The sequence below is a fragment of the Anser cygnoides genome, chromosome Z (assembly GCF_040182565.1).
Source record: "Anser cygnoides isolate HZ-2024a breed goose chromosome Z, Taihu_goose_T2T_genome, whole genome shotgun sequence".
Taxonomy (NCBI): Eukaryota; Metazoa; Chordata; class Aves; order Anseriformes; family Anatidae; genus Anser; species Anser cygnoides.
This window is the reverse complement of record NC_089912.1, coordinates 60,128,804-60,703,066: the sequence shown is the minus strand read 5'-3', so window position 1 is coordinate 60,703,066 and position 574,263 is coordinate 60,128,804. Positions and strand designations below refer to the sequence as shown.

The 574,263-nt window shown below is 45.3% G+C and overlaps 2 protein-coding genes and 4 long non-coding RNA genes across 30 annotated transcripts; 2 read left to right on the top strand and 4 right to left on the bottom strand.

Annotated features, from left to right (window-relative positions):
• The first annotated feature begins 36,898 nt into the window (after positions 1-36,898).
• On the top strand, positions 36,899-70,021 carry LOC106044902 (uncharacterized). Of its 5 annotated transcripts, XR_010827646.1 has the most exons (17): positions 36,899-37,186; positions 37,634-37,842; positions 39,635-39,869; positions 41,007-41,346; positions 43,535-43,691; positions 44,815-44,913; positions 45,063-45,304; positions 46,257-46,415; positions 46,915-47,107; positions 48,225-48,351; positions 50,382-50,644; positions 52,768-58,076; positions 58,263-60,673; positions 63,624-63,748; positions 64,670-64,789; positions 66,276-66,500; positions 67,601-70,021. It is a non-coding gene; the product is annotated as an uncharacterized lncRNA (long non-coding RNA). The 5 variants fall into 5 exon arrangements; XR_010827644.1 differs by lacking the exon at positions 66,276-66,500 and having other exon boundaries at positions 46,257-46,344; XR_010827642.1 differs by lacking the exon at positions 66,276-66,500.
• A 4,928-nt stretch (positions 70,022-74,949) lies between these two features.
• LOC136789099 (uncharacterized) lies at positions 74,950-78,980 on the top strand. Its single transcript, XR_010827897.1, has 2 exons — positions 74,950-75,084; positions 77,857-78,980. It is a non-coding gene; the product is annotated as an uncharacterized lncRNA (long non-coding RNA).
• A 17,176-nt stretch (positions 78,981-96,156) lies between these two features.
• On the bottom strand, positions 96,157-521,968 carry DCC (DCC netrin 1 receptor). 13 transcript variants are annotated; one of them, XM_066988966.1, is made up of 32 exons: positions 410,099-410,307; positions 409,288-409,497; positions 409,009-409,179; positions 408,201-408,895; positions 381,211-381,531; positions 342,885-343,169; positions 329,268-329,418; positions 328,757-328,893; positions 276,098-276,252; positions 274,149-274,269; positions 240,023-240,179; positions 234,727-234,881; positions 223,405-223,553; positions 222,788-222,926; positions 216,632-216,681; positions 182,174-182,315; positions 179,777-179,887; positions 174,687-174,881; positions 160,664-160,759; positions 156,649-156,887; positions 152,417-152,555; positions 150,056-150,163; positions 147,055-147,249; positions 142,659-142,691; positions 134,376-134,441; positions 132,143-132,305; positions 126,277-126,503; positions 123,419-123,535; positions 119,307-119,462; positions 113,280-113,492; positions 102,101-102,243; positions 96,157-101,089 (listed from the first exon to the last, which is right to left on the bottom strand). In XM_066988966.1, the coding sequence occupies exons 5-32, from the start codon at positions 381,467-381,469 to the stop codon at positions 101,000-101,002; spliced, it is 4,191 nt and encodes a 1,396-aa protein (XP_066845067.1). In that variant the 5' UTR covers positions 381,470-381,531; positions 408,201-408,895; positions 409,009-409,179; positions 409,288-409,497; positions 410,099-410,307; the 3' UTR covers positions 96,157-100,999. The 13 variants fall into 13 exon arrangements, with proteins under 13 accessions (XP_066845067.1, XP_066845065.1, XP_066845064.1 ...); XM_066988964.1 differs by lacking the exons at positions 409,288-409,497; positions 410,099-410,307 and adding an exon at positions 435,611-437,885 and having other exon boundaries at positions 408,201-408,898; XM_066988963.1 differs by lacking the exons at positions 409,288-409,497; positions 410,099-410,307 and adding an exon at positions 435,611-437,885.
• Positions 521,969-522,174: 206 nt separating this feature from the next.
• LOC136789139 (uncharacterized) lies at positions 522,175-528,940 on the bottom strand. Of its 3 annotated transcripts, none has more exons than XM_066988969.1 (7): positions 528,754-528,940; positions 528,362-528,443; positions 527,710-527,768; positions 526,126-526,229; positions 525,870-525,986; positions 522,931-523,092; positions 522,175-522,325 (listed from the first exon to the last, which is right to left on the bottom strand). In XM_066988969.1, the coding sequence occupies exons 1-7, from the start codon at positions 528,852-528,854 to the stop codon at positions 522,279-522,281; spliced, it is 672 nt and encodes a 223-aa protein (XP_066845070.1). In that variant the 5' UTR covers positions 528,855-528,940; the 3' UTR covers positions 522,175-522,278. The 3 variants fall into 3 exon arrangements, with proteins under 3 accessions (XP_066845070.1, XP_066845069.1, XP_066845071.1); XM_066988968.1 differs by having other exon boundaries at positions 528,727-528,939; XM_066988970.1 differs by lacking the exon at positions 522,931-523,092 and having other exon boundaries at positions 528,727-528,906.
• A 15,253-nt stretch (positions 528,941-544,193) lies between these two features.
• On the bottom strand, positions 544,194-546,295 carry LOC136789007 (uncharacterized). The gene is made up of 3 exons (XR_010827697.1): positions 545,964-546,295; positions 545,170-545,871; positions 544,194-544,853 (listed from the first exon to the last, which is right to left on the bottom strand). It is a non-coding gene; the product is annotated as an uncharacterized lncRNA (long non-coding RNA).
• Positions 546,296-547,834: 1,539 nt separating this feature from the next.
• On the bottom strand, positions 547,835-561,344 carry LOC106037357 (uncharacterized). 7 transcript variants are annotated; one of them, XR_001207971.3, is made up of 12 exons: positions 561,157-561,344; positions 559,960-561,008; positions 559,198-559,343; positions 558,603-558,788; positions 557,378-557,476; positions 556,019-556,514; positions 555,638-555,729; positions 553,257-553,370; positions 552,555-552,650; positions 551,170-551,301; positions 549,106-549,199; positions 547,835-547,957 (listed from the first exon to the last, which is right to left on the bottom strand). It is a non-coding gene; the product is annotated as an uncharacterized lncRNA (long non-coding RNA). The 7 variants fall into 7 exon arrangements; XR_010827691.1 differs by having other exon boundaries at positions 553,257-555,729; XR_010827693.1 differs by lacking the exon at positions 552,555-552,650.
• Between the last annotated feature and the right edge of the window lie 12,919 nt (positions 561,345-574,263).

Genomic DNA, 574,263 nt, shown 5'->3' with positions numbered 1-574,263 from the left:
AACAGAATAGAATAGAATAGTTGATTTGGAAGAGATCTTCAAAGATCTTCAAGGCCTGAACACTTCAGGGCCAGCCAACAGTGACAGCACTTTGATGAGGGCATCGTCCAAATGCCTCCTGAACACGACGGGTTTGGGGCATCCGGCACCTCTCCAGGAAGCCTGTGCCAGTGTCTGACCCCTCGCGGTGAGGAAATGTTTCTTCCTGCCCCATCTGAGCCCCCCCCCGGTGCAGTACTAGGACGTAGGCGTGGTAGACCGTCTGTCCCTTCGGCCCCGTCACTACGAGCACCACTTGCCCAACTCACCAAGCTCCTCACAGCCGGTACACAACCTCATCAGGACCGGAGCTGCTGCTCCTGAACAACCTAAAAGGCAGCTTACAAGGAAATGCCCTGCTAAAAAAATGATCGGGGGAGCTAATTAGTTATGCAGTGCCACGGTAACATGTCTACAGCGCTTCTTCTCGTGACTGACCTTGTGCCTACATCCACGTAAAGCTCTACTCTTAGCCACTTTAAAACAAAACAACAAAAAAGTATTTGCCACCTGAGGAAAAGGGCTAAAATAAGCTAAAACAGAAATGTTTTTCCCCTTCAGATTTGACTTGTGCGGTATTAATATGCTTTTATTCGTGCCCAAATACAAAGCAAAATTAAGCATAGTTTTAACCTTGCAGCTAGCACAATTCCTGGCTGAAGTACTCACACTATATCCGTTCTTTAAATCTAATGCAGACCACCTGAGTTTGCACAGATCCCAAGCAGTTTAAAATGGGGTTATAGGCTGTCATTACGGCTCCTGATTACAGCCTCTTCAGTCGCACAATGCAGCTGTGGCTCTGTTCCTTCGTTCTTACAGCACGGAAAGGTCTCGGTGAGTGAAATTGCAAATAAATGACTTTCATTAACAGCACTCTCTCATTGTAACCTGTTTAGAATAACCCTGACAGGGCATGTTTTTTGCAGAAAGCATAGCCCGGATCCCAAACCAGCTCTGGATGTGACACGGGCAGCCTCAGCCTCGCTGTTTGTTTAAACAAACTCTTTGTGCGACAGCCTCTTACAACTGACATTTCTGGTGCCTGTGCGCGCGCGGATGGCGAGGTGAGAGCTGTCAAAATGCATCAGTTGAAAGAGAAATCAAACTTTCCCTATTCGTGAAACTCTCGTTTTTCTTTCCTCTCTCCTCTTCTGACAAAAGCAGCCAATTTTATTCCCTGCTACTACCAAACAGGCTCATGATCTCTCCTTTCTATATCGGTGTAAGAATGCAGAGGGACAGGACACATCTTTTTGCTCTCTGGGTCCTGTTCTGACAGTCAATCTTCAAAGCCTTCCCTTTTGCTTCTGTATTTTACAGAGGAATCAGGCTGACCCTGTTTTATGGGAAGGAGATTGCATGATACACATCTGTTTTGAGAAGTTTACATTCAGACATAAAAATTCCAGGCAGGATTTTCTTTCCTATCTCTTTTTTATTAAATTTTATTAAACTGCCTCAATAGTTCCAATGCCAAGAGAAAAGAAACATAAGCAAAGACGTCACCAACTACGGGCTTTAAAAAAAAACAGTTGTGTATCAGGCACCGTAAAATTTTCAGGCACCATAAAATTTCCTGTAGATCACTGCTTATTATTGCTAGAAGCCTCTCTTCTTCCATTTAGTTGCAATGATCCTTGAGGGTCTCTTCCAACTTTGGATAGTCCATGATTCTATGATTCGATACTGAAATACTTTACACCCTTCACATAAGACACATATGAATATATCAGTAATTTTAAACCGTCCTTTAAGAATGGTTAGCAGATACCCTAGAGCACAAAGATGTAACCAAATAACTAGCTACGTTGCTGCTCTCACCCCAGTTAGACCGCAAAAACATGAATTTTTAGTGGAATTACAGCACGATCACATTGATACCAGTGTGATGGCACACGCAATCAAAATCATCATCTCGGCTGATGTCTATACTATGAATCCTTTTCTCTGGATCTAGATTCAAGACCTTAGCTTGCTTTAATCTGCATTACTGTTTTGGTGTATTGTTAATCCAGAAGGATTTGGCTTCACGAGCAGCCCACAGCACGCGATCGAATGGTACACCACTAGCCTCCCTTCCTCCTACAGAAAAACTTTCTGCACCACTCTCAGATTGTTTTCTCAGTCACGTGGATCTACACTTTGCTTCTCTCTTTCCAAGGGAAAACGTACCAGTTGGGCCTGGAGGTTCTGTGGTTTTGGGGTTCCCCAAAGACAGTAAAAGCCCCGGTATGCTTACACGGTTCCACATCTCGTGCTAATGAACAGAGCTTTCCTTTGTATAACCCACAGCAATGTGGGTTGCACCAAGAACAAAGCAATAGGCTCTGAGCAATCCTTCCATCAAAATCTCCAGGATCCACATATTTTAGGTCTTGCTTTTATCTTGACAGCCTTTTTTATTTTTTTTAAATCTCTTCAAAATCATGTAGTTTCCTCATATCGCAGAAGGCTGGTGGATCTACTTTCGATCTGTGGATGGTTATTTCTTGGGTACTGCTCCAGCCCCAATTACTCCAATTGCCTGCCTCAGCCATGAAGAATGTGGAGTTTTCTTCCTCCCTGCCTCGTCTTTGTTCAAAAATTCAACCCATCGACTCCCTTTGCATTTTGGCTTTGCTGTAATTTTGCTAGCACCAAAGTAACCCTATATATCGGGAAGCCTCTGGTATTCTCATTATCCCTTTCAACAATACTACATCACTCGCTCCTGCCCTAGGATAACAGAGGACACCTGTCCCCTGGTTTCCCTTGTCCGTGTAGTGAGTTGCTCAGAAGTCAGTTAAGTCTTGAAGCTTTACAAGCATTAATTCATGTCTGCCATCTTCATTTAAAAAAAAAAATGTAATTTTTAAAAAACTCCACATCTGGACATAAAGATGTGCTAATCGTAACTAAAAATGCCTTGACTGTCATAACTGAGACATTGATGACTGCTGTATAGTCTGTGCTTATTTCTGCACCTCTTACCTTGTTTCCTGAGGTTCAATGGGGCATGAATCTGAAAATAAAAGCCCTTTGAAGCACGCACCTTGCTATGTTTATATTGCATATCTGGCTGTTTCAGAAAAATCCAATTAATAATAATAGGCTATGTATGAGTTTACTAATAAACTGATGTGAAAAATGTGTGTAATGAGTCATTTAGGTCCATGGCACTTTCCTGGATTAATAATCCAAATGGCTGAATTAAGATTTATGTAATGAAACCTTAAGGGACCTCTTACTGTCATTTTTGTTAAATAATTTTCTTTAAAGCCGTACAAATAAACATGTTTTTTTTGCATACTAAAACCTAATAGGTCCTAAGAAACCATTACACTCATCTGTGAAATAATATGCATGTTTAAATGCATCTAAATACATTTTTAATGTATTCTTGCTATTCCAAGAGAGACCATTATGTCCCTTGTGCAGCAATAACGGTTTATTATGTCGATTTTCATACAAGCCTTTTTTTTTTTTTTTTTTACCTAGTACAAAAGCAATAAGAAATTAACCCATAAAATTTACACTCGAACAAAATTACAGATTTCACCTAATCCTACAAAATAGAGGAAATTAAGACTATAAAATTACTGGTTTTTATCCCCGGCTCAGCTCATTTTGGTTGTAATTAAAGTAAGCCTAGCTCCATGAGCTGGGATCACTCGCAGAGGTTACGGATTAGAAAACCCGTTATTAGCTCTGATGAGGACTATTAGGATCTAAGCCTCCACGTTGACACCAGTGCTAGGCCATGATGTTGTGGTACTACTGGGAGGTACCGGTCTCAGGCAGAGCCCAACGGAAGGTCCTGGTCTTCCTTCAGAAGGTTCTGGAGCTGGGCTGAGCCCACCAGAAGGATCTGATCTCCTTACAGGATGGAGACTAACCCACCACTCCTCAGAGGTCTGTCTTGTCACTGTGTGGGTGACTGAGAACTGGAACAGGTTGCCCGGAGAGGTTTGGGTTTCCCCTCCATGGATGATCTCCAAAAGTCACCTGGTCACGGTCCTGGGCAACCTGCTGTAGGTGGCCTTGCTTGAGGAGATGACCCAGATGACCTGCAGAAGTCCCTTCGAACCTCAACCATTCAGCGATTCTGCGATTTTCTGGGGTCAGCGGCAACGTTCAAGGCCAATGTTCAGTGTTCAATTTTACAATCTCCTGTCACTCATTACTTGCTAAGCGGTGTCTTAATTGCAAAACGGAAAAGGGGAGGCAACGAGACTTGATGGAGATTCCTCACTCTCCCAGCTCTTCCATCACCCCAGTAACTGTCTTCTGCTGGAGCTCCTGCCAGGCCCTGCCCTGACCAGGCCATGGGGTGGCCTCGGGCTCCGTGTGGCTCCTGGGGACCCCATAACTGGCCGGTCTCCGTGTGAGGCCTGGGGTCCCACACTTGACGGAACATGATTCTACGAATCCATGAAATAGCAATTCTTCTGGTCAACCACCCAACCACCTTCCCCAGATTTGCCACAGCTCTCCTGCCACGGTTGGGCATAACAACGTGAGAAAAGGCAACAGTACATTTATATTGCGCCCAACAGCGTGAGAAAAAGGCAATAGTACATTTATCCAGGGAAGTACCAAGGATTACAGGCGTTATGGTGGATGGCATGAAAGCTCTACAACGGGCCCCAGGCCACATGTCAGATGGCCGTGTAACACCAAATGGCATTACACTGCATGTGTGTGGCAAAGGAGGCGGCGGTGATTTCACGAACACCGGTGGTTGTTTTTATATAGACTGAGGGAAACGAGGCAAACGTAACGAAAACCCAAAGGACCCCTCGTGCTTTTTGTGAACTGGAAACACATTCAGCAGGCGGGGCGCGACCCAGCCAACACACCTACGGAGATCCACCGGCCGCAGGGCGGCTCTACGCGTGCACGCCTGTGAGCTGACACAGCCGGGGGGCGGCCCGGCCACATAGGCCGCGCGGCCACCCCCCCCCCCCCCCCCCCCCCCCCCCCCCCAGGGGGCGCCATTGCGGCGCGGGCGGCGGTCACGTCGCGCACATCGCCTGCCCCATAGCAACAGCGCGCGGTTGGCCGCTGGCGGAGGCGGGAAGCCCGAGCCCTCTGATTGGCTGCGGGTCGGCGCGAGACCGGCCGTACCCCGCCCCTCCCGCCCAGCAGCGCTTCAGTCGGCGCCGGACGGCGGCGCGGCCGGACGTGGTTTTCTGCGCTCCGTGTGACTGCGGGGCCCAGTCGCCGCGGGCCGCGCGCTGATCTGAAAATCTAAACTCCGAAAGGGAAAGGGAAAAACGTGTGCCTTTGCTGTTTAATGTGCCTGTGAGCAGCAATGAGAAGTCAGGAGAGGGAACAGGGAACAGGACAGGAAAGGCGTGCTAGAGAGGGAGAGGAGCAGCTACAGGCGGCAATAAGAGCTCTGAAACGCAGCTCAAAAACGAGGACAGTTCCTTAGCACAAGGACTGCTGCCCCACGTCTCAGATGCTGCCCGTATATGTGCAGAGATGCCATGCTGTGCTCTGCTCAGGCAGCCCCTGCTGAAGGAAGAAGGGCTGCTATGTGCAAATGGTCAGGAGAGCACAGGGTGGATCTGCAGCCTGCTGAGCCCTATCACAATGATAATTGAGATGATCTGGGAGAAGGGGATGATCTGGAGGTGGCTGCTGTCATCCTAATAATTGAGCAAACACCAGACGCTCCATCTGATGAGCTGGCTTTACCTCTTTGGCATTGACAGATTACTCCCTGTGACAGAAGAGAGCTGGGACATCCCAGCCTGAAGGCACAAGGGAGCCACATCAGTGGCCATAAATGCCTGTGGGGAGGACAGAGCCGGGCTCTTTTTGGTGCCCATGCAGGGCACAGAGGCAGGGTCCGTAGCACAGCCTTGGGGGCTCCTTGGGGAGTTCTCCAGTAGCCACATGGACGTGAAGCTGGGCACCCTGCTGGGGCAGGGCATGGACCCAGTGGACCCAGAGTTCCTCCCAGTGCCAAGCAGCCTGTGATTTTGTCACCTGCAAATGAAGTTTTTGGGTCGAGCCAGCAGAAGCAGAGCCTAAGAACGGATGGCTCAAATTCCCCATAAAGGGAAGAAGGGTCAAATCAAGTTACTCATCCCCAGGGATGAGGGTCAAGGTTAAGAATTAGGACTGAGGGCTCTCCTACAAGCCTTAGACCCCAGCCCGCAGATGGGCAGTAGGGTGATACCGGGCAGCTGCCCACCACCAGTGCTAGGAGTGGGTAAAGAAAATGGGGTGGGTAAAGACAATGGTGGTGGGAGAGCACCCAAGTGTTGCAAGCAGCTGTGCTAAAATCGCTGTCACACGCGTGTTGGAGAGAGCAAAGCCTGTGGGGCACGGAGGGCAGCCCCCAAGGATTAGCGCGTGGCAATCCGGTGCTGCTCAGCGGGGTTTGCCGTGTAGTTACAGGAACAATGGCAGCTCTAAAGCCGCTTCTTCCGCAGCGATGGGAATAAATGCTGGTGCAAACCCCGTTCTGCAGCAGTTGCTGCGGCCGTGTCCTTAGAGGCAGGCTCCAAGTCACTCGGGGTTTTGTAGGAGAGCGTCTGCTCGTGTTGCTCAAGGGCCTTTTCAGTGCCACAGGAACGGGGGGGAGGGATGGGAGCGCGGTCTGCCCAGTCCCAGTAACTTACTGGAGCATACAGGAACATTTATTGCTGCGGGGCTGTTGGAGGGACAGCTTCTGGGCTGGGACTGGGGCTCTGCTGCTGCTTGAGGGGTCTGGGCACGGGGTGGGAGGGCAGGGGGTCCGGGCTGCTGCTTGAGGGGTCCGTGGGGGGTACTGGGTGGGCAGAGGGTCCGTGCCACTGCCTGAGGGGTCTGGGGGGGGGAGAGAGCGTCTGTGCCCCTAATTAAGGGACCCCAGCAGGGGCACTAGGGGAAAAGAGGGGTCTGCAGCTAATGCAGGGATCCCAGCTGGGGTGCTGGGCGGAAAGAAGGCCTGAACCCTACTTGAGGGGTCGGGGCAGGGAGGTGGGAGGGCAGAGGGTCCGTGCTGTTACTGAAGGGGTCCCGGCGGGGTGGGCTCTGCCACTGCTTGGGTCTCAAAAACGACGTGGGTGGAGGTGGGTGGGCTCTGCTTGAGGGAGATTGGGAGGGGGTTTGGGGGGAAGGGAAGGGAAGGGAGAGGAAGAAAAAGCAAGGAAGGGAGGGAAGAGAAGGCAAGGTGAGGGAATGGAAGAAAGCTTCGAAAGCGTCCATAAATGAGGCTACCTCTACAAGGAACTCGCGACCAACCAAGCAGAAAGACGAGGTAAAATTGTTTACCCGTCACCAGCCCGCTTCTGCTTCCCTTCCAAGTCGAAGGCGATACCGAGTGGGGCTGGCCTCATCGATTAACAGCATGCCATCGAATTTCTCTTTGCCTTCCCTTTCTTTCTTTCTTTTACACGATAATGCCGTGCATGAATTCAAGGACGTGGAGAAACAAATCGATTTTTCAGCTCGGTAATTGCTGAAAGTATCAGTACAGTGATTATGGACAAGCTTCGGTGGGTGACATTGGTTTGTAGGGTGATGGTCGTCCCGGATATGAGACTATGAATCCATGAAATAGCAATTCTCGTGGTCAGCCACCCAACCACCTTCCCCAGATTCGCCACAGCTCTCCTGCCACGCTTGGGCATAACAACGTGAGAAAAGGCGGTGAGGAGGCGGCGGTGATTTCACGAACACCGGTGGTTGTTTCCATGTAGACTGAGGGAAACGAGGCAAACGTAACGAAAACCCAACGGACCCCTCGTGCTTTTTGTGAACTGGAAACACATTCAGCAGGCGGGGCGCGACCCAGCCAACACACCTACGGAGATCCACCGGCCGCAGGGCGGCTCTAGGCGTGCATGCCTGTGAGCTGACACAGCCGGGGGGCGGCCCGGCCACAAGGCCGCGCGGCCACCCCCTCCCCGGGGGCGCCATTGCGGCGCGGGCGGCGGTCACGTCGCGCACGTCGCCTGCCCCATAGCAACAGCGCGCGGTTGGCCGCTGGCGGAGGCGGGAAGCCCGAGCCCTCTGATTGGCTGCGGGTCGGCGCGAGACCGGCCGTACCCCGCCCCTCCCGCCCAGCAGCGCTTCAGTCGGCGCCGGACGGCGGCGCGGCCGGAGGTGGCTCTCTGCGCTCCGTGTGACTGCGGGGCCCAGTCGCCGCGGGCCGCGCGCTGATCTGAAAATCTAAATTCTGAAAGGGAAAGGGAAAACGTGGGCCTGTGGTGTTAAATGTGCCTGTGAGCAGCAATGAGAAGTCAGGAGAGGGAACAGGACAGGAAAGGCGTGCTAGAGAGGGAGAGGAGCAGCTACAGGCGGCAATAAGAGCTCTGAAACGCAGCTCCAAAACGAGAACAGTTCGTTAGCACAAGGACTGGTGCCCCACATCTGAGATGCTGCCCGTATATGCGCAGAGATGCCATGCTGTTCTCTGCTCAGGCAGCCCCTGCTGAAGGAAGAAGGGCTGCTATGTGCAAATGGTCAGGAGAGCACAGGGTGGATCTGCAGCCTGCTGAGCCCCGTCACGATGATAATTGAGATGATCTGGGAGAAGGGGATGATCTGGAAGTGGCTGCTTTCATCCTAATAATTGCGCAAACACCAGACGCTCCATCTGATGAGCTGGCTTTACCTCTTTGGCACTGACAGGTTACTCCCTGTGACAGAAGAGAGCTGGGACATCCCAGCCTGAAGGCACAAGGGAGCCACATCAGTGGCCATAAATGCCTGTGGGGAGGACAGAGCCGGGCTCTTGTTGGTGCCCATGCGGGGCACAGAGGCAGGGTCCGTAGCACAGCCCTGGGGGCTCCTTGGGGAGTTCTCCAGCAGCCACATGGACGTGAAGCTGGGCACCTTGCTGGGGCACGGCATGGACCCAGCGGACCCAGAGTTCCTCCCAGTGCCAAGCAGCCTGTGATTCTGTCACCTGCAAATGAAGTCTTTGGGTCGAGCCAGCAGAAACAGAGCCTAAGAACGGATGGCCCAAATTCCCCATAAAGGGAAGAAGGATCAAAGCAAGTTACTCATCCCCAGGGATGAGGGTCAAGGTTAAGAATTAGGACTGAGGGCTCTCCTACAAGCCTTAGACCCCAGCCCGCAGATGGGCAGTAGGGTGATAGCGGGCAGCTGCCCACCACCAGTGCTAGGGGTGGGTAAAGAAAATGGGGTGGGTAAAGACAATGGTGGTGGGAGAGCAGCCAAGAGTTGCAAGCAGCTGTGCTAAAATTGCTGTCACACGCGTGTTGGAGAGACCAAAGCCTGTGGGGCACAGAGGGCAGCCCCCAAGGATTAGCGCGTGGCAATCCGGTGCTGCTCAGCGGGGTTTGCCGTGTAGTTACAGGAACAACGGCAGCTCTAAAGCCGCTTCTTCCCCAGCGATGGGAATAAATGCTGGTGCAAACCGCGTTCTGCAGCAGTTGCTGCGTCCGTGTCCTTAGAGGCAGGCTCCAAGTCACTCGGGGTGTTGTAGGAGAGCGTCTGCTCCTGTTCTCAAGGGCCTTTTCAGTGCCACAGGAACGGGGGGGAGGAGGGATGGGAGCGCGGTCTGCCCAGTCCCAGTAACTTACTGGAGCATACAGGAACGCAGGAACATTTATTGCTGCGGGGCTGTTGGAGGGACAGCTGCTGGGCTGGGATTGGGGCTCTGCTGCTGCTTGAGGGGTCTGGGCACGGGGTGGGAGGGCAGGGGGTCCGGGCTGCTGCTTGAGGGGTCCGTGGGGGGTACTGGATGGGCAGAGGGTCCGTGCCGCTGCCTGAGGGGTCTGGGGGGGGTCCTGGGGGGGGGAGAGAGCGTCTGTGCCCCTAATTAAGGGACCTCAGCAGGGGCACTAGGGGAAAAGAGGGGTCTGCAGCTAATGAGGGGATCCCAGCTGGGGTGCTGGGCGGAAAGAAGGCCTGAACCCTACTTGAGGGGTCGGGGCAGGGAGGTGGGAGGGCAGAGGGTCCGTGCTGTTATTGAAGGGGTCCCGGCGGGGTGGGCTCTGCCACTGCTTGGGTCTCAAAAATGACGTGGGTGGAGGTGGGTGGGCTCTGCTGGAGGGACATTGGAAGGGGGTTGGGGGGGAAGGGAAGGGAATGGAGAGGAAGAAAAAGCAAGGAAGGGAGGGAAGGAAAGAGAAAAAAGAGCAGGAAGGAAAGAGAAAAAAGAGCAGGAAGGAAAGAGAAAAAAGAGCAGGAAAAGCAAGGGAGGGAAGGGAGGAGGAAAGGGAATGTAAAGGAGGGAGGGGAAGGGAAGGTGAGGGAAGGGAAGGAAGCTTTGAAAGCGTCCATAAATGAGGCTACCTCTACAAGGAGCTCGCGACCAACCAAGCAGAAAGACGAGGTAAAATTGTTTACCCGTCACCAGCCCGCTTCTGCTTCCCCTCGAAGTCGAAGGCGATACCGAGTGGGGCTGGCCTCATCGATTAACAGCGTGCCATCGAAACTCTTACCTAGGTTTCTCTTTGCCTTCCCTTTCTTTCTTTCTTTCTTTTACACGATAATGCCGTGCATGAATTCAAGGACGTGGAGAAACAAATCGATTTTTCAGCTCCGTAATTGCTGAAAGTATCAGTACAGTGATTATGGACAAGGTTCGGTGGGTGACATTGGTTGTAGGGTGATGGTCGTCCGGGATGGTCTTTAGGCCTTTTCGAACCCTAATGGGACTATGAATCCATGAAATAGCAATTCTTGTGGTCAGCCACCCAACCACCTTCCCCAGATTCGCCACAGCTCTCCTGCCACGCTTGGGCACAACAACGTGAGAAAAAGCGGTGAGGAGGCGGCGGTGATTTCACGAACACCGGTGGTTGTTTCCATGTAGACTGAGGGAAACGAGGCAAACGTAACGAAAACCCAAAGGACCCCTCGTGCTTTTTGTGAACTGGAAACACATTCAGCAGGCGGGGTGCGACCCAGCCAACACACCTACGGAGATCCACCGGCCGCAGGGCGGCTCTACGCGTGCACGCCTGTGAGCTGACACAGCCGGGGGGCGGCCCGGCCACAAGGCCGCGCGGCCACCCCCCCCCCCGGGGCGCCATTGCGGCGCGGGCGGCGGTCACGTCGCGCACGTCGCCTGCCCCATAGCAACAGCGCGCGGTTGGCCGCTGGCGGAGGCGGGAAGCCCGAGCCCTCTGATTGGCTGCGGGTCGGCGCGAGACCGGCCGTACCCCGCCCCTCCCGCCCAGCAGCGCTTCAGTCGGCGCCGGACGGCGGCGCGGCCGGAGGTGGCTCTCTGCGCTCCGTGTGACTGCGGGGCCCAGTCGCCGCGGGCCGCGCGCTGATCTGAAAATCTAAATTCTGAAAGGGAAAGGGAAAACGTGGGCCTGTGGTGTTAAATGTGCCTGTGAGGAGCAATGAGAAGTCAGGAGAGGGAACAGGACAGGAAAGGCGTGCTAGAGAGGGAGAGGAGCAGCTACAGGCGGCAATAAGAGCTCTGAAACGCAGCTCCAAAACGAGAACAGTTCGTTAGCACAAGGACTGGTGCCCCACGTCTGAGATGCTGCCCGTATATGCGCAGAGATGCCATGCTGTGCTCTGCTCAGGCAGCCCCTGCTGAAGGAAGAAGGGCTGCTATGTGTAAATGGTCAGGAGAGCACAGGTTGGATCTGCAGCCTGCTGAGCCCTGTTGTGATCATAACTGAGATGATCTGGGAGAAGGGGATGATCTGGAAGTGGCTGCTTTCATCCTAATAATTGAGCAAACACCAGATGCTCCATCTGATGAGCTGGCTTTACCTCTTTGGCACTGACAGGTTACTCCCTGTGACAGAAGAGAGCTGGGACATCCCAGCCTGAAGGCACAAGGGAGCCACATCAGTGGCCATAAATGCCTGTGGGGAGGACAGAGCCGGGCTCTTGTTGGTGCCCATGCGGGGCACAGAGGCAGGGTCCGTAGCACAGCCTTGGGGGCTCCTTGGGGAGTTCTCCAGCAGCTACATGGACGTGAAGCTGGGCACCCTGCTGGGGCAGGGCATGGACCCAGTGGACCCAGAGTTCCTCCCTGCGCCAAGCAGCCTGTGATTCTGTCACCTGCAAATGAAGTTTTTGGGTAGAGCCAGCAGAAACAGAGCCTAAGAACGGATGGCTCAAATTCCCCATAAAGGGAAGAAGGATCAAAGCAAGTTACTCATCCCCAGGGATGAGGGTCAAGGTTAAGAATTAGGACTGAGGGCTCTCCTACAAGCCTTAGACCCCAGCCCGCAGATGGGCAGTAGGGTGATAGCGGGCAGCTCCCCACCACCAGTGCTAGGGGTGGGTAAAGACAATGGTGGTGGGAGAGCAGCCAAGAGTTGCAAGCAGCTGTGCTAAAATTGCTGTCACACACGTGTTGGAGAGAGCAAAGCCTGTGGGGCACAGAGGGCAGCCCCCAAGGATTAGCGCGTGGCAATCCGGTGCTGCTCAGCGGGGTTTGCCGTGTAGTTACAGGAACAACGGCAGCTCTAAAACCGCTTCTTCCCCAGCGATGGGAATAAATGCTGGTGCAAACCCCGTTCTGCAGCAGTTGCTGCGGCCGTGTCCTTAGAGGCAGGCTCCAAGTCACTCGGGGTTTTGTAGGAGAGCGTCTGCTCGTGTTGCTCAAGGGCCTTTTCAGTGCCACAGGAACGGGGGGGAGGGATGGGAGCGCGGTCTGCCCAGTCCCAGTAACTTACTGGAGCATACAGGAACATTTATTGCTGCGGGGCTGTTGGAGGGACAGCTTCTGGGCTGGGACTGGGGCTCTGCTGCTGCTTGAGGGGTCTGGGCACGGGGTGGGAGGGCAGGGGGTCCGGGCTGCTGCTTGAGGGGTCCGTGGGGGGTACTGGGTGGGCAGAGGGTCTGTGCCGCTGCCTGAGGGGTCTGGGGGGGGGTCCTGGGGGGGGAGAGAGCGTCTGTGCCCCTAATTAAGGGACCCCAGCAGGGGCACTAGGGGAAAAGAGGGGACTGCAGCTAATGAGGGGATCCCAGCGGGGGTGCTGGGCGGAAAGAAGGCCTGAACCCTACTTGAGGGGTCGGGGCAGGGAGGTGGGAGGGCAGAGGGTCCGTGCTGGTAATTTAAGGGGTCCCGGCGGGGTGGGCTCTGCCACTGCTTGGGTCTCAAAAACGACGTGGGTGGAGGTGGGTGGGCTCTGCTTGAGGGAGATTGGGAGGGGGTTTGGGGGGAAGGGAAGGGAGAGGAAGAAAAAGCAAGGTAGGGAGGGAAGGAAAGAGAAAAAAGAGAAGGAAAGGCAAGGGAGGGAAGGGAAGAGGAAAGGGAATGTAAAGGAGGGAGGGGAGGGGAAGGGAAGAGAAGGGAAGGGAAGGAAACACGTGGGAGGGAGGGAGGGGAAAGGACAAAAGGGAAGGAAGGGAAGAGAGGGAACGGGAGGAAAAGGAGGGAAGGATACTCAGGATTTAGCCATAAACATTATGTTCTAATGCAAACGGAATTATTCAGGTTTGGTTTGCTTGTTTCCACAACTTGCTCAGAAGACACACGCTACATTTTGAGTTAAGCGTCAGCATTTATTTGCAAGGCTGTTGGGAGGATGCGATGCACGTAGGTGGCCCTGCTAGCTGTCCGTAACACATCCCCGCGGCCCAGAGCACGGAGCCCCGGTGTCAGTTTGGGATTCATCAGCTCCCAAAGGAAGCTGCCTGCCTGCTCGGCTTGAGCCTGGGTACAGAAATATTACGGCTCCTCATTAAAAAGTCATAAAGCTTTGAAAGCGTCCATAAATGAGGCTACCTCTGCAAGGAGCTCGCGACCGACCAAGCAGAAAGACGAGGTAAAATTGTTTACCCGTCACCAGCCCGCTTCTGCTTCCCCTCGAAGTCGAAGGCGATACCGAGTGGGGCTGGCCTCATCGATTAACAGCGTGCCATCGAAACTCTACCTAGGTTTCTCTTTGCCTTCCCTTTCTTTCTTTCTTTTACACGATAATGCCGTGCATGAATTCAAGGACGTGGAGAAACAAATCGATTTTTCAGCTCCGTAATTGCTGAAAGTATCAGTACAGTGATTATGGACAAGGTTCGGTGGGTGACATTGGTTGTAGGGTGGTGGTCGTCCGGGATGGTCTTTAGGCCTTTTCCAACCCTAATGAGACTATGAATCCATGAAACAGCAATTCTCGTGGTCAACCACCCAACCACCTTCCCCAGATTCGCCACAGCTCTCCTGCCACGCTTGGGCATAACAACGTGAGAAAAAGCGGTGAGGAGGCGGCGGTGATTTCACGAACACCGGTGGTTGTTTTTACGTAGACTGAGGGAAACGAGGCAAACGTAACGAAAACCCAGCGGACCCCTCGTGCTTTTTGTGAACTGGAAACACGTTCAGCAGGCGGGGCGCGACCCAGCCAACACACCTACGGAGATCCACCGGCCGCAGGGCGGCTCTAGGCGTGCACGCCTGTGAGCTGACACAGCCGGGGGGCGGCCCGGCCACAAGGCCGCGCGGCCACCCCCTCCCCGGGGGCGCCATTGCGGCGCGGGCGGCGGTCACGTCGCGCACGTCGCCTGCCCCATAGCAACAGCGCGCGGTTGGCCGCTGGCGGAGGCGGGAAGCCCGAGCCCTCTGATTGGCTGCGGGTCGGCGCGAGACCGGCCGTACCCCGCCCCTCCCGCCCAGCAGCGCTTCAGTCGGCGCCGGACGGCGGCGCGGCCGGACGTGGTTTTCTGCGCTCCGTGTGACTGCGGGGCCCAGTCGCCGTGGGCCGCGCGCTGATCTGAAAATCTGAACTCCGAAAGGGAAAGGGAAAAACGTGTGCCTTTGCTGTTTAATGTGCCTGTGAGCAGCAATGAGAAGTCAGGAGAGGGGACAGGAAAGGCGTGCTAGAGAGGGAGAGGAGCAGCTACAGGCGGCAATAGGAGCTCTGTAACGCAGCTCAAAAACGAGGACAGTTCCTTAGCACAGGGACTGCTGCCCCACGTCTCAGATGCTGCCCGTATATGCGCAGAGATGCCATGCTGTGCTCTGGTCAGGGAGCTCCTGCTGAAGGAAGAAGGGCTGCTATGTGTAAATGGTCAGGAGAGCACAGGGTGGATCTGCAGCCTGCTGAGCCCCGTCATGATGATAATTGAGATGATCTGGGAGAAGGGGATGATCTGGAAGTGGCTGTTTTCATCCTAATAATTGAGCAAACACCAGATGCTCCATCTGATGAGCTGGCTTTACCTCTTTGGCACTGACAGGTTACTCCCTGTGACAGAAGGGAGCTGGGACATCCCAGCCTGAAGGCACAAGGGAGCCACATCAGTGGCCATAAATGCCTGTGGGGAGGACAGAGCCGGGCTCTTGTTGGTGCCCATGCAGGGCACAGAGGCAGGGTCCGTAGCACAGCCCTGGGGGCTCCTTGGGGAGTTCTCCAGCAGCCACATGGACGTGAAGCTGGGCACCTTGCTGGGGCACGGCATGGACCCAGCGGACCCAGAGTTCCTCCCAGTGCCAAGCAGCCTGTGATTCTGTCACCTGCAAATGAAGTCTTTGGGTCGAGCCAGCAGAAACAGAGCCTAAGAACGGATGGCCCAAATTCCCCATAAAGGGAAGAAGGATCAAAGCAAGTTACTCATCCCCAGGGATGAGGGTCAAGGTTAAGAATTAGGACTGAGGGCTCTCCTACAAGCCTTAGACCCCAGCCCGCAGATGGGCAGTAGGGTGATAGCGGGCAGCTGCCCACCACCAGTGCTAGGGGTGGGTAAAGAAAATGGGGTGGGTAAAGACAATGGTGGTGGGAGAGCAGCCAAGAGTTGCAAGCAGCTGTGCTAAAATCGCTGTCACACGCGTGTTGGAGAGACCAAAGCCTGTGGGGCACAGAGGGCAGCCCCCAAGGATTAGCGCGTGGCAATCCGGTGCTGCTCAGCGGGGTTTGCCGTGTAGGTACAGGAACAACGGCAGCTCTAAAGCCGCTTCTTCCGCACCGATGGGAATAAATGCTGGTGCAAACCCTGTTCTGCAGCAGTTGCTGCGGCCGTGTCCTTAGAGGCAGGCTCCAAGTCGCTCGGGGTTTTGTAGGAGAGCGTCTGCTCCTGTTGCTCAAGGGCCTTTTCAGTGCCACAGGAACTGGGGGGGAGGGATGGGAGCGCGGTCTGCCCAGTCCCAGTAACTTACTGGAGCATACAGGAACGCAGGAACATTTATTGCTGCGGGGCTGTTGGAGGGACAGCTGCTGGGCTGGGACTGGGGCTCTGCTGCTGCGTGAGGGGTCTGGGCACGGGGTGGGAGGGCAGGGGGTCCGGGCTGCTGCTTGAGGGGTCCGTGGGGGGTACTGGGTGGGCAGAGGGTCTGTGCCGCTGCCTGAGGGGTCTGGGGGGGGGTCCTGGGGGGGGGAGAGAGCGTCTGTGCCCCTAATTAAGGGACCCCAGCAGGGGCACTAGGGGAAAAGAGGGGTCTGCAGCTAATGAAGGGATCCCAGCGGGGGTGCTGGGCGGAAAGAAGGCCTGAACCCTACTTGAGGGGTCGGGGCAGGGAGGTGGGAGGGCAGAGGGTCCGTGCTGTTACTGAAGGGGTCCCGGCGGGGTGGGCTCTGCCACTGCTTGGGTCTCAAAAACGACGTGGGTGGAGGTGGGTGGGCTCTGCTTGAGGGAGATTGGGAGGGGGTTGGGGGGGAAGGGAAGGGAGAGGAAGAAAAAGCAAGGAAGGGAGGGAAGGAAAGAAGGAAAGGCAAGGGAGGGAAGGGAAGAGGACAGGGAATGTGAGGGAGGGAGGGAGGGGAGGTGAAGGGAAGAGAAGGAAAGGTGAGGGAATGGAAGAAAGCTTTGAAAGCGTCCATAAATGAGGCTACCTCTACAAGGAGCTCGCGACCAACCAAGCAGAAAGACGAGGTAAAATTGTTTACCCGTCACCAGCCCGCTTCTGCTTCCCCTCAAAGTCGAAGGCGATACCGAGTGGGGCTGGCCTCATCGATTAACAGCGTGCCATCGAAACTTTACCTAGGTTTCTGTTTGCCTTCCCTTTCTTTCTTTCTTTTACACGATAATGCCGTGCATGAATTCAAGGACGTGGAGAAATAAATCGATTTTTCAGCTCCTTAATTGCTGAAAGTATCAGTACACCAGTTAGAAGAGCAGCCCGCTAGTAAGCCAAGTTCTCTGTATTTCTCCCTTTCGAAGTCCTTGCACAGCAAGTGTTCTCCATGGCCACATTGTAGACATTCAGTCATTTACTATAATTGCTGCTAATTAATTACTTAGCCACAGGTATTCGTGTGTGCGAAGTAGCTGTGAACACTTCGTATTTCCTCTTTTCTGGGATGCTCTGCGGGGCTGCGGAAGGACGTAACGATTATGCAGGCTAAACACTGAGCAGCGTATGCCATCTGCTAGTTTTTAGCTTCTGGAATAAATCTTAATTAGTTAAATATAACCAAACTAACTATTATTTTACTCCGAAATTGGCGGCAAATTGAATGTGACTGTTGGACGGTCCCACATGCTAACAAGAATAAAGAGCTCCTTAGCAAGACTGCGAGAGCAACACACTTGTAATTGCTTCTATTATTAGCAAGGCGCTTTAATCCGCTGATAATGAAGGTAATGATTTTCTTGGCCACGCCGTCGTTCTTCTCAGCATCTCTTCCCGTGTCTCGCAGCGGGGCATGGACTTGGAGGGAGTTCAGTGCCGTGGTTTCTGCAGAGAGAAATCCCGTCTGTCCTCCACGGGCAGAAGCAGGGGCTGCCGAGTCTCCGGCGTGGTTCGAGGGCTGCTTCCAGCTTCTCAGCATCCATCTGTTTCGGCCTACGTCTGGAGCTGTTCCCGTTATTCTGCAGAAACGATATTAATAACCCAAAAATCATCGACAATAAATACAGAAACACGGCTGGGAGAACAGTCATGGAAACAGTTGAAGGCTGCATCGCTGTAGGCAGCAACGTATTTAATAACTCCTCAATAAGCCGATCAAATGGCATTTTACAAGTAGCTGAGGTTTTCTGATCAGATTTGCTATGTTTTAATCCTGGTCAAAAATGGCTTACAGGAGCTAATAATTTGGGTAATAACAGCCATAACAGTTTTGATGACCTTCATGGCAAATATTCCTTGCTTGTTGGTATAAACACAGTTATGCCAGAATGGACTTGGATAACCCACTTGTTAAAACAAAAAAAATATTTAAATCTTATTTTTTCTGGTGAAAAAGATACCATTTTCAGTTTCAAAGTCAAACGCAATGAAAGGAAACGCTTCACTTCCAAAGAGGATGCAGCAGCCTAAGAATAATTTGCACCATGTGTTTTGTATTTGAGTTAGGAGTTTAACTTATTTACTTGTTTTTAATTCATTTACATATATTTAACACAGGTTTAGTCACCCATATATATATGTACATATATATGGGTATACAACCCATACACGTTGTATCCAGAACTGAGCCTGTTTCCAAAAACCCTAGCTTCTGCTAGCTCTTGACACATACCCTTGAAGCATCTGCTGTGTCAGAAAGTGCCGTGAAGATGAGAGAGGTAGGAAGAAAGGCTTTTATTGGAAGCAGTGCGGCTATTCATCTGTGAAAAGTCTCTAGCAACAAAACAATAAAATTCAAAGCCTGAATCTGAGGGAGGCAATGGCATGGAACCAAGGGTGTTTTTGCTAAAGCTTCCCAGTGTTTTCCTAGGTGACATGTCAGACTCATTATATTTGATTCATTGGTTTCAGCGGCTAGAGCTCAGCACCAGCGTTTGCAACCGATTGGAAAAGAAAAATAGACAGCGCAGGAGCTGGGCTAAGCTTTAGTGATGCTCGCTGTTTTGCATTCAGTCCTACGATGAGCCTTGTTACTGGAAATGTGCAGAACGCCTCCACACCTGAGGACACCTGTTAAGGATTTGGACTGCGTTAGGTGCACTTTTTAAGAGCACATGAGTTTGATCTCACGTGCCAGGCACAGGTCTGCTCTTACTTGGGATAAGGACTGGGCGTACCCAGCTGGATCCCCTACCCCTATGGGAAACCCATATGGCTCGTCATGTGTCTCTTCCCAAAAGGGGCAATGATGGTGCTGACTCCCCAGGGAGATAAGAAAATGGATTCTTCGTTGATCACCTGTGCTAAATATCGAGAAACTCCGGTGGTGGTCCTTGGGTCATTTGCTGTTACCTTGCACCTTCCTTCCCGTGCCACCAGTAGGGCCTACGCCTTGCTACTACTTCTGCTGGTGGTCGCAAATATTTGACTGATTCCCTTCCCTCAGAGACCTAAAACACGTATTTAAATGAAGAGGGGTGAACGTCCAATGTACTTTTCCATCGGGTTGCCAGCAATCAGGTACAAGCTGCTCACAAAAAGTAGTCCCCCTTCTGCAGGTTTTTGGCCAGCTTTTTTCAAAACCCCATTCCTTTTCGTATTTAAGCGAGGACCTGCTTCATTTGAGGAGAAGCCACAAGAGTTTGTCTCAGAATTAGATGTCAGGCTTGCTTTTCTTACTTCCCCTTCCTAACTGAGGTGTTTGGGGCCTGTTCGAAGCCAGGCAGGACTGCTCATGCCGTGGAGCTCTTCGATGAATTCTCTCAGGAAGGGAAGGCGCTGACGTCTGTGCTTTCTAGGAAGAACAAAGCATGATCAACGGAAGATTTCCTATAAAATAGGGAGTTTGAAAGGCTAGACTGTTGTGTACAAGCTTTTATGCTCCACTGTCTAGCAGCCATTTCAGAAGAGAGCTCTTTCTTACGCAATATAAATGATAAGTTCCTGAGCCCACCGCTCCCCTCGTCTTGGCAGCCATGCTCTGTTCCTACGGAAGAAATAAATCCAGAACATCTCATCTAAAGCATGTTTAGATACAGTTTTTTAAGATTACTCCGAGCCATTTTCTTTATCCTGAACTGGGGTTGGTCAAAATGCCGTTACTCCTGTCACACCCCTAACGAAGGCTTTTGTGTTGCGCTGACAACAATATTGCTCTGAGGTGGTTGCTTGTGATTTCTCGCTATTTAATCACCTGCGTCTGGTCAGACTGAAGATACAATTGAGTCTGTTTGGCGATGCTCGTGTGCATTTGGAAGAGTTCAGCAGTAAATAATTGTTCGGGATGTTGCTAAGCTGGCTGCTTGAGCACCTCAGAAAAACGGGCCTCAAGGCCCTGGGGTCGGTGTGACGGGCACCTCATGGGCACAGGTCCACGAGCCACCTTCCTAGGTGGCTTCTCAGTCACCCCAAATGCAGGTCTGCCAGTGTGTGAGACTTCAGAGGGGTTAATTAGTGCTCTAACGAAGCCGAGTTGGTCAGATTCGGCATCCCTTTTTACGGGACATTCTCCTTTCTGTGGGCAGGCCGACTAGGCCTCGGCACGACGTCGAGCGTTTTATTTCTACCTTACGTCAGTGAGTAATTTTGGATTTGGAATTTCGTTCTAAAAAAGAACTCAAGAGGCCATAATTAAATTATTAGGATTAATTTTTGAGTGCCCCGTGAATTCTCTTCTCCTGATTAAAACTGGAAAAAAAAAAAAACAAAACACCTAAAAACCCAAACCCTCATCTCCCCTCTCAGTCACACCGAAGCAAAAGGGCTGGAAGAGGTCGAAAGGAGAGATGGGCAGATGGTATATTCAGATGGAAGAAAGGAGATTTCTCATTCCAGACAGGTAGCGGGTTATTAATTCCCTCAAGTGGTTCTGCACATGTCATAAACCATGAGAGGAGCCGAGCTCAAGAGGTTCACAAATGTCAGCCGAACCCCGAGAATTACTGCTTTCCCTTGGTCTCCTGCATATTGGTTGTTAAATCTTGGGTATTATCCCTCCCCCGGAAGGAAAGTCAGCAATGCAATGCTAAAAATACGTGAATGCATTCTGCAACATTAAGCATAAAATATGTTGAGATATCTCTGAAACACGTACCATATATCTTCGTGTAGCAAACGCATAGATTTGCTCCTCAGGTCCTGCATACTTTTGTAATGGCAGGCAACACGCATGCTCTCGGTGGCCAGAAGTTTGGATTTTTATTAAATCGAGCTCAGAATTAGTAGATATTGTCTTTGCAGCACATGAAATCTTGGCAAAAATTAAATAAATTTGCAGAGGCTACTGATAAATTTTCAGTAAGTGCTACCGATTCACTTGTGTATATGGTAAAGAGTTCAAATTTGAGCCTTAAATTCCTTAAAACTAAAATATCCGATTACATTCATATTATTACTGTTTATGGCTAAACGGCATCTGATACTAAGACCACTGATACCAGCCCCATATTATTTTTCTTAGCATCTTGTGATTCGCTTTGCATTTCCCGAATTTTGTTTTCATGTGTCCTAGGGACTGGAGTTGGGGGATGATAAAGCTTCTCCTGATAAGATTTATGGGATTCCTGACTTCATTGCCTTCCTCGGTATACTCATGTCATTGCAATAAGATAATTTGCCCTTAATTTTGTCTATTATTAATCATTCAGCAGCTGAAAACTAGCAGAAGGCATTTAGCTGCCGCTCTGCAGGCTCCTGCAACAGGGACTGGAGTTATATGAGAAAAGGATTGTACTGTCATTAATTACAATTTGTAACGGCAAACCAAAGCAACACTCAGGAAATCACATACAGGGAAGAAAACTGAAGCAGAAAGACATTTGGGGGCGTTGGTACAGCAAAAATACCAAAGGAATGACCAAAGGAAAAGTACTACCCATGGCAGTGTAGGATAACGGGCGCACTTGGATCTTTTGGGCTGCACAAATTAAGGTCACGGTCGCACTTCATGGTGTGAAGTGCCGAATTTCTTCCATCTCGAGAGCCTTTGCCTGGAGTTTTTGCTAGCTGGCAGCATTCAGCTGACAAACATCGCTTTTTTCATTTCTTTTCTTCATTTTTTTTTTTCCTGTAGAAGGATATTCTCTTATTTTCACATGCCTCTAACAAGACTGCATGAAGTTTTCTGTGTAAGTGGTTTTGAGTGAAAAAAAAATGGGTTTCAGTAAAGGTACATCAGGGCCTTGCATTCTCATTGCTTAATATTTTAGTCCAGAAAAAAAATCCTCATTTTTTTTATGCCTCAGTGTTGTTTATTACATAATACTTAATGATTTAAATTTCCAGGTCTTTTTATCACTAGAAAATAAGTGCCATGCCTGGCAACTGAAATTTCTTTAAAAGGTACCAGCTTGAACTTCTGCTTGAGATCTAGAAAAGACTAATTTACCTTGCGGGAGTGTTCTTTGTAGGCAATACCTGTGCAGTCACAATGGTTTACTGCTGTCCTAGAAGTCTTAAAAAAAAAAAACAAACGCCTTAAAAAAAGCCTTTACTGATGGAAAAGGAGCACAGAATTTATTTATGATGTTAAATAATAATTAAACAGCGTGTGCGTGACTGTTGGGGCGTGGATTTTTTGGGCATCTTTTGCAGATTATTTAAAAATAAGACCGATTGGGTCCCTCTAGGGTGTTCAACCAGTTGCCTCGAGGCTCGTCTTCCATTTTCCATTCCTGAGTAAGAACAAGGTTTCTTTGTTTGGGTATGGATCTGTCCAGTGCTTGCTGTGGATGGAAGAGCCAAGAATTCACCAGACGCTGAATCTTCTCCTCCTTGGGGAGAGGTCTCGGTGCCTACCAAGCTTGCCCAAAGCCACCTTGGCTGTCACCGCTGGAGTGCCTCTCCCTGGACAGCAGGACTTCCTTCTGGCTTCCTACCCCGACCCTGCACATTAAGGTGCCTTCACTCAGGTTTTCACCTTTATAAGATAGGGTTAAAGGCAGCGTTCGACACTAAAATGCCATTATAATTCTTAACAAGCTCCCCTGGCTGCTGCATCCCAGTTGCCTGGACAAATCCTGCTCCTTCCGTGCTGTTCACGACCCCCCCTGAGATGCTGCAGGTGGATTTCGCAGCGGCGGAGCTGCAGCCCTTGGGCTCCTTGTCGGAGTCGTCCCGCTTCAGTTCCTGCCCGCGGACCTGCAGGTGTCCGCAGCGAGCTTTGTCCTCGCCGGGGATTCTGATTACAGTGCTGACAAAGGAAAAAAAAAAAAAAAAGCAAGCAAAATCTACCCCTGGGTGGAAAAATCTCTTGGTTTCCATTTTGTGGCAGTGACTGTGCATTCGTGAAGTGCTTCGCTATAGAGTACTTCCCTGCAGCACACTGAGAGCATTCTTTCCTTTTGGCTGCAAACGTACGCTCCTCTACAGAAATTCTTCTGTGCCAGTTATAATTCCACAGCTTCAGCCCGCTGTTATGTATTCTGCAGCAAGTAAACACGGCTATTTTGATAAAGAAAATAATGAGTTACCATTGCTAATTACGCTAATCCTCTTCTAGTGTTGTCACATTAAAATAAAAAAAAGGCTTTTGACAGTTTTGTACTTCACGTATGGTTTTGTGCAACGCCGTGATATTTCCCTTTCTTTTCGATTCTGAAGATAAGGTTCTTAAAAATATAAAAATATATTTAAAAAATTATTAAAAATATATTCTTAATTAGAGATAGATAATCGAGACCAATCTTCAGTGTGATGAAAACTTTGGGCTGGATGTGTTTCAGCCTGGGAACACAGGCGTGTAGGCACGAAGAGGTGTGTTGCCTATATGATGAGCGTCCTTTGGTTCATGTCAATGTTTGAATGGGAATTAGTGTTCACCGGGGAGCAATCCTTCAGCTGAGCCTAATGGCACTCGTTAGGTAAATAGCACTGGGGGGTGCAGGAACGCTGGTTTGTTATTCCCAAACCAGTGATGTTGATATGTCAGCGTATTTAAGTTAGAGGTCCCTCCAGGGAGCTCTGCTTGTACCACGACCTCAGTGCAGTGCTTCCAGCTCAGAGCTTTTCGTGTCAATTTGCCTCTTCTTTCTTCCACCTCTTCCTTGCCATGGTTGCCATTAGAAGTTCTTGCTGCAGTGCATGCACAGCAGCCAGGCACACATCTGAAATGCCAACATGTCAGTGGTTTCATTGAAATAACCCAGGGGGATAAAAAATACTCAAATGTGAGTTAGAACCAAATCAGCACCTCAGAGAATCCAAAACTCCAGGATGTCCTTTCCTCCTCTGTCCTGGCTCTGGAAGGAAGAATTGGTCTGGCACTCCTGAAACGGTGGAAGGACTAACTGGTACTACATCATCTCACACGACAGACCCAAAGGAGCATTTTCCAAAGGAATCTGCTGGTGACCAGTCAGGTAAATCAGAAAAGATTGCTGTTACTGATCTATGTGTAACGCAGCAAAATGTTGCCATGCTCTTCCTTGGTACTGGAGTTTCCTTAAAACAGCAGGTTCTCAAAGAGCATGAGCACGTAAAGGTGCTAGCTTAATGAGTTAAATGAAAGCAGAACCAACTGAATTTTGCAGGCTGCTTATGCTCCACAGCACAAAATGCTCCTGTTTTCCTCACTTACTTTGACACTAGAATTATTAGTATTGATCACGACTTTTATGTAGGTTTCAAGCAGCGAGGGCGTTTTTGTATTTGCTTGCCTTCTAACTGACCATACAGAGAGCCTTGCTCTTTGCCTCAGTTATTCTCAGATGAAAATCTATATTAGAGCTGGAGTTATTACCTGCATTGGCTTTTATAAGTGGGAAATGCAATCTGGGAAATGAGATGTGCGGTGTTCTAACGGATGCTTTGTTTTGGGGCAGATGGAAATGAACAGTAAAGCATCACGATCAATTATAGCCACAGAGCTGGAGAGTTTTTAGACATCTCTCCCTAATTTATAAGAGCAAGCTTGCTACTGAATTTTTCTCCTTATGTGGGTTGATTTGTGTAGGTAGACAGCTCCATTTGCTGGCATAATGGACATGGGCTCTGCTGGAGCTATAACGCAGGATTTGAGATTATATTTACATTTAGTTGAAGGTAATAAGCTTTAGCAGGTTTCCTCTAAGCATCCGTGAATGGGGCAATATTCATGCAGAGGAGACAGTCTGTTATTTGCTCATGCAAACTCTGCATTGAGTCTTTATTTATTTTTTTAATTTGCACATTACACTTGCCCTTTGGCATGTCTTGCTCCCACTGAGTCTTTGTGATGCACATGCGGGATATTCATGGCCCAAAGACTGTCACCATACAAAAATACCAGTCTTAAAAAGACAATCGTGGTTTATAGGGTGCTGGCAGTAACATCACCAAAGTATGAATATGTCCGATATATAATCATTTAGCTCTAGCGCTGTTCATCCATAGAGCTCGACGGACTTTCCAGCAGAGAGTAATTGGTTTTGGTCCTATTACACAGACAGGGAAAGCTCTGAAATAAGGCCTGGATGAAGAGGAAAAACACCGTGAGTGGAATGAAGTACTGTAGCACTGCTGCCAGCAACACTGCAGTCAAGCAGTAGAGTTGATGGGAGTAGGGTGCTGGGGGCTTTATTTTCAAGAGGTGAACTAAGATGACGTAAAACCGAGCTTTTGTTCTGGCCCCAAACACATCAGTCTCTCATCCTCGCAGAGCCACTATTGGGACTTCTCTGCTCGGCCTGACCTGCTACATCGGAGGTCTTTGCAGAACAAAACCTGCTGAATTTGAAAACAAACACTCATACACTGTCAGGAGTTTACTTTAAATCCCGGTCTCCTCACTGCTGGGAGAAAAGAAACAACTGGAAGGCCTTTCTGCAAATATCAGGCTCTTCCACATTTGTTTTGCAGACGTGTAATCCCTGCTAACTTTAGGGTTGGGTGGAACAAAGACATAAGGGTTTGATTATCTGGGAATAATAACAAGGGGAATTGCAAGACAGTAATTAACAGCATATCCAAAGTAACTAAGAATGACAAACACACTTGGTAAAACGTTTCCAGTTTATTTAATACAATCCACAGATGTAGAGGAGGTGCACTGAAACCTAATTGCTTAAGTCCAGACACAAATTTTGAGATTATTTAGATGTGGAAACAAAAGCTGCACAGTTTTCCATTTCTTAGAAGGGATAAAGTGCTTCTAGATAATTACTTAGTTCTACAATTTCTATTTTGCATCAGCTATTTAAAAGGCTGGTATTTTTTGAAGATACCTCGCCTGAGCTGATGCTCAAGTTACCCATCTCCCAGTTTAATCTTCTTTTAGGACCCAAACTGAATTTCAACCTTTGAAGAATATCAAAAAAAGAACCAGGATCCTTTCCTCTGACAGTGTCTCCCAACAGGGAGTATTTGGAAGAAGGCTTACGGATGGAAATCCATCTTTCCCCCTTGTTGATCTCTGTGCTAACCAGCTGTGGAAGCAGAACATGATTTATTGTGATCTGAATCCTACCTGGGTGCCAAGGAATGTTCCGAATTTTGTTCCAAGTCCCACGAGTACGTTAGCAGATCTGTGCTAACGTCATGCTTTATTTTCTGTTTTACTTACCTTTTGTGACAGGCAGAGGATGTAAAGAACAAATGTGTGTTATTTAAATGCTCTGATCCTTTGAATTATATTGTCTAAAGATGAGAGAGGAACATTATTCTGCCTCTCCTGATTGCATTTTGCTTTCTCAAATGTACTGCATAATCCCTAAGCAGTATTTATTATTTGGAAAGAATTCGATTTTGAGTGGTAATGATTCAGCTGCTTTCTTGCACTTCTAACGTTTTAACTAGATTGAGAGAGAGAAAGGAGGTGACCAAAATAAACATCAGATGACCAAGGCTGTGATCCAGCAGTTTGACTGACTTCAAAGCACAAGGCGACTCAGAATCTAAACTTAAAACCGGTGTAGACATACCCTAGATTAAAAGCCCAGATCAACAAACACATGAGCTGGTAAGTTCAAGCTTGAATCCCTCAGGCTATATCTACACTGTATAGAATCAAGACATGAGACAGCAGGGCATAAATCCTCTCTGAATGGAGGCCCTTCCATTAACATGCCTTCCTTTTTTACTTTGAGAGCTATTTGCTGATTAAACTTCTTTTTCGCCTTTGAAAAATAAACCAATTTCATACTTCAGGCATTTTTTGTATGGACAAATGCAATCAACCTCACATGGATGATTTCTCAAAATTTTCACAAATCCCTACTAAGGAGCGGTTTAGCTTTGACTACCTCCCTAAGTATGTTTGGCAGTTTCAGTTGAAGGTGGTTTCCTTTCCTGCCTCTTCCAAAATGTGAAATAGAATTTCTCTCTCCTGTTTGGGGGTTTCCACAGTAAACAAAGAAAAATAGAGGAGCTTCTTATTATGTGTCATTTTTGAAAATTTAGGTACTGACTTGTATTCGCATCAGCTTCTCTATCTGTAGTAGAGGAGTACAGTCAATAGCTTTTTCACCATGTTTTGAAAAGATAATTTCAAGTGATTTAAAGAGCCTTGAGGTTTTATCTGAGAATAAACGCAAATTTATTGTTGGAGATATTGAAGGGAATAAACTAAAACTGGAGATTTTAGGTATATCTTCTTACGAGGACAGAATGACAATACAAGTCCCAGTAGAGCATATTTGCAATCATAACTTTTTCAAAGTGTCTGTTCCAAAACATTACCCGTGTTATTTTCAGAGGGATTCCTCCTTCCCATTAGCTGAGGAACATTATCATTATAATCCAGATAGCCATTTCGTTCGAGGAACATAGTTTAAATTAATAACGCGTATTTGAGCTCACTTTTTGAAGAGAGGTCAAAGACTTGTAAAAGTTTTTGTGGAAAAATAGGCAAGGGGTTGTTCTAGGCAGGTAAATCATCAGTTAGCCTATGTGTTATGCTAGTGATGACTATACATTTGTGACATAATTATGAATTTCAGACCACATTGACTCTACTGACAGTCTCAGTACTTTTTTTATGCAGTCCTGAGTTAGATTTGGCTGTGTCCACTGTTTACTTAGTTTGCTGCTTCTCCAGGGGTCTACTTCCTTCCTTGCAGGCCAAGGAGATATTTATAGAATTATAGAATATCCCTGAGTTGGAAGGGATCCACAAGGATCATCGAATCCAGCTCCTGGCTCTACAGAGGATCACCCAAAAACCAAACCCTGTGTCTAAGAGCGGTGTCTAAATGCTCCTTGAGCTCCAGCAGGCTCCGGGCCGTGCCCATGTCCCTGGGGAGCCTGTCCCTGTGTCTGACCAACTCTGGGTGCAGAACCTTTTCCTCACACCCAGCCTGACCCTTCCCTGTCCCAGCTCCATGCCGTTCCCTCGGGTCCTGTGGCTGTCCCCAGAGAGCAGAGCTCAGCGCCTGCCCCTCTGTGAGGGAGCTGCAGGCCGCCATGAGGCCTCCCCTCATGAGGGAGCTGCAGGCCGCCATGAGGCCTCCCCTTGTGAGGGAGCTGCAGGCCGCCATGAGGCCTCCCCTCAGCCCGCTCTGCTCTGGGCTGAACAAACCAAGGGACTTCAGCCGCTCCTCATCCATCTCACCCTCTAGACCCTTTGCTATCTTTGCAGCACTCCTTCAGAGGCTCTCTAACATTTTCATGTCCTTACTGAATCGTGGCACCCCAAACTGCAGAGAGCGGTTGAGGTGAGGCCGCATCTAAATTGCCTCAGACAACTAAGAAAGCCTGGAGGAGTCCACATCTCGCCCCAATCTACAGAACTCAATTATAAAGCTAAATTGCCTGAATTCCCCATTACATATGCACCAGGAAGCTAAGAGTGCTTGAAAACACTCTGGTCTTTGGCAAGTGGTGTGGAACAGCGTACTTCTATGCTCTGAAACCTTGGCCTACAAAACAGGACGACTTCATGCAAGCTGGATGTTGGGAAGCGTCCTTGGCTGGTGCTAACTGCCTGACTCTGCCTGGAAATTTTGGGGGAAAAATGCTAGTCGGCTAGTTGGCAGAGCTGAGCCAGGGACCGTGCCAAGAGTTAACCATACGGGCAATTAAATCCCTGTGCCTGGAGACATTTAATTTCCTGGAATAGACACAGGCACAGTGAGTTCAGTAGTTCCAGATCCCAGTAACCCTCTGTCAGCATGCACTGCAGTAAAAAGGTCTGGGGAGTGTTGCTAATTATCCAGAAGTACAGCTGCTTGTTTACACATTTTGCAGAGACACTGCTGATAATAGAGATAAAATTTTATTTTCTGCTTTTATGGGTCAATGCTCCAAATACATATACGCTTATGTGTATGAAATTTATATAGTTATATAAAATATGTACAAATAAAGGCCTACTAAGAAAGATGAAATTAGTTGTGCTTAGAAGACACACATTTCCTTCTAAGAGAGAGAACTAAGTAGTTCTCTTTTCAGTACAATTCCAGTCTTTTCTTTTCCTTCCTGGACAGATTATGAGATGAGCTACACCTACGGTGTTTAAATCTAGCTAAAAGAGAAGCAAGCTGACCAAATCATTTGTAAAGGTGGTGGTGGTGGTGCAGCATGTCCATGATTTTTGTCTGCTGAAATGGAAGCAATGTTCTTTCTAGGGAAGGGTTGTATTTTATTATTTTTTATTTTTATTAACACCTGTAGTATTTAATCTTGCATCTTCGTACGGAAGGCTCAGACACAGCGTGAAAAGTTTGCTTGGGCAGCTACGTGAGGTAATAGATGTTTAGGCAAAAGTGTAGCAAGATTAGGATGGTTCTGGTTTTTCCTTTGACGGGAATTGAAAGGTATTTTAAAGCGGGGACTGTGTTCATTGCTTGTCACTGCTGAGTCTCCCACGGGGGAAGGAAGCAAAGAAAAATGTCTATGTGCAGATGGAAACTTAATAAAGCTACCGAATTTGGTATGTATCTACCTACCTTACGCAGGAAAATAATATCCTTATTGTAAGTAACCAGAAGGCACTACACTTTAGTTTTGTGCACATATTGCCTTGGACTAGACATAACTGTCTTTTGCAAGAGAATTGTATACATTTAGACATGGAGTGCTTGGAAAATATTGTTAAAACTTTTTTTTTTCAGCAGGAATTTATACATGGTAGTGAGCCTCTGTAATTGCTATGTCCATCTGCTGTTCTCTATACTGAATTGCAGGGGAATGCCCACAGAATTACAAGCAGCCCATGGCTCTCTTTATCTTCACTCTTTTTTTTTTTTTTACACCACATTGAGTCCCAGGTAACTGGGGGGAAGGTGTAAGCAGTGAAGGAATAGAGCTTTGGATTTATGATCCTGATTTACCAGTCCTAAGCTTTTTTTTTCTTGCTCTCTAGAATGTATTGCAAGCATAACCTACCAAAATGTACATTGCCTGCTATTAACAAGTCAGTTTTGCTGGAGAGACAGAACCAGAAATGGGCTTTTCTGTGCAGTCTCGGCACACTGGCTGTTAAGAAATTGTAGTATTGTCAAGTGGCAAGTGGCAAGAACAGCACTGTAAAAGCGAGAAAATCCTGTGTACTGCAGAAAAATGAAACAAAAAGCAAGAGACTCCTGTGAACTGCAAAATACTGAAGTATTTTGCTGGATAACAGGCTGGATAACTTTTTAAAATTTAAGATGGATCTCTTTTAATCTGACTTTGGGCATATTGGGTGTTTAAATTTTGTCTCATCACATTCATTGTTTTGCAGTCAGTCTGAAGAAACAGGCACATAAAGAGGATGAAGCAGCTAGAGATGTCCACTCGGTTTGCCCTCTGGCAGTACACATTTCTTTCCATTGATTTTAACATGAGCAGAACTCACACTTTATTCTGACTTTTAGCCTGATGTTCAATTACTCTTTCTCCAGAGACATAAGAACAATATTCAAATCTGTAAGGAGGAAGAAAAATATATTTTCAGCGTGAATTAAATATTTGCTTTTTGCTTTTATGCTTTCAATGAGTTTTCAAATTCCTTCTGGATTTTTAAGCTACTTTTCTATTAATGAATTGGACAGTGATTATTTAAATTCCTAAAGATGGCTCGACGATGTTGCCAGTACCTAAGAACTAATAGTTTATGGGTAGGGATATTTCCTGCCAGATGTAAATAAAAATCCAATGCTTCTTTAATACAATTGCAATTGGTCTGCAGAAAATTTGCATGCAATTTTCTTTGTAAATAATGGCAATCCACTCAAATTGCCTGCAAAGATGACTCATAGGTTCTTAGCTGAGACTAAACATGTTCTGAAGATTTCTCCTCAGGTACCAAGGAGGCATTTTCCTCCATCAGGTGGCAGCAGTCCAGGCTCTGCCCGTAACCCAGGATCTCAGGATCACATTCCCCAGCACAGGAGGCTTCTTTTTAGGATTTTCCTTTTCCTTCAGGGTTTTTCCTGCTGATTTTTTTTTTCAGCAGGATTTTTCTGTATCAGGATATTTCAGAATATCCCATAACGTGTTTTGTATGCCAGCATCACAGCGAGAACTCGTGTGCGCCTTACCTCCCTGCATCGTCACGCTAACGGGATTCCCTTCTCCTTTCCTCTGTGGCACCGCTGTCATGTTTGATATCCAGGACGGACAGATGTGTGGCTTTACAAGCGATAAATGAAGGCATAAATGAGGATTATTAGACTTGTCATCACACGGGAAGTCAGTCTTCAGCTTCTGCATTGGCACGAGACTGAGTGAAAATTGCTTACGGCAAGATGAGTCTGGGAAACAGGCATAAAGTAAATGGTCAAAATCCTAACATAAAGGATTAAAAAAATCCTAGGAAAGGTATAGAGGATGAAATATCAGCAACTCCTCCTCAAGAAAGTGATTTCATTTTAGGTGGGAGATTAGGCGACCTGGCATCCTTTTAAGATTTTACCTTCTCTGGTTGTGCGATTCCTCCTGCAGATGAAACCTCTATGGGTGAGAAGCACTCCCTGGGTACAAGCTGTGCTGAGCTATGAAAGTAAACATTTTCCTCACCCCACTGCTATTTTACAGTGACTCTTAGGGAATATCTGCCTTTGTTCTGGGATTTTGTTACTCGTAGAGCTTTAACGTCATGTTGCACTACAAACTTCTACCAACTCAATCTTATAATGAGAATTAAAAAGGAAAAGATTTCAGAAATGTTTGTAGTTCCACTTTTTTTTTACCAGGTTCCTGATTCTTGACATGGTACTGGGCTGCAATTTCAGATTAGATGAAAAAAAATAATAATAAATTAAAAAAAAAACAAAGCCAAACAAACCCAACAACAACAGTAAACCCTCATAGTGAAAAGCCCAGCTAGCATCTTCTTTATCAGCAGTGTTTTTTACTGAATTTCATCATATTTCCCATGCTGAATTTCTTTCAGTGATGCTTGGAACCTGGTTTCTTGCTCGTTGATTCTTAGAAACAGCACTGACAGTATGTTTCAGTATTTTTAAGGGAAAGCTGTGAATACTAGGGAAGCCTTCCTTTTGTGATGCCCAGGTTTAATGGGGGACTGGAAAATTTGTTTTCTGTAAAACCTGCTCCTGGATTTGCCCTCTGCAAAGCGTTTAAGAACAAACCATACCAATCTTCAGCTGCGTGTGTATGCCTTGCGGATCTACAAAAGCTCCATTTTCTGCCTGAGGTGGTTTGTAGATCCGTTCTTCGTTTCTGTTTTACGAGGCGTCGCCTTTCGCGTTATTTTATTTTTTCCTCCGCTCTGAACAAGGTAAACATTTTCAAACAAGAAGGTAGATGCTGAACGGTGATTGACGAATAATAACAAATTCTTTGAACGCCTCGGTTTGCATGGGAATTAGTGCTCCCGTGTTCCACTCAGCAGCAGCAGCCTCGAAGATCTGTGCAAAGTTTCATTAATATGCAGGCTCACAAAGGGCAAATGAACAAGCAGAGCAGCGTTTAAAAGAATAACCAAGAGAAATATGAACCGGTTGTCTGAATAACATGTTTACCGTGTCCATTTCAGTCGGCTCTAATGTTTAAGCATCTTAAAGACATGTCCACAGTTGTGCAAGAGCATCCTGCCTCCAAAACCTTTCGAGACCTGTAGCAGCATGGTTCCTGCTGCCTCTCGTAAGAAGCTCGGGAAATGCCAGAGGAAACATCAATTTCTTTCAGTGTCAGACAATGCCTTAACACACCCTCCTGCCTGGAGCTGCTAGAAAGAAGCCCTTGGCGGTACATGATAGCTCTATTGATCCAGTAAAATTCAGCAGCAGCGCCACGTGTATGTATTTACACCCTCCCCTCAACTGTTTGCATATAAATGGCAACCTTTCTGATTTATATACCATTCTTCTACCATTTTCGAAAGCCTACAACAGACCAAGTCAATGAGCAAGTTACGTAAGAAAGGAAAATGTACTTGTATGACTCAAGCCAGTAAGTCAGAAATGTTGTTCTTAGATTCATACGTCTTTAAAGTCGGAAATTTTGGAGTATTTACTTTGAAACAGAACTTGAATGGTTTGTTAATAGTAAAATACTTCACATTTAGATTTTTTAAAAGGAGTTTATTATGATATGCCTGAACACATTTAGTGGAAACAATTGAGAAAACGTAAATTTCCCATATAAGAAAAAATTTCCTGCACTTCTCTAAGATAATTTAAGGAACCACCAGTGTTGCTTATTATAAGTAAAGCTGCTTTACAAAAAGACCAAGCGGACTCTCACCAGGGGGGATCCCTCTTTTCTTGTAGCTTGCCCTGGCTGGCTTTTGGGTGAGCTCTAACTCTGGGCAGCTCCCCTGCTTGTTGCAAGTTAAAGAATGAAACCTTTTCCAGGTTCTGAAAGAGAAAATATTTCTTCCTAGATCCTCAGGAGTTCAAGAAGTAGCGGTGCTGATAGCCCACCGTGCAGCGCAGTGAAGATTCCTGTCCCCAGATAACTTACATTCTCGGTAGGCAAAACAGACAAAGCCCAGGAGAAGTGGGGAACTTCTGCCTCATTTCACAGGTTGGTCTGCCAAGGGTTTTGTGGGAACAAGCCACAACCCTGCCAAAAGGCTGAGTTGGGATTTTACCCTTGGTCTTACTGAGACTCAGCTGAAACACCAGCCGTGCAGAGTAGTGGCAGCATAACATCAACATCCGTAGGGGCTGGGAGCTGTGCCTTCGGAAGTTGCAGCAGACAAAATACTAAAAATGCTGGGGGCTTACCAAGAAGAAACAAATAATTAGCGTGGCTTGTGCGCCGATGTAAATTTACGTGAGGGAGACAGAGATAAGACTGCAAGCTACTCTGCCGTTGCTCAGAAGTAGCCCAACGCTGATATATTTTAAAAGGCTTGGCTGAATTCCTGCATCCTCGTGCCAGCGCAGCTTCTTCCAATAAAAACAGAAATCTAACATTTTTTGAAAAGGTCAGCGAGGCTTCCTAACGCCTTTCTCTCTCGTAGGCATGTCTAAGTCCATGTGGTGTTTCTAAATAACCTCTTATTTTTTTTTAATTACGATTTAGTTATGGTTTTCCTTGGCACAGACGAATGTGGAGCGCGTGTAAGGCACCGCGTTTGGCACGAAGTATCAGAGAAAAGAAACGCTCCAGCGATGTGCATTTCCAAGTACCATCACTCCGGCGACGTATTTCAGCGTGAGGGTGTAAGAATGTGGTTGGAAAATGGAGGGTATATATTATGTGAAGTGTCCTGACGAAATCCTAGGTGGAAGCAATAGTTACAACTCAGCATCTGTCACATCCACAGTAGGCATGCGACGCTCCGGGGGGATGCTCGTGCAGCCATTTTGGTACGTCAAGGAGCTGGCAAAGCACTTTGTTTTTAATGGGCGTGCTCATCTCTCAGTGTCACGAGGCCAGACATTTCCAGGTAATGCATTTCCAGATCATTTCCAGTTGTATTTTTGGTAACAGTCCTAGGTATAACCTGTAGAACACATCGATTGGCACTATGTCAAATGATAAGTCTGTATAACCATTAAATTATGTAAGCGTGCCACGCTAAATACTTACACTGAAAAGTGGCTTTCCAAAATCCTCTTGAAAATTGACATAAAACAATCTAATGAGTATTTCACAGGAGCACATGGAAGTTATCTGAGAGCATCAGATCGTCAGAAACAAGGCGTCTCTGTGAATCTGCTGTACTGAAGCTGGAAACCAAAGATGCACTGCAAACATCCCACATTTTTCACTTGTACCCGATATTATATATACACAAAAACTTTTGGGGAGTCTTTCTGAGGCCTTACCTGCCAGTATTTAAAAGCTAAAAGAGGCAAATCACAACAGGAGTGCATTGTGTAGGAAAACCAGCTAGATAATGAGAAGAGCTTAGAACTAATGACCTGACAGACAGAAAGAGGAGGGCTCCTCTTCCTTCAGCAATCTGATTTTGGAAAATTCCTGCAGTGAGTGATGCCTCCTACGTCCAAGCGAGGCTTCTCAGCCTGAGCCACCCCTGTCCTGCTCCACAGCAGAGCTGTAAGCCCTGAACCGCAGAGCCCAGCAGTTGGAAAGGACCTCAGGGGGTCTCCATCCAACCTCCTCCTCCAAGCAGGGCCAACGCTGGACTCAGCCCAGGATGCTCAGGGCTTTCTGACCCCAGCCGGGTCTTGTTTATGAACCGTTTCATACAGATAACACGCAGGGAGCTGCCTCGTGAGCTGGTAAAGGGATGGCAAATGGGATAAAAGCACGGGCTGGCAAATGGAGTAGTGCCTGTTTCAGGAGTGTACGTACCGATTCTCCTTCCCCCTATATCTCTTATAGGGTTTGGTGTTAGCCTCCCGCTGTTATTATTATTTAAATGCTTTCTGGAGGTGCGATAATAACTTTTCTTTTATGCATGCCTGAAGAATCCGAAGCGCCGAGGTAGTGATAGCCAGTATAACTTAATTTCAAAAGTAATTAACGAGGCTGCATTTTAATGAGCCTTTTTATACAGTGTTGTGAACTGGGCTGTTTCATGATGCCATTGTTCTCAGATTGCTGGAGGGGAAAAAAAAAAAAAAAAGGAAGCAGAATCTGGAAAAATTAATTTAAGGACAGCGGCAGCCCAAATAAGAACCAATCTGTACATCAGTTTGCATTTATTTTACCCTTGCAGGGATGTTGGAAGCAAAAAGGCCAATTCTTCCAAAGTTCTGGTACAGAGCGGATTCACGAGGTTGTAAATTCCTGCCGCAGTCTTATAACTCATCAGCCTCCTTTCTTTCTGGAGTGGTTTAGCATTCCGTTTCTCACTGTCCTTTCAGGAATGCAAAAGAGGGTCTAAGCAGAAAGAATGGTGTCTATAATAAGTAAGCAAGGCTTTATTTTTCTTTTTTTTTTGTGGCGTGATTTGGTTTCTACATCGAATCATTTCGGAATATTAACGGCCTGTTGTAACTCACAGATAACATCAGGACAGGGAAGAAGGTGTGGGCGAATAGGTTATGCATACTAAGGTGGAGATTTAATGAATACCATTAGGAGCTTCGTCTGTTTAACGACTTAGGTGTGAGCGGGAAAGCAACATAAATATACGTGCAATGTCCTCGTCATTGCAAACGTCCAGGTGTTTTATTCCTGGCAGGGATTGCTAGGGGTAAATACATGCTCCAGCTTTTGGAAGAAATCAGAACTCACAGCTTTGCTAGGTATGAACGTGTTCGATGAGTTTATGGGATGAACAGCGACACAGCAGTGCTATGGCACCTCCGAAAATACAGAGCCTGGAGAACCTCGCTGAGCTGTAGGGTCTGAGGAGCCACCCCACCAGCCTGGATCCCTGTTTGTTATCTGTTGGTCTAAACAGCGTCCAAACAGAATGGAAAAAGTAGCTTTGCAAGGGAGATATTTCGAGGGGACGCCATTGAAAGGCAGCTTTTTGCAGAACAACACGGAGAATTTGAACTCTTAAAGTAAAACTGGCGTGGGGTTCACTTGGTGGGTGAGTACGCTGTCATCTGCAGGATTTGGGCACACATCTCCCTCTAGGTGACAGAGGAGGGTGTCAGAAATTATTTGGTATCAATTGCTATCTGCTGAAAAGCTGGCACAGTCGAAGGAGTATATTCTAGCCCCGTAGCTCCCACATATCCATCTGGTATTTCTGAGAGCTGGATGCTTTTCCTTCCTGGAAAATCAGGCTGCATGCATGGTTAGGAACTTCTCCTCCTGACTGTATTTCTTCCAGCTCTCAGAGACTGCGGACAATTAACTCAAAAAGAGCCTTCAGACGAAATGATTTTTGAAGGAAAGTGCTCCACGCACCAGCCTCCAGCAGCCCGTGGAAAAGGAACAAACAACCACCAGCACAGCAAATTGTGTTGATTTAGCACCCGGCACAACAAAGCTATCCCTGGGCACTCGACAAAACTTTCTTGTTTATGGTAGAGGAAAGCCGAGGAATCTGAATATGAATTTATGTAAATCACCGTCTGCATTTCGAAACATCTGTTTGTAACAACTGTTCTGTTAAATTGGTCTCTCTTTTATTTATTTATTTTTTTTTTGGAGTTGAAAAGAGGAAGCAGATCAGAGTTTTCTTCACCAGATTTCCAGCGCGCTTGGAGCTCGGCGACATGAAGGGAATTCATTTGGAAGATCTAGCCTTGGGAAAGCGTAAGACAAGTTATTCTTCCTACCCTGCTTTTCGCTGTAATTTTCGAAAACACGAGCGTCGTCTTGCTCGCAGATTTGTCCATCTGTTGGAGCAGCCAGCCGAAAGCTGTCAGCACGGCGTTTGGAAACTCCCTGCGAAGCAACAGGGACGTTACAGTCGTGGAGTAAGGGGGAGAGTGTAATAAAACGTGTCCCATACGTGGCCCAGCCCTCGTTCAGTGTTTGAACTGAACGGATGGGCTGCAGGCAGTCAGGAACAAGCTCCTTCTGCTCGGAGGAACCGAACGGCCTCTGCTCCTCCTGTGCATGGAGGCTTCGGTTATACGATGAGCCCAGGCTGCCTGGGCTGCTGCTTCCACTCTGGGCCTCTCCCGCTCCTCCTCCAGCACATTTTCCTGCAGGAGGAGAGAGCCTCGCTGGTGCTAATTCATTTATTTATTTATTTAGGATCATTTTAGGAGACGTGGAAGCAGGAGACATCGAAGGATCCTCCCTTCGGACTGCGCGCCCATAGCCACGCTCTGCACAGGGCGTTCCTGCTCCACTTGGGGTCTGTCTCAGGCACACGAGGGAGGCAGATTTTACACCGACACGTTCTGAGACGTCTCCGGTCTCAGCACGCTGCATCCAACGCACCACGTAAAGGAAAGAATGGAGTAAGTGCCTTCTACGCTGGAAAAACAAGACCAAAAAAAATTAAAAATCGCGGGGTTAAAAACAATAACCAGAACGCAATTATTTCTTTCGTTCACATAAACGCCAGGGAACGCTGTTCTGCACACGGGGAACAAATTACGAGGTTACTGAATCAGTGAAGTCTAACATTATTTGTAAGCAGTGCCATTCTGAGCTTGGGAGGGTCACAGCGGTAATTTTGGGGGCAACATTTAGTGACTCGCAGAAGTATTTGGTCGTTAGCTCAGGCTACCGGGTAGGATAAATAAGGGAATAGCCTTTCTGCTAAATAGCAGGGATGTTGTGATGTTGTGTGCTCAGCACTGATTAGCTTCTAATATTAGCAGCAGTTAAAATACGGGTGAAATGCAAGTACAATGACATTTTTTTCTGTTTTGGAAAGACTTTAGGTTTGTGCTGTTACAGCAGATGGCTATTTTAATTCTCCAGCGATAGTTCAGCTCTGTTAAGTTTGTTTATGCTGCGATATTCTGTAACATACCCACAATTAACGTGGCAGCAGCATCTCAGAGCGTTGGTCGTGGATCAGGACCAAAAGGCCCAAGCCCTCTGAACACCCAAACAAATGTTTGCAGCCTAAATATAGGAGCCAGCAGATGGAGAGGTGCAGCCAGGAAATCACAAGGAAAGCACGAGACAACACAAACACTGCTGATCTCAACACACCAGTAGCCTAAGCAGCATTATTTTACTTTAGCGGTTTGAAAAAAAACCACACGTGCCACACGTTCTCTCTTTCTCTCACGTCTTCTCATGTCCTTGGGTGGGAATGGGAGACCCAGGAGACCTCTGCCTAAATAACTTCTCCCATTTCTAACTCATCTTACCTTCGGGTCCAATTCCTGGCTCCATGCAGGACCCGCCAAAAATCAAAGTCTATCTCCGAGAGCATTGTCCAAACGCCTCTTGAACTCCAAGCACCTCGATTTTGGGTTTATAACCTGAATGTAAGTGGCTACAAAGGGTTGTTTCATTCCTTTCATATCTAAATAAGTTGTTAGTATTTCCCTTGCTGTCTTGTTTTCCAGTATTAAGTGGATTTATATGTCCCCCTCTGACTTTCTGAGAAATCTGTGTATCACTGTATCTTCATGTTGGACATTAAATCCCATAAGTTTCCCATGGTGCCAAATGCCATAATTTACTTACCCAAACCACTGTCTCTAGTATTTTATGGTGCTGAACTCTCTCCACCTTCATCTCTCTCTCCTTATGCACAGAAATAAACACGAACCTCTTTTTGCAATAGTAGTTTGTGCTATACAACATTTTTTTTGGAAAAAAAGGAAAAAAAAAAACCAGGAAGAAATGAATAATGTTCACATTTTGTTTTCCTTTTGGAAAGGAAAAAAGTATATATATTTTTGTGCTATATAACATTTTTTGTGCTTTGTTCTTTCCCTTGTAGAAAGGACCTGGGTCAGAATGAAAAACGATCATTTTCACCCTCAAACTCATCCAAACATTTTCTGTAGGATTTCTGTGCCACCAAGTAGTGTAACACAAACTAAATCCCCTGCGGTGAGATTTTATAAGTCTGCTCAGCATAACGGGTCCTTAGCATGTTGGTTAAATGTGCTTAATGTTGGTTAAACATTACAGGCTGGATTCTTCATGGCCATACACTGAGGGAGTCACCCCGAAGTCGATGGAAATGATTTGGGACAGCAGGTGGGGATTTTCTTCTGTAGACCTGAAGGATTTACAAAGCATTCCGTCCTATTATCTCCTACTATTTTGTCTATTTTTCAGTTCTGAAAGATGTTTACGGCCCCAAATGGAAGCGTTTCACATTTTCTCTGCCCTAAAGCTTTTTCTGTAACTGCTGCCACGTAACGCCAAGGCAGAAGAAAGGCTGGAGCCCATGAGCTGCGGCTGAGGACTTCTCCAAAGAGATTGAACCCGACTTTCTGGCAAGCTGCCCTACCTTTTTGTATGAGAAGTAGAGTATTTCAGGGCACAAAAGGATATAGAGAGAGTGTTTGAGGTAAAAATCAAACCACCGGGCTAACACCACAATTTTCTGTTCTTTTAAGAAAAAGCCTAAAAAATATTGTGTTTCCTCTCACATTGTCTCCTTTTTAGACCTCTAGATTTAGCCATGTTTTGCTTTCAATTTCAATTTTATTTCATTTTTAAAAAGATTTGTGTACTCTTCATTGCGTCTTAGTTATTTTTCCCAGCTGATTCTTCCTTTCTTCCTCCCAGCTGACATTCAGACTCACACAGATTGTAATAACGCTTTGTTATCACTCGTTAATCAGTGGTTCAGAGTCAACAGCCTGTTTTTCTTGGGTTTAGTCCTCCTGTAAGCAGCAATAACAGGGATGCAGATCTTCAGTCACACTATTACCATAGGAATAAACAAGAATAAATACACGTGGGATGTCAGAGATGGTCTTTCGGTGTCTAAACTGGATGCATTTATTTAAATATCATGAATGATTTAGCTTTCTCTAAAGAAGAAATTAATTGAAAAGTCTATTTCTTATAACAGAAAATGACTACTTACTTTTTCCTCTCTTACTGTAACCTGTTATCATGCACATTGCCATCACTTTCTTGGTTCTTCTTTTGCTTTTATGGAACATTTCTTAAGGAATTTTGTTCCAACACAAAACCTTTTCACCTTTTTTTTTTTTAATTAAAAAAAAGATTATTTAAATGTGTCTTACAGTGAGCTGTTTGATGCAGAGATCAATGTAGTAGATGTTAAGAGCTGTCATGGAATTTTTATTCAATATACTACATCCATCATACACAAAGAATTGCCATGTAAGTGCAGCAGAATGGGATTAATCTGGTCAGATGTGTGTCGCAGGCTTTCAGACTTTGTTAAAGTCACTAGCCCTTGTTTTATATCCACAAAACTTGTCCTCGTTCAAAAATCTCTTGTAATTTAAACTCCCAGAGCTGTTCCCTCGACTTAATTCAGCAAAGTTCTACTGAAGGACCTTTTATTTATTTATTTATTTATTTATTTATGCATTTATTTATACATTTATTTATTTATTTATTTATTTTCCTTTTTCCCTAGCAAAGGAGCACAGTCTGTAAGTTTGTTTTTACATTTCTATGATATCTTTGGTGTACACAGGATCCTTAACAGGTTTCAAACTAACAGGTTTCAAACTAAGACCCTACGACCACAGCAGGAGATCACCAAGCCATCAGGGAATTTTCCTCATGGATTTCGTCGCGAGTTCAGGTACTAAACTGAGATCATAACACAAGGAGAACCAGGAGATACGAAAGGACTGTAAAAGCAGGAGGCAGCTCAAGGGATCCATCGAGATGAAATGGAAATGGGGCATGGAAGAACATTTTCCACCCACAGATGCACTTTTTGGGCTAGCAAAGGAGCTCTTTACAAAAGCGCCTGGTAATTCTGGGCTGCAATCTGGTTTCCTGAGCGTCTCTGAAAGTCAAGGGATTCCCTCCAGTCTCTGAAAAACAGGTCCCAGGTGAGCTATCTCAAGGTCACTAACCAAAATCACCGCTATCTCCTGGCTGATCCATGTTTCCTGCTTCGCTTTGCATTACCCTTCACCCTTTTCTCATCTGTTCTCTTTTTTTACTTTCTTTCTATTCATCATTTTCTACTCCAACATCTTTTACTCAGTCTTTAGCCTTTCCCTAGGACAGGAACCCAGCTGATTGTAGTGGGAAATCAGCTCTTCAAACTTCTTTGTGCTTGTCAGGATGTGAAATAACACTTTTTTTCCTACCCTTGCCCGCGTTATGTCACTGCTGGTAGATATTTGACGTTACCCTGGTGCACAGTATCACTATTAAAAACCCTTTACATGGGTGTCGAAACCATCTCGACACTTCTCTGATGAAGAGAAGGAAATAACTGCAGCATCTTGCATTCTTTGGTGGTGTAACTCGTGATGGATTTTGGTATTTAACAGCAGTCATCCCAATTCCAGAACAGAACAGAAATGGAAATGGCAAAGGGCCGTGGCTCCTGTTTAATGAGGTCGTGAATTTTCTTTCTCCAAAACATTTGCTTAGTAATTGCATTCAAGGAAAATAAAGGAACTTTTAGACTTTGACTAACATCTGGCGACGAGAGAGAGAAAAAAAAGTAGAATTCATTAGTGGCTAGCACTGATTAGTACTTATATATAATTTGTGCCTCCCCAAACAAATCCAGCGTTTCCTGCCTGAAGATCTTAGGCACTCGAAGACGGATTTAATTTACACGTTCATTTAAAGCTAGCCACAGTGAAGGAACCTGGTGACGAGATGCAGAAATAAGTTACGCAGCCTCACCTAGGTATTGCCACAGCCAATTTGTATACAATCTTTGGGCCCTAATATAAACAAACAAAACACTCCTTTAAAAAAATAAATAAAATCCATCTCACTTTAGTCAATTGAAGCTTTCTTTATTTTTTTCTTTAATTTTTAAGTTTTTTTTAGGAATCTGAAATAGGAAAGCTGTCATTTTTTTCCTTTTTTTTCTTTTTTTTTCCCTTTTTTGAACCTTAGAACCACTTAGATTTTACGTTTCTGTACCATAGACAGAAATAATGTCTATTATTTCTATTTCTCTACTATTTCTCTATTATTCCTCACTATTGCCCAGACAATCAGTCATCACGAGCTATTCTTTGTTTCGTTCAAAGGCTCCTATGAAATACCGCACCCTCTTGCAGCGAGCATTACATAAGTCCCCTTATTATTTGCCAAGAAATTGCAACAAGCAAGGTACTCAGCTAATTAGACGTTTCTCCCTTTTGCTTTTGACATTTCCATCAACTTGAAAATTTGCAGACTAGATTACTGAGAGAATTTTAAATGAATACTGGAGTGATTAAGCGGGGAAGATGAATGCTAATGCATCTCAAACTGGGTTAGCGCCGTAATGAATTTAACATATCTGGTTTTAAAGTGGACTAATTAACAATTAAGTCTCAAGCGAAACTTATTTATATCTGTGTTAAAAAAAAATAAATAATAAAAATACCCCAGCCCCCCACCTGCCTAGTTTGGGAGAGGGAAACTTCTCAGCCTGCTGCTTGGCAGGATGCAGCTGCCGCAGACTTTCACCTTCTCTACAGGCAGATATTTCTCCTCCCAGGGTATCCACAGGGACGTGCAAAGCCTTCCACAGCCCTTTTTCTCCCAAAATGTGTTTAGGAAAACAAGGGATAGTAAGAACATAATGACTTACAGCCTGTTACATGTGGCTTCTTTATTTTTGTTTCTTTTTTCTTCTTTTTATTTTTTTTTCATTTTTTCTTCCTTTTTTCCCCTTTTTTTTCCTTTTTCTTTTTTTTTTTTCATTCCTTTTTTCCTTTTTTATTTTCTTTCTTTTTCTTTCTTTCTTCTCCAGCTCAAGTAGAACAGAAAGGGATGGGACTGCTGCTCCCTTTGGGCTAAAACATCTCTGACAGGTGAAAATTGCGGCGTCCCGAAGGGGATTAGCGCAGCATTAACTTACTTGTCAAATACAAATGTCAGGTTAATTTTGTTCCTAGCTCGATATTCAAGAAATACACGCTTTTTTTCCGAGATCACTAGAAAGGTTCCTCTGTGCATATTTTAATTACAGTGGCAATGGATCTATCTGTATCCTGGAGTGCATGTGTGTCTATGAGATTCTCTTAAATAAATATCTTGTATTCAACACCTTATTTACAGAATTTAAGGCTTGCAAGAACCACGTCAGTTCCGAGACTACCTGTATAGAAAACGCAGGCCAGAAAACGTCACCGACGAATTTTTCTCTAAGTAGATCGAGTGCTGAAAACTTCGCAGCCACACTGCCGCTGCCTGGAAGCTAATGATAAGGGAAGAGGTAACCATATCTCCCTTGTCCAAGCCCAGGAAAACCCTGAAATCAGTATAAATGATGGGTTAGAAAGTAAACAGAGTAAATATGTTGTAAATTTTATTTTTTTTTTCAATGCTAAGATTGTGGTTTGGAGACAGGTAAAGAAATTTAGTTCAAATAAAGTGCGCCCAAGCCACCGCATTTGGAATTTTACTGGGATTTGTATATAGATATAGATATACTTGTATATAGATATATTCTTTTACAAATCACAGCTATTTTCATTATTTATCTGTGCATATAACCCCCTACAAATACTGTATCTGTGTAATACACATCATACGTACAATAACCTAAACATTAAGGGCGCTAGCCACATTTAATTTACTATCCGAGCAGGCGAATATTTGGGGAGTAAAAAGGAAGTTTTCAAAATGTCAGGAGAAAAGAAATTAAGGTAAAAGAGGAGAAAATGGGATCTTAGGCAAATGCTGGATATCTTCTCATGTTGCAAGTAAAGCAAAGGGCTTTGGAGCTACCTAGTCTTCAGCTGATCTGAAAGGTATTTCCTACCTTATAAATGGAGGTGTTCTGATTTGGGTCAGATTTATGTAATTTACCCTTTTCAGTCCTTCGTGGGACTGTTTTAATTATAAAAGCACGTGGTGCGCTTCTATAATAACCAGGCTTTCTTCCCTCAGCTAGCAATGTATTTCCTTTTTGTGTACGTTCAAGAGTTTTGTTGTTTCATTTTAAATTTCTTTTAATTAAACTAGCTCTATATGTCAGTTTGCATATGTTCTTATATCTAAGAACAGGAATTATATCAAGTTAGAAAGTAAATAAAGCAGAGAGTGCTTCCTCTGGCACTGTACACACCCCACATTACGTGTCAAAAATAAATATATCCAGGATATTCGAAATGGATTAATTGTGTCTTAGGAGGCTGCCATTTTATTTTTTCCCCTTACATGGGCTCACATCCTAATAAAAATCATTTGCCATCTTTAGTCATATATTATAAATCATTTAAAACCAACTGAAAACCGCTCGACTTGTCAGATACCTACAAATGAAGATAAATGATGCAGAGAAAAGCCCCACAAGTGCTCTATTATCTGAAACTTTATGGAAATATTATTTGCAGAATTAACTAATGAAGATATGACAACTGCTGAAACCATTCTGGGTTGTTCAACTGCTCCAAAATAAAAAGAAACCGCCTATTCGGAGCTTCAGCTGACCGGTATGCGCGTGCAAAGACAAAGGGGAAGGAAAGGTGATAAATAAAAGGCTAGAGAAGGTTGGAAGCATCCCAGCAAAGTGCCACCTGAATTAAATCCGAAAGCTGGGGCCATTACTATTCGCGTTATTAATACCATTATCCTTTCTCAGTCTTGTTTGCAGCCCAGCATTGCTCGTCAGGCCAGGAACCTGGCATCTTCTTTGTGACCTGCAGCTCCTCACATCCAGGACGTGTCCAGATCCTGCCAGTTATTTCTGCAGAACACCTCCCGGATCCTCGTTCGAGCCATCCTCATCCCATATCTCGATTACTGAAGCACCCTGCCTTTATTCGGGCCCCTTACGAAGACCATTTTTCCCTCTCCATCACCTGAACCGTCTCAAAGCTCTCGGTATTTTTCCTTCCTTGACCTGTGAAATGGGGGAAATGAGGAGGGAGGAGGAGGGAAGGGAGTTTTCCTGGGATGTAGTGGAGAGCAGCCATGCCCAGAGCCGGCAGGTAAGTCAGGATGCACCGCAGCTCCCCAGGGGTCAGCATCTCTGGTAGGACTGAGCTGATTTACCTCCTCGCTGCGGGTGCAACCAACTCCTTGGTCTGGGGGCAGGAAGGAGCAGTCTGGAAATCACAGCGCACGTTTTTCTGCCATCTGCTGGAGCACTGGACGTGGCCCATGCCCGAGACTCATTCTGAGTGTTTTATTTAATAATTTTCCTACTATGTGAGGATTTACCAATTATTTCCATTGTCCTTTCTTCCTTTATTCCTGTGGAAAGTTGCAACCATGTCTGGTTTTATAAATAAAAATTTATTTTCTTTCTTTTTTTTTTTTTTTTGTCCATCCTTGGACATGCTCAAAACAGTTTTCCCTAAGCAACTCCATTTAACTTTAAAGTTGCCCCTGCTTGGAGTGTGTGATCCGACACTAGGTGATCTCCAGACGTCCTTCCAACATAAAATATTATATAAAATATTATATATTATATATTATATATTATATATTATTATATATTATATATTATAATATTATATAATTTAACTTTAGATTCTCAACAAGAAGAAAAATTTTCATGAATAGCATATCAGGTTATACTATGCATCAAAGGGATGGGGTGCCATACTTCTGTTTGATAAAATATTTGGGCCTCAGATTTAAACCGTAATGCTCCAGGGCACGTTTTTGGAAAATTCTGATCAATTTTAGTTCTTAACTGATAATACTTGATAGGTCTTGACCAGGCACTGGAGCTTGCCCGTGGATTTCTACACAATGAGAAGTGGTGTATGTGCTCAAAGCCATATATATATGTATATATGTAATTATTATTAATTTTATTTTTTTGCAGGGGTGAAAGGGTGTTACTCAAATCCAGATTTTCCCCAAGGCTCCTGGATTCATTCCTTGGTTGCTATGACTGAAGTGTGGGAATTAAGGTACATCCTTATAGCCGAACAAGACTGACATCATTTAGGATTTCAGACTTTTCTGCTACTGGCAAAACACTGTACGTTTGATTTTAACTTCATTCCAGCTATAACATTTGTAGAGAAAGATTTTCAAAGAAACCTAAAAATTAGGCTCTGAAAATACGCAGAATTCCATCAGAATTTATATCTGGATTATTTTGAAAATCTCAACTTAAAACATTTTTTTTTTTAAACTGCCCTACACGCTTCCTTTAATAAATAATTAAAACGTAAAACTTCATTCTTTCAGAACCACGGTTTCAAATGTGGATTTATAAAAGGGAGAACTTGGTGAAATGGCTCGTTCAACTTTCTGGCTCTGATTGTCTTTAGCACATGTCATTTCTGGGAATATTGTGCTTCTTAATGACGCATGCTATCTGCTTTACCGTCCCAGACTTTAATTCTGGGGCAGCGCTCACATTTTCAACCGATTCAGCAGAAAAAGAATCTTCTTACTGTGGAATTTTCTCAGCCAAGTTGCCTGAAGGTCACCTTGGATATCAATTAAAGAGCTCTCTCCTCTTCCTGTCTTAGGTATTCACTGGAATAATCGTGGCCCCTTGAAAAAATAACCGTAAGGAAAGAAAAAATTGCTGTGAGCTTCTCCCCATCATTCCCGAAAGGCAGATACCAACAAGAACCTGGGATCTCTAGAGGGTGGCTCCAGAAGTTTTGGTGGAAAAAAATGACATTTCTCTGTTCCTTTGCTCGCCAAAGCTAGACATTGGTCCGTGTTTAGTGAGTGTGATGAATAAATACCTATTAAATTGGAAAGGTTTCCTCCAGCCAGCTTGGAAATCCTGAACTGTTCACTCACAGCTATTTATATGAAAATTATTTCCTTGCTGTCCACAGCCATAAATATGGGTAAGGTCAGCAATCCAAGGACATCGTAAATAATACTGAGATGTCTTATTGGTGACACCTGATTCTTGCTGATTCATTGATTTTTTTTTTTTGTGGTTCTTCGCTTCGGTTGTCCTATTTGTGCCAAATTAGAGAAGTTCGGGGGCACTTGAGGACACTAAGTGAAAATATGTTCTTGCAGGAGGTATGGATATCGTGTCCATGCCATTTTGTCACATGGCAGTCGAATACTAAATCCATCAATCCATTGATGGTTGCACTCGATGATCTTATGGGTCTTTTCCAACCTAAATGATTTTATGACCTCTGATCGTATGACACAGCAACACGGACCAGCCTCAAATATCAGTCTGTAAGGTGACAAACTCCTGTATGCAATGACGTTTTTTCTTAGCGTACATCAAGAACTGTATGGGAACGCTGCTGAAACATTTTCAACATCCTCATTTAGCAAATAGCTAGAGGCAGATGAACCAGCTATTATCTGCCACTGAATGAAGGCTGCAAGATGAAACAAAAATAGCCTGTCGGGGTTCCAGGCGTACATTTCCTATTGTGTTTGTGCTCAGCAACAGCAGAGAAAAAACCACGGATGGCACGCTAGCCTTTTGTAATCAGCTAATGGACATCAGTAATGTATAGCCATCAGAAACCTGTCTTGAATATGCCTGGGATATGCTTGGGGAGGCAGAGCATCTTGTGTCTCAGGTCAGCAAGCATTCCTAGCCAAATCACCATTTCTGGAAACCCTGTAGGGATGGAATTTTTTTGTGGATCTGAATTGCTTGATTTACGATTTATCTATCATTATTTATCAATCATTATTTTATCATTTACATTTTATCATTTTTTTTGCATCTTAGGAAAAAATAAAGGCACGTGTGGGTGCAAACCGAAAGGCAGGGATTTTGTTTAAATGAGAAGGCAGCTTCAAGCTCAACAGATTCTTTTTTCTTTTTTTTTTTTTTCATACACAGCTAATTGCACGTAAACCGTCGACATTTAAGAACTGCGTTTGCAGGGCTGCTGGACCACGGGAAGATTTTGCGCTATAAGCTGAAGCAAATCAGCTAAACTTGAGGAATCTCTGCACATAAATTGTGGGTATGTAGGAAAAGGGGATGCTTTTCATTAAACCAGCTAGTGTACTGTTCGAATACACACAAACCATACACACATATACACTGTGCTATACGATGTGATGTGTCTAAATATTACACGTGTTTAAGCCTCAGGCTTTATTGGCAAGTTCTGCCCTCAGGCCTCAGCTCCCTTAGGCAGGGAGAGTGTAGGAAAGGAGGGGAAGACAGAGTGAGGGGCCACTTAAATTGCATACACAGGAGTCCCTAGGTAGGTGGAAATTCACTGGAGGGTGGGCTCCAAGGGTGCTGAGCGCCGGCACAACGTTCAGCTGGGGGCTGGTTACTCGTTGTACCGCACAACCACAGAATATCCCGAGCTGGAAGGGATCCACAAGAATCCTCAAGCCCTACTCCACACAGGACCACCCAAAAACCTCTTCTTGGAGGCACACAGGGATAAAGTGACAGGGCCTGGACCACGTGTGAACAAGGGAAATGCTGACGGCGGTCTGAGCATGCTTTTTAGTCTAACAAATTACATTTAGGAGCCTATGCTTCTGAAAGATCAGATCCCATTAATTCTATGACATAATTTAAAGCAGGTTAAAGGAAAATTAAATTTCACTGAATAATGACGTTCGGTTCTTGCATAAAAGCATCTTCATTTATGGACGGTGGATTAACTGCATTAAGTAATCAATCCCTAGTTGATTTGCCTTAGCTTTACCTTGTGTCCCTGCGTACCTTCATTTATATTAGCAAATAGTAGCTGTCATCAGACCGGGCCAAGATGCAAATTCTGGGCGCTAAGAGGAAGCTTGGATTTTCAACTCAACCAAGCACAAACTCTTCTGCTTCTGTCTCAGCCCTGCTTTTGCATCAGCAGGTGAGCAGAGATCCATATTTCATTCTTACCTTGTCCAAGCCAATTCAGTGTCTCCGGACCTGACTGGCATGCCAAGCAACCTCTGCTTCCCATCCCCAATTGTGCCTGGTAAAAGAATTCCCCAATGCAAGGCTACGGCCGCTTTCTTGACCTAAATTCGTTCAATCCGCCCCAGAAGGTCACAGATTGTATTGGCAGAGGACGTATTGTATATATTCAATAGGAGGCTGGGATCACAGAAAAACACCGGAGATTACAGAGGTTTTTCTACGTCCTGAATAAAGATTAAGCAGCAGGTTGGTACCTTGGCGGTCGGGGACTGTAACGAAATGCAGAACAAGTTTTTTTTAAATATCACTACTGGAAGGGAACCAAATCAGACATCTGACTTTCAACGAGAAAAAAAAAACGGCCTTGTTTAAAGTCTTTTCAATATTTAATTTATCTTTTTTTTCCCCCCCTTTTCTTGTAACGGCTTCAGTTCTTCAGTTGGTATTAACGTGAAAATCCTTCATTCACTTCTATTTTCTTGTGAGTTTGTTTTCTTGTTTTTTTTTTTTTTTAAATTATTTATTTATTTTTATTTTTACCTGGGCCAGATTCTCCCTGTATTATGTCATTGTGATTTCAGAGTAATCAGGAGGACTCCTTCTAGATTTACACTAATTTAAATGTTATCCTAGGGAGATGCTTTTGGGTTTGCTCTCGTTTTTTTCGCCTGTAAAAGACCCTGTAAGTCTTCATGTTTTTTCTTTCATTTTGGTCTGCATCTTACTGGGCAGATCTTGAAATCCCTTTCTCCTGTGCCTAAGTGATATAATAAAAACTAATAAGCATCCACAAGGATATTTGAGGTTTTCCCTGGTGAGCCATGACAGAGAAGTTTTATTTAGAAGAGAAAGAAACTAACTAAAACAGGCTGCAGCTCTTTGAATACCTAGAATTAGTCACCTGTTTTGTTTTTTACCTGGGTAAATGACCTGATTTTCAGTCATTTGGTAGCACATAAAGCTGTCGGTACCTGAGTACATAAAGTACTAATTACCAATAATTGTATTTATAAGTACATAAAGCACCAGTTACCAATGGGCAGGTGTCTTTTTTACGTAGGCATTTGGAAATAAAAAATTAGGCTGAAATAATCCTCCTCATCATTTCATTTACAGGTGAACACCAAAAGCACCGGATGAAGGTGGTTATTTGAGCCAAAAGGGGTGATTCAGCTTGTTAACGGATTAATCCAGCTCCTTTTTAATTAGAAAGTCTTTCACCATTTCCCCCTCCGAAGCAGCTTTCCAACGGCAGGTTTATTGCCGGAGGAACCCGTCAGTGGCAGGAAGGAACTGACCATGGCACCGAACAGAATTTATCAGAGATTTCACGAGGAAAAAGTCCGCCCGTGAAATTTTAATGGGATGTACATGCAGCGGTGGGTGGACGTAAAAAATTTCGATTGATTTACATCAAATTGAATTTTGTACACACCCAGATCTAAACGCTTATCCGCTCTATCTTGGAATTTGGTACAAAAAAATGTCCTCTGAAAGTTGTGGTTCGTGAAGAGGTTCAGAGATGATTGACTTTTATGGGTATTGTTTTATCCTAACCAACCCTTCCGTCCCTAAATATTAATCTCAAACATTTTTGTGTGGTTGCTGCTCAAGCGAATATTTCATTTGAAAGTCCCTTTAGCAACACGGAGAGGAATTGAGAGCTGAGCTCCCTCTTTGTGCCTAACCAACTCCTTCTGCCACAGAATCTTATTAGCGAACCCCTCGAGGAGCAGCTCTCGTTTGTCTTGGGGAGAAAAACAAAGTTCTTGTACACTCAGCGATAATGGTTTAGTTACATGCCTCATTTTATGAAGGGCATTATCTCTAATACGTGTCATTTCAGGACGACTGGAATATTCATTTGTTTTGATGGTGATAAATGAGTTGTAGAAAGTGACAAAGGTTTGCGATCGCTTTGTTGATCTAGCCACGTTCCAAATCCGCTGAACTAAGAAAAAAAAAAATCCGTCCAGTTTGATGAGGAAATAAAAAGAGCATAACTTGATGAGTATCTAAATGAATTTACCGAACTAAACCAGCTCAAGTGTGCAGCTTAGACAGGAGGCCACGTAAAATGTGCGATGCTTTCATTTTGCTTTCTGCTCAAATATAAGATTTGGAAGCTAAATGGCACCAAAAAAAATAAATAAATGTCACAAATGCATGATGACCAGTGGAAAAGAGAGGGGCTTTCTGAGGGCAAACATGCCCGAACCCCTGGGGATGATTTGTTAGAAAGGTGCCACGGGAGGATAACTGTAGCAGATTTTGTTCTACCTAATATTTGGCGGTCCTTAATGTATGATGAGAAGGTGGGAGATGGCATCTGATATGGCCAGGCTTTTATTAGTCACTGCCTAGAACGTTTTCTTATTGTTCTTATGTTTTCTTATGTAACATTCTTATTTCTAAGAATTTTCTTATGATCAGCCTTGTCAAGTGGGGCCGGTGCCTCCATACTTGCATTTCTAAACGCCCATAGATGTGAGAAACAAGGGAAAACGGAGGCATTAACTCCAAGAACTTCTCCCTGGACATCGAGTGCAAAATTATAATTGGAAGAAGGAGAGAATTCCCCCTAGAAAGTGAAGTGAGAAGCTGGGGAGAAGGAATGCTGAATGTATTTAATCAAAGCAAGAGGAGGACTGTGTGAGCTAGGGGTATCAAACAGGATGTCTACATTGAGGAAAAGAACAAAAAAATGATGTGGTCCATTATTATGGGGACAGGTCCATTAAGCCTTAACAGTACGCGATGCTGCTGAGCAAATATTGGAGGAGAGAATAAATGAACATAGGAAGACAAATGGAAAAGAGGGCTTTGAAAAATGCAGTGTAGCTTTTCCGGGACAGAGAATCTGGAAAAGAAGCAGCAGATTTGCTGTCAGTAAAACCTGAGTTATTTTTTATTAATTTATTAATAATTTTTATTAATCTATTATTATTTTATATTTAATCTATTAAAGTGTTTGGCACAGTGCCACATAAAGACAGCTTTAGGAAAGCAGGAGAAGAGGGGAAGCAGAATAAGAAATTTTGTGCTTTTCTTTAAACAACAGCACTGAAATAGGAGGGAAACTTGGCAGAAACTTCAGTGATTCGTAATTTTTGGTTTCGGTGGGCGTCTGTGTTAAATTTAAATGTGAAGAACGAGGAAGAGTGGGAAAACCGGGCTGCTGGATCTGAATTCCCCGAGCAAGGGCAGGTCTCAGTGCCACGTGCGCACCGTAATGCTTCGTGACAGCAACAGAAATGACGGTCGAACGCTGATTTTTCCACATTCAGCCAGCGAACTGATCACATCACAGTTATTATAGCTAACGCGCGTTACTGTATTCTCCTCGTTTGTCACCGTCAGTTGTTGTCCCCCATCTAACACGCGGTGGTTTAGTTCTGTTCCTAACGCGTCTAACGCTGGATAATCTGCCATTTTCCTAAGCGATCTCTCGAAGTGCTTTACAGTTGCTCGCACATCATCTCACGCTCTATCTGTTTTGCAGACCTCTAAAAAATTTGGAGGAAAGGGAGCTCTCTCAACCATAAAGCAACCAGATCGCTTCCTCAGCAGCCCGGCACCCAGCCGGGACCGGCAGGACACAATCTGCTCACCCTGGGGGAAGAGGAAATCCACGGAATTTGTGTTTCACCTCCAAGTAAAGGGAAAAAATCTAACACACAAACTCCTCCATCCCAACCCCCGGAGAGCTATGAAGTGCCCATTCTGCTCTGGACTTTTTATTATGCAACGCAATTACTTTTGTCAGGAAATTTAGCACTTCACCCGATTCGAAGAAAAAATGGGTGAGTATTCTTAATAATTAAAAAAAATGACATCCCTTTAAAAAATGTCACCAACTTTATTACACTGAATTGGCATTCACAGTCAATTAGCTACCTACAGAAAGAAAATATCTTTAGCTTTAACTGGAATCTGCTTGCTTTGAGAAGGAGAGAGGCAGGACACGAGCTCGTTGAATAACTAATGCTGAAGGTTTGCCGAAAGGTCTTGTGGAAAGCTTTTATCCATCCGATTAGAGTCTAAGTCCACCCGATAAAAGCCACAGCTTCAGACTCTTCTGTATTTAGGAACTTGGCTGCTGGTGGCATGCTAAATTCAGGAGCCTAAGCCCCACTATGCTTCTGACCAGTGTGCATGGCTAGCCCAAGGTTTGTATTCCTTGCACACCCTTGGGTAAAATCCTGGTTGGTATTGACCAAGTTTTTGCAGATGAATTTAACGTTTGATGGGCATATAGCAGGTAAGCATTAGGTACAGGAGCTGCCACACCACATCATATTGCAGGGATGTTTTTTTTCCATCTGATCTCTTCAAGTGACCCATCCATGAACTGAGATTCAAGAGCTAAAAGAGGTGCTCAGCTGTCAGCTTTTAGCTTGGCTCCGTGCACATGTTGGTCCAACTCTCAATTATTCGCTAATCTAGAAGACCTATGAAGGAGGTGGATCTGACCTTTGAAAATAATCCTCTTAAAGAGGATTGTGAAGACGGAATATGAACCCGACTTCCTTGACCCGATTTCATCAGCAAACGCTGATTCATTGAAATTGAAACATTTTGCAGAAAATAGAGCAGTTTCGATGGAAATTTCCCTGATTCCCAGGCAGGAGCCTGGGGGAACTGGCTGCTTTTAGAGCAGCTCTGCTCTCCCTCACTCCAGGACATCCCCACCCACACCTTGCAGGTAGATCCTTCCTGATCAAACGAACTTCAGTGGGAACTGCCCCTTGAGATAACCCTTTAATTTTGCTAACAGCTTTCTCCGTATGGCTACTGCATGATTATTTTAACACTTTCTCTGTAGAGTCTCATCCCGAATTCCTGTAACAAACGACTTGTAACTCGTGTGACCTTTCATAGCAATATATCACCGGTGACTGTATTAATGATATTTTATAGGCAAGGAGAGATTTAGCGTATCAGGCTGTCTGCAGAATTTAGTGCAGAGTGCTTTCAGTCCAAGTAAATGGCAAGACTGGACCCAAATTATGCCCACGTACACATATAATATACGAGAAATCTTAAAGGCGTTTGGATACATTCAAGGAAGATGAACCCTGCACTGATTAAACTGCAATAAACCAGCAATTACTGGGCATGCCACTCCTTGGAGAGGGGAAAAAGTCTAAAAGTCTTGGCTGTAAGAGCGGGTTTAGAGCAAAATAGACCAGTTGTGAGTTAGTTGCCAAGAGCTGAGTCTGAAATCAACCCCGTTTAAATGATGACTGTGAGAATTTAAGCCTTATGGTTATTTGCACGACACTTCTTGTCTTGGGCTTGCTCCTGATGCTTTGCTACTGAAAACGGGGAGGAAATGATAGATCTGTGTCCGGCCTGGATGCAATCCTTGCAGAATGGACTAGGGACTGCTGCCACCACGTCCCCGCCAGCTGCACCGTGCTCTCGAGGGGGGGCACAGGGTGCACAGAGCCCGTCGTGCGTGTATCTCGCAGGCTGCCATCCCAAATCCGGGGAGGTGGCTTTTCCTGTGTGCGTTTAATGAGCTGCCGCTGATGCTGCGCCTTCCTGCCTCTCCCCTTTTCTCTCTCGAAGAGGCCATCAAGGCCGACGAAGAGCAGAACTTGACGAGTCACCTAATCAGAGCGCCGAAAAGGTCAGAGCCGTGGCGGGAGAGCGTTGGCTTTCACAGGCTGTCACCGAAGGAGCCGCGGCGTTGGAACGTTACGGAGGGAATTCAGCCCAAATCGGAAAGGGAAATCCGAATCGCCTCCTCACTCTAGGTGCTGGCAGGTGGTGTTTTGTCCTTCCTGACTGTGTTTCAGCTTTTCCAAAAACCTCTGTTGAAATAAACGCCCTCTGTTTTTTTTTTTCCACAAGCTGCTGGGATCACAGGCTCCCCCGTCTTCCACCTTCTTGGGGTGGAAGCTTTTATCAGACGGTGTGTGAGTAACATTGAGGGCTGGAGTGGCTCCTCGTAGCCTGTTAGCCCTCACTAACATTCTTCTCCATCAACAGCTTCTTGACGAGGCTGTGACTTGAATTTCAAAGAGCCCGGTGACTGTGCTGTTTGCTTTGCCGAGATGGTTTTATTAGCGCTGCAGGATGAGGGGTAGGATCTTCAGAGGATTTTTTTTTGCCATCCAGGCCGGATGAGTGGAGCGGATTGAGGAACGAGCACTTCTGGAGTCCTTCGTTTGCTGTTCGGAGTCCTGAGGTTCAGTACATCACTCACCAGGTTCGAATTACCGAAGATGTTGTCTCTGTCATTTAGAGAATTTAATGTCTATCAAGATGGACAGTGTTTCACTCTGGTGATGTATGCCAGCACCTCCGTTTTGCCATCACTTATTTAAGAACAAACAAAAACCCCAAACTAACAAACAAACAAACAAAAACCTGATATCCTTCTGACTCCAAAAAAAAAATAAAAAATAATAAAAAAAAATCCACTGCTATGGTTTTGAAATGGCATTTCTTAAAAATAAATAACCCTACTGGTTTGGCTGATTGGCAAAAATGTCTTGTCTACCCATTTTGCTATGCCAGGCAGCTCCATCTCTCCCTGCTTTTTCCTTTCGCCTGCAAATAGCCCCGGGAGGACAAGTGCCAGCCCCTTGCTTGGGTTTCTTCTGCAGGACCAAGAGATGAGATCCGTGGAGAAAGCTCGCCGTGTGTTATGGCATGGCTCTGGCGCACCACGTTTCGCTGAGCCTGGATCCATCCCTTCCTTTCTCAGCCAACGAGATTTTAAGTTCCTCATCCCCCAGTACCTCCTGCAGAGAACCCCAGTGGCAGTATTCCTTCAAATCCTTTTTTCGCGCAAAGATTTATTTCACAAGATTTATGAAAGGAAGAAAGGAATGAGATCCTTACTGCAGCCTGGGGCTGCTCCAGGCCACGGCAATGCAAGGACCAGCTGGGCTCTGCTTTGGGCAGGGTGTGCGCAGGCTCTCTGCATCGCCCCGAAGTCATCTCTCGAGGCTCAGCACCCCTGTGCAGCCCTGTCACAGCACCAGCGGGGGTGGGAATTGAGGGAGCTGTGGGATTTGGGAACTCTGATGCTGGGTGACCCTTCCTCTGGCATCCCCATCCCCATCCGGGGGATGAGTGGTGTCTTTGATCTGTTACGTCTGGGCAGGAGAAAGGGGGTGAAAAAGCAATTTGCTACACATGCCCAGGCTTTGAAAAAAAACAAACCAACAACATCGCATTTGGGATTTATTCAAATAAACCAAAACATCAGAAAGAAATGTAAGGCTCCAGAGTTCACTTTGCATGATTAATACTTCTGAATATTTGCGTTTAACTTCCCAAGAAATGAGAACCTTTAGTTTCCCGTTAGATAGCCGCTGCGCGATGAAAGATGCTGAAATTGGATGTTACAGGTCATGGAATTGTATTTATGTACCCATTTCATGCTTCAGAAAGCCGGCCGCTTAAAATGTAAGCCTTGATTACGGGAGAATGCTGCCTATCAAAATAAATAAATAAAGGGGCTGCTCTTCCTCTCCCTGGCAGGGGGAGGATGTGGACGTGGAGGCAAACGAGGAGAAGTAGCATCCAAATGTCAGCTGGGGTCTTTAGTTTGTTCCCATTGCCACTGCTGCTACAAATTTTGACAGAGACAAAGCCTTTTGGGATGGTGTTACGGCTCCGCGAGAGTGTGTGGTGCTCATGAAATGGGATGGAGACATACCTGACTTATTGTCGAACCTCTGTGAATTACTTCCTAGGGTCTGGGCTGGCAGTACTTCGCCGTAATATTGGCCACGTCTTCATTTGATCGCACTTGCTGTGCTTTCTTTCCCAATTTTGTGCGATTTCAGGTTCCTGAAAATTTCTTCGAAGCAAGGATATCAAACCAGGTGGTTATTTCGACATCAAAATGTATCAAGCAAAAGCACGCCACTTTTAAAGTAGGATAATCTTTAGCTTGAAAATTATTTTTGTCTTAGGAAAGGCATCTTTGGAAACGATCACATACAAAGGCCTTAAAGGGAGGTAAAAAAATGCTAAAGTACAAAATCAGCTGAAAACTTAACAGCTTGCTCGTCGGCATATGGATGAGGAGGAACAATGTGTGAAGAGCCTGGCTCATTCTTTTGAGAGGTTTACCCAGAGAGACCCGCCGGCACCGTCCGGAATCCCTAATGCAATCAGCATCCTCAGCCCTGCCTTTCAGCCTGCTTCTGGAAGTGGGATAAACTCAGAAAGCAAAATGTCTTTTATTTTCCCCTCTGACAGCAGTCCGAAACTCTCCTTCAGAAGGATCCCAGCTCCATTTAGCGACTGTGGATTGAGTTTTCCTGGCTGGTGTCCCCCGTGTCCTGTGATGCTCAAGGTCTTGCTTTGCTGGGAGGCGCTGGTGTCAGGTTTGCTTTTTGCCAAAGAACGTGCCTGGGGGTTGGATTTTAATGTGAGAGGTTTCTTTTAATGTTCCTTTCTCTTCTGAAAACGGTAAAGGCTCTGAAGAAAAACGATGCCACACAGTGTCGAAACGGGAAAAAAAATGACTTCTGTATCTACTTGGGTTATGCGTCTGATATTATTCACCACGTAGCTTCATCACCATCTCATCTTTCCCCCAAAAGTGATCTACCACTGCTGTGATTTATTTCTGAATCAAAAATCATTAAAAAAAAATAAAGGAAGGGATATAACAAGGACATTCAGAATACGAAACAAAGTGCTGCAATATCTGACGCCTACCAAGAACATCCCCTTGAAATTATGAGAATTCCTCTCCTTTTAGGTAACAGAAACGGTCCCATTGGTGTCCCAAGGCTGGAAACCTTGAGAAAATGACAAATCCCAAATCTCCAGGCAGGGGTGAGCAAGAAATTTTTTTTTTTTTTGCAATAATTTGGAGTTCTGTTTAATAAGCATCTTGCCAAAGACATATATTTGAGGGGTGATCATGCTGTGATGAAAAGGGGAAAAGTGATTTCTTGCTTCTTGTTGCTCTGGTCCTTTTGGCTCACTTTTGTCCTTGCTTTTTCCTTTGGCCTGCTCAAGTTGTGTTTCAGAAGTCCACGAGCATTTCCATCCCAAACTATTGGAAGAAGCTGATGCAGGAGATGGGGTTTCTTGTTATTTTTGAGACACGGATAGCAACCCTGAGGCTACTGCTGGGAATCGCTTGAATCGACGTTTTTTTGCTGACCAAGGTTTGCCTTGCTTTCTCTGAATTCCCCTCCAGGGCTGAAATAAACCAAAAGAAAACTGGTAAAAAGAAAATAAAGAATATGTGACGAGGAATTTTGGTGGGGGGGAGAAGAAAGGAGAAGGAAAGAATGAAAGGAACAAACCCCTCCAATCCCGAAGTCAAAAAGGTATTTATTTCCAAACTGAAAACATTTTTTGTTTATTTATTTATTTCTGAATAGGCTTCCTTTGGAGAATGACAACGGACAGCACGAGTGGCCAAAGGATGGATTCATTTCCGAGTTACTTCTCTGTGAGCAATTGAGAAAGCATGGACAGCACGGTACAGAAACAAAAATGTTTGATGTTGGAAGAAGCGCAAGAAGGTTACAAGAAAAAGGACGGCTTCTCCCGAGAGTAGGAAGCTGGTAGGATTTGGAAAGCACCAGAATAAACTACAATTTCTACCTGAGTTGAGCGACGACTGATTTGCTTGTTGTGCAGGAGTGCTTATCATCCAGAGGCAGAAGACGTGCATGATTTTCCTGCTTTATGTGTGCTGTGTGCACTACGGAAACACCATTATTTTTCAGAACCGGGGCGCTGCACAGGTGCTGATCCCGTTGATGAACCACAGAGCCCTAGGTGCCCACGTGTGGATTGTCGTGGTGATGGTTATTCGAAAAAGGTCTGACCTCCTGCATCACCAAAAATGCTTTGCCTTGCCCATGACCTTCACCTATTAATATTTCCAGTGCCTACCAAAAAGTTAGAGTAACTCTACCATCACTTAGGGAATTAATTAATTGCTTATTGTTATTAACAATTTATATGTTGGTAGAGTCTCCAAGCTTGCCTGAATCATGGATTAGTTCTCCATCATGTTGAGCACACGAGACAAAGATGGTGCTGTCACGAGGGATTTATAGTTTGGATAATCTAAGTATGCATTGTCCTACAAAGCAATTTTTCATTCGTGCCCTTCGTTACTGCTCAATAAGAGGCATTTAAGAGCAATAACACCCCGTCACCAGGAGCGAAGTTAATAGGGGCGATGAATGATCTTATGATCGCATCTTCTGACTTCTGAATTTATGATGTGGAAGAAATTCTTCACCGAAGCATGTCGATAGAGATGACATGTTTCCCTTCCAAATGCGACCCGCAGTAGCTCCTTACCTTCCAGAGCTGTGGACACCTAAAAATGCAGCGGGGCGCTTGACTGATGCGTGCAATTGTGAGGCTGCGCGTCTTGGGCAAATCCATTATAGCAAATCCATAGGACGGCAACAAAAATGATGAATGGATGAGATGGTTATTTATGAGCCAAGTGCACCAGAAGATAAATATCCGCGTGGTAGCTTGATTAAATGGTCTCTAAACAGTGTAAGTGGAGGATGATGTATTTCGGGAAGGAGGGGCTGCACGAAAATGAAGAGGTGATATTGTCTTCGGTGTAGCGTTTACGGGGACAATAAATGGATATGGTGCTGGGCTCTGTATGACGAGGAAGTGAAAATGAAGCAGTGTGGAGTGGTTGCTTTGCGAGTGGCACTACGGCCTTTATGACCCAGGAAGGGATGGACTAGCACGAAATGGTTATGTCCCCTTCCCTCCCCCATGGTAAATGGGAGATGTTTGGGGCTCTGTCACTTCACAGGGATTACGGCAGCTGATGTGAAGACAATTAATTTAAAAGGCTAAGTCATGGACAGTCAAGTCATGGATAACTTGTCTTTCAAAATACTGAAACACGGATTAACCAAAGAACTGTGGTTTGCACTACATAAAGTATATGCTTTGAATAATAAGTCAGGGTGTCATTTTCCTAGACTATAAAACCTCAAAATGTCAATACCTTATGACCTAGTAGAGTTAAAGAAGTTAAAATGTGATTGGTATGATGAAGAGGATGAAGGATGATCATTACAAGGAGGGGAGAAAAGAAAAAGGACGCAGTTCAGAGAGGAGTGACATTAATGTATGGGCAGATTAAAACAAAAATAAAAAGAAAAAAAAATCGCTGTACACAGTTAACTCCAGGAGGTCTCTGAAGGTCCCCAAATGTCTCTAAATGCCCTGTCTGCATGGGGTGACAAGACAATTCCTTCTGCTTTATATTTGTTGTCTGCCCTTGCCTCCTAACTAAATGTTTATTTTCTCCTTTCCCCCTTTCTAGTTCTCCTCTCTAGAAACTTCTCTTCCCAAGCAATGTCCGTGATGGTGATGGACCTGATCCTGCTAGAGGATATCTGGGTATATTAGAAGGCAATTAACAAACTGTGAGTAAGCAACAGCTCTAAATTTGCATCGAGCTATAAAATGTGTCCTTTTCATGTCTGTTTTATTTGCTGGACCATCTTTAGTTAAATGATTTAGGATCAGAGCTGAGTCTCTTAATTTTAGTCCAGCTTTTACAGGACATCAGCTTCTGCTACGACATACCTAAAAATGTTCTTTTTATTTATTCCTCATTCCTATCTGCTAAAACAAAAACAAAAACAAAAACAAAAAACAACTTGGAACAAAATGAGAGGAACTTGTTTATCGTCACGAGGAATCTAATTCAGCAGCGGCTTTGGAAGATGATGCTGGCGCAAACTTTGGCAGTGAGTAGGATGGTCTTGATCACGAGACTGCTGATGAAAAACCTGTGGCAGTTTGAAGGCATGAACAATGCACTCTTAGATGGCCCAGGAATTTAAAAGGAGAACAAAAGCTTGGAAAAAAAAAAATACTGAACTCTTTTGCCTTTGTGGCTTTGTTGGAGTTGGTACAGAATATGTCCTGCACGAGAGCCAAGTGGCCTGCTTACGCCATCCGACGAGGTGCTGGGAGGTGGAGCAGGAAACTGAGGCTTTGGTTTCCTTTCTGTCTTCCTAACCAAAATTTGGGATTGCTTCTCCTCTACCCTGCGTTACCCCCGAGGCGGCGGGGGACATGGCAGCCCTGTAAGGCTTCCCGTGTTTGGCAATGCAGTGAATTTCTGTAACTGCTGTCCCGCTCAAGTATTCTAAATTACTGCACGAATTTTGAGGAATTTTGGCCTAAAGGATGATTTTTGGAAAGTTACAACTGCCGAATGAGAGTGCTTAGAAGGGAATTGTCGCCTCGGTTTGTGCTTGGTGGCAACGACTTAGTTACCTGTGAGGTTCCTGCAAGGAACGGCACCTAATTTTTGCAGGAGAACAGCAGAATGTGTCCTTTTAAATCTCAGCTTGGTAGCACCGACCTCTTTTTAGGCTCAAATTAGAGACGATTTATCTGGGAAAAAGTTATTGCAAGAGGTGAACTGGGAAGGAAGTAATAAAAAATGGTGTGGTAAAAATCACATTTCTTACAACCGACACAAACTGAGCAAACAGACAGATTATTGACACAGTATGGAGGTTTAGTGATGGATTTTCTTTTTCCATCCCGGATGCATTTTCTGTTTAAAATTAAATTTCGATTTGCCTGCGATTGATTTGATTTGAAACCAGCTTCGGAAAAACGAACTTTGACTTTGTAAATAGAAATCCAGCCGGCTGAGGCTTACCTGCTGCTGCCTTAGTAGCAATATAACCAGCAAACACCAGCACAGTTTTAGGTACTCCTTAGTGTTTGTTCCTAAACTTTTATGATCAGCAGCAGTGGACGATCAGTTTGCCGACGGGTGATGGTGACATTCAGGTGCTAACCACAGCCGTGAATGGAAAGGGTCTTTTCTTTTGGAAATACCTTGGTTTTTTTACACTTCCTGACGCTTCCTACCTCTGCTAACTTCATTGGAGCTAAATATAAGAAGACAGACTGGCGTATAATTCATCACTGCCGTGCCCAGCCTGCACCTAAATTTGCTTCTTTGACTGATTTTCGGGCTTCCACCTGCGAGGAAGCCCCTAGCAGTACATCCTTCATTGCAGACAAGTCGCTGAGCGACCAAACCCGGCTTTAAATAACATCGTTATATTTAAAATCAGCGTCTGGAGTTCGGTGCAGAGCGAAACTTCCACGTTGTGGTGGGCTCCGGCAGCACCTCCGATGAAAGGATGGCCTAATGGTGAATCTCTCTGCGCAAAATGAAAAATGGGCTGAATGTGATGAACTGAAAACTAAATGGGCTTCATCCTGAGTGCCTGCAGAGGCCTGCAGCACGTTAGGCTCCTCGCAATAGGCACGGTCGTAACCCCCATGTAAAAGGACTTTATAGAGGCTTCGAAAACCATCACGGGAGATGGGGAAGAAAGACGTTCGGATCCCAATTCACCTTTTTGTTTTATAGATAGCTGCATAGATAGGAAGAATTCAGAGCATCAGGCTATAGGAACATACCCGTTCCTGAGGGGGTGGGAGTAGGCCCCGAGGCCCTGCTCCTGCGCTGCAGCGAGGCACCACAGAGCAGGAGCCCACTCCACCATGAGGTAACAAAGGGGTTATAACTCGTTGCCTCGTGGCTAAAACACCACAAAAGAGCATCCCTGGCTTCCGGCCTCTTCCTTCAGGCTCATGTTTGCTGGAGGGCAGTCCCTGGAGAACGTTGTGGACCCACCTCAACCAAATCGGGGCTGCAAACCAGGCGTATTTTACCTCGTGCTTTCTGGCAGGCTCAGGAGTTTAATTTTTTCCCCATCTAAGGGGCTGGCTTTAGAGATGAGATCCAGGGGATGCCCCTCCGGAGCAGGCTAGAGCTGCTTTACATCTGTGCTCGGGGGCTCCCAGCTTTCCCTGCACGTTGCGCGGGAGCTCGGCTGCCTGCCGCAGGATTTGGTTTCCACTCAGGGGGCCGAAGCCTTTCCAAGTTATTAAAAAGATTTTTGATCGTTCCTGGCCCTGACGGTTTTGCAGCTGAAAATCCGGGGAGATAATAGGTGAACAAACTGTTCTCTGCAGTAACACTCCTGCTTCCTCTCATGTCCCACTGCACACACGCACAGTAAACAACCAGGACAGCGAGGAGGGTTACCAGGGGATGCTGTTCTTGCAGGGCGTTTAATATTGTACGAAAACCCTCGGTTCTCCATCGTATTTTGCAGCAGAAGATATTAAGGACTTTTATCCATTCCCTTATATTCCTCCTATTATTATTCTTGACTGTTACGCCTAGTTTAAGTTCAAAAGATTTAGCAGAGAAGCTTTAATATTATTTAAACAGATTACTTGATTTTAATCTTAAAATAAATAACATTAAATTAAAAAATCAATGCAAGGGATAAATCCTAGAACTGAGACTAAATTCATACATAATTCCAGGTACTCCTGGGACGGCGGTAGAAGTAGGATCTGCCTTAACCCAGGAGGAAATGCAAGGATGCAAGGTCTTTACGGGAGCAATTTTGCATCAGAAACACTTGATCCAAAGCCAGATAAACGCGAAGGCAAGTCATTAAACTTTGAATTACAGCCCAGTGTATGCGGTTCTTATGCAGAGGTATCTTTTTCTACTAAAAATTTACTAATTTACTAAACTAACAAGGACTTATCCAGTATAATTACCAGATTATTGTTATAATTGTGTCAATAATTTAAGGCATTTACACTGAATTGCCAATTAATCAGGTAACCGCACTGCTAAAGACATGAAATGATGAGTTTAGCACACAAAATTCATGGTTAACTCCTGCAAACGCTGACTGGGAAAGTGCAGAAGAGATGACTTTTCCTTAGTGACCTTGTAATCGAAATATAGACTCTTCTGGGCTCCTGTACTAGTGGGTATGGGGTTGGCTCCCTTCCCAGATGAAGCACTGCTCTCGGGAGATCTGGGTTTGATTTCTGCTCCCATCCCAGGTTTGCCAAGTGCTATTGGCTAAGTAATTTCACCTCTCTGACCCTCGTTTTTTTTTTTTTCCTGTGAAAACTGGAGTAACAATAGTACCGATACTGATTGCTGTTATTAATCATCTAGGTTCTTGGGATGAAAAACATTGTAAGAAGGGGATCCAGTGAGATTTATGGTAAAATTCACTTAGAGCTTGAATTAGGAAATTATTAAGTGCGGCTTCAATGGAATGTTCTCATTCATTTGAACATAAAGCAATACCTGAATGTCATTTTTTTTCTCTTTAATAGAAAACCCACAAACAAAAGCGGAAGGAAGAAGTAGAGCCAGCTTGCTCCCAGCCAGCCTAGGGAACATGTTGTGAAAAAGTTGTGCCTGTTGGCACTCAAATGCAAGCAGGTTTTCTTGATAGCCAGCTGGCTTTGTTGGAACGGGTGTTATGGTTAAGGATCGTAGTCTCCTAAAGCCTTGAGAAGTGGAAAATTTAGCCTTTCTTCTCTATTTCTCTGTATTTCAGACTGCAGTATGGCTGGCATCACCTGTACCTGTACTAACACGTTTCACTGAAGGATGCTCCTTTTCAGCAGGCTGTGTGCTGGAAGTTCTGGGTTATGAGCTTCACGGATGAAATGAGCAGGTAAGAATGTAGCAAATGTCAAAAGGAAAGCCTCAAAAAATGCGTTTCGACACATACTGTGTGATTTTGAAGTAGTTATCGCTGTCTTACCATTATACTTGGTGTTCGGTCCTTGGCAAATTTTCCAGCACTTGCTGGAAGCTCAGTTTCTTTCGGAAACTTCTCTGGCTCCGTTTGATTTAAATAGAGCTGCACCTCATTGTTCATCACTGTTGCAAACTCACTTTTTAAAGTTCGCAAGAGAGCTGCCATTCGGCAGGAGCTCTGTTCTTCATCATGATCCCGAATGCGCCCATTAGGCTTAGGATAGGAAAAAAAAAAACCTTAAATGACCTAAATTTCAGGACCGAGAGCCAGTAAAAAATTATTAAACAAGCTGTTCTGTTGATTAATGGGAAAAAAAAAAAAAAAAAGAATACTTGTCACAATCAGGTAGGTCAGCTGATGGGCAGAAAAGTTATGGGGATGGCTTAGCAAGTTATTTCTCTCTCCAAAACTAATGTCAAACAATATGGCATTATTATATTCACCTTTCTAAAAGCTTCACGCATTTTACCAGCCATGCATATTTTCTTCTCCATTTAATGCACCATCTGGTTTTGAAAACATCATCAGTGTTTGTTGCAGAGAATTACGTTTATATTTTTCATCCTAAGTGTGGGTTTTCCACATCTGCAGAGAAGTAGTGGAAAAGAGGCGAAGGCAGGAGGAGAGAAGAAAAGTTAGCACTTCATCTTCCCTGACTGAGCTCCGGCTCTCCCACTTTCTATTTATTTTTCCCCCCAAGTGCACAAATTGGTGGGGGAATTTTCAACTGCGTTAGCGGGAGCGCTTCTTCCAGTGAAATGAAATACTTTCAGAGCAGGAAAACTGCAACTTCCAAACGTAGCCAGCTACAAGACGAATTAAATTGTTCATTAAGGCTTTAATCTGGGGTTTTTACAACGGCGTACAGTTTCAGTAGCACAACACGGGCTGCATCCGTGGTCGGAAGAAAAGCTGTCAGAGAATACTGCTGAGCAACGCACTCTCTGCATCGCCACCTCCCGAAGGAGAAGGAAATGAGAACCTTTGCAAATTTTGCCAAGCTGGTAGGGGAAAGTGATGCAAAAGTTCACGGTTTAGGCAGCAAAATCTAATTAGCTGCGAACCTCATCTCTCAAGCACTCAGGCAGCTTCGAGATGATTCAAGGGCACTACTGCTGCTGAGTGTCAGGAGGAGCACTTCTGGCTAAAAAAATAGCTCCGTGCCAAGTGTCTCTCCTCAGGAAGAGGACTTTGGCTGGTGTTTTGCTCAGGAAATGCATAGGGTTAAAAGGATGAGCTTGCAGAAATGCTCCGAAGAGGAAGTTTCCAATTCTGGAGAAGAGTGTGTAATTATCATGACTTTGATCGAAGCAATCAAGGCAGAGTTTTGCTTCCTGAATGCTCTTGAATGAAAAAGTTGGCTTGGCCCTTTATATTTTTTGATTTTTTATTTTTTTAGATTTTATTTTCAGTGGGAAACGATAAACATTCAGAGAGCGAACATCTCCTGGCAGTACCTGAGGTGGATATTCCAGCACTGCGTGGCCGTGGTGGGATTCATTAAGTACTTTCCTGTAAAACAACCTGCAAATCCTTTGAACCAAAGCTGCTACTGTGCATCAAAGCTGAGTTGTTAAGATATCTTCTGGAATGGGGATGGTTTGCCGCGACTGCCATCAGAAATGTGAGCAAATCTTCTGGGAGGCATTCTGAAATGGTCCATTTAATTCTCAAATATCCCGTACCATCTAGAGCAGTGCTTGAGAGTGTCTGGGGAATTGCTGGCTCCGCTTTTCAGAAACTAGGTCTGCTTGTGTGTTCAGCTCCTCAGAAACAAGCGACAGGCATCTTGTGGCGTTGGGGCTAAAGAGTAAATTTGTGCAGCAGCACAAAAGTTGTTAAACAGAGGGATTTCTTTAAAGGCTGTGGTGGTGGTACTCAGTATCCTGAACTACAGTAAAACTGTAGCCTGAAAATGTGACTTATTGCAGACGGCGTACCATGAGATAGCCTCAAAAAGAAAAAGAAGGAAAAGGAAAAGGAAAAGGAAAAGGAAAAGGAAAAGGGAAAGGGAAAGGGAAAGGGAAAGGGAAAGGGAAAGGGAAAGGGAAAGGGAAAGGGAAAGGGAAAGGGAAAGGAAAAGGAAAAGGAAAAGGAAAAGGAAAAGGAAAAGAAAAGAAAAAGAAAGAAAAAGAAAAAGAAAAAGAAAAAGAAAAAGAAAAAGAAAAAAAAGAAGAAAAAGAAAAAGAAAGAAAAAGAAAAAGAAAAAGAAAAAGAAAAAGAAAAAGAAAAAGAAAAAGAAAAAGAAAAAGAAAAAGAAAAAGAAAAAGAAAAAAAAAAGAAAAAGAAAAAGAAAAAGAAAAAGAAAAAGAAAAAGAAAAAGAAAAAGAAAAAGAAAAAGAAAAAGAAAAAGAAAAAGAAAAAAAAGAAAAAGAAAAAGGAAAAAAACCAGCAGACTTGGTCCTCTAAGTAAATCAAGTTCACTTCTGCAGTTACAAAAAGAGAAGAGTAGTCTAAGTGCATCAGTGAGAAATGCCCCCCAAAAATGTGTAAAAAGGTGATAAAAAGATCTGGATGGAATAAACAAGTAAGTGGCACCAGTAAGACATCTTAGCACCAGCTTTTCAGCCTTTCAGGTGTCACAAAGAGGTGTTTGAAGCATTACAATGCACTGAACTAAATTCTGGTCTTTGTTAGGAGGGTGGTCCAGCAGCAAAACAGCACAAATTTTTACATAAAATTAAAATTCAATGTCTTTACCTTTGTTTGTTTGTTTGTTTGAAGGGCTGCAACCATTACTGAACATGCTTCCTTATGGGGTGACATCAATTCCTTGCTGCTCTGGAGTTAAATAGGTGCCAGCTAATGAGTTATTGATCATTTGATTGAAAGTGAGGGGTTGAAGAGACCGACATCGCGGAAGGATAACCCTCTGCCTGCCGAATTCACGTAGCCATCACTCAGGGCTTATCAAAGTCAGATATCAAAAAAAAAAAACCCTTCCGAGGTCATCTAATCTGCCTGCCGATATCCCTTGTAAATATGGCTGGTCCAGAAAAAGGATAAAAAATGTTATTTGTAAAGTTGAAGCGTTCCATGTGAATACATATATTTGGAGAAAAAAAGTAAATAAATAGGCAAAACTGAAATGAAATGGTTATATTTGACTTTCTCATTCTGTTTTCCATTCTGACTTCTGTTTTGTTACTACGCTGACCTTGTAAAAACGAGTATGTTGATTTCACAGAAAAATCTAATTTTCATTCTGTCGTTGCAGTACTCTGAATTCGGCTGGTTTGCAGTTTGCATTATGACAATCTTATTTCACCTTTGGAAAAAAAAATAATAAAGTGTAGAAATACAGCACATTTCTGTGAAAACGAATTACTATTTTCTAGTCAGGTCCACTTAAAACCACTTCGTCTCATCTCTTTTCAAAGCCCTTTTCCAACGTGAAAGACTACGTTTTTAACCATAAGAACATTTTGAACAAGAAGCTCGTGTGTGTAAGAAGCTACAGACATTTCCTACTGAATAACTGATGTGATTTCCTAGTTGTTTTGCCGGTTAGTATGTAGCTCCTGTGCTGACATGTAATTCATAGAGTAAGCCTGGGTACCTTTTATTTCAAGAAAAACAGGCATTTCTAGCACAGGGTGTTTCGGGCCCTTGCAGAACACCCAGAACCAATGCAGATACAGACGCTGTAGCTGATAAAAAGTCAAGAGGGCTAAATATGAACAACAAAACTCATTAGGCCTCCTGCACTTCGGTTGGAAAGCACAGGGGAAAAAATGCACAAATATATCCTCAATATTGTATTAGCATTGGATAAATAGTAAATAGGGATAGTAAAGGAAGGCAAATAAATCCAAATAGTGTCAGCTTGCTGTAGGATATGTTGCGTTTCGCTCTGTGGAGTGAATGAAGAGCATGGTTAGGGCAGCAGCAGTGGGGGGATGCGCCTTGCAGGCTGGATTGCCTTGTCCAATTAGTCTCTTGTCCAAAACCGAGTGTTATCCCCCAACACGGTTCACGGTCCTTGTCCCAGCCCTGAGGGAACCCACGCTTCACTTGCTTTTCTTGTGCTTTCTTGTTTTCCCTGACAGGGAACAACCCGACTTCTGATTTACGGTGCTGCTCCAGAGGGATCTTTCTGCCCGCTCACCCTTTTAGACACGGCCCCTTCCGTCTGCTGCTTTTCTGACAGCAAGTCAGGCACCATCCCTTTTTAAAAAAATCCCCCAGGGGTTTCAACTAGCAGTTTTAAAAAAAAAAAGAGATCTTGAGGGAAAGGCCTTCTGCTCAATGCCTGGAGAAGCACATGAGTGCGGGGAGGCTGAAGAGAGGTTCGGGAGCAGCAGCAGACACCCCAACCCATCCCTCTCAGGAGAGGGACATCGATAAATTTATAAATTTAGGATGCTTTAGTTGTCTAGGACAACTGGATCTGTCCAAAATGGTTCAGAAAGTTGTCTTTTTTTAATATCACGGGGCTCCAACAACAGAAAAGGGACTGATATTTATTTATTTTTTTGTGTCGAGGTGTAGGGGAAGGTTCAAAAAAAGCTCTGAGGAAGAAGAAACCCAACGTGTTTGTCCAGCTCCTTGGAACAAAATATCAGCTGCTCCAGGCTGCTGAAAAACGTCGTTTTTCAGCTTTTTAAAAGGATTTATCTGCGATGTCCAATTAAAGTATACGGTCATAAAATGGCAGTTTGAGGGAGTTGATGCCTAATTCTCATGCACATTTAGTTTTCGTTTTGTCTGAACGGGTGACTGATAGAAAACAGTTCCATGAGCTTGTTTCTAACTCAGATCACCTCTAGGTATTTTTTTTTTTGATCAAGCATTGAAATATAAGCCCCTTGCATAATGCCGATGTGCCCAGGTTTTTAAGAGGAGTGGAGAGTTTGGGAAAGGAGGAGAATGGGCTCAAATTAGCCTACTGAATGATTAAATGGAAAAATAAATTAAAATTAAAAAAAAAAAAAAAAAAGTTAAAAATCAGGAGTTCATTTAAGCTTGCCTGCAGGCAGTTTTCTCTTGGGGGGTGTGTTATTCCGAAAGCCAATCTAGAAAGAAACACAAGCTGCTCTTGAACATCGTCTCTAGTGCGGGATGTGAGATAAACATGTGTTTGCCTGAGACTATCAGCTTGAATTTTCTCTTTTCTCTCTTAAAATGATCCTTTACTCTAGCAAGCCTACAAAAAATAAATAAAATAAATAAAATAAAATAAAATAAAATAAAATAAAATAAAATAAAATAAAATAATAAAATAAAATAAAATAAAATAAAATAAAATAAAATAAAATAAAATAAAATAAAATAAAATAAAATAAAATAAAATAAAATAAAATAAAATAAAATAAAATAAAATAAAAAATTGTTTTCAGTCACTGCTAGCTCTAACTCATGGCCAGGAAGAAAAATCTCTCTTTATCTCTTTTAACTAAACAGGTAATATGAAGCTAATAAGCTTCTAACTCCATTAAATGCCTATTTACCTACCTAGAGGAAATAAATTCAGATCTAGGGTCAACTGTGATAGGTAGTTGAAGAATTATTTTTGCTCACGCTTGGTTATCTCACCTATGGGTTTAGCATAAACCCGTATCTCTCCTTGTTATTCAGAATAAGATGATTTTGCCAGGGCCAAGAGCATAAATAAAACAATTTCTGTACTGCGCTTGGGATGTCCTGGTTAAACACAGGAAAGTGTATTTTTTTTTCTATTAAAATCACATTTGGTAACATCAAAAAGCTTTTTTCTAGCTTGTTTATTGAGCCAAGTGGGAAATAATCATCTCTGAGCACTCGTTTCTGAGTCAGAGTCCCTTGGAAGTGCACTCAGGGTTATTTGCATTGTTTTCATCAGGGTAACGATCTGATTGTGTTTGCCTAGCTGGAGCTTTGAACGTTATCAGTATTGAAACCTAGGAAGGCTCACTGTTCTAAGGGTGTGTGAGGATAGCTGACAACAGGTTCATCAGGAAACATCTCTGTATGCCGTATGCGCTTCATTTTCAAGCAGGGTAATTGTTTATGTCCATTAAAGATGCGTTAATTTGTGTGTCTGAGGAAAGGACACCTTGCTGAAGGCCTTGGGTTGGTTAGCAAGCATTTCTGTGAATTATTTGCAATTTTGGTAGCAAAAGTCGTCATTATACGGGAAGATCATCCTAAGGTGAATCTTTCCAAACTGTTAACTTTTCCTGTCCTTTTTCCCTAAAAGAGGGACAAAAAAAATGAACGTATTAGCTGGTTCAGAGCACAAAACTCTTTATAGAAGGATACATCAAACCCTATGAACTGTGCATGCCACTATCCCGAGAAATAAAACAGACTTTATAGCCCCAGAAAAAATAAGGTCATTTCCAGGCAGGTAAGGGGTATTTTACCGAAGCGTTAGCTACACAGGACTGAGGACAGGAGTGCTCTGCCCGCTATTACACTGCCTCAAGAGCACATTAGAAGAGGATGCAACTCTGCTCTCATGACATGGGAGAGCCTGCACCACTTCTGGAGCAGAGAAGCTGCAGAGCCCAGGCGAGGCTCTCCTGCTTTCTTTTTTCCTAAGAACAGCAGGTGAGACGGTGCTAAAAGCCTTTCTAAGTGCTTTTGTAGGCATCTTCTGCTTCTTCCTTACCTCCAGGGCCACGACCCTGTCAGGGAAGGAAATGAGATTTGTTTGACATGATTTGTTCCGAAGAAAAACACGATAGCTGTCTCCTTGTTTTAATCCTAAGTGTTTGGCAAAATGCTGTAACCCCGACCGTGCCCACAGCACCCTACGAAACAGCCGGGTTTTGAGGTCGGAAAGCATCAGAAAGCCCTGGCCGTCCCAGAGGATTCCTGACCCAACACATGTGATTAATACCCTCCTTTTCCCAGCCGATGCAGAGAGTCACGAGCAGCTGCTGTTGTTCTTGACCAAAGAAATGCAGTGGCTCATTTAGGAAAACAACCTTTTATTTCTCTTTCATTCAAACGGCTGCACGGCCACTGCTGAAGGAATTAACCTTGGTCCATCAGCTCTTTGCTAGGGTTTCTGCAGAGTCACACCTGCCATTTCTGTGCAAGGTCCATGCAGAATCTGTCCAAAGACTAAACACAAATTCATCTCCCCGAACCTAATATCCAGCACTTGGCACGCTCCGGGTTCCGGCTGGAATTAAGACTTGAACAGCTCTAGTGGCGATGATGGATGGTTTCCTCTTGTTAGTAAACATTTTCATTATTTTAGACCTCCCTGCAGCCCTTCACGTTGTCAGCCGTGAGATATTGCCTCCCACTTGAAAGAGTGCCAGTGAAGCTTTAGGAATAGCCGTTCTTCCTCCACGAGGGACACCCACAAAGGACAGGGCTAGAAAAATATATCTCCAGCGTTATGTCTCTCATCCCTGCAGCCCACGAAGGTCACTTTCTCCCCAGTCCTGTTCAACATCAGTCTGCAAAAATTGATCAGAAAGGCTGATTAAAAGTGAACCTCATTAAAGAAGCAAATACTCGGTAAATATGAGGCCATGACATTGCGTAGCTTGAGTGAGGGTACAAGCTGGCGCTTGGTCAGTTCGGTCCAAGAATCGTCCTTTGTTTTCTGTCTGATTACAAGGTGTCAGCTAAAAAATTTCCGTCCTCTCCACTTGCCAAGAAATGCCACCTCACCTTGTACATACCTCTCTCACCTCTTTTCTGAACTTCAGCCATGTATTATTCAGCTATCAGTCATTCACAAACTGATTAATAAGGGCGTGCTTCGATGCAAGACATCGATAAACAAAATACATCAGCCCGCCCTCCCCTGGGTACTTCAATACTTCTCTGAAGCAATAAATCAAGGGCAAAACCTCAGTCTTTCTCTTCAGCTTCCATAATGGTCTGGGTCCAAGATGCTGAACATCCCTGGGTGAGGACTGAGAATGATCAGCTAACTTCTCAGATCAGCATGACTTTCTTTTCAAGCATAAAGCCTACTCCTTTGACCTGCCTGCCATAATGCCAACACCAGACGGTGTCTGCAGTTCAAAACCAAGTCTCACCGACACTCCATGTTCCATTAAATAAAGTTTCTTACCCTTTATTCCCTCTTGAGGAGAAGGTGAGGGAGGCAATGACATAGGCAGTGTCATCAGCAGGACATACTCAGGTACTCCCGTGAGGAGGACGGTGTGTAATTACTACTACTTGAAAGAAAATTCATCTAAAATACATTAACATTTACCTCAGCTTTTGACTGCAAGAGGCTGCTACATCACTGCACGGCCTCTTTGTGAAACCACCAGCTCGTCTCCCAGAGGTCGGGCCCCGCAGCAGATGGTGAGACCTAACGTTAGGCCAAGGAATTGCTCGGGAAACTTTTTACTGCTTATTTCCACAAGCGGGCTTCGATGAAGCCCAGAGGAGACAAGGAGATTGCCGTGTCACTAGACTCTAAGGGCTTCTTACTCAACAACCCTCCCTTAAAAAGTGCACGTCAAGGGTGATCTACAAAGAAAGGGCGGTATGTTGTAAAACAGGCCTTCCACAACTTTGAAGAAAAATAAAATATTTGTCAATATAAAAAATTGCTGCAGTTTACTCACGATGATATACTGGATTTTTTTTAATTAAAAATAAAATGTTTTGCCTTATTAAAATCAGGCGCTCTGGCTGCTTCTGATATGGGATAAGAGCTCTGGCACGTTGATCAATCCATCAACATTTCCATCTTGCCAAAGGGATAAATATTTAAATCTGTCATATAGAAAACAACACAAAACACAGCATCTCAAAGGCTTAAGCCTTTATATAAATATACGTAAAAATATGATATATTTACTTCACAGGGGACATGGAGCGAGCAGTGTGAGGAAGGAGGAAACGGGGGATGGCTGTGGGTGGTAGATTCCTAGATGTAGGGGTCTCGGAGCCCTTTATGATCCATCTCGCAGCTTCCCTGCCAACTTTTTGTAAGTGCCATTGCCACCTTCCAGGTAGGTGAGACGAGGCCTAGACAGAGAGAGTCAGCACAAGCGGCTTGCCCAAGGTCACAGGCGGAGTGACTGACGGAGCTGAAAATAGGCCCCAGGAGCCCTAATTACCAGCTCTCCGTTCCAACCACTAAATAGCAATCAGGAATGATTATGCAGCAAAGGCTCCCGCGCAGGGGAGCTGTCTTACCACAGGGTTAATTCCGCCCGAGCACCTTGCTGTGAGCCGATGTGTGGTGGCGCAGGGAGAACATTAGCCTTTCACCCGTCGGGATGCTGTTCGGGGAGGCTCTGGCCCGACAAACCACAGCAAGGGGCAGAGGAGAAGGAGCCAGGGGCTCTCACTGGCACCTCGGGAGGAAGGAGGTTTAGGTGAGCACAGCAGCCTGGGAGGGCTGCGGGGACGGCCCTGCGCGGGGTCTTTCCTAGCTTCATCCTTCAGTACAGTCCTAGTTCTGGAAGCCCCTCGTTCGAGCACGTTTTTGGCAGAAGGCCTCAAGGGTTGGTCCTTCCATCTCAGTGAGACCCCCCTCTGAAATAAATCTCACCGTGAAGTTGCAGCATCACCTTCAGCTCTCCCCTGGTTCTGTACGACTGCTCCTTTCCTCTCATTTTCCTAAATACACTCGAGTGATTTCCTCTGCACACACTGCTCTGCATTTAAGCGTCAGGTCCGTGTGCTAGCCTGCCAGCACCGCCTCCCTTCCTTTGCACAGAAAGCTTGCAAAAACCACTATAAAAATTATATCAGCCGATTCCCACTTCTCATTTTTTGGACAGGATTTTCAGAGTCAGAAGCTGTTCCTTATGCCGTAATTCCAGCTCTCAATTTAACTGATAGTATTAGTGAATTTATGGCTTTGGAGCCGTCCGAGTAATACAATCAATACTCGTGAAGAAATGGGTTGGGTAACCATGCCAACACAACTTTCATGCAAGACTGGAGGGCAGGTTGGTTTTTAAAACATTGAAAGGGAAGGTAATTAAGGCTGATAGTGACAAGACATACCGACAAATGAGAAATCACCGCAAGTCATGTGGAAATCTTGTCGGTGAAGAAATAAGGCTAATGCTGCAAATAAAATTAATTCCGTGGATAACGCTGTGAAAAACGTCGCCTTTCTCAAGCGGCCGTCAGGAAAGTTTTCTTCCTCACTTGTGCGTATTTGGGTAAACAGTGATCTTCCTTTTGTTACGCAGACATCTGGATTTTCTAAGGGTTGTTCCCTACCCAACTGATCTTACGTGTGGATCAAAAGTACTCAGCGTACGAAACCTCCACTCAAAAACCAGGTGCGTCATGCTATAGTGTCATAAAGACGAAATTAATTCTGGGCTTAAGCAAAGTCGATGCAATTCCAGCCTTAAAAACTGTTCCTCTGCTGGACCAGGTTATTTCCTCATGTGGCACAAAATCTCTCCGTGCTGGTTTGAAAAGGTTTAGGGGTTGCATACGTGGCGGCAGCAATGCACTGAAACTTTTATTATGGTTATTTATATCCCATAGTTTAGACGGAGCCCATAGCACTTAACATACAGAGACCAAAGCCAACCTCAGTGAGTGACTCCGTGATCTTTTCTTAAATTCTGATTCACATTTAGGTAAACTTTCTGTCTGGTGTAACTTAGAAATGAACGTATATTAAGCATTTGAAATATCAAACGCTTCATTTTCTGTTACATTTATAAAAAAAGTTGTACAACACTTTTGGCTCCATATTCACACTACAAACACGACGACAACAGCTGACAAATGTGTTGTGCCTCTTTTCCAGATTGCAGCTGTTTGTTTTGTTTAAGAATAGCATCAGCTGGAAGCTGGCAGAGGGGAATCAGAGTTATCCCGCGATGTCTGGGAGGCCCGTAAAGTCGTAACCTGGATCTGATAGCTGGGAGCAGTGGCGAATGAACTCGTGTCCCTTACAGTGGCCATCTGGGGATAGTTAGAGAATGCAGTCCCGTGTTAGGGAGGCAGAGAAGTTAAATATTAATGCCTTGTATTTTTTCAGGCTTTAAATAGAGCACAGACCCAAGAAGGGGCTCTACTAGTAACAGCAATCAAATAAATTGCTATCAATATCCGTGATTTTTTTTTCCCCAAATAAAGACATCATAGTCAAGCCCAAGGATGTCAAACTTACGTCCAGCATCTTGCCTACGAAACCGGGTCAGTCATTGACCTGAGATGGACCCTGGGCCACTTGTGCCATGTTAGAGGAGGGCTTTCTGTGTAACAGCAGGGCCCTGATCCTGCCTTTTTTTATATTTTTTTTCCTTTATTGTAATCACCTTGAGGATCCCATGGGGCAGAACAATTCAGCTGCACGCACCAAACCCCAGGACTGGCAGCAGACACCCCTCTGTTCAATTTCTTTCTTGTGCCCTTCTCTGTGGCTTTCTTTGTCAATTATGATTAATTCGCTGAGCTCATTTTCCTGGGATTTATTTTCTTCCCTCTGGGTTTCGGGAGCCCGTTGTACTCTGAGCCCTTTGTTCTAGGCACCTCACATGTCTTTTTCTAATTTATATAATTTCTCATGCTCAGCGTTGTAATTGCCTGATCATGTACACTATCTTCCCCGAGCAAGCTCAGAGGAAAATTTAAATAGGTATTTTTTTAAATTTAAATTTAATGTATTAAACGAACACAGCTATAACGAATACCATTCTTCTAATTCTGAGTCGTTCCAAGCACAGTTTTGATTCTACCCTTCTAAACCCAGGTTGTGGATGGCAAAGGCGCATCCATCCCGCCTCTTATTCACTCTTATTGACTCAGATTAGGAGTCAGACAGCTTGGTCTTTGCTTTCCTCTGAGATCAATGCAAGAGGAACAAGTGGAAAGTGGGAGGCTGGAGGATAACCCACGCAACAGGGGTATCTGTCCTACCCAGAGGTTTGTCCTGAAACGGGAGTTCGCGTCCCCTCTAAAAAGCCAATTGGCCTTGAATGACTATAGGCTGAAATTAAACCTTTCTTTCTTTCTTTTTGCAAGCTATGAAAAAAAGCAAACAGCCTTCCCATAAAATTAATGGAAGGGAAAATGCTCAGCTACTTTTAAAACGAAGCTCGAATAACATGGCAGAGACAACCTTGTTCAGCTGCCTAAAATAGGAGGTAGCTGGGCGATGAGATTACTTTTATAATTTCATACTTCTCTGTTCTCAGCTAATTGCCTGACTTGATAGTTTAACAGTTTAGCTGGATTAGTGTATAAAGAGAGAGCGGATTTATTAATTTTCGTACAGCAGTTGCACTTGTTGTTTGCACTTGTTAAAAAAAGCACAGTAAAGACCTCGTTGTTAATAACGTGTGTTACTAATATCACCACTAAAACATCCGATACCGGGGTGGGAGTTACAAGGCAGTTTTTGCTACCTGTATGTATTTGTGTATTGATTTAAAAGGGAAGGCAAGAGCCCAGCAGAGCAAGCTGCTATGAATTTGGGTGCTTGAATTTCACCCCTGGCAGAGCTGAGCTCTTGGAGGGCGAGCAGAAGGGGCTGGAAGGTGCAGGACCGTGCTGGGGCCTCTCCCTTTTCTCCTAGTTCGGGTGACTCCTGGGCTGATGCTTTATCGTGCCCCTCGCTGACTTCCAAAGCTCTGCAGGATCCTGCTAGGATACTTCGGGGATGCTTTAAATGCCTCCCTGATGTGGGAACCTTTGCTTTCCGTCCCTTTGCCTCGCTCCCCAGGCCAAACGCTGCCCGCCAGACGTACAGCTATCAAAATGCAAAACGCACAAAGGACACCGAAGGATAAATCTCCAGCTAAATTTGGCAGGAGGCAGGCCAGCCTGTGCACTGGGGACTGCTGCTGTTCTGAGGCAGTGAAAGCTAATGGTTCTGGGCTGTTAATATTAATGGTTACGTCTTTATCTGCTTCCCCGATTGACTTTCCCTAGGTGTTTCAGCCCTGGAAATCGGGCTGTGTTAAAGTTACTTTCATGAGCGATGGAAAATGGAAGATGCTAAAAGAAATCATAGTTTCCATGGATTTTATCCTGTTTTATAGTCTCTTATTTATTACTCCCCATATATAACCAAAACCTCTATTTCTTCGCAGACCGGTTTGTATTAGCAACATTGGCTGCAGGCTGCCTTGGTTTCCTACGTCTGAATTGGATTTCAAGACGAAAGAAAGAGAGGAAAGAAAAAGGGGAAGAAGATGAAAAGAAGAAGATCTGCAGTAACAGAAAGAGTGTCTGGGAATGGGAAGGACTGGGATGGGGAGGAGAGGATTGACGTCTTCATTTGCTGCAGCCAGGGTTTCGGGAGGGGTTTGAGCCCTCCCAGCCCTCCAAAAAAGATCTCCAATAGATCAAAAAATAAAATAAATAAATAAATAAATAAATAAGTATTACTTGTCTTCCACATGTTTTGGTGACAAAATGAACTTAGCTTTTCAACACTGTATATAAATTCGGAGTAGGTGCAAAGGTACCAGCAGTGCTGCATTAACAGCATCTGGATTTGGTGTAACCAGCATTATTTGTATACTTTTGTATACAATTTCTTTTTTGGATTCATGATTTCACTATGAAAACATAAAGTTTGTTCAGAAAATGGGCATTATTGTAATAACAACCTTGATTAAATTCAAATAAAATTCATTCCTGGGTTGGGGAGGGTGGAAAAAATAACTTGCTTCACATTTTCTCTTTTGTTTTGTTTCGTTTTCCTGGACTTGTTTTATTTTCCTGGGCTTGTTTCTCGAAGAAGCAAGTTCCTATAACTGAAGGCAAAATGTTCTATCGCTTTCCACTGAGCCATTACCCGCTGCTTTCTCGCATCAAGATGTGGTCCTGTGGTTCTGCTCCTCCGGGCCCTGTTTCCCTCCCTTCCCACGGTCTCTCACTCGCTGCTCGCTCCCAGTTCGGTCCTTTATAAACCTGCCAGGCCGATTCCTCCGCACGGAGCTCGGTAGCTCAGCGGGAGTGAGAAAAGGCTGGGATTTGGCTTCCATCTGCTGTAATGCAGCCCTGCCTCCCTGCTGAAAGCGGGACCAGCAGTACCTTACAGTTTAAAAACTCCGCTTTCAAGTTGATCTTGCGGTGGAAGAAAAGCTTTATTTTTACAGCCGGGCACTGGTAAGGATGAGCACATCTGCTCTGGGCTTGTGTAGGGAAAGTCAGGATTGCCACGCAGGCATGCTCAGCTTCACGAGGCGCGTTCGGCTGTGCCTGGCTTATTAAACTCTTGGTCAAGACAGAGACCAAGTCCTAAAACTGTTGGCATGGCCCTAAGTCAGATGGAGCACCTCAAGGGCTCCTTGGGCTCCCTTAGGGCTGTTGATGAGGGGTTGTTCCCGGGCACTTGCTTTGTTTTACCCTCCTCGTTTGCGAGGTGAGAGCAGTCGGCGGTGCAGTTGCAGGAGGATTTGGCTGCCCGGGCCAGAGAACCGTCCATTCCCTGCCTGATTTCCTTCCATCTGCCCCAGGATTAGCACGATCTGCAGGCCAAACAGAGGCCTGACGTGACAACGGGCCGATGCTCGTGGAGCAATCTGCCGTGCCAAGGGTCTAAACCTATTTTCTGGGTTAACGTGGTCAGGTTGTGCGGCCGTGGTAAGAGTGTTGTACAGTGGGGGCCTGCCAGGACAGCTCTCTGCTGACTCAGGCGAATCTGCACGCGTTTGCAAGGTGTGTTTGGATACGGCAGAGGCAGAATACGGTCCTGCAGGGATGGTAGGTCCTCCTACCAGTTAATCGACTGACTCGTTTCTACAAAGCGACGACAAATAGCTACCTTCTTTTTCATGAAAACGAAATAACGAAGTACTAATGTCGTCGGAAATGAATATTGTAACTGGTAATGATCTCCTGCTGCAAGTGTCAAATCATTTCTGGAAAATAAACAGAGAAAAGAGGCAGGGAAACGGGTTGTTACACTTCATAAGTGACCTTCATCTGGTTCCAAACCCCAGCCCGGGAACATTGCTACCAATCCACCAATGAACGAATAAAGAGAATACAGAAAATCAAATGTAAATGGGAGAAAAAGAAAAATGAAGCAATTGCAGGCATGATGGTAGAGATTTGGCAACGTGGCCTGAAAGCTCTCAAGTCATTCAAGAGACATGGTGACTTCAGTGGCTGTGACATCAAGACTTGCAAGATAATTTTACTCCAATAGGCTTAGGAGAATGTACACTGGGACAAATATACAGTAATACCCGAGCTTATTTTTCTTTCAGGAAAACTAATGCACAGACCATGTCATCAGTATGCTAAAGGAACTTTTCCTCCGGTGTTTGATGAACAGGGCCAGGAACAAAATGTCTGATTTATTATTTTTTATTATTATTATTATTATTATTATTATTATTATTATTATTATTATTATTTTTCCCCTTCATTTCTTCCTTCTGCAACTTATGGTAACTTCAGGAAAGAAGGATGCAAAACTACTGTGAGTTACTGATTTAATTGATATTTTCAGTTTCAAGGTATTATCTCTTCCATGTTAATGTCTACTAAAGACCATGCCAGAGATTAATCATGATGGATGATTCTTGCAATGTTTTCAAAATCGGTTTATTTATGTTTATAAAATTGTCCAGAAGACTTGCCAACAACTTGTCTTAATCATTTATTTGGGCTTGAAGCGAATTTAAGTCTAAGTTCCTTCAGAGGCCTGCAGTCCCACCCTGTCTTCACATCCAAGCGAACAAGCAAAAAATATATTCCACAGGGAACAAATACACAATTAATTTATATAGCAAGAAGCATTTTGTATGAGTGGAAACACAACTCCTTTTTTTCCTGATGATTGTTTCTTTCTTTCTTTTCTTTTCCTGTTTTTTTTTTTTTTTTTTTTTTTTTTTTTTCCCCTTTTGCAACATCAACAAAAAAAGGCATGAAGATTACAAACTGCTCCACTGGCTTTCATGGTTCCTTAGACTAATTTTTATACATTACTGAAAAAACATTTGGTAGCAATGATTTTTGAATCCTTACCAACGGGAGTTACCTTGCCTGTGGTAGGAATAGCCAATTTTAGTGGCTGTTAGGCACCTACATATTTTGCCACGAGGTTTAAATCTTCGTGTTTTATCCCAAAACTCATGTGAGTTTAATTCACTTGAACTTCATACCTGTCAGAGTGCTGAATTCAGGTTAGGTGTGCGTGTACCCTGGCGACTGTTTGTTTCAAAAGTATAATTGCATTTTTGTCCTTGGTAAAACAGGCTTTGTGAAACTATTAATATTATTTATGAATAGTGCTATATATTAATATTAATTTGCAAAAAGCTTTGCAGTCTTCAGGAGCTGCCCTCAGCTTTGGAGTAAGCACAGCACAGCACTTATTTTCAAAAGACACCCCAAAAAAAACAGGGGATCCTGCCTCATGTCAGGATCTGAAGTTCTCTAGGAGCATTTAAGAGCTTTCAATAACTGACCCAAGAATCAGTTTCTACTCACTGATCAGTCTTGAGTTTAACTCTTGGAAGTGTTTTATGCAAATCTGGGTAAAGACAGAACGAAAGAAAAGCTTAAAAACTGTGTAACGTTAGCTGTAGTGTTATCACCCAATTTAGGTGCATTTGCATTTAGAGTAGAAGTACATTAATTTGCAAAATGCTCAAATACTAGTGACAAGTACCGTGCAGTTGCATAAATCGCATTATAAATGATAAATAATAATGTATACAATACAGATTACTATGGTAATACCGTGGTATCTAACAACTCTTGCTTTTCCTTCCCAAAGACTTGCTGAAAGTCACGTCTGCCTCTTGCCGTAGCCATTTTGTCACTCTGTAGAGTTTTGTGGTTTTCCTCTCTTCCTTCCTTCCGTCGATCCATCTTTCCTTCTTTCAGTATTAACTGGTAGGGAGTTAAGGTCCTCATTCATCACCACCAAATGGGAGATTTGATTGAGTTCCGGGGGCCCAGAGTTTCGTGCTGCTTTGTGTATTTCAGTGGAATAGATGCAAGACATTAACACAAATGTTTAAATAAATGCTGAACTGGGATAATACTCCACTCTACTTTTCTCTTCAATGCAAACATTAAATTAAATGAATCATCAAATATGGAGGTAGATCTGTTTCTCCTAAGCAGTCTCTGTAGGGAAACCACTTAAAGTCCTATCACGGTAAAAAATAAATGATAGTCTAAGTAAAACAAACAATCTCTTCTTAAGATGAGGTAAGGGGGAAAAAAAGCTTTAAATGAATAAAACGAGGGTTCTTAGATCACTTCAATTATCCAGTAAGAAATGTAGTGTCTTTGCAATATAATTTACTTCAACTTGAAATGCCCTTTACATTTCCAGGATGTGTGCAGCATCGCTCATAAGAGGAGGGAAGGTGAATCCCTGGCTGTTGTTTATCTGTCAGTAACGGGTGCTGACATTTACATCGATGGCAAAGGCCTGAAAGGTGAATCCTGGAAATGCACCCGAAGTATTTACTGAAGTGACTTACACCAAACTACCATTTACGTGCTTCCTGGAAATACAGATTAGCATATATTATCTTTACCTGGACGTCCTCTGTCACCTGAGCACCTCAAAGCTGAGCTCCAGTTCCAGGCACAGCGGGGCCTGCAGGGCCCCATGAAGCCGCCCAGCAGGCGTCAGGGGCACAGCAGAAGCAGGCAAGACTTCCTCTTTTCCTACAGCCATGACAAGGCTGTTTGTTTTTATACATTTCAGAGGGGTTATTTTTAACTGTTTGTGGTGACTTGTGAGAAACGGAGCACTGTGCCCCCAGTACTTTCTTTGTTAGTGTTAGCATAAGTCTACTTTTAAAAGGCCAAGGGAATCCTGGATGTCAGTTCTTCATCTGTCATACGAGCGGTGTTTCGTATGGAGCAGCCAAACGCACTTAAGTGAGGCAGGTCAGGGGTTTGGGGCTTGGGAAAGCTTTTTTGCAACTTATAGAGGCCCTTCTGGCCCTTCCCTTCTGTCAGGTGTTCATGTGGCTGGACCTTCGTTCCCACATCAAACTAGCTTCATCTTTCATCCTCATGATACTTTCGGGCTTTTTTTTCCCTCTCTAAATCAGAGCACGAGCAACTTGACCTTCAGAAAAGCTGAACTTTCTATGGACACTGTGTATCTTTGAGCTCAAACGGAGCCAAGGAAGCATTGACGATGTCGGTCACGCTCCTCCCCTGGCTGTCTCAGCCTCTTTCTCTTGGCTCATTTTAAAAATTCCTTTTCTGCTGCTTGAGGGCCGGGTTGTCTCTCACCTCAGCTTTCATCCTAGGATGTGACTTCTACATATATTTAATTTTGCATGCTGGAGAAACCCGTTCACTTCAAAGTTAAACACATCAACAGGCTGTTTGCTGGATCAAGGCCTACATTTACCTTGTCTTACCCTGTTTGTCCGTTTCCACAATTACTGCCGCGCCTCATTTACCTTTGGAAAGTATTCATAAAAGAACTTTGAACCACAGCCTTTCCTAATCAAAGTTAATGGGAAAGCCAACCCTAACGTCAGTAGAAGAAGGATCGAGACTTTTGGTCCAAGACTTGAAACAGGAATGTCTGGTTTTGATCCACTTGATTTCCTCCTTGAAGTGTGTACTTCAGCCATCAGCTGCCTGGAGTGGGAACTGAGCAGATTTCAGACTCGGGCAAGACGCTTAGCTCACGTAAAAGTTAAAAATTGCTGTCTGATTGTGGAGTTCTCACACGGCCCTTTTAGCCTGAAGTTTCTTCTTTCTTTGCTTCTACAAAACACCTGCACCCAGGTCATAATTTTTGGTGTGTCAGGCTATGAGTGTGGTTTTTTTTTTTTTTCACCATGCACTTTTCATCCGCAGTGCAATCAAGCACGCGGTTCCTCATTTTAAGGACCATTTCAAAGTGATAATTTGTTGTTAGGAGCACAGCACTGGTCATTAAAATTTAACGCACATTTATGAGAGTTATTTCAGTTGTGGACCTCGTGGAAGACCTTGGCAAGAAGCTGCAGCCGGCTCCTGCCCAGACCTCACTCAGCTTTCTGCCATGTTCAGCCCCTTCACTTCCAAAGAGCAATCAGGTGCCCAGGGGCAATTCCAAAGTCTTTCGCTGCCAGCAAACATATTTTGCTGCTTTTTCTATTGAAAGGGCTTCAGAAGCTGCAGTCAAATCACCTCTGTGCTGCATGCCCTTGGAGAAGACGGGCAATGTACAGGGAGGCTCTGCCGGAGCAGGGGTGTCCTTGTGGGATGTGGGATGTAAGTATGAGGGGGGAGACACCTCTCAGACGGACAAAAGAGCATGCAAACCTGCTTTTACACGGACCACAGGGAATAACTACAAGCTAGGCACCTCAAATCTGGAACATGTGCAATGAATGTAGCCTCAGATGTCAAGCTGCTCGGGAGGAAAAAAAAAAAAAAAATAAAGCACATCTGCTATTTCTCTATTTACATGCAGAAGAAGATCCTCCTCCAAACCCCTTTTCTTTTTTTTTTTTTTTTGACACTTCACTGCTCCAAAATGCAATACTTTCGCAAATTCCTTAGAGGTTTCGTCTGAAGGTACGTGTGCTCTCAGTGGAGGATCACAGACGGCTGCGGTGATGCTCCTCGTGCAGCGCCAGGCAGTTTGCTTCATTCTCATTCCTCAGCAAGCCTGCCTGCCTCGGCAGCTCTCGGCAGCACAAGGACACACCTGTGGCTGGGCACAGTGTGTTCGGCACACCAGCATCTCTGGGGAAAGCCCTGGCAAGGAAAGGGGTGGAAAAGTGGGTTGTTGTGCTCTCAGTAACCCGAACCACGTGCCTGCCCCGTGCCTGCGAATATACGAAGCCAGAAGAATGAATTATGTTTGAAAAAGTTGGTACAGGATAAGAGAGGCGATGGGAGCAACTGTAAGAGCTGCTGCCAGAGCCACAGATGAGAGAAGGGAGTCTGTCAGTGAAATAAAAGAAAGAAGACCACCAAGGACTCATTTATAGCTTTGCAGCTTGGGCTGAGAGACAACTCTACGATCCCCGAAGCAGAGCCGACAGCTGATCGCTGGGTTTGTTTCGTTTTGCTTTGTTTCTTTTGGTTTTCAGTTCAGGCACCGAATGTGTGGAAAAAATATTTTGGGTTTGGATCAAAATGAATACAGTTCTCACCAGGCTAATATTAAAAAAAAAAAAAAAAAAAAGAGGAAATAAATGCTTTCGTCTCAATAAAATGTTAATACGGTCTGGGAAGCCATCTGTTTCGTATCTGAGGCACTCCTGAAATACCTGAAAGAAATGAGGGACTCAATTCACACACCTGCAGGTTTTGGAGTCTTTGGAGTAACGTCAGTCTTTGTTTTCCTTCGCGTGGCAAAGCCAGGCTCAAAACTATTGCTGGGACCCTACAGCATCGGGCAGGGAGCATGGTTTGGGGCTGGAAGACAAGTTTAGGTCTGCCTTGGCCTCCGGCAAATAGTTGCTACTGTACATCTTTCAAGGCTGTTATGAAAGAGCCAGAAAAGGAAGAAAAACTGTTACAGCATTTGAAAACAAAGAGCGAACAAAGGGCATCCATATTAACAATATCCTTTATTATTTTTGGCTTTAAGCAGTTTTTTTACTAAGGAAAAAAAAATGAAAAAGATCTTGTTTGATAGTCTCTTTTGGATGGCACTACAGATGGGAAATAAAAAAGTTTCCTGAAAGAAGCTGGAGTGCTTGTTACGGTTCTTGCTGAAGTCCTGCGCTGCTTCCCTGCATACCAACCAAGGCTAATGAATGCATAAAAGGGGAAGAGAAATACCAGCAAAAATAGGAAACGTTTGTGTCTGTTTCTGGAGCGGATTCTTCTGGCACCCTCACCTCTGAACGGAGCCCATCGGCCACCCCAAGCGCTGCGAATTTGCAGCAGCTTTGGGGTCTCTTGTGCCTTGTTTAGTGGCCTTGGCTGGCCAGATCAAACTCTCATTGCACAGAAAGACAGAACAGAGAGGTGGTAAGCAAAGAAATGAATCCAGAAAGAAAAGCTTGAAGCAGCAATGACGTGTTTCGCATTACAGAGGGATTTAGGCAGAACCGGAGAATGAAGAGAGAGCGTGAGTTGTCCCCAGCCCCTGGTTTGGTGGCACCAATAAATAAATATATTAAATAGCCAAATGCAGGTGACAAAGGCCCGGTGAGGCTGCCATCTCAGGCTGTGCTTTGGTAGGTATGACTTTTTACTTGGACGTGCCATCATGCACAGCGGCGGGCTCATTCTGCATTTCAGTCATTATTTCTGTCGTGCCTGACCGCAGCTCTCCTGGTCAGGGAACAAACGCTCCGTGCTGTGCTGGGAGGCTGCTGGCGTTATCACCAAAACAGAGGCTTTTTATTAACAGGGAAGTTTCTGAGCGTACCTACGGCATTATTTTCCACTCAGCTTCTCAGAAAAGAATGAGTTTGCTCAAATCCTCTAAGATTTAGTTACTACACTCAGGTGCCTTTGCAAATCCCAGTTTTATTTAACAGTATTGTGAGTTTTCTAATTTTCTCGGCCTGCTCTGACTCATGCATTAGCACCCTGGCGCAGAGAGGGGCTGTCTGCTTGTTTAGCGGGGGAAACCGTCAGGTTTCGCCTGAAGACAAGGCATTGTTTCACAGGGCTTATGAAAGCGTTACACGTTTCGTCGCACCTGAGCCCTGCTGTGAGTTATGAAATGGAAACCCAAAAGACCATGAACAGCCTCATCCTACTCTTGTAACTAAAACCGAGTAGATTAGTCCAAAACACGTTCCTGGAAAATCTGGGCTGTCTGCGGATGCCTGCGTTTGATGCAAAGGCATAACCGTGCCTTCGATTTGCACCGAAGCGCTGAGGCTGTACCCGAACCAGCCCCTGGCCAAGGGCTGTGCTGAAATCCAGACCTGGCTGCTCTCCCAGAGGGAGGCAACAAGCACACATCCATCCCTTTGCAGGCGTTTAGTCTCGCTACTCCAAAACGCATCAGCAGCCCCATCCAGGTAATAAAAGTGATGCATGAACCACCGCGTAAGTCACTGATCAGTGCAATATAGAAAGTCAAAGTACATGTATAAAATAATCCCTTCAGCCCTCAAATCTGCGTCAAATCCCTCCTTGGCTGGAGAGCCCTTTCTAGAACTGTGAAAGATTTTCTGGCTACTTTACTTTAAATGAAGATGCCTTTGGAAAAGATTCCCTGAGGTTGGAGGAAAAATTAAAAAAAAAAAAGAAAAAAGAAAAAAAGTTAAAGACAGGGAGTCAAAGACCCAGCAAATAATACTGCAAAGACCTGTTATCCATATGGCTCTGAGTTGCAGTCAATTTTCTTCTTTAATAGGATTATTTCTTTGGCAGATATTTATATTCTTCAGCATGGAAAGTTTATAGAACACGCAGCATTGATATATTAGTGCCAAGCAGATTTATTCATTTAGCTGTTCAAATACTCATTGTAGCCCTGCTGGGAAGGGAAGGTTTTTCTCAACTTAATAGTCTTTTTCCTTATCAGATATTCATTTAAATGGTTTGCCTATAAATACAGGACATGTTGAGACATGCATGCTATAAATATTTTACAAGATTTATGCTTGCATTACGCATTCCTTTAGCTGGACATTAATGTACTGCAGCTACTACAGCCAATTTTGAACAGAAAACCAATAACTCTAGTTATTGATAATAAAAAGTTCACTGTGGTTTCAGAGAAGCCCCTCTCCCTCCCATGCACACATAGCCTCTGTGACCTATGAGGTGTGATAACTTGCACTCTCGGATACCGGAATTAATAAAAAATAAAAAAAATAAATGCAATAGGAGAGAAGAGAATAGCTAGAGCAAAGCCCCAAAACAATACGGTAGAACAAGATCCTAAAATATTCTTGTTCTCTACACAGTATTTAAGAGGTCTGGAATAAAAGCAGATGTTACTCAGCTCTTTCTTATCTCCTCGTTCTTTCAGATTGGCTGTGAAACGTACGGCTCCCTTCTAACCTTGCCGAAATTCAAGAGGTATAGCAGGAAGAAACACGAGGAAACACGAGGAAACAATTCCGAGAGGAGCCCAAGGTTAAATCTTTACTGGAGAAGGCTGACGGAGAGGAAACTGAAAATACCAGGTGACGAGTGGCGTGCTTTCATGTATATCAGACCTATTGCTAACTCATTAGTTTAATTTTAAAGCAGCGTCGTGTCTGATCTTTTGGGTGTCTGATCATTCCCAGCATGCGCTGCAAAGCAGTGTTTGACCCCACACTGTCAGACGAGGAGCACGAGGGCTGTTTGAGCGCAGTGGCACCCCCAACCTCCTCTCTTCTGGAGCCATTTAGTGCCCAGCAGACCCTGACCGGTCACTACTCACCCTCAGCACTGCCCCCGTGGCTGCAGGAGCGCACAAAGTTGGGCCCAGCGGTGCCCCAGTGCCCCTGACCGCACAACTCGGCGCCCGAGCAGGCCCCAGGCCGAGTTTCCAGCCCCACAGCTGGTCTCACTGGACTGAAAGCAGCCAGTCCGTCTTCAGGGAGTCATTCTGTTCCCTCTAACTAGGAAAACATTCATTTACCTCCCCTTAAGCTCTTCCCCATGACAACGGGCATAAGAGTTTAAAATCGAACCCAACTTCCACCTGGTCCCGGCCTACAGAAGGGGTTTAGTCAGGCAGCCTTAGCCTGGCTGTCCGGCATGGACGGACACAAACCCCACCACTCCGGGGCCTACAGCCAAGGCTGGGAGACGAAACGGGATCGTTTCCAGCCCCTGGTCACCGTTTTGGCTGGTGTTTTTCAGCCTCTTCCACCGTTATGTGGAAGAGAGAGCAGTTTTGGTGGCTGAGCTCCGGGCACCGAGCGCAGAGACAAGCACCACCACCTCCTCTTGGCGAGGGCTGCCCTGCCAAATCCACGTTCATACTATATTCATTAATACAAATATAATAGATATAAAAGATATCGCTGCCTTCTCAATCCTCAGTTTGCTAAAATTTCAAGGCTCTAGCCTCAAGCAAGGATCTAGTCACGCTTCTGCCGCCTCCCAGCATATCCTGGTTGTACACCTCCATTTGGGCAGCCTTTGTTGTGCTTATGCTGAATATTTTTTTTTTAAGGCTTTAAGAACTGTTTTTTTTTTCCCCCACTTTCAGAAAGTTTTCAATAGTTGCAATTAATTGAATTAAACTTTTAAAAGATTTTTTTTTTTAACTTTTAAATTTAATTAAATTGAATGAAACGTCTTAAATTGGAAGAAGGGAATTTAATCAAAACTATATTAATATTTGTCTGATTGAAAAACTGTTTAATATCTGAGGAAATGGGGACAGCTGACAGGAAAGGGGACAACGGCCCGAGGAGTAGTGTTTAAATCCTTTATTTTCTTGCACGTAAATTAAATAAATTAGGCCATCAACCTTTCGGTGGAATACACAGAAATACCTTTTTAATTAGTGTTTCTGGATCTGTAGCAGACTGTCGGCATTGCCAGGTGGCTGTTTTGGGCAGTCTCACATCACCGTGGGTTTCACTGGTGCTTTGGATGGTGAGAGATGAAACAGAGTTGTTTCCAGCCCCAGTAAATCCATTTTTCCAACTGTAGCTCAAGACTCCCAAGAACAAAGAAAAACAGTTCTTACAATGCAAAAATAACTCACTCCATGACAAGCTTTATCTTTTTTTTTTTTTTTTTCTCTTCAGTGCTAAGGTTTTGTCTCTTGCCCTCTTTTTTAATGAATACGACAAGTATGCAGAGTTTTGAATAATGAAATTGTGGGAAAACAAATTACAGAGGAGAAGTGTAATGATTCAGACAAGACCCTATTATCTTCATCCAATTTCATTAGTGGCTATAGAAAGCTGTTTCCACTTACTCAGGCTTTCTTTTTTAATGAAACTTGGTGAGCTGGAAAGTTAAATGCGTGTGTTTACAAACACTGATCAAAGGCACCTAATTTTGGAGATGGTCTCGTGCCCCGACCCTGCAAGCTGTTGGCTTCCTGGGCTCCAGCGCCTCGTGTGAGTGCCCTGGGTGCCCACTTCGGTCCCATCCCTTGCACCCTCTTCCCATCCCTGGCCCCATTTTTGTCCCTATGGGCCGGCCAAGCGGCACTGGGAGGCTCCAGCCTCTGGGAACAGACATGGTTAGGCTGTCCCCAAAAGAGCTCCCGGCCCTCCCTGCTCCTCCTCGCCTACCAGAATATTCACGCCTGGCACAGGGTGCGGGAAGGCTGGGCAGTGCTTTGTCATAACAATTCAGCGATACTGAATTTTACCTGCCTACCTCTTCTTTATTTTGATTTTTTTTTTTTTTCGCGATCCAAGCACTATAAATTAAATTTGGTAGTTCCCAGATACAGAACCAACACTTCCTTACGGGTTTGAGAGAGGGTGTAATTGTTCAACCCGATAAACCACCCCCTTTTTTTTCTAAATTATGCCCAGACACTTAAAATTAACATTACAAGTTAATCCACAGCCATTACATTGGCTTTTTCTTGTATTTTTTTTCACCATTTTATAGCCTTCCCCATTCCGCCTCAGAAGGTTTTCATGGAAAAGACGACGGTGGGCAGGGAAGGGCTCCCGTGGGATTTGGGGGAATGCGCAGAGGGGGCCCGTGGAGAGGCACAGAGCTGCTGACAGCCACGGCCCGAAACAGGGCACGGGGTCCAGCTCTGGCGGCAGCGGTAAGCACAGAGCTGTCGTCTTCCTCTTATTTCCCTGTCTCGTTTTGGTTGCGGAGCCCTGCAGAGCAGCCTGCTGTTCAGCCAGGACTTGCCCACGAGCCCGTATTTCTCAGCAAGAAGCGGTCCTGTCGCAAAGGTCTTCCTGGTCAAAAGCAGAGAGCGACACAAACCAAGTATTGAACACGATGCTGAGAACGGGGGCTTGCTTGGCTGAGCTGGTGTTTGGGGTAAGGGCAAAACGTAGCGGGATTCGCCACAGCAGCAGCCACAAAAATCACTCTGCAAAAAGAGGACGTGGTTAACGGGCATTGCCAAGGGTAGGGAAATTTTAATGCAGCTGGTTCGGGAGCTCAGACACGTTATTTGTTGAAGCTGGGAAACAATTCCAGCTCTTCCAAGCCCTTTCCTGAGGGCAGCCTTTCTCTGAAAAACAGAGCGGGGCTCGCTCTTTATTTTTCAGACGCCACAAACAAACTCGGGGGGTGAAATCACTCACTCAGGATGTCAAAGAGCAGGATTCAAAGCCGGCGGGCACAAAGTCTGCTTGCCAGTCTGAGAACCGTTTATGCATTTTGCATGAAACCCGGTGGATAAAACAAGTTTTTTTAACTGGAATCGCAGTCTGTGGGGCTCATTGCTCTTTGGGACGGGGGTTCGAGCCATCTCCACGCAAAAAGCTCCTCTGACAGTCAAAAAGGACAAAGCCTCTGCTGCTGCTCTGATTATTTTAATCCATTAAATTAGTCTTTTTGTCATGTTTTTCTCAGCTCTTCACATCCCTCCCTCATGAGGAGCCCCCTGCCAAGTCTGAGTGGTGCTGCTTGCAGTCGGAGTGTGGATGACACCTCTTTTAAGGCCATTTCGCAAATTACTTGATTTCAGCATTTGAATATTTATTTCCTGATTTTTCAAACATAAAAATGTCCTCTACTGCGGCATTAAGCTAAGTGCAATGACATTACCTGCCTTAACTCCGCAGGGGCGATAAATAACAGCCCGGCTCTTTCAAATTGCTTATTATTTTTCTTTAATTTCGACCTAATATCACTCTGAAGCAGTTCTGCAGCTAGTTTGCATTCCTTTTATTACCCCCTCACCTCCACAAATATATCTGCTAATAGGATTTCGGTCATTACCATAACACAAAGCCCTACTCGAGACCTTGCCTCTGCCGAGGGACGTCTGATGGGGCGAACCTCAGCCCCCTGTCCTTGACCAGCGATCACCCCCTGCACCATCTGTCTTACGAAGCAGCAATCCCTTTCGGCACCCCGGTGCCGCACAGATCAGCGGCAGGTTCATTCCCAGGCTCAGCAGCGAGGCTTCAAAAGGAGAGGGGGGGGGGAAAAAAAAAAAAGCCTCCCTCCAGCGCCCGTCAGGGGAAGGGCTCTCCATAAAGCCCGCGTCATCCCGGGGACGAAGATGGAGCACCTGGAGCATCCCTCGGTGGTGCTGCAGGGCACGAGGGTGATCGATCCCCGCTGCGCTGCTGCTTGCCGATGTGGCTGGCGTTGGAAAGTTTTAAACTATTCAGGAGCGGGGCACTGGGAGAAGCAGATGACGGCTTCACCGGTCCCTAGGCCTCTCGCTTGAAAAATGACCTGCAAGGGAAACAAATGAAGGTGTAGGGCCTCTTTTGTTTTGTTGTGCTGCACCAAGACTTGGTTTGAATTAAGGGGCATGGAAATGTAGTCCTTTCGGGTACGCTTTCCTCCCCCTAGACATCTTGTAAGACTAGCGAGTGCCTCTGTGAAGAAGAACACCTTGTGTTTTAGGGAGATAAAAGCCTCCTGCAGCTGCTCTGCGGATGCGTTGGGCCATCGCTTAGCCGGCATGAACAACACGGGGGCCGCAAGCGAGATTTGGTTTTTCACGGGGGGAAAATTCTCCACCGTGAGGGTGGTCGGTGGCTGGAAGGAGCTGGGGTGAGCTGCTCAGCCCCACCAGGTGAGGCCTGAGCCCTCCACGCTGCCTCTGAGCCGCTGTGTCGTGGGGGGGTTGGCCCGGGGGGGGGTCCCTCAGCTCCTCCCCATGGTGCCGCGATTTTTGAAGTCAGGCTGCGGTTTCTTCCTGCAGCGCTTAATGACGTCTCCGTTGCCTCGTTCCCAGGTTTTTCAGCGCTAACGAAGTCCTGTAAGGCGGGAAAGCAGTGGGGCAGCATCCTTCCGCACGCAGGCAAACGCACGGGGCCTGGCTTTGGCACACACGTCGAGGAGCCGGGGTTCGCTCGTGCGCTCCGCGTTTATAGAAAAGGGGGGAGAAAAAGAAAAATATAGAAAAAGAAATGGGAGACCTGAGAGAAAAAGCAAGGTAAAATCGTAATAAGACATTTTTTCACAGTAAAACCCAACAAAACGGGGGGGGGGGGGGGGGGGGGGTAACGCGACACACCAAGCAGGCTGTTTGTTTTTTTTTTTGTTCAGCTCGGTTGCTAAATAGGGAGCGTCTGCCTGGGGCAGCGGCGCGGGCAGGCGTAGCGGAGCGTATTGATTTAAGGCTGCTGGCAGGCTGCGTTGCAATTCCACAATGGAGCCAAAAAAACCCTGGTTGCTTCCCAAGCTGGGGTGAAAAATGCAAAATTCATAGCTTTCTCTAAAAGGAAATATCGCGAAGGTATTTGATTTACTCGCATTATGTTTCAGCAAAGTCAGAACATTTTCTTCTGAGTTTTATGCCTGGGCTTTTGCATTATAATATCAGCTGGAACATATGTAGCTTTAAAGCAGGATACACAAAAAAGAGTCAAAATATTTATAGCCCAGGCAAGTACTTCACCGCATTGAAGCAAGACTGAAATAAAACATTGTGATAATTTCCCGACCATATTCCATAAAATGCATTATGTTTCAGTGAAATACCGGGATGTCCTCAAATCAACAGTTTCTGGTGTTTGAAAGGAAAATAAAGGACTGCTTTTATGATGGGCTTTGTAAACGGAGCTGTGGCTCAGGGCTTCAGCAGAAAGGAGCCTGGCATGGCCAAGAGGCTCTGCCTGCCCCAGGTAAGACCACACGGCCCCGGAGCACACACCGCATGTGGCAATTACTCCTGATAACCGCTAAAGACAACGGTTTTCAGGCCAAAACCACCATTGATACGGCAGTCAGTTTGACTTAAAGTGAAACATTTAACAACACTTTCTTCTAAACCTGCCGCTGATTTATATTCCCCCTGCTAACATTATTTTCTTAAATGAAAAGCTCAAACAGATGTAATTTATTGGCCCCCAAGAGAGGTTGACATCTTTTTGTGCACGAAGCAAAATATTCCCACCTGACCAATAAAATACTGAACCATGATAAATTTATTAGAATGCCACCATTTTAAATTCAAACTTAAGCCTCAATGCACGCAATTCATCACGTGTTGGTTTACCCTACAGCCGTATTTCTCTGTGCTTAAACGTGGTATACTATAAAGGCCTCCCATTAATCCCCACTGACAACCCCAAATAGAGTTTTTCAAGGACTCCAGCACAAAAATAATCCCCCAGATTTTCCTCCTGGATCCTCACATGGGACAAGGACCCACCTTGCTCAAATCGGGGTGCAGCAAGCGGGAGCCCCAGGAGCCCGGCTCGTGCTCGCCTGGGAGGAGGAGGCAAGGCCCACTGAGGGGTCAACTTCGGCTCTTTAGTGAGGTGTTTGAGGGGCATTTTCCCTTCCTACAGAGCAGAACTGAACATTTAAGAAGTGCCTTAAGGAGAAAAGTCCCCAAAGTTTACATCTGGGGCCCTTCGACTGTTTTCTTAGCTTTCAATTTGGCTGACCAGCCTGGATCAGATCCCACCCGCCTCTGTCGCTCTCTCCTTTGCAGTCATACAAGACTGTCAGGTTTCGACCCGCTTCAAAAGCAGGAGTAATACTGCTGGCTAACTCCAGGGATAACTTCTTATTTCTCTTTTAGGCACAAAAATCTCTCCACTCATTGATGTGATGATTTGTTACCTGCCACTGCTTGTAGTTTAGGAAAAAAAAAAAAGTCATTTCATATTAAAAACGCTTGTGCCAAGAGCATAAAAAGGGCTTCAGTGTTCATAAAGTAGTATTAAATTTTAGAAATAAACATGAAATCTGTCCCCCCCATAAAACGTGCTCTTTTCTTTGGAAAAGCCCTTGAAACTGCAAACTGCAGTAGAAGAACAGAAATTTCTTTCCCAGAGTCACATTTAGTTATGCAGCCCTGAAGGTTGAGACTGATGACACTCACACACAAAACATCACTTTACCGTTAATTCTGCAAATTAGACGGGAAAGAGCAGCTTTGTGTGAAGGAAGAAATACGGGTGCGCCAGGGAGTCTGCCATGATACTGAACGCGAGCCCTGCTCCTGACACGTGTGGGGGCTGAAGCGAGTGGTGGACATCGGGTGCAGGGCAAAGCAAAAAGTTTCCTCAGAACGGGGACTTGTCCCTGCTTCCCCTGATCAAGGGAGAAGCCCCCTGTTAGTGCCCGGGTGAGGGCTGTTGGCACAAGGTACAGAAAAGTGTCCTTCCCAGCTAGGCCTCGGTGAGGCCTGCTCGCAGCGCGGCCTCAGGAAAGCGTTTTGGGTCAGCGCCTCTTCTGGCCGGGGCCGTTCCCATTTGCCTTGCAAAAGCCCGATTTCCCATTTCCAGTTTCCATTCGGTGGGATTTGTGGTGCTGGCAGCAGCAGGTGTAGCAGACCGACGCCCCTGCCACACAAAAGCCTGTTGACTGTGGTGGGTTTCCTCCTAGGCTTAACTTCTTACTCAGGAAGCGAATTAAATTGCAGCTGTAGGTTCCTTTTCTCTGACAGCAAACCTTACGTAATAAAACTCTAACTTGTCTGTAGGGACCCCTCTGATGACACTCTCATGTCATCATGAAGCTCTCCTGCCTCTTGCTGCCCAGGCTGGGAGGTTTCTAAATGCCATCGAACGACCAGATGCTGCCTGAAATCTTTTTCAGGCCCGAGAGGGATTTGAAGCAGAGCGGGGATAGCTGTGAAAATCCACTTGCTGAGCACTTAGGGCTCAGCACTGACGTGCTTTGAGGTTGTTCACGTCCCTTTTGGTGTCACCTCGCAGCATTTTGGGTAGCTTTAAAGGCTGGTTGTGGCCTGCAATTACTTTAATACTGAGCCGCGGTGCCTGTGAGGGGCAGGGCACGCAGGCTCAGCAATCGCTGGGCTCTGAGCTGGGGGAAAGCTGGTGCTGGCACTTCTGGTGTGGAGCAACCAGCTGAGAAACAGCAGCAGGAACCGGGGGCGATGGGAGGTGGGGCGGGGGTGCAGAAACAAATCCGAATCCCAGCTGCTCATTACGGATGGAAAATAGCTTGTGAAATGAAATAGCTGGAAGGGCGTCTTGGAAGCCCATCACAGGCAGCTCAGGGACACGGAAAAGCGCTGGGCAGCCCAGCCGGCCCTGGGGAGCAGCTGCTGCAGCTGCTTTAGCACTCTGCACGCTGGCGACAGTAAAAAGCCAAGGCCAGAAGGCTTTTTGTCTAGCCAGTATGGGGCCAGTTCCTAAGAGTTTGAAGGTACCTACCTGCACAACTGTTTGCATGGTGGCGCCGCGTCTTTCCATGCAAGAAGACTTCCTGTCTTGGTGGTGCCTCCCCCACACTGACACAACCCCTGCGGCATCCAGAATACCCAAATATTCACTTTAAATTGCCCCCAAGTTGCAAACTGCATTTGCACGTGGCTCGAGAGGGAGCAATGGCGGGGGGGGGGGATGGAGCCAGCAGAGGCAGGGGGCTGTGGCATTGCCCTGCGGTGTGGGCACCGATGCCCGGTGCTTGCTATGCAGTGTACCAGACCACGAGAGGGAAATTGTATCAAAACTTTATTTATTAAACAAAAAAATGCACCATTGGAATAACATTTCTATAAAAAATGAATTATGAGACTGTTCTACAGTGCATTACAAAACCCCCTTTTTCTTCATGTAGTAGTATACAAGATTGTGTGTAGAAACAGTCTTTTTTTTTTAAACTGTAAGCAAGTTCCCTTTCTCATAGAACAAGATTTACACTTAAATATTGCAGTCACTATTCTAATTTGGTTAACAATGCTAGAGTCTGACAATTTAAAGAAACTGTTTATAGGCTCAAAATGCCATCTTTAGGCCTTTTGTAACGACAAGTTTTTTTTTCTTTTTTTTTTTTTTTCTTTTTTAAACTAAGGCTAGTTAAAGCTGTAGTATTACCCATTTCTATCAGAGAAACAAATCACTAGTTTGCTAAGAGTTTTTGAATTACCTTGCGAAGCCCTTTAAACGGCGAGTCGGCACTGCTTTCACCAGTGTCAGAGCATTTCATTAGCAGGCTGGGGCCCGGTGCTTCCCAGCTAATTAACTTCGGAGTTCGCGTGTGCACGACAGCCACGGTCACGATGCCCGACCCTCCCGATGGCTCCCGCTCGGGGTGAGCGACGCGGTGCCAGAGCCCGGCGCGCGGGGCCGTGGGCACACTGCAGCTTTAACAGCCTGCTTTAGGTTTTCCAGCCAGGTATATCCCTCGTCCCATAAATTATCCCAAAGAAAACACTCGAAATAATAAATTAAATATTACTTATAAAAAGGTCCACCCTCCCCACCCCCCCACCCCCCCCCCAACCGCCCCGTCCCGAACGTGGTGGCAACTCGCAAATGTAGGAATTGCCAGGTCTATTTTACAATAATAAAAACAGCATTGTTCCTTCCACCGGCGTTGCTTCCTCGCACTTCCAACTACGTGCACAGCATACGGTGAAGCCCGCGGGCTTGTGCCACCTCGTGACGTGTGGGCCGCGTTGTGTTCTCCAGCCCACAAAGGTCAGGGTGCGGATGCGTTCGATGCTTTTTGCTGAGAAGTTGAAAAAAAGAAAAAGGTCGTGGAACCTCCAGGAATCCAGTTCGACACCAGGACACTCAGTAGCTAATGGGGAAACGAAGCTGACGGGAAAAGCGATGGCTGATCACCAATGAAGTGGCTTTAATTGATTTTAAAAAAAGAAAAAATAAATAAAAAAGCTCGGTTCCTCCAGTTTCCAAGGTACCCATTTCAGGAATGAGAGCGAGGGGTTGCAGCTCAGCCACCTTCTGCTTGCCATTCGCTTTGCTTGCACTTTTCCTTCCCTACACCTCTTTCTGGATTTAATGCACGACTGGGTGACGCTGCTGGCTTTCACCCTGCCAACATCTGCACTTCTTGTACCAAGGGCGCTGCTGCCTGCTCACGGCAGCTTTCACAAGCAGCCACACACGATCTGATGCGTCTGCAGGACTCCGAGTCGGGTGCAAGGACGGTGGTCCTGGGGACGGGTTCTTGGAGAGCGACAGCAGGAGTTAAACTTTCAGCTTTGGCTGCAGATTAAAATTCCCAACACTTCCCCTGGGCTGGAAGGATTCTGCGAGGGCACTACTGTACGCACACCCCCTTCCTTCCCCACGGGAACAAGTCCCTAACAACTCCAACATCACTGCCATCATTTTGCCCGGTGTTTCCTGGCTTGCGTCGTGTGTTTTGGCAGAAATTGTCAGAGCTTGTGAACGTGCACTGCAAACATGCCCGGCAGCTCCAGAGAAATGTTTTAAAGAATCGTTTAGTCCTTAAAAATGCTGAGGAGGGAATCGGGCCGGAGATGCAGCAGTCCTACCTAAGCCGTTTTTAAAAAGCTGGCTCTGGGAAGGGGTTAGTGAAAAGACGCTCCTGTGAAAATTGCAAGGATACGATGGTCCTCGTCAAAAATATTTGCCCAAATGCTCTTCTAAATGCCCCTGGGGTAAAGCCCAAGCCGTGTGCGTGGTCCCTGAGAAGGGACACCCGATGGCCAGCCCCAGATCGTGATGCAACCAAGGTGACGTGCAAGAACATCAGCCTTCCCCTTCCAAAAAATAAACAGCTTCACAAAGGGACTGGAACTTCTCAACCAGAAGTGAACATCGAAGCAGCTGGCAGACAAATACACTGAGCTGGGGAGCCCTGAGCCCTTTGAGCCGTTGATACGGCTCCAAGTTTTAGGTCTAGGAGGACAAAAAAACAGTATCTTTTTTGCCTGCTAACTCGTTTGTTTTTCACCTGTTCACGGCAGCCCCATCGCACTGCTTAGCTAATGATCTCCCCTGCTCCCGCTGAGCTTCACGAGCCTGCCCTGCCTTGCCAGGTTTCTCATTGCATTGCTCCGGGAGTGGCCACGGCTGAGGCAGTCACGGGCTGTAAGGATTCTGTCCGCTGAGGAACGTGTCGGAATCCAAAGCCGAGCTCACTGCAAATAAATAGAGCATCAGCAAAATATACTGTAAGAGTTTTGTGCTACAACACTCATCTGGGGCTTGCAAGTAACGCAGTTCGTGTATAGGATGAGCTGTTTGCTAATTAGCTTTCCAGCCCTTAGGAATCTTATTAAAACCATCCTAAAAATCATCTTCGAAAGACGGTTGGCACCATCTCCGAGGCGCCTTGGGATAACTACGCCCAACTTTAGGGTCACGTAGCTCAGGGGAGGTCAAGGGCTCCGCTACAACATGCAAAAAGGAACAGAAGGAAGGCAGCCAGCTGTGCCCAGCCTTCTGGGATCTGGGAAAAGGAAAACATACGATTTCAGAAAGTTGATGTTCTTATATGGGATAATTTAGTTTTACTGAGATATGCTCAACTTAAATTGAAATTTCTCGCTCATTTATTAAAAAAGGGGGGAGGGGAGTTGCTGGGCCTTGCTCGGGCTGAGCTGGTCGGGTTGTCCCTTCCCAGGGGCGGCGCACACGAAGACCCCTTTCGGCGCGGAGCTTATTGATTTAAACGGGCCAAGTCTGGAAACAGATATGCTTCGAACCGTCAGCAGTGCCAGATCAACCTGCAGGCTTTGAGGGGCTTTGGTGCTGATGCCTGAACTAAATGGGAAGGAAGATCAATACCAAAGCGTTCAGAGAAAGCGCCTGGACACCGCAACGGTTGTGTCCAAACCAAACCAAACCCGACGGTGGCTCACCAGGCAGTTTTGGATGGTTAGACACTTGCTTCTGGATTAACGTCCCGTGATTTAAGTCCTGGAGCAGTTTTCGTTCCCAGATAGCCCGCTGCAAACCCAGGGTGACAGGTATTTTCTAAAGGATCGGGGAGAGTCAGATCCGACCTTACGTTCCCACTCCAAACAACGTCACTCTCCGCAAATATCGAAGGGGAGCTACTCAAAAGCTGCATTAAGCCCTCTTTCTCTGAGTAAAAACGGAGGTAGTGATTTCATAGGCCCTCACAGCTGAGCGGGGTTTTCAGCACGGAAGGTTTGTGCAGTTTATTTTCACTAGAGTCTTTTGGCAACGAATCTCGGAGCTCGAAAGCTCAGCTGCCTGTACACACAGGATTTCCTTACTCTCCAGAAATATTTCATTAAAATCTTAGCAAATTGAATAACAAGGCATTTTTAAGGAGCGTTTTCACAAACACACTGGAGTTCCTAACGAAGCATTCGAATTCCTCCTTGACATCTGATTTTCCTTTACAGCACGGGGCCGTAGAAAATAATCTGAATTATTACTTCTGTTGCAGTGCCATTTTACTCAAAATATTTTATTCGGAGATTCACATTTAATTACCCACCTAATAAAAGGAGCTATTAGGTTGTAAAGATCCTATCCTTTCCATGCTCTTTTAAAATTATGACCCACTCAAGCTTGAAATCAAAGGCAGAGCTGAATGGAATAATTCATCTGAAACTCTCTTATTGGGTTTTGCAGCCTCCTAACTGATAAATATGCAAATCAGTTCCCTTTTGGTGATTCAGCTGCATAAACAGGGATTAGCTCTGAATGCAGCTGAAAATTTAGCAATAAAATGTGTGCACACAGAATTTACTCAATTCAGCCAGTTGTCAATAAACAGCCAAAGCACCGGGACCAGAGGGAGAGGGGATCACCGAAGACTTCCCCGTGTCCTGCTGCTCACCGCTCCTCGCTTGCTTTTCTCCCGGAGCCCATCTCAACCAGGAAAGGTGGTTTTGGAGAAACCTTCCTAATTCCTCGGTCAGTTTCCAAAGGCTTGCTAAAACTGGCTGCATTTTTACAGCAACTCGCTAATGCCCGGCACTCGTGCGAGACGAGGGGCCGCAGCGACAAAATAAGTGAGTATTTTGTCTTCTCGTTTGTGCTGTTGGGAAAAGCTCCAACGTTTTGGCGTGGTGGCGTGGTTATTTGCTACGGGTGTTTCTGTAGTCAGTAATTACGTAGAAAAACAAACGACTGACCTACAACGCTGTCCGCTTAACGGCACGGCCTATGCTTAAAACCAGACTTGCGTGAGGTAAGACTAGAGCTATACGAAAAGCTACAGACCTCTACGGAGTAAAACATGAGTTAGTCAGGACAACTTGAGCTCTACGAAGACTAGGAGATCAAAACGAGCGATCCAGCGGCATCAGCTGCGACTCTGCGGTGATGGCGTCGTTCGTCTTGCCACGCTTTCATCACTTCACGATGCCAGATCTACAGTTCCGTAACGTTTCCGTTACTATCCTTTTTTTTTTTTTTTTTCTTTTTCTTCTTATCTTTCCTCCAAGGACTTTGCAGGAACCTTCCTTGCGCTGAAGGAGTGGTACCGGGAACGAGACGACGTTATGGGGTCATGTAGGCGGGTGGTGTGCGTGAAATCCTGGTATGCTGCAGTGCTCCTGGATCGTTACCTATCCGTCACCAGCTCCTAGAAGGCTGAGCCTGTGATAGCGTTGAGCTGCTTCATTAGCCCCTCCAAACTGGCCATCTGTTCGCTCAGATCGTCCTGTTCATAAACCTGCAGGTGAACAAACACACGCAAATAAGCGGGAAGGGGCAGAAAACAAAGCGCCCCCACCCAAAGCCTGGGATGTGGCAGGGACAGGGATGTCCCCAGGGACCCGGAGTGGCCCAGGGCAGGCTGTAGCTTGCAGCAAAGCCTCGCTGGGGTTACGAGGTGAGCCTCTCACCAAGGAGGGCCCCGTCCTTCTCATTCCCCTCCAGCAGGAGACTGAGGTTATATTTTTATGTCGTTGATAACGACGAAAGGGAACCAAACGCCGGTGTCCCATATTCAGCAGGCCAAACCCCTCCACACGCCCGCCCGATGCAAATCCTGCCTCTTCCTTTAGCCAGGTTGAAAACGTAAAACCGAGACGTGGCACAGATCACTGCTGTAGTGCCCAGCAAGAAGTTCTCCGGCGTGAGTAGATGAAAAGAGGTGATATACAACGTGTATTTAGAATATTGCCTTTTTTTTTTTTTTCCCCTTATTCCTTTTCTTTTGCACTGTTTCGTCTCCTGGATCACGCGAGACCTTTCTCTCAGAGAGCCCTAATAGGAGTGAAAAGATTATTCTAATTTCCCCACCTTTTCAGTTTCACTTATCTGCTTCTTCGGGGTTATTTTTCCCACCATTATCGGGTATTACTATATACTCATTTTTCCTGCCAAAATTATTTCCTCCCCTTATCGCGGTTCTCACCCCCCTCCCTCTCCTCTCCCGCTATCTCCAGCAGCTCAGGAGAGGCCGTGTGAGTCGTCCCGTGGCTGCTATTAGCAGGGAATTTAAGCGCTCGCTTCTCCCCTTTATCACACGCTCCGAAGTCCATTAAAGTCCCCGGAAAAGTTTTACTGGCTTGCCAGAACTTTTTACGGCCTTCCTAATAGCTCTCAGCTGCAGCCTGCTGCCCGAGGTGAGGAGGCACAGGCCATTACCGAAAAATTAACGTGCGGGTAGGGGATTAGAGAATATGGCTTGACGACGATGAGCTTTGCGATGAGGCTGCCCGTTAAAGGCGGTTCTTACGTTAGAGGAGTCTTCCGTCTGCTTGTGGCCCTCCTCCGAGACCTCCGGGGCCGTGGGCACCGAGACGGGCAGCAGGGGTGACCTTGCTTTTCCTGCCAAGCCGAGGGATGCTGTTTTAACCTGAGCCTTGGGAAGGTTAGGTCCTGAAGAGAGAGAAAAAAAAAAAAGGCACGTTAAGAAGACATCGCTATGAAAAAGGGGACAATTTTCGCGTCGAACTCCCTCAGGGCAAGCGCCGGCCTCCAGGCGGGTCACGGAGCAAGCTTGAAAAAAAAAAAACGTAGTTCACCTCTCTCTGCAAAAAAAAGTTTTTTACTGACTTTTCATTCCAGCTCGGAAGGAGAAAAAGAAAAATCAAAAGAGATTTCTTTACTGACAGCAAGGGACTTCCCAAGTCACCTTGCAAAACCCAAGTGAGATGGTGTACTGAAACAACGCATCGTGGATTTGAGGCTGAATGTGGGGACGGCCATTTCAAGCGTGCCTGCTCCCCCTAAAGCTACGGCTTAAAAAAAGGAACAACAAAAAAATCATAAATAACAAACCCTAGCCCGATGGCTTTTTTTCTAAATATCTCCTCCGCTGTGACCTTCAGCCAGTTCCATGTCCTTTTTCTATTGTACCCTATTGTATTCTATTTGTTTGCCCTTTTTTTATTGTACTCTATTGTATTCTATTCATAATAGAATATTTTCTTATTTTATTTATTAAATATTGCCATTTTTCTCTTGCTGTTGCCAGTTCAGCCGTCTCTGGACGTACCCAGCTGCCATACAACACCAAACCACCTTCCCGTCGACCCTAAATTTAAACACCCATTTGTTTTCCCTTCCTCCTGCCTGACGGTCTCTGTTTTCTTATAGATCATTAACAGGTCATTAAAGCAAAGCTTCTGAGCCAGGACTGGAGCTACCTGGAGAATTTCCCCAGCAGGCAGCATCTGCAGATGGAGCAGCGCTGGGCTCCCCGAATCCCAACAAATCACCGCGGCCGTGACAGCCTTCTGCTCCTTCCAGCCCAAGCGAGTAGCCAGGAGACAGGAACTGCAGATTAATCTTCCTCTATTTCAAAGAACTGTGCTTTTTTTTTAATTAGTTTAGGGCAGGGAAAGCACCGTGGAGCAGAAGAGAGGACAAAATGCCTCCCTAAATCGAGTTGCCGGCAGCATGCTCGTGAAGAGAGAGCTCCAGCAAATACTGGCAAGACAAGGGCAGGAACACGGAGAGACTCACAAACAATTTCTTTGAGGCTGAGAATCTCAGATAATTTCATAGCCGGAGCTAGGAAAGTGTGAAAGCTTAATGTGAGCTAAAAGAGATCACCACCGAGATACACTCCCCCTTCCAGCTCCAGTTTAATCGCTAAAAAAAAAAAACACGTAATAACTGACCCTTCAAACTTCTCTGTATCTCAGAGTAAGCCGAGAAGAAGCAGCTATCCCCAGAGATTCAATCTCCTAAGTGATGCACATTCAAATCAGTTTTTTAAGACGGGAATGTTTCTCCCTTCCATTTCTTAATAAAAAGGCTTATTTCCAAAGAAGGGCACCCCTCTCCCTCCCTTTTTGTCCTCTTGATGCTCTGTTACCTCCAATATATATACCTTTATATATATTTGTATAAATATTAATATATAAATATATATATATAAATATATATATATATATAGGCTTTTCTGATGCTTCGCGTCGCAGCCTGCTTGGTTTTCATGGGCTCGTGGAGAAGGAAATATTTGTTGTGATGGCGAGGAGCTCAAGTGAAATGCAGACTACGTTTCGATTGTACTCCTGTAAATCCTGCGGTAAAAGCCATGTTTCTCATATGTGACTCATTATTTGTAGTAATTGGACTTAAAGACCCCCCTTTTCTGCGCAAAGACAGATGTTCCCTCCTGGATATTGCTAATGAGAAGCCGTAATAATGATTAATAAGTTCAGCCTGGGCGTTTTTTTTGCCCTTTAGCTCTCGAAAGCAACAGGTGAATTGTGATGTTTGTCACTAAAATGAAGCAGAGACCATTTGCCTTGTGCAGAGCCGCGTGTTTCAAGTTCTCCAGCAAATGTTTTACAGCAGTCTTCAAAAGCAATGCCTCTAATTCATAATTAGAAGAGTCAGCCCAAAAGAGGCAGTTTGCTAAACCTATTTATTTCTGCGTATCAGGCCAAGAGATACGACAATGGACGCGAAATAAACCCAAGACAGCGTCCATCCTCTTGATAGCAGTACCTTGGGAGAGCTACCTGGCATTCATTCAATGAGAGTTTACGAAAATGAAGACGAATGCAAAAATTGAAAGGAGCTACTTTAGGGAGAGGTGGCAAGAAATCGTGCTTAACGGAAAAGGATTGGAGTTAAAGACGACTACGGGTGGAGTTCCTCGAGATCTGGATTTAGGACCAAAACTTAACATGTACATGACCTTCCCCAGCAAGGGGATTGGGATGTGCACAGCAGCACTTCAAGCTGTTAAAAGTGAGGGATGAGTCCTCACCATCTCCCTTGACCATCTGTGGAAGGAAACACCTTCCAAAGTCCACGGAGAGGCCGGATGAGTTGTCTTTCAGAAGATCCTCTCGCCCTTTTTTTGGCTGCACAGTGAGCGTACAAGGCTGGCACGGAGCAGACACCCGCTCATTAGGAGTCTAAAATTATCTGAGAATGAGTCACCTCTCTGAAAGAGAAGAACTGGAGGTTTTGCTGCAAATTCTGCCGGCTCTGATAGCAGGAAATGAGGGAAGAGAAGAGCCTGCACACCTCTCAACACAAGCTTGCAAGTGGAGATGTGCCTCGGAGAAACCAACTACGACCTTCAGATGCATGAGGGAAGAAAATTTTGGCAGAAACAAGGTAAACAGCAATGCCATCCTACAAAGTCTTGTGAAGATCCTACCTGGGATGCTCTGTAGAAGCCCGAGGACACGAATGCAGGAAAAAATGAACCGGACAAAGTGTTGGGAGGGCTTTGCTAACTGCCAGTGACCAAGAGGAAGAGTCTGTGTGATCATCTACACAGGGAATACTTCTCTTTTCAGAGTCCAAATTTGGATCAAGCTCCCCATGCTGATGTGTTCATCACGGAGATCACTAACGGGCTTAGGAAGGACGTACCTACCATAAAACACCGCACAGTGACCGACCACGGTTATAGAAAGGACATTTGGCTATTTAATAATGTTTTTACCTTCCCGTCTAACATTCATCTCTTTGTAAATATCTACAGCCGTCATCGAACGCAATGTGACAGCAGACAGGACGCCGGAGGAGCTCCGAGAAGAGGACTTTGCAGTACGATGCAGTGCTGTGTATGCGCTACTGGTTCCAGCTTTTAACCTGAAGCCGTTTTAGTCCGTTGATTCCAGAGGGGAACAAAATGCTGCGTTCCATACTTAATTAATTTAAAGCCGATCGTTGTTTTTATTGCTTTAGGTTTTTCAGCAAAGCGAACAGTATTTTGGGTTAGGAAAGGTATTTGCAGGCAAGGCTCCTAAAATCGATTTGGGAACTGCAATAAAAGATATCCAAACGGGGGATGAAGCTTATATAATATAATATATATCATATTATGATATAATGCTTATATACAATAGCTCAACAGACAGGGCATATATCAAAGACGTGAAGGAGATCTGCAGCTGAAGATCACTTGGTCTGCAGAGGCAGCTGAGAATGGAGCGTAGCAGAGATTTCTTTGGTATCTCATGGCAATTATTCTCTGCGAACTGCCCCCTTTTGTGTGGCTCTGCACTCCTGTCAATCCTTAATGCCCTTTGTCCTCGTGTGTCTCCCATCCCAAATGCCAGAACTCTAATCTGCCACCAGCACAACAGGGATTTAATACCGGCCAAAAGGGAAGCAGAGACGAAAATCTCTTTTTCAGCTCTCGATCACAAAGAGCCTTTATTTCTCTCTTGGCCCACACAGCGATTTTACCATCTGACCGAACACCTGAACTTCATCTTCCAGAAGAGGAGCCCCACGAAGCTGAGCATCCTGGAGGCGTCCGAGGTTTCTGAGTCTTGCTGCAAATCCCCGTGTGTGGATTTTGCATGTGTGTGCGCAAAGTCATCTGACTCCTAAACGTAGCTACGAGCTCTTTGGGTTTTATTTCAGAGTGACAACCTTATACCCTAGGGGACTCACGGTTTGGGGAGCTCTTGCTAAAAGATATTACTATACAGAGTAATTTTAACTAGGTATAACTGATAAATAACACAGAGGCTGCCATGCTATACCCTCTCCAGAGAGGGTATATATATATATATCATATATATATATATGTGATATATTGCAGCTGATGCATCAAACATCCCCAGCCATCACCCGAAATGAATGCAGCCCTGTTGGGAAAGCAGGGTTTCGTCTGTCTTTTACGCCTGATTCCATCTGCCAAGCGCCCAAAGCCATTTTTTTTTTTTATCTCCCCCTGGAAAATCGCAGCTGGCAATCCTCCTGTCCTCACCGGAGCTCTTCCGTGGGTAGGTGGTTTCAAGCTGACCAAAATTTGTTCAGGCCTTCCTATTTCACGGAAAGCTCTCTGAGCTTTGTGAATGAGATTTGCAGTTTATCAGTTTGCCTCACCGGCCTCACCTGGATGTTTCGCCGGCGGTTTCTAGACTGCCTCAACACTCCGCTCCTGCTCATGTTTTTATTCATAAGGAGGAGCCACTTTTCAGGCATTTCTGGGGCTACCCAACAAACTGCTTAAATACCTTTTGCAAAGTCTCCAAATCCTGTTAAGGTCTTTTTTCTATCCTGCTGTTGGCCATCCTTGCTTCCTTGCGAGCTTTGCCTGCATTTGGGTAGTGTTAATTGAACAGAAATACTCGCTCTCCATCTCTCCATCTTTTGGCAGCCCGACGCAGCGTTACCCACATCATGTCCCGGTGATCCTACCTAAAGATTTAGCCAAAAGCTGCTGTGAGTTGATTCCGTAAGGAGCTATGAATCTTAGACTCAGGAATGTCTCTGGTGAAAGGGAACACAGCCAGTTTGGGCTATTATCTGCCCCAAAACCTTCTCTCGTGTTGCTTATCTTGCAGGCTGCACTTATTCATCCATCCCTTTTTGATTGCGGAGCGATGTATTGGGGTGCAGATACACTTTGCTGTCATAAGAACCGAGGATTTTTGGAGAATCAAAGTGCCAAGATGCGTCCTGTACAACGGGACCATAAAAGTCAAAATACGCTACAGAAATCAGAAGGTAAAGTCAGACACGTAATTAAATAAGGATAATCTTTTCTTGCTCCCACATCTCATACCTTTACCGCATTTTTTTCTAACCAGCACCTTTCCACCTATAAAATAGTGTCAGTTTGAATGACTTAGAAGTTGAAACGTAAAGATGAGACCAACGTGTATAAGGGAGCTTGCTTGTTTCTCCACGACAGAACGCTCCCATTTTAAGTAACACGGCACCTCTCAGGAGAGCAGAAGACGTAACCGTATGAAAAACATGAAGCCTTTGCTGTTTTACATTATAGCTGGGGAAAAAAAATATTTTTCGTCGTGAAATCGAGTTTCTGCAAATGACTTTTGAGGTGATAATCAATAGAGGCTTGGCTCATTCCGCAAGGGAAATTGTTCTAAAAAGAGACAAAGTTTAATTTAGGAATCTCTGAGAGGAGGAGAAATAAAGCGAAAGGAGAAATAAAACACAGAAAGGAGTCATTTAACCACCCGCAAGAATACAGTACCGAGCAAGTACTGGGACTGCCTACTGGGGAGGTTTTTGAAGTAGCACTGATGAATTTCACACCTTTCTACGTGCCATGGCTTCAAAACAGGTATATAAACAGTGATTGTGGAAAGGGCATTTCAAGACAAAACCAACACAGGCTGCTCGGATACGTGGAAACGTGGCAGAGATTTGATATAACGCTCCTCTGTCGTCTCAGCTGCTCTTCGTGGCTTTTAATCTATTTGCTAGAAATAATACATGGGATAAATAACTTATGGCAAAACGGACTCATTGGCTGGAAGAAGTTTTCTTTATGAATTTACATTATTTTTTTATTTTTTTTGTTTAATTTTTAATTTTTATTTTTATGCAATTCAGTGCTATGTTCTATTGAAATGGGTCATTTCTACCAAACGGGAATCAGTTCGCTTATCCAGACCAGCACCTCAATCCCGACTTCACTTTACACCTTCCAGTCGCCCTGTCAATTTTAATGAGACAACGCAGGTGTCTCAAGTTATCCGCGTGCTAATTAAACTTCACTGCACCAGGGCCAGGTTCCTCTAATAGACAGGACTGACCCTTTTGTGACACTTCTTTGTCAATATATCTCCCACTTGAACGGAGAAAGCTTGTTTTCATAGAAAGCAACGTGGAAGACAAAGCATTTGAGAACTGAAGGGGTGGTAGGTAAAGGCTGGAGGAATAAAAGAATAAGTTGCTTTTTAACCTGGAAGCTAACGGTACAAAAAAGCTCTAAGATTTCAGAATAAAATGTGCAAGAATTAATCATTCCCGTATTTTCCATGAATCTATAGACCGTGCTTACCGTACAGTATGATAGAGAGTGCATAATCTCACATATTTACACTCACCTTTAAAGTAAGAAAAAAAATCTCTAGACCAGAAGGATTTTCATACCCTACTAACAAAAGAGTTCAGATTTGCCTTTAAATGCAACCAAATTCAAATTAGAAGCAGTAGTTTTTAACTCGTGTTTTATATTGGCACTAGGGTTTTTTTTTATTTTGAATGGTAAATTAAAAAAAAAAAGACCCTGACTTTGGTTGTATAGCTAATTAGTTACAGCAAACTGATCGTTCAGAATAAGTTATACACGATAATGAAATACATCAATCTAGCACCAGACGGTTCTAAATTTATGCCCCCAAAATTTGACTAATTCACGCCAAAATTTTGCCTAATTTCCACTTTGCTTTTTATTGCAATTCTTAGAGGGTTTTCCATCCCATCCTAAGAAGAAGGGTCTGTTCATGCGAGAGCAAGCCCATGAAATGTAACAGCATTATTCCCATATTCACCTTTCTAAGGATAAGTGTAACTTCGGTATCTACCGAGGCCCCAAACGCTTGCTTTGTGAGATTATCACGGCCCAGGATTCACTGCTCGTATACCAATATATCCTTTTTTCCTCTTGATTTCACCCTTTATTTGATTGTTACCTAATATTATTAAAACTGGCTTTGCAAATCTTCAGTTTTATCTTGTTTGCTCACCTGCACGTGGAAAGGATTTGTAGGACCGTCCAGGCAATATTTAATTTCTGCTTTTTGTACAGGCATGTCTCCTGCCACGTCTTTCCCTCACTCTTCACTTTTACTCCCCAAACACCTGACATTGAGAACGCAGTATTTTTTTATTATTTATTTTTTTTTCCCAAAGAAGCGAAGAAATAGCAGTTTCCCTGCGGTGCAGACCTTCCCCTGAACCCCAGACTCCAGACTGTTTGGAGCATACCTTACAGCTTCGCAGGAGGAAATGAAATCAAGCTCAATTCTGCTGCACAACCAAGTGGTTTTTAGCTCTGGGGCATCCACTGACAGCGACTCCAGGAAGACTGATAAGATGAGAATTTGGATTTCCAGCTACATTTTTTTTGTGTGTGTGTGAAGTAGCAATAGAAAAAAAAGTGCAGCACTTATAGTCTCACAAAAGGCAAAGGAGCTTGAAAAGGTTGAAGTTACAGCATGATGACACAGTATCAAAACCACCACTTCAGAGGCAGCGTTTTCCATCCCTTGCTTCTGCAGAAGAAAAATGGCATCCTAATTCAGGCGCATTTAAAGTGCAGCTGATCATAAAGACCTAAAAGGAATTTTCATTTGTGAGTGGGGGGGGGGAAAAAAAATCTTTCCTGTCCATTTGTGGGATTTATGTCGTATCTATAATGCAATGAGCTCAACACTCCATCAAACATTTTCTATTTAACCTGAAAGGGGACCGAGTCAAATCACTTCTATGGCTGTGCACATGATTAGCAAAGAGGAGTGAGAGCAGCCTCAGTGGGGATTGGAAAGATCACGGACTTATTCTCACGCCTTCTGAATAAGTGTTAGGAACCTCAAGTGCCTGCTCACAAAGCCGTGACGAAAAGGTGAGATCTCCTATAAAATATCAATAGGAAGGGCTTAATGCAAAGAGTTCAGATTTATTGGGATCAAGTAAAAAATTAGGGGGAAAACAAGGAAGAAAAACGGCAAATTTTAGCTTCAGATTAGGCTGAAGCCATGACCCAACACCGGGAGCACAGCCTTTTTAATATTTATTCCTACCCTCATGGCCAAATCCCCCAGAACTGAATAATGATGCCTTTATGTCTTTTTTATGAACCATATGATATAGTTTAACAGCTAATTATAATGCCGCTACAGAGATATACTGAATAGATAAAATATTAGAGGCGATACCCCCTTTTAGCATCAGGTCAATCAAAGCCAAGAAGGAGCTCATCTATTCTCTGGGCAAGATCCAAAACCTAATTTCAACGCTAATATTGCCTGAGAACCGGGGTTAGACACCAGCTCTAGGGCTATCATCTGAATATTCCTCCCTCAACCTTGTCGGTCAACAACTGTCAAAAATTCATGCCTTATGCTTCCAAAATCCGAAAATGCAGCTGGGACTCCAGCAGGTGGATGGCTGATGGCGAAAGGTCCGCTTAACTTCAGGGTCCTGCTTTTTGAAGTCTTTGCTGGAAATCTCTGCATCACTCTCTTGCTTTTTCCCCTTCTGAATTCCGCAGGCTTGTTCCATTAGCTACGTATTGTCTGAAGGGCTACGGCACCTGACTGACATGCGTTTAAAAAATTCGGACAGCAAAGCAAAGAGTAGTTTAATAGATGTAAGTGATGATGAATCCATTCCTTATGGCCCTACTACTTCATTACGCAGGACGTGTAAAAAACGTCTCGAGTCGAAGAAAAAACGTAGTGAGAAAGTAATTAATTCTATCTATCAGATTGAGAAAGTAAGAGTTATTCCAACGTGGAAATTGCTAAGAACCTTTAACCACGAGCTTTGTAAAGTCACAAAACATCTTCAGAATTTCCCTTTCATGGTATCTATGGCCGAGCTATCAGGCTAATGGTGGTATCAAATACACAGAATGTGAAATGAAACGATGTTTTTTGACATCTCTTTTTTTAATGCTTTCTCTCTTCACTTCCTTTCAGCCGTCCAGCTGAATTAGAAGGGTGGCTGACCTCCCATTTTAAGTGAAAAGAAGCAAGAGTTTGAGAGCAGTGGGATTCAGGAGTGAGGGAGAAATCCAGTTGTGAGTGAGGACCAGAATCAGTTCTGCACACCCCACTGCCCAGGGGCACAAGTAGAAGTTAACATTCACCAAGCAAACTTTTCTAAAAAGAATTGGTAAAGGAGACAACATCAGTCTGGCTAACGATTATGAGGACAAGTACATTGGGAAAAACAAGAGAAGCCATACAGAGAGAAAAATACATAGCCCCCGACACCGCAAAATAGCCGGGGGGAGATCAGAAATGAAGTTATACACAAATCTAAATGCTAGAAATTGTGATTTTAATATAACAGTGAATACAGGAGTCTGAACGCCATATATAACCCAGCAACTTGTTTTCGTCTGCGTGACAGAGGCCAGCACCACAGAATATTTCACTGCTTTAGCATTTGCTCTATTTATTTTTCCTGGCTTTATGGCAAAGCATCGCCACGTTCAGTGCTTAATTTTGCCTAATAACAAAGTCCTGCGCATTGCTTATAGGAAACACTGCATCTGCTTACATGTGATTAGTGACCTAAACCAAGGCAATTTTCTTTTTCAGGACGACAGGGCTCTGTGAAAATTAGTAACAAGCCCCGTATTTGTCTTTTTTTTTTTTTTTACCTCCCCCATGATTCAAAGGTGAACTCCAATTGACTCCCAGTCCAAAACAGCCCTTTGGAGGTAACTACGCTTCCTCGCTGGGTAAGACAAGTAGTGAAATGCAGTGCTACATAAAGATGAATGGACTCTATTATATATAAAAAATAATTCAGCGGCACTATTTGGCAAAAGCAGTTCTCCAACACGTAAGGATTTATCTGCTTCTGCCTGCTGTCAGAAACTGGATTACTCGCTGACGGGTAGCAGGTGCTTCCAGTAAAAATGTAGGGAATTTGGGGGGTAACTTGCTTGTTGCAAACGCTGAACTGCCATATGCTGTGCGGCAAGAAAGCCACGCTCAGAAAGCACTATCAGAATGGAAAAAAGAAAAGCTGAAATCTCAAAGGTTGTCTGAGCCAAACTGGAGATCATCCAAGGTAAAGGAGTAGGGTAAACAGTTAAAATGAGATGCCAGTTTGCAAATCCTTTATTTTCTTTTTTTTTTTTCCTGGTAGCTGTAGCAGTTAGCGTGGCTAGCGCAAATTATGGCACTCGAACAGTCCCAGTTCACACAAAGAGCAAAATAAAGAGCACCTCTGGCTACATTATGAAGGAGGCAGATCCCACTCACACCATACAAGTGCTCTCGTTTGGTCCAATGGTGAAGTTTCAAGTCCAGCTCTCTGGAGCTGGAGCTGCTCGGGCACCCAGCGTGGCCCATTGCCCCCCTCTGCTGGAGCCCAGCGGCTCAGGGAGACAACGAATGAATGTTGCACTACGGCGCTATGCAACCACTTCATCTAACCCCAAAACTTCACTCAGAAGTGGCAATATTGTATAAGCTTTTTTTTTTTTTAATTATTATTTTTTAATTATGATTTCCTTTCTCTTCCTTCCACGCTTGTTTTTTTTTTTTTTTTTTTTTTTTTAATTTTTGAGTGGTTTGCACACTGGAGTGGATTGCAGTCAGTCCTCTCCCAGCATACATAAATAGTCCTTTCATTATCAAAAAGGCGAGCCTCGGAACGAGTCAAGCAGTTGGCACTGGTTCAAGTTACTGTAGCACAACAGGAGACTGGAAACAAGACCAAATGATTAATCTGGCATCTCATTTAATTCATTTTTATCACTGGCTTGTTAGCTCTGATTTTGAGCTATCGCCTCGTCCTGAATTTTTATTCCAGATCATCAGAATGAGTTATTGGATTATTATAATAAAAAACGTGTATATATTCACTTTCCATCCTGTAAGCACTTACGGATATTTCTTCAAGGTATGGGACGGCTTTGTGCTCCTTTTTTTTTATCTCCTGAATTGAAAGCAAGTGGTTCGGAGTGGTACCAGAGACCAGACTCTTACCTGTTTGAGACAGAAGTGGCGTGTAAGGGACTTTCGGTTCTATTGCACTCATGGGCGGAGGTAGCAAGGGGTTGGCGAAGCTGCGGAGCGGGTGCGTGGGGCGGACGCAGGCGGTGGGGATGGTCCTGCTCGGGGCGTCCTCGTTGCTGGAGTGCTCAGGCTGCGTCGGTGGTAGCAAGGAGGGTTGCTGCGGGGCTGGTCCTTCGTTTACAGCTGCATCAGTAAAAAAAAAAAAAAGCACATGGTAAAACAACTATTATTGAAGTATTTTTGATGGACCATTTCCTACTTTTACGGTCATTTTCAGCAGAAGGTACAGCATTACCCTCCAACAAGCTGCAAGAAACATGTAAACGTTTTCATCACAAGTTATTGGCAGCTGAATTAAAAAACCAGATGTTCCTCAGAGCAGCCAGGTGCCATTTAAAGCAAAATATATCTTCCTTTAAAGAAAAAAACAAAACCACAAGCGTGATATTTTCATCTCCTTCTCTCTTTCCTCTCTATGCGCTTTTAAATATTAAAAATCAATAAAAGCATAAATATATCATGTGGAGACTGAAACGAGCTACGACTGTGGAGACTCATTATGTTCAGCATGACAGTACAGCTCCAGTCATAGAGGAGAGAAGATAAGACTCAAAGAAAGGACTTAATTAATTTCCACATAACCAATCACCCAAGTTGTTTTTCCTTGAGACAGCTGTAACGTTTAGTGTGCCAAAGCCCTAGGTTGCTGTTTTATTAGCCTATATTCAAAATCAATTCTTCAGAGGTTTCCATGTGCCATGTCACCTCTCTAAAATAAAGCCCAGCTTCCTGATGTTCTGCGGAGTGTCTTAAAGGAAGCTTTCAGCCTCAACTTTTGTCATCAGCTTTCCATGCCAGAAGACAGAAGCAAACGTAGCTAAGATATAAAGGGTCAAACGGAAAAGTCCTTTGTTTCTACAGCCCTCTAGAAAGCAGTGTTGGCTTTGCTCTACTAATTGGCAATGTGATCATGACTGTAGGGAAGTTTTCAGGACTGGGATGGTCCCCAGTGCTAGCATCACCAGTAATGGTACTGTGAGTGAAGAGAAAGCTGATTTGGCAATCTGGAGTTGAAATGCAACCTATCAGAAGTAAAATCTTCCGATTCTTTCATCAAACGTTACAGCACGGAGCGTGTGAAGTGAAAGGGACGTTGCACAGGGCAGAAGAAGGCAGCGAGAGGCGGGACGCACGCTCACATGCCGAGCATGAGCTGCGATTTTACCTTCGCTGGAAACGATTTCCTTGACGAGATGTTCAGGAGCAGAAAGCTTTTTGTGTTACTAACTCCGTTACGGAGCTCCAGTGTTACCCACCCAGCTGACAGCACGGCAGGAGCACCAACAAAGACGCAGGAAGAGAAATCACGCCTGCTGTTTACGCCGGGAAACAACTCGGTGCCACAATGCTCACGTTTCAAGAAGTGCAAGAAAACAAAGGGAGAAAAATGAATTCCGAAGAAAACGGATTTTGCTCTTGTAATAAAACTGTAATTGGAATAAGCAGCAATCATTCAAGTTAATTTTTCTTCTGATCTTTACAATTTCTTGCTGCCCACCACATCAAACCTGACTAATTAAGAGTTAATTACAAGAGGACCGGTGAGTGGAATTCCTTGGTGGTGCTTGACGGATGGCAGCAAGTTCATTTTGCCATGACCCAAGAAAGACACTGCCATTTCTCCTTCTATCTTGCTTTTGCTGTCGGATGGGAATAAGAGGAATGGATGGAAACCACCATCTCATGCCTTCTCTTCCAAATCCCAAGGCTACAAGCTCGGGCTTGTAGCCTTCCTCGGCCCCTTCCCCAGCTCCTACCCCGCTCTCCTTCTCCTGCCCCATGGAGAAGCACTGAAAAAATGTTTCTTCTCGGCAAGAGCATCTGCAAGCCCTGACATTATTTACAAGCAGAACAGGAAGGAAGCAAAGTGGTTAGTGAAGAGCACGATCACAGCAGGAACGTGTTTAATTTGAACGCGTTGGCTTTGTCCAACGTCTCCACAGCACCTACGCCAGCCAGGATAGCTCACAGCACACCAGTTAATCATGCAGCTTGTGTCAGGAAACAGGAATCTAAGAAAAGCTCAACCTTTTCTCGAAGAAAACAACCTTCTTGACTCACTGATATCGGAATTAGTTATTATACTGGGACCCAAAATACTCCAGGGGATCTGGTTTCTTTCAGAGACTGCTGCAACAACCAGAACTCATTGTGTAAATAACATGCAATTACACAGCCAAGTCAAATCTCAAGGCATTTTATAATAATTAATGTCAAAGTATATAAGTAATTACTACCTACTAAGTGGCAAAACAGTTTTGAAAAATGAAAATGAGGATTTTTTCCTCTTTTCCACGGCCCTACTGCTTGTTCCTATGGCAATCGCGCAGACGGCCCCGGCAATATCGAACCCCACAGAAAGCAAACCAATTGCAGGATCAGACCAAGGTCAAAATCATCTACAGTTTGTGAAAGTTTGGTCGACAGCGGTTCATTTTCCTTGTTTCCACCTTCGAGGCTTTTTGCATAATGAAGCCATTACCTAGCTCTGCTTCTTTTGCCTTCCTTCCCCAGCAGACCTCCCTCTGTTTTCTTCTCTGAGGGCAAATATTCCGCATAAAGCAGCCAGAGATTTAAAGATAACTTGCAACAGGGTAGGGCAGGAATGTCGGTTTAACCCATTCTACCCTTGCTCACTGCCCACACATTCAAGAAGACGTCGCGACGTCTCGGTGCTGTAGGCTACCGTGGGCATTACGCCCTTCTCTCCCTCCTCCCAGTCAAGGAAGATGCAAAACAGCAAGTGAGACAGAGGTATCCATCTCGGCTCACAACACTTTCTGGAGCAAATCCTTTGCCTAAAGTGAAAACAAAGCCTTTTGTCATTGTTCGTAGCCTCAAAATGTCTTTCCAGATGTTTGTCAAAGTCTGAGCTACCCCGTGGAGCCCAGCACTTTTCACTGCATCCTTTAAGAACAGATCTTTTGGGAGGCTCTTGACCTGCTATAAGAGACGACGGAAAAATAGATGCTTACTGCTACTCACCACCAAATACCCTCCCTGGTGTTTGCTGCGGCGGTGCCCTCAGCTAACAAAGCCTTATCAGCTGGCATCAGCATAATGATCTCTGTATTACAAGACTTTATATTAAATTGCTGGCTCATTGTATGGGTATGTTTTATCTTACAGATTTAGCCGTAAAATCTGGAGACCTACATGACTTGCTACACAAAAGATTTCATGCTATTCTCTAGCTATTACTGAAGACAAAGGTGAGATGACTCCATTAAAATTAGAGGCTAGAGCTGTTTTTTTTTTTTTTTTTGAAGGTAAGTGGTCTAATGAAAGTGTTTCATGCTCGAGAAGACCTTTTTTTATTTATTTAAATTGCAAGCAGAGAATCCTGGAGGAGTCCAGAGGAGAAGGCAAGCCACGGGAAGGACTGCTGAACAGTCAACAGTCACTTTATTATGGCTCAGCCATTTTTTACGTCTGGTAACACTTACATTTAGCAATTGCATGTTATGGCTGGCAGTGTCATCAGCTGTCATCAAGCAGGCAAGCCAGCTATTACTCAAGGCTGGCTCTGGCTGGGGCCTGACTCTCCTTTTCATTTTATTTACTTTCCTCTTCAGCAGAAAATTTACCCTAAAGATAAGTTGCAGCACTTGGATCTTCAGGTCAGCAAGAAAAAGCCTTCGAAACCAGAAAAAGCCTTCCAAAAAGGGTGTTCAAGCATGGTCAGCACGGCAGGATGCAAAGCAACACCCTTGCTAATGGCCTTGCACATGATTTATTCAGAAAGTGCCACGTCTTGATCAATAGGGTGCTCAGCCATGGAGTACCACCTGTAGGGAATTATTGCAGAGGGTTTTGTGTTTTTTTTTTTTCTGACCCAGATGCAATTGGTCAACCATCAAGTGAGTCACTGGAAAACAAACATGATTTCCACGTACTCGTCTGTGCCTCTGCTTCATTGCTGTGCTGCTGTGTAAGGCATAGCGAGGGAAGAGAATATTTCATTTGGGGGCACTCACTGTGATCGGAGAGCTTTGGAAGTCAATAGCCTTTGCTAGCAGGGCGACCGCAAAAGCTATAACAGATTGTCATTTTACATTGTAATGGGCTTCGATAATGTTCAAAATACCATGCAGGCCTGATTACCCAGACCTCAATCACCTGAAACTAGCCATTATCCAAACAAGACGATGTGCGTCCCCCATTTTTGAATTATTTAATGGCGAATCGCCTGAACTTTTGTGCATTAGCAACCTTTTGTTCAACTCTCAGGCGTGCTGCACCTCAAAGACCTGGGCAAACCCATACCCGTCCACACAGAACAGCCAGGATTTCGGCCATTTCTGGTTTGAAAAATCCTCATTTACACGTGTGAATCTCCTGGCTGGTTCAGGCAGAAGCTGAATGCACCAGACACATGTGGCTTTGGGGCTGTGCAAAAATAATGGGTGCTCAACTGATTCCCAGGCAGCCACGTCCCAGGCAGCACTTTCTTACCCAGTGACATGTAAGATTTCCCTAGCTCTATTTCTGGCTGTGTATCACACTTCCAGTATTTCTCTCCAACGAATTTCAGAAACTGACCCAAAAAATCAGTCTTTTTCTTTGCTTCTTCTATCTCCATGATTAGGCAAGCAACACATAGCAAAATTTTTTTTTTTTTTCCCTGCATCTGATGTATATCATGCAAGAAGCAGAATCTGCTTTGCTTCTGTGCACTTCGTGTGTGGAGGATTTGGTACTGATTTAAGCAGCAAATCAAGACCTGATTATAGCAGTGAGGCCCTCCAGAGGAAATTGCCAACCGGCTTTGAAGGCACCTCAACAACCACATTGAAGAGAGGGGGAATGACGGTGGGGTGACGAGCAGGACACCTCAACCCACCTTTTACCTACAAGCCCGCCGCTGGATTTCAATCATCCGTCCCCGAGGACCTGTCTGCACTGACTGAAAGCAACAGGCAAATAGAAAGGAAAATCAGTCCTTCCAAAATTAATTCCCCGCGGACCGGCAGCGCAGACTCTCTGTGATGCGAAAGAAGACGCGTAACAGATTGACATTAATCTGTCAATAATTCAGGCTTGGTATGCAGTCGAGGTGAGGGAGAATTAGAAGGAAACAGGAGCCCTCCAGCTGTAATTAGTATGCCAGAGCACGCTCGCTAGGTTGGAACAAAGACCAGCTGGCTGCCGGTGCGGGAGAGGCTTGCGAGGAGCTCGTGGAGGTGAGGCTGGGTCCCGGCGGCGTGCGTGCACCTCCCCAGACCACGATAAGGTGATGTGGGAACACCCAACCCCCAAATCTATTACTGCACGGGGGCAGGATATGAATGAACGGGAGCAAATCTGAATACAGAGCTCTAGGGAAGAGGTGAGTGATGTCAGACTAGATAACGGCATTCAGATGCATAAAAGGTAGCTGAAAAAGGAGGAAAATAATTTTTTCCCTGTGCCAGCTATGATCCAAACAAGAACCAGTTGCCTTACATTTTAGGAAGTCAGATATTATGAAAACGTTTCCAGCAGTGAGGGCAGCTAAGCCTGGGAAGACACTGTGTGGAGAGGTCGTGTAAGTGCTGCTGTGGATGATTTTACTGCACGGTGATACTGGATGTGCCCTGGGATGGAGAAGAGCTCTTGAAGCCTCGGTTTGCCTGGGAATATCGTTATGAATAAAGCGAAGGCAATTAAAGTACAGTGAAACAGGCTTGCAGAGAGGACAGGGTCGGATCAGAGCTGCAATGACTTTTAATTTTAAGGCGAGCTGGTGTTCAGCACAGATTTTAAGTCATAACAGGAGCTGATGCTGGAGAAGAAGCAACACGCAGCCAGCTGCTGCCACCAGACCGGGCTTATCCCGGCTCCCACGATGAACCCAAAAAGTGAAGCAGTGGGATTTGCATTGGCTAGACCTTACCCATCCTACCCAGAGAGAAACCTGTGTCCGAGCACAGTAATAACAAAGCAAAATGAACTAACTTCTTCCTGCTCCAAAGGTCCTGTCCACAGCGAGGGTGGGGAACGGCACCGGCCGCAGGGTGAACTGGGGGTGCGGGTATCCGCAGGTGGGGGACGGCAGGATCCCGGGGTACTGGGCGCTTTCCAGGGTGGGCACCGGGATGGCACTGACCACAGCTGAAAGGAAAGAAGAGAAAGATTAAATGAGCACTTTCAGAAAAAGCAAAAACCTCTGGAGGGGGTCAGCGGGGAACTGGGAACAACCAGGTTTCCAAAGCCAAGTACCCACAGGCTCGGTGTAAAACTCTTCAGCAGCCACCTCTGTACAGAGAAATAAACCCCTGCTGTAAAATTAAAAAGCTTTTTGTCTTTGTTCCAATGAGGCAGACCGATTATGGGGGGCTCTTTATCTCCCTTGACGAATATGGGAGAAGGAATGGGTTAGGCAAGACCTTAAAGGCTTGATTTAGTTGTGTAAGCACGGGTTCCTTAAAACATTTTTCCAATGTTTTAAAGGACACCACTGTCCTCAGCCACTGCTCTGGAAGAGGATGGCTCATCCAGTGTCACTCAGTGACACACCTAATACCCTAAGGTGTCCCCAGACCCCAGGTTTATCCATCTAATGAGGCTGGCTTTCCGTCGTTCCTCGCTTGGGATGCACGTCCAGGCCTGCAAGGAACAGGGGAGAGAAGAGCCAACAAACCACGAGCTGAAAGCTTGCGGATGGAGCTGAGCTCTTCAATTTGTGCGAAACACTTCGATTCGAAAACTGGGGATCGCGGTGTGCTGAATCCAGCCTTTCGGGTGAGTTATTGCCTTTATTTTCAATAGTCAGGGCTTGAAGAACAAGGGATAATAATGCCACGCGAGTAATAAATTTCTTTGCAGCTTTTTAGAAAAATTTGGAAACTCTCATTAAAGTTTTGCCTAGCTAAACAATACGTAGAGGTTTTTGGCTCGCCGATGATGAGGTTTGGCTTACCTAGCACCTTTCACACATGAATTACAAACAACGCTGTAAACTTTAAGGCAGTCGTTCCAATTCCTTCTAGCTCTCACTCCATTCATTACACGGAGTGGCAAACCGGGCTGTCTGCCCAAGGTCACGCAAGAAGGGACGGTGGTGCCAAGGCTTTATGAGTTTTTTTTTTTTAAGAACACAGCTTTTGGCAAGACAACGCCGCACTTCCAGAGGTAACGGGCAAGCGGGGAGACGAAGAAAGCTCCTGAAGAAATGCTAAGCAGAGTGATCTTAACTTTAGAGCTGTCTGGCTGAATTCGCCCATCTTTAGAGGAGAACATCTACTATATAGACATTACATGTTGTCTGCATTAGACATTTTTATTTAAAGCATTGCTACTGCAGTGAAAAATATGACTTTATTGAATCCTATTAAAAGAACAACTTGTTTTTCAAAGTTCATTCTTTTAATTGGTTTTCGGTGTGTAGACACCCAGGACTTTCAGTTTTAAGACACCACAGGATTACTATTCAGTGCTGCACTCCATTGCAAAGAACCTGGGGAAAAGGTAACAGCAAATATTTTCAATAAATCTTTGCCATTTTGAGCTGATACGACAACAAATCTGTCCCGCCTGTCAGTAATTGAAGTTACACTTAATATTGATGTACTAAGGCACAGAAAACTGAATTTCCCTGACCAAATCAAGGAGCTCCCTCAACACCATTTACATTTACCATGTACTGTGTCATGTAAAGACACAGCACCCAAGAAGAGCTTGCAGAAATGACAAAGAAGGAAATTCTGAATTGTACTCAAGCTCTCCAGAAGCTGCCAAAGCAACAGAGTCGTCATTTTCATGTTTCCCTGGAAAAAAAAAGGAATTGCTGTGTTTTTTTTTCAGATTTAGGGAGGTAGGGAAACAGAATCCTCTCCCCAAAACACGGCAGAGCGATGCGGCGCTGGCCAGGGCTTAATTAAACATCAGGGGAGGGCAGGGCTGGTGGTGGGAAGCCTGGAGAGCTCCTCACCCCTGGTGTTCTTCCTCTCCACACGTCAGCCTTGGTGTTTGTGCGTGCATTTCAGCAGCTTTACAACCATCAAAGATATCACCAAAGCCTTATCAACTTTATCTGCTTTAGGCTCCTTCCACCTCGGTAAGCAAAGGCCCATTATGGAGGATATTTGTTTTCAAAGACTGTAAATAGCGATTATTAAGACGAGCGTGAATATCTTCAGATTTGGTATTTAACATCTTACAGGATCCATTTTTTTACTACAAAATTATACCGTTGCTTCCTCAATCTTTTTAATCGCTCGCTACTGACAATTTCTTTCAGTATCAGGCCAACGGAGAGAAATTAATTAAAGCATCTAATCTGACAAAGCCTCGGTTTCATTTTCTGGGGAAGGAGACACATTCAGCACAACTCAGCCTGCACAAATGCACAAATAAGGCTTTCATAAACCGGAGTTTAATTATTTGCAAACAATCATAATATTTTGTCGCTGCAGATTAGACTGACGTTGTTGAAACTATCAATAAATAGAAAAGGGGACATCGTTCCTCAGAACACATCATTTGAGTGAAAAAAAATAAGGAAATGTATTTCAGAGGACTTTCATCTGAATGCTGTAGAACGGTGTTGACCTGACTTTTGGTTAACTGTGACCCAATATAATTACAATTGATGTGGTTCTGATTTTGTTTGCACTGCTCTAAGTCTACCCATCTTCCTGGATTGCTGCCCTCCTTCACACCAGGCCAAGGTAGGAGGAATCCCACTGGAAAAAAAAAGGGCAAAGTGCCTGATTGTGGAATTAGTCTGGTTACAAGATGGGAACATTTCCCAGGGCATGCCAGGAGGGTCCGAGCTCTCTCCCCCAGCCCAGCGGTCCTTCTTCCAGCCCACAAAGAGGCTGCCATTTGGCAATACGTCATGTCCGAGGTGTGAAGAAGTGAATTCAACCTCCCCCAGACTCCTATGATTTATCCCTGAAAGGCTCAGGTTTAGCAGCATGACCCGAATCACACCCGTAAGGAACACAAATTAAAGGAACTGTTACCAGTTCCCCCTGAATAATTTACCGAGCAAAGCCATTGTAAGTTATTCCCTCTCCTCTCCTTCATTGTGTTCCTTTTTTTTTTTTTAAACATATAATTTGTGATGTGCTCTTCCTGAGCACCTGCAGCTAGGCATTTACATTTAACCATCAGAGCTAGAAAGAAATTTTGTGATTAAATGGATTTCTGGCAACGCGTGCTCGTTTTTCCCAGCTCGTTATTAACACAGATACGCCAATTTCCAGATATTTTTAATTAGATGTATTTTCTGAGGTCAAAGGTGGGACTTCTAGCTAAAACCTGGGAGATAACTCCCGGAGCTGCCAGGAGCTGGACCACAGGGCTGCTCAGAGGAAAGGTGGAGGCCAGAGGCTTGTCCTCTCTGGTGCCTGGGGGTCTCACTTACCCCTCTCCTTTGCTCACAAGTGAGGCAAGGTCACTTCGGAAATTTTAATAAGCTCTGCAGGACGGGACAAGCTTTCTAGTGCTCTCCAGACTTCCTGCCTTTCTCGTGTATTTTGCTGCTTTGAAAAAAAAATCATTTTATCTACGACGTTCGTTCAGTGATATACTGCGGTCACCAAAATGTAATGCCTGTTAAAAATTCTGCTTTTTAAGAGAGTCACTCCAAGCGAGAATAGCATATGGTGTTGTGGCCAGCTACTACAGACAAAAGGAATTATCAGAGCAACCGTGCTAATGTCCAGCTGCTTCTAAGTACGGATAATAATATCACACTTTGCATCAATGCATTGCAAAGCCTCCTGCTCTGCCAGCTTGAACTCTTGCTCCTATTTCTTTTCAAGGGAGACAGAGGGATTTATCCACCACTGGCCACCTGGTAAAAATAGAAACGAGGATTCTTCAGGCTTAGCCAGCGCCGAGGCGAGCAGATGCCCGATTTCTGAATTTCCTCCCGAGTTTTGCCACTGATGTATTGTGAAGCACTTGCAGGATTTTTATTTTCGCTGATGGAGAAAACGTGGCTATTTTACTTGTGAAGTGTAGCTAGATCATATTCAACGGCTCAGAGGAGATGTTCAGGTGGGTGAGCAGGGCCTGAGCACACACAAGGGGGGCCAGGGGAAGGCCCTGGTACTCACGAGGGTTGGTGGGTTGGGAATCCATCGGGATCATGAGCTTGGCACGGGTGGCTCTGCGGGCGGCGAGCGAGCGCTCTAAGGTGGACATGCTGCTGCCCACATCTTCTGTCTCAGCAGCTGGGAAAAAAAAAACACAAGAGCTTAGTTGAAAATCTGACAAACGAATGCCTTCACCTCGTTCCCAGCAGTGAGACCGCTGGATTTTTTTTTAGAATTCTGTTATTTCAGCCAACCGTTAAATATCACCACCTGCAAAGAGCCACGCGGACTATTTGGGCTGCCTTTTTTGAATAAAATTATTGTTTGCATTTTGCTGTCAAAGAATTAAGATACCATTTCTCCTTTTCCAGCCCCTCCATGATTTAATTTCCCTTCGTCTTGGAAATTAACCACATCCACTTCATAAAAAAAAAAAAAAAAAAACACAACATTTTTCTTGCGACTTCCCTGTTATAAACTTATCTTAAAATTCAAGTATCAAGATCTGAAATAGAGAAGTAGGATACAATAAATCAGGGATGTACAAATCCCGGCAGCCAAGAATTGGTCCTTGAAACACATCGAAAGGATGAAAACGACGTCTGCTGTGACATGCCACCAAGTCCCACGTCCTGACTGCCCGTACTCCAGACCCTGGGACGTGTGGCGGCTCTTCCAGCCTCTGCATCTCGATTTCTCCTATCACAGCAAGATCCAGGCAGAGCTTTTCCTTGCCACGCTTGCTGGAGTCCAGGCAATGATGACACGGAGCAGTGACAGTGCTGTCAGGGCAAATGAGGTGAATATTGTGTCCGTGATCCAGGAGCAGCTAGCACATCTATCTAGATCAGCGAGCTGAGACACGCTGCCTCGTGGGGCATCTCTGCCTACGTCTCATCTAATTCAAAAGCGGCTCAGCGTGCCCCTGTCATTTAGACACTCTGTTTACGTGTTGAAATATGGATGCTCTAATTTAGTCACATTAATACAGGCTACTCGAAGTGTCCACAGATGCTGGAGAATATACTTGTCAGGAAGAAAATGTGCCGGGAACTGGATGTTCAGAGGAGTAATTTGCGACAAAATAAAAGCTGTATTTCTCACTTCATACCTTGTCTCACATGAGCCTTATATTAATGTTACTTAATGTTCTGTGATTCTCTGATTCCACTTTTGCAATTTTAATAAACCATGGATGAAATCCATTTATTACTGTCATACTGGGAAGCTTAATACCCGCTCCAGCTACTCGTTGCTGATGTTCCCAAGTAAAAACATATTCCATCTAAAAAGAAACAAACACAACAGATCTGCACAAAAAGATTTTTTTTTTTTTTTCCCCCAAATGACTCTTCTCTAAATTTCAGGACTGAAACGCTGAGTCTGCACTCGATGGCCGTTTGGGGACCTAATTGCTAGTGAAAAGCCAGGGACTGCATCGCTGAGCTGTGCATTGCACTTTGGGAAGCGACATAAAAGCGTTTATTTACGGTCCAAAGGCGTTTACACGTAAAATATCTCGCCCGGCCTTTGTCATTAACGTGCTCGTACACTGTGATGACTTCCTAGCACGCACTCGATTTTAAGCCTATTGCGATCAATGGCGCTCTCAAATTGATCTTTCTGGGCCCTGGGTCAGGTCTTCTGATCAACAGCAGTGCCTGGCCAGGCAGAGAGAAACTTCTGGTTATGGTTTTCCAGCGTCTGACATAACAAGGCCCTTTACATTAAAAACAATACAAATCATCGTCACAATTATCTTGATAAACAGAAAGCTATCAGCCCCGAGCAGAATGTCAAAAAAAAAAGATAATTAGATCCATTAAGCAACCTGAAAACTCTTCTTTTTTTTTTTAAATTTTCCTTCCTTTCAAGAATGGGAGCTACAGAAAACAGAGAGAAACATCAGAAGCATCTGAAAAAGTCACCTTCGTTATTTACAGCCCCAACAGATATTGCGGAATTATTTCGCTCCGTCGCCCACAAGCGATGTGTTCACGAGGAACTCAAGAGAAATATGTTTATGTTTTCCAACTTACCGTGCTTTGCCCTCCACCCCTGCCCGTATGCACCACCCGCCTCTCCCAAGACTTCCTATTTATTACGGTGGAAAAAAATGTTATTAGCTGAAGTGAAATCTGTGATGCAGGGTGTGAGCTAAGGTTGAAAAACAGGAGGGGGAAACTTCACCGAAACCACTTATTTCTTAGAGAATGTCCTTCCTTGCATCTGGAAGCTTTCTCAGCCTTGCTGCCCCAAGCTCTCCTCCTGGGGATGTTGCTGACCTTCTTCGTGATCGTGTTCTCCCTCTGCTCCATTTTTCATTTCTTTTGCTCCCTCACTTTCTTCCCTTCTGTGTTTCCTAGAATGGTGCCAAAACTGAACTACAGTTGGCTTCCAGTTGAGTTTCAGGATTTAAAAAAAGAAAAAGTGTAGAAATATTAAAAAAAAAAAAAAGGTTTTCTGCAAATATCGTCTACGGTTAGAAAAATGAAAAGAATTTTTCACAGCCTCTATCAGGTTTCTCATTGTTTGACTTCTTACACAAGCATCCTCATCTACTAAAGCGATATCGACTATTTGACACTGGTGGGTTTAAAACCTCAGATACCATTTAAAATACGAGATTCTGGGGACGTTTTCCCACCTATCAATGGGTTTTAATGCTACGAAATGCTCTGCTTAAAGCAGAGCTGTCGGTCCTGGCAGTCTCCTGAATCTCGCCGAGTTTAGCCCTCTGCTAGAGGCTCCTCATGCAGCACCATAAAATGACTTATAGTGCCAGAAAGGGAGAAAAAAAATGGGAATACGTGGAATGTAAATGCCCCAAATCTAGAAAGCAAGCGAAAATCAATATATTCCTTGTGGGCGCTCCTCACCAGGCTGTGGGGTGCTCTTGCTGCCCAGCTGCGTTTCGGACTGGCTGTGGCTGACGGGGGTGATGTCCTGGCAGCTCTGCATGGGCGAGTCCCTGCCTGCGGGGTCGGAGCCCGTCGGCTTCTCCATGTTCTTCATTTCCATCTCCTCGTGGTGGATCCACAGATCCGGGGGCCTCAGGTCCTTCTGGCTGCCCTTCCTTTTGCTGGCGCTGTGGGTCGCACGTTTCCTGCAGCGAAGAAAAAAGAAAACAGGCACGTAAGAACATGCTTCCTCTTTGTAAGACCACAAGGATAGACACCGAGTGATCACTGCTCGTTGGCATCTCCTAGAGAAGCCCTCTAGATGTGTCCTTCAAAGGTGTAGGCGACGTCGAAGTCCCCACGTGGCCACTTGCCAAGTCCCGTGCACGAGGCACCAAGTGCTCACGGACAGCACGTGTTCAGCAGAGGGGTGAAAGAGGGTGAAAAAGAAGGAAAAGCTGGAATTTTCTCCATGGGAAGGGCCTGGGCCTCGGCAGCTAGGCTCCTCAAACATGGAGCACAACGTCTTCTTCACAGCTGTAGAGAAAACCTTATCGTGCTCAGATAACCGCTTCTCCGGCACCAAGCTCCAGGCACTACTGCGAAAGGTGGCGCGGAGGTTATCCCGCCGGAAAAAAAAGCTCGAGGAGCTTTTCGGCTTTATGAAGCTCCGGTTGTTTGAATCAATTTCTATTCTTTGCTCAATTGTCTCAGCCTGATCTGGAAAGCCAAAGGTAGGCGGAACAACTACCTGCATTAAAAAAAAAAAAAAAGGAAGGGTTTTGCCTTCAAGACGAGGGCTGAGCACGTCCTGCAATGTAAATGAGGCCAAGGACAGTCCTGCCCCATCACCAGGAGCCCCTGGCAATGATATTTTGGCTTCAGCAGGAATATCTCGGTCCTCAACAGCCACCCTGAGGAGCAGACCTTGCTCAGGTCCTTGGGAGCAAGGAGATTTTTGTTTACAGCCCTACGAAATCAGACTCTTGGTCTCTGGCCGTAATTACCTTTCGCGCTCAGCCTGTTATTTTCTAATTGCCAAAAGGTAATTATTTAAAATGACAGCGTTGGGCAGAACAAGGAGGGAACGTTGCACTTTGCCCCCACGGGGGAAGGACAGCTCGTTAATACCCGCTTGGACAGGTCCTAGTGGCATCCTGATTAACACCTGCAAGAATAATTACGAGCGCCTTTGTTCGAACCTTAATACACGTCCGTGCTTGAAATTAAAAAGTAAAGTTGTTCTTTCAATGTCACTCAAAAAAAAAAAAAAAAGCCCTTAATTTTGGTTCTATATAGAGAAATGCTTTCTTCACTTCAGGATACAGCCATTTCTTTGTCACTTTCAATTGAACATAATTCATTTCTCCAGGCTGGAGCTAGACAAGGGAAAATTCAGCCCCAAACTAATTTTGTGCACAACAGTAAATAGGGGGTTGTAATGAATGTGTCATTCCAACCATAACTACAAAACTGCTACGGCAATGATATCATTTAAAAATATATGCAATGATCTAGCTCGGCTTGCATTGGTTTTTTGTTTTTTTTTTTCCTCGCAAATTATTGATGCTCTGACAGCCCACGAGCAGCAAATTGAATCGGAGCCAGGAACGCAGACGAAAAGGTCATCAATAACAAATGAAAATTAATCATCCCCGGGAAGGTTTTGTTTGTGCAATGCAAAAGTTGAGGTTCATCTGAAAACGCATCTACCCCCCCATTCCAGGGGGAGGCAGAAACCTTGCAGTGATGGAAACACCCACATCGGATCCAAACCTCAGCTGCAAACCATCAGAAACCGATGCTTTGGAAGTTTAAGGTTTACAGTGGGATTCACGTTTAGTCCATTACCCATTTCCAAGGAGTCTGGAAGTGGAAACGTGATCTCAGGTGGCAGCGTTCCTGTTGCTGTTCAGTTATTTTACAGCGTGAAATGCGCCCAGCTCGCATAGCATAACGATACACGTTTCTTTCCTAAGGATAAATGTAAAAATAGAGATCGGTTCTGCCCTTAGAATATATACTGGGCTCATGCAATTTTGAATGACGGTAGCAGAACTTAAGCTCTGCTTTCAAAATAAATAAACTCGCTGCAGGGAAAACTCTTTCTAGTTGTCTGTTTCCATAGGCTCCAGCACAACAATGCCTGGGCAGGGGCTTCAGTCGCTGTACAGCTCGCTCACACAGCTAACAGTGAAAATATATACATTAAAAAGGACAATTTTTCCAATAATACAGTGAGATTGCTCTTCATTTTGTAATTAATGTCAGAGAAAAAAGTTAGGTTTATAACAACTCCGCCTAGCTTAATTTTTAACAGTTTAGGACCTTCCCTATCTGGATATCTCAGAAATAAACTGTTATTTAGAAATAAACTGAGAAATGGATTTAGAAATAAGCTGAAATGAACCGTTCTCGAATCAAAACCAACCTTAACTGTTCTGAACTGTTCCTAAAACAAGCAGCGGGCACGGACCAGCCCCGAGCAGCCCGAGCTGGCGGCTCGGCAGGGCTCAGGACCGCGCCGGGAGCGGTGCGGATGGGGCCAGCCATCAGCAGCAGCATGGCTGGTAACTCCTTAGCATCAGCCCTTTGGATGGGATGTTTGGACCCCTGCAGGCGAACAGCTTTTAGTGTCTGATTCGGGCCAATTACAGGACCGGGTGCTGGGTCGTGCGGTAGGCAGGGTTTCCATCCCCCCGCAGCTACAGACAAATGCATCCAAAGGAAGCCCAGCGAGGCCTTTTCCAATTCACCTCGTTTGCCCTGATATAGCGCTGTAACTGCTCTAAGTCGGCTGTCTTTTGCCTTTCGGGCTGTATTAAAGGGAAGTCAACTGGTGTAAAAATCCTATTAAAAAAAAAAAAGAAAAACAACGCATCAACAGATCGGGAGTACAAACCAGTTCTTTCTCCCCTAAATCTCTCCCACCGTTTTCAAGCGAAACATCATTTCGTTCTGGCCTCTTTATTTCCTGCCAGGCAGCCTGAAAACCTCAGACCGGTCCCTGTCTCTCCCATCACCTGGCTCCATCATCTGTCCCCATTAAGATCCCACCCCGTGCCACTGCTGCGAGCAGGACCCGCGTCCCAGGGGAACAAACCGAGGCTCTTCAGGGGCTGCCAGCTCAATCCCGTTTAACTTCAGGGTGATGACATTTTGTTTAATGTCTTCCCAAGCACGTACTGGCACTTCCACGTTGGTTCTATGGGATTCAAATCAGTCTTAGCTTATTTTTTGTCATCTCTTTTTAAGTTGATCCCTGCCCACTATACTAATTGGTTGGGCACTTGTTCAAGACCGCATTTCATGTTTAATTGTTTAAATATACGCTACCTACAGTCCAGGCTCAGACGAGACGTCCACCCTCATCTTTTCTCTTATGCCATAACCTAATGGTACCGGTCCGTAGGCTAATTGTTGTGACGTGTTAGACAAGTTTCCCATCTCAGAAAGCCTTAAAAAATTTCCTGGGAGAAGCAGGTACTGCGGTTTGAGAGCACGTTGCATAAGGCGATATCGTCCTTTAAGATTCAGCCAGGATTCATGAGCTACGACCTGCCCTGCCCAGACCAGGAGGGTATTTGGGGACAGGGTGATGGGCGGCCCCGTTGCCCACCCTCCAAAGAACCCCATCAGCAGACACACGAGCTGGTGAGGATGTAATTATGGTGAAGGGACGGATCTCAGTCCCTGCAGGAGCCCTTATGCACACCTAAATTATTGCACCTGGATCTTCACCCGGCTTTTCCTCCCCTGTTTTTTCCCCGTGTCAAACTGCCGCAGGGTTTCTTTATATTTCATTCTCCCCTTGGTGGCAGAGACAGAAAACACATCCTAAGCCACCTAGGGCAGTTAGCAAGTTGTTCTGTGTAATATGTTTCACTGTGCTTTGTTCAGCCAAGTTTTAATTAACTGCAGAAATACGACTTTCTTCCACCGAAGGCTTACGGGAGATTATTCCATCACCTGCAAGTTTCTGCTCTGGGGAAGCACTGCATTATCCAGCAGGACTTGGCCTTTCCCCTTACGGCAGTCCTTTTGTTCAGCAGCTCGCTGGTGATTTTATAATAAGAACCAGCTGCCAAAAAAAGCTGCTATCTAAACTCTGGGTGTCACAGGATGCAGCTCTCCAGGCAGGTCAGAAACAAATTCACACCAACAAAATCTGTTCTGAAGAAGCTCAGTTTTTTTTTTTTTTCCCTGCTGCTCGACATTTAAGATCCATCGTTTCACATTTATCGCGCTATTTTGTCCTCATTTTCCGTTCAGGAATGGCTGGCGTGGGGTCACTTGGGTCAGGCCCACCCGCCCGTTCACACCTGGAGATGCTCAGAAGTTACACAGCAAATAAAAATCTACCGGCTTCGTAGTTTTTTTTAATTAATGGAGAGGAATAAATGCCTTCAGATGGAAAGCCTTCCGATATCTTCGGATAAGATAAACACTTCTCTGAACACGCCCATTCCTCCCAGGGGGCTACAAAGGAGGTCGAGGCTGATTAATTCAGACCTGGGCATGTAAATTTTGACGCTGGACAGATGAACCTCTCTATTTGTTTGTCTCTCTTGCAATTCCCTTCTCCTTTCAAGAAACTCAGGAGAGCTTTAGCCTGGATTCAGCGAACACCACTCAACGGATGCATTTCCATTGCCTTCCAATGATGGCCTGATTTTCAGGTGTTAAAATTCACAACAGAAGCCAATTGTAAAATCAGCTCAGCATTCAGCTACCCGAGCCCTCCTAGAAGCAAGGGCCCTTATTTTTCTGCCTCGACGAGAGCTTTCTCAGTTAAAAAGTCGACGCTCAAGGATCCACCTTTACAGAAAGCGCTTCCCCTGGTGACTGTCAACCACCACCAGCTGCCGTCTGCCTGTGCTCAACCAGCTCGAGGCTCATTTTGGCAAATGTGGGAGCCCTCCTGTCCCCCCCCCTCTTCTCTCACAGTGTCACCCTTCTCTAAGCATCCACGCAAATCAAGGTAATAAATTCGGTCTTGCCCTTCACGCAAAAAAATATATCATTCTTGTGGCTGAACTATGCTTACACTTCACTTTCTCATGGCCAATATTTCACAAGAGTAGAATAACGAACCTTTCTGCTGAATATTTTTCAATAAATTCAATGTGTCAAACCCAGCTCTGTTTCAAATACACTTACTCCTCCTCCAAATTCTCATTAAAAAAAAAACAAAACAGCATTGTGCCCTACGCTGCTGCCCTTTTATAGCATTTTAGAAGAATCCTAGATTTTCCCCTTTAATCTTCTATGTTTTTTTTTTTATTATTTTTTTTCCCAAGTATTTAAGAATTATCTCGAGAAACAGTTGTTGTTGCCTTTTCCTGGAAGACTTCTGGCGACAGCCTGTCTGGGGAGGAGAGCATCCTCCCAAAGGTTACCGAGCGAGCAGGACTGTCTGTGGTCCTCAGCCGTGCAGGTGCAGAGCTGCGGAGCCAGAAAGTCTGATAGCATCACCAGGCACAGACACTTTTTTCTTTTTTTTTCCTTTAAATCAATGGGATTGATTCTTCCCTGCGTCTGAATTATACTTGGCAATGTAAACAACAGAGGGATGTGCCTGACAGGCTGATTTCTCCAGGCTCACCGCAGCGGGGGTGCTTATTCTTTTACCACGCAACCTGGGGGCAGGGAACGTTCTCCACTCGTGAGCGATCTCCAGCTTTCCCAAGCCCACACCTCCAAAAACTACAAAAGATCCATCCCAAAAATGCACTTTGATCCCCAGCTCCCTCCCTCCTCTGTACGAATGTCATCGCCTGCATCTACTTTGAAGCGTAATGGGCATCATCGCCCTCTCCTTCTGCCCTGAGATTTGCGAACGTACTTTCTCTGCTGTGCCGAGGAGCGCCTGGTGCAGATGACGGCCACCACCACCACCACCACCACGGTGATGACGCCGACAGTGACGACGATGATGACGAGGAGGTTGCTGTTCTTCTGGGGCGTGACGCTGCCGTGGGGAGGGTGCATCTGCCCGATGGGGGGCTCTGAAAGGACACGGACAACGACGGGCGGTTAGCGGTGGATTCATTCCTCTCCCTCTTTCGGAGTCCCCCGTAAAGCACAACAAGATGCAAAGCCTTTCGGGCGGCACCAATTCATCTCAAAAAGCAGACGGAGGGCGCACAAGGGTGCCACGAAGAGATGAGATTTACATCTCACTGCATTTCAGTGGTACAGCAAAAAGGAAAATATTTAAAGAGTAATGACTTTGCGCTTCCTGGGTATTAATAACGTGGTGTCGGGAGTCAATAACTTGCAGCTCTTTTTTGCTATTACCAGCTCGTTTTTGCTATTATCAGCTATTATTATTATTATATCTCCTTTGGTTTCAGTGCAGCTGCAAGACTGGGACTGAAGATGCCCCCATTTCTGGCATCGAGCCCCGGTCAAACTGACTTGAAGCACAGCTCCCTTGCTTCTGACAATTTTTCCCCGTTACGTAGGGAATAGGACATTTTATGCTTTTATAATAATTTCAGATTTTTGTGTCTCTACTGATAGGGTCATCTGTTACGGACACCCCCACAGAACAGTGAGGGATGCTTTTGCTCTGCCTGCTAAGGGGGTATTATAGGCACTCTGTAAGACTACAAACTCAGAAATCCCCCAAACCCTTTCCACTTAAGCTAAAAGAACCTAAATCTTGACCAGGATCGGTGCAACGGGATGCAAAGAGAAGAGCTGTGCCCCTGCACGTCAAGGATTTCACAAGAAAAGGAACTCGGGAGTTGTCTGATGGCGTCATCCCCACAGCCTCCCACGTACAAACTAAACAATGTGTGTGGGGGGGTTCATTTTGCCTTTAGTACAGCTGAATGAGACAGGCAAAAAAGGCAAATCTTTCCAAATAACAGCTTTAGATAGTGATAGATGTAATTTAATTGTAATATTCTGCCTTCGTTTTCTGCCCTAATGTCCTTTCTTTACTTAACTAATTAAGTTATTGAAATAATTTGCCTTTTCTCATGGCTTTTTTTCAGGCAATTGAATATGACAAGCAGCTGCAAGTGCCATCTTTTTGGCATTACAGTGGCCTAGTACAGAAATCCCAAAGATTTTGCTTTCTTTTTCATTTCCATGCTGAGTAAAAGGCACTGAAAGAATACATCACATAAAATAATACAGAGAATACCAAGAAAAACAACGTTTTCTTTCCCTACCCTTTACTGCAGGTCCTGAAAGTTCTCTTTACGCCTCTGAAGTCACTTTTCCTATAATCATGATGAAGTATTTTATATTTTATATATATTAGGGAGAGCAGGAGCTAAGCCCCAACACCTAACGGTGGTATACTGGCTGCAGCAAACTAGGACAGGAGAAGGTAAGGAAACTTAGCATTCCTTCCTTGTCTTGGCTGAGGAAAATAATCAGTCTGAGTTAATCAGCTATGTGCCTTGTAATTATTTCGTATCTGGAACCTCACTCGGTACCGCATTTCAGGGAATCGTGCCTGTTGTTTCATTCAATAACGGGAGGTGACAAGGCTTTGTTAGGTACTGCAGGTGGGCTCAGGAATATAGAGTCATTCATTTTGCATCTACACCCCAGCTGGCAATGATTAGGTCCAGTTAATTTGCGTTAATCTACAGGGTTGAGCCTTGTTTCTTCCTATTTTAGGGCAGAACTAATTAATAAAGAAATGCTATTTTCCAGAAAGACGAAATGGAAATGCAAGAAAATAAAATACACTTCACAATTTTTTTGGGAGCTGTTAAATTTTAGAGGCATGAATCTAAAACACCTCTTGTGACAGGACTGGGGTATCTGGGGACAGGCTTTGGGAACGCTGCTTCAGCCGGAAAACTGACAGGTAGTGTGGGGATCTATTTTAAGACAGCCAAGTAAGAGAATATATGGTGTCCCGACCTTATTTTTTGTTAACATTTCTGATTAAAACTACATCTGGGGTCCAGCCTGGCAGGTGGTGGGCGCACTGGGGAGCCTCCAAAGCAGGAGAGAGGGGAACAAGAGGGAAATAACAAAAAGAAAACCAGAAGGTTATCACCGAAACCCCACTTAATTGTGGGGTGTCATCGGAGGGAGCCTGCATTTACCGTTCAGGCTGCTTCTGTCAATCAGGTTGGTGTCCACCGACCAGTAGGAGCCATCGCCGTGACGACCTGTTGATGGAAAAAACGATGGAAATGTAACTCCACAACCGTTTCACTGTTTCTGTTTCTCAAAATTGCCTATTTTCTAACTCCTAAGAGTAAAAAAAAGAAAAAAAAAAAAGAAGGAATATGATTATTATTCTAAAAATGTTTTGGCTGCTGAGGGAATAGTTGCACTCCAAATTAATGCAGTAAAATTTGAGGTGTTTGTCTTTTCACCTGCTTAGTTTAGTCCCATTTATCAGCTTTGGGTGAAATAGCCACGATGGTTCTGCCAAGAGCAGCATCTCTGCTTCCTTGCATCTGAGAGAAGAATCGCAGAGGGTGGTAAAGTCCTACCAAGCTCCTCTTTGGCCCTACCAGTATGGGAGCGAGGAGACAAAGCCCATGGCAGAAGGTAAAGAGCTCTGCCTCAGGGTAAAAAATGCTCTTTTGGTGGAGACCAAGCTTATGATTATGCAACATGCTCTTGGGATGGGCAAGCTGCACTACAGCAAAGCACAAACGTGGCCATTTCATCTCCCCAAAGCTTTTTTGTTTGTTTGTTTCTTTTAAATTAAAATAGCCTGAGCACTCCCAGGTGGCGTGGTGTGATGCGAGCAACGCTCTGCTGGGCCAGTGGCTCAGGCAGAAGAGATCTTCTGGGATGGGCAGAGTCTGCTGGATCCGATGCCATAACACCCCTGGGCATTGCCATGCCCCAGGGCAGCCAAACAGCGCCTGCGGTGGGCTTTGGGTGGAGAAGGGACAACGGAAACATCTGGAAAACTGAATGCAGAGCAGGGGATTACTCCCGGTAACTTCTCCTTCCAACGACCACCGTCTCCATCCGATCCCTTGGCAGATTCGGCCAAAAAAAAACCCCCATTTTCTCCCTTTCCTGCAGTTGTTTGTTGCTGCTGCGCACCGTTAAACAACTGTCATATTCCTCTCCAGAGGTACTCGTGTTTCTGTGGGCTGTGAAGGAATTGATGTGCATAACTTTGTCTACCAATTTGGCAAGTATTTTGTGATGAATGGCCCTAAATAAATGTAAGATGATTATCATCAGAAGAGACTTCAGTGTAATCATCTTTTCAATCAGCGTAATTGCACAGCTACAACAACTTGATCCCGAGAAAACAAGGTTGCAAAATGTTTAGCTGTAAAAGCAGGCAAAATAGAGATAAATGTAAGATATATAGTAATTCTGTTTACCACAATGACACTCTACAGCAGTCATATTCACGGTACTACACTGCTACCGGTGAACACGTTGTGACACCGGGGTTATATTGTGCTTAGGAGCCTGGGTATCTCAATGGGAGACTGCTACACATTGCTATTTTTGATATTTAGCCCACACTGACAGATCTTAGAGGGAGCTTAACACATTCAAAAATTCAGTCTGGATATTGGGAACTTAAAAAAAACTAACCTGCATGCCTGACTCCAAGTTCAGTACTTTTTGAATTAGCAGAAGAGCACTTTTCAAGGCATTATACGTGACATTTTTATCGTATAAATATTTGCGTAAACAGCTGCCCATTTCAGTTTTCCTGGGTCTTCTGAAATTAAGGACCACGTTCCTGAGGAAAAGCAGCACTCGGTGTGATGGGTGTCCTGGGCAGCTCAGATGGATGCACCCTGGCCCGAAGACCCTGCCTTGGGAAGTGACCAGCAATGGAAATCCAACAACGTAGCAACTAGGCTACATTGAGCATATCCAGGGGGGGGTTTGGGGCTAGAAACGTTTCCAAAACTATTTAAAGATTGAATTTAGGTTCATTCAGCTTTGTTCTGCTATTAAGACATTATTTGGAATAACGTGCTTTGGAATAATGTGCCCTGTGCTTAGCGTTGCTGTCGCTCTCCACCTCCCTCCTATGGCACCAGTGGGCTTCCCATCTTATGGAAGACAATTACAAAACTCCCGGTCCACTGAATTCAGATGTAAACCCTCCATGCCAACCAGAAAGACACTTACAAGGTGGGCATAACTCAACAGGTATGTCTAGATCTCTTTTTTTTTTTCGGTCAGACCATGGACTACCTCTTTGACTTCCACCAGTTTCCAGCGGAGCTTTTTTCCTTCGTGTTATTCCAGCTTTTGGAACAAACCATTGTAACACCTTGACTAATGAGCTTCTTTTTCCAGAACTGCCTTTTTACTGGAGGTTAAACAATCTTCAAACTTGCTTTTCCTACTTTTTTAAAATGAGTTTTAGCATGCTTTCTGAGGCACCAAAACCTAAATCTGTACGATCCTACATATTCTTTCTCATCTCTCACTCCTCCATTTCACTTCTTTCACGTTTCAATGACTCGACGTTTTTTTTTTTTTTTTTTTTTCCTGAAAAAGCAAGCCCCTTTTCCATGACCATTATATTCAATAACCATTTCAACTTGATCTTGTCAAGGCAAAAAAAAAAAAAAAAATCAAGACGTCTGTGACCACAACAGATCTTCATCCTCTCAGGTCTCCAGCACCTGGAAATGGGCCAGAAATTCTGTTGGGATAATAGTGTAAATCTCTTGCCTTTTTTTTCATGCTTTACTTCAGCAACTTCTTTACTTGTTTATTTATATATTCAGGTACACCCAGGTAGCATAGACAGCTTGGTAGACATTGAGAGAATGGGGCAGTGCTGCTCTTTTCTCAAAAAATGCTTGCTGCAAGCCAACTACTTGGGCTGGAGAGCTGGATGGGGAACGATGCACTATCACTGCTCTTGCATTTTGCCTTAAACAGTCCAAAACTACTGAGAAAATAAGCTGAGCAATGTTCTCCTATGAGAAAGCAGAGACTAATTGAAGTTTCCTGCCTCCCCAGGTATCCCTCCCTTTTATCCTTGAAGAATTTATTCCTGAAGAGGGACATCAGGCTAGCCTGGGACGTGCAATGCTGCGTGGGCATTGGAAAAAACTGTTTTGAAGGCACCTGTCTCCCCCTGTTGACCACGCTATGTGGCAGACCTCGAGACATTCAGCTTTGACCACTGAAGTTCTGCATCCATCATCATTTAAACAAGTCAGAGCACGAGAATTTGTGTCTTCTTGTCTTCCCACCCACAGCCAGCACCAGGTAATGAAGGAGACAACACACTGTGCTAGCGAGAGCTGAAGAGCTCAGAGAAGGCAGAAATATTCTTAAGTTTGCTTTTCAGTATGTATGTGTAAGCTGGCAGACTTCTGGGAAGGACCCTGGGGTTTGGGCAGAAACGCACGATTAGATGAACAGATACCACATTTCCTCTTGACTTTCTAGTTCTGCTTTTTCAAGGTGCCTCCTGAGGTAGCTGTCTCAGCGACGTCTCAGCATAGCAGGAAACGCAACCATTATGCAGGAATAACCCTTCTTATAATTTCAAGCGTGTCTTCTGAGATCCCTCCTTGCAGATGCTTTCCATGTTTTTGACCTTAAGAAAGTTTTTGAGTTTTTTTTTTCTTTCCTCAGAAGAGGTTCTTCTGATAAATGGGATACTTTTTATTGCTTCTCCTACTAGCAAAGAGCATTACAGACTACTGCATTATTTGTTTAGGAAGCAGCTCTTTGAAAAAGATCTGAATAGCTCATCCTTTCACTGATGCTACTCCCAGAGTTTGCAAAATAGCTTCAGAACCGAAAGCCCGAGGCCGTCAAAGGAAATAAAGAGGCAAACCGAACACCTTCTGCTGTCACTGCATGAGACGACGCGGCTTTTTTGGGGCTGATAGCAGGCTATAGATGTACTGGCAGCTGTTTTCACACAGGAAGACACATGAAAAATGCACGTTACAGCTTCCAGCCCACCACCACAGAGCACAGGAAGGTTTTGAGCAGGTGAAGAGCAACACGCCTGCCCAAGTCCAGCACAGTGAAGACTGAACTGCAGACAGCCAAATTCCACGCTTGACTGGACTGCGCTTCAAACTGCCTTGCTCTGAGAGCTGAAACCATTAGTGTGCTGTTTATTCATGAGATGAAGAGCACCGAGGTGTAAAACTGCAGGTGTGCCACCACATAGATGGCCTTCGGTCCCTCTTCGGGAGAGGCAAAATCCCCTGAAGACCCAGCACCACCTGGGAACCCTGCAATGGGCCTCCAGGCCTGGTGCAGGACAATGCAGGCCACCATTTTCCTTGGGATTCGGAAGCACAGATGTAGGTTTGTAGATTTCCTTGGGATTTGGAAACACAACTGCCTTGCATGATCTTCTCCGTGGACTTTTTGTGGAGCCTGGTATGGCCACGGGCCCTGCTCCGGGCATGGGGAGCAGGAGACCTCCCGCAGGCCTCACCATGGCAGTAAATGCTGAAGTTCAATCTTAAATCTCCAGTTTATGGTCTACAAAGAGGAATGTCACATATAAAAAAACTTATTCTATACATACCTTCCATTCCATACACAATTTATCTGTATAGTTTATAATGGTCCATTTCACGGAAAATAGTTTTTTGGAAACCAATAGAACTATCAAAATGTACTGAAATTTCCTAAGATAATGAAAAATATTTGTTCAAAACAGGGTATGTTTCCTTTTATCAAAATTTCCAGGGGATGCTCTAAAATGGCTGTAATCCAAAGGCAGAGATCAGCTTTTTCTTCTTTCACAGATCTAATTCCGATGGCCACACATTACTGTTTACAAGTCCTATACTGACAAACTGTGGACTAAATTTAATATTGGTTTATCAAATGAAAACTGGGGCAAGATAAAACAGAGTGAATTAATCTCTTCTTCATCCAGTTTGCCTCTAAATTCCAGATCAAAATCATAAACAGAGTTTTTTAGACTTCAGGAAGCCTCAACAAGAGCTCCTAAGAAAGCAGCTGGCCTTCTCCTACATACATAAAATTTGTGACAAAAAAATCTCTCTTGAGCATCTGAAACTGTAATTTCATGCTTATTTTCATATTACGACTTCTGCTGCCTTTACGATGGCCAAAAACTGTTGAAGTTCTCCTCAGATTGTGCTCTCCGCCCCATCTCTTTTACCTCACGCAGGCCCCTCGAGGCTGCACTGCCTCGTGCCCCAAAACCCCGGGGTCTTTGCCCAAAGCTCCCTCACGTGCCCCACAGCCTCCAACTCTGCTTTGCTTTCTCAGAGGTGCCTTTTGCTTCCTGAACTTCACAGCCACGTGCCGGCGTCGGAGATGGATGACCTACCAGTGTTAATTCGTGTCACTCAATAAGAATTGCATTTGTGGCAGAGACAGCCCCCAAGGGCCTTGTCCAAAGCACGGAGCAATTTAAAAGGCTATCACTGACTTCAGTGAGCGTCGCTTCAGACCCTGGATGATTAAAGAATTAGCTTTGATTATTTCTGAGGCAAACGAGCTTTTAGGAAATTTGACTTTATCTCGCTGCTCGCAGTATGGTTACAGTGAGACCTGGCCCCGGTGACTTGTCTTTAATAGAGTTGCCTGCAGATCGAGTGAGGACCTCAGACTTTCCCTTATTAGAATTCACCACGGACGTCACGTAAAAGTGGAAACTGAATTTAGATATCAACGAGCCTAGGAAACAAACCACAAAAGGCTGAGAATTTCTTCTTATATACTACAGCCTTAAAGAACTAAAATGCGGTGTATTTCCCCTACCCAGACAAAAGGCAGTATTTATGTACAGGTAGTACCAAGAGGGACCGACCATGTTTACCTCACGTTGTGCATGCTTGCTGTCAGCTGAAGACCCAGCAAGAAGGTCTCATTTTGGTAACTTACGTGGCCAGGAGGCGGCTTTGCTGCAGGGAGAGGGCAGGGTGACGGGAGGTGGATGGGGTCGAGCACCCAGGGCGCAGTTTCTATCCTCTGAATTTCGCTCCCTGCTAATCCTACTGCTTTCCCAATTATTGAAAGCCATTGTAGCTTTCATACTTATAGGTATCTATATGAGCAACATCTATAAGCAGCACAATAACAGCTATTTTGCTATTGTAATCGACCACGAGCTATCCAGCATGCATTTAGTAACCACCCTACACGCTGAACGCTGTGTATCATTTTGTATCTCCAAATGATTTTTAAAAAATGCAGAAATAGGTCTTAACATTACTTCATCTAGCCACCGTGACACCATGTAATTTATTATTTTCAAGTGAATAACAAATCATAGTTATATTTTAAGCATGATACACGCTGAGACTGTGAGCAGCTGGCTGGGAGAGGAAGAGCTCCCCCCAAATGTTTAAAGCAATGAACTGGAGCTTCTGCAGGCTGCACCCTTCTGCAGGCTGTGAAACCCTCGCAAGGGTCACAGCTTCCCCAGAGGAGCAGGATGCACAAAAGGAAAATGGCCCAGAACTCTTTCTCTGCAGTCATTCAAAGGAATATGTGCTCACTTGCCATATGCAGAGTTAACCTGTCATGCTTATTCACTTCTCCCCATTAATTACACCACAGCACAAGAAGGGAGAGGCAGGTGTCTCTGCAGAGGATCTGATTTTGTTAATCCCCGTGGTGGAGGTAAGATCACACTCCTACGGAACAGAGAAATGCTTTGCCACATTTTCTGTATTTTTTCTACCCACAAGTAGAACACTGAGCATCCGAAAACCTCCGACTTCTCCGCAGCATTACAGGGAATGAAGCGAGCAGAAAGCCAGGAGCAAGGCACTGCTTTTCCTGACACCGGTTTCACGGGCACAAGATTTGGGGCAAGTTTAGAGAAATAATGGAAGATGTATATAAGAGTGGTTGTGCTACAATAGCTACAAAAAGCTACGGTGCTGTGACAGCGAGGGCAGAGCCAGGAGCTCAGAGGCTGCCTGCCAGAGGCTCTTTTTTGAGGCTTTGCCTCTCGAAATTGCAACCAGCTGCGATTGGAGATGCTCCATGTGTTGTGCCACAAGGTCATTAAATAGCACTCATGCAGCAGTACAGATATGATGAAAGAGGGAAGAACTAAAACAAACACAACAAACTCTATTTTCCACCTAGCCTTCCTTTTTTCCCCCATTTTTTTAAAAAAATGAACTTGACACTCTTTCAATCCTGCTTTACCAGGTGATACTTTGTGCTGAAGCCTCTCCTACATTTTCTGAACCTGCCTGAATACATTTTAAATGCAAATTCGAGAAAAATATATTGATAATTTACTTTCAGGCTTCTTTGCAACCTAACACATTTACCTTTTAAAAGCAGTTTTTATCTATTCAAACCTGACATTTTCAATTTGTGTGTGCTGTGGTGCAGTAAATCATACCGAGCAAAACCAGCTTTTAATTTTATAATTTAGATACTTCTTTCTGCCTTTATGGAGAAGATTATGTGCTGAAATTAGACATTGAATTTCCCAAACTGGCTGAGAGTGGGTCTCACCGACGGGGATGTGCTGCCTTGGTGTACTGCAGGTGGTACCTGGTACACGGTGAAACCCTCGTGAAGGAACAGGGTAACTCCCATGGGTGTTCCAGGTTGAAGCCCTAAATAATGCTCTCGTTTCCAGCAGGAATTTCCATGTTGCAAGTTAACTCAGTTCACTAAATCAGGGTATGATGGCAGCTGGTAAGTAAAGCCAGGGATTTGAGGCTGACCTCTCACTTTGACACGAGCGTGAAGTGAGAGTCCAAACCACACACACCTCCCAGCACCACCTCTGAGCTCTCCCAAAGTCTCCGTGACCGTTTCCTTGGGCAGATGTCACAGAAATGTATGATGTTCCGGGTATAATTGAAATAAATACTTGAGAATAAATAGGTCCAGAGTAAAAAAAAAAATGGAAAATATCCTAGCAACACACTTTCCAAGTACTGAAAAGGAGATAAGAGCAGAGGAGCTGTGACTAATCAGACATATTCATATTTGGAAAACATAATGATAATGCCTTGAAAAGTTGACTAAACTTTGCTATTATTAAACGAGAGCTGCTGTTTTGAGGGAAAAGATGATTTATGATTTCTCACCATGAGGCTTCTGAACTTTAATCTATAACCCACGAAAGGGTGCAAGAAGAGCCGGGGAATTACACTGAGCTTAATTATATTTAACGTGAATTATTCAGAAGTGCAGCAGAGAGACTAAAAATTTATTTTATACAAAGCAGCTTGACATTTTAATTGGTCCTTCAGAAAAGAGACAAAACAATTTCCTCTCCCGAAAATTTACATCTTCCCCATCAAAGCAGCAGCCTCAGCCGAGCAGAACTTCATTAACAAGATTAATTAGCGCGCCGGCGCCTGCCTCATCAGGTGTGCAGCCCAGGTGAAAGGCGGCGGCGCGGCGGGGATGCCGGGAATGAAGGCGACAGATTGAGGGCACCGTACCTTGGTCATTGGCCATTTTGTCGGGGTGCTCAACTGCAAGAAAGAGACAACGTCGTTAGAGCCGGGCCGCGGGCGAAGGGAAGCCCCAGAGCAAAGCATCCCCAGGCAGGCAGCGCAGGGGGGAAGGAGGTTTTTTAGCCTTCCCTTTTCTCAAAGAGCCCCTGAAGAACTAAAGAGGACAAACACAGGTCGCACCGTGCTTTCCGTCAAATATTTGCACAAAGTTTTTCCAAAGGTGAAAAGTTGCCCACGGTATTTTTTCGTTCTCTCGTTCTTTGGTATGCCACTATGATCTGGGAAGTTTAATTAAGCAAGAAGGGAAAGAGAGAGAGAGGCAGAGAAGAGAAACTCCGGTTCTTTGAATAATTACGGTCAAATCACCTGCAAGCTGAACGCTCAGCTTGACGCATATTATCATTGTTTCAGCTTTTTACAAAAGACTTTAGAAGTATTTACATGTTTTTGCATAATAACCATAAAAGATAGCGTGATCTGAAGTGTACTCGACAAGACTTCAAATTTCAATAGATACATTAAAAGCCTTCCTTTTTCAGCTTCTCTTGGATACATAAAGAGCCACCGTCATAGAGCATTAACCGGTCCTCTGCTTAATGAATATGCAAGAATATCAAATGCAGGAAATTGGGGGAAAAAATGTGATTTGCCGCATGAATCTGGAAGTTTGATCACGACCACCTGCAGGTGCAGGGCATGCTGAACCCCTCACTGCTAAAAGTCTCTACGAAACCTCTGCTAGATCGTGGCGTTGTGCTAGGGAACAGTGAGGGTGCTGAACTAGCAGCAGCTTACATCCAACCTGTCCTCCAGACGGCCACATCTATATTCTCCATGCCTGTGGAAGGGGGAAGAGCTCCTTCAATGACCCCCAAACCCGTTAGAGGGCACTGCAGGGCTGGGAATGCTGCCCCACAGGCCCACGGGCAGCCCCTGAGGTTCTGGGGCTCCGGCACAAATGGTACAGCGGCAGGGCTTAACCTGGTGCCTTGCAGAAGGCCCATGAATCAAATTTTCCTTCCTGATCATAGCACGAAGGGAACATTTGGGAGTGTGAAGCTCAGGCTGTGACCTCCTTCTCCCTCTCTCCCCCTTTCCATTTGTCCCTTTACATCCGACCGAGGTTTTTATTTAGCCTTGAAGCCACCGGTGCATTAACGGGCAACTTGGCCAGTGTACATGGACCGGAGGAACGCTGCGTGTGATTCCGATAAGCAGAATGCTGTTTCATTCTCTTTAATTAAAGGAGCTCAGCCTGTTTGTAAATGCTGGCCGAAATCCAGAAGAGGTGCAGCTCAGCAGAAGAAAGCACACGTACATTCAGCAAGTGCGGCTCTAAGATTTCCTGGTTTCTGCAACAGATGAGAACCATCACTGACAAATTATTTGAAAGACTAAAGAAATCCTCCCTCCGCTGCCTGTCACGGGTTCATTCATTCACCCTGCAGCTATCACATTTCATCGGGCAGTTGCAAAGAAATTTCGGGTTGTATTTACTTATTTCTACTTAGTGAATTTCTGAAAATGATTCATTTATACACCACCAAATAATGTAACATTGAGACAGTCTCTGTTCTCTGCCACAGACACATACATGTGTGTATGTGTGTATAATATTTAGTGAAATTATCCAGGTATTTTCTCGGTAAGGGGTAAGAAAAATCCTAGTAATGACTTCAAGTTTTGGGCCAAGTCATCTAGTGAGAAAGATGTGGGATGTTTAATCACATTTTATCCATCTTGCAGGCTCCTTATAATGTTTGCATCAGACTCTTCATGCATGCAGTGATAAATTCAGCCAGCCAGAGCATAAAAAAGCAGATCCTCGAGTGGTGTAAACTGTCACGGATTGATTGAAGCTCACGGTGTAACGGCAATTTACATAAGCTAAGGATTTGCCATTTGCCTGTATATTATCATCAGTGGAGCTGAGGTGGAAGAACATAAACTCACTGCTCCATGGGAGCGTTATTTACTACTAAACATACCTATTTCTCACAGACCACTACATTTTCATTAGTAAAGGAAAGTCACCACAAATACTTACATGGCAATTATAACACAAGTAATGGCTTGGTTCCCTTGGAGGAACTTTATGGGTTATAATATACGAAATCAGACAGTAGGTGACTTAGTGGATCTTTGATGCTTTTTTTCCTTCTTCATGGCTTGAAACTTTCCCTGATCAGGACATATATTTGTCATCAGAGCATACATTACCGTATGTTGCCTACATCTCTTCCGTTAATAATCATTAAGGGCAGGAAACCAACATTTTTGCATAATTCAGAACGCACTCAAGACTTCAGAAAGTCTTTTCACCTCAAGTGCAGAGATATATTTGTCAAAAAACCAGTTGAATATTATTGAACATGACATTTTTAGGGTGGTTACCATTAAATATACATGGCAGGGCATTAGACATAGTCCTTGTAGGCAATTACAAGATGTAACAAATGTATAAATTCATCTTTTTGGTATCTGTTGATGCTGTCTGATCCAGAATTCATTTCCCAAATGAGTTTTATGGTACTTTGTGTAAACATTACAAAGTAGGGGGTATCTAGTACATTAATCTTTCAGTTTACTTAGATATCCGAGTCTCTATATCTTTTGATATCTCATTAGTCTGTGGTTATTATATTTTGATGCCTCGACTCAGTCCAACAGCCTTCTGCTTGGCACAAACTGTGAGCATGAAATTAAGTTGGCACCATCCGCTTGATGGAGATGAAGCACCCACAAAGTGCTATCTCTTCCCATTTCATGGTAGTGGGGAATGAATAATCACGATCTTACCCGTAATTCATTCAAAAGGAAACACGACTTGGACAAGCAAGTCCTGCAAACCTGGGCTAGCTGCGATAAGCTCCGAACAAATTGGCACAATTTTTCTTTTTTTTTTTTCTGACTTGCGCTAATTCATGAAAACTGTTGTATGAGCCTTTTCACTCCCAGCCTGAATGGTCGGTAGCACGCTTCTTAGACACTGATAGCAGCAAAGCAGAAAGGGCAAGCTCTCTGCCAGGGCTGCCGAGGACACTGCCTCATTCATCGAAATCCCTCCTTAATGGGAAGTGCCAGGCACTCGCTGGACATGGAGGTTCCCCTCCTTCCGTCAGAGGCGGCAGGAAAAGGCACTTCGCTATTCACATAAAGGGTTTGCTGAAAGATGAACTCGAATATGAGCTCTTGCCCAACAAAAAAATAAAAATAAAAGGAGCGATGGAGGGATTGCACGTCACCCCTTTTGTTCGGTCATTTCACTTAGCTTTTATACAGCCCACGTTAAATTAAGTCAATTAAAACCGATTAAAAAGAGGCTTGAATGTGAATGCTAATTCCCAGGCTTTTGTACACAGCTTTCATTCCGAATTTCTCTCCGACCCTGACTTTGCAGGTCCAGCCTAAATCCACTTTCTATTCCTGTCTGCCAAGATGTCATTTTTATGTACAAACCCCTGGATTTCCTCCAGCAGATAGAGCACTGAAGTGCTCTCTCATATGCCACGCTGCTTTCCTGGAACAGGTTTGCTGTTTATGTCATCCGACTTTTTCATTAATTATACCTCTTTTCAGAAGTAATTTCATACCTTTGTGCAAATCAGTGAGTGACAGTTAAAATAGAAGGAGCAGAGCTGCTGCAAACATCCTGCTTCCCCCTCACAGCAATATTGCTTACACCTTCATATCGAGTCATTTCTGGGTAGATGATGTCAGGCCTTCACAGCTAGGCAGCAGGGAGGACAGAAGAGGAATATCTCACTGTGCTAATTGGAAGTTGAGCTGGGTACGAGTCCTTTGCTCTCATAAACCAGCGGCCTGGTTAAAACATGCACCAGCCAAAAAACAGGTGCCCCTGGTTTGCCTGCTTTACCTTGCCGGTCACTAACGGGGAGAGATCCGGCTGTAATTTGTCTGTCGTTAATAGCAGGTGCTGAAAAATATCTGGAACAATTTTCCCCACGCAAAGTCAGATTGCATCTCAGTTTGCCGAGATTTTTTAATTATAATTGTGTGTGCCTGCTCTGATGTTATGAGTGAGTCACTGCCAGCTCCTACAGTCACCTGAGGATCCCAAAAGAAAAGGTACGTCCCTGGAGAAATCCAGGCACATCCAATTAGCTTTACCATTGGTGGCAGGAAGTTTGGTGGTGTCAGAGTGCTCTCCCCAAGTTGATTGAATTTAAAACTACAGTTACTGACTCATTATGTGGTTTACTCTTGTCAACTACCATACGTAGCATTTTGCTTTCATCTCCCAATAACAGTTTCAAGGAGTAGGATTTCTTCTGGCTGCCATGGAACTAATTGCAAAGCTCCCACGGAGCCATAAGAAAACTGGAGCCATCATTAATATCAGGATGACATAGATCCAAACCTTTCAGCGTCCGGAAGAAAACAGGATCAGAGAGAGGCCCCACTCCCTTGGCGTTGCGGGCTTGGATTCGGAAGTAGTAGACGGTGTCCAGGCTGAGATCCATGATCTGGTGGGTGAGCCGGTCACCGCTGATGGACTCCATAACCCAGTCGTCAATGGGAGCGTTCTTGTCCAGAGTGTAGAAGAGGATGTACGCTGAAAAAACACGGTCTCGTGGTTAGTGCTTCAAGCAACGTGCTTCCTATGCAACATACGTATAAAATTTAGATTGATTAAAAACTATTATTTTCTTTTTAAAAGCAGCAACGGTAGGTGTCTGATCAAAATAGCTTCAAAGAAGGCTATGACAATTAATTCGTATTTGTCTATTTTTATGCCAAAACAACAATTACAATACTCGCTGCAAGAGATACAGGTTTAACAAATATAAAAGTAGGTAGCACACACTAAACGGTTCTGTTATGAGTACATTTCTCAAATTCAGGTGCACCATTCAGCCTGATAAATGCCATAAACCATACAATGTAAGTCTTCAGGGTTTCAGTGCTGAAATAAAATAAAATGGCTTTAATGATGCACATCAAACACTGGGTGCTCATGGGAAGCCATGTAATATTTCTTGGCAAATCTATGGGAAGTATTTTTGGGAAAAGAATGAAGAACTCAAACTCAGAATTCGGGTAACCGGGGCATTGCAATTACTACTTACAATTGAATAAAACTTAAAAGTTTTAGGATTTAGGGAGTAGAAACAGCAGTGTTAGGAAACAATGAAAGTTTGTAGGAAGAGCCTTCTTGGCAGATGAAATTCTGGAGAGAAAAAAGAGCCTGTAAATAAGGCTGAGAGGTAAAGCATGTCCTATGTGATAACCCAGCCTCAGCCGGGTGACCTGCAACACCAGGCTCTGCCTATCCTTGAAAATAGGCAGAAAATAGGCTTTGTTTTCTTTCTTTTTTCCTTTTTCCCCCCCTCCTTTGTCTGTGGCACTCTAGTAGCATGCAAAGAGGTACGATCTGAGTTTGGTCTTATGTGCCAGCACCACAGGAGCGAGCTTCTGGAGTGCAGAGAGCCCAGGTGAATCTTCTGGACTTCATTTTGGTGCTTGGATCCAAAGTTACTAAAAAATCGGTGTAAAGTTTATCATCACTATTCCTCTATTTTATTTATTTATTTTTTTTTCTGAAACAAAGATGCTTTTCAAAGCTCTCATTCCACAGGAATAGTTATGCTGGTCAGGGACAAATGGTACTAGGATGGAAATGATAATATTTTGTGTATTTATTTTTTTTTTTCTTTGCTTGCTTACATCATGGGATATTATTTACAGACTTGTAGTTTGTTACAAAGCAGCTTCACTGATCATGGCATTTGGTTTAATACATACCAAGACATAATAGCCAAGTTTCTCAAATTAACACAATAATACTGCTCAAACATTTCTAGGGATGAAGGTATGGTTGTTAGACATTTCTACTCTCTGCAAGGAGTTGTTTCCTCTGCTTGGCAGGTCTAAGAAACATTTGGCCACATATGCTGTAAAAAATCTTTATGAGAGTCGTTCTTCAACCAAACACTACAAGAAAGAAGCTTGTGCTTGGATGTCAAGGGACCCCATCTACTCTCAGGTTCGAATGCTGCTTTTGATGGAAAAACTCCATTGAAGTTGCTACCACCAAGTCATTTCACAATTTAAAAGTCAGGAAAGGTTTTTATTTATTTATTTATTTTGTCTTTTAGCCAGCGGGGATTCAGGACCGTTAGCACTCATTTTCGTTGTGTTGTCCAGCAGAACCATCAGTTGTTCTCTCTAAGGACTAAACTGGGTTAATGTAAACAGAGCCATTTCCTCAAAACATCCTCCTTTCAGACACGGTCACAGCCAATAAAGTTCTGATACTGGAGGCTGTGAAATTATAAGATCATAATAATATGGAGGCTGAAGTTATACACAGCTATGCAAGTCTAACCTGAGAATCCTTATTGCTTGGCAACGTCCAAAGAGAAATCTATCCTTATTTTATTGGTAATATAAATTGGGATACTTCCCTGGCGTGACTCACTCTCCTCTGATGCCAGGGAAGCCCTGCTGAGTTACAACTGTTGAAAATCTGACCCAGTGCTCCTCACATCTAATTGCTCACATAGGGCATCACGCTGAAGCCTTCTTGCTCTTACATTTATATTTCTCAATGCCTCAGTAGTGTGTAGCTGGGATCACTGGTAGTAACGCACACTTTCTTCCACGTGAAAATGCGTTCTAGAACCGGTCTAAGCCGATTGTTTGTGGTAATGAGACCATAATGTGCACATTTTTGTAGTTGAACAATATTTCTCCTAATAATTATATGCCTCTGAGATGTCTGTTAACAGCCTAAAGTGATCATTTAAATGCAAAATCTCAGATAGAACTCTACTGTATTTTTCACCCTAAATTAACGTTAAAGGCTCCTAATGGATGTCTTAATTAGGCACTAAGGTTATATGCAACATTTTGGAAAATAAAATCTGTCATTGTGAAGCATCCATTAAGTTCAGTTCTTGTCAGTCAATATTAAGTAATTTTTTTCCTGATCATCATTGCCTTAAATTGTTATTGTAAAGTTAAATAGCTACCAATAAATTCTCCCATTGTGTGCTGCAACAAGCAACCTATCATTAGGTATATTATGTATTGCATTATTGCCAAACAAAGTACTTATTATTAGTCATTTCTAATTATCATTGAGCAGCATGCACCACAAAACCTTTGCTGAGAGTGCTGCATTTTTAACTTAAATCACTGTTCTTAGCATTCAAATGAATATTTACGTCCTGCAAGTGATCTTGCAGTGTCTCTAACATTGCCTTGACTCCTAGACCAAGTTTGCTGATAAAAGTAAGAGAAAATAACATCAGATCGCATAGCGTTCTGGGAAAAAACACGTTTCCACTAAAAACAATTCTGTGATACAATCGGAACAGTAAAATAAAAAGGAGAGTAGAGAATAATGCAAATGTTACCGGTAATTTTCCCATTGGCTTCTAATGGTGGCTGCCAGCTGACAATGACGGCTCGGGGCTTCCCTTCCCGTGTAATGACTGTCAAGTCCTTGGGTGCAGAGGTTGGAGCTGAAAAGAATGAAAATAATTGAAATCAATGAAATGAAAACAATTGAAAACAATGAAATGAAAATAATTGAAAACTCTGTTCTCTTTACCTCTTTTTAGACTACGGAGGAGAAATGAAAAACAGACAATTATTGAAAAATAGTTGAGGGAGAGGAGCATCATGTTGGCATGGAGCTCGTTGTTCATTTACTTGGATTTGATGCAGGCTGCTGATGACTTTGGGTGTACAGATAAGGGAAGAGCATGGGGAGCACAGTGTGAGCATCACACTGCCTGTGTCCTAATCGTATGGCCACTTAGCAACTTTTTTGAATGAACACTGAGCGGATGGTCTCACAACATCTGCATCGGTTGAATTTTTCAAAAACGGGATCCAAAAGCAACCAAGAAATACATACATTGGAAAAAAGTTTTTGTTGTCATCGATAAATTATTAAGTAGGTGACCGATCACCTGTCGTTTGCTGGAAGAGTCTTTCTCACCCTGAAGTAGGCAAGCCACACATCTAGATCACAGATCTTAAAGAAGTCTCTTAAACTGATGCAATGCCCAGCACGATACAAGCTCCCTCATCACTAAAGAAGACTGCATTATTATTTTAACCATTATTATTATTACTAATATTATTTATTGTTAATATTACGAGTACTATTGTTAATACTATTATGTTCTAAGAGGGTTCAGTTGCATTTAAATGGTATTTGGCTCGCAGACAGGGACACAGGGTCTGCAATTTAAAAACAGTGGACTAGAAGAAACATCCTGGACCGCCTTACTATGCCAGGGTACTGCAAGAAACAACCTTTTCTGTAAACTTACTTGATTTTCAAAGTAAAATTTTCCTTCTCTTTACTTCTGCTATGTCTGTTCTGCAATATCCTCCAACTTCATATAAATGATTCTATTTCTCCCTAAATGCATCCATCACGTTGTGTGGAAACAACATATTTCTCTTAAATACTGTTTTCCTTTCTCTGATGTTAACCTCCTTGACACGTTTTCATAAACTAATTCTTTCCCTTTTTAGGCTTTTTGTCATTTAGGAGGTTAAACTAGTAAAGCTTGTTCTTAAAGCTTCTTCCTGTAACACAGGTTTTCCATTCTGGTTATCGCCACATGAGTCCCTTTGAGTGGCTGAAGCTGAGCTCTGCTTTCAGCAGATTGTGAACATAAGATATCATGAGAAAAATCAAAGCTTTAGATGTTTCCCTTAGCACTCATTAACACCCCTCGCATCAGCAAGACTTGTGTAGGCAGATCTGGGGATGGAACTTGGCTCTGAGAGTTGCTTTTGAATTATGGGCATAACAATTCTCTATAGCCTGTGGTAGTAATCTCTAGTGAATTCTGTATCGATGCTGATATGTACATTCTTTAATATCATTACGGGAAATTCAACATGCGGAATGGGTAAAAAATAGGCAATAAAGATCAGCAGTGCAGGATGCCCTTAATTAACAGAGCTGCTCCATCAAGCTCAGATAATTGCGTTGCAATCACATGGGAAAATCTAAGGACACACATATTCCCTCTTATTTTCCCTTTGTTAATTAACTGGCGTGTACTGTGGTTTTCATTAAAAAAAAAAAAAGAAAACACAAAAAAACAACAACAAAAACCAAAAACCAAAAGCCAGATCAATATTTACCAGCAGACTTCGTTTGGTGTCTGCCGGTAGAAGCTGATTTATATCGGTACCTAGAGTGTGTTCAAGACCACTACTCAACCTAAGGAAAAAATTGCATTCTGAACAGACCTGTGGCTGCTTAGTTATAACACAGCCATTTAGATCTTGAATCAAGAAGGTCCTGTGTTAGACAGAAGCAGTCTTTGAGCCCTTTTTACTAAAAGGACAAGGTGGGAACTCATAAGCTTGAGACAAAGACACAAAGAACTTCCTAAATTAAAATGTTAAAGTGGCAAAATTATTATCTAATAATAACAGAGTACTTAACTTGTTCTCACCTGATCTTAGGATTCTTTGAAAAGCGGAAACTATTTTATATCATAAAAGTCATAGATAATCATTATATTGTGGGGCAAAATATTGGACACACGTACTATCATCTGAACATCTTGCAATGACACCGAGTCACCCAGAGCTCAGTGGAACGACCGCTCTGCTTTGCTACCCAGGCAAAAAAGTGAACAAATGCAGTGAATTTTATTCATACGCTGAACCCGAACAGGGCTTTTGAGGGCATGTGAATGAAAGGAAAAAACTGAAACCCCTTTCAGCAGCTCCTGCCATACCTGCTTCATAGGTGGTGGCGTGGGCAGTCATGCTCCAGGTGCTGGACCGCCGCCCTTTGGTGACCATGACAGAGAACTCGTACATGGTGTTAGGCTTCAGGCCGATGACAGTGTGGCTCAGGGCTGTCGTATCTGCTGACTGCAAAGAGACGGAGCAAAGGACATCTTTTGCTTAGCTACCAGCAACGAGAGTTGCTTTAAAGACAATTACAATGGATTCTTTTCTCCAAGCAAGATAGCTCTGTTGCTACTTCATACCCTAATGGGAGTATTTTTAGGACCGTAAATATGATACTAAACTTTCTGCCTATAATTTAAGCAGTTAAATAAATTATTGTGATGCTTTCTCTTTTTCTTTTCCCAGACAAAGCAATTTGCAATGCATTTTTTTTTTTCAAATGCAAATTGAAAGCTAACACTGTGTCCTTCATCTATGCCCATATGAGGAAAAAAGAGGAACATTTCCACGACTTAAACATTCATTTCCAGCCTCTTTGATGTGTTCCTTCCAAAAAAAAGAAAGAAGAAAAAAAGTTTTTAATATCTACTGATTTGTAGTGGAGGCTCAGAAAGCATTTTTACCACTAGAATGGACCTGACTAAGCTTCCCGGGTACTGTGGGGAACACGTATTTATAATATCAAGAGGACCCTTGCATAAAGATTTATTTTTATATTCATAAAACACACTTTTGTTTGGTTAAATATAGTATTTTTATGCATTAGGTTACGTTTGAGAGACATTACTGATCTGCCTCACTGTGATATGTTCTGAACAACTCAACATTGATGTCGATGCGAATATTAAATTGTTCATTTATATTTAGCCGATTTAGCTTTTTCCCTCAGCATGTAGTAAGGACCAATTTGAGCCAAACCGCACTGGTATCAAAGGAGACAAGTGAGGAGAATATTACAGGACATACGGTGGCAACTGAAGAAAATCAATTCCCGCGTTTTTCAAGCTCCAGAGCCTGGTGTGCGGTCCTCGAGCGTCAACAATTTACAGTACAGCGAGTTACAGGTGCGTGCTTTTACATGTTTATACACCTATGGACCTCAAGTTTACTGATTAAGACAACCTAGGAACGCCTTTGCATCAGAAAACCACCTTGCTGTTCACATCTGAGCAGCAGGTGCCTTGCTGGCAGACATCAGCAATGGCATTCTGCTGCTAATCACCAAATCGGACGTTTCACAAAGAAATCGACCTTCACTAAAAATGGTACATCGAGTTTCCAGCACGCTGCAGAATAAAGCAGTAATATTTAAGGGGAAAGTGGGAAAAATGTACTTTGCGGAGACATTAAGGAACGCGCTATGTATGCCTGCATGGCACGCTGTTTTAGCACATGTGCTCTGACAGATGTTTTGCATGCTACTTAATAGGAAGACTAATTGCAATACCAGATTTTATCATCCTCATACTCAATTAAAATCCCCAGTCCTTGGAAATCAGCAGTTTTGCAACTTCTTCGTAGTAAGGACTTAATCCAGCAGAGAATCACCTTCTATAAGACCTGCTGAAGCGAAGACTGTACTAATAAAATCAAAAACTACTTAGTTATACTCAGCTACTTGTCAAAGATGGCAAAATCTAGCTGCTAGGGTTTACAAAAATTATCCCTCAACTAAAAGCTGGATTTCAATAAAGGGAAGAATAACTTCCTCCCCCAGAGAAGATTTTGGAAGAAACGATTTATGACATAAAATGCTGTTCAGCATCACTGAGGGTAACTAATTCTGATAACTATCACTATGGAAGGGCCCTGGCAGCAAACACGACCAGGAAAAAATCACACAGAAAAAAAACTGTAGGAGTTGAACCCATTGCTGGACAAAACAGTCTTTAGTGGAACACAGACATGTTGGGTTCTTTTTTTGGAAAAGGAAGTTATTTGTCTCCAGCTGAGTGTTTTTCTTTGAATGTTTCACTCAGTACTAACTATTAGCATTTTGGTACTCCTCTGAACTTAATATCATATTGAGATGAAGGCAGTATAACTGGAACAAGTACCTTAGTAATTCCATGCTATGCCTTTTTGGGATGGTTTGTACAAAGTAAAGCTGGCAGGGCAAAGTTCAATTTATAAGCCTCAATGGAAAAGGCTAAAACTTTCTTTACATTAGATTTGATATACAGTTTTGAAGCTATGGAAGTTTTTAATGGGCAAATTTGAAAAGAATTGCATATTCAATACCAACACATAGGCAAATGGGATCTTTTTGTGAGCCTGATCTAAAGCCCTTTGAAAAAAATGGAAGGTTTCCCCACTGTTTTCAAAGAAGAACATAATAAGCTTTATCTCGTTTCCTTGAAAAATGGGGCTATTTCAAGAAAGAAGACCTTCTGCAAGGTTTTTTTATTGTTTATGCTTGGGGGTGATTGAACTGGAATAAGGGAGTCAGCCTGGCCCTGAATGTGTCGTGTTCAGACTGGCCAAACGAGAGAGGAAGGCAGAAGAAGGGGACTTCGCTTTTGCTCCTCTCCTCTTCAGCCACCCCCGTGGTTTAGCAGAAGACTTGGACGACTCCGGGCCGGAGGTTTGTTTGGCACCCATCATTTCCCACAGCTGAGTACATGCGTTGTGAAACGAGAGAAATGTTATGAATGACTGTGAAGAGCAAAACATAATGCTGGTTTTTTGGGGGGGGAGCTTTGATTTCCCCCCAAGAGCTGGTTTCCCACTTGCTGTGCTTCCCCGTGCTCTATTCCTCACATTTCTGGGTACAGGAATCCGTCCTTAAACAGGAACCGGATCGAGGGATGGTGTTCAAATCACTACAATGCATCGTTTTGGCATCCTTAATTATAAAAGAGCTTGTTGCAACTGCAGGAGCATACAAAATGATGGTTATAAATGGGCCTCATCATTATGCCAGCATCTGGGGTTGTCAGAAGTATGGCAGTAGATGTAACACTACGGCATGAACAGATCCTTGCAAAGATGTGCAAAGCTTTACAAAGATTTGCCTTGCAAAGATTTAAAAGCCTTGCAAAGACTTAAAAGCTTTACGTTGGCCAGTACCTGCAGTAAAAAAACGGCTGCCCTGAGTTTTCCCTCAGCCAACAGGAGCGCAAATCGGGAGCAGCACAACTGAAATCAAGGGCTCACGGTGGCACGTGGACCCAGCTGATACCAACAAGCCAAATTCTTATGGGAGATGTGTAAGGGGGAATGTGAAAAGCCACGCTCAGAAAAGGGGTTGAAGGTAAGATCTTCTCCATCACCATTCCCATTTTTCCCAAAAATGATCTGAGAAAGATCTCAAGATTAGAGTCCGTAAGATGCGTAACATGAACCTGAAAGATGCAGAGAGCCATCCTTGGGATTTTGGAAAGGCCAGCCTGTATTTAGACAAATAATTCAGGCTCTAATCGGAGGAGCCTCAAAAATGTATAGAGTATCGCCTGTTCTAGAGTCCTAATAAAAACAACTGACGTGAGGTTGCTTTTGTTAGGACATGGAACTGTAAAAAATAGGGTATCCACTTGCAGTATAAAAATATATTCCTAGCAAACAACTTGCTATGGATCAATATGATCCTCTAGGCAGGAGAGGACAACCGTTATGGTAGGGCATGGGAGGAAGGACACACTTATTATGGGGAAGGTGGATGTTATACGAGGTGCAATACATAAGCTGACAATAGCGTGTGGAAAGGAAAACCAAGCAAACAGAACAACCTAAAGTCTGTGCTTATTGCTTTCCATTCCCTGTGTCTCCGTATCTCTTTGCTAAACTGCACCTGTTTTGGTAGTGTTTTCATTAGGACTGGAAAATAAATTCTCATACAGAAAGTAGCATACCTCTGCTGCTGCCGTATCCGTTCAAACTGAGAAGTTTTCCTGCAAAATAACCTCCAGTTTTGATGTTTGGGAATATGGGTGTATGGGTGGAACTGCCGTACAGGGTGGGAGGTATCGCAATTGGTATTTCTTCCCATTCCCACTACTGTATTGTGGTATCACACCTATGACTAATTTATACCTGGTTGGTAAAGATTAAAGATCATAACTTTCCTCAATTAGCATGTAGAATTAATATATGCTATTTTCATCCAACTAAATACGCAGGTTTTTAGCAAGCAGTAGTTACTCATGCAAATCTCCTTTTTATTGAAAGGGGAATCTTGGCTGAGGAAAGCTCATAAAAGCCAACTCAAAGTCTCTGCAAATAAACTACGAACGGATGAAACAGTTCGTAAATTCATAACGTGCTAAAACTTCACCTTGTATTTAGCATTTGTAGAATAGCTGGTTCTCCATCGGACCGTGTAGAAGCGAACCTCCGTCGTCTTTTGGTTCTTCGGGACAGAGTTGTCTGCCCAGATGACCCTCACGGCGTCATGGGTCAGTGCAACAGCCTGCACACCTACTGGTGGGAGCATGGGGGTGGAGATATCTGGGACTGACGTAGGGAAATCATCAAGCAAAGGATAAAAATCAACTTCTAATGGATCGATGGGGTCTGGGTCCATACATCACCAAATGAGCATTCCAAAATAAATGGATACGTAAGTTAAACGGAAAAAAAAAACGAAACGGAACGAAACACGAACAAGCCACCAAGGGGCACACAGCACAATGGGTTAAATGCATGGCATTAATGAGGAGGAGGAACATGAGAAGAACAGAAAGAGAAGCATTAAAGCAAAATGAAAACGCAGCAGCAACATTTCAGTTACATTACTATAACAAAACCAGCGGTAACAGCAATTTTTCACCATTTGTTTAAGTACTTCCACGCACGCTGTGCTTCCTTCACATGAGATTAAGACAATGAGCAGCCTCTTTTCCCAATGATTTACATCTTCTTAAAAAATTGAATCATGTATATGATGCATTATTGGAAACACCTCCGAAGTAGAGTGTCGTCTACAAACCTGATTTATAGACACGACTTAATCTCATGTGCGTAGGAGTTACCTACGCTTTTCTTTCTTGGCTGCCTCTTTCAGGCTCTTTTGTTGTGTTAGGCTCTTGAAGGGAACGTAGTCTACAATTGGTTCAACGTTTGTTAGGCAAAACGGAACATCATAATTTCACTGCTGAAGCGAAGATCTTGGAGTTGTTGGTTTAATACTGCCAGCATAAAAATGTGTGCTTCCAGGTACGGACATGTGGACTATCTTCAAGTAGACTTCTTCTTCCCTGTATCTGCAATTGGCTGGCCTTTGAGGAGCAAGACAGGGAGCATCCTGGGCATAACCTGACAGTAAGGTATGGAGTATCAGAGGCAAATTCTGGTTGACTAAATTATAGAGACTGTTGCACATTTCGTTTCATTTCCAAAAGTTCAGACCTCGGTTTGGCTCTGATGATGCTCCTGCTCTTGGCTTCACCTGGCTCTCTTTCAGGAGGAAGGAAGAATTCCCCGCTTGCCTTACCCCACGGACCGATGCGTAAGGCGTTCATCTCAGAAATGAGACATGTGAGTATGAGTCTTCTTCGAAAGAGGTGCGTTTATCCACCCCAGCTGCTGTGTGCCACTGAGGACAGGCAGCAGCAGCTCAGCACCCTCATTCCTTGCGCTTATGGCATCGCTCTTCGATGCAAACAATAGTCACCACTGCAAAAACGGCAACAGCCCTTCCTTTTGGGGCTCCCAGGGGAGCTACAGACCATTGCTCCTCAGCCTAGACACGTCCGTCCTTGTCCAAGTGCCAGGTTTAAGCACCTGTGGACAACTTCAGGTCTATCTTTTTCAACTGTATGATTCATTATTTAACAGCCGTGATTTTTCTAACTATCATTTCAAACTGCAGTGGGTAAAATACAGCACACAAAAAAAGGCTGTATTTTTTTTTTCCCCCTAAAATAATGTGCTAATTAATTAATCAAAGTATAAATGACTCTTAGTATTTCCTCCCTGACAATTGCTACAGTTTGTCTGCTCCGTGTGCATTTCCAGCTCCTGACACGCTTTGATCACTTGTGTTTTATGATTTTGTAATTTATTATTCACAACTTTGGGATGCCACAGCCTTTGGAAGGAAAAACAGAGGAGACAAGGATGTTTAAAATGTATGATAAGCCATTAGTTCAACCTGCTTCTTTTGTAGCTTCTTTCATCAAAAGCTTCTTCATAAGAAGCAGGCACTGAAGGAAATGAAACAATCTGGTGTTGTGTAGTGATCCAAACCCCAAGCCCACGTTCCACGAGGGCAGGAACGGGCAGCTGAACCTTTTTTTTAATTATTTTTTTGCCCAGTCTCAGTGAATTGAGCTTCTCTAAGGTTGAAAGCGAACAGTTTCTTTTTCTGAAATGAAGTTTTCCAAAGGAAGTGCCTGTAAACTTTGTAAGGTGAGCAGTTTTTGTTCCTGTGTTGTGTTTTTTTCATACTAATGATGGAAGTTAATGTAACTGGCACCAAGTTCCTATTTTAGCAAATACCGCACTTCCTTTCTCCACTTTTTCCAATACTGAAAACTTAACGGCTGTTGTAGAGGAGATTATGAAAAGAGGCTGCCTTTAGCAAAATAAATGCTCACTCACTCAATCAAAATAATTTGTTTTTTGAAACATGTCATCACTGACCTGAGGAGGAGGGAAATGTCTGTAATCCACGGGTGGCTGAAAATAGGTCCCTAAATACTTCCCCCGGTTTCCCCCGAAGTTTCATTCGCTAGTATTTACGCACGGACATCTGTCATTTGGAAATTGCAATCTCTTGACAGAAAATAGTTTCTCGCTCTCTTCGGAGATTTGATTTGTGAATATTACACGTTACGTAACTTGGGCAGACCCCGAGGTATGTGCACGCATGCTAAGTGGACACGCAAACGCACGGGTCTCGGTTCTTGCTTGCACCCAGCTCCCATGCTTTCCTGCTTTGCTGGAAGCGAAACTTTTTTGAGATGCTCTTCCACAAGTCGCCCAGGCTCCCAGGGGTTGTTATCTGCCCGGCAGGAGGCTCAGTGATGAGAGAAGCACCGAGGTGCTCAAAGCTGATCATCGCATCAGATAACCCAAGCCTGCATTACCTTTTTTTCACCTGGATACTGTTGAATTTACAAGAGGTTATACACACGCATGGAATCAAACCCCACAGGCCAGATGGGTCATTTGTAAATGGAGTCAGACAAGGAACAAGCAAACTTAAAGTCTCTGTGGACCCCGAGGCAAACTCACTGGAAAGAAGATTTTACAAGACACATGTTGTTGGCATGCTCAGCAAGAATGACCTCTGTAGATTCCAGACAAGAAGCGAAATTAATAATTTTGAACCAGAAGTTCCCTGACACTTATTACATCAAATATCATTTTTTACGGTTACCCTTGATTGTATAATGAATCTCTCTTTTTTTTTTCCTCCTGACTTTCCAAGATTTCTTATGGGAATACTTCACAAAACTGCATGCTGGAAGCCGTTTTTCCTTGCAGAGCCACCGAGCAGCCATTTGGTTTCTTTCTTCCTCGCGGCACACCCACGCCAGCGTCAGTGACCGGGTTGCTCTCAGTGACACAGCTCCCCTTCCAGGCAGCTCTGAACACCGTGGGTGGGCCACGAGAAAAAAAAGGTCACCAAATGACGGTGTCAATCCAGAGGAAAAACACGTATTTTTTTTTTCTCGCTTCTGTTCTTTTAACCCCCTTTTTTTTTTTTCCTGTGCATAAAACCGACGAGGCAGTCCAGAAGTTGTACAAAACAGTTGTGCTCCTGTAACTTCGCTGTTGTCCCGACATCATAATTGTGAAGAGAGCTGCCTAAAAGCACTCTGCTCAGCTACTGCTGGGAAATTCCTTCTGTGAGCCTTGTCCTGTCCTGTAAATCAGCATCTTCATCTTTTCTAACTCCTTTACCTGCTTCTGCAAATGTGCATGACACGAATGTGTTTTTTTTTTGTTTTTTAACTAATTCATTTTCACTTAAACTACTTTAGGAAGGAAGGAAACGAAAATAATTCCTTCTGGGCTTAACTCAGCACAGCAACGCCTATCTCTACATTTCCAAAAGCTTTGGGAGTCATGCTTCTCCCAAGCCAAACCGTACCAAAGAGCAAGCACTTGTGAGCATCCCATTAAATATATAGGGCCAATTTCTGGGAAGGGTAAATAATTCATTCTGTCCGTGTCATTACAATAAAGAAGAAAACGAAGCTGATTTATTCTAGCAGGGACTTGGAGGTCACAGAGCTCTTTTTCCATTGCCTTGCCCCAAATCGTTTTGCCTATTGCGCCCGTTTGTGAGGCTGCTGTTTGGTGCTGCGGAGCAGATCGAGAGCCAGCGTTTCCCGACTCACCTGTCATCGACCTGGTGGTGGCACTTTCGTACAGAGGCACTCCTTCGCCGGCGTTGTTAAAGGCCTTCAAGGAAATCACGTAGTGGGAGCTCGGCTCTGCAGGAGAAAACAGATAAGGCAAAAGAAAATACACGCTGTTAAAGGCAGGGCTGGCAGGAAGAACGGACGAGCGCTTTCCTGAAAAAGAAGAAAAAAGACAACAAAGTTAAGCCAACATCTGTGCAAGAGAAAGACGGGACCCGCAGTGAGCATGACGGTCAGAAACAGCTCAGAAATTGCCATTTTACCACTTCTTATCTTACCGGGAACCCCCCACGCTATGCTGTGGACGGGAGGGATTTAACGCACGGATCAACTTTGGGGCGCGCTGTGAAATGAGCAGGTCAGGTCCACGTTGCTTCTTGCTACGATTTCCTAAGGAAAACAAGGCTATCCATTTTCCTGACTTTTTCCATGCAAATTGCTTCATCCCTCTTTTTATTTTTTTTTTTCCTAGAGAAATTAAATCTAGCTGTGCAAAAGACAATTACGGAAGATAGCGGCCTGAATATATCGGGCTTTCCAACACCTGTCAAACACGGCACCTGCCTTCACGAAGTCCTTTGCTGGAAAATAAGAAATGTTTGTTATGTGAGGAGGCATTTATTAATGTGACACTGCAAAAGCCCTGCTGCAGAATTACATATTTCATCTGCATTAACACCAAATGAGCTCAGCGTGATTAATATTATTACAGCGCACCTGAAATGAGTAAATAATCTTTAAGTGCTTATTGCATATTGTTACTAATGTCTTTCCCACCCACGTATTTTGTACTTAATTTAATGGCCAGCAGAAACAGTGACATACTTACTTAATATTCAGACGGCTTCTTTGCTTCTATCGCAAAAGAACTAAACTTTAAAAATTGCCAAACAAATGACGGGTGCATTAATAAATCCTTGCGCTAAGTATTGTATGGTTATTAATTCAGTTCGTATTCCCTGCAATGTCATTAGTCACGAGGAAATTATGTTGCATTCACGGAGATGGAGTATATATTTTCATGCGATTTCCACTACATATTAGCATACAACTTTTAATTTCTAAATTAAGTGGTGCAACTCTCTAGGTTCCACACGAAGATTTATTTATTGAGACATGCAGGGATTATTCAGCTGAGCGTTTAATAACGTCACATTCGGTTGTTTCTGCGTAAGAAAAAGCATTTCATATGCTCAGTCTAGACAGATACGGTCACTACCAGTCTTCCTTCTGTCCCTGACCCAACTGCTGTGCCTATGCAGGAGTTTTGAAAGCCGTCGGGCAGAGTTACGCAAGTGGTTAGTACGGACCATTCCCTGTTGTGTACTTTGGTAAATGTAGGGATGGATGCCAAAAGATGAAGCTTCAGGACTTGGAGATGTACCAAGTATTTGCTGACGGTTACTATAGCAAGACAAATTTTGCACCATAGTTTTTTTTTCTAACTACTTGGTTACCTTTGAAAATAAACGTGCCTCACCACGGTCCTATCCATTTTCTATTTTCATACCAATGGAAGGAAGCTATGAGCTCTCTGAACGTATAGAAGAGCACATATGACAACAGACAATGGAATTAATCTAATTTTTTTGCAGCTTTCTCCAAGTTAGGCACGTTAGGGCTGTCCCTATAGGGATGGAAGAGGCAGGCACCTCTGAAGGGCACCGCTAAGACAGGAATTTAAGTAAGATCAGATGAATCAGCCTCTACGGGTTGGTATACATCTCCACTGATTATGCTGAGAGCACAGACATCTGGACTTCATTTGGCTTAAATTTTAAATAATGAGACATTAGTCAGAAAAGCGTGTCACCTTGAACATCGATAGCTTAAATGTGAAAAATTACTCGTGAAACCTGATTCTAGAAATTACTGTCAAAACCCCCAAAACATGTAACTGTCACATTTAATCAAAATACGTTGTGAATTCCCGATAATGAAGAAGCAAAAGGAGTGACTAATAGCTAATTTGATGATGAAAAATGTACTCACGCAAATTGACAAACTGGGTGGAAAAATGTGATAAATTCGTGGAAAATTTTAAAACAAAGACCATATAGCACATCCTTCATTACAATTGCCTATACAGCACAATATATAGTCCATCAAATGTTATCAGCTGAACAGACTGACATTTGATATATGTTTATAACTAGGTTGGCTAAGGTTACATCTGCAAAAACGAGCTCAGATTGGGATGAGGATGCAATCTGCAGCTTTCTGTTAAAAACATGAAAAATTCAGGTGGCTAATTTGAGCTGCTGCTAACTGGAGCAATAAATAATTGCATGAGTCTCTTCTTAGATAAGAGGAAAAAAAGGCAATTTGCTGTGGCACAGGGTTTGAACACAGTATCAGAGTTTGTTGTTTAATCCGATACAACAAAAAAAAAGTGAAAAAGCATTAGTATTATCACACAGAAAGTTGCTTTTTGAACGGCATTATATATTTGTAATACTTAAGGGGTCATTCTGATGCTCTCCGGAAAAGTGCCCCCGACTGGAATGGGAGTTCAAACGAGGAAAGGTTTTTAGTATAAACCTACTAATAAGAGCAGCAGCTAATGGAACAGAAAGGCTGCTGGCACTCCTGGCAGCTACAGCGCTGAAGAAACGATGACAGAGAAGGGCTCTAGAGATGATAATTGCAAGAATCCCAGAGTAAATTCTGATTTTTTTTTTTTTCCAACTGATTCCTATTCATTGCAGTGAGGAATGCAACCAAGTAACAATGCTGCTACCATTTGTATTAGCTATTCTGGAGCAGGAGAAGGAGAGAATTATATGCTTTTTTTTTTTTCTAGCACATGAAATCTCTTCTTGCCTTTGAAGGAACAGAGCGAAGAATTCAGCTTTAATCAGAGCACCAGGAAAGAATCCATCATGTCAATGTTGGTGCGGAACATGCTCTGGAAATAAAGCTGTGTTGTGCAGTTCAACTTTAAAAAAAAGGTAAAAGAAGTCCAAACTAAGCATGAACAAAATCAATTTCTCCTGACGGATGCTGCTACTGAAAAGAAAATAATCAACGAATAGCAACTTGCTGAAGATACCACAGTTATTTTTTTCTTAAAGAACAGAAAATTGCGACATCTCTACATCCATTACACGGGGTCTTTTGACAAATGTTTTCACGTGGAATTTAATTTTCTCTTTAAACTATAAATATAAAGTAAACGTTTGATAACCAGACGTGAACTCTTCGCCAAGAAAACCCCTAGCCTTGAACTACGGTGTTGCGAAGAGGGCAGTGCGCTTGGCTGCTTTTCCAGATCGGCTCCTTTATCTCTCAAATAGAAATTCATTCTCGGTTCTGCTCTTTCCCCATTATAACAATTACCTGACACAAGGGACCGGCAGAGTGCTCTGCAGATTAGTACCCTGGGAGAGCTGAAGCTCAGGCAGAGTCTCCTGATCGTTGTGGAAACGTTGCTCATCCCATCACACCACCTAGAACTGCTGTCTTGCGCTTAACAACAGCTGAAGTTCTTCTAATTTAATGGAGCCAATAAAAGAACAATAAAGGTTAGTTAGATGCTCAATAATCTTCTCCCAACACCTTTGTCAGCGCCTTTCCTGATCCTTACAGAAAGGGAGGCACAAAGGGAAGTAGCAGTTCATTTAGATCTGGTCCCTTTTACTCCACTTGAGCATCAGGATGAGCTCATGAATACAGTGGAATAACATGCTTATGGTGCCAGAGCTTGCTTAGGAAGAAAACTGCCACCTTCTGCTTTTTAATTTTATTTTTTCATTTCCATTACTAAGCTGGTTTTAACTGTAGGCTACAGGAAGCTACCCTTGGGATGGCTGAGACAGTAGGAAGGGATCCATCACGAGAAACAGCTGTAGTCTCCCCATAGACAAAGTGGAAACAAAGATATCTTGTCAAAACAGATGGGGTCTGACAACACCCTGCAGTAAAGGGACAAGGCGGGAGTTGTACCAAGAGGAATTCCTGTAAGTTATTGGGAAAAAAAAATATATATATATATAAGGGTTGTCGAAAAGTGAGGCAGCGGTCCAAAGAGGTGGTCTAGACGAGGTTGAAAGCAGAGTAACTCCTGCAGGAATTGCTCTTCTGAAAGAGAAAAGGTCTTCGAGAGAATTATGCCTATGCCCTGCATGTCATGTCATTGCCACCCGCGCTGAGCAACCCTCTAAGGGGCAGTCATTCGAAATTATCTCAAGAAGCAACCGAAGATCAGCCTCATTTACTCCTGTCTGGGTTTGCAAAAACATTGCACTTGGTAATCAATAGTACCAGCATCAGTTCCAAGACCTGGTAACACTAGCTTATTGCCAGGAAAAGGTAATCTGTCGATAGGACAAATGTCAAATTGAAGTATAAACTCTGCACACCGGGGCTATTGGATTCCAAGAAACCAAGAGGGAAAAGTGCTGCCAACATCACCATCAAAGATAATGCTGTTTTTCTCTAACCTCAACCCAAAGGATATTTGGCCTCCTCTGTGCAGAAATTACCCTCAAGCAATGCACTGTACACCATCTCCCAAAAAAAGAGAGGTGCCTTGACTCTCATTTTACAAATATCCATGGGTTTCTAACATTAGATTAAATCCCATTAAAAGAAACAGTCAGGAAGATGTATTCCACTTCTTGGACAACATACAATTCCCCTTGAGAGCAACGCTTGGAAGCAGATTTTAGCACAAGCTAGGGAAATTACGTCCATCTTTTAAAAAAATAAATCTTTAAATCATATTAGCAGTCTTTAATGGTATTAGTAAATTTAAATATTCCGCTAGAATAGACTCTCATGGTGACTTTCTCCAAATGACTTTCTTCTATGTTGTCATCTAGAGCAAAACGCTTTTGTTTTATTCCTTCTAGGCACTCTGTACGACATCAACAGCCACACTTCAGTGGTGGATGAGGAGACACCTCTCCGATAGTACTTCGTGGACTGTGTCAGGTCATTTGGAAAGGAGTTACTATCAGAAAGGCTAAAACGGATAATAAAGAGCTCGTGTAACGCTTCTGATAAAACAAGAGCCCTACCAGTGAATTATCCCTTTTACAGCACAGCAGAATTGGCCTGGATTTTTGTCTTCTGGTAAACTGAGCAATCCACAAAAAATAGCGAAGAACTTTGTTCATTTAAGGCAAACTTACCAAATTCACTGTTAAATTCAAGTATGCATTTTCCATGGTGATACAGAATGGGCCTTATAACTTCTTTGTGAACAGAAAGCACGAACTATAAGTTTTTTAATTTGGCACTTTTTTTTTTTTTTTTCCATGCAGAAAGGTTTCATCCAATGCTAAAATAATGTCAGCTAAATAACATGGGTTTTAAGCATCAGGAGTGCTGATGTCTCCTGAAAATCAATCGCTTCTGTTTAGGATCTGAGTAGCAACACAGACTGCTGGTTGAGGCATCAAAATTGGAAACATCTGCACTAGCAAAATAACTGCCTGAGAGTTAAAGGCCTCCTTAGGAAATAAAAAAATAATGTCAAAACCAAAACAAAAGACCCATTTGTTCTGAAAGTGAATATAGAGTATATAATATAGAATAATATATATATAGTATATAATATAGACTATGGAGAACAGTGGAAACTTGGATTTGTACTTGCAGTATGTGACCAACTTCTTGGGAGAACTATGGACCACTCACCATTTTTTGTACCTTCAGTCCCCACGGTATTAACTTTTATTTTCCATTTCCTTTAGTCTTTTGCCTATGAGCTATATGAAGCAGAGGCTCGCAATATGTTTCTACATTAACTAGACAATTAAACCCTGATCTCATCTTTGAACTTGTGGGCACTTCAGTAGCACAAATAATAAAGACCTGTTCATACTGAGACGTGGTTAAATTATGAATTCAAGTCAAGCTGGAATTGTCCCCGAAGAGCACAGCTCTGCCCATCTGCTTCACAGAGATGAGGGACGAGGGACAGAGGGGGTCCTACACATCTCCATTTCAAACAATTCTCAGCAAATCAGTCCTCACAGCCAACATACACCTACCCCCAAGGCCAGGTACGGCTGTGGGAGCTCACCACACCACCGTGCCACGAGGACCTGGGGAGCACCGACCTCCAGAGCATCACACCAGGCTGCTGCAGCGCAGGGCGCCCCGCTATTTTGGGGGAGCCTGGGCATTTACAGATGCTCGGGCTCATTCGGGAAACATTTAACTTTGAAAACACTAGGGACGGTGTTTAACGGAGCAAGGAGAATTTATAATGAGAATCTGTGAAGTGCTTTTATTTGAATGCAGTTCAGGAGACGCGCCACAAATCCATATTTACAGTTGTTTTTAAGAAGTCACCTAGTCATACATTATGCCCGCTTCCTGATTTCGCTTGCGAGCTCTGTCCTGCGTGCATTACAACGAAGTGCGCAGGGCTTTTTCAAAGCAAAGGCTGTAATTTGAGCATGCTTAGAAATAGGTCTTGTCTCCTGTGGAGATGTGAACCTTTACAACCCCCACGGTGCGTTGCAAGCTCAGTGCATTCAGTGTCGGTGCTGATGCTAAACAACAAAAAAATCCCTATGCGTATCCCAGACATTTGTTATTGACGTTACAAATGCAGTCAAACTCGGGGAAAGTGAAGTAGTGTAGCAGAAAATGAAGTGTAAGACATATGGAGAAATGAATAAAAAATGAACGGCCGTGACTCCAGATGCCTTCTGACACCAGAGGAAATGCCACTAATGCACCAGTCGGGTTAACCAGAGGGTGGGCAAGATTTCTTCAGGCACCCATACACAAAAAAATAACAATGAAAGTTGCACTGGGAGGAGAGGTTTGCTTCCCTTGCAAAAATAAGTCTTTAGTCCAAGCAAATGTGGATCTACGAATCTGGGTCACTTGGCAGTTTTCTTCTCCTTGGCATCCCCTGATGATACCAGTAACGCTCGAGAAGACGAGGTGCAGTGTCGTAGCTGTCCTTGTGCATGAAAACTGAGATTGTAATGAAGATTTTGGTTTTTTATTTTCTTTTCTATTGATAAATGAATATAAACAAGAAATATTCTTGGCTATTTGTATCATTTCTATCCCAATTTGTTGGGATGAGTTGTTCTTAGGCGTTGCGTTCTTTACCAACCATAAGTAGAAATATACAGCTTACACCAGCATTATTATATATAGTATATTCCGTTCCATCTACTGTTAATGGATCCTAAACATTTTGTGAGGAAAGCCAGTTTAGCTATTTATTACAACTGGAGAATGATGGCATAAATAAACCAAAATACCTTGAGGAAAGTCACCAAGAGCGAAACAGAAGAGCGGATTCCTACACGGAGTTATATGGCTGCAATCCACTTGCGCCCAGAGGATTAACTTGAGGATGCTCTTAAAATCTATACAATTTCTGATTTGGGGGAGTTATGCCAGATCTGCGTGTAATGTAAATAGAGCACGGATCTCAAAGCGACCCTTTTGCTTGCCAGTAATTTCTCCGTACTCCGCAAGCAAAACAAAGTCAGGGAGGAACGAGAGAAAATTGATGCATGAAGTATTTGGGTAGATGGCAGGATTCCTTAAACGACAGTCAGTTTTGAAAGGCAAGAAAGAAAATGAACAGTCCCCGGAGTCTCAAAGTGCCTTTCCTTGTTAGCGTTGTGTTTTAATGCGGGCTATGAGAGAAACAGTGAGATGCACAAAATTTAACAGATTTTTGTTTGATTTTCGCCACTCCATTTTGTATTAAAAAATGCGAAGGGAAGAAAACAACCACAAAGTACATTAAAAAGCTTTTTTGTTCCCTTTCATGTCTTTGTTACAATCCGCAACTGTCATCTGCAAAGATTAAAGAAAATGAAGAACCTTCTTTCGTTCCCTTTCCAATAAACCCAAATGCTTTTTTGTTGTCTTGTCTATGCATGAGGGTCAAATTTAATCTGATCTGCGCTTAAAATGAAGGTGGATTTGATGGAATCCTCAGTATCCCTACCGATACGTTTGTTAAAATAGAAATTTAGATCTAAGAGCTTTATTTTCATTTCTTGTAATTTGTAATTGTTGGGTTGCGGGGTTTGTTTTTTTGTAGTTTAGATGAATGTGGCAGACCGAAGGGATTGTGACAGTTTTACTCTCGGCACCCGATGTGACCTAGGCAGGGGCAGCTTGGAGGACAGGGGCACATCAGCGTGTCCCACCCTTGTCCATTCGTGCTGCCACCATCACGGGACGTGGGGTGACGGGGACATCCCATCATCGTGGAGCTGCTGAGAGCCAGTGTGCCGGCACAGGCTGGGAAACGACGCCTATGAGAGATAGGAAAGCGCACTATAAAACGACTTCTCTGCGTGAGTTTTTAATAAGTTCGTATTATTTATACCGTAGCTCCAATTCTCCAAACTACTAATTAAGCAGAAATTGCTCCCATCCATTAAATTTGCTCTTCGGAGCTTAAAAATTTCAGATGTGCGTAGCTCCGGGCTTTATGGGAGGAGAGGGAGGAACTTTTAAAAGTCTTTGCTAGACGTGCTGTACATTCTGCACTTTGCTTTCATTGCTGGGCCGGGAGGATCAAAGGTTCAAGTTAAAAAGAGCCCTGAAAATAATACTTCAAGACGTGCGCGCTCCAGCTTCCCAATCAAACTCTTTCAAGAGGGTGCATATGAATTCCTGCATGCTCGGGGAGATCAATGGAGCTTTTTCATAGGTCACAGAAAGGCAGCTGTGCTTAAAAACTCTTTATAAAATGATTCTCACGTACAGAAAGGGGGAGGACGGGATGTGCTCTAAGGTAGAAAGTCCACGTTTCTGGAAAACTTGTGAATTTGGTACTCCTTTCTCGTCATATTTAAAGTTATTGGAATAGCTGTAAAACAGTCATTTTATACACTTGTTCTTGGAAAGGCTTAGGGCATTTTACAGATGGACTAATGTTATGGATGCCATATGGATACCCTACTGTTAGTAGTAGGATGCTACTACCTAGAGGATAACTCTACTGTTTCCATCCAAAGGTTTTTCAAAGCATTTTTGCTCTTGGGACATCACGACAATGGCAGCACCAGTGCAAGGATGCCAAGGAGAGCCTACTTGTATTCATTATCGCAGTCATTTATTAAAATATTCCACAGTGAGTTATCAAAATATCCTAGGATGATATAATAATGTTGTTAGCCTGTTGCAATACGCCATTCTAAAGTTACTGTGCTTTATTTTTTCAATATATTAATTAAAAACACAGCTTTACGACCTACTAAAAGGTTTATGTAAATTATTACAGCTGGTGTTTTGTTTCAGATACTCTGGGTTTTATGTTTGCAGCATCGGTAAATGGAAATCTCCTTGGCATGCTTCTTCCCTTTTCATTTAAGCATTTATTTCATGAGCAAGCTTTAATACAAAGCTCCATGGAGATGAGCCCTGCCAGTTCATTGCTACGTGTACCGTCTTCTGAGTTGGATCAGCACAGAAATCGTTACTTCTTACGTGTCAAAGATCAGAATTGGCACCCGTGAATTCTCCAATATTGTTAAAGCAACCATTAATCAGCCTTTCCATTTATAATCACAAGCAACAAATAATAAGAAAAAGCAATAAATAAATGAATGAAGTGGTTCTCTAGAAATGCATCTCCTCGTTAGAATTATTCATTTGAAAGTCAGTCGGGCACTGTTTTTTCTGTCGCAGAAAAGGTTGAACGAGAGCAGGGGACGCTTGCTCCTGAAATTTATGAGACCGACATCAAGTTATCTTTCATATGCTGCAGAAAGAAAACACAACAGATCCTTCACCGACAAAGCTGAAGTCTCTGTATATTCTTGGATTCTTCTGTGCCCGCAGCGAGTGTGTCTCCCAGGCAATATGACCACTCAGTCATGAGAAAATCACCCTATTTAATTCATTCCAGAGAGAAAGTGTAACCTCTATATACTTGTATTCAAGATGATCATCAGACAGAATAAAGTTCTCAATCACTATTATGAAAGGCTGAGTACTTTTCTTCATGTTTTTCAAGTGATTTATTCAGCAGCTCGAGTGCGCTACTCAGACAACTGCTCTAACAGCCCGGGTACAGGCTGAGCCGGTTCTTAGAAAAGTTTTGCCTGGTGGAAGTAATCAATTAAGTACCCCAAATACGATGCAAAGCAGCCACATGAAGTGTGCCTATCAGTATGATTATCAAGAGGGAAGGTATTAAGAAGCAGGCCACTCCGTAAGCGAGTAGGTCTCCACCCTTCCCTAACGAGGGATCTACTTAAGAAGGTCTCCCGTTGCATCCAAGCCCTGTGCTTTCAAGCAGAGTTTTCAAATTAATATTAAAATTTAGGATTACGGAGGTGCAGTGAAGTATCTAATAGGATTTCTAAAGAAACTGCTATCTGTCTTCCATCCAAAAGCTGTAAGTACTAGGTGCAACTAGTACGAGGCGTTCCTAGTCAATCATTAGCAGCAGATTGAAGGTGCAAATATATTCGGCATTTCCTAATTAGCTCTAGGATGACGTATTCTGACGCATAACCACGCACACCATGGCCAAGTTACGGGCGTCTGCAGCTGTCAACAGGGAGAAGAAAGAATGAGAAGATGGAGCTCTTGGATGGACTGAACTATCCCTGGTGTCGTCTTTTCGTGCTTGATGGACTAGAGAAGCAATGTGGGCTGATGTAGCTCACCTGAAGCGGAATAAAATAAATACTCAGCTTGGAGTGCAGGCCAGAGAGTTTGCCATTAGTCCTCTTTGATCACAAAGGTTTCAGGAGTGAACGTGGACATCCCGTGGCCACAAGGAAAGCTACCAGCCGACCGCAGAGAAGATGATCGGTCCTTGGCTTAAAGCACGGGCTACGTTTTGTTTCTGATTCTGCCCCAACCTCGCTGTATCATACTAGGAAGTAATTTTGGATTGGAACTAACCATAGAATTTAGCATAACAATACAAACTATAACAGATTACTGTATTTCCAGAACTTTCTAACAATTGTACTAATAAAAGCAGGTGGCCAACAATGGCCCACGGCTGCACAAACAAGTTAGGGAAGGGGGAACAAAACCCGTACAAATATCAGCATTATATATTGAACACGCAGGGATTGCTACAGCAACCGTATCGCAAATCTAGGGCAGGAAGAGCCAGACAAAGAGGGATCACTAAGGCAGGAATTTCCAGGGCAACCACACTGCAAATGCTGGAAGGGGAATAGGGCCAGCGAGCCAGTGCCACGGGGGCTGTCAACTTCAGCTTTCAACACCCGTGTACATCCCACTTGTCTATCTCTCAACTGTAAGATCTTTGGGAAGATACCCAGGTGGTGCTTTTGTGCAGTGCTGAACACTGAGAAAACCAAACAAAACCACACACAAAGACTGTTGCCAGGAAAAAGAGCGGGGATACATGTACGAGCCCATATCATGGCGCGAGGTATTTTGCATCCCTGTTCAAGACAGCACTGAACGAGTTTTAACCAGGGAGTTCTTCAGCATCATTTCTCTCAGGTCTACGGGAGAAGCTTGTGGAAGAAAATTAATGCCTGACACAGACCTGGAGAATTTGGTTTATGCATGGGTGTGTGAAAACGGTGACTGCAAATGAGAGTCGGCCAGGCTTTCTGAAAGGGAGCTGATGGCAGACAAATCTGATTGCTCCTTAATGCGAGTACCTGCCAGTCTAACATATGAATGATACATAGGTCTGCAGAGTGTTTCAAAACTGCATACAGAAGAAAAATAAAAAGCACCGCAGTGAACTTTGGGAAGATGAAAAACCCCAAATTTTCATCTATGTACATCATTTGGCTGAAGTGGAGCATCGTCTCCCCCATCTCTGTCTAACAAGACCAAGGAGAGCCAAGAGGAAGCAAACACTAAAAGCCACGAGGATCAAAAGGGACAAAGTCTTCAGCGGGGAGAGAAAAACACAATGAAGTTCATCATTTATTTAGGTATCTAACTTTGTTGTTGCTTTTGCATATCACTTTTAAGATAATGCCTACCTCTCCTGCATAGGTGTCACAGTCGTAACTGGTGAGAGGAGCCAACAAAACCTCTAGGGAGTATTTTTCCTCCCCACCTGCCAGCAGAACATCTTAATTCATAACCTTATTGAAAACAGTGTTTTTATTAGGAAAATAATTCCGTCTCATCATTTCATGTAATTTTTTTGTAATGGTTTCTAATAAAGCCGGTGAATAATGCAGGAAGTGTTGGCAACTGTTCTGATTTTTTAAAAGCTTTCTCTGGGCCCTTGGTCACATCCCTCTGGGGTTCATTTTCTGTGGATATTTAAATGATGGAATTTAATTACTGCCATTATTCATGGAAATTGATTTTCAAAGTTGTACATATGAATGCTCAGAGAAGTTGAATTTAAAATTTGCACGTCGGGATTTGTGACCAAAGTGCTCGCGTCTGTAGCCAGTTAGGGACCAGATGCCTGTGACTTGTCTGGACAATGGCAATCAAGTTCCGCTGCTCACATGCTGAGTATTTAAATCAAACCAAAAAAATGTACAGTGAAAAGATACTTGCCACTTGAAAAACTTTTGTAAAACTTCAGACTGCTGAAGGATTTTTGGCAAAAATGAAACAAAAAAAAGCAAAACCAACAGCAACAAAAAAAAACCCACCTTGATTTCAGTAACCAGATTATTTATAACTAAATGTTTGTTACACTCAACACAGCTCCTTGACACTTGCTAGATCTTTGAGGGCTACTTCTCTAAGTGTATTACTGAGATATCCTCCTTGATATGCTGGGCTTTCTATGTACTTCTGCCTGCCAGAACAGCCAAGAATATTGGAAAACTTTTAATCCACAGAAACAGTTCTAATAGGTGAAATATACCACCAGCTTTCCACAACGCCAAGTATTGTTAGCCTAGTAGAAGGCTTTTGCATCTGCAAGTGCTTCTTAGCATACCTTCCACTTGATGGCAGCGGCTATCAGAGGTCTAAGAAGCAAACAAATGCACAAATATATTTATATAAAGACCACCAAACACCGAAGCTTCATAAAACCCACGGCATTTCTCCAGCTGTTAATCAAGATACTTTCAGGGAGAGCTGACCGTCAGGAGCTCCAGACTGTAGGCATCTCCTCAGCCTTTGCCAAAGCACGTTGGTCTGGGTAGTTCTCTCCATATCATTTTCTTTTCTGTAGATGAGTATTTGGGACAGTTTATGGCTCTTTGCAAATACGTTAACCATAAAACACACCACTGAACATAGAGGACGTGTTTGATGGGGTAACAATTAAACGTTTTATTCCAGTGTATTTCCCAAGTTTCCCCAAGGAAACAGCAAAAGCATTGGATGATGCAGCTTCATGATGCTATAAAGTACAAATAGCAAAGAGAAGTGACCCCAGGTATCAAAGAGTTTTGTCCTTATAGAATTAAGATAAAAAGTATAGCTGTGCCCCCCTAATTCACCGAGTTAATTAATCTTCCAGTAATACCTGATCATCCCCAGATTACGGAGCAGAAAACTTACACCACTTCTACCTGAAATAAAAATGCTGAAGAAGTAATGACAAGAGAACGATTAAACTTTCAGCCTTCCTTTAAACTTCGAACTGTTTTCCCAGCGCTAGGAGAATGGTCCAACACCACTGGAAGGATCCAGGTCCCTGTGCATCACGCTCAGAGTTCAGATGAACTGTCACAGAGGCTGTGCCATGAATAATGAACAAGCATCTCTCCTGACACCGTTTTGACAGACACAAAATCGGAGTTTTCTGATTGCCATTCAATTCAAACACGGGGGACCAGCCTGGGGAAAACCATCTTTAGATCCAGCTCTCTGCACGAGTGGGAGTCAGTATTAGGAGCACAAGACACGACCTACTGAATAAAGTCAGCATTTGATCAAAGAAATTTGGTATGTTTGAGAGTGTCCAGCGTTTTAAAGGTGAAACCAATTCTGAACTGCAAAGCATGAGCAGCCTAAGAAAACAACATACGGAGGAAGCGCCAGTGGCAGCCTGAAAATAAACTTACCAACTAGCATAATCTCAGAGGGAGCTCTTTTTCTGCTACTACGAACGAAAACGACTACTTACCCAAATTTTCAATGGAATAGTAACGCTGTTTATTGTCCACCCGCACGGTCTCCGCGTATGGGCTGCCCACGCCGTAGCCGATGATGTACCCGCGGACGACAATGTTCGGGTTGAGCGGCGGAGTCCAGCTCATGACGATGCTCGTGGTCAAGGGTCGGACATGGAGAGAGCTTGGCTGGTCAGGAACCTGAGATTCTGGGATTCAAACAAAAAGAAACAAATTAATATTCTAATTAGATTTTACTATTCACGAGGTTTGAGTTTAAAATGTTAAAATATTAATTAAAATTTTTAATTTAAATTAAAATAACACACACACACACAAAACGACCAGATGCCCCGGTTACATGCAGAGCTTACATGCAATTTCATTTCTGAGCTACATCCCTCCCTTCCAAGAGCCCATTTTTAAGAGCATCTCCTAACGCTTTCCACCTTTAGTATAAATGTACAAGAGAGATTTGAAACTACGCAGGATAACGAAAGATGACCTGCACAAGAATTTCCTATAGGATAACTTTTATCTTCCCTGGTCTATTTGCAGGAGCCTGACAGCTCATTGCACGAGTTCTCCTGCGCTCACTCGTCAGCTATAATATTTAACAAAAAGGTTGACTTTGTTAGGGACGTGCTAGTACATTCTGGCAATAATCTGTCTCTGCCACGAAAACAAGCAGTGAATTTGAACTCTTGGACATGCCTCTCTTACTTTGAAGCCGCTTTAAACAACACATCGACATTTCCGACATGAAGTAATAGACTGAGATGTTTTATTTGCAGGTATTCTCGGGTAAAATTCATTACTTTAAGCAGCAATTAATCACTTGGAGCCTATTTGGCAGCCTTTGCCTTCTCTGAGCCCAACTTTACTTTAAAGGTTAGGTAAATGCCTTTTGTTTGAGTTTACTCACAGCTACCACATCACAAGTCTCCTCAGAGGAGCTGCACAGTAGCTTGTCTTTTTGAGAGCAGAAAGAGACAAGTTACTATTTTTTCCCCAATAAAAAGGCTTGCAATATAATAGCTAAAAGCTCGTAGGCAACAAGGCCGGGGTGAGGCAACAGCAGTAAGGCGAAACGATGTAAACTCCAACAAAAGACACTCCCCGGTTGTGAAGCATTCCCACTGTAAACCTTGGAAAAGGCAATAAAAAGGAAGAATTAACACTTTTCAATAACCAGCGCCATATACGCGTCCTTGGTGCTTTATGTGCCTTCAGATGAATGCTGATGAAGGCATTAGAGGAGTCTGAAAACCTGTTGCACCCTCAGGAAGTCTGCTTAGTACGTTACCGGTCTGAAACACCCAGCCACTTTAGAAGGCCTTTGCATTCAACTTCATAAAATTGCAAGCATGGATCTCGGTTAAACGTTGACGAGAGGGTCACTGCAACGTAGCTACTCACAAGAAGAAGAAACAGACTGTGCCCAGAGTGTCACTGTGAGTCGGGTAGAGATGCCATTTACCCCCCAATCCGTCCTCAAACTTTGTTTCAGTGCAGAACCAAAAGTTACTGAACAGAGCAGGTTGCAAAGCAAGCGACGGAAGCGAGCCCCGAGGATAAAAATAATAATTTAAGGCCTTGAAACGGAAAGTTAAGATAAAGTAGCAATACTGCAATTCCTTGAGCATCCTAAAAGCGGCAATTCCCAGGCAACAAAGGACATCAAATTATTCAAAGGACCTGCAAATGATATTTTTTGCATCTGACACATTGCAGAGATTTTAACCCCGGTACAGACACCACCACCTAACCATTGGGTTAAAACTACATCGTTCATACATTCCATGTCATTTGTTTCAAGCAATTCAAATGCGCGATTCGTGCATTTCAGAGCAAAATCACGACTTCTGGTTTCAAAGAGCAAAAGACAACGTAACTTCTCATACCCTTCTTGGGAAGTAAGCCTCTGAAATGAAGCTGGAGTGAACATTTTGGAACTATTTTTCAAATACTAAAGCGTCATAAACACAGAGCTACTTTTGGAAAATGCATTCTTTTGCTTAATTTCTCTGCATAAATCAGTTTTAATTACACCCTAATTAAATTTATTTTAAACTTTTTCTGGAAAAGAGGCTTTTTTCTTATTCTGAACCAGTTCCAAATTTTAGAACATCCCCGAGTTGATTCAGAATTAACTTTTTTTCCCCCTCAAACTATATATTTTTTGCTTCTCTTTACAGAGAAACGTATTTGCCACAGTCAGGCTTCAGGCTGGACATGACATGCAGGAAGCATCTTAATCCATCAATCTGTCAGGAACTGGACCACCCAGCCTTTGCTGATTCAGTGTACCAGCACTCGGATACCCAGGACTAAAGCTCCTGGAGAAACACACATTTCATATTCCTGCTTTCTTTTTCAGGACATTTCCTTGCGGTTCTAGGTCAACACATTTCCTTCTGGTTCTTCTGGGCTTCGAGAAATACTTCTGAGAAGTGTCCTTGTCGTCCCGTTCTCCTCCTTGAAGTGCCGAATCAGCTCTTCACCCTAAATCCCAAATGAGCTAAATTTCCCAAAAGAAATTTATCGACGGCACCAGGAATTTATCATCTCTCACGTGAGGAAACCTCTGGGCTCGTGGAAGCAAGCGCTGCGCTCAGACGTCAGCCAGCCCACAACCCAGCATCCGACGGGAGGATTCCTCGTCAGCTCTGCCTACGAAATCAGATTTTCTTTTTTTTTTTTTTCCCTTCAGTCTCTTCCCTTACACGCAGTTAGGTTCTCGGGAAACGGGAGCCGAAGTGCCGTGTCGCTGCCTGATGTGACATCTCCTCCTGGGACGCCGCGTCTTCTCACGCGTGCCTCCGAATCCTTCGCTGCGTTTCTACGCGATGGCTCGAGCACCCACGCCTGGCATCCAGGGAATTCTTAATGTACTTAAAGGTCCCTAATTTCGCTGTCAAGTTTGAAAAATGCTTTACTTCTGGGTCACTTTAGCAATTTTCTCAGACTTTCATGGATGTATATTTTACCAAGTCAGGGTAGTTTTCACTCGTCCCATTTCGTTCGGATATTTCCCCAATCGCTTTTCAGTATGAATTGCAGCGTGATAGCAGTCTGGCTTGTCATGCTCTTAAAGCACTAATTTAGAGCTGAAGCTAAACTATATCGCTATCTAATATGTGTAACAGCTTCCATCTGTTCGGTGCAGTAATCAGAAACCAAGCATCATAAACCCATTTTCCTGGAGGATACCTTCACAAAGTTGATCAGAGATTCTCTTGCATCCTTGCTCCAGCTATTTAAACCAGACCCTTTGGGGAAAGCATTGCTTTCAGTTTCTATTTTTTTTTCCTTTTCTGTTTAAAGCACGAAATGTGAGGCTGAAAATAAATATTTAAGACCTTCCCAGCTGTCAGTAAAGGCACGCGAGCTTTCTAGGGAACCTTGAAGAAGCAGCTATGTTTGGATTTCTAATCACTTGAACAAAACACACTAATTAAAACGAATATCCATCGGGAGCTGGCGCCGTTCTCTGGGATACTGCTCGTCTTCGTGCTGCTGACGCCAAGCAGGCTTCCAGTGAAAGCAGGAGAAGCTGCAGGAGCCATAGCAGCTGGGAGGGACTTGCAGATAGCAAGCTGGGCTCCAGCACTCCCCCTCTTAGCTGCCACTTGCAGGACTCCGCGTAACTACTGCAAAAAGCAGGTTTATCCCCAGGGTTTAGCAGGCTGCATTCCCAGCATCAGGCTGCTGCAGCTTCCCGATGGTAATTCATTGCTGCTGCGAATGCAAATGCATGTAAATACAACAAACAGAATGGCTCTGCTTTAATTTATTCACGTGTGCCTGCATGCTTCCGCATATTTGGGCACAAAACCATCACAGGAACGTGATCTATACAAAACCCAAATTGAAAGGAACGCGCTCAAACGTGTTACTTCCTTTTTTTGCATCCTGCGGTGTGCTCAGAATTTATCTGTCGCTCGGTCCAGCGCCGAGTCAGCTGTTTGCACTTTAACAACATCATTTCTCCAGCCGAATCATGGTTAGAAAGATATCATCACGCACCACGGCAGGTTGCGATCCGCTGGCACAGTTACAACCCGCCTAGAGGTATCCTTCAAAACGCTGACGAGAAACCACCTGTACGGGCACTCCTGTTTTGCGCTGCAGCCGCTCCTGGTCTGCTGTCAAGTTGCATTTGGACACGGGGAAAGGCCACGAAGCAGAAATCCTGCAAGTTGGTTGGTTTTGAGATCATAAGGAAATCCATCCAGTCAAAAGAAAGCCAATATCAAGCGCAACGGTGCATTTAAACTAATTATTTATTTATTCTTTCATCCTGTTTGCCTTTGATCCTTTTTAGGCGATTCATTTTGTTTTAAAAATCATAGCAATTTTCACCAGTTTCATTTTCTATTCATCTCCGCTCTGCTGCATCTCTGCTTCTTATGGATTGTAGTTTTGCCATGATTTCCATCTGTCAGCTTCTTTGTTCCATTTTATTTTGCACTTTGCTTGATTTTTCAGGTAAGACTTTTTCATTACTCTCCTTTTATTCCTCCACTTCTTCAAATATCCCAGCCATTTTTATCTACCCCTTTCATTTCTGTGTTTTCCTTCCCTTTTGTGTCAGCATCTGCGCTGATTTACAAAGCCTGGGGTTTTCAGGTATCTGCATCTCATCATCTTTCACTAATTATTCAGCTTCACTGCCAACCTGCGTTTCTAAAATCTGCAGATAAAGGCTAAGAAAGAGTATTTGACATATCTCAATATTTGCTTGGAGAATTATTAGGATTGCTGGCATCATTTTCGTTGTTCCTTTGGTTGATTACATTTATCGTTTATGAAGTTCCAGATCCATTTCACAGCGTTACTGCAAACGGCCACGGTGCTCGGGAGCTACATTCTGGCACAGAATCACGATCCCGAAGGCTGCTGACTCCTTGGTCGTGGCGGTAACAGGGAAACACAGCACAAGACATGAGCGATCCAAGAGCAGAAGAAAACATTTATCTGTGGATGTTTCCAGGTGAGACCCTGGAATGTCACCCCAACCTTGTGCTAGAAGACGAGGACAGTGAAAGCCCTCAGCTGGAAAGCTTTTGGAGACAACAGCTTTTAAGAGAGATGCATTTACCATCAAGATCATTCTCTGGCGTTTCTGCCGTGTACCAGTCCGAGGGCGGCCCGGTCCCGTTCACTGTCATGGCAGCCACCTGGAAACTGTACTGGCTTCCTTTCTCCAGTCCTGGCAAACAAACAAACAAAACAAGTGAAATCGTACAGAAAGAAGAGGAAAACCAAACAATTTGCGACTTTACCCAACGCAGCCCCCGGCGACCGCCCTTGTGTCTCCCAGCCCGGTTGGGGATGGTGCTGCAAGGCACTGGGGGGGAACAAGGGATTTTGACCAAAAGGAGAGGTTTCAGAAAATGAATGAGAGCCGCACTGGCCCGTGACTAGGCTGGGCTCTAATTCCCATCCATTGAGCTCATGGATATAAAATGAACGAAGTCCAACTAGTGGGAAACTGAAGAATTGTTTCACATAGCTTAGCCACTAATTGCACATTGCACAAAAACAGCTCTCCCTGCTTTTCAAATGCAGGAAGCTCCAGGTAACTCTCTCCTTACGCATAAAATATGCAGGCTAGGAACTAGGTTAGCAACTGAACAGCGTTTTGCTTGCCGGTGCTCCCGATTAACTTCAGAGCATGCAGTCCGGGAAAAAAACACATGAAATCTTTCCAATATTATGAAATAAGCAGGAATTCCCAAACAGATGTTTTCCTTTGTGGCTAAAGCCATCAGAAGACAATCACTGCAGCACGGCTCGATGTGCCACAGGACCTCCAAGGCCCTACGGCGGGGATATACGTTTACCTTTTTGCCTCGCCTATACTGACCACAAAAAAGCACAGGAAAAAAAACCACGTTCCATTTAATTGCGGACGTTCTCCAGAGAAGAACGCTCGTGATTAAAAAGAGCGGTTTAACGTTCAGCTGACGTGACTCTCAAATTGCTAGCAGCTATTCGAGAGCCTGCATTGTGACTCTACACTCCTGTGCTACTGCAGGTGTTCTTATTATCCCGCAAAGCACCTGCCTACCAAGCAGGATGGCAGCGAAGATCTAAAGCGTCGCCGTGTTAATATTTAAAAGGTCCATTTAGAAGAGGCACGCAGCTCTAGCAATCGCAATATACGCATGCAGAAGGTAATAATGAGGCTGGGATGTATTTCTAACTGCCTTCCCAAGCCCGAATTGCCAAGTTTTGGGAAACAAAGCACTTTGCTTTCCACTGCATAGGGGTGAGCGGTGGACGGGGTCGGTGGGAGGGTTGAGGGCTGCGGTCCCACTGGGACTCTGCTGCTCTCCAGACCCAAAATAATTCATGTGAAAGAGCTCGAGGCGTGGGGATCTACCACAACGGAGATTAATCTGCTGTGCTCCCAGCCCAGCAGACGACGGCCGTAACCTCCCGCTGCCTTTCCACCTTGCCAGCCCTGGGGATGGGGAACGTCAGAGGTCTGTGCCTTTGCTCTGGGACTTGGACTTTATTTCTACTTTATTAGCCAGGAAACAGATCCTTTCCAGCTTGGCTAAAGGCCTCGGTATACAATCTCTCCCCAGAAACTACGAGTTTCTCGTTCAGCTGTTAGACACCATCCTCCACAAATCACCCCACAGGAACCGGGGCCAGCAGCCGAGGTAAGACAACCAAGTTGAGGGTTCGATATTTAATGCCTTCCTCGTTGAAAATAAATAAATAAATAAGAAGTTCTACTCGTGCTTTTATTTAATTTTGAAACGAAATCCTGCTTTTCCTTTCCAAACTGGTAAATGAACATTTTTATTCTTAAGTATGCAATTCAGAAATAATTCTGATTCTCACCGATTGCACTTTATATGGGAAAGCAAACATAAAGCAGGCCATCTGAGGTGAAGGCGCGGTCATAAAGATGCCATGGACTTTGACAAAGTTTAATTTTCTCCCTTGCTGCTTTGCTGCTTTCTCAGTTACGGCTGGGCATAATGCAAGAATACGAGCAAAATTCATTTTCAGCTCCTAGAATTCACTGTTACCCCTACAATACTCACCTGGCTACTTTCATTCATTGCAATTACAGTTTTGTTATGATCCACTGTTGCCCTTTTTATTCTGTGAGGAGGTATTTGCCATCTAAAGTCTTCAAATAGAAACCGAGGAAATCGATATTTTTGCACCCGTACAAAAATAGATGTTTACTGAGTGGTCTAAAAAGCTATCTGAGGCTGAAGCTATCGGACACGAGGAATTTGGCCTCAAATTCACTAATGATAATGAAAAAATCCAGGAGACAAATATATGAAAAAAAAAACAATAAAGAAAAAATTGGGTAAAAAAAAATAATACAAAGACTGTCTTTGTACAACACAATAAATGCTACCTGCCAGCAAAGAAATCAATGTTCCCTTGAAGTGAAAGTATATTTTATTCCCAAAGCATTTAATTCATCAAAAACCTTGCAAGGTTGTACCATGTGAACACTGACCTGTGAACAAGTACCAGAGGTTGTTTGGCTCCAGCGTTTCAATCTCACCCCTGCGGGTAGTCTTTCTGTGTCGGATTTTATAGCCCGTAATAAATCCATTTTGAGTGCCTGGTGGTGGAGGCAACCAGCTAACTTTGATACTCTGTAAAAGAAGAGATATTACTGCTGATTTTATTATTATTTTTTTTGAGGAAATGACAAAAGTAAAGCGGATAAAATGAATGAAGTAAGGAAAAAGAAAATGGCTATTTTTTTTTAAACCAACTTTCATTCAACTTTTTATATCGAGAAGACAAAAATCTGAGAAGATTCAAGTGATGGCATGAAGAAAACTACGCACTCGCTGGCAGTGGATGGCTATACAGACAATGGATTTATATGCTAAATTTTCTCCTTTTTCGGGAATTTTTCATTTCAACAGGCCACTAGAATACCCGTGGTACTATAAAGGTTGAGCAGACACTGTGACTCGTTTCACTTTCCAGCCCAAAGTGCCCAAGTCTCACCTTTTTGCCCATTGCACACATCTATCACCCTGAGCATTTCTAAGAGTTTTGTGCCATTTCAGTTCCACCGACGGTCACAGAGATGTCACCGCCCCCTCGTCACATCCGTGTAAAGCCAGTCAAACCTCCTGGGCAGAAACTTATCGCCGATCCCAACTTGTAAGAGAATTTTAGCCGGACCAGAGCTTGCAGCAAGGCAATTAATCACTAATTTTGTTCTAACTTTGCTTGTCTAGATTGTATGGGGCTCATTCCTCACCACGCTGTGCACCAGACCCTGGCATGCATCACTCCCCAGCTCAGGAATGTCAACGTCTCTCTTTCCTTCGCCCTCTACCACATCAGTTGCTTATCGCAAAGGGATCTTTCTCCTTCTACTGTAACGACTTCATTTCTTCAGGAACCTTTTCTGAGGGACCTTATCGAAAGCCTTTCGGAAATCCGAGAGAATGGTATCAACCGGATCTCCCTGCCCATGCGCTCCGTGATTCCTTCAAGGACTTTAATAGGGAAGCGAAGCAGGACTTCCCTCGACAAAAGCCGTATTGATTCCCCTCCGTCATATCACGTCCATCCGTGTGTCTATTCATTCTCTTCTTTATTAGCGCTTCTATCAGTTTGCCCAGGAAAAGCACTCGATTCACTGGGCTGGACTGATCAGAGAGCTGATACTGTACATCAACCTTTTTTCTCCTAAAACAATCCGGGCACCAGCAGTTCCTTGCAAGTCTCCGGTCCTTTGAAGGTTTTACCCACCAGGATATAAGGTCTTCACGGTGTGAAGGGTTTCTCATGGAGCAAGGCCACAGAATTATCTCTGCACTGGCTCTTACAGCACTGCACTACGGGTTTTTAGACAAAAAGAAAAGCTGACCACATCACAGTGGATAGTTTTTGACCAAATACAATTTATTACCATTATTGAGTTGCTTAGGCCCTGCATAAATATGTTATAGCGCATATCAAATTAATTATTGCAATAGAGAAAAATCAATGTTGCACATATATTGCCCCGTGATTTATGGTTACAATCAATTATACATTTCAAAATCAATACCTTGGGTTTTCAGCGCGGAGTGAATTAATGCTGGGGTTCTTACATTAGGGCAGAACAAACGCCATTTTTCAATTGTGAGAGTGATTGTTTTAAAAACAGATTTGGTCGCTTTGCATATTGAAATTGCCCACATATAACACATTTATGGGGGAACGCAAACACCCCAAGAGCGTCTTTAAAACATTTCTGCTGACAGCTCCGAGGACGTCTTTGGGTAACTCGTTGTGTGCTACCGGCGCGCTCCCAGGTCTTCCCGTTTCTGCGCGACACTGAGCCACCTTCTCATCGTGCCCATCGGGACCTCAGCATCTGTGTACAGCCCCAAGGAGAAGACATTTTGCCCCGTTTCCCAGCAAGCAGAGCACCTGGGTATTTTCTCAGGGGAGGAGGAGAAATTCCATACTGCTGACCCTTCTAAGAGCAACACGAAAAGCTCTTCTCGGTCCCCATCCTACGGCAACAACCTAAAACCAGGATGAACAATCAGAAAGGAGGGCAACGCACCGCCTCACGGAAGAGTGAAAGCAGAACCCCCGTAGAGTTATTTACCCTCGGACCTGGAGTATCCTGAAAAGTTGGAGATGATAAAAAGTATACGTGGAGAAGAATCAAGAAGTGGAGGGGCAGAAATGCCTTCAGGGACCTTCTGCACAGCTCGTGCAGGTTGCAGGAATGATTTGTAGATTGAAAAATCCTACTAGAAGGGACGAATCACATTGGTCTCAGCTTGGAAAATGCAGCAACATCAACTTTTACCCAAGTGTACCGCTTATAAAAAATTTAGAACTGACTCATGTGATAAAGAACAGGTGAGTTTGAACGAAATCCTATAGTTTGGGCGACCTCCCGATGAGCTGGAATTTTGGGTGAGGATTTCTGGATCTTTGCTGTGTCAAACCACAGCCTCCGTGTTGTCAATTTATTTCAAATACTGCTAATTTCTGAACTGCATGTGAGCTAGGACAGCTAGGAGGCCCCAAGGCGATTTGTTCTCCTCCAGGAGCAATACTGTTGGCTACGCTCGTTCAGAGGAAGGGCTCTTTTGGAAATAGAGTTACTTGCAAATGTAACAACACTTGAGCACTGAATCTAAAGCCCCAGAAGAATGAACCAAGAGGAGAAGGGAGGTTTAAGCAAGCGGTGTGTCCTGGGAAGGGCCAGACCTGGTGGGACACCGGGCTCTGGATGCTGAGACGTCATTTTCCAGAAGGGGAGCAGAGCAAGAAGCGTGCACAAAGCTGGGTAGCTTTCAAAAACGCCCCCTGCTTTGATTTTCAAGCTGCAGTGACAGATAACTCGGAGCAATTTTTTGTCAGGTTGCCTCCACAAATAATTAATTTCATTATTTAAATATTGAGTCTTAGTGCTAGCCTGAACTTGGCACCGCAATTTGGTTAAAAATGGGAAAAACAAGAGTTTCGGCCCAAGCATGCAAGCACTTGGAGCCACAATACCTGCGAGTGCTGAGCAGTTTTTTGAGCCCCCAAATATCCTTCTTTCTGCCCCAAAGTCAGCAGCGATTGCCTCCTCTCCCTCCATGGCAGCCCTCGCAGAAGCAATGGGTTTGACCGTGCGCCCAAGGCAGAATAAATAAGATCTTCCTTCTGATCAGAGGAAAAAAGCGAGTTCTTTACGGATTCACCCAAAGCTGTCACTGCAACGGCAACCGTTCACTTCACCTCAACCTGGTCTCCATGGACACGACGGCGATGGTTTTTATCAATAGTGCTTAACATGTGCCCCTTTGATCCGGGGAAATCGATGACTAACATGCTGCCGGGCTCCTTGTTCTTTCTCCTGCTTAGGAAAGAGCGGGAATGGCTAGTGCTCTAATCCTTCCCGCTTTAGCCAAGAGGCGACTCGCAGAAAGGAAATATTTCCTTCCTATTCCATCGGGATCCCTTTGCAGATGGTCCTTTGGAGGCTGCAGACCACACAGCTTTCAGTTGAGCCCTCCCCGATCAACTGTACCTGATAAACCTTTTCAGAGCGAATAGATAGCGGCGCAACGGATCTAGCCAAACCCGAGCTGAACCTTTAAAATCTTTCCTGCAGTTCCCGAAAACCCAGGGTATTTTCATTTCCACGTTTTCATGATTATCTACTTAGACACCAAGCCAGAATAAGAAAAAGCTGAAGTATTATCTCTACGTTGCTCAGAAATGCGGAGCATCAGGAATCCCATTAATCTTACCAAATCAACGTTTCTGGACGTGCAAAGGCCATTTGTCTATTTTAGTCAATGAACCTCTGGACGTAAATGCTCGTTTAGAGTAAGAGGGACTGTTGCGAATGTACGCAGATTAAGCATCCAGAACACACCTCGTCGTAAAAAGCTGGAAAAAAATCGAAAAGGAATAACTCGATGATTTCATGCAACAACAGAATGGGTTATTAGTCTCCACGTACGGCCAGCAGCAACAAATAGCCCATTTTTCAGTCTAACTATGACCCGTGCACGAGCTGGGATTTGAAATGAATTTCCTGAGCAAGGCGGCAGAGTTGGGAGCCAGTTGTGTCCTCTTCTTGGAGAACTGCCTTCGCGTTGCTTCTACATGGAAACTAGGAATTACCTCCGGTTACCTCCGTAACGTGTCCGGAGATTTTGCAGAGCTCTCTGGAATCAAAACTAACCTGAACAACTCAGGGAAACCAAGTATTATCTCCCAAATCGGGTATGTCTTGAAAGACAGACAGGACTCACGAAGGGACTTAAAGAAGACCGGATTTAAAAAAAAAAACACATCAAATCCTCAGGTGCGCTTTAGAGCAAGGCTAGCGCTTCGGGCTTTGCGCAAACATGGAAATCGATGTCTCATTTGTGCAATAAGACGGGCTAAGCCTGGCATAACTGCAAAATAACAGATTTCAGCAAGAAATGAAGCATCCTGAGGTGAAGTAAAGGGTGCTTAACGTACCGCCACTTTGCTAGGCGCGAGCTCTCTCTTGAAAGAGAAGACAAATTCCCGGGAAACATTTATCATATACCATGCACGTGGCACGGGAGCTGATTATCTTTATCTGGACTGTCAAAACCATTTACAAGTCAGACCTATGGAGCCTACGGAGATCCCGTATGATGACTTTAATGAAATGAGGGTATCTTAATTTGAAAGGCATTATTGTTATTGCTACAGGAGAACAAACTAAGATCTGTTTTTTTGCTGCCGGCGTTTTGATCCTCGTCATTTAACGCAATGAAATGTGTGCATACAGTGAGATTCAGGCACAGAGCATCGAGTTTGCTCCCAGCTGGGGAGACGTTAGCTTAGACCTGTGTGGGACCCAGAAGTGCTGTCCAAAAACCACGGGAGGCTGCGGGCAAGGAAAGAAGATGGAGAGCCCTTCACAGCGTGCACCGTGAACTCCCAAAGTCCTGCTAGAAACATCTGAAGGCACCGGTGGGCAAAGACAACGGGGTTTTTCACGTGATGGTTTGCAAGCTGAGGAGCAGAAAGGATGAGTTTGGATACTTTTTTTTTTTTTTTTTTTTCCAACCAGTTCAGCTCTTTTAAGTCTTTTGCTCCACCACTTCCCAGCAGCGTGAATCCTCGCCTTTGATCCCACACCTTCGGGAGCAGCCCTGGACTTGGCCAGGCTCAGAAACAGCTGCTGGGAGTAGGTAGGAGATTGGAAATGACCCCCTCTTCGGCACATCCCCTTCCCCTGCCACATGCACGAGGAAGAGGAGAAGGGGCTGAAGGTGGGAGCTGTGTTTCTCCCACCCCACCGCATCCATCCCGGCGCCCCGGGCATCCTCGCTCCTCCACCTCTCACAGGTGAGGGCTCTCACCTTTCAACCAAGCCAGGAGCTGCAAATTAATTTACAAATACACATTGAAGCTGTTGGTGGTTGCCTTGGCTACGAGCAGTTGTAAAGTTCCCAACCATGGTGTTTCATAAAACCACTCTCGCTCCCAAGAGAAGATAATGAGAAAAAAAGCTGGGAGGACTGCTAAGGTATGAAGACCTTTCCAGCCAGTATCGTCTTCTCCGGGTATTTCTCTTCTGAGCTACGTCTCCAAAGAGGTATTTTATTAAAACGGCATGATCAAATACTTAAAACCACTTGATTGCCACAGTCTTTAAAAAAAGATAAAAATTAAAAAAAAAAAAAAAGGAAAGAAAAAAGGTGATAGCAAAGAAGATATACTGGTGAAAGAAAATTAAGGATAAAAAATGCCTCTGGGTGTCTTTGCTAACTTGAAAAGAAAGAGAGGATGAAACATAACCAAATACAATGCTTAGAAAAATCAGACACCTTGGGCAGAGGCTTATGATGGCAAAGGAACAAAACAAACAGAAAATGGTGAGCTTTGACAACAAATAATGAAAAAAAAAAAAGAATTTTCTCTCTCTCTTCAAGTGTAGAAACTTCTAAGGCAAAACAGCTTCCAAGATTTTGTTCTAGATATTTAAAAATAATCATGTACAGTGCAACCGTGCACTTTTTATGCGAGTGACATGTGGAATGCCAAATTGGGTTTGGGTTCCAAATGGGGTGTTCAGCCTGGAGAAGAGAAGGCTCCGGGGAGACCCTACAGCAGCCTGCCAGTACCTAAAGGGGGCTGCAGGAAAGCTGGGAGGGACTTTTTGTTAGGGGATGCAGTGATAAGGCAAGGGGGAACGGGTTTAAACTAAAAGAGGGGAGGTTTAGATTAGATATAAGGAAGAAATTCTTTCCTCAGAGGGTGGTGAGGCACTGGAGCTGACTGCCCAGAGAAGTTGTGGGTGCCCCATCCCTGGAGGTGTTCAAGGCCAGGCTGGATGGGGCTTTGAGCAACCTGATTTAGTGGGAGGTGTCCCTGCCCATGGCAGGGGCTGGAATTAGATGATCTTGAAGGTCCCTTCCAACCCAACCCATTCCATGACTCTAACCACTAAACAGGGCAGCATTTTTCTTTTCATTAACAGGGATTGCTCAGACCAATAATTTTCCCATTTAAAATAATTTCAGTATTTAAAAATTGGTGAGATTCCTCCCAGGTAGCGAAATTATTTGACTTAACCCACCGGCTGATGGTGAGAAAAAGGAACACCCAAAGCAGACAACCCCGGTGCCCGGCCAGGGGATTGCTCGTTTTCTCCCCATGGCACAGGAGAGCTGGCCTAACCATGGGCATCTCACTTCTAGAAGCCAAAATTAGGACAGGGGAATCTGGCTTTCAGTTTCTCCTTGTATTAACTAAGCAGAAAAGGGCGATAACTTTTTCTATTTAAGGCATTGTAGGCCCGTTTTGACATTTCATTTGAGAATTCAAACCAGCTCGTAAGAACTTTGTACGTATGTTTGAAAACAAAACCCTCTGAAGAAACTAAGAGATGCCGCTTACTTGAAATGCTCTTTATTTGTAAAGAACATTACACTCGTGAAGATTTTCAAAGCTTTGGCTTCTCATTCAGAGTCAGACTACTAGGCTTTCATTAAGGCAGAAAAAAAAAAAAAAAGAAAAACCTGCAATAGGAAAATCCATCTAGTATGTTTTCAGAGCTGTAGCAATACATTTCTTTCAACTCATTCTTGTGCCGATGACACGGTTATTTACAAGAACCTGTCATACATTTGCTCAGCTGATAAAACCACTTCGGAGCTGTTGCACTGTTTGCAGCTAGGCACGGGGAATGTTGAGTATCGCAGTAAAATTCATCTTCCTCCTTCCCAACACCTGCTAAACACTGGAAACTTGCAAAGGGTTGCAGTCGGCTGCAAGAAGACCAACTGGAACTTTACAGGTCCAGGGATCAAAGCAACTATCAATACTTCAATCAGGTTTTCAATTACAAATGCATTTAATTGATTAGCACTTAGCAGCACCTGTAGTTGGCTATCACTTTAATTACTGATTATACTGATGCTGATTACTTAGACGATATCTGCCTGAGAGCCTCATGATTAAGAGTTTATAAAGCAAAGGGCACAATAATTTCAAATTAATTAGGCTATTAAGATTCAGATTAAAATCAAAATCTCCAGAATATTTTAAAAAATTCCATTTTAAATAATGTTAATGCAAGCTCCCTTACCGCCTTGTGCTGATAGATCGGTGCCTGCAAATCACTCAAATGCAGCCAGCTCCCTCTTATTCCGGGGGAATACCTTCCTGGAGGTGATCTCAGGGCTGAAAAGGCACCAAAAGCGCAGCTGGCTTCAGGCGTGCACAACTGGGAGTTAAAATGCCCAGCAGAGGTCCTGTGCCCACGACTGGAGCACCGGATTCTCTCTAAGCTGTAACTCTGATCTTCTGTAGTTTTTTTTTATCAAGCCTCTTATAATCACCTTTTTGCAGTTCCAACATTTTCGTAATAATAATACCAAAATTGTAACTGCAGTAGAGGTGCACGAGTCTTAATGTATATGCAGGTTACTGCAGTAAGGCGGCATGGGAGTGCACGCTATACCTGCTCCTCGTGATGTACTATTAACCTGGAGGGTGTCTCCTGGGCCCCTTACGTAAAAACCATACAGGTAATTCCCCAGCAGAAATGCTCAGATTTAAAGGGCTAAGTGGGTCAGATAAAATACACTCTTTTGGGTATATAGCAGAGGTGAGCTTCTAAAAAGACCCACCTGGTGCTACTCAGCGTGCCTGGTGCACTGGAACAGCTCCCCAGGCCCAAGTAAGAGCACCGAGAGAGGGCTGGAAAGGGATTTGGACAGCACTGTGAGCAAACAGCTACAAAGAGGTAAACGCTACAAATGGGCACAAAGCTCCCGTTGAACTGCTCGAAGACGGAAGATGATGACAAATAATCCCATTTAAAAGGCCGGGGAAACTATAAGATATGGAAATACCCGCAAAAGGAAAGAAGAAATGCCAAATATTTCTGGGGTTGGCAGTTGTTGTGTCTGAAGAGTAATAGTGTGGATTGCATATTTCATAACCGGTGCTCAAACGGATCGATTCCTAACTAAAGTTACAGTGAGACGTCCCAAGAGGCCTGACCACGGCGTGCACACAGACATTTGGTGCTAACGTCCCTGCAGACACCTGTCCACCACCACTGCCAGGACCACAACTCCCTTCCCCAGGACCACGTAGCTTTTTGGATGCTACATCTGCACACCAGCACTCTCCTTGAAGAACACTGCTACTTCCAGTTGGTTTTCATGGGAATTATAGATGTACTAAAGGGTGACAGAGGTCAGAGAAAGCAGGACTTGAGTAATGGGCTATAACAAAACCTCGTCTTCGCTTCTGCATTATTTCCTCTCTCTCACGTGTGACTTGGACAGAGGATGGTGGGGAAGATCCTCACTGCTTTGCAAGAAGTTATTTTTCTTCATGTTGGTTCTGACGGACCGTTTTTTCCTTAAATTTATAAACAGCTGAATTTCAGAGCTTAGTAATAGTTATCTACAAACGTGACTTAATAGACGAGATGTTCCACCTCCTTACGTTTGTGAGCAGTAGCGTTCTTATCTTAGAGGTAGAAACTAAAGCAAGGATGTGAGGTAACCTCAGAAATAGTGCAAGATACCACAGGAGGTATCAAAGATACCTCTGGAGGGATGGCTTTGTGATACAAATATTCCTCGTCCCTACTCCTCACCTCTAGGAAGCCGGCTGTTTCAGCCGCCCCTATCACCTCCCCGGCTGCGGCCTGCTCCGCACGGGAGCACCTTAAACACCAGCAACGCCCTCCAGGATCCAGAGCACGCCTCACTCACTCATTTAAGAACAGGCTACAGATAAGCTGTGGCATAAACAGGAGCTCCAGGGAAAGAAGTTCAGCTTCATCCCCTCAACACACGGTGCTGTTCTGCTCCCCCTGCCCGCCAGGCCGCACTCCTGTGTGGGGTTGGCCCAGGCTGCCCAGAGAGGGGCTGGGGGCTCCTTGGGGACATCTCCAGCCTGGGCCTGGGGCTGAGCACCCTGCTTGGGGGGGTCCTGATGGGGCCAGGGGGGGACCAGGGGCACCCCGAGTGGTCTATGAGTCTGTATCCAGCAGAAGCGAAGCCCCTTCCGAAGAGGTGCAGAAAACCAGTACAGGAACGGACATTGCTACCTGTCCGTGTGGCGCTTAGTTGCTTTCTTTTCTTTTAAGCGACAAAAAGCACACCTCGAGAATCTCCTTCTTAAGTTTTGCTGACAAAACTCTCTTTCTTAAATTTCTTTGACAACATCCCCGAGCTGCGTGCATTTTTTTGTGCGCGCTCTATTGAAAAATGGCGCTTTGAAGTATCTCAAAGCTTTGTTACATCCACTTATTCACAGAGAAGTGTTACTTTTCCTTTTGATTATACAAACATATCTCCTGTCACTAAGGTTTGGCCCTGAATGCTAATCAAATGGGTTTTCGTGAAACCAAATGGGTTTTCATGAAACCGTGTTTTAATGATCACGCAGCCGTGAATTTTACCACTGCCTTTTCATCAGAAGACCCGAAATACGAATATGTTCTGACCTTGGATCCGATTAAGTCACTGGAAGAAGTTCAAATGTAATGGTAAGGGACGGTTCTGTCCCTATTCGCAAGTTAGTTATCAAAGAACTGGCCGAGGAGTGCTGGTGATAGCAAGACGTAATCGAAAACCAAAATGGAGTGCCACGACCCTCAGGTACGCTTTCAAATTCCATCAAATACTTGTCAAAACAAATCGTCAGCTCACAAGTCTCTACTCTCACCTCCCGCGTGCCGCTCTTACGTGCTGCGACATCTGCAAGAGAATATTCTTTATTCAGTATCTTGAGGCCAGGAGGCGTCCCACGGGACTCAATCCCATGTCCCGGGTAGGGTGGCGGCGAGGCCCCTCGCGCTGCGGTCCCGTACCGAGCGCGGCCCAGGAGCTGGGGGCTTCTCCCATGTACAGCAAAGTTATCTGAACAGAGGGGCAATTCTCACGGTTCACGTCTCCGGCAGCTTCAAAACGAGAACGTAAAATCTGGCATTTCACGAGAAACGAAGGCGCTCTGACATTTTCCCTCGGGTAAATCAGAACCCTTCATCTGTCCCCGCCGCCCAGGGCGATCCCGCTCCAGGGTCCCATTCCTCAGCCTACGTTTATTATCTTAGCATTTTTAAGCCTGCCCACTGCTTAATTCCTCCACGTTTCATAGCCCAGGGCTTCTCATATTCATGGACTCTGATTGTGCTCTCGGCTTTCCAATTCTCTAAAACGCTGGCTGAAATACAAAGGTTGTCCAGGTAGCACATCTTGCCTTAAACACCTCCACCTCCAGCCAGCTGTGAAAATACATAATCTCCAGTAATTATTTCTGTTTTCGCTTCTACATTTTTAGCTTAATTATGTTTTCTTTTAGAATCTGAAGCACTGGAGGTCCCCGTAATTATCACGGGACACAGACACACCAAATTTATCTGGGAAAGGTAAACGACTAGAAGTCACTAGACAACCTAACACACTACATTGATTTTTAGGATTAATAGGAGCATAAGCCTTTAAATTTTGCACCCATTGGCATCTGTTTAATTAAAGACTCTGCTTTCCCTGTGGACATTCAATAACGCTGAGATGGGCTCCAGAAAACATTGACTCAGATGTAAAAACGTGTTTTCTATTTTCTAGCTCTAGAAAAGGAGTTAACATCTCTCTTCCTCAATGTGGGGTATTTTTTTGAACTTAGGAGAAACAACCCCTAAAATAAAGCAATTATAGCTATAGGTACATATATTTATATGTATGGAATCCATGCTGTGATGCTTGAAAGTACAATATGTCAATGGCAAAAAGCCATACACGCCACCGGAGAGCAACGTTTCAATAAACCGGACCAGAATTTGCACAGAATCATGCCAGTGACCAGCTGGGTTTCCCCGGGGTCGCTGCAGGCACTCTGAACTTTCTGGTGCGTACACGTCACGCTCCTTCAGCTGGTTTCTGTCTGCACTGTGCAAGCCCAGCCTCTTCTGCTGATACAAGCACAGACTGGCACGTCACCGTCCACCGAACACACAACTCTTCATGTCACGCTTTCCCTGCAAAGACGTAGGTCTTGTAACGAGCACTTGGCTTAAGTGACCTGCCACGGGCCATTTTCAACCACCATCACAGCTGCTGGTGGGTTACTTCTAGCACAATTTTTCTCCCTCCAAAAATCAGACCGAATCTGCAGAATTCAGTGAGATTTGCCGAGCTCTCTGCACACCCAGAAAAGATACGGGGCAGTTACGAGCTCAAGGCAAATCTGTTCGGCTTGAAGAGCTTGTTTGGAAGACCTCCTGTTCGATGATATAAAGGACCGCAGAAGGATATTCCTCTACAGTGAAGGACACTGGATCGAGTCCAGCCCCAACTGTTGTTTACTACTAGAGCAAAGAAGTTTAACTTTGCTATAAATCTGCTGCTGGACGCTCAGAGCTGGGTTCATCCCGGTTAATGTATGTATAAAACTGAAGCATCCCAGTACGTGGTCAGAGAAGGACATCTCATCTCTCTGAAGCACCCTTCAGGAGGTGCCTGCCCCTCGTCGCTAGCACAAGCAGGGCGATACATTTCCATGAGCAAATCAAGTGCCTAAATTAAGGCGGTACGGATCCGGATCAGCGCCAGGCGCTCCATTAATCTGGATTGAATCCGAGCCATGTTGGAAGAGACGTAAATATACCAAAATACTTTCCAATAGAGTGGAAAGCAACCGAAATGTCGATGAATCGTAGAACGGTTTTGGTTGGAAGGGACCTCTGGAGGTCAGCCGGTCCCACCCCCATGCAGTTATTTAACATTTATTCAGCTTATATATATATATACATATACATTATATATACATATAAGCATATATATATATATGCTTATATGCCCTCTGGCCGCTTTTCTTATTATCTCCCTGCAGACCACAGCAGGCAGCCCCTCTGCCCCCACCCTGCATATTATGGGCTGTACGACCCCTCAAAGTTAATTCGTGTCTGAATGGGATACAGGGGAAATCTGGTTCTGCCTGACCTTGAGAGATGGGACGGTTCTGTTCAGTTTAACACACAAAAAATGGTTTATTGAGGCACATTTTGGAGGCTTTATCGGATTTCCAAGGAAGAGGGAGACGTGCACAACACAGCCAGAATGAGCAAGCAGCCGAACTTCGATTACAGCCCTGCCACCCAGTGCCACTACATTAAAAAAGTTATTTTGCTTTCAGGAGATTTAATATCATAGCGTTACCAATAAAGGAAGGTACAATAGAGTTGTCGAGAAAAATGAGAAATAATCCCAGCTACGGGCCTGGCCAGAGCCAGGTCAGGCTGTGCTGAAGCACAGCAAAGAGACGCATCCAATGACCCAGCAGCCTTGCACCCCATCGCTACTCTGTGAATAGCTAATAAATACAGCACGTTGTAAACAGAAATTTCAGAAAATAACCTGTCCCACTAACAATGGGGTGGATTCCCACCTGACGATCAAAATTAGCTATCCCAGCTGGGCAGATTGCTAAAGAAATAGCTCAGAATAGCAGAGGTAGCACTTCTGGCAGTTTGGACCCTTACGGGCATGTACTTTCAAAGAAAAAGCTGCAGTGTAAGAATTATGCAGACAGTGACGTATTTGAGTCCTGTCTGCTCTCATTATCACGGGCACACTATTTATGCCCTGGAGGGAGAACAAAATGGAACAAAAATTCAAAGTTTCCAAAATTTCCCAAGTAACGTTATGGTGCCGTGCACAACGCGCTTGCTCCCTAAGTAAATTAAGCGACTGGTTTCAAAGCCAGTGCGTTTTATTACAGCAGACTGCCGTAACATTCGCCCTTCAGGGAGGAAATCCTGCAGGATGCCTCCCCATACCTTTACGGATGCCATTTAGGATCTGGAAGGTGGAAAACCCTGGCAGCAGCCCTGTAAACATTACCACCACATCTCATCCTACACGGTTTTCCTCAGCGCTTGCTAAGATGGAGGACCAGCGTGTGTATATTTTGACCTCTAGTAGTTTTACTAAAAGACGGAGCAAAGCAGCAGGTATTACAGTCACGATTAATAAAGATCACATTTGATGCTAGCGTGCTCTGGTGAGCAAATATGATGGTTTCTTTTTTTTTTTTCTTTTCTTTACCGTATCATTTTATTTGCAAGTGGTACATGACTGCTTGGGTACCATCCAGTAGATAAGAGGAAAATTTCGCTTCATAATATCACATTACATCGCTCATTTGCTTCAATTTTCTTTGTCACAAGCTTATAGGATGACGAAAGCAACCATTAAAAAAATTAGAAACCTTTACTCATGGAAAAACAGGCTCGGAGGTTTTCCAGCCTGAGTAAATTACACCAGATGTCAACTCTTAGAAATTCCAGGCTGTCATTATTATGACATAAATAAGTATTTCGGTCAGCTGTTTTTATCAGCTGGGAAAACACGCTACAAAGCAAGATAAACAGCCAACATAAAATGTTGTCCAAAAATCCTGCCAACATCACCGAATCGCATAGCTCAGTCTTGCCATGCAGGTGAAGTCATTCGTACCCCCCAGATGAACCCACAGAGACACAACGAGAGCAGTTGGGGCTTAATAGAGGACTTTACAAGCACGGATTTCAACAGATTTAACGGCCTCATCAACTGGCAAACCCGTCTCAAGTGCAGAGATGTCCAAATGGCAGAACCTGGAGCTGTATTTCACCTCCTCGTTGTTCCTCACCTGCGTGAGGAAGGCGCAGTGGCGTGCAAAGTATGTACCAGAAGGGTTGAACCCTCTCATGTGCAGTATATGCCCCATGCCAAAAAATGCTTCTTCTCCTGGTGAATGCTCTGTGAACTCTATTTCAACACCTTATTTGGATGAAAGAAGCAAATTCTGGGTATTGCTACATGTAAATGAAGTATTACCGAGGGATGCAATGAAGAAGGAACGTGGGCGACTAAACATTCACAGCAAAGATCAGAAGTAAGTATATTAGAGTGTACACAAAAATATAGGAAAGAGTTTAATCAATCAATACAAAGCATGCGAACTGATTTGGAGATATTTAGTTGCCCAAACAGCGTTTACTACGCAGTTCAGATTTAGTGAATCCAAGCGCTTCAGCTGTTGCTGCAGATGATGACAGAGCCTCCTCTTCCTCCAGCTGATGTGGGAGATACCCAGCATCATTTGGATTCAATATTCGAATGATAACACACTAAATAAATACTGAGCTGTGTATTTTTCCATTTTAGGATTTCTGCAGACTACTGCTGCTTCGAAAAAGTGGTTTTATATAGGTATCAAATTTTACATACCGCATTTTTCTTCAGCATCTGAAGAAATACCACGGTTAGTAAACACTAGACAGCATTCTGCTCTGCATCTCCTGATCCAAAGCTCCCTAAAGTCAAGAAGATATTTTCTCTTTTGGTTTCAGCGGATGCTGGATTAGGCCCATAAATTGTATAAGTAGTCCTAAAACCACCCGCATTTACTCTTCCATGCTGAACTCTTCAACGCTAAACTTGTATATTGATGCAGTGGTGTACATCAACATCTCAAAAGATTACTCAGAGGGCAGGGGACAAATCAATTCCTGACAAGCCTCAGATAATGTCACGACAACCTCAGTGAATGGAAAAAAAAATATATATATATAAATTAATTCTCTCCCAGTGCCACCTAGTTTAAAAAAAAAAAAAAAGAGATCCACCAAAATAATCTGAAGAATATCATTTGAAGAATATTACTTGAGCATAAATACAGATTTTCGTCAGACTCTTTCTGAATTCGCTGTGAAAGATAACATTAAGCTTGTGAAGAGAGTTAATTATGCATTAAAAGGGCACGCCGGGAGTTAAGGCTACCTTCAAAACTCTGAAGCAAAGCTAATTCTGGCATGAATGATTCCATAAATATCACGCAGTTTAAGCCCAGAAATAGGCTGTTTTATAATTGGTTTATTCTCTAGAGACTGTCCTGGGGATTTTTAAGATGGAAGCACATATTCTTTTGGCTTCGGGAGAGCTATGGGATCCAAATGTGGCGTTTAGGGAGCCAATTTTGGTTTTACGTTTTTGTTTCCTAACACCACCCCCTTAGACACCAATCCCATTAGGCAAGGCTATGTTTATAACATTTTATAAAAAACCTTTTATGGCTTCCCGTTGTGTTGATTCTGTAACACAAATTAGCAAGAAACATTGTTCTCACTGCTTTATACGTGTTTTCAACAAGGAATAAGGAAAAAAAAAAGCACACAGAAAAGCAAGGAAACCCTTAGGTTGTATATAATTAAGACAAAAAGTCATAAAAAATGGTTAAATGAAAAAAGAAATAAACCTCAGGTCCTGATTCTCATTTAGACTGAGAAATCTTCCAACCGTTCTGGCTGCGCAGAAAGACCTCGAGGAAGGAAGAGCAAATTTACGGCTGTCTTCAGGTACCTTCGTGCTGCCAGCACGCCAAAAGCAGCTGCTGCAGGAGCAGGAACCTGATAAGAAAACTCCTGGAAACGGCTGTGTTTTATTTTCCAATTCTTTAGCGGTTGTACAGGGCCCCGCGGCACGTCAGGCTGCCACGGGAGGGCTCCGTGACGGAGAAGGGGCTGGGAGGGTGCCAGGGGCAGGACCCCCACCACGGGCACCCAAAACGCGGCACCACCAGCAAGGGGCTTCCAGCTCAGCACCTTTATTAGCACTTTAGAAATGTTTAAACCTTCATGAGACACCCACGGTGGCTTTGGGGGATGCAAGAAGTCTGCGCCCTGGCTGCCTTCAACACCCAGGCCAAATTTTCTAGGCCTTCAGGCCTGACTCTTCACGGCCCTCCACAGTTTTCAAAGTGCCTCTCCTAACAGATTTTGTGGAACCACAGCATCATTCAGGTTGTAAAGACCTCTACGATCATCTAACCTTGTCCCTTTCGTCCCTTTGCATCCCATTTTCCTCTCTATTTTGCTCCTTTTAATGAAGGGCCACGGTTCTGCTCTGCCGACTGTTTTCGTCCCGCCTGGGGCTAGCTCTGCAGTCAAACCAAAGTCACTGCCTCTGACTGGATCTGGCCCCAAAGCATCAATAAGAGAAGCAGTAATATCTTTTCCTTCCAACTTCCCATCCCAGCTGAAGCCTGTCCTGAGAATGACATTTCTGCTGAGACCGACTGTTCGCTAATGGACTCTATCCTTTTATATTTTGTCTCCAAAAAAAAACGCATTTCTAGTGGAAATTACTCGAAGAACAGTCCATAAAGGGTAATTGCCTTTTTTTTTTTTCCAAAGGTGATCCACACAGCCTGCCCATTCATCGTCGTTTCACAGGGATCCTAAGACCAGAGAAATGTTCGCCTCTATTTTTGAAGGAAAGTGAAAAACAACAAACAGCTGATCCTTATAACTAGGGTCATACAGGGTCTTATTCCACTAACAATTACATTTCTTTCTATTTATGGACAAAAGATGTAAGCAGATTTTATTTAATTTAAAAAAAATCAAATGAATGCTGCTACTGAACCATTCTTTCTGCACAGATCCCGTGATGGGGAGGAAGGAAAGACTTCAGCATTTACAACTCCAGAGCGACCACAGCCATATATGCCGTATTCCTGAATACGGCTCATTCTCACTTAAAATCACCCCTGAACGGAAGGATGAAACTAAAGGAAATCCCCATCCACCCCGTGGAGCACAGGGACTTGATAAAAACACCCAGACATCCAAATTGCTTCGGTTTTGCTCTAATGAACTCTAACCGCAGGCTGTGATGAAGACGTACGATCGCTTGGGCTGCATGCAAGCATAAACTACTCCGGGTTCCAAATCCTTCCTCCTGCTGCTCTTTCTCAGCTACCGATACAACATTCAAAGCAATACGGTGCTCAAAATACTTGAAATCTTTTACAGGACAGTGAAAATGCAGTCACTAACTTCACGGGATAACTGTTTTTTTTTTCCCTATCTGCAAATTCCCTCCCATTCCTGACACTCTGGGACTTATTCAGAAGACACTGGGGCCACTTGAATTGACCCATAAAAAAATGTTTCCACTAGTTAATTCTTTCAATAAATGCCATTAGTTATGCCACCTTTTGACAGACGAACTGTCTCCATCCCTTAGGAGCTTTCCTACCCAGCACTTAGCCTCTTAAATAGTAGGCCGAACGAAAAGCTCGATGGCTTCAGAAAGTTCACTCCGTGCAGAAAATGTGAATCCCAGTTTGACACCACACCACAAGGTATTCCCTTAGAATAAAAGGATAAATTCAGATGTCAATAAGTTCATAAAATCTAGATGGTGGTGTTGTGACTGGTCTTTGTACTCTCTCACATCGTCTCTCAGGGAAATTAAGGCCTGACAGCTTGGGTTGCAGACACCTATCCACCCATCCATTCACCCACCAAACTCTCGTTTTTAGCAGAAAGCTGATTTTCCTCTTCAAAATGAACGCCGTAAATCCTGCCTATATGTCTAGAACTTCAAGAGTAGGAAATAAAGCTTCATTTCTCACTTTCCCCCTATAATCTTCTGGAAGAAAGCTGCAGGAAGTTCTTAATATGAACCTTGTTTCTGGATAAATTTACCCGAGAGGCCTTTCAGGTCTTTATTCTAGTGGCATTCAAGCAGAAATCAGCTTTTACAGAGGCAGTGGAAGCTCTCAGCCAGGCCAAAATGTGTCTGGAGGAGCAGGCCTCATGGAGACCCAAGCACGAAGTGCTGGCTTTTCCTGACTTCAGAACAATTATTTCGGTGACTGGAACACAAAGGAGCCTTCTCCAGAGAAACAGACCCCCTCGAGGTTCAAGCACCTGTAATTAAGGTGCATCCTCTCTTGCAACACTGCCAAGGAAGAATGGAAATGCCTTCATTTTAATGGCACTGGATCTGCCAGGCCAATACAGATGTGACAACGCTGCTTTCATAGCCTGCGTGCAGGATGGTTTCGGTAAGAAATAGGTGTTTTCAGGGATTCTCTGGCATCGAAGCAGCCATTTCTTTTACCAGGATGTCGGACGTGCCCCGTCACGTTTCCTTCTCCCTGCTCACATCCGCCACAGGCCCCGAGCCGTGCGGTGCTGACCGTGCAGCAGCGGCAGGCGACGTGCTGTGCAAGACAATCAGCAAAACCACCGCCGTGACCAACCTGCTCGCTCACCGGAGACACTAAGTAAAGTTCAAGCACTGGCAACACTATTTACTGAGCTGCAGAGCAGAAGACAGTGTATAATATTGTCTATTATTCAAGATAAGGAAAGGATGAGGAGTACTAAATCAGGCGGGATACAGGGAACAGCTACTGCAGTAATTATCAGTGAGGTAAAATATGTTTGTTTGTAAATATCTTAACACAAAATCACACAGAAAGGTAGTAAGAAGTGCCAGAAATCCTTGTGATCGCTGTTATATTGGCGTTTTGTCGCGGTGTGTAGCACGGTAAGGTCTTGGGCCTGTGTTTGTACACGTCTGGAGTTCACATTAATGCAGGTAATAACAACAGCAGGTGCAGCGACGTAACTTTTATTTTGCACGCCCAGTCTAACGAAAATCTGTCCCTCAGGGAGCTCAGCACACGAGTACTGGGAGGAAGAGAAGAGCATAAAGTGTACACAACTGTAAATGTCAACGGCAAGGCAGCGCTCGCGATGGCACCCAGGGGCATAACGAGAAGCAGCGGAATAACATTAAGAAAGGGAAAATTTAGGGTGTTTCGGGAAAGACGGATAGCGATACCAGTGAGTTGTGTGGCAGGGACACTCGAGCAATCCCCCGGCTGATGCGGTGGGAAAACACCACCACTTAAACACTTTACAAGTACCTGGGGGCAGGGGGGGAGCGTTAGGGGAGAAGCAAAAACCAACCCAAGCCCATAAAACTGGCTGCTGGGAACAGCGGTACATTAGCCGAGTGGCACCAGAGGACACAAAAACTCCTTCCAGCTCTAATTTCAGTCATCTCGTAGGGCAAACCTTGACCAAGAAATTATTTGCTGATTCACCATGACCGCCGAAACAACCCTCTTACGTTCAAGCAGTTAACCTCAGCTACAAGTCCCTCGTACTCTGGCACAGCTGAGTGTGTAACTTCATCACCGAAAGAACAAATAAAGATCCCCCTTCCACGTTTATTCCTGTTTTTTTTTTGATGATTTTCTTCTTCAAAAGGTCAATATGAAAAAAAAAATATCTTGAATTCTACCAATTAAAATGCTACAGTGAAAACACCTAAGGACAATAAACCGACAGGGTACTATTTTTATTGATGCTACCTAATTCTTTGCAATTATTTGAGTACGAGAAACGTTATTTCATTAACTGTCCTGAGTAGGTGTTCTGCAAGACGCTGCTGTTTTGTTTCTGGCCTTCTGGTCTATGCTGAAAAATCAACAGAATTATTGAGCTTATGGGGAGAGAGACATTATTTTAAGGGATGGAGGGGCAACGTGCCTCCTTCACCCTGGTCCAAGGCAGTGGCTATCATCATCGCTCTTAAATTAATCGCAGCAGCTGAGCCAGGTCAGCACTGACCCCAGCTAGGAGCCCGGGAACGCACACCATTCATTACAGACACGCTTGCAACCAAGGGTGAATAAGGGAATATTTTCTCCCGGTGTTTTCTCCTGTACCAGCAGAACGAAGCCGTAACTTGTAATCACGGGAGCAGAATCTGGGAGAGTAAATGGGCTGGAATAGAGACATAAACCATGCGGAATGTGCGGGGACAGAGGACCTGCACCTCTGCATCGAAAATCGCCGTAATTACAGCTCTCCTGCTCCTGGAAGGCAAAATCAATACAGAGTTAATGGGGCTGCGATCCTGCCCGTGCAGCAGAAGGGGAGCAGAGCCATGGCCGTGCCGATACGCACCCTACAGCCCAGCAGAGAGATGCTGGGGTGACTTCCCCAGGCCACAAGAGTCCCAAGGAATGGGAAATCCTAGGGAAAACCATGGGAGGTGTGACACAAAGCCGGCTGCCGCATGCTGTCCCTGCTTTGGAACAGCTTTTTTCCAGATACGAGGGCTGCCCTGCATCAATCTCCAATCTTTCCATTTTTGCACCAGCTTTTGACTCGCTTCTTGTGTTTGTTTCCGACTGCCTTTTTGCTTTTCTACTCTAAATTGTTACAGAACAGGACACGTTTGTGTATTTCTTTTACGCAACGCACTCAGATGTTGCTGAATATCAAACACTCCTTAACTTGCTTGGCTCATAAACGAAAAATCAAGGTATAAAGCAGAGAGGGACAACTCTCTGTGAAGGCAGAAGACCCGTTTTTCACAACCTGCCCACTGCTGGCGGACGCAGCCACCAGCCAGAGGGCTGTGCAACCCCGTGCAGTGAAACTACAGTTTTCACACCGATGAAAACGTACCTTTTTGTACCTTCTGTGACCCCGAGCACTGAGAAATGGAAACCCCGATCCATGGATATGTGTCCATCCCTGGAGGAACACTCCTGATTTTTTTCTTTTTTTTTTTTTTTTCATTTGCATGCATTCTTCTTAACAGCGACAAAAAAAAAAATCAAAAAAAAAAAATCACGGAAAATGTCAAAAATCGCGTAAATCTGTACACCCCACTGCCAAGCTGCAGAAGGGAAATTTTCGTTCACAAATGGCACCGGGCCAGTATAGCTGCAGATGGTAAAAGAACATATTGCCAACGTATCCCTCTGCATAAAAAGCAATTAAAATATGATGGTAAGAAATGCTAAAGAAAATGAGGGAAGCACAAGCATTTGCCGTCTTATTCTTTTGTATACTAAATAATGCAATAAAAATAAAACCCAATTAAAAAAACTCTGCCGATGCTGCAAAAATCTCGTGGCTCGTTACAAGCCGTCGGAAATCAAAGGCAGACAGACACCCAAATTATCTCCCGTCTTGAACCAAGTGTGTCCCGGAATGAATGACTTCTGGGTTTATGGCAGGCTACAGCTGGATCCCGACTCGGTAAACTTTTACAAGCCCTTCCAAAATTTCTCGTGGCTCATTTTGTCGTGTATCGGCGGAGGAAAAGATCCTTGCCCTAATGAAATAGGTGTTTGCAACAAATGCTCGGCAGCTGGTTATGCGACTGGACACATCGCCTAGGCTGAACTCCTTCCATATGCTCTTATTTCCCTATGTGAGTGGCTAAAAGACCTTCAGAGGTCTGGGGAGCAGGGGAATGTGCAAAATAATATTTGGCACGGAACCTCCCTAAAATTAAATACGATTTTCCGCCTCTATTTCCGTACCAGTTTTTTCTTATCTCAAGCATTTTTGAACTGCCAGTCACTCAAACCATCCCGACTTCCAGAGTTTAGATGCGAAACCACAAAATATCGAGCTCAGGCAAAAGAAATTAATGAGTGTTTTCTTTTTCAAGGGTATTCTCTAGCGAATAATACCAGCTAACCGACTGCGCGCCGGGCAAATTGCTGGCTGGGGTGATTAAATCAGGGCTTCTCAGAAGCAACATGCCTGTCAGACTTCATCGAATTTGGTTACGTTAACACAGTTTTACTTTCTCAAAATGTAATTAGCAATAAATTCAATGAGAGCCTTAGATAACATCTTTCAAAATAAATAGGAAATGAGAAAACGCCGGGAGGGACAAGAAGGTGCTGTGGGAAAAGGGCACCAGGGGGAGGAAAGCACACCAACCCAGCAGGTTTTTGGTGTTTTTTAAACAATTTATAATTAAATAGATATATATAAATCATGTATAAATAGGTATATATATATATAAATATGTCTCTGTAATTCTGAGGAAGAGCCACGTAAGGTTTTTTCCAAAAAGACCCTGTGAAATGCTGCAAAGAGCACCAGCGGTTGCATTGCTCCGCGGGGGCTAGCGGTGCTCGGTGCAGCCAAAGAAAGTGTGCCCTAGACCTGAAGGACTTCCAGGACTTTAGGAACACGACTTATTCATAAGCTTCTAACTGGTCTTAGGATTAGAGGCCCCTGCATTTGACCGAGCCAACTTAATTCTCTTCTGTCTGTAAGCAAATGCTCTCGGGGTGTCCACGGGATCGGCTTCCCGCAATTAATCCCGATTCGCAGCTAATTCTAAAATCTTATTAAGCTCAGAAGAGGGCTGGCGGGACAGCCGCCTGGCAGCATCCGTCACAGCAAGGGTCTGAGGGATATCCCCAGCCCGGGCTGCAACCCACAGCTTCCCTCCGCTGCCTCCAGCCTGCCTTCACTGCAGCAAACCCACCCTTAAAAATAAATAGGAACAGAAGACGTGAAAACCACCCCAAAAATAAACAGGAACAGAAGGCGTGGCATGCCTATCCATTTTCAGGCAGCGTTAATCTCTACCTGGCACGTCCAGAGAGATAGCCCAGGCCAATAACGTAGAAAATAACATTTTTCTGCATAGAGCACAGCAGCTGCTCTGGCAAGCTCCCTTTTTCGCTATGCTTTCCCTCTGGTTTCGTTTCCATTCCTTTTTATGGCAAATAACAAACGGGAAATGGGATGTTGGTGCTCCAGCACAATGATGTTTGGGCTCTTTATTTTTTTTTACAAGCATATTTAGGCTCTGCACTCGACTGTGGCACGCAGCAGCTCCGACGAGGTTTTTAAACAGCTGGAAACTTCTGAAAACCTCAATAGGGATGCTGGATATAATGAACACTTAAGCGGAGCTGCAGAACATCCGTGCTGCAAATAAACTTATGAATATGCAGGAGATGGTGTGAAGTTTGTTGCGGGATATTGGGGGGAGCAGTTACGTTTAAATAGCAGGTAACGAAAGAGAGAGCAAGCAAAACGCGCGAGGTTTTCGGTTAAAAGAAACCTGTTTGATGCTGGAGTCATTGGAGGAGCAACAGAGGATGCTGAAGCAGTGAAACTTGGGGGACTGAATTCCCGGTGGGACTGGGGAAGACGACCGCCTCGGGCTAAAAGGCTCCAAAAACGTCAGTGAGAAACTTCGACCGCTTCTTTTCGGCCCCGATCAGGAGACAGAGCTCCCTGAGCTTTCCTCCTGGGCTTTCCATAGCATAAGCAACTTGCAAACGCTGATGAAATGAATTCATACGTTCATTTACCGGTTTATTTTCACAGCGCTCCCGTGGAAGGGATGACGTTATCCCCTTCTTCCACTCGAGTGGGGAAGATTAAGCTCCGCTGCTTTGGGGTGCCACCTTCCAGAGGGGAAACCTGGCCTTTTTATGGGAGTTCATCAAAGGTCGGCTGCTAGATGGCATGATCAAACTGAAATAACTCACGAGTCCATAGATGCGTCCTGTGAATAATGATTTAAAAGATTATAGTTATTTCTCGCACACACCTGCCTCGCTACGTTTATTTGCTCCCAAAACCTGATTGTTGAAGAGGCGTGTGGCTGAGCAGGGAATAACGTCGGTGCCGTGGGACGGGACCAGGCTGTGCTAAAGAGCTGCGCGGCTCCTGGCAGCTGGGAGGGGGCTGGTGGCTGCAGGATGAGATGCTGAGGACAGGCAGCAGCGCTCGGGGACCGTCCGACATGCAAATAATACTAAAACACCAGCGTACTGACATCGCTACGGACTGTTATGGCCTGGCAGCTGGTAGGGGATGAGAGGAGGCACGGAGCTGAGGAGCGAGCTTGGTCCTCCTTCGTGGTCTGAACAGCGTCATAAAAAATGTCATTCCCCCATTCCAGCTCCTCGAGGATGAAGATTTATGAAAAGGGAGACCACTTCAGCAACCCCAGGCTGCTTATCGATGGGTTGAGGACAGAGGAAAGTAAAAGGAATTATTTCAAAAGTGGGAAGTTACCATCCGGAAATGAAGGACCGCTGAGCTCTCGCGTGGATGCCCTCCTTCAGCGATGAACTGGCCCTCAGTTGCTGGAGTTTCAAGGAGGCTCGCGCTTCACCGAAACCACAGCTTTACATCTGAGGGCATCTGCATGGAGGTTGAATGCCCTTTCATTTATGTACATTAACCTTACAGCTTTCCTTAACCTGTCTTTGCTCTCAAAACAGGTCACAGCCCCGCTCCCGATGCTGCTCCTTGTCCTGCTCCCCCAGGATCTGGGATGCTCTGGGATCACGCTGACCATCTCCCGACGCTGTAGCACAAATCCTGCAGCACAGACCTTCACACCCCATACCCAAGGCATCCTTACTTTGCTGTCAGCGAGTTCGCAGAGCACTGGATGCTGCTCCTCACCTGCTCCGGTGTGTTTCTCCCACTTGGACTTGCCCGTGTTCGTCTTCTCAGCATTATTTGTGTCTTCAGCAGTGCTACTCCCTTTTACAACCCTGCTGTTCTTTTTTTTTTGTCCTTTTTTTTTTCTGATTGCAAGATGTTCCCCAGTCACAACAGTTCCAGAAGAGGCATTAGAGCGCAGAGGACTAAATAACAAAGAAAACCACGGAAAGCCATGTGCAATGAAATCTGGCAGCACTGCAAAATTAAAACAGAGCGAGGCAGAATTGGAGATGAGTGAATTATTTACAGGGAGTAATTTGTCTTCCTGTCTGCTTGCAGACAAGGAACTTGGTTGTTTCCTCCGGCTCATTCAAGAAATGTGAACAAAACGTTACTCCGGGATTCCCTGATACACGCTAAAAAGGTTGATAGAAATTCAACCTACAGGTCACCTAGGATTACGTCTGCTTCTTACCGAACAAGAGTGGAAGCTTTTGGACGGTGACAATTTGGATAATCTGGTTTCTGCCCAGCAATGCCCGTGGTCTGGGGCTTTGGCACCGCATACCCTGTGCAGTTGGCTCCCATCAGGGCACAGTAAATAATATAAATAACATAAACAACATAAATATCATTGTGCTCCTGGACAGAACGAGCACTTCAAACCATCTCATTCTCCGTGAACAGGAGGAATGTAGAAGAAACTTGGAAATAATTGCACTTGCTGGCTCCAACGTGCAATTCTGGAAGGCACTTAAATCCCGAATTCGAGGCCGAATCGTAACGGCGATCAGAAAAGTGACAAACACCTTTTGAAGACGCTTATGTAACTTCGAAATGAAACAGGACTTCAGCAAGCTACGAATTTTGGGAACAGAAAGTAGGGCACTGCCACAGACAGCTGGAGCAAACCCACAGAATTAAAACCTTCGCTCCTAAACCGGCGGGGATTAAAACGCAGACCTGCCAGTTCTCAACCCAAAGCATCCCCTCTTTCTGTTAGTTTTCAATTTTTTGCTGGGCAGGCAAGGAGCTCTGCCACGTTGAAATGTCTCCTCTGAAATTAAAAAACAATGCTGTGCTTATCAGGACTAACGCGACGCCAGCAATTTTCAAGGAACGTGTTTACAAATGAATCAACTGTTTACCCCAACACATCAAATTAAGGGGAAATATATTTAGGAACAGATTTGTGCTGCTTTGGTTGGTATGATTATAAATTATTTTGTCAGCCTCGCTGCCTAATTGCTAAAGGATAAGGATCTCTTAAGGGAAAAAGCAAATATTAGAACAAGCGAAGAGCAGGCTTTTTTTTTTAGTGCCTGGGAAAGCACGTGAGTGTGAACCAGCCCCTCGATCTCTGGCTCACCCTCGTCATCATCACAGTGTTTTTTGGAGCAACCTTCTTTTTCTGTTTCTTCTTTCCAGCCCAATGAGTCAACGTGGGGCTTTGCACGAAGAGAAATGGGAGGGATTTGGAAGAAAACCACCGTTCATTCACTCACCCAAAGGAAGGCTCATAATCAAAAAATACTGCTGTATACATCTCAAGAAAAAAAAAATCTACTTTGACTGAATCCATCGCTCTGTGCACGTCATATGCCAAGGACAGATTTTTCAACCTGCATTAACATTAGGCACAACTGCATGGAGCACTGAGAGTCCTTTACCTCTCCAGTCCTTTACCAGACTGTGCAAAAGTTAAAAAAAAAAAAAAAAAAAATCAAATGAAACGTTCATGATTCAGCAAAATCACTGAATTTTGTTTTTTTAATATCCTGCAACTTATTTTTTGCTCATAGTTTAGAAGTGAAGACTGTTCTTTTCTTTTTTTTTTTAATATTTAGTGGCTTCTTCATGCCATGATTCTTAAGTACATCTAACCCATAGATGGATCCATATTAGTAAACATAAAAAGATAAAATGCGGTATCAAGTTATCATGCACTTTAGGTGGACTGTACGAAACCAACCTCATCCTGGAGCAGAGCTAAAAGGTTCAAAAGTTGCACGTGCAGAAGTGCAAAGCATTGCCACGATAATGGTGCAAATGTTGCTCACATTAGAAAGGAGATTGGTACTTTAACCTGGGATCTTTCTTTCCAAAGCCAGGCAGAGTTGATGTTCTCTTGCACGGGGACAGGAGCTTACAAAGATTTCGGCTCCTTCCCCTTAGGTCCCATCGCACCGGGGCACGGCAGCAGCTGGTATCGGCTCCCTGCGGCCGCCCGCAACCTTGCCTTTCTCCTTCCCCGGCTCTTTATGGCTTCTCTCCGAGATAACCGGGAACATAGAGCTCTACTAATCAGTGTCATAGCTCGTTAATTTGGTTTATTGGTCTCTGGGTAAGCCTCGCATGCTGCACCGTTCGGCAGGCGCCGAGTCTTTATCATTAAGAGAGAACTGCCCAGAGCTCCCGCTCGGCGTGTCGCCTGCTGCATTAAGTGGCTTAATAGTATCGCTAAATTTATCCTAAATGAAAAGGTGGCCGGAACATTCATCACCTCGAACAAGGTTTAATCAAATCCCATAACATAATGAACCTGCCCAGGTTTGCCACCGTAACCTTTGAGGGTTTCTATGCGCTCAGCAGCGAGGGATCGGACGCGGACGATGCTCTCAAGTTCTCACGGTACTCAAGATAAATAGCTGGAAAAAGCTCTTGGAACTTGTGCCACGCAAGTATCTTGACATGCACAATTACAGTGTTTCCCTGATAATGACACGTCTTCCAGCTTCATTAGTTCAACGGATATTTACAGAGAGAATGACCCACAAACAGTTTTGGTCTCAGAAATGCGGATAATTAATGTTGAGAAAGAGAAGGTATCGATCCACGAGCCATCAGAAACTTTTCTCCTCTTAAAGGTTAAGCTCAGTGCTTGTTTCTATCCTTCCCTAATAAGTAATACATTTAAAGGTTAAAGATCTCTTTCTCTGTGGTCTTCTCCTTAAGTAATATCTTTAAAGGTTACTAGCATTGTTTCTAGAGGACACTTCACTAAACAGTGGCGACAGTCATTTTGATTTTACCTTTGGTTCTTTTAAACCACTCAATATCGATTCCGACATGAGATGCTCCTAGACGTCGTTCATATTTACCTTCTCAACTTGGATAAATACTCTGAACGTTCATCGTATTTTCAAAAACAATGCTACTTCACCCTGCGTTGCTTCATCTTGCAAGAAAAAACAATTTTATCTTGCCTCCAATCTCACTTTCCAGTATACGCAGCTCATCTTTCCCTCCTGCCATAACATTTACATATATCTGAAGAGTTTCAGCCTCCACGGTGCTTTATAAACATTAGCTAATTACATAAATTACCACGTTTTTCACACTTGGCAAATATCGTGTTAAAACCCAGCTTAACCACCCTGCTAGTTCTTCATCCTTGCCGTACAGAAACGTCACCAGGCAGCGCGCTGGAGTAGCAGAGGAAAGCTTCTCCTGATTTTTTTTATGCTCATCGATTCAGCCATCATCCCTGCTGCTGGAAGGAGAGGTTTGGTGGATGGCAACGAAGATGTAGTTTGTTTGACGGTCTATCTTAGCTCTATCACCTTGATTTTCCCCCAAAACCACCACCAGAAGGACAGTTTCGGCACACAGAAGTGCCTCAATTAGCGATTTTGTTCGTATTTTGGTAGCAGTGCTCTCAGCGAGTCGATACCCGGGAAGGATGCTCAGCATCGCAGGGGGATGGCAGACAGCAACATCCCCTTGCCAGCACCCCGCACACCCTGCTGCTTTCTTAGGTAGATTTAAGCTTCGTTGGCGAGAAAATGGATAATTATACACAATGCTCATTTGGGAGAAAAACGCCTCCCGTGCCAGCTAAATGTCTGACATATGATGATGAAAGGCTCTAACCAGGATATATGGCACCTACTTGAAACAGTCTGTCCAGCCTTAAAAGAAACATCCTTTCCTGATATTGCTTCGTCATAAAGGGCCCAATCCATCCTCATCCTTCAGGGAGCCCGCGGCGCTGCACCGGGATGATGTACAGCTCAGCAACAATTCCTGCGAAGCTTTGGATGCATTTATAGCACATTTTAATGTACGTTTGGCAGCAGAGCAATTTTAAGCAGCTGAGCTAAATGCAGCCTGACAGAATGCTTGATCTCCGTGGCTGTGCGCCGCTTGTCTGCAGCGCAAAGCAGCCTTCAGACCCAGATGCTAAGGAATGAAAAAAAATATATATATATTTTTCCAGTGGCAGCATCTGGCTCCGGCGTGTCACGGAGCATCCCAAGGCAAGTGTCTTCCAGTCTGCATCCTCCGCAGCAGCAGCAGAAAGCAATTTGGGGATCAAAATTGGAGCGAGGAGGAGAGGAACTTGTAACATCCTACCGTAAAAATGATGAAAGCGTTTCACAGATTGCTAAAGAGCTGACAGTTTGGTGATGACGTTAATTTGGAGACCCTTAAACATCATTTAAGATTCCAGCTGAGCGGCAGACCTCTGTGTAGGCGATGGAAAACTTCCGATGTGAGTTTTTTTTTCCTTAGGTCCCAGGTTAACGTAAAGCATCCCATACGCGAGCACCTATAGAGCAGGCAGATGCCCAACTTCAATTGCTTAAGTCCTTTGCATAAAATAACTTAGAAAAAGGATGGAAAAACAGCATAAAAAAAATCAACGTGATAGAAAAAGTACAGCTAGCTCAGAAGGACCCATCTATTAGGACATTTAGTGGCACTCAGCACCTTAGGCGCTGTTCTCCATTGCAAAACGTTAACGTGTTTGAACACAATTAAAAATGGGGCTAGCTGATGGGATGCTGACCGCATCGTGCCCTTGTCTGGGCTCATTACAACATCAGGCTCAGCCACGAAGCTAGCCCAGCCATCGGGCTCAAGCGCCACAGCCCCTGGAGCAGCCCTCCACAAACCCAAAGCTAACCTTACTCTAAAATCAGGCAACGTTCCCCATTTTTGTCCAACTTCGATAACACCCCGAAGCCCTGAGCGGGTCCAAGTTGCCATGAATATGCAGCACCTCCGGAAGCCACAGTTGCGCGGTGCTTAGGCAGGGTGAAATTAAATGATTTGTTCGGGGTAGAGGTCCTGCTACCCGCCAGCCTACCCCTTTTGACAGCAAGATATGCTTGGCATAGCTGCAGAGAGTTCAAGATGTTGCGTATTACAAAGATTTTGCTAGGAATAATTGACCACATGAGGCAAAAAGAAAGGAAGAGTTTTGCTCGGTGAATGTTAAACAATACAATTATTCACTGTAACGAGCTAAGGATAATAGGAAAGAGCTGCAAATGTGGTATTCAAGGGTACAACCCATGGCTATCACTCACTTAAGCCAAGTTCTCCTTTGTTAAATTTGAAACAAAAGCCTCTATTTTCCTACCGTGAGCCGGTGATGAAGACAATGAAGAATCTTCTTCCCGCAGTTTATTTACAGCACTTCCAAAAATCTCATAAATGCTATAGATGGTGGTTAGCAAACATTACAGGGCATAATGACAATGAACTTTTTATTTATAGAGACAAAGACGCACAGCCATGAAATGATAGAAAAAAGAGATTTGTTAGCGTCCTCCTAATCTTCAGTCCGGATTTCCATACAGAGCCTCTTCTACGGGATAACTGACAGAAGTTTTATATAAAATAGTGTTTTAAAGGTGACTTTCTGGGCACCTTTTGTGTGCGTAAGCAGGTGATGTCCTCACCTGCACTCCTCCTCCACCAGTGCTCCACGGGTCCGCTTTGTCAACGAAATGAAACACGGCGCAAAATATCGACTTCAAGCAGTGCTTTGGGATCACACTTGTTCTCTTTTAACAAGTTTTTTTACAGAAAGGTTTTCTGTTAGAAGACAGAAAGTTTGGCAATTAGCTTAGCTTGGAACTGCAAGTCTTGTACTTTTTTGTTTTCCAGACGCCTGCTGTGAAAACGGTCCCCTTTCTGACCTCTGCTGACGAAGGTTTGGTAATTGTCCCATTGTTTTTGAACAATGTGCTCAACGTTTCTTCTAGAAGGAGAAGCTGTAGGTGCAGGTATTTCTTTGACAAAACTCTAGTAAGCATTGGACGCATCCTTTTCCTTAGCAAAGAAGGCTGTTCTCAAATGAAATAAACTAGAAATGAGTCTCTTGTTAGAAACAAGACACATGTTAGTAAAAAGAGAGGGCAAAAAAGGGCATTTTCAGCTTTCATGTTGAATTAGGTTCACGCACAGAATTTAATGGCAACAGACGTATATGCACACCTATGTGCATATCCCTCCCATCGCTGCTCTCTCTTTTGCTAAACTGGACACTGCACATAATTAATTCATAGGAAAAGAAAATCCAGAATTATGTAGAAAGCTTTGAAAGACAAATTCTTCCTGAAATAACCCTTGGTCGCTTACTACCAAGAGGCCGGCAGTGGTTATTTCTAATAACCAGCCAGCGGGGATTATGAGCCCCCATGCCTTTTGCCAGTTTCTCAGATCAAACTGTCCTCTTAATTGTCTCAGCCACGTCTGCGTTGCGATTTACAGTGAAATCTCTTTTAGGCAGAGAACTGTATTTCTGTCCCGGTCCTCACCGTTATCAATTCTGATCTGACTGAGGTCTCCAGTCCCAGGGCACCATCAATATTAAGCAATAATCACGATACTAGTAATTCACATCAAGCATCTTCCATTTGCCTGGCCGTCTCCGTTACGTTATTAAATTAATAGATCTGCCAGCACCAAAGAAAAATAGCAGCAAGACAGAAATCTTATTAAACCGGAGATAAAAATTTAAACAATTCTGCAAACTGCCAAAGCAAGTCTTGGGTCTCTTCAGTGCGCGGCTCAAACCCAGTTAGCAAACCATGACGGCTGGTTATTTGTTTTGATTCCATCAGCCCGTGCTTTTTAAGCGTTTAATTGAATTAATTCTCAGCAAGTGCTGCCAAGAGAAGAAAAACAAGAACACGGGCAAGACAAAGACTGCAGAAGTGCAATAGTCTGGGTTACTACAACCTTTTACAAAGGTGAGAAACTGCGTACAGTTCTTTGCCTCGTTAGGAGTCACATCAAAAAAAAAAAAACACAAAGGGCAATAGCATTTCGGGGCACGGTCTTTGAAGATGGTTCTGCTTGAAAAAAACCTTCTTATTCCTTGAGATTTAGTGAGTTTAGCTCATTTCTGCTATGTTTGCTGTTCCTAGTTGCCTAAATGTTGATATTTAAACTCTAGTCCCATCTTACCGAGATCTGCTGCGGTACGTGGGTGTTGGCACTTCCCTACATCTTCACTACCTGCAGGACGCGGTCTGGGAGAGCGCAGAACAATTCCACATCGCTTTTTCTTTCCAGTAAAGATCCACGATACACCCCTAAAACACCTTTTTACGCAGGTGCCAGCCTGCGAGCTTTTGAAAATGATACTCTCCATTAATAAGGGGTGCTTTGGAAAGCCACAGATGTCCTCCTGGGCAGAGGACGAATTTTGGAGCAGAGGCTCACGGCAGACTCTTTTACCCCACCTGTACAAAATAACGCAACTTATAAATGCAAATAACCCATTAATACATCCTAGGGTAGGAGCATCCATGCCCCATCCCATGCAGCGTCGTAACGCGTGCCTTATTTTCTATTTTTGTTCTAAGTGCTTTAAATGGAAGCGATCATCCCAAAAGGTCACTAACCAGGACCAACTGCTCGGTGACATTTTAACTTGAGAGAAAGGAAGGAAAAAGTAAACACAAAGGTTTGGAACAAGATGCGCCAAGACGACAACGCCCTTTGGGCACTGCATGTAAGACGAATTTAAAAGTAACCGCAGCAGAGGGAACTTTAAAATAAATAAATAAAGATCCAGAATATAGGTTTGATGTTATGAAAACAAGCAGGGAAGAGAAAGATCAGCCTGACAGGTACTCAGTAGTCCCGACAGATCGGAGATCCTATAAATGTTCCTTAAATTGCAGTTTATCCTATTTAGTGAGCTTTGGGCTCCTGCTTCTGGGCAGCTGTGCAAATGGAAGTGGTGAGGATCACGTCCGAGGGGACATCCTGATAAGACACGACGGGTGGGAATTTGCACTTTTCTTTCACGTTCTGATGTTTGAGCTTTCCAACGTCCTAATGAGCCAGCGAAAACCACTGAGATGAGCTCCGAAACAAGAGCTTATGCAGTGCCGGTAAATGTGAGGAGTAAATAAAAAGGAGCAATCTCACCCATCTCTCCGAACGCATTCAGAAGTAGCACTCATCAAGCACGAAGCGCAATTAACACCTATTATGTACAATATTATATTACGAAAGAATATTAGCCCACTCCATCAGCGACATGGAAACGGTACGGATTTTTCTACGAAGGGAATTACGGCGTTGAAATGAAACAAATGAACGCTTCAGAAGAAAATTGAGATGTGCTCGTTGGAATAAGCAAGACGACAACAGACCCACCTGCACGTGGTACGTATAACCCTATCAGTAAGATATTTCTTCCCTATCAGTAAGATATCCCTCCTTTCCCTCAGGACCAGCTCCGCTTCTCGTTATTCCCAGAGATTTTTCTATTTAATCATGCCACTGTTATGTTTATTACAGACGTTAATCTGCAATCAGGGAACAGCTTCTGCTGTTCTCACCTAAGTTTAAGTGGCACTCCTGTTGCTGAAGCCTCTCTGAAAAATCACTGCTTCTCTTTAAAACATTTTTGGGGTGCTTCAGGGCTTATTTTAATGAGAACTTGAAAGGAAATGAGGCTTTCCATTTCCCTATGTGCATGGGAATATGTGGTCTGTCCACCTGAGTAGTCCATAAATACATTTCTGATGCTTCTCCCCACTTCCCTTAAATGCCATAAAGTCTCACAGGGTTGAATTCGGACGTGGAGAAGGAAGGAGCTGGGCTGAGAATGAGCCCATTGGTGTCCCCAAATAGGGGAAACCTACAGCATTGGTAAACTTGTTACAGGACAGGAGAATTCGTGTTGGACCTGCACGGCAGGGATGCTCAGAGGTGTCGTGGCTTTGCAGCAGGGTCAAAATTCACTTTTTGAATTCTATTTATACGTCAGACAAAACTCTTTTTATAAAATTATTCACATTATTATTCACACACAGTTCCATTTTGCATAGGAAAATACCACAGCACCTCATTGCCTTTTATCTTTTTCTCATATGAACCTCCAAGAAATCAGAATACATGTTTTTTTTCACAGTTTTGCTACGATTCACTGATTTTCAGTTAGTAATATACAAGTTTTTTCTTGCCTTTGTTTCTGTCTCCCCATGCCAATGCTGAAATATGGTACAGAAATGTCTTTTAAAAAAAAAAAGCACTGAGTTTTTCTTCTAATGAGATTTCACCCGAGACACTTTTGTGTGAGTCAATGCAAACGGGTAAGCATGCAAGAAAACAAAAACAAATCCTCGCAGAACTCCTTAAGATCTCAAAAACATTATTTTGATCCTTTCAGGTATGGCCACCATCACTTTTTTGCATTTTACAGTGACACAGGAAAAGTTGCAACGGCAATCCCAAGGAGGGATTCCCCAAGGGGAACAGAAAACCTTTCGGTAGACACACTTACACCCGGAGAACCACATTCTGTAATGGCACTCGGTAACATAGCCGCAATAGAGACGCACCAGAATAAGACCCGAAAAGCCACGGAGGAGTAAATCCCTCCTTGATTCTTGGCATCAACAGCACACCAGGCTAATCTCATTCATCAATTCCCACCCACCTCTGCTGGACTGATGCTGTCGGAGGGATTTTTTTCCTAATTAAGACGTTTTTGGGTATTTGGGCCTGTGGAAAGGAAAAGTGTAACGCCTCCCAAAATCAAATTCAGCTGCAGAGGAGGGATGAGGTGCAGATGGTGGAGATGCAGAGGCTACCGAAGGCAGGGATACCTGCACACAGGATCCCCGGCCACGAGATGCTGAGCACGGGCAGACTTACCCTGGAGTTGACCACTTCCAAGGAGACGTTCTGGGGCATCGCGCTGGGCACTGCAAGGGAAGAGAAACAGAGAGAAGTGGGACACGGTGCCATTAAGGTCCGAGTCCCAACAAGCTACACCCAATATTTCTCCCGTCGGGCAGGAAGGAGTGAGGTTTTTACATGTGGTTTATAATCTGCTCACAAGCGTGCAGACAATCCAGGTGGCACTTCAGAGGTCCCCTAGGGAGAGAAAAAACCAACTGCATCTGCTCATTCCTTCTCGTTCGTGATAGACCTATTAGCAAACCCTTTAAACAGCCAGTCAGCGGGTTCCCTGCAGTGACACCGACCACTTGAATTCATTTCTTTGTTACCATCTCGGTCCAAAATGGATAGGGACAGGGCACAATTTCTTCTGGTATTTATCCATCAAGGTAAGTGCGTTTTGAGGACGCATCACACGCAGGCAGACCGGGCGCTCCTCTCACCGCTACCTTGCTTTTACAAGGATGCTAGGAGGGGAAAAAGGGCATTTTGCCTCCAGATATTACTTAAAAAGCAGTGTTTTACATTAAGGCTCAAATGTGACAAAACAGCCATTCGGGTCACCCGCAACCAAGTATTTCCTGACGAATTTCTTCCTGTTTTCCACTCTGTATATATCTCCTTCCAATCCGCTTGTACAAAACCGGTTCAAACGTATATTCGTTCCTCCAGCAGATGGCCAATATTAATTCAACTGCTGAGGAGCCAACAGCTTTACAAATATGTTCTTAGTTGTGATGCATCAGCTCCCTGACACGCACCTAAAGCTTTATTTTCCTTCTAGAGAAATAATGCCTGCCTAAGTTGGCCCTGAATTTGGAAAAAGGAACTGAAAGAGGATCATGGTAAATACCCAATTTAAGAAGAGCTGGCAGCCTGATGCATTAGGGGAAATGAGAGAAAATGATTTTTCAGTGTACAGTTATGAATACATCACGCCAAAGCTGTGCTGTAAGCTGTGCTGTTTAAACCATTTTTATGTGACGTTAACAAGAGCACTCGGGCAAAATTATTGTTTCAGCTGCCCACGTTTAAATTGGTTCAGCAAAGATCTACACCAATGATGTCGGACCTGAAGCATCTTCGAGATCGAGCGAATTAATTTTGTTTATTTAAACGGAGTTAAGAAGTGTTTGGTTTATTGTCTATAGCTACCTGAATGGGCGAAAGACTTCTGGTTGTAGGGAATAATTAAATAAAGACCCGTGAGCTGGAATCCACGTAGAAATGGGACATACATTTCACCTTCTTCAGAGTTGAGTGAAAAAAGGAGGAGAGTGGCACCTTTATCACCAAGCAAAATGTAGACGTGACTTTTTGTAACGCGCTCTGGCCAAAACGTATGGGACTGAGGAGAGAATGAATGGGTGAAAGCCAACGTATTATACAGAGGAGGACACAACAGGGACCATCGTCTACAGTTTCTCTGTGCACCTATAAGGACCAGCTCCAGCCCAGCCCTTTACACCCATGGTGTAAAATCCCCTCTGACCTTGCCAGCTATGATCCTCTAGGTAACGTAACAGGCGCTAGAATAAGAACCACCCCCTGTACAGGGAGGATGGCAGCCGGCCCTATAAAAGATCCTTTCCCGGATGGTTCAAACCAGCGCCGGCAGCCAGCCCTGGTGCTGTTTCTGTCTGGTCACGGCTACTTTCGATAACCAAATCCCCAAAGCGCAGCACCTCAAAGCATCCTCAGTGCACGGGATTAATCCTGCAGCAAGGATTTCAGACAGCCAGTGCTAAGTCATTTGCCGAGGCTAATAAAATAATATCTTCAATACAGAAGAGGAGAAGCAACAACAGCTAACCAGGAAGGTCCTGCTGCCAACAAAGTCCCACTCCGGTACCATTGTATTTATGAAGGCTCCGTGGAGCATAAAAAATACAAAAAATGATGCGTTTGAATTACAATAGCCTGAAAACTCATTGTCTGGGGGCAATGGTACAGCAAAGTGAGCAGCTGCGATGGCAGCAGCAAAGGGCGTCCGAGCCGCCTTTCCTCTTCGTTACTGACTTTTGTGTTTTATCGCTGCTACGCGTTATTCTCCTACCAGACAAACTTATCTTCATTTTTCCTTTCTTGTTATTTGTTTGTCTTCATTTTTCTGATTATTTCTCTTTGGCAAACACTTGTCATATTTCCCAATTCTGTTGCACGCGTAGATAATTGACGCGCGCTTTATCTTTCCTGCCAGATCTTCGATCAATAAGAGAAATAAATCCAGACCTGACCCAGAATCGAACTCAAGCCCTTCCACGGCAATGCTGGGCGTCTTCATTCCTTGTTCTCCGCTCAGTCGAGGAGTTTTCTGCATTACCAAATCGGAGACCCCGATTTAATGTCTGGGCTTGCACAACAATCAGCCAATTCCCCTGGCAAACCACGCGCCTGAGAGATTACAATTATTTCCTCCGCTTTCCCATCTTGATCAAATAAAGCAATCGGATGCACCTGGTAAAAGTTTTGTTTATTATTCCCAGCTTGATGATGCCGTTAGAAATTAGAGCAGAACTCATTTCATCTCGTGTTCGCTGTGCGATACGCGACGTGCAGAGACGGAGGCATCCGGGGATAAATTCAGCCCCTTCGCCTTGGCACGGGGCGACTCGGGGGTGGAGGGAGCCTCAAATACACCGACGGAGCCTTGCTGCTTGCTTGGTGTCTAAAGCTGGGTGAGACGAGCCTCACTGCTGATGACTTACAGATGGGACGGATGTTCATACGGCAAGGCAATGAGTTTTGGTACTTCTAACTGGTGAAATAATAATAATAATAAAAATGGCTCAGTTGGAAGAGACCTTCAAAGATCATCGAGTCCCTGGGCTGACCACTTTAGGGCCAGCCAAAAGCATTGAGGAAGGCATTGTCCAAAAGCCTCCTGAACACGATGGGCTTGGGGCATCCATCCAGAACCTCTCCAGGAAGCCTGGGCTATAAATTATGTTTAAACCAAGTAGTCGGGAAGCATGAAATAAGACCGGCTGCCAATTGCCGGGATTAAATGCGTTTTGATAAATTCACGAGCACGATAGCTCAGAGCGTTTCTGAGATGGCACGCGGCTCGGCCAAACATTATCGGAGCCCTATTTTAAACAGAAAACTCAGCACTGAAGATCCAGTCTGCTCCTTGATCTGGCAAATCCTGTCCGGGGTCCGTAGCTCTTGCAGCGGGGTTGCCACGCTCAGTTCCTTTGATCGGGGTTTTTTTCTCAGATTATAGATTACATCCCAGAGCTTCAGAGTAAATGTCTGCGTACAGACCTGCAGGATCTAACAGTACAGCCTTCTTTTTTTTTTTTTTTGGGGTGAAGCTACAGACCGTATCATACACTGTACAGCAAAGGACTGGGATCGAAAAAATAACCTGTGCAAGCACACTCGCATTCCCAAGAGGAAGGCAGGCTTAAAAACGATTCTGTTCCTTTTACAAGATGAAAGGAAGCAGACCAATCCCAAAGACTTCTCTACCAGGGACTGGGGAGCAGAACCAAATCCTGTCCAAGAAACTGATGTGGATAGGGGGAACTGCAGGCTTTCTCCTCTCTTTATCGCTCACCAATAAACCACGATGGATTAATGGCTTTGCCTCTCCTCTCTGTAGGTTGATAGCTGTGCACGACTTTTTTCTTGCTGTTTTATTGGTCTTCCTCTGGCAGAAGGGGCCTTAACCCTGGGAAAGGTCTTTTTTTTTTTTTTGAACCATAAAAGAAGGGATTGCAGGAAGGTTTGGACTTGTGCTCTCCACTCCCTCCTCTCCTTCCGTACAATGAGATGCTGAGACTGCCACAACAAGAAGGATGAAAAGAAATCCTGGAGGCATTTTCTCTTCTTTTATACCTGCTCCAAACACTTCATTTCCCCGTTCTGCAGATTTACTCCTTGGAGGGGGGTTTGGTTTGTGGGAAAGGCTTTAAAACAAAACTAGAATTAACAGATTCTTGCTTAATTGCAATTACCCTGGGATACTCCAGCTTTCAAATGTCATCTAGATATCGAGGATGAGTTATTGGTAGAGAAAGAGCCCAGGAAGAGCCTCCTCTTTAGCAGTGATTTTTGTTCGCAGACAGGTGAAGCGTTTGAAACACTTGCGGAGGATAATTTCCAGACTCATGAATAACAATCTTTTCCCTTTCTCACTTATGATGACATTTAAAACCAAAGTGGAGTACAGGGCCGCACTTCTACACTTCACGGCGTGAATTAAATCTGCATACATTATGCAAAATATTCATTTTTCACTTGTTTTCCTTTTGTTTTTATAATTATAAGTGTGAAGTAATTTATTCTGCCAAGATCCAGCCCGTATTAGCAGGGGAAACTGAATTAACCGGGTAGACAGAAGCAGCACTTGAAAAAAATAGTGCAGAGGTGTCAAATATAAAATAACGGGGCCAAACGAGCTGGGGGCTCGTGGATGGATCCCTCTGAAGACAGAGCCTGGAGTGAGGCAGGTTAAAATAGCACCTGCTCGGGGTTTCCCCTACACCTTGTCCCCTCCACACTGGTCCTCGAGGGGGGCTCCCAGGGGATGTCACCAACCCACACATGACCTGGGGACTGTGTTGCAGCCACGTCAAACAGATGCAAGATGCAGATGCTTCTCCAGAGCACGATATCCCCCTCATCTGCTGTTTTTCTCCAGGGTTTATACAGCTTCTGCTCCTGCTGCCCAGAAACTCGCATCGATTTTTTCAGCTGCTCAGCTGCAGAGAAGCGTTCAGAAGCAACCGAGTTCACCAGACAGACAGAAAACCGCCATTCCTAACCTCAGACAAAATTTTTCAGCTGGTTTGGGTAGGATAACCAGGGAGAGATACCGCATTCGTAATAAAATTAGATAAAAAGTGGTGGATATAAAGGGACAAAACTCAGACACTCTCTTTTCTTCATTCATTTTTTTTTTATCCTAGCATCAATCTCCAGTGCAGAAAGGAACCGCAGTGAATGTGTGGTGGGACTGACGGGCCTCTGCCTGGGGCACCCCAGCAACCTACTCTTCACCTCCTACCGGATTTTAAAAATCACGCTGAAAACTAACCATTTTTCCATAAAGATGACCTTGAGTTAGTGATCCAACCCTAGGACAAGCCAACCGGAACTCCCCTACCTTCCTTTAGCAGCACGGGTGAAAAATAAGTTGTCAGAATTGTTATCGGAACAAAAACAGTTTATAAATTTCACTACAAAAGCTCAGTTGACACCTCTTGGATCATCTTTAAATGAAATGTTGGCATGGAGAAAAATCCCTCCGGCTGTGGGGCTCAGTCGGGAACTGTTCCTGCAGCACTGGCACCCTCCCGCCTCTGCTCTCCCTTCTGCTTTACTGGCTCTCTTCTCCCCTTCATTTAATCCTCCTTCCCCAAGCAAGTATCAGCTATTCTCTTTTAACCGTAAGGGCTGTGTTTCCTCCTAAAACCAGTGAGAACTGCCTGGCACCAAAAAATCTATTTGGAAAAGTCAGCCTGATGGAGATCCTGCCTGGGCTTTGCACGCACCCACCCCACTGAAAATTTTTTTTTGGTCCTTTTTAGGTTTTTACACCTTCGTGGCCGAAGTAACTCCGATATATTAATTCCTGCTCTGGCCAGGTAGAGGAATCAGACTCAGTGTCTTCAACAGGAGTCAGGCAGGTGTAAATTCTGTGTTGGCCAACACAACTAAGTGCTTCCAAAAAAACCCAACTCGGTGTACGTCCCCAAGTCTGTGTGTCCCAGGAGCCTGGGGAGGATGATGGGGCAGTCGCTGTGACCGAGCAGAGAGTGAAACACGGCCACATCTGCTGCCCCACCAGATAACGTGCAAGGAAAAGGCAGGCAGTTGTGTCCTCCAATGCCATTGTAATGAAATAGCTACAGGGTATCCACACCCGTGCTCGAGTTAGAGAGAAAATAGAGCTGTGCAGCATCCTCATTATTAGATATAGGTATAATGAAGTGAACCAATTATCCCTGGAGATGAGCATTAGCTCTGAGCACTGCAGGCGGGTTATGAATCTCTGGTTTCTGTCCTGCACGCTGAATAACCAAATCGCTTCTTTACCGTTTCTTCCGCAATGTGGTGGGTAGAGAAAAAGCATCACGACCCCAACCCAGCCACCCTTTGGGTCTTTCCGTCTCCACTTACCATCCGAAAGCGTGGTGACGGTGACGTCTTCGGTGGAGACGCCGGGGCCGTAGCGGTTGTAGGCCAGGAAGCGCAGGGTGTACTCGGTGAACTTCTTCAGCCCCTCGAGCCGGTAGGAGAGCCCCTCCACCTCCACGTTCTGAGCACACACAGACAGCAAGCGGTCACCAGGAGTAACGCGAACAGGGGCGAGCAGTTTGGGGACCAATATGCTGCTCTTTGAGCAGCTAAATCCTTATTTAAGATGGAATAAAGGGCAAATTCTAGCAGAATAGGTTGTTACAGACATGCATCCGCAACAGGAACATTTACTACGAGCAGCTGTCAGTCTGGTGAGAGGATGTGCCATTTCTAGTCTGGATTTGCATTATTTTACCCTCCTACAATAAACCTGGAAGAAGTTACAAGAAGCAACTAAACCCATGTATCCTACAACGATCACACGTGCAACCTGCTACCAACATCTTGATGGCTTAGCACAATGTGAAGGGGGAATTCTAACGGGTCTTTAAACGGCATTTGGCATTATGCTGAAATTTCAGAGTAAATAGAAGAGGGCTTTCACCAGCACGAAACAGCTTCTGCAGCCCAGGCTGGATTCCCCCTTTCCCACTCACCTGCTCCCTTCCCGTCGCCGTCTCCGTACAGAAGAGCCTGTAGCCTTGCACGGGACCGTTGGCATAGGCAGGGGGGTCCCATGACACGAGGATGGAGGTAGGTGAAGTGGACACAGCCCGCAGGTTTTCCACCGGCCCTGGCACTTGCACTGCACGGGAAGGAAAGGACCGAGTGAGATCTCCGCTCCCGTGCAGCTCTCAGCCCCCACACACGACATGACCCTCAAAACTTACACAGTAAGAGATGAAAAGGAGGCTAAACCCACAAAAAGTAACACCAGAACAAGGTGACAATGTTCACGCAGGTGAGGGAAGACACCCAGAGCAGCCCCATGGACAGGAGCCCACGGGTCTGGCCTGGCTGGACACAAACACAGCGGTACCCCTTGATCAGCAGTGGCATGAGGTTAATCCTGCCGAGTCGCAAAAACCTGAAAGCACGGAGTGACGTGATGGATTTGAGCAGAAGAAACCATATAGCTTGTCCTATATAACCCCAGAAAACTGCTTGGAGCAGGGCCCGGACCAGAGACCTCCCCCAGCCAGCATTACTCCATCATCTGCAAACCCTAATTAGCCCAACAGAAGCATAACCTCCAGTATTAATGTGTAGTCCCAGCTCTGCCCTTAAATAATATCCATGTTTGCACAGTGCCCGACGCTTACAGAAATTATGGGACCGTAACGAACTCAACTTATAAACCAAATAACGACAATAAAAGAACTAAAATACCTGGTCCTTGAAACTGTTATTTAATTTATTTAATCCGGTTTGATTAGTTCTGAAACTATAGAAGTTTGCAATAGTTTTAGCTCTAAATAGAGATCACTTGAAATGCAAAACGGAGGTTGCTTTAAAACCAGATTCTGGTGGGTGAACAAACGCAGAAGTCCTCAAACGCCAACCCCAAACAATCCCTTGCCATTGTTAAAGGAACAATAGCAGGTCACCTTTTGTTATGCAGACTGTCTCTTAAAGTGCTCCAATTTCACTCTGCATGCAAATTATCGCACATTAACTACATCACACTCAGCTTGAATTAGTTCTTAAAACAAAAGAGCTGAAAATCTTAATAAACTCCTACAAGCACCGGCAGTCGTCCTCCTGAACATCAGTCACGGCGTGTCTCCGTTGGACCAAATCCCAGCGGCGAGCGACGTTTTGAGGAGAGAATACCTCGAGTTTATCCGTGCCTTCATCTTGAACTCCAGCAAAATTGCAAGAAAAACGAGCGATAATCGCGGCCAAAATGCAAAGGTCGAGCAGGAGGTTACTGCTGAAAACCTTCAGCACCAAATAGCATCTTTTTACTTTCAACAGAGCGCGTGCCGCAGCGCAAAACAAACTCACCGGCTATTGTGTGCCTGGCACGGCACCTGCACGCCTTCGATCACACGCAATTTCAGCTTTAAATGTTTACATTTGAAGTATTTTTTATTGTCTTCCCCCGGCTTTCCCTTTTCATTCTATCTCACGTTTCCGACAGGCGTTGTAACGTGCTTACGGTCTCGATATTTGCAGCGCACGCAAAGCGTTTTGTAATCTTTCCTGATCCCTTCTGACAAATAGTAATCTGGAGAAAATTGGCATTAGGTTTTCAATCTTTTCCTAAATTCTGATTTTTCTAAGTAGCAGAGAGGCTCTAGAACTGCTTTACTTTCCATTAAAATGAGACATTAAATCATATTTCTTCTGAAGTTGGTCTTTTACAACTAACAGCGTCCTTTCTCTGAGAAAAAAAGAAGAAAGCAAGCAGGACTGGCAGAAGAACAGCACATTTTCTGTTACCATGAGCTCCACGTAACACTCCAATATATTCCAAAACCCACTGTTTCTCTGAGAATGCCCTCCTGCTCCCACAAAAGATGAGTTCAGTAGCTCGGACTTTTTCATAAACACAAGCTACAACAACTGCTTGCAAAGATTTTGCTGCTGCTCTCCCGACAGTCAATTTTGGGGTTATTTGGGGGAATTTCTCCTATTCAGGAGTCTGTATAAAAGCAAAGAGTTCACGTGCACTTGGCGATACCTCGAGTGCCTCCAGAGAAGGTCCATAACTCCGTCCCTCCTCCCATCCTACAGAGCACAAGTGCTGCACATCCGCGTCCCATCCCGGCTGCTGAAACCCCACTCATGTGGGGCGAGCTGGAATCCTCTGGCAGAAGAAATGAGACTCAGAGGCGTACCTACAACGGCAAAGCTCAGTCAACGTGGCTCACTTTTGGGGTCAGCAGAGCTGGGGGAGCTGAGCAGGCTCAGCTACGTTGGAGGCTACTTGTAGGCTTTAAGACTAACCCCGCAAGCTTGATTTGTTGTAGGATCAGAAGGAGCTGGTATCCCTTTTACAGTCAACTGCTCCTTGAAACAAATTTCTGCTCTCATGAGCCTTCGCTTCTCTTGCACAGTTTTTCTCTTTGCTGTCGTTCACTTAAAATTTTGATGATAATAGTTATTAAGAACCAAGAAAGATACCAGTGCCTAAAATAGGAATGTGGGCAGCTACGTCAAAAATTGCTTGGCAACTGCCTAAAGATGCTTAATATCCCTCTTAGACCTGAATTTTTGGGTGCATACCCAAGCCCCACTGGAGACCAGGGAGAAGAGCAGCTGAACTGCTGCGAGGAGCCCTCTGGCAGGTACAGGATCAAGTGGTAACCCCCAAGACCATTGGCTTCAAGTCTAGAAGACGACGTTGAACTTCTTTCGGAGTTACTGGAGGGCTCCAGCCTTGAGCTCTAAGAATTGCTGCAGAGTTAGGCATGGCAGCCTTGGGATGAGAAAGCAGAGCCCTAAACACCGCCTTCAAGTTGAATGCCCAAATACGAGCTGAAGGGATCACAGTCCTACTTGTTTTATTTATTTATTTTTCTCTCTCTGGTCCCGGAGATCTTGACCTTTTCTGCCATAGCCCGAACCAACCTTTATTCTCTTCATTGGGATTTCACAAGTATCATTCCTTACCGGAGTAAAACTCACGTTGCAACGAAGGATCCTTCTGTAAAAATGTGTTGGCTTGCTTTCCCTTACTGCAGTTCAGCAATTTGCTTTTTATTTTTACGGCTCACACAGTAGCTTTGTTGGATTCTCGCAGATGACAACATGTTAGAGGAAAAGCAGGACGACATTCACAGCATATTTGCTCTTTAGGACACGTTCAGTGAGAAGGGCTAGGTGACAGACCTAGGAACTCATCATTATTGCCACTCTTCCCCATATAACCTCTCAGATTTCAGTGCTTCATGACCATTACAATCACCCTCAGATCAGTTGTAAGGGAGGAATCACCAATGTTTTCTTTCTAAACAATGTGCACGGGATGTCCGAGTGCCACTGGATGCTCTGTCATTCATTAAAACTGTGAGAGAAGAGAGAATTAAACCAGAGGGAAGCTAAAAGATGTTTTTCCTTACTTAGTCCCATGGAAATAAATAAGAGAAGACCTTGTTTTAAGAGGCTGGATGCTTCTGCAGGAAAGCCACGAGCCCGTGTACAGAGGAAGAAGCTGGTCTACTGCCACAGCTTCTACTGGGGAGAAAATCTCTCCGTGAGTTAAAACTTATCAAGAGATCACTACTGGAAATAAGAAACCCAAAAGCAAATACGGGATGCAAACACACAGGCTAAAATAACGCCATCAACCAAGTAACAGCCTGCAGTCAGCGAGATAAATTCGTTTAGAAAACAAGCTTTTCTTACAAAATCCATGTGTTTCTGGGTGTCCAAACATGCCTCGCGTTTGGTTTGAGGTCTGAAAACTGGAAGGAAAACCCTTCTGAACGGAGGAGCATTCAGCTGGAGGCCCTGCTATGCACTTACGGGAAATGACAGCATCGGCAGGAATAAAAAGCAACTCCTAGTGACTTCAACAGGGCCCGAAATTCAACCTTTTATTTTGAGAAACTGCCCAGAAAGACAGGTTACGGCAATCCTGGCTCTGGCTCAGGCTTCCAGAGGGAGCTTGGATAAATAATTTAATGCTTTTATGCTTCATTTTCCTGCCCATAAAGTGGCATAATAATATATCTCCTACCCATTCTTTATCTTACCTATTTAGACTGCAAGATTTCTGAGGCAGGAAGAAAAGTCCGGATGAAATAAAGATAAAAACTTTCTGCTGCTTCTCCGCAAGTCAGTCAAAGAGAAGTACGTCACTTGGCATAGCCGTGCCTTCGTGTCTCAGCAGATCTGGAGCAGAATTACGACACTCTTCTAGGCAGCGAAGCTTCTTACATATAAAAAGAAATGATTAGATGACAACTGGTGGGTTCTTCATACCACCAACTTCCACGAACCACAAAAGGCAGGGAGCGTGCCAGGTAGAGAGACCTCGGCCATGGAGAATCCTTCTTCTCGTTTAGAGCCTTTGGAGTATTTTCACTGAGACGGATTATTTTTGGTAAACACGGTTTTCAGAGAAATCAAAACATGGGGAAAAGGCGGCGACAGTTTTCGCTTCGCAAGAAAAACGAAACAAAATATTTCCATGGTGCTGAAACACCCAGTAATATTTCCAAAACAGAAAAATGTCTTTCCGAAATATTTCTCAACGGCTTTCACATGACTTTAGTGTAAGCTTTTCATGAGTTTTACATACTGGATGACAGAATGAAATATATCGTTTCATTAGGGCAATGAAAAAGGAAAGCAATCAAAAAAATACTTCAAAATGCAGCAAGTATTTTGTTGGCTATTTCTATGAAGATGACAGCTTCATGATTTCCTGTGAACCATGAACCTCCAGTCTTTTTCCTACTCTTCCTCTACTCAACCTACATTTAAATTGACATTTTAATCCCATTTTTAAACCTCCTCCCAAGAGGAGCACCTGAAGCTTTGGGTTTCACCCAACAGAGACCCGTTATTGCCTCTGCCTTAAAACTTCTTCACTCCTACAGTTTTAGAGCAACCGGGAGACTGGGAGAAAAGGCAAAACCGCTGCAGCTTCCTTTGGGAAACAAATTTCAACTTGTGGATTTGGTCGGATGGGAGGAGACGGGCAGGAGGAGAGCACAGGCGGCACGGCATACGCTTCTCCATGAGGACATAAGCGCAGAGAAAGAGAAAAGGTTTAACAGTAGATACTACCTGCCACTGTTCTTTCACAAGTAATTTCTAAGTAGACACCAAGACTTAAAGAAAAGTCTCAGAAAGAGGATGCAATGCCATTTAAATTTGGTTTTAATTACGATACTTCATATAGCAATACAACTTTCTAATGAGACCGACGCTTTTCAAAGGAGGCAGCAGAGGTGGTCAGAAAAAAAGCAACCAAAACCCACCCCCCAAAAGAAAAACAAATTTGACTGCATTATTTCAGGGAGGTGAGAATCAATCTGAGCTTCACGAAAGAAACGGTCAGAATATTTCTTTGATGTTTTTTCCCAAAGTCTTTAGGATGCAGTACAATCCCAATTTTCACTTTTCTCTCATTTCATCCCTCCTTATATCCCCCTCTTGTTAAAAAACCACTCTTAATCAGCCTCCCCATGACGCACAGGACCCACATGCTCAGCAGGTAGGTGCGGACGGAGTCACAGAGTCTGCCTTAAGGTACCGCATTTTGTTCCCCAAGGGAAATGAGAAATTCAAGGGAAAACAGAAAAGATACAAAACAAAAGTCATGACGTTAAAGCTAAGCAGATTCTGAAGAATAAAATACCGTGAGATGGTCTTCAATCTCAATTATCAGGGCTAAGAGCCCCTAATAAGCAGCCCTGCTTCAAGTTTATGCATACCCCGAGAGCCAAACCTATCCCCGAAGCACAGACACAGCCCCGAAGGGGGCAGGGGACGGAAAAGGAGTACAAGAGCTGTGGCAGGAGCGATGCTTGCTGTGGGAGAAGGCTTCAGCTTTCCCGCGAAATAAATATTTATAATTTCCATCTTAGTTGAAATGATAGCCGGGTTGAAACAAACAAAAACAAGGCAGGGAGCAGAGGACAAAATTCATCCCGCAGCCGCGTCCGTGGGATTCGAGCGCGTATTTTCAGGAAGAAATGAGGCCAGCAGGAGGGTCAGAGGCGTTACCTGGACCAGCGCTGGGGACAAGCCAAGTGTCCTAAGGGCCAGGCTAGAGTGAGACCAGAGCTGCTCCTGCTGCAAAGCAAAGCACGTACCTAGAGCAAAGACCTGGAGCTGTCTGACCCCCTGCGAGTAAAAAGAAACCTATTTCAGACACACGCCCCGTCTCTGATGCTTACTAGGGGGAAAAACGAGCACCAAATAAAAACAACAACAAAAATGAGCTCTAATTGCAAAGCGGTTTCAAATTCAGCAGTTGCAGCCAGAAGCCAGGCTTCACTCCCAGGGAAAAAAAAAAAAAAACCAAAGATTTAAAAGTCTTGGGAGAACAAAGTGGATGGGAAGCTAGACACATGAGTCAAAGAGACAGAAAAACAGACACCACCATCTTTCCCTTCATGCCTGCCCAACATTCAGCAAGGGAGACACGTTCCATTAAAATTTCAAGCAATCGAAAACCTCTCCCCCCCTCCCCAACCCTCCCCGTAAATTACTCATAAAATTAAAGAACCATGTAAGAGCGGCGTAAAGTTACCCCAGGGTGCATTTTACGGAGCCATTACGGAAGGATACACACAAATGAGGGGGATATTAATGACTCCGCACAACACATTTTTCAGCGCTGCTTCCCCCTTTCATCCAACGACGAGAAAAATTCCCTGCCGAAGCAATCCACCGGAGGTGCTCCCTATTTTTTTTTTTATTTTTTTTTTTTGCCTGCCCTGACCCTTTCACATGCTAATAAACATCTCCCGCGTCTCGCGGCGGTGATGCTGTCCAAAACTCAAGCGGCCATTCGTTACCGGCCATTCGTTATTCGGGGCTCTGTTGTGTACACACGAAATTTGGCAGGGTGAGGACGCCGCCTCGGACAGAGACGAGTTTTTCCTTTACGATAACAAATGTAGTGTCGTTGGGAGCTGATGGATGGGGAGCAGCAGCCTCTTGTCCTCCGTTCATCACCGTGACAGCCAGCGTGGGCTGGAGCAGAGGAGGCTCCCAATGGAGCCCAAGGGCTCCCTCATTAAATGGGACTAGCTGCAGGTCTTACAAAAATTATTCATTTTTAGTGCGTCAGCACACAAAGGTCTGAACAAACCAACTGCTCTTGACTACCACAAAACGACTGAGCGTCATTTACAGCGACAATATTATCAGCACCGTGACAAATCGATACCCAAAACCAGCTGACACGGCACTAGCACCCTCTGAAACACTCAGCACCCGACAGCAGCAGGGTCCGGCCCTATCTGGGGACCCCGAGAGGTGACAACGTGTCACCACCTCTGCATCGGTGTCGAAAACGGATGGGTCTGATGCAAGACTTCAGAAAATTCAATTACTCCAGCACATGCAAACTTAATTTGTGCAGGTCAACATATATGGAACCGATTATTGCCTGATCAAATTGTCATCTGCGTGCACTTTAAAGACAACGCTGCCTTCCCTCGCTTTTCACGTCAAATTTCATTGCATTCATGTTAATGATCTTTTAATTTGCTATGCAGTTTTGACATTTCGATGACAAACGTACGCTACAAGAGACTGCAATTGGAATTTTGTTCATGTCCTTTCAACGTCTCCTGTGCAACTAATACCTTCAAGGGATATTGTCTCCGCTGCAAAACTTGGAAGGAGAAGAAGAAAAACAACTTGAGTAGCTTCTGGTGCAATTGCTTTAATGCAGTATCGATGGCAGGTCTTGCTGCTATTTGTCTTCGCGACAAAAAACTTAGGTGCAGCCAGTCAGGGATAAAAAAAAATCATCTTCCCCACCATAATCACAAAAAAAAATGACAATCTCTCCTGACAAAGGGACTGATTTCTGAGGTTGGATGCACCAGCCTCCGATGGGAATTAAAAGTAATTAGTGTCAGCTTCTCTGGAAATCTGGATGCTGAGTGAAATAACTAGGAAAGACATTTATGAACTCTAAGAGCTTACGAACTCTAACCTAAGTGTTCGTCTCCCCTTAGTAATATTCATGTGTGCTGTATAATAACCTTACGCTGATCAGGTCGGCTCTGTAGCTACTCAAGCCTGTCCACGCATCTGTCTGAGCCCAACACGTGGATGTCCACCTGCTCTAAGTCAGCTACGAGTTTAAATATCAGTTTAAACAAAGTACTGGTTGTCCATGTAAAAACAGGGCTATCCAGTCTAAACGCTGATTTGGGTACCGATGGTCTCTCAGTGATGAAAACGCCCCGAAATGCCCCGCCTTTCTGCTGCTCCTTCTCTTGGACCACACAGAAAACGATGAAGTCCCTGAAACTTGCCCTAGCCCATGTTGAGAGACACCCGAGCACCCTGAGGATTTCATGCGCTCACATCCACCTTCCCCTCATTTATCATCACTGAAATACTGGTTTCCAACCCAGCTGCCAGGCAATTTCTTTCCTGTAACTGTGCTTACCTCTTTCTAATGAAAACAGGAACCTGCTGAGATACCATCTCCCATTGTGAACCTAAAACCTAGCATTCCCCAGAGCCTGCACTTATCACTCCCAAATAACCCTAGGACAACTGATGATTTTAGTCCCTCTTACCTTTGGCTTCAAGATGGGCGGGAGGATCTCAAGAGAAGGACTACAAATGCATCGAGCCCAGGTTCTGGCCACAAAACCAGGCTGGTTTGGGACCAGACACCTTCCCCCAGATGGAGGGGGAGAGACGAGGAGCACTCAATGCTGCTCCACTCAGATAAATGGCCTCCTGACTGAGGGTTTCCGTGAAAGAAGAAGGGGAGGAAAAGGTTGAATCTTTGGCCAAGCGGCCGCTCTATGCAGAGGACAGGGAGCTGGGGGCTCACCTCCAAAGGCAACCATGGGGGTCGGAGATCTGCTCCCACAGGAGGTTGCGGACACACAGGTGGGCTTCTGCAAGTAGGTGTAAGAAAACCTCCCCACCTCACGAAGATGCAGTATAAGAAAACCTCCCTACCTCGGAAAGATGCAGTTATTAATTGCCCTTCATAAAGCTGCCTGGGTAGAAGTTGAGATGTCAGCGCACGCTAAATTGATTTCCCTGGAACCGAGATGATAAGGCTGCAGCGATGCCTCCGCGTTTCTTTGGGGCACTCCAACATGCCTCCCTATTCATCTTCTCTTCCAGCAGCTAACACACACATCACGGAGACGCAGATTTATTAGGAAGCGGGTTTTAATTCCTAAGGGATGTGAAAAGCCGTGAGCTGGTCCCGCAGCGGGGAACCCCTTTCAAACCTCCAATGGACAATTTCAATCCCCCGTGCAAGAATAGATGCCTTTCTTTATTCTCTACTTCCAAGCTGCTTTAACAGCATCTTGAGGAGGCAAAATAATAACTCACAAAGTCTCCACATGTGGTAAGAAAAGATTAGACATGGCTTAAGCAGGCAGGGATTTAAATCCGGACTGATAATACTGTAGTGAAATTATATACCATAAAGGCAAGGAAAAAGGGGTTGCAGTTTACAACAAAAAAAAAAAAAAGGAAAAAGGAAAAAAAAAGGTTTAATCTGGGGACAAAAACCTTCATATAAATCCAGCACATATATTGTGGATGATTATTTCAAAAAGCTGGGACTTGTTCTGTTGATCTTTTAAACTGATTACCGAGCAAATGTATGCACTTTTAGAAACAGGCACTGACAGACATGAATTTCAGATGTCCTTTTTCATCAGCTTTTTTCTTCTTTAACAATGCCAGATTGCATAATACTTCGGATATTTTCAAATAATGTGGAAATTCAATTTCGGGGCAGCCATGTAATTTATTGTACAATAGTTACAGCGTGTTCTAAAAGACAGCCACACCGAGGCTGACTGCCTCCCAGGACCAGAGAGAGTTGTTTCAAAAATGATAAGATAATTTGGTCACCGGTAAAAAGCGAACAGAAAAATGGAAAGCAATATTTCCTCCACGCTCTAACTTGACACTTTAGAGGAATCTTGAAGTTATTAAATAGGAAGGATATTCCAAACGTCTATGCTCGGCATTAAACGGAGCGGGTAACTCCAGGCTGTGGCAGCATCAGTCAGTAACAGCAGGGGGAAGCGGTGCCTGCTTTTCACCTGGGCTTTGCAAAGAGCAAGTTTTCCCCACTGAAATCTTATTTTCCTTCTGTAAATATACGTATGCGTAACACAAACATTTACAGGAACGTGGGTACGTGCATTTGTACGTGTTTTAACGGAGACAAATTGCTAATAGCTAAATGATACCGACGGTTAGTTGCTTAAAATTTGCTTATTACTTTCTAAAGACTCAGGTTCCTAAGCTGACTTTCAAGCATTATTGACCCAAAAAGGGCTGAAATACAACTCTGGTTATGTTTGCACACAGCAACTGCATAATTGGAAAGAAATGCAAGAAACAGCAGAGCAATCTCAGAGCAGGAATTGAAGCGGTATCAAAAACGCAAGGGAATTGAGAAAAAAACAAGTCCAAGAATCTCAGGTGGTATTTCACCACCATCACTAGTCTTGGGGTTTGGGGAAATGATGCCAGGGAGCACTTGGCTAGAACTTCCGTCTCGTGATAAACAAACCTGTAGACACAAAGCCACCGAACAACACAAGCTGAAAGTTCCCTCTGCCAGCCTGTTCGCGGCTGTTTTTCAAACAAACATTGCCTTTCAGTTAAATTTTGGTACACGGCAATACGTGATGATACAAAAGAGTTTCCAGGCTTCTGCCAAGCGCTGGCTTTTCCACCACGTCTCAGAAGGAGAAGGTGTTGTGGCAGGGGCTGAGCCTCCCACCTTCGCCCCTTTGGTTCACCAAAGCAGACCGGTGCCTGCCCTTAGGAGTCCAGCACCCGCCTCTGTTGGAATGGGAGCTGCTCTGGTCCCCAGATGCTAAGAACTGGCTACCAACGCCACTTTTAGGAACAACTCCTCTGATCAATGAATTTTGCTGTGGGAGGGTTAAAGTCATGTTGTTTTCTCTGCAGTAGCCCTTCTTGGACCTTCCAGGAGGGAAAAACTATAGTAGGATAAACTGAACAAATTCATCTTCTTTCTGGAGACCAGAGTCCAGGAAATATTTACAGATGAGACATACAGAAAGAGAATGTGAAAAGGCTGTACTGAAAGCTTCCAAGTACTCCAAAAATTAATAAAACATACTTACAGGCGAACGTTAACTAATGGAAAATATTTGGTTTTAAATTCAAAGCCTACATTTCAGCATCATTTACGCTGTGACACGACAGAAGATGGGACGTGTGAGCATCAGAGCTGTGACTCAGAAGTGTGACAGAAGATGGGACGTGTGACATCGAGGCAGAATTGTGGCCCCGACCCCGACCCAACTCACACTCGGGCTGCGTGGCCACCTTGACGGGCTGCGAGCTCTCGCCGGGTCCCCACTCGTTGAAGGCCACCACGCGGAAGGTGTAGGTCTCCTCCGGTCGCAGGTTGCCCACGGTGAGCTGGAGAGTCCCGGACTGCGACGTGTTGACTGCCCGTTCCCTGCAACGACAACAAAAACAACTTTAAAATGCATTTTGGATACTTTTTTCTGCAGCCGGTAGCGTGCAAGGTGTGATTACTTATCAAATTTCGGTTCAGAGCTTGTTTGTCTGTAAGGTTTCTTTTGATTTCTGCTTTCAAAAACCTAATTCAAGTAATGGTGCCTACTGGGAATGTGGCAAGCGCTACAAAAGACTTGTATTTTAGCACTTCAGAAGTAATATAACGCTGGTTCTTTGCCTTTTTTAATAAAACATAAAAATAATATTGATGGAAAAACAATCTGCAAAGAGAAGCGGGTAAAAATGCTTCTGTGGCTCATTTCCTACGGACGCTGTGCCTCGCTCTTCTCCTTTACCAGAAGCCCTGTGAAAAGCTAACAACAAAATTTGGAGCTTTCATGCTACAAAAAAAAATTATTTAAGAGTGAATCAACTAATTGTCCAACTTTTTGTAGCACTGCCGGGGCTCTGTGTGCTCTGGTAGGGATGGCGAGCTCTTTATTCTTTGGCGAACATCTCCTAAACCGAAATCTCTCACCCAAGCAAAGCTCGTCAAATTGCATTCCCTTGCCTCTCCTCTCCCATTTCTGTTTTCAAGCTGTAGAAGTAGGAAGCCAGTTGCACGGAAAATGCCTCCAACGGATTCAAGACGAAGAGACCAACTCTGAAAGCAGGGGTGCTGTGTTGGGGTCGGACACCTGGTACAAAATCCTCCTAAATCCCCTGAGATGCATGAAGCCACGGCACTAAGAGAGAAACCAAGATATGCAGTGACTTCCCACCTGCACGGTGATGGGGCTGTCATCAGATGTATCTCACCGTACACATCTTTTCTTTGTTAACAGCAAAAAAAGCAACAAGACCGGAGTAGAGTAGCGAGAGAAGGAAAAGGAGATGAAATGATAAATAAACCTGCAGTCGGGTGGCTGTTTGAATACTCCTCTGTGACTGTGGCACCCGTGGTGATACGTATATGAAATTCTGGAGAAGTGTATGGTTTGTAGCATTGTTTTGGTAAGTCTTTTGCATTACCTTAGTAAGAAACTAAAAATAGGGGCACCTATAATCAAGCAAACACCCCAGGGCTGAGACCAAGATGTTAGGGCAGTGCAGGAATTCCCTAAAAAGCACCAAACATCCTCGAGCCAGGCACCTTGACACTTGGGGTTCTCTTTTTCAAGCCCGTCTCAGCCATAAATTACGGGCTAAAAATAAAAGCCCTTGACTAAAGTCATTCGCTTACTTGTAAAACGGAGGCTTCGACACGTAATTTCCAGTGACTGAGGATCATGTTACATTACAGTATCAGCATGTAAAAAAAGATAATTACAGTCCCCATATATCTCCTAGGTGTGTAACAAATGCTTTTATAATGTTTCAAACACCTAATTAGTTACTCCGAGTAAGACAAGTCATGTTAATGCTCCTTGCTGTGAAATGAATACTATTAATTTTAAAACGGGTGGACTTCCACTACCTTGAGCTCTTTTTTCAACCCCTACTATCGTTTTCCCATGAAATAACACAAAAGTCCTTGATTACAACAAGCAAACCTCCAAACTAATGTAAACAGTTCATCTGGGAATGATATTTTAGAACTTAAGCTGAATTCTAAAGATAGGCTCTAATCAAATAGAAGTTTTTGCATTCAATTAAGTGGTCCCTCGACTCATTTCTTCGCTCTGCGCCGTGCAGGCAGCTAGTTGGGGAGCTCTGTTGGCTGCTCGTGACCATCCGTGCATTCATTAATGTGGTGTTGAAAACAAATTGTAGTGAACGTTCAACTGAAAACAAAGCAGCTCCCAATCTTGCAAGAGCCCTTCATCGAAGGAGTTTGTGTTAGGGTGGAATACCGCTGATTTCCAGGAGCATTCTCCTCCTTCTTTTCTTTTAAGACCAGGGCATCCCGTTTCATTTATTTTATTTATTCACTGATGTTTGCAAACATTCAGTTAAAGAAGGATGGCTACAAATCAGGGCCCATTATTTAAACCAATTCGCCATTTCCAAGGTTGCAAGAAAAAACCAAACACTATTTTGGGGCTTTGTGTCTCCTCTAAAATGTCAAACAGGAATATATTATTGGAAAAGTATTTCTCATTGCTTATAAATAAATTTTTAATTTAAAACTTTAATTTTTAATTTTAAATATAGCACGTAAATTCTCACTGAGGAGGCAGAATTCATTCAATACTCCGGACAGGTAATTAAATATGGCTTGAGATTACACGTAAGGGGTTATTTTATGTTCAATAGCTACAAGATCAAAAATAAACAATGCCTCTTTCTTCATGATGACTAACACACACAAATATCAAATGCCCGTGTGAATCAATGCTCACTTGGTACAGAAGCAAAGCAACAAAGACGGATGAGAAGAGCAAACAAACAACCAACCAGGCTGAGAGTGAATCCGAACAACAAAAAGAGACCAAAATTCAAAATGAAATATTGGATCTGGCCCATTTTGCAAATGTTCTCAACAAAAAAGTTGCAACTCCAAATTCGTCTGCAATTAACCGGCGGCCACATCCAGATGCAAACGCTGTTGGTTTTGAGGAAGTTATAGATGAATATATTTAATATATAATTATATATATAAATCCAGTGCTTCCCACCTGAAGACCACCTCTAGCAACAAAAAAGTAATTTAAAGTTCAGTGTGGATGGACGAGATGCCGGCAATGTGGGCACCACCACTCCCAAGAGCTCACCATCTGGGCAGCGAAATGGGAAACACGGCAAGAAGGCAAAGATTTACCTCTTCCATTGCAGAACTTGACAAGCATTTTTAATCTTTCAAGTGACCTTGTTACTTGGGTATGAAAGAGTTTGTTTTCGGGGAGCTTATAATGTCAAGGGAAAGGTAAAAGAGCTCTTTTCTCTCCTGAAACTGCTCTCCATCAAGGCAGGATGGATTTTTATATTACATCTATGTGTGTACCCTGCAGAGCGGTATCCATTGAAATTCATGCATTATATTCTAATGCCATATTTAAACAGAAAAGACGAACAATAAAATGTGTGCTTCGGTTATGTATCTGCTAACAGATCCTATACATGGCAAAACTATTTGTTCATTTTTTGTCAGTAGCCTGCTATTATCAGCAAGCGGTACGGAGTATATCACTTTTTAATCTGAACTTTTTCTCAACCCAGCAACTTTCCTGAGTGCAGAGGTATTGGGTGGCTGTTTATTTCCTAATAGATTTCAGGTTTGTTTTATCCTTTCCTGAGAACCCTGCCTTTTACCTTTAAGTGCTCTTTCCAGTCATCCTTATCTGCAAGAAAAAACATTTGATCCCCCGCCGGATGCCTAGCAGAGCACGAAGATTAAAGAGCATCCCGTCAGAAGGACCCTGGTGATTACAGCACGGCAATAAGCACAATCGCTTCCAAAAGTGGCTTCTTTCAAAGGGCTGAGCCAAAGAGCCCTTACGGTGGAGTTCAAAACACGGGGGACAACTTCTCTGGATTGTCCCCAAAGCCGCCGTGTGTGCTGGTGCTGCCTCCTGCCACGCAAATCGTCCCCCTCTCGAGCACGGGGTGAGCTCCTTACTCCAGACTTACAGTAATTTCTCTGACAATTCCTCTGCATCCCTGAGGTTAATGTCAAATCCATTTTTATTTGATCTTTTTTTAAAAAAAAGAATAATAGCTCTTTTGTAAAAATAACATGTAAACAATGAAGCCAAACAGCTCAAAAATTCCATGGAAGCTTTCAAAGAAAAATGACATTAATTTCATCCTGCTATTAGCCTAAAAATTTGCAAGAACACACGTGCTGCTCGCTACATGGAACTGGAGATGTGCACTCGAGCTGCAGGTGCCATTTTAAGTCCCTTGCTAGGGGAGCATAAGGGAATTTTATTTTCCCCTCGTTTGCTTCTTTATTTTAACACAGGGCCTGCAGTCTTCTGCAGGAGACTCTTTAACAAGGTGTGTATCTTGTTGGGAATGGGCCTAACGCCTCTCGCTGGTATTCAGTGCTTCGAGCAGCACCACAAATTCTGGAAGAAAATTACTTTTAATGCAAGGGAAACCAGGGGTGAGCTCCTTTTACATCTTTGGGAATTCCAAACACACCAACAAATCCCAAAAGGTTTTTAAAAAAGTAAAGAAATGGGAATCCCCTTGTACAGCACACGTCCTATCCCACTGCGACCAGCGCTGATGGGTACAGACAAATATTAGGACCCAATTGTACAAAATATTTGATTCTGCCACGTGAATCCTTGTTTGGTACCCAAACTGGGAGGGACACGGGAGCAGCTGAGCATCCTCAGCTTTACACACACAAGCACCACTTGCCAGCCAGCAGTGAAATAAAGGACGGGATACTTGAAGCGAGTTCTTCGTAACGATTGCACGGGAAGGGAAAAGCACGAGGTTCTTCCCAGGCATCAAATAATTTTTGTATGGAAAATAAAACCAAGGTAACTACACAGTACCTGTTCGAGTGTGAAATGAGCATAAATCGTGAGGAATCAGGAAAAGACCAAATAACCTACAGTGCTGTTATAACAAAATAATCTACAGTGCCGTTATAGCAAAATAACCTAGTGCTGTTATAACAAAGGAGCTATCTGCTGGGCAGCAATCAGCCGTGTGGCCGGAACAGCCCAGGCTGGCCCGCTGCATTCGCAATCACGTTAAAATCTTCTTCGCCCTCTCCCCGACTGTTTTCAAGACCTCGCACCGCTTGCAGCGCTCTAAAAGCATCCTCCTCTCGAGTTGATTAGGGCTCAACAAATTCGCCTAAGCTGGGGATGCAAACAACACTTGAGCCCGTGGCTTCGGGGGAAGATGAAAGGTAAAACATGGAGCTAACAATACTTTACGTTAGACGGCCGAGTAATAGCTGGAGGGGTAGGATCCATGGACATCACTGTCATCCAAAAACAGCCCCCCGTACCAAGACGACAAGTCTTGTTATATAAACGTTGATGTGTTGTCTACAAAAATAGACCGCAACAAAAGGCATTGCTGGCCTCAAAACATCGGGTTCCTTTTGTTTTGTTTCCACACACAGACAGAGGGAAGAACACAAGGTTAAGAATCTTTTGCAAGAGGATGGTGAAGAGCTCAGGGGCTGTCCCCAACGAGGGGCAGTTCCCTGGGATGCAAGAGGACACCTACCTGTTGATGCCTTCCCTGGAGAAGAAGACCGTGTACGCCTGGATGCTGCCTCGGGCTTCTGCGGGCGGGCGCCAGCTGAGACGGACAAATCGGCTGGAGACCAAGACAGGGACCACATCTCGGGGGGCAGAGGGGAGGACACTGGAGCTTGGGACAGCTGGAGGGGAAGGAGAGGACACAGTCAGAGAGGCCAGTGGCACAGAGGTGGCGGGGCCGGCGGGAGGTGCCGTGCTGGGCACGGCTGAGGTGTCACGAAACAAAGGGCCAAGGTGGCACGGAATAAGAGTGAATAAATGAGAGGGGATGAAAGAAAGAGAAAAAAAAAGAAACTAACAGTAAAATCACGCCTTAACACACCATCCTCAACCAAACAGCAACATGGAAAACTCAAGCAAGCTACTCCCTCGGGATACTTGAAAATTATTTCTTGTACGTGTGATCACAGAGTCTGATATATTCATTGGTTCGCTCCTATTTCGGTGCTCTTGTCTTGTACGCCCCAAGCAGCATAAGTATTTAACCTCATAAACAAGCAATAACTGACCACTCAAAGCCTCAAGCCTACAAACCTTTGGTCTGGGAAAAGCAGAAACTAAAGTAGGGTGTTTTAGCACAGCATTTGTTAGATAATCGCATCAAAGTGGGATAAAACAAGAAAGAAAGGGACAGTGAAACTTACTAATAACACCATTTTACATAGAAAAGTGTTCTGTCTATAAGCAAAATCCAGAAATGAATAAACTGCAGGTTCAAGCAGGAGAATTCATTTTAGCAAAATACCTCTTAATAGTATTTAAGGGTTTGGTTGTTGCCCACCAACCAAACTCATACGAAAGCCGGCCAGCCAAGTTTTCATCATCGGTATCAAACCAAAAGCATTTTTTTTCCATTATTACAAGCCTATTTTGGACCAACACCCATGCACATACTGTAAACTGTATTAGTAGCATTAATCTACTGTGAGATCATTAACGGTGGTTTATTACCTAAACAGCTTATGAAGAATAGCTTCCTGTGAAAAGCACGGTGCTCACTAAATACTGGCACTGCGTTTCCTTATATTGTCCCTAAATTGTTTTTTTTAAAGCAATTAATACCGTTATTATTAATAACAAATATTATTACCCCTTACTTATTGAGATCAATCCAAAACTGGAGGGAATTAAGAAATTTCCCAGTGGCATTTCCAGAGTAATGATGTGTTGAAAGAAAGTATTAAGCCCTAGCCTCAGCTCTTTTGGCTGCGAAGTTGCGATCCATTATTTGCACTGAGATTGTGTTTAGTTGTCCTTAGTCATGGGCCACTGCTCTAAATAATGTGCAAACACAGGACTAAAGTATAATCTGTGTACATTTATAGGAGAAAGACACAACTACTTCGCTGCACGGTCAGAGCGAGGAGATTTGGGCTTCTGGTCTGTTCTGTATGTTGACTCGTGTATTGTAAGCGCATTGTCTTCTAATGAGCTGTGTTGGGTAAACATCTCTAGAGAAGTATCAAGGGCAAGATCTGGGGAAAAAAAGGACACAGAGAAACCTGCAAGGCTTTTTCAGTGGAGTTCTTGTACTTAAATTCAGAAAACTGCCCTGTTGTTAACAATGTTGGCATCTGAGAACCTGTAGAAACCCTCAAGTTCCCCGACAAAACACCCCAGTATGCAACTCCTCCATCGAGGAACCATCCTCTTGGCAAAGCACAGCGGTCTTTCATCAAAGTCTCTTCCATCAAAGGTGGTTTAGCGTTCAGAAACTTGAGCTACAATCGGCCCCAAGTCTCGACGTTTAGGTGACTCTACGCATGATGGGTGTCTAGGTTCCCCCAAAGAAAATGGGGAGAGCTAACGGAGACGATGGAGCCTAAAAAGCTACTAAAACCATGAAAAGACATCTACCTTTAAGCCTGCTGAATAAATATCTTAAATCTGGAGGTGAATCCATACCCACCACGACCTCATGCGCACGGATGCTGTGGTGGCTGACCTGCTAGGTGCCCGTTTGTTTAAATAATGGGAAGAAATGAAGGGAAAAGCAGCAAGATTGGGACTGTAGTTCTAGCCCACCAAGTACTTATTTTACTTTGGCTTTCAGTAAACTCTGTAGAGCTATCACTGACAAAAGCAATTTCCCTTTTATCGTTGCTAGCAGTGAATAGTAAACATATATTGTACAATATAGAAAGACATATAACCTGAAATTATCTCAGCAAGTAATATCTGAAGTCCTTCACTCTTTCATGTGACTACAGAAGATCAATCCACCACTGCCTAAACCATCTACATCTGAGTTTGACAGGGGCTGATTTTAGCCCGATGTGGTTTGAATTAACTCCTTACGAGGTACATCTCTCCCTGCTCTCATGGCGGTGTGAATAATCACCTACCTCTGTACAAAGCAGGCATAAAATCACACTGCTCCCATTCATTTTCCACAGGTGCAAATGACTAAAGAACCTACAGAGAAGGCCTGAATGTATCCCAACAGGGTCCGATTTCCGTGTTTCCTTCAGGAAGCCACATGAAACGTCTCAAATTATGAGCCAAATCTCCCACTATTTTTAATCCAGAATCAGCTGAGAGTTCTGTGACCTTATTACTTTGCCAGTAGGACGCACGCTTGCACTGGGTCCTACTGGTAGCATTTTGAAAAAGCAAACATTTTTAGAGAACGTAGAAATATGCCTGATGGAGGCTCTTGCTTACAGCCTTTAGTGTTGGAATACAGATCAGTTATAAAACACGTTTTCACAGTTGCTGGTTTTAAATAGACACGGGCACGCCTGCATACAGGTAGGGAGAAGTCCTGGCAGCAGCATCTTTCTCCCCTTAAAACTGAGTCTTTAGAGACCAGCAAAAGCTTTTGGGGGATACACAAAAAGAGATGATGAACAAATGACAAAAAGCTTTGAAATTATATCCCACAATGGATTTGGAATCAAAAAAAAATACAATATCATTATTGCTAAGCAAAGGTGGGAATAGGTGATATGAGTTTATTCACGGGCTTCTCCTGGTAAGAGACATAGGTGCAAATCCTCTAAATCCAAGGAAAAAAAAAAAGTAATTAATGATTTCACTGAAGTGCTCCTGGGACCTTTATATAGTGCTACATCCCAGACCTCAACCCAGGTTTTATACCTCTGTACCAAAAAGACTTGTTTGCTTCTCCTTCACAAAACTACCAAATTGACAGAAAAAGAGAAAAAAATTGTACGTTTAAGAAGAAAAATAAGTTGAAAAGTGGCTGTGCGTTCAGAAACTGTTGCTCTTGTTTTTCGATTAGCGATTTTAACTTTGATCTAAAAGTTATCCTGGTAATCTGCACCGAGGACCAAGTCCTGAACCAATTCAGATGAGTTTGACTTTTCTGCTCTTAAAGCAATTAAAATTTGCGTGTTTTTAATTACTCATGTCGAATTCACATACAAAACTGGAGCCTGTTATACATATACCATAATGCCACACCCTTGCATTAACAAATACAATCATTTTTCAGGTCATAAATTAATACAGAGAGAGATTAGTAACCTGAGCTATATATAGGATCTGCCTATACCTCACAGCAAGTGGTTAATTTTCATGACGTTATCCATTTAGCAATTTTTTTTTAATTGCAATCTTAGCTAAGCCAAGACTATTCAAGCAGTCATTTGCCACTGTTTCAACGCTTGCGGTATGCTAAAATAAGACCGCGTACTATAGGCTATCTATACTTTCAAAATGCTGTCAATTAGAGCTTGTTGGTAAGATTTGAAACTCGGTATTTTTCGGGAAAAGTGAGAAACCTACCGCACTTATAACCTTCAACTTCCTGCTGCAAAGCACACTTTCCTTAAATAGGCCACATACCCTGGTGCCAAAATATGACATTTCAAGACATCAAATGTAAGTTTTCAGCCAAAGACACTACATCAAAGTATCTGTCATGCTTTCTAGCAGCTATTTCGATTCATTGATTTGGTGTTTTCAATACAGATATGAAGGGTTTACATATATATATATTTCCTTTTAAAAGACAACATTTTGCTGAATGTATTTAAGCGTAGACAGAACATTCAGGTTTTACATTAAGCACTCCATTTCAAGACAACAAGATGTTTTATTCATGCGAAAATATAAACTTCTGGACTATTTCAAGTCTCCTCCCCACATCCCCAGTAACTTCCTTGCGTTTAGCACTTTAAATCGGTTATTCACACAGCATGAATTGCAAGTGTAAGATCAGAAAACTCTTCTCATCCTCAGCATTAAACGGAAAAGTTATTTACGGGGAATTTTAATGCCACAAATAACACCAAACCTGTCCTTATGGTCTGGTGTTGCTCAGTACAGCCTGGTCAATCTAATCTTTTGTGACATTCCTGCATTGAGGGAATTCACTTTTTTTTTTTATTTTATTTTTTCAGAACCTCTCTGACCCATCTTTCACGGTTTGCTCTACGGAAGGTGTAAGATATAACTGAGAAAAACCTCCCTGCAGGAATATCTGTAACCAGAGAGATGCTGCGGATGTAACAGCTAGGAACTGAAAAAGTGAGGCGTTCTTCCACCGAAATTGGCTTACATAAGAAGATCTGTAATAGATATCAATTTGGGGAGATTCATCATTTTTTAGAACACAGACACTTTGGAAAGAATTGTTCCCATTTCGTTTTACAGAATATGCCCCTTTATTTTAATGGGGCCGTGCCATTGTATCGCGTCACTGCGGGCAGCTGGGGAAGTTTAGGGGCTGACAACAATTTCTGGACCAAGCCTCTGAGGCGGCTCCTGACCCACGGCTGGGATTAAAACCCATTCTTAATTTCTCTTCTTCTTCTTCAAGAAAATCAATATTCATTTACACCAAGGAAAAATAGAACAACTCCAAACAAAATCAGCAATCGCGGCTGCAGAGCAAGAGTTGCCTAATTTTTCTTTGCACCAGCTATCAGACAAATAAGGATTTGTATTAAATTGGTAACACATCACTAATTGTTTCTAATTAAACAGGCTACACCAAGATCTGAAGATGAGAGGAGATGGAGTTTTGCACAGCGCCATTTTATCCCAGGAAGATTTATCTGGATGAACTCAACGTCAACGCAACCTACGGTGGGTTAGGACAGCAACCAGGATCTGAGAGGGGAAGGCAAGGAAAAATTCCGCATTTCACGTGGACGGTGCTCTCATCTTCCACGTCACATCTAAAACCCAGTGCTAACCTGCATCGGGCAGATGTTCCCTGGGATCCAGGAGCTCTCATCGCCCCAGATTAAGCAACTAAATCACGGACCGGCGAAGCAGAGAAACATGAACTGCGATGAGTCCCCGTGTTTTGGTCTGACCATCAAGTAATTAAATTTTGATCTTGCTTCTAACAGCCGCGAGAAAAGCAGGCGTTGAATCAGATGACCTTTAGGGAGATATGGAATAGGTATAATTTGCTGTCTCAAATATCTATCATATCGGACAAGTTACTGGTAGCTCATTACTTACGGCCAAACAAAATGCTCTTTTCCGCACAAGCAACTCCTATTACCTTTCTTGGGGATCATTTACAAAATTTGGCCTTTCCAGTTTTCATTCAGCCGATTAACCATGCAAACACGGTTTCAAAGCATCGCATTCAGAAGCATTTCTTCAGGCTCCGTGTATAAATCTATCCTCCAAACGCAGGCAGAGCTCGCATTTGCCCAGCTCGTATGTGACCGCGCGCATCTCCGATGGATTTGTTCACACGCTTTGGGTTTCACCCATGACACCGAGCACATGCCGGAGCGTCAGGGTACATCAGCATATGCTTAAAAATTTTCAGCCCATCTGCAGTGATACTAATTTCCCAACTAAAAGATCTGTCCTCGCTGCCATACGTACTTCCTCCCTTCTGGCTTCTCGCGCAGCTATTCATTATCGCTCGGTGCCATAACGATGTTCTTCGAAACGAGTCATGCGGTGCTAATTTTTATTATGCCTCTTTTATGACATTACGAACCTCGCTATAAATCACCGAGGTTCATGTGTGTCAACAGTGCCGGGTGTTGCTGTAAGGGGAGCTCTCTCCTGACTCAGCACCTCCCGGGATCAGCCCAACGGCGCTTTCAGAGCAGCGTGTTGAAAATGGGAAATAGGCTTGGGAGATGTCAAGAGTTGCACCCTATGCGATAATAATCGTGTTGGAAGCCTCTCTGTGCCCCTGACACTCCGTGAGGGCAAGGGGATGGCTGGGGACGTTAGAGGTGGATGCGACCAACTCCTCTTTGACATACAACCCCTATCATTTAACTGCTCTTTACAAAAGCTTTGGGGTAAATTCAGCCAACAACAGCACACAGTGCAAGACCGTTGCTCATACATCCTAGACCTACCGTAATTTCATTCACATCAGGTTTGTCAATGCTACAGAAAGGAGCTTTTAACAAGACGGGACTGAGTAGGAATGTGCTGAAGATCCTCAGGAGATGGGCACTGCCAGTCCCAAAGCGAGCAGCTCTGAGCAGGAGGCCCGCCACAAGGAAATGGACCCCCACTGCGATTCTGTTACCGCAGTGCCTGACCACCCTTCGGTAGCACATGCACACCCAGGAGGCACATCCATCAAATATTTACTCCTTCAATTCCGCATTAACGAGCACTAGGGGAAGGTGGGAGGACAGGAAGGCAGCGTTGCCCTTTCACTTCTCCCAGGTAAGAGTCGGCAGACTTCAACTTTTCCTCTTCTTCCCTGGGAGAGAGACCCCTTTCCTCTTACAGCCTATAAAATTGCTGTTCACGTGCACAAGAAAAAAAAAAAATCAATGGCAAACACGGTCTTAATGGCTGCTTACGTAGTCAACAGATCTTATTAACTAACTGACACTGAGCACGAATATAATAAATATTTTAAAAATCCAGGGGCGGGATCAGCTCTCCCGTTCTATTGCTCTCCCCCTCGGTGCCGCGAGGGCATCGCGGAGCGGGTGACATCTGTCATCACCAATTAGTCACTGGGAAAAACGGGGGGGGGGGAGCTGTTGATTGCAAGCAATTCAATCACCCGCGAACGCTCCCCCAGGAGCCGCTGGTCAGTTCATCTAGGAACGATAGCTGCGGCCCACAGAAAAAGCAGAAATAAAGCAAAGGGTTTTAAGGCAGCCGAGGGACTCGGAAGGCATTTCGTGGTCAAATACCAACAGTGCTAAATGGCAAACATAAACGGAGCCATCATCTACGGTACTCAAAATGCAGCAAGGGACCGGGAGCGTGTTCATTATTTTTGCAAGTGAACTCAGCGCTGCAATAGCTATTTCTAGTAAGGACTGGCCCAGCAGCTCGAAGGTCGGCTATTTTATTTATTTGGGCAAAAGTTTAACTGCCTTTAAAACCGAGCGCTGAAGGGTTTCGAACGATTCACGAATTTAACAGAAAGTTGAATAATTTTTCGCTGAAGACAAAAAAAATGATAAGGGGAAAACTTGAGAACATTTCAGTCATTTTGAGAAAGAAGCATTTCTTTTAGGAAATGTTCTGGTACAGCTTATTGATCTTTAATTTTGAAATACCTTACCATTTTCAAAGGAAGACGGCGTAACTTTAATTATAGTTGAGCCAAAATTGCACCCCCTGGTCTTTGTTCCTTAGCGTACCCCAAAACTGTGCGAGCATGGAGCACCTCCTGCTGGACCGTGATGTGCCGCTACATTTGAGGTTCGTGTACTCTGATTTTGGAGACTTTCTAGGGAGGCAGACTATGTACTCACACTTTGAGCTGTCGATCTTCAAGCCCCATCTCTAAATCCCTCCTTTAGCTCAAGTTTCATTCACAGAGACACGTGGCCATCCGAGTCCAACATTATGACCAACGAGACCTTCAAGGTCTTCAGTCAAATTCCATCTAAGTGTGTAAGAAAGAAAAATCTCTGAATTATACTGACCTACCCCACTCAATAAAGCTCTGCTGATGGATGGGCACAAGCCTCCAAGTTTTGATGTCAAATTGCTTGAAGCTTCAGCACACGCCTGGCTGCTCTTCCAGGGATGGAGACTCCTCCCCAAACCTGGCCCAAGCTGACGGCAGGATTTAAACATCTGTTGATGCCTTCAGTATTTGGGCCAAACCCTTTGTTTTCAGAGAAAATGGGACCAAACAGGTCCCTCTTCCCGTGGCAAGGAGGTATTTAATAACTGATTTAATAATAATAATTACGAGGAAAGACGAATCCAACATTAGCTAAGAATCCAACATAAAGTAAAGCAACAAACTGCTTCGGCATCGCTTTTTCTCTGTAGCATTTCCCTTAATTTGGCTAAACGAGGTACTTGCTCTGTATTTTAGTTCTTATGTTTTGGATTCCTAGGAACCTAATTTTTCTCAAATACTATGCAATAAATTAGTCATTTTCTGTAGCTAGGCTTCCACCAGGCACATTAGCCTTTTATAATTTCTAATTTTTATTATCGTTATTCAGCTCTCAGTGTTACTCAAAGGTTTAGCAGAAGGCGGCATATGTTTCCTTATTTGCTCGGTGGATTAATTTAACAAAACTAATGACACTAGCATGAATTTGGGGGGCAGCCATGCATAGCTAATGGGGATGCTTTTGAGGCGAGACTTTCTGCACCTTTCCTCCTCGTCTGAGAAGCGAAGAATTATAAGCTAAGTGCATACACGGTCGTGCAGCCGTTCGTATTTTCTGGTAATGAGCACAGGAGGAAAGAGCTTCTTCTCTAAAGGACTTCTCTAAAATTCCTGCAGGTAGTCTGTCCAACTGACCCACCTCCACCAGCAGCAAAACCATGCCATCACGTGGTGGTTGCTGGCAGCTCACAAGCTCCAAAAAATCCAAGTGAGCATCCTGGCTGGTATATGGTGGGAATAGTTTCAAGGCAACAAGCCCATTCCCAGAGCAATTAGCAAACCTGAGGTCATCGGGACCAGCCTGGGATTCCGTGAGCTGCAAAAATTGGCCAACGGTTCTTGCTTTACTGAGCCTCTGCCACCTCTTGGCTAGGCGAAAACTAAGATAACTCACTCATCAGTTCATCTTTGGTCTTCACTGAGACAATATTTGTCTGAAAGGGAGCCAGCTTTGACCTGCACCAAAACCATTTGAATTTCAATCAGATAGCCCGAGGCAGAGATGGAAAAAGATGGAAAAAGAGGAAAAACGGCTGTGTAACAAACCCTTTTTGCCTGGTTTATAGGTATTTCCGTTGCTATCTCTGCAAGATTTTCAGCATAACATGGGGCATCTCTCGTGCACTGCTCTTGCCTTTTCCCATCTGCACGACGAAATAATAATGCCTATTTTTGATTGCTTTTTTATGATGCGGATTATAATGCAGGCAATAAAAAAAACGAAGCTCCCAAATCACTTAGCTCGGGACAGGAGGCGACGAGTAAGTAAATTTGATAATGTGAAAAGCTCAGATCTTACAGAGATAAAAGTATCAAAAGAGACTGAAGAGGATCTAAGAGATCTTTTTCCATCTGCAATTGCCCGGGTGCCATGGCTACTTTGCTCTTAGTGCTACCTTTTTCCTGACACAGGAATTACATCAACCGGTCGCTTTGAATTTCTGATTCGCCCCATCATTTTATCGCACAGTCTGCGTAAAAGGGGATGAAATAAACCCTACCATCCAGCTCGAAAATAAAGACGAGAGAAATGTCTGGGTCCACGTTTCCTGGAAAGTGGAGAGGGAGATTTTAAATAATCTGGATCAGCCCACACCAGGTCAAAAGAGCTAACGGTGTGCCTCACAACCCCAAAGGTTTGGGGCCACAAAGCATCACCTGCTCTTTCTCCTCGTACAGAAATTTCCTACGGTTTCCAGAGCTATGAGCAGGGCTGGGGGGAGATGGGAAGGATGAGGTCTGTTGTGCTGGGGGGGAAGAGGAAGACAGAAAATAATTCGATTTCCATCAGAAATAATTCATAGAAAAATAGCTTTACTATAAATGTGAAAAAAATGAAAGAAAAAAAAAAAGTCCTGCTCCTGCCTTACACTTACCCAAAGCATCCCCTCTGTTAAAGGCATGTCTACGGCACCAGATCCAGCATTTCCTTCCCCAAAAGCCCACGCTGTGCAAAGCACAGAGGGAGGGGACAGAAGGACAGCCCCGCAGAGGTGCCAGCACTGCTGTGATACAGCACGTAACAGCCACCGAAGCAGTTGGCGTCCCAGCGAGGTGACCCGTCCAGGACTCAAAGGACAGACGGATACCAGGAAGGCAAAACACCAAAGGGCTTCTTGTCATCTGCCTTCTGTGGTCCATCGGCCTTGAGAAGTGAAATTGCAGCGGCTGCTACACTGCAGAGATGAACGCTGACCCTAACTGGTCCTAAGTACGGACTGAACTCAATTTATCTATCGATTTATTGCTTTAGGAGCAATTTCCGTACTCCCGAAACCAAGATTTTCAGCCCGAGATCAAAGCCTGTGCGAGACCATCTTCCACAGCGGTTTTTACCATTTTATATTTTTAAGGAAAGAAAACAACGACCATGCTAGCTGCCCGTCCTTTAAAGCCACTATGGCATCTGTTATCTTTTGGCCAATTCTAAGCGAAATGCACATGAGGTTATGGATCTGAAAATAAGGAACTATCAAGGATTTAATGAAAGTCAATGCCTGGATGTGGTGTCCCAGGCTTCAAAGGGAATTCAACGACTCTTCTGCCTTATGTATGGATTTGGCCAACATCAACCTTGCATCAGTACCCAAAATGTGAGAATTGATGGCCATTACTGCATTTCTTCATGGTGGGGCATGAAATTTAGGGGATGAGGGGTCAGGAAAGGACCCCAGTGGGCATTACTGCAGGTCCGAGGCACGAACCTGCAGGATGCAAGTCTGTAGGAAAGCAGGCTTCATCTGCTACGTCGTCCCCAGAGCAATCGCTCCAAAGAAATTAGTAATTAAGAGGACTCCCAACCAGAGAATTAGTATGTACAAACTCTAATAAACCTATTAGAAAGCTCAATGGCAGATCACAGGAATCAAAGTCGGAGATGGCAGGGTTGTGTCCTTCCTAAAAACCATCTCCCCACCTAAACCAGCTGGAAAACCAGCGATCAGATGGGTTGAATACTAATTCTGCGACCATTATCACGGTAGAAAGCACTGAAAAAAACCCCCACACATATTTCTTAAGATACGTTTTCTCTATAATATTGAATTTACAGATAAAAGCAAGCAAGCAGCAGAACTAATCTGTACATTAATGAAACTCACCGTGCCCTGCTAGAAAAGCGGTTAGTCTGAGACAACAGGATATTTATAGCAGTGTGCAGTGATACTAATAGTTTTGTTAACATTATCTACTTTGCCATAGACTTAAAAAGAATTAGACATAATGGTGGTAGTTACAGTAGCATCTTAAAAATTGCTGGCTTTCTACCATTCTAATTCTCTCTTCAATCACCTGTAATTTCCAACCTTCTCCTCACCTATTAGGTCGCAATTTTTCAGCTGAGAACCACCCACTAGTATTTTGTGAGGGGAAGGATATGGGGGATCAAACGGGAGAAATATTTTACTCGGTACAGTGAAAAAAATTATTTTGAAGCTATTTGCTTTATTTACATAAGAGCTAAAATTTGATCTGGAAATAATTCTACTGAACATCCACGTGGGGCATGCAGAGGAAATTCCTTTGGTTAGAGTTACAAATTCTTGCAGAAAAATTTCTGCAAGAAATTTGTTCCTGCTGCACCTCTGGTTCTAAAAAAATAAAAAAAAAAATAAAAATCGGGGAAATTGGAGAAAATTGGAGAAAACCCTGCCTCTGAGATAGCTGCAATGCCCGGACAGGGCTGACAAGTGCTGGGAAGCTGAGCAGCTCTGCCATGGCTGAGTTAGAGGAGTTTGCTGCTTGGTGCTCTAAGCTGAATCAACAGAATTCTTATCAAATTGACAAATATTAATATATAATTCAGTTTTCTAGTACAGTTAATTTTTTTTTAAGAAGTCGACACGATCCTCTTCCCCCAGCTCTGTTCCTGGGAGAACACAATCACAGCACTTTGGTTTGAAATGTTGCTTGCTTTTTCTCCTTGATAACGCTTGAAAAAAAAAAAAAAAACCAACAGTGTTTCTAAGGAAAAAAAAAACCTGGAGGAATAAAGAAAAAATCTTTTTGAAATATTAAATGCAATTTTATTTTGAACTGAAATGATAAAAAAGCTGCTGTGGCTGGGGTTACAGCTCCTCATCATATAAGGAGACAGACTTAAAGGGAGTTTATAATTGTCAGGGAGCTTTAAATAATTGAACAGAAAGACACAGCATGGGAGGGCGTGTTTTTATTGTGTAATAATCTCAGGATTCATTATTCATAATAATTATGATTATTAGTCTTGCAAGTTTTCTACTGTGTCCTTTGAAAATTACAAGACTGATTGTACGAGCTCGGAGAATTTGGAATAACACAGTTAATTTGCTTTTAGTTTATTACATTCCCCTGCATTAAGTTTGTTACCAGAGGGAATAGCCCTCTAACACACAAAAGCAGCGAAAAGAAACTATTTTTAAAAAATTAAAAAAATTAAGACCTCTAGAGCTGAGTTTAAAACAGCCTGTGTAGGAATGCCTGGGCACCTCCTCGTCCTGAAGCCAAGGGCAAGCTCCTCATTGCTTTCCAAGGTATATAAAGAACACAAAGAATTAAAAATGACAGTAAAGCATCTGATGTCAGAGGGATGACTTATGATATCCTTATTCACACTGAGCTGTGCTTACACCACGAACGCTTTGATATCGCCGAGGCTCTCCGTGCTCTCCGTTATTATTCAGAGCCAGACAGAAGTGGTTTTCCTGTCTTGAGAAGAAATTTGAGATAAAAGAGCGAGAGGGACGTTTCCGCATTCGGATGAGCCCGAGACCTTTAGTCGTTTTTCAAGGAAAAAAGGGAGAAGGAGCTGCAGCCCAGAGCTGGGGGAGGATGCTTCGTTGGACCCCCCCCCAAAGCCTACCCTTCGTGGCACGCAACCGGTCTTGGATGCAACGATAACAGGAGACACCAGTGTAGAAGGAAACCTGCTAAATACAGCATGAGAATGGGAGAAGTTGAACCAAGGCAACAGAACAGAACATGATGAAGTCGGTTCTAGCGCAAGGAAGTTTTTTTTCAGTTGAGGTATTTCCAGCTGCAGTTCAGATGACAGAAAAAATAAATAATTTTTCCCCACAGTACTTATGAAAGATGATTCACCAAAGACTGCAGTCAGATGTAAACAATCACCAGCCCCCGTCAGCGGAGTTATTTTCCAGCTACTCACTGATGGGAAAATGGAGCTAAATATTTCACCGCCAGCGTTCTTCCAGCACAGGCTGCAAGGAGCCCAAAGCAGCATGGTTTGCGCCACCAAAATCTCCGACCTCTCCACGTAACTCGCTTCCACGGCGCAAGCTGGTGCATTGGAGAAGCCGTCTGAGCTGCCCAGCTATTCATGGACATTTATTTTTAGGCAGGGCTTGAAATTTTAAAGGCTGAAACTTCGTTCTGCATTGGGAAAAAGGGCCCAGCACCATGCAGAGGAAACTTGTCCATTTTTCTTCTCCCTGTCTTTCCACAAGCTTCATGGAAATCCTCCGCTTGTATAACTAGGGGAATAATGGACTCCTCTTTACATAAAGATTTCATACTTATAAGAAGAGATTTTTTTGCTTCTCAAATGATACGAAGGTTTTCATGTTTTATTTACACCGAGAAGCAAATTACTCTGAGACTCTAAAGTGGGATGAGTTTTTGGGTTTGTTTTGTTTTTTGAAGGAGAAAGCAACAACAGAAAACTTCAGAATATATATATATATATATATATACTTACACATCTTGCTGAACATACTGAATTCTATGACTCCCTGCAATAAAGGGGCTATAATATAAATAAGGAATTTATATTTTATAAAAATGTGATCGATAGAGAACTCTGGAAGTGCTAATAGCGTAGAAAGCTATGCTAATGAAAATACAAGACAGCAAGAAAAGAAGTGGAAACAAGCTGGTTTTTACACACAAAAGAAATAGAAAGAAACACATTTAATGCAGAGAAAGGAAGAAACATTAAAAAGAAAAAAAAAAAGCACAGCCAACTTCCTAAAAACTCATGAGTCCTTGACATTGTGGTGACAAAGATCTTTACAGTATTGGTGATAGGGGTGATATTGTCCACAAAGAGTATGGCCATGTAAGTACGAAAATAAAAAAGCCTTTGAAAACTGTCTGTACAAAGACTGGAGGTGAAGGCATAGACGAGGAAAAAAATGAAAAGATCATTCTTCTTGGACCTTTGTACAAAGAGCCCGATAACTGATTGCTATGCCAAGACCTGAGGAGCTGAAGAACCACAAGATATATCTTTAGGGTATTCACGACCCATACATAAGCTTTTATCGTGTGTTATAACAAAAAAATATACCATGTCATGTGCTCAGAAACGTCAGGTGAGCAGCTAGTAACCTTCAGGAGCAGACAAGTTGTCTCGTTGAGCTGGGAGCCTGCGAGAATAAAGGCAAGGAGCACGCACCGGCGATTAGCTGCTCCGCTGGAAGTCATCTCCTGGAAAGGAGCCGCGTCTGTCGGCTTCAGGCAGTAAGTAGCCTTAGGAAATTGGAATTGGGTTCTCTGAAAATAGCACTGCTTGAAAGAGAGGAATAGATCTGATCTCGGATGGTGAGGAAGACGCTAGCCCTGAAGCTTCCATAAGACAGGGAAGGTTGGGAGGAAAAATGTCAAATAATGAGAGCAAATAGCATCTTGGTGCTATTACAAGCATGGAAGATCACCCCCCGGAGCATGAGGAAGCTGCTAAGGATTGAGAAATCTTCCTAAAAACAAAGTTTCCCATCAGAAAAGAAATTTTACAAAACCGAAAACCTAAGCACAGAAACCGTTTCATGTGTTTGTCCTTCAAGGCCTGCCAAGGTACTCCCCAACACAAGGCCTTGCGAAGACCCGTAACTTAGACAGGAGCTGGCTCGCTGGGGAACACACGATGTTCCTGGCAAACATTTGCTCTTCTCTCGCGTGCTAACCACCTTCTACAGAGCAGAAGGCAGCCAGTTAACTCTCACCCCGTTTCTGTTGGCATCGCTCAATGCAAGAGGAAGGTAAGGGGGCAGTTCTCATTAGAAGCGGTAGCGTTTTCCAACAGGGCATTGCCAAGGTTTGAAACGCGTCCTACCAAGTGGTGCCGTTAACGCATACTTGGCTGAAAGTCATCAAATCCACATCAAAATTATTATGTTTTGTAACTATTACAAAGTACATAGGACAACACAAACTCTATACTTATATATATATATTTTTTTTTTTTTTATTGCAGTTCTGAAACAGCCTGGTTCACAGAAAGCCTAACGCCACGTTGCAAAGGTCCTAATCCCACAAAAACCTCAACCTACTCAAAGCACCATATAGCTGCATTACCATCATGTCCCCATCTGCAGAAACCAGCACAGGTAAAGGGAGCTCTAGCTTTTTGTTTTTGCCAGTTCTGGCAAATGATCGGACACAAACCGGGGAGGTGAAGGGCCAGCGAGCTGAGGAATAGCGAGCGATCCGCGTACAGGGTAAAAAACCTGGAACCATCATACTGGTCACAGGCAGACCAAGGACTAGATAGAAGAGAGAGAGGGATAAAAACTAAGTGTCAAATTCTCCAATGGCACAAAAAGAAAGGTATAAAGCATGGTTTTGCGTTTCCCTTGTCAGCACGGACACCTCCTGAGAGCTGAATAGGGTCTGGACTTACCGGCGGTCCCACCAAGCCCAGCCCAAATTTGCTTTGGATACCATGTGTTACCCTCAGGTAAGTCATAGTGACCTGCATTCAGTTCTCTTAAGGATAAGAACGGAAAATATTTGCTCCTTTTTCCTTAGGAAATACTATAGCAGGAGAAAATAACACCCGCATCCACAGAGCTGCAACTGCCTGTGTTTCTGTGATGGTCCCTAAATGAAAAGTGAGCGGTTTAAATACATATATTCAAATAAATTTAAAGGAAAAAAAAAAAAAAGAAGTCTGGCTAAATGCAAAACACTCCTTTAAACAGCATACCGTTTTCTGCTTTACAGATTGTGCTTTCTTTCTCAGGTCATCGGGGTAATGTAAGAAATGGCAGGCAGACAAACTGCCTCCGGCACAACTCAGGAGTACACCAAAGAGTACATTCAAACAGTGGTCACACTAGAATAATTCTCCCAAGGCTGGCAGAATGGTAAAAAACCAAAGCCTTAGAACAGAAATTGGCAGAAACTGATAAGAAAATAATCTACCTACAGCAGAAAAGCCATTCTGTTTTCCAAGCCCAAGAAATTCATGCAAGACTGGAAAGACAAAGCAAAAACCCACCGCCCGCCACCACCCCAGGGCTGGGAATGACTCACTGGAAGTGGAAGACAACACTTTTGATACTCAAATGTAGATGGGATTAAGAGGAGTCGTGGCGGGTGGGTGTGCAGAGGGGTTATGGACAGCTTTTTAAGGGTCTGCTTGCAATCCGTTTCATACCGAATGTTAAAAAAAAAAAAATGAAATAAAGATAATTTATAAGGTTATCAGAAAAAAAGCCAAAACACTGCTTTTTTACACTTTCCTAACTCCACGCTTTGTGTGACAAAGCCAATAAATCACGGGCAAAAACACATGTTTGGTTTTGGGTACTTTTACGCAGGAATCTCGACACGGAACGGGATTTTCATGAGTTGGGAAGGAGCAGCTGAGTGCCGGCCGTCCACAACAAAACATTCAAAACCTACCTTTTCTGTGCCCAGCAGAGGTTAGAAACTGGGCAGTATCAAGGGAGAACCGCCTCAGCCTAGCGCTTGCTGATGTCCTAGAGCTGCCACATCTGATGCTTTAAAAGCTGTTTCCTTCACAACCTCCACTCTTAGGATAATTGCGTACGCTCAAGCGGTAGGTCAGGGGGGACGCTGTCGTCCCATACGTGCCAAGCTGAAGAAAATTAATTTCATTCCCAAAAGAAAGGAAGCACTGGCAAGACTGACGTTAAACATTATTGATTCTGTGGCACCGGGGTCCTGGAAGCAGAGCCAAAACAAACAAGCCTACTTTGGGATCCAGCATCCATAATGTATCACCAGCCCAGACGGATCCGAAACGGCTCAGCAGAGGACACAGCTCTTTTCCCTTTTTTTGCTACAGAAAAAAAAAAAAAAAAAAAAGCACAAAGCTCCCAGTAAAAAATCAAAATAAGTCATGTGGAGAGCAGAATACAGCCCAACAGTTTTAACAAAAAAAGGAAATGCTAGGAAAATACTCATGCATATCTGATGCTGAGTGAAAGCCAGGGTGTGACTAACATATTGGAAAAATTATTAAAGAGTGTTTTCCTCTTCGTACAGAGACTGCCCCCAGCAAATTCCGCCAAGGTCGCCGAGACCTTGCATTATAGCTTCTGTAGAGGAGCATCTGTCTGCAAACAGACTTGCAAATGTACCTGTGCATCTCCCTGCGTTTTGTTTTTTTCAATTTAAACATTTAGTAGGATTTATTTGTTTCAACAGTTTCCTTCTGCTAGCATCAGCTCTATCTTCTTCCCCTCTATCACTCGGTAGATTTCCATACTAGAAGAGTTTTCTATAACGGCATCTTCAGTGCCGCGTTTAAAAAAATAATAATCATATAGATGAGAGTACCCTACACTTCATTAAACGTGACAATCACATCCCTTCCCACCGCTGGTCTCACTGAAGGCATCCTGTATAATCCAGCTACCTACACTCTCTTTAATCTATCAGCACAAACGACAAATTTTGTTGTATTGCAGGAAGAGCAAAACGTGCCTTCTTGCCTCCCCACCGAGGCTGCTGGAAAGAGAAAACAAACTTCCCCCCACCCGTACCACCCTGCCTCTCTCAACCCCCGAACTACCTGAACCAGTTTTAATTTTACTTCCAATGAAAACAGAAATTTCTACAAATTCAGAATTTCCTTCATTCTTTTGCTGAACGTCTGCGTTTCGCTTTAGAAATAGTAGCGTGAAGTACTCCTGTGGGTTCATTTCATTTGAACGCAATTTCATTTTTTCCAATTAGATGAAAATTAAAATTGAATCAACTGAGTAAAACGTTTTGTGATACTCTCTCACCAGCCATCTATCCTCTTTTCGGGGCCAGCCTCACCAAACTCCCCTAGATTTCAGCATCGCACCCCTGCAGTAACGTAACACCGGATTCACCGCGGATTCATTAAGTACAAGGCTCTTTAGCTTGGCATCCCATACAGGAATCATAAAATATATTCATTTAATTCCTATAGTATATGCAGCACTGTGTTTAAATGATTTGGGTCTAGCTGAAAGGTATCTCGGAGAAAGCCAACAAAAGTTGGAGAAAGACACCCAGCGCTGATGGCAGAGGTAGCCTTGGTGGTGCAATGGGGAGACATCACAGCTCCCTCTCTGCTCATCGATGTACCAAAATTAATTCATTAACCCTCTTCATAGCACTCACAAGGGTTTGTTTGAACGCGTTGTTTCTCCTCTGTCCTTTCTTTCTGCTTTCACGAGATGTTGCCGACTTCCTTAGTCCTTTCTTAATCCTTATTCCTTTATTCCTATGTATATTATTTCATAATTGCCTACAGTTAAAACATACTGTTGGAAGAGGCTTAGCTTGCTCCAATGGCCAAATCATGCTGTGTATCCATCTCAAACCCATTTAACTCCAATGATAAGCAGCTCATATTTATTTTCAGGTAATCGGCCTTAGGCATTGAACAGCACCCGTCCCAGTGACGATCTCCACCCAACGCCACCCACAAGACACCCAGCCCAGTGACTGCTCCCCAGTCATTAAAGCATCAAGAGTTTGTCAATTTTAATCCATTAAACATGTGCTGTATTGACAGTGAATGGTGTTTATGTTTTTAACGAGAGCGCCGGGCAGCTTTTTTCTTTTCCTTCCTAGCACATCCTCCTTCCCTTCTGAAGCTGATTGTGTCCACGTTAGCAGAAGAACCTTGCTTCTTAAAAATAATTTTTCACGTCTTGCTTTAAATGATTCGTCTTCGCTTCTTTCTTAATTCTGTCAAGCCAGCTAGTCAACCCGAGTATTTCCTATCTGATTAATTACACGGTATCTATTTAATCACGAACTTCATCTTGCAGCAAGACCACAATCATGCTTTCACCCTTTCTTTCACAGACTCAGAGACCTGTCAGGGTGGCCAGGGAGCCCTGGGTGCCCCCGGTCCCCCCCTGTCCCAGCAGGGTCCCCCCTTGAGCAGGGTGCCCAGCCGCACTGCTGGAAACATCCCCGAGGAGCCCCCCCAGCCTGGGCCAGCGGTCTGTCTTGCCTTTACAACCATCCAGGTTTTAATCAATTTTGCTACTTTGCAATATTTTTTAAATAAAATCTTCATGAAAAGAAACCCCAGGAAATCATACACCGCATGCTTAAGTGACTACGATGTTTTTTTCTTCCTTATTTTAGTACTAGAAACATAGGAAAACACTATATATATATATATAAAATATATTTTTAACATTACAAAAAGTAGTAGAACAGTTTTCCCCGCTATCAAAACTGTCACTAAAAGACTTGGACACCCTTTGTTATTTACCACCCTGTCGTTCTGTCCTCTCCAGCTCAGCACGTGCTACGCGTTGAATTCCCAGACCTCACAACAACAAACACGGCAGCAGCCCCTGTGCAGTGCCGAGTTCGAAATCCTTTCCAAGGGCCATCGTGAAGAGCTTCAACCCTCAAGTCTATCTGCCAGGAAAGTTATTTGCTCTGCAAGCAACTGCTGTAGGCTGCCAGGGAGATACTCAGGGCCCTGCCAACCCTTACTGTCCCCAGAAAAACTCAAATGGCCCAGAGAAACCAAGGGTACTCATTTATGGAGCATGAACAGTTCGCCTGAGCGTGCAACGGGAATCACTTATGAGAACTAAATGACTAATTCTTAGACCTTAGTCAAGATAAAATTCGTACAATGGAGTGAACTACTCAATCTGTGAAGAAATTATGGGGTTTTGTATAACTATATGTTTGTATGTTACACGTACATTATCCAGACTGAAACAGAAGCAACTGGCGGAGATTCCTTTTCTCAGTCCAGTGCACAAACACATTCAGCAAATCCTACTGCAATAAATGCAAGGTAACATACAATAAGGTAAGCCCGATGGAAAAAAACAAACCCACCCAAACCCACCTCCTATTTATGGTATTCTTCAGAAAATCAGTGCAAGAGAAGCTGAAAATGGTGGGCTCAACACTGGAGAGCCAGCACAACACATTAGTGAGTTCACGCTGACTTTTGTAGACACGGGTATAATCACGGACCAGTCCACATTGGAATTGACATCAAAACCTCATCGAGTCCAACCTTTCACGCAAAAAGGGGGCCTATGGTTAAGGTATACGGATACAGACTGCATGCATACGTTAACGGCTGCACACCCAGCTGGCCGTACAGCAGAGGAGGAAAAATGCAAGCTGAGATGTTCCCCTGCTGACTCTTCCCATTGCGACAACTCATCCAAACGTTGCTTTTCCAGGAGCCAGGATATCCAAAGACGTTTCTGGCTCAGTGCGAAGCCTAAACTTTTCCTGCAATGGGAAACCATCGAAAAACAGTCCTGGTGAGGGTTAAGGAGGCACGTTGGCCAAGATGGTGCAAGGGGAGGAAGGGGTGAGAGGAAGAGGATGGGAGGTGGTGGTGGGTGACGGGCACAGCCTGCCCACTTGGTGCCCAGGTCCAAAAGACAAGTTTCGTTGCTCAAGAGCTCAATCCCTGCTATGTACCCATGTGAAACTAAAGGCTGAAACGCATTGCTGTCCAGCAGGAGGGCGTACTGTAGCTCATTTCTTAGCCTGTTTAACTGCAGGGTAACGTGAATACGCTCCCCGTATCGCATTGCCTTTAAAATCCATCTCGTGAAAGCCTCTTGCACGTCCGTACGCAGCGAGCACGGCTCCTCGCGATGCATTTTTATCCTTACACCCGACATCTTTTCTTATGAGCCATTCTCCCGGGCTGAATTCGCCCCGTTTCCAAGGCGACCGGCAGGAAGCAAAAATCTTTCATCTGGGAGGGGACGATGGCGATGGATGAGGGAGTTTGAGCAAGGTCAGGCGTTTACCGCTGAATACAAATCTGTCACGCCTAATAGATGAAGCTCTTTAGTTTCCGAGCTACTCAGGCTGCTCCTAGCATCCAAGGAGAAAATAAAAAGACACTCAAGCATGAATGCCAATCAGCTCGTGCTGGCAACAATGATGTATATACATGTGCCACAGCAGCTGTACCAGGCTTGGCCACGGATGAAAGGAGAAATTAAATAGGTGTCAATAATTATAGAAGGTCAGGATCTAAATCCCTGAATACTAAATATATTTTAATAACGTTGGCTGGGGAAGCAGAGAAGTTATTAAGCCAGGAGGCTCAAGAGGTCCCGACCCGGAGCACAATGGGTTGCGGCGGCGGAAAAGGCGTCACGGGGGAGCGCAGCAGGGCACGGAGAGACCCCAAAACCAACAGGGCTCTAAGCACGTTATTTAGCAAATGCACCTCTTGTGCCTGGGCTGGCCAAGCTGCAAACAAGGGGAACAAAGTGAGGGCTGTAGCCGGAGGATTTGCAGAAGCCAGGGAGGGCTTTGCTGAAAGAGGAGGAGAAAAAACCATCACAGGGCATTGGCGGCTGGTTTGCTGTTTGACACAGTCCCTTGGGACCTGACAGATGCTGCCCCGAGGCATTTTCTCCTGTACCTTCTCATAGCAGAGGTTGCTGCCGTCCCAGAAGACCTGCAAGACCTGTAAAGGAAGCCAGGAAGGGAATATTGCATGCACAGCACCCTGCAGCTTGCTATCCCCTCCCTGTGGCCACAGTGGCAGAGATGAGTATGGACTAGATCTGGCATAATTTACAGAGAAAAAAACGTTGGTTTCCATAACAAATGTTTTAAGGGGCTCAGTATCCCACCTGGCACCACCCAGAAACTTGCAAGTGCTCCTGAGAGCTAGAAGATTGGTTTAGAGCAGGCACAAAATAAAACATCAGAAACGTTTTGGTGGAAAACAGGCAGCAGGCAGGCATCACCGCATTGAACCTTTGCTACGAGGACAGCCTTCGACCTAAAGCTTCATGTCGAAGGCAGTGAAAAGCTCACTCAAGTGGCCATGTGTTGCTCCAGAGACGGAATAAACTGCAGCTGCTCCACCCCTGTCCATAGCCACATCCAAAGTCCACAGCATCGACTGCTCCTGCCCAAACCATTTCCTCTAAAAGGACATGCTAGAGTAAGGGTTGCACAGCTTAGCGCCCAAACCGATTCGTTTTCCTCCGTCCCACGCTGAGTATGAACAAAACCAGACAAAATGACTAAGTCCGTGGCTAAACTGAACCCATTTTGGAAGATAAAGCCATATTTTTCTTGCTTATCTACAGATTTCTACATAAAGCTCCTCCTTGCGTGCTGAAGGTGAGGCTTAATGGGATTTCAATATTGAAAGCCACAGAGCAACCACAGCAGTGCAGACACACAGATTACATATGCAACATTAATTTTTAAAATGGCTTTATATTACTCCAAAAAAGCTTGATTTCAAGCTGGCATTGTAAAGAACGCCTTCAACATGCTGGAAAAATCTCTTAATTTGGGGGTATCAGAAGGTTGGGTTTGTTTTTTGTTTTACTACAGTAAGGCAATTAAGTGGGAAGATAGATGTCACCAAGCCAGCTCAGCAACAAAACCTTGCAAAAACACAAAGAGCAGTAAAACATAATAAGCCGGATTCTCATCTCACACATCACAGTTTAATTCCAAAAGAGTTGTGCTGATTTTGAGCAGCTTCACATCCGAATAAGTCAAGCCAGAAATGAGATGAATTCTTCCTGGTAGACTGGGTTACAAGTGTGTCTTCCGTTCCTCTACCTAAATTAAAGCCTTCCGGTTCCTTCAGCCCTTCTTCTCTTGATGAAGCTCTGATCATTTCCATGACTTTCCGATCCGGTGTCTCTCTGGTCCCTTCTATGAAGGGCTCAAAACTGGAGACCAGATTTCATCCCAAGGCCTGGCCGATGCCAACTAAATCATTTCACTCACCCTGTGAATCTCGGCGCTTTCCCCGCTGTGATCTGGCTTTTTCAGCCAAAGCTGTTTTAAGGAAGATTCGTTTTAATTTATCATTTTTAGCTATGTACTTTTATCTGGTCATGGGTAATAGAAACTGTCTTTGCTTTTATTATTTCATCATCTGGCTTGAAAAATGATAATATTTAACAGCTATAACGCAGGCAAAGACTTTCCTTCATGCCATGCATCTGGGCTCCAGGTCTTTGTGGGAAGTAAAGGGCGTTCCCTCCAGCCCTGCTGTCCGGGGCCATATCCCAAATATTGCACTGCCCGGAGCAAAGTACCACCACTGGAGGGGATCTATCGACATCACCCTAATTAAGTCATTAAATTCGGCAGGTTTTATCTGCCTTCCCCTCGGTACGGCAGATTACGTTTTGGCCCTCAGCAATTATTTCGCATACAGAAAAAATGGACTTGTATCTCCATCGTAGGCGACGTAGGGTCAGGCTCTCTGCACCAGTCCGTGCAAATCAGCGTGCCACATCCCTAAATGCCTTATTTCTTGTAACGACTGCAAAAGGCACACATCCTCACCTGATTCCTGGGCTCTTTACCTAATTCCTGTTTTTTTTTTTGCAGCTGCGACAGATGCTTCCAAACTCCCGTCCTTTCTGCCACGCCACGAGATCAGCAAAATGTTGCTTTATTCAGCTGAAACTGTTGGTGGAGATGTTTTAAATGACAACAACTGGGAACAGCTGCTGTTACCTGAAGGAAAGGATCCTGAGGTTTTGGCAGGGAAAATCCTGCCAACTGTTTCTGGAATGAAACTGTTAATACCTTCGAACAGCTCAGAAATCCCCCGTAATACACTAAATTACAAACAACAGGGGGGAAAAAAACAAGAACCCGAAAGCGAAAACAAACAAGAAGGTAAACAAAGACTATCTAAGCTTTCTTTAATCCCGGTTTAAAGAAGAATCAGTTATCATGAGCTGCGAAGAAAAGTCTTCATAATCCTTGTTAGACTCTTCTTCTACAGGGAGCTAGCCGACCAAAAGGGTTTTCCAAAACTTTGAGAAATACCAATACTGACCCAGCTGCCTGCCCTTAATTTCAACCGAGTAACTCTTCCTTTTGACCGAGATAAATGCAAGCGCATTGAAAAGCTGATTTCCTTAAAATCGGACCAAGGCAGAGCTCTTAACCATGGCTCTTACATCCCGCGAGATGGATTCATTCCCAGGCAGCCGCCGTAAATCAGGAACACGGCCACCTAAGGTCAATGTGGGTAAGCCAAAATCTATATATGCAGGACATAATTTAGAGAATAGCTGACAGTACGACAGTTTGTTCAGCACTCCTCAGGCACGGGATGCTCAGGTCTGGCTGGGAACAAGGGTCCTGCTTTGCTCCGGCAGACACAACGGGGGCTCCCGGTGCATGCTAGGTTTTTTGGGGTGGCCAACAGAGAGGGAAGTAACTGTCTTCCTAAAAATAATCTTTGTCTTTTCCATGTTCAAACTTCTTTTTTTTTTTTTTTTTTTTGCGTGCTGTGAATGCTTTTAGAGGCATCCCTCCCCCCTTTGGCAGGGCTTTAGGAAACCGAATGGAGAAATGTGTGAATTTCTTCAACCTAATCTTTGCTCTAACTGATGTTTCTTTCTGCAGATAGGAGCCCCGTGAATAGGAAATGAAACGGAGTGGGAACACCTTTCACCCCCAAATCCATGAGGGATTTGGCCACTCCCGTGGGATTATTGGTCCAAATCCCATTAGGCAGCAATGCCGTGCGCTGGCTGCAGCTGCGATTCGGAGGCGAAGATGGTAATTCCATTACAGAATCTGCAGAAGGTAGACCCACGACAAAGAAACAGAAATCCTTCCGAGTGAATAAAGATAATGCCATGAAGCTAAAAGAAAAATATTAAACGGGCTGAAGGGGATAATGTCCTGAACGTGAAAATGAAGTGCTCGCTTGCAACGGATGGTCCTGGCCAGAGCCAGGCTGCCAGCTCCGCGCTGCCGTGCACGCAGCCAGCAGGGCTCACTCCACCCCATCGTTTCCTCGGACCTCTTCAAAATTAACTTCTGCCCTGTCGAGGAAAGTGACAGAGGATGCGGAAATCAATTCTCATCTCCACTCCGCTGGTAGGAGGTCGCTGACTTGTGCAGATCTGTCACTGCGCTGATGCAACCGCAGCTGAGAGGAGGTGCGTTCGAGGCAAACAGGACCTTTAAATAACCGTGGTTAAGAGGCCCTTGTTTCAGAAACCCTCCGTGCAGCAGCCTGAGCAGGGCAGAGCAATCTTGCAGCACTGATAGCCCCGTTTGAGCCATTCACACGAGGAAAATTCTGCTTTTTCCTACGGGAGGGGCCGGCGCGTTTAAATTTTGACAGCACCGATTTCGGCCCCCGTGCTCCAGGACAGGTACCTTTTGATGGCTGCTCACCTTGGCCCTCTATTCCTCCGAGAACCGGGGTGTTTTCTGAACAAATAACGCCTCCCTGCTTTCAAGTCACCCCTCCCCGGCTCAATCTTCCCCTTCCAGGGAAAGCAACAGCAAGGCGAGAACGCTGCTGAATATAAATAGGAGCAAAGCACATTATAATTACAAATCTGGCTATCCAATGCACAGCTCTAAACCCTGAAATGATAGGCTGACACTGTCATCCCAGCCCAGACACCAATTACAATTACATCTAACCGAGGCCGCTGAGCCAGACAGGGGAAGGGGCAGATGAAAGATGCACCTTCGCGGGGATTCGGCTCCTCGACTCCCGAGGAATTTCGTTCTGCAGATTATTAGCGAATCGCTCGAGCTAAATAATTAACGTTTAAGCAAGGTGCATGGGAGTATTCCCGAACAGCGGTGGAGAGGGTGGGGGAGAAAGAAGGGAGAGAGTGGAGAAAGGGAGGGATATGAGAAGCAGAAGGCTTTGATTTATTTATTTTTCCTTATTACTCTCTGATCTGCCAGGTGTAAATAACCATACAAAGTCCTGATAGGTCTGAATCAGCATCAGAACCAAAAGAGAAAAAGCATCCTCCCCTCGCCCCCGTGCTGGCGCTGGACACTGTTTTGATCTTAACAGACTCTCCGCTCCTAAACTCAGACCCAAAATCGATTTGTGAGCTCATTACATAAATCCATATTCAACTATTTAGTCTATATTTAACACTACAACAAGGATAGGCAGGGTGAATTAAACGGATTTCCTCCCAGGTGGCAAAGAGCCCGAGTTTCTCCTTCCTCTTCTAATTCTCTCCCACCCAGCTTTCGCAATGCTGAAAAAAATATCACTTTTTGCACACATATAAGGGATGACAAATAAGGGATGACAACGCTATGATTGGAGGTGTAGGTGCTAAAGGGATCAATACATCCGTCTCCGGAGCGATACTGGCAGCACGTTTTGGTGTCTCATGCACGTGCTCTGCACTCTTTTTACAAGTACATCTTCAGCAGATACAGGTGACGCGCGGTATAGGAAAGGCATCAGTCAACACGAGCAAAGGACGTGCTCGTCTGGCTGCTCATTTTCTCCTAAATACAGCCGCCAGCTTCACCGACTGTATCAGAAACCAGCTTCCAGGAATTTCCAGAATACACCCCCTAACTTCTCAAATTAAAGGGATACAAAGGACATTTGAGGTTAATCCTGGACCCCGCCGTGTCCACTGCAACGGCGAGGACACCGTGGCACTGCACAGCCTGTCCGACCCTCAGTACTAATTCTGAGGCTGAACAGGTCCAAAGAAACTCTACCCTAAATGCGTACTTTGTAAAAGTCAGGTGCCATTGGTCCTGAGTATGAATAAAAGCAAAAACTCATATAATATCTTGCAGTTCCTAAATAGGGCCACATGTAAGACTGCACATTTGGGGGTTGTTTTCCCTAAATCTTTCCATCGGGAAAGAAAGATCTGAAGTTAATATCGCTGACAAATATGCCCGGAGATTAATTTGATGTTTCCCCCATAAAGCAAACACGTCCACCTATTTCTTACCCTTTCTTATCGTCGATCAAACGGCAGCTCAGCAAATAGGTTTCTGCCGCGAAGGTGACAAGGTAGCGCACTACATATAAAAACTCATCAGCACTCAGGACTGCAGACAATGCATCTCCTGACCTTATTACTGGCAAGCTCTGCAGTCTAACTTCATCTGCGCTACTAAAGGAAGATGTTATGTTTAGGGAACAATCAGCACCTGGAAAAGGGGGGAAAGAGTTGACGGAGCGAGGAGTTACGTTAAAAATGAAGCTTGGGAAATGGCCTGAAGGTCTGAAGTTGGTCACCCAACTATACGCGGTCGAATGAACAAGCCTACAAGGACATGAGCCATACAAAGGTGACCAGCCCATAAATATCTTAAATTCCTACCCAGTATCCAGCTACAAAATACAAAAACACCACGCTTTCAAATGTAGGTATCTTTAGGACAGCTTAGATAACCAGGAAAATTGAACTCATTTGAGCGGAAGGCACCCAAGTGAATTACTGGGAGGTTTGCAGTCAAACCTGGGCACACCAGGGTCAGACTAACAGTTTCAGCACTCCTTTGTCTTTCCTCCAATAATTTCCCAATTCCTCCTTTAGAGGCAGTTTAAGAGGAAGAAAGTCTTTGCCTACATAACTTACAAAATCCAATCGAGCCCCATGGCAAATAACCCTCCGAACATGCACAGGGCCACGGACCTCCACGAACGGCCGTGACTTCCGACACCAGCGCTGCCACCTCTACTTACAGTAAAACCGTAATCACAGAATATACACACGAATAGGTTCCTACAAGCTGTAAGGAGCCTGAAAGTTCATAAACGAGGACACGCAGCCACCCCAACAGCCTTGGGAAGCCCCAGCCGGAGGCACAAAGAGATGCACTGATGCCAGACCCAGGCGGCAGCACGCTCCCGCAGCTGGCTCTTTGCAACTTCGCTGACCTCACCTCAACCAGGAGCTTCTCCAGAATTTGACTCGGAGCCTTTTATGGATTTTTTTTTTCCAGCAGCTTTATCTGAATGTGTAATAGGTTGTGTTGCTCTCGGTGAAAACAAAAAGTGCTGAGGTTATGCAAACCCGAAGGAGCGGCTCTTGAACGAGCTCTTCACAAAAACCTGTTTTCTCTGCTCTCAAATTGCTATTAAAAAAAAAAATGAAGATTTTGGGTATGTAAGCCAAGTCATTCATACGACACTTGTGAAAACCAAAAGGTTTCCTTTTACAGGTTAAAATAATAAAAAAAAAAAATTAAAAAGAACACTTATAGTAAGAGTTCCGATACGGAGCTATCATACTAATTACATTCAATTGTCTGGAAACTCATATAAGACTAGAAATTACATCGCTTCCACATTTAAAACATAGCACTTCAGTTCTGCTACCCTGCCAAATTAAATTCTGACACATCTCGAAGTTTGGGAACTAATTGTGCAGTTATTTATTCTATCTCGTGATTCTTCTGACATTACCACGTAAAGTTAATATACGGTAAGTGATATTTTCATTAACACCACTTAAATGTTAATTGCCTTCCAGTTTCCCGGGACTATTATTTATCAACATATATCCTGTTCTAGAAACACAAAATCATGGGAAGGCTGGGTTGGAAATTGTAAACAGCTCTATAGGAAATTATTACTCCCCTGTCTTTTATTCAGATTACCCTAAATCAATTTTAATACACAGCTGTGTTTGTGACAGTAGGTCTTCCTCTCTTATATGCAAGAAATTTCGCAGTGTTTTCTGAAAAAATCTGCCATGTCTTTACAGAATCTTTGTGCTTGGATCACTCTTTTGTTCTATGCTCTTTTGAATTTTTAAAGAAAACACGAAGACGTTTGTAAATGATTCAGGAAACACAAATGTTTGTGTGTATCTAACCGCCACCTTAGAACTAAGATGTATTTTTGGTAGTTTTAGGACAAGATCAAGCATCCCCTACCTACATTTGCTGTGTCCGAAGCTTGCCGTTAAGAACAGACCTCTGGGAACGGGCGGTGCTCACACCTGAACATTTCTCACAACACCGGTCCCTACATCCAGAACCCTTCTGGTCCAAACCAGAGGCGTCAGATCCCCGAATCTGATCGCAAGTGACCCGAACGGTTCCCTTAGACTTACACTTTTACATTCTAAAATAATTCCAGATATTAAAAACTAAACCAACAAAAAAACACTCTGGATATAATGCTCCCTGCCTGATTTCCACTGTGCAATTCTTGAACCTGTTACAGTTGAAAGTTTCCAAAAAAGTTCAATTAAATCCAAAGAAAACAGAACCAGAAATGAACTCAGGAACCTTTCCAACATCCCGTGGCAGGGTTAATAATACGCCTATTATTCCTGGAAAACGTCTGCCTACCTTGTTCATGAAGACCTGCAGAAGAAGAAATTCTAAACGTCTTCCAAGACAGTCCCTTGCAGAGCTTTGGTCAGTCTTCGGGGCACCTCTACTGTTTCTAGGATGACCTTTATATACCTTTTTTTTCTTTTTTTAAACCAGAAACACATTCTGCTGATTTCGTATTTTTGCATATGTCTGTAATAAATCCCCAGTAAGGTGTCATAATGTTATGGCAAAGACCACCATAAACGCATATAAACCGAATTTATTCTTACCATTATCGTGATTATTACTGCTTACGCAGTGCAATAAATGCGAGCAGCTTACCAGTTGTGCATACTAAAACGAGGAAGTTAAAGCTCTTGTTTCAGCACGAAAACACACAATGTTGGTTCAGGAGGTCATTCTCCTCCCCAACCCCGAGCCTTGTGCAGGTCCTTAGGTGCTTTTGCTGCTGTTTTGCTGCCAGAGGTTTCCCCTGTAGCATCTCTTTGGCCATCCCTGGCAGCCTAATAAATAAGCCTTCAGAAAATAAATTTCGCATGCCGGCAGAGTTGCCGTTGTCTGGGTTAGGAAAAAAAAAATTATATTTCTATGTACATACACGCATTCAACTTCAAAATTTGCAAGTGGAGTCTTGAAATAGCCCCTCGCTTCTTCCTTCTGCTCCGCAGCTGCCTCCACGGCACGAAGGAGCTCTGGGAAATTTGCTATTTCTAATTCAGGGCGTTGAGAGCAGACTGGAAAGGCAGCACGTACCAGCTTCCCATGCTAAGGCAGGACCAGGATTATTAGCACGAAGATACACCTGCCTAACCTCTTCCAAAAACTTCCAATTCCTTACTTTTTTCACTCATTTTTCCCGATATTCAAAAACCATGCTTTTCTATTTCAGGTTAGTTTTAAGACTAACCAGAAGCAAGACTAATGTATGTTGTTTGGCTCTTCCAACAAACCTGCAAAAACTAAAAATCTGAATTTTAATGAGAAAATTAGCTCCGTTTCTTAGCACGGAGATAGATTTTGATTTCTTAAGGAGGAAGTAAGACTCATAATAAAGGGAGATGATGCCTCTCAGAATGGTTTTCTAATAGGAATTCAGGGAAAATGATTTTTGGAAATTGATTCAACCCCTGTTTCTTTGTCAAGGAAAAGTAATTTACAAATTTCCCACTCTAAGTCTTATACAAAAATGCAAAGTCCTCGCAAAGACCTTGCACGCGCAAAAGCGTTACATCTGCAAGCTGCTAAGCTGAAAACGTGCGACGAGAAGCAGCCGCACAACTCGTAAGTAGAGGAATTAAAAAGAAAAAGGATGTGACGGAAATGAGAAACTGAACCACGCACAGCTGAGCACAAGCAGTGGTGTTTGGAGCTCGATGGGGCTCACCCGTCGAGGATCTTCCCAAGAGCTTCAGCTCTCTGTACCCTCCCCATCTCCCTACAACGTCCAGCTTTGGACTTCCTCAAGCATTACAATGCCAAGAGCGAAGGCTGATTTACAGCGCTTTTACCAGTCTCCGAGCGAGCCTATCTTCCTAAGCTGCGGATTTGTCTAGCGAGGAACTTATTGCAGAAACGTAGCTAATAATTATCCCGCTGTATGCACACGTTGATGATTTCAGGGCTGTCTTTATCTGATCTTTCACCTGCTAGAATAAAAAAATCCCTCCATACATCCTCTGAATATCTGAAGGAGGGATCAGTGAGGAGCTGCTGGCGTAAAGCAAATAACTGCCTGGAAGTTCTTTATGGGAAGATTTTCCTCGGGGATCTTCTCTTCAGCTAAAGTTATGCGTGTCCATCATTCACCACCACGCTGTTCTCTGCTCATTTTCTAGGTGTGCAAATAACAGGTTTTATACAGTTATAAAAATAAGGCAGCCAACGGAGATCTCTTTCAGCTGCTTTTTCTTGCTGAGAATTGGCTTTCAGTACCTGTATTAGGAGTACGTATTGTAGGGTTTGTTCCTGTACCTTCTTAATAGGATCACGCATGCCTGTAGGTTCAGAGGAGTAATTGTTCTTTGGTAGAGTCACGAGGCAGAAGTAGAGGCCGGCAAGCAGCCAAGTGGCCTGAGAAACCCAGGACACGTTGGTTGAAGATTACGACAGAAGAGAAATCCTTCAAACTCTCTTATTTATTGCTTTGACTTTTAAAGAAATAAGTATTTAAAGCTGCAGTTCATAAATTTATTATAAACTGGTGAGCAGTCTCTCGCTTCGGGTCTAGCATTAAGGTCGTTAATGGGAAAGAAAGGGAACGGGAGAAGAAATAATCCCGGGTGCCTTTTCCCCAAGGGTGCTGGGATCGACAAATGCACTTTGATTTGCTGTCTGATGTGTGTATCGCAAGCCATCCACCATCACTTCTTTCACCCTAGTTCGTAACGATCTGTTAAGTACAGCGCCTCTCCAGCCGCGAGCTCAGCTAAGGACAGAGATGTTATATTTCTCAGGGAGCTCGCGGGCTTTTTGTAGTCTAAGCACAACGCCTACTGAAATAGTTTGGAGCCTCCTACAGCCACATCTGGAAGAGTGAAAGCGGAGGCTATTATCCGCGGGAGCTCGCAGCCCATTTGGCTTTCACTTCTCATTTCAGTGTTGGCTAATTCCAATTCAGCAGCGCAGCATTTACAAGGGACGCGCTCGGTCTCAATGGGAGCTCGTTTATTCTTGCTTTAGGGCCAACTCACGTGCTGCTCCTTCAGGTCCTACAGTTAATGGTGGTCACAACGGTGGATGTCAACCTACACATCTGCATAATAACGACGGTATGAGCTGATTATATCCTTTCACCTGCATTAAACTTCCAATATCCTCCAACATAACATATGTAATACGTCTAGCTCTCAGCATGGTCCCAAATTATTTGCAATTAATAAAAGCAATAACTATCTGTAATTTTATGAATCATCAAAAAACAGCAACTATTTTACCCTGATGTAAATTTGGGGCATAAATCACTGTTAGGCTTTACTTGACCCTGGCTTTCAGAAAACGCAAACTCTGATAACTCTACGCCTTCATTTATGCCCTTTCCACGGAAATGGCTCCCCAAAGGGATGCTAGTTATTAATGATCACAGTGAAACTTCTCCAGCTTCCCAAAAAAACCCACAGCACCAAGACTAGGTGCTGCCGGGTCATCGCCAGCCCCCTCCGGAGCCCCCGCTGAGCACCCACCTGAGCAAAGCAGAAATATTCCCCCCAGCCCCACCACTTCATCTGCATTTGTAGCTGGCTCCTGCACCAGCTGTGCTTGCCGGCCCCCCCCCCGCCCTTCATCTCCGAGGAATTGGAGTGGCATTGTTTGAAGATCTGATTAAACGGCCAGGAAAAAGTAATCCATCACTTAAAAAGGGAAACGGAGACAGTTTGCAATGGCGTCCTGGAGCTCTTTAGGATTTGCTCTTCGTTTTCTTCTATTTTAATCCAATGCCCAATGTAATAAACACAAACACAGCGTATAAAATTTCCTGACAGCACTTCACTTGCGATGACAAGGTGGGAGCAGCGCTGAGTTACCCAGTTTTGCTTTGGTTGATCCTAAGGCCAGATTAAACCTCCCTACGGTAGCAGATAGCCCGTTTCCTTCAAATGTTCGTGCATGCAAATGTAATTCAAGTGCATGAGCTGAATGCCAGATTCAGCTTGAAAGAAACCAAAGAAAATGAAAAGCAAAGGCAAAACAACCCTGCATCTCCCCACGGCGAGATCTGAAGGGGAACAGGTTGGTTTTGAACAGGATGATGCCTCGCTGATCCCCGCTGTCCTTCCTCAATATCACACAAGCATTTTTTCCGCCCGTGAAATCTAGTTTCTAAGTGCTTTCTCATTTTCACCTTTGTCCCTAAGGAAAGATAACCTCATCAGCACCTCTGGTGACTGCACAGAGACAAGGGAAACACTCATCTGGCAGGATCCCACAAGGGCAGGGCTCTCCCACCAAGCTACATCACTCCATGACTGCAAAGATTCTGCTCTTCCCAGTCCAAATCAGGGAACGAACGATGCTTCTGCGCGTTCCCTTGCCCTCAGCTTCCTGGCATCGTCTATGAGAAGCAGCAAGTGCATCCTGCAGCCCGGCGCAGGTCGTTAATCATTTACAACCCAGAAACTTTGAAAGGCTTTTAGCCACGTTTTACATGGCATCTGGTTTAAGATGAAGACATCTTTCTGTTGGCTTAAAAAAACCTAAAGCAGTAAACCCAAACACCTATGCTCCTGTATAATGCAGTCCCTACAACCAAAGTACTGTTAATTCCAGAGCAACAGAGCAATATTTGTCCTTCTAGCATACAGACACAAACCTTACCAAACCTCTCAGTGGTTGGCTGCTCTTGGTATCCCACTGCCAAAATGTTTTTTCTTCCTTTCCTCAAGACAAAACGTTCTACAGAAGCTTAACACAACTAGATATATAATCCCTTAATGCTTATGGACTGTTTTATTCCACCACCTCACCCATTTATGACCATCTTCTCCTATTTCAGGAGGACAAAGCTCCCCTACAGACTGTGAGGCATCGCCGCTGGCTCTTTGTGCAGGTTTAGTTGGCCTCCAGAGTCAGTTCTAGGACAAGGCCAGAATCTGTAATTGCCTCAGTGAACAAAATGTCTCAAAGTATCTGAGAGCTTGGACACACTTTTAACTACAGCCAGCCAGCTGGATAAGTAAGAGGGAATAAAGAATAGTAGCTGCTCGCTTGGGATTTTTATGTTAATAGCATTAATTACATCTGCAATTTTGTGTCCTTTGCATCTTACCAGGCTCTGGGATGATTAGCTGTGCACTGGCCTGTGCGTTTCCAGCTTCATTTTCAGCTACACACTGATAAAATCCTTCATCTGACTTTACCAAGCCCAGAATCCGCAAGTTGCTGCCACCCTAGAGAAATATGGAAAATGGAAAAAAAAAAAAGGAAGAGAATTAATTAGAAAAACACCATCCAACGTGAACGAGGATTACAAAACCTTTACAGAACAGCTATTTTGTGAAACAAAGGCACTGTGTATGCAATCTCAGCCCCAGCTCGCGTAGTCATCTAAGGACAAGGTCTGTAACAACGAGCATCTTCATCAGAAATCTCTCGACACTTGATATCTTTGCATTTTGTTTGAGGGAAGGTTCCTACGGCCCTGAGGTTGAATTCGCTTTGTTGCAATGTCCATCCAACACCTTTCTCAAGACTTATGCTCCAAATTACAGCCAACCACTTGGTTAGTGCTCTGAATTTTCTCTTGGCCCTTAGCTGCAGGGAAGATTTAGAAGAACTTTCAACTTCTGTGTCTTTGAACAAATGCTGTTCTGAAGGTCGAACCCTCCTCCTGATGGCTTGAGGCCTGGAGATCCTCAAGAAAAGGTCACTATGCGCTTACTCCACTTGAGAGAGATTTAGCTTTTAACTTCTGTTAGCACAAGCAGAAACCAATTATGTTGGGTTAAAAAAAAAAAAGTGAGGGGTGTGCTCTGGCTGAAATGTGCCTTCTATTAACAACAATTTAAAAGTGAGACAGTTTTCATCCACCACATAACCATGACAGCAATAGAGCTTTCCTTTCCTTGGAAGCTTAATGCTTCTGGCTGCTTTCTAATGAGCAATGATGTATAATTAAAAAAAAAAAAAGTTGAACTTACTGCTGTGTATGGCAGAATATATCTATCCTGTATGAAAACCACATTGAAACCTTTTTTGATTGGTAATTAAAAGATGTTATTTGTTACAAGGTGAAAAATTAGCACTCAACCAAGCCCTGAACAGGTCACATCTCACGGCCTGTGGACATCTTCACAGTCATTGAGATTTTTTTGGGCTCTTTTCCCAATGTCTCAGCTCACTTACAAGTGGCAGTGCTTTGAGGAGATCAATGCTTTTGGAAAAACTCAGCATAAACTAAGCTTATGTAACAGTTGTATTTAACCTAAAAGGGGCTGGAGTTCTGCATGGGGATGTTACTTTGGGTAGAATGTGCAGCAATTCTCTTTTAAAAATCATAATTATATCAAACAACCTTTCTCATTATTAACCCCCTTTGATTTATATAAAATCAACGTAAGAAATAATTCCTCTCATCCCCCAAACCGTCAGTTAGACAAAACATTTCCTGAAACAGATCTGAAACTATTGCAGGGAGACTCATCAGGTGAAAATTACCATGAAAAGCATCTTTTGCTCACGTAGCTCTATGGAGCACCAGCAACATGTTCTCTAATCCTCGTTCCAGCACCTTGAAATTTTAAAGATCTTTACTTTAAGGGAGAAACTAAGATTTGTCTTTATCAATGAACCTTTGCTCTTGACCATAGCCCTCGTTGGTCATTCCTAACCATCCTGTGAGTCTGACTTCCTTGGAGAAGAGATCTGGTATTTCTATTCCAAGGCCAATAGTTAGTAAGTGAAGTCATTTAGCACGTGGCAACCAACGTTATTAACAATAATTTAGACTGGGATCAGAAACTGTTACATCTCTGCCAAAAGAAGCGTATAAATCTCCTTAAATCTGGGAGACGACATCAATGAACTTGCTATAACACATCTCACTGCAATGTTCCTTATTCGCACTAGGAGGCACAAGAAATGTTGTTTTCTTCGGGAAAGCTTCCAAGTTTGTGAAGGCAATGATCGGGTCAGGTATCAGAACACATTTCACAACTTAATAAAAAATATCAACCATTCATATAGTGATTAAAAAAAAAAAAACAAACAGATAATTACCACTATCTGAAAATAGTCGCTAGGAATGACCACTTCTCCATTCTTGATCCACTCCACCGTAGGGACGGGCTTGCCAGACACGGCGCATTCAAACTCGATGTCCATGCTCTCGTAGGCGTAAAGATTCGCAGGGCGAACTAAAAACCATGGTGGAACTACAAAAAGAGGGGGGAAAAAAATGAAAGCGGCAATGAGTAAATATAGGTAAAGGTTTAGCAAGTAAATAACTTCAATAAGCCTGAAAAATATCAGAAGTAGGTAGAAACACATCTGTAATTCAAATTATTCTCTTCAGCCTTTAACAAGCAAATACTAGGGAAAACGTTTCTTCCAGAGAGAGCACTTAATAGTTGCTTTTAATATTCATTTCTAGGTTTTTGTTTGCTTTTTGGCCGAAAGAAAAAAATTTGAACTTCACTTCAGGAGACACGCAAGTCGTTTTCCAATACGTACAACACAAAGTAAAATTTTATACAAGTAACTTGATAGCAATAAACTAAATAAATAAAAATAATATACAAAATTCTATAAAAAGTGAGAAGGAGGGTAACAAAATCCCATTCATTTCAAAGGATTGGATGCCAACTGCAAACTTAGCCAGGACCTGTAAGTCAACATACGGCAAGGTACATACAGATATAAGACGAGTCCATTGACAAGTGACACAGAATTAGAAGCATTTAGAGACATTTTCATCTAAACCAGGACTTCTGACCGAGTTTATAGAAGATGAAGAGATAATCAATAACTAGGAAATCCGTCCCCAGTGATGGAAGAAGAAAAAAAGAGTTATCTTTGCTGAGAAGAAATACTTATTAAGCTAGCAATTATCTGTTGCCTTGCATTACTATAATGTATTCACAGCTTTTCAGTATGCTATATGATACGCTAATTTCATTTCATCATTATTGTAGTATTAGCATGATAGAAATTAGCAATTGGAGGAAAACCACTAATAACGTCACATTCCTGGTGAGCCCACTCCCCTCGCATCCAACGGAAAAGCACCCACCAAAAGCCAGCAGCCCATGGGCATTCCCACCAGCTTTCCCAGGGGGACGACGGTCTCTGTTTTGAATATCCACAGTCCCCAGGAAGCCGGAAAGGATTAATTTCCAAGTACCATCCACGACTTATCATTTCAGACAGAAAATCCAATTGTATTTTCTTGAGCCATCACTCCTGCTGTCTGATTATAATATTTATAAAGCCGTAATATTAAAACCCCCCTCTAAATTAAAAGGAGGTGAAGATTATAAAATCAATTGCTCAGAAGCTAAGAAATGTTACAGGCGAGTCTGCCCTTGCATCCCTAATTCGGACGCCAGGTTTGCAAGGATTTCAGCACACTCCTCAATTAAACCATCAAATTCTGCAGCTTCCCTGGGCGCTAAAGGAGGAGCATGTTCACTGAAAGAGCATTTTAGGATCTGATTTCCAGCTTCCTATTTACTACGAGGATTCGTGCTTTCTAGTCTTCGAACTCTTCTGTGCCAACAAAACGATGAGTTTCCAGTAGGGTTTCCTTTGGTTCCTTATTTCTGCACGATCCACGTGCTTCCTTGATCTCGTAGGGCTCCGCCAGCCTCACAAACTGGGAGAAGAAATCCAAGGTACAGGTTAAAGGACACAAGTACTCCCCCCAGTTTTTCTGGACCAGTTAGGTATGGCTTAGAGCAGTCTCCATTGAGACTAACGTCTTCCAGTTGTCCACCAGACCTTAAAGTCTCATGGGGCAAGAAGAGCATGAGTCAAGCCAACCACCTGCAACAGGAAAAGCATCGTGCAAGTGACCAAAGCGTTATCTTGTAGGAATACTACGCAGATGTGCTCTTCACAGCTGCATTTAACAACCTTAGCCACAAAACTCTGCCTGCAATCACTTATTTGCCCTTATTGGCATTACAGTTTCCAGCTTGGGTAATAAATGAAAGCAGAGTCCTTGAGGTGCCATCTCTTTAATCTTACGCTCCTGACGAACCCTTGGAGGGCTCGCCAAACTTGCGTGCACAATGAGGTAGGAGTATTTTGGAGAAAATTTGATTATTTTATTTAAAAACTGTATATAATGCATAAAAACTAGATCAAAATAAGACTGCAAGACTACTATGTCAGCTATTTCTTAATTTTTAGCAATTGCTTCTGCTTTAGAGCTAAGTTACCTACACAAATAAGCATGAGCCTTGGGCCCCTCAGCATCACTCCCCTGCCAAATCTTCCCTGGTCCCCTTTCAGATCAGCCTTATTTTCCATGCACGTAACGCTTTTGGATACCCAGAAGCTCCCAATCCGGTTCGGATCAACTCCAGTGTGCACAAATTAAATCTGATGAGCTGTCCTGATTAACTTAGCTGCCTAATTTCCTACTGAAGAGGCTCCCACAGAGGCGTGTTCAGATCAGGAAGGCTTTGCCTGCTTTTGGGGGGGGCACGACAGGTTCCAGACCACACAGCTACAGGAGGATGCAGGAAATTCTGCGGGTTTTTCAAAAAAAAAAAAAAAAAAGCATCACTGATAGGGAAACACCAGTAATGAGGATGACGATTGAGGTTTTTTTTTAAATAACATCAGATACACTAGAGACATACAAAAAGACACAGTGGCAGAGTTGAGAATAATCAGCACTGAATAGCATGGTTCAAGGAAAAGCAAACAAGCTGTTTGTGTAACAAAGAGTTGAATTAAAAATTAAGCAGCAATCAAATTCACATGTTCATTTTTAGCTTCTTTACACCAGTATATTTTATTCAATAAGCTCACACCAAACCCCCCGCTATCTACGCAGTTTATAAACCCCGCAATTTTTCAGAGCTCTGACAAAACCATAAACTACTCAATCTTCATTAGAATGGTTTATTGCCATGTCACCAGAAGCCTGTAATTAATTTAGAGGCTTGTAATTCACAGATTCCTGCCAGTTATTCTTTCTGACGCACACGTTCACGGACCCTGACCCGAAGGCTTTCCCTCCCTCCACCAGCACGGGGTCACTGCTGCTCCCCTCCCCATTTCCCTCTATTTTTTAAAAAAATTGCTGGCATTTTTCTAGACTGCTGGAATCACACACGCTTGCCTTCAAGGCGATGGATTTCCTGCAGGACTCAGGCTGGCAAGGAAGGTGTCCAGACACCCGGGTTATCCCTCTGACAGCCACATCACTTAAAGCAAGGAGAGGAGAGCAGCTTTCCGGGCAGTAAATACATTCCCTGAGACAGATTTGGCAACCAGGGCATGCGAGCAAAGGAGTTAAGAGTGTATACGTAGAAGGGATTGTCACCCCCTGCGAGGAGAGGATGCCAGGAGTGTCTTGGGCGGTTAAGAGGATCAGCATGGTTCACATCTGCATCCGTGTGCACCCCACAAGCTGTGCACCCGCTCACCTTGCCCATCTCTGGCTTGCTACTGGCTTCCTTGAGGGTTTATGTTCAGTATATGCATCTGTGCGCCGAGTTCCACGCAGAACAAACGTATTTAACGATTACTGTGTGTTCACAAACCTTTTACGCAGCGGGGTAGATGTATTATTTTCAAAGGACACCATCACGGTTTGCAGGTAGACGCCACACATAAGGACACCATAACACGCCAAAGCAGACAGATGTAACACATTCAGGCTCCTGGTATATATACGTATGCATACATATAAAATGCCAAGCACTATAAATACACATTCTATAAATATTTTATAGATCAATAAACGTCAAGCGCTGCCGTATTTGCTCTGTTCTTTTTCTCCGTGCTGAATATTTCAAAGGCACAGCATACGAGAAGGAGGTTGGCGAGCTGGGCTGTAAAGGAAATGAAAATACTTGCTTGTTTCTCATGTTCCTTCTAATTATATTATGGCAATATAAAAGCAACTTGAAGAAACCGCAGGCATTTTTTCCCACCAGAAATCTTACAAGGTTTCACCGAAGTTATATATATTTTTTAGAAGGTTTCTCTGAATTGGTGGAAAGCGCGAGTTCAGCGAGATTTCAACAGCCTTGCGCTACGGTATCCTTATATCGTCCTTTGCCCCGTTGTGAGTGAAAGCCTTAAAACCTATCCTCAGACAAAAATAATTTAAAAATGAAAACTCAGAAGGCTCCGTTTTTATACCTTATCAGAATGAAAACGCTTCTCTAAGCGCTCATTTTCATTATTTCATGTCAACCCAGCCATATAAAAATGCCCCGGTCTCAGACTGAGGATATTTTATGCTATGTGCTGTACCAAAAAAGGGAAGTAAAAACAACCCAAAAGGTTAACACAGACATATATACAAGATGTCCACGAGATTTGGGGTTTTAATAGAATACCAGGGGACCCCGACAGCTCCGGGGGGGCTCCGAGGGAATCCTGCGATGCTGCAGAAAGCTGTTGTGGGTTCTGGGGTCTCGAGCCTTGCTTCAAACAAATGGGATTTCCCCTCCCAGGAGCACAACAGGCTGCATTTATTACCAAGAATGTCAAAGACTGGTCGTAATGAGCCTGTAGCAGAGACGTGGGGACTAATCGAGCCCTTGCCAGCAGAAACAGCTAGCGTGGAGTGTTGGGTGTTGGGATGACCTCCCCATTTCTAGAAATACCTTTTGCGAGATGACAGCTGATCTTGCGACAAGAGGAAGCAATTTTAACTCAGAAATGTCAGCATTTTCTAATGCGAAGTGTCTTCCCTTTGCATGTTTGAATAAGGAATGTGTTCCTGCTGACCCAAGAAAGATAACTGCTGTCAGCAAGTGCCCAACCCTGTCAGCAGGCAGAACGGGAAGACTTTCAACTGCGTGTACTTAAAGGGTGCCTTTGTCATCTCCTATATCCCAATCCTTTGAAAAGGGCCCTCGTATTTTTCACTGCTAGCTTGCACAAGCCATGGGTTTAAAATAAAGTCACGTTAAGTGAACAATTAAGTGAACAGGCCAGGTTGTGCCTGTCCTAAGATCCAACTCCAAGCCAACGCAGTTCCTCCAGCTCTACAAACTTCAGGAGAATCTGGTTTTTGGATAAATTCGTACACAGACCTACCTGTGTCTTCACTGCTCTACTATTTGTGGTAATTCAGGGAGCTGTATCATTTCAACAGGTTACGAAAAAGGTCCTGTGAACGCTGTTACAATATACAAGAGCTCTTTGGAAAGAGTATGAGGCAATAAATAAATACCCAATAATGTGTCTTCAAAAACTAGATTAAAATTCCCATCTTCTTATTTCTCGCCACAGCTCGGTACCCTTGTCTGACTCTATACTCTACACCTGACGTTCAGGAAGGCAATATGATATCAATACATCTCCCCTCAGACCAGCCTTGAAGAAATAAAAGAAAAATGACGCTGTTATTCCATGTAAAACTTCATTCTTCACCTAAATAAAGGTATTGCTTGTCTTCTTTAATGATTTAGATTGTCTTCATGCTTCTTTAGCTCTCCACGTGAAGGTCAGCTTCTATCGTTACTACAAAAAAAAGAATCACAACAGCGGCAGTTCGTGGTTCCCGAGAGAAAAAGAATTGAGCCACCAAAAATTCAAGCGATACATCACCGTGGTCACGGGTGCATGAAAGAGGTGGAGAAGGTGTGCAGACAACTCGTGCAGCTCCATCAGGGCTTTGTAGCCAAACCGCTCTCTCCTCTGCCTTCTATTACACGATGACGTGCATCTCCCTCGGTACTGAGTCTGCTAGATACTAGAGGGCAGAAAACAGCTGCAATTTTTCTTTCTGAGCAGAGAACCATCAGTTTTAGCCAAGTAAAAAGCTGCTAATCTGCTGTACTCTATGAAAAATAATAATTTAATGACGAGATTTTGATTTTTATTGCCTACCTTACTGAATGCTCTTCTATTAATGAGCACACTGATGAGACACTTAGAGAAAAACACCGTTTCAGTTTTATAAATACTTAATATATATAAATACACCAGAAACCACACTTACTGTATTATAAATACACCAGAAAACACAGTGAAAAGCAAAGCTTAGCATTGCTCCCAAAGGCAGAAATCCTCCTGTAACGCTAAAATGACCTGCGCTACACTTGAAGGTAAAATTCTCGATCTTATCTAAATAAACACAGTGACTCCCTCATCGATTTGTAGGAGCCGGCCCCTCACCCCAGCACAGGGGAAAAGGCGACACTGCATATATGAGGAAAATACGGTGTTGTCTCCACGTCGGTTCAAATTTTGTTTTGTTGCCCAAACTTCTCCCCGCTTGTAAAGAAGTTAGATGTGGAGAGAGGATTTTTCCCCCGTAAAACATCGTTTTGTATATGACCACCGAATGAAAAACCACAAAAACGAACCAAAGCATCCTTGTCCCTTGTGATAGGTACAAATGTTGACCCAGTTCCCCAACGGGCACGCCCAGCTGGAGGCCACAGAAGCAGGATGCGAATAAACGTGGCTTTTACGTGACGTGCCGATAACGCACAGCCCGCGATGAGAAAACTAAGGTCACAGATACCTGTCACTTCCTAAATACCTAAAGATTTTATTTTATTGCTGCCTTTATGACTTACGGTGCAGGCAACAGCTATTGACCACGTACCATCTGCCCCGGGAACAAACGAGCATTTCATAATTGTGTATTGGGTCAAACTTTATCTTCGGATGCATTAACGTTATTTCTGTCAACTCCTGTAAAACAGGAGCACATGCAGCACAGAGGAGGCTAAGGGCTAACACAACACTGACAATTAGCTAGATTTTTGGGAAACAACATGAAAAAATCTGAAAAAATACAGGAATAGCTGAATTATCTCCACAATTTATTTATTTCTAGGTATTTTGTCTGTTTGCCTAAGGGTAGCCCAAATGGGCGTTAGATTAATGGGAAAACAAAACTCTGAAAAATGTTTTTTTTTTTTTCTTTCCCTTTATAGAAAGGGAAGGATACAATGGCCCTGAATTAATTCAAGATAACTACTTAAACTATTAATTCTAGGTAACTGAACACCAACCTGTCTCATCATTAAAAAAACCAAACATCTCAAGACCTCACCACCAACTTTCCTCTTCTTTACCTGTACGAGAGGCAAAATTTCAACTCGTATAACCCGGTTATAAGACGTGCTTGTGGTTAGACAGGAAGATAAGTGCTGGCCTTGGCTGCAGGACTGTGGCTCTCCAGTTCCCTGTGGTGTGTTGAGGACCAGCGAACGCTCCTTTCCGGAGCTCTTTGCTGAGATTCGGCCTGACACCAGCACGCACCACGCTTCCAGGCTCGGTAATTGCAACGATAATGCATTTCATTTTGGGATCTCAAAGCAATTTGTAGGCATTAAATAATTCACAAGCATTTTACAGATAGATACACACACACACGGAGTAAATGACTCGCTCAAGGTCATGTAAAGTATCAGTGACAGATAATTAAAAGCCAGCGTAATTAATAGATGTCCCTGGGAGATTTGTGCATATCTAAGACTCCCTCCCCTCCGTAGGCGGCACCGACAGCCACCTCTCTGCATACGGATTTCCCAGGTTCACTTTGGGACTTTCTGTGCCCCAAAGTACAAGAGAGACCTGGACTTACTGGAAGGAGCCCAGCAAAGGGCCACGAAAACAGCGAGCGTGAGAAGAAGAAATAAAACTACAACACCCTGGGAGATGCTGTCTCACCTTTAGGTGCTCACAGGAGGTGCCTTCAAAACTTCTGGCTGACGCAGTGTTTCAATTCATCAGCACGTTTTCCCAATAAAACCCGCAAGAATTGAAGTTATACAATAAGTAGAGGTCACTGGATTCACTAAGCAACTCAGTCAAGTCCACACACGGACAGAACACAGACCTGTGCCTGTCCAGCCTCATTGTCACATCCCAAAACCATGCGAAAAAAAAACACTCTCAACATTGAGCACCTCTTCCACACTTGGAAGTGTTAAAAAAAAAATCAAAGAAATAAAAAGAAAGAAGTCTGGCAGCCCCTCTTTGTTTTCCTCTCTTCTTGGTCTGCTAACCACTTTCTCTTATAAAGAAATAACCTCAACTGATCACGCATCGATACCCTTTACCCAAGCAAGTTTAAGGAACATTTACGGGACAACCCCAAGTGTACATAAAGCTGCTTACCCACTCCAATCCCACACTGCCTTGTTTGCCCAACAGCCTCTGAAATTTCTGGGGGGCAGCTGTTTGGCTGGAAAAAGTCCAGTATTAAAGAACGGCAACCCTTCGTCACGCTACAAGAAGAGCGTATTAAGAAAGCGCGCTGAAAAGGCAGTTATTTTTGAGATCTTTATCTGTATGGCCTCGATCACCTTCTTATCACGTTGTCTTATGGGAGAAGAAAATGAGAAACCGAGGAGGAAATAAATAAAACAGAATATGTATTATAGCAATACACAGCATTGGACACATTACTGCAGCCTGTTACGACGCTTACTATACTTTCACGTACCCAACAAGTTAATTGGAGGACTCTTATTTCATTTACTCCTACTAAACATCAACTTTCAAGCCGTCTCATTCAACCAACCATTAACACGGACTGAGGTCAAAAGCTCAAAATATGCACCATGGAAAATAAAGATTGGGGCCACGGTTGGAAGACTAAGCTACACAGGACACGGAACATAGACGTCATTGCTAAGAAGTAATTACAAGTCCCCGCTTCCATCAAAAAATGGAAAGATGGATGAGGAACTGCTGGCTTCAGAGCCCCCAGGTAAAGCACAGGATAGCAGCAGCCTGCAGGGTTTGATGCCAGAGCTCTAATTTACACGTTTCAGTGCTCGTCTCCCTTGACGGACGCTTTTGGTTCAAAAGCCCAAGGATGCTTTTGGTTCAAACCTCCCTCTCCAGGCACTGCCCTGGCACAGGACGACCTCTGCTCTCAGCACCAGAAGTTGAGCGCACACGAAAGGACGCGAAGCAGCTACAGGCGCTCCAGCACACTCACGCTCTGGCGGAGGGGGGTTGAATTAGATCAAACAGAAAAGAACCAGCGCGCTCTAATTCGATTAACGCGCAAAAGCGGCAAATGATTTTTAGGTAATCCAAGGTCACCGAGGATAAAAGGCACGGAGGTGTCCACGCAGCGCTCACCCGAACAGAAATCGAGGAGCTGTTGTCTCGGCAGCAGCCACGTCACCTGCTCCAGGACCCATGAGCACAGCTTTTTGTTTGCCAGACGCCTCCACAAGGGCAGCGCTAAAGCAGCTGGCAGCTGATCTAGCCTGACCTTGCATGTAAATCAGAGTAAAACTTCTGTAAATTAATTGACTTTTGAATTACTGCGTATATTTTAGGAATCTCATTCAGTTTTTCCTAGAGATACAAACCACACCACGGACTTCAGCACCTTGTTCTATTACTCACTCTTGCTTTCTTAAACGTTATCTTGCTTCTAGTCTAAACTTGTCCTTTTTCAACGCTGGATGTTCTTCATTTTGTTGTCAGGTAGACTGTAAGGCTCTTTATTATTGTATTTCTGCTCTTGGCACAGACACCTACAGACCACGATCAAAGAAATAAAAGGGGCTCTTTCATCTTCAGCATCTTTTCCTATCCTTTAACCAATGTCACGGTTCACCTTGGATGCCTGTATCACTTAAATCTCCTTCGTGAACTGTGGATGCAGTTCTTCAGCGGTGTTTTCCCCGGCACCAGGTACGGACGTGCTAGGTTTATTCAAGGGTCTTGTTTTTACAAAATCCAAAAATCACACAACCATTTCTGCTGCTTGACGTGCTGGGTGCGATGCTCGGCTGGTCAGCCTCGACTCTCAACACTTCCCCAGTCTGTATTTTCCAGCGAAGCCTCCGGTGTGTCCAGGGTACACGTCCACGTGGCCAGCTCAAGCTCCCCTGATTGGGGATCAATCCTGCTCTCGCAAAGCAACGTGTTTGTGTGAGCTGTGAATTCGGTCTGTGCTTTCATTTTTTTTTCCAGGTCATGGGTCAAAATATTAGAAAACCACGTTAAAGGATTAGAAAACCATGTTAAAATATCAGAAAACCATGTTATCTGATGTGGCTGCCAGGGCGACCGTCCCCAACCCAGCCCCATTGCCCTTCCCAAACCTCGCGCACCAGCAGCTCGCCTCCAGCCTTCCACGACTTTCAACTATTTCAACATTTACTAAGAAAGTAACGTTGTTAATTCAGACATTTCAAACAGTTCTTTCGAAGTTCTTGAATTCACTACATTTAGACAGGCTGATTTGAAATGAGACGTTCGAAAACGTCTATTTTAGGTACTCGGAGAAGTTCCTGATGTGCTGTTTAACTCTTGCTGAAGCTCCTTTGATGCCCCGCTGTGCTCTGAATGCATCATCCAGCCTCTCCCCCTGGTCCCAGGGAATATCTGCATATCCACAGGCTTACTGAAAATCCCCCCTCCTGTAAACGTGCAGCTCAGCAAAACGCAGTTGTGCACCAAATACCGAAGGTGCTGGGCCATAACCCAGCTCCTGAACTGGGGCACGGCTGCAGGCTAACGAGGGCTGACAAGTCCAGCTTGGGAAGGGGCCTTATTGTCCTATGGTCTGTGTATATGGACCTTATTGTCCTATAGTCTGTGTATATGGACCTTATTGTCCTATAGTCTGTGTATATGGACCTTATTGTCCTATAGTCTGTATACATGGACCTTATTGTCCTATAGTCTGTATACATGGACCTTATTGTCCTATAGTCTGTATACATGGACCTTATTGTCCACGCAGAGCTTTCAGAGCCAACATGCTCTGAAAGTTAAGTTAAGGAAGGGGCTGACTTTTCACCTTGGATTGCTGCAGGATCAGGAACTTCACTCCAAGCTCCTCTAAGCGCTTCTAGTCCGCCTTGTATGAACGACCAACACCTTGGTGCACGGCCAGAGGGCCTCCTGCAGCCTGCTCCGTCGCCTCTGCAGGGAGGGTTGATGCCAGGAGCCCTACGGGTGAACATCTCCCTTACCCTGCTGCCATATCTCAGCAGGTTCAGCCCCCTGGAAAGGTTGGGCATGGCCCAGGAGGCCGGGAAGGCAGCACCATGTCCACCCTGCCCACCTTTTGGTGGGCTTTGTAGAGTTGCAGCCCGTGCTGGGATAGCGAGTTCATGATCAGCACTTGGGGTGAAGCACCCAGGTACCGACACGGTTTCCAAACACTTTCCCCAAATGAGCTGGTGTCAAGTGCACGGGTGCGTGTGATGGTTTAAAAAGGTGGAAAAAAGCTCAGGTGAATAAAAACCTATTACACAAGCAAAGCATTAACACAAGGATAAAATTTGGTTTTACTGCGACGTCAATAGGTTGCTCGCCAAATTCAATTCGGGTATGTACACAGGAACGTAAAGTCATATGGATTTTGACATAAGAAACCACTCTTTTCAAATGCATCTCATATACACAGAGACACAAGCACGTACCCATCTCCCCTGGCAGTCTTATTCACATCCCAGATTCGATGTGAAACCCAAAGTCACTCCTCCAAAATACGGCCGCTCGTTTCGCTATCGCCACTTCCCAACACGGTCCTGGCAGCTGCCTGAGTTATCGGGGTTTTCCTGCGTGACCTACCTCCAGACGCTCTAGGACAGAGATGTCAATACACGTGATAACGCCTCGTATCGAAGTTTTCGTGTCTTTGTACAACTAGCACCTCTAAAATGTTGGTACTTTTTACTGTTTTGACCCTTCACCGTCTCTTAGCACAAACTCTGCAAATCTCAGCATATGATTGCATCAGGAAATAATAATAATTACAGCTCATCTTATTTGCAACCTGGCCTTTTAGCACGACTCTAAAAGCTGTCTGTGCACCAAGGAGCTACGTGAAGTCCTTGCATTTGCCAGGTAAGCTGAGCTTTGAGTCCACGTGTGAAACCAGCCTGCAGCTGCACCTATTTCTGCGGATGAGCGAGGTTACAGGAGGGGTTTTCATGTTAACTCGAGCCAAAAAGGACATCCTACAGCCAGAGTTATCCTGAGCACGAACAGGATGAAAGCACCCGCAACACCTTTTTCACAAGGAGGGCGTTAATAACCTGAAGATCCTGAACGAACGTCAACACGAGGAATGAAACTCGCCCATGTAGTTATCTCCTACCTCCAGATACAATATTTACAAGCAGTGCAATATCATTTTTGCAGCTCTCGTGTTCTCAGCAGTTTACAGAAGAAATAAAAGCTGTCATCTATAACCCTAAGGTCCTACCGGCATGATCCCAAACCTTCAGGCTCCGACTGTATTACCGGGATTAGTCTTTGCTCCTTTAAGTAATGCTCTTGACCCCTCTTTAATAATATATATATTTCATTTTCTCTGCTCAAACAGAGCAAGAATTCACGGGCTGTGGGTCAAAATCACCTTCACACACAAAGCATGGCTCCTTCCTTGAGGGTTTGCACAGGATCTAACAGACTGAAAAACAGGCTCTGTGCTGAGCAAGGAATCGAGCATCCTTTTGCAGAAACTTTGTTATTTTCAAAAGCGAAAAACACCTTTAAGGCAGGACAACAAGGAGGCACTGGGCTGCTTCTTTCATCCTGCAGGCAACTGCTCAAACCTTAATTTATGCACAGGACTAAATTCTCATCTTCTTTAGTACTCGGCTGCTGAGATACGATACCGATCGCTCTGACAGCTGTCACTCCTCCCATCAGCACTTCACATATTCAGCTGTTACAGGGAAAAATTGGCTCGCACGCAAATAAAAGGGTTTATCCTGCAACAAAGAGGTTAAAGCTTTGCCCCTGGAAGGTCCCGGTAATTTTAAAAATGTACAGGAGAGAAAAAGGAAAGCCGAAAAAGCTAATGGAAATATTAGGAAAAACGGTTTGGGTTTTAGGTGTATCAATCAAAATCCCTTGTGCTTTGGGGGATGTAAGGAACACAATTTATCAACGTGGTGCGTGTTGAGAACACAAAACCGTTGCCCCTGCCGGGTAGGAGCAAAGCTGTAAGAAACCTCAACGGCAACCAATTTTTCAACTAAAACTCACAGAATTATGCACAGAAACTGCACGATTCAGGCTCTGCATGCCTCTCCCAAGGGCAAACCCACTAAGTAGCAGTGGTGGGTTTGCCTTTCTCCTTTTATATTCCAATTTTTCCCCCCCTCTCTTAATGACTTGCATCAGAATTTGTATTATCAGGAGGCACTGCATGCACGCTTGGCAGCAACCCACAGCTTCGCTCTTGTGCCTAAGAAAACGAACGTCTACTAAAAAGTCATCCTTAGCGTCACTTCTCTTGTACGGATAATGAAACTGAAGTAAAAGCTTTGGAATCAAGATACACTCGTTTTAACACTGCTCCTGAAAGCATGACTCAGCTTTTACTGTTTTAACACCAGCATTTGGTAGCAAATGTCTTTTGGGTTCTTAACTGAAAATCAGATTTGAAAGAATCCTGTATAATCAGCGTAGCATCCTTTGGCTACTTTACTAAACCCACTTTTCATAGAATCATAGAATATCACGAGTTGGAAGGGACCCATAAGGATCAAGTCCAACTCCTGGCAAGAGGACTTACCTTGCTTTTTAGCTTGCTTTTCGTCTTTATTCTCTTTAAAGTTTAATTTTCTTCCTTTTTTCTTTTTTAAAGAAACTAAAACCTTTAAAAAAAAAAGTATGGATGAACAGAAAGTATGTTGAAGGCCAAAAACCTTTGAGAAAAAAATGTTGAGGAGCTTTTGCACTGAAATTTAAAAGCTGAGATGAAGGAGAAAAAAGCACCCGATGCTCGTGACCATATGAAGCTTTACAACTCTCAGAGGGAATTTGCTATTTTCGCTGGAAAACTCTGATGGCCAACTTCCAGTAGGGGGAAAAAGGACAGGTTGGGTTAAAAAACGAGCAGATATGAACTTACAGAAATTGCAGGTTGGACTTCTATCAAGTTTTAAGTTAATAAAGCCTGGGAAATATTTCACTGTTGATCGGCAGCCATGAAGATCCGCGATACGATGGCAGCCATCTCATCAGTTCTCCACCTGAAGTATTTTTGTTTTAACACGTTATTATTATTTTTAAAGATTTTCCGGATGAGTTACAGTATCAGAATTAGGGACCAAACTAACTCCACTACTCCTCCCCAAACAGAGCATCTCCTCCTCTGCTGCTGCCAGCCCCGGGCAGCACGGAGCTCGTACGAACATCAGCTCCGCTCTCCCGTGACCTTAATGATTGATATTCCTTTCTGCTGATGGATCTCAATAACATCTTTGCCGTTTGACTCTATCAGAAAGCTAAAATGATGGCCTCAAGGATTTTCCTATTATAGTCGCATGTAGGCTGTAGCTTGGTTCATTGCCTCCAGCCTTAGTTCGCATTTGTCTATATTAGCCTGTATGTTTTCATGTAATTTTCCCAATAACCACGAAACCTAAAAACCTCCCGAATGCGGTCGCATTATTTCTCATTACACACAAAATTGAAATTGATGACAAAGCAGGTTCCAAACCGGAGTGGAGAACATAATAAGCCACAAAAATCTTCTGTAAGGCCCTAATTTTGTCTCATTACTCAAGCTGTGATATAATCGGATGTTTAATTACTTCTCTTTCCATCCATTTTATTGAGTATATAGAAGTATCTTATATTTTATATATAAAATGTATAGGTCATTTACTTGGGAATCTCTATTTTCATGATTTTCTCATGCAGATTTGCCCACCCCAAACAGGAATCATGAGCTGGTGGGTAAGATAGCCCCGTCCTAATGGGATTACTTTCCAGTCCAATGGGAAAAGTCCTGGGAATATTTCACTCTTTTTATCCCTTCAAGCAAATGAGGAAAAAAACACGGGGCAAAGCTCGTCTTCTACTTTCTTTTTACCCAGGGAATGTAAAAATACTATATATATTTGATTTTAATTGCATTTTCACAGATTTAGGAAGTAAGGTAGAGAAAAAAACCACCAGGCTCATCAAACATTTGTCCAGAAAAATGTGTTTTCGGCAAACATCAAGAGACATCTACCATCTGATCCTCATCCCCAGAACACTGAATATCCTGCAGTTGTGCTGCTTACAGCAAATTTCAACAATGATGGACTGAAACGACCACAAGTGAATGCAATTCCTCCTCTTGGGGTGTGCAGAACGACTGCCGGGCACGCAGCCTGGGGCATGTTGGACTGCGAGCAGGTTGGCAGCCCTCGAGTCGGAGAAAATACGCGACCTTTAATGCGTAATTTGTCTTTGACAATCTCATCCAAGAAGCGCACACGTTTTGACTGTGCAAACCTTCAAATGTGTGTGTTTTTCAGCAGAAATGGTCAGTCTGTATTATCAATATAGGATGCTAAGGAGCTTAAATACCCCATAGCCAACATTGAGGCAATGCCTTGCCTCTTCCAGCTCTCCGCTTAACAAATTCACCGATGGTTGCTCTCATCTGGTGTATCCTTAAGCAGATGGCTCCGCTCCACCCTACCCACTCTGAAAGATTTGCTTTCATGAAACAATCTCACAAAATGATTTCATTTGCATGCATCATGCCAACTTCTCAAACACCATAAACACGAAGGCCAAAAAGTAAATCTCCACCTTCAGTTTCAAACTCTTAAGGGACAGACGATAAAGACCACTCCACAGGGATGGTCCTACAAGCACAGGAAATCAGTGTAGAAAAATGGAAGTGCATGAGCTGCAAATACGAAAATAGGAGCAAAGATCCCTACATTTTTAACCCTCATGGGAAATAGTCTGATATTGAAGTATCTTTCATCCCGTTTAATAAGTAAAATTCATTATAGCAAAACTGGGAAGTCTAAAACAACTTCAGCTGGATAGAGAAGCATCTGAAGAGTTAATACTGAAAATATTTTCAGCCATTGTCAAAACTGCAAAATACAATGGCAGCCAGGAATTTGTGGGTGATTTTTCTCCTGGCTGACATCCGCTGGCAAGCACGCTTGCCCCTAGGATGCAAAATGTTCAAATTAAATTAAAGAACCCACCTTTTACATGCGTATTTTTACATATTTCATTATATTTAGCAACCCTTAATTCTTGAGGACCTTCTATAACCACAATGATGCTTTTTAGATGGTGCCTAGCTGAATATTTCTTTGCTCCCCCAAATCAATATTATTCACTACCTCCACTGACACACAGTAAAAGCAGCATCAGGGAACCCTGTGAATCCCACAGATCAGTTCTCTTCGGGATTTTCAAGACAGAACAGGGGAAACCATCTTTCCCTTTACCTACGCAAAAGGTTAGGCTTTGATATTAAATGACCTTTTGGCAGTCATTGTCTTCGTCAAACAGAAACAGTATTTACCGTGGCTGGGAGACTGCCGAGAACCTGCCCTGCTTCGCTAGCGGGCTGTAAGCTGCAAGGAGAGGAAACCCGCAGCCTGCTGGATTGAAAAACCCCACCGTGACATTTAACTACCGAACAGCTGGGATTTGTGGGCATCTCCTCTCGGCAGCTACGATCCTGCTCGTGGAAATCCCACATTTATTTGGACGTGTGAACGAAAGGAGGCTGCACGGCTGCAGGTTAATTTACCCCTCCACATTTCCCCTACCTGCTTTCAGGACGTTCTTCCAGTTTGCTCTCATTAACAGATTCGTAGCCCTGACGTTAAAACTGGAGGCCTGAACTTCAGCTGGCTGCTCTCGGATGTCCAGGTGTGCCGTAGCTACCGCTCAGCCCCGGATCCTCCATCCATCAGCCGGGATGCCGCGCTGTTTGTCGGCGCTGCTGTGCCCTCAGGGTTTCTGAGCTCCCAGCCACATCGCTCCTGCTGCAGGACGAATCGAGCCAGGGCTTCAGAATCCAAATTAGTTTAATTCTTACCCATCTGGGTGCGTGTTTCAGCATGCTCTCTGCAATTACCGGGGAATCCATAGCTTAGCTCTATTAAACTCCATTTTATTGGGCATTTGTTGCTTCAGTTTGTATATATTGATTTTTTTTTTTTTTTTGAATAAAGTGATTTCAAAATACGTGTCATGAAAGTGCTGTAAAATCAGAGCATGGTATTATTCTTGTTAACGCCTGCAGTCCAAGAAGGCAGGCAGGACCCTAATATTTTCTATTTCAATACCCTGACAGTCTTAAATACAGTATAGATCAAACCTCTATGAGTACGGGAGAATTAACTCTCTCCAGCCCCAACCTGACAGAGTACATGATCACGAATAAATCTAGCAGGTTTATCCTAGTTATAGAACTGAAAAACTGTACCCAGAAAACTGAAGCTCTCAGTTAGGATGCTACTGTATAGGAAAGGAATTCCAGATGCCCGAACGAAGCAAGACTATTACTAAAAAAATTTAAATGCTCTGTTTTTAAAGTCTTCGCACTCCTAGGCCCAGTTCAGCAATATAATTCCTGTAAAATACTTTTAAGTTTTGCTTGTGTACCCTGCCATCACAGCTCGTCTCATTCAGTGGAGCTGCTCACACAGCATTAGGACACTTTCCACTGTGAGTAAATGGCTCACAATCTGGCTATTAATTTGAAAGGAGCGCGCACATTAATTTATTATAATAATACTTTGCACTTTTATGGCATTTTTCCATTTAAGAGTCACAAAGCACTTTGGAAAAAACTAATAAATTAAAATCTCACTATGCTCCTCTGAGATAGCTATTATTAACCACATTACACACAGGGGAGAAAGAATCACAGAAATGCTAAATGAATTATCCAGGGTTGGATAAGACGACGGTAACGGAGCTCAAAGGAAAAAGTAAATTTCCCAAATGTTCAGCTCATGCCGAACAACGCCTCCTCTCAGGAGTTGTGGGCAAATCCCAGAGAAACCAAAACACATGCAACTCCTGCAACTCTTAGAGAACCAGCTGGGATTTTGCCTTCTTATTATTGAACCTACAAGATCAGCTAAAGCTTTGCTAAGGTCAGGACTGGGACTTCCTCAAGGATGTTGGGAGCCCAGGAAAGAAACGCTTAGAGTACCAAACAAGTGATTTTTGAGTCATAGCCACAAGAAGGGCTCCGTGTTAATGGGAGCTGCATTGCACAGCTAAAATTAATGGTTCTGGAGTAAAAACCCAATAGCAGCAATACTGGTCCAAATGCTACTGTCATCTATGAGTCAAAAACCTATTCTAAGGGGAAGTTTTTCTTAATTAAATGCATTGGCACGCATCCCACAGACACGTAACGAGGATGTGAAAACCCACCAAACCCTTGCGGTAAGTTTCAGATCTTGACAGACAGTAACTTCAAGATCATCTGAATACTGTACGTGCATACACACCCACACCTCCAAAATAACCTAGAGAACAATGATTAAGTTCCTAAATGACCTAGAGAACAATGACCTTAGTAATTCTGGCACATTAACTTACATTTAAGTGTTGTTAAAGGATGGGGACCACTGATAAAGTTGGCAAGTAAAATCCAAGACAGTTCACCTCTGATTTAAGTGCCAAAAAAAATCAACTAGAACAGTAAGGATATAATTTGGTCTACCACACTTAGAGCGTAACTGAGAAAAATAAAATTCCATAATCCAAATATTTTGATAGCCAGCCATACTTCGAAGGAAGAAAACACATTATGCAAATAACACCTCTAACAGTAAGATGAAGCCTGCAATTTGGGACGCGACAGAAGAAACTTCGGAGTTGGTTACCTGAAGTTTGTTATCTTTAGACAGATTCACCTCTATTCACCTCGCGGTTGAGCGCAAGTATTGTGAAAATCCTCCAGCCCTAGCACCCTCTACAACTTACAACAGAGCATGAAAGGGTGCAGAAGTAGCAGTGGGGCCACCACATCTGCAGGCTGGCCAGGCAGAGATCCGGAGGAGAAGCAGCCAGGAACGCAGAGCTGGAGGTGCAGAGGACAGAGGAAATGGTTTGTTCTTAAGATTTACCCCAGGGGCAACGGCACAGAAGAACGGGCATGGAGCAGCCCATCCCACAGACGTGTTTATTACTTATTTCTCAGTTTCATCAGCCCCAGGACACACCTGATCAACAAGAACCTGCACCCCAATTATCATTAAATTGTGGCGAACGGTAGAAAACATCACCCCCTCCCTAAATTAAAGCAGACAAACCTTTCCGAAAAGATGTGGCTGTTCGCCCTGGAGGAGCACGAGCCTACTCACTACTCGGGCTGGCGCTGAGCTCTCAGAGGAGTGCTGTGACCCCAGGACTTCACCACCCCAGCACCACCTCGTGCAGCGCTGCAGCGCAAAGGGCTGGCAGCCCGAGCCCGGGTGACCCCTGCCTGCCTTTCATCCTCCCAGTGACTCCTGCCTGAAAATCATTCGTTGTTTCTAAAAGGTATTTCCTACCTGTGGCAGTTTATTCGACCGTAAGAAGAAATCATTAAGCTATCAGAAGCCACTGCTTTTAAAGCAATCAAATTTTCACGAACCAAGAATTACGACTTCAGGTGCTGGATAAGCTGCATGGGCAAATAAATGTGGAAAGCATCAAGTTTCATCCAGAACTGTTAAGTATAAAAACAAGAAAATGTAGAACATAAAATGAGAATTGTTTCTAAATAGAATGCTTATTGAAGATTTTTCAGAGGAATGAGTAGCTCTTTAAGTGGCAAGTTATTGGTTTCCTGCAGATTAGATGTTATACAATCAAATTGAATTATTGAAATGCCTTCCATCTATCCACCAATCTATTTACATCAAATATACCATGTTATTTTTCATACTGTGATCCCAGCCTTCACAGGAATTCTTTCGAAAATGGTTTTAGCACATTTTCTTCATAAGGGTGACATTTTTACAGGCATTTAATATATGGGATCCAGCCTATTAATGTATTTATCCTGTTTCGCCACGGCTATTACATCTTTAAAGCCACAGTTTTTCGTTGTTATGACAGCGAAATAAAAGCACAACACAAGAAAAAAAATAATAGATGAGCTGCTGGCATGCTCTTAAGGGCATTCTGAAAGACAGCGGGGTGGTCTGATGGGCTCGCCAAAGGCTCGCCGAAAGCCTTGATATCCCATGCAGCTACAAGAGCTTGCTCGCTCCGCGACCTCAGGCAACACGCTTAACATCCAGAGGTCTCAAACAGACTCAACGTGAGCTCTTAGTACACCACGGTGGCTAAAACAGCTCGTGTAAGCCTTAGATGTTTAAAAAGAAGGACATCAAGGAGATGGAAGGGACTGATCTTGCCTGACTACACAGCCTAAGGCTGCTACCACAGCACCATGCCTAGTGCCTGTTCTGAGGTAGACACGGAGATACCCGACCACAGGAGTACAAAGAAAGGACATAAAACTGACCCAGGAGCCACGCACTGTGAGATTCAACACGTTCAATGTCTTCAGTTGACTGAAACCGCTGAGAGGTGGCTGCATCGCTGTGAGGAGACTGAATTTAAAAGCCCGTTTCAGGGCCTCTCGCCCCGCCGGGCCCAGCTTACTGCTGCACAACATGGCCGATCTCCTCAGGAGTCGCGGGGGCAGGAAGGCTCGCACCTGGTTTCATCCCCCATGCCGAGCACCACACAGGTCCAGGCTTCCCTGTCATGTAGGCAAGGCCTAGGCTGAGCCTTTTTGCTTTCTGTTAAAGCAAGCTCAAGCCCGAAGCGAGTACGTTAAACACCAAGCTTTAAACACTAAGCTGTTCCACGGCCATAAGGAGGAGGAAGGAGCTCGGTGCCAGCAGGCCGGGAGGGCTGAAATAATGTTTAGGGTTCAACTTCATGACTGATCAGTAACACATCCGTGCCCAACCAGTGCTCGATGAGGACAAATCTAATCCCACAGCTGCTAGTTACCCACTTGGGGTCATTTTCAATTCCTTTTTCTGCTGCTAGGGGAGTGCTAAATAGACTTATTTCACCTGAAACGAAGCAAGCGTACGATGTTATTCACGCAGCAGCAATAATTAGATGCCAAAGCGGCATTTATTCCACTAGTTCACGCAAAAGAGACATTCACTTATTTTGTCAGAGTTGAGGATATTGTTCATTAATGCCCACATTCATTTAAACGCTTACACAGATCAATGACAAGTGCTGTGAAGTGCACCCTATTCCATATCCCCCCAAATACTTGAAGACAAAAAAAGAAGTAACAAAGCTATAACCGCCTTATTAGACATCTCTTTGTAACAATAATTAAATACACCAAACTCATGACGAAAATTTTATTACTCTCTAACAAAACCCCATAAACCTGCTGTTACTGTAAATCAAGATAACTTATCTGATTAGACAGGAGGGTTGCTGCATTCGATTTAGACAAACCAATCGTAGCACAAAAGCAGCCCAGGGATGAATTAGATTTTTACTAAAGATTAATTGCAACATTAACAAAAGAAAACCAAACCAGTATGAGGCAATATCCCATAATTGGGCCTAATCACTTTCTAAGCAAATTTTAAATGGTAATACTTGATATATTTGATTAAGAAAACATCTGTCACATTCTTTAAAGAGATGTTCCTCTGGCCTCATTGCATCTTCCCACCAGAGACATCACCACCACAGGGAAGCTCAAACAATCCCAAGAACACTAACATCTTAAAATCTTCATCTGTTAACGGTAATATAAGGACAAACGCTGCTCCCCGCCAGTATTTTTGAAGGATTGCACGTATCTTCCTTTCCTCATTAAAACAAGCCCAATACAAAACAACATAACTTCTCTTGCCCTTAGAGTCCGTGTGTAAATCATATTGGTTTAAGACCAGATTGCTGTCAAATTGCGATAGTAATGTCACTGTAAAGGTGTACCTTGATGATGACTTTGGTTTTCTTTTACTTTAATATCTCCTTGTAGCTCTAGAGCCCGTGGTATCAAAAGGTGATAAACGAACAAATGAAACTGTTAGAGCAGTGTCTGTAACTGTCTCTTGCCATCCATACAGGAGAGAAATGCGTTATCATGACAATCCCATCTCTGTTTTTATTGTACTCTGGGTAATTTGGGGAATTTCATGCATAAGGTGAAAGAAATCATTTTCCCACATTAATGCACAGTTCCAAGATATTTTACTAACAGCAAACGAAGAGCAGAAAATTTACGATTACTCTGTACCTCCATTACTCTTTACCATAGCCTTTAAATCAAAGCTTTGCTGTCATGCACTGAGGGGGAGTGGCAGGAAGACCAAAGCAGGGACAATCTCGGGGACACATTTCCTCTCTGGACCATTCCGTGCCAAGGACCAGCGCATTTTTAACCCCGGGGGAATAACCGAAGCTTCCACAAAAGCTGCATATTAATTCCCAAATCGAATCGTTGGGGATGATGGATGAGTGAAGATAGAAACAAAACAAAAACAAATGGCAGCTTGCCAGCACTGACAAAAAGGGAGTTTCCTCCCAGCCTAGCATCTGGCTTTGAAGATCAGACACACCAGTAACAGCAACAATACTCAGGCCGGAACTGGAAAGCCAGTTGCACTAAGATTGCTTTAGAGTTTGGGGTTTCTGGGAAAAATCAGCCAGAAAGTAAATATCGGCCTCATCGCCGCCTTTCCTACACACGGGATCTAACTTCTTGTGCATCTGAAGAGCAAGAGCAGTGATGACAGGCGACACGCTGCCCTTCTCCGCTCTTGTCCTGTACCCAGTGGTGCCTTCACCCAGGGAAAGGCATGAAATCCTGATCCTCCTCCTCCTCCACCGCTCGAAGATCCCTGCTGCTCCCTGTCCTGGCAAAGAACGATGTCGGCTCCTGCCAGGAGCATTTTCCGGATGCAAAATTCCCATTTGGCAGCGCTGCGTGTTATAAACCTAATTTAAATTTCTTGCAAATCTAATCTCTTCCATCTCGTACATCAGCCCAGAGACAGTTTTACAGCAGCGGGTTTGTTGTCGTTGTTCCCAAACTGCACTGTTCCGCTCTCCTTTAAAAAATATACGGAAAAATTCACAAGCGGTGTCAACTTGGGGGCCTGCCTCTCTTTCAGGAGCTTCCACTCTGAAGACTATCAGCTAGAGCAGACTCCCAAATTCGTTTTCCCCTTTGGAATCATATTTCACAAATTCCATCCGTGAGTCTTGTTTGAACCAACTCCTCGGTGTCTTGATGGATTCTTTCGTTACGTTTCCGGCCCTTACCAAGCGATGGAACAGGCTCTTGATCCAACTGACAGCTCGCAGCAAACGAATTGATGGCCTCCGGTGGGAAGGCCATGCCTGCCTTCTGCATATTCAGCCGACGACATCCGCGTTTGACCTTAGTGAAGATTTGCTCTCATATTTTTCAGTGTCATTTTTTCCTATTACCCCGGCAAACCTTCCAGCTTTCAATTATTGCATCCGTGCCTCTGGTACCCAAAGATTAACGCGCAGCCTCATCTCGCTGCCTCTTCGTGAGCGGGCAGCCAAGGTACAACATGCTCTTTTCACAAATACCTTGGGTTTTTTTGGACATGCGCATGTTAAGAGGGTAAAACAAACCTCACCTCTACCCATGCTCACTTCTGTAGCCTTGTAACAATCCTACATTTCCCTAGAAGCCCATCCTAGCAATTAGGATGGCGGTGATGTATACATCCAGCCTGATGGTATGGCGATCTGAAAGTAGCTAAATAATTCCTCCAGCTCTCCGGGGTCATCATCATTTGTTAGGGCACAGCACAAACCCGCAGAGACCTCGCCCTGCCCTGCCTGAACCAAACCAGCTGCCAGACATTTCTTGACGGGGCCCACGACTTCAGCACTTCTTCAGCAGAGCTGACGAGGTTGGAGCAGCTCGCTGGTGTAACCCAGCTGCTACAGGACAGCCTTGCCACAGGTCCTCTAATATCATTTCTCTGAGGCAGAAAACATCTTTTACGCATGAACTGCTCTACTTTTTTTTACTCTGGATGTCAAACTCATTAGAGGAGTCTGACAGCCACTAAAGGGAACTGCACGTAGCGCAAAGATTTGTTTCTTTATTTCACATCTTCCTGGTATAAGTCCTCTGCGCGCTGCTCTTTCCCTGAGGCTCAAATATTTTTTATTTCAATAGGAAAAACAACTCCCTTAACCTTGCTCGGGCCTTTCCTCCTTTAACTCAGCCCTCAAAAAGCGTTAGAAGAGATTAATGTCATCCTCTCAGGCTAAGCGATCCCAGGATGTAAGTGATACGAAGGAAACTTTCAAGCCGCCTCCACTTGGTTCTGATTTGGGAAATTACAGGGGCCGGAGCACGCTCTGGGATAACTCCAGTCTACAGTTACCAGCAGAACCCGATTTGTAAACTTTAATCAAAGCCCCCAGATGTTTCCTTCGGATCTTAATTTGAAGGACCTCGGAGGCTGACGGATATCCCACGCACTGTTTGTGTCCTGAAAAGGTCTCGGGCGCTCAAATAACGGCTAGGAGATAATAGGGCATAGGAAGGCAGACTCGTTCTTCTCCTTAGCAGAAGGAAAATACAAACAGGACGTGCAAAAGCCTTAGAAGGAGGCACAGAGATTAAGCTCAGCACACTGCCATCGACTTTGCCACCGTCTGCCCCAGCAGAGCTGGGCTCTCCCGTGCTGAACAGGAATCCCACTGATTTCTGCTCCTCCCCGCTGACGTTTAAGGGACGCTGAGCTTCGTTAGCGGGGCGCAGCACAGCAGTAACCCCTACGAGCCACACACCGCTGTGACCTCAAGGAAAAAAAGTATGAAAAACTACATTTCAGCAAGAGACAGACTTGAAATAACTCAAACCCAAACTATTTTCACACGGGATTTTTTTTCCCCCTTTCCCAGGGCATTTTACTTCATGTGAAATGGTGAAGATTGTGAGAGTCTGGAATTCAGAAGCAGAGCCAGAGAGGAGCGGTGCTGCAACAGCGATGTGGGAGTTGCAGGCGCCTGACACCAAGCCCTAGGTTGGAGCTAACACCTACTGAAACGCAGGAAGATAGAAATGAGGATTTCAGCGTGAAGCCTTAAACACATTAAAATAATATCTAAGCAGCAGTTATTTCAAACTGTGCTTCTCTTTCAAACAGGCACACATCCGCCTCTCTAAAATCGTGCGTTGGGTAATAAAACGGAGTTAGATTCACCAGCAGGGAACGTTTGGCTTCGTTACTGGAGAAATGCCACGCAAAGGAAGGAGAGGGCTCGGCTCCAGCACCCCTGAGATCCCAAGAGGCAGTAACGGGGAGGTGCAGCCCCTCGCTGCCCGCCCCAGGACCTTGGCACCAGCTCACGCCACCTCGTAGCAGAGGCAATCAGAGCCTATTCTCCACGAAGCACTCGAAGAGGCACTTCTTAGAAGAAGATGGAAAAAAAAATGAGCACGCTGCTTCACCGAGGAGCACGCAGCCCTCCGGAGAAATAAGGAAAGCAGCGCGAACGCCGGCAGCTCCGCTGTGCCGAGGGATGTCCCTGCAGTCGCTCCTCGGAGGGGCTCAGCAGAGTGCTGAGAGCTAACCCAGCGGCGTTTACCGTAATAATCCTCCGAAAAACAACAGAAAAACAACAACAACAGATGAAAGAACAAATCCAAGCACCTCCTTCACCCTCCGGGAAGCACAGAAGCAAGCTGTCGCTGAAGGCAGTCGCGCTGATCAAGGGGTGGCATTTGTCCTCTTGCTGGGCCACCAGCCACAACCGGCAATATTTTTTAGAGACAGAGGGAACCGATCACAGGAGCAGGAGGAGAAACAGAGGGAAGCGCCCACCTCGCCCTATCCATCCTCTGTCCTGGCCCGCTGGGTCCAGCCACGCACCCACGGAGCGGGACGGCCCCCGTTGAGCTTGACCTTCCCTTGGTTGCCACGAGGAAGGACCAGCAGCCAACTGCAGCCACATCACGAGAGCAACGATCGTCTTCTGCGTCACCAAACCTACTTTGCGGAGGAACAGCAGCCAGCCAGAGTGCTTTTCAGCAGGGTTTGAGATGTGCTTTAAGTGCCGGGACAAAAAGCTTTCATTACTCTGTTGCTAGCTCCTTTCTGGCCTCTTCCATCCCAACGTATTACCTTTCTAAATAACAGCTGCAAACAGAAATAGGCATAAAAAAAAAAAAGGCATAAAAGCCATTTTCTTCTCACTTCTGGATATTTACCGCATCCTTACAGAGATGAGATGATTCTGTCAGATGCTCCGCTCTTTTATCTTCGTTTCAGGTGCTAAAACCTTAACCAGACGCAAAACCTTCCCCGATCTCCCTCCGCCAGACTGACGTTCATTTGTGATTTGGCCATTGCTCATGGGAAAAGACATCACTCTACAGGTGAATTTGCCTTTCTAAGGGCAAGCTGAGAGATTCCTCCTTTGTATTTTGTCCTCTAGACACTGAGATTCGGCATTTCCTACAAACAACACCATTTACGAGCGCCATTTCTTTCCCCCAGGTCTATGGAAAGGTTAATTAACCCTAACCAAAAAAAAAAAAAACCAGTGCCAAGTTTGTTAGCATGGTCATGATGACCGTAATTATAATTTGAGTGTTTGAGCTTTCCATGAAATTCGGTTCCATGTGTTCAGCCTGTACGCCTGAGATATGCTCAGGGGGTGGGAAGAGGAATTAGATTTAGACCCTTTCAGAAGCAAACCCCAAAAGCAATGAAAAGGAAGGAATCACGCCTCTTCCCAGACAAAAGCCTTTCCTCTCAGCTCCTTCTCTGCTGCCCCAGGCCATCCTCCTCCAGCAGTGATATCTCCTGATTATCCCTCGTGGCAGCAGGGACGTCTTGAAAACCCTCCTTTTAAAGAATCCCAGGTATTTTTTTAATTAGTTTTTAAACAAAACCCACGTGAACCAACTAACACAACAAACCAGACGGCCACCAGAAAGATGAGCCGAAATACATCCGGCATTTCTTTCACAACTTTTATCTTCCCATGAAGACTGCAAGGGATCGTGAAGCTGTTCATCAGATATTTCTAAAAGGCACTTCAAGGTTGAAGCAGGTATTCTTTGTTAAATTTAAAGAAAAAAATCAATAAATTAACAGAGAGGGAAAACAGTTGGACTAGAATGGAAATCAATGTAATGGGGTTCTGTGTTTAGGTAACTCCAGAGCTACCCTGTTCTTTAAAACCTTTTTCAGTCATCTCCCTCTTAAGAAAAAGTCATGAAACTAGGTGTTTTTTTCTTGTTTTTGTTTTTCGTAGAGCAGGATCTGATCATCGTTGACGAATAAATATTGAAGTGCTGCCAGCTGACGGAGACCACAAAGCGGAGGTCTTATTTTTAAGCGTGGGTTATCGACTTTCACTGCAGCTTCCATATGCAGGGGATGGGATTCTTCGTTTCTGACCTTAAATTTCCATGTGTTTATGAGACATCCTTGATAAAGACACGCAGTCTGCCACTGAGAATCCATCTGCAAGCATTCCCAGCACTCATGGAAAGACAAAGGCATTCGTTTACAAGCAAATAATGCAGAAGTTGTCTTAATATTGAACATCTTCCTTTATCTTAGCCACCTACTAGTGTTACAGCATGGTGAAATGGCCAAGACAGCCGCCGTTACTCTGCTCACAATTAGTGCTGTGTAAAAGCAAGCCGGGGTTTCGGTGGTTTCACTTCCCACATCACAAAAGCAGGAGACCCAGAGCTGTGCCCTGCTGAATGTGCAGGATGGATCCTTCTCCTTGGCCCCCTCTGTTTAACAGCCCATTCAACCACGTATCGATGATTTTCTTCCGATAACCCTTTCCAAATATAAAACTGAAGATTAACTTGCATCATTTCTAGTAAAAACATTTTTAAATGACTGGCTAGGGGTTCTCATAATGCCAAGGAAATCCTTGGAAATCCCGTAGGAAATCATCCTAGGGAATGCCAACTCACTACAGCACAGGTTCGGACTGGAGTTGCTAAGAACATCTGAAAATATCTATTTAATGTTGGTTTAGCATTTCGTTTTGTATTTTTTTCGAATGCAGACTCCAAAGGCTGAGCTCTTGACTTCTCAGCAGCTCCAGGTCTGCAGCTGCCTTAGATGAACCCTGGATTACACGGTAGTTTCAGAGCCACTCTCTCCCTCCCTCCCACCCCACCTGCTATCCAAATCGTGAGCCACCCATGGCACCACAATTATTTCTTCCACCAATAAAGGTCTCCTTTTCCTTCGCTCAGCCTGGGGAGTCTTTTCTCGGGCTCTCAGCTGGAATGAATAGATAATAGCAGCTCTGACACATTAAAACGTTCGCCTCGCGCGAGACGGAACGATGCCTAGGTGCGCCGCCACTACGGACTCGAGTTTCATTTCTCCACTCGATTTCCTCGCGGCAATGAGCTCGAGTCCCCCTGTTATTATGCGGCGCAGCAGATTACAGCTGGGCTGGCACCATCGCCATCAGAACAAACCGCCCGGGCAGCGCGTACGCTGCCTGTCTCCTTCCATCAGCGGGGCTGTAGGGATCTGTACGACACCGTTCGGTTCCCTCCCGAAAGGAGCCATATGCCTGTCTTTCAAACCAGCGGTAAAATGTCATGAAAAACCAAAAAAAACCTGCACTGTTCGCGTGCAGGGTGAACATACGCCTTCCCATACACGAGTATTTTAGGAATTAAATCCATCAGCGATGGACGTAAGTAAAAAGGAAGCTCTCGGAGAGGAATAAATATGAGGGGAAATGGAGATAAACACATAATAGCAGCCTTAGACTTACGGCTTGTCATTAAGGCAAGGCACTCTGCAAATTAGTCATTTGCCCCCTCCCTCCCTCCAGAGGGATTTCATTAATAAGAGCAATAATATGAATAGTAAAAATAAAACAAAATGGGAATTATAAATGGCAACAGCGCTATAGTTATTACAGCTACAGCTATCGCTATAAAAACTGCCTTTATTTATGCATACAACATGGTTAGCATTATAGGATCTTTAAAAGACACCAATTAAAGATATTTAATATAGAGAGAGATAAAATTAAATCATCCTCCTCCTACTCCACAGCATCCTGCTTTATTTTTCTGGGACAAAAATTTCCTTCTCGACATTAAGAGCTGGAGGTCACTCTGGGGAAAAAAGCCTGTGTGTTCCAAAATTAAATACACCGAGAAGGAAAAGCACTGCCTACGTGAAAGTTACGGAGACTTTTCTCTTTTTCCTAGGGGAATCAGACACAAGGAGAAAGCTTTTTTCAAAAGGGAATCCTTACCCTCTCTGGGATGAGCCTGAACTTGTGGTGGCAAGCCTTCGGCTGCACACTCTACTGGCATTGTATTACAAAACTACGTCCTTCATCAAACCCACCAAAATGAAAACGTAATGGCTTGCTCCTCCTTACCGCTGGAAAGCTTTAATTAAAGCTTTAAAAATTAAAACAAAAACATTTTGCGCTTTTTAATCAATTTCCCCCTCCCTTTGAGTTGTACCCTGGATATCACTGGTAAAAAAAAAAAGAAATGAATGTAATTAAAGCCTTCATTCAATTCCATACCCTGTATCTGTGTTGTTTTTTTTTTCTTGCTTCCGCGTCAGATCTAAAAGACTGAGGTGTGACGAGACAGAAAACCAGAGCTCACACTTTTGTTTAGCCTTAAAACATGCTTCTCCATCATCTTTATGTTCTACGAATGCTCCGATAAAAATGTGTGAAAGCAAAATATAGCAACAGTTTAGACTTCTATGTATTTTTTGTTGTTTTATGGACACAAAAGGATATTCAATGAGTGATGCACAAGAAAACAAGGCATGGGCTTAGCTTGGCTGGCGTTTTTGGGGGGTATAGGGTTGACGGTTTTGGGGTGGAGATGCACCTTTTGTCACCTTACCCTTATTAGAACAAGAGGACAACAGCTGATGGGAAAGGGCTTCTGGAAACCTGAACAGACTGCCTGCAGCCTTCAGGGAGTCAAGAACAAAGATCACCCCTTCCAGACACACGCAACAACAGCGTTTTACAACAGGGCTGCTTCCCCTTCCCGTGACTGCACGAACTGCTGCACTGCTGCTCTCTTTTTTTTTTTCCCCCCCCTGGGCTCCAGGTGGCTGAAACCTGCCAGCAAACGGGGGCTCCCCACAAGTCATCCGCGAGATCAAACCCGAGCAGAGCAGAAGCCATCGAGTCCCCCCAGAGCATCCAGGGCCCGAGCTGTCACTCAGCTTCTGCTTCGAAGGGAAATAAGCTTTTCCCTTGGCACGACTAAAGGCTCCGTCGGCGGAGCAGAGTAGCTGGTGCTTGCTGTCATTTAACGCACGGCAGCGCTCCAAAAACATAAAAGTTACTACACGGAGGAATTCCCCGAAATCATTTAGGTCCTTGCTTCCTGAGAGGACGTCTGCAGCTTCAGCTAGAAAATGGCACACGACAAATTCTGATGCAGAGGAAGTGAAGGATGCGAAGCCCGTGAGCTGTAGGGTACCTCGTGGTATCCCGATGGAATTGTCCTGTGAAAAAGGAATAGCAAAATACGACGCTAGAGAAAGCTGAAGGTGAAGGACGTGGTACAGACCAGATGTTTGCAGTCTTCAGTAATTTTAGCAAGCTTGTGCTTGCAGAAAAAGATACACCGATGGGAAAAATACATCTATATTATCTTTTTCCTCCAGCGGTGTACTACAGCTATTCCCTAAAACGAAAACAAAACAAAACAAAAATTCAACAACATCTCCTCAAATTCAAGAGGCTGCTAAAAGCTCAGATCCACCACCCAGGCTGAGCTTTTAAAACAAAACGCCTGCCCTTATTTTTAGCTTTCTCTACAATTTCAGCATGTTTGCAGAGAGCATTAGTCTTCTCGGAAGCGGGGGATAAAAAGCAAACAGAACACCAGGAGTACTGGAGAAAATGCTGCTCTGAACGTTAAGGAACAGTCAATCTCGAGTCCAGCACACGCAAGTCAGACCCAAATCTTCACTTTCCGATATCAAACAGCTTACGAAGACTAATAAGCTTCTTGGAAGTTATCAAACTCTGTTCATGACAACCCAAAGTAACACAGAAGCCACGAGAATCCCTTTCTTGGTATTAGGTCTAAACCCGAAGGGACGCAATACGCCCGCGGCTGGAAGGAGCTGTACATAAATTCATGCAGCACACCAGTCTTTTCCAAAGGAGTAGATTTTATGTGAGTCTTAAATTCAGGCTTAGACAATGAAAAAATTGCTGCTTGATAGTTTGCTCCTTGCTGGTGTTTGCGAGAAGCTGGGCGCATGTTCAGAAAACGAACAGGTAGCAAAAAAAAAAAGTCCCATTGATTTTCCTGTGAATTCCCCGAATGAAGCAGGAACCGATTTTTGTCTCATACATTAAAATCTAGCTAAGCCCTGACAACACATCATAGACAGAATTTCAATCTGAAGCCTTGTCACACATAAGCAATACGTTGATTGCTCTAAGCAGCAGTTCCTGTGCCATCATCGATCAAGATGCTAGATGATAACGCGTCTTCCCATGCTATGCAAACACTAATTTTATTTGCTGTCCCACTACAGAGGTCAGGCACAACTCCAGCGTCTGCCTACATGAGCACAAGGCTTGCTACCTTTCCAATAATGAGCTCAAAGGTCTGTTTCACTTTGCACCCATCAGCAGAAGTTGCTTGATCAAGGACTTGTCGTTTTTTAGACCCAACAGGCAACCCCTCAAAGGAAGAGAGACGATTACTCAAAGGAGAACAATAAAAACGGGCTACAGCCACAATATTTTTACCTGGTCCATCCAGTCTCATGGTATTCCTTTTGTGTTGACTTCTTTGTTCCCTATTACGTATCACAAAACAATTACGTTTGGCTCTGGCAACGTTTATTTTTAATCATCCCTTATCAAGCCAGATGAGAAAAGACACCTATCCTTGGGGACATAAAAGTAATTTAATTCAATGTATTAGCAAATCTTTCCCTTATTCCGTGATCTCAGGATCAATCTGTCAGAGGAAAGAAAAATAACAAATAAAGGATTTAAAGCAACTAAGAGCTGCTTTCTTTTAAAGGCTCAGAGAAGATTCTGCTATTACCCCCAGCAGGGTCTACATCATACAGTAGATTATTTGGCCACTTTAGGGCTTGAGTTTTTTGCCAAAACCAACAGTAATGGATCTCTTGAAAGGAAGGCGAGACTAAACGGAACCACTAGATCACTTAAATTTAAAAAACAAACACAAAGACTGAAAATCTGTTTTGAAACGTATGCAACAAGTCAGAAAGAGAAGAATTACAAAATTAACTGAACGTCCTGGCACCTTTGTCGCAACCAAGGGACTACGTAGGAAGTATTTTGGGGAAAGAAAAACGCGGATTGAGACACCGTTGTGCAGAAGGCTGGAAATAAATAATAATAATCCTGCATTTAATTTTAAAAGATGGAGACAATCCATCGTAATTAAACAAAGATGAAAATAACGCAGCCCAAGCAATGACCCACATAGGTGGTTTGGACAATCGCCTTCGGATTTGGCTTCTGCCTTTGGGCTTCGCTTGGGAGAAACGCACGATGATGTTAATTAGCACCACGCTGCTGGTGAGTTGGTCATGTTTCACGCTAACGACTTCAAAAATCAGCAGGAAGCCAAATTTTGAAACCACAACAAAATTAAGTTCCTACCGGATTAGCTGTTCAAGACCAAAGACGAGGAAGGTCAGAACTCGGGAGTTTAGAAGTAGGAAAACTTCTTTGGTTAATTGCAAAGAAATAATCCTTTAAAGACAAATATGTGCAACGTGACCCCCCACTCTCCAGCCTCTTTTATTTATTTATTTATTTGAGAAGGGAATAATCTACACGTGGATTACAAAGATCTCTGGCATTGCCAATGCCTTCTTTTTCCCCTTAACACAGCACTCCACCGATCCAAACGAATAAGATCTAGGCATTTCTAGGGCAGCCATAAGGAACGAACACATGGCGGAAGCTTTTTGCCAGCTTCTCAAGCCTTCATCTGTTCCTTTTCAAGAGCAGCCCACAAAATGCACATGCTCTGCGATGTATATGTGTGGCAGGGGAGCCTCATTTAACACGCTCACAGTTTGATCCACAGTGACAACAGAGTCCTGTTTGCACGATTCCCTCCTCCTCTGGAGGAAGACGAGTTGATCCGTGCCATACATTGCTTACGCTCGTGTCAGTTTCTCCAGGGCAACCAAAAAATTCACTGGTTTTGCCTCCTAAAGTTTATTAACTTAGGCCACGGATCACGTACCAGACCTGGAAAGCTCTGCAGCCTCCCAAATTTGTCTTTATTCCCAGCTGGGTGGAGAAGAGAGGTCCTCCACCGTTGACCAAATGCAACAGGAGTCGCAGAGACCAAGGCCACGAAGTTTAGAGTTTGCATTTTCTCAAAATAAAAAAAATAAAAATAATGCTCCTACGAGCATCAGAGCAGCTCTTGGTAGGATGAGGATTTCACAGACCTCAAAAATTTCAGCCGTCTGCCCAAACTTTACAATTTACTGTCGGATTTTCAAATCAACGAGGGGACAGAGCACATATGCGTGCCTTACCTTTTGCTGGATCCTTGGTATCGTTTTTCTAAAGAATATTTGTAGCCTTACAACACGTTTTAAATAAGCAGCCTGCTCAATGGGGGTAGCTTCAGTTGCTGCGATTTGATACGGAGAAAACAAAACGAGCCTGGTTCTGCTCATCGGACTGTTCGAAAATATAGCACAGGAGGCAGTGAAAAAAGACCAGTCATTTCTTTTCTCCCGACTGATACAGATCTTATTTATTCTCCCTTGTAATGCGTGAATGCTGCGCCGTGCCCTATTTTGTCTTCTGCCTCAATTAAAATGTAAATTTCTGCAGCCCGTCTCTGTAATTCCAAACTGCTCCAGGCAGGGGAATTTAAACAGCTTTTAATAAAACCAACTACAGATGCTGCAATAAGACTCCTTTCAGACATTTGAAATCTGTATTTTTAATAGTATTCTGTGTATTGTGCAATTATGGCATTGCTCTGGACTTTCCCATTGAAAGCACGATGTGGAAAGACCACGCATGACCCAATAAATAACGGGCAAAATCCCAGCTAGAAACACGCATACACACCCAAATACACATATCCATCTCCCAACCTCAAGAATTATGTATATTAATTGATGCTTCTTTCACTTTCAGAAGATGCAATACCCTTTGGCTTTAGTTTCGGTACTAGAGCTTGCAATCTGTACGCTCTCAAAGCCTTTTTACCAGCCAGGATCTACCACAGATCTCTGACAAATTAAGAATCCACTAACCTGCAGTCATGAGAAGTTGCCCTGGATATTCCTCATTTGTTTCTTTCTACCTCTCGTATAAATTCTGTAATGCTGTGAGGTTCAAATGCATCCTGTTGAGTTAATGTATTTAAAAGTTAAGAGTTGCACTCGATTTTACAATATGGGAAGCACTCTTGAAGGGCTTATTTCCAACACCGTTAGAGATAGGTGGGTAGTTAAGACTGCAAACTCAATCATAACTCAGAATAAACCCCCACCCCATCACGCATCCAGGATAAAATCCTTACACCAACAAATCCTGGACATCTCCTTCCATGATGCACGCGATACATTGTGTGTATAGAAGTGGTCACGAAGAAATACAGGAGCTACAAAAAGTCCCATTCACGAAAAAAAAAAACCTAAGATTTAACACCAGACAGAAATAGAAGTCAAGACACCCATACGGATTGATTAGATTTGTCCCAGACAAAATCCTACAAAGGATGCCCCAAAATATTTAAGTTAACCAGCACTGAGACCTACAGCTTATAAGTTTTATGCAAATTGTCCGCATTACTCTTTAAAGCACAGGAAAGTATATGGAAATAAAAAAGTTTTTTTTTGTTTGTTCTACTTTGCTCGAATAACTGGAAAACAAATGTTTCATTCAGACCCTACCAGACTTGCATGGAGACAAAGACAGTTCCGTGACAGATAGTGGTATGTGGTGTTTGTTTGCTACCTAAATTAGTACTCCCAGATCTCATTCTAAATTGTGTCACCTCCACGCCTTGCACTGACAGTTTGTTGTTCACCTGATTTTCCCCCAGCAAATATCAAAAAAGGTAAAAAAAAAAAAAAAAAAAAAGAATAAATAAAAAAAAATCCCGAAGAGCTATCAGCAACCCTGTCACGCCGAGCAGCTAACAAGACATGAAAATTTGGAAACCTGATTTCTAGCTGGGATGCTCTGAAATGACAAACTGGAAAAAAGAGAGCTTGTAAGCAAGGTGCTGCTTTCAGCCCCCACCTGCACCTGCAGGGCACCCGGGGCTCCCCCGGCATCTCCCCCCATCCGGGCTGGAAAGCACTTTTAGTTGCAAACTGAGAAGTGAAGCCCGTCTGTTTTCGTAGTCAAAGAAACGACAAAGCAGTAACTGCCAGTATTGAAATTTTAAAAATTAAGGAGAAAAAGAATTCAACCAAGCGACATTCGAGGGTCTGAAATCTCTCCTTTATCAATCTCAGATTCAAATGAGCTGACGAGGATGAATTCGCATCATATTGGTATTTGTAGTTCCAAAGCAAGGGGGAAAAAGCTGAGAATGTAAATCTAGGCATAGCAGACATTTGTCCACTTCCCCTGAAGATATCCTTGATTTGCACTCACCCCGGTCGAAGTGCAGTGCTCAAACTGCAAGCCCGGGCAGGGGGCTGGATTTGTGCCCGTGTCAGCAGCTGAACGAGGGTCAATGAGCATCATTTTGGGGAAACGATGATGAAGAATGAGGACAGGAATCATGTATCTAAACAGAGTCATCAAGCATCATCTGAAATATCCAGAAATATTTCAGAAGTAGGCAGATACCACGTGGGAGCTGTAGGATACCTGGTACTGACCTGGAGTAAAAGCTGGCGGCCAGAAACACGAAGCAAGGAAGTCCCTGCTTGCCCTTAGCACAGTGTCCTGCTGATTTGAATCCAGATTATCATCCTGTTAATAAACTACAAGGATTGAGACTTCCATGCATTCATTTCAACAGCACCCCACGCTGCAGAGCTCCAGTACACTATTGCAAAAGGTTACCCGGTATGTAAGATTTACGGAGGAAATCAGTGATGAATTTTCCAGCACAAATACTAAGGACCTTTATCCAAGGTGCAAAACACACGGGAGAAAAAAACACACACAAAGCACTCGTCTCTGAGAGGCTCAGCTTAAAAAGTGAAAAAGCTCTTATGTAAAGAAAATATTTTTTCTGTATCTTTGTTATTACAGAAGTATTTTTTTTCCAAGTCTAATAAATATCAAAAAAATATGACCTTCTAATTATTATATTAGAAGAAAAACGTAATCATCTTCTTTGAAAAGGTCAAGGACTTGCTAATTAGCTTTAATTCTGTTAGAACAGGCTGAGGTTCTTGAACCAAAAATAGAGCATTAAAAAAAATAATAAAGGGTTTCTTTGTGAAGTTTGCAGGTATTATATTTGAAACCTAGGTAGCATACCACTGTGCTGGTGGTTTGGTGTTGTTTTTTTTTTTGTTACAGTTGTTTTGGTTTGTGTGTGTTTTTTTTTTTTATACCCAGATACCTTGGCAATCAATTCCCTTGGTGTCGAGACAGAAAGGATGAAATGCTGTTCTATAAGAGAAAAGCTGTAGTACTCCTCCCAAGTTTTCTTCTACCTATTGATTCAGAATTAAACCCAAAATTGATTCACAAAATTCATTTTTGCTCAATGAACTTATGCTTTGATATACTGAAGGCTTTACGTGCCGTGCTTGCGGTGCTCAGGAGAGCACAGAACCCCTCAGAAGCTGGCTCAAGGAAGATGCAGGCATCCCTTTCCATGTTTCTAATAAACTACAAAATTGCTCCTTTGAATTATTGCCTTTTGTAGGGCATTATTTCATTATAAGTAAAGCTTCAGATGAGGTGAAGCAAGCACGCCAGGCTGGGGCTCAGACATTGCTGCTGCCCTGTACAGGAGCACCCTTGATGCCCTCATCACAGGGGGTGTGACAATAATATTGCCTCAAATAAAAGTGCCTGAAACAGTAAATCAAAACTTTGAAGTTTCACCACCAGTGAAAAAAATACATGAAAAATAAAAATTAAAAAAAAAAACAAACTTTGCATCAAATGTGCAAGTATCCGTTGGTCCAGAAAGGGAGAATAACTGCAGCCTGGCAGCTGAGGCTCCAAGATCCAGGTTCCACACCAGTTAAGAAATAACTTTACATAGAGAATAGAAAATATTCTGCAGAAAGTAGAGAAGCCTGCATGCTAGCCTATGAGGTCAGGTTTTCTTGTTCTTATTTTCTGGCCCCAGGATCCTGTTTACCACTGCCCAGCAGCCTGGTTTCCGGAAGATGGAGAACACCCAACGTTCTCATAGCAAATAAGTTTTAAGCATATGGGACCACATATTCAAACTCCCAAGCAGGATCTCTTAAAGGAAGGCATACCACAAGGAAGAAATACCTCACGTTTAAAAAAAGAAAAAAAAAAGCTATCCTAGCACCAAATAAGGAGGCAATACAGTAAAGATCAGATTAAAGCTAAATCAGGAGGCCAGAAGACCCTTTCATGTAGACAACTGATACAGCTATCTTTATTCTTGCTTCTCCAGAAAGGAAGAGTTATTTAATTTATTAATAAATAATCTCCAATAAATAATAAATAAATAAATAAATAATCTCCGAAGAGGAGATTCGTATACAGGGCATAATTCCTCTTTTCTCTCCCTGAGGTGAAAGAAGGCAAGTAAAACATCCTCCCTTTCCCCATCAGCGCACTGAAGACAAGGACGAGGCTTCATTGTCACTAAACCCTTGGGGAACAAGGTGGTGATGTCTCTTCTTCGACTAACCAGCCCATTTAGGACCCGTTCTGATTTACTGATTTACCTGACACCATGGAGTAGAGAGAAGCAGCCCCGTGAATTATTATTTGAGCTGCAGGACTGATGGGCAGGAGAGAGCAATGGATAAGCCTCAGCGTTTAGCACAGCCCTGCTTGCAAATCCTTTCTGTCCCTGGCTGAACTGTTCCTTCTTCCTCCTGGTTTTGTTTTGAATGCAGAAGAAGCAAAGTTAACAGTCTGCTGCCCCACATAGACAAGATATACGGCCAAAGAGACGTTCAGCACTGCACTCAATGATGCATTTGAAGATAATGGGGCACAACAAAGACACAGAGCAGACTTAAATACAGACGCTGAATAAATATCGTTTCTGCTTCTCAGAAGAACTTAGCAGGGCCAAAAGCAAACACAAAGGATGCTGCGTGAAGGGGAACAGGAAAACAGAAAAGAAGGGGAAGGAATAGAGGCTAAGCTAGGTTGTGGTTTCCTCTGAGCTTTTTTTTTTTTTTTCTTTAAGTCAGAGAGACCCTCACAAAGACACATTTATAAGCTGCTCAGAATTGTTATCCTTCTCTTCTGAAGATAAGGACTTAAACCTTGCAGGTCTGATAGAAACCAGACTCCTGCTGGCTGCAGGGGAGATTTTTGGTAGCGTAAAACTGTAGGGATGTGCGCGATCTCTCAGATGACTTCCCTCAAATATTTTCTTGTCTTCAGGAGTCAGCCAAACCATGCCTCTTCTACGGCTGGGAAGTCACTAGGAAATGGAGGAATTTGGAAATCCCTTGCATTAAGCTGACTATACGTCCAATGACACCGAGCTCACTGGGTTTCTGGGCAGGCAGCGGGGGAGCAAAGTGTTAAATCAACCTCATAAAGCAACTAATCAATCGGGATGGGAAAACTCTTCAAGGGAAAACTGCGAGGACGTGTAACAATAGCTGCGAAAAATAAAAAGGTCTGAAACAGCCCTGCTAAAAATTGAGTGTAATACAGAAAATTGTTTTTCTGAGTAGAAGCTGAAAGAGCACACTGAAGAAATGTCTCCGGGAACAAAAATACCAAATAACATCTTCCCCCCTTCCAAATGTGAGGAGAACAGAAAGAGTGGGGCCTACCCTGTCTATATTTAGCAGTAATAACAGTATTAGTATGCCAGTCCTAGATGGCCGGCATACATATGCTCACAGAATGACTTTGTTTTACAAGTATGCCTTGTATGCAGTGCTTAATAAGGCCTTTTAGGCCTAATAAGGCCTTTTGTGGACATGAAGCCTTCCCAGGCTTCCCGATGGCTTCCCAGGGTTGGGAAACAACCCACACCCAAATCCAGGACGAGATTCAAGTCCTTTGGCAACCCGCTGACCCCACACAAGGGAAGGCCGCGGAGGCCGGAGGCGGCCGGGCCTAGTGCCCACGACCAGGTCACCCAGTGGTGGGACCGCAAGGCCCAATCCGCCATCACCAGCACCCAAATTTAACCACCAGGGCTGAGGGGAAGAGCCATCACTAACCTTACTTCCCTTGTTCTCCACACCAGTACCGTCAAAACCAATCCATTTTTGCTTTAGAAGCTGGTTCCTGTGATTTCAGTTTAAGTAATAAAAGAAAATCCAAAGCCTCGCTGGGAAACTGCTAAATCTCCTCATACTTGTCAGTTGAGCTCTTCCATCGCAAACACCAGAGCAAGGTGCAGGCAAATGAATTTATAAGTCTAGAAAATTATTGCCTGCATTCCCAAAGTTATACAGGCCAATATGAAACATGCTCAGTCTCCTAAATCACTTGATATATTAATTTCATTTTCAAAAGTCCTGGCTTAAAAAAATATGTATTTGATCAACCATTTGATTTTATTTTGCCTTTTTAAAGGAAAAATAATTTTATCTAAATCATTGTTTTTGTGAAAGCAACTATTTAAACTATTAGATCTTTCATTTAATAAATGCAATTATGTCTGTGACAACATTGTATGAAAACATACCGTGGGCAAGGCTGTCTCTCTGTGCCAGCTCTACCTGCCAAATCCATTTATAAATGTGGATTACAATATGAAACCAAATTGTATCATTAACTCAGGAGGTCACGGACGTTTTATATAATCTTACAAACCGAGGCCCTAAATGGAACAAATCTATTTGCCTTCAAATATGAAGTCTGCTATACCCGACAGCGTGCTTAGCTAGCTGTGCTCTCTGAGATGATGTAAAGACCCTCCATCCTCAATGCACAGGCACTCATTTTATCACTGTCCTAGACAGCCACAGAGAAATATTTGTCTTTTTTATGTGCACCTACAGAACCAAAGAGAAACTCCCAGCTTGTTTGGCAACCAGAACTCAACAGGCAATTCACCTGATGCTCACAGTAAAAAAAAAAAGAAACGTTCGACTAGGACATCAGCACAGGCAAGCTGTCCCCATTAAACACTGATAGCCTTCAGGACAGGAACTGCTTAAAGCTGGGAATTATCGCAGTGTGTTGTATTTTTATTTTTTAGAAGGTTTTTTTTTTTTTTTTTTAGGAGAATGCACCCATAAACAATCCTACGACAGACCGCAGGCACTGTGGCACAGCATCTGCAGAAGGAACCGCAGCCTGTCCTTTGGAGACAGACCTGCGTGCAGCAGTTTGGTGTAACCCTTTATCCAGCTGGGTCATTCTTTTCACTCCTTTCCTACTGACATCATTTAAAAAAAATCTGTGATAAACAAGCTACTTGTACAGCAGAGGAGGAGAGAGTGGGGAAATAATTAAAATCATCAGTGCTTACTAGAAAAAAAAATCAAGTGTGGAAGCTATTTCTAGCCCACAGATCATCAGTGACTTCCAGCCACACTCTTCCCTTTGAAATTTTATTTGTCTCTAGCTTCTATGACTCTCTTCTCGCCCAGGTCCCACTGTTTTTATAATTATTTCCGAAACGCATCTTCCCTTTGCTCCTAGCCTCCCTGCAACACGCGAGCTTGCCCTCGACACGGCTCTGGCTGCATTTGCATAATGCTTCACACCGGGGCAGCGATGCAGCCTCCAGCCCCAGACCTGGGCTCAAAGATCACCTCTTGTTCCACCCCAGACATCTGTCTGCAAAAGCAAATAACGTTGCCCGTGGAGAACAGCTATTACAGCATCCCCACTCACAAAATAAGTGGCATCTTAGACTTCTCAAAGGCTTTTACCTGGGGAAAGCAGCACGGAGCAGTGTCTCGCCCGAGGTCTCAGCAGTCACTCTGTGTAGGTGGGCACTGAAGACAGACTTGGAGCTGAAGCTTCCCGAGAGCTATGAGGCACAGGAACAGTCTGGACAGAGCTGCAATCCTATGCGTTTACGTGCAATAAAAACCAAGCTTTCTTCTGAAACAGCTTTGTCTCTCCTGCTAGCCTCATGGTTCAGAAAGCGCTCTCAGACCAAAAGTCATGAGATGCCTAGCGGGGGCCAGCTTCATCTGACAGCTACCTCCATAGCCTCTACTAGAAAAATATTCAAAGCACTATTTCTAAAAGATACACTCATCAAGAGCATTTCATATAACTGAGTTTAAAAGTTCATTTGCTTTAAGTATCAAAAGCATCCGCACCATGAACGAATACATTTTTCCATTATTTAAAGATTGTGGGGGAGAAAATATATACAGCCACCGGTTAGTCCCTAGTGCTAAGCTAATTGAGTTGCAGCCTCTAGGATTTCTACATTTGGAATAAAAATATTAACTAAAATTAATACTTTTTTTTTTAATGAAGCTATTAATAAATGATTCAGACTTCAAACGGATCCTGTTTTGTGAAGACCTACATTTTAAGCTGCTGAGCACAGAAGTCCAGCTCATTTTTTGAACAATAAGCAATTTACAAAAGGAACAATCAAAAGTTAAGCACAAAGAAATTAAAATTAGCCTAACAAAAGAGAGCCCTGCTCGCAGCACCGTAAGACTGTGCTAATGGCACTCGGGTAAACAGGACCGCTTACATAAAACTTAAGTCAAATTTGGTGGAAGAAATAATGAAAATGGAGATTATTGGACGGATCTATTTTGAGAACATTATTCTGGAAGGAAGATTAACTCATTTTACCCCTTATTCCAACCAACACCAGCGTGTTTGCCTTCTCTCCAGCTCCAAAACGATGCTACAACAAGCTGGGAGCCTGAAAACGACCCCAAACACTTGGGGACACAGCTCATCCCCAAACAGCACCCAAAATCCATGTCTTCTGTGCCCAAAAGTGCTGTTCCTGTCTTTCCTCACCTTGGTGGCATTTCTCTTTCATCCTTAAACCTTCACCCTCGTGCTATCCTGTCTTCAGAGATCTGACTTTGCCAAACAGTCGATCTTTTCTAAGGCTGCTTTGAAAAATGCTGCTAAAATAAACGCTTTAAAAATAGCTTGACACTTGGACGAGGGTCTCCAAATGATGGATAGAGCAATACAGCCCTACCCAGAGAGGGTATGAGTACAGGTCAGAACCACAAAGCAAAGACACACTTTCTATTTTTGCTGTGCTTTTCCTTTCTGTGCGTGGCTTTCTATCAGGATTAGTGGAGAAGAGCTGAAAACTGCTATGAGAGCTCCTCCCCATCTCAATTTTCTCTTTTTTTTTTTTTTTCCCAAAACTGCATGCAAATAAGGACAATGGTTTGAATATTTCAACTATTTTCCCTCTTCTCTTGTTCTGGGTAGTTACAAAAGGACCTCAAAAATTACATAGATAGCCTATCATTACAGCAATAAGGGCCAAGACCTTGTATCCCAAAGGTCGTTTGCGTTATTTTACTCTATTTCCAATGACACGGAAAAGACTTTTGACAAATCTGACTAATGTTCTTCATGGGCTCTAGCATTTCACACTAAACCCGGTGAACTTCAAGAGCTCAATACCAACTTCTCCACCCTTGTTTCTCCTCTGGCCAAGTCCATTTACCCCGCTTCATGCTATCACAACATTTACTGGCCACATTTAAGAGCCAACTGCATACCGAGGGAAATTTGGAGCAGGAGAGCAAAACAAATAAGAACTCTATAATGCTTCTAATGACAGTTAATGTGAAAGCGAAGATCTTTAATGTGAAAGCGAAGATCTCGAAGATCAGCTTTGCAATCTGGAATTGTGAAATTCCACCATTTCACACAGATTTGCTGTCTGCTAGAATCACTACAAGAGCCAGAAATTCACCCGTAGAAAAGTGCAGGTGGGATTTGGCAAATGGACAGAAGGAAGTTTCAGACCCTGAACCGGGGCTGGCTCTCAGCTGGTGGGACAGAAGGGTCTTCGAGGTTCTTTGCTAAATAGGGTTCATTCACATCCTTTCCTTGTAACAAGCTGAAGCCAAAATAGGCACTAAATGGATGGTGAAGGTTTTAGTTAATTTTACTTACACAGAACTGATGCCTTCCAACCATTTTTCCACTGGAGTAACTCATGCACAAGCAGAAATTCTGTTCTCCATATGAAAAAAAAACATTCAAGTTCATAATTTCTTATTTATAAGAAGGTGGTTTTAAAACACTCATCGTTATCTCCAGTTGGCCTGCAGCTATGCTTTAATTAGGTAAATTGTAATAGAGTTGCTCGCTAACCCCATACTGTGCATATCTAATACACCTACAAGGCTTAAAAGGGAATAGAAAAAAACAGATGCTGGCCATACACAAGTCCTTCAAAACTAACTACAAAGTTATTTAAAGCACGTTAGCTGTAATACCCCATGGTATGCAGTCCTCAACGCCACTCTGCTGCTGCGGTAATAGTCAGCGAAGCTGGTTTTTCATAGAAGTTTTAAGTTGGTGTATATCTGCAAATAAAATACGATCACCATGCAAGTGTCTGTCCATAGACGTTCTCCACCAGACAGCTTCACGCCTTCCGCAGCCTCTCAGCAGTACGGGACCATGTTATACTAAGGCTCTGCAATAAGATCCAAAATTGCAGGAGGAACAGAAATAATCCTCCGTTAACCATGTAACTATACATCTAAATATACTTATGATAAAGAACTTGCTCTCTTATTGAACGTCTCCCTCGGGCAGTGCAGGAAGAAGCGATCGTGTTATTTCAAAAGCTGCAATTATTTAGCAGTCATCCCAAATTCGGTGCCAGCTTGTTTATGCAGCTCCTATGAACGATGATGCAGCCGGTGCCTAAACTGAGTTCGCCGTTTCCTTTCCCCCGGCATAGCAAACTGTTTGTCTAAGCTAATAAATGTGCGTATTAACCCAGGCACCTCGCAGGAAGTCTGCTGCGTGCCCCGCTCAATACGCTCTAGTTAAACTAATCGGAACCATTTGCTCTTTTAAGACTTTCAAGAGCCTCTCCCTTTCAACTGGGATATCACACAAAGCATCTTTAGGAATCGTGAAGAAGTGCAAAAGCTGGGAAAAGCCACGGCAATAGCACTTGGTACATTTATTACGAGCAACGGGCATTTTTCAGTCTTGGACACTGTCCTCCTTTTTTAATAACTGAATTTTGGCAGGTGCATTAATTTGTGTTAACTACGTAGTTTAATGGGAACCACTCCATAACTAAGCGGAGTTCACCACTCATTTCATTTAGGACCTTGTACAACGATTAATCAAACTGATGGCCAATCGCTCTTGTCACACCGAATCCAAGCAGAGCCAGAAGGCAAAGAGAACAAAAAAAGGTCTAACGAACGCCGCTATTTATCTCACGTTATAAATGGAGAACGTGGGGAAGCACAACAGCATGTAAGCAGAGTGATTTCTCGGTACCTTTCAGTCTGATTTCCATCATCTGGTATCATTAACAGAATAGTTTTGTTGGTGGAGGGGAAAAATGACTTTGTGAAATGTTGCAGCTTTAAGGTCAGAGTCCAGGGGGAAGTTTTGCAGGTATCAGAAATGTTGAAATCAGGAAGTGCTTTCATTTAAGTACGCCTGCTAACTGCCTGGGCAACCTGTTCTTAAAAGCTACAAGTTGAAGCATAAGTTAAAAGAAGTTTTAATACAGACATCTTTTTTTTTTGTTACTGAGTAATGGCATTAATATGTTTTGCAAAGAGATCTGCAGGTTTGGGCTGGCGTGTAGGAAGTACCAGGATGACTTACGCTCAAGCACTTTGCTGCACAAAGTCTTCTGGAGAGCTCTGCAATAGAGCAAATCACTCCAAGGGCAAAGAGAAACCACTTCTTTTGTCACAATTATATTCATGCAGTTCTTCATTTATAGTACGAGAGAGAAAAGGCTGTTCTCAGAAGTAACCCAGCTATGAGCTCTTCTCTCCCACTGAATCACAGAAACAAACTAGAAAGAGCTGAACACCCGATGGTCAGGTGAAGCACTGAGCACCGCTCCTCTCACAGGAACCTTTCTGCTTAAAACAGTTAAAGAGAAAAAAAAAATTAAAAGCCTTTTTTTTAAAAAAAAAAAAAGCAAGCTGTTTAAAATGTTTGTAGACATCTGTTGTTTTTATTTCTCAAATTCTGCCAGCAATATGGAGAAACTCATTTCATTTTGTGCCTTCCCTGCTGGTCCTTTTCCATTTTGGGGGAAGCGTATAATATGCTCTCCTTCTTGGAAAGAGCACGGTGCTAAACAGTGCTAATATATTTATTGTACTACAGCATTATGAAAGATTTCTAGCATTACTACTAGCTGAGGAGGTGCACAGTGAGAGAACGTGTACCTCTTTCCTGGGTTGTGCTCTTGTTTTTTCCTGCTGGATGCTCATAAAAAAAGTTAATCAATATTTAAATGTAAATACATTTCAAGTTACGCAACAATCGGTTATAAAATAATGCTAGTGCCTTTGAAAAATCAGGAATTCATAAATTAAAGGAATTTGTGGAGGCTTGTTTGCTTTGGTTTTATTCCCCCCACCCAAAAAAAAGGACAAAATGAGTACTTCAGTGCCCAGACCTCACTGATGGTCAAACTGACCCACAACAGCTAAACCTTTTTTTCTAAAAACCACCATGAGGACTTTACAGCAAGTCCACATCAACAGCAGCTCTTGCACACACAACTCATGGTTGTACTTGAAAACAAACTCAAGGTCCTACTTAAAAACAAACCAAGAAGCAAGCAAGCAAACAAAGAAGAAGATGATGACTTGAGTCTCTACAAGGCAAGTAGTTTCTCAGTGTTGCTCCTGGTCAGAATTAGCTCCCAGAATTTAGGCGCCTCTATAAACCCCATTTAACACCGATGCCCGTGAGCAAATAGCAATATTCATGAGTGTATACGAAGCTATAGAGTGAAACAAGAAAAATACTTTAGAGATGTTTGAAGTAGGCATCTGGGACACCAAACCATGCCATCACCTGTTGGCCTGGGGAGCAATTGGTTGACCTGTTGGCCTGGGGAGTGTTGGTGCAATGCTGTTTTGAAGCCTTACACCGGTAGGACTGTGCTCAGCACAGCTCTTGGTGGCTCTAGGAGAAATCAGAACATGGCCACTGCAATGGCTCTGCACATACGTACCAACACATTAAATGTTTCAAGCAGCAGAAAAGCTCTCATGTCACAAAGCAAACAGTTTCTTTAACAAGCTATACGACAGAATTTCTCTGCAGCCATTGCAGGCTGATCCACAAAATGAATACTTTAAAAATCAGGCTCTGCACAGACCCAGTGCAGTTAACTTTCTATCATTCATCCTCTTTCGAATTCAAAGGGATTTGTGTACGAATATTTTCCCCTTAACCAAACCTGTAGATTATGCCATGATAGAGCAATTTTCCTGTGATCAGCCAAGGGTATCACAGAGCTTGTTAGGCATATTTATTTTTAATAGAATTGAATTTAAACACCATTATCAGAAACTGGAAAAGGTTAAGTTTCACTCAAGTGCTTTTTACGAGTGTCACGTGCTGAATAAGTATTTGATACTCATGATGTATGGACAAGAATTACATTTTCAGAAGGGTCTGAGTTAGACACTCAACTCCCATTCCATCTGTGGCCATACCATTACCAGGATGGGCTTCCCTTTACCTGCAAGTTGGCATCCGCCTTATTATTCACAGATTTCATTAAAAAGAAAAGCCACTCGAAAACTTCCAACTGATCAAGAAGCAAAGTAAGATTTCTAACAGGCGTGGGGGAAAAAACACTACATGGGAATTCTCAAAGATCAGGCTGCTGCTCCCTTCAGTCCATCACCACTACCAGTACCAACCAGCAACCACAGCATCAGCTGGGAAAGGTTTTTGGTAGATACATGTATTATAATACGTGCAAAGTGGATGCTTCTTCCCAACAGAAAAATTAATTCAATGGTGACTTGAATGTTCCCAACCTTAATTCAGTGTTGACTTACTCCGTAAATGATTTAATCCATCCTGAACTTCTCACCCACACGTGTATATATAGATATCTAGGTATACAAATACACACACAAATAGAAGAGAGACCATTGAAACCCTCTTTTCTACGTCGTTCAACATTCTCGTTATCCAATAAAACAACGCCAAGTCTTGATTCAACCTACAAACCTGTAAATCCTGAAGTTATACTCCAATAGGAAGCTCCACAGATTAATATAATCTTTCCAAGTGGAAAAAAAAAAAATCATTTCATCAGCTTTATATCTGCGTCAGAGATGTTAGCGCTCGCACCTGCCCAAAATATTCTGTCTGTCTCGACGGCACTCAGTCATGCCATGAGTTTTTTGATTCATTGAGGGTGCTGGATAAGCCAGTCGTGCTGCTCAGACTGCTTGGCTGCCTGGTTTTATGTAGTTTAAGGTTAAAATCATCCATCAGAGTGTCAGGCATGCTCATACGTAACAGGAAAACTGCAAATATTTCTTTGCAAAACACTGCTGATTCCAATACTTGCACTGACTCAGCACTGCTCCAGGGAGGCCAGGAATTTAGTTATGCATATGCTATCTTGTAGCCCTTCTTCAAGTGTCCTATTAATAAAATACTCTTCACACATCAGTCTCAGCAAGGACAGCTCCTCTCCCCTTCCATCCCTTGAATCTGTTGCCACGCTTATGTTTTTCCTCTCTTCATTTGCACCCCTCCAGAAGGCAGAACAAATCTGAGATCAAGAGCAACGGGAATTTACAGTAAAAAAAACCTGTCAGAGCTCAGACAGCTTTACCAGGGGGAAACCTGGGGTATTCTGTGGTGTTTTGCAGTTTACTGTTTGTGCCAGCACAGACCCCCGGTAGTGCCAAGAATTCATCATTTCTGTCAGAGGGTTACGCAGCTCTGCTGGTACTGTGATATTTCATTTCCTAAATACACAAAACCTTCAAATGAAGCAGCTAATAGCCTGTATCCAGTCTCAGAACATCTCCATAACGTTATTTTACTGGTTACGGGGTCTCTAGTTGCATTCATATTGGTACTGGGCGACCATACCATTCACCCCAGTAGCACAACCCAACAGTAGGTAAATGATTTCCAATAGAAACGTTTTAGCCCCAGTTCCGTAAAATTCGTTTTATACACTGTCCAAATGCATTTTTTTTTTCCTGGATGGAAAACCTTACTGCCTCCGTGAAACCCGTGAATGCCATTGATTATATAATGCATTTGAAAAACCCTCTAAATAAAGTGGGAGTGACCACAGAAAGAGGTTATTGATCCATCTCCTCCAACACCTTCACCTTAGAAAGACTGGATACATTTCCACAGGTAAATCCCTTATTTCCAGAGTTTGGACTGCCTATCTCACAGCAACACACTGAAAACAAGTCCCTTAGCATGGCCAAATTTCACCATTTGACTCTGATATTCTCAGGTCACGCCACCCCTGATTTTCTCTTATCACACGAGAAAAAGATGTGTTTCATCAGCCTTCCGGAAAAGGGTGCCAGGACAACACCTTGGACTTTTAGGGTTGACTTGGCTCGACAGAGGAGCTGTAGGGACAGATAACCTCTGTTGCCATGCCACAGACTCAAAATCAGACCTGCGAGAAATATAAAGGATAGTGTCAGTGTTTTAATTTACACGTTTTTTTTTTTGGTATTAAAATTTATAATAAAAATGAATGGGAGAGATTGGGTTTTACGTTCATATGTCTCATTTTTGCCTGCCAAAAGCCATCATGGGGCTATCACAGATTACTGCACCAGCTCAGATGTACATACGTCCTGTTCCAGAAATAACTATGAACTCAGAGCAGGGAATAATAGTTTATTATTGTGTTTAATTTCTCCAACCAGATAGCAAGACTCGAGCAAGTTTAACCCATTCCACAGTGCAGGGTCACAAAGGAACAGATCCCCAAAAATCAGTTTTCTAGGGTTCACCAGCTTGGGTAGAGCTGCTGCAACACCTAACCCCGTGAAGATCCATCCGCTTCTCTGCAGTTTATAATAGTGGATCGTCTGCTATAGTTCAGAAATTATTTTACGATGGGTACAAGGCTGGGTTTGACTGAATATTAGCAGTAGTCTCTAACTGGTTTTGCAGATCTTTCAGTACTCGTGCGTTTGTGCAACGTTAGCTTAAGCAGCACTCAAAGGAAGTGTGAGGAGGTTACTCATTTTTCAGGCTTTCACTGCTCTGTCAAACCACATTACGGTGATGCAGGCTTCCTTCTCAATGCTGCTCTCTACCTAAGTGATTCACACACAAGAACGTGATCCATGCCCGCTTTATTCAGTACTTCCCACGACCTTGATCTCCCGATATCCATTTTGCTGGTGGAATTTATGCAGCGGAGCTCGAAGTAAAACAAGAAAAAAAACGGATTTGACTGAGATGCAGAGTGCTTACAATCGTTCATTCTTGTCAAAAAGACCTAGGTGATTTCATAAGCCACTTCTCACACGGCAGCAAACCTTACTTTTGGTGTAGCTTTTCTTCCGCGGTGGCAAAACGAAACCAGTGCTAAAAACACTCCATACTAAAAACTCCCTCGTGAAAGGCATTTGTATAGATGACTGCAGTGTGGAAGTATTTTTTAAGTTGCTTATACCTTATACATATGGATGCATAGTAAAATTTAGCAATAGTTTTTCCTCCAAACACCATGTCAGATCCGTTTTTTTTTTCTTCAGAAGACGCTGCGCTCTTCCCCTACCGTATTGGCACAGCTATAACAGCAGCTTGCTCTTTGATGCAATCAAAGGACAATCCAAAAAGTAAGCAGGGAGAAAAAGTTCACAGACGTTCAGATCTCATCATACAAATTTACGACCATCTACAAAAATTTTACAGAATTCCATTCTGAAACTCCACCAGGACCTGAAATCCCAGAAATAAGTCCCACCACCAAAATGGGCTGAGTATGTCGAAATAGGATATAGAAAAGTTTTTCCTACATTTATGTCACTTTGAGAACATTTAGGCCACTGAGGTAGGGTGTTTTCTTTGCCAAAAACAGCAGACTTGCTGAATAAAACATGGAAAAAAACATCAAAAACCCTTCTGAGGACATAAAGGGTGTAAAAATAAAAAAAGAGGCACTTCTCGAAGTTAGAAAATACGCAGAAAGGAATTGTAGTTGAGTCTCGTTCACACATCTAATCTTCAAACATTTGTTTAAACTCTAAGTTCCCTAAAGCTACTGAGCACGCAGATGATTTATATATTAAAAAGATAATCTGCACCAGACCTTTTAATATTCATTACGCAGGGAGACGTGGCTAAAATATTGCCAAAAGGCCACGCTACAAAATCACGATTTAGCAAAATTTATCAGCTCTCCTTGCAAATTCATTCACACCTTGCAATTTTAAGCTTATGTCCAATAAAGAAGTTATTTTTAGCTTTTGAAAGGAACTAAGGAATTCCATTGCGCGGTACACTCCGTTTCTTGCAAACAGCCTCATTACTTTAAAGATCAAAAGCATCTTGCCACCATGTGATGTAACTAACTTTGATCTGACGTCTACCCAGATAGACTTCAGAAGAGATAATTATTGGAGTTGATTTTTTTTTTTCCACGTCTCGTTTATCCCTCTTCGCACTACAAATGCTTCAATAATTAAAGGATTACATCAATATTAAAAAATGCAAGTTTGGCAACAAAACGCAGATCAGCGATTTACAGTTTGTTAACTAAACGAGCGTATTAACTCTAAGGAAACATATCTCCATTTGCATCTAGCACAACGAAAATAAAATTATCAATTTGTTGTTCTGTTTACGAGCTACAACAATTACATGAGAAACTTGGTACGTTTGAGAGTTTCCTACTGGTAAGGATGGATTCAACAAATAAACAGATTTGTAGCCCTGCTATATTGCTCCAAAAAGACAGATATCAGGGGATTGTCATCATCAACTGCTGAGTTTTAGCCACTTAATAACATTTGAATCCTTTGAACAGTTGCTTATTAATGCAAACATACATGAACACGACGCTTCGCTTTCAGTTGCCTGTCACAAAGGAATGATTTACTCATGAAAACAAGAAACGCACATAAATATTGTGCCCTTTTTATCTGCTCCGAATTTGTAAATTCCTCGCTAACATATGTGAAAAGGAACTTAAAGAAAAAAATCAACACAGCTCATAGCAACTGCTTCTTTTATATAATACAAACACGGAGTACAATTGAATTGTGCCGTGGCAACGCAGTTTTGGCTTCCTCTTGAGATTGCAAAGAGTCAGCAGTTGTGGCATCTTTCATCCTCGTGCAGTTCTAGGTTCATTCTTAGTACTATCTTGGCATTACGTTTCCTCCTTTTAAAGTTTTCCATTTCTGTATTCGATCTTCCAGTCGTGTCATATTGCCACCACATACCTCTCAGAACGCTCAAGAAAATGTATGCGCCTTTAATTTCTACATGACACTTACAGAAAAAGGCATAATGTAGCTATGGCTAGATGCATTATACACCAAATGCAGGCAGGAATAAATTTTCCAACAGGTATACAAAGGACCTAGGTGCAAAATTCCGATTAATTTTTACGTGAATCACATGGCCAGAAACAATCTATGCAAGAATCAACACAACGATCGTCCAGCCACAGTTGCTCTTACCAAGAGATACTGCTATTGATACTGATACTCTATTGCTGGGGAGAAATATTAATCTAACTTCTACTTCCCAATCAACTCAGTCACCCACTGCACTCTGGATTTGAACTCAACATCTTTCAGTACGACAAGTACATTGCCCAAGAAGTCACCTGCCTTTTTTGTATAATTCCTTATAATGAAAACAATTTCCCAAGTTGAACTTCTGCAATAATAAATCCACGTTTTTATTTTTACCCAGTAAAACAATATATTCTGCTAACGTACCCAAAGAAACAGAACTGAACCCTCTATCATCAGCAATTATTATATTTTATTACAGCTAGATAAAAGGATATTGTTGTACAAGCACTGAATATCCTATAATCCAAATTAAGGCAGTATTCACTAATGAAAGTATTTTTATGCATAAGCTTTAAAGTCAGAATGTAAAATGAAGAGCACATTGAAATACATTATTGTTTGACTAAGAATTAACTACGTAATATTTTAGATCTGACTGAACAACACTGAGATACTCTGCTACTGCTCAAGGGTTTAAATGAAGAAAATAGAAAAAAGGCAGCTCTCAGATTTATATATTTCCTATTTCATTAATAATTGCCACGAAGAAGGGATGTGTGACTTGAGATCTGAGAAAGCAGGTTCAGACAGGAGGGTGCTTCCGTAACATTTAACAACAGGAACCCTCAGACCATCACTGCTGAGCGAGTACTTCCACAAGTTTACTTGAACTTTCGGTATTTTGGTGGAAATACTCTAACGTACACTGACTTTTCTTACCTTAATATATTGACAGTCACACACGCACCCTGAAGGACCAGCCCTGTTTCTGATCCTAATAATATTGCAGACCCAACCAGGAAAACAGGGCGCACTTGTCGAGCAGCTACAGACCTGATTTTCACCCGTTGTACTTCTCACTGCGCACAGCAGTGACATGCATTTTAATAGCAGAAATAAGGCTTCAGGAAGCAGAAACAGAGGGAAGGACCATTTACAGAACACTACAGCACTTAGCATCCAATACCATAAGATACTCAGCAACAGCAAGGCTATAGGACACAGAGGATGTATCCAAAGATTTACAGGATTTGGTTTCCATGGGTGTAAATACCTGATCGTTGCGAAGGAATTATACAGTTTACAATTACTTGAAGTTATGGAAATAAAGTCATTGTGAAAAAGGCAATGATTGGAAACATTCCTGGAGAAGCAAAGCAGGAGTAGTTCACGTACTCACCCATCACTGACAGTTCTGCCGAGCCGCTGCTGTTCTCGTTTTTGTAGGTGACGACGCACGTGTATGTCCCTGAATCATCATCGGTCACATTTGATATGAGTAAGTTACTGCCAGCCAGTAATGAATACTTTTTGGACCTGAAACATGGATATTGTATGTTTGCAGTGCGTTAAGATGGTATCTCTATCCAGCAAAACACATGTCGTAAATTATTCCACAAGTAACTCCCAGCTGCGATTTTTGCTGTTAATAACTTTACACTTCCATTCTAAATACCAGCCTAATAATCCGTTGTAGCAGGTGACATTTATGATCGAATTCCACACTCAGATTTGGTGTAGAGATTAATTACATTGGCAGGTAAAAAACTGGGCCAGTGTCATTAATATTTAGGAGAAAATTTCACGGCCTCCAAGTCTACCCCACTGAACTTCAAGCATTACTCAGTGGTTTGCCTTTAATTTGCTCAAGGTAAATGTTATGATATGAAAGGCACGAAGGGGTGAGCTACCTGACAGGGAGCACCTCCTCTCCTCGCAGCCACGTGAAGGTGGGAGGGGGGTACCCAGAGACGCAGCACTCCAAAACAGCATCCTTCCCTTCCATGGCCACCACGTTGGACGGGCGCTGCAGGAAAAATTGTTGCCTGTGCAGATCCGGATCTACAAGAGCAAAAGAGGTAGTTAAGTTTAAAAAAAAAAAAAAAAAAGACATTCTTTTTGTTGGGGAATGGGGCATATATAAAACAGCTGATCAATAACGGCCCCAAGAGACCACACTTTTCACAGATTCTTACTGATGGAAAAAAATAGAAAATCATAGTACAGACATAAAAAGCGTATCAAATCACAATCCTAGAGCCACTTACGCGTTGAACCAAGGGAGCAATTTGCAGGCGGAACAATACCAGCTTTCAGCAAGGTGAGAATGGACTGTTTATAGCCTGGTATTAAAGCCAGGGCTCGGAAAGCCACAGGAAGAGGCACAGCCGCGGTAGGAAAAGAGAGATGTATGTGAGGTTGTAAGTGGTACTGGATTAATGACGCTGTTTTGGAGTTGGAAGAGGGAAGTTCATAAATATGGGGAGGAGAGAGGAGGAAAGCTTCAAGCGAAGGAAAACAGCACATAAAGAAATAACTTGAAAAGCCTGAACAGAAAAGGAATTAGGAGAAAGATCAGTGCCCCAAGTTACCCTTTCCCTTACAGAAGGTGTCCACGTGGACATGCCACGTGTCTGAGGCCGTCTCAGATGGCCCTGAACACTTACATGTATAAAACCAAGCCAAGTTCAGGGTGCACGTCTTAGGGTGAGCCAAATCTCTCCGTCAGCACCAACCGGACAGTTTTTAAGACACCCACACTCAGGTAACGAGCTGGCCCCAAATGCCACCCGTGGCGTCTGAAATACCAGCAAGCAGAGCCATACGCCAAGGAGATCTGCTGGGTTTGTTTGCTTTTACATGAGTCTGTTCCTCCTCTAAAAAACGCTTTCATTTTCTTATCGCAGATGTTGAAGCAAATGTGCTGGACCACAGCCATCAAACATTACTCCTTGTTTCTGACACAAACATAAAAATTACACAATATAAATGAATATTCCTACCAAAATTAACAGCTACCAGATCTTCCAAAATCATCTCCAAGTAATTAACTGGTTCTCCCGTAGAAGTAGAAAGAAACAGTAAGTAACCGCGTGCATTTCTGACGGATTTACTACGGCGTACTTCAACTTCGTACTGGAACCAGATGGACAAGCAGTTTCCAGCCATCAGAAGTACACCTGGCGCAGAAGTTAGCGCGCACAATTCAATAGCTTCAATCTGTGAAGACATCCTACCTGATGTCCTGGTTTTGACTAGGAGAGAGTTGATTTTCCTCCTAGTAGCTGGTATGGTGCCGTGTTTTGGTTTTAGGAGGAGAATTATGCTGATAACACACCGATGGAGGTGTGGGGGGATGGAAGCAAATGTCTGCCTAGTGCTTTGTCAAACCACAGCAGCTGGTCACTGCGATGCCTTTGGTCTATGAATTGCCCAGTACCTCTTGCAATACACACAAATCTTCTCATCCCTTCTTTGTCCAACTTATTCTCATTTAGGACAGCTCCTTTTGCCTCTCGCAGCCACCTGTGCCGCAGAAGTGCCTCGCCAGCTGCTTCTCTGCTCTACAAACACCCCAATGCCCGGAGGAGGGAGGGTGCCACGCTCTGCAGTCGTACGGCGTCATCGCTTCTTGCTCCCTTCAGGATTCACAAACGCCTTGGGTTGCACGTGAACTTCTCTGACCTCTCTAATGATACAGCTGCTAGCTGAAAAGCCACACGGATACTTGGGAAGAGTATCCAAGGACGTCCTTGTAGATGCAGACATCCGCAATTTCTTCTCAAAGAACCAAAATCTTGAACAACAGGACGGTGTTAATGCTTAAAAAAAAAAGTCATCGGCCAAAAGGTCTGCAGACCATGGGCTGCGAGCTTCGGCACGAGGGAGATCATACAAATGATGCTGTACATCCATTTACACTTGGAAATGGGGTTAAAAATATCACTAAACATGTACTGGGTAAACCCTGTGAAAATACGGATTAATGGCACGACACAGCTACTTCAGGATCGGGTTGAGTTGTCTGATAAAAGTGCTGAATGTTCCACCAGTACAACCAGTTGTTCCCAGCTCATTACGAAGAGTCTATCAAATGATATTTTTACATCAGAAAGAAAGGAAAAATGAGTGAGATTTTAAGATTAAATGGTCATTAAATCTTTTCTCTCCTACAGCACAGGCCGTGGATTTACATCCAGCCTGAGCTCAAAAATATGTTCGAATAAAGTGCATTCTTCGAGAGGGCATCCAGTCTTGATTATCAAGATATCAAAGTTCTCGTTATGCCCTTCTCCAGCTGATTAAAGAGCACTTAGTATATTCACCCTGACAAGGTACTCATAGCCCATAATCAAGCCCACACAATCAACCAGCTACGGGCCAGCTTCGGCGAAGGACAAAGTGCTGTGCTGAAGCCCTGGCTCCGCCGGAGTCATTGACTTCATTCCAGCCACGATTTCATCTCTTATGCACGAGCGTGTCGTTTGTGGCCTGAACCCAACGCCGCGATGCCCCCATCAACGGGGACGTGCCAGGACACCTCTTGCTCTTTTTCTCACAAAGCTGCTCTCTCTACGCTCCCGAAACCGTTAGCGAAGCACTTGATTCATTTCTCCCACCCCAATCTGCAAAAGTGCTTCGCCGTATGGTTTTGTTTTTTTCGTTGTTGCTGCTGTTTTTAAACCCAGAGGCTCTCTCCTGGCCTGATCCTGCTCCCCAGAACCCAATTTCCAGACTGGGACAATGCAGTGAGCTGCCCCCACTGCCGGGCCATACAGCCCCATCGCTGCCAGACCCACACCTACGCCAGCAGCAAATGCTACATCAACCTCCCAGCCTGCAGTCAGCCCATCACGTTGCCGGCATTTAATACTGTTGATTTTAGCATATTTCTACACGTTAGCGTTTAAGAACAAACAGATCTACCTAAAACTAATTATGAAGCAGTGAGCTGTAAGAACTTATTTCCCCCAAAACCAAGCAAAACCTCTCGTTTCCTATATAACATTTTTCTTGAGCACACAATGCGGAGTAACGAGGTGCCACCATATATACACTTTTTCCATGCTCGTTAAATCGATGACATAGTTGAAATTTCAATCTACAATAGGATTTGCAAATGTGTGTATGATTTTGATTATCCCCATTACCCTGATAGCTGAGTCTAACACACTATTTGCAAAGAAGGAAATGCCTTCATCAAGCCTTGTTAGGATAAGTCATTTTATCTCGTTTTTATAGATGGTTAATGAAGTAATTGAGATGTTTTGTGAATCAACTACAGACCTATGCACGTTCAGCAACATGGAAAGGTCCTGAATTAATTTTTTCTTCTTTGTGTCAAAGGCATAGCTGCTGTTACACTATCAGCATTATTCCTTCACTGATCGCTCCCAACAAAACCTCAGATTTACACAGATTCACAGATTCACAGATTTCTCTAGGTTGGAAGAGACCTCAAGATCATCGAGTCCAACCTCCGACCTAACACTAAGTACTCCACTAAACCATATCCCTAAGCTCTACATCTAAACGTCTTTTAAAGACCTCCAGGGATGGTGACTCCACCACCTCCCTGGGCAGCCCGTTCCAATGCTTAATAACCCTTTCGGTAAAGAAGTACTTCCTAACATCCAACCTAAAACTCCCCTGTCGCAACTTTAGCCCATTCCCCCTCGTCCTGTCACTAGGCACGTGGGAGAATAGACCAACCCCCACCTCTCTACAGCCTCCTTTCAGGTAACTGTAGAGAGCGATGAGGTCGCCCCTGAGCCTCCTCTTCTCCAGGCTGAACAAGCCCAGCTCCCTCAGCCGCTCCTCGTAAGACTTGTTCTCCAGACCCCTCACCAGCTTGGTCGCCCTTCTCTGGACTCGCTCGAGCACGTCCATGTCCTTCCTGTAGCGAGGGGCCCAAAACTGAACACAGTACTCGAGGTGCGGCCTCACCAGAGCCGAGTACAGGGGCACAATCACTTCCCTCGACCTGCTGGCCACACTGCTTCTTATACAGGCCAGGATGCCGTTGGCCTTCTTGGCCACCTGAGCACACTGCTGGCTCATATTCAGCCGACTATCCACCAATACTCCCAGGTCCTTCTCGGCCAGGCAGCTTTCCAGCCACTCATCTCCCAGCCTGTAGCTCTGCTTGGGGTTGTTGCAGCCCAGGTGCAGGACCCGGCACTTGGCCTTGTTGAACTTCATGCAGTTGACCTCAGCCCATCGCTCCAGCCTATCCAGATCCTCCTGCAGAGCCTTCCTGCCCTCGAGCAGATCGACACACGCACTTAGCTTGGTGTCATCTGCAAACTTACTGAGGGTGCACTGGACGCCCTCATCCAGATCATCGATAAAGATATTAAAGAGGACCGGCCCCAGTACCGAGCCCTGGGGGACTCCACTAGTGACCGGCCTCCAACCAGATTTGACTCCATTCACCACAACTCTCTGGGCCCGGCCATCCAGCCAGTTTCTAACCCAGCGAAGCGTACGCCAGTCCAAGCCACGAGCAGCCAGTTTCTTGAGGAGAATGTTGTGGGGAACGGTGTCAAAAGCCTTACTGAGGTCAAGGTAGACCACGTCCACAGCCTTTCCCTCATCCACCAAGCGCGTCACTTGGTCATAGAAGGAGATCAGGTTCGTCAAGCAGGACCTGCCTTTCATAAACCCATGCTGACTGGGCCTGATCGCCTGCTTGCCCTGCAAGTGCCGCGTGATGACCCTCAAATTTTTGCGCCAAAAGATTTGCGCCAATACGCAGCGATAAGGGTTGAGGATGTATTTATGCTCATACCAAACTGGTCTAAAGCAAATGGATCTCCAGATGCAACCTATTCCCATCTTAGAAGAAAAATGAAATTGCAAGGAATTCACTCGGATTCAGCTCTGCAGATACAGCTCTCCGGCACACAAGGAGAAAAACCCATTATATTGCAGTATTTTAGCTATGCAGCGTATTAAAACAAATAAATACTTCCATAAAAATGCTGCGTGCTGTTGTACAGCATCTGACTATACGAAGCTATTTGGTGCTACAACGTGCATTTGTAAACATTCCGTTGACAAAAGTCTCCCATCGTATCATACCCACGAAATTTTTCTGAGCGTATTTGGATAATATTGGACTCGGCCAGTACGATTTTATGTTTATTGCAGCAGTTTTTATATTGCAAATGGCAGAAGTGAGATGCCTTTAATGTGACACTGATGTGACGGAATACCTCTAAGTGTTCATAGTCCCATTTCTAAATTCGATTAAACGAGATAAAGATTTAGACCAACTAAAACCCAATTTTGCTCTCTGCTGTCGGCGAAGAAAGGCCGGCAAAATTCCCCGACCCGATCTCCCCATCACGCCTAGAGGCTGAACACTTAATCCCAACGAGAAAGCAAGGGTTATGGGCGAACAGTGTTAGAGAAATCTGTCATTAAAGTGATACCGATCTCTCAATATACAGAATGCATTAAAATGTATAACCAGAATGCAGCCGCTACTTGGAGATTTTGCTTTTTTTGCCTCCGTCTCCCAACCCCCTCTAGCATTTCCCTGCTCCATCCTTTCTGCCCTCCCCAAGCAACGCAAACCCGGCTCAGCAGGGCTGTAGGATGTGACGCGACCAAGAAAACAAAAGAATTACGGACGCAAAGATTGTAACATTAGCACTGACACGCATCAGGGTGTGAAGACATTCTTCTTCCTGAAGGAACTTCAAAATACATTAACTAAAGCGCGAGGAGAAATGTGCCAAGTCACTGCTGGAACATAGGACCGTACATCAGGGGTCCTGTTTGCAGCTTTAACGATGACTTCTTGCGCGACGCTCACTTTGCTCAACCATAATGAAGACAAAAATATTTACACTCCTTTACTTGTTCCTAGGTGAAAGAATAATGTAAGATTTATTACTCTAGGAGTAGATAGGGGACTCGGGTGTTTTGTATTTACAAGACAAAAGCAGGAAGCTTTCTCTCTATCCATTAAAGTTTTAGAGAAGCAGAATGAAGAACTACTCCACAACTGCATGAGCAGAGCTGAGGCAAAAAAAAAAAGAAAGGACACATTTATACTCTTACTTTCAGCTGAGCAGCAGAGCCTTGGCAGACATAGTTTTAGACCTCCATCGTCCTTGAGAAGCAAAGACACGAGCAATTAAAAAGCAGTGGTTTGATCCACGTAGTAACCGAATTCAGAGAAGAACCTAATAAGATTTTAGAAGCAGCCCTATGAATATTAGGAATATAACTCAAGAGGAGAGCCAGCCTCTCCCCCAGCAGCGTTTCACCCTTGTTCTGCTGAATACCCAAGATCAACCTCCAAGACGTTTGCCATAGGACTGCTTGCTCCAGCCCCTAGTCTCCTATGATGTGGACCCCAGGACTAGTCGCAGTGAAATATTCTTTCCTAAATTCTTCCCCATTTATAACCTCTGCATAGTGACCCACTTTCTTTACAACTCCTCACCTGATACGTGAATATGTCTTCGGTAGGAGATTTCCTTTCTCTCCACTCTTGAACAGAATTGTTATATGGTATATTAGAGAATAAACGATAAAGAATATATCCCTGGCTCTTAGTGAAGACTCCCACTAAAAAAATCTGCTCAGTAATCATTTATATTTTAAACGTAATGACTACAAATCCCATTTATCGTATAGATACCACACTGACATTTGACTTCCTAGAGAAAAGGCATAGCAGAAATCCCCCCAGAAATCTACTATAGCAATGAAAATCAACAAAAAATGTTTTTCATTGGTTTTCATACACTGATATAGACTAACTTTAATTGCATTGACCATTATTTTGTCTCTCAAAGATGACAGGCTGATGGTCCATCATCAACTCAATGATCTATTTGTTTTTAGTATCGCTAGCTCCCTTAGTTTTCTCCTAGACCTCGGCAAACTTCGGTATTCAAAATTTATGGTCAACAATTAATGGTCCAGAGAATCTCTCTGCTCCCCTGGGAGCTACTTTTTACCTGGATACAATGACCTGAAGATGTCTGAGGCACAAGCTTTATAAAACCCCCAAGACAGTCCTGGAATAAAACAACTTTTTGCATTTTTAAATATAAGGAATATTTTTGAATAACCAATGCCATAAGTACAAACATTTTTCCAATACTGGTTTAGAAAAAAAAAAATTGAGTTTTCCTGCCTTGCAGGTAGAAGTATTGAAGCAAGTTCCAACTCTTCCACCCATTTATAATAAATTCATATATGTTTGAAAAACGTTTGTACCCTGAACATTACTAATTCAACACCTTTGGTTCCTTCAGCTCTCCAAAAATCCTGCTTTTCAACTCACAGTTACTATTACCAGATTATTTGCTCCGATGTTCAGATGTTTCAAACTTTTTTTTTGTAACCACACTGTTGGGGGGCGGGAATAGGGTTTTAATCAAGACTGCCTTTTCTCTCTGTGTGTTTATTCAGTATTTTATTTGCTGAATAAACACTAAATATACCCACAATAACCATACAAATTATTCCACTCGAATTCTCTCAGGCTGCTAATTTAACTCCTGCACGGGGGAAGCTCTTTTGGTTTAAGAGAGAGCTTTACAAAAGGCAGTGGCTATTAAAGAATTGTCTACGTTTCACTGGCAAATTAGGCTAATGGCCAGACAAGAAAGCAAAGTGTTCCATGCAATTAAATACAACAAGCTAGAAGTTCATAAAATGGCAGAACCCTTAAATCGCCTTCAACGGTATGAATCCCTACCTCTGATGATCAAGGTGTATAATAGTTATAGTCACTAATGGTTTATTAGCGTTAATCAATTTTCTGTATCAAAAAAATCTAAAGCCACTACCTAGTATAAAATAAATCTCAGCAAAGGCTGTTCCCGCACTAAAAGGGGAATTCTGTGTTTGGGATCCATCGTGGACCGCATTTTTAGAGCCAAGTTTTTGGTAAATTTACAGTGAACTACCTTTGTCTGTACACCAAGCTTGCAAGCCAGCCTGTGGCCCACTAGTCGACAGCATCGGCACCCTGAATTTAGTTTAATATCATTAATTGTGTACCAAAAATCTTCCAGTAACAGCTTATTCTTTCAAATGCATATTACAAAATATTCTTCAGACCCTTGTCCAAACCTAAACTTATGCTTCAAGCATCGTAATCAAGCGCTAAAACCAATCCCACTTAGAACAATCACTGAAATCTGCGTGTTTTTAATAAATAAAACCACTATTCTGGCAGCTAGCCTGGGAGTGCTGAGCAGACCACACTTCTTGAGTAGATATTATTGTTCTTGTGACTGCACTGATCTGGAGATCGGCTTCTAAGAGGGTACACTGACTGTAAATGCCTCCATCTGCTTGCTCTTTTTTTCTTCCAACTCGGCAAGTTGTTATACGTGGGAAATTTGGTATTTGGATGCTTGGATGCTTTTGTTAATAAAAATAAGCAGAGTAATTGCAACAGTGCTAAGCGAGGCGGCATGGTCTGGTGCAGGTGTGATACGGATGTTCTCAGCATCCAAAGGGCTCTCTCCTAATAACAGGGAAATGAAACCTTCATCAGCCACGATACCAATCGAGCAGCGCAAGCGATGCCCACGCCTGGTCCACAGCTCAGGACGAGGCATCTGATCCATTTGTTGCTTGGTTTGAAAGCAGGAGGAGAAGCAGCTATCAGCATCCAGCCTGACCGGGTGCTGAGCGCACACCAAGTTTTACCATCAATTCCTGCTTTGAACCCTTATCGCAAGCTCTCTTGAAGCAAATCCAACCCTGATTTAAATGCAGCTGATGGAAAATGTATCACATGCTTAAGCAAAACCAGTAACAGCCGTTGGAATTAAGTGTTTGACTTCTTGATGCTTGCAAGAATATAGTTGCAGGTTTCCAGTCATTACTTCTTTATATGGCTTATAAAAAATTGCAGGTTAAAGAGCCCTTTTCCCCCAAAATACGTACTTACAGACTGCAATAACAGCAATTCTATAAAGATGTCCTGAACAAAGTACAAATTTCCCATGTGTTTACCAAAAGGCAGGCTATGGAAAATAAATACCATAATTCTTTGCTGAACTATTATTAATCAACACTCACTCCCTCAGCTGCTACCTTGAGCGGGAAGCTCTTATTTAGGCGGTATTCGCACGGCAGAAATCCTCCCCAGAGCAGCCTGGGCTCTAACAGAGGCTTTGCACACTTGCGTGCCCGTAAACGAGCGTGCAAATACACGTGGTGGGAGTTCAGCTTATACCACGATCCTGACCTTTCTGGGGAGGGGACCCATCTCTGGTACGATGCAGCACTCCCACAGATCGCGCATCTACAAATATCTTGGGTTTGAGAGTAGATTTTTTGTTGGGTAGGGTTCCTGCTGTCATTTTTGTGTATATACAACATAATTGTACATATCTAATATTTATATAAAATATAGATACTATATACACACTAAACAGAATTAGGGTAAGGCATCCCCGCAGGAAATGGGCACCGGAGAACATAAGGATGAAGATGGTTAGATTAAAAAATAAAATCCATAAATTGAGTGTTTGGCCACATCTCCTGGAAATCTGTTTTCATCGAAAGAATAAACAGTGTTAAGCGCTAGCTGCTGAGGTTATGTGTAAATAAGGGAAAGGATTGACTTAGGCAATTATTGGCAGTTAGAGAACGTACAGTCAAACGGCCTGGGTACGAATGAGAAAAATCTTGATTTTTGCACAGCCTCACAGTATTGTAGAAGAAACTGAGGCTTCAACAGGATTGTGTGCTCGGGTTTAAGCAGACCTTCCTCAAAATTAAGCTAAAAACTATCAACGAATGGAATTTAGCACATCCCACTCCTCTCCTTTCCCATATGGACATTTACTAAATAGGATGTCCCCAGCTACGATGCCTCCTGTACGTATGTGACCATCCAAATTTAAGCTAAGATAGTGTTACTTACACAAGACCAACTTCTCCTTCCTAATTCTGTCTCAAGACCTTGAGGGATCCGTTTCAACCCGTCCTCGTCACTGCTCTACCCTTCTCTCCTCGGAAGCACAACGGTGAGGAAGGAGCTACAGCAACCCAACTCGATTTGCGTTAAAAACGAAGGAATTACACGATGTTGTTATTGTTATCTTGCACTGCAGCTCAGCAGACGAGCTCAGAGAGAGAGAAGGAACGTCCACGGCAGACAATAGTACGGTGGCAGATTGCTTTGATGGCTCCTGATAAGCGCAGGATTATTATTTATAAATAGAGAATGAATGGCTTTGAGGCACCAAACTGCTCAACTTTCCCTTTTCGAACGTCGTTTGTATTTCTGAAGCGTACAGACCTCCCAAAGAAACTTGCTAACTAATTCACAGAAGCAACAAATTTGGCTATAAATTAATTCCTTAGCACTGCTTTGTATGAGATCTTTTGCTTTTTTTTTTTTGGTACAGTAGTATTGTTCCCTCTAAATTAATTAGGTAAGTGCGTGCAGTTATTTGAATGCGTGCTTCCTCGTTTTTTTCCAGTACTTGCTGAAAGTTTTCACTTGGGACTAAGTTTTCGGAACCCAGAGGAAAAGAAAGCTTCTATAAAAAAGGTGAAAACGTGCGTTTTGAAATGAATGCCATTCTCCAAACGGCATTACCTTGTGCCAGGATCCCCGTGGGACCAATCCTATCTGCGGGCATCCTTTCTTCTTGTTTTCTGTCCCCATCCTGTTGAGGAGCAGCTGGGTGGGATGACAGCAGCCAGCCAAGGCCAACCACCACAAGCACGCAGGAAGCATCACAAAATATCACCCTCTATTACCCTCAGGGCTTAAGAGAGACATCCGATCAGATGAAGGCAGAGCTAGACCCACGTGTCTAGGAAATACAGAAAGCTTTAAAAGGCATTGTAATTTTGGTAGCCTTATACAGAATGAGCTAAGTATTTTATGAGCCAGTCCCTGAATGCTGAAACTGATTAAAAAAAAAAAACAGCTGAAGTGCCTTTTTCAAGGTAAAAAAAACTTCCTGCCAAGTGCCTTGCCCTACCTGCTAGACACTTCGATGCACCTCCAAGCTACTTCTCTTTGGTAACAGAGGTTGAAGGCTTATCACTCTTCAGTTTACAAGGGCAGAGAAACAACAGGCTTGAGTCAGGTAAGGTGAATTTTAATCCTCCCCTTGCCCCCCAGGAGATCAGTAATCCCTTCATCCGAACATTTTGTTTTGCTAACCTCTATCACATCGGATGACAAACGTTTCTACCAAGAGGAGGTGCGGATATTTCCAGACCCACCACAACGTCAAATCAAATCCTTAAGCCACAGGCACTCCGACTGAAATAAAAAAAAAAAAAAAAGAAAGAAATACTGCTTTCATGTTTATCCCTCGTTTTCTCTTACATTTCGTTTGGAACACGGAAAGAAGATCATAAATTATTTGCCAGGATCGCAGCCAGTTTTGCCACACGTCCTTGCAGAGGTGCCGTGTTTTCACAGCATCTCTCGTCTCTGATCTTGCGATCGCAGATCATAACCGCTAGCTGCGGAGAAGGCACATTTTAAAAATACCGGGATGGGATGTGCTACCTAAGCCTTTTGAAAAAAAGTTTTTGTTGTTGTTGTTTTTGCACTAAGCAGGGGAAAAAAACACCGCCTTCGCTAATTACAGAAGAGGAAAGCTGCAGCTGAAGATAGATTTCTGCCAGCGAGTGAAAACAGGAGAGGCTGAATTAGCAGCAAAGTATCAGAGAGCTCTGAACCATCAAAGCGTGCACACGAGAACCAAATTCCCAAGAGGCTCAATAAGATCTGAATTTTTTTTTTTCAGGAACACCACTCATTTCGTATAAGAGCTGCTGTCTGTTCGCATTATCCTGAAATGAGGCCTTGTGCTGCTTGCCCTAAGCCAAAGTCTGACGGACTCCGCTGGCTCCCTGTTATATATTTTCCTCATTATTTGCTCCAGTGTTTTTCTGGTATAAAATTCGAACGTGCTGGGAAGAGACAAACGGATGTGAATTCCCCCTCTCCCCCCCCAGGCAGCGTGAGAGGCCGTTTAGCCTCTCAGAAAGTTAACAGCCAGAGCTGTGAAAAGGAAGAAGCACCAACCCAGCCACAAATGATCAGAAATACAGACGGATGGCAAAATAACACTCTGAGACGGCTGAGAGAACTCTTCCAGGTCTGCGTGGCACACAAAGCTCTGTGGCAGTCTTAACTTCAGCCAAGAAAGCTGGAGAAATAAGGTTCACGGGCAGGAAATTTAATTACCATTAATGACCGCAGAGGTAGTGATGCCTCGGTGCCGCCCCATACGTAGGGAACAGCACATGGCTCTAAGTTTCACGGTGATCCCAGAAGACCCCAGAAAAGCTGCCTTGGTACAGCCCTTTAGACAAATCTACGGGTCCATGATAGAGGTCAGGCTCAAACTCGGGTCCCCAAAAAGACATGGAAAAAAAACCTGCAGGGAACTCTAAATAAAGCGGTCTTCCTCTGTTGCCAGTTAGTTTGCCTTACAGCTCCAAAAAGGATCAATACCTACCACCATAGCAGAAAGTGAAGATGTGGGCTTGGCCTTTTGATCCTAGGTTTACAGATTATTTTTTTTTTTTTGTCATATACCAAACAGAAGGAACTTTAACCTCCCAAATCCTATTGCAAAAATCACAAAACACTTCCAGAATGGAGAATTAACTCATCAAACATTGCAGTCCTTCCACAGGACTGATCCTTGCCCTCCTGATTTTTACAGCATTTTGACTTCAGTTCAGAACTCTGAGAACCCTCTTCTGCTGCCTCTCACTTAGTGAGAAATTATGCACACCAGCAACGTTTGCTCAGCAAAAGCATCTTAAAGAATTTCTAAAAATGCATTTTCCCTGCCCCATTTCATTAGTGGTTACACATTAGCAGGTAGATCTAGAAGGGAAGGGGATTTTGAAGGAATGCCTTTCTTCAAACCACCCTTTTGATGTCCAGCTCCTGATGAAATACTGCAGTGGTAACCATCTCATTTAACTGATGAATTCATTAGATGGAACAGCAAGGTGCTCACTTGGCTGAGTTTATAACACTGGCTGTCACAGTTAAACTGTGTCAGCTCCAAAACTGCAGTCTGTGAAGCTTGGCAGACCTTATCAGGGCTGAAGTATCCAAGTAACCTGACTTTGAGTAGGTAAATTTGGCAGCTAGTCCCAACAGATTGCTTTTCTAGTCACTGGAGAAAGAGGAGCTCTTTCAGTGAGTATTTTCGGACAATAATTTGGGTACTCTGCCCACTGTGAGATAGGAATTACTTGTCTCTCCCCATCAACCGTATAAAGAGACCAGCTTCATACAAATCTAAATGGGGTACCTGAAGTTAGGCAACGTGAATACTTCCCTACAGTGTCAACTCCTCGCCTTTGCATCCAGCTGCTTCTAAAGGTCTCCAAACTCTTCCATGTGAAGAAGAACATGAAAGCTTGTAGAAGGAACTAGAAATTGGGATAAATCAAAAAGCTGCCCCAGGAGGAGCGACTGCAGTTTGAGAACCGAAGGACGTGATCAGACAAATGAAAAAAGCGATGTGAAAGCGTGCAGCTCTTACCTGACAACACTCTGACTTCTGCGTCATTCCCGGTCCTTGAACTGGCTGGGTTTTTCGCCAGGCACCTGTAGATCCCGCTGTCCCCAGGCTGAATCCTGCTGATCTGTAAAGCTCCAGAGGGCAAGACAGCCACCCGTCCGTCGGCTGGGCTCAGGAATAAATCCTCCTGGTTTCGCTGCCAGTGCACCACGGGCATGGGCTCCCCGACGACTTCGCACTTGAGCAGGATCGTGTCTCCTGCAAAAGCCGTGACGGATTCTGTCTGGGAAAGAAACCTCAGCGGTCCTGCAAACACAAGTAAAAGAAGCAGTTAGACAGCTGCTGAAAATAGAAGTCGTTTGCTGTTTCCATGCCGATTTGGATTCCGTTAACATTCCAGACTTGAAAATAAAGAAATAAAAGAATTGTGATGTTCTGCAAACTACTTGGAGATTGCTGTAATGGCTGGGTGACTAACACCTTCCTTTGTAAATTATACTCATTAGCAGCAAAGAAAAGATGTGTTAGAGAGCAACAAATTGCATCTGTTACTAACAAACCCACTCAGGAACAACCTGAACGAAGTACAGACACTATCGTGCGACACAAACCGCTCAGAACGGCATTCAAAGGAGAGCACAGCTGAACCTAGGTGAGGTTAGAAAAATGTTGCAGTCTCATCTTTCTGTATTTCTCCTTCTCCATGCCCTTCCCTCCAAAGAAGAGGGGAAAAAGATCTGAAAGCCTCTCGTGAAGAAATCATTTAGGTCACAGTCAAATACTTCAAAAAGGGAAGGGCCTGTGTCTGCTTTCCTAAGAAATGTTTTTGTCTTACAAGGGGAAGAGAGCAGAGCTAGGAGCTTTAATTGCCTAACTCCCAAACACCGCGGCCTTAATCCTGCAAAAACACGATGGCCATGTCCTTCACATACTACAAAAGAAAAAAAAAACAACAACAGGACACAGACTGGAAGATACAAAGTGCCAGTGAGAGGCAACCTCAGGGCCGGCCCAGTGCGAGGCCTGAAGTGCAGGCGTTGCTATGGGAAGTCGGCCTACTAAATGCAGGCCCTTGGAGAAGTATGCACAAATGTACATTCAAACGTACATTTGGAAGAGTGGAGAACTTAAAACAAGACACTAAAAGCAACTGAAAAGTATACAGGAAACAAGCATCTTTCAGATTACATCAGCGAAGGCTTTCACGAGGCATTTATCTGAAGGCGCTGTTAAACTAAGGAAGCAAGGAAGGAAGGCCCTGAGTTTCCAGACACTAACTTGGCACTCAGGCATTCAGCAAAGGCATTATCTGAGGGAATAAAAGTGCAAGAAAAGAGCAGGAGCCTCATTTCGTGGTTCAAACACCTGTCTTGGGGTCCCCCACCTGGTCTCAGCGCTCCCACCCCACAGAGCGCCCACAAGGCTGCCACATCTCACCATGGGTGCAGCGCTCCCAAGAGCTGAGGCAGGGGAATTCCCCAGGAAGACAAACTGGCTCAGGAAAGGCTTCCTGAGGTATTCCTACACATAACCAGGGGCATATATGACATTTTTGCTGCGTGGGTGGCGGTGCTCCCAAACTGCCGTGGGTGTTCAGGGATAACTGTGGTGAGTTCTGGGCCCTGAGCGAAGGAAGGAGCTGGAGCTGCTCTTGGTAGTCCCACTGCTCACAGCCCCGTCCATGCAAGCTCTGCCACCCTCGTGCACGTCCCCGTGCCGGCAAAGATGCTGCTTCCCACCTGGCCACAGGCACCGATACCCACGTAACAGCCTTACACCCCCAGCAGGGCTGGTGCAAGCTAGAAAAATGCGAACGTTCAACACTTTCAGCTTTTTACCTGAAAAAGTTTGAAGATACGGTGTGAAGAGCGAGGGAAAACTGTTGAAAACTACAGATTTTCCAGCAGGAAAGACAGCCAAATTTAACAGTGTGCTGTAAAAACTATGACTAAAACAATTGCCATAGTAGAGGAACCCCCCACGCACACCCCACCCCAGAAATCCATGCCAGAATCCCAACAGCTTTGTTTTTAGGCAAGGAAAACAACAGCATTACTTCTAGCACAGACAGACCGACTCCTCACATGGATTCACGGAGTAACTTTTTATTTCTCTCTGTTTTTATTTCTCCCTAGCACTGTTCCCAGCAGCCCCGAACCTGCCGTGCCCCTGCACACAGCCCTGTCGCTGCACCATCTCCCGTTCTGCGGTGTCACGACGTCAAGTTTTAAAAATTCATAACATCTGTGCTTAACAAATCAGGATATCACCAAAACCTTCCTGCTGTGTCTCAAAGAAAAGCACCAGCCACCTTTTTCCCGTGGTTACGTTCAGGACTCATTCATCTCTTTGCAGGACCACGACACCCAAGACCTTAAAACCATCACCGGGTCTTCGCAGGTCTCCTGGCTTATGTTGATTCATTCTCAAGACAGTTTTTGAAGCTGCACAGATGTTTGGGTTGTTGGGAGCTGGCTCGGGGGAACAGACCAGCAAATCCCTTCTGAGAAAGTCACTTTCCGAGACAGGCTCCGGAATTAAACATTGCAGATTCACGGGGATGCTTCGCTCTTGTAGCCAAAGGGTCGCAGATGCACCTCGCTGCATTACACCCAAACCTACTTAAGAAACCTAATTGAAAGCAGCACCCAGCTCTGATTTACCATGCAATCTGGCTGGCAGCTTATCAGGATCCCCATCTTTCCTTACAGAAGACCCAATTATTAAGCAATTAAAGTTCATTTAATAAAAAGGCTTATCATTTGGGGGACAGACCTCAGGCTCTGGTGCATGTTTAGCTATTAAATATTCAGCAATTTAATAGCACTCAGCACAATCCCCCAGAGAAGAACTGCTTTAAATGCTTTGTTTGTTTCAAATTAAAGTCTGCAAGGTTACTTAACATCAAGACAAGACCTTTTTTCACTTTCAATTCGCACAATAGCTGAAGGGCAGGAAACCAAGGTAATGAAAAAGAGCGATTTCCTTCTGCTTGCTTCAGAAAACGGGAGAGAGAAAGCATGGGTGAGCGAATCTAGAAATGTAAATATTTTAGAAACTGCTAATTCGTTCTTCCACAGGCTGATTTAAAAAAAAAAATGGTGCTACGCTTTTGTTACTCAATGTCCTCTTGTATTTGCTAGCTCCAATTTACAGTTCTAAAAAGTTTTGCAGGGTGATGTTCAGCAGAAGAAATAAAACAGGGCGTAGACGCTTCACTAAAAAACCTAAGTATAATTGTGGTCTGGTTTGTTTGCAGAAGCATAAGCTAAATAAATGGCTCCCCTTTGTATAGAAGCAGTAGAACCCAAACTGATGAAGAGCCGGGCGCTCAGATTCCCAGTTTGGAAGATGCGATTTGGAAGAATCCCCCTTGCATTAATCTGCTTGGAAAACCCAGGGGAATTACCTAACCCAGGTGACTGGGTTAGTTGTATGTATGAATACCTAGATGGGGTTAATTAAGAGCTCACGGCCACTGCAAACAAGGCAGGAGAATTATTAATATTTTTAAATACAAGCCACAGTCAGCATGCTGACTATGCAGAGCATATTTAGAAACTGTCAAACTCGGCCCTTGAACACAAAAAACTGCAGATCAGACTGCAACACATACTCAGGTAGGTCACACCTCACCCAGACATGCCATGCAATGGGCAACATGCAGCTCTACAGCATTAGGCAAAGCTGGATAAACCCAGGATATACAGCTGAGCTCAAGCTTGGACCTAAAACATACCTCTGTAGAAGCAATATGGAGACAGAGATTTATTTTAAACACAATCAGCCTCATGTTTTTCCCGAGGCACGCTATAAAGGTGCAGAGCAGTTATAATTTGTCTGTTTGTGCATGCCCACACCTCCTCCATCCTACTCGAGCTGCAGACTGATGCTGCAGCAGCCCCTTCCTTCCCTGTTTGGTTGCCCAGTATCGATCACTGCTAAGCTTTTAGTCCTCAGATACTTACGTATGCATAATTCCCAGCGCACTGTCAAATTTCGTGTATACCACAAAACAACTTCAGCTAATTTTAAGGTAACTAGCGCAATTACTTTACCCGGTAATGTTATTTGAAAGCTCGACATATCTCAGCTATTTGGAGTGCAACAGGATTGTTAAATCAAAGCGAGTATGCCTCGGTGAATATAACGTCAATGTCTGCAAAATGAGTTTTGATTGTGATTTATGACATGCGTGTAGGATCGCCTTGATTTCTTACGACCGTGGAGACTCACATAAGCAAAGCTAACTAGAAGTTAACGTGGCTGTTGGAAAGTAAATGAATTATCGGTAATGACAGTATAGACAGAAGGGTCAGCACCGCGCATCAACCGATAAAACTGTTCCATCAAGAAATATTTAAAGGGCGTACCCACTGAAGTGATTATAAGTAGCTAAGAAGGATCAGAGAAGCAGAACGCCGCAGCATCCTTAGAAACAAACTTATACCGCTCTAATTTGCTCCCCGACCCCGTGTCAGCTGTTACTCCTGCAGCAAGCCAGCAGAAACCCACACACGAGGGCTGTCACAGCCCGTGGAGACGCCCTGACACAGACAAGGAGCTGACTCTTAGATGCACGTTAAAATACTGCGAGGCAGCAGAGCCACAGAAACTGGGAACCCGCTTATAAAAGGGGGCAGCTTCCAACTGAAAAAAGAAAAAAAAAAAACAATAAACCTTAGGCTTTTTAGCCTCTTCTGAAAATGCAGCAGCCACTGACTTGTATTTAGCATTCAATTATCGTACCAGAAGATGCATCTTGATATTCTTGCTGTAAAATTCCTCTGCTCTTAGAGACAGCCCTCAGAAAATGACTGAGGAGACTGAACTGGGCAGACCCTGTGCTTCTCTCTGCAGTCCTCGTGGGAGCAGGATAATTTAGTTGATCTCGGATAGCAGCATAGCTCTGCAGAGAAACTCTGTACTGGGTCAACTTATAAAAAAAAGAGTCAAAGAAACAAGGCAGAGGTTTTAGAATTGACTTTAAGAGTAATAGTGATATGTACGTAAACATCATAAACTATAGTTACCTAAAAACGTAGTAATTTGGTAATATTCTATGTAAATAACCATATAATGCACAGATATACGAGAATTTAGGGGAAAGCTTGAACTCAAAGACTTAAACCGTGTTGCAACCCTGATGCTATTTAGCCATGGGTCCCCTAGCACCCTCCCTTTCTGAGGAGCTTTTAATCCTGGTGGTTTCGTGTTATATCACACCCCCATTAGAGCCAGCAGAGCCTCCGTGTCTCCTCTTAAGCCACACGGACAGAAAGGTCAGAAGCCACCTCTTCCTCCGTGTCAGCCCTACCCTCACATGGATACGTTCATACACGTGCTGAGGAACTCCGAGCAACGAGAGGAACCACAAATCTTATGTTCTGAACGTCCCAGGAGCAAAGGAAGAAAATTTCACCTTTCCCAGCATGGAGGCGCATCAGAGGTCTCCTCCAGCACAGCAATTTTCTCCTAGAGTACAGCCCATTACGAATATTACAGCGCCGATTCTTGGCGGCAGCCTAAATCCGCCAAGAAAAACCAGCTGGAGGGAGATGGAGCCAGAAGCTGCCCTTTGATGCCTCTTCCCCATCACAGAAAATAAATGAACTTATTATTCTGAAAAAGACTTCTCCCTAAGCCGTGTTACCGATGTCAGATCGGATTATCAAACCCGCAAGAATTTTAAAATCTAATTTACTTGTCACCTTTTATGCCGGATTGCTTGCTGGCTTCGCTCGGCATAACGCATGGAAACAATCTATTTTTTCCGTCCACGTATTTATGCTGTAGGGGGTTTTCATCAAGGATTCAATGCCTTTATGGTCGGTTCTACTTCGTCTTTTTGCAGGTCTGTCTTTCGACTCAAAGTGCCAGAACAAATCTGTTGCGTCTGCATGCCCCACGCGTGCAGGGTATATTCGCAACAACCAACATTTCAATTTTAACCGAATCGTTAAAGTGCAACCCTCAGGATTGCTTTTCTCTTCGTGCCACAGATTTGTCAGCATTTTCGGAGCTCTTGAGAGCAAAACTTGGCATTCCTCAAGATCACTGCTCAAAACGATGACCTTCGTATAGCCAAAGGCAAAACGCGGACCTGCACACCTCCAGCTCCTTCAGGCAGTTCACCACTCGTTGAGTTGGATCCGATTCATCTCAAGAATTCCTATAAAACACAGCCACAGCTTTCGGCCTCAGACTATTTGCTGATTTCTCCAAGAGCCGGGGGGAAGCCACAGTAGCTATTCGAAGCTGCTCATATTTATTAACAAGTTGCCATGATAGAAAATCTCTGGGAGTCTAACTCCCGGTCGTTCCCAGCAGTAAAATACACCTTTGTGGGCAAAAGATACACCACCCTGAATTTGTATATCCTCCCCCGACAAGCCCACGTACTGCTCTGCCCTGCTAATACCGAAATCAGAGGGTGTAAATCTCCTCGTCTTCCTGCCAGCGCTCATGGCGTGCAGCCAGCCGAGCAGGCTTCCAGCCAACCGCCTAGGAAAATCATCAAATTTGCTCCTCAAACAGGAAATAAGCAGGAAGAAAATAGGTCTTTTTATTGCTGAAGGATCTAAAAAAGGGGCCGTATTTCCAAATTGCTAATTAAAACGATAAAAAAGGAGGCTCTCGTTTGCGTGCCGCGCACGGGGAGTTTGCTGGTGTTGGCATCACCCAGGCCGTTATATTTAAGAGCAGGGGCTTGGCTTCCAGAAACCACTGCAAAGCAGTACGAGGAAGCCCTGGCTGGACCAGCAATCCCTTGGTGTAACAGTCTATAAACGTAGCATGAAAATTTTTGTGAGATGCCTCTTTAAAGTACTTCGTTTCAGAATCCCCTTGAAAAGACCTTGAGGCCCTCTCCCAAAGCCCTTGAGGCCCTCTCCCGCCTTGTTTCCCAGACCTCCACCACCCCACACTCAGAGGTGTGTAAGCCCTCCGGTTGCACCTTCCCCTAAGTGAAAAGAGGTTTCGGTGGGCCAGAGCCAGCACAGCTCTGGGAGAACCCAAGAGCGAGGGCTACCCTTGCCTCTGGGGAATAGGGTTGGCTCCTGAGCTGCTACCTACAGCATCGAGATCTGCCGTGCCATGGGAAAACAGAGCCAGATCAGTGCCAAATACCCACGCAAACCCCAAACCCGGGCACAACGCGCATGGCAGGAGAGCCCTAGCGACCCCAGCAGATGCAGCACAGCTTTGCACGGTCAGTAAGACCACCACGAACATCCCTACCATACAAACCCTACCCACCGCAGCTTCTGAACCCAGCCGTCGGCTCTGAGCTGCATCTCTAGGAAATCTCCAAAGCCTGATGTAACAAGAGCTGTGGTTTAGTCTTCGATGATAGCCGCAGATGTTTCTGACGTGACAGACGAGGTCTGACATATCAAAGGTCAAGCCGCTCGGAGAGCAGGGAGAGGACTGCTACCATGAACAACAGATTCTGGCTAGACAGCAGAGAAAATGTTGATATATGTTCCCTTCTCTCCCTTAATTCAGCTCAGGGACGGACTTATCCCTGTGTTTGGAAAAAACAGAACATATATGAACTACTACTAATGCAATTCACAGCAAAAAGCTTTTTCTGTTCCCCCCTCCGCTGACTGTCCATGGAAAATCACATCAATTTCAACGCCTCAGCCCTTCAGTTCAACGGCACGGGCTCCTACTATCTGCTTAAAGATCAATTAAAACTCCCAATTGTCAGGTAAAACTCATCCTCACCAGCCATTCATCCCATTTGTGCTGAAGACCAAACTTTCTCAAGGACCGGGCCAGACCACGGCGCAAACTCTTGCCAAGACTATTCCGAGATTTAGACCCTAAGCACAACGGGAAATTCATTTTTCTCTCTACCAGTACAAGAGCAGGGCATCTTGCACATGCATGGTGCAACGTGCAAGGTACACACGGCTCTTCCATAAATACCTGAGTGCAGAGCAGGAGCAATTTTGTTTGGACAGACTTCCAGGAGTCTGAATAGAGAGCCTTTGACTCTTCAAGCGTGGGCTGGGAGCCTCCTACATCATTAACGAAGGTGAGACCAACAGGACGTTTGAACGTGAAACTCAAAGCCACAGGACGTGAAGCTGCTCAACCCTTAACAGGTTTAACTTTTATAGTAGGTTTAGCTTTTTTTTTTATTGCCCTTTTTTTTAATTTGTCCTTTAAGACAAATTGCAACAGCACACAATCCGCATTCGGAAAGCACCACACATTACAGAGCTGAGCACTTCAGAAGCAGATTGTTATTCTACCATTAGAGGAAGCGATATTTCTGCAAAATAATCAATTCCTCATATGCCCGTAGCATTTATTTATGGGACATCTATTTAAATGTACTTCTACATGTTAGGACTCAGCCTACACCCTCTTTCCTAAGTCATTAACTAGCAAAATTATTAACACCCCTACCCCCAAGAAATCGGTGGCTTCTTTGGGAAAGAAACTAAAACCAGCTGGTAATTTGGGTCTGACAGATTTCCTAATTTATCTCTAGGCCAGTGAGGCATTTGAATCACGTGGCACCTTTTTATGAGACAAATTTGGTAAAAGCATGTCCAAGGCCAGCCCTGAAATACTGCGCAATAAATGAATTAACTGAGCACGGCGCGCTCGGCGGCCGTTAAACCGCATTTCTATGCGGGCAGCCACAAACACCAACTTGAGAAATGCAGACCCAATTGACATTTTATTGAACATTAGCAGGCAACCCTAAATCACCAGCCGTAGTAGTGCAGAAGTAACCATTTAGCAGCAGTGGTGTTTGTGTTCGAGCAATTCCCGGGGGCCTGGTGGTTGTTACAGCTCGGTAGTTCCCGTTATTACGCACAAACACATGCACGATTATTACAATGCACATTATTTGCCTGAATTTCCCCCTTATTTCATTCTACAACATGAAGAATTGGCCACGCTACCGGCTCAGGCCCTATCTGAGCCCAGCTCCACATCCTAATTCATTGGCCTTCGGTCACTAGGTCTGGGTAACGTCACCTTGTGCATTGACCTGACCCCAACAGCAAAGCAAGAGCCTCCTCTACCTCCTCCTGTCCTGCCCGGGCACCAGGAGCTCTCCTCATCCTCATCCATGCAATGAAAATCCTCTGCTCGAAGCCAAGTAAATCAGCTTGTTCGATCCTGCGTTGGAAGGAAGGCAGGTAGCTCACACAACCAGGTACAGCTGCAACACGGCATAGAAATTGGTCCTTAAATGTTTTCCAGCTCAGATCCTTGCCAAAGCAGGTCTCTTTGGTGCGGGCAAAACACAAGCAGCAAGTCGGAGCTCTGCAGATTCGCTTGCCTTGAGAACAAGCAACAGACGTTTTAGCCATATACTAGAAAAAATTTGGAAACTCTACGAGGAAAGTAGCATTAAAATTATACCCGAAGAAACCGTCTAGGGCTATGGCAGACCGCAGCGTAATCCAGTCCCTGGTGCCTTCCCCCGCTTTCATGCGAGCTTTATCTTCCACTGGCACGTGTCCTCGAGCACAGCATCCTCTCCCTTCCCCTTCCGTGGGGACCGTGTAAGGACTAGCAAGGTGACACTGGAATTGACTGTGCACGCCATTTATTTCAGCTCCCAAAGCCACGCGGCAAACAGAAGCGAGCACCGCCTGCTTCCCGCTGCGATGCTCCCAGATAGCAGGGAGGGGATTTTGCCAGAGGACGGATCTAGGCCACCGCATGCTTGGTTTAGGAACCTGCCTCCTGGAGATCTGTCCTGGCACCAGGAGAAGCCACTAGCTACTCTTAACTCTTGCACTCAAGGAATCAAACCCAACTTTAAGTACAAATTCTCAATAACTTGAGTGCTGCCGACTTTAACAGGACATCCCCGTCCATCGTGGGCCATTCTCTTCCCACCGTGCCAACAAACCTCTGCTGATCAGACGGTGCGTGCTGACGTGCCTCACCTCTCCTCCGAAAGAAAGAAAATCACGATAACAGCAAAAACATCCCTGGCAAGCCTAGTCCATTAAAATGCGGCAATCCTCTGGCGTTGTTCTAGTTGAGTACTACAGCGTTGTCACACCTCACCACAAATCCAAGAGAAATCAGCAGTAGCCTTCAGCACCAATAAGGAACTTAAATATTTTATCACGGAGCATCTCTGAGTTTGCTTTTTTTTTTTATCAGCAGTGCGGGATAGTTACGTAAAATCGAGCCAGCCTGGTGAATTTCTGGTGTTTTCTGCAGCTATCCTCATCTCCCCTCCCTCTTTACGCCCCCGCAGCAAACACTGGATGTGCCCCGTTTGCATTTCTGGGCTCCGTGTCCGAGCTAGACGAGGATATATCGCGGTGGTACCCGAGGTACTTAGTGCACAATAAAGGAAGGTGCCCTCGAGCGCAGCTCGGATGGCCTCGTCAGCTCAGAGGAGGGAACGATCCGAGATGCGGCAAGCAGCCTCGCCTTTCTTCCCGAAGTGGGAACGTCAGCGTTTTGGAAGGAGCTGTTCAAAAACCGACCTTCGAACATCAAAAAGGATGTTAAGTGCAAATAAATCAGGGAGAAAAGAGGCCGAGAGCGGTTAAAAGGCATGGCGGCGTCTTTTTAGCTTCTGCAGGTAACGCCGGGTGCGTTTACACAGGGCTTTTTATCCACTGATCTCAAAATAATTTAGAAAGTGTTAATTGACTCGCGAAGCTTTGCAAGTTTCCCCCCGCGAGGAAAAAGCAGAACCAGCATTTATATTACGTGAGAGGTGCTGGGGAATGTTTCTTTCCGCGTGATGGCTTCACCACCGATTCTTCTCCTGATCAGTACCTGAAATACGGAAACAGGGAGACCCCTGATGGGGGCTCTCGGGTCGGGGTGCTGATGCCACCTGAGGCCGGCCACACGTTTTATCTCAAGGCAGAGACCCACGGATCCCTACCTGCTGGGTAACCCCAGGATTCCCATCACAGGGCCCCAAATTTAGAAGGACCAGCTCCAGCAACCTCTTTACGCACACGAGCGAGAGGGAGGTGGGCTCCCAGAGGAACCCCTCCAGCACACGCCTTACGGGCAGGAAAGGCACCCTGCCTGCTGGGTTTTGCAGCCCCACAACATTTTAGCTTCTCTTTTCGCCTTAGGGGGGTGACTTTAAGAAAGTCGCTTCTCTGTATTTCACCTCCTCCTCCCGCACAGCTGGTAGCAAGGACAGGAACCTCACTGATAACACCCCGTGCCATCTCCCGAGCAAGGGCACTGCCTAATACTGAGGGCGTCTTATCTCCATCCTGAAACCAAAGGAAGAAGGAAAAAAGAAAAAAAAAGATTAGATTTTCTGGGCAAGCTGCTTAGCTCCCTGGGTAGCTCCCTATTCCATCACTGCTGAACAACCATGCCTACTGTGCAACAATTTACCCGCAATTAGGAGCCAGAAACAAGCTGATACGGTCCTGCTGTTTGCCGGCATCTGCAAGCGCGCGGGCAGCCACGTTCCAGAAAGGCAGAGGGAAGAGGGAAGCGTGCCTCCAGCTTGCTCTCGCCAGCCTGCCTGGCAGTGCTCAAGCCGAGGGCGGTTAAAGGTCTGCGTAACTCCAGAATTAAAAAAAAAAAAAAAATCCCATTTGAAGCGACTATGGCTTCTTTTTCATCTGACACTTTAAAAAAGTTATTTCCAAATTCACCCAGAATTGTTACAAACCTGCAGCTCATGGAACTTGAAGAACTGCTGCCTTACTTTTAGGGCGTGACTTTCACCCTCCATCGCAGTTTACCTTTATCGCCTGCAGGAACCTGATCTTGCTCAACACCTTCAATCGCGTTTTGCAGTAGACGGCCTCGATCATCCTAAAATCCCAGGACGGATATGCAAAAGCAGCACCGCGTGGCTCTGGGCCACAGGATGGATAAACCTCATCGCATAACTCAACTTCCAGGCCTTAATCCACACCTCCAGCTATCCACAACCTAGGTCAGGGACATCTTGCCTAGCAGCTTTCTCCCCTTCCCATCACTACCCCAGCATCACACGCACACAGGATATTCACAGAGGACGAATCTCTGCTTTCCATCACTATTTAACGTTTATAAAAAGCCATAGGAATTTAACAATCTTTGCAATCCCTTCCCTTCTGTCAAATTAGGTTTAAGTCAACCAGAAAGCTCCGAAGTCATCGGGAAAAAAGAAAAAGCACACATTTGGAGTGTCCTTTCCTGCAGAAAAGGGAAAAACAAGTGCCTATTATGCAGAATGTACCAAGACAATGCATCTTCAGCTCGGAAATCACTTCCCAATGTCCTTCTGTATTTCACTGGACTCTAACAATTTACATCACGACGTTTTGCAACTGAATCAAACTCGAGAATCCGAACAGATTCTTCCCCAAAAGAAAAAAAAAAAAGCAGCTAATATTATATTTCCTTCCAAAGGCATCTCATTATACGAAATTATGTATTATTTTAAGCAAGGATTTAGCTATTTGTAGTCCATGTTTAGTTCCCTAAATAAAAGATCATTTTCTTATCGGTCCTGATTTGGCTCATTAGACCTCTAATCACCTTCCTTTATCTCTAAGACATCTGGCAACCTTTCTGACAACTTTACTAGTTATATTTTCTACCCTGCTCCTAAGAGGAGACCTGTGGAGCCCTGGGAGCTGTACGCGCAGCACCCTCGAACGGTCCAAAGCGCTCAGCATCCCCTACAGGCAGCGTTTCCGTAGGGAACCGGGCATCACCAGGTAGGGACCTCTGAACTACCAAACCCAACGGGAGCTCGAAAACAAATGGCATCTCATTACGTCCATGCTAATGCCTCTGATTGCTCAGGACATCAGCCATACTTCATATTTGTGGCTCCTTAAGACTCCGGCGTTCGATTTAATTACACACTATATCACGGAAGTGTCTAGCAAGAACACTGCCTCCATCCAGCTTATATCTTCTTAATGCCTCCGAGCACATCAGCGCCAGGACATTCGGAGCTCTGCCTTACAGGTTTAAAGGCTTTAAGAGGCAGCAAATCACGCGCTGAAGTCTTGGCAGGGGCGTCCGTTAAGCTTATGATATCTATTATTTCGAAAAACAAATACAGAACACTGCAGGGTAATTTTGTTAGCGTAGTCATCATTGCAGAATTTTGTGAGGAGTCACTAAAACCAGCTTTACAACTCCATCTGTATCAATAAACACATCTGTACATCATACTGCTTCAGATTATCACCAGAACTTCGCAGCGAAGGTTTATTTGTTTTGCCCACAGACTGTTTATGTCCCTATAGCTATTTACAGCAGAACATTGTTCCCCACACCCTGCTTCCTCAAACGGCTTTATATTGAAATGAGCATTCCTTGGGAAGAAAACGGAATATATTATTCAAATTCTGCAGGGGGTCGGATCCTGAGCTTTTAATAGGAGAGCCACGCTGCAGAAATCAGTGCAGCCACTCTCAGGAGCGGAGTTTCCAACATCCTTATACAAACTGAACATACCTTCATCCCTTCAGTCTCACCGAAGTCACCGCAGCGAGGATTAATACTTTCTAGAAACAAAGCAGCAAAATATCTGGAGAATCGCTGTAAACGCTAGCTTTCCGTTTCTGGAGGCGATTGATTCGTTTTCTGTAAGCCCATAAAAATTGCCCTTGGTAGTGGAAGGTGTTAGAATAGAGAACAATGTTTTTGGGATTAAGTTGTACAAGTTATCTTACTCTTCGCTGACTACTTGTTGAATGAGGACGTCTTTACCTTGTGCCCCACGGGGATTTTTAGCAACTGCTGGCCAAGTGTTAGGGACCAACCGTCAAGAGCTGGGTTTCCTCCACCAGTGATGTTCCCCGAAAGCCTGGGAGACATCACAGGGCTCCGGGAGAGGTTGTTCTCTGCTCGGGTATGATCCAGCAGATCACCTTGGAGAAGGCACACAGCTGCTGACTGCACTACTACAAGACGTGGATCCACAGCTCGGTACGTTTCACGCAACCAGAAGCAACGCACACTTGCTTTAAACACAAAGCCAAACAGCTCATTCATTAACTTTAATGAATATTCCAAGCCAATTAAGATTAAACTCCCCCTCGCCGTTCCCCAGTAGATCAAACTGTCAGTTTCTTTTCAAACAAACCCGCACTGAAGGCAAAAACAAAAGCCAACTCGAGTTAAATAAAAAAAAGGAGGGGTCGAGGTAGCAATTTAAAGCACCTGAAATGGCTCCAGTATTTAACGTGGGTAAGTATCAACAGATAATCCAGGCAGGGGCTGAAAAACCAGGAAAAGAGGCAAATAAAAAAAAAAGTTTGGATCAAAATACTTGTAAGTGTAGAAAAACTTGAAATTTTAGTAAGTTATGATAACAATTGTCCGTGCATCCCAGTACTGGGGCCACCCAACATCTGTGGCTCGATTCTCAGCCACAAACCAGCCAAAGACGCTGTCTGACCCATAATCAGCAGAAATTATTAGTAAATAAAACACCCCACGGGTTTTGTTTCGCGCAGTCCCCTCCCGTTCACAGGCACGCTCCTTTCAAGATTATTATTTAGTGTTTCTGTCTCGTTTCCTCTGACAATGCCAACAAAGTGTATTTACTTCCCAAATCAAACACAGATGTCACGCTACAAAGGCATTTGGTGAGCAAAATGACTGTGCAAACAGATGTTTATTTTTCAGCTACTTGTGCTGATTAATAAATTGTCCAGAATCCCTCTTTTTTTTAAAAAAAACAGAACTACCATACAACCAACGGTCATGTTTTCTATCAATTTTAAAGGCTTTTTTCTTTTAAAAAATAGGAAAAGCCAATTTTAGACTAATTTACTGTCTTAACAAATCTGTCCAAAGTACCAAATAGTTTTATGGAACATCCAAAGAGTGCCAATGCTTTCTGTAAACAGTATCTTACATTTATTAAATGGCTATTTTCAGACCTAAAGAGCTGTTAAAGAAAACGTTAAAACTTTGGATGCTGAAAGAACCAAACTCGTCTCCGTTACAAGACGGTTTTGGAGCTCCCGGATACTGCATAGACAAGAGAATGATTTGTTAGCGGCCGCTTCACAAGCCAATAGATTGGAGAAATAGGAAGAATTTAATTTAGAAAGATACGGGTATGAACTAGAAGCTAAATTGGATCTTCTAAGGAACGACATTCAATAGCAAGGAGCCCGACGTCGAATACGGATCTGGCTAGGGGCCCACGGCTTACTCTGCCTCGTCATTTTAATGTGATGGATCAAGTCCTGATTTGATGAAGACGTGAACTTGTGCTGAACTTCAGTTATCAAATCGCGCAAGTTTACTGTACTCAAGGGATAAGAGCTGTTTCAACGCAAGGCTCCTTTTTTTTTCCCCCCGGCATACAGTAACGCACATACATAGCTATGCCCTTCCTGCTCAGCACGAAAATCATCTGCTTGCTCCCAGTAATTGACTATTTATTGCCCCACACGTTAGGCAAAATAAAATAGTAAATTTCTGAAGTCATCCTAATGAAACGACTCCTCTTTAAAGGCCTTTGCTAAAAAAAAGACTTCTGAAAGACTACTGATGCAGTCTTAAAGCCATCATTCGGCCGCGAATAACCGGTTAAAATATTATTAGAAACATAATTTCCAGACAGATTTTGAAATTAAACGTAAAGACGACTTATATTTAGGAATTACATAAATAGCGAGCACCTCGATTCATTCTCCTTCCTCCCCAAGAACTGGGAGTGCTGCCAGATTTGGAAGAAACGCGGCTGCGCTTGGGCACAAAACGCAACCTAAAACCCTTCCTCGGTGACTGATCCCAAAGACGCCTTCTTGTAACGCCCGTTTAAACACAAAACTAAATCCCAGCTGCCTCACAGCCCTGTTCAGACCTTTAGGAAAGGAGCAAACTGGGATGGCAAATTGAAAGGGCTTCCCCGTGCCTCATCAAGGTATAAGAGCAGCATTTACGAGCTAACGCGCTAAAAGCAATATAGTATATTGCCTGTAATGCTTCTGGTGATTTAAACGTCAGTCACAGCATTCAACTCATTTACATTTAAGTGTATTATTTTGTTCAGTCATTAGGAAAACGTTTGCACGAGCTGCTTTATGCTTGTGGTTACCTGATTTAATAACTACCGCGGACAGCATCACTCAATAGCTGCACCATTTCTCTCCGGGGTAAAAAGGCACCATCAGACTACTTGGTAAAACACACGTAAGGAACGAGACAGACCAAATCTATAATCGTATTTTTAAGCTTAAACAGGAGGTGCACATATATATTTAGCCCCAGGTGCGGGTACGGAAGACTTGTGCATGGCAAGGTTGCACGCTGAAGGACATAAAATACTGTGGATAGGGTGCTACACAGCAGGACAGCCCAAAATGGGGCTTTTCCTTGAGTATTGAGCTCCAGAGAACAAAATATAACGGGAAACTAGATGAAATAATACCTCATCTTGGCTTGGAAAGTAAGGTAAGACAGCCTTACCTCTCAAGACTCCAGTTTTCTCTTGCACTAAGATTTGGAAAAGCAGCTAACAATGCCAACGCCCATTGATTATTTAGGATTAGTTAGGCTGGAACCAGCAGATGAATAAACTCCAATCTGATTAAGGTTTTTCCCAGATTTTTATTTCATAATTCAGATAAACTAGTGAACAAGCCATGTTTTCCTTACCCTCTTCGTATGTACTTTTTTGATACCATTTTAATCATTCCTTACCATCCTATGGCTCTTCATAGTTTTTGCCTCAGTAAATGAGTCACCAATAGCATTAACAAGAGGAAAACTTATCTAATGATGTTTTTAATTTTCCCTTCCAAGATTAAGATATACTTAAAGGTATTACAATATATTTGCGTTATTTGAATGAGAAGGAACTATGTGCACATACGTACACAAAAATACACAACCAGTCTCCAATTGCTTGGAGAACAACACAACTACCTGAGACATACATCCAGCATTTCTGGGGGCATGAATGCTGTCATCTTGCAAAAGAATTCCCTCTACACGTCTAAAAGTGATTTTTTGGAGGAGGTCAGCAACACTTGACGCGAGTCACAGTCGTTTTGGTTGTACTCATACTGCTGTCGACATGCCCCCTGCCTTAAGAAAGCCATGGGATAGACGCAAGCATGAAAGCCCCAGACGTTTTTATGGGAACGCTCACTTTCCTGCACCTTCAGAATGAAGAGTTCATTAGAAAGCAAGTCCGGGTGCTCCAACCACCAAAGACAAAATTTGCTCTCTTCAAGGGACCTGCAGCCAGGGCAGCGCCGTCGTACTTCCCACCCTCTGCTCAACTTGCATGGAGCTACCAAATAAATTAAATACCAAATAAATGAAAAGGCAAATCTAAGTCTCAGATTAAAAATTCTAATATTTACATTAATTCAAATGCCTTCGCTGGGGATAATGCTGGAAAGCAGGCAGGCAGAAAGGAAGAGCCAGATGCACCCAGCACAGCACCTGAGACCCACGCTAGCAGAATAAAAAAATGAAAAGCCTGCTTAGAAATTAATGCAGAATCAAGCCTCAAAGTAACAAGTAGCATCCAAAAGCGACTGGGTATAAAAAGCACTTGTAAGCCCCTATACGTTTCCTTCACTTTAATGAGTAGGATATAATATATATGGCAGCTATTTAGGGCTGCTCCCCATCTTGGCTTCATAAATTGATTTCTTACAGCTTCAATGAATCACAAAGAAGAAGTCTGAAGGATGAGAGAGCGGGGCTTCATAAAACTATTCCTTTAATAAAGTGTTGTGTAAAAATATAGGAGGGATATTAAAAGTATCAGAGCCGGGAATTACACGAGCTAGCGAAAGCAGGGGGGAATCCGAGAAGACAGATGAGATTCTTTCTGCTCTGCCCTCTGCAGAGGGTGCTGCACCTGGGGGACCAGAGCAAAGGGGGGCACAGGGAGAAGGGTAGGAGGTGAGAGGATGGAGCCAGCCCTTCTGCGGGGTAATGGCTGTATGAAATTGGGAAAAGTTTGGAGGAAAAGATCTGCATACAGAGAGCAGAGACTGGGTCAAAGATGATGCTTTGGTGCCGTTGGCCGAGGAGCGTAGCTGGTAGGGCAGGCAGCAGGCCGATATGTTCAGTAACATCAAGGCTCTGCTCTTTTCAGGATAATTCAACCAAATACGAAGCTATTTGTTAATATTTAAGCACTTAGCACTATGATTCATATCCGATTCCTCAGGTATCGCCAGCACGTGCAGCAAAAGCAGGGAGGAGCAGGAGGCAGCACCCCAAACCAGGGTACACACACCAAGTGCTTCTGTTTTTACAGCTCCACTTTATGAATGAGTTTCAAATTAAAAGCAACCCGTGCTAGAAAGGCTTCCCTCCTACACAGTAGGAGAAAACCTCCGAGTTTAATAAGCTGTATTTTGAAAGTTTTAATTGAACAACCGTGTTTTTTTTTTTTTTTCCGCCAGATGGTATGTATCCAACACTTCGGGCTATTTTGGAGTTTACATTGGTGTGGCAGCACGATTTATTATTCATTTGCAACACAGAAGCACGCTTCCCCTGCGGGACGCTAAGCACTCTGGTCAAGCTTTCCTTGAAGTGATACTTGCAGTGGCATTATAAAGCACCGAGCGTTGGTAGCATCCTCCAGTCACTACCGAAACACGAAGAACGTGGAGCAGATGACTGTGAAATTCAGGGAGAGGTACTGCAGATGGTTACGAGCAGCTGGTTCAACCGCAAGACTTCAGTAGTCAAAGAGCTGATTAACTATTCATTAAAGAGTCGTTAACCATTCATTAACCCTTTGCCAAGTATTCATGCACGGGAACTTCGTATTACGCATCGCTAGCGTCTCCCTTTGCAGTAAGTTTATAGCCCTGAACTGTGCTCTTGGTGGTTTTTTGCTTTTCTTTGCTGGCTTTCTGCCTTTTTTTCGCTGGTTTTCAGCCACGCTGTGAGCAACCAAACCAGGCTTCGGTGCCCAAGGCCTCCACCAAAGTGCCTGCATCTTACCTGACATCGCGTGCGCGGATGAGGACAGACATCCAGCGCACCCTTACTGCCAGCTGACAACATTTTGGATTTTGGGGGGAAGTTTTTCAGCTCTCAAACACGACTCGTGGCAACACAGAGCTAGCTCACAACACCTTCTGTCCCTGTAGGCATCCTGGGAGCCAAGTCAGGAGGAGATGCACAAAGTCAAAAAAAATACAAAGATTAAAACATCTCAGCCTATTCCCATTTCCTGGAGGTGATCGGGAGGATCTCCCAGCAGCACACCGCTAATTTCTTTCGCATCTTCCACTAAACGTTACCAGAAAAGTCCCGCTCTCTGGCTCCACGTATTTGCCCCTAGGAGCATAAAAGCCGGTCTCGCCAGCACTCCCACCGGGTTACAACTCGTCTCTCTGACCCTGGCAGCATCACAAAGGTTATCTGGATGAACGGTTCCTTCCAATGGATTAAACGCCAAAAATATAAGGCTTCTTTTCCAGCATCCCCCACCTGCTTGCCTTTGCATCAAAGCCTTCCTTCAAAAACACGTTTGCTGCCAGCAACGCCAGACAAAATGAGAATTAGTGCTCAAAACTCCGTCGTCCACCTCTTCCATTGCGTGGTACGTGACCAAGCGAGTTCACGTGTAAACTCCAGGGTTTTCAGCAAATATCTGCCTGGTTAGGATGAAAGGAGGACGAAAGAGGGCGGGGGATTCACCTTACTCCAGACAAAAACTAAAATGTAGGTCTCAGCAAGACCTCTGGTAACCCCCAGGTTTTGGGGGCTGCCCCAGGTGCAGGCAATCCTAAAGTTTCTTGCATTATATTACCACAACTCTTCCAGCAAACTGCCCTATTAAAAAAAATCTGTGCTTCATAGTGATATTTAAACCCCAGTTATAACAAAAAGAGGAACAGGACCAAAGATGCCTGTTGTCACAAAGACATTTAATACATTCTGGTTGGCCTCGAATAAAAAAGGGATTCTAAAACATCCAGAAGAGCAATGTCTTACCAGTGTTTGGGAGCCTGGAGTGGGGAAACGGGGAAAATATCCTGGGTGGCATCCCTTTCTGCAACATCACACAATCAGAAAGTGTTTTGGGTTGGAAAGGACCTAAAAGCTCACCTAATTCCACCCCCTGCCATGGGTAGAGACGCGTCCCACCAGCCCAGGCTGCTCAAAACCCCATCCAGCCTGGCCTTGGGCATCCTAGGGACGTGAAAAAGGAGATGTGAGCTACCTACACGAAGGCAGAGAAAAAAAAATGGTCTGTCCCATTACCAAGGACTGGCACACGATAAACAGAGAAACGCTTTGGGGAAACGGGGACTGCTGGCTGATAAACAATATCATCTTTAGGGAAGCGGAGGTGTCACCGATTTTCCCTAAATAAATTATTCAGCGGGCTTCTGACAGCAAAGAGACACTTGTGCTCTTACAAATAGGTTTTAAATTCCCTGCTGAGCTCCCCCGCAGGTGAGCGGAGGGGCTGTTGTCATACAGGGCTAATATCCCACTCGCAGAAATCATATAAAGCCTCGTAAAATCTCCTCCTGGGGAACTGAGGAGTTGCAAGCCAGGAAGAGCCAGAAAGGCAGCGCTTTGTTTCCCTTGTATGTTCCCAAATAAATTTCCCTGTCTGTAACTCAAAGAAGCTTTGAGAAAGGGGGGTTGCAGGAGTTGTTTTCAAATAAATAAATAGGAACTGAAAAAAAGAGAAAGCAAAGAAAAAGAGACAGCTCTAAAAGGCTGATACTAGTTAATATGATTATTTTATCAGCCCTGCTGGTTAGGGCTGGAGAGGAGAGGCTCCATAACCCCAAGCTGCCCCGTTATTGGGAAAAGTCCCAGCCTTTTTGCATGTTTTAGCCGACTCGAGGCGCTTCCATTCGTTATTTATTGCCTGTAGAGCTGAGCACACACGCCCCACGCCACCCGTAATTAATGGATTGCTTCTGCCTCACTGAAGTGTCTCGCTGGTCCAAAATCTGCTGCATCCTCCCAAACAGCCAGAGACAGCATATGTGTTTTCGCAAGCTGAGCGCTGCACTTGATAATACACTCCAAAAAGATCTCTCTCTCTCTCTGGTTTGTGTTATTTTAACCTGAAAAACTTCAAAACGAGACAAGAAAAAAAAAGTCAAACTGCTTTCTCACCGGAAGAAAATCTGGCTAGGAATCACAAAGTCCTCGTAATTAAACCGGTCGGCCCTCTGTTCCGACACACCTGGTAGGAAGATACCAGATGTCTGCAGGTAAACACCAAGCGGGTCTTCATCTTTTCGCCTTTAAATCAACGTAACTGCTTTCAATAAAAGTCACCCCTTAGCAAACCTCAGCTAGAAACGTCTCCTAGCACATTTAATCCAGGCGCAAATCCCATTTTTAACCCACAGCCGATTAATTCTTCTCCTCCCCTCCCCAAAAGCTTTCGAACCTGTTGTCCCCATTCAACAAATCTCAGCTGCAGAAGGAAAACCCTGGAAATTTCAAGGAGAACGAGAGCTTCCAAGACCACAACGAGTGCCAGATCAGCTGGAAATGCTGCAGGTCGAGCTAGTGAACCCAAGCCCAGGTGCCACGGTGGGGAGGGAAGCAGACGTGCTCGGAAAGTAGACTTTCTTTCTCCTCCTCCCACTGAATCCCAAGGACATGGCAAGCTACAAAGTCAGAAAAATCAGGAAAAGAAGCGATAAATACTACAAAGGAGTAGGAAAACGGGGGGCTGGATGTGGCCAAGCAAGCAGATCCAACGTGGTGGATGACTGATCTGGAGTCGGTTCATGGTCATGTCCCAAATCTGGCACAAGGTGTCCAGTATCATCACCACCTACACCAGATGATGGTGTTAAACAAGAGGCAACAGGCAGGTGAAGTAAGGGACCAGGGACCTCTACGCACAAGAGGCAGGAGAATATAAATTCCCAGAGAAGGTAGCGATGGTCAGGGTTTGGATGATGCTGCTGGAAAGAAGTTTAAATAAGAGCAGTGAAAAAAGAAAGGGTTTGGACCTTCAATGCTCAAGGTAAAGGGATATGGTCATTTTGGGGAGGCAATGACTACATTAATATGGAAAAATAACTTCACAGAAGTTAACAGTTGTGAATTACGAAAGAAAAGACACAGGGAACGTGGACGGTGAGATCAGCCACAGCGTTTGGGTGACGAGTACAGGGCAAAGGACCAGAGAGATGACAAATCACACCAACGAGGGCACGATGGCAAAGGACAGAGGAAGAGCGAAGAGGTGAGTTGGCAGCTTCCCCCGTATGAATATATGAATAATCCCAACGATACCATTTACACAAATGTACTTTTTTTGGGGCTTTTCATGTAATAGGATTCAAGTCTTAAAGCAGGAGTTATCACTTCGCCTGCAGCAAACCCTTCCAAAGTAGATGCAGGAACATCTGCCAAGCCGTGCTGCGATGAGTTTGCATTTTGCTATTTCACGTGCCGCGGGACACCCACAGCAGTGCTGGAACAGCATCCTCATCGTTAAACGATATCAAAACAGGGCTTGGACGGAGCAAAAGGGCCCTACAACCTTTGAAATAATCACAGCACCTTCGCAACGTTTCCTGATTTGTAGAATAGAAACGGGAAGCGGATTTTGTGCCTGTTGGTAAACGCTTGTGACTATTTCGCGGTGATGTTTCGTCCAGATTTCATCCCGCTACCAATTTTCCCCGATACTAGCATCAAACCGCAGGTGATGACAACGCGTCAAGCAACGTTCCTATCAATATCCCTTTTTGCAGTGCAATTCCCAGGGCCTCCGGGCTGTGACATTAACGCGAGGGAACGGAAAGTCACCGGAATAATTCACCGCCGCCTTCTTGGATTTGTATATCAAAGGCACCGAGGCTTACTCCAGCCTGTTCTCACTAACGAGCACAGAAACAGGCAGCATTCCCTCTACACGTCAGACGGAAATCAGGTAGTTTTGGGCAGCTGGAGCACAGGGACTTCATTCTCTAGGTATTTTTTTTAATATATATTTTTACCCAAACTGCCACTGCTTTCACACAGCGTATATTAGCCGCAATCCCACTGTCAAACATGATCCTTTAAGCTGTCCAGCACCAGTCGTTGTGGATTTTAGCTAGCACACACACCATAACTGACACGGCAGCGATGGTGATTGACCGAGGGATGAATTATGATTAAGGAAGGCAAGCCGATTTTGATGTTAACCTAAGAAATGAATGAAACCCAAAGCCCACTGAAAAATGAAGCAGGCAATAATGGAAATACACTGCCAGTAACTCTGATAAAACAGACCGTATTTCCCCACGCTGTTACTTGTTGAAAGCATTCAAAAATTTATTTAGTTGGACTTCAGCTTTCAGAATTTCCCCCTCCTTACAAAGGCACAAAGCCTGCTACTTAATTCCTCTAGAATTAGGTCTTCCCATCTACTACAGCCCAGCTCAATCTTCAGCTATGTTTGGTACTTATAAACTAACAATATTATAGGGGAAAAAACCACATGTGGCTACTGTACATTTATTTTTTTAAACTAGCATTTACATGCCACCCTTATTCCAATTTACACCATCAAAAAACTACAGCCTCGATGTTTGCTTAAATATTTTTCTTTTACGTAACCACGAGCGTTGTCCAAGCTTGATGTTTCTCCAGAGCTGTCTGGAACAACGCAAATAACCTGGGCTGGACAATATCTTGCCATCAAAAAATGCTCTTAGACAACTAGAGCTTTGACTCAATATATAGTCCTTCTGTGAACAGGTACCATTTTTCTAGAAGAGATACTAAAACGTTTCACAACTTTCGTAAGAAACTAGATGCCTGTGAAGCAAAACGCTTCATTGAACATTCAGTTGATAGTAAAAAAAAATAATAATAAAATTATCTCAATGTTGTCCTACACTGCTTTGCAGAGCCATGTTGGGGTTCCCCCTGCACAAAAGCTCCTCTAGGGTGTAAGCTGCAGTCCCCATGACAAAATCTAACGAAACGTCTTGAATTTCATTATGAGGATGCTGCCCCTCGAAGTCCAGCTTGTAGACCAGCAGCATGAATCACGTAGACTAGAAACGTAAAGGAATTCAAGCAATCTAGCCCAATTAAAGCATTTCGGTTCACATTTCAAGATGAGGTTTTATTCCATCCAACGAATAGAGCTACCTAACGGTGTGGGGAAAACCACAAAGCCAAGGTTGTGCTCGGGGTCCCGACCCAGCAGGCGGGAGATGGGAACAAGCCAAGGCACCGCACAGCTCCTCCCCGGCGCAGCTGATGCGTCCGGCCTGCCGCTGCTTTGTAATTTACACTTGGATTTTATTACTTCACTCCGAGAAATACTTGATGAAACACCTTGGCTCCAAGACAGATTCTCTCTGCTGCTCCTGAAAAGGGTTGTTTGGGAAGCTGGGGGATGGGAACTCCCCATAAATAAAATAAAAAATAATAAATAAAAGGAATAAAATAAGGGGAATAAATAAAGGGAATAAAAACTAAGAACAAAAGATTAATAAAGCTCTTGAATAAGACTTTCATCCTGAAATGTAAACCATCGAGCGACCCTACCAAAGACCTTGAACCACACTAAAGTGACCGCAAATCATTTGTGTTTGCTCAACCTCATTAACGAATGACATTAATAAATTAAAATTCGTGACGACTACGTGGAGACAATATTGAGCACGTGAATAGCGATGTCAGGAGCTTGATTATACTGATCATTCTGCCCTGTACATAAAGAATTATATTAATACTGTCAGGTTAAGGCACTCATGGCTATTTTCTTTCTATTGCAAGAAGCATCACTTTTCAACCAGAACACTAGAGTGCCCTCCATCCTTCTTTATATAGAGGGAATATTTAAGTATATTTTTAATTCTCTGCTCAAAGAGTTGACTAAAAGATTCAGAAGCTGTATTCTGTATCTCGTATTTGTTCCTGGAAGACATGTTCAAGACCTGAGAACATCAATTTCTCCAAACCCCCTTTATCCAAGGGGGATGAAATGACACCGATGCTTCGTGAACACCTCTTGGCTTGGTGGCACGTGGCCGATGCCCAGCAGTGAGAGATGCCTGAAATAGAGATCCAAAATTTGGGAAACCAGAAGATAAGCTTCTAACTCAGCCACTCCTTATGGGCTCACATGGGCTCCAGAGCCAAGACTGATGTGTCTTCATCCCTTCTCCTCTTCCTCGTTGTTATATAATGGGATGAGCTTTTAGCCACAAATGGGAAAATGAAATAAAATATCACTCTTCAACTCGCACCTAGGTGAAAACCCAGCAGAGTCTGCCAAAGGTTGGGAAAAGCACTTGTTTGTGAAATGACACAGTGCTCCGGGATTATTACGGGTCTTGTCAAACCTCCTCCAGAGGCAGAGGGGGGGATTACGGCGGGGAATTGACTCGCTCGGACTGATTTTAATGAAAAGCCAGATTTCAAAGACGACGTTCTAATAATGCTTCCGCTTCTCCCCGCAGCCCCAAGCGTCCTTCTCCGCCTCACTTGCCTGCTCCTGAGCTGCTATCAGCACTTCGATGTTCCTCCTGCTCGTCCTCTCCTTCCCCAGCCCCTGCTGCGATACCCACGGCCGCCAGCCCATAAATACGACTGCGCCGATCAAAGCGTCAGGCTGTCACGTCCGCCTGCAAAAAGCAGCCGTTTGCATTCGATGCACAACACGTGTCGGACACGGCAACGCTTCGCTATAAAATTACTCATCTGAAGGGCTGCACTAATCAGCCTGCTATTATCCGTGCTGTTAGGATGCTTATAAGCGATGCCTTCGTACCTCCACAAACCCTAACAGCACTACGCTTCCCCTAAGCAACGTTGACCAACCTAGTGCTGAAACTTCACCGTGTTCCCATAAAAAGGTAGTTAGCCTGGGGTTAATTACACTGGGGTTAATGTCCTTTAACCCAGGAGACAAGCACCTCAATGGGAACAAGTGAGACTTATTCCCCACCCCATTTTTAACTACCACTTTCTCCCATCCTGTTTATGTTTACATACAGATTTGCACCTCTCATTGCAGTTTTATGAGATTATTTTCTATCCTGACTTTTTCTTTCCCTAAAAGTACGCATTGCCAGACTGCTCCGCAAGCTCTGCCCCAAGCAGGGCCCTCAGCGTCCACGTCGAGTGTGTTGGGAGATGGAGAAGCACTTCGCCTTCGTCTTATCCAGCTGCGTAAGGATTTGCTTCCTCCAGTTTGTCCTCGTCGTGGTCAGAAGGGAAGCGGGAACTGGGAGATGCTCTGCCCACGGACACACGTACTGAAGGACAGCACACCACGCACCCCAGGGCTACAAAACCAGAGGGATGTCATTTCTAAGCCATTAACTGTAGAAACGAGTATCCCAAACCAGACAAAACAGGGTGGCCAGATGTCACCATTCACCTCAGCTTCTTGAGTTAAGAAATGAGCGAGCAAGCAAGAACTTAAAGAAAAAAAACAGCAGCTCCATAACTTCATCCCCGTTCAGCTGGAGTTTACACAGAAGCAGCTGCCTCCCTGCGTGGCTCTCCGCCTGCTTGGGTATCAGCTGTGAGCTCAAGATGCTGCCAGGATTTTTATGACGTACCACGCTCAGGACCGCTGCTTTGCTCACGCAGCACTCCAGAAGCGCTCGCCTCACTGCCTGAGCCATAAGACAAGTTTAAAAAGCTCTCACCCTCCGACAAACAGAGCTGGTGAAAGGAGTTTGAGAGACCTGCCCATCTCTGCCTACATCACTACACTTTGGATTCGTTTATCTTACTAGCAACAAGTTACTCAGCACTTCGCTTGAGCTGCTTTTTAAGGAACGCAAGACACATCGAGTAGCTTTGCATGCACAAAGCTGTCACTGAAGTAGGTCATATCTCAATTTGTCAAGGTGTGCACTGGATTTCCCACTCAAATATTCCCCTTTGCAAACATTTCTCCTTTGAAAACATCCTGTTACTTGTCCTGCAGCAGTGGTTTGGAGCTTCACGGACACGTGAATCAAGCATCAGTGCTACCTGCTGCACACAGAACAAAATATGCTCCAAGAGGACAGCGAGGACGAGGACAGCTCCACTCCAGCAGGAATGTTTGGAAGAGCCCACGGCTGCGAGCCACAGAAACAGCTTTAACTGGGTCCTCCTAGAAAGGAATTGGTCCTCACCGTGAGCCCTTCCGGGCCTCTTGTCGTCCTCCTGATATTCGTGGTTTACTGGCTGGTTTTAATCGTCGTAAAATGAAGCTGCTGAAAGAATACCTGCAAACACGGGACTGCTGGGCTATGAAGTGCTCGGTCCTGCTTGATGTAGCTCCTCTTTGCCGAGAAGTTGCTGGACTGTCTCCCTCCGTAAACAGAAGCCATCCAGCGGAGCAAATGGGAAACTCGGTGTTTGAAGAGGGCTGAGAAAGCTCTCGGCCTGAACGTCATTTATAGATGCAGCTGATGGAATCAGAAAGGACGAAGACACACAAAAGTGTTAAAGCTCGGGGTACAAATACAGAGGATTAGAGGAAACCGAAGAGATGGAGAGAGGATGCAAATGCTTAAACTCTTTTCCTTAAGACAATTTGACCGGATCGCTGCTTACTGCAAACAGCATAGAAACGTTTTCTTCTGAATCTCAGGAACTCTCAGCAGAAAAGACCAATCGCAATGGAAATAAATTCATTTCCATCAGCGGTGGAGGCTGCCGCTGCCATGTTTCATAAACCACAAACTTAATGTTTGATTACAGTCTAACACACCAGTGAAACAAGTCTGCCTTCACCAAGCAAAACAGCTGCTCAGCAGTTCCAACCCCCCCCCTTTTTTAAAGCAGCAGCTTCTGGAAACGAAGCTCTTCGAGTTCTTGTTTTCTCTTTTGCTTTCTTAAAATCAGTTGTGTCTGCTCTTACCAGCTGTGGAAAAGGCCGGAACAATTGCGTCTCCGATTCCAAAGCCAGACGACACACAAAAGGCATTCAACCAGATTTCATCCTTAAAAGGCAATTTCATCGCTTTTTGCTCTCCAGCTAAAAATTGCTTAATGTCTCGGGAGAGCAATGCAGAAAAAGGTACGTGCCACTCGCAGCCAGGTAAACAGACGCTTGAAGGGTCCAGAGAGCTGCAAGGTTTCTTGTGGGACTGGGTGTTCCTGGAAACATCTTATTTATTTTAAACATTTTGTGTGTTTATCATTAAATATCTAATCATGTGATATGGCACACCAACCATTTAAGGACCCCGTCCGCATACAATCTGGATAAAGCTGGACAAAAGGAAGAGCTGAAGGAGGCTATGTCCCTAATCCACCCCACAAAAATAACCAAAATAGGATTTCCACGTCTTCCACAATTCAATTCACAAATTCAGATAAATCTGACTTTTTTATTTATATAGAGCAGTCGAAATCGTGATTATTCTTTACTCAATAACTCCATGTCCTCAGTACCTTTGGGTATGGGAGAGGTCTTCCGCTCCTTACCCCCCTGGGACCTGATTTCTCCTGGCCAAGGCACTGTTCCCACCCCAAGCTGCTCAGCATTTTGGGGCAGGACTCTCAATCTTTGCTGTTTATGCAGTTTTTTCTCTGCTCGAGCACAGCATCTGAGTCACTGAGTTTTTGAGTTTTAGACTCCGCTCTTCGTCCATCCCCAGAGCTTCACATTGAGGGATACGGAGGGAATGGAAACACGTTACAGAGCACTATAAAGGTGTCTAAGTCAGCTCTAAATGGGCTAAGGAGGGAAATAAAATGAGAAAAAACAAGCCAGCCTGGAAACTGAGAGACCCCTGCTGAACTTTTGATTTTCTTACTTGCTCTACGACCTGCAGCATGGCTCTCCCTTGATTTTCCCCCTGTAAGACCTAACCACAGCCACTAACAATGAGAAAAAAGTGACTCAAACGACGTGTTAAAAGTTTTATGCAAGATGGCAAGAACAGCACTGAGGTAGAGAGGCAACGTCCCTAGTCAAAACCCTTAGTTAGACCTAGCCAGAGACGTTATTTTCCAAGCCTCTGAAATATTCATTTCCGACTTCAGATCTCGGACGCCAGACACCGGCCCAGGTGAGCTTTTAGAGCTGAATCATAAAGCCATGAAAACAGAGCTTCTAATGGAAATGCTGACAGACTCTCAGCTCCAGCTACACTGGTGGGAATCGCTCTAATAAAATGACTGCCATCACTCACCTCCTTTTACCAGATTTTATTGCTGTAGAGAAGATTAAGCAACTTAACATCTTGCTCTCCGCTAAATTGCCTTCCCCCCCCCCCCCCCCCAAGACTTTTTTGCTGTGCCCTTTGTGATAGCACTTCCTTGTAAACATCCTCATTTTTGTCTACATATTAACACACACACACATTGAGTGGCTTACATTAGGAAATTTTTTTTTGTCTCTGTAGTGTTTAACTTCCTATCAGGCCACTTTATTCTGAATCTTATTCAAATTAAAGCAGGGCTATTATGCAAGGCACAAAAGTTCAATTTGAGTAAAATCTGGGCAGGATTTTCTTTTTTGCATGAAAACAACAGCATAATAAATGCTAATCATTATAATCTTTTCAACATGAAAGCCTTTCAAGAGTAGTTTTGCATTTACGAATATAAAACACGCTTCCAATTTACATTCTAAAGGTTTGCATAGAATCGGAGATTCGAGGTGGAAGAGACCTGCGTGTCATCCATTCAATCCCCCTGTCAGCGCTGGATTGTATCATCTGCTGGTAAATACGGAATAAGGAGGTTTAAGAATTAGACGTTTGAGCTTGTAAACCCATAATCATCCAGCAATCACAGCGTGCAGAGAAATTTGGAGCGCGGCATTTCCGCGCCGCCATACGTCAATCAAACCCCAAACCAGCGGGCACATCGCCTACCTCTCGGTCAGATACGGGCACCAACTAGGGTGGAGAGAGAGCTGACCCCTTTTAATTAAGTCGCTCGGATGATGTGTTTTATGAGACTTGAGGATTGACTGGGCTAATTTCCATCTCTCCCCCTGCGGTGACACGGCGGCATCGCGACTGACCTATTTCTCATTTGCCCAACAGAGGTCACCGAGGACAAATGAGAGGGTTGTAAACAGCTCCTCTCATCTTATTAAACATCGCTTCGGAAACATGGACGGATTTTGAGTACGCAAGGTCAAGAAACCATTAGAAAGGTTAAACTGGAAACAAGAGAGCACGCAAGGTGGTCACAAGGTTGTTTCAAGTCAGAAAATTAAATTAACCTGAGGAAATCCCCGAAGGTGCCTACTACATCTTTGTTGCTTTTCTTGATTTGCTTTTTTCCCTAATAAACGGGGGGAGTCCTACTGAAAAAATGTACCAGGTACTTGGAAAGCCTTACAACTTTTAACGCTCCCAATTCTGAACATATTTGTTCAATATTTTGCACTCCCGTGCCAAAAACTGCGGGACCCGCTCAAGCAAAAGAAGCAGTATAGATGACTAAGCTGTCATCAGAAAATGTGCTCCAGTCCCACAGCTGAGTACATCCCAAAGCTGTTTTGAGTATATCCCAAAGCTTTTCTTCCCTGGCTCACCCGGCTCCGAACACCGAGTGGATGCTCCTCAAGATAACCTCAGCTCCGGAGCCCAGATGAGGAAGGAGATGAGATTTCAGACACACTCCTCCTTAGCAGACACAGATATTCGGCATGCCAGCTCCTACTTATCTCCCTCTTTGGCATTTAATTCTCCCCATTCACTGCAAATGACACTTAAGATCCAATTCATCACTATAAATGCTCTTCCCAGAGCCAGGTCTCTAATATTCAGGATATGCAGGGTGAGCAATTTGAGGCTGGGTTCGCCACGACCTCATTACATCCAACTACCCCAAACTACATGACATCAGGCTCGAAATATAAGCAGCAAATTATACTGAACTGCTCGTGGTTAAGAAAATAACACGCTTCAAGTGTAGTCAAAGTATTTCCAAAGAAATTGCTTTGTTCTTCTATCATCTTAGAAGATAAATACAGCTACAAAATTCTTTGTGGCTTTTCTCAGGAAAATGTCCTGATTACTTATTCCCTAGTAGAAATGAATGCAAGAGGTCTACTTTTGAACCCTTTTGGGGTTATTATTGCATTTTGGGGTTATTATTATTGCATTTTTGGGTTGTTATTACTGCATTACACATTACCTGGAAGAACATTGCCAAGAACCTCCCCAGAACATATATATTGCTCAAGTTGTGCAAATATCCTTCTTTTTTCCTGATACCTTGTGCCATAAGACACTGAACACTGCTGTTGGAAGAACGTGTATGATCTGGACATCCCACTAAGGAGGAAGAACAGCAAGAAGTTTGGTAAGCAACGTAGTCAATTTAAACAAAATTTATGTTTTTTAGCCCAGAAAAAGGAAGAGGATGAGGGATCTGAGCAAGATAGTCAACACGTTTTTGAAACACGAATTGAAACACAAGCACTGCTTCTTACAGGGAAGGATAAAGATGTCGAGGAGAAGACATTCAAGACTGTAATTTTAATGAAAAATAGGTGCAGAGCACTTGAAAAAGAGAGGATTTAACGGGTGGCAATGAGGGCCAGAGGCACTCAGTGCAATAAAGTGATCCCCACTGCCCAGAGTAGGGCACAGCCTGCTGGCCTCAGGCAGGGTTTTGGTTCACAACAGCCAAGAAAAGGGAAAGGGATGCTCCTAAAGGAAGGGTACACCTCCAGCAGGCCAAGCAGGAAGCCGACAGTGCCAGGAGATAAACGCAGGTGGGGGTAAACGCAGGTAGGTCCTTCCTTGTTCAACCCATTGCAACCAGAGGGAGGGGGAGAACCGGCACGAAAAAAGCAAGAAATGCTTTCACAGCCAGCCTCAGACACACACCAGGGGTTGGAAAAGTGAGAAGTAAAGGCTGGTTCTCACTAAAATTGCTGCATCAGTTCTCACCTGTTCTGTCACAGCAGACTCAAATGCCAGCAGCTTGAAAGGTGCTTTTATATCAGAGAAAAAAAACAGAATGTTAATTTATCTCCCCAAAGAAGTTAGAAGCTGAGCATTGGTTTTCAGATTTAGGACATTACGCCCCACAGCACCTTCGTCCACTGCAATAAAGGACAAAGCCATGATATTCCTTAAGCTGGGGCTTAATTTCCCCAAAATCACCCTGACAGATCCATTAGACCGTAGGACACGGTCCTAAGGGAGGCTGTGGGGCTCTCATCACTTCGGGCTTGCAAAACCAGACCAGACAGATGATCGGCAGACACTGAGCGGGAAGAAACCTTTCCTGGAAGGTAAACTGGCCAGATGATGTACAGGCTGATATCCATCCCCAGCGCCGATGATCTATTACAGCCCATTATTTTAATTCACTCCATCCTCGTGCCCTCACTAACCAAGGCTGCTCCTTCCTCAATCCAATCTCCTCGAGCGCAATCTAAGTAAATCTCTGCCAGGCGCTGAAGACAAAAGCAAAAGCTTTTTCCTAAATGAAATTTACTAATTAAAACCGTATTTCTATTAGCAGCACAAGGGTAGGAAGAGCAGGAATTGCTACGGCATGCAATTCTGCCAAGCATTTCTCAACAGACTTGGGCTCTCCCGGTACTGGGAGGGAGCACGGTCCTGGGGAAGCTGCTGCTCCCGAGTCACCCCCTAAAGTAATTTCCAAGTCAACAACCAAGCTAAATTTTCTAAGTTGGAAGTGTTTCTGCTCATTATTGTGCTGGCATTCAGGCACTGAGACATAAGATAGAGTACTAGCAAAGACATAGCCTACTTCTCCAGTGCTTTAACCCCAGTGAAGCTAATGGACTTCAGTAGAGCCATTCCCACCGCACGTGGAGGGAGCAGGGAGTCAAGTCTGTTTAATGAAAAGGTGTAGCACCAGAAAGGTTATTTTCTTCGCGGGGAGAAAAATACACAGAGTTGGACTAAGAAAAGCTAGCAAAAACCAAAGCTGTGCATTAACCAAACATCGCAGGGGCTGTCGGATGTGGTTCTCTGCCCTCGTCTCCAAGTGGCACCTAAAGCCACTGGATTCGCAGTAAACCAGGAGCAATAACGCCTCTCCAAATAATTTATAGCAAAATAAAACGCTTTCAAGTGTTCGGAATATCTTGATCTTTGAATATTTAAGCAGCACTTTTGTTTAAAGTGAAGGCTGAGCAAAATAACTGATTGCACCATGCCTAGACGATACTGCATTTAAATCATAACACAATGTTGGTTTCTCCATTTCTAGCCATTTAAGCCCACCTTCTATCTTATTCTTCACCCAAGAGGCTTGGATTACTGAGCCTCTAGATATGCTGTCCATCATTTTGATTTGTGTTGGTTATCTCCCTGCTCCCGCTTTTAAAAGCAGGTGCATCTTTTGCAGGAAAAAAAAATCAGGACTTAAAACAGAGCAGCGTGTGAAGAGTCAAATATTTACCTGATCCCTGCTATTTCCTCTCAGGCTTCAGACCTGTTCCTAGCTTTATTAAGAAAGCACTAATGAACTTTAACGTAATGACAGAGCATATATTTGTACGCAAGTGGTGGATGTAGATTTTGCAAATACACCAACGGAACATTAAACAGGGATAGCAGGGAGCAAGCACTCAAATCGTCCACTCTATTAGGCAAAAAAACCACACCACCATTAAGCAAACGTACAAAGCAGTCCCAAAGGCGTTTGTTGTTCTGCCATGTGGCACGGATAGATATCAAAATCAGGTAGTGTTAAAAACCAAACATCAATTTCAATAGAGTTCCTATACTGTATGCACTATTACACATTGTATATGCTAAGTATGCATTTAAATAAAGTATAAAAGACATAAAATCCTGTTGACCACAAGTTCAGAAATGTCCATTTTGGCAATTACATCGTCAAGAGGTTATACTTTTAATTCGAGTTTTCTAACTGTATTGTCTGACTTGTCTTTTTTTTTTCAACTTAAATTAAGTTTTTGGAGCTCTAAAATTGGTTTTCAAGGGAAACCGTTTTAGTTTTGTTCACTGCTTATTACGGTTGATGAATTCATATAAAATAGCCCAAAATCTCCTGTGATTGTGGTAGGAATAAACTGATTAAGTCAGTATTGGCTGATTTCAGTTTATAAATCAAGTTATACCTCCCCAACTGGGGATTTCTGAAACTCATTTTCCTCTGTTATAAAAAAAAAGTGACTCTCAGTTTCAGGGAATGACAAGTATGCAACACATAAGACATTTTATTTACTCTGTACAATGAAGAGTTTCCTAAATTTCAGCATTAACGGGTTTCATGTGTTTATCCCATACTTGAAGTGATACCTCTCATGCCAATAAATGATTTTCATCCTCAGTTTATTAAATTCCCAAAACACGGGTAGGCAATAGTACCTAATATTATATTTCATGTTTACTCCACTTAGATTCAAGTGAGATTAAGAACTTCTCCATATGCGCCTCCAGGGAGGCTCCACATTTGCCACTTATCATCTTTAAATAGCAGACGAGCCTTTGTTATATTATTAAATGAACTATAACTAGGTGGGTTTTGTTCCTCCCCCAGGTAAACCTCTTGATTTCTGCCAGGACCCGATCAATGGCAACACACCCACTGAAGGAATACAACGCTGAAAGTCTGTATGGGTTAAGAAGAACAAGTCAACTGAAGAATAAACTCATTAAATGGCATTTAAATGTAAAAATGCTACTCTTGTGACTCAAGAATTTACTGACACGCAGACCACACGGGCAACTGGTAGAGCATGGACGTGAATTACTTCTATACAGAGCTCCTACACTGCCTGAACGTCAGCTGTTGCCGAAACCAAGGCATGGGTCTAAATGGATCTCTTGGTGTGATGTAGCTTATCCATTGCTTGCATTTTTTGGTTTTCTTTTTATGGTTTTACAAGGAAAGTGATAAATCATTTTCAGTAATTTTCTCTAGCTCTAAGTCACTATGACCACACCAAAAATTCCCATCTCATAGAGCCAGTCGTCACCAAGGGGCAGGACGCCAGCAGGAATTACCATATAAAAGTAAGCTCGGGTTTGTCATTTACTTTACCTCTGGTCTTTTAGAAGATGATGAAAGCCAGAACCTTTGAGAGCCTCATCCCGCAACTGTCTATAAATAGAGGTATAACACGTGGGCAGTGTTGTTTCTATCTGAAATCCTACCAATTACAGTAAATACCAATGATCAGTAGTCTGTTAAATTGGGACTTTTAATAAGATGCTGAGTAGGAAGCAGCTCTTAGTTTCTCTCCATTGCTCTCATCTCCGTTTCAGCTAGGAGCTCTTGCACAGCTGGAGCATGCTGAGGCCATAAAGACCCTCGAGAAGTTCTTTGAAACGGTGCATTTTCCCCCAGACATGGCGAGCTTCATGCATAAAATCCTTGTCTTATTAAAAACAGCTTGCATTTGCTACGTTTTCTTTATTGAAAGCACTTTAAGCCACGAAAGTACAAGGGGGAAGGTTTCTAAAAGGACAATATACTTTCAGTACCCTCGAGTCTGTTCCAGGTGAAGTTGACTGTCACCTCTTCGCAGTGACTGCTTTATTGACTGGTAATGCTTTAAAAGCATGCTGAAATCACACTGTCTTTATCGTGCAGAAGATATATGCCCCTTATGCATACCAACGGTTTGGGGATTTTAACCTCAGAAGACAAATGCTGATGCGTTCTGTTGGCAAACAGCGCGCCAAGCGCTTAAAATGCTGTGGACAGACCCGTGGTTTAAAAGTGACACCAGGATTAGACTGTAATTCAATGAGTGAATCGCTTCCTAAAGCCTACCTGAAATATTAAAGCTCGTGATCTCTCCTTGGAAGCCTTGCGAGAATGAAATGTTGCATAGACAAAGGAGACAGCGAAATGACGACGTGCCCCGTTGCCACGAACACAACCTTCCATTCATCAAGACAGCGCAACCAAACGCATCGTGGCTTTTGGATGAGACCACCAAGCTGTCCAGAAAGCCTGTTTAGCAGCAACACATCATCATACGATTCAGTTTACAAGTGTTTTAACACTCAAAGTTTGACCTAGTCCCAACCCTCTCTGTAAAAGCAGCCTTTTCTGAAAATACGAAGCTTATTTACTGTGCCAAGCAATGATTAACACAGCCTACTGTAGTGCGAGACCTTCGCTCGTCCTCTCGCCCTCGTTCCCTTCCTGTCATGTTTCCATCTGCCAGTGCCTTAAGTCAACGATGCTCTGCCAGCACTGCACGTTGACTCCCTCAAAAAAAAAAAAGCAAAAAAAAGCCACATTCTGCTCACTCGGGAATGCATGCCCTTCGGAGAGCAAAATACCTCTTCATTTCTGCTTGAAGAACTTGCCGTCAATTTTAAATGCCATGCCTTATTCCACCTTATGATTTTATTCATTTATTTATTTATTTTTAACAAAATCAGAATCAGGGAGGTTGGAAGGTGACGAGCTTGCCTAGTCCAACCCACTGAAGAAATCAGGGACAGCTACCAGCAGGCTCTTGCTGGGCTGTGTCCAACTGGGTCTTGAACATCTCCCCAGATGGAGACTCTACAGCCTGCCCAGGCAACCCATTCCACTGCTTAATTACCCCTAGAGGGGAAAAAAGAGTACATGCTTAAGGAATTTTCCCATGTTTCGGTTTGTGCAGTCTCTTCACAGCCTTTCCAATTGGAAGCTCTCCCAGTCTGAGCCTAACTGGTCCTGAGCAGAGTAAGCCCACCTGTCCCTTCTTCCTCCAAACTACTGATCACCACAGGAATATCAGATCAGGATTAGATCAGGATCTGCCAGACAAAGCGTAACTCTTCCTGTGAAGAGCTCCAAATTAGCGAGCTGGGCACAGCACCACAGGGAACAGTCCCATATGCGCTTTCACTTCGAAAGAGTAATTAGAGGGATTCCGACAGTGGTCGCCAACAGCCAGATCAAGGCCAGACAACATCCTGAATTGGCAAGGAGAGCCCTACTTCTCAAAGCCCAGCTCTGCAGGCTCCCTCCAAGGAGAGCCAGGTAGTGGAATAACCCATTTCTTCTCTCCAGCTCTTCGGAGAAGAATCACTCCAGCACAGGGGTACATACGCTGCTATAGGATGGCAAGTTCAGAGCACACTTCTGGACTGTCGTGGAAGACTAGTAAAACTGGTGGGAAAGGAGGTAGAAGAGAGTTAAGACTCTTATTGCCCATTTTAACCATTTATCATGAGAAAACATGTCTTTTCTAGATGGGGGGAGAGACTTAGGAGGAAGGAAAAGCACTCTTCAGGTTAAGAGACCTCGAGGCTGGAACAGACACCAAATTATGAGGGACACACTGGAGAGACCAGCCAGGAGGAGAGCTGTCTGGACTCCCTCCCCAGCATAAATGTTTAGGAAACTACCGGATAGCAAAGTTTCGCAGAGCTCCTGGACCGAACCGGATTAAACTTCAGCTTTGCTTTCTATCCCCAAGATGTGCCAGAACAGAAAAACTAGATGCATACAGACAGGACACACAGAACCACAGAAATGCACACTTCTCCCTGACACGTTGTCTTTTCTTTAGTGTAAGCACAAGCATCTCCTCCGAACAACGTGCTTGAACAAGCTCATAGCTCACCTGCACATCACATGCCACAAATATATCAATCCCTTCTCAGCAGGAAGTAATTTACATCCTTTCTTCCAGGGTTGCTAATTGTCACCTGTACACGGCTGCTCAGCTATCAGGGCATCCTTTAACAGGTTCAAGTCAAAAGCAATCAATATTCAGCACAGAAAAACGCACGGAGAAAGCAGAAACAGAAAGCATCCCCTTAGAACTGACAAAACTCTGAAATAAAAACTCTCTGAACTCTATCACGTTCTCGTTGGCATTAGTAACTAAAGGGATTTTGCATTTCTCTGTACCTTTTATTCTAAGGACTTCCAAACTTCTTTTTCCTCCAATGATCAGATGATTAAGGACTCACCGCATCCTTCTACAGACTGCTGAAGAGGCAAAGACCCCCTTTTAAAGCTTCAGGCAGACGCCTTTCACAACGGCGTTTGTTCAATGAGAAGCTGGAAGCATCCTCAGACACCTGGTAACGTGAACTCGTGTTCCCTCTGCCATATACCTGCTCGACTGCTTTAACGGGAACGCAAAGAGGCTGCCAGTTCCAGGGAGCTGCATAGTGAGCTCCTGTCTACGACCAAGTTCCTGAACCATAAAAATCCACGACATTCAACACCCTACAGGAACTCAGCGTTTTTTGTGACCCTCAATTCATCGGAAAAATTCCCAACTGCAGAGGACTCCTCCGTTTTGAAGACAAATACACAGCAAATAACTCGCAGCAATAAAGAAATATTAGAAATATTTAAACAAGAATAACACCTTGTCAGAAATAAATTCCTGTTGCAGGAGCGTCATATCTACCTTTACTTCTTTTGATGAGGGGGGAAACCCACTTCAATTGCTTTTCTCTACATTTTTCACTCTTTAAATAGCAAATCCTCAGCGTTTCCTGCAATCCAGAACGTAGCAAATAGGAAGTTTCCTCCTTACCTGCTACCATGACCTTCGCTGTCCGACTGATGATAGCTCCAACGCCTTCTAGAGATGCTTCGCACTGATAGAGCCCTTCGTCCGGCTTGTGGTGCCTGGAGTGGACTATGTTTTGTATCAAGAGCGATCCGTTGGCCAGCTGCTGCCTCCTTTCGTCTACCACCAGGTTCAAGAAGACCGCGTCTTTCTTCCACTTGATCACCGGAGCTCCTCGGTCAGATTCTGCCCTGCAGTTCAACAGCACGTTGCTTCCGCGCATGGTGACAGCATCAGAAGGCTCAGTTACGAACCTCAACGATGTAAAAGTCTTAATCTGGGAACCTAGAAGAGCAAAAACAGAGAAGACCAGGAGTAAATATGGGTTACTCACTTGCACGTAGTGAACGTAAGACAGTTTCTTCGCAAACCTGCTTTGGGACAAAAATGCCTTTATCACTACAAACACAGTATGTGTAGATAAATAGATCTTGTATATAAAAAATATTTGTATGTAAACATGAAGACAAAAGGGGAAAAACTGTACAAGTGCCTATACAGCCGAGGTGAAGATAAATCCACCACGCCTGTTGAATTTTATTTGGAGAATTTAATTGCCTACACAACTTGCTCTGGCCACAGGTACCAAGATGCACTTCAGTACGACAAGTACTAAAGTTGTGGTAGCCCTTTTAGTTGAAGACCTTTTTCTTGAAGAATTGAGAGGAGAGCATGCCCAGGTACAACCTGACCATCCATCAGAAACAGCGCCAAAGCCTTAAACCTGGTGGATCTCCTCCCACCTTGCTAGAGCAGCGCTCTCCTCCCTACCCAGTAGCCCAACCATTGCTTTCTGGTAGACCCAAGAAAAACAATGAGGTTATTCCTTTCTGCTGATGAGTAGAAATTCATTAACAAGCTGAAGAACACATGGATGCAGTTGCATCAAAGGGCACGGTGCAGAACAGAAGGCAGCCCTTTTTCAAACTTAGCAGATAAAAGATTCAAAAAACTAGTTGCAACAAGAAGATGGTTTTATAGATTCTTAGGAAGCTTTTGTTCAAGTTATAACAACGCATAAACTACTGCCTGACATTGTTATAGAAATTAATATTGTCACTGTATCTATAATTATTCAAGTAGACAGGTATCAGAGTTTCCTTTGAGGTACATAAATAAGATAGCCTTCAAAACTTAATAAAATATAGCAAAAAAGCAAGAGCTGCTCTCAGCTTGTAGAGCATTTCAGACACAATATCAATAGCACCATATGACCTAAACTTAGAACAACTTGTCTAATAACAGCAAGATGACAAATCAGAATATGATTTGTCTGTCATCCATCTTCATGCTCTGATCCCAATTTCTGGAGGAAGCACAGAGTTAGACCCAAAAATTGCACACTAGCACAGGGCATTTTTGCCGTTAAAAACCTGTATATAGATATATCTGCAATGCACAGAAGTGTAGTTTAAGAACACGTTCCTGCCCGTTCTCCCAAAGACAACCAAGTCCCGTTTGTAAATCACGGCTCCTCGTTGGGCATTTATGTCACCAACACATAATACAGTTTAACACAGCTGTTTATGACAGCATGTTAATGATGTTATGTAGCTATTATCACAAGTAAATAATCCACTTCTGCGGAAGAAATGGGGTTACGACAGCTTCCAGTGCAGCAAATACTGAAGTTAAACAAAGATTAACTTTCTTTTCATACAATTACCCTTGCAGTTCAGTTGCAATTTCAGCTATTCACATCCTTTGCAAAAGGCATATTTAGCCCAAATTGCTTTACTACAAGGGAAGTAACAGCCTGAATGACCTGGAAAGCTTTCTGAGCGCCAGGAAAATTCAAATATTCTTGGAAATATTATTCCTAGAGAGAGAAGCAACTGTGACATCTTAAAAAATGGGAGAAAATGACCGTATATTTTCAGAACCAATTACTTGGAAATCTAGGCAGGATGAGAACATAATGGCCACGTTTTTGCAGTCTTGAGGTGCTGAAACAGAAAGGTGGAATAGCAGTCGAAGACTCCCTTACTACCTATTTGCGTATTTCAAGTATTTTTGAAGTATTAGCCCAGAGAAAGCCCAGGTGCAGTGGACCCCGGGTCCCTTTTCTCCTGTGTAAGGCTTGCCTGCCCCAGCAGCTCCAGGGTTTCAGTTCATGCTGAAAGAGCGGCTGCTATAAGCTACTAACCTCTTTCCTAAGCAGGGCAGGGGACTCGTTTTCAAACAGAGATGCTAAACCTACAATTTAATCCTTATCGCAATAGCTCAGCTGAAACAGAAGGCAAGGAGGGAAGAAGAAAGCAAGCAGCCAGGCAGGAGAAATAGGAGATGAAGAGCTGCCACAAAACTTGCTGCGACACATTCTCATTTTCCCCGTTTCCAAGTTTTGGTCTCCGTGGGAGCGAGTCTCTGCCTCTACCTGCAGCCTGCCCTGGGACACCTCACCATCCCTGGGACTTGCTGCCAAGCTCTTTGTCTCCGAAAGACTTCAAAAAGTCAGAACAACGGAGGGCAGTGCTCTTATAACTGTTTTATCTGGTGTTGTAGATGCATTCGCCTTTTACATGCATGCTCACAGCTGTTGTTTGAGCTCCAGCACTCACATATTTGAAGAAAACACATTTGTAGGAAATTTAAGAGCACCGCAAGCCTGAGACTGATGAAACCAACGGGCCCAGGGCACATCAGTGCTTCCTTCTTCCTCCACGTTCACAGAACGATGAATACAGATTTATGACATCGACGGCTTAACTACAGACTTCAGTGGAAGCCCTGAAAAGATGAAACAACGTCCTGCACAAAGCGGCTGTGTCGGCTGCTCCAGGCACATCCACGTCAAACCGGCCTGCAGCATTGCTTGGAGATCCGAAGCTCCGAGGGTCAAGGAGAGAGCCCTTGGCAATAGCCCGCGTGTCCCTGAGCCCAAAAAAAAGGAGAAAACTTGAAGATAACGCCCCCATCCTCAGCCCCTTGCCGCTTCAGCTATCAAGATATTACCCAATGCGATGACCTGCTTTGTGATACGGGAACGAAACTAATGGGCTTCTCACCCTGACAGGTAACATCACAGCGACGGCGAGGTTATCCTTCTCCAGGCCACGGATGAAATTAACATTTAAAAGATGGGGTTTGATGCGCTTCTTAATCACTCCCTGCCTTTGAATCCTCCGCTTTGCCGTTCCGCCTCTGTGAAATGTAATCTTCCAGGGTGGGTTTTTCCCCCCCCCTTCATGTTCTGCATCGCTTGCTTCCATTACGGAGAGGGAAGAGATGTCGCAGCTGCGAAAGCATTTGACCAGGCCACCCCGGAGCTTTCGTCTTTTTTTTTTTTCCAAATAAACATTAAGAAGTAAGACTTTGGAGCACGGACCATTTGAGATGGGTGAACGCAGCCATACCCCCCAGCCCAACACAGAGTCAGCAGCTGAAATAAGTCCATTACACTGAAGTGTATTTATGTACACCCAGTATACATTTATACAATATACATTATATGTACACCCAGTATACATTTTCTCAGAGTATTTTTTAAATCTGCATGAAATTGGCGGCTAGCCAATGTGACGCCCATCTATAAGAAGGGCCGGAGGGCAGACCCGGGGAACTATAGGCCTGTCAGTTTGACCTCAGTGCCAGGGAAGCTCATGGAGCAGATTATCTTGAGGGTCATCACGCGGCACTTGCAGGGCAACCAGGCGATCAGGCCCAGTCAGCATGGGCTTATGAAAGGCAGGTCCTGCTTGACGAACCTGATCTCCTTCTATGACCAAGTGACGCGCTTGGTGGATGAGGGAAAGGCTGTGGATGTGGTCTACCTTGACCTCAGTAAGGCTTTTGACACCGTTCCCCACAACATTCTCCTCAAGAAACTGGCTGCTCGGGGCTTGGACTGGCGTACGCTTCGCTGGGTTAGAAACTGGCTGGATGGCCGGGCCCAGAGAGTTGTGGTGAATGGAGTCAAATCTGGTTGGAGGCCGGTCACTAGTGGAGTCCCCCAGGGCTCGGTACTGGGGCCGGTCCTCTTTAATATCTTTATTGATGATCTGGATGAGGGCGTCCAGTGCACCCTCAGTAAGTTTGCAAATGACACCAAGCTAAGTACGTGTGTCGATCTGCTCGAGGGCAGGAAGGCTCTGCAGGAGGATCTGGATAGGCTGGAGCGATGGGCTGAGGCCAACTGCATGAAGTTCAACAAGGCCAAGTGCCGGGTCCTGCACCTGGGCTGCAACAACCCCAAGCAGAGCTACAGGCTGGGAGATGAGTGGCTGGAAAGCTGCCTGGCCGAGAGGGACCTGGGAGTATTGGTGGATAGTCGGCTGAATATGAGCCAGCAGTGTGCTCAGGTGGCCAAGAAGGCCAACAGCATCCTGGCCTGTATAAGAAGCAGTGTGGCCAGCAGGTCGAGGGAAGTGATTGTCCCCCTGTACTCGGCTCTGGTGAGGCCGCACCTCGAGTACTGTGTTCAGTTTTGGGCCCCTCGCTACAGGAAGGACATGGACGTGCTCGAGCGAGTCCAGAGAAGGGCGACCAAGCTTGTGAGGGGTCTGGAGAACAAGTCTTACGAGGAGCGGCTGAGGGAGCTGGGCTTGTTCAGCCTGGAGAACCTGGAGAAGAGGAGGCTCAGGGGCGCCCTCATCGCTCTCTACAGTTACCTGAAAGGAGGCTGTAGAGAGGTGGGGGTTGGTCTATTCTCCCACGTGCCTGGTGACAGGACGAGGGGGAATGGGCGAAAGTTGCGACAGGGGAGTTTTAGGTTGGATGTTAGGAAGAACTTCTTTACCGAAAGGGTTATTAAGCATTGGAACGGGCTGCCCAGGGAGGTGGTGGAGTCACCATCCCTGGAGGTCTTTAAAAGACGTTTAGATGTAGAGCTTAGGGATATGGTTTAGTGGAGTACTTAGTGTTAGGTCGGAGGTTGGACTCGATGATCTTGAGGTCTCTTCCAACCTAGAGAAATCTGTGAATCTGTGAATCTGTGAAATTAGCTTAATGGTCAGGCTAATAAGCGTGTATTTACATGCTTAGGTAACACAATACAACATAAAACTGTCCATTCTGTTTGCGCTAAATACACTAATATGATGCTTAATATATATATTTAAAGAACTCCTGTTTTAATGCTTTTATTATGACTTAGGATGTGCCTACCGTGGTGCTGAATAGTTCATCTCAGCTCCGAGAAGTTTTGGAAACCGAGCCTCGTGCCTGCATTTGGCGTTCGGACGGGGAAATGAAACATCGCCGCAAGGAATTTACAGTGCAAGAGTGTGTAGTACATGGAAGCACGGTTCAATTTTCATACAAACATCCAGTTCTCTATAGAAGTGCATGTACGCATGACTGCCAACGTCCCACATCATTCGATTTTTAAATGGTGCCATCGCAGGTCTTGGGGCTGCACCAAATAAAAGCGCTTATAACCACAACTCTAACTCCTCCAGATGTGTTGAATCATTAGGGATACTTACCTGGCTGTTCCATTTTCACTCAAAAGCTTTAGTTGGATTAAAAATACAGATTTAAGCGAGCTATCACTACGGGTAACACCTCTACACCACCTTACCCCACTAGTTGGGGGTCAGGCTCCTCACAGCCATAAAAGACAAGAGTGCAACTACTTGGAAGATGGGATGAAGAAGAAGAGATCAAGTCTTCTGGCAGCTGCCTGACCTTATAGACTAGTTTTGGCAGAAGAAACGTTATCTAGGCTATCTGAAGCTGAGTAGGTGCTGTTGCACACCCACAGTTGGCTCAATTGGCTCATGCATGCGGTGAGACTCCCTCCGGGGCAGCCTGGGGACGAGGCAGAGCTGGGTCCCCGGCGCTGGGTGAAGGGGATGAAGGCAAGCTGTTCCCCTCCAGCCTGCCTCAGAACAGCGCAAGCAACTCCTGGCTGATGAGCTTCTCTCTTGAGATGCCATTTCTTCAAGCAGAAGTTGTTTACAGGCTTCCTCCCCATGCACGTACTGTCCAGCCTTAATTTACCTGCCCCCTAGAAAGGCACTCACCCCACCAGAAGAGTGGCCAACGCGAGGTTTCCCTTCTCCAAACCCAGCATCACTCACACAGAGTAGCTATCAAGTCTTTTTTTTCACCTGAAGATAAAAGATAAAATGCCAAAACCCTCCTGATCTGACCGACTCTAGAGCTGAGTACGATAACCCACAGGAAAGGAAGTTATCTTTTTGGAGAGGCTTCGTAATGAAGAGATTCATTCTACAATAATCTGACAGCTTTTTTTTTTTTCCTTCCTTGCAAAAAATCAGACAAGCCAGCCAACTGTGCAAACTCCTACTCAGCGCAGAACTTGCAGCCACCTACTTTGCTGAAGTGACTGAAAACCAGATCTCAAAAATAATAAATCGCGTTACTCTAACTGTAAGAGACAATACGATCTCAGTTGCCTTCAGTATTCTTCCGCAGCAGGATAAAAAAAGAATCTGCCTTAAAGAAAGATGTTGGCATCAACCACTTATTTCTGTATTCTGGCTGAAAATGAGGCTTCACCTGCAGGAGCAGGGCTCATTTCGAGCCACGAGGCACGCAGATGCACGTGGAGGAGCTCTTACCTGAACCCTACGGCCTCCCCATAAAAAGATCTCACTGCCTGTAGGAAACCTGAGCAGAGCCCTGCGTTTTCTTCCAGCACGGGGGGGGGGTGGATTGGATTTTTATTTTGAGCATCCGGAGAAGACCGACGAACGGTTAATTGCACTGTCTGACTTGCCAGGGCAATTTTTTCCTCCATGGTTTTGTTTCAAATGCTTTAATTACGCGATCAGACAATCGTGTTATTTGCCGGTTTTTCTTCCTTCTCCCCAAAATAAATGCTACCTACACACGCCAATTTGCACAGAAGAGCTCCAGAGAGGAAAGAGAAGGAGCTGGAGAAGATGTGGCACTACACCTGCAGACAGCTGGATGGGTGCACAGCACTGCTTTCCATTTCAATGATCCTACATTTAATAAACTTTAAGACTAAGGAAGCAGACAACACAAAGTCCGGGAGAAGAGCAGCATTTTAGGGTGCCGAAAAGCATCATTACCAACTCGGAAGCTAATTTGAACAATCCCATTTAATTATGGGATTCCAGTGGAGGACTCCAGCGGAGACAGGTCTACAGTAGGTTCGTTTCCCCAGTGTGCCGGAGCACCAGTGCCTAGCTGGTTTCCACTAAAATGAAACAAAACCGGATTAAATCACCTAATTAAAGAATACAGAGGGGATTAAAACGCGGAAAGGATTAAAGGATACAGGGGGGATGATGGGATGGGGCAGAGCAGCGAGGAACCTGAGCATCAGCGAGAGCTGGCATAGGAAACTCCCCAGGCAGCGGCGGAGGAAGAGTCAAGACGCAGGGCAGAAAAAAAAGAGGGGAAAAATAAAATCAATCCAGTACTGAATCCAAGCCAGGCAGAAAGGGGCTAAAAGGGGAGAGTTGAGCGGAATACAAACAAGGAAAGGCCCACAGCTCTGGCCAGATGCAGGCTTTTACCAGCCTTTGTGGAAAGAGTCAGACTGCCAAAGGGACACGAGCCAGCAGAAGAGATGCTCGTGCTCAGATGAAAGGGCAGGGCAATAGCTGGAGAGAGCAAGGACAAAAAATGCACATTAAGGGGAAAAAGAAATCAGGTGAGGAGGAATAAAGGAGGGTGAAAAGAACAACCAGATACCGAGCTAAAACGTCAAGAGCGCAAATCAGCTGCTGGAGAAGGAAATCCCTTGGAAGAACTCTGAGCTAGAGACAGAAGGAGCAAAAACAAAGCCAGTCTTTCTATAGCTTGATTATTTTTTTTTTTTTTGAGATGTATTTAGAGAGAAAAAGGACCGAGCAACAGGGAGAAAAACATGGAAACAGAATCCACGAATGGGAACGGTGCTAAATTTAAAACCATCTCAGAGCAGCCTCCAGCACAAACCCCGGTGCTCCAGCACACGTGGCAGCGCTCGGGGAAAAAAAGCCACTTCTTGGGAAGACAAAACATTTAGACAGGGGGCTTTTTGTTTTCGTATTTGTTCGTTTCTTAAACGCATCCCTCCTTCCTCGGAGGCCATTTAGTAATGCAATAAATTAATTTGTACTTTAGAGTGAACTCTCTAATCCTTTTTTGTTCTCTCCCCTCCCCATCAAACGCACATGCTACCGAATTTGCATGTATTAGCATAATGAAACATTAATTACACAGTATTTTGGATGGGACGAGCGCAGAGCTTCAATCAATCTCGGTAACGTGCATCGGGAAGGTGAAAAGCGGCCGCCAGACTTATCAGGACAGCAGAATAGACACAAACACATCAACAGTGCCTGTTAAGGGGGTGATTTAAACGCAGCATCCGAACCCAAAAAACCTTCAGAAAATCACAAGGAAAGCAATCAATTACGTTAATGAACGCAGACAAATTGTACTCCCTGTTTTTGTGCGAAACCAGGGCCATGTTTGCGCCGGGGGATGAGCGGGACTGATCTGGCACATCCAACGCGGGGGGCAGGTTATCTCCTGCGGCGCGTTACGTGCTGTAGCTGCCAAGAATAACGCACGTGCACCCTCCCGCAACCTCCTGTGACTTCATGAGGCTGCTTCTGGTCTTCTCTCATCATCTGCAGCCTCTTGGAGCGCCGTCAGCACACCAGGCGCTACCGCTGCGTCCCGGGGCACACCTTTGGGGCCAGTCCCCAGGTTTGGAGAGCATGGGTGCACCTTACACCCTGCACCTTATATCCAGGGCTGCCTAGACATAAAACAAGCCAGCACCCAGAAAAACAAGCCAGCACCCAGGAGAGGTGACGGGGGGCCAGTCGTGCCCTCCTCCCATTGCCGCGCATACAATATCTTCGTTATACCACTGTCCCTGCTCCCATTTACAAAACAGACAGCTCCTCGTGCAACCCTTGAAATTAAACCCCCCCACACTTTGACTTGGTAAAAGGCTTCCAGGAAAACCAGAACGGTGCTCATTAAGGAAACAAACTGCGGTGCTACAATAATGGATGGGAGCGTTAAAGAAACAAATGGTGACTTCGCCCGCAGATCCAGAGCCCTTCCCTCCCCGCACAATGAAAACGCTCCGCGCCGGCCGACTGTGTGGCCTGAATGCATCATTTCAGCTGCTGGAAAACCCAAAAGAATTAAGATAAAAAAGCCTAATCTGAGCATAATCTGAGTCATAAAACATCCTCCAGCAATCGAGGCCGCTGTAGTGAGGGATTGCCAATGAATAACAAACCGCTCCCATCGCGCTCCCTTAATGCATCAGCCTTTCCAGCAGAAACAAACACTCCATTTTGTTTCATAATAAATCACGGCTTCCTCGTTGTACTTGCTTTTAACTCCGTATCTCTCAACCACAGTAAGAGAAGAATGGAGGGGGCTGGACTAGACCACCTCTTAAGGTCCCTTCCAACCTCAACTACTCTTGTGATTCTGCCCAAAGACAGAAAAGCCAACACTGCCAAACCCTAGGAACTACGTAAACCTGAACGAAATTATTTTTAAAAGTCATAAGGTACAAAATAAACCCCACCTCTGGGATTTTGTCACATACCACCAGCCCAAGACATTGGATTTTCCACCAACTGAGCACAATTTAAACATATCCCTATGACCCTTACTTGTGTCTTGTTGTCTTGCGGCAATACAGGAAGACCAATTTTTGTTTTATGAGCATCGTAACTGAAGTTTGAGTTATCACAGAATCATCTGGGTTGGAAGAGACCTCCAAGATCACCCAGTCCAACCTCTGACCTAACACTAACAAGTCCTCCACTAAACCATCTCACTAAGCTCTACATCTAAACGTCTCTTAAAGACCTCCAGGGATGGTGACTCAACCACTTCCCTGGGCAGCCCGTTCCAATGCCTCACAACCCTTTCCGTAAAGAAGTTCTTCCTAATATCCAACCTAAACCTCCCCTGGCGCAACTTTAGCCCATTCCCCCTCGTCCTGTCACCAGGCACGTGGGAGAATAGACCAACCCCCACCTCGCTACAGCCTCCTTTAAGGTACCTTTGGAGAAGATAAAGCCTAATATACAGGAGGACAGATTTTCAGATTTTGGCTCTGACAGTAACATTACGTCGATTTCCATCCACTAAGTATTTGGACCTAGACTTTCAAGCCTACCTCACGACACGATGGAAATCTTCGCTCAAGTACCGCAACACAAGAGGACCAGCTCTTGTGGAAGATCAATATTCAGAAGGCATTCAGAAAGAGCCAGTGAAAAAAATGTTAGTTTTCAATGGTATTTCAAAGATATCATAGAGGCGTGTCCAAATAATATCCAAAGCTGTCAATACGAATTTTCTTGAAAGATGGATAGCTTTTATGGGGAAAATGGCTTTCTGCAACCCACGCGCAGGTGTGATTTCTCATCACACCTGTCCTTCAAGCAGAGGTGTCAACAAAAAATGTTTCTATCTTCAAAGCCCAAGCCTCATTCTCTACCTGCCACCAAATACCAATTAAATGAGAATTTCCTAACGAGGAGGAAAAAAGGAATTAGCTCAGCAATTTCTGTTTGCTGAACACGACACAGCAGAACTCATCTGCGCAATGCAGTCTGCCAGAGAAGACCAAGAAATTGCTTCTCACGTGAGACTGGGAAGGGGATAAGGAATATATCGATAGCAGAACTGCTGTATGAGAAGCTCAAATGCTAAATAGTCTTGACACTAAAAAGGCTTAAAAGTCAGAGCACAAAATTTAACCACCTGTAACTAAAACGCCGCACAATACCAGCAACTCCTGGTCAACTTTTTTTGGATTTACTTGCTCCACATAAAGCACACACCCTCATGTCCTCCTCCAAACCCTCCAAGTTCTCATAATAAAGCTGTTTGAAGTTTGCCAGTTCCGAGGGAAAACAGAAGGTGCAGTCCAACACGATATTACTCACTTGAACGAGTTTCCAAATTGCAATGACTAAGATCGCAAACGCGGAGTTGTAACTACACGGGAACCCATCGGAAACAATTTCGGCTCTGAATATTGCCATACGGTTCCGCTGATTTCGACGAAGAAAACCTACTCATGTGGATAATGCCATGCAGATGGGGCAGTGGCTTTGGGGACTTCTGCCAAGGCCGTGCCTGCTCTTAGCCACCCCTGCAGCTAAATGCCTTCTGATTGCAAGCGCTTCAAAATAAGTCACCTACCAAAAACATTTGCATCCCTTAGATACGGGCTCAGATTTATGCTGTAGCCACATCTGTGTCCCGTTTCTGTTTGAGGTTCTACGGAAAGAAAACTGCTAGGAAACTTGAAAAAAAATCAAGCCAAAGGTTCAATTCACAAAATTTCAGGAAAAAAAAGCTCTTTAGGGTACACCTCAGTCTGTAAACCACACGTTGAACAAAAAGGCAGCTTCTGGAAATAGTAGCAATGCAAAATATAAAGAAATATTTGTTAAAGATGAGGATTTTAAGTGTTGTGATTGTTTTCCCTTGTTCTGTAAATTCTGCAACAGCTTTCTCAAAGGCCAACTGGCACAGCCTTTGGAGACTCAGCTCCCCATATTCCTCAGCTGCTATACATAAATAAAAGCACGCAGTACCGAAGGTCCTTTGCTTCCTGTAAAATGGAAATTGAGAGACAAAATACACAAACTTGGAGTACTATAATAGGAGCATGTGAATGAAGTCACTTGCTGTAAGAAAAGCAAAGGTTCGGAGCAAGCATTTTAATTCAAATTGCTGACACTCACATAGATAAACAGCATTTGATAATTCAGCGAGGTGCTAAAGGGGTTTTCGCTCCCAAATGGCCCATTTCAACCAATTATGCCAATTAATTAGAAAAAAAGGATGGAATAGAGGTGCTTTGGTTTCTCTGTGAACAAGGATCAGAAGAAAGGGAAGCCACTTACATTAACAAGCATCCCTCAAATCTCCCCGGCTGCCAGTCCGTGTAACGTTCATCCCCTACAAATCCCCTACAACGTGAAGTTATCTCGCCCCTTCGGGTTAAATATGGACGCAGCCACGTTAGAAAGAGTATGATGAAGTTTTTCCCCCTCTTCAGCTTGACCACCTGTAACGATTTCCAATTACTGTTCTGCCCTTACTGTCAGAAGGGTACTCACTTCAAAAGCCAGCAGATATCATGCCTCATTTTTAATTTAATGATCGGATCAGAAAAAAAAAGCATCTATTAAGAACAGATCTTCCAACACTATTAAGCTGAAGTATCCCTAAATTAAGCAGAAGTATCCCTAAAAATCCTAGCTCTGTACACAAATTTCAGGTTAAGCTTCCTTAGAAACACAAACGTTACCACCGTAATAATAAAGCCTTCCACTTATACTGTATTTTCCCCAAAATACTATCTTTTAAGTTATACACAAGCATTATTGAAGTGCCACGGGGCACTTTTGGGTCTCTTGGCCACATTTTCAAGCCGCGCTGCGGCACAACCTGGTGCCAGACACCCAGCCAGCACAACCCCTTCTCAGTGCATTTGTACTCCAACTGGACTACATTTTATTTAACTACCAGACACCACAGCTCCCTGAGCCCAAGAGCTCCCACTCCGACACAGAGCAGACCTTTTCCCCTCCTGGTCTCTCATTGCCACCCGTGTTGAGCTCGGGGCACGAGCCATCCCCTTCCTGCCCCAAAAGCAGAGCTCAGCCATCGCTTGCCGATGCAATAACTCCAACAAAACATTTAGACACCGCTTGGTGAGCCTGAGCAAGGAGCCAGGGATCACGTCCATCACCTCCCTCCCTGGGAGAGCTGCCCGTGTCCCCCCCCAGAAAAAAATGTAAATTGTAGATAATGTTATTTTTAAAAAGAATCAAGCTTATGCGGTTATACAGCACTGCAGAAATCCCTATGCAAAAAAATCCAGCGTGCAGTAAAGCAAGTATCTACGTTCCCCAGTTTACTTGCATTCCTTTTAAAGAAAGCAGATCCCAGTCTTCACGAGAATATTGTTTCTCAGGTTCCTTTTTGAACACCTAAACCAAACACCATCCCCCTACTCACAGAGAAAAAAGAGGGCCCGTAGCTTGTTAGGAGTTCAGGTCCAACGCTGTAGTAACTAAGGGCATCTCATTAAAACAAGTATTTTTTCAGAATATTGTATGGCAGAGTTTCCATCAGCTGCGAAGATTTTGGCAACAGTCGTCATATAGTATTGATTTTTGGCCAAGCCTCAACTTTTTATAACCGGATCTAGGGTGGAGACCCAAGCACGCATCCCCCTGAAAGAGACGGGAATTTAATCCAGGCAGCCTTTGTGTTCCTTCCTCCAAACTACAGGTTTTAGGCCTTCTCTTTATTCTAACCATGGTTTTCAGGCAAAAAAAAAAAAAAAAGAACTTGATTGGGGCCAAAAATCAATTCACTACTTTCTCTTTTGTGAAGTCAGACGTTAAAAAAGCTAAGCGTACATTCAATTTGGATGCGTCTCCTGCTTTTCTCATCACTCTGGTCTTTTCTGTATTGCACCGTACTGACGATTTCAGCTCTCATGCAAGATATAAAAACACACTAGTTACTAAAATACTTTCAGTATTGATTTATCTTGCTGGATTTTTTTCCTCCAGAGTTTCAAGTCAAACAAAAGCAGCCAGCAGAAGCAGGATAAGCAACTAGAAATAAGATGGCAAACTAGAACAAAGCTTATTTTGACACATCCTCTTGCGTAGCGATGCTCCGTCTGTACCCAGCAGGCTCAACGTGGACCAAGCACAACATGGCCTGGGGACACAGAGGGGACAAAATTCAGAAGTGTTTACAGCTATTTAGCCCCAAAACAGCAAAAATTCAAGGAAGAGAACCCAAAAAAGCAGCTGTTGGTCACAACCTGCAACACGTACACCACCAAAATGTTTGTTTGTATGACTAAGGTTTTATCAGATGTAAATATGCAAATGCATCTGTTCAGCACAGTTGAGGCTGAAGCATTTTCACCCCTCCAACAGCTGCACGTTTAAGCCCTCCCCAGCACCACCATCGTAATTAACGTGCGCATCCCCAGGACATTTCTTTCCTCAACTTCTGATATGTTTGTTTTTATTTTATTTTCCGCAGCACTGTTGATTTCCCCCCAAGAAAACAGCATTTAAGCTACCTTAGAGCCACCGGTATCATTCATTCACAGCCCTGCCAGAGCCTCTCTAGTAAATATTTCAGCAGACAAACATTGAGGAAAGATGTACAGTAACATAGTGCTCGTGTCATTGCCAGGAACTGTTATGAGTCAGTGCTTATAGGCTTTATTTTTATATTTTTTTTTTGAAAGACATGATATAGATCAGGAGGAATGGCCGGAGCTGGATTAGATATTTCACTGCCGCGTCCTTTGAATAGGCAGACACTGAATTGAAAGCAAGAGCAGGACAGTTAGGAGATGCTAACCCAAACCACTATCTGCCCCGGTACTAAATCCCGTTTTGAAATTACCATCGGTCTTTACACTAAATCCCACTTTAAGAGCATTTGGAGCTGAAAACTTAAAATATATCGCGGTTATATAGCAGCTATTAGTAATGCGTGTTACACAGCTTTATGAAGTGTTAATAAACTCAATAATAAAAATATATTAATATACAGCGAATTTTTAATTATGAAATGCAATTAGGGGTCATTTGTTTGCTTTTAATCACGCTGAGTAATTGGCTGCCTTGCTTCCCACTGGTGCATTTATCATTCTTTAGGGAAGCGGCTTCAGCATATGCGGCCAGTAATGTTTCATACCTGCTTCACACCTACGTGGACAACCCCAAGAGATACAGGAGTGATTTGGGCTCCCCGGGAATGAAACACCACCGCCTGGAAGCGTTTGGCACCCACTTTTACCCAGGTAGGATTGACTACAGGGCCACGGCCGGAGAAGGCAGCTCCCACCATCTGGGCTCATTCAGCGAGGCGACCCGCAGGACAACACAACGGGAGGATTTACGGCAGGATTTGAAAGCCACCCGGCCAAACTGAGATACCGATGGTCCACAGCTCCCTGAAAAGACAGCCTACGATTTACAGTGGTTAAGAGCAGTCGGATATTATTCACTGTAATACACTCCAGCGTTGTACAGAAACCCTGCGCTCAAATACAGAGATTGAGTTTCACCACTCACTACAGAAACAAGCACAGTTTCTGCAGCAAGTCGAGCAGCAAAACCTTTTCGGTGGCTAAACCCACGTGGCACGTAGATAACGCTGCCTACAAGCTCGCTTCTGAGACACATCCGGGAGCCCACAGATAACCGAGCATCCTGCCAAACGTGCCGACCGCTGAACCTCCGGATCTCTATCACGCCGCTGAAAGAAGAGAGACGTGAGAAAGCTGAACCCGCGAGCCCTAGGTCAGGCAGAAAATGACAGATGAGAGAAATCTCCAGGGCGGGAGGAGAAAATGAAGTGCCAGAAGTGGTCACTTAACAAATGAGAAGTTGTCAAGCGAAACAACTCTACGGATCTTTTAAGCAAAATGTTTTCAAATTACAGCTTGCGCGTCATCGGCTCGGCAGGTGGACTCAGAGTAAGCTGTGCCCTGCTACACCAAGAGGTTTTAGGACAAATTAAGAGGTCCAACTTAAGTAGATAAGCAGATAAATGAAGAAGCATTATCAGTCCTTACTCTGGGCTTCTGTGAAAGCCACCCCGATACAGGAGGAGGCAGCAGCAGTCCCCGAAGTGGAACTCCTCCTGGGTACTCCTGGGGATAAACCAGGCCTGGAGCTCAGGGACGTCATGACCGACTGCTTGAAAGGTGACAGCGCTTTATTGGCAACTGGAAGGACACCGGCTCTTGCTAAATTGCAGGCTTTCTTCTAAATAATTAACACCGAGTGAAGTGAGGAGCTGAGCATCACCAGGACAGCCTGAAGAAGAGGGCTTGCTGATTGACTGAGAGGGGAAAGACATCTGGAAGTGTGCTTACAGCTCAGATGCTTTTATTGACTAAATAACTGCTACTTTTCAGCTTCAGAAGTCTGAAACACTCAATATTTTTTCTGAAGAGTCACATGAATATTTGATAAGGCTTGAATTAAAACTGGAGGCCGGACCCTGATGATTTTCTGGCCCACCCACACAACACTGCAAACGTTCAACCAGAAGCATCACTCCAAAGCTCCTATTTTCTTGGGAAATATAGCAGTAAATGGTCACCGTGCTCAGTATTTCTGAGAAATGCAGCTTTAGTACCTCTGTAAGCTAACAAAAAGCAGGGTAGTTTTCAAAAGATGCAATCTCAAAGTATCTTAAGTCTGGAAGAAGGAAGAGCTGCCTATTCTAGGCCTACAGCCCTACCATTAATCCTCTATTAGGGTCTGAGGATTACTTTTGCTTTATTACTTCAGAAGTAGATATTTACCCAGTCTTAAGCAGCCATTAGCCCTCTTAATTAAGTACAATGAGGACACATGAACTGCTAAGGCAACAAGTGTCCAAATAAGTCCAGAGCACGCTGCTTTAAGGATATGTAGGACACGCTAAACGTGGCACATCTGAGGACAGGCATTACAGAAACCTGATTTCTCCGGGAGGAAATTCTCTTTGTAATTAACGACGCTGAAAACTGCTGCAGCCTACTGAGCGACGAGCCCATTTCATGCTAGCCAGGCTGTTAGTCAACAGTCACAGCCAGCGGTGAGATGGCATTCAGCAACAGTCAGCTGTCCTCAGACGAGTTTGGGTACCGCAGCTTCTCCCTGGAACATCAAACTTTACGCACGCATCAAAGCACATCTGGAAAGGCAAGTGGCAGATGCCAGGCTTCAGCAGCAAAAATAGCAACAGAGAAAAACGACAACACAGGGGCTAAGTCCTTACCAGCTGGCTCTTGATGCTGAAAACCTCCCCCCAGAGGAGCAGGGCCTAGACCAGCTCCACCTGCAGGCATCAGCTCCTCAACACCCCAAAAACCAAGCTCAGCTGCTCCCACCTCCCTCAGCAGCATCCCTCACAGGGAATAGGAGAACACATGGAAAACCTCAGATACACACATCATGTTAATGCATTCAGAGCTACGAAAATCCAGTGTCTGAAGACCTCTCGGTTTTGTTTTTGCCAACAAACAGGTGTCAGAGGCATCTAACCATGAAGATATATGGATATAATACGGTCATTCCAAAAAAAGAAAGAAGCCATCTTAAAACAAGCCCTACAGAGATGAATATTTTCTGTTCGCTGCTTAAAAGAAAAGATTAGATTCCATTTAAGATAGTATAAAACTTGCAGCTTCTTAAAACAAATCCTTATCAACTAGCAGATAATAAATGCTTCCAGAGCTATCGCATCTGAGATACCACAAAACACAGCGCAAAGCAAAGCCCTTCTTTTCATGAGCTGGTCAGGGAGTCAGCTTTATGTTGTTTGGGGACCAGTTTCAAGGAGAGGAAGCTATTGTGTCCTCTGACTTGAGTTTTAGACTGCAGCATTTCAGAGAAGCAACAGGAGGCGTCCCAGCTCCAGGCCAGGGGGGCAGGTGCAGCCCCATAGCTAGCAGAGTTCCCCCAAAGGGGGCTGTTTCCTGATTCTTTTTTTTTTTTAAAGGAAACTTACCCTATCCCCCCAGACCTGCTCATGAGATGCAGCTGGTCAAGCAGAGGCAAGAGTGAAAGGGCCAAAAGAAAATGCTTCAGGTTCGTCTTGGACTGTGAGTTCACGGCAGGACGAAGCAACATTGCTCACCTAGCTACGGGAAAGGGGAAAAAGCAAAATATTTCCAAACATCTGCAAACTGTTCTCTATAAAATAGAGGTCTAACCACCTCTGGAGAGGTCGAAGCCAGAGCTATCCAGCAGCAAATAGGCTGAGGCAGATGGCAGATAACTCGGCTCCTGCACATCTGCAGCGTACAAGCGGCTTCACTGAAGGATGTAACAGCCTTGTATCAAACGCAGCTTTTAAGTGGCAAACCTTATAGAGGAATACACTGAAACTCGCTGATCAAAGAGCATACAAAGAGAAAAGGAGACTGATTTTGTGCTTTCCTGCGTTCCCGTAGCGCAAGGAATCATTATCGCCTCGTCTGCCAGCCAGCGCCCGCACGCTGCTTCAGGCTCCTTCAAAAGCCAGGAGATTCCCCACTCGCACCCCGTAAGGAGCTCCAGAGAACTGTGCGTGCAGTGATTCCCATTTAGCAGCACCTTGATCTCGCTGCCGGCTCCCCAGCGACATCCACGCACCGCTGGAAGCTGCAGGACCAAGTTCTTCCTCTCCCAGGGCTGGATTTTCATCCCGCTTACACCCGCAGATCCGCGACGAGTTCAGGAAGGGGTTGAAGCTCTGGGACTAAACAGCATGCCTTCTGACTAAAAAGATTAGTAAAAATCTGCAAATACAACTGATGTATTCATTTTCAATAACTGAGGGGAGATTTGACTCCAAACAAGCAGTCTGTCTTCATCCGTGCAGTACGGCCAGCAGACACGGACTGCATTTGGGAAATACAGGAGTGATTTATCTGATCAATATTCACTTTATCTTCAAAATCATAGCTCAAGGGAATGAATGGGAAACTGTCATCAGCACCTGAAATAAGATATACTGCCTGCATCTCTAGGCAGTACAGACTTCTTTCTAAACGAACTCTTATTTATCACAGATGAACGCCTGAGCCATTAAATGGGAAATACCATCTCCTACCTGGCTCACCCACTTCTCCCGAGCTTCAAATCAACAAAACGGGCAAGTTTGCAGAAGGGCTGCCAAGGAACCTTGCTTTACCAGTCTTGACTAATGTCAAACAAAATGTCAGAGACTCCAGAACCGCTCTTGGCAACGCGCAAGATGGAAGCCGTCCAAATTCAAGCAGCTGAAAACGCGGCACAATGGGACTGATGCATTGCATATCGAGTCGTGTCAATGATTACATGTAATTGTGTCATTACCTAGAGTGAAATTAATGGAAGTTACTATTCAGGGGAAAAAAAAAGAAATTAGCTTTTGAAGTAGCATAATGAAAGATTTAAGTTAAGGAAGAAAATCAGCCACATTTTTTAAATTACTATTTATAGTGCCATCAAACACACCACCCAAACCCTGTTTGTCACTTGGGCATGAAGACTTGTAGCCTCCTTCAAACCAGCCTTACTCCAAAGACCAGCATGAATAGCCAACGTTCACCCTGAGATCCAAAAATACAGGAAAACAGTTGTATGTGAATGAAAAGCTTTGCGGGATCCACGAGAAAAGACAGCACTTAGAGGATCTTTTACAAGTTCCATTCAAACATTAGTCAAGCATCACGCAAAGGGAATTTCATCACCAAGAATACAACTGCACACGGTTTCACAGATCAAAGCTATTCGGTAATTGGTCAACAGTAGCTCAAAATGAATATTAAAAGGAAAAAACTCTGCTACTGCTGAGAAAAAAGATGAACTTCACATCACTATCATAAAATAGGTCTTAAGCATTCCTATATGAATGGTGCAACTTATTTATGGCTCTGAAATAAGTTTGAGCAAGTCCAAGCATAGAATTTTAGCTTAACTAAGTTTAAATTATTGCACTATTTCTTATCTCTAAGTTCAGATTCAAGACATTCAAGAACCTGCAAAAACACAGCTCTGCTTCTTACACATTCACTCGTTGCCCATGAGCAGCATTCAGATAGAAGCGCTCAGCTTTGTACGAGTCACTTACAACTTTCAAAGTCCTCCCAAAATGAGTTGCAAGCACACCTCGTGTGGCTTTTAAATGTAATGAGGCAACGGGAACTCGTCTGAAGGCCTTCCAAGGCACACCGAGCCAGCTGGAGTCTTCCCGAAGAGCTGTGCACAGACTTCTTGATGTGCCCAATCATTTCTAGAAATAACTTAAGACACACTGCCACTTTTTCCCCCCTCAAGGGCAACCTCTTGGATGAACAGAAAAGTTTAAGGATCCTGTATACCGCCAACAGCGTTGTTCAACAGTTTCATAGCCTGTTGCTGTGAATAGCCAGAAAATTGTACCCAATTTTGATAGAAAATTTATAAAATGCTTTCTGACACGAATTTTGTCCAAATTGCCATACCCTGCGGGTTTAGGTTGCAGTAAAATGAGCTTTCACCTGATTTTGATATGAAGCCATGAGTCAACTCATGTTTGAGGCTTTTATTAAGCCTCAAAGAGAACCAGATTTTATAGAACCAGATTTTATAACTTCAGTTTACAGCATTGAGTTTGTAAAGTGCTTGGTCACTGCTTGCTAAACTAGGCAGATTCTTGTACTCGCACATTTACATTAATATCAAACCACGGTCTTCTAAACCACTACAGTAAAAAAATATCACCCAACAGCTTACTGTAGATAGAGCTTCTAAAAAGCACAGATGACCCAGTGGTTCATGGAATCATAGAATCATTTAGGCTGGAAAAGACCATCAAGATCATCAAGTCCAACCACCAACCTGACCTACCGCATCCCATCGTTACACCATGTCCCACACTGAAGATGTACCCAGGTTGAAAGCATGGTTTTTCTTGGCTTCGTTACCACTTGAAAAAGCAACGTTAATAACCAAAACCCTCGCATACGTGAAAAACACTGTTCATTTGCTGCAGAAACTCCTAGATACTGAAGTCAAGCTACAGAAGTCAACCTGGCAATGAAACCTGAACAATAACAACAGCTCATCGAGCAGTCGAACAGGCACTGACGAAGTCACCCAAGCAGACTCCATGCCATAAGCTACTTGCTCTAACCTAAAACATTTCTTTTAAAACAAGGGGAGGGGTTCAAAACACTCTAGAAACTGATTATCACTTTAAAGCAGGGCTCCAATGGCTAGAACATGCTCCTCTCTTCCCTCGCTCCCATAAATAATTTTAAGGGAAACCGTGAAGCCCCGAGGTAAAACTAATATGTTAAAAGTTTTATCCCCCGCTAAGTTCCCAAACTTCTCTGCTGACCCCGTTTTTCTTGGGTCTGTATTGACTTTTCAATTAAAAATTTATCAGGACTCGAGGAAGTAATAAAGCAGCCGGAGTCACCGTGGGAGACCCAGAGATGAAAAAAATAACATCGGTTTCGGAGCCGGCGATGGGTTAGAGCTAGCGAGAGCAGGCGATGCACGCAGTGTCTAAAAGGAGGCAGCAAAATTGGTCCATCACAAAAAGAACGAGAAAGGAGAGGGAGGAGGAAGCAGAAGACAATCAATGGAGTTGGATTTCTAGTGAAAAGGTTAATGAAATCTTTTGCTGACTTTTACTTTGGAAGTCACTTCTCCTGATGTAAATATATAAAGTGCCCTTTTCGGAGGCTCGAGCCACGCAAATACCCGGTGCATACAAAAACACCCCACAATAAATCATCGCTTCACTTTCTGAAAGGCAAAGTGGTACAACTGCATAGCAGTTGACCCGCAAATAAATCTTAGCGGCCAGATATGTCCATTTCTTCCTGGCACCGTAACTACCTGGATGCATTTTTCTTTCCCCTTTAAGAAAAAAAGGGGTCTTATAACAGAATTATGGCTATCAAAAAGGATCTGCACACGCAAAGCTGTTAGGAGAGCAGCCGAGTTACTTCCCCAAAAGCTTAGAGAACACAATTTTATAAATGAGAGGAAGTAATGAACTTGCACAGTATCATCTCAAAGGTCAAGAGCAACATCACAAGAGCAGTGCTGTCTCCAGCCACCCTTTCAGGCGAGCCTCAGCCTTCGCATGCTTATGAAAGATGAGGAAAAAAGATTTAAGTTACCCCACGCTGATCTTGAACAGACACTGGGGTACAGAACATGAGGGGTGGAAATCCACAGACGTAATACCAGCACCTACGGAACTGATTCTGACTATTTGAGAACAAGATAACCCCAAACCCAGCCTCCAATTTGTTTTGGCTACCTTCAGTAACAGACCCGTTCTCATTGCTCATCTTGATCTGTGTGTTTTTGAAAATTACAGAGTCCTTCTGCTACTAAAATAATCGCACGCGGAGCTGGAAGAGGTGCGGGGCAGGAGGTGGGAAAGAAAAGGGGAAATTACTGCACTTTTTTAAGCAACGTGCCAACATTCACAGATTTTCACATGCTTGAATAGGAACCTCTCACGCGGAAAATCAAAACTGAGGGAAGCGGTTTCTTCACAGAGCTGATCTTTCCTTCTCCTCTTGCCAGACGCATACAAACACATAAGGCTATCCAAACAGCATTACAAGGTACTTTGTTCAGCCTCAAAATGGATCATAACGTCTTCATCTTCCAAAGAGGCAGCAACAATGCCCTACCAGCCACAAGGAAGGTATTTAGGGTTTTTCAGTGATGATTTAAGTCAACAGCGAAGAAAGCAGGGGAGCTGGCCTCCCAGCCCCTGTGCTGGTGTTTCTGTGGGAGAGATGGAGAGGAGACAGGCGAAGCAAGAGCCACAATTATAACATGTTGATAGACTATATTCCTCCAAAGTCAAGCAGGCTCAAGCACCCCATACATCTCCCACCAACTAGAGCTTGCTCAAATCCATTTGTGTAGGAAAACATTGTAGACCCAGTACAGGACAGCTCAGTCTTCAAGATGATCTGTTCTCATGCTTCTTTGGACATGCCCATACCATGGAGGAGTAAAAGCACAGGAGATTTTCCAATAACTTTCCAAGTAAAACACTTATTATATAGAGCAATTATTATTCTGCTGGACTTATACAATAAAAAATACACTCGGTGTTTCCACTTCATTTCTTTCTTTCCAGTAAGAGGTATTTTTTTCCTTTCCTCTTTGATGACCCTGCTTAACAGAGCTAAATGCTGGCCCTGGAACAACAAATAGCATTCAGAAGTGGATGCTGTAGAGTTTCAAAAGACAGAAAAGATCGGAAATCATACTTGCATATCCCATAGAACAAAGACAAGCAATTCATCAGAAGGAATCAAGAAGGATCACTCACATCTTGTTCTTAAAACTGGTCACAGCCACTGGGTTCATTATTAGGGGCAAGACTTGTTCCCTCCAAAATTAGTGTTCAATGACCTAAGATCAGAAAGATGCCGTGAAAGGGCTCACGGTTTTCCCATCTTGTTCACCTTGTTTTACAGAAATGCATCAAACAGCCCCAAATACACGGTTTTTCCTAACCAGACAGCAGTTACCTGACCCTGGTTATCTAAATCCTCCCCAGCAGGGGTCACTGATTAACAAATATGAAATAAAACAAAGACACGGACAGTTAAGCCTTCCCATATGTCCTTGCTGCCTCTTAATCTGATGCTTGCGTAGTTTCCCCTCAAAATCTAGAATTCCTCATGCAACAGCCATTAGGGAAATTAGGAGTCAAACCTGACACATCCAGCTCCATAACACATGCATCATTAACACAACTTATACAAATTCCAAATCAGCAGGTGTCCATCACACACCACATAATAAACCCAATTTAACCTTCAGAACAAGAAATGACACGAAGAGACATTATCTAGTTTTGTTTTTTTTTTTTCCTTCGGAGGATCACAAAAAGCAGAGTCTCAGCTGGTGTAAATTAGCATAGCTGTACACTTTGGCCTAAGACTTCAGAATTATGCAAATATTTACCATCTGGGGATCTGACCCAATCTCTCAAAAATAAAGGCAAAATTGACTCATGGTGTACGCTACCTAAATATAAAGCTCAACGTTCCCAAAGATCAGAGGAACATTTGCAGAAAACCAGGGTGTTTTTAAGAGATGCTTTAACTTTTATATCTGCTCTTAGCAAATGAGCATCATCAGCTTCGCTACCTCCCATCTGCACAGCGTGCCCCTCGCTCCACGAGCCTCGCTTTCTCAGCCACAATTTGAACATTTGCTTGATCTTCCCAAAACGAGCCCCCCCCCAAAAAAAAAAATCAAGTGGGAAACTTTCTGCTGGCTAAATTTCATTCGAGCTTTACATTAAAGAGGAAAAACGAGGTGTTTCTCCGTGAGAGTGCTCGAGAGGCAACGTTTCTATTCGCTTTCCTAATAAAAACGCACTTCTGAGTCGCATTGTTGGAGCTGAAGTGGTGCCCATTGTTTCCTCACTAGCTCTATCAAGGGCTCCTGACAGATGACCCATGCAGGGCTCGCTCCTTTGTCTTCCAACCTCTTATCACCCTTAATTTTTTTCCACTGAAAAGGGGCAATCTGCTTGGCCTACAGCCTCCTCCTCCTCCTCTCGGGGTAGCAGTTGGTAAGCCAGGGGTCTCCTCCTACCCCTTGGCTTTTTATGCAGAGCGTGTCTGCCTCCCAATTATCCCAGGAGAACTCGTGCATAAATTAGTTGATATTGTTACCGAAGCTGTCAGGCATAAATTGTTCTGATTTGCCACAACTGTCAAGCCGAGGGAGGGGGGCTCCGCGGTAAGCTTTGACACGCCGCCGCCGCCGCTCAAAGGAAGGATGGATGCAAATGCTGCCTCCTGCCAGGGGGTTGTCCTGACGACTCCTGGCCATGCCTGCGAGATAATAACCCACGCACATACCCGCCGCTGCCTTAGAGACCGCCGCCAGCTAGCAGGACCGTCTTCTGGAATCGGAATTGTCTTCTGGAATAGGAATTAAATCATAACAAACCGGCGTCTGGACAAAGATCCGAAAAAGCCGAACCTGTTCTCAAGACTTGCAGATCTAAGATCTAGCCAGATCTAGCTTGGAGCAACTGCACCCGGACCATATCCCCGTGCTGTTTAATACAAGTTTGGCATTTCCCAAGACAGTGAAGTTCAGTCTCGACACTGATTTACAAGCTTAAAGAAACAAAACCCAATATTGCTCGAAGCTGACTTGAATTAATACGTCTACTTTACAAGCTACAAAATCTGTAAGACGCTGCATCTGCAAAACAAACCCTAGTAAAGCTAGGTGTAAAGTATGTGTAAAATGGTAGCCAAAACACAGCCTACAGTTCTGTGGGAGATGGTTTTCAGAAGAATAGGAAAGATTTCACTGTCACCTGGTGAGACTCAGCACAGACAGGCATCCCTCAACTTATTTAACCCACCTCAACTCGCGTGAGCTGCAATAAATTCTGCTTAACCGAAAATATTAAACGTAAGAATGCTCTAAGAAAAATCTGCTTTAACCTATGAACTAAAGAAAGCTTTCAGAAGACAAATGTTGCACTCCTAGTTAGCAAATGGTGTTGAATACAGTCATTTCCCATTTGTGCACGTATATATACAGTCAGACCCAGGTGTTGCATCCTGCTACCACTTAAGCTAGCTAGCCTGCCTGAAAAGAGCTGCACCAGCACTGCAAGTTACCAGCAATCCACAGCCAGACATCAGCATGCTGAGGGAACAGAAGCAAAAAGGTTAAGAGCAATTTGGGGCCAAGGAGAGAACAAAGTGGCCTTGAAATGCTTTTCTAATTGAAAGAGCCAGAAAACATCTCCCATCTGCCAGAAATAACCCCCAACACAAGAAATTGTTACATTTTCTTTCCTCTTAAAACACGAAGTTTCAGAAGACAAATCGAGAAGCGTTTCCTAAAATGAAATTACAAACAACTCACAAAAATGAGAATATCAAGCATGATTAACAAAATATCCCAACTGTTTGACATCGTACACCCTATAGATTTCCCAAACACTGTAGTTACTTTGCATAGGAGGGAAAAAACACACAGTTGGCTTACTTATACCCATCCAGAAGGGAGAAGTCCCCTCCTCACCCTGCCCAGCACCCCAGCTCTACGCCCCAGATTCTGGGACTTAAAAACATGATGCAGAGTCTTGAGCAGTTTGTGTCTGCTAATTCCTACACAGTTTGATTAGGATGGATCATACCTTAATCTTCGTGATCAGCTATTACACTAATAAATATTGTTTTATTAAGAACCAACAAAGGACCAACTCCAAAAAATGGCATTAGTCTAACCCGTTCCTCGCCCTTTATCCACTGAACACTGGACAGATATCCAGCATCTTGAAGACTTGACGTAATTTCAGAAGGAAAACACACAGAAAAAGATCACCGGTACCAAAAGATGCCCTGACATTATGGAACGAAACCTTTTCATTTTCTTTTTTTTTTTTGCCTCCCATAGAGTTACGCCGCACATGATCACAACCCGAACATATTGCTTTGCACCTAGCAGAACTGCAGAAACTTCATTTCCTGATAAATGGCTTCCCATTTTCTTATCCTGCCACCTCATTAATTCCTTTTCTCCCCGTTGAGTCACTTCCTCAAGCATCCCAGCCTGTACCGTATCAGCTGCCAACCAAAGCCTCAACACGTTTTGCTCGGGAGCGATCAGTCCCCAAAGCCACACTACGAAGAGGACACTCCGCTGCTGTCCCCAACACGTCTAAAATGTGCACATACAGCTCATACAGTTATTTTTATTAATTCTGTAGAAACTTAACATTTCTTACACACCCATACCTTTGTCAAGTGGGGCTGCAGTTGGAAGACAAGGAAAAATTATTGGCAGGGAAAAGGACTTGCAGACATACAGAATAAAAAAATAGTTTTGCACTGTAGGAAGACTGAAAAAAAATTAAGAAAGCACCTTTACAGAGGATGCTTAATGATTTCAGAAAATCCTGAAGGTTATCAAAATTCCTCAAAGTAAGGTGTTACACTAGCTTCAATATTTTAACATCTTGAAACCGAGACCTTCGTGAAATAAAAACTCCACGTGCTGCACAGCTTTGTCCCGCAGCCTGGCCACTTCCCAAACTACATCAATGAAAATATCAGCATTTCCATTTATTGATTCTTAATACGATGAAGCTATACCAAATTTTCTTAATTTAACTAACAAGGAACTCAAAACTAACACTAGCTGGCTTAGATCTTCTCTTTCTGAGGAGTACGCTTCATTCATATCAGCAGGGTAAGTGCTCAAAATGATTCTGACTCCTTTTCTTGTACTGTTCCCCCAATCCCCTTCCAAAAACCAGGATTAGTCGCTGATTTTCTCACTCCTTGTGATCACAATGAACGATTCTAGACTGGAAGACTGAAGTCCAGAGCCTCCACTTACAGACATTAGGAAATAACGTCACCGAAAGTCTATTTTCTTTGCAGAAATAATACATTGCCCTAGTGATATAGCATCGTTAGCTTATTATTTAGTATTGCTGTGAGGCATACAAACCTAAATGCTATCAAGGTGTTTGACACTGGACTTCTTCATGAAATTTGTCCTGTTCAATGGAAGCCAATTTCACCAAGATCAAAGCTCACGATGTGCCATGAGGATTCTGCTGTCCCATCCTTAAGCTTCGTAAAAACATTAATTAGGATTTGCACTGTCAAATGTCAGGAAAAAGAGACTAATTAAGCACTTGAACCCACCCCCTCCAAAGGAGGTTTTATGAAGACATGCTTTTGATTATGAACTAGTTTTATTTTTCCACTAATTAAAGTTTCTTATGAGTTTTGTTGGGTTAAGGAGTTACTTGTGCGTATCCCTACGTTGTTATCAATATACTCCATTTTCCAGAACGGCTTTGACAGTGGCAAGCCTTCGCCAGTCCCCTCTCCAAAGGGGCTAAACCCACAAGTTGTCTGCCTGTCCCGCTTACTCAAAGCTACCCCAGAGAGCTGCTTAAATCCCATTTCTGTGTTCACACACTGGTTCCGAAATAGCCCCAGACCCTTAAACAAATGCAACAGGTATTCTTGGCTCAACCGCAGGCTCTGAAGTGTAACGCGTGCTGTGGGGACAGGGCTGCCATCAGGGGACCAACCAAAGGCATCTCTGCTCAGAGCAGGTCCAACCCCACATCCCAGCTCTGATTCAGTTTTCAGGGCTAAGAGCTGCCGAGGTAATTTGCACTCCGAGACACCCTGCTGAGAAAAGATGATTTAATGGAAGAGCTCGCCCCGAGTGACGTCTCGCTGGGGTAAGGCGAAGGCTAACGATAAGGCTGTCCGAAGGATCAAATCTCAGCCTTACAGACCTGCTCAAAGCTTGCAGGGAGCCATCTCGACTGGAGAGCCTGCTATCGGCAGGAAACATGCAAATCACCTCGATGCCAGGGCCAGGCAAGATACAGTTGTAAGGGATATTCCAGCTTCATTTCTCCGTAGCCACCTTCAAACCCATTCCCTGACTCCCTCAGCTCTGCAGCCTGATGGAATAAATGAAGAAGGAATTAAGAGCCTGAACTCGGGAAACACTGAAAGCGCTGCCCGAGAGGCTGGCCAACGTCGAGAGCTGCCACCCAGTGGCATCCCACCGTGACAAAGGACAAGGCTCCAAGGGGACACGGTCACAAATCCACACTGCTGGAGGAAGCTTTTAAACAGGATTGCATCTCGCTGCCTGCCTCGGGGAGCCAGCTGCCTTCCCAGGCACGTAGTCGCTGCCCTTCCCAGTAGCTGCTTGCCCGTCCATCCCAAGGATCGATGCTGGATTTATGAAGCCAACAAGAAAGCAGGGCTTTCTTCTGCTCAAAAGAAAGAACAAAGCCGTTTTTTTTCAGGCTCCTCTCAGCAACCTGGAAGCTTAGGGGGGGAAAAAAAGAGAAGCAGGATGACAGCAAGAGTACATTAAATACTAAAGAGAAGAGAGGGCAATGAATTTTGTGGCCAAGCATGGCTGCCTTCCAGTGCAGCGCGGGGATTTTCAGCAGCCAGCTGTAAGGGAATTAGTAAAAGAGCAGAAGCAGCAGAAGGAAGAGCTGCTGCTGCTTCTCAGGCTGCATGTGGAGAAGGTAAAACTCTCAGCTGACCCCCATTCCTTTCTCAGGTGGGAGAGTTTCCAAGATTAACAACCCCACTGTATGAGAAATTGAATGATACAGCTCTAAATTCAGCCAAACCCCCTTCCTTCGTTACACAGCCAGGGCTAATTGAGAGGCCATCTTCCACTACGCAGGCCAACCTTGTAACAACACAGGGTGGAAAAAGGGAGAAGGACTTGTCTCTCTTCCCTTCCCAGAGGACCTGTGGTGGTCACAAGTTAGGTATTTTGCTGTTTGGCTGCATCTGACGAGCCAAACGCTCCAGGTATTTCAGGGATGGCAGATGTGATTCAGGCAGACCTACAGTTCACAGATCAGGTTCAGCTCCTCTTGACGCGATGCCAACGCTCGATTGAATAACAGAAGCCACCTAAGTTCTCTGTACCTTTGGACCAGGGTTAATTTTACCGTCGCTGGGCATTATCTTGCAGACAGTCAATAACCCTGCGATATGAAATAGCTCGTTAGACAGGGAGCCAAAACCAACACAACGCCACGCGCTGGCAGACGGAAGAGGGGAGACCTGCTCTTGGCAGCATCACTTGCATGGGTTCCAGTTACAACCTAACAAAGATCGCCGCGTGAATCGCGCAGAGTCTCTATCTACCAGCTCTCCACACGCAGATATTACGCGGGTATGTTAGCCAGCGTTAGAAAAATATCAGATTATCCAAATAATAACAGCCAGCCCCTGGACGCCTTCCAGACCTCCACGCGCATCTGCTCCACCCATTAAACCAAGTGCGCAGCAACCAGGGCTGCGCAGTGCAGCACAGCTTAAATATTTGGTAGAATTAATTACATGTAATTAAACTTCATATCATCGTTACAGTTGTGCTCTCAGAGGCGAGTATTTTCTAATTGCTGTAACATCAACAAATCCCCTTTTTCCCCCAGAACGTAGCTTAGCGAACGGTATCACCACGCATACCTCTGCTTGTTACACTACAAACTACTGTAAAAACAGCTAAAAAAACGCCTGATAGATCCATTTCTCTCTCCACACACTCTCCCTGGCCAGTAAGCACACTCCTACAAGTACTAGGGATTTTCACACAGGCTGCTCGGCCCTCGCACACGAGAGCATCGCCTCCTCCCCGCGTGCCGGGGGGTGGGCAGAGCTCTCAGGGAGTCTGCCAGGGATTTAATCAGGATGCAGCGCAGACAGAGCAGCCCCTCGGCGGCTCTCCCCTTGTTTATTTAGGGCCGCAACTTCGCATCCTCTGGGTTGCTTTGTTAGTTAGGTTTTTCTAACACCCAAAAAAAAATCTCCCATTTGCATGATGATGTGCGCAGCGCAACTCCACCAGCACCACCTCCGAAGGCTTTCCGCACTTAAACTAATGGCCCATGTCATACATCAACGCGAACAGCAATGAAGAGGTGTCAGGAAGATCTCGGTTTTTGAGGCCTTTTGTTCTATCGGACTGATTTATGAGGCAGTTATCTAATAAAAAGCTCTTACCAGCTTTCATACGACCGCCGAAGTGTTGCCTGTTACGACCCGACCCCCTTTCTTTAATGGATAACTTGGATTCAGCACTCACCAGTTCCTTCCCATGACTGATTCCCCGGCCATTCTGCACTGCTAAGTACTTCTGCACTTCCTGGGCTGCAGAGCTACATAAGACTACACATTTTGCAGAAATTCCCAGTATTTCTGGACTGAATTTTTTTCCGGTAATCATATCTCGATCAAGGGTCGAATACATGAAATATAAGACTCCATGTCTGCAGATAGAGGGCATACAGCCTGGGGATGCTCTGTAGTTTACAGAAAATACAAGGTCACATAAACAGTCCTAATTCCCTTTCAGTTCAGGGTCAGCTACGTGGTTCCTCCTTGCATTTACCAGGGGTTAACGTTACGAGTCTCTGCTAACAAACTACAGAACAAAAGATCAAAAGTTTTCCCAAGCAAAAGAAAAAATTAACTTCCTCATTTAAGGAGTTACAGCTAATCTAGTATAACACCCATGGCAAAACAGAGGCATTAAAAACTCAGCTCTTTCAGGATTGTGACTGTAATCGAATTGTACTGGTAACGTCCCAGGCTTTTATTTCAGAATTGCTGCTCTCGGTTTAACACCGCTTTAAATCTCACCAGAATCAGGACTCTCAATGGCTTCCCAGACATGTTTATTGCAGGGATGGTGTCAAAAGCTTCAATACGCCGAAGTTTAAAGACACAGAAAACAGCAGCATGGATCCCAAGCCACAGAGTTTAACAGGCCGCAGCACAAGAAGCCATACCCTGTTAGGGAAAGCTTTGAATAACCTTTATAACAGGCAGCACACCTACACCTGGAACATGCTGGACCACGTCTCCAAGCAGGATTTGTTTCTGTAATCAACAGAAAACGAGCTCGAGTTAGTAAGGATTTCTGCCTCCAAATTCCCCAAACATTTATAAAGCCAGCAGCTTTCTCCGGAAGCTGTCTTAAATGGAAATAATGGCTTAATATTAATAACACTGGTTTATCCCGACAAGAGGCTGAGCAAATAACCCGGGCCTTTCCTGGGAAATCAAATGTAAATCAAACCTGCTTCTGTACCAGTTTTTGGAAGCCCCGGGAAGAATTAAGGTTATTTAAAGCATCTCGGATAGAAACCTTCCAAAATGGCAAGGGTCACTTCAGAGGAAGCCCTGTTGCTAGGAGACCCTGATGAAAATAAAAACAGCCTTTATGTTCGTTGTTTAGAAAAAAAAACAAGAAGTGTCCAACAAGGAACGCACTCAGCTAACAAGGACTGACGTTATTAGCATCCCATTAGGCTTCGATGCTTAGCAGAGGTAAAAAAAATTCAGAGCTGGAATAATCAGGAGCTAGATATTCCTGAATTAAATGCCTCGTCCTACGGCCATTCAGCAGGACCTGGGTGAAAAAAACAACATCCAAACGAGGGGTTGAGGCTTGGAGCTCAATCAGCTGACGCCCAGATTTTCGGTCCCAGGGGTCCGACCTTCACCCAGCATCGGCACCCACTCCAGCAGCTCCTTCAGCTCCAGCGACGGCTCTCCAGATGATGATACTTGCACTTCAGATGTATTTCTTCGATAACTACGTGGCACTTCATCACTGAATACTCACATAAGCTATTTAAATGAGAGACAGGCTGGGGAGCAGAGAAGAGCTCCTGTTTTCCTGCTGTGTACCTTAATTCCGAGCAAGTTCTCCCTGGTTTTGCACTCCAGATGATCCAAGCCTTCTTGTTTTCCCCAAGAAAAATAAGAGGTCTCGCTGTTTCATCACCTAACAGCACTGCCGAATGAGCTTTAATTTATAGCTGTGAGCACAGCCTTAAAAAAAAACTCTAGGTAGTTGTTTGAGAGGCAAAAGGAGGGACGTGGGTTAATGGAAAAAGGCAAGGGTTCAACTGCTCAGCGTGGCGCGCTCACCCTTTCTGAGTGCTTCAATTCCACTACACAGCCTGGGAAATTTATTCCTGCAGTCATGCATGGAGGATTTAAGGCTGGCAGGTTTGTATTTATGGCGTGTTGCAAAAAATAAACATCAGTAGTTTTGCTGCAGAGAGGGTAAAAGGTGTTTTTGCTAGAGAAAATACCAAGAGACAATCCTCTTTTTTTAATTGGAACAAAAGTAAAATTGGAAACCTACGAAGAGGCATCTGAAAGTTTTAAGTATGGTTACTGAAGTGCTTCAAGGTCGTATCTGTTGTATAAATAAGTTCAAGTTTGTTACATTATACTGTGAGAGTAACGAGTTATTTCAGTTAGTGTGATTTCTGCACGTGCATTGTATTAAATCCACGCAACCAAGAAATAAACGTAGTGTGCTAGTTTTAAAGAGCAGCCACATCGCCTGGGCTGGTTTTGAAATGCTACTGGATTTCAACGTCCTCTTCGGCACTAAGAATTCAGCATTTATGAACTCGCTAGGTGCTGGTACTTTCCCCGCCCTCTTTTTCCCCTAAATCACCTTGCCCTCGAGTCACTGAGAGCTGGAAGAAGCCCACTGCGGACACCTCGTTGCCAACCCACAGATCGATGCAGCGGCCGTGCTCGCCGTTTTTAAAGCGAGCAATAACAGCCCGCTAGTAAGCAAACAACGGTGGCAAAGACAAATTGCAATAACAATATTGGATGGGACTTTAAAAAAAAAGATGCAAGAACTGAATATGCCTGAGCTAAGCAATTCAGAAAGGCTTCCTACATCGGCATACCAAGCGGACACCAGAAGCAGCACACAGGCAGGTTTGGCCCCAGATTCTTGCATCTCATGAAGCATTTCTGAACATTTCTGCCACGCAATCCCTCTGCAACACCAGCAGCCACCTCGCTTTGCCTGCGGCTTGGAAGCAGGGTGAGTGCTGGGATGCTGAACAGGGGGGATCTCAAGAGACCCCAAACCACATCACCTGCAGCATCAAGCCGGCGCCTGTTCTCAGACAGCTGCCTGGAGGTTCCTGCTCTCTGAAACGATACCTTTTTCCGCCCAGAGGCGCTGACACCTTCCCCTCCTTCCCTCGGAGCTGCCAGAGGGAAAAGGGACAGTTTTAATCAGAACCTGGACAATGAAGTAAAACCGTAACACCCCGTGTAAAAACCCGTAGGTCCCTTTTCCCAACCCATTTTCAGAACAATTGTTTTACCCATACGGGGAGCTGGTGATCAGGTTTTATTTTTCACCTGCCTCATTTCGGAGGCAGCTGAGGATATCCTACCCTCCTGGGTTCCTCATTTCTATAAGCCCAGGGTCAGCAGCGATGAGACAGTGTCAGAGCCATCTCAGCTCCTGGGTCTCGCTTTCATCCTGTGGAAATTAACTGCCATTCCCTCGAGATGCACCCAAATCAGTGCTTTGAAGGTACAAAGTGCCATACGTCACCGTATGATGTGTTTTACTCTCCTTGCTTTCATCGCACGATGGAGAAAAACATCCATCTGGATATAAGGGGACATCCCGAGTAACCTGATCCAGTGCTTCAGCGTCCTCGTGGTGGTTTTTTTTTAATCCGGTTAGCTAGGAGAATTGTGGTTTGATCTCAGAGCTGAGAGGAGAGACTGAATCATTCTGGTTCTGTATAAATAGCAACATTCTGAGAAGAGAAGAGCGAGATTAATGCCATCCAAAATACCCCCGGAGCTGGTTTTATGGCAACCTTCCCACCCCAGCACGGGGATGGGAAGCAACGAGCAACACACACAGAGCAAACCACGCTCCGACAAGCGGGTCCCAAAGGCAGTCATCAGCTGGTCCCAGGCTCAGGGGTGCAAACCAGGAGCTGGAGACAGATCCCAGCAAAGCTTCCCACCGTCTTCCATCAGGAGATGGATCTTCCAAGCCCAACAGAGCTCACCGATCGTAATTCCAGATGCCGACCACAATGTATTACAAGAAAAAAACCCTGAAAAACAGTGCAGCTTCCCAGGTTCGGGGGATATTTATGCAGTTGGATGGTTTGCTTTGCAGAGGAAAAGGGTGCTTGGTTGGGAGAGGGCTGGACGCTGCTTTTCAAGGCTTCAGCTAGGTTTTTACACCCTTGAGAAGTCACCGGGGCACAGAGCTTGTTCAGTAACCTCCTGCTGCCGCGCCAAAACATCAGCGCCCACTAACACAAGAGATGCTAATTCATTCCCCTTGGCTGGCCGTGCTGGGCAGTGCAACGCTCTTTTAAAACCTGCGGTGACAGCAAGGAAGTCACATCCTCATAACCCAGCAGAGAAGGGATTTGTAAGGGGAATTGTTTTTGGTTTTAAGCCCTGACTCCTCATATCAGGTACATACTTCTCCTTGTAAACGCATTAGGGCACGCACCGGGAGCCAAGAAGTTAGGTATTTTCTTACCACAAGGGAAAGTAAGGAGATTTAAAAATGCAATTTTATTACCTTTCTTCAGGATTTCTGTCTATGCACGCTGGGCACGGATTGAAATCTCCTGGCAAAGCATGAGCCACGCTGCCAGCACATGTATTGAGCATCCTCACCTCTTAGCATGAGAGTCTCGTTTGTTGGCATCGTGATGCAGTGAACCATGCTGCTGTCTCAGGCTTCCAGCCCGATTTTGTCACCCCAGCACCTTCCCATTTATAGCCAGGATGCTCTGATGGAGTTTCCCACGTTCCAGTTCGTGCCCGTTTCCTTTTGTCCTGTCCCTGCTGAGAAGGGCTCCAGCTCTGGCTTCAACTCCCCCATCCTATTTCGCACCAAGCCAGAGGACAGGCACTCCAAATTACTTTCTACAGGTTGTCCGTAGACAAATCCAGCAGCTCTTGGAGCTTCTGTTACAAACCTTGCCTCGCCATCAAGATTTAACAGCCAGATCAGCTGCAGGAGGACTGAAACCCCTCGGTTTGCCCCAATACCTCTGCCGGGGGTAGGGTGGAGGAGAACTGGCTGCCAGGGGATTTGTCTTTTGTGCAACACCAACTCCAAGCGCCTCTGCGGAGGTGAAACGGTTCAGCTATTACCTTTCGGAAAAAAACCCCAGAGTAATTTTTCTGTCAATTACTGCAGGGCTGATTGAATTTAAGAGGCAAAGCCGGTAATGGGCAGCTGGTTTAAGGAGCGGCAAGTGCTTAACATATCCACGGGCAGACGTCCATCATCTTAGCGCAGCTACAGAGAAGCAAATCGTGCAGGAACGCACCTCCCATGAAAGCTAGATTATTTTTTTTTTTCCCAGTGAGAGCTTTGTCAGCTGCAAATACGAGATGAAATACCTGGAATTGCATATGCATTACCGTACTTTGCAGCCTGCCCGCGTCACATGGGAATTGCCTGACAGACTGAAGAGTGAACTAATGGGAAGAAAACCCCCTGCACAGCTCAAGACCCCCATTTCCTTGTCAATTCCTCCCTGTTCCTGCCCTTATCCTACCGCATCCTCCTTCGTTTTCTTTCATTCTGCAGCAACTGCCCCGAAATGCAGCAAGGACACGAGGCGGTGCCAGCTCTAAAATAGAAAAAACCCTCCCTGGGACGGAGCTGCATACATAATTTATGCTGCGTGCTGTTCCAGAAGGCCTCGTGCGCAGCCCTGCATTTTGATATTAAATGGACCTGATTAGTTCGGTACTTTATCAAGCCCCAGTCAGCAATAATCAGCTAATAAAAGTTTAATGGCGTATGGCCCCAAAGTCGCACCAACGTGATTTTACTCGGTTACATCAATAAAGACAACACATAAGGGATTCTCTCCAGCGTAGCCTCAGGAAGTTATTAACTACCACGTGTGGCGCACACATTTCTACAAGTTAAGAGCAGCTTAAAAGAGAAAAGTACTAAATTTAAGCTTACAGTTTTCACATTAAGCTAATTTCAACAAAAATTAAAGAGTTCAAACCTAATTAACTCTGGAAAATTCCTGCTTTTAAAGCATCACTGAGTTCTTGGGTTCTTATATTTTTGTTTTTAAGTGGGGTATGTTTCACGCTTCCCCCAATCCCCAAAGATGTTCACAGGTAACACGAAAAAGCTCACGTAAAATCTCTAAAGAGAGCACCTTTAAATTATTTAAGTTCAAATATAAATGTTGTTAAGTTCTCTGCCCCAGAGGAGGTTTTGAAATCGCTCCCCTGACTGATATTAAAATCGCAGGCTTATCAATGGACGTAGCCATTCAACCACTCGAGTGCCTTCGGATGTCGAACAGAAACCCTGGGAATTGACATTTATTCACCCCAAGAACACATAATTTGGACTTTTTTCCCCGCTTTTACCGCTTCGGAGGTCACGGCGGGGATTCCTCGAAAACGGGTCGCTGCTGGCATTTGCCAAACCGCACTCAGCAAAGGATTTGGCATTTCGAGCGACAATTTAGCTGCCGGGCAATTTGCATCATGCCACACGCGTCCCGGGATTCGTGTCAAAGCACAAACCGGCTCGCTAACCCTTCCGGAGTGTCAGGAAGCACCGCGAGACCTGAATAAAGGGCGGCAGCCAGGCTGAAGTGGAGTCACCTCCATAAAAGCAGAGCTTTCTATAAATATTACACATAATAATAATACATAAATGTCATATATAACAAATATTGTATATATAAGTATTGCATATAAAATGTATTATATATATTGCATATATTATATATTACACATCATATATGTTATATATTATATATAATTATACACTATATATAATTATATATAGCAATATATATATAAATTCATATAAATTCTAACAGTCCCATATTGCTCAGACTGACCGATTCCTTCCGGGTGTTTCCCAGCTAGCAGAAAACCCTGATTTAAGAGATTTGTAGGGATCTATCGTCTATTGCCCTTACCTATCGAAGCTATCGAAGGCGCTCTTTGAAGAGCTCCAGCCAAACCTACGGGCACAGACGGCGACTCAAGTAGCGTAGGACTGGTTTGTAATCCTTCCAGCTTCAAAGGAGCAGAATTACTAGATCAAAACGCTTCGTAAAAGGAATAAAGAAAAATATCCATATGCACACTATATAATTATAGGTGCGTGATTAGTGTAAAAAAAAGTCCGTTCAGCATTTTTGCAACACATCTCCTGGCAGTTGCTATATAAAGAGGGCTAAGTATTTATTTTGCTGTAAGTTTTAACCTACAGCAAGGCTTGAAAATCAGCTTTAAAATATGCATTTCTCTGAAGTCTAATCCACCCAAGCGGGAAAACCCACACGCTGTGCGAGCCTTGAGATCAGAGGGCTGGGGCGCCTCTCCTCCTAAGAGGGGCTGAGGGTGCTCAGCCTGGAGAAGAGAATTCAGGGGTACCAGGGAGGGTGGAAGAAACCGAAACAAGCAGAAGACGTCCCTCAAGTCCCTTGGAAGTAAGGGATTGATCAGTGGGCTGTAATAACCTTGCACCTTTGCCATTGACCTTCATTTCCATCACGTATATTCCAATTTCCCAACACTCACTTGCAACACCTCTATGAAGCGGGTAAATATTATTCTCCTGGGGCCGATAACGGGGAAATTGAGGCTCAGTGAGATGTCTTTCCTGAAAAAAGACACACCAATACTGGAACAAGGCCTTGTTGGCTCCAATCACCGTCCTCAGCAGCACCTTGTGCATCTCACTCACTGCCCTGGGTCATTTAACCTCGGTGCCCCATATGCTCCTGTTTAGGAGCAGTGCATCCTACAACAAATATTCCTCCTTCAGTCCTCCCAGACAACATTAAACAACACTGAATAACGGGTTCACAAAGCATTTTCATCCAAAGCAGGTGGAAGTGACCATGTTTGGGGCCAGACAGGACTTCAGAGCACACAGCTTACACCCTCCACTAAGGGCAGCCAGCAGCACGCACCAGCACAAGGCCGGGAAGTGCTTTCAAAGCAGCCCTTCAAGCAATAAACACGCTCAAATACTCCGGCCTCCCACATAATATCAAGTCACCCGCTCTTTTCCATGTAAATTACAGGTTAGGACCACTCTGACTCCGCATTAGGCAACGCACAAATACCCTTTTAAAGCGGGGGGAGGAGATTCCCATCCCTGGTTCTCAAGTACGAGGCGATGTTGTAAATAAAGGAGTTAAAATAAAGGAGCTCCGCTAAATTACAGTGGTGTAACTGGAGGAAAATGGGAGCACCTATTGTTATATTAAATGTGAAGGAAGCATACTCACAAGCATTTGGAGATCAGGGACAAAAAACAGGCCATTATAGGTTTAACAACAATTACCTGTCCTCAGGTTCTCAGCTCCTTGAGCCACATTCCTGCCACCTGGTCACAAATCTTTGAGATTTTAATTATGAAAAACCTGTATGAACCACACTTAAGACTCATGTTTCTCCCCCCCATACGTACTCTGATAGTTTTATCGCTAAATTATTTAATACAACATATTTGGAAACACGCACAGGATTCCATGCAGGTATTTCCTGGGCCAATACCACAAAGCACTGCAGAAGCTATACACGTGATTCAGGAGCCTTGTGACAAATCCTGCCAAAAGGAGCAGCTGAAGAAGTACTGAATTTGAAGAGCAGCCATCAAATTACATCTACTTCCAGCAACAGTCCTTGCTGTGAACACTGCACAGTCTGGGCTACCCAGGCCCCAGTATTCACACCAGTTACTGGATCATTCGGAAGAGTACGGGGGGGAAAAACCTTGATTAATGACGATATTCAGAAGTTACTCACCCTTCACAAGTTTTTATGGGAAAAGTTGGTCATCTAGGAAGAACAGAAGGGTTTTTTTTTTTTTTTTACCTAGCAGAAGTGTCAGCCAACAATAGGAATTTGAATAGGGAAAGCAAACCACAGGTGAACTGGAGAAGTACAGCATCTGAAGGAACAGACCCACGTGGCAGTACCTCCCACACAATACTTGAAAACTGCTGGTTTGGTCAGCCTGTTCTGGTTGCGTCACCTACAGAAACCTTAGCACACGATGGAGTGAGCCCTGGTCAAGGCAGGAAAGCACCGCACCAGGTATCAGGTGTGTCTGTAATCAAAAAACCAAACCCCTACCTGCCTTGCACAGCTTTCAGGCTGAACAGAAATAAAGCGCAGACGCACAACGCCATCCTCATTTTGAAGGCGGTTTGCTAAAACAATCCGTCACAAGCTCGAATAGACCGAATTCACCATTTAATTCCTTATTCATTCTAAGAACCCTTCCTTCCTAATCAGAGGCAATGAAAAGATGAACAGAAAGCTAAGCGCTGCGATAAAGCGGTCTCAAAACTACAAAACCGCAGAATCAGCATTTCGTTCGAGACATTAATTGTAACAGAAAGAAAGCCAGGGTAGGGATGGGGGGGAAGGAGCATTACTGGCACACCAGAGCTACATTCCTTTACATATATCCTCTAAAATATATCCCCTAAAAAAGAAAAAAGCTGTCTTCCAGCTTTTGATCTAGGCCGCCATACAGATGGCACAGCCAGCCCCGTTTTCCAGCATCTAGGCCTGCTGCAAACGCAAACTCCCCTCCCAAACACAACTGTGGCAGCCCAGAGCCACGCCAAGGATTCAGGCCAGGTAAGGTTTCAGCGAGGATCTGTTTTCTAAGACTGAGCTCAGGCTCCAAAACCACTGAGCGTTACATGGGTGAAAGACGACGGGTGGAAAATTCTGCCTTTCAGGTGACATTTTGCAGGAGTTCAACTGAAATCCGTTGTTGTTGTGCTTCGGAAACGAAAAGGGCAACGAAGAGCGGCGTGGTTAAGAAGGGATCTAGAGATTAGCATAATCAATCATGAAGCTTTACTGGAAACACGAACAACTCCTCAAAGGGTACTGAGGATCTTCGGAATGGGAGGCGCAGCGCTGCGAGCATCCTCAGCAGGACGAGGAAACGCAGGGTCCCTGCTCCAGGGGAGAAGGGCTTCCAGATTTTCCTGAAAATGAGGGATGCTGAAGGGCAGGAGCACCCAGTCAGGCTCACTCAGGGGATGTTCACAGGTTACTGCTTCGTTCAGAGCCCTTTGACTTCAAGAGCTTCAAAGCTGCCTGCAGAAAACAGCCCTCGCTCACTACGATGCCTGCCAATGGCTCCACAAGCTGTAATGGAGAAGCCCAATGAACCAAATGGAAAGACGACCTCGTCATGGGAACACTCACATTTTATTTTATCAACTTATTTGCCTTGATCGCTTTGGTTTTTGATTCAAGTGCTCTCACTTCCCAGGCGTTTCTGCGCAGTCCCTCCTGCAACACAACCGAGGTCGCAGATGGAGCCTCCCAGACACCAGATACAAATGAGATAAAGGGAAAAAAAAGGATAGAATTAACATTCAATAGATTAACCACTGTGCCCAGTGCCCTGAAAAAAAAGCTGTTTAAGCTTGGAACTTAGCAGATGTGTTTCTGACTTATATTTGTGTTTCCAGAGATTCAGTAGAACAAGCAAAAAAATGAAATTAAATTAAGAATTTCCGTACTTCTCAGTTTTGGGAACCCTGGTCCTTCAGCACAAAGGCATCCAAGTTGATAAAACGGAAACTATTGGAGTTTATTTTACAATGTTGAAAGATATCCAATGACACTGGAGATCACACCGCAAAGAGGAGGTATTTTAAACATCTTTGCTACTTTGAGATTTTATCCAAAGCATGTAAAATGCTGTGGTTTCAACGGGTATTTTCTGATCTAATTAGATTTCTTCAGACTTAAAGGTTTTACCTCCTAGCTCTCCCCAAATAAACTTTAGGAGCTCCGTGACTGTAAGAAAATTGCTATTAAAAACCTGACACCTCCTTTGGCTGAAGGTGCATCAGCTCTGGAAAAAACAAAGACATGAAGGACTTATCTAGTGTGTGTTGCATTTCTCCATCCAGCCACATGTTTACAGAGATCAAACCTGCAGATAGAAATAATATAATGCAGTTTACAACTATTTTCTTCTTAATTCAGGACACGCGTTCATTAATTTATGTATTTCATCAGGAAATACCTGGGGGGAAAAAAAGGTATTTTAAATACGAAAAACCAAGCTCAATTCGTTTCCAGATTGTCAGTAAAAGTGCTTAATGTCACCTATCGTGGCAGATGGATCGCGGCCAAGTAAGAGGCAGACGGTGTGACAACTACTGTCAGCCGATGCGCTTTCTGTAAAGTAACCTCCAGAACAACGCGGGCATTTTTAACTCTCGAGGACTTTGTGGCTTCGAGAAAGGTGTAATGGAGAAAAGCTCCGAAGACGGTTGTAGGGGTGGTGCCGCCTTCTGCTGTCACGCGTGGAAAAGCGGTTAGGGATGTTCATCCCGAGGCAGCGAACCTATTTTAGGAGGAGTTCAAAAGAACGAAGTCAAGGCACTGAAAAAGCAAGATGGTTTTAAGGAGGAAAGGTGGCTTAGGAAGCCGGCGATGCATCCTCCTGATTTAGGAGTCACCTGGCAGCGTTAACACCCTCCAGCAGAAGCCAGCTCCCTCGCAGGCAGCCTTGGGAGAGGAGTGAAGGACGAGCCTAAGCAAATGGAGATATCCTCCGCCCTCGCGTGGCATCTGGGGCAGGAACGAAACCCATCATTAGCCCGGCAGCGTGCGAGCGGCCGATGAGAAGGGAGATTATTGCAGATCTCCATGGTTATTAATCCCATCACAAAAGCAAAGGGGTCAAGCTCGCTGCACGCCGGCAGCGTTTCTGGAGCTCCGGAACAAAGATGCTGAGCAAAAAGCAGTCCTGCCCTCCGAGCCCCAGTCCTTTAAGATCCCGGGGTAAAGACCACTGGCATCTCCGGGCTTTCCAACAGTGCCATACTAATATTTCTTATTTCTTTTCAAGACCTGAGGCTTCACTACCCTTCGAGATTTCCACTTTCACACTGTCTTTGTTACAAAAATATTTTTGATCTGAAGCCATCGCACTGAAGACCTTCAGCCTCCCTTTTAAGAGAGGCTCAGGAGCGAAGGGAGCTGTTTCCTACCACCCCATCCGCGAGCATTTTTCATCTGGGAAAACACATTAAAAAAGGGAAATAGAAGTGTCAAATGATATTTAGGTCGAGAGGAACCTTCCCAGTTTTAATTACAGGCTGCCAGCCTCCACCGAGTCACTTAGCTCTCGCTGGGATTTAGGAGGACGCGCTCATTGAGCAGAGTTTGCACCACTTAAAAATGCTTCAGTGGGAGTTGAATATTCGTGATTTACTACGTGGATTTTGGCTTCGGGACATCCCCTCTCCCAAACTATTTGGGGACTGGAGGAGGATGCAACACATTTGCCGCCAGTCCGAGCAAAAGCAGCAAAGTCAAGCACAGAGGTCGGTGTTACCGGTTCGGTGGTTACTGCAGGAGGAAGGGACGTACGGCCCTAACGCACCTGGTGTTTGCTTCCACGTGCCTGGTTAGTTCGTGTCCTCCCTGACTTCATATTCCCACTGTAAGACTTTTTTTTTTAACGTTTATGATTATTGAACTGCTGAACTTGAGAACGCGATTTTTTTTTAGACGAGAAAAAGGTGAAGGAAAGAAAGGTTGCCTAAAAGGAAAAGGAGAAAGCATCGCCAGGCAAAAAGAAAACTGTAAATACAGTATCCTTGAATAACCTTGTTAGAAAATTGCATAAAATAAGCCCATGTATGTAATCCTGTTACAACCCGTTTGCTTACAGGCTTTATGCACAGAGGAACTGTGTAATGAGATTAAAGCACAAACACGCCTGGCTGCGGCTCGCCGAATGGGATGGTCTTATAAAAAAGCTAAAACAAAAGGCCTAAAATGGACAGATAGCGCGTTCGCGTTATCTACTTTTAAAGTCGAGAGCAATTAAGCAGGAACACTGTGTGGTAACACTAATGCAGCCCCACTTCCCTGCTTTCTGGCTCAGCTCCCCTAGCTTCGCTTCTTAACGTGATTGCGTGTGTTATTTAGGTCTCCGAGAGGTACGCGAAGCAGCTAATTGCTCTTAAATATTTCCTCTGCCCTCGAGGAGCGGGTCTCCGGAAAACGTGGTTTGTCCCTTTTTGGCCTTGAAAAAGCACCACACTATCAACTCATCTCCAAGGAGGATTTTCTGGGGTCTCGAAAACAACGCCGCAAGCATCAGTCCTCTCCTTCCTTACTTTCAATCGACTTTCCACACATTGTTCCGTGACAATTACGTGTCCGTCTAACACCTACCTCACAAGCTGTACAGCACAGGAACAGAGCAGAGCTGAGACTGCCAGCCTGCTCTGACCATCTCCTTCGGGATCCCCATCCCACAAGGTTCTCCACGTTCTTTATTTAGGATGCTGACCACCCTAAGGTCACGAGCTGCGTTGTTTCCTGCACTCGAATAGCCAGCAGCTATCACACCAGCTTCAAACCTGCGGGTTTTACAGTTATTCTTCAATCCTATCACCTTGGGATGTCACATATTGCTCCTCAAACATCCTCCCTGCTCAGGGAAACTCAGTATCCTGCCAAAACAAATGGGTATTCCTAATCCCATGCTAAATTGCTGGCTCCTGCAAAGCAGCACGTCCCATCCCTCCCACCCAGCTCTTGTTTTCCCCGACACCTGCAGGCATCGCAGTGGTTCTGCCGTCTCTATTTCCCTTTTACACCTACCACGCTGGGATAACAACCCGAGCAGACGTGGGATTGCCGAGGTCTCAACAGCCAGGCACCTACCCACGAGCATCACTCCCTCCCGCGAACTTCGACCCTTTCCCATTAGGGTCTGGAAGGGATCGGAGGGAAAAATCTGGAGTTACAAACCCAGCTCTCATTTAGCAGCACTGAAGAGCAGTCGGTTTTCAAGCTCTTCTTCCCCCTGCTACCCGTTTTACCTGACATCCAGCTCGAGTTCCATCAATATATTTATTTGTACAGTAAATACTCCCCGCAGCCCGGTGGAAATAGAGTCTCGCAGATCATCGCAGAGCTGCTCCGATCTAATTTTTTATTTTGGTCTGAAGTACTCGGAAAGAATGTAAAAGCAATTAACTAGCAGGAGCCAGAGCCTCTCATCAACTTAAATTCACCCTGGGCAGGGCCATCCGAGATCTCTCAGCAGTTGCCTCTCTCCCATTTATCACAATCGGCCTGCTCTGCTGCCGAACATTTCTGAGGGCAGAATTTATTCCCTGCATAAACTGAGGGAATGCCCTCAATATTGCTTGGTAACAGTACCATAAAGCATGCTCGAGGTTCTGTAAAACAGCTCTGGGGCGTTGTTACACCGAACCCAGCTATATTACGCTAAGTTTAGCCACCTTTCGGTGACTTGAAGTTATAAAGAGATGTAAAGGAGCAAGACGAGAGTAAATAATCTGGGTTTTATCTTTTTAAGTCAGCCTGACTTGCATCAGATTTTGCTGTTTGCTGGGTAACTTCAGCTTTGTCCTTCAGCCTCTAGTCCTGAGCTGAAAGTAAGCAAGTGATATGCGCCGGAGAACACATTAAATAGCATTTACAGATAAAAAAAGCACTCCTACCACCTCCTCAGTGGGCTGCAGAAAGCCTGCTGCACTCAAAATCCATTTGCAAGGGGAAAAGAGTTCAAAAGCCATGCTACGAGCATCACTGTGGATGCGGAGCTCTGGCTGGAGATACACAGTTGCTGATAGCAAAACTTCTCTAAATGAAAACCAAGGCAGCAGAAATAGACGTGACAGTAGGGTTTAGTTCTGACCTCCACCTCGGGTCAGCGTTTGAGAGTCACTCCAGATCAGCTACATGTTAGAGAAGCTCTAGGGCTGCGAAGTCAACGGCATTAGACCTGCTACGATCTCCCACACAGATCAGGGCTACGTGAAACCCTACCGAATGAGTCCAGCTTCTCTGATCTGAGTTTGGCCCACGAATGCAACAGGTGAAAATCCTCAGCGAGGCCACGACGCTGCACAGGCGGCTTTAATCCTCATTGGAAGCACAGAGGCATCCCGCAGATCAACCCGCCTGCGCCGCGGCCAAGATAATCCTTCATTTGAGCTGCTTATCGGAGATCCACCCCGCTGTTTGGATAGGAGGATTTAGCTCTTCAGGGACTGTTCTTCGAGATACCGAGCTGCTCCCGACGGACACTCAGCCTCCTCGGCTCTTAACGAAGCCAGCAGCGGAGGAGCTGCTCAGAGCCTGGCACGAGCACGGCAGGACCACGCAGGATGAGGAGCCCCAGGAGCCTGGCACTGAGGGCAGCCTAAAAGCGAGCCACTTCACCAACCCACAGCTCTGCCAAAGGAGACACTTCAGCATAAAAGGCAGAATTTTAAGAAAATGAATACAGGCAAGAGTGTTTTCACATCGTAATATAAAACATTCCTAATATACACGGGGAAAAACAAGGTTGCTAAAAGGGTATGAAGTCCGAATCCATCTCTTCCCCATAAAACGAGCTTTAAACTCAGCCCTACCCATCCACGTTTCCCTGTGAGGTCTTCTGCCACATTCCGATCTTCTTTTTCAAATATTTCATTTGAGGAACTTCCTGCAATGTAGTTGCCACGCAGCTTCTGCATTCTGAAACTTTACTAGCTCCTAGGGGAGTTCAGCAACCCATTCGGTTGTCTTCCTTATGCCCACCGATATTTAAGAAGCGACAGTGCCGCTTTTAAATGCTGAGTGGTGTCATTTAGATGTCTTATGCATTTGCCTAGAACAGCAAAATATTAAGCACCGCACAGCCACGGATTTCAGAGAAATTCGTATGCTGTTACTAAACGTTGAGTTCTGTGCAAGTTACTACTTGGTGCCAAGCAGTAAGCAAACACATCAAAGAAGATCATTTAGAAAATCAGCTCCGAAGATGAAAATGCCCTGGAAGAGCAGTTTTTAGGACTGGGCACTGAAGTTACCGGTCTCAACAAACAGCCTTGATTTATCCTCTGCACTGCATTGCCAGGCAATTCGCTCCAAACCTCCGCAGGAGCCTGCTTTGTCACCTCTAAAATACAAGTGACAATGGAAATCTAGGCAAAGTAATTAAAGTTCTACATGAAGATTAATAATGAAGATACCTGCTCATTACTAACACCTCGTTGGCACTTACTGAGCTGTCACTAGCCCTGGTAACCAGGCTGTAGGGACACATTTGAGGAGCATTTTCCCCAAACTGACCCAACTTTTCAAGTGCAGCGCAGTTACAAGGAGACAATTTTCAAGTGCGTTCGGTATTTCAGCGTGACATTAAAAACAAAATTCGGATGACCTTCTCCGGACACGCTGCCTTAGTTAAATGCTTCCAGAATAGGTGACAGGTGCTTGTGATCCAGGCTGCTGAGAAGCAAGCTGATGACAACGACCTGAGCATAGGCAAAATTACAAATAAACAAGACGATGAATTCCCTGGGAAAGAAAACAAGTGAAGAGACACGGCAGTAGTTGAATTAGGATCCTGTCAAGGGACTGTCATGTATTCTGTACTCTTTTGGCAAGGAGTGAGGGAAGCGAGGTTGACACGACAGCAGGAAAACGCGTTCGGATTTTAAGAGACAAACTGTTGACACCCGCCCTCCGCTGTCAGACACGGCACGGTGCTGGACTTCTGATCTTCGGGCACCTATGCAGATACGTTCAGCAGATTTAAGTCCCTTGGGGCTTTAAGCACCCCCCGAGCACCACATGATGCTGATCAACTTGCATGGAGCCCCCTCCTAATCAATAGGAAAACGCAGTTCGGGGGGTAATTAGTATACCTGAAGCATGATTACAACTCTATATCCCGTATAAGGCACATTTCCACATACACTTTGGGGTGTTTTGAATAAAAGTCATCACAATTACTGCGACAAACTGCTACAAGGCTCCCAGGCAGCCTTCCTGCAACTGCTGGATCCATCATCCCGCAGAGGAGACCTAGGCAACAGCATCGATCCCGTTTCTGAAGGGTACCGCAGCAGGCTGGATTAAAATTTAACTACTCCCATTATCCCTAATCAATTAGGTCTTTAATCACGTTACGCCCGCCGTATGACATCCCAAATCAAGTCAAGGGAAGATTTGGAGGCAGGGAGCAAACGAGATTCCGACAAAGCATGGCCAGGCAGCAGTCAGCTAAAAATACATATATATATCCCTTCGGGCCGGTGGCTCCGCAGTTTTGAACCTGCTGTATGGCATTTCATCCATTTTCCATCGAGTTGGGCTCACAATTCCTCTCATCCTACATTTACGATGTCCTTTCATTGTCTTCCCTGCCCACCAGCACAGCGACGCGTGAGCAAGTAGAGAGCTGAGCCAGTAGAAAGCAGGAAAAAAGTTGGACGGACCACAACTTACAGTTACAATCTCCTCCTGGGTGAAAAACACCTCCTCACACCCTAAGTTATTAGAAGAAACTTGTCATTAGCTTGTACAACATTAGTTATTTTAAGGCAGCCCGCGCCAATGACAATTTGAGCTATCGCGCTACAAAGCTTACACGGCGAGCAGCACGTTTTTACTAAACAAACTCATTATTTTGAGTGGCACCGTGCTTCCCTTCGCCTAACAGGCTACATTTGATCACGCAAACAGAAACCCAAACAGCGCTATCCGCCTCGTCAACGCTGACAGCTTAAGCTTCGGTTCAGCTTCGCTGCAAACAGGGACCAAATTAAAAATTCAGCTGAAAACAAGCTTCTCCTTCCCCTAAGATGCTCATAAACTGATGGGTAAGCAAAGAACGAGGCAACCAGGTTGGTAAACTCGGAGGGAATAAATAAGAGGGAAGCGTTACTGTTCTGCATGGGGTGTATTCTGCCACTTCGGGGACAGCGTTTCCTCGCCCCTGCCTCTCACCTGGAAGAGAGATTCCTTCCTCTTGAAACGGAAAAGGAAATCTCTCATTTGTTTCCGAGTTCTGCTCTCCTGGGTTTAAGTTGTTTTCTTTTTGGAACAGGAAATCAAGTGCAGGCTACGTCGCTCGCGGAGCCAGCCAGCTTCCTTGTCCCCAGGACCTAAACGTACCTTTAACCCAAACAATCCCATTTTCACACTTTGGGGGGAACGGAACAGCTGCCAGTCTGCAAATCCCTCGTCCTAGCAGTTAGGCATCACCAGCTGCAGCGCAGCACCAGCACAAGCTGTCCTAAGAGAAGTGGCCAAAAAAGTCACCTAGTCTCTTCCTGGGAAGTCTTTTATTCCAAGTCAGGGAAGCTCAGGGATTCCACCCTACAACCATTACTGGGAAAACGAGGGAAAAGAAGAGAAGATTAGAGGAAATAGCAACAAACTATGGCTTACCGGGAATTCCCTGCACCCCTGCCTCTTACACACATCCTTTGACAAGGAAAAGGTGCGTTTTCCCCGGGTACATTTGTTTTATTGTGATCTAACCCGAGCTCTGGGTCAAATTCACTACAACCACAAACAAACAAACCCCGTGCTTCTGGGGATGCAAGCTCAAGAAACTCAGTACCCTTCCCAGGAAGGGATTTTAGCTCCACCTAAATCACCCCGCGCTGTGCCACAAGGACACGCTGCCTGCGTTGCCTCCGTGCTGATATAAATCTTTGTGTTTAATTGAATAAGGTATGAGATATTTTAGCCGGGAGAGGGAACAGGATCCTTGCTTGTTATGGTCACCAAATTAAATTCTATTCCCAGTCACGCCATCGCAATTGGTTTTCATTTCAAGTCAATGAGGCAACTATCTACCCTTACCCCATGAAAGGGGATAAAGTTTAGCATAAGTGAGTGCAGAACGTAACCCAGAGGATTTACCACCGATCTACAAAGCCACGAGAGCAGAATTTGATCTTGATTCTCACCCCACAGAGGCTGGAAACGCCGCAGCCATGCCAGTTATTTCAGGCACTCCAGCCAGAAGGGTTGTTTTTTAAAAAAACACGCTTCTCCCCGTTTTAAAACCCCGAGCCGCGTTTGCCAGCAAGGAGGAGCGCGGGGAAAAGATCGAGTAAACACCCTAATTGGTGCGATCGCATATTTTCCGCATTGTGAGAAGTGACAGCGGTAACGCTGACCGATCGCTGCCAGCGAAGTGTCAAGGCAGCCTCGGAACAATGTATTTCATAATGAACCAACTCTGAATACAAAGCCGAGCAGGGAAAAGCAGAAATCAAGTGCGAATGAGGAAGTATAAACACTTCTGATTAAGGGCCAATAGCACCAGCTGGAGCAGGCAGCCTAGCAGGACTGCTGGAGCAGAGGGGTCAGCTCCACCGGTGACAGGCTTGGCAGCACAGCCTCGTTAGCGGCGAGACAAAACCTCATTTGCTCACAAATTTCAGAGGATGTTTCGCAGGCATCCACGGCAAATTGGTGCTAGCGTTATGAAATGGCGTTTAGCCCCGACTTCCTGGCACCCGGCCCCAAAACAAGCCCTGACCGCGCCGATCGGGATCGCGGCGGGCCAGCAAAGCGCACGGGAGAGGCGGGTGCTCCGAGGCACTCGCGGCAAAACCGAGGCAAGCAACACGGAGAGGAATGTGTGACAGCTTCCCAAAAAAGCCCTCCTGCAGGGGCTCTCCCCACCATGTGCCACCCACCTCAAGAACTGGTCTTCAGCAAGGAGGGAGCAGCTCAATGCTGAACTTTCCAGCTCCACTCAAAAGCAGGATTGTCAGTAATGCCATTTCTAGAAAGTCTTCCTTAAGCAGGTCTTAATTAGACAGGTAAAAAGTTAAACACATAAATATTTTGTATTATTTTTATATCATTAACTTCATAAATACGTCCGAATGACATCCTCCTACAGAAGGTGCTTTACCAAAAATCTCATTTTTAACATCAAATGCTTGATTTCTGGTCTCCAAAGGTCGACACCCAAGCTCCGCAACTCTGCTTTGCGGTTATACTTCAGAGCTTCCAAATTCACGCAGGACTTCAACGAGTAAGTATATGGGAATTAAAGGACTGTTTGCCAGCGAAGTGATCGTGAACTACCAGCCAACCATCTCTCCTTCTTCCTACTGCAACGCCAAATGAGGTAAAATTGGACTCTGCAGTCTCTGTGGAGATTTTCATCAACCTTAATTTAGCACCTGAACCGCAGTCAATGGGCAGATCCTCGGCTGGTACCAACAGGGATAGCTCTGCTGCATAGCAATTATTGAGGCAGCGGAGGTCTACAAATAAAAACAGATCGGGCTGCCATTACCTGAAGCACACCGACAATAAAACCCTTCGTGGTGCTTTGCCTTTTCTCCTTCGTGCTTCCCCCTGGCTCACCCGCAAAGTTTTAAGTTTATTAATTTACCTGAAGGGTCCTGAAAACAGCGTGAAATTTTCCAAGACACTCAGATATCCATTTTCCAGAACCCGGTATTTCACATAACCACTTGCTTCCCAAAGCTTTTTGAAGTAAACATCTGCAAAAGCTGTAAGAAAAATTGCTCTCCCTATTTATAGGAGACCCGATTTGAGGAAAAAAACAAGTTCTGCCAGCATATAAAGCTGGTTTCCTTTTAAGTGCATTTCTTTCTATTAAAAGAATGAGTAAATAATCGGTGAACCAAGTCTGGGAATGACTGAGTACTGATTATAAAGGGTAATTTATAGCTCTTAGCACTTTTGTTTCATTTACTCAAAAGTCTATTAATGACTGCAATCAGCTGTGCATTATATTAAGAAAACAACTAAGCAGCACCAACAACATTAAATATATTTTTATACATGTTGGTTCCGTGTTTTCCTTATTGGTACAAGTTTTCTTGCAGCCTCCTGAGGGAGGTTTATTCCAGTGATTATTTGAATTTATCTAGAATCCTGGAAAAAACAAGCAAGCCATGCAGCTGCACACAGACCCTTTCATAATAAGGCCTGTAGCTCTGTAAAGACATTTCTCTTGGGGACAAAACCTTAGATTTCTAAGCTAGTATTTGCATCCTCTTACCAAAAAGACTCGAACTGGAGGCTTGTTTGCTCTTACGAGCCTGGCAGAGCATCTGAGAAACGCAGCAACTTATTCATCTTCTCCTAACAGCGGTAAGAAAGTTAGATCAGAAGCCTTCACTGCGAGCATTTTTAATATAAAAATACTTCTGGATGAACGTTTGCAACTGGAAAGAACTTTGTTGTGTGAAGTCTGGATTAAAACAGAGCTGGGGAAGCGAGGAAAATTGTATTAAGGTAAAGACAGAAGCCGCCAGCGCTCTCCAAATCACACCGTGCACATTTGTAACCACCAAGCTGGTAGGGGGAAAACAGGGGCAGAGAAACTTCACACTGCTCACAGCAAAGCAAGGATGCACCTTGCAACCTTGCAACCAAAGCAGGTTGCACCTGCCCAGAGGCAGACGCAAGGGACAGAGAAGACTGGGATAAGTGAACTGAGCTGTTTTAATCAGGGCACTGGGATCAATTAATTGGAGCAAGGATTAAGAAAAAACATGAATGGGTAATTTATTAGAGAGACAGTCTCAGTGGCTCAGTCTCCAGACAGGGAATTGAGCGTCTTTCCACGTACTCCAGTGAGAGTCTTAAGTAACTCGGAATTGGTCAATAAATACCCATTTAAAAAAATAATAAATGGTGTTGCACAAGGAAGCCGTGCCCCCTGGCTACAGGGCTGCAAGTTCAAATACGAGCTTTTCCACAGTGACACCGAACAACCCACTTGTCTCTCGTTCCCCACCCCACCATAATTAAAACAGGGGAAAATCACTTACTCATCCTGTCCTCTTCTCCAACATACATTTAGACAGCAAACTCTTCTAGGTAGGGAAACCCTCACGTGTAGTACACTAAGAATTACATGCTTTGTAGGACCACAGATAACTTATTTCAGTTTGGGATCTGGATGCACAAGGAGCGGCCTGAGCTGTGCTAGGGCAATGCACAGCCCTGCAGAAGGGACCTGTTCTGTTGTTTCTTTACTTCAGCTTCCCCAACTCCATAATCTCCGAAGAAACCCACTGGATCTGCTATTACGCTCTGAAACACAACAGAGTTTGTATGGTTTTGAAGAAGAGACGATAAATCCGCTCCTGCAGCTCAACGTACCTTTGCCTGAAAGGTCAGGGAGATTTAGAGACTCTTGATTTTGGTCTTTGCTAAATTACAGAAAAAAACAGAGCTTAAGCACAAACCAAGAGATTATTAGAAAAGGTATAAAAAAATCAAACCTCTGAACTTCTGTTTGATATTTGTGTCCACACTCAAGCCACACAACAGGATCAGGTCATTTTTCTCGCTCTTTTTTCCCCAATCTTTCTAAGGGTATCATACTGCATGCCCTGAATCTGAATAGCCCTCTACCACAGGAGGACTGAAGTCCAGGCCTGAGCTTTGATTCCATCTGTAAATTAAACTAGCAGGTAACAAAATACATTACAGGTAGCAAAATGCATGATCAGGTGGTGCATGTCCTTGCACAGCTCCACAGGCAAGCCTCGACACCGACAGCTAATTTGTATACAGCATTTAAAAGGATTAAGCAGCACGAAGGGATCCCACTTCGGTAACAGATTTGTTCTGTCTGGTCACCGGCACTCCAATTTCCTCCTTAAAAGGTTCAGCAAATTTCTATTTGCTCCTCCGTTTCTGGCACCACGCAAATATTATGAAATGGTTTAATGCCACATGCGAGCTCCTAACGCTTTTTCTGCCTTCGCCGAGATAGTCTTTAATTAGTCAATAATTGCTTGAAGGCGCCAATTGATTGGCATTATAAACAGAGGAAAATGAAAATGGCCCTTTTATTTCGGAGCTGTATTTAAGGTTTAGGGGGATGTTAGCAGCATATTATTAAGGAGAACAGAGCAAAGTAGTCTACAAAGCCCATTTAAGAAGCATGACTAACCAGCACAGCCACCCCGCTTTACTTTTCAGATTAGGAGAGTGACAAGCAGCAAATGAGGATTACGCACGTGCAGCTCCAAGGAGCATCAAAATGCCGCAGCCCTCCTCGTCTCACCCCATTCAGCACACCCCGACAGGCAGCTGCAAATGCTCAGCAGGTTTCTGGTGTCACTTCTGGAGAGATTTATGTTCTCCCCAGCTCCAGAATGCTATACGTTCATTTTATGAGAGCAGGAATACTTTCCACCTGCAGCTCTGTTGCTGTGAACGCATCTATCTCTCGTCAGAGCCTAACGAAAAACATTTTAAGCCGGTATTTCTGGAAGTGTCAGGCTACATTCATTTTTCCAAATTCCCCTTTTCTTTTTTTTTTTTTTTTTTTTTGCCTCCTGAGGAAAGCACAGCAGCTGAACAGCTCTGCCACTCATCACTGGTAAGAGACACCCCCTGACACATTTAAACACCAAGATCTTGCTGCTCAGTAGCATACATTATTACTTCCAGGAGGCGGGTGACCAACTCTTAAAAGAGAAAAAAGAGGATTTACACAGTTATTCTTCACACCTGTGGATGAAATATTTTGTACCCTGCTCAGGTTTAGACGCATACCTGTGAAGACCGAAATATCTTTATCTAGGAAAACCTTTGTATGAAGTCAACTGCAATCTGTCCAGGCAGGCAATATCTGCCCAAAGCCTCCGCACAATGCCTGAGAGGCTCCCACACCTGTAAACCTGGAGCAGAAGGCTTGCAGAAGGAGGAGTAATGTTGATTTTTATCCTCTGCCCTAGTCTAGATTAAATCACGAGCTGGAAACTGTTGCTCAGCGGTAGTTTAAGGAAGACAAAACAGCGAATGAATGCTGCACAGCACTGGTGACAGAAACATTTTTAAACCGCGTTTACCTGTAAACAATTCAGCTCTAAAGCAAGTCAACGCCACTAAGAGGATATTGTTTAAAATCACAGAGGCTCAGAGGCCAACATGAAACCCGTCAGCACGCAGCTGGTATCACATAGCCCAGCACCACCTCCGAGCAGGGTCCTGAGGCACAGGCGAGCACCCAGCCAGCCTCCCCCAGGGCACTGACCTGCCACTGCCTATACCCTTTATCTCCTTTTTCATTTTTAAAGGAAAAAGCATCGCATGTTAGACTGTAATATCATTCATTGAAACCCTTTGGAATAGCTTAATGTACCCTCCATAACGAGGGCCGTGAGCAATCCTACTGACAGCACAGGGCATCCCTTTACAAGACAATGCTTGCACACCCCGTGCAGGTATCAGATCCGCAGCTGACTTGGGCTTGTTACCCCCTACAGATCTTTTCCTACAAGCTGACCAAGTAGGAAGCTTCCCAGTAAGGAATACCCAGCATATTTTCCCTCAATTTTTACCAGAGGAGGCTTCCCCCCCCCCCCCCCCAAGCTCTACCTCCCACATAGGTGCTCTTCCATAGCTGTAACCTGAATATTTAACTCTCCACTACTACATCACCACAACAGGCACAAGGGGATGAATTTAAAGACATTAGACCCCTTTCTGCTCTCAACATTGTCCTTCCCTACAACATCCATGCACGTTTACCTTGTTCAAACACCAACTTGTCAGCAAGTTGGCTCACAAGCCCACCTCTAACTCATCTACTTTTACCTACCAATAAATAAAGCTACCTCAGTCATATCCCATTTCCTCACAGCTAAGAGGATAAGTTATAGCAAAAAGATACACGGAATAAAAGCAGTTTCACATTACCTTGTGCCTTTACAAGCAGCACCAGGGCCCAGCCAACATCCTCTCCCCCTGCATGCCCCATGGAGCAGTAAGAAGGCAGCCAACCCTTCAATCCTTTCCCTAGGCTGCTGGAGGCTCATAAATGAGCTCTGGTTGTCAATTGCTCACAGGTGAGAGATTGGAGGGTCTTTGAAAGGCAGCAGGTGAGGGTCCTCCCAGCGCTACCAGCATTAATTATCCTAAGGGGTCACGCCTGGATCCCCCTCCCCACAGCCCTGTTTCAGCTGGGGCTGGCTATGGGCTGCAGGTGCCTGCTTCAGGACCATGGCGGTCGTGTCGCCTCCAGCTGCTCCTGGGGCGAGAAAATGGCTCCCTCACCATGCCTGAGGTGGCTGCTGCTGGCTGTCACCACGCTGCCATGACAGGGCCTTGCTGTGCTGTGAGGCTCCTGGGGCTCCCTCAGATCTGAGGTGGGCGCCATGGGCCTAGGCCTTGGCATCAGGCAGGAGGTGCAGGATCTGGCCCCAGAGCCCCCCATAACCCCGTGGCACAGGCACCTTTCTGAAATGTCCGCCTCCCCGGAGATGTTTTGGGTGCCTTGTATCAAATATGGCATTAAATGTTTAAGCTGAAGCACATCAATGGCTTTCAGATACCTCATTCTGAAGAGAACAGGTATACTGGAGGTGATGTATCTATAGATCCTCTACCAGAAACAGGTCCTGGACCACAAGAGATGCACGTTAATTTTGTCAGAAGAAAGCCCATCTTTCCTATTTATCCACCGATTAAATTTTTAAATACATACTCTAGCTATCTACAGAAAAATTACTGCTGCAAAGAGCTCATGTGTTAGCATGTGCTGTTTGATATGTGGACACTACTAAAAGTAACAGCCAGCTTTCGGTCATCATCTCTCGGGCTAAAAGCAAACCTGATGTGAAATATGTGCACATGTTTCCATTTATATGAGCCGAGAAGCAATGCAAAGGAGACCATATAAAAGGACACAGCAGGCTTGTGCAGGCTGGCTACCACGAGCCACACGGGTGACATGCTCATAACAAACACAGCCACATTAATTCATCGGTGGCTTTTATTTTCCTAAAGAGATGAATCCGGAGGCTGTAAGATTCAGACGGACACCTGACAGCATCCTGGCTCATGACATGGCACGAGTCGCCGTGTCCAGAGATTAAACGAGGAACGATGCTGAACACAGCGAGCTGCCAGTCACCACGGCTTCCCCCCAGCACCAGTCGGCCTCCCACCAAAAGCCAAGTCCGTATTACAAGCAAGCTCTGGAGAGCCATTTTCCAGGATATCTCTCCTAATTAGAAGCCTTTTTTTTTTTTTTTTATCATATGAAAACACAAACAGTATTAGTCAGATAGCATTAAAAAACATTATTCATTAGCCATCCATCTTCGGAGGCTTTCCTTCATCAGGCTACAGTAAGGCATTAGGGAAATCAGAGAGCAGCATTTCAATAAAATTAGAAATGTTTCAGATTTGGCGAAGAAGCAGTGGTTTGTTTTGTGATAAATCAATAAAACCAGCTAATGTTTTAAAATGGCTATCCTGCTCTTGGTCAGATTATTTCTAATGGAGTTTCTGTGATATGGCTGCGATGGGGTTATGTTGTTCTAACCCTTAAAGGTAACTTAGATGTCCTAAACACATTTTCTTAATTTCTTTCCCCTGCTATCTCCCAGTTTTACTATTTGGTAGGCACCATACAATAAAGGCTTAGAGTCGGTACTCTCTGTAATGAAGCCATCTCCTAGGTGGCTGTAACAAAAAATCAGAGCGAGAAAAATGTAACGACAATCTAACAAACAGAAAAGGATGAAAGTGTTTTGCTTTCATCCCTAGCCAAAAACATTTCTCACTTTCCCATACCAGCACATTTCATAATGAAATATCCCTCGTGGTTACGGTACCAAGTTTTGGCCTTGGAAGTCCACGTTCTCCTTCGAGATCTTCGCCGTGACGCCGTGCCAACCTCAGCGACCTTCGCGTGCTCCGGTTTCTCTCACCTCTCACACGACAATAATTCTCGCTATTCATCTTGCAGCAGGATTCTGCTGTTTAATCAGAGCCGCCGCGCAGAATTTTAATACGAGTCTGAATTCCCCAGCGGTTTGTCGCTCGGTAGGATTGCTAGGCTGCATTTGTAGCGGGTACCACCGACTGTATACATTTTTTAATTGAAAATCATTGTTACTGTTCTGCCTCCGTCCTCCTGTTTTTAAGGACCAAACTGAGCTACGGGGCATAGCATAAACAAGGATTATGTCAGCATCTGCAGGGACTGCAGCTGTGCCAGCATGTTGAAGGGAAGTCAAAAGACCTATCTTGGGGAAAACAGCATTTGTGCACGAATAATTTCAATTTCTGTCTTGGAGCATCTCAAAAGACTTCATCACTACCTCAGACCAACTCAAAAGACATTGCTGAGGCATAGATACCTCTTCTATTGCAATTTATGCTCTCATATATTTGTACTTACACTTGGCATGTCAGAATAACCCAATGACAAATGGAATATGATTACATTTATTTTGTGGAAAGAGCAGTAGCATGAACCGAAATTCCAGACCCTTAAAGGAATCAAGGACAATCGTACCTAAGTACATTTAAAAGCTGAAGTTGCACGCACAAAAAAACCGTAACAAAACTCAGAAGTGAAACATCCCTCAAGAAAGCAACTCGAAAATATGTTCTCCTGGTAAGAACATTTGCACTAACTCCTGATCAGATGTGTTCATTTGTTGGTTCTCATTTCCACGAACCTCAAACTTTTTCTGTTCCTATAAACACTTGTTTACAGGAACTTCCCTTTCAAGCACAGACACCCCATCACTGAGCAGTAAGGACAGAAGAGGAGTTTTGAGCACCTGGTGGTTTTAATACGTAAGAAAGCCACCAGAGCTCCTGCTGTAGGATGTACCCTGGGATCACACGACACCATTTCTCCTGTACTGTGAAATCTAGTGTAGAAGAGGGCAAAAAATGAAAAGGCTGAGCGTCTTCCCCGTGTCAGAGCCACGCTGAGAACATTGCTGCTGAGCCTGGAGCACAAGGCAGTTTTCAATACAGAAGTGTGGAAAGCAGAATCAGCTTCATAACTCCAAAATCTTGCATGAGATGTCTTTAAACACTCCGCCAAGGCCAAAAGGGACTGTCCCAGAGTTATACACCCAGTCTAAGCTAGCTATATGCATTCCCTTTAATAGGCAAGCACCTCCACGGGGCAAGTTCCCCATGTATTTCCAGGTAGGATTAATCACCCTTTCATGGCATTGCTGACGCTGGAGAAGCGCAGGCTATCGGCCACTGAATCACAGCCAAAGGCAGATGAGACCAATCCCACCACAACCGATTTAACCAAGGACTCACAACATACGCCTGGCAGAATCAGGAACCAAGTGCCCAGATTAGCAGCCACTCAGGCCACATTTTTTCTTAAAACTCTTTTACTCCCCTGATTCTGGGGGTTTATATATCTCACATTGTCCGACTGACTTACTGGAACTGGAAGGATGTGAAAGATTAATAGAGTTAACCCGATCACCCCCCTCAACTACGTTTTTTCCCAACATTTAGTTTATTTCTAAAAGCGGAAGGACTTCTTTCAAGTCACAGACAATCTCCTGGCTTAAAATATTAACAGCATGGCTTTTTCTCATGACACCCTCTTTCCGAGGAAGGAAATTTACACCCGAGAGGAGACTGAAACTGGGAATTCTCCAGAGCTGCAGGGCTAACACAACCGTAACACAGCACTTACATAGCCGTTGTTTTTCGAGCACCTTTTGGATTATTATAAGGTTGACTGCCTTCCTTCACAGCAGTTACGTCTCCGAAGATGTTCACGTTCAATGCCAGCGACAGAAGTTTCTAAAGCAACGCTCCCCGTTCATTTTCTTACACCCAGCAGAAGCGTTAGCTAGGGCAGAGTGGCTGGAAACAGTCCGATTATTGCCCTTCCCATCGGATAAACTGCGCTCCTTCTGCGCCAAGCCAAAGCTCCCCATCCTTGTTCGGTCCTCGTTTCATTGTTCCATCCCCAAATTAATTCGGAACTGTGATTACTACCCCGTTTGTGCACCGATAATGACTTGGGTAAGTTGTAATTCGATTGTCTGCACCAACCTGCGAGAGCGCAGCCTTTGGAGCCTGGGCTCCAGAAGAGGAGTAAGGGATGCTTTTCTGCCTTCCTCTACGAACTGCTGAGTATGTGCAGCCTAAAGGGGTTCTTAAGGATGTAGCTCAAACAGTAAATATTAAATAAAGCCTGTGTAATGACAGCACACGTTAGGTAGTGCATCAGAAAACACAGCGACAGACGCAAAGCTGTACAACCCAGTTTTTAACATCACCTCGTCAAAGAACTATCCATGCTGCCTCACAGACTGCTGTTTTTCTCTTTTTTTTTTTCCTTGCTGTTTTAAAAGTATCAAGTATTGTGTAATAAGAGCGGAGTGAAAGGGATCATCTTTTAACTCAGGCTTGGCTCTGAGATCAAGACACTATTTTAGGTTCGGCTACAAATTCCCTGCACGATACTGGGCAAGCTATTTACGTTTGCCACGGATCATCTTCCCCAGTAATGAAAGAGAGATCGTGGTGCTTTCGCGTCTCAGTTTTTAAGCGGTGTTCAGGTCACTCATTCATGTTAACAGCGCCTGCTCTTCCTAAGGGGTCGGTACTGGTTTGGATTTGGATGCAGAGGTGTCTCCGACGCAAATTAACACTGGGTGCACAGTGGTAGGTACTCACCAGCTGTTTTTGCAGCCCGTAAATGGATGGATTTCAGGTGGTGTTTGTTTTCACACACATTTTATCCTTCTAAAGTACAATAAATACACTGCCTTTATTTGTCATAGACAAATCTCACTTTGTGAATGCAAGCCTGGCCTTTGTAAAGAACATTTTTTCAGCACGCCTGTCTTCGAGCTGCCCACCTGTGGAAAACGTGAGGTTTGACTTCAAAACTCTATATCTAATGCTAACTCACTATGTTGTGAAATGCACTATTATCTTTTTATTATTATTTCCTCCCACAACGTGTGACGTATAAAACTTCTGGAAAATTTCGATTGCTAAGACAAAACTTAAAACTGAGAGGAAATCTTCAACAGCAGATTTCAGTTTGGTTTTCCTGCGGAAGATGACACTTGCACAAAGGACCCCATCTTTGGAAATCAAAGGACCTCATCTTTGGACCTCACTTAGAAATCCTTACCCAAATTCAAACCACAGACATTATTAAACAGAAGGAGGGAGGGTAGGAGGGAAATTAAGTATCTTTAATGACTTTAATAACGTTGCCTTGAAACCAACCGCTGATACAAGAGCAACGGGGCCCGTTATAAAATTCGGACAGGATGGCATGGGTGATATGAGGCATGGCGTGGTTTTCTTTCCCAGGAGAGACCCGACAGGCTGGGATTCTTTGGAAGATGGACAACGGTGTGGGAGGATCCACTAAAAACTGATAGAACTATCGGTGGTTCAGAGCAGTTAAATAACGATTATTCGCCACGTCACGAGCACAAGAACCGAGAGGTCCCAGTGAAATAACTGCTGAATTATTTACATAAATAAATGGAGTAATTTGGATGTGCAATGCATAATTAAATTCTGGAACTCTAGGCTGCAGGATGTTACGGAGCCAAATAGTTTGGGAGATGAGACAAATGCAGAGGGAAGATGTGGTGATGCTACTGAACATGACAGAGACAGAAACCGGTATTTAGCACTCCCTGCGTGCCAACTGGCAAGGGTGGGAGGACACGGCAATGCAAGACCATCCTAAACTTGTTTCTTCTTTAATTGTCCAGTGCTTCCAGCTCTAGGAAACAGGCTACCTAGACATTATTTTTTTTTTTAATCTGATTAAATTTCTGGCCTTCTTACAGCCATCTTCAGCTTACAGCTGACTATAAAGTAAGTAATGACTTACTTTCCCTTCCACTTTTATTACAAGCATTCGTGAGGCGGAGACATGTATCTGGCTCACTGGATGCATGTTTTTGGAAATTACAGCAACCAAAAAAGGACCATATGGACTCTGTTGGACCCCACATTCGGCTTCTTATAACTACATTTCAGTGCAAGGCAAACAGCTGCAGAAATAGCATCCCCAACATTACATCCCCAATAACATCCCCAACAAGCTGTAATAAGGGGAGACCCAAATTCCACCTCCTACGCCAGCCATGCATTTCATTTTAGTTATTCACTGCCCAAAAAGAGAAAAAAGATCTGTGATTTTCTCCTAAAGAAGAGGTCCGGATAAAGCAAAGATTAATAGGAATTTTCCAAGCTTACAGCCATAAATCTCACCATCGGAGCAAATTCCGTACAGCAACTTCAGTCTGCATTACTTCAGAAAGAACGACCGTATGGACAACTGCAACTTCCTAATTTTTAATATGAATATTCTACCCTGAAAACTATCAAAGTACATCTCAAACAAATGGGAAGAAGGAATGAATGAGGAAAGCACCTCATTAGACAGAATCAGTGCAGATAACCTCAGTTTAAAATCAGTGATCGTTTTGACAACAAATCCTGTGGGTGGCTAACACAAATAATACGAGACAGTGTTTGCATCAGCACAAATATCCCCTATTATTACCCAAAAAAAAACCATTAGTAGCGTGGAGAGATTCACCTCGATTTACTCATTGAGAAGGTGGCATATTCGCCAGTAATTCTGCTCAAACGGGGGAGGGTACGCTGTCAGCAAATCGTGGCTCTTCGCTGATTTACGGTTTGCTCTATCACAACCTGCATCGGAGAAGTAAGAACTTGAGTCGACTTCTTGACAGCAAAGGACAAGATGACTGACTACCAGTCGGTATCTTTAAGCACAGCGAGCCACAGCAGAATAAAAAAAAAAAAAGCAACAGAGTTGTTGAGGTGAATTCATCCCCTACTCCCAGGGCTTTGGAGTGCTGAAAGTTTTATAGCGGGGAGATATTCTAAATCTAGGAAAGCACTGACTCGGTGCCCGAGATTTATCTCCGTGAGATTTCTTGCTAAACCTAAAGCTGTCCGGTTTGATAATTCACTCCCTTGGATTCTCGAACTCTTCCACGTTTCGGATTTTTAGAAACTACGGCAGTGCCTCGCAATTTATGAAGGAGGTTGTGTATGAGTTGAAATGGTGCTGAGGGAGAAAAAAAGAAGAAGATGTTGGAAAGAATTACTGCTAAAAAACTAAATTGACTTGGAAACCTTACAGATGTTGTGAATTCTGCTGCAGCCAATATGATTTTGCTTGAAGAACTCGATTTCCGCATCGCCCTCAATACAGCTTCTACTAGCTCTAAAGGTGCATTTTTTTCCCTATAAAATATCAGTGCTACCTTTCTGTGCCTGTAATTAATTTCAGATACAGGCTGTAATAGTTGCTTTGCAAGCTGATATAACCATTATTGATAACCCCCAGAAGCCTACGGAAAAATGGGGAAAAAAGGGTTTTATTATCTCAGAAAGAGTTTTCAATTTTTTAAAAAAAAATCCACTTTGCTTCGGGGGAAAAAAAAAAGAATAAAAATAAAACATAATCTGTCAAAGATAGGCTCTGAAGGTAAAAAAGCCTCGCTAAATTCTCAAAGTAACCACTGTAGTTGAGGTGCTTTGCCAGGGCTGGGGAAACCCAGCTCCAAGAACTTGAGTTAGGAGGAAAGGGGGTGGTACCGAAAAAAAATCACATCCCAGGTCAAGCCACTGACAGACTCGGTGGTGTTCCTCTTTCTGCTTCTGAGCAGAAACGCAATGCAAGAAATACAAACTTTTCTTAAAAAAAAAAAATCCAATGAAAAATGCTGCAAAAACTTCAACTCACAAAAACGAGGAAAGCAGAAAATCAGCCATGAGCACACGTGAGAGGCACAATGGTGAACATGAATATAGAACAAACATAACAAAGTTACCCCTGGCTTAAAAAAAAAATATCTTCCTAAATTTCAATATACACTGTCTTATTGAAAATATTACATGTGTACGTTCTCACTGGAGTACGGCTGGCAATGATACAGCGAGGAAGCGAGGACAGAATAAATCCAGTTCCAAGAATTTTAATAAGAAACGTGTTTACCTGAGAGCTTAGTACGCATGGGAGAAGAAGGAAATGCTTGCATTAAAAACATACAGCTGCTAAGTGGGTCGGTGACATCCATTATTTATTTATACTCCAGGGCAAAAGGATGCCAGGCTACGGTATGCAGGGTTCTCCCCACGTGGGCATGACCCTTCACGTGTGTCCCCGGAAAAGATCCTGCTCCTTCAGTTGATCTTAACAGTTTTTGATCCTAACAGTTCACTAATTGATAATGCATACTGTATATAATTAGCCTTCGTGTCATAACCCATGAAGTAGAAATGCAGTCGTTCCCGCTGAACAATCCCAAATCGTGAATGCCATTTTAAGCCATTCCTAGACCATGACTACAAAATCTACACAAGACAGCAATTTCTGCAGAATGCCAGTGCTACCAAACACTCTGTAGTCTGTTTTTTTTTGTTGCTGTTGTTGTGTTTTTTTATTTTTTTTTAGGATTTTGTATTTTGTTCTGCTTGGAATGAGTTAGGAAAATATTAGTACTGTGTTACAGTTGGGGAGCTGAAGTGCCAGCAGTTTAAATCAACATCCCAACGAAGAACAAAACTGATTTTCCTGACTTTTAATCCCACATTCACCTCAATTTTACCCAGTGACTCATAATAATCACTACATTCAATGGTATAGGGAACAGATAATTATGTCTTTGAACTCTTGTCTCTTATACGTAACAGGATAAATACATCTTTGATCAGGCCCAAATCTGGAAATAGAGTAAAATATTCAGATCCCTAAAATGCCTACTGAAGTCAAGCAACGCTGTGGGCAACCTTACCTTTCCTTCAGCCTCCAATTATTGCCGACTTTTCTTAGAAGGGATGTTTGCCTTCCACAAGCAGAACGATGCCTGCAGAAAAACTTCTGCTAGGTTGGAGTAGGTGTTTTACAACGTGAAATGCAAAGGAAAGGGATAATGAGCATGAGGGCTACGCCTCAACCCTGTTGTTGCTCCACTGAATTCAACACACATTGAATGAAAGATTTTACTTCTTTGGTAGAAATTTTCTAAGTGCTTAATGAGCTACTAACAATCAACTTCTGTTTCCAAAAAGCTTTTACAAATGAAAAACTTTTTGGAATGTAAGATGTGTGAATTCTTAATGCATTTCCAGAATGAGACGGTCAGAATAAATTGAATGCTCCCTTTAAGAACCACGGAGCAATTAATAGAGTGTTGTTATTAATTACTTTTTTTGCATTCTTTTTACTACAAAGAATCAATAAGCTTGGACAGACATTCTCCTCAGAAATATCAAGGGACAGAATTGTTTACAGCTTGTTTGCCATTAAAATTTCATGCCGAAGCGACGAACTACGGCACCATTTAAAATCAATTTGATGCTTGGCATTGCACTTCTCCTCATTCGTGGTACAGGGACGCTCCTGTTGTACATGTAGCTACCGCTCTGTGTCGCCGAGCACGACTAGCAGGGATATCAATGTAAGTACCATTTCAGACGTGATCAGAACAGAATATCCTAAAAGCACAACTAGCAATCTAACGTAAAGGATGCACAGTCATTGTTCTCTTGCATCAGTCAATGCACACAACTGGAGGCTCATCGTTAGCCTGTAATATTTTACGAACTGAATTGTTTAAATACATGTGCTTGGTAAGTAGCAACCAAATTAGCAGAGTCCAAGCTGATGTGCCAGGCAAAGCGTATTTAAAACCACCAAAACCGAAGAAGGGTTAACTGGTAGAGCCCTAAAGGAAGCACGTAATATTCACTACAGTTTTTGTTGAGTTACCACTGCTTGTTCTTTCTAGTTTGCAATTTCTCTAAACCAAAATTAGTATAACCTGTTAGACACCGCTGCTCAGGAAGGAGACGTTGGGCAAGAAGTAGATAAAAAAAGTAGTGCAAGAAGAAGATGAAAACGAAGTATAATGCTGCAATTCTACCCAATGCTATAAAATATCTGATTTATAGCACAGCTTATACTCAGATCCAAAACGACCTGCTCAGTGCATGGAATCGAACTCTTACTACTGGAAAAATGGTCCCAACAGCCCGTCAGTAAGCACCTCCACGAGACCTCCTTTTTCTGCCCATTTCATCTTGCATGACAAGATGATTGCACGACAGGAGCTTTCAGTCACTGAGTTTCACATCATTTTGCATAATAGAATCATAAAACGAAGGAACGGCTTCAGTGTTTAAGTCTTGTACTCTAAAGCAGACAAAGAAAAGGGTTTCAGAGGCAGAGAAAGCACCAAACTCAACCTCAGAAGGGTTCAGAAGAGCTTCATGAGTGACCAGGCTGCCCAAAATCACTTGGTCCCACGTCTCCTTTGGCCTCTTGACAATGCAGACTGCTTTGGGCAAGAGCAAATAGCTACAGAATGGAAAGTCAACTTGAGCCTGAACAGGATATCCTGCCCGACTAACATAAATATATTGCTTTAACCCATTAAAAGTGAGCCTTTTAATTCTAAATAACTGTAGCATATATGGTAAAGCTCCAAGTAAGTACATGGAAAAGATGTAAGATGCAATCCTTTTTTTTCCTATTTCTTTTTCATTTTGCTGATTGAAACGAGTGAATTTTTTCGTCTTCATTAATACAAGACAAAGGTAGAGCACTCGCATTTATCCAGATGTTTTTCTACGAACCATGAAATTCCAGCACACCGTGCCTCGAAAACCAAATGATACGTTAGCAGAAAATGCCACAGCTTCATCCCTGTTGTTATCTAATTTTTACAGGTCACATTTGTCAGAAAACTGACAAATTCAAGCAGTAAGACCTTCTGATTTCAGTATTCAAATGAAGAGGAAAGCCTGACCAGCACCGCTACAGCAGTTGCCAATTTTTAACACCCACAATGAACTGGAAATTAGACGTAGAAAAAAAAAATCACACAGCCATGCAGATAGATCAGATCCTCTTGCGCCCTCTATTCCTATGGATCTGACTGCTTCAGGTCGTCCGTGCAGGGAGAAAACAGGTGAAATAATACAGAAATTTCAATTCCTGATAGCGCGGCAGTCCATTTCGATAGCAGGGAAATCACATTTTTAGCTCTTCTGTCTTTACGGGAACGATTCCTATATTCTTTTTAAGAACCCATTTTAATGTTATCTTTGCGTTCCTGGATATTGTCATTCAGGACTCTTGCTCTTAACTCTATATAGGAGACGACGTCCCATTTCAGCTAATCATCTTACACAATATGATAAGCTAAACACAGAGAACAAATATTTCCTGAAGGGGTGAAATAATCCTCAGTGAAAGAATAATCTCGCTCGCTAAATTTAATTGAGCACTTTATCTTCCCTACAGATCATCCCCTGGAATCCTAAGTATTTATTTTCCTCCAGCACCCCCTGTAACTAAAACCCCCAGGAACACTTTGTTTAATTTCAGTCTCAAATACAGTAGAATTAATCAGCTTTAAAAACATTAGCAATGGAAGTGGCGTATCAAAGATATCGGCCCCAAACTTTATTTTGCAAGATTTTCTGTGTGGTACTTTCAAGGATTTTGGATGTATGCATACGGGATCGTCGTGCTTCTTGACATCAAACTTGAACTCCAAATTTTGGGGCAGTCGCCTTTAAAAGATGCTAGACAATAGTATAGGAAACTGCAGAAATAAGAGGCTTTATGGGGGATCACCTGTAACTATTATTTATCCCTATAAAGGGTAAGAGCAGAGAGTGAAGAGATGCTCTGTGCCGCCTATTTCTTTAATGGCAATATTTCTGAAATGATAATAAAAAAAATAACGAAGAATCAGCATTTTTTCTCTCCAGCCCCTCAAACGAAGGCGAGAAAGCAGAAGGGGAAGCAGTGTCGGGGCTGAAGGCACTGACTGGCCTGGAGATGTGTTACCCTGTGACAACCAGAGCTTATCACAGTGGGGGGACTTCAGTAGGAGACGAGCATCATGAAGTGAGGGGTGAAAAGAAAAAGGAAGGAAATGCCAAAGAAAATGATCTGAAAATGGGAGAGAACGACCTATTATGGCTTTTTTTATATATCACACCATTGAGGAGGACTCAGACTAGCTGTCAAAAAGCTTTCTTTGCTGAAAGAAACTAACAGGGGGTCCTGAGAGTCTCATGGGACAGCTAGTGACAGAAGAAAGAGAAGGATGCCATAAAACGCAAAGGACAAAGAAGCAGAGAGAAAGGTCTGATACGGTTAAGGGTGTCAGGCAGCAAGAAGACACGTACATCCCCGGGGAAAAGAAGCAAACGCAGAGCTCTAAGTAAGAGCAGCAGATAAAAAAAAAACACTCTTGATACGTAGGAACTGCAGTATCTGCCTCATAGAAAAAGTATTTCCTATCCTACATCTCCTGTATGTGCTCACCAAAAGTCTGCATGTATTTGGGGTTCTCTTTTCCGAGTCCCCTGCCTTTCTTCAGGTCGAAGGAGTTATGTCTGGGTTGGGGAAAGGGATGGAAACCCTTCTCCAAGCCCTGCCCCCTTGTTCATACGCACACAAAAAATCTAAATATATATATATAAAAATTATTAATATGGGTTCTTTTTCTGGCCATTCAAGACATTTTCCCTGTACTTCACAAAGTTGTTGGCCAAGATGGGTGCGTTAACACAGGTAGCGCAGTGGGACCGAAGAACCGACAACGCTTTTGAACCTCCACAGCAAGAAAACCTCATTTTTATGAGCACAATTGTGAGTGGTTTTGGAGGGAAGTCCATGTTTTTAGCCCAGTAGGAGCTAAGGCAAACAGGAGGCTTGCGTCTTTCCCACCCTTGCACTCTATCAGACTTGGTGATTTGTAAATACAGCATTTTTCATGAAAAAAAATAAAATGGAGGCCACGGTACAGCCCAGCGGTCCCGGATGTACAACCAGTAATACACTGGTTGAAAAGACGACAAGTGATTTTAAGGAAAAAAATGCACAGCAATGAGACCAGTAATTAGGATTCCTGGGCATCTTGTTCCTACCATGGCCCTTTGTGTCGCCTCCGTGTTAGATGCCTGGCTTTCACACGAAAATCAAGGTGATGCTCACACAAAACAGGACTGAAAATAGATTTTCACACCTCCCAAAGCAGTGTGAGCAGTCAGTTCCACTCTCACTCCAAAAACCAATGTATTTATGCATTGAAGGTACCTGGAAGGTCATTCTTGGAAGGTCATCAATTTTTGCAAGGTCAAAATATTCTTTTTTTAACACCAAAAAAATTAAAAATAAAAAAAGCCCTCACCATATTCAGGTGATGCATTAATAAATATCGTGTTGCCGTATCCAAGACACAAGATCAATGCTTTTTTATTTAAAAAAAAGCACCAATGGAAAGCTCTTTTCCAACAAGACGGGAAGTACAGGGAGAGAGGCCGGCAAAACATCCCATGGAGACTGATGATTGATTGCAGAATTGCAGTCCTGATTTGATTTCCTTTAAATAGTGATATTACAGCTTTAATCAAGATCGAATCAAATGACAAATAATAAATCACAGGGCAGAGCTCACACCTGAATAAATATGTGACTTGGGGGCGGGGGGGGGGGGGGGGGGGGGGGGGGGAGTGGAAGAAATGTTGAAGATACTAAGAAGGTTTTAAAAGTTGTAACACTCGTCATCCTTCAGCAGCCATAGCAAATGGATCGTGATGCAATATTCAGCTGCCAGCTCGGGTCTCTTCTGAGCAGTCCCAAGGCAGCAAAACTTTGCTGAGCTGAGGTTTTCACTTTTTCTCTCCTTATGGATGCATTCAGGGGGCAATCTGGTGACTTACTTGGGTTGCATGGAAACTCACGGGTTTGGTAGGTCACCACCGCCGCCACATCCAAGATTAAAAATGAGGAGCCTTCTTCAGCTTTTCTCCGTTGCCAATAATCTTTTTTTCAGCGCAAATCAAAAGCAGGAGCAGACAGTTGCGAATAATGTTTAATTACAGCAGTACCTTTTACCCAAGGATCTCAACAGTTTATTAATAGAAATCGCGCCCTGCTCCTGTGGCACGCATGTTGGTAAGCCAAATCACAAACGAGCAAGTAGAGCTGTGAAAAGGATAATGACAAAGAACCACTTTTTAAATATATATATATATACTTAAGTGTAAATCAATAGCAAATTGCTTCCTTAAAGTCTCGTTCAGGGACTGAGACCTACAAGACAAGAGGCACCAGAAACCTGAATAAGTTTTTTTTCTTATCTCACACAAGTCGTAAAATCACTACCCGTATTTTTTTTTCCTTCCTTGTAAGAACTTTAAAATACAGATGGAAAAAAGAGACCTAGTAGGTTTAAATCTATGCGGGTTTAAAATCCGTGACTTTGTACATCAGGGCAATCATGAGCTTCCTCAGCTTCCCCCCTTTTCCCAAACCAAACAGTGCAGAAACAAAGGTTTCCAAACTCTTCTGAACGAAACACCGGGGTGTTTCAGGTCACATCTGTCTTGAACAGCCCGCCAAGAAGCCTTGGAGGTGCACATCCCAGCGGACTTGCACGTGGGAGAAGGCTTCTGCCAACTGTGCAATTGCCCACAGGCGATGCAGACCCCATGAAGAGCTCAGTTCACTCGGAGCAAAAAGGAGAGTTGATTTTGCAAGGTTTAATTGCAATATTCACAAATATATTTGAGCATGATTTTACCGTATTGTCCTGATTCCCATACAATACTAATGGACTTGCACATTCCAAGTACAAGAAAGAGTTGCAAGAGTAAAACGACCTTCTTCTAAAAGGTAAGAGAAAACTCCGAGGTGGCTCTGGTTCCTTTTACCATCCTGTTTTTCCTTACGTTCTGAGTCTACCTAGCTTTCACAAAGCCCCTCCAGGCAAGGAAGACAAAGATCACTTTCACGGTTTACAGACAAAAGCCTAGAAAGAAGGACTGGGCACTAATATATGATTTTTTGGTATCTCGGCTAGCCAAGAGCAGAACAAAAATAAGATCTCCACGTGTTCACAAATGTCTCTTGAAGAACAAAGTTCGTGAAAGAGAACAATTTCTTATTTTTATTTTTTTTTAGGAGTTCTCATGTTCAAAGCACTGCATAAAAGTTAGGGATGGGAGCCTTCAAGCTTGCAGAATTCTCATTAATTCCTATTAATTCCTCAAGCATCTTTGAAAACCCCTTCTTAATTCATTCTCCCATCGGCCAGATGGAAGAGGGGTCTGCTGAGCACATTTCACAGATAGCAGCCCACGGCGGAGAGGTGAAGTGACACGGAGTTGCCTCATGACCTTTTTTTGTATAAATTCATCTTCTCGGGCTCCTTTCACGTCTCCATTCCGTATGACAGCACCGGCACATCTCCAGAGCACCCCGGAGCTCCTCAGGGAAGGCTCTCATTTGTATGTTATCTTTGGTGGTGTATGAATAAATAAAAAATAGGGGTGATTAATAATGAATGCCGAGTTTGTATTTCCAGCAGCCTCTATTTTCATCTGCAAACTTTCACAACAGGATGCGTGCTCGGGATGCGTTTTATTTATTACGGAGGACAGAAAGGCGTTCCCCCACCTTTTTTTGCCGTGACCGTGTCACGGGTCTTAGGAGGCTCGATGGATTTGCCTTGAAATTTCCCAGCATAATCAAGTCTGAATAAACATCAAACGTCGGCATTTCAAATCCAGGGAGGATTGTCTCGGGAAGCGATGCGCCTGCGAACCCAGGAGACGAGATCAGAACAGAGCCTTCCAACCGCTGGGTTTTTTTCAGCAATGGTCTGGAGTACAAAATCCCAGTGGTAAGCATACAGTGCCAAATGCCAGCTCTGAAGGGGAAACGGCTGCCTCTCTGTGCACGGCTCTCCCGAAAGAAACATTTTAATTGCCCAAGGGACTCCTTGGGCAAGGGAGCCCCTGCACGTCCCGCACGGCACCGTGGGGTCGCTCCATGGCCCCGCACCCCAAACCCTAAAAGTTTCGGGCCGCTTGCGTTTTCCGGAAGACAACGAACACCGCGGCGAGGTAGGATTGCTCAAAGAGAAGCCTCCGTAATTTTAAACGGCAGGGGATATCCTAATAGGGATGCCCCCTGCACAAGCCTTTGCCGGGCACGTGGCTTTTTGGGGAGCCCTAACAAAGCCCACCGAGAGCCGCCCGGCCCCACTGTGCCCCTGGGCAGCCCCACACGTGTGGGGCCGAGCGCTGCGGGGCACGAGCTCTGGAGCCGGTATTTCGTCATGCCGTGATAATGCATGGAAATAGCCGCTAATTAATACGGCTTAACAGGGAGAAAGATAAAGCCCTTTCTCCCTGAAATGTCAAACGATTGCCGAGTGTTCTTTATCTTCTATTCTGTGCAAACAGTTTATCCAGCAGGTTTCTTTACGTATCAGTCGTTGCTGCCACCAAAATCCCCGGCTGAGCACCTAGCGCACAACATCCTTAGAGGAAACAGCAAGAGCAGGGCAAACTCATCTGATACTTCCCCTCTAGCACCCCAACTCCTACCCTCCAAGCATTTTGCTCTAAGATTTCTTAAGAAGCTTCCTTTAGTCCTGACCATTTTTCCCTTGGTTTAAAGGGACATTTTCAGCAGTGCTTTCTCTTTTCTTCTCCTCTAAAAGCAGTTTTCCCTTCTATTTGAGTAGCAAACAAATTGTTTTCTTCCATTCTGTCTGAATTAGCCGAGTTCTTTGACTTAATTCCAACTTTTCAGAGTAACCTGCGTCTAAACAAACACCTATTTGCCTGTCCCCTCTACCAGATGATGACAAGCGCAGTCCTGGGGATCCGTATGAGCTGACAGCTGCTGAGGAGACGACAAAGTATTTTACAGTCACTTCAAACTATGTGCGTAACACCCTGAGCACTAGAAATAATACAGGATCCAGACTCACACTGGTCTCGATGCAAACCTTTAAACTACCGAAGCAAAGGAAAACTCCGTCGGCGATGCATCGTGTCACGCACCTTCTGGTAAGGTTGGTCTCTGTTGAACGTACCCAAGGAATGAACACGGGCTTCGTCAATGCCTTTGACGCTCAAAAAGGTGAAGACAACCACGATGAGCTCCAGTTGTGTAAGGGGTGGCCTTCAGAATGCCAAGGAGATGACTTTATCATGCCTAGGTAGACAGCAGTCATGCGGGTTGGTTGTACAATTTCATTTTTGGCCAAGGAAAGGTGGCATCAGGAAGGGCCAGTCACTATTTGTATATCCCCAGAGATGCACATGCACACATACATATGCTACATGTACAGTAAACATCTTAATTTCTTTCTCAAAATCAAAATATTTGTCTTACATCTTCCTCTGCCGCTGCCCAGGCGTGCGGTATTGGCGGTGCGGGCTGGTGCCCCTCCAGCCATGTGTTCAGCGCACAGTCGCGCGTTTAATTAGTTACACATGTAAGAATTAATATACCCATTTAACAATTACGGAACTCCAGTTTTTCCTACCACATTTATTTTCATTCCCATCGCTAAAAAACGCCGCGACAAACAATGGAATAATACCCCATCGATTAAGTATAATTAAGCTTAATAATTGCTTAAACTTGTCATCCATAAATCATGACCAGTAAACCATTATGAACCAATTCATCATTAGTGGCATCACTAAGTATGTTTATTTATAGAGTATTTATAGAAAACCTAATCACGTGGTAGAAAAGATTAATAAGGGCAGGCTAGCGAAGGCAGGGGTGGGGGAGAGGTGCTGTGCAAGAGGAGGGACAAATAACCCTAACACCCCTCCTGCAACCAACACGTATTTAATCTACGAGACATTCAGGGCCAGAAAATATGTGAGAATCCAGCCAAGGCATTGAGGAGAAACTGTAGCTTCTACAGACTCCGAAGCAAACAAATAAAATCCCTAAACTTAGATCTAAGTCTACTGTGTATTTGTACGGTGCAAGGGTCTCTAAAGGACGGTGCTTCTCCCCCAAAAGCACCAGGTCCCAGTTTAATGTCGATAATTGATATTACCAGAGAAACTACGGAAATCCAGCTCTAAAATATCACTGAAAAAAGAGGCAAATCAAAGAGATGCCTGACCTAGTCCTTGGAAAATCCCAGCAAGGATTTCCCACCTTAAATACCCGCTTATGTTTTACCTTTTTTTTGGTAACCTCTAGCCTCTAAACTTGTTCCTACCTATGGGTATTTTATACGAACGTCCTAAGAGGTTTAGAACATGAAAGTCTAAGTGGAGACAGATTAGAAAGCCAAAGAAATGTACGTATGTTAATGTAATTGACTTTTTTAATAGACTTTTGAGTTTAAAAAATTAAACTCCTGCTTGGGAACTGAGTTCTATGAACAAAACAATCCATCCATTGATCCAAAGGTTCACAAGGCTACTCATCTTCAAATTAGAACAGCTAAGTAATGAATCGCAATAATGCATACCTGACGCTGGTGTTCATTTCAGGGCAGTCTGTCCTATGCCTGCATTTCTTACCGTATTTACGTCCCGCCATCTTATTATCTAAAAACATTTCACTACGGTCCTAGCCAATTATTTGATTAGCACAGCGTTTCCTCAAGAACTTTGTCATGAGAAAAAAATGCAAAAAACAGGCTTTAAAAACGAGTCCACTATTCTGCAAGCTTTCTAGCTCTTCTCCCGTTAGACCACAAATGCTTGGTTACATTTTCCAGTAACCTGTTCTTTCCAAAGGCACCTTTCTATTTTTCACGAGAGCAAACGAGAGCCTATTTCCCCGAAAGACCAACGCCGCCGTGTTTTGGTTTCAATGTCCCGAATTCACAGCTTTCAAAACAAACAATTCTGCGTACTCTTCCTCAAATTGCAGAAAACTGCAAATTAGCCCCGTAACGAGGGGCAGGAAAAACCTACAGAAGTCAGGCAAAAGCGATGCCACCAAGCACCGAGCCCGCTCCTGTCGCGACAGATGCATGACAAAACAAAGCTCCCGGCAGTGACAAATTCCAGGGTCAACCCCTCCACGGATACCTGGCTTATAAATCAGGCATCCGACATCTGCTAAAGCTGGGGCAGAAGGCTGCTGCACCCACGACCCTACTCATCACTCATTATTTGGCCTAAAAACCCAACAGCCATCAAATAAAAGCCATATTCCCTCTCACCGTACTCCCTAGTTCCTTGATATTATCAATAAATAAACTCTAAAAATATAAATGTTAGTTACTGATGCCATGCCAGAAAGCTGCCAGTGTTGTGGAAATTACCGGGAGCATATGTTAATGCATAATTCACCGTTTGCAACAGGGCTTTGTTGAAAAATTGATGAAAATTCATGAAAGAACCTTTCCAGATGAAGTTGCGCAATAAACATGTAGCCGGCGGCGCTCGCGATGTAAAGGTAATCGTTGAGATTTACCCTCCGCACATTTTATACATGTGGACACGACGCATTAAAATTTTAATCGTCCTCAAAACCAAAGATTGAATCGGTCCACGGCAGTAGGGGTATGTAAGTAAGTGGGCGTTCGCGTCGGCACCATGTGCGCGCATCCCCACCGCACTGCAAAATACTCCTTATTTTTACAGGTGCTTTCCATCTTTGCCGTGAGCTAATCATCTTCCAAAACAAACGTTTTTCTAGCAGAAGAAGAGCTACTTTTCATTATGCCCCTAGTTTATGATATGCAGGTATATGCCAGGATATGTGTTTTGCCACGTTCAACCAACTCCTTGCAAAACAGAGCCCCCCAAAGTAGCTGTGTTCAGAGACACGGGTGTTTTTGGAAGTCCCTTTATAATTTCTTTGCCGAAAGTTGGAAATGGAACTGATATTTTTTCATGACATGTATTGCTGCCAATGCACGCAGTTAGAAATGAATGATTATTCACACTAATGGCATAGTAGTGCTCCAGAGGCCAGGTGCCTACAGAGACATTGTGTCTACCTGCAAGAGCATCAAATCCAAGAGAACAATACGGTTTTATATTTTTTAAGCATTTTAGGGGATAAAAACAAGTTCTTGGAGTGGTTAAAAAATCGAGGTGTGGCTTCCTTGGATTTTTCCACTCTTACTTGCACTCTTTGATAGGAAAATGAGCGGAAAACACGCGGTGCATCTCGACTTGATGCCGAAATTCAGCTGCAACAATTGCAAGCCCACGTTTCGAAGCCGTTCTCATCGACAGGCTGAAGCCGCATGATACCAGAGGTGACGGCATTACCACCGAGACCCATTTAGAGGGAAAAAGGCGCACATTTTTCTTTCTCCGCCTGTCTCTCTCTGATGGCTTCTGTCCATCACGGTTCACTAGAAGTTCTTCAACCCCAAATCACGCCTCCCTCGGCTGCCAGGCAGCCCCAGCCGGCATGGCAATTAGCCAGATGTCAGCAGCCCTATTATCTCCATTCCTCCCTTCTACATTATTTAGGCACCGCGCGATGAGAGAGAATTACAGCAGAGGGATCCCACCAGGGCTCCACTTTAGAAACCTGCACGGAGCCTGAAGGAGGGCCAGGAGGGAGACCGGAGCGATGCAGGAGCTGAACGCCATCTCCTTCCCTTATGGAGAAGATTATGAAAAGAGGAGATTATGAAAGCATAGCAAAGAGTTATTTTTCCTTGTCACACGTCCCTGCAGCTCTGCATACTGATTTCTTTTTCTTTTTTTTTTTCTGCAACGCTGGCACCGAAGATTAACATCCGATAACGGGAGGGTGACAGGCTGCACAGAGGCAAGGCGTCATATACGAAACAGAAAATACACTAGGAATTATTTGGCTGCATAAAACAAAACGTCATACGCGGATCTTGAGTTTTAACCCCCAAGGGTTACGGTTTTCCATTCCTGATAGTTTGTGTTTCAAAACTCCGGGCTTGCTCGGCTGGGAGGGAGCTCCACCACGTGCTAAAGACGGAGGAAAACTTCCCAGCTTTGCCCACAAAACGTGCCCAGGCGAGGGTTTTCTCATGCATATAAGCACAGGGCCATGCTAGTTAGTATTTCTGGGTCATCATTTGGGTCATTGATTCATCAGCACGGATGTCCAGACGGGTAATTAATCAGCGGCTTGAGCAAAAGATGGACTGTGGACAGAAAGTAAATATGACAGCAGCGCTCTGTAAATACTCAGACTATGATTAATATCTGAAAAGTGACTCCATTAAAGCGCCTTTCCCCTCATTTTCCTTCTCATCTGGAGGCTTTTAGAGACAAAGAGTCTCCGCTCTCGCCACCGACACCCTGCACACCACCAGCGGCTTAAAATAAAGATGCCCCATTCCCCCCACGCCTTGTCGTGCGCTCCGCTGCGGGACCCCAAGCGCTTTATCAACATTAACGAACTGAACCTCAAGCCAGCCCTCATTATTAATCCTCCCGGGCACATAGGGAAGTCAAGGAAGAGAGCGATGAAGTGGCTCCTTCCCACTGACCGGGCATGGCCAGCACCGCAGAAACAGCGGGGACATGGGGACACAGCCATGGGGCTCCTGGTCACATATAATGCATTGCCAGGTCTTCCTTCTAAGACAAAGCCAAGGCTGCCCAAGCACCACAGAGGAGCCAGAGACGAGTATTTTGCTAGTGATAGGGCCTAAAACTCTACCAGGTGTCCTTAGCTTGGTCTCGCTGTTGGCTTTTACGGCAAACACGTCTGCAAATCAGCCAGCAGAGAGCTTGCTAAGGACACCTTCATCCCATTAGAAACGCGGGACTGTATGCCACTCCTCCTCTCGAAATCATGTTTATAAACAGCATGAGAAATAAACCACGGGGGAAATAACTGTGGGATCCCCTCTGCGGGCTTGCTGTGCATCGTACCTGCTGGTCGGCCACGTGCTCCGCGTTCCCACTGCTCCGCCGGCTCGGTATTTGCAAACACCGAGCACACACACGTGCCTTGCTCTGTTTTGGAAATGCAGAAGCGACGGGGAAGATAACAGCCCATCTCCCGGCTTCTTGCTTACCAGGTTTTGACACATTTGATGCGAGTAATTAGTTAAACCCGGCTGGTTCGTATTAAGGAGGAAGACAGCTGAGCTGCGATCGAAGACATTATTAAACAAGGCGGTTGTTTCTCGGCGTACCTGAGCTGTGGACAGCTTTAATTTCGCTGCCGTGTTACGTGCTATGACAAGCAGGCAGCGCTTAGAGATGGACGGGCAGAGGGGCCGGGAGTCCTGAGCTTGTTATAAGCTCTGTCATGGGCAAATGGCTAAAATCTTGATAAAATTCCCGCATCTCTTGGCCACGGCACCTTACGTGGTGCTGATGGAGAAGCCTGAGGTCGTGGAGTTAGTGGCAACTGAGTAAATGCAAAGTTCGGGGCATTTAACCATAAGACAGCGTTTTCAGCTAAAAAAAAAGGTTTCAGATACATGCTGAATGGATATATCTGTTCACGACGGGCTTAAAAAGTGGGGATGGCCCCGCAGAGGCCCCACGTCTTTAACCCTCCCAGCTGGGAGAGCTGCAATCCAGCTGCCGGCGCCGCCCCACTCGGCGGCTGGTACCTGCCCCGATCGATAGGGACCGTGATGGGACCGGGCTTTGAACGCAATTATCCCAAATATCCACGATTCCCGTGCAACAGCTGTCACTTCGCATTACCTACGCATTTTGTCGTCGCTGATTGTCGCTGAATATTTCATTGGAAAGCGGTGGGGACGAGAAGTTACAGGGATGGCCGGAGAGGGTAAGAGGAGATGACAAATTAGCGCGGCCATTAATTGTGGCAGCGCCAACAAGGCGCGCCGAGGCTTCTTCCCGCTGACACATCTTTCACGTGTAAAGCTCGCTGCGGTCTCGTTTGCTAATTCCCGCATGAAAATACTCGCTGAAAAGCATCTATCACGGAGACAAACGCAATTAATCCCGTCCCGTGCGGCCACTCGAGCGGCTGGCGAAATGGTGGTTAATTCCTGTGGCTCTTGGTGACATCTCGTACGATATATTCTGACGTGAACGTCAAGGCTCACAATATTTTATATTTTGGCCTAAAGCTTTAAAGCATGGGAAAGTAGAATAGGACTTGCTAGGTGTACTTATTTTATAGACATCATTTCTGTCAAGGCTTTATTTAGGGCGATTCCCTCTTAATATTATCACGCCACCAGAAAGTTCTGTTTGTCACAACGATGAAGTTCCCTAAGATCAGCTGAAAACCCAACGGGCACAAATGGGGACATGAATTGGGACGTTATCAGCTATTTTGCCCTAAACACCACCAATATAATAACATACCTCCGAATCCCTCGCTAACGGAGAACATCGGCCCCTTCCAGCCGTGTTTGCCCTCCTCAGCCCCGCCGCTCATCCACGTTGCTGAAGCTCCTTCCAGTTTCACAGTACGGAGAATATTTAAATGACTTTTTCCCTAGCAAAATCCGTTACGGTATCACGCATGACGTCTGGAAAACCACTTTCTTTTCCTTTACATTAAGCCTTAAGGGCCGGCGCCTCCTTCACAGAATGATAAAGCCAATAAATTAAAGAGGGAGAAGCGAATTCCTGCGTAACGAATCACGTCCTAATTTGCTAATCCCTTACTACCTGGGCGGAGATCCTCCTGTCCTGAGCCTTCCTTTGTAATTCACGCACTTTGCACGGGCGAGGAGCGTTGTTCACGGGCGTTCCCCAGGCACCGCGGGTGCACGTAGGATGGAGAAATAAAAGGCGTGCCGTCATTCTGCCGAGTCGGTGAGAGGAAATCCGGAAAACTTGCTCCCTGTCACCTGCAATGATGCTCCTCAGCACGGAGAGGCAGGAAAAGCAAAGATAATTACGTCAGATTACACCGGCACTGTTACAGGTGGAAAACCTCCCGATGCAGCATCGCAGCGCTCACTGGCAACGTGAGCAGGTGTCTGCAAGGCTCTCCCATCAGTAAACCGGTGCTCCCCGGAATATTTTCCCCTGCTCTCTCTTACTCTGCTTTTAGATACCACAAGCGACGAGGCCGCCTACCCCTTTCCCAGGAAAGCAGCGGGGGAATGAATGGGCGAGAAGGGAACAGCCCCAAAGCCTGCCCCTTGAATTACATCGTCCTGAAGTGTAATTCATGTATTTATTTTAAAAGCTGCTCAAAATGGTCAGCTTTGGCCGGGATTTCACAAACAGCACGAGCACCCAACAACTCCTGTTGCCATTCCCGAGGCCAGCCTTTATTCCTACTGAACTTTGAGGGCCCTTTATTATTGTCTTCAGAGGCAGCGGAGAGCATAATGACTTCCAGGCCGGCTCCCAGCATCCGCTGCCATCCTCCAGCTCCTCTCCCCTGCTCCCTCTTTGATACATCAAAAACATCCAAACAATCGCAGCCGGGCTTTGGAGGGGGAGAACATTTTCAACACGAAGCTGACACGCGCGACCTTAAGGGAAGTCTTTAGAGCGAACCAATTGCAAGTAAATATTGGAATTTAAGCGGACGAGAAACAGCTTGGGTGTTGCCTGTCGGAGCCCCAACGGGCACGTAATAAATGGCTAGGTGACAGCAGCTCGGGCTCATTGAAATGCAGACGTCGGCCGCGGAAATTTCATATGCACGGCTCCCTCCCCGCTGCCTCCTTAACAGATGTCAATGAATCGGATCTACACGTTCGGTGAAATGAAGTGCAAGTACCACTGAAAAAAAAAAACAACAAAAAACAGGGAGAGGCTGGAGGGGAGGCTGAGCCCTGCCCTGAGGCTCTGGCAGGTCCCCACGAGCATCACGAGCATCCTGAGCATCGTCTGGTCCTCAGTGCACTCTGGGCAGAGCAGGCAGCTGCAACCCCCCACCATCATCCTTCTCGCCCTTTGGCCTATGCTATCTGTATTTTTTAGAGCAACGTTTTAAAAAAAAAAAACCTAAATAAAAGGAGCCTTCCCGTGCAGGAGCACTGTGACTCGTAACTCGGTCGCTTTTCAGCAGCGCTGCCCCGCGGAGGCTCCCCGCTGCGGGCAGGCACAGTCCACGCAGACGCACCCGAAAGGCGAATTTGGTTTTAGGTTTCCTATCAGCTCCTCAGGAGATGTTCTGAAATCTGATTGCCACGCAGCAGGGAAAGGAGAGCATCTCGTACCTACGCAGCTCTGAGACTCGAAGCCCCCGGCGGTATTTCTGCCGCGCAGCCTTAAAATACCGGGACGCGCTTATTCGCGGAGGGATGCTGGCACTTGAATTATTCAGTGTTGTGTCGAAAACTCAGCGCAGGGCTCCAGGCGAGACCAGCTGATTCCCTTCTTGTCCTGCTCCCCTCTTCGCTCTCCTCTTTCCTGGCTGCCTCGGACCGAGTTTCTTCTGGTCCAGCAGGACACCTGCCTGCTCCGTTTCACAGCCCCCGTACCTCTCGGTAACTTTCTCTCCCACGCTCCTCCCTGCATTCAAATCCCTTAAAAGGGTAAGAAATTGTACCTGTAGTAACTAACGGGGAAAGCTGAAGGCTACCGAATACTTTACAAATCTTAAATGCTAACGGAGTTTAATTTCAAATGTGGTTTTGGCTAGAAAACAAGACGAAGCCTCCCGGCATGGCAGATGACGGGCAAAGGAGGTGCCACTGCTGGCTGAATTTCATCTCCCCCCGAAACCAAAGAGAAAACCTGGCCATTTTTTAACAAAAAATGAATTGTGTTGAGCTCGCAAGCCTTGCATTGAAACCACACAGCATCTCTTAATGAGCTTCTGCGCCGCTGATGGCCTGAGCGAGAGATTCACCGTTCGCTGCAGTCCCTTCACTCCCACTGCTTTTAGGCTGTAAAATTGCACTTAGTGGTGCTCAACCTAAGAGCACCACGCGGGGAGGCATCTACAGAAGTATACAACCCTCCCAAGTCGCTCTCCCGGCCCCGCATTTACTGCTGCCTAACCCAACTGGTGTTTTACCACCGCCGTTGTATTTTCACGGCGATTAAGGGATCGGACAACGCACCACAAAAGCCAGCTTTGCGGTGGGAAATCCATAATAAATCGATGTGATTAAGGGACATTGCATGGCTTGAGGAGGTTTCTGATCCCCAGCAGGCTCAGGAGCTCTCCCTGCCCCAGCACAGACTCGAGCCCCAACTGATGGGCACGGCCACCAACAGGTCAAGGGGCTTCCAGCCTCACGCAAGGGGCACGATTTCCGTATGTGCTGGTTTCCCTGCTCATTTCGAGACCCACAAATGTGCTTCCTGCAGGTCTGAGAAACGCGGTTGAACTCACGGCAGGTGAATTTGGGAGCAGATGTCCACATGTCTCAGCCTCCCCCTCTGCTCCTGAGGCAAGAGACTCTCTTCTCGCCGCCGCCGCTGGTCCAAACCTTCCGGACAGGGGCACAAACGATCATAAATCTGCTGGCGGATCGCAAGGTTTACACTTCCTAATCCTCTAAGGAGCTATCCAGAATAATTCTGCCATAGCTCAGGAGGTCCTAGCTCAAAGCCTTCAACGCACTTGGCTGTTTTCAGAAGAAGCCATGCGTAAACCTGTAACAGTTCCCATACGATGTTCCCCACGAGCACTGAAACTAAAGAAAACCCCCAATTTTGGTGAACGCGACCTACTCCTCTTTGTCTTTTCTGCCTCTGGTGGAACGTCAGCCGTGCCATTTTTCAACCTTGTTAAAAGCTGCTGTTATATAAATTGCTTGGTCTATTAGTATATCTTAATTACAGCATCTCGAGCCGCATTTAGCCTCTTGCGGGGCAAAATTGCCATGATTTATACTGTACTAACAATGATATTTTTGCATTAGTAAGCAATTAAGGGACTAAACAGCACCCACGGGATGTCTAGGAGATCTTGGAAGGACCCCCATCACTCTGAGTTATATCTGGTCTAATTGTATTTACAGAAACTTTCCCAAAGAATAATACCTTGTCAAAATATTTGCAGTGTTCGGAATAAATGGGAGTAGAAAAAGCAGCATTAACGGCTCGGTTTTATGATGAAAGGGAGTCATAAAAGGGGCAGAAATGGCCTCGGATAAGGTCACAGAGGGAAGATGATCACAGGGTTTTAGATTTGTCGGAGCGGATTGTTGGAAAATATGGGCTGCTTCCAGGCAGGTCTCTGCTAGGGATGCAGGGATGAGAGGTGTCATCGGCACAGCATATATTTTTTATGTTGTTACAGCGATGTGGCTGCACTGTACGGGATCCAGCGATGCTCTGACTGTGGTGCACGCTTGTCGGGACAAAGTGTGAGCTCCTGGTCCTGCTGCCTTGGCTCCGTGCGTCTCCCCATCACATCCCACCTCCACCACCTCCTTGAAAAGCGGACCGTCCTTCTCTTTCCCCCGGGATTTCCGCGGGATCGAGGGCAGCATTTTTATGATTATTCTGAAACAGAAATATGCTCCTACCCAAGAGGTTAACGAGGTTTTAAAAACGCTCTGCTCGTCTTCCTCTGCTACAAATGCAAAACAAGCCTTTCCTCTGATGGTGCAAATGTCACCTCTTGCATGAATTACGAAGCGCACACCTTCCGAGCAGGAACAAAATGGTTTTTCTACAGCACGCCTTTCCAGATCAACTGCACTTGTCCAGTTCCCTCCGTTGTCTTGCATACCTCTGAGCAGAAATCCTACAGTAGCAGTCAAGACCTTTAAAGGGTTTTGCTCGCCCACACTGCTGTACCTCTGCTGAGCGGTGGCCTAATGGCGTGCAAGAGTTCAGGGCATCACAATTCTTCTTAATTAGTATTTTTGCTCCCGCCGCGATGGAGGTGCGACTGCGATGAGAAATTGGTTTTAATTATCGAAAGTTTCCCATCGAATTTAATTAGAGCCGTGCGGTCAGAGCCCCACACCTCACTCGAAAAAAAATTAGAGCTATTGGTTTCCTAAATGAATCGCAGTAAATATTGCTGCTGAAAGGAAATTCTTCCACGGAAGAAGCGATGACCCTCGTAACTCGGTATGCAAATCACGGAAAAAAGCAATACTCCCTTCCCTCATCAATCTCACATATCCTAAGAGGCAGAACGTTGTTATTTCTGACTACCAACGACTACGGAAAATATAATGGACCGACACAGGTGATGTTATAGCAACAGCATCGAGAGCCTCATTAATAAAAGGGGAAAAAAATAAAAGAGTGAAAGATGTAAAACTTAATAGCTCTGTTGTAGAACTGGGAAACAGGGCATCAATAAATAATCTGGTCGGGCTCTCGCTGATTATTTGGGTTGGAAGAGATTTCTGGCACAGCAGTAAATCCACGTCCCGGTTCTGTGGCAGGATAGACGAAACTGTCTATGGGCAACGGGCTTGATCTGAAATTCCTGACTTGTATCATCTTCCAGCAGATACGGAAACTTCAAAGGGCGCCACGGAAATAGCTTTTCCCAACACACTGCTTGCAACCAGTGTGAATTTGTTTCTGAAAACTTCCCTTTAATTTTTTCCTGGGTGCACATTTAATAGAAAACTAAACGACGGAGCTGCATGAATGAATAACTTCTCTGCATAAAACACTGAGGTTTCGAAGTACAAAATCATGAATCTGAAAACTGGCGCGTGCAAACAGATGAACAGGGAACGCAATTATGATTTTTACAGTTCGCATATCCGTTCAATTTGAGGTCCCTTTGAAATATTTGAAACACTAGGAAATAATGAATACATCCAACCCATTTTAAAACAGCACTGCAAGTGCTGCAATACATAAATATACATTTACATGCACAGGGTATCTGTGCATCTGATTTCCCAGCTAAATGGGACACCTAACTGTTGGCTGCTTTTAAATATATGAGCAGCATATGCAATCACAACAAATGCATGGACAGAATAAGTATGTATCTAGCATATATTTGGCAATGCAGCCTTGCGAAATTGACTGTTCTTCTGAAAATCAGCTACAGATCCGGAAAAGCTTTAGGAACAGGTAGATTTCTACTGCATCCGTATCTCCTGGGGGCCAAAATACGTGGACAGAAGGCAGCATGACCTCCAGGGAGGTGCGTGGCCAGCAGCTGGAAATGAAAAACCAACTCTGGTTTCTCAAGAGCTCGGCAAATGGCACACGGCACCTTCAAGACACGATGCATATAGACAGCCTTCTCCAGTGGCTTTATGTATTTAAACAGACTGAATATCCAACGTGGAAACGGATTTTGTACCAAGTCTATCTTTTTCTGGTCCTTCGCCAGGCGATAAAAATAATTAGCTCCTGGGTGACTTTACGATCTCATGTCCAGCACAAATATAATCCTGTCGATGCCCCTGACTACCAAACAATTCTCACCTGGCCAGTGGTCCATCAGCTAACATTCAGGGCCCACAGCCCCCAGCTAAACCTTGATCCCACCGCAGATACAGAAAGCCCCGATCTGTCAGGCTACGGGAGCTCGGTGTAGCATCACCGGGCACAGGACGAGTGTCTCTTTGGTCAAACACGTATCTTTTTTCTATTAGAAAATGCTTTTCATATGATAGTGTGAATGCGTCAGTATCAGCACTGCTCACTAGGTGTCGATCTCAAATGAAACTCCTGCTGGAGAAGATTCAAGTCCAAGCCAACGTGCATGGACAACGTGGGAAGGAAAGAAGAAGAAGAATTTAATCTACGAAGTCTGGTCATTTAGATTCTGATACGGTATACTAGAAAATGTCAGATTAGTTGAAATAGTATTTTTTCTTTGAGATATATACATAGAGCATTTGGTACTGGGCAGAGATGCTTGACAGACCTCAGCTGCTCCAGGCTTGAAACCACCGTTTGTCTCAGCTCTCCTTTGGAGATGATTCTGGACTTGTTTAGACCAGTACATATCTGGGTAATTACTACCTCAAGATGGCTAGACTTAACATCTTTTAAACGAAACACCTTTTCTACTAAAGAAACGCTGTCCTCAAGAATAAACGCAAATAGAGCTCTCAGAACTGCTCCCGATAAGCGCGAGGGCCAACGATCAGTGGGCGGATGCTATCGATGTTTTCGATTTAGTTTCCGATACCTTTAGCCAACAGTTTGATTTTGATGCCCAATGTTTATCTTGCCCTGGCCAATACACGTGCGCGCTGAAGCTGTCCATGTGTGCCGTGCCTACATAAAGGCCCATAAAGACAGAGAGGGATTCCCATCTCTTACCCATCCTGTGAAGAAGTTCGGTGCACAGACTGAAAATCAGCCTCCAAAAATCATCCCCGGCTATCAACACAGCTGAGATACCACAAACATTAGGACTTTTTTCATATTCTGCATCAACAGTGCCAGCTTAGCCAAAAGTCTTATCAACAAGGCTACCAAGAGATTTCCTCATTTCTAGCAAGTCTAGAAATAATTAAAAAAATGATAATTTCTGTACTTGTCAGAGCTTCTGGACAGAAGCTGAAAATGAAAAGATGAATAGGGTGAAATAGAATATAAAATAAAAGAAAATATAAACTGGAAAACCCCGATGTCTGATTGCTATTTATGATTGTCTGAAGGTCAAATTTCTTCCTAGATGTTGCGAGGAATTTGGAGATGCCAATAGCTAGCGTTTAACCCTGTTGAGCACCATTTTAAATCCCTCACATTTTCTCTGCGGCACTGGAACAAGAAGACCCATGGCAGGTGACTACTCACATTTTTGGCAGGCAGAATCTCCAAAGGGTTTTGATTGCTCTGTTTTCCTTTAATGAGAGGACAAACAGAGAGGACAAAGATCAAGAGAGGTGTATAACCCTGAGACAAATAAAGAGATGGAGAGAGAGAAAAAAAATCCCAGTTAGGGGCAAGTAAGAAATACATTCCACCAAGAGGGAAACATAATCAGAAAATTTTCTCTTCTGATCGCTCTTACTCCCTCGGTTGGGATCCCTACCAGCCCTTCTCCTCCTAATTCCTTTCTTCCCCATGAAAGAGATCGATGGGCAGTGCCCTAATTGTAATAAAGCGCTCCCCGTGTGCTATTACACTGCAAAAATATGGAGGTCTGTGCAGGTGTATAATTTAACATTAAACTCTACAAAAATTCAGAATTTAGTTTCCATTGCCCTGTAAAGGGTTTTCGTACAGAAGTCTGCACACGACCAAAGGGAGAAGTTCGCGTGTTGAGATGTTGAACCAGTCCGACTATAATTAACCAACAGCATGCAACGAGAAGAGCCTCGTTCCTTTGTTCTTCATTCTTTCTGTTCCTTCCCCTCCAAATATGCCCCCAAGAACATTAATGCTGACTCTGCATAATCACAATATTCAAGAAACGCGACAACGACTTTATGGATAGTTGGTAGAACAAAATACCGTGGAGACACGGCCATGTCCCACCCAGCTGGGGGGTCTCCTGCTCCTCTTTCCTCTATTGATTTTCTTAGGACAGCAAAGATCAAATTCAAGTTAACAGAGCATCTTGCCAGTATTTATCGTTCAATTCCGGCTTAATGGATTGGCTATGGGAGAAAAAAATCTTTGCAAACGCGATTTCTGAATTAGCAGAAGAGCCAGAGAAGGAAGCGAAGGGGGTGGGTATTTTCCCAGGTTTTACTGGGGAAGTTTGTAAAATTAAAGGCAAAATGCTGTTGTGGTCGTATGGGAACAGAAAGCTTGGAAGCTCTTGGAAGAATGAGCTCCTCCCTCCGCTGTCGCTCCAACGTTTACTTTGTGCTGTGGTTAAATGCCCTGTTTCACCCCAAATTACATATTTCATTACACATTTAATTCACTTAACCTTTATGTTTAACATGTTTTCCACTGCCATGCTACTTCCAAGGAGCTTCTTAGAATTAAGGTAACCTCAGACTAAGAAAGCAAGTAAAAAATGGAACCAAATTATAAATTTTAAGCGCCAAATCCTTTTAGCTCTTGTGCCGATGGTACAAGAAAATTCACCTAGCTGAAGAGTCTCCGTTTTGGGGGCAGGTATTTGGGGAGGTTTTTCTGAATTTTAGTGTCCTACTGCCCTGCAGGAGCCTGTATGCAAGCAATGCTAAATGTATATAGAGTTTTCTTCCGAAGCAAGTAAGACGGAGATTTCGTAGTTCAGGGGCATCTTTCTTCATTACAGTGTGAACGAAGAGAAGGAACAAATGAATTTTAAAGCAAATGCTATGGGGAAAAAAATAAAAAATAAAAAACTTACTGTCACTGAGGTTAATGACAAAAATCCCATTAACTTCAACGGACCAATATTTCACTTTGTGTTTCCCCATTAGCAGAAAAGCAGCATTTCATAACCACCCAGCTCTGCTATTAGTTACGTGGAGCGGTCTCGATGAAAGAAGCCCAACTCCCAAAGAGACTGTGCCCTCCCTCAGGTTGGCACCGGTTATTTCCCATCCCGGCTGAGCAGGGAGGAATTGTGCCAGGAGAACAGGAGAGCATCTCTGGAGTCTGAAGTTCCTGCATTATATTTGAGTTATTTCTGCACGATAACGTTGTAGGGATGAAAATCTGCTTTAAAAGTGAAGTTTGTGTTAATGATCCTGAGATGGAAAACGGGAAGCATGTATTAAAGGAAGGAGTTATAATAACTGTTGATCAATGCCAACCACTATTTACTACTACGCCTTTTGTTTTCCGCTCTAATTAAAACCTCCAGCAGTTTCCTATTAATACACCTAAGCTGACTGCTAATGACTGTTTTCATTCTGCATGCAATTACCAGAAAGCAAAAATGATATTCCGTAGGACGTATTTATTTTCAACAACAAGCCAAACGGAATGAAAACCCACACCATCTCTCGGCGACGGCTACAACCTTGACCGTGAACTCCCGATTCACGCGCTCCGTGCAGAGCCATGTCCTGCGGATTAATTAAGGGGAGCAACGTTATTATTTTTGCATAGCGTTTCTTGTCACAAAGACAAATCAAGGAGCCGGGTTGGGTGATAATGAGGAAGCTGAACCCCAAATTGGGCTTGGCCTCTCCGTGGCCAGCACAGGGCAGGGGGTGCCAGGCACCCACACCAAGGGGCCACGTGGGCTGCCATGAAAATTCATCGCCGTCACGGGATCGAAGGCACAAACGGATGCTTCTGACAAGCCTGAAATCGGCAAATGAGGACGGAGAGGAGAAAAAGGCGTGAAGCATTGGCTAATTTTACAGCCTGGATCTCTTTTTTCCCTGCTCCCACTTGTTTCTTTTTCATTTAAAGTAGTGTAACGTGAAATGAATCGCTTTTATTTTCCCCCACTAAGCCTATTAGGGTTTAACTATGGAAAGTTGAAGCAATTTTTCCCTGCTTAAGTTCCCTCCCTAGCGCAAGGCTGGGCTCCAGCTGTCAGCCCTTCCGAAGATTCAATAAGATTAGTCCTAAATGATCTTAGCGTCATCGCAAAGGTCGTAACCGCATGACTTCCTCGGATAAAATTCTTCTATCGCTTCCCTAAGTCGAGGAAGAGGTCAGAGATGAATATAAGCTGGTTTGAGACAGCTGAAGGTTTCAATAAGGAGAAGCTTTCCCTGGCTCCCAAAGCGAAGTGAGGTATCGGATGCACCAGCCTCCTCCAGCCCCCTCCAGTGCCGGACACATCCCTTACTCTTGGTTTACAAAGACCTACGGGAGAAAAGATTCACATCCACGGGGCACAAGCGAAAATAACGTCCAACTCTACCATCATAGGCAGGAATCAAGAGACTTCGGGGCGCGGGGAAACACAGCGGGCTGCAGGGACAACCTGAAATCGAGGCCCCGACTCCGTACCCACCGGTATGGGCTTGGTCTTTGCTTTCAGGAGCTGCTGGAACAGCTCGAACAAGCTATGAGTTACTCAGGCTAAGTATAAGAGGAGTCTGTGCTGTTGGAGAGCCCATGCACTAACAGAAGGCCAAGTGTTATCCCGAGATGCCCAAAGCTCCCCAGCATCCTTCTGGATGAGAGCATCATGCAACACATGAAGAGGTGACAAACTCATGAAACCCATGAGAACTTCTTAGATTTGAGAGATCTACTTTATCAAACATTCATCAAAAATTTAATTTATCAGAATCTACTTCATCTCCCTTCCTTCCACTCATTTGCTAAGGCTAAAAGACACACTGTATTTTCAGCGGTAATCGGCCAGGCTTTTTTTAGCAATGGCAGTAACTGTGCTGCCTCCTGTAAATAAAACCATGAGGCTTTTTGCATGCATGGACTAAATCCCAAGCCTGCTGAGCTCGAGCAGAACAGCCTTGTGGGTTTGTTGGTGCCCACCAACATCTGCCAACACCGAGCCTGTTTTGGCCACCTTACTGCAAGAGAACCGTGATGAAAACATATTTGGAAGCACCCACGGATGGCATTCTTTCGGTTTCGCTCTCAACTGATGCCTTTTAAGTTTACGCAATGAATTTTTTTTATGCTCTTCCTTAGGACTGGCACCTGATCTCCGGTCCTCCTCCAGCTAGCCGAGCTCTGCGGCTGCTGATCTGGGCGGTGAGATTAGCCCCGCTTAGTTCAGCTCCCGTTTGTTGGAACAAGCCTGGTGGGGAGAGAAGAAACCTCAATTTGCATGTTAATGAGAGCCTAAGCGGCTTGAAGCCATTCATGCCGGCGTCCAGCTCCAATTAGCTGAAGGATTTCCATGCCTGGTTTAAAGAGTTGAGCAGTCCCGCGGAGGGAAGAGCACTTTGTGCAGGCAACGAGTCCAAAGGACTGTTCGGGAAGTGCGTGCTTGACTTCCTAATCCTCCCTCATTTCATAACAACTGCTAAACCATTCGGTCGGTACTTAGGGCTAACAAAAAGTACCGCCAGAGCCTGTTTTCCCATTTTAGGGTAAATGAGGATCCTGTACCAACTGACCTAAACAGTACCCACACGGCCAGGGGAACGTAGCTCCTGTTGCCCATGGACAAACCCCAACACAAAGTGTGTGCTTACCTCCTGGTGGGCTTCCTCAGCAATAAACGTGCAGTTTCTGCACGCTTTAAAGCACCGAGAAAGTCTCCTTGTCAAGTATCCCCTTTGCTCTAAGGTGTTTTTTTTAAAAATTCTTATTCAGCTTGGGAAAAAATGCAAATTAAATATTTAAAACAGCATTCTGCAGCATGCATCGGAGAAGAATATTCTTATCTCCTAGCACAGCGAAAGGGACTTTTTATATGTCATATTTAACCACAGCGGTGTGGGAATCACAATAAAGCAAGAAAGCTTTCTCATAAAAAGGTCAGAATTGTTTCACACGAGTTACAGAATAGAAGTGAAGTGGTTTAGGAACGTGCTAGTCACGGTGAAAAGCTGACGTACATGGGAGAAATGTGATGTAGGGAAGGACACACTAGGAGATGGACAAGTCCTAAGTTTAGTCCTCAGTTCTGCCTTTTATGTGACCCAGGCAAATTTCTCCCACGAAGAAAAAAAAATAAAGAAAAAATAAAGAAAAAAAAAAACTTTACTTGCCTTTCCCTTTCCAAAAGTGTTACGATCCTGCTAAATAACTCAAGGGGCGATTAAAAAGGATGAGCCCAGCAGACCGAACAGAGCCACTTCAACAACTAAACTCTAAACAGATGCTTCTTTTTGTCCCCAAAAGCGCCCTGTGGCTTCTTTAGGGAGCCATTGTCTCCCCCAGCTCCCCCGGGACCGCTTCCCAAGCTCCCTCCTCCCACGACAAGGCACGTTCTTTGTGCGCGCCCGGCTGCCGCCAGATGCGGGGTCCTGAGCCCGGAGACCCCCGAGCGTCCCCGACAACCACCAGGCTCCCCCCCAGGGCTTTTGCCCCTGGACACAGCTCAGGGCCTCTCCGAACAGCAGGGATTTAAACCCTGGTGGTTATGAAATTAGGGAAAATAGGATCGTTTCTTAGGATATAAAATGCATTTCTTTATGTACCATAACGATAAAGATACATACGTCACTCGAATGAGCAGAGACCTAAATCCATTACTTTTACACCCCAAAAAGTTAAAAAAATTGCTTTGCTATTTACTCATAAATTTAGCTATAGGAACACTAAAACATGGGTGGTTAAGAGGCAGCTAACAAAAGATAATGGCTTATGTCCTTCCATATACACAGAGCTGCGAAGTTAATATCCCACTGCTCACATTCGAAAATACCCACTGATGTTCAGAGTGTTAGGTAAAATGCTGACTTATGTCCTAGCGAGCTGCCTTTGCTTTTTTCCCTTCCTGCGGTGTGTTTTAAGAGAGAAAGTGGAAATAAGGTTCTGCACATCTGGACCCCGAGGGACTCGCAGGGGCGCCCACCGCTGCTCCCCGCGCCCTAATGCTGCCCCTCCTTGACCAAACGGGTGATGCCCCGGGGGCTGAGCAATTATGGCATCGACCGGGGGGCCTCTGGCACTAGGGAGAAGCGGCCAGGATCTGCCTGTCTGCCAGATGCCCGAAATTCACGGGGTGCCCCATTAATCAAAGGACATCTGCCCTCCCGCTTCCCCGGCAGCTCGGCGGCCCCTTGCTCCCCCGGGGACAGCGTGTCCGTTCCTAATTGACTCTGCCCCCGAATCCGCTTTCTTACCATTATGTGGGAGAGGGCTGTTTAGCCCAGGGACGAGGACAACGCCGCAAATTCATTTCCACATCTGAACAGATTGTTTTAATGAAGCCACGCCATGTGCCCGAGTGCTCTGCCGGAGTTTTCCCAAGATCTCAGACAAATCCGACCCCGTACGTCCGTCTGCAGGCACCCCGAAGTATACAGGGAGCACACAGGGAGCTCCCACAGCCAAGTCTCACCTTCAGGATTCATCAGCTGGACCCTTAACAGAGAATTTTGGCAGTGTTTTCAACGTCTGGAAACACTCAAAACTTCTGCAGCGTCTGCTGAATCAAAGCCCCTACACGACAGCGTACACGTGCAATTGTCTTAAATGTTATAAATTACAAAAATGGGGATCCTGACAACTGAACGATTCTGCCGAAAGATAAACTGAAATCAGATCTAAGTAATAGAGCTTAAAAAAAGTCTGCGTTACTTAGGATATATTGCTGCTATCATTCACTCAAGTACAAGCTTTTGCGTGGTTCGGAAGAGGCTGAATTTATCGAAGCTCCCTCTCCTACCTGATCCCATTCTGTTAGACCCCAAAATTGTTAAGGGAAAGGGGATCTCATTTTCTGAATGCAAGCATAGAAAAAAAAAATCAGGAAAGTTTCGTTCTGTACAATACTTCCTCTTTCCTCTAAAAACAATACTGGTAAGCCTGCATGTGTATATTTCTACTTTAAAAACAAATGAGATTCATGAAAAGATCTTGTGCATACAAATTGGAACAAGACAATGCATTCGGAAGAAAAAAATAAGTAAACAAAAGCTTTCTCTTTTAGCCACTTTCTGTCCCAGCTTCGTTCTTTATCCAAGTACACGTTAAATGTGCTGAGCATTTCGTGCGTGCCCGCACACCGCAGGAACCCCAAAACCTTTGTGCTCAGCACGAGCTGAGGGCTGCCGGGAGCTGTAAGTGCTCGTGCATCGCTCCATCGCATCCAAAGGGAGCAAAGAAGAGGGACTATGCTATAAGCTTTCCTGCTGCTGACAGTATTTCTGGAATTGGACACGGGTAAGACAGGGGAAATTACCATTAACATTGCATACAAATCAGGAAACACGTTGTGTCTCTTATTGAACCTTCCTCCTCTCGCACACCTTTTTATTCTCCTCGTATCTTGCCTTACTTATTGTTCATTCATTTTTCATGGGTTTCATTGCCATGCTCTCATGCAGATTTAGCTGCTCGCAGTCTATCATATTTTAAATCTCCCTTCTTATAATGTTCCTTGCAGAGTATTTACCCTCCGGAGCCTCGCCTTTCCCTCCGTACTTTGCTCCTGAGCCTCCACCACACTGTTGGGGCTCCTCAACTGGAGAACAAAAGCTCAGCTGGAGAACGAAAGCAAGCAACCAGCTCACGAGCAATGGATTCCTATGGTTTAAAATGAAAATCAATTAAATCTGATGAATTTGTTGCAATAAACGCCCTGTTTTATGGATCAATCACAACCGCAGAATTTCACCTGGTTCCCTGAAGTCCTCCACGAGCTCAGCTCGGACGATTCAAACTCCTTCCCCTCCAGTGGGACACATTTCTGGTACATCAGCACCATGGGTTTCGATAGAGATCATTAATAAACCCAGGAGAAGCATTAATTAAAGACAACTCCAAATGATAAAACACAAACCAATTCTTCGTCCCTCCGTCACCGTGCAGGGACGACGGGTGCAGCTGAAGAGGCAAAGTCTTCCTTAATGATTTCGTGTAAAACCTTTCCGTGGCAACATAGATTATCGTGGACTTGTTTCTTAATTAGGCAGGCATTTTTGCAGCCCTGAATAAATTTCGCAGGAAGGCAAGGAGCTTGTTGTGCCATTCTGTTCATTCTGCACAAAAAAATAAAAAAAAAAAAGTCCCACCTGTCCCTATCCCACATGCATGCCCCAGCCATTCGACTTGAAATAGCAGCTAATTACATCAAAAATCAACGGCTAATTATGCCACAGGACAACATTTCACCTGCAGAAGCCCGCGGCTCCCCAGGAGAAAGCAGCTCTTTTGCTCCCATCGGTGGCACCTCGCGGGGAAGGCTGCCGAGTCCTCGCTCCCCAGCCCAGCGATGAACGTTAACGCGATGAGGTGGAGGTGAAGAAGCTCTGGATAAACACGAGGGCACGTCCTATCGGCCTTCTCGTTTAGTGATGCTCTTGTAACCCACCTCACGGGCACCAGCTCCTTCTCCAAGCTCTCCCACCATGGTCAAGAGAAGGGGTGCTCGGAGCTGCCTCCAGGGCCGAGGCTTCAGCCGATGCCAAGCAATCAAGTGCCCCATTTTTCTACTGCTTAATAAAGAAATAAATATAAATCAACCACACAAAGCTAAAACAAATTGCAAAGTAGCTGGACACACCGGCTCTGAAGTGGGCATGGCGAACCTTAACAAGCTAGGAAAGAGCTTTGATGCTCTTCACCTCTCCTACTCATCTCCTCCAGCAAAAAGATAGTTGGGGTTTTATGCCTTCTATATGGATGTGAAGTTTGCTGGACATTTCGGGGACTGCCCCGTGCCCTGAGGTGTCGGTGGGATGGGGAGAGGGGCTCTGGGAGCCTCTCACATGCCTTTTGTTTCCATTGTTCCATTTTCAATTGTTTCCATTTTCATTTTCCTCTGCAACGCGCCGCTCCTTCCGACCCAAGGTCTCCTGGCTAGCAAGCAGTACAGCTCGGTACGGTGACTAGCATCATGTATTCACAAAATGTCACACACCTGGTGGAAAATAATGTTTCCATTCTTGTCAGCGCGTTAACAAATTGCAGTAAACACTGCTTTCGGGCCAGGGAGAGACTGCACGTTGAATGAAACCACTTCGATGTAAACATTTCACGATACCACCCCTGTGCTTCCTACATTTCATTTCAGCTCCGCTAGAGTTAATTTCTTCCTGGTTAGGCAAACAACCAAAATCCATCAGTCCCTTGGATCTCAAAGACAAACCTCTGATGTCCTGAACCCGGGTACGTGTTGTTCCAAGCGAGGCACGGCTCCGAAAAGCCCCCTGCGCTTCTCCTGCGGGATTAAGAGATTTATTTCCTCACCTCCAAGAGTAAGGAAGGCCTCGGTGAGGACAGAGGAGCCTTCAGTCCACCCTTTCCTCTACCCAGTCCAGCACAGATTTATCTAAAAGTATTCTAAAAGTCACTAAAAGTATTAACATCACATGGGGATTTCAACATATTTTTACATTTCTAGAGCTTCCTTGTGCATTTTCTTTACATACTTGCCTCAGCCGACTTTCTACTTTTATTACTTCTTTCCCCTCATTTTTAAAACTTTCTGTCTTCTTTGTCTGAGATGTGATGTGCTGCAAGATTTACAAAGCATCTGGTCACGGTGCCTAATAACCCACCTGTCCATCATAAAATATCTCATCAGTGGCAACAAAGCCGGAACGATGACATACAAAATGAGAAAGCTACCTACCTCCTCCCAGAGTTTTTTTGGGGGAAAGGAGACCACAGGGAAGCAGAAATGTGTGGAATCCCAACTCAAATTGAGTTTCCTACCCGCTCCACGCTGTTGCAGATATGAGCAGAAATGAAAGAAATAAAAGACATATTGCCAAGCAACCCCCCTGTTATTACTCTTGGCATTACGATCGCTGCTATGTTGGCATCCCACAACCTGCTGTGCACATTTAGTGCTCAAAGGGCTCTCCGTACCGAGGTGAAATCCCGAATCTAAGCTTCCTCTGACCAAAAGGAGCTTTTCAACACGAGCTCCACGCTTACAAAATATATTTTAGGTCCAATTTTAATTTGCGTGAGAAGTTTAGGGAGAGCGATCATGTTTTACATAACTAAAAAAATAATAGAAAATCTGGAAAAAACGGGCTTGTATTTCATTTTGTCTTACTAATCCATGTGAGTTAGCGAAATTGCTGTAGGAAATAACTATATTGCTATTGACAGCTGGCTCAGAATGGAACTGATGCACTGGGATCCCTTTTCCTTCACCCCGAACCACTTTCCTGGCATCACTTGCATGTCACGAGGTGGCAGGTAATAGCCAAGGCTGGCGAGTAGCTGACAGTATCTACCCATATATCTTTAGAGGAAAAAGCAACGAGGGGAGATAAGATGCTAACACAAAGTTACACGTTCGTTTGTGGGGTTTTTTTCTCTTTTTGCTACGTCTACTTGCTTGTCTTGCCGCAGTGAGCCGCCACCTCACTGTAACATCTCCGATCACCCGCGGCCAGACCCGCGGTGTCTTTTTAACTGAGATGAATTAGAAACGTATTAAAAGAAAATACCGATTGCAGCACGGAAAGGGAGCCGACACATCAAAACCAGCTTCATCGCAAGGCACGTGCTAGCCCATCAACGGTGCAGTCACGAGCACAAGGAAGATATTCATGGTCAGGCTGCAAAAAGCAGTATGTTTAAAACCATGTCATAATAGGAAGAGAGAGCAATAAAGAATACTGTAAAAATCAAGGCAGGCTATAATTTTCTTGCCCCGTGTCCCTGTCAATACTTCATTATTTTTTATTCTTTAAAAGCGTAATTTTCAGGGGGGAAAAAGTCTTACGTGAAAGGACTCCGCTTCCTCCGAAATAAGGCTTTTCAAAGCAATGGAGAGAATCTTACATCCCAATAAAGCGAAAAAAGACATTAGTGAAAAGCTCGGACGTGCTCCAAGCACGAAACGACTCCAGGCACAGCCTCGCTGGACAAAATCAGCACCTAAAACCTAGATTTTTTACCCAAATTAATGTAAATAATTACCTGTGCTGGTGCAAAGTAAGGGCTCGCACTCCTAGAGCGTGCTGACTTCAGTGCATAGTGCTTTGGGTTGGTGCCGGGCTCCTCAAGGCACAGCCTGGTTTAATCAGGTTTCCCAATAAATGGGGGACTTTGCACAGAAGCTCATATTCCTGAGCTTTTTGGGGTGTATCTGTGCCTGTTTGGGGGTTGTCAGGATAAAATGCATGTTGCTTTTAGCTGATTGCAATCAGCCTTGCAGTTTGGCTCACAGCCCAAAAGACAACCACCAAGTATTTTTAGCAGCACCGTAAAGAGTGGTCAGGAGTTCAAATTAAAGCGCATAAAAAATCCTTTGATGGATATACAAGATGCCTCATAAATATATGACCCTAGGTTCAGGAACAAATAAATCACAGGAAAAAAATAATTTAATGTTATCTGTTATTTTAGAGGGGAAAAAAAAAAACCAAAAAACAAGTGTTTTAACCTTTCTCTCGGGGGGGTTAACAAACATAATTCACCGTAATATCAAACGTAAAGAAAGATGCATAAAACATAAGATTAGAAGGCTTTGAGGAAAGCCGGATCTTTCATTTAATTTTTATCTCATCCCTCGGTAACTTGAAGTGAAGGAAGGCTGCTGGCGCTGGTTAGCAACAATTCGTCAATCTTTTCCCTGCCCAAGTCAAGCGCTCCTCACTACAAACCTGGGTTTTGGAGAGCCTCCTTTCTAGCCCTGACTTTTAATTTTGGCTCTTTGTGGTTCGTTTCCAGAGCTCTCTGGGTGAGAGCCGCCACTGCCAATCTGCTACGAGGGAATTAATAAATGCCCTCGTTAAAGCAACATCTCAGCGTCGCCACGTCGCAGGGATGCACGAAGCCCGCCTTGTGCCCGAACACCGACCTATGTATCACCAAGAGCAAAGAGAGCATGAACTTTGATTTTAATATAACCCTGCTTAGCTGTAGCATTTGCCATTTAATAGGCTAAAATTAGGGTAAAGGCTTTTTTCCACCGAAGGCAAACCACTGCACCGACGTGTCCAGCTCCGCGTTACGGTGTAGCTTTCACAAAGGGCACCGACACGTTAAAAAATAAATCCAGTTTTTCTTTGCTTTCCTTTCTTTTCCAGTTTTTCCTGACACATCTGGAACTTTTGTTCCTTATGAACCACAAACTGGCCTCCCAGGTTGAAAACCCAGGCAGACTTCGTTTCGTGTTTCTAAGGTCAAGGAAGGAGAAGGAGAACAAAATCGAGAGGAAAAGACCCTCTTAGGAAGGGGCTTGGCTTCATTGATTCCTTTGGTGGCCAGCAGGTGCTCCCTTCTGACTCTACAATGTTCTGTAAGAATTTCTGACGTTTCCGAGAAATTTCTTGGGACAAACTGGCATCGTGTGTTCACAGCCCTTGCTGTGACTCCCGGGACAAGGCTCTGCTATCCCACGACGTTGCTGAGCAGTTCCCAAAGATAATTTACATATGAACAGATTAGGCAGTTCCTACAGGTACCTCTCGGTGGTTTCCATCAGCAAACATTTTAAAACAGCTTGAAGGCGCTCTCTGGGCTTCTTTTCCTTAAAAGAAATGATTTCTCGTTGGACACAAACGGGCAGGTTTTAGTGAAGGAAGGGGAGTCCCAGCACAGCAAGCCGCCCCTGGGCACGTAACGAGGCAGGAGGGGTGAGCATTACTGCCTGGGACAGCCAGGGCTGAATTGGATGTCACACCACAAAGGCACCTGAAAAAAAAACCACAATAGGGAAGAAAACCTGCACTGACAGGTAGGGAGGAGCAGATGAAACGGCCAGAATTCCCTCTGTATCTTTATTATTCCCTCTGCTCTTTATTATTCTACGAACCTGTTTGATTCTCAGGAGCAGTTCGCATTCCTACCCCAACAAAGGATGGGTTTAGCCTGGCAAAGAAAAAGGCAAGCCTCTGATTTGTATTATCCCCAGATCTCCTTTTGACAGAGCTCCTCGGGTGGCGATGCGAGCAGAGCATTGAAAGCCGCACGAGAAAGGGTGGGCTGGGGCCGGGACGGTAATCAGAGGTGGGAAGATGGAATAGCTCTTGTACCTCGCAGAGACAGTGCCTCTCATTTTAGATAATGTGTCTACAGAAGCCCAAATAAGCTGGATCACGGGGAACGGCAAGTGTCAACCTCGGCAGCGGCTAGAAAGAAAGCATCGCCCGAGAGGAGGCAGGCAGCGAGCGGATTGCTGTCATTACGGCGATGAATGGGAAATTCTCTACACCACCGGAGGTGCGGGACTGAGAACAACTCACTCTGCAGAACCCCGAGGAAAAGCTTTGCTGGCATCACAGCTCTTTGAAGCCGCTCTGGCCTCTCCCGTGATCCTACCCAGCGGGAGCAAGGAGACGGAGAGAACGGGGACGCGCCAGTCCGGGGCTTTTCTCTTCTTTGCCACCTGTTGGAAAAGAGCAGAGAAACAAACCTTTCCCCAGCCGGGAGCGCAATGGATGCTCTGCAAGACAGAGCCTCGTGAAGCAGAGAGGCTTTTTCCTACCAAGATAGATGGAGAGACGGAGAGCAGAGTTTGGCGAGGGAGTTTCTGACGGATCCTGAGCAGAGCAGCAATCGGCTGGCAGACAACTGTCAGAGCAGCGACTGTAGACGTGGGAAGGGTAAGGAGGTTAGCAGATGACAGAAAAGACTTTAGAAGCAGCATCAACATTGCTACTTGACACCGAGATGACGACGGAAAAGGTCAGAGAGTCCCCCTTCTGAGCTCAGCCTGGAGAGGAGTGGGTGGGATGAGCTGGGTCTGTGCCCAACAGCAGCCAAAATAATGGGAGTTGCCAAGGCAAAGCTGCTCGGGGGCGGGTGGGAACGGGTAACACAGGGTCCCTGCAAAACCTGGAAGCATTTGGCGGAAAAACTCAATGCTGGCCAGTCTATAGTATTAGTATGGATAGTAACAGCTTAAAAAATGCTTTTCGTTTTTGTTAGGTTTTCCCCTTCAAAGGGAAACGTGTGCATTAGGCTAATGAGGTACGCCACGCACCTGAAATCTGGGTTTTCTGGACAGAAAATGTCCCAGATGATGCACCAAGGAGGCAGAGTCAATAGGGAAACCTGCAGCACCCCCTGGACACCTGCACGCCTGACCCGGGGAGCAAATGCATTACTAAAGAAGCACCGAGAGCAGATCTGCAAACAGGACAAGCTAAGAGGTGGTCAATGGCTATTTCAGCAGAGGTACAAGGAGAGAAGGAGAGGTACTAGCGGGAGAAGTGACGGTTTCAAAGCCCGGACAGCAGCGGAAAAAGCATCCTGGCAGGGAGAGAAAAGGATCCTAAATATCCCACCATAACCCCAAGAAACGCCGGGCAAGACGAGCACGAAGCGCCGCACCAAGCCCTGAGCACCCCAAGGAGCAGGTCCTGCGGCACCAAAGAGCCGGGGGGAGCAGCTTGGGGGCAGCGGGGGTGAATTGAGGCTTGTGCTCCAGCCTCAGAAGGAGTCGCTGTCTGTGTAGCAGCCCCGTTCCAATTCGCTGATGCCCTTCCAAAAAGAACCGGCGGGAGACAAGGGCAGAGATTGTGCACGGCTCGGAGCTGTCAGACGCAAGGGGGGCGCAGCTGAAAAGCATCCTTGTGATCCCGGCGAGCCACGGCCAGCCTTTCTGGGAGGCTTTCTGTGACAGCTAGCATCGTCAGGGACGCGATGGAATGGGTTAAAGTAGAGACATCCTAGAAGGAGTCGCCGCAGAAGGCTAACAATTAGTAATTTTCAGCAGTCGGCAAAGCGGCACTCACAGGACAAATGAGTCTCACGCAGCGATCCAAGCACCGCCAGGGACAGAAAAGAGGCAGCAGCTCCTCGGTCTCCTATTTATCGGGAAATAAAATACATTGCAGGGGAAGTGGAGTGTCCAAAGATGCCGTTTCTCAGCAAAACAGGCAATTGGAAAATGAAGATTTGGAATATAAAGTACATCCGTACAGCCCTATAGCTGGTTGGGATATAGCAAGAGGGCTAACGGTGAGCAAGACAAGCACAGGACAAATATTGGCATGGGAAGGCAACTCCCCATCCAAATCAGTGCAACATCCCCTGTATTTCTGTCTTTGGCTGAAAAAACACTGAGGTTGTGGTCTGAGGGACGGGAAACCATCCCAATGAAGCAAAACCATCCCATTGAAGAGCAACAGAGAAGGAAGAGAAAAAAAAAAAAACCTGCTTGACAGTTACACGTCTTTCTTATGACCCTCTCTGATGACCCCAATGAATCTAGAAGGTAAGAAAAGAAACAAAACAAATAAATAAATAAATAAAATCAAAGCCTCCAAAGAGAGTCTTTTCCTTACACAAACACATAAACCCGACCAGGAAGAGCAGAGGGAAAAAAGAAAAAAAAAAAAAAACACAACCTTTTCAGCATCTTAGACAACGTGGACTCCCAGGACCCTGCCAAATTCATCTTCCCTAGCAGCCTCCAACAACACCTTGATAACTTTCTCTCCCCTGGTTGCAGCTGTTCTGGAAATCTTTGCAGAAGAAAGCTCTTTCCTTTAGAGAAAACACTACAGAAAACACGATAGAGACAGACTTTCTTCTGTCTGTCAATTTTAAATGCCCTTAAAGATCTTGTGAACTTCACTGTAGGCAGGGCTTGAATTTAAATGCCAAGTGCAAACGCTGTCTGGAATGTACATCTCAGGCAAACAAAGGAGAAAATACTTTTGGCAAGGGTGTCCAGAGCTGTCTGGTTAAATAAGCACCTCAGGACAAGAATTAATAAGATGGAATAAGAAGATAAGTCTCCACTTTTCAGATGGACCAGCAATGAAAGTGCTCTTGCAGAGGTCAAAAAGTGGAGAGCTAATACTGAAACAGCTAAAAACTGACCGAGTGAGATGTCAAGGAGGAAATGAGAAGTATTTTTAGACGCATAAATAACCTGCCAGGTTCGACGCTTCTTCTTCTTGCTGTTTAGTAGTTTATATAACTGGAACATCATAAAAGGAGCTGGTGAGAGCTCAGCCCCAGCCTGCTCCTCGGGTTGGCAATTAGGGCATCCTCACAGCAGGACAGAGCCGTGTCTTCGCATCCTTTCCAGCAGGAGAAGGCAGCTGAACCTCAGCTTGAAGCATCCAAAGCGAGCACTCTACTGAGATATTTGGGAAAAATATCTTCCTCCAGATGTTTGGGGTTTTTTCTACCTTTTTATGGTTTATGACTTCTGCGTTGACTCTTCCACTCGGAGCCCAACTGAATGTTGAAGGGAAATGAAACGTTGACCATTGCTTGTCCCAACTCTTGCTGAGCCCCGCGTCCTTCTGCATCGGCAAAGCGGGCTGAAAAACCGGGTATTTATGGAAGGAGTGACGTGCACGGGAGGAAAAGATGCTTTCCACACCTACCCAACCTCCTTCAGCCCCGCGGACGTGGAAGGGCAGGGAAGGGAGCGAGCACCTGGAGCCCTCCTCGCGCAACACCGGGGACGCGATCCTGCACGATACGGCAATCTGGGGAATCTATTTGCCTACAGTACCACCTACTGTCACACAGTCGGTGTGCTGATTAAAAAAAAAACAACGAGGTAAGCTCGCTCACACCTGCGTGACAATGGCTTGCCTCTCCACCTCCTTCCTCCTCGGTGAGTGCCAGATCCCAGCCAAAACCGTTCGTGTAGTTCCGTCAGCTCATTTCCAAGTGGCACCTTTATTTCCTTTATTATCCGGGGCGTTTCTAAAGCTCTTTTTGTTTTTGAAAAAAAAAAATAGTCAAATAAGTCAAAGTAAGGAAGCAAAGCTTATCTGTAGGCTAGCTGAGGTTTATTTTCCCCGCCAATTTTGCTAAATACCAAAGGCACCTGAAGCCAAAACAAGGAACGGCAGAGAGCTATTTAATTAAAGCGATTTCTGCCTAGATGAGGCTCGCACAATGACTCCACTAAATAAGGTTCTGGGTGTTAGCGAGCAGAAAAATGAGATGGCTAATAACTATGCGGGGAGGCACGCTCGGTTGTGGTAAGGCTCATGGAAGGATGACGGTTTGTGGATAGAGGACAAAAAATAAGTGAATGTGGATAAAAAAGAGAGATAAGGAAGGTAGAGTTCAAGATGCAAGGCCAAGGAAGAAGTAAAGATGTGTGCCAAGGCACGAGGAGAGACAATTGAGCCGCAGGGACGTGACAGGAATGAGCAGCAGGGAGATTTGTAGAGGGTTTTTCTCCTGGTTCCAGATCAGCAGTGTGAAAGATTAGTCTGTTTGTCTCCTAAGACGTTAAGGAAATCCTTCAGCCAGCTTCCCTTGAAAAGAAGATTCACGGCGAGAGCACCGAGGAGCAGCGGGAGCTGGGCGCTGGATGGAGGTCAGGGATTAAAGCAGCTGGGGGATGGAGGGGATGCTCCCAACAGGGACTTGCTCCTTTCTTGGCTAATGGTTGGAATTATTCATTTCTAAAAGATAAATTATCAACTCACAGCTGGTAGCTACCTTCAGTATGATCCAAGTCTTGTCTTTATCTACCTTGCTATACACTAGGTTGCTACAGGGACTCCAGTAGAGATGTTCACTGCTCCTGTTGGCAAACGTAGTTCTGGGATCTTCAAGCAGTTGGAGGAGAGGCAATCCATCAAGGTGTCCTGGCCCCGAGGATGGATGGACAGACAGACACACACACACCCCGGACCCGTGGCCCCAGACTCAGCCACCGCTCCCTTGGCCAAGGTAGGGTACCCGTAGCTCACCCAAGGTTTTGTCTGAAAGCAAGAGCTCTTTGATTAAAACAAGACTGAATTCTGCTGGTGATGAGCACCAGCAACTGAGAACTTGACTCATATCACAGACCTAATCTAAAGGAAAAGCCCAAAGCACACTTCAAGAGCACGGTCGCACTCCATCGGCAATTTCAGAGCTGAACGCCAGACAGAGCTGAGACCGAAATGAGATTCATTCCTTAATTTTTAATGTAAGAAAATCAATGTGCTTCGGCCAATGAAAATAAAAGCCTTGAAAAGAGTTCAACAAGCAGCACTCGTTTTAATGAAGGTACCTATAAACAACATCAGAAAGTGCAGAATGAAGCGAACCAAAACAACAGAACTGACGCAACGGCGGCGCATACAGGAGTTATATAAAAAGGTGTGAACTTTTGTACTCCCATCCTCAAGGCTGCGACCAAGTCACTGCTCCCCAGGGACTGCACTCGGGACTACAGAAGCTGCCAACATGATTACAAAACCAAACCTTACATCGATCTCCGGTTGGTCTCCGTCCTTCTGGCACCGAAGGTCCCCGGAGCCTGCGTAAAACCAGGGCACGCTCGGGGGCTTGGTGGGCACGAGAGGTGCAGGAGCGAACTGGCACTCGTAAACCAGCCGGTGGATATTTGTAACGCTCAGGGTCCTTCGTGTACTCCGTCTGCTTTATTGATCTTCAAACAGATCAATCTATAAACGACGTATGTATACAAATACAATACACCGGCGCTTCTTAAGGGGATCTGAGTGCAAACTTAAAACAAACCACGGATCCCGAGAAGATGCCCAAGCACCCCAAAGCTGCCGTCGGAAGAGAATCGCTGCGGCACGAGGGGCCCGTGGACGAGAGCGTTTGATTGCATAAACAGGGATTCTAAATAAAGCCCAAATCCCCTCATTCAGCCAGGTTTAATTGATCGGTGCTCTTCGAAGAGGGCTCGGAAAAATGAAAGAGGTCCTTATCTAAATCCGTCCTTTTAACAGCCCTAATTTTGGAGGATTTTTGCTTGACTCTTGAGAAATTTCAATATTTGATCCTGAACTAAAGGTAGGGAATTAACGTGCAACCTGAATCGTTTCATGCAAAAGCGATACGAAGCGTGTGCAGGACAGCAAAGCCACAACGGGAGGAGGCTGCAGAGAGGCTGCCTTCCCTCGTTTCACATCACAGTGCTAATGGTACATATTTATTTATTCATTTGCATCTGCATAACATGTCTATATCTCCTCCCACTCTCAATCGTACCGTAGAGCAACAGGCTTTTTTTCCTCCTTGGAAGTCCAAGCTGAGAATAGGAGCTGCCTAAAAACGGCAAAGAAAAAAATGGAAAGTGAATAAACTGACCTCATGGTAGGATTAACAGCTAATTCATCCAGATTTTGGTGCTTATCGGGGTATATTCTTCTATTTTATAAAGAACACCACGGCTTCACATCCATGTTTTCATGCTGATTTCGGTTTGTGTTAACAGATGGACTCGGCAGTAGCTTTGTTGTCTTCTTTGTTTCTCTCTCTTCCTGGGCTTTATCTCCGTACTTTGAAAGCAAACCGCAGCATATTAATATTTCTGGATCTCTCTCCGTGCATATTCATGACCTTCAAGCTATGCCTCGTGTTTTGTCCTCTGTATTTACCGAGCTGGGCGTTCGAGCTTCCCATTAACATGACAATGTTGAAAAATATTTGTGCTCATTACGGAACCACACAAGTGATTATCTCGTTTGGATACCCCTCAGTCTTATTCAATACTTACTACAGTTTTAATCCTATTTTTTCCAAGCAGATTGAAATTTGGCTGTTGTGGTCCCGCACCTCTATCCTTCGGGGTGATGCTCGTCCGTCCCTGTGACCATGAGTGCGGCTCCGCGCTACTGGGAGGCAGCGGCAGAAATGTTTGAAGTTTTGGTCTCTTCCAGCTCCACTTTCCATTTCAAAGCACGACGTGCTGTGCATTGTTCTGTCTCTCCAAATCACCGCCGGGCTATCACTTCGCATATCATTTTCCCTCCTGGAGATCCTGAGACATCATCACAGGTAATGGATGCGGTCCAAAGCAAAGAACGGGGGAGCTCCAAAATTACCCAGCCACCAGACATCCCAATTGGAAATATTCAGATGTTGTATGCCTTTTTTTTTTTTTTACAGCAGATGAGATGACATTTGGAAAAAAAAACGTAAAGACAGCCACGAGTCCAGATGGCTAGGAACCAACCGCGAGGATGAAAAACCCGACAGATCTGCAGGGAAAGAAAGGCAGGGGAGAAGGAAAGGCAAAGACAGCACCGAGCAAAGGGAGCCTGTCGTGTTCAGCAAGTCAAGCACCATAAATCCAAGAACATCACCTTAAAGCACACACATTTACTCTCGTATTTGTAAGCAGATGATGGAAGTAGCAGAAATACCAACCTCATACAAACTCCATAGCAAGCCAACTGGTAGTCTCATCTCACTGTGAGGGCGAGGTGGCGTTACGGGGAAACATAAACCAAGGAAATGTCAAGAGCAATTAGCTGCTGCATTTCTCAGGCGAGACAAAACGGGTGAATTTTACAGGGCTCCCATAATTAGAGTTAATAAAAATGAATATACAATTCCCCGGGGGGCTGTAGGTGACGCGAGTTTCTCTAGCCTCAACCCTCCGACACCCTCCCAGGTTGCACAGTGCTCACTGGGATAACACACCTTGGGTGCACGTTGGGATAACACACTTCCATTTAATGACCTTAAAACAACCCTAGAAAGGTAAGAGAAACTGTTGGGCAAGCAGTGAGTCCACCAAGAAGGAGCCAATATAGACAATCAAGAAAGACTCAATGTCTCATATTGGATTTCAAGGAGAAAATGCAAAGAAAGAAAGGAAGAGAAAAAGAAGAAGGTGGTGCCAAGGCTTCTCGGTCCTGGCTTCCTTCCCCTGCCCTAGGCAGCACAATCCCTCCCCTCCCCATCCTCTGGGAAATGTCTGTTAACCCAGGATATCCTTCCAATTTTCATTTCTTACACTGCTATCATTTTTAGAAAGCAGTCAGATCTCTGATTTTGATACGGGCTTAGGTGAGAAACCTCCTGCAGCTGAGTCTGCTGCTTGGGAAGCCTCGTATGCAAGCGCAGCGGGACCACGGCGGTACAAGATGCTCCACACGGGAACGTCCACCCCACAGCCCATGGAAGAGCTGGCCATGAAGCAGGGGCATGGCCACCCAGAACCGTGCTCAGCAGTGTTTTGGCAAAGTCCTCTTAATGAATGAATTAAACCAGAAAGAGAGGCAAACCAACCTCGTTCTTGGCAAACCCTGGTCCTCCTCCTCATGGTGGGCTCCCTGCGCGGCACTGCATGGGTCAGCACCTGCCCCACATAGCTGGGACGCGCCGTGCCGAGACCCACGGGGTGCCCCCAGCCTGCATCTGAGCCGCGGGGGGCACGGGTCTGCTCGCCTGCACTTGCCTCTTATCAGCTCCTTTCTTCTTTTCCTTTTTCGTCTTTTTGTTTGATGGTGTATAAAAAAAAAAAGAAAAACGAACGGTGATATCAAACAGAACAGACCTTTCAAAAGGGTTTGATGACAGCAGCCTGCTGAGTCCTTTTTAAACGCAATTATTTTATGTGGGACTAAATCAGAGATAAAAGTCAGCTCTGCCAATAGAGCTTAAATCCCTTCTGTGCAGAACAAGCCCTGGAATTACTCCTGCTTGGGATGAACTCGTTGGCCGGCAGCACCGGTGGCGAGCCCTGCAACCATGTGCCCCGCAGAGCCCAGCCCGCCGAAACCCAAAAACCAAACCCAAAACTTGGTGGCTTCACCCCACCAAGGACACGGCGGAGCCAAGGGGTGAGGAGAGGAGCGTCACCAGGACCCCACAGCCATAAAACACATTCAGATTCAGGGCTTAAATTTCTCCCTACTTGCTTTTGCGGCTTTGCTTGCGAAGGCAGCATAAATGGGGCACTTCTGAGAGCGCCCGTTACGTCCGAGTGCTCAGGCAGCTGAGGATGTACCAGCACTTCTTAATTTACTCTTCAGCTGCAGCTGAAATCCTCTTCTGTCAGGCAGGTTTTCAGTGTAAAACCCCATTTGTACCGATTTCTGGGCACCTTGCCACCGACGCTAGATTATTCCTGCACGCGCGCACACGTAATCAGGACCTGCAATCACATATTTAATCAGGAACGGATTAGGTAACCTTTACAAAGTTCAAGAGGCAGACTGAAATAAAGAACCACCACACCTAAAAAAAAAATAAAAAATAAAAATAAAAAGGCGTTATAAAGGGTTTAACAGGCTCGGCATTAGGGATGCAAACTCGGGACTCCTCCCGGGCTGCCCGCGGGGTGGCAGGGGCTACGTCCCATCTCCCAGTATTTAGCTCCACGTCTCAGATGTAACCCCCCCCCAAAGACATGGATTTGCTGTTGACAGTGAAATAACTGAAAAGCAACAGTATTTTTCTGCCTCATCAAGATGTAAAGTTCACAAGAGTCGGTTCATTTTGTAATAAAAAATAGACCTGGTATTCTGCAGCAGTTTTCCAGCTTTGTGGGCTTTCCAGGGACTGGCTCTGATTAATTCCAGAGAGTCCTTGCCGTTGAGTGAACGATTATTATTCACACGGTACAGGGAAGTAAGTCATCAAGGCCAGGCTTTTCAATCTCTGGTGTCAGAAAGTTGGATAAACTGAGGAGTGCAGAGGTCTGGCAGCTCCTCTTTAAAAAGCCAGTCGTTTTTCACGCCGCCGAATTAGGATCCACGGTGCCCATCACAGCCCGTGATTTCGGGACATGGTGATATGAGCAAGCCAAGCTAGGAGCCCTGACCATCTGGGTTAGCCCAGGTAACAACCTGGACAGATCCTTAAATTCCCGGGGGAGAACTAATCCAAACGTTGTCACAAGCTCCCAGCAAGATTAGGAGACTCTGCTCATTTCTGGGCTGCAGCCACTCATTCCTACCTGTCCAGGAGGAGCAGGACCGACTGCCAACACTGTTCTACCAGCAAAAAAGACCGGAATGTAATGCTACCTGCGTCTGCTACCCACCTTCCTCAGGTTTTTTCCAGCCTTCAGACACGTTTGGCGTATCGTTGGGGTATCCGTAGCAGTTATTTGCAAGAACAGACCTATAATTTTTAAGGCAGTCTCATTAACAAGAAGTTGGAAGAGAGACAAGTCAAAACAGAGAACGTAAAACACCCAACAGCTAATTCACAATCTTTTATCACTGTACACTGCTGCCTTTGAGGAGCGCCATGCCATGGAGATGCACCGATAAAAGAAAACACCCAGGAAATATCAGAGCGATCGGTTTGGGCTTAAAATGCATGATCCAGCAAAGGAACTGGCAGCAAGATCTGCCCACGATACAATGTTGAAGGCAACCCAGCTGACCCAACATGCCCTGAACAGGCACGAAGCAAGAATACAAAAAGACACCTCAATATACACATATATATATATTATTTTTAAGGATTATGTTCAACCTGGATGGAAAATTTATCACTGAGGTGTAAGCCGAGGCCAATATTTATTCCAGCTGTAGTTCAAAGGAGTAAGTTTATATCCAAAATGGTTCAGCAGGGAGACATGGAGAGCACGGCGTCTACATCTCCTTGCCCTTTGCTCCTGAAACCCACAGGTTTCAGCTCGGCAAGACAGGAAATGAGAAGAATATAAAGAGGGACAGGACATTTATGCGACTGAAGAGGAATTTCAGAACTGCAGTCACGGAATTGAAGAGCAGATACTGAGAGCCTCACGTTCTCACTGGCTTCTCACTGGCGGCCACGGGAAGAGAGATTGCCGCTCTTCCAGACTGGTTTCATCCCTATTCTTGTGCCAAATGCCAATAAAATAATAAATAAATAAATAGATAGGTAGATAAAATCCATCTCCATTCTCTTCCAGTTGATTTTCTGAGCGTTCATTGACAGACAGCACAAGGCATCGAGTGCAAATGCTGTCCCTGCATTCATTTTCACAGGTAGGACGACAAAACCGTAATATTTTTCTAACACACTCCAAGTGTTTTCTGCCTATTGACCGTCTTATCGAGTGATGGCAAGAGAAACAACTTTACTCACCCAAGTGAGAGCTCACCTGGATTTTCCTCCCCTCCTGTCTGGTCTGAAGTACCGGGACTAGAATAAAGTCACCTCCACAGATTTGGTTTCATTTGGTTTCTTTGAACTGGTTTCGTTGCAATTCACCGCACCTCGGAAATTCTTCCTTTTAACTAAAAGCTTTCCGTAACCCTTTGCTTTTAAATGATAAAACCTGAGGAAAATGCCTACTTTTAGCTCGCAAAATACGGGATAAATCATCGCGTGGGTCAATGCTTGCTAATTGCCCATGACTAAGTCCCAATTTAATGTGTACCGACAGAGGGGTTTCTAAATACTAATGCCTTCTCCCTCGCTGCCATAAAACACACATTAAAGAGGCCTTCTTTTCGGAGAGCAGGTGCTGAGGCTAAGCGCTGACAAAAAGGCACTTCTGGGGTGTGAAACGCATTATTGAATTAGCAGTGAATGCATTAGTTAGGTCCCGGCTATGTTTTAAGACGTCCCCAGCCGTGCAAGTGCCTCCTCGCCCCTTCGGCCCGTCTTCGGGGTGAAAACCTTATAGGCCACCCGCCGGCCGCAATCGGGGCACGCCGTGGGGTAGAAAGGTACGTGAAGAAGGATGAAGGTCATGGGATGCTGGGAGGTTCGAAGGAAGCAGGAAAAACGATGGGGACACTGGATGCCCGGAAAAGGGAAAAGAGTGGGGCTGCTCCCAGCAGGACGGGGTCGGGGCCCCAGCGCCCTCGCTGCAGCTCCTCGGGGAGATAGGATCCATGCCAGGCAGGTTTATTCTCTCCTCGAGGTAGTAAACAAGCCTTTCATAAAGCCCAGTGCCCCCGAAAGGTTATTTACAAAAATGAAAACCCAACTTTTAAGGCTGCTAAGTGAAAGCAACGCCCTTATCTATCACATCACCTAGGAGCCCCGTGCAGTTAAAGCCAGGGAAATGAATAGTTAATGACCCCATAAATCTTACGCTGCCACATAAACATAAACACATTTTTTCTTGTCATGTGCGAGGGAATAAATGTTTTATCACACCTTAACTCTGCCACATTGAATTATTTCCCCGTCCCTATTACTATTTTAAGGCAAGTACGCGGTTCCTCTGAAGAGGCTCTGAGTTACCCGGTTATTTATTTGTGAACGGACGGTTCATCTTCGGTGAAGTGCTCCTGCGGAGACTTCGGGATGTAAAATACAAGACTAAAGAGGAATTTGTCTGACAGAAGGGACCGGAAGTTGTAAAAGGGGGTGAGCGAGTCCCTCCTGGCCATTTCGGGGTGAGCCAGGGGAGAAGAGCCCGGGGCCACGGACAACCTGGGTGCAAGGAAAGAGGTCTGGGACCTCGCTGCTGTAAAACCCCATGGTGCAGACCAGCAAGGAATACCCACAGATGGGTGTTACAGTGAAAACGGGGGAAAAACACACCTGTGGATTTCTTAGGATGACCTCAAGTGGCTGGTTCGTGGGGTCTCCATCAGCAGTTGACCATGCTACTTTCATGGTCAACAACTACTTCAGCTGTTGACCACGCAAGAAGCAAGGATGAGTATGAGCTAGAGCAGCCACAAGTGGGCTTCGGGATCCTATTTCCCTGACGGTGTAAAAGGGGAAGGTGGGGGAAATAACAGCTGTGAGATGTCGGCTCCAGGTCTGCCTGGAAAGAGCTCGCTCCCGTATCGGGGGAGCGCAGAGCTCCCAACTCACCTCCGCCTTCGGGGCACATCACGTGCGGCTTCCCGAGGCTGCAGAGAGAAAATTTCCCCGGCTTTGTGAAAGACTTTGAGATCTGAGTGAAGACTATTATTGAAGTGCAAAATATAATTACAGTGAAGATCAGCATGCAGAATGGTGCTGGGGAAAGGGGTGTGACATTACTCGACAATTAGGCAGAAACACAGGAGAAATGGATTGTAAATAAAAAAGGAAAGGGGAAAAAAAAAAAGAAAGAAAAGGATAAATTCAAGTTTAATACAAAAAATCCTTTTAGAGAATGCTCGGTATTGTTGTTAAACCAGCAAAGTGGAGTTGACGTTAGCCACTAATTCAGGGCAATATCCGGATCCTTTGCTCAATGTCTTTATCTGCAAAATACAGGCTAGTGACTGTTCTGAATTTCTGATAGGCACGAGTAGCAATAGGACAGCTGGGTTTGATTTACTGTCACATACACTTTGAAAATTCCCCTAAAGTACTTTCAGTTCTTTGTGTAAAAGAGCTGCCGCCGAGATACGAAGTATTATTATTATTATGATTATTGCGCAGAGTGTTTCAAAGCCGGTACAATAAAACTTAGGGCTAGCAAACCACTTCCCAGAAAACCAAGCACGAACATCAGTAGTGCACGGCTTGTCCAAGGACTCCCTGGGGCCTCTCACAGCCCCCAGGATCTCCAGCTCTCCAAACCCACCCGTTTCTCCCTTTTCTGGAAGCTTTGGCGAGGCGTCCAAGGACCGCAGGGCATCATGCAGGGCTCCAAGCCACTCAATGAGGTCCAACCCAGTTAGCTCCTGTAATGCGAGGTTCCCTGACCGCGCCGCCCTATCGATTAGGCCGTCTGAAAACGCTGCCTCATTTATTAGGGTTTGATTTGAGCAGCTGGAGCGTGCCCGAAAGGTCACTCATTTTTCTCCGTTCCTAGCAAACAACGCCCCGGTTCCATTACTACCATTTCCAAATCGATGCTGCACTCCTCGCCCCTCCCGAGCCTCCGGAGCGCCGCTAGGATCGATGCTGCCTGCTCTGCAGAAGTTAAAAAGTCCACGTATTAAACATCAGCAGCTCCATGCACGTCCACCTGGCAGGGATATTTTCTGAAGAGCTGGGAATTTTCTGTGAAAGAAGCTAAAATGGGGCTGACGCTCCCCATCCCTGGCTATTTTTCTAAATTTATTCTACAGCAAACTGCAGAGGAGTTCACCTCCTCTGGGGGCGAAGACACCTGGCCAAGGAAGCAGCACCAAAGTCCACCCGGTGCAGTGGCAGCTGCGGAGGTGGGAAGCTGAGGCACTGAACCTGCAAGGTCTTAGGGACGAGATTCCCATATGGACTGCCCATCCCGGGACCTAAGCAATACAGAATCACAGAGCATCCCGAGTCAGAAGGGACCCGCAAGGATCATCCAAGCCCAACTCCTGGCTCCACAAAGCACCACCCAAAAACCAGACCATGTGTCTGACAGCGTTGTCCATCCTGAACAACCTCTACCACGCTGCAAAAACCTCACCTCTGTCTGTCTTCTGCTTTGCTTTGATTTCAAGTTCCATCACTTGGATTATCTTCTCCTCCGGTCGTTTGTTTCCCTCTAGGTTTGCTTTTCCTTCTGCTTTCTGATACAGCACCTACTGTTATAAATCATTAAAGTTTGACTACGCTGTTAATATCAGTATTCACGCAGAGCTGACACTTTAATAGCATCCCCGTGCCGAGATGCGGCGCGCAGATTTCCTAATGGTTTGTGTTGCCTTTGTTAACACGACTGCTCCTCATTTAACTACAAACCCGGAGACGTTTGCCGGTGCGGAGCTCCTGTCACGAGGCGGAGCAGTATCAATATTTCAGCAGGCTGAATTACACGCCCGAAGTTGAGCGAAATTAGCTGATACCTCCCCAAACTCCGCCATCCATCACGACAAGACACGCGTATACGGGCACTTCTGTTCCTGCCACCTCACCGAATCCTTCCCCAAAAGCCATTTTTGTCGTGGTGACACCGAGATGCTTCACACCGGTGGGGTTACTGGATGTGGCTCCTACCTACCTAAAGGATCACCGCCTCCTCCCCTGCTTTCCTCCAGCCCCTTGCGACGCAGCCTGCACTTTGCCCTCGTTTTGCCCACATTTAAGGCTCTTTTTATACTAACAGTGCCGCTGGGAGGGAAAAAAAGCTCCTTAATACCTTGGCAAAGCTATGATGCTACTTGAATCTTCCAGCAACCCCGCTAATTTGCTAATTTGCAGACACCAGGCTCGATGTGTGGCACCGGGTCCCAGCCCTCCACGCACGAGGTCCCGCGTCCATGCAAGGCGGGGTAACCTCACCCAGTGACCTGGGACGTTACTTTAAAGGCTGCCATTATCTGGGTCCGTTTTAAATGATGGAAAAATGATTTAAAGTCACAGTCTTACTTCAGGAAATGGTTCTACACCCCATTTATCTCATCGCGTGGGAAACTCTCAGCATCAGCCCCAAATCGCCCGCAACCGAGGTCTTACTCGCAGCATTCCCTGCCTTTCTTTTCTCTCCTCGTTGCTTATTTTTTTACAGACACCTTGCCTTCTTGACAAACTGGGAAGCAACCCAGAGCTCCACTGGCTTTGGAAGTTCCTAGCCGCAGCCTGACGGGGCTCTCAAAGGCTGCTGGTGCCAGTTTTCCATCCGCTCCGCTGCACGTTCATGCAAGCAGGTGGCTTTGCAAAAGAGCTCGCCGTGTCCTGTCCTGCCCTCCGGGGAAAACCTGGGGAGAAAAGGAGCTGGGGGATGTCAATCACGCTTCCAACATCTGTCCCCATCCCGGGTGCTCTTTACAAGCCGATCCAAAGTAATAACGGCAGAAAGCACAAGGTATGTGAGCTGATTTTGAATGTGTCTTTCTCCTTTTTTTTCCCTTGCTTAGTGTTTATCGCCTCCTGAATTCAGCTCTAAAAAAAAAATTGCATTCATCTTACCCAGAACAAAGAAATGTATTCTCTTCATAACACTTTGTTCTCAGCAGAAAATCAACTTTATCTTGATTGTCAGGCAGAAATAAAGCTCGGAGACTAAGAGCCGAAAAGGAGAAGGTTTTGTGCTTAGCAGCAGCAGCAGCTGGAATTTGTTTTAAAAAAGAAAGCAATATTCAGGTTTGGCTTACAGAATCTGAGCACAATATGACACGGCCAACGAGGAAAGGAAACCTGCCCCCCACACCTGGCCTAGAAAATGGAAAAGCTCAGCGTCATCTCCACTTGTGGCTACTTTTATTGTGAATTTAGACTAATTCTCCTCCAAATCTTAAGGCACTTCAATTAGCGCCCAGTTTCCAGGTGCCTGGCAAAGGAGGTTTATCACCGGCTCTCCGTTTCAGGCTGAGCACACAAAGCCAGTTCTGGGGGGAAAAAGGGGTTGAGGAAAAGCCTGTGATTCCTCCTGTGTGCCAGAGAGAGCTTCAGAGGCATAAAAAGAGAGAAACTCGCGGACGTGCTGGGCAGAGGAATCAAACCGTGCCTCCTTTACTTCCACAAACAAGCTGGCTGAAGCAAGGAGAAGCAGAATAAACAGTACGAATACATCGCCGGTAACCTGCAGCAGGCGATACGTGAACATGACGGAGTACAACCCATTTATCACGCTCTTTAGGCAGCGGCGACCACGTACGTTTCCATTTCCCCCGTTTAATTACGCACAGCGGCTCCGTTCCCCTACACCGACGCACCCAACGCAGCCATTCATCACTTCCCTGGTTTACGTCTTACTCCGTTTCGCTCCTCTCCTGTCTTTACCTCCTTGGGTGCTGGTGGGAGCGCCATTTCCCCCAGCATTTTCCTTCCCTTCTTCTTCTCCAACTCCTCCTCCCCCGTCTCTCTCGGACCCCGGCTTCCGCGAGGGCTCGGTCTCACGGAGAGGCCGAACGTCTCCGGCGCTCCCAAACTGCAGGAATTAAAGGATTTGCTGCCTCCTCCCAAGCAAGCACTCAACGACACGACTCGAAGTCGGGGAGATCCCTCCGCACTGCCTTCAAAATAAAAATGATCCATTGGGGAAAGTGCCCGTTCAGTCGTGCCATCGATTGCACGTTTCTGCCCCAAATTCCTGCCCGATTAAACCACAAACCCAAGCATCCCGCCGCAACACGCCAGCCAAGGGGAAAAAAATTATTTGAGAGGTTCTGAAATATCCCTTTGGTGCTTACCCCGAAGGAATCCGGGAGGAGATGCTCGGCGGTTTGCAGCGATCTGTAAATATTCTGTTTTCATTTGCAATTTTTACGGGTATAAAACTTTCAGTATTCAAATCGGAGCTGAGAAGCAGAGGGCATAAATATTGCATCAGGTACGGTCTCTATTTAATACGGCTTAAGGAGAGGTGAAGGTCCGAGTGAGGTCCCCAAGGGTTGGAACACAAATATGAGAATTCGAAACACGTGAGTACCTCTTACACCAACAAGGACACTTTAGCTGTGAAAACAGCCAAATTCAAGTCCCCCATCCCTTGCCTTCCTCACTGCCACATCTTGGATGAAAAACACCTTGGGTTTATGGAAATATTGCGAACGTTCTTCCAGCCTCTGGTTTTCCTCTGACCTTTCTGCAGGAGCTGACCGGATTGCACATTCAGGCACAAAAATCAACCTCTGGTGCCTCCATCCCTCCCTTTATCTATCTGCAGATACCTACAAGCATACAACTCCCTGTGCGTGTCCGCGCTGGATATACATCGATTTACCTGCAGCAAAATATTTCTGAATCAAGCATGAAGTTACCAACGAGGCATTTTTAACCAAGCTGCTCACAAACACGGTCCTGAGCACCTCCATCGCAAACGGGCTGGCAATTTTGCTCAGGACTAAACCAAAATATACGGGGACAACCAGGTGTTTCTGCCTTTCGGTCCTATTTTCAGGTACCGGGACGTGCGGTGGCCTGATCCTTCCAGCCACATCGAAGAACTGGATGTGACTTCAACCCCGAGGGCCCTTAAACCCCACCGTGTCCTTAAATCCTTCAGCGTCTCCTAAGTCATCTGGCGAGGGCATAACCTTGCCAGAGCAGCAAATACTCACAAGAAAAGTGCCCAGGAATGTTTCCATGTCCTTATTTATCATGCGTTCGATTTACTGAGATATTTTACTTCTCCGTTCCGGCTTCAAGGACAATCCTTTTTAAAAACAGTAACAAAAAGAAAAAAGAAAAAAAAACACACAGACTTGTTCCAGTAGACCAAGGGACAACGTTCAAAAGCCTCCTTAATCTTTCCAAGAACATAAAAAGCTCCTACAGATAAGTCCTGGGGACTCATCCTTCCCTTCTTACAACAGCCTCTGGAACGACCCAAAGCTATCCCGAAATCCACGCGGCCAACGGGAGATTGGCAACCCTCTAGCTCGGGCACGAGAAGCTGGGAATTCCCCTCCCAAAAAGCCGATCCTTTCCCGTTCCTGGAAGCAAACCCAAAGCGATTTCTCCTTGAAAAGTGACCGGGTCTGCGTTACCACCCGGACAGGCTCATCTGCCCACCCTTGAGAAACGCCCGTACAGCTGATGCTATATTTTAAATATATACATGAAGATCTATTTATCTATATAAAGATCTAAAATGTACAGATTATGTATAGATTATATAGAATCTATATATTATAGATCTTTATATACCCCTGTCCGGACAATATGACAGCGCTGTCAGCCCGGCCCGGCCTCTCGCCGCCTCAACCAGCGCAAGGCACTGTTCATTAATTCACGATACACCATCCCCGCTCTCCTACGGGACCGGTCGTTCCTGGAAGTCATGCTCCGAACTTGGTGTTATTTACTCGGTTATTGAGACATCAGGCTTTTACGGGAGCATCCATCAAGCGTCTTGAGCTCACAGCACAGCCCTGAGCTCGTCTGCCACGTGCGGGGGGTTGAAGATGCAGAAGAGGACTCAAAGAGCAGCACGTTTTGGCTTTAATTCATTAATTTTCAGTTCCAAATTTGCATAAAGCCTTTTCTATTCTTTTGCAGTTACCAGAAATCGGAACAACTGACACCTACAAACAGCTCCGAGCGCTTCTTTTCGCCTGGGTGCTAACCAGGAGAGCACCCAACTGGTTGAGACGCGAGGTTTCAAGCACTTGAAAACCCACAAATCTCAAGAATCCGAGTTACCGTGTAGAAAAGAAACACACAGATTTGGAAATCCAGCGCCACACGGAGCGCACATAACGTGCGTGTGCACCTCTGTGTGTTCGTGGGGTGGCAGGGAGAAAGGATCTGCCACTGAGATCCAACAGTAGAGCTGCAAAAGTAAATCCTTTTGGTTCCCCGAACGCAAACACAAACATTACAGCGGCAAAAGCGTTTTTGCTCCGAAAGGAAAGGAAAATCAACCCATCCCACCCGGGCAGGGGAGAGCCAAGCCGCTCCCCCTTTCCTCCTCCATCCGAGTGCTTTGGGCCTTGAAGAAAATGATGGGTGGATGCCAGAAGACGGGGTTTTACAGTAAATGCTCAACATGTTTAATATTCAGTCCTTGCCGTTATCTTTTTTCCTGGGGAAAAAAAGTATTTGGGGGAGTTTTGCTCACAGCAGGCATTTGCCCAGAGCTTTCCTCTCCTTTGGCTTCTCAAGACGACAAAATGAAAGAAGAGAAGCCCACGGCTGCGGCAGGTGATGTCACGTACCTTTACTCTGATATTGACTGCTCATTTGCAGGACTTCACCTGAAAATAATGAGCGACCCAGAAATAGAAGCGTAGCCGATCCATTACGCCGTCCTCCTCATTACTCAGAGCCAAACCTGGTAGAAATGCAGCCTGCCACGCCAGCTTCTCCGGCGTAAGATCCACGGGCCAATACCACGGTTTAGTGCACGGGGAGTAAGTTCCCCTTCGAAGGTTTTTGCCTCTAGAAGTCAAAGTTTGCCTCATCCTCATTTCATCCCACAGCAATTTTCCAGTCGTTCATTAACGACACATTAATGGTATGGAAAGCGCGTGATTTACCTCTGGTTGGAAGTGAAAATAGAAGAGCCCAGGGTGCCAAAAGTTGGCAGGAAGGCACACCGCCGACTTATCCCTTTAAAGTCAGTCCCTGGGTGTTGTTAATTATTCCAGCTTACAGCAGAAGATGTCACATTTCGACTTTAAAAGTTGTTTTTACTGAAACCACGCACTCACCGTGAATATATAATGTTTTAATAAAGCACCCACCCTTCAATGAAAATGCGTGTACGCTTCCGTTGATTAGACTTAGCTGACAAACGCGTATTTCTGCAGGAGAGCAAAACCAACATTCAGTGTTCATAAATCAAAAAAAAAAAGCGCAAAAAAAAAAAAAACCACTCAGTAACAAAAGCGGTAACAAAACCCTGCCCCATCACGCTACGCGGTTTCAGGATTCCCGTCTCCTCTTTAAAGGAAGACAGAGGACACCACTTTCCAGGCCTGATTTACACTGTAGATCAAAAGGATGTGAAATTCTCTCCTTCTACACGGGGAGATCACCGCCTCTGTGCCTTTCACTGCACGCTCTTATTTCAGCTTACCAAATCAATGCATGTACGCCGGTGTTTGCAGCGGCAAAATATTGCTAGGGTGTGTTTAATCTGGCCCTGGATTTCTGATTCGCAGGAGTCCAAAGAGTATTATGATTACCTTACCCCTACCAATAATAAACCAACCTTCAGTTTAATACCTGACAAGAGGAATAGGTATTTCACTACACTTTTTGGGCAGAAAACAAGCATTTTCTGCGTGACCACGAACTGCTTGAACAGCGACGTGGAGCCGCAGCGTTCAGCCCCCAGCTAAAAGTTTATCTGTTCGCTACGCCAAGGTTTTTGTTTTTTTTTTTACATTATTTTTTAAATCTGCTTAAGCTCAAAGTCACCCAGCCGCCCACTTATTTCACCGGGTCATGGAAACAACTGGTTTCCTGACGTGCTGACGGAGAGGAGGAAATCCTACCCACGCCTGTACGTGTGCTACGTACGTGCGTGCCTGGGCCAGCTGCTACCAGCTGGGAGAGGCAGGGTGGCAGCTGCAGCACGCTCAAAAGCTGCTTTTCCTCTTCCTTTCGGTGATGAAGTGAGAGAATCCGGGTGTCTGTGTTTTAATCACCACTCGCAGCCTTTGCTACGGTGCACGCCTACCACAGGAGACTGGCAGCACGTTGTCTGGGAGGGACGTGCCCTGCTGCAGCGAGTACGGCTCCGCTTGGTTTACGTTTCACGTGAGGAAAAGACAAATAATCTTACGACAGAGCACTTAAGATCTTCATTTTTCGACAAAACCTCGTTACCTGATCGACTCGCTGCCTGAAACGAGGAGGCCGTCACCCTCGAAGCACGCAGGTCACGGCCGGAGGAACGGTTCGAGGGAAGTGCCTTTCGTGCTTTGCCAGCATCCAGGAGAGGACGTTTCAGCTCCTCTTCCAGGAGACGACAAAGTTTCGAGAGGCTCTTCCCTCACCCTCTGATCATAAGCGCTTCCTTGCCTCCGTTTCCACTTAGAGATCCTCGCTGGAGGCATCCGAGGCTGGAAGGCAAGCTCTGAGAAAAGCTCCTCGCTGTCTGCGCTGCCCCTAATTACGGCAGCTCAGTCCTCTCGTACGCCCGCGCTCGGCGCTCGAGGTAAATGCCCCGGAGGTCACTTTGTTAATTCAACGCCAGGGCCCGCGTTAGGAACCGTTGGCACAAGGCTGAAAAAGTCAGCGTCTGTTTTAATGCTGCTGTGGTAAGGTTTTCTTAACGCCGCCCGGTCCCAGAAATGAATTTCCATGAGGTAGGAACAAAGCAGGCGCCTCGCGAAGGTCGGCGTTGCCCCGAGACGGACATCGAGGCAGGTCAGACGATCTCCTACCCGAAGGTGACGGTTATAGGAACGTACCAGACTGCGGCTTAGGCTACAAACGTGTAGGAACGGGAAGTTAAAAGGGATCACTTCCCACCGGCCAAGAGCTGGGCGCTGCAGCAGGCTGGGGGCTCTCCTTGGAGGTCTCCAGCAACCGCCTGGACGTGGGGCTGGGCGCAAGGACCCGCAGGTCCCTTCGCACCTCGGCCACCCCGTGCTTCCGCGAACCCCAAAACACTTCCCAGGTTCTTTATTAAGGCCATCATGAACGCCAGAAACCCCAGCTAGAGGAGATGTGGGGATGTCGATGTGCCTGAACATCACACGCGGTGCTAGGACGAACAGCAGAGCTTGGTCTGCAGGGAACTGGGCAAAACGGTCTATGGAAATCTGGGAATTAGGGGAAAACCCCCTTCTGACCCCAAATCTGGCCATTGTTTTAACTGTGGGCGTCTGAGCAAAGACAGCAGCAAGGCACCTGCAGGAACTGACGCTAGCAGGACCGCAGCAAACCCCTTCCTCCACCTCTCCTCCAGCCCGGCTCCTCTGAGATCGTTTAAGGCGTTTTCTTCCCTCGAGATCGCATGCGCATTTGTTATTTAAGGATCGACATCAGATGTCGAATCTACGCTGATTCTATGAATTACCTTTTTTAAATCCAACGTGCTGCCAAGCTAACCCTAATCTCACTGGAGCTTACAAGCGCTGGGATGAGCAGCGTTTTATGACAGCCACACGTTAGAGCTGTGCCGCTCCCTTTTACGCCAGGAACCTCGAAGCCTTTTCCCATCCCTCGCGGCGCGTCTGTGGTCGCTGCGGCGAGCACGTCCCCATCCTCGGGTTCCTCCTCGGAGAAGTGGCAGCAGGACGCTCAGGAGGCTGGGCCAATGTCATTTTGGAACCAGTAGGAGCAGAAATATAAAAGAAAATGAGAGGAAAACTATACCTACAAGGGGTCCTTAGCATCAGGACCTCGATCACGGGACCCTCAGCCCTACAGCTCAGCCGAGGAGAAGCCCTCGCGATGAAACCTCGGCGCCAGTTTCACCTACCTAAGAAAAAAGGGGAAGTGACGCCCACCTCCCAGAGCATCTGGCAGCATTTTTTCGTGTTTATCCGTCATGCTTACCTTGCGTAAAGGTTTGCTTCCTTCTGACACGACCCATTTACCTACCGCACTGGGAACAAGAGCGTTTGGAGGCCAAGCCTGGAGCCCGGCAAAGGGTGCCGCACGGAAACTCCTGGTGACATCCCTAGGAGACGTCAGGAGCAATGAGAGCTAACGGAACGGTTATCGCTGTCAGGCGTCCGACAGAGTCACGCACGGAGACAGGTCTCATTTACTCAGACAGAGCCAGGCACTGCAAACGACCGGACACTCTACCGCCACTCCACGTTTAAGGGCCACTTGAATCGTACTCGGGGAGTTTTGCCCACCTGCAGTCTGAGGGATGCGTTACTAAACACGCGACCCAACCACGCCATTGTTTTCCGAGCGGCGTTTCACAGGAAAAGCCGCCAAGGGTATTATTTCCAAAAACGAACGGTGTCACAGAGGTTGTGCTGTCACAGACCAGCAGCGTGCCCGTTTCGGCAGGCAACCTCCCCGCGGTTTAGGATTGGGAAATCTGCTCGCCTCGAGCTTGGCGGAGTCGTGGCACTGCCCCGTCTGCGACTGGTGGCTGAGCACGAGGCGCCGCTCGCAACCTCGAGCGGCCGCCGTCCTTGCGGCGATCCCTCCCGTTGATTGCAATCGGGTCCCGCTAATGACGTAATTCAATTAGGCACAAATCAAGAGCTAACTGATACTTTTCATAACGCAGCTCCGGCTCCTGACAAATTCCCTACCCAGATGGAAGAGCCTGACAGAGTTCCTGGTAGCGGAATATCCCCCTCCGGAGAGATGTTAACAACCCTTTGAATATCAGCGCACCTGCCCGAGCAAAGCTCTTCGGTTGCAGGGGATCGGTGGCTGCGCGAGCACATCAGGAATGCAAACGATCACCAACAAATTGCGTTGGGGGGGGGGATTTTGTTGATACGAACGCGTTCCCCACGGAAGCCAGCGAGGAGTTACTCCGGTCGGGAATCCGGCCTGATGTAGGGGAGCAACCTTTTTCTCTCTTTCTCTAATTGTTTGAATCGTGAAAATTTGATGGATTAAAAAAAAAAAACTACAACCTGATTTATCCTCCATTACCGCGGGTTTAGAGAACGGTGTGGGCAGTACGGAAAGGCAGCTGTTTACCCGGTCTCCTCCCGAATCTTTCCGCCAGATGACCTTTATTTCGGATTAATGGAAACAAAGAGCGAATCATGTTTGCGTGAGGGGGAGATCACGGGGCCACCGCCGCGCGTAACTGCCTCCACCCGAACCGAACACGTTTCTCCGAACGCGCACCTGCTGTCGCAAGGCACGCGGTTGGTTTCATTTCCACGACCCGAGCGTCCCCTCACTTCTACTGTCAAAAGCAGTTAGCGTCAGAAATGTAGGAACACAGAAAAAAAAAACAAGAATTACATGTGCCAGCATCCTCAGTCCTACAATATTTTACAACCCCGTGCGCGAATACCTTTACCTAAGTGTCCTCACACGGGACGTTTGCCAAATATCCTACCGCACGCGTGGAACGCACGAAAATACAAAGGTCCGGAGGTCCCCGTCAATAAATCCATAAAAATCCCGATGTCCTCTTGAAAAGCAAAGTCCACATCTAAGACCCTTAACTGCTTTCATATACATGACGAACTCCTTCAATTATTCCCCTAAACCCTTTTCAGTCTTCTGAGCAGAAAACTGTGTAAGAAGCTTCCTTCCAAAGCAGGATAATGTTACAATTTCCTACAAATGTATAAATAACTTGTAGGAAAATCACGATAAGCGGTCTCACCAACAGCAAGCCCAGCAGCATCTGCAGTACAACGAAGGAGAGATGAGCTAGGAAGAGTGGTTTTCACGTTGGGTAAGAGAAACTTTTATCCTAAGTCCTCCAAAAAAGCTGTACCAGTTTAAAAACGGGACAAACCTGGACAAGGACTTGGGAAATCGGAGGTGAGAACGGAGCTAGCAGAGCTGAAGGAAAAAAGCAAAATAAGCAAAGAAATGGAGAAACGCAGCCCGTGCAGGTCAGATACGGCACAAGATTCGAAGTCTCCGCCGAATGGCAGGGCGCGCGCCAGGCTGGGAAACCGCTGCTATGTACGTATGCTAAAAACCCGAACCAGGAGATTGTCATTCACTGCAGAGCTCTTCTGGTGACTGAGGAGCTGACCTGAGCTCTTCTGCTCTCCAGAACCTCTCGGAGGAGTCACAAGCCCGCAATTCAGAGAGCTCTCCAGCCTCGCCCCGGGGCGCAGCCTCCAGGTCCGTGCGTCTTTATTCAACGCGTTACCTACTTCGGTCCCCCTCGGCTCTTCTTGTAGGACCCCAGAAGGGAACGGCAGCGAAGACGTTTCAACGAGGCAAACCTCCCAGCCGCTCAGGATGCTGCATCCCAGGACGGGCAGGAGTTGACCTCGGAGCTCTGGGCACGGCAAAGTCGGGCGGCGCTCCCCTTCGGCTGGGAGAGGAGGCGCTTTGGGGTGAAGCCGATCATTCAAAGAGCGCCATAAAAGCAAAGAAAGCCATAAAAACACCAGTAGTGGCTCTGTTTTGAACTCTACGCGCTGAGAAGATGCTCGGTTTGGAGCCAGGGAAGTAATTCCCACAAAGATACTCTCCCTTCAGCTCGTCTCTTTGACAACCGACACTTTGCTGCAACTCCGGGCCGCGATTTCGAACAGTTTTCGACGTCTTTTCAATACCTCGGAGCATTTCTAAGAAGCCAGAAGTCGCACTTCACTCGCAGTCGGCGCTTTCCAGGCTTCCCTTACAGGAGAAGACCCCTGGGAGCGGATCTCGAATGCCTGAGGCTCCCCTCCCCTATAAAAAAAGGGATTCCCGAGCACCTTGCACCTTGCGGCAGAGCCCACGCTTGCTTTTCATCCTCACAAGCGGCAACAAAGTGTCGGAGTTTCCCGAAGGGAAGGTGGAGGATGGGGCAGGCAATGGGCACGTGAAGGCAATTCATCTCACGAAGCGAGGCCGGGGCTGGCATGGTTATTTTGGATATAAATAAATAAAAAAAACGAGGTCAACGTTTCACCCAAGGGCTAATTTTACCGGAGCGGGGACAAAAGAACCTACCTGTTGGCTCCTTCGGAGCTTCCAGTGTCCCTACCCCTGACCGCGGCGCGGGGAATCCTCGCCTTACTCTATCACGGCCAGCTTTAGGGTGGCGAGATGCTAAAACATCAAGCGGGGGCGAACTTCTTTCCGCTTACTCACATCTAGCGAAGCCTCTGGATCTACACCAAGAACGGAGGTGCCGGTCTACCGCGGGGCCGTCTTCTTGCGGCAGCGCACGGGAACCCCAAGTTTGCAGCGTCCCTTTTATCCCGCAAGAGCGACGTTTTTCCAAATCGGCACAGGCCCTCTAAAGGACGCCCGGAGAAAAAAACCCACGTGCGGAACAACTGAGGGATGGCTCTGAAAGAGTTACTTCAGCTGCCAGGCCGCCGGGGCCGACGGCAGCCCGGTGTTGGAAGGGGCGGCACGGGGATGTTAAGCCCTAAGCTCGGCGCGCCGCCGCGTAGCTCAAGGCGGGGCGCGCGATGCCCTGGATTTCAAGTTGCATCTGGAAGGAGGCATCCCGCGGGTTTTGCTCTCTCTGTCTGAGAAGCACGGACGTGATATTTACCGACCCCAGCGTCCTGGGGAGGGCAATTCGGAGCCCCGGGGGAGCTCCGGGATCGGGGCAGGGAACGGGAGAGGCGGCGGCCCCGTTGTGCAGCCTCCCGGGAGCCCTTTGTCAGCAGCGCTCGGGGCAGGATGGGCTCCCCGCGGGTTCGGGGCTGGCTCGGGGGAAAACTTTGCCTGTCCGCAGCTCGCTCAGCCCCCAACGAGGCATTTTTTTTGGCGCAGGGCGAAGCCGCCGGCCTGCAAAACGAGCGCACCTGCGTGCCGGAGGTGGGGTGGGAGACGCGCAGCTGGGGAACAGCCCCCCCCCCAATCTTTTTCCTTCCGTGCGTCGCCCAAACAACGCCATCCATCGCCCGGGGCACAGCGTGCGAGCAGGGAGGGGGCTCGCAGCGTCGCCCCGTCCCCTCCTCCGGCAGCAGAGGAGCCTGCGAGTCCGTGGGGCGGCGAGAAGGAAGCTCACGGCCACGGCTCCCGGCTGGGGAGGCGGGCGGCACCCAGCCGTAATCCTGCTCCGACCCCCCCCCCCCGAGCCCACCTCCCGGGCAGGGGACGGCGCTGGGGACACGCGGGCACACGCGCCCCGAATAAACCTCGCCCAGCACGCCCCTTAAGACCCCAAAAATCACGACGGCGGGGGGGGGAGCCGTCCGTTTGGCCGAGGGGGGAAGCACCTCGGGGGGCGACCGCCGTTGGCACGCAGCCGCCAACCCGCTCGGCACCCCCGGCACGCGGGGAGCTGCTCCCCATTGTTCCCGCGGAGCCGCTGCGGGAGCTCGGCCGCCTTTTTGCGTTCGCCACGCTCCCTCTTCCCCAGCTTTCCCCCCCCCCCCCCCCCGCCGAAGCCTTCCCCGTTTGGTTTCGGGGAAAATCGAAGCATTTTCCCCCCCGCCACCCCACTTCCACCAGGCGCTTCCACCCTACGCGATACCCTTCCACACGATGCGCGTCCAAGCCGCACTTTCTCGGTCCCGAGCGCTTCTGGGCTCTCGCCCCCGTTTCCCTTCGCCTCCTTTCTCGAGAAGGGACCCGTGCGGCGCCGAGCCCTTCCCTGCCTCCAGCCCCGCAGCATCTCCGCGACGTTTCCCCCCCCCCCAGGGCCCTGCCCCGCACGCGGCTGCCTTTGCCATTTCTCACGAGGAAACGCGCCCCAAACGACCGCAGGGACTCGGAGACGCTCTGCGGATCCCCGCGTCCGCCGCCTTGCCAACTCACCCCGCTGCCTTCAGCCCCCTCGCTCCTTTCCTTCCCGGCTTCCAGATCATCCCCCCCCCCCAAAAAAAAAAAAGCTGCGGGGCGAACGGCTCGAGGTGCGGAGGAGCAGGCGAAGCGAGGCGGCCGCGGGCACGGCGCACACGCATTATGCCGCCTCCTGCCACGCTTCTCCTCCGGTCCCCTTCCTCCAGCGTCGTCCTTTCTCCCCGCAGCGGCACCGGGAGCCCCGAGCCCGGCTCTTCTCCGGGCCGCCAGCGGGAGCGATGCCGGAGCACAGGGTGAGGGGGGCACAGGGGGGATGAAGCCAGGGGAAAACGGGGAGCCGACGAGGCAGAGCTGACTTACCAGAGACGCGAGGATTCAGGCTCGCCAGCGCGCAGCCGAAGAGGAGAAAAGCCAGCTTGGGTACCCAGGCGCAGCCGAGGCTCTTCTCCATATTTCAGCAGCGGCAGCGGCAGCCGCCGGAGGTCGGGGTCCCGAGCAGCCGCGGCGAGCTCGCCCTCGCCCCCGGCCCTCTGCGGGGCTCAGCGGAGGGGGAAGGGGAGCGCAGGGGGCAGGCGAAAAAGTTGCATCCAGTCCAGGAGGCTCGCGGGCTGCCGAGAGCGCGGGGCACTACCTCGAGGCGACGGGGAAGGCTGGCGAAGGGTCCTCCCACCGCCGGCGAGCCAGAAGGAGCCGGGTCCTGCTTGGAGAGGCGGCCGGAGCGCATCGGCGGGGCGGCGGCGGCTCCGTGTCCGCCGGGGGGGAGAGGGACCGGGGACGGGCAGGGGGGGGTGGAGGAGCTCCACCGGGGATGGAGGGGGGGGGCTGATCCTTGAGGGGGGGGGATGCTCCTTGGGGGTGCTCCTGGGGGGCTGCTCCTGGAGGATGCTCCTCGGGGATGGTCCTGGGGGTGCTCCGGGGGGATGCTCCTGGAGGGTGGTCCTGGAGATGCGCCGGGGGGATGCTCCTGGAGGATGGTCGCGGGGGATGATCCCGGAGGATGCTCCTGGGGGACGCTCCTCGGGGATGGTTCCGGGGGTGGTCCTGGGGGACGCTCCTTGGGCTGCTCCTGGGGGATGCTCCGGGGGGTCGCGGGGCAGCGCCGCGGGGAGCGGGAGGGCGGCGGCGGCGGCGCCTCGCTGGCTCCGGGCGCTGCCCGCGGGCCCGGGTGGGGCCGGTGTGGGGCGGGCTGGGGCTGGGGACGGGGCTGGGAACGGGGCTGGGGCTGGGGCTGGGGACGGGCCCGGCCCCGCCGCGCTCGGCAGCGGCCGCCGCAGCGCCCCGGAGGGGAGCGGGGGCGCCCTCTGGGGGCCGCCCGGGGAACGGCGCGGAGCGGCCCCGCGGCTGGGGAAGGGATCGGGGGGGGGGTTATGGGGCTGGGTTTGGGGGGGTTATGGGGCTGGGTTTGGGGGGGTTTGGGGCTGGGTTTGGGGGGGTTAGGGGCTGCGTTTGGGGGGTTAGGGGGGTGAGGGAGCTGGGTTTGGGGCTTGGGAAAGGGGTCTGGGTTGGTTAGGGGGCTGGGATCTGGGTTGGGGGGGGTTGGTTAAGGGGTCTGGGTTTAGGGTCTGGGTTAAGGGTCTCGGTTAGGGGTCTGGGTTTAGGATCTGGGTTTGGGGTGCAGGTTAGGGGTCTGGGTTTAGGATCTGGGTTAGGGGCTTGGAAAAGGGAGCTGGGTTTGGGGTCTGGGTTGGTTAGGAGTCTGGTTTTAGGATCTGGGTTAGGGGTCTGGGTTAGTGGTCTGGGTTTAGGGTTTAGGTTAGGGGTCTGGGTTTAGGATCTCAGTTAGGGGTCTGGGTTAGGGGGTCTGGGTTTAGGATCTGGGTTAGGGGTCTGGTTTTGGGGTCTGGTTTTAGGATCTTAGTTAAGGGTCTGGATTTAGGATCTGGGTTAGGGGTCTGGTTTTGGGGTCTGGTTTTAGGGTCTGGGTTTAGGGTCTTAGTTAAGGGTCTGGGTTAGGGGTCTGAATTTAGGATCTGGGTTAGGGGTCTGGTTTTAGGATCTTAGTTAAGGGTCTGAGTTTAGGATCTGAGTTGGGGGTCTGGGTTTAGGGTTTCGGTTAGGGGTTTGGGTTTAGAATCTCAGATAGGGGTCTGGGTTAGGGGGTCTGGGTTTAGGATCTGGGTTAGGGGTCTGGTTTTGGGGTCTGGGTTTAGGACCTCAGATAGGGGTCTGGTTTAGGGGGTCTGGATTTAGGATCTGGGCTAGGGGTCTGGGTTTAAGATCTGGGTTAGGGGTCTGGGTTTAGGGTCTGGGCTGGAATCGCCCGTGGGTTGAAATAAAGGCTTCCAGCCTCCTGAAGGGAGGCAGAGGGGAGGCCTCGTGGTGAGGTGCCTGCCCGACGGGAGCAGAGGGGCTGAGGGAGGCGCCAGGACCCGAGGGAACGGCACCAAACTGGGACAGGGGAGGGTCGGGCTGGGCGTTAGGGCAAGGTTCTGCACCCAGAGGTGCTCGGGCACTGGGACGGGCTCCCCGGGGACGTGGGCACGGCCCGGAGCCTGCTGGAGCTCGAGGAGGATTTGGACACCGCTCCCAGACGCGGGGTCTGGTTTTTGGGGTGGCCCTGCGGACCCGACGACCCTCGGGGGTCCCTTCCAACCCCGGCCCCTCTGATCCCACGAAACGTGCGGATAAAAGGACCGAGCTCCCCCAGTCGGCATCAGGCAGCCAGCAGCGGCCCCGGAGCCGCGCACACACCACGGCGGGACCGAGGGTGCTCAGCACCCGGGGCTCCTGCAGAGGGGCCGCGGAGGTGGCCGCGGCTTCTCTTGAGGGTGAATTTTGCACGAGAACGAGCAGCTCCCACGTTACGTAAAGCCTCTCAGCCCCTAAGGGAAAAGAGGCTCCAAATCCCAGGCCAAATCCCGCAGCTCCCGTGTCTTCCTCCCGGGATTCTGCCTTTCCCATCCAGCACGAACGCAAGAATAATTAGGCAGCAGCCCAACGTGCTCTGCCTGCAGTCGCTGCTTTGTCTTCACCACGTCCTGCCTGGGGTCCCCAACCTCGTGCCGCTCCCCACCAGGACGCGTCTTAGGCTTCACCCTTTTTCCACGCACGACTTGAAGGCCAGCGGCTCGGAGATCTACGGCAGCGTCCCCGAAACCACTCTGGATCAGGGCGCTGAAACCCAATTACACAGAATCCAAGGCAGGCTTTAGAAAGTGATTTTGGTACCAGCGAGGGCTGGATCTCTTCGGAGATCGTTAGCGGTGAGGTAATATTTGCCAAAATGGACTTAAACTAGTGTGGGTCGTGCTCAATCCTGAACCGAGGACAGACAGCAGCCATTTCGGAGTCTTTTTGAGAGGGATTCATCAGCAGGAACATCTACAGACGTTTAAACCCCAAACCTGAACGCAGTCGCCCCCAGCACGGAGCAGGAGAGGGTTTGGGGGCGCGGCTCACCTCCTCCTGAAGCTGATCCGGTCCATCCCAAAGGTTAGAAGCGAGCCGCTGTCAGTGGAAGGGGCAGGGCTGCGTGCAGGAAGGCTTCGGGGAGGAGACGGCCGGAGCTCCCTCGCTGCTTTCTCTAGGATCTGGAGGAGTTCTTCCTCCCTCCTGCCCGCACCAACTTTATAACGTGAGCAAAGGACGAGAAATCCGCTGGAACAACCACGTTTAAATGGTTCGTCTGCCCCAAGGCCCAGGTTTTCGGGATGCCAGTCGTTCCTCCGTCGACGATCCCGGCCTTTAGCAGCCGAGATCCCCTCGGAGGGATCGAGCGTAAGCGGGGGGAGACGTCTCAGAAACGCACAACCGGCATTTCTTTAGGGGATCACGAGCACAAACTCCCCGCTTCTCTGATCTTCAGCGAGCAGGCGCTGCTCCTGTCCCTGCCAGACGAACCGCGGGCTTTTCCGGACGTGAAGCCACACGGGACTCGGCTGAGCCGTGCGGATTTACGAGAGCGACCTTTCGGAGTAACGAAATTGCGCCGCCGCGCAATTCTCAGCGACTTACCGTCGGATGTTGCGGTGCAGCACGTCCTCTGACGGACTGCCAAGACGTTTCTTCTCTTAAAGCAGTTCTGAAGTCTCCTGGAAAGACTTTTTTTTTTTTCCCCCCCCTAAAGGGAGTGAAGGCGAAGTCCAGAGCGCTTTGTGCCTGCACACGTTAGAAAAATCCAGCAATTCGGGCCTCCCTCTGCAAACAAAAACACGGCTTCTCCCCGCTGCTTGGGAACAAAACCCTTCCTTTAGGCAACGGAGGACGGGTTGCCGAAGGATTTAAAGGACATCCGTGCGTGATCTGGGCCCCCGCGCCCTGCCCGCGGGGAGAGAGACAAACATCTGGTCATCGCTCCCGTTCCCTGTCGGGCTTTTCAGGCTGGAAAACCATTTATTTGAACGTAAAGGCCTTTACTAGGAGGACTGCGTCCAAGATGAGACCAGATTACGAGGGAAGGAGAAACAGCACAGCTCCCCGGCCAAGCCAGGGCTCCCGTTAAAAACCCAAACGCCAGCCCAAATGCTCGCCGGGGGGCTATTTGCCACTTCAAAGCCTCTTTTTCCTACAGACCCCTCGTTGTTTTAAAAAGATCCGGCACCCGACAGCCCACGAAGCAGCTGGGGCAACTGAAACCTGCCACGTGCTCTTGTGAGCACGCTAAATAACGCGTCTCTTCCCCAAACCAACCTTTTTTCCACATTTTAGGTCAACCTTTCGTTACTGAGACAGCCCCGGGAGCTGGGACGCGGGGCTTCTGAACCGTCTTCTGCTTGGCGTTTGGAAAAAGGCTCTGAGAAGAAGTTTTGAAGAGGCTTGAAACAGCCAAAAAAAAACCCTGAAGGATGCCTGAGCTTTACGGCCCTTTTCCGTAGGAGCCGTTTCTTCTAGGAAGAATTTTAACGTTCTGAACCAGACGCATCCCCAAAGGTACCTCAATTCTTTCTCCGCCGTCTCCACGAGGAGATCAGGCTCCTGACGTGGTTCAAGCACAACTCAATTAGTTGCCTAACGCCGCCTAAAATAGAGGTGCGGATCTCCGCTCCCGCTCTCCGTCCCCTCGAACCGCGATTTAACGCCGGCGGACGCTCAGCGTTAAGGCTCACTCGTTAAGGCTGAAGCGCGCACGCATCTTTGCTCAAAAAAGCACGATTTCCAAAATTTCCTCGTCTGTTTCCATGGCCAGGCCATGCCGGGTGGTGCAAAATCAGGCGCGACGAGCTGCCCAAGGAGGCGAAAGCAAACGGGGAGTGCGAAAGAGCGGTGCAAATCTCACAAGCGACATGGAAAAAAAGAAAGAGCAAGGATAGCAAGATAACCGCTTTGAAATCACCCACGTTGTTAGTTCCTTTCTTCCCGTATTTAGCTCGTGTTTCTCAATGAATATAAACCGATACGGCTCCTAGAAGCTAATTCATATCGAGCTCTCCTCCACGTTTGCTCTTCCCTATCGTTTTTCATGGCAATTCAAATTATCCTAAGAATATAATGGAAGAGCCCAAGCAGGTCGAGAAACGCAACCGGCGAGAGAACGAGAGGAGCGCAGCATGGGGGAACGTTCTGCTTTTGAAGAGAAAATCAGCCTCCCCGCCTCCCAGACACAGCTCCGGCGGTGAAAACTGGCTTGGTGTTGGGAAACGCCAAGAGCCCGGTGTTGGGAAAACGCCTCGATGCGTTGTCGCTCCCGCTGAACGGCCACGCTTTCTGTAATCCCTGCCTGAGAAGCGCAGTTTGTAATGACCATCAGCTTCTTTCCGGCACGAAAACTGTTTTCAGGGCACAAAAAGAAGACGTGGCGCGGCGTCAGGGTTAACTCCTTTCTCCTAACGCTCCACGGCTGTTGGGAAGTGGTTTCTTAGGGTTATCAAATGCCCCGTAACCAAGTCAATCCCATAACCTGTCCCGCCAGGGGCAACAAGAAATATCCCAGCCTGATACACATCCAAGTCTTTGTAAATATTCATCTGAGAGACGAACTTCTTAGTATCCGTTAGCCGCTCCTCGGCCAACACAGCCTGTTTTCTTACCATACAGAGTTCAGACCCCAATAAAAAGGAAATGAGCAACTCAAAAATGTGAAGAGTAGACAGGGAGAAAGGCGAAGCTTTCAGATAAGATGCGTAAGACGGCGCAGGAATACAGCGCAAGCGCTCAGGATAATACCCGGGAAAGCCCTTTTCGATCTGGTATCGTGGCTGGAGACAGAGTGAATGAGGACAAAGAAATAAATAAAAGAAAAATAATGCCTTCGGGGAGGCATCAAGCCTTTTTACTCTAAGACTTAAAGCAGGAAAGCTGGCAGCTCTGGAAACACAACCGCCTGCACTGGAGGTTTGAGAAGAGAAGGAGAGCTACGGGGAGAAGGACTGGGTGGGCTGGGAGGAGGTGGGAAAGCTGGCGGAGGAGGCTGACGGCATCAAAGCTTGGTCCCTTCCCTACCCGTGGGGCGCACACCGCCTCCTCACGCTGAGCGAGGAGCGAGGAGGTCTGGGTGGCAGCGGCAGAAGCAGGTCACGATCCCACGGGGATCAAGAACCGCGCAGAGCCAGGCCCCTTCTCGTCAAGACGCAGCTTCCTTCAGCTATCGAGTGCGGAGGAAACCCAGTCTTCGTGCCGAAGTTTGCCTTCAGATGCCGTACACCCCGGCCGCAGCTGCTGACAGCCCTCCTGTTTCCCTTTATACGGAAAAATAATAAGGGTCAGCCTCAGGGGGAAATAAGCCACACGCAGTTGAAGTGTTTCCCTCGTTAAAACGTCCGCCTTCAACTCACTCGGCACGCGTCCTTCCCCAGGGCTCTTCGCACCTCTACACCGTGGAGGTTAGCCCAAAAAAGGAGTCTGAAAATGAGAGCGGGTTCAGGTCTCGGGGTCAGCACGGGCTGCCTACAGTCCCTCCGGCTTCCCTTTGGCTTCGCAGCTCCTGTCTCCGTCCACCACACGCCGCCGTCCGATAGCCGCAATCCCCCCACACCCGCAGCACGCAAATCGGGGTAACTGCGTTCAGTCCAAGAGCAAAGAAGTTGGGGGAAAAAAAAAATAAAAGCAGGGGAGAGACATTTCATCTCACGGCGCGGCGATAAAAAGGCTGCGGATTTCAATTCCCAGGAGCCTACAATTCTTCTGACAACAGGCAGGTTTCCTTTTATTTATTTCTCGGGGCCTGTTATTACCGTGCTGCTCATTATTTGTATCCAACTGCACGCCAGCCTCGCTTTTGATCACCTCCTCGCTGTCGAGCGAAACCTGCTGCCTCGATGCTGACGCACCCCCTGCCCCTAAATGCAGCGTTCCCGGTAAAACGGGTTTTCGAGGGGTGAAACCAAAACATTTTGCTCAATTTTGGTTTACTTCAGAGCGGCAGTACGTAAAAGCGGTGCCTGTACGCAGCCAGTTTGTTCGAACACGCATGTTACACGGTCAAGTTGCGGTTATAAAGTGTGTTTGCAGGCATATCAAACGGTGTCGTTGCTCGTTTCCAAGCGTCGCGGCGCTTCCCAGGCAACACCTCTCAGCTTTTCTGGGTTTTATCCAAGTGGGAAGTGAGGTACGGGGGGGACAGGACGACCTGCCCGGGTCACACAGCGAGCGCCCCGCATCCCGCTTCAGCTCAGGTCACCGGGAGCCGGATCCTTTATATCGATTTAAACTCCACCCGTGGTTAGGTTTTGCTTTCAGGAGGAGGTCAAGTTGATTTGTAGGAGCCTACAGGACCAGGGCAGCATGAAATACCACGGCTTCTTGCTGCTGCAGGCATGCGGATCCCACCTTTCCACGGCTCGCGGCTCCAGCAGCGAGGACTCGGGCAAAGCCTCCAGACGAAACCACATCCGATCGGAGACCGGAGCAGGAACCGGTGGATTTCCACGGTGCTGGCAGCCAGGGATCAAAGACTGGAAGTGAGGAATCTGCAGAGGGCTCTGAAGGAACAGCGGGCTTCGGTTATCTGAAACAAGCCCCGGAAATTAAGGGCTGGCTCCACTGACGTTCTGGGGAGTTTCACCTTCGGTTCCAGCAGGAGAAACTTAACTCAGCTCTTCAATTAGTTGTATCTGAACGCAAAATTGCGTTAAAAATTTACTCGAGAGCGTTTGGAAATCCAAACGGACTCGAATTTGCCTCAGCCGCGGTTAGATTACCGTGGGTTCTCCGGCACGTGTTCTCATCACCTACCTCCACCTACAGATTAAGAAAAATAATTTAAAAAGCTACTGAAGTCCCTAGAAACCTGTAAGTGGTGAAGACTGAGCAACACCATCGGCAGAAACGAGTGCCCAAAGCCTGCCTTCTACCCAAAGAGGGGTTTGAGCGCCTCCCGTGGAGCAGCAGCTTGCTCCTAGCCAGGTTTGCTCCATTTTCCTTGCCCGCAGCAGGCTCTCCAAGGGGAGCTTGGCTCAGCGGTTTGCCAGCTCCAGCCGAAACCGAGAGCTGCCCTTTTACTTCAGTCAACACCAGGCTCCCCAGAACATCCAGGTTCTCCCAGCGCTGTCTTTTAAAACCTTCTTGCTTTGTCTCAGCTCTCCTTTCATCACGCCAATTCATTTTTCTCGCAAAACGCCGTGCCAGCAGGAATCCCTCGCACGGATTTCGTATGATTACTATTATGCTTTCATTACACTTCTTACGTGCTTTAGCAAGGGGGTATTTTATAAATCATGTAGATTTTCCAATCAGCTGCCTTTGAATGCTATCACCCAAGCCTTTTTCTCCGTGGGAAACTATTCTAATACCTGTTATAATGAGCAGAATGAGACCGTCCAAGGTTTTCCTCGAGGTCTGAAATGTCTCGAGGTAACAAATTGCCCTTTAGCCATCAGAACGGATCCCGCTCTTACCGCTAAAACTGGCAAGAGGCTTTCAAACGCTAATTGTATTCCGTCCGTGGGACCGAATCGTGCCAAAATACAGCAGGACTGCGAGGCTAGACGCTGCGGCATATTAAAAATAAAGCTGGGCTAACGCAGACCATGGCTAATAACCCCACGTGAGCTCCCACGCTCTCAAGAGCCCACTGAGGTATTTCTAACCCCATTTGAAAGACCAAGGGGCACGGAGCAAAGTAACACCAGCAAGAAACACCACCTGGACATCACCTGGACAGCTACGGATGCCGTGTCCACCTGAGAACCAGCTCACCAGCTCCCAGAAGATCTCACCTGCAACCCTTGGCAGCGTGGCACTGAGATGGTGAAAGGAAGGAGTTTCGAGAGTGAGGAGGTCCCCAAGGCGTGGATCCGCGCCAGACGTCACCCCGCCGTGGAATACCTGCGTACGCCAAGGAAAAGGTAAGACCTGGTGCCGTCCTAACAGATTTTCTCCAGGACTCGCTCACTCCACGGAGAACCAACGGCCTTTCGAGCTTTCCACAAATCCAGGCGAGGTGTTTAATGCTACGTTAATCCATTTGCACACACTCAAATGAAGCTGAACGAAGCAAACGAGGCCAACCTCGGGAATCACATCCCAGGGTTTTGTGCACCAACCTGGACAGCTGGAGATAATCTTCACTCTCGGGTGCTGTCCGCGTAGCAGTAAATTCACAGAGAAGCCTAAATTCAAGATTATCTCAGACTCTCGTGTGCTTCTAACGTGGTTTATTAAAGATGTAAGAACTATTAGAATTAGCTTACGCATTGCTTATTGCTTTACGGCGTGGAGTTTAGCCAAGGCCGACGCACTTTAAAGGTATCTTTGCAGTCACACTTCTCTTCGTTTTAATTCATGCCACTTTTAAATAAACATGCCAGATTCTTAGTTGCCGTATTTCACCTCTTTGTCCCGTCATTAGGCAAGAGAAAGTAGAATGGGAAAAAGATTACGGAGAGCGGGCTGACCAAGTCAAGGGAAGGCGAGCACGGCAGGGACTATTTTTATATAAAATACAAGCACGATAGAGGTGGGATTACGTGACCTGGCCGCTTGCTGTAACAGAGAGCTGGGCTTTAAGTTGTTCTCCCCCTCACCAAGCTGCCGAGCTACAGGAAAAGTCACGCGTGCAGAGCAAATCTGGCTCTGCTCTCCTGTGGCAACGAGGAAAGGGTGATGCCGCAAGAGAAACCGCCAGGATTTTCACAGGTTTTCACATTTTTCTCCGCCAGGTCCCTTCGCGCTTCTCACGAGGGAATACTGATTCTGCTGATCAACACGAATATCTACCAGGCACACGTTTACGAAGCAAAACATTACCTCCCCAAGAGGAGGAAACCACCAGGATGCACTTCTAAAGCACGGTGATAAAGCAGTTTACAGCCCACCGTGCTAACGGGCCGCTCAGCTGGCCAAGCGCAGCACCGCGCTTACAAATCCTCCGTTTCGGTGACATTTCAGACCGCAGTTGGCAAAGAAGCGAGCGTTAAAACCGCAGCCCTCACCGCTTCGTCACCTTCAACTCCGGCGTTTCGGGACAGGCGCGAGTCGCAGCGACGGCGAAAGGCGGCAGCGGGGGAACGGTGGATGAGGCTTTTCGCCCCGCGAAGCCATCCCGGTGGCAGGAGCTCGTCGATTTTTGACACGAGAGCGTCGAGAGTTCAGCAACCTTCTTTCCAGGAAACGAGCGCGCCAATTAAACGAAATAGCATCACAGCGGAGCCGTAATTTGCAATTTTAGGAGCCGCGCAGGGGAAAAGACGCGGTAGGTCAGGGAACAATGAAAGGGCCCTGCCTCCGTCACCTCCAGTTCATTCGTCACCTCCGTAATGAGCAGCACAGAGCCGGAGAAGGGGAAGGAGAAGAAAAAAGCTGCTTTGGAAGGTACAACTTTTTAAATTCCTAACGAGGAAGGAGCAGCACGGGTCCAAATCCGCGCTATCACAAGACCAGCTCGCAAGGGGAGACCTCAGAGAGACCCAGCCCCTGGCTTAAGGAGGGAGAAGACAGGATGTGCTGCCAAAAAACCGGGGTGGCATTGATGTGCGGTGCTTTGAGCCCTTTTTTCATCCATTAATTCTCACCCCTGCACTTCTCCCACTGCTAATAGAGCTTTAGCCCAAACCCGTGCGACTTCAGGTCGCAGCCCCCACAGCGAAACTATCGGAAGATTCATTTGAATATTGCTTTAACAACCTAATTTCTGCTGCCTTTAACGTCAGGCGTGCCCCGAGCCGCCGGCCTCTCGACCTTCCCTTCCCGAGAGATGAAGAGAGGGTTTCTTTTCCTGCGGTTTCAGAGCTACGCAGCCCTCTCCCGTTTCTGAAGCCTTGCCCGGAGCAGCTCACCTTCCAGGGAAACACGGCCTCCTCGCTGCACTGCTTATAAAACTTCGGCAGTCTTTATCTTGTGAAGCGCTTTGTGACGTTTAAAAGCAAGAGGGAAGGAAAGGAAGGTCTGCGTCGGGCAGAGCAGCTTCAGCCCTGCTCCTGCAGGCACGGGACCAAGTTTATTCCCTCGGTCAACAAACAAACCAAACCCGACGACGACGACAGGTAAAAATATTCATCAGTTCGATGCCAAACCCTCTGCAAAAGCTCTGGGGAGAGCCCTTTGGCGCTGGGCACCTCTGCACAAGCTGCTTTGTCACCGCGGTTAAATTTATTTGAGTTTGAAAGGCTTACCTACAACAGCCTCGTCCGATGAGTCTGCAGAGGTTTTCAGCCTGGGATCGTTTCTTCCACCTGTTGCCTTTGGTGGCGTAACTGACCGCGGCTTTTTGAGTCAGTCCGCGCAAACCGCGCTGGAACACGTGCGGAGACCGGGCTGGGGCCACGGCAGCGCCTGCAGGGGGTACAAAAGAGGTTTTAGAGGGGGCAGGAAGGTGGGATCCCATCAAACCCACTCCCATGCTCCGGTTTACATTGCAGAGTGATGTCAGGGCACGCAGACGAGGTTCCTGTCACATTTGGTTCGTATTTGGCTCATGTTTCACATTCAATATTCATTCAGTATTTCATGTTAGGCTCGTATTTGAATTGCAGCCGTGCTGTCGCCATTTGCTCTGCGCCTTGTGCTCTTTGTGCTTACCCAAGCAGGTTTAAATGGCCGAAGTTAGCAAGAACGCTGAAATTCTGCGTTGCGATGAAAGCTGCGTGCGGCCCGGCAGCACGCGAGGGGCCTTCGGGCCTTGCTCGTGCGTAATTCCTAGGTTCAGAGGCCCGCCATGTAAAACACCCGGTGAGGAGATTGGGAAATTGCATAATCCACGAGCAAAAAGCCATTAAAACGGGTGAGCAGGTTGTGGTTTCGTACCATCAGCTCCCGGCCTTTCCTTACGAAGCCGGGCAGAAAGAAGAGCGAAAAAGTCGTCGCCCCTCAGGGCTTCTTTTCCCCTTTGCTGAGGCTTCTGGCGCTAAAAGGTGGGGAAAAGAAATCGTTCGGGCTCTTCCAGGGATGCCAACCACCCGCTCACATCGTGAACTCGGTGATTCGGCCAGAAATAACGTGCTGAGAGAAAGGGGAAGAAGAACAGGGAAGTGGCGCGAGAGCCGCTCTCGGTTCGGCCGAGCGACGCAGGAAGCAGGCAGAAGGCAAAGCAGGCACGGGGAATACATTTGCCCCCGATCTTCCGAAAGTTCGGGACCCTACAAAAACACCCCGAGGACATTTGGCCCGCAAGTACCTTAAAAAATGCATCTAGACCCTTGTTAAGGGTAAGCGCTGTACTATCAGGGGCTACGGAACTGGTTTCTGAGCTGCTGACCCAACTCGAGCGTTTAAGCCGAAATAAAAGGATTTGTCTCGAATGCAACCGACCTGACGGGTACTGGCGGGGACAGCTTCTCTTTCCCCACGCGGCTCATTCGGGCTGAGCGGCAGGCACCTCGTTTTCCTCGCCTTCCCCGGCTCAGACCATGAAGGATTGGGGCTGTCAAAACCTCCCGCGTCCGCTCCTCCCCGCGTGACGGCGGCGGTAACGTACCCGTGTATTTACGTTAGCGGCGGCGTGCTGGCGCTGGGGAAGGAGGGCAGGTGAAGAAGAGGAGGAAAACGTCTGGAGCGAAGCATTTCAGCCTCCCGGAACCAGAGGCGGCTGCATCAAACAAACCCTAAAAGGTCGGTGGAAACCTCAGGCTGAAATAACCATCGCGCCCTGCCTGGGTTTGTGTAAGATCCTTCACCTGGGTGAGCACTGCAAGCTTTTTGCTCCTCCCTAATACTTCGGCCCGTCAAAAAAGGGTTAAAAAAATACCCCAAGCCTTACTCAGCACCTAGAGTTTCTTGAACAAACGCCGCTGGAGCGATGCCGTCACCTGGTTCCCATGCTGGGGACCAAATACTTCGTGCTGAGGACCTAAAAAAAAATACCTTTTAGGGGTATCATATTTATATATATAAATAATTATATGTGTATATAAATATATATGTATATAAATATAAATATATATGTATATAAATATAAATATATACATAGAGGACATCAAAGGACAAATAATTACTCCCCGCTCTAACGAAATTCAAATTGCTCCATCAACATAATTTAATTCTGAGCCGCACAACATCGTTCAGACAACTGCTCGGGTCGGGATTTAAAGCCTGCGAGTGATGGAGAACCCGTCATACCCGGAGGTAAATTACCCCAGCAGTTAATTGCATGCATTGTTAAAACCTTGCACGTTTATTTATTTTTTTTTCTCCTCGATTCATCTCGCTTTGCCTGCCGGTCCGTGACTCTTGACCCTTCAGCCCTACGTACTTGTCTGAGCCGACGAAGACTGATGTCTGCCTTCCAGCACAGATGTACGCCAAAGCCAAGCAGGAAACAAAACTGGCAGAATAAGGCAAAAGCTGCTTTTTTTTTTGGCCAAAAACATTCAAATAAACAGCATCAAACTGTCTGGTAGTGTTTTGGTGTGGTTTATTCCTTTCTATCTGACGTTCAGGAATCAGTCTGTCTTTCTGCATGATTCAACGTCTTTACTGGAGCCGGGAGCTCCTCCATTTTATTTTTTTTCAGGAAAACCCGCTTTTTAAAATCCTGTCACCAACTTGGGAGGAAGCTTGGGCCGATTTCCCTGCCTCTGGTCATGCTAATCCGTGTCTGGCTGTATTGCTAATTCATCAGAGCCAGAGATGGCTCTGCCCGGAGGGTCACAGATCTCCTCCTAAGCACGGATTTGTTTCTTTTGCCTTGGGTGCAGAACAGATTGCACCGAAGGGCACCCTTTCCCAAGCATTTCCCAGAACAGGAATCTACCAGCTCCCTTAGAGGTGCGTTTAACTTTCCCTCGTATCCTCAACGCGCACTCATTTTTTTTTTTTTGGAACAAAGTGGGAACGTTTCCAACGAGTCTGCAAAACATATGCTTGTCTGCCCGGTAGTATTACCCTGCCCACTTGGATCCTGGAAATGAGAAAAAGCTTTTGTCTAAAACGGGAAAAAGAAACAAACTCCCTTCTGTCGGTACGGGGAGGTTTGTCGTGGGTGGCTGGCGTACGGTTTTGTTTGAAGCCCCTAGTTAAAAATATTGGCAACGCCACTTTTGTGCTGTATGGATCCCGGTAATGAGATATTTTAGAAATAAGGAGAAAGGAAGGGATTTGCTTCGAAAAATTATAGGTATCAGAGCCGCGAGGACTTTTATCAGCTGCCAGGAAGAAAACAGGCGTAGGTTCAGTTTTGGAGCCCCTCCAAATTTACCGTTTGGCCCTTCAAGCGTTCCGTTGCTTTTTAGGATGCTCCATTGTGCTGTTTGTAAGACAAATACGGGGAGCCCTGTGATAGCGTATGGTGTGTAGGAGAGAGTAAATGGCTGCGTAACGCTTCCTGGTGAGGTTTCTGTACTAATTACCGCTTTTTTTTTTTTTTCCCCTCTTTTCTCCAACTGTTTTGTTCCAGGATAATGAAAATTTTCCCCTTGCAAAAGTTTGCGTGACGGTTTCTTTTTAAACAACGCCGGGAAATATCTATTTTAGAGCTATAATTATCCAGACCCGATGAGTGCAAAAAAAAAAAAAAGAGGTTTGGTTTCACTTCTCTGCGCTTCCAACTTTCAGCACTCCAGGTGGAAAGTATTGTTGTGTAATCTACTCTTCAAAATTAAGAAAAAAAAGAAGGTAGAGTTGCCAGTAGCAAAACTACCTTCGACAAATATAGTTAGAACAAGTGTCTGGCAGTGTATGCAAGCTGTTACCACGATCGGACCTTGAAGGGTTTGCGATTATGCTTGAACAATGGGAAACCACCAGGAGAGCTGGGAAGAGAGCTTTGATCACCTTGTTGGAGGCTGTCGCCGGCTCACCAATATTTCTGCGCGTCCTGTAAGTGAATTCTTGACGTAATAACGCGCTCTCGGCCAGCCGCTGGCTTTCGCTTGAGCTGGTGAGAATAGTTAGCGTTTTCTTCGTCTGCCTAAGGAAACCAGCAAATAAAGCAGAACTGGGTCTGGATTTGGGTTCGTCCGAATCACAGGAACACGAGGTCGGGAAGGACCCACAAGATCAGCTAGCCCAACCGTCCTAGCACCAATACTACCCACTGAGCTACTAAACCGTATCTCGTAGCACCTTGCCCAGGCACTTCTTGAACACCCCCAGGGACGGTGACGCCACCACCTCCCTGGGCAACCCGTCCCATTGTCTGACTGCTCCTTCTGAGAAGAAATGTCTCCTCATTTCCAACCTGAACCTGCCCTGGCACAACTTGAGGCCGTTCCCTCTGGTCCTATCGCTAGTTATGGGTGAGAAGAGGCCGACCCCAGCTCCCCACACCTTCCTCTCAGGCAGTTGCAGAAAGCAATAAGGTCTCCCCTGAGCCTTTTCTTCCCCAGACCAAACCCCCCCAGCTCCCTCAGCCGCCCCTCACGGGACCTGTGCCCCAGACCCCTCACCAGCTTTGTTGCTCCTCTCCCGGCAGCAGCAGGCTCAGGCACTCCCTGCGGCAGGAGACCTACACAGCCACGGATCTGGACAGATCTTTGGGTCGCCGCAGCCTTTTTGTTGGAAGGCCACGGCAAAAACGGCGGTCACGGAGACTGCCAGCACACAGGACGGACTCACACGCCGGACGCCCCCCCCCCCGCCTGGCGGGCAGCGAGGAGCCGCCGCCATTTCGGGGCCTTCTCCTGCGCCGAGGCCCCGGCACCGCCCGCCCCCCGTCAGCCTCTCGGGGCCCGGCCCCGCCGCTCCCCGGGCCGCCCCCTGTTCCTGCGCCCTGCCCTGGTTCCAGCGGCTTTTATGCAGTGCCCTTTTGTTCCCCGTGACCTTAGGGGCTCCACACCTTCACGTGTAGCACTGGCTGTGCCTTCCGTACCCTAGCACGTTCGTCTTTTAACCCGGTAACCGATAAACGGTGCCTCAGTCCCCTCATGGCACCGAGGGACTCCAGGGTGAACGCCTCACAAAGGCGGCTGCTTTTAGCAAGAAGTTCAATTCAACTGTTTGAGAGATGACTGTTCCCGTTTATTAGCTAACCCCACCCACTCCGAGTTTGTTCAGAGATATTTGCAAATAGCTTTACGTCCTCGGCAAGCACCACGTAATTTCAGGCCAATCTCTCTGCCGCTGTCTGTTCTGTTCTTCCAGCACATGCTAAAGAAGGAAAGGTTAATACCAGAGGTTAGTGCAAACTAAATAGAAAATAGGTTGAGTAACACTTTAATATATTGAATCTAGTAGAAGACATCACAGTAACTTGGGCGCGTTAACTACTCTGGGAGTAACACCCCCAGACACCAAGCTAGGTGATAATTTCTCTGCCTTATTCTAGTCTCTGACACTGCAAACCAAGCAGTCACTGCCCTCGGACAGGGTTTTTGCTCTCTTTGCCCTACCAATCTTGTCAAAGTGATGTGGCAAGACATAAATTTACCCTCCTCTTTACCAGCAGGACAAATAAATTCCTGCGTCGCTCCCACTGACTGGAGCGCTCCACTACCACAGCCCCTCGCAGGGGCTGAGATGCCGCGGCTCCAGGAGAAGACAGACGAGCATGGACATGGGTAAGGAGAAGAAAGCCAAATGGTCACACTAACCAGGGCCTCTGCCACAGGGAGAGCCAGCTCTTTCTGCTTCACACAGCGCTTAACACGGATAACGTCCCTACAGACGGTGAATTGCTCAGACCTTACAGCAGCAGGGACTGCGTTAGCAGCTTCACGGGAAAAAGAAGGGGTTCATTTGGCTTTACACAGCACCTGATGCTACGATGGTCAGACAGAGAGGACGGTTTGCAACCTCAGTCCCTGAAGTCTTGGTGGAGAACCGCTCTGCTGCTGCCATCAAAACCAGCAGCTCACAGGGCAGCACAGGACCATCCACCCAGTGCCAAACCACACAAAGAAGCCTTGCGATGCAGCCTGCACGCAGCAAAGAAATCCACGTTGCAAGGGACAAAATGAAACAGGTCATTAAAGTGTTTCGCTTCGATCCTGCCACAAAGGAGCAGTCGGTATGTTGCACGGTCTCGAGCAACTCAAGGGAAAAAGCAAGAGCCCCTGCTCAAAATGCTGCTGCAGCAGAGGACGAGCCCTTCAAAAGGATTTGCCCGTCCAGCCCGCGTGCTGTTGACTGCTGCATCACCTGCCTGAAAGCACGTGGGTGAAGAGCTCTAATTCATGGGCTGGAGATGCAACAAACCCCTTTCATTTCAGGATGAATATCATCCCAGGCTGATCTTCCTCTGTGATGTATTCACAGACATAAAACAAACAAAAATAGCTTCAAAATGCCATTATTTCAGAAAGAGGGATTTCTTTTCAACGATCTTTGTTTCATTTTGTTCCCCCCCCTTTTTTTTTTTTTTTCCTCTGATTTTTGTATGCATTAGTATGCATTTTTATATGCACACCTCTACCTGGCAGTGGAGAAGCAAGGATTCCTACCAAAGATGAAAACTTTTTGCTCTTTTGTACTGGAGAATACGAATCCCTGGGCTTGGGAAGCACCTTCACACCCCTGGACTGGAGCCTTGGTGTAGTCTGAACCAGCCCTGCCTTGGCTTGACAGCAGGCACCATTTTCCAAACCATTCCACAATGCTTTCATTAATCTGAGTATTTGCATGTGCATATTTTGGGGGGGGCATCTAATGGAACAAATGGTAACTTAAAAACACATTGGAAACTGTTCACTGGCACCTCCTGAATTTCCTAATGAGCCAGGCTTTCCTTTGCTTTTATCCCATATGGGATTCAAAACTGAAGCTCAGCTTTCAATCTTTTATAGGAAGGATGAGAGATTGCATGGGTGGGTGCCCCACAGACCCCTGGAACACTGGTTTCCCTATGCATGCACATGCACGCTCCTGAAATGCTGTGGGCATGCAAGCTAATGCAAATTATTAATTGCCCGTTCCCTGTTTTGCATGCCCACGTCTGGCAGACTAGAGGCCACAGTAAAAGCGTAAAGCAAGAAAGATGAAAGGTGCACGTTGATTACTGCTCAGAAGTGAACAGGCTGCTGATCAGTGGGACCGTAATACCTCATAAAGATGATAATGACTCTTCCCCCCTCCTTTGCCATCCTCATAAACAAGCTCAATTCCATCAGGTTGCACGAAGGGCTCGAAGAACAATGAACAAACGTAATCAAAATGCCAATATGTTCGCATTAAGACTGGAATGAGCAGTGACATACCCGCACTGTCTAATCTCTGTGTCTTCTGCCTTGGGGTAAAGAGAAAGATATATCTCTCTTTTCAAAAAAATAAAAAATTATATGTATAAAAAAAATAGAAAAAAGGAAGAAGAGGAGTAAGAGCTTTGATTTATTAATTTGTGGTTTCTTCTTACCAGTGGCCAGACTTGGATGCCCAGGCCAACAGGGAACTAGAGGTGAATATCTCCTGTGTGTTGTTGTGGCCAGCTCACCATGGTCCATATACAGTTTTTCGTATACGGAGAACTTTTTTTTTTTTTTATGATTTTCCATGGAGAAAGCAATGCATTATTTTGCAAACCAGATTTCAGTGGGAGTTTCTGCTCTCTGTCCTGTTCTAATCACAAGCTGAACCGATCACTGATCTGCTTCTCCTAATGCTCTTTAAGGTGCTCTTGATACCACTGCATTACAGCCAGAAAAAAAAAAAAACCCTTCTGCTGCTGGTCCTGACATTCGTTACCCGCTGAACTCACACACTGCCACAGCCCTGCACGTGGAAAATCCTTCCTCGGGCTCTGAGCTGCTCTGAACGCTGGCAAAATGCACTCGAGTCCTCTCTTCCCTCTCTTGCCAAGGCAACTCCTGGAACCTCGTCCTGGGCTCACCCTCCTAATGCCTCGATAAGCCTTGTTACGCTGCCTTTACACTCTGGTGATGTTGTGAATATCCTTCTTTAAACCCATTGCCCGGCGCTGGACATGATATTTCAAATGAGGTTTTACAAAGGCTTTGTGTAATGAAACCATTCTCTCCCCTGATTTTTAACTAATCCTCTTGCTTATTCGCCATAAGACCTGATTAGCTCCTCTTGCATCTGCCACGCACTTGGATCTTTACCTTCTAATTATCACATGCTTTTTATCCCTAAGTCTCCTTCCTTTGCTGTTTCTGCACATCTGTTACGCAAAGCAAGCTCGCCTTCCCTTCAAGCCGCCTCGCCTTACCCGCGCGTGCACTGCATTTCCCAGGACTGCGTCCCAGATCTAAAAGTCTTCCTAAAAATGTGGTCGCTTGACAGAGTAAAAGTGTTTTAAACATGAACTCATCAACAACGTTTTGTCTTCCTGAGTCTGCAGACAGCCTACAACAATAATTCATTCCCTTCAGCGCCACCTCACTTATCCCAATCATTTGTTGACTTCAAAGCTTAAATATGGTGATTTAAAGGTCACCACTCGTAGCTAGTCACTTAACCATAATTTTAGCAGAATTTATTCTGTTAACGTACTTCTTTTCCAGCTCAAATTGCCTCCCCGGAGGTCAAAAACCCCATCTGTCTCTCCCCTTCCAAAACCTCCAGCTGTGATTTCACAGTGATAAGTTGTCAATACAAACATTTTTGGCATATGGAGAAAGCTGAAGTGTTGGGCACAGTAAAACGAATATGATTGAGGGCTCTACAGCACTGATTATGTTATCCGGTTGTCTTATTTAGTCCGTACAGAAATATCATGTTTATATCTAAATAAAACTACCCTGCAATTTCCGCGCGTCGCTCCAGCGAGCGGCGGCGTTCGGGGTCACATCGCTGCGGCTCTCAAGGTTTCTGTCCCCATAGCCTGTAGGGTCGGTTCTCCTCACCTTTATACGCCCTGTACCAAAAGAGAAGTCTTTTTTGGTTAAATATGCACGTAAATACGTATATACCCATTTACAACCCTTATGATGAAAGACAGTGATGATGGAGAGTGCCAAAACTAAACGATTTTGGACTAGAATAAATGAAATTACCTTTGGGAATGGCTCTGGGGATGGCAACTCTGCGTCCTCCCCTGTGCCGCCAGCCAGGAAGGGTGCTGGATAGCCAAGAGAGGCTTTTTATTTTCCTCAGGCAACTGTAGAAAAAAAAAAATCACATTTCTTAAAAAAAAAAAACAATCGTAGTAGTATGCTATGAGGGAAAATAGATCACGGATGGTCTCAGCTAGGCTCAGGCTGTCCGTGATTTTTGCTGCAGGAGATTTGGCCCTCTCTCCCTACCAAAATCACGTGTCCCTGCTCTAATTTAATGCAAATATTCTGAAAAAAAAATAAATAAAACATTATTTTAAAGCCACTGGCGGCTGCATGGCACCCGTTTCTGTTCAGATTTATTCATAAAAGAGAAAAAACACAGCAGTGACTTGAGGTCAAAACAGAGTTAAGTATCGCAACAGGAGAGGGAAGGAATAAATCCCAAAAGATCGGGTTCGTTTTAGAGGACAAATTTTATTTATATGCTGCAACGATCGCTTACACCGAACTGCAAACCCAGTACTGATGAAAGACCGAGAGGTTGCAGCACTCCCCTAACAAGGCGTGATTTAAGGACAAATTTTTATTTTTCCTAAGGAAACGTGCCATTTTTCGGTGTCCTCGTCGCCCCGCGCTCAGTTAAATCATTTGATTTATTCCCCAAACCCTTTGTACGTACCCAGCTGCCTTCTCAGATTGGGGCGCTCCAAGGCCTTAGGGTCTTCCGTGAGAAGCCTGCAATGTATCTTCCCCCTGGTGGTGGACCAGCTCACACCTAGAGGAGGTTTTGCCCTCCCCAAAGGGATTCAGCGCACATGCATCACTCAGATAAATCACAGCTGGCTCGGAGAGCTCCGCTGCTCACAGGTGGGACAGCTCAGAACTGCAGGAGCCGCCCAGATAAAGGCGAGCGGGTGCCCCTTACCTCCAGGAAAACCCAAGAGAAGACAAACAGCCTCAGGGCAATGAAAGCCACGTAGGCGTACGGCACCCCCACAGGAGCATCGCTCGACGAAACGCGGCTATGCGGTCGTGCAGGGTCAGCATTTTAACCGAAAACAGCCTCAGGTACCAGGAGCTGTATACGATTCATTCGAGGCTGTACCTGCCCACAACAACAGAAACTGGAAAAGAAATCCCTCTTCCACCTCACGTAGGAGAATTAAGCAAGTGCCTCCTTGTAGGGGGGTCCCCAAAGCTGGATCGAAGGTCTCTGTCAGATCTCTGTGTTGTCTCAGCGTGAATCAAACGTGCAAAATATGCTTCATGTACCACCAGGGAAGGTATTTTTGGAGGAAATAGATCACTTTTCACTAATTCTATTAAAAGCATGTGGAGTCCCATTAGTTGGATCCCGGGGCTTGCCGTAATAATCCTCTGCATATCTCGCACCCACCGCTGTCACATCCTGGATTCTTTACAAATAGAAGCAAATCCCCCAAAGTTTGCCAAAAGTATGGCACAGAGTCCCCCTAAGGGGGGACTTTTACATCTCCGAGTCTGGCAGCGAGTCCTCAGCCTCGAAGCGCACGGATCGAGCCTCGCAAATTTTATCCTCCCTAAGCTGGCAGCGTTACTCACGTGAAAAATTCCTCCGTCGAGTCTGTTTTCGATTCCAACGCTGCTTCTGATCTGATTACCTTAAAAACAGAGCGAACAAAACACGTTGAGGGCAGGATTTACTGATGGGGAAACTGGGAGGCTCCAAAATAGCTCATTCCCTGTGCTCTAAGCAGAGACAGGAGACGGGACCTTTGCGTACTGTCAGGATAATATCCTTCAAAATCAAAGTCACGGGCTTTTCTCTCTATATATACAGGCAACAGATAATACCATCAAAGCCTAAAACAGCGTCAAAAGTATTGCTCTGGGGCTAGTTCATAAGCAACGCGCCACGACAACAAATGAAATATGTGTATAAATATAAAAAAAAAAAGGAACATTTCCAGAAGATCAAGACGATGGGAATGAAAAGAATACGTATCCTCAACAGAGGGCGGCTGCAATGACAGCTAAAGGACAGCACGAGCTCGAAGTATCGGGAGCGAAGTTTAGGAGGAATTTTATCGCTCTTCTGATTGGTGTCAGGAGAGAATCCGCTTCCGCGCAGACGGCGATGAGACAGGAGGAGGAGGCGTGCTGCAGAGAAGAAGACTCGTGAGAGCAAGGCGTCGGCATGGGAAACTGGGTTTTCGTCCCCGATCTCTGCTCTTGGGACGGGCAGGGAACCAACCTGGACGAGCAAAGCGTCGTGTCTTAGATGTACCCCGAGTTGCTCGTTGACTCCTGGAGCTCCTTTGTGCTCAGCAGTCATGCTGGGAGGAGAAACAGAAACAAACACAGAACTTTTTCACCAGCCCGTTATTTTTTTTTTCAGGAATTTTTAACGACAGGTGCGATCTCTTAGGAAGGCTGCATGCCATACGCAGCGTGCTGAGGCTCTGCCTTCCTTCTGAGGTTGCTTTGCTTGCTTCTCCAGAGAGATATTGCTAAGACAGCTGCCTCGGGAGTATTATTCTGCTTTAATCAGCCTTAGATCTCAAGAGCTAGGAATGTATTGTAATTGTTTTGGAAGAAAATATCCATTTAGCAACTTACAGAGCTATTTTGGCAGAACTCTTATACCTATTTCTCACGTTTTCCCCCACCCTTTTGCTTCCTGCAAGTGAGAAAGTTGCAACCTTGTTTGTGCACAGTCCATCTGCTCCCGTACCTGGAAGTGCCATAATCCTCTTTCTGTGACATCACCGTCATTTCTTCCCTGCCGCCGTCATATCAAAAGCAGGATTATGACTTCAGGTGGGGGGAAATAAGCAGCAGCAGATGGGCCCTTAAGGAACAAAGATCACAAAAGATCCTCTTCTCATGCAAATGTGCCGCCGTACTAAAGAACAACTGGGAAGAAACGAAGAGAATGATACGATTCCAGACCAGCGTAGTCTGGATGACAGCATAACATTTTTCAACCCATCTGTAGGGGTAAAACTGAGTCTGATGAGGACAAAGTCAGGAAAAAAAAATCAAAATTTTTCGAGAGGAGACAGGAGTCTCCTCCTTTTCTATATGAGACAGGAGTACACCGGGGTACGGTAAATATTACTAATCATCAACTGAAGTATTACTCGGAAATTATTTATCCCACAGAGCTAAGGCTGATTCAAGAATGAAGCCCCCTTCCAGCAGCCATGGCTTTATAGTTCACTTGGAGATAAAGTCTGGACTCCACTACCAGCTTTATGATGCGAGTCCTGGCAGCTCTACATCCTTAGCCATTAAATTATGGTTTGTCACCTTTACAAGCTCAGCAGTCTGCCTACTTAATTCTTCCAACTCAGCTAACCTCAGTCCACTTCAGTGTCATTTTTTTTGCAGCCCGAGGAGCCATTGTGTCTTCATTTTGCTGCTCTCGTTCAAGGGGGGGAAAAAAAAATCATCCTCTGCATTCGTTTCAGCCGGTCCGGTGACGCATCCGAGCTCACCCTGCTTTCAGCTTCCTCCTGGGTTCTGTGTTCCTCGTACACCAAAAGCAGACTCGTTGGCTCCCCTCCGCCGAGCTGTCGCGTATCTCCAGGCTTCTGATCCGCCGCAGTACTGACAAGGTGTTCGCGTTTCTTTTTATACATAAATAAGCGTGCGCTCGTTTATTTTTCCCCGTCTGTGAGGAGCTGCGGCCCGTGTGCTGTCAATCTAAATTAGATCGGCTAAGAACATTTTGTCATGTAAAATAAAGCGGTAAAGTGGAGCTGCACGGGGAGGTGGTAATTGTGGATTGTGTCGAGCGACTGTTTTGTATTAGTGGGTGACTTTTCCAGTAATCTTTTACCACCTGCGTATGCCACAGTTGCCTAACACCACTGAAGAAAGAGGGTCGTCTCTGAAGAAAGGAGGAGGACACGTAGGGCAATGGTAACCTGAAATGGCTGTCGGAAGCCCTGGTAATCTCCAGAATGAGAAAACGGCTCAGAAGTGATCTATGGGTGTAAATCTCACCCGGGGGGTTCAGTTTCCCTACGCTTTGAAGGTCGCGTTCTCAAGACATTGCACAGCGCTGGGTCTTTTTAGGATGCGTTGGGTTTACGTGGCAAGGTTTTGGTGGCGGGAGGGCCTCTGTGAGCAGAGCCCCAGCTCCAAAAGGGACCCACCGCTGGCCAGAGCCGAGCCACGAGCGGTGCTGGGAAAGCAGAGCTAAGAAAGGGGGGAAAAAAAGAATAAAAAACTGCTGCGCAACAGCAGCTGGGGGCGAGGAGCGAGACGTGGGAGACCCAGCCCTGCAGCCCCCAAGGTCAAGGTGGAGGAGGTGGATGGAGCAGACAACAGGCACGCACTTACCCCGCTGCCCTGAAGCCCAGCTCACAACGTGTTCCCAAGTTCTTTTCTGGTCTTCTGAGCCAGGACAAACGAACGTGAAGCTTAAAATCTGTCGCAAATCAGAACTGGCGCGCCCCAGACAGGTTTTACAGTGAGCCAGGGAGGAGAGGAAAAAAAAACGTCTTGTATTCTGCAGAAACACTGAAATGTTTTCCTAGAGCAGAAGGGAACTGTTGAAGAATTAGTTGTCCTTTTGGAGCTCACCAAAAATACAGTAAGGCTTTTCTCACTCAGTCTAAAAATAAAAAATAAAAATACCTTTTAGCTCAATGAATTTTCAGCGAGGAGGAGAACGTTCAAACAGATTCCTATGCAGGCAAAAACATTCGCTTAGGAATTTCCCTTCTTGATAATGCTACACCCCAAGTATTGACAATATATTTTGTCCCAGAGTGAGCGGATAGAAACAAAGACATTTGCAGAGTGAGGTGTTTCTTTAAAAGCGGGCTGTCTTTGTTATGCTGTGTGTCCTCTGCACGAAATAACACCAATTCTTCCATCAGCTGAAAAGGGATTAGTGCTCTACCCAAGCAGCCTTCAAAAGAGGATCTGTACACTTTGGTTAGACTCACAGATTTTCCTTAACGGGCTGTTAAATTGTCTAGCATGACCTCTATATTACACACGCCATAGGATTTCAGGCTACCACCGTAATAAGCTCTGTAATTCCGCTTTGAACCAGATGTTCCAAGCAAGCATCGCGACCTCACGGACCAAAACACCACAGCCTGAGTGAGCCAGTATCGTCATGAAGGTTTTGTCGTGTTTTTTTTTTTCCTTGATCAGTACAATGAAATAAAGGAGTTTTCAATAATGTTTCTGTATATTCTGGGAATACACGCGAGAGACACTTTCATATTACGAGCTCTTCAATATTTATGAGCTGCAATACGTACCCAGTTAAGAATAGCAGGGGCCAAAAAAAAAAAAGATAGCCACCAAACGATGCCAAGGTTTTGCTTTGCTATAAAGCGCTGCCTTCTGACAGCGAAAGAAGGAGGCAGTGAAAGAAGTTGGCATCGCAGGACACAAAGCCAGCCTTGCGGCAGCAGTTAACCTGGCGTGTCAGACCGCAAACGGGGGCTTCTTTGTAGACTTCATTACATTCTTCCCCTTCGTTTGTGCAGCTGACCTGGAAAATGACCGCGGCCTTTTGATGCCTCGTTTCCGACGTGCGGCTTTTCCGATAGGTAGGCGTTACAAATACACGTTTATTCAAGGCCCGCGTTCAGCGATCCAGGAAGAGAGCTGGGTTCTGTAGAAGCACACGTGGGAGTATCGTTAACTTCTCTCCTTCTGACAAGAAGCGATTTTGACGCGGAATATCCGCAATGTGTATTTTTCCATAATTTTGGATTTTGACACGGAAAATCTGCAATATGTAAGAGAAACTGCAGAAAATGACTTCTCCTGGGTGAATCCAGGTACAGGGTTTTTTTTAAAAAACCCTTCCACGCTACACCCTGGAGTCTGTTTTTATCAGATGGTTTGGGTTCAAGCCCCACGCTAGGGATCTGAAGGGCTCACCACAGGTTAGGAGCTTGGTTCCTGTGGCATGGCACCGGTTCCTGGGTCACCGGTACCACTCAGGTCGCCGCTGGCTGGATCCACTGGGGTTCAGGAGGCAACACGGGCACCGGTCCTTTTCCTCACCCACCTGTAAGGCCGGCAGCCAGCTGGAAAAAGGTGGAAAAGTCTCTATTTGCCACACAGCGGGTGTCAGTGGAGCACTTACGACCTGCTCCTGGTGTTCAGCATCCCTCCCTTTTGCAGGAAACGAACCGCCCCCGCTGCAGCTGTCGGACCGGAGACCGGAGACGGGAGAGGAGACGTAGAGGGGAGATGGCAACAGCACGCAGCGAGCGCATTTGTCACAGTCTCGACGCTGCCGCCGTGCAGAGACTGCTCTTTAACACAAAGGGTCTTTGTGCTTGGGGAAGGGCGATGCCCGTTTCTTCCCTCCTGCCCAGATGTCAGAGGAGCTGTCAGAGTTTCAGAAGGGGGAAGCCCCGGCGAGGTCAGCGATCTTCCCCAGTATGCCCTGAATAACTTCCAATTCCCTTTACTCCAAGAACATGTGAAAAAAAACCAGGGAGAACGTGATCGACTGCAAAGGTTTACGTCCTCAGCTCTTCCCTGCAGCCCGATGCTGCTGCCTCTGCTCGTGTCAGCATCCCCTCACCTTGCAAAGCTCGGGCTCGCACAGGAACTTGCTGCTCCGGGTGTCCCAGGAGAGCTGACAGTCTGAGGGATTGCCCCCAGTCCCACTTTTCCCAGCGAAGAAACTCGACAAAGAGTCTGTGAAATGGAGATTCTTCAAATTTACGTTAAAGCAATGCTTGGTTTAAATCTCCCCCCTCTTCTTTAGGTCATCAGTAGGATTAACAAAGCAAAGTCCGGTCTTCTGAAGGCTGAAGACTTCAAAATTTGGATGTTTATAAACAATTCTGTGTTGGTTTTTTTTTCTTTTCAGAGTAAGTTAAGTTGCAGAGACAAAGGGAAAGGCTATCCCTGGAGAGCACATCTATACCGACAGAGCCAGCGACTATTCAAAAAAGTACTGGAATAGAGCAAAAATCGCAAAGTTACAAATATGAAATGCAAAATAACCCACAAAGAAACGCTTCTAGGGAACAAGGTAATACTCAGAAAGTACAGAGAAGGACAAGCCAAAAAAAAAAATCATCATCTGTCAGTTATTCATCAACGTTAATTGAATTCACTGATGTTTCTCCTACGCAGTCTTTAGCCCTGCGAGCAGAAAGGTCAGAGAGGCTGGAGGTCATCTCTTGACACATGAAAAAAAAAAAAAATCTATTGCATTGTGGTTTCCTTCTTCCAAGCAAACTACTAGGAGCCTGAGTCACCTCTGAATGATTATTTAATTCTCCTAAAGATTTACTAGTCAGCAGGCACTAATGGGCCCGATTTTTATGGATGAGCTACGAGCGCAGCAGCAACAAGGAGGTGCAGAAAAGGAGGAATGAGATGTAAAAAAAAAAAAAGACGACTTGTAAAAAGAAAACAACTCATAGCAACAGCCCATAATCCCATTTCACTCCCACCTTGGATGTAGTGCTATTTCTGCAGCATATTCCTCTTAGGCAGATAAAATTTGCTGTGCAAATACAAGCTATTTAACCTGGATGTAGACTGCTGGGCAGGTGCTTCATTTCTACACTGGGAATGACTGTATTTCGGGCTCTGAATGTTAAAGAAAGGTAAATAGATTCTGATCTTAATTACTGTAGCTAATTTGGCTCCATTGACATCAGTGAAAAGACTTTTTGCCCTGATAAAGTCAATTTGAGCAGCCCAGAATAGCACCAACGTCAACATTTCCTTTCCATCACGTTAAGGGATGTGTTGTGGCCTGGGACAAGCAAGGAGTGGCTTTGAACTTCAGCAGCTAAAACATACTCACCTTGCTGCCTGAAAGCCTCAGGAAGAGAGGAGAAATCCCACTGTTGAAGAAGAAATTACTTTTATCAGAGGAGAGTTTGCAGCTCAGAGGAAGCTGTACATACCCAGCTCAGCCGCACGTACCCATATTTCAAGTGATAGCTTTTCTATTCACCCTCAAACTTTTCCTTCCTGTTTTTTCTTTCTTCTTCTTTCTTGTCCTTGCACGTTTCACTCCAGCTCCTACTCTCGCCTGCCTTTGCCCCCCTGCTCCTGCACGTCTTTTCACTTCCCCGCCACCCAACAGCTTCCTATCGAGCAAGGGACACTCGTCCCCTGTCAAGCTCTCATCCCAAATCTGGACCGAGATCCGCAGCCCTAAAAGGCCCATGTGCTGGGCCTCCCCTAATCATCTTTGCTCTTTGTTACGGCTCCTCTACCACATGCAGTTTAGCTGACAAAAGGGAACATCATACATGCAAATGGATTTTGCACGCTCTGCCTTGCCAGTAGCGTCATTGTTTGACTCTGCTCGTGGAGCTGCCCGGCCCCGAACTGACCAGAGGCCTTTCTTATTCTTTTGCATCTTGTTTCATACTTCTCTTGGTTTTTAAGCATCAGAGACTTGGCTTCCCCTCGCCAGGGCTTGCAGCTAACCACAGCCAGCCTCTCTTCAGACCAAAAACTTCTTTTTTCCAACGTGGTGCAGGCGTCTCACATTGCTCTTATTCCTCCCCCGGTCACGCACCTTTCAGATAAATTTCCTTGGGTTTCACACACGCTATCCATCACATCTCTCTTAAATGTTTCAAACACCGCGAGGTTTCCCTAAAGGATCAACACTCAGAATGAGACCTTTCGGTTCGGTAATAAAAACTACTCTGGGCGCACGCTGCAAAGAAAAAAACAAGAAACACCAAACAAAGCACTAAGGAACACAATGTAGGAAAAAATGGTAGCGTTAATGCATCAGAAAAGGACTTCCACGTTTCCTTTATCTGTATTATCTGCAAGTATTACAGAAGAATATGATGCCTAATCATTAGAGGTTGAAAAATCAGTCTGTCCTCTTTCTGGAGGAAAGGAAGAGGAACACGTGATGCGAGACGACGTTGCACCACAAACAAAAAGTGCAAAGCCAAGGTATTTTAGTGTTTCCATGCACTGTTAAAAGTCCATCTTTCTGACACTGAATTTTGATGAGGAATGGGAGTAACGTCCGATAGATCTCTGGAAAAGAACCTGAGCTGGCGGTTGCTGGGTCTACAGCCAGACGTCCTTCTATCATGCTAAGTTTTGGGAAGGGGAGGATAACGTTCGAAGAAGACTATCAGAATATTTCACCTCGGGTGGCTCAGCTGCCATACAACAGGCTCAGCGTTTACAGCTAACAAAGGATGGTTAAAGCTCTGCCGCTGCTGAGCGCAGCAGATGAAAACAAAATCGTAATTTGGGGTTGCAGAAAACAGCCCGATGAACTCTCTGAGAAAACGAGTTTCCTGGTGGAGAGCTTTGGTTGTTTTCTTTTTAATAAACGTATATAAATGTACACGCGTTTTTAGTCTGCTTGCGTGATCCTTTTTCACTCAAAGCAGTGGTTCCTAGCAAACGAGGTGGAAGGGGGGATCCAACGGCACCGCCTGGCAGACCTGAGGGCCCCGCTCAGCCCCAGGGTGCTCAGCATGGTGCCCTTTGTGCAAGGGAAAACACCAAAGGCAGCAGCTGTGCCCCTCGCTCGCCCCAAAGGCCGGCACGTGGCGGGACTCGGCCCAGCAATACCAGTCCTGGGCTTGCTCTTAGGAAAAAGGGCATTAAGGAGCAGGAGAGCACTGTGTTGAGTTAAAATGGACGTTATATATTAGGGATGATGGAGTTAAGACCAAATGTTTTGTAGTCAGACTCAGTTTGAGCACCTTTCCCCCCAGCAGTGGCAGCTCCGGGCTGCAGTAGGTTAGGACTAGCTTGCCATATGCTCCCTTTGGCTGTAGTTCAACCCCTTAATCTCTGCAGTGATTAGCACCAAGCAACGAGCCCTCACGGTGACCTGTTTCATCACGGTTACTGAATACGTTTTGATCCTCCCGACGAGTCAAACGGCGTCCGAACTTGGCTCTCCAGCACAAACCCCGCTAAGCTCGCTGCCTTCGGCCGAGTCTCCAGACTTCGAGTTGTGTAAAGGGTAGAAACAAGAAGACAACCGCACGTGGCTCTTGGCAAAACACAGCAAACGCTGCCGGCCGGAGCCTGCCTGCTCGTTACGCATCCCCAATGTGTCGGGGGAGAGCAGACCCTTTATAAAACCAGTATTAGGGCTGGCAGGAGCCCGGCCTGGTGCCGCAGGGAGCAGGAGAGCCGTGGCAGTGACAAAGCACCGCTCCTGCCCGCCAGCCCCGCAGGACGGAGCCAGCACGTGGCGTTTGCCCATACCTTGCACCTCCCGAGGACGTCGCACGGGCTCCTTTGCTCAGCGGGAAGCTCCCCGGGGAGGTCCGCATCCCTTTTTGCTCAGCATCGGGTTTTTCAAGCGCTCCACGCGTGCGGCTGAGGCCAGATGTTGTGAAGATTTCTGCTCCGGGTTAGGAACCTAAATAAAAGGCAGATATTCGGAGGCAGCGGAGGTTCCCTCTGTGACACGTTAAATGCCAGCCGGTGTTGACGCCGCGGTAAGGCTGGCTTGGAGCAATTAACACAGCGCAGCCCTGTAGTTTTAAATCTAGGTGGTTAATATTCTCTCCCTATTTTAAGCCGTTTTGACGTTCCTTTCAAGCTGTTCCAAGTGCGCTTAGCTCTTTTGTTCATGTGTCTGCACTATCAGTGCTGTTAGGTGGAAAATAACTTCTAGAACAGGTAGGAAACCCTCTAGCAAAACCTATTTTGCTTTAATCCTCTTATTTCCTTTCCTCGCCAGCATCCCCACCTGTTGTTTCTCCCGTGCTCTGCCAACGAACTGGCAAGATTCAGCTTTGCTACGGGAGGAAGACTGACTGGTTGTCAGAGGTGTTAAGTTTAACACGTTTGTTACGGACGCCCTATTATCCGAATAGTCAGAACCTGTGCTCGTCTACCAGAAAAATAACTCTCGGAAGTTTGAGATGAAAACTAAGTGTTTTATTCAGCTGACTACTTCTCCGCAATGTTTCTCATAGCATCCATTTCCAGGAGGCCACCCAAAGGAAGACCCCAACATGTTATTCCCTGGCCTGATCCAGTGCCATTGCTTTTCATTTTTTCAGTTGCAGTCGTGAACGTTTTTTGCAGTAAAGCACAAAAAAGAAGTCACAGAATTAATATGTACAATTACATACAAATTCAAGGAGTCAGACACGACTGGAAAAAGAGAGACTGGTTTAGTCAGTCGCCCACCAGCCTTGCCATGTTACGTCGCACCCACCACCACGATTCTCGGATTTGTGCCTTGCCTCCAGAGTGAAATAAGCACAAGAGTCCCTCCTACACATGCCAGCAACCATTATGTATTCCCACCCGTGTAAAGAAAGAACAGCTCCATTTGTTAATTAACGTTACTTCATAAATAACAGAAAAGGCTAAGAGGAAAGGGCTTCATTCCCTGACAAAAGCACGAAGGGAAGACAATATTTAACGTGTTCTGCACGCTGCTTGCTCTCAGAAGCGCCCTGCCAGGTTTGCTTCCTCCCTTCGTTAACTTCATTTTCCAAAGTCATTTGACAAATATGTTAATTCACTTTGTTACGGAGCCCATCAGAATGCAGGCAGATCTGGGCATGTGGCATCTACACGCAACTCCCACGGCAAGGAGATAAGAAACTTGTGCGCTTGTACTCGTGTTAAAAGGGGAAGTAAATCTCCAGAGGGAAATTAACCTTTTGGAAAAGGGTTGGAAAATTAGACACAAGAAGGAAATGCATTCCTATTTTTCCTTCTTGCAGCAAACAGCACCTCGTAGCACCTGGCTGGGAGCACCCAGTACTCCAGATGTTCCTCCAGAAAATCATTTTGATGGTCTAGGCGAGAGAAGACTTGCAAAAATCTCCAGGTTCCCTCTTCTTAATCAAAGGCAAAAGAGAACGATGTGTGTAGTGAAATCATGATATTCGCAAAATCATCATGTATTGAGTATTGTACTGGACCAGCTTAACCTTCGTTAAGCCACATTTGGGGCAACGAGAGATGGTTCGGGCAAGCATGGTACTCACAGTCGAGACCCACAAGGTGCAGTGAACCTCTTTCACCAGGGCACAAACGCAGCCCACGGGCTCCAGACAAACGCATGGCCGTCCTTCAGCAGGTGGGAGCAGTCCCCTCGTGTACGTGAGAGAGCAGAACAGTAAGGGTGCCAGCACAGTCTGGTATTACGGCTCACACAAGGCCAGAAACACTGCTGAAAACAAAGGCAAAAAGAAAATAGCCTGGTTTAAGTCAGGTCAAATCCAGAATTATCTACAAAATCCACATAACATGGTCTCGTATGCTGTTTCTCATCATTGATCCCAGCACGAGCAGCTTCTCCCATCGGCACCGCCATCACAAGCCTCAGACGTGTACCTAGCCGTGTGTTTAAAATCATGTTTTTCTGCAAGCTTTACACCTGCCACAGGCTGCACGCTGCAGCAGCACACCCCGGACTGGGAACGCGTTTGCTCTTGCGTCTAATCCCTCCTTTCAGCTTTCCTTGGGGCTCCATTTAAATTCACAATCCTTCCCCCTCGGGCTATTTTGTTCCTTGACCTAATTAGAAAGCACTTCCAGCCCTCCTCCTACGGCAGGGCAGCTCTGGGGCGAGCTATTCACCGGGCAGGGACTTTTCCCCGAGGTCGACCGCCCTCCTGCCCGGCAGGGGCACGTGCCAGCCCTGCACGATGCCCCCGTGCACGACGCGCTCTGTTTTTCCTACCTATAACCAGCAGTCACGCTGCATACAGAAGTATCGCAGGGGCTGGCGTGGGGGGACTCATTATTGCCACCCCTAATCGGTCACTCTGGGAGCAATTACGGGACAAGGAGCAACGGGAACCTACCTCGCTGGCTCTGTCAGAGATGCCGGGACATGGGCTAGAGCTGAAACGGGATGAAAAATTTCCCTAGGCGTCCTGCATCTGGCCTTTGATCCCCGCTGCTATCCCCACCCGCAATAACCCTCGGGCATCTGCTTAAGTCACGCCGGTCATCGATTTCGGCTGCGTTCAGCCACGAGGGATGGGATTTAAGCACTGCTTAAGCATGCTACAAGTGGGCAGCAGGGCTTCTCTTCCTCGTGTCAAAGGCAGCAATCATTTGGAGCCTACCTGGGAAGTCTTCTGGAAGCTCGGCTTTTTGTAAAGGTCCGCACGCAGCTGGGGGCTTTGCCCTCACCTCCCCGTCGTTAGTGTTGTGGTTGCTAATTAGGCCAGTGTCTAATTGCCCTGTCCCTACCTGCAGGTCACAGCTAAAGATGCTGCTGTTAACCCAGGACACCTTAGAGGCCGCTCAACTTCAGAGCCTTCCAAGCTCCCTCGCGACCTGGAGCACCGTCTGGGGAGGCAAGGATCATTAAAAGGAAGGAAAACTCAGGTTTTTGACAGCTGTTTGAGCAAAATTAACGGGAAGAGGGAAGATGAACATTCCTGTCACCGTGCAGAAGCGATAAAGCATTTCCCTCGCAGCCGCAGCTGCACGGCTCAACATCTGTTCCGTCTGCAGTCCAGGTACCGAATTCACACGCGCTACTTGCGCCACGCAGCACCTGCCTCATCGAAAAGGAGAAAACAGACAACATAATTAAAAGCGTGCATTCGTTTTAAATGCAGCTCAACCAAAACAAAAGTAATCTTTGGAAAACAAATAACAGGCATATAACAGCCTCACCTGGAAGCCAAGTCACGGATGAATTAAGCACAAGTTGACAGCACCGCGATGATCTTTAAAGCGCTAATCAGAAGCTGGCTTGAAACAGCTGCACCTCTACGAAGGCATTTTCCGCAAGCACCCCCTGCAAAACTCCATCAGTTGAAAGAAAAAAAAAAAAAAATCTCCCAAAGCATCTAAGGAAGCGGACGAGGGCCCCGACGACAGCTGGTGGCGAGCACATTTTGGTGGTTCTCAGCCATTCTTGCCTCTTTCGAGCTGCATTGCTCCAACTCCAGAGCCATGGCGGCGGGTTCAGGAGCTGGTCTGAGGCAGGTGCTCGTGACACAGAAAACGTACTTCAGCTCTACCTTGAGAGACTCACAGCTCTGCAGGTGAAACCTCCGCGGGAGCTGCTCCTGCTGGCAAGAGGGATGCTCAGGGCTGGACGCGCACCGGGGGTGGCCCCAAGGTAAAGAGCGGCTGCTGAGCATCCGCACCCTGTGAGAAGCTCAACGCCCTCCGCCCCGCGGTGCAAACGCGGCCAAACGGGGGGAAAAAGCAGCAAACGGCTGCATTTGCTGTTCAACACGGCAAAGACGCTGAGCCGAGAGCAGCAAGGCAGGCGACCTGCTGGGTAAAAAGCCCATCGCCACGCAGCCGCTTCCCGGGCGTGAAGCAGAGCCGGAGAGCAGCCGGCAGTGCCCGCGCCGAGGGGCTCCGTGGGCAGCAGGTTGTCCTCACCGCCTCTACCGGTGCCACCGTCCCCTGACACGACAGCAGTGATCCAAAAACCTGCTCCTGCCCAGCCCAGCTTGCTAGGACTGGGCAGATTTTTCGGTAGCATATCGAACTGACAGCTCTTACAGGTGGATATCTTCAAGCTGCTTGCAATGGCGTTTCCCTCTGCGGGCAAAAATCAAAAAAATCTGCTCATGTATCCAGAGAGAAACCTCAAATTGCTCTGATTTTTTTTGAATCTTACCTCCCTTTCCAGCTAAAAAAAACAAACAAGTGACATTTGAAAGTTTTCACAGATAATAAATCAAATTCCAAGGCTCCAGTGGTAACTTTTTAGGGGAAAAACCATACTGTTTTCCGGACTAAAACTTTACACATCTGCAAACACTCGTGCTCCAAGAAACCAGCAAAAGTAAGGAAAGAGTTCTGTTGACCAGGGCGTACCTTAGATAAAACTTATCGCAGCTTCCCGAAATGAAGCTCGGCCTTGACAAGCACAGACGCCTCCGTTCGGAGATGCCCAGTGCTCAAACCTCTCAGTTTTAACCTTAATTCTGCAAAGCAAATATCTGTTGGGGAGACCCCCCAGGGAAACGGGAGCAATTTTAAGACACCCAGCAGTCTCCGTGGCATCGCCAGGCACCGCTGCCAAAGAGAAACTTCGTTGTAGTTCCTAAATCCATAGGTATAGTCGCAGAGAGGAAAATCCTTTATTTACGAAGCTGTTACGACCTATTTTAAGTTATTTTAATACCGTCTTTGTGACTTCCCAGCTACTACAAAGTCAGAACAGAAACGGGGACGACAGGACCTGGCCAGGCTGCTCCATCCCGGGTGGAAGGCAACTTTGAAGAAAAGATTACAGGCTTTGTTCACCAGCCACCGCCCCGACACGGCGTGTTTCCAGCCCTGCAGACAAAGGGAGATGCCCGTCTGCAGCCAGGGAAGGAGCCCAAAGGCTCTGGGGAGGGCTGCGAAACTCCAACGCGCGCCGGGGAGGCCTCGGCGCAGCTCCCGTAATAACTCCTTCCCCTAAATGAGTTTGCAACTCTGCGCTTGTCAGCTAAATTAAGCATTAATGAAAAACAGAACAATTTGTTTTCAGATTCCACAGGTTTCCAGCGATAAAGATTACTAATGCTTCATTTTGGGGTGCTGGTTGGCTAATTTAAACTTTTTTTTCCCCCATTACGCAGACAATTCGTTTAATTCGAAGAGGCCAGGTTCCTTCTAATTTTATTAGCGTTTGGCCCTTCTCCAGCTCGTCTTAATCAAAACGCTCATTATTTATTATTATTTTTTTTTTGCCTGCCTGTTGAGGCTAATCTAGCTATTATACGGCTGCTAAATTGGGAGCAGAAGGGAGAGTTTTGTTGCTCCCAACCAGCTGCATCGCCCCGCGCATCCCTGCTGCTCCGGCTGCGGAGGGAGAGGTTGTGCTGAGCAAACCGAGGAGCTTTGTTTCCAAGGGGGGACAATTTTCCGTGGTTTTTCCTTTTTTGAGGAGTTTTTTTTTCCACTTAGATTGCTTTCTAAGCATTGGTTTGGCCACCAGCGACTTGTCAACCTCGCAGCTGAAACAAAGTCAGGAGTAATGGGGGGAAGGAAAAGTCCTGCAAGGAGAGGAATCGAGGACCCAGACTACCCTAAGGATACACGAACGATCTGGACCTTTAGCTGCTGAACCTCGGTGATTTACTCGTGCGACGAGAAACCCTGCGGTCAGTGGAAAAGCTCCAGCCATCACGCCCCTACAGCTTTGCCTCGCTCACTTTCCTATAAAGCAAGCTAGGAAACCATCTAGCTGCGGCTTCCACAAGGGATTCCCATCGGATTGATAAGGACAAGGCAGGCACTAGTCCGGCTCCAACTCAGAACCGTGGATCAGGTGGGGGGCCCCTTCTGCAGAGCCGGCTCCCGCTTTCATTAATGCCTGCAGTAATTAAATCAGGAGCCTTCTTATTAAAACGTGAATAATAAGCCAAGCGACACGGAGCTGCGAGTCTTTTTTGCAGAGCGGGGTTTGAAATCAAAAGGACTTTGTCAGGTCGCATTAAGAGGGCTGAAAAAGAAATGGGATGCAACTCAGAATGGCAGTGGGAGTACAACACGCAGGTAACAACAAAGAGTTGCGATAACGGGATAAGGAATGAGAAACTGGATACCTGCTCTCCAGAAAAGGATCCAAGGGGTCTCCAGAAAGAAGGGCTCTCCAGAAAAGGATCCAAGCAGGTCACCGGCCAAACAGGAGTTGGTTTCTGCGGCTATGAAAAGAGTGAATAACAGTGAAATAGCTTAAATTGGGGCATGATGACTAAGACAGCTGAAAAAGTCAGCAACGAACGGAGATCTAGAAGATGCAGCCCGTAACCAAAGCGCGGGAGAACCGAGGTAGTTTATTCCAGGAGAGGGAAATCTGCCGAGAAACATCGTAACTCTCCAAACGTGGAAAATGCTGATGCACAGGACGAGGGGCTCGGCCTCTTTCCCCTGGTCTCTGCAGATAGAATATAAAGTAACAGGCTTAAGTAACAGACCTGGAGATGCAAGATTTAGATTACACGCCAGGAAAAACTTTTTAACGGTGAGGACAGTTAAGAACAAGCGTACATCGCTTTTCCCTAGTCCTCCGGGATTTCCCTCTCCACTTACAATTTCTGAAGATAGCTGCTTATCACGAATCCTAGCAAACAGAGCCAGCCATTAAATGCATTTCAATTTCCTCAGCTAGCGCGAAATCCCATTCAGCGTGTGCCTAACCCATCCTTAAAAGCCTCCAGCAGCAGATCCCACGGCCTCGCGAAGCAAACACCGTTTTTATTTAGCAAACCGCCCGATTATTGCGGCCGCTCTTTAAATATTTAAAAACCCTACAAGGAAAAAACGCTTTGAGTGCTCGGTTCGCACTTCTGAAAAGAAAATAAGGTTCACGGCAGAAAGTTAAAACAAACTGAGAAGGATGTATCACGCTGAACGCAGGTTTTGCATCCACTTTGGTACCTTTACAGCACTGTTGGTGTGAAGACGAGGTGCTTCAGAGTGCAGGACCAAAAGCAAAGCGTGCGATAGACGTATCCCAGCCTCTTCCTTTGCTCTGGGATGGATTTGGGACTCTTGAAGGAAGCGCCCAGGCTGCAGGGAGGGATCCTCGGATGCTCCAGGAGACGCAGGAACCCTGCAGGATTGAAATCCCCCACCAGCAGCGTTTTCGGACAAACAGCTTGGGAAAGAGAGGATATAATTAAGAGGAACGCTGAGAGTGTTACAGGGAAATAGATACGTTTATTATGTGTGTGTGTATAAGTAGAAGGATGAATAACTAACACCGTAATTACAGAGCAGGAAACAACCGAGTAGACAGCGTTCTGCAAAAAAATAAAATATCTGAAAGCTTCGCTGGGGTGTAGAAGAAAGGGAAAACACTCTAAGTACCTATTTGCGTTTTTAAGGGGCTGCATATTTTTGGAAGACGAGCACCAAGCTGCGGCACAAACCTCGGAGAAATCCTCTTCAGCAGGCTGCCAGCACTGCCTTCGCTCGTGCAGATGCCGTTTCTCGAAATAGCTGCATACGGCCTCCCGTGCACGCGTGCTGGCCCCACGAGGCAGTTGGCAGAGCCGCCCCCCCCGCAGCAGTTTTTTCCGTGGGAAGATCCTTCTGCCACCGATCGATGCCCAGGGAGGCACGACGGAAGGCAGATCCTGCCCCAGCTCGCAGCACTCGCGTGTTTTTGGAGAGGTTTTTTGGGCCGGCAAACAAGATAACCTCCAAACTTGTCCACTGAGGCAGCCGGTCCTACGTTTACGGTTTGGATTTACGGCCCTCTTTCGGCCATACGGCGGCGTTTATTTCCGCTGCAGCCTTGACCGTTAGCGGACTTCGAGGCACGGGATGGGGTTGGCACACCACGTTCCCACGTCTCACCCCATCCGCTCTCAGGTGGGGGCTTCGGTGTGCGGGAGGGAAGCGCATCCATGGCCCTCGTCCAGCAGCGGACAGCCCCTGTGGTGCTCAGCAGACGGCTCACCCTACCTCCAGGCTGCGGGGGTCCTTTCCTCTGGGAATCTGAGCCCTCTGGCAGCATCCTGGAAAACCCGCAGGCACTAACCCCTGCGGTGCCCTTGCTGGAGGGGGAAAATCCTCGGCTTCTCCAAGGGTTTCAGCTGCAAAACGCTTGATGCTGGCCGGCACCGAAATAAAAGCCCTGGAGCACAGTGACTAACCGTGCAGGAGGTCACTTGGCTCGCAGACTGGGTCAGGTCTGCGCCTTGATGTCTTGAACATCCAAACCCTCCTTGAGAGCTCCTGCCACCACTTCTCAGCGCAGCGGTCCGGGCCACGGAAGGACACGACTCCTTTTTGACCAACTTCCAGAAGCCTCTCTCTCTCTCATTCAGCTAGGCAGTCGCTTGCTAACGTGTAAAGAAAGTAGAGGAAGGGATTCAAATTAGTCATAATTTACTGAGAAATGTTCCAAACAAGAGATACAACAAACCCAAGGGAATAGCGGTTGTGTTTTTGTTTTGTTCTTAAATTAAAGTGATTCTGGAGTCGTTAGCTGGTTTCCATGAAGCTCTGCTCTGGTAGTTCACTGCTACCATTTTTTAAATAGTTCTCTACCATTTTTTAAATAGTTTTCTACCATTTTTTAAATGGTCCTGTAAAAGTAAATGAATTGCTGGAATATGGTGAGCTGCGGTTTTCCCCCCACTTGTCTGAAAGTCTCACCTCTGTGCCCGTGTTTCTGAGGCACTGCGCATCACCTGGGTGCTTCACGGGGCTTTTCTTCCCTCGCACTCTTTCTTCTTACAGTCTCAATTAAATGGAAGTTCCTCGATTCATGGCTTCACTTGACGGATGCTCTTTCCACAGATGATTCCCGGTACACAGACATGCAAGCCCTCTGAAGTATTGCCCCCTTGCTTCCCACTGCATCACATAAACAGCCAAAATTCACCGTCACTGGGTACCGCCCTCAGGGGGGTGGATTTGGGGAAGGACATCTGGCAAACCACTTAAACACTGCACCTTCTTTACAGGAATTTGCCCCCACTCTTGCTTTTTTTTTTGGAGGAATGCATTACGAGGCCAACAACCAAAAACTTAGGGAAACGAGAGGCACGTCAGCTAAACCATTTCTTTTAGGTTACTGCCAGCTCCGAGTGAATCCCTGAAGAATTTTACACAGCACAGCTTAAAACCGCAGGATCCAAATTAAAAAGAGCAGCCCGCCAGGAGGTTATTGGGCTGTTTTGTGGCTTGCAGACATGGGAAGTGCTCAAATGCTCTTCGCAGGCACCAAAAGCAGCTCCAGCAGCAGTTACCTCGCTCTGATGTTGGCGCAAGAAGCAGGGCAGGAAAACCGAACGTGCCACCATCAGCACGGGACGCAGGCGTGCGGCAGCCTGCGCTGTGACCGCTCGAGCATCACTGCAACACACGCAGAAAGCCAGGCAACATTTAGGGCTTAAAAAAAAAAAAAATCAGCCTCTTTTGTGCCTTTGCAACTGTTACCAAGGTACCTGAGCTCTGTCCCCTGCTCTCGCGGTTCCTTGCTCCAGGGCACAGCATCCAGGCAGGGCTGGCTTTTTCCTGTACTTACAAATCATTATCGTTGCACCTACGGCGAGCTGCTGACGCGCACCTGCTGGCAGCCTGACCTCGGCGAGACGCTTTCAACTCATTAACGGGCCCAACAGCCAGCCTAATATTTTACAGGGGAAAAAAAATATATATATATATAACACGCCACACATTTCTTTCGACTTATGGCTGTCGTGCTTTTGGGACCTCTGACCCAAGCCACACGCGGGCTGAGTTTGTTTGCTGGCTGTTATACTCCAACTACCCGTGGTTTTTGTTCAGGCTCACATTTAACCGATATCACCCAAGCACAGAGAGCTGGCTCTCTGCTCCCAGAAGTTCTGGGGTTTTCCTCCAAATCCCCACATACACCGTGCCTTTTTTTTTTATGTGCGGTGCAGAAATAGGGTCGCAGATATTGTGAATAAACCACGCCCAACGCCAAAGCCTGCCTGGCCCTGCCCTGCCTTCAGAGGGGCAGCTCCCTTTCGGCTGTATTATTAGCAACTTTTTACCACATTAACTAGATAATTTCAGCTCTAAGTGCATATCTTTGTAACGGGACAGATAATACCCTTTTGTTGCACTTTGATAAGATTAAGACTTATTATTAGACTAACGTTCAAAAATGCTGCATCTAGGGGGGTTCCTTTGTGCCTGTAAGAACATTTTGAGTGCAACTCGTTATTTTGTCTTGAATTCAATGAATGAAAAAGTGCTTTTTTTTTTTCACTCCTTTTTATTTCCAAAGCTTACACCTCTCCTAACCCAACGCGATTCAGCCACTAATTCTGATGAACTCTCCCATTAAGGAGGGCAGTATCAGAGCCCATATTTTCCTGGAACCTCTGCAAGCAACGAGAAAACAGCAACACGGTTAAAATGCTCCGGTGAAGAGCACCGTAAAAAAAAAAAAAAAATATGAAGCAAAACAGCATAAAGAGTTTAACTTGACAATTAAATCCCGTGTTTGCTGCTTGTTTCCATTTTCCCTTCCCCACCTCCGTCAGAGAAAACCAAATACTGCAACTGCCGTTAATTAAAGATGTCTTTAACAACAAACGTGCCAAATAAGCCACTTTGCACATAGCAGGGCATGAACTCTATTCTTCCCGTGCAGCAAATTGCGCCACCCAATAAGTAGCATTAAAATGGTAATGCTCGCTAGCTGAGCCCTTAATTGGCTGAATCAGAGAGCCAGGAGCACGCTTGTGCAATCAAGAGACCCCTGGCTGGCCTAAATGCTGAGTTTTAAACAGATGTCTTCAAAAGAAAAGGGGAGGGAGAAGCCGAGGGAAGGGGATATAAAAGGGTTTTGCGACTAGGCTAATCTCAGCCTCTGTGTGCATAACATGCAAAAAGAAAATATTCTCCCCCAAAGCCGCTTTGAAGTCTTTTGACCTGGACAGCGGATCACAGGTGGCAGCTTATGCAGGCACCCTTCTGCTGGGGAAAGGTACGCTCACAGCCAAATCTTTCAACATTTTTCTGGCTGTAGAGCCGATAACACGTGTTACGTTTTGTGCCGGACTACCTCACGCTGCTCACATCAAAGAAGAATTTCCCCATACGACTTCCATCAGAAAAACTTCTCATATCTACACATCAGTTTCAGTTCCACGCGCAGTGGAAGTTAACTGGACCTGGCAACTTGGCTTGTGAGAAGTCTCGCGTTTCTTCCTCATATCCCCAAAATAAAACCTTTTTCTTTTTATGCATTCGCAGACTTAAGTGGAAGAAAACCAGATTGCAGCGTTGGATGTGGGAGATAGCTTTCCGCTCATCTTTTTGTTTTCTGTCTGCTGCCTTTCTTGGTGAAGATAAAAATGTTCACTGAATACCAGCTTCAACGCAAAATTGCCAAGTCTGATACTATCCACGAGTGCCGAGCAAACTCCATCCGCAAGCCCCGGGCGCTGGGGAACAACAGCTCCTATTGGGGAGAAAAGTACAGTCATTGGAGTCGTTCAGAGCAAAAAGCTTCAAGTACAGTACTTGAAAAAAAGCCTTCAAAGACATAGAGGTGTTACATTAGCACTTCTTTGCCCGATATTGCAGGAATGGTGGAGGTATGGGAGCAGAAGGACAGTCATGTGTTGGTTTCTCTCTCTCTAAGTCAGACTGAGCTGACCACAGAGCTGAAAATCAGCTGTTTCTTGAGCGCAAGTGATCACGACTTGATTACATTTATTATGTGAAAGGGAAGGGTGGTCTAAGCCGTAATTACACGTACACAGAGCTTTGAAAGGGCCAATTTCAGAGCTCAAAACAATTATAAGCCAAATCAACAAGGAGAAAGAGAATACATACATACCAAGCATTCTCTATTATCTTACGCGTTTATTTTATAAAAACCAGATGCCCAACAAATCAGTTTAACAGAAGGGGGAAAACAACGCTATCATAAAAGAAAAATAGAGATGCCGGTCTTCCTTAAAGGGAAAGCAACCAAAGCAAATGTTTTTAATTATCATTTAAAAACTCAAGGGGAAGCTAATGGTAATTAATACGTGACAGAATCTAGGAACTGTAGAGTACAGATAAGGGAAGCAAAAGGACAATGAAAAGAAGTCTGTGATCGATGTAATTGAAACAATCTGGGATGTTATTCTTTTCAAAGACACCACCTACATCTTTCTAGCAAATGAATCCATTTAGTGGATTTATCCATATTAGTATAGCCCATTACTGAACACGAGTGGTAGAATTGATAATAGAAGAAGGCAGTAGTGTTCAACAAATGCTCACATCCCACACCTGGGAACGAGCCAGCAGACATATGGCTATCAGAGGATGAAATACACGGCATCATCATGATTATTTTTGGAATGGAGAAACATCAGCTATGAAAGATTACACCATATTACCCTAATTTCATCTTTTATTAATGCCTGTCAGCAGGAGTTTGGAGAAACTAGGGTTTGTTTTGCAGAGTACCTTGCCAGCAGGTCTGTTTGTAGGTGACAGCAGCCTTCTAAAATGTTTCATTTTGCAGCGTATGATGGCTGATTAGGTAAGTAGTACAACATACACACTGAAAAAAAATCAGTTTAGGTCATGCTAAATGGATTAAAGGCATACCTGAGATAGGAAATGTTCCAGCAAAGCAGGCGCCTTCCCCCTGCAGCTCCACAACGGCCATACCCAGGAACGTACTGTGCAGCAGTCTGGAGATCTGGAAAAAATAAATAAATAAAATTGAAGAGCCAGGAACTCTAGTTTCCAGTACCATCAGAAACAAGAGAGCAATAGAAGAGGTAAACAGCAGTTAATCGCAATCATTTGGTAAGCTGTGCCTTGTTGGCAACACGTATTTCACGTCGCAGCGCGGCCAAAGCAGCCAGGACACGGTGAAAGGCATGCAGGAAACCATCAGCTGAGTAGGAACGAGCGCTGCAACCTCGTGCCCCACCAGGCTAATGCTGGTTTGGGGCGTGCACTGGAAAAACCGTGAAGAGGAGCTGGCTGGAGCACTGCTTTGATGTTGTAGGCAGCTCCCGAAGCCATAACTCGGAAGAGAAGCTTGGAAAATGAACGTGAACGAAATTATTAGGGAATTAGAAAACACTCTCAATAGTAAGAACGAAAGGAGTTTCTCTCATTATACGTCAGAGAGGAAGGCTCAGAGAGCAAAGCGAAGTCACCGGACAGATAACAGAAGGGGGACAGTGAGGGGCTTGAGTCTGAGCACCCAGTGGTGGAAAGGGCCGACTGGGCTGACCCCAGCCCAGCTTGCCGCTATCAGCCACACGCTCTAAGGAAGAAGGATGACGCGGCAGGGACGGCAAACAAACGGGCTGTGAGAGCGTTACAGACACCACACGGAATGCAGAGCGCCAAAAATCACATTTCCCCGGACCGCCGCCGAGACGCGGAGATCCGCCGCCTGGTGATGGATACCTTAATTTTGCCCGATAACGCCTGCATTTGTCTCGATACCGGTTATTGCCTTCCCCAAGGAAAGCCGGAATCGGGAAGGGTTTTGAAAGCTCCGAGAGAGATGCTGCTGTGCCTTCCTCACCTAGCGGGCGTATTTATGGCATAATCCAAAGGAATAATTACTCCAAATGGTGGAACATCTCTCCCCGCGATCAGCATGACTGCAGGGAGCTGCAATCGATGCTGGAAATATATGTCCCCCTATTTATCACGGGACAGTCCATCGAGCACTGAAAAAAAAACCTGTTCTTCCCACCTTCCTACCTCATTTCAAAGGTGGAGCTGGTTTTGCATTGGAAATCAGACGGCATCCTCTCCCAAAGAAATGGCTTTTTTAGATTATTAACAGCTGAAGCGCGATACTAAAATCAACTCCAGCCTATGAGAAACACAAAGAAAGCTAGGGAAGTGTTTACAGTAACGGGGAAACCTTTGGAAATCGGTAATTGGTCTATTTGTTTTTCTGCGTGTGCACGGCCGATACCACGCAGGGGAAGCTTAATCACAAGTTCCTCTCTTTATTTGCAAATTATCGGCGCTCCTCAGCGCCGGGGGTTCCTGCAGAAACAGGTTTGTCTGCCCCAATTAGAAATCCCCCAAAGAATGCTCATTTCCAGAACGGTCGCATCAAATATTAATTACTCGCATTTGGAGTAAATGAACAGAAGCTCGTAAATTTACAAATTCAATTACCACGAGCCATCGGACGACTTTTTGCTTAATTGCTATGGATTGCCCCTTTCGACATCATAATGAAATTAATAGAAGACGCTGGTAATCGATAGCTACTGATTCATCGATTCGGAGCAGCGCTTACGAAGACTCTTTAACCCCCCCCCCCGACATCGTTATTTATTATCTTATAGAGCAAGAGGCGAATAGATACGGGACATACTTGGGAGTGCCTCGAAGGAGTCTGGCTGTTACACGAAGCTCAAGGTGTGGCAATATGGGATTGTGCACCCTTGAAGGTTAAATATTATCCTCGTTAATATTTGAGTAAGGTCTTCTCACGCGTGGAAGAAAACAGCCATCCTTCATGGGCGATCTACTTTATTTATTCAGCAAGGAATATTAAAAACATGAGATTTCAGTGCAGTCTATCTGGCCGGTGCCGCTCCGTGCTTATGGAAAACATGCGCTATTTCTATATTTCAATATTTCCACATGTGCACGGACTTCCTAGGGATCTGCAGGCTGACTTACGAGATTCAGAAAGCGGTGGGAGTAGCGCGCTCGATGCCAACAGCGTGCAGTATTTTCGTGCTAACGGTAGCTTCCCCGTCTGAAACGCTTCGTTACGGCATGAAGATGTCTCTACCCTGCCGTAAAGGAATGCTGTGGAAATAAAACACCTTCGGATGAAAAAGTAACACCAGTTACATTGACAGAGCACTGAGAAGAAAAGCCTTGAACAAGACAACGAGCCGTGCCCCCAGGCCCGACCACAACCTGCTGATTTTGCTGTTCAGCACCGTGCTGGACCCCGGGGGGGCACAACCCTTCGTGGAGGGCACAGCACCGGGTGCAGAGCATCGTCCCCACCGTGGGGAGAGGCCACGAGGGAGGCAAGGTCCCCCCCAAGCCCCCCACAGGAGAGGAGCAGCACGTTGGCCAGGCGGGCAGGAAGGTCGCGCTAACCTCCAGGCTGCGTTTGTAAAATCACGGCACGAGGAAAGCACAAAGCCGGGGCCAGGAAATGATGTAAATCGAGTTGGTCTGCGCCGACAATAGCTCTTGATTAGAGGCTTCCAGAGCTCCTGAGGAGGTTACAAATGTCCCCCTCCCCAGGCACAAACATCTGAGGATCAGGGGGAAAAAAATAATTCTATCAGCACACACAGACTACGCAAAGGGGCGCAGGGTGCTGCGGCACACCTGGGGAAGCCTCTGCCCTGCAGCGAGGCTGGTCGCTGCCACATCCTAAATATCTGTGGGGTTTGTGACCGCTCGGCCGGGACTGCTGGGCGCAGGGTGCCGGGCAATGCGCCCGAGATGGCCGCGGCCACCTGTGGTGCCACAGGACAAACCCCTGAGAGCAGCCACCCTGCGAAGTCCAGCTACGAGCCCAAATTCGGCTTTGATAGCGGCTGCACAGGTCCCAAAGGGAGAGGCGAGCCTTCCCCATGCTGCGGGACAAGGTCATCGGATGAATTCAGCGAGCTTGGGAAGGTCGAGTGTTTTCTCCTCGTAAACAGGTCAAGACGAGAGAGAGGAGGCGAAAGAAAGGCGTTTCAGCATCCTAAGTGTTGTCAAATTTGCAAGCAAGTGCTTTGAAATACGCAGGCTTTTTTTTACGGAATACATTTTCTGGTGTTTAAACAAAGCAAGTAGCTGGCAACAAAACCCCAAGCCAAATTGCGGTTAACGGTGAAGCAATAATTGCAGCAATAAATAGAATATCTCGAAAATTATAGCAGCCTGAAAACATTTACCCCACCTGACAATGTATGGGACAATTCAGCTCAGGGTAAGCAACATAATTTCTGGTTTTATTATTATTATGTAGAGATTCCTGCAAAGTCAAGTTGTCATACACCTCCATAAAAATATACAGGGAGCTAAGTTCCTTCAGGGAGATTTTTACCTACCCTAAATAAACTTTCTGCTGCACGTTGCTGTCATCATTACCCGGTCACAAGCTGCAACAGCTTCCCAAGCCCTTCCAGCTCCTGCAGCAGCCTCTGCTTCACTCAGGGGGAAGACAAAAAGTTACTGATTAAGCAGATGGGCTACGATTAGGGACTGCTCACGGCTGCTTTTACTTCTTTATTATAACGGGGTGTCGCAGCACGCTGCCACGTGGCACTCTGCAACATGTCACGCTTCGAAGGATCTTCATGACGCTGCTGAAGGGTTTTCGTAGCCGTATGGCACCGGGCTGGGGATGATAACATCCCACGGGTGCGAAGCCATGGTCAGGGCCTCGATGCCCCACGTCCCATCCCTGCCTCACACCAGGGATTTACCCGAGGCTAGCACTACACTATAAAGCCCTCAGTTCTTTGATGTTTCCAAAAAATAACCTTCCTGCCTGCTAAATCCAAGCCTCGCCCTGCCTGCTCTGCTCAGGGCAGGCGGCGCTCAGCCCCGCGTGCTTCTAGGGGCGGAGGAGCACGGTGCTTCAGGCCAGGTACCCCCGTGTGGATTCGAGATGGATTTGAGATGGCCACAGCAGGTCCTGAGCGCGGAGCCCCTGCTCCCAGAAGCTTTTTGGTCCCCTTGTTGCCTGCGTGGTCTGGTGTCTGAGCCACCAGCACCATGGCACCCACCTTGCGTGCCTAAATCCTTACCGGGCCTCATCCCAGTACTTGGCCAAAGCGCTTCTCGTTTGCATTCGCAAGAGAAACTCCGGAGCCCGTGGAGATCCAGCACGAATGTCACATTTCTCAGCCCCTATCTTCCTCCTGATGGTGTTGAGAAATCAGTAAATATTTGTACAGCGTCTTAAAAATGCAAAACATCACTTTAATGCTAACTACCGTCATATCCAAAGATAAGTGTTTTAACTGCTACATTATTCCTGAAAATTGTTCTTTTTTTTCCCTATTTCAGATGTTAAAAACTCTTGTTCCTTCAGCGATTTAAAGCATCTTTTTTTTTTTTTTTTACATTTGTATCATAATGGAGTGCTTGACTATTTGTCGAACTCGATCTCGTTCTTCATCTCAGCTGGCTTTATTACAGCAAAACAGAACGAGAGAATTGCAAAGTAATTCCCCCCAAAAAATATGATTATACTACCAATGAGAAAGCGCGCGCTGTCTTCACCCCCCTAAGCAAAATTTCTACACGTGCAGAGGGACAGAAGGGAGAGTTAAATTTAAGACACACGACCTTGCAGCAAACGCCTCTTGCCCAGGACGTTTTAAAAGGGAAGGCGTATCCATCCTTGCAAGCATTTACAACAAGTCTAGCTCATGGCACCGGGCATGAGCGTCTAAAAATAGCATTACAGGTTTGACTTCCACCACAAGGTGAATACGAGTCTAAAATGAATCCAGACACGAAGTACTGGAAGTAAATACTCCAAGACAAAAGCCGTGACATCCTGCCGGAGGGCAGGCAGTCCCAGGCACAGTCCCTATATCACCACGCATGCATTTGCAGGTGCTTACGCTGAAAATAACCCAAGTGCTGTGCGCATCGGTTGCTCTTGTTTCAAGCAGTTCACAGCTAAGCAAGCAAAAAAAAAAAAAATCATATTTTCGGCAGGTGCATTACCAGCTCCTTATTTTGCACCCTGTTTGTGGGGCCGGGTACAGCCCAGCTAACCGAGGTCGGAGGCGCCGTACGTGCAGGAGGTGGAAGACACGGGGTTGTGGTGACTCGGGGGGACGCTGAACAACCCCAACACCGTCCCCAGGAGCAGCTGCCGAGCCCGAGCCACTCGCCGCACCCAGCTCCATCTCCGCCAGGGCAGAGGAAGCCCCGGGAGCGACGGCTGCACTGCAGAGCCCGGCCACGTGAGGATTTTTCCAAGCCACGCACAGGGTCAGGAAGGGCAGCCAGCCGCCGTGACTCCAGCCTAACCTTTACTTTCTCACTTTTGGGAGCGAGACAGCTCTTATTACCACTTTTGTCAAGGCTTTCTTCTTCAGTTTTGAGTTGCCTTCGCTTTTCTTTTTTTTTTTTTTTTTTAAAAGAACCCTTTTAACTTCCACATTCGAGAATGATTTCTCCGCTACCTGCAGATTTAAAAGGGGGTGGGGTGGGGGAAAAAAATGAACAACCCACTCACTCTTTATCCCAGATCATGATCAATTTAGCAGAGCCTTATCATATAAAAACACTCGGGTTATAACCGATTGCAGCTAAGAGAGGAGGCTGCAGCTCCGGGTCATTTAGAAACAGGAGACAGCTTTGCGCCAGGGGAGCACCACCGACGCCGACAGACCTCCCCCATTCACGGGTCCGTAATTAAATCGGAAAGTAAAGCAGAAAATTGGCCCAACGTGGGTAATGTAAAGCACGATGTAGCAATAGCGTTCGCTTTAACTGCCAAACTTTTGTTGTGACCCATAAAAGCACTTTCAAGATACTGCATTTAGTCGGAGTTTTATGGCACTTGTGAAAAACATGCTCTAAACACATCTAATACTGACTTTATCCTTTCCCTCCCTTCTTTTCCTCCTCTCCATTCTGTTGCTTTATGGCTCCTTTCTTCCTTCACCTCCCCACTTCTCAAAGACTAAAGCAGTTACTCGTATTTGACATGCACCAAATGCTGTGATGCGTAAGGAAGGGAGCTCAAAAACCTCTCCTTCCAGAGAGGCCAAGATCTCCGCTCTCCAGTTTATTTTGTAGATGTTACGAAATAGTATTATGGGTCATCCTCCACATCAGGCTGGGGGACTGAAGCAAAGTCCTGCCTCCTAGCTTTACTTTTGAAGCTCTCTAAGGTCATTTTGTAAAGGAGGAGCGTGGAAAAGATTTGAGAAATTGGATCTGACAACGGGAAGGCTGGCGTATGGTCACCAATGCCAAACCTTGCCTCGTTCACCCAGAAGTGTGCCAGAGGAGGGAGGAGCAGCTGGGATTGTTGGGGTGATCGAGCCAGGAGGGTGAGCCAGCTGCGGCAGGGACAGCAGGGAAGCAGGGGCTGGCGCATACAAATCCACGAAGCTTTAAGCTAAGGAGAAAGCATAGAAACAAAGCATCTAGGCTGTGGCACCTCAAAAACGGTCTCACCGCACGACACCGGGGCACGACACGTCCTACCTCCTTGCTCGTCTCACCTCTGTCACCACTTCAAAGAACCGTATCCTAAAACGAATATTATTTGGGTTATTTTCTCCTTTTTTTGACCGTAGTGAAGCAATCTGGTTACACGACGAGTTTTCAGAGTACCGGAAGGATTTACAAATCTATTTAAGGATTACATATATATATATTTATACACACACACACATTATATATAAAAAAACCCTTACGCAGCACCATGCAGTCTGCTCTGAAGAAAATTAACTCCAACCCAGCCAGGCACAATGCAACACTACATATATACACATGTAGTGTTGTAATTTATATGTTTTAGATATATATATGTACGTACACCAAGCCTGTACAGGGACCATGGAGAAAGGCAGGTACTCTGGAAGGTGAAGCCTATCTTTTCTGACAACCAAACTGAAAGCTGAGGCTCCTAGGCTCCTGGTTGACATGAGGCATGCGCCTGAAGTATATGAATATTTAATCCATATTCCCTTAAGCACAGCTGCCCTCCTGGGATGCAGCGTGCAGAGCACCGGCGCCAGCAGCTTTCTCACCCCACAGATCCACCAGGACACCTCAGGAAGGTCCTGCCCCCGCTGCCAAGCTGGGGCAGGGGGTGCCCGAGCTCAGGGCTGTGGGGTGGCCACAGGGCACGGCGTCACCACCTCTGCTCGAACGCGTCCGAGCGTTCCTTGCTGTCCTCCAGGGTGCCTGGGGTGAGCAAACCTCAGCAGGGAGACGGCGCGGGGGCAGAAGCCTCCTGGAGCTATAGGTGGGGGTTTGCCAGGGAGCCAACGCCGCTACCTTCAGGGAAACGGAGCCTGGCGTGCATTTTCCTGTAATTAAACAGGGATGGAAATCAACGAGATTTGATTATAATGAGCCAAATACCTTACATCTTCGGTTGGGTCTTAATAAGCTCACCATGGCTAAGCACGTTTACCAGCAGGGGAGCCTGCCCAAGCCCCAGTTCACACCCTGTGCAACCCCACAGCGTTCAGCTTCCTTCCAGCCTCCTCTGCTCGTCCTCCCCTCCCTCTGCCACGACTCCGGCCATTTCTGAATCATTCCCTCTGCAGAAAAACAGGGGTGGCAAGGAGCAAGCAAGTCCCACCTTCATCTCCACTGCCTGCTGAGGGGAGGTCAGCAAAGCTCTCCCGCCCCAGGCGGCACCCACACAGTCAGGAGCGCTCTCCATCGGAGCTGCCACGGCTCAGCGCCGCTTCCAGAGCCTCGGAGAGCTCACCAGCTTGGCGACCAGGACCCTTTCACACAAGCCAAGCGCTCGATTAGTAGCTATAGATTTCCAATGAATTTTCCTGAGCCTCCAGGAGTGACTGAAAGCCACCTCTTCCGTGATAACCGCATTGCGGAGCTTTTCGGGGAGGCCAAGCCCCCTCCAGATAACAAAGGAGCCGGCGTGGCAGGTTAAGTGGCTGATTCCCCTCCTGTTAAAATACATCTGTGGGCGAGATGCGTTTCCCCAGGGGCACAACACCACCTGAGACAGCCATCCCCAAACAAGCCAGTCAGCGCTGTTCCCTTTTCACCGCCCAGTGCTGCTCCGAGCAGCTGCCCGTGGCCGTCCCCACCAGATCCTCACCCCAAGAGCCACCTTCTGCTGCCTTTCTCCCTCCAGCACCTCCCAAAATCGGGCCGCGGGCTGTGGGTGAAGCCCCACAAGCGCCTTATAGCTGACCTTTCGGACGCTGTAATCCTCAAGCTGATGGAGGTTAAAAACAAGGAACGCTTAACGCTGATGGATGCACGCGTGCGTTTGTGGTTGGGCTCGCTCCCCCTGAAAAAAAAAAAAAAGACGGTAAAATATGTAGTGATAAGCACAAGTTGTCCATGTCTCACACAGTTATTAAGCAATATAAAAAGAGAGAGATGTTTCTAGGCTGAAGCACAGTTTATCGCTGTCTGTTATGTGTTGGAGTTGCAATGCTCCCATTTATAGCGTTTTCTCCGTTTTTATTAAATACCCCGCAGACAGGATTATTAGTTTCCTCACAGCTTTTATGCCGTGCTCGTGGCTACACTATCCGAGCTCTTCACGGATATTATTTAGTTTTACAGCGGCCAAGGAGGCTGGAGGCTGTGAACAGCTCAGCTTCACCAAGCAGAGAGATGAAGCTGAAAAAATCCCCCTTATTTTGGGGTGTAGCCTGAGCTGCGAGACGGTTGTTTGAAATACCCCGGTATCGCAGAGCACCTCGGGTGCCCGAATCAAGGCTTCTGTAAGCTGTAGGTCCTGAAACGGGGCGCTCCAATGAGATCTTGCAGTCTTAAATCACGATTCACACCCTAAGTGGGAGAAAGCTCCCGAAAAAGACGAGTTTTAAGCAGTTTTCCCATCAAACGCGGGGGCAGCAACAGGGACCAGACCAACCTGTCTGAGGCAGCCCCACCTCATGCACAAAGCTATCCATTTATTTGCTCCCAGCGGCCACCTCGTCCATCGCTTTTGTAGGGCCCCTTGCGCCAGGGAGATGGGCACCCAGGGGAGGAAGAGCGAGGTGGCCCCGCAGAGCCGGGAATTCCACCCCGCTGCGTGCGGCGGAGACATCCAGGCAGCTGCAGAGCAGCTTTCTGCTTCTGACATCTCCACATTTATTTCTCAGTCAGCGGAGAGAAGCAGGCACTTGTAGGGAGTGATTCATTTGACCCTTTCTAGATGGTCTGCTATTATATTAACAAGCTCTCCGCCGACTCTGAAGGGACCCTAGGGAACCCTATAGATTTCTGCCGCTAGTGCCATGATCTACACCATAGGTAGCCAGCCTAACTAGCAGCCTGGATGATTTATAAGCCGCCAAAAAGCGGCGAATCATGCTCTAGAAATGCCTGCCTTGCTCTGTTACAGAGGGAGAGCGAACAGCAGAACTTTAGGGGGTGGGAGAAGCGGAGGAGACGAGCCAAACCTTTCATCCCATTTCTCGCTAGCGAGAAGCCACCTTCATCCTCTGGAAAACACCAGCTCCTGGGTGAGACAGCGGCAGAATCAGGCCCCTGGCTCTCAAGCATGAAACCTTCAGAGGCTCCAGCTGCCGAATCCTCCTGCGTTAGCACGTCAGCACGCGGGCTGATCCCCAGGGAAAGCTCCGTACCTACGTCCAAAACACAAGCACCAAAGCGTACTCGTTTTGAGGTGCACAGAAACAAAACCCGAATCATAATCTGCAGCTGGTCAGTACACAGATTGATTATTTTTTTCCCAAAAAAAAAAAACAAAACCTTTCTCAAAAGCCTAAGTCACTCCTGCTTAAGTAGTCATTAAAATCCAGTCTGCAGCACATTAGGCTGAAGAGTTTTGGCAATCAGCTGAAGATTGATGAAATTACATGCAATTACAATACGATTTTTGTAAAGCGAACCAGTGAGTTCATCTCATGAGTAATCTCAAACGTATGCCGCTCAAGTAATTCTTTTTCTCCTGAACTCGCTGCCCTCGCGTTAAAAAAGAAAGACAAAACAGCAAAACGTTGATATATCGATGACAGCCAAACATTCTCTTGCCTTTTAGCTTCTGCAGGCAGGAGGAAATCTTGCCTTCGGCTGCCATAATGGTTCGTTCCCGCTTGCTCCAAGTTTCCCCATACCACAATGCAAACCTGCGCTGGCCAGGACCTTCTGCTGACCGCACACTTATTTCACCAGTTCAACTAAAAATAAGAGAGATCATTAAAAGAGGAGGCCTTGCGTAACATTTGCCATCATTAACACAACACGAGGACTGAAAACCGTCACCTATTTGTTCCTTTTCCTTTGTCGTTTCAATTAGGCTGTCAGGCCTCCCAAGCCCAGATCAGCGCAGCTATCGGGACAGGAGGGAATTTCACAGATGGTCTCAAGCACGCTCCGCAAAACGTGGGAGGTAACAGGGTGACACGGTGGTACGAGAAAATAGAAAACCCTAAATCGTTTCCGCGCGTCGCAACGTATAAACCGCAGCTCCCGGCACAGGGAAGTTCTCAGAGCAAAGCTACGCCGCAAAATGATTAATAATTCGCTATGGGGAGCTCCGGCATACCCAGCGAGCGAGACCAGGGAGTTCAGCGCTAGATAAACATGTTTTGACTGCAGGATGACTGTTGTGAACCTGCAGGTCAGCCACGGCTAGAGCTGGGGAAATCCTGCAATGAAATTCCACAAGCGCTCGTTTAGTTTTGTAAACAAAGACCTCTTCGGCTCTTCTCTGTGAATGTTCTTACCGAGTTGTGTTATGTTTTTTTTTTTTTTTAACGACTTAAAAAAAAGCCATTCCCCTTTTTTCCTTACCCCTAAGAGGCTGTCCTTCTATTCCCAAACGTTTCGGGTTGATTCTCACACCGCAGGACAATCCTTTCCGCCGTTGTGGTCCAGAAGCAGGCTGCGACACCGCTGTCCGAAGCTCGGCCCACGGCCACCTTGCCAGCCCCAGGACGATTCCCCAAGAGGACCCCATCCCACAGATCGCAGCTTTGAACTACTTTGAAAAATAATCAAGACTTGGTATTGGGAATGAGCATTGTGCTGCTAGACAAAAACACATCCTTCAGACCCTCGCGGTAGCCAGGGAAAATTAGGAGCCATCTGTATTCTTCAGAGCCTTCCACTCTATTTGTTCGCTAATTCCAGAGGTTTCAGCCTAAATTGCGCCGTCGCTTTGTTTTTTTGGATGCTCCCATTTTCTAGCATTCAAATGTCCTTGTCCCTTTGCAAATTGCAAAGGAGGCGCCCTGCCGCAAGCATCCCACTTCCTACGATTATTCGAAGCCGGCCAAGGGCTTGTTTCAAAGCATTTCGCCGCTCAAGTTGTCGCCACCTCATTTATCACGAGAGCCCTTTATTTTTAATGGAGGCCACAACTTCATTCTGAGCTCTCGCGTCAACGAGGCTGCAGGTGAAAGCCAACTGGGGACAAATTAGGTACGGCGTTATTACTAGCACGGGAAGGGACAAAAAGCCCCGTGGCCCCGAGCCGTGCAGACGTGCTGGGGTTTCAGCGGGAGCAGCGATGGCTTTTTGTCAGCACCACGCCACGTCTGGCAAACTTTGCACCCACCAAATGAGAACTCCGGGGTTTTAACTAGCTCTTCCCATTTAAAACCATAAATGGGATTAAATGGTCCGAGACGAAGTAACATTATTATCAGGGAGTGGTTTAAGACAGGGTGCGGGGCTGGGATAGTGACTGTGGTTTAGCTGGCGTTATTTTCTGGTCCCTGGGGATATGCGCACGCACGCACGCGGCTGCACGGACACGGCGGCCTCGATTAACGGCGGCAGCAGCTGGTCGGGGGTAGATGTTTGCTCACGGTGAATTACAGAAAGCGGCTGTCGTCAACCTGTAAATTTGAAAGAAAAAAAAGAAATCAACCTCGTGTCAGGCACAACGGCGAGAAACACGTGCCGCGGGATCAAGGGCATACACTTCCTCCACGTTAAAACCAAACCCAGAGAGGCTCAGCCTTCGGGAGGGAAGGAAATCCTTACACGTTAGAGCAAAGCAGTGACTTCGACGTAGCATCCACGGCCGGCGAGGCTGCACGTTGGGAAACCGCTGCTCTGCGTTTCGTCACAACCTCACCACGGTTTTTGCAAAGCCCTTTTCCCAGGAGGCTTCAGATCAGATGTGGCATCCGAGTTTCCGCGGGGTTCCTGCCTTCTTTCCCCAATTTTCCAGCTGGGTTAACTAGGCAGGAGGAGGTCAAGTACTTCACAGAAAAATCATACAGAGTGTCAGAGCCACAATCAAAAGCCAGGAGCCTCCAAACACCTGCTCTTTTGCTGTCGCCATCCCATGTGTTTCCTTGGTTTTAGGTTTATTTGCCTTCTATTATCACCATAATTCTGTTTCTTAGTGCTCAGCAACTGTTTCCTCACTTCTTCCCTGGGCCCAAAATGGCACTTAGCACACAAATCTCACGGTCCTTGTTGCTGTTCTGCATTGCCTTTACCTAATGAAGAAAAATAAATAAAAAATAAATAAAAGAGAAGTTTTCCTTGCAGAGGTATGAGCAAGTGCATGCCCTGCACAGCTGCAGAGTCCCATCGTACAGGATTTCTCCTTTCAGATCAGGATGAAACACAAAAAACAGAAAGCAGTGCCTTTCAGATACGCCCTCAGAGGGAAGAAAGTGATTAAAAAAAACCATCAGCAACACTACTTAATTCTTTAAACGGTAACAGAACTGTGCTGTGCCCAGGGAAGTAATGAACTGAAAGTGCGTATACACACAGAATGCTCCCCTGATTAGTATTAACTATTCACATTTAAGTAAAGACAAATAAAACGCTAACTGCTGCCCCGCACTGTGGCTTTGCCATCTACCTGCAAACGCTGTTCATCACTCGCATGCTGTCTCACGGCTCATTTTAAACAATAATTGCTTATCAGGCCGAAAGCAATCAGCAGAAGGCCCGATAATAGGGAGCAACGACAATAACAGCACAATGAATTGGGTTTAAATAGGGCCTTTCGTTTCAAAGGAAACCCCTCATTTCTCCCCAGGCACTTCAGCGCCAAGCCAGCAGCTCGCACCGCGCTGATGAGCTCATAAAGTAGTTCCCGTGGCTGGATTTGCACTTTGCAAAGAAATTTGTCATCGGGACCTTTCTGATCCACGGGGGCTGCAGCTGAAGGCCAGCTGGGCACAGAGCAGAACTGGGAGGCAGGACCCTAGCACAGATGAGGCAGCTTGGCCTGGGGCCGCTGGGAATGAGGCCCTGGGGATGCACCAGCACAGTTCCTCATTCACACAAAGCTTTTATTTATTTTTTTTTTTTAAAACCCTCTTCTCTTGTGCTGATCCACAACTGGTGACTTCAGCTGCTGGCTAGCACCCAGGGAGCAGCCGCCCCTGGATATGGGCTCCCTGCTCCCTCCCCATCCTGCCCCTTCTGCTGTGTGCGAGCAAAGCAGCACCGTGGTGAAGAACTTGGCTTCAAACCGCAGCCTCCGTCCCGATGAACTCCACGAGAAGCCACGTGAGGTAGCTTTTCAGAGGCTTCCCTTTGTTCGCGTCACACTGTGTTCCTGCTTAATTGTTTCAAATGGTTCTGTTCTAATAAAATGCACAGAGCCAATAATACACAGAGCAAAATTAAAAGAGAGGGAGAAAAAGTAGAAGCTAAGATTTCTCTGGACGGGTCTCCAAACCATGGCATACACAAATACCAAGTTTCTTCTGCTTGTGAACCCTGATGCACAAGGCACACCTGGCCATCAGTGACCCATAGACACCATCTTCTCTCCCTCACAGCCTTCCCAAAAACACAGCTCAGGAATATTTACAGAAGTTTGGCCCAGCTAGGCTTGTCTGGAGGCTGAGAGGGAATTTCCACGTTATTTTCAGTTCTAAGGATGTGGGAAATCCTAGTTACAACTGGGAGTTGGCAGAAGCCCACTCTTACAACTATGTTCAGTGCTGCACAGACACCGAATGCTGTTCAGAGACCGAGATATCTCCCTCACTTCATAAATAGGAGCCACCCTCTCTACCACTAGCAATGGTGTTAAGCTGGGGAGTTACAAAACAGGCTGCTGGGAATGCTAAAAGGCTACTTAGTAAATGCTGGAGGCATACGAGTGTATAGTAAATGCTTACAGTTACCAGTAGTAATCTCAGTGCCTCATGAATATATTTGTTACACTGTGCATAAAAATGAAAACTGTTCTTACTTCTTCATTATACCACAACAGCAAGGTAATGAATCCATTAGGGTATTATTATTTGAAAGACAAGTAATTGGCCACGTAAGCCTGCACCCTGCTATTCAGAACTATTGAGCGTGAACTTTTTTATGGTACTTTGACATTTGTTTTTTAAAGGGCCATAGAAATCCAAACCGTACGAAAATTGTGGTCTCAACCGATGATTTGAATAAACTATCATCAAATCGATATTGAATTCATCCCTCCAAAGATGCATTAGAGAAGATCATAGGTTGTGCTAGTAAATTCAGCTTTTAACCTTGGGGAGAGACACACGACCTCACATCAATTCTGCAGTGCTATTCTGAGAGACAGTAACAAGATGAAACAAAATACCCTGTGGATTTAACTTACAATACAAACCCAATGTACCTTCGCATGATCACATAGCGTTCTTCCCAAAAGAAAAAATTCAACATTCTGATAAAGTTATCTTATAAAAAAAAGATGTAACATAGCCCAAAACTTTTTTTTAGGCTTTAAAGCACGTACCAGGGAGCGGTTAGTCATTTTTGCTATGCTCCTGAAGGCTGCAACCAAGAGAGACGGTACATTTACCCAGCATACTACAAGACAGAGCAAATTGCCCACGCTGTGCTCTCCAGTAGATGTTCTTCGGTCTATGCCAACAAGAATCGGTGTTTATTCCTGACGCACGCCCCACGTAGCACAGGTGCCCTGGAACAACACCTGAAAAAAAAAAAAAGGATCCTCTGGTAACAAAGAGTCCAACCACCAGCTTTAGGGAATTCAGATTCCAAAATACAGACTCCAAGCCCTGTGCCACCAGGGATTTGTGGCCAGGCATTGAGTAAGGTACAGAGTTTATCCACCAAGATGACCCAAGGGACTACATATTTCTCTCGAAGTATCTTTAGATGGCTGCGTTTTTTCGGGAAACACTCATTAGAACCATAATAAGCAGAAAGCTCATCTGGCTATTAACCAAAAAGAATTTAGCTCTTACTTGCTAAAACATTTTTTTAAAATTAACATAGGTTATTTATCTCAAAGATTTCTTTTTGAAGGCAAAGGAAAGTTGAAAACACTTTTATGGTTATTTAAGCGTTAAGTAATATGCTCAGTTTGGACAAAATTAACATTTCACTTCTTTAACAAAATAGACCCAAGCTTACAAAATTTTGATTTGTGGGGTTCCCAAACACACGTTTAAATATTGCAGCCTATTGCAGCCCCAAAATATTTAAACGAAGCTTTACCAAATCCAAAAACTGTTCTTTTAAATTTGCTTCTAGGCTTCAGAAGTGTCCTTTAAAACCCGAAGCACGGAACCATTAAGCCAAAACAACAAGTATAACCAACATACTGCAGCAAACCCCAAAAGCACCACTTCCTGACACCATTTTTGTGGAAAACCCCAGGAAAGGAGGCCACGACGAGGGGCGAGCGCCGCCTGCGAGGCGCGGTTACCTGTGGCGAAGGCCCCGCGCGCAGCATGGCGGCAGCGTGCCCATGGCCGCCCTTTGTGATTGAAATGAGAGCCAGGGCCTCCCGCCGGGCCTCCCCCTCCCCAGCCGGCCTTGATGAGGAGCACACGGCCCCGCTTTTATGAACACCTGTGTCTAAAGCCCACAAATAATTAGCTTAGCCTCCCTATTTCCCTCCAATAATGGTGTAATTTGCCATGCCTTTCAGCCCCGGGACAGCTGGTGCTATTGAAAATCACCTCAGGATTAGGCCGTAACTCCCCGGCCTCCCTCTTTGGGGGCTTCTCACATCTCCATGGCAACACACTTAGGCTGCAAATTATCACCTCTTAATGATAACTAGGAAAGTCTATCTTATTTTAGTCCGCTTCTGTCCGTAATAAAATATAACGGGTGAAAACTGCCAAGCAGCTGGGATGTATCCTCACCTTGCCCAGGAGCTTGGCTTTTGTTGGTGGCTCGCCTGTCCCTGTGAGAGGCTGTATTTAAGGTTGGAAAACAGCCCTGTGGCTTCAGGGGGCAGTCACCCCCAGTGGCACACGGACAAGGGACAGTCACGGGGCTCCCTGTGCCATGTAATCCCTGCACAAAGCCCTCCAACACGGTCCTGGGTGCCTCAGCATGTCCTTTGGTGCCATGCTGATGAAGGGTGCTGCGTGACAAAGCCTCAGCTGTAACACATCGCAAGCATCCTCCTGAAAGAAAGGGAAGCTCCTTTCCCCCTGTGCCTCCTGTCTACCAGAATTAGAGAAAGATAGAGGTGGCCCAGATCTCACCATGGTGTGAGGAAAGGTTAAGTTGTACATGAAAACGCAATTTTTCACTCCTTGGTTTGATGCTACAGGCAGGAAGGGTTCGCCCTCCCCTGCAGAGGGGCTGCTGAGTAAACCCAGACGGGTCAGCCACAACGCTGAGCAGCTCTCTGCACCCTGGTGAGGGTCTGTGTGTATGTTTGTGCTGGTCCCACCAGAGGTTTTGCCAAGAGGTAAACTTGGTTAGAGTAAAAAGCATCACCCTTCCAGCTGCAAGCATCACCGGGTCAAGGCAGGGGAAAGCTAGACGTGCAGAGGAGTGTTATTGTCACCTTTGTACAAGATGACAGCAAAGGCACAGCGAGAGTTGGAGCATCAAAAGCAGCTGTGGCAAAGCAAAATCAGAGCCAAGCTTTTCTAAATCCTTGTGCGCGTTTCTAGCCAGATCATTTATATTTATCCTCATGTGCACAGCCTCTGCCCAGGGTTTGGCCTGTGCAGCCATATCATCTGCACACACACACACACACACACACACAAAAAAAAAGGACAACAAGGCACCGTGCAGATCTGAGCAATGACGGGGAGGTGGAGGGGAGCCAGTGCAAAAGGGCAAGACACGCTCAGGCGCGAAGGAGAAATGCAGAGATTATCAGGGAAGTCAGGTGCTTAAGCTCACGACACCGCCCTGCCCAGAGCTGACATGACAGTCAGTTCGTGCAAGCCGGTGACCTTGGCTGCACTACAAGGGTAATGTTTTCTCAGGGATGAAACGTCCATAATTTCTGTAGCGCATTCGGGTGAAACTGGTGAACATCTGACAGGTGGAGCTTCTTGTTTGTTTTCTTCTTCGTAAGCATTGCCACTGCTACCAGTGAAAACTGTTTTCAGTCAAAGGCTTTAGGAATCGCTCTCTACCCCCTAGGACCTCACCGCAGGAAAAAGGAGCTCTTTTGGAAAGCTGTCCTCGTGCCAGGACAGGGAGGATTCCCCCGGAGAGCTGCCCACGTGCAGCCAGGCAGCGGCACCACGATGGGGAGGCATTTACTGCCCCCCCCCCAGCACCCTTTGGACTCCCAGAGCCAACACGTAGGGTGCTGTAAGCCACGCTTTGGAGCAAGACCACTAGTATATCTCCTCAGCCCGGCATCCTACAGACACTGACCTTCCTCCTCCTCACGGGGCTCGGCCGGATCGAGTATCCTCCCACACCGCAGTTGCAGTCTGGCCCTACTCCCTTCGGATTATTATTAAGCCTGCCCACATCCCATAATGACCACAGGAACCATACTTGTGAAGAGCTAAAAGAAACTCTCCACCGACTGTTAGCAATCCAACACCTAGGATACACAGCTAAGCAGCTCTAGGCCTATTCACTAGACGGCAAACTATGAACTGACCAGCTTAAAGAGGGTTTTTGAAGTGGATTTTCTTCTCTCCCACTGCAAGACACATAACAATCAATATTTGAAGAAATATGTTCCAAACACAATTTGTTTAAAAGCAGAGTTATAGAAAACACCTTAAAGCCAGCTCCAATCCGGAGCTACAAGACTGTTACTCATCCCCATTTCTTGGTGCTAGGATGGTGAATCACAGGCAGCACTTGGCACTTACCTTCAGAATTAGATTGTTTTTATCTGCTTTTACAAAACTTGATAAGACATCCTTTTTAATTTGATTTTCCTTCTTATCTGATTGGCACAGGAGGGCATGAGTTTTCTCCTTTCGGGAGCTAAATGACCTCTTAGCAGGGCATCCTGCAGCATCCTTCTGCTCTTCTGTGCCTCTTCCTCCACCTCCGCTCTTTGGGGCAGATTTGGTCTTTGGAGAAACCAAAGGAGGAGGGAGGAAGGTTGGAGGGAAAGCATCAGTCCGAACATGGCTGAGATGAAAAAGGAGGGGAGGATGGAAAGGAGAAGGACCCGGAGAAGGACCACTCAGCCTCAGTGAAGTCTGGGGCTTTGCTAGTGGTTTTAAGTGACCCTCAGCTACAAAAATGTGAAAAGCCATCTCTGTAAAAGCCGAAGTCCAATTCTAGATGAGCTTTTAGCTTAAAAAAGCTAAACCAGAAACACACACATACTCTTGCAGGCTGCCGGGAAAATATGCTTCAAAGAAATTGTGCAATGCCCAAACTCCATTTAGCTGTTAGCAGATATATCTAAAATATACACAATTAACAGGCTTGAGCATCTGGGAAGACCAAATGGCTTTAAAATATACTATATTGTCGCTACACTCATATCAGAAGCACTCTAAAATAAAACAGACCCTCCACAAGTCAACCTTTGAGCCAAAGCAGCGTCCCTGGTGTGGGAATCATAATGCCAACGCTGTGCTGCAACCCAGGAGAGAAAGACGGTGCAGTAAAGATATTTTGCAACGTCAAAAATAAAATGCATATAGACAATAAACCAGCTTCATAGGAATAAAGGAAAATTTGTCAGGGGTTAGCATGACTTGACAGCTAAAAGAGAAAAGGAGCAAAGTAAAACCCAGTGAGTTGCTTCTCTGGCTCTGCAATATGTAAAGACTCAGTTCTCTTTAGTTCCTCCCCAAAATGCACGTGGAGGAAAGGTTCCTACAAGCCCGTAATTTGATAGTGGGAAGAGCTGAGGTGGAAAAGTTGTTGCCCAGTGGTGAAAGGACAACAGCTATAGTTTGTCTTCCTGTTCCCACATCAACCTGCTCTCTGGCCTTGGGACAGTCACACCCTCAGTTTCCAGGTAAGGAGCAAGGAGCCCACAGCTCCTCGCCTGCTCGCAGTGGTGCACAAGCAGCGCTGGCTTTACGGGGTCTTCAGTCCATGTCTGGGCACCCCCTTTCTCTCCTGGCAGGGTGTTTTCTCTTTTGACAGCGATCTTTCCCATCCGAGCACCACAATCATTGAGTTGAGATTCAGGACAACACAGTATTTCAAGCAGTGAATTTCTGTAGACCCTGTTTCATTTTAAATGTATGTGCCGCTTTAATCTGAAAAATATCTGAAAGTGAATCCCTGCCCTTTGGATAGAGCCCAGCTGCTTTCTTGGGATCTGCCCTGGGTGAACCAGACCTACCAGAACAATCCTGTGGGATCTTCACGCCTGGCTAGGATGAATCTTCCCCCTGTTCAGGTTTGAAACCCAAGGACATCTGCGTCCCAGGAAAGGCAGAGTAGGACGATGTGGAGCTAAAGCCCCAGCGCTGACTTTCCGCAAGGCTTGTCTCCAGACCTAACAAACAAAAATGAACAAAACTTTACACATGTCAAGAAAGGTGGAGGAGGCGATGAGCTGAGTTTGTGGCTCCCTCCCACGCCCAGCCTGAGCAGTCCTGTCACGCAGGGGAAGGGAGGCAGATGGAGAGAAACACAAACTTGAACAGGAAAAAAAAAATACATACAAAAATACAGCACTAAAGGCCGGTCCCTCCCTTCTCCTTCAAACCCAATCAAGTGGAGAATGGGTCCGGGCTATCTGTGTTTACGTTTCACATGAGTTCTGGCAGAGAAACTGCCCCTAAGTTTATATCATGCCCAATTTAAGCATATTCCTATAGCTTGGCTTCCTAACTGCTTCCAATAACCAGGGGGTTACCCACGGCATGGTAGGATCTTGGCTCAGCCCCTCTGGGTGTGGGAAATCCTCACCACGCACCCTGCTTCCCAAAAGATACCTCCACAGCGGGTGTACCGTCTGCTCTATGTCAACTTATAATAAAACAAGAGTGGCTTCAGATCATCTTGTCTACTTGCCATTGTGACGGTTAGGAATCCATCCTATTTCCTGGCGCCCCAGTGGTTTGTCCTCAGTCCCGCTAAGACAACGCAGACGTAGCCTCATGTCCAGGCGTGGAAATGCTTGATTCCTCCTAAAATCTGAAACTGCATCGCCAAGCAAGAATGAGGGAAACTTAACAAAGTACGGCCTGGCATTTGAGGTACCCTCCTAGGAAATGCGAGGAGGTTAAAATTCATCTTCCAGACCAGACAGAAGCAGGCAGTTCCCTCGGTGCCAGGAAACTCCCTGGCTGCTCAACACAAAGCAGAAGCTTTAAAAATGCCCTGCCGTGGTTGCTCTTCCCCAACAGGCCTCCCCGAACAGCAGACGGCGTGTGAAACGCAGAGCTCCAGGCTCTCTCCATCCTTCCCCTCACTCAGTTCCAGGCAGAAGAAGGGGTTGGAGAAGTCGCACCAGGAGGAATCGGATCTGCCTGGTTGGGCTCGTGCATTTCTGCCACGAGAAGGAGATGCTTGCATAATTACGGTACTCTAAAGATACATTTTTATCTTGCATTCCTTCCTAATTTTTTTTTCCCCAACGCGTTTAATGAGTGTTAATTGATTTTCACACCACCCCTGCAGCATAGCACAGTCAGCTTGCGTTGCAGCGCTGCCACCTCCGCAGACCTCCGCCACCACGAGGACCGAAGGAATCACCTGTACCGCTCCCCAGCGTGCGACCTCCTGCAGCTCATGCTTTGAAGCCGTTTCCACTTTTCTCCATGGCCAGAAACATTTTTCACCGGCCAGCAATAACAGTCTCGTGTCATCGCTTGGCTCTGAGAGCTCAGACTTTAAAGAAACATACTCGATAGCTAATTTTTTTTCTGATTGTTGACATATTTTACAGAAAGCTCTTGCATTCCCCACGGCTTGGAAACATCAAAAGACAGGCAGGTCTGCGTTCAGCCATGAATTATGCGACTCTGATATCCTAGCAGTCGGGGTATCGTCTCCTCTCAGCTCGTCCTGCTGCCTCCCACGGCTGCCTGGGGAGGTTGGAGCACGAAACCGCGGCACACACCACGGGGAGATTAGAGAGCGACCCCGTCGGTTCGCTGCTGCTTAGATATAGGTCACGTAAGCAACTGATCGTAGAGATCAATGCTCGTGCCTCGAACCAGGCATTTTATTTGCTCTTCCCTGCGCACCTGAGCCCGTTTCCTTCACCTCCGCCTTTGCGCGGCGCTGCCTGTTTTGGCAGCAAATCCCCCACGCGCCTCATCTCTCGTTGCCGTTTCTGCCTCTATGTAAAACAACACGCAGCACACGGAGCACGGACCGTTAAAACTCCTGCTAATCCGACCCTAATGATATTCTTAGCTTCAGGTCCCTTATTAATGGCAGATTTGGGGTCTGGAAGTCGTTTCCAAAGCATCTCGGAGATTGCTGACCCGGGAACTAATGAGCCTACCTATTTATCACCCATCCTGTTCTCATTTTTACCTGCATTTGCTCGGTTTAGTGCACTCACGTTTCCGCAGGGAAAGTGGTACTGAATGCCCCAAGCAGCTGAGCAGAAGCCAGGCTCCAAGGTTTCTTCCCCGGTTCTCTGAAACCAGCCTGCTGCTTGACTTGGAACAACTAATTTATCCTTTCCGTCTGCTTTTTTTTTTATTATTTATTTATTTTTTCTCAGCCGTCTTTCTGTAAACAGGACAGATGGTTTAAACGGACTTTCAGAAAACCTTTGACAACTCCCTCATGAGATGCTATTAAGGAAGCTAAGTAGACATGGGGCGAAAGGTAAAGTATTGTCATAGAAACTAGCTAAAAGACAGAAACCACGGAGTATGAATACATGTTCAATTTCTTAATCTCACCAAAAGCTGCCAGCAGAACTGTCCTGATATGCTCTAAGAGGAAAAAAAGAATCTGTCGGAAAAGCCAGATTCGAAAGAAAATAAAATACAACTTTGCTTGTTATTTTGCAAGAGGGTATTCTTCTGTGTATGCACACGTTTGTATGCATGTATATGTGTGTGTGTAGGTTTTGTGTTGTGTACTTTTGTCTTTGCCTCCTGAAAACCAGAAGGATTATTTACTTTAGGTCATACACACAAAACTGAACGAGAACAGGATAAATTATTACCAGGAAATAGTCCCCAGGAAAGTCAAGGGAAAACGATCATTAACTTCCAACAAGAGTAAAGCATGTGAAGTCATCGTAATGAGGTACTTGTTGGCTCCTGGAAAATTAATTAGAAACCCTCACAACGCATCAAGAAATCACCTGGCCCGTCCCCACGTGCCCAGGCGAGCCCAGGTCTGCAGAACCCACGCTCTTCGTGCCCAGCGAGGCTGGGGGACGAGCAGTGGTGAGCATCGAAGAGCACGTCATCGAGAAAGAATTTCTGCACGACTCCGCGAGAAACGTCTTCTTTAGATGAGAATTTCCCCATCACAGCTATTTTCATCTATTTTATCTAATAAATAAATCATAATCCAACGCAGACTGGATATTGCTGGGTGCGATTGAGATAGCCCGTGGAACAGCAATGCCATAAAAATCGAAGTAAACTCTGCCACTGTGATTGCTGGTGCATTTTTTCTAAGGTTTCTTTATGATGAGTAATCTTCAAATTCTTCATTGTCTGGGACCAGAAATAAGCAATCCGATGGCAACAACTCCATTTAACCCCAAATATTTAAGTTCCGTAAAAGAAATCAAAAGAGTTAGAGAGGGAACTAGGTGAATGTAAGTGAAGACTTGGAATTTTCTGGCGAATAAAGTGTTGGAAAACCTGAACTATATTATCCACACATCTTGCTAGGCTTGCTATAACCATTATTCCAGAAAACTCCCAGATAGTTCAGTGGAAGTCTGTGAAACGTACAGGCAGGTAAAGTGTTTTGACAAAAATTGGGGTAGGAAATAATGCTGGAAGTATTAAGGCACCACCCAGAAAACCATGGCTTGCCATCAGCTGGGAAGCTGCTGTTAATGTTTCTCAACTGAGCCAATTCAAAAGAGGAAAGAGAGGCTTCTTGAGAGAGAGAAGGGGAAAAGATAAGACCCAGAGGCACAAACGAGATGCTATACAATAGAAATAAGGATTTAATTAAGAGCAAGTGCAAGGGGACAGGGAGCAAACCTCGAAGTGGCACGAGATGTTACAGCCAGGAGCCCAGACCCAGGAACATCGGTGTAGTTGGCGCGTTAACTGCTGGGTCAAACGCTGGAGATGTTCCCCCCAGCTCACGTAGGCTGCCTTGGAAATCCGAGCAGCGTGCAGTCAGGCTCGTAATTCAAGCTCCTCGTGTAGGCGGCGGTGAGAGCTGGGTAGCTCCAGGCAGGGGCATCCCGAGAGCCAAAGTTCAATCGTATAAATACGCTGCTAACTCCGTGCTGCCCTTTGCACCGACCTTCTCCTGGTAGCGGGGATCCCAACACCAAAGCAGCTGCCATATCCGCTTTGCTTTGCACTGCACAGAGCTGCGATCAGGTCAGCTTGGGGTTTAGCCTGAAAAGTCCTTTTTTTTTTTCTTAATAACACTATGAAGAGCATTTCCCATTTAGACGCTGGACAGAGATTTCTCTGAATCACTCCTTAGACATCAAAATTATTCTTTAGACATCAAAATATAACGCCCCATATAACCCTTTATAATATATAAATATAATATGTAAATATAACACAAAGTTATAGAAGGAATGCGTTTAACCTGTAGCAAAGCCCACAATTATTAAAGGAGAATTCCCACCAGATTAAAGCTGGGCAAAAAGGAACAGCAAGTCTCAGTTCTTCACCCAAAGAGGACCAATTTTTCAAAGTTTTGCTAACACCCCAATTACACCTTCATCAAAAAGCACCTTGCCACAAATGACACTGAAAGCGCTCCTTGTAAAATTTCAGTCACTGACAAAAAAGGAAATAGTAGGGTCTTTTCAGACCTTTTTTTTACTGAAGTCTTTTCAAAGTTAAAGCTTCTAAAACATTTTGAGAAAGGCGAGGAACACTTCACAGTAGGCAAAACTTTTTTCACCATATAGATTGTGGTGAGGGGAGGTGGGTTTTTTTTGTTGTTTTTTTTTCTTTTTTTTTTTTTTTTCAAAAAATAGACCCTTTTTCCAATGGAAAGAAAAGATGGGCACAAAGCGTTACCAAGGTCTGTGCTGGAGTCAATAAGAGTGTACTTGTACACTTGACAAAGAGCCTTATTTTTATGTCACTTCTATTCTCAGCTTTTCGTCAAGTGTTCATTAAAGTTGGCTGAAAAAAACAAGAACTCTGTTTGTGCAGAAGAAAAAAAAAAAAGAAGTTTGAAGACGTGCAGTTCTGTGAGCCAGGAAAGATACGAAGCCCGTTGTCCTGGGGCTTTCCATTCCGTGCAACTTTCTCCTTGGTGGCTTCTCCAGCCTTGAAGAAGGGCTGAAGTCTGATGCGGTCTTACTCCACCCTACGGACACGCCTGGGCTCTCCTCCTCCAAAACCATCCACCAAACAGGGGCAAAAGCCATTAGGGTTGGCAGACAGGGACACACAGTGGGATTTTTCTCAATTAGGGTGATTTTCACAGGAAATCCACGTTCAGAAAATTTGTCTATTCAGGAAGAAAACTAAGGCTTTGCTGTTTTTTGCATCTTTGTTCATTAGTTAGCTTTATAGAGCAATGAAATGGCAAGACATGGCTGTAAAACTTTATCCAGGTCAGGTTCTTACCAGGAGGTCTCTTACATCTGAGAGAATTGCCCCAACCATCTGGTTAATGCCTATATTGACCCAAGACTTCTATGCTGACTCAAAGAAGATTCTCTGCTGAAAAGCTCTGAATATTTTTATATCTAAATGAAAGAAATCAAGGAAGAACCCTTTAAAATTGCCTCGCCCACTGTTATATCAGCTCCCCCTTTCCAACCTCATTTCTCTGATCTCTTTCCCGGAAAATTTGTCTACGGTTGCAATTGTTTCCCTTTTA

What these genes read in the sequence shown, in the direction of transcription:
- DCC (XM_066988956.1), bottom strand. Translation starts at nt 405,575, where the DNA reads ATGTGCGTGGGTTATTATCTCGCAGGCATGGCCAGGAGTCGTCAGGAC. An exon ending in GGCAGAACTGTCAGTGATGG is followed by an intron (nt 276,253 to 328,756) that starts GTGAGTACGTGA and finishes CTCTTTTTGTAG; the next exon opens with TTCCACCATGGTTTTTAGTT. An exon ending in CGTCACCACGCTTTCGGATG is followed by an intron (nt 216,682 to 222,787) that starts GTAAGTGGAGAC and finishes CTTCCCTTGCAG; the next exon opens with TGCCCAGCGCGATGCCCCAG.
- LOC136789139 (XM_066988968.1), bottom strand. Translation starts at nt 528,854, where the DNA reads ATGGCACTTCCAGGTACGGGAGCAGATGGACTGTGCACAAACAAGGTT. An exon ending in ACGACGCTTTGCTCGTCCAG is followed by an intron (nt 527,769 to 528,361) that starts GTTGGTTCCCTG and finishes TCTGTTTTTAAG; the next exon opens with GTAATCAGATCAGAAGCAGC. An exon ending in CCCCAGAGCCATTCCCAAAG is followed by an intron (nt 525,987 to 526,125) that starts GTAATTTCATTT and finishes CTTTTGGTACAG; the next exon opens with GGCGTATAAAGGTGAGGAGA.